We start from the raw sequence: 576,716 nt of genomic DNA, 5'->3' as shown, positions 1-576,716 counted from the left end.
ACTCAGCATTGCACTGATTCCATTCGATCAGGTCAATGACCAGGAGCTGTTCATGACCCAAGCCCTGGGCTCAGGGAGGGAACCCCTGGGAAACTCTGGCCTGTCTCCTGACCAGTCAGAGTGCACGACCTTGTATGATCACAGTAAGAATCCATGATTTCCAAAACTCGAAATTATTCACTTAAAACCCCCAGAACAGGCAGTTTACTGAATCAGAAATATAGTAATAAGTTCATAACAATGTTGATATTCAGCAACTAAACTTTTTTGTGCTATATTTCCTTCATTATTTCATGGGATGTGGGTGACATTGGCAAGATGGGCACAAGTGACCTCAGTTACCCTCCAACTTGCTCAGTCATTCAGGGGGCAGTTTCAAGTCAACCACATCACTGTGGGTCAGGAGTCACGTGTAGACACAGATAGGACAGAATGGCAGATTTGTGTCCCTAAAGGATATGAGTGAACCAGATGTTTTTGTTTATTTATGACATTTCTAATGTTGGCTTCAAGGTCACCATCACAGAGACTCACTTGCGAATACAGGTTTATTAATTGAATGAGTGGTTCAATGGAAGGGCAGCACCAGGCATAGCTAAAAATGAGGTGTCAACCCAGTGAAGCTCCCAAACAGGGTTTTGTGGACTCTCCAGCATAAGCAGCAGGTGATAGAGCTAAGTGAACCCACAAACAACAGATCCGATCTAAGCTCTGCAGTCCCGCCACATGGTGAATGGTGGTGGACAATTAAACAACTCACTTGGGACGAGGCTGGAGAAACAGCTGGAGGCATAGGATACTGCAAAGACCTCGGGCCCTGACAACGTTCCAGCAATAGTACTGAAGACCTGTGTTCCAGACCTTGCCGCTCCCCTCGCCAAGCTGTTCCAGTACAGTTACAACACTGGCACCTACCCGACAATGTGGACAATTGTCCAGGTGTGTCCTGTACATAAAAACCAGGACAATTCCAACCCGGCCAATTACTGCCCCATCAGTCTACTCTCGATCATCAGGAAAGTGATGGAAGGGGTCACCAACAGTGCTATCAAGCAGCACCTGCTCAGCAATAACCTGCTCAGTGACACCCAGTTTGGGTTCTACCAGGGTCACTCAGCTCCTGACCTCATTCCAGCCTTGGCTCAAACATGGACAAAAGAGCTGGATTCCAGAGGGGAGGGGAGAGGGACAGCCCTTGACATCAAGGCTGGATTTGATTGAGTGCGGCATCAAGGAGCCCCGGCAAAACTGGAATCAATAGGAATCAGGTGGAAAATTCTCCAGTGATTGGAGTCACACCTGACACATCGGAAGATGGTCGTGGTTGTTGGAGGTCAGTCATCTCAGCTCCAGGACATCTCTGCAGGAGTCCCTCAGGGTAGTGTCCTCGGCCCAACCATTTTCAGCTGCTTCATCAATGACCTCCCCTCCAGAAATGGGTCAGAAGTGGGGATGTTCACTGAAGATTCGTTACTCTCTGAGTGAAGGAATTCTTCCTCATCTCAGTCCTACATGGCCAGCCCCTCATCCTGAGAGTGTGTCCCCTCATTCTAGATATCTCCTCATAATTATATGGTGTTCATTGATGAGCAATGATGGTGGTTGCCAATAATGTCACTAAAGTAACCATCCAGAGCTACAGGCCAATGTTTCAGGGACTTGGGTTGGAATCCCACCACGATAGAGAGTGAAAGTGAAATTTAATAAAAATCTGGAATGAAGAAGTTACCTTACTGGTGACTATGTAATCACTTCAGTGAAAACCCATCTGGGTCACTAATGTCCTTTAAGGATGCCCTGGTCTGGCCTACACGTGACTCCAGACCCACAGCAATGTGGTTGACTCTAAACTGCCCTCTGGGTAATTAGGGATGGGCCATAAATGCTGGTCTGGTCAGCGATGCCCACTTCCCATAAATCTATAAAAATAAATCCATGTCAGTAGGGCTTAGGAATTGACATATGGTTTAGTCTGAAGTGCAAAGGGACTTGGGAGTTCTAGTCCAGGATTCTCTCACGATAAACTTGCAGGTTGACTCAGTAGTTAGGAAAGCAAATGCAATGACGGCATTTATTTTGAGAGGACCTGAATATAAAAGCAGGGATGTACATCTGAGGCTTTATAAGGCTCTCAGACTACATTTGGAGTATAGTGCGCTTGTTTGGGCCCTATATCTCAGGAAGGATGTACTGGCCCTGGAGCGTGTTCAGAGGAGGTTTGCGAGAATGGTCCCAGGAATGAAAAGTTTACGTATGAGGAATGTTTGAGGATTCTGGGTCTACACTCAATGGAGTTTAGAAGGATGAGGGGGGGATTTAATTGAAGCTTACAGAATACTGAATGACCTGGACAGAGTAGATGTTGGGAAGATGTTTCCATTGGCAGGAGAGACTAGGACCCGAGGGCACAACCTTAGGGTAAAGGGAACATCTTTTACAAAGGAGAGAAGGAGAAACTTCTTCAGCCAGAGAGTGGGGAATCTATGGAGTTCATTGCCACCGAAGGCTATGGAGTCATTGAGTATATTTAAGACTGAGATAGTTAAGTTTGTAACTATCAAGGGGATCAAGGGTTATGGGGAGAAATTGGGAGAATGGGGTTGAGAAACATATCAGCCATGATTGAATGGTGGAGCAGAATCAATGGGCTGAATGGCCTAATTTCTGCTCCTGTGTTTTGTGGTCTTCTGGAGTCCCAATCTGACCCCTACCCTGCCAGCCTTGAAAGTACCACCCTCTAGGAGGAGGTGTTGGTTATGTGGAGGTGAAGACACCTCTGGGACTGAGTGGTGGGACAGTGATTGGCTGCACTCACATTCCCTGCTGGAAAAAAAACTGTCAGGAAATAGGGTCTGAGTTATATTCTGTAACCATGGTTTGTCCAAACACCAACCTGTCCTTTTGTGTATTTTTTTTAAAGAGATTCAACCACAGGCTCAAGATTAATTACATTTTAAACATCTGCAGTTGACAAGCTGTGAAGTCATTTATTACAAAGAAGTTCAGGAGTGGAATTATTGGGCTCAGATGATCGGTATTTGATCTGACAGCAGTTTCTGTGTCATGACCTCTGGGTGCAGAAGGACAGTAAACTATTGTAAACAAGATTAACTGGGGAACCTCACAACTACAACCTGAAAAAAAATAAAGTACCTTCTTATATTTTTTTAAGAATTCCTTTCTACCAGTTCCATTTGATAGTGTAAATGTGTTGTCCCTTTATAAGGGAATAAAAACATTAGACAATAGACAATAGGTGCAGGAGTAGGCCATTCTGCCCTTCGAGCCTGCACCGCCATTCAATATGATCATGGCTGATCATCCTCAATCAGTATCCTAATCCTGCCTTATCTCCATAACCCTTGATTCCACTATCCCTGAGAGCTCTATCCAACTCTTTCTTAAATGAATCCAGAGACTGGGCCTCCACTGCCCTCTGGGGCAGAGCATTCCACACAGCCACCACTCTCTGGGTGAAGAAGTTTCTCCTCCTCTCTGTCCTAAATGGTCTACCCCGTATTTTTAAGCTGTGTCCTCTGGTTCGGCACTCACCCATCAGCGGAAACAGACCCTTTCTGGGATTTGTGTGAAGATCTTCCAGTCTAATCAGGCTACATGGGATGCACTGTCTGGACAGCCTCAGTGGGAATGGGAATGACTGGAAATTTGTCCCAAACTGTCAGCATCGTTCTGAAATTAGGGCAAACCTGGGAAACATCAAAGATTAACATCTCCTCAGTTTGAAACTCACCCACATTGTGATTAAATGTAGAGGGAGCTTTACTCTGTAGCTAACCCCGTGCTGTCCCTGTCCTGGGAGTGTTTGATGGGGAGAGTGTAGAGGGAGCTTTACTCTGTATCTAACCCCATGCTGTCCCTGTCCTGGGAGTGTTTGATGGGGACAGTGTAGTGGAAGCTTTACTCTGTATCTAACTCTGTGCTGTCCCTGTCCTGGGAGTGTTTGATGGGGATAATATAGAGGGATCTTTACTCTGTATCTAACCCCGTACTGTCCCTGTCCTGGGATGTTTGATGGGGAGAGTGTAGAGGGAGCTTTACTTTGTATCTAACCCCGTGCTGTCCCTGTCCTGGGAGTGTTTGATGGGGAGAGTGTAGAGGGAGCTTTACTCTGTATCTAACCCCATGCTGTCCCTGTCCTGGGAGTGTTTGATGGGGACAGTGTAGAGGGAGCTTTACTCTGTGTCTAACCCTGTGCTGTCCCTGATTGATGAATTCCCGTGCTGGCACACTGTGTGAATTTGGATCTCCAAACAAGATCCTGGTCGGTTACCTGTCCACACTCCCCCCATCCTCACCCACTTAACTCCTCCCTCACCTCCCCCTTACCTCCTCCCACGCCTCCCCCTCATCTCCTCCCTCACCTACCCCCTCACCTACCCCTCACCAACCCCCTCACCTCCTCCCTCACCTCCTCCCACACCTCCTCCCTCACCTATCCCTCACTTCCTCCCTCAGCTACCCCTCATCAACCCCCTCACCTCCCCCTCACCACCTTCCTCACCACTTCCTTCACCTCCTCCCTCACCTACCCCCTCACCTACTCCTCACCAACCCCTCACCTTCTCCCTTACCTCCTACCCCCTCCTCACCTACCCCCTCACCTCCCCCTCACCTCTTCCCTCACCTCCCCCACACACCCCAGCTCCTCCCTCACCTCCTCCCTCACCTCCTACTCACCAACTCCTCACCTACCCCCTCACCTCCCCCCACCTCCTCCCTCACCTCCTCCTTCACCACCCCCTTCACCACCTCCCCCTTCACCACCTCCCCCCTCACCAACCCCCATCCCTCACCTCCTCCCTCACCTCTTCCCTCACCTCCTCCCTCACCTCCCCCTCACCAACCCCCTCACTTCCCCCCTCACCCCCTACCTCACCTACCCCCTCACCTCCCCTTCACCACCTCCCTCATCTCCTCCTTCACTTTCCCCCTCACATCTCCCCCTTCACCTCCCTCCTCACCTCCGTCCAAGGCCCCGCAGGATCATTCCAAGTCCAGCAGGGATTTACCTGTATTTCCTTCATCATGATTTACTGCATCCATTGCTCCTGATGTGGTGTCCTATCCATCAGAGGGACTGGGTGCAGATTCGGGACCAGTTCGGGGAACATTTACGGTCCAATCAACCCCACCTCCCAGTTGCCAGCAATTTAGATTGGATTAGATTCCCGACAGTGTGGAAACCGGTCCTTTGGCCAACCAGTCCACACCAACCCTCCAAAGAGCAACCCACCCAGACCCATTCCCCTACACTTACCCCTAACTAATCCACCTAACACTATGGGCAATTTAGCACGGCCAATTCACCTGACCTGCACGTCGTTGGACTGTGGGAGGAAACCGGAGCACCCGGAGGAAACCCACACAGACATGGGGAGAATGTGCAAACTCCCCCTCCCACTCCCCCAACGACATGTCCATCCTCCACCATCAACACAAGGCTACACACAAACTGGAGGGAGAACACCTCATCTTCCTCCTCAGGAGCTTACCATCCTACAGCCTTAACACCAGCTTCCAAATCTCCCCAATCCCCCACCTCACCACAGCCCCAGCCCTCTCGCTCCACCCCGCCCCCTTGACCTGCCCTAACCTCTCTATCTTCCTTCCCCATTATCCGCTGCACCCTTCCCATTGACCTATCCCAGGGACCTCCTGCCCTCATTCACCTGTTGCCATCCCACCTACCTTTCCCCCAGCCCATCCCTTCTCCCTCTATTTATTGCACAGCCCCCTTCCCCTTCCCTGGATCCTGATGTGAAATGTTGATTCTCCTGCTCCTCTGATGCTGCTTGACCCGCTGTGCTTTATCCAGCTCCACACTTCATTGGCGTGAATGGGTTACTGACTGACCATCAGCAAAGGGAGGTCAGTCTGTCTTCACAGGGAATATTGTTAATCACCATAATTTTATGGTGATTAGAGGAAGGTTTCGGGGCGATGTCAGAGGGAGGTTCTTTACAAAGACAGAGGTGGGTGTGTGGAATACACTGCCAGCAGTGGGAGTAGAGTCAGAGACATTAGGGACGTTAAGCGACTCTTGGAGAGGCACATGGATGATAGTAAAATGAAGGGAATGTAGGTTAGTCTGATCTTAGAGTAGGATAGAAGGTTGGCACAACATCGAGGGCCGAAGGGCCTGTACTGTGCTGTCCTGTTCAATATGGATCTACAGAAACATAACAGTGAGTATACAGGTACAGGACAGTAGAGGAGTGGTATATTAGACACACTGCAAGCGTGCACTGGCCTCAGGTAAATGCATATTTGATGTCCTTCCAGGATCTGACTCAGTAGCTGTGGCCTATTGCCCCCAGTCAGATTAAAATTCTTTCGCTCACTCTGGAGAAATGCTTTAATTAAAATCCAATCTCATGCCAGCTGCTGGTGACCTGAAATTCAGATTAACTCGGCAGCAATGAAATTGAACACCAGACATTCCGGGAAAACTCATTAAGAAGTTGCGAAGGGTCCATCCTCACTCGAACAGTGCAGTGAACATTCCCTCAGACACAGTGTTGAGCTAACGTTAAGATAAATCATGGGAGTACAGGAACAGGCTCTTCGGCCCACATTGTCTGTACTGACCATGATGCCATTCTAAACTAATCCCATCTGACTGGACATAGTCTGTATCCCTCTGTTCCTGGCCTGTTCATGTGTCTGTGTAAATGCCTCTTAAACATTTAAGACACCAAAGTCTCTCTCTCTCTCTCCCCTTCTTTCCTTCTCTCTCTCCTTCTCTCTCTCTCTCCTCTTTCTCTCCTTCTCTCTCTCCTTCTCTCTCTCTCTCCTTCTCTCCTCTCTCTCTCTCTCCGTTTCTCTGTCTCTTCTCTCTCTTCTCTCTCTCCTTCTCTCTATCTCCTCTCTCTCTGTCCTCTCTCGCCTTATCTCTCTCGCTCTCTGTCTCAGTCTCTCTCTCTCCCCTTCTCTCTCCTCTCTCTCCTTTCTCTCTTTCCTTCTCTCTGTCTCTTCTCTCTCTCTCTCCTTCTCTCTGTCTCCTCTCTCTCTCCCTCTCTGTCCTCTCTCGCTCTCTGTCTCAGTCTCTCTCTCTCTCTCTGTATCTCCACTCCATCCCCCCCTCCCCTCGGGAGGAAGCCCATGGGTAGTTTATTCCGGTTGGAGTTGCTCATGTCTCTCTGTGTCAGCTCTTGATGAAGGTCATTCAGTGAAAGGATGGAGAGGGTAAACTCGGAGATGATGTTACCGTGAGTGGGTGAGCCCAGCATGAGGGGCTTTGGATATCACTCAGAGATCAATGGAGTCAGTGCAGCTCCAACAGCACTACGGGAACTCCACACCAAGGCAGCCTGGTTTATCATTCCTCCCTCCCTCCGACACCCTCACCCCTCCCTCCCTCCGACACCCCTCTCTCCCTCCCTCCGACACCCTCACCCCTCCCTCCCTCCGACACCCCTCTCTCCCTCCCTCCGACACCCTCACCCCTCCCTCCCTCCGACACCCCTCTCTCCCTCCCTCCGACACCCTCACCCCTCCCTCCCTCCAACACCCTCACCCCTCCCTCCCTCTGACACTCTCACCCCTCCCTCTGACACCCTCACCCCTCCCTCCCTCCAACACCCTGACCCCTCCCTCCCTCTGACACTCTCACCCCTCCCTCTGACACCCTCACCCCTCCCTCCCTCCGACACCCTCACCCCTCTCTCCCTCCCTCCGACACCCTGACCCCTCCCTCCCTCCGACACCCTCACCCCTCCCTCTGACACCCTCACCCCTCCCTCCCTCCGACACCCTCATCCCTCCCTCCCTCCAACACCCTCACCCCTCCCTCCCTCCGACACCCTCATCCCTCCCTCCCTCTGACACCCTCACCCCTCCCTCCCTCGGACACCCTCACCCCTCCCTCCCTCCGACACCCTCATCCCTCCCTCCCTCCGACACCCTCACCCCTCCCTCCCTCTGACACCCTCACCCCTCCCTCCCTCTGACACCCTCACCCCTCCCTCCCTCCGACACCCTCATCCCTCCCTCCCTCCGACACCCTCATCCCTCCCTCCCTCCGACACCCTCAGCCCTCCCTCCATCCGACACCCTCACCCCTCTCTCCCTCTGAAACTCTCACCACTCCCTCCCTCCGAAACCCTCACCCCTCCCACCCTCAGACACCCTCACCCCTCACTCCCTCCGACACCCTCACCACTCCCTCCCTCCGACACCCTCACCCCTCCCTCCCTCCGAAACCCTCACCCCTCCCTCCCTCCAACACCCTCACCCCTCCCTCCCTCCGACACCCTCCCCCCCCTCCCTCCGACACCCTCACCCCTCCCTCCCTCCGACACCCTCACCACTCCCTCCCTCCCTCCGACACCCTCACCACTCCCTCCCTCCCTCCGACACCCTCACCACTCCCTCCCTCCCTCTGACACCCTCACCACTCCCTCCCTCTGACACCCTCACTACTCCCTCCCTCTGACACCCTCACTCCTCCCTCCCTCCAAAACCCTCACCCCTCCCTCCCTCCCTCTGACACCCTCACCCCTCCCTCCCTCCTTCCGACACCCTCACCCATCCCTCCCTTCCTCCAAAACCCTCACCCCTCCCTCCCTCCGAAACCCTCACCCCTCCCTCCCTCCCTCCAAAACCCTCACCACTCCCTCCCTCCCTCCAAAACCCTCACCCCTCCCTCCCTCCAAAACCCTCACCCCTCCCTCCCTCCCTCTGACGGCCTCATTCCTCCGTCCCTCCCTCTGACACCCTAACCCCTCCCTCCCTCCGACTCCCTCACCCCTCTACTCCCTCTGAAACCCTCACCACTCCCTCCCTCCGAAATCCTCACGCCTCCCTCCCTCCGACACCCTCACCCCTCACTCCCTCTGACACCCTCACCACTCCCCCCCTCCGACACCCTCACCCCTCCCTCCCTCCGAAACCCTCACCCCCCTCCCTCCGACACCCTCACCCCTCCCTCCCTCCGAAACCCTCACCCCTCCCTCCCTCCGACACCCTCACCCCTCACTCCCTCCGACACCCTCACCACTCCCTCCCTCCCTCCGACACCCTCACCACTCCCTCACTCCCTCTGACACCCTCACCACTCCCTCCCTCCGACACCCTCACCCCTCCCTCCCTCCGAAACCCTCACCCCTCCCTCCCTCCGACACCCTCACCCCTCACTCCCTCCGACACCCTCACCACTCCCTCCCTCCCTCCGACACCCTCACCACTCCCTCCCTCCCTCTGACACCCTCACCACTCCCTCCCTCCAACACCCTCACCCCTCCTTCCCTCCCTCCAACACCCTCACCCCTCCCTCCAAAACCCTCACCCCTCCCTCCCTCCTTCCGACACCCTCACCCCTCCCTCCCTTCCTCCAAAACCCTCACCCCTCCCTCCCTCCCTCCAAAACCCTCACCCCTCCCTCCCTCCCTCCAAAACCCTCACCACTCCCTCCCTCCCTCCAAAACCCTCACCCCTCCCTCCCTCCAACACCTCATCCTTCCCTCCCTCCCTCCCTCCCTCCGACACCCTCACTCCTCTGTCCCTCCCTCTGACACCCTCACCACTCCCTCCCTCCTTCCGACTCCCTCACCCCTCCCTCCCTCCAACAACCTCACCCCTCCCTCCCTCTGACACACTCACCACTCCCTCCCTCTCTCCAACACCCTCACCACTCCCTCCCTCTCTCCAACACCCTCACCACTCCCTCTCTCCAACACCCTCACCACTCCCTCCCTCTCTCCAACACCCTCACCACTCCCTCCCTCCCTCCAACACCCTCACCACTCCCTCCCTCCCTCTGACACCCTCACCACTCCCTCCCTCCCTCTGACACCACCATTACGTGATGACTCCTAAATCCCTCAGCCTTTCCCCCTTGAAATAATATTCAGCTCCTCTATTCTTCCTGCCACAGTATATAACTTCGCATTTCCCCACACTGTATTGCAGCTGGTGAGTTTTTGCTCCCTCATGTAACCTGTCTATATCCCTCTGAGGTGTCATCCTCACCCTTCGGCCTTACCGCCTGTTTTTGTATCATTCACAAACTTGGCGATAGTACACTCACTTTGCTCATCCAACTTATTAATATATTTTGTAAATAACTGCAGCACTGACCCCTGTGGCACCCCACTGGTTACAGGTTGTCATCCTGAAAATGCCCCCTTTATCCCAACTCTCCATCTTCTATTAGTTTGCCAATCCTCTATCCATATTAATATACCACCCCCAACACCATGGGCTCTTATTCTATTAATTAGTCTAATATGTGAGATCTTATCAAACACCGTCTGAGAATCCAAATATATTCCATCCACTGTTTCTCCTTTATCTATTCTGCTTCTGACCTCTTCAAATAAGTCTAGTAAATTTATCAGGTGTGGTTTCCCTTTTGTGAAGCCATGTTAACTCTTCTTGATCATACTGTGTTTTCTGGAGGATGCAGTGGGGGCATTGCTGGGATTACTCTCATGCTCTCAGGAGTCTCTGGTAGACTGTCCAGACTTCATTGCTGTGCAGGTTATAGTGAGGTCTTTGTATTCCCAGAGAACACAGGGCTGCTGTCTCACTAGAGAGATAGAGAGATAGAGAGAGAGAGAGAGAGAGAGAGAGAGATAGAAAGAGAGAGGACTTGTGGTGGTTTAACCTGAGGGTCACCATGCCTCAGGCAAGGGGAGAGAAGGTGAGAAGGCAGAACTTTCATGGTAACCTCGTCTGTCACAGTGCGGGAGTGTGACGCTAGCAACTGCTCTGAAAATGAGGTCTTTTGTTGACTTCCTGAAGCCATTGTTGTCAAGTTCTCACGGCTGGAGTTGATTTAATTTGATCTGATTTATTGTTGTCACATGTACCTAAGTACAGTGAGAAGGTTTGTTTTGCATGTAGTACAGCTGATCATAGCAGACAAGGTCATGGAGATCATAGGGTGCTCAGACAGAGCAAGACGTAAAAGGTTATGGCTGCACAGGAGATACACAAAGCAAGATCAACATTAGGTTTAAAATGAGAGGGGTCCATTCACCAGTCTAATAACAGCAGGGCTTAAACCTGTTGGTGCATGTGTTTAAGCTTCTGTATGTTCTGCCTGACAGAAGAGGCTGTCAGAGATCATTACCAGGGTGGGAGGGGTCTTTGATGATGTAGGCAGCTTTTCTGCAGCAACGAGCCTTGTAAATGGAGTTCATGGATGGGAGGTTGGCTTCCGGGATGGTCTGGGCTGTGCACACAGCCTTCTGTAGTTCCTTACGGCCCTGGGCAGAGCAGTTGCTGTACCAGGCCGTGATGCACCCAGACAGTATGCTCTCGATGGTGCATCTGTAAATGTTAGTGAGGGTCCGTATGGACATGCGGAATTTCCTGAGCTGCCTGAGGAAGAGGTATTATTGTGCCTTCTTGACCGACGCATCTACGTGGGAAGTCCAGGACAGATTGTTGGTTATCGTCACCCCTGGGAACTTGATGCTGTCGACCCTCTCCACCTCAGCTCCGTTGGTGCAGTGGGGGGGGGGGGGGGGGGTGTCCTCATCCTTGCTTCCTCAGGACAATGATCAGGACTTTTGTTTTGCTGACATTGAGAGGGGGAGAGTGTTATCATTGCGCCACCTCATCAAGCAAGACTGGGTTGGCACGCTGATCCAGTTGTAGATCTCCTCATCAATGGCGCCTTTTTGAGAGAAGGAGCTGCCAAGGTTTGGGAATTTTTATTTGTGTTCATTTCTTGCCCATCCCTAATTGCCCCTTGTACTGACTGGTTTATCAGGGCCATTTCAGACCCCAGCTGGAGGAGGCAACATGGAGTCAAAGCATCACAGAGTAAATTCTGTTCAGGGTAACTAGCTGTGTATCAAACAGGGTAAGAGCCCATGGGATCCAAGGAAGGTTGGCCAACTGGATCCAACATTGACTTACAAACAGAAGCAGAGGGTGATGGTGGGAGGGTTGTGTTTGTGATTGGAAGTCAGTGACCAATGATGTACCACAGGGTTCGGTGCTGGGACCCTTTGCTGTTTGTTAAGTATGTTAACAACTTGGATTTGGATGTGGAAGGTATAATTAGTAAGTTTGCAGATGACATGAACATTGGTGGGTGTTGTTGATAGTGAGGAGGATGGTCTCAGGCTACAATCTGATATTGATCGGCTGGGAAATTGGGCAGCACAATGGGAGATGGAATTTAATCCCAGTAAATGTGAGCTGATGCATTTTGGGAGGTCGAATGAGGGAAGGATATACATAATGAATGGTAGGTCCCTAGGAATACTGAAGGACAAAGAGATCTTGGTGTACTTTTCCATAGATCCCTGAAGGTGTCAGCGCAGGTAGGCAGGGTGCGGAAGGAGGTATATGGAATGCTTGCCTCCTTTAGCCGGGATGTAGAATATAGGAGTGAGGAAGTCTTGTTACAACTTCATAAAACAGATGGAATACCGTGTGCAGTTCTGATCTCCACACTATCAGAAAGATGTGATTACACTGGAGAGGGTGCAAAGGAGGGTCACCTGGATGTTGCCCTGGGATGGAAAGGAGAGGAGAGACTGGGTAGGCGGAGTTTGTTTCCCCTGGAGCAGGCGAGGCTGAGGGGGGAGGGGAGTGGGTGGGCGAGATCTGACTGAGGGACACAAAATTATGAAAGGTATATAGACAGGGTAGATTGTGGGAATCTTTTCCCCATGGCAGACATGTCTAAGACCAGAGGGCATAAGTTTAAGGTGAGGATTTAGAGAAAATTCAAGGAAAACATGTTTCACCCAATAGGATGGTAGAAATGGAAGGCGCTGCCTGAGAGGATGCTGGAGGCAGGTATTCTCACAATATTTAAGAAGCATCTCGATGAGCATTTAAACTACAAAGGGCAGGCCAATGGGATTAGTGTAGTTTGGTCTTTGTTGGTCAACATAGATACCTTAAAAACAATGGGGGTGGTCTCTCCCTGTGTCCTGGCCAATAGTTATTCATCAACCCATGTCACATTCTGATCATTGCTGCATCATTTTCTGTGGGAGTGATCCACTGCCATATTGCCATTCCAATATCTCGGGGGGGCGGGGGGCGGGGGTCAGTGGAGTGATGGTAACATTACCAGATGGTAACCATGAGACCCAAACTAATGCTCAGGGAAATTGGGGTCAAATCCCCTCTCCCATGGCGATGGCAAAATTTGAGTAAACTTGGAATGAAAAATAACTGTAATGATACTGACCAATGAGACAAAACTCCATCTGGTTTGTTCATATCTTCGACAGAAGACACTGTCATCTTTACCCAGTCTGATCTGTATGTGACTCCAGACCAACAGCAAATCAGCTGATTCTGAAATGCCCAAGTGAGCCACTCAGTTCAAGGACAATTAGGGTAGGAAAAGATGCTGGCACAGCCAGTGATACCCTCATTCAATCAAAGGATAAAGGTGTTTCTAAAATATTACTCAAGCTGCACACGTTCAGGAAGGAGAGATCACATCCAGAGTGAGATTTAGTCTGCGTGAGTAGTCATAGAGCTGTACAGCATGGAAACAGACCCTTCGGTCCAACCTGTCCATGCCAACCAGATATCCCAACCCAATCTAGTCCCACCTGTCAACACCTGACACATATCCCTCCAAACCCTTCCTATTCATAAACCCATCCAAATGCCTTTTAAATGTTGCAATTGTACCAGCCTCCACCACTTCCTCTGGCAGCTCATTCCATACATGTACCACCCTCTGAGTGGAAAAAGTTGCCCCCTAGGTCCCTTCTATATCTTTCCCCTCTCACCCTAAACCTATGCCCTCTAGTTCTGGACTCCCCACCCCAGGGAAAAGACTTTGTCTATTTATCCTATCCATGCCCCTCATGATTTTTTATATCTCTATAAGGTCACCCCTCAGCCTCTGACGCTCCAGGGAAAACAGTCCCAGCCTGTTCAGCCTCTCCCTATAGCTCAAACCCTCCAACCCTGGCAACATCCTTGTAAGTCTTTTCTGAACCCTTTCAAGTTTCACAACATCTTTCCGTTAGGAAGGAGACCAGAATTGCACACAATATTCCAAACGAGGCCTAACCAATGTCCTGTACAGCCACAACATGACCTCCCAACCCCTGTACTCAATACTCTGACCAATAAAGGAAAGCAAACCAAACACCTTCTTCACTATCCTATCTACCTGCGACTCCACTTTCACGAAGCTCTGAACTCCAAGGTCTCTTTGTTCAGCAACACTCCCTAGGACCTTCCCATTAAGTGTATAAGTCCTGCTAAGATTTGCTTTCCCAAAATGTAGCACCTTGCATTTATCTGAATTAAACTCCATCTGCCACTTCTCAGCCCATTGGCCCATCTGGTCAAGATCCTGTTGTAATCTGAGGCGACCTTCTTCGCTGTCCACTACACCTCTACACCTTCTTCACTATCCTATCTCCCTGCGACTCCACTTTCAAGGAGCTATGAACCTGCACTTCAAGGTCTCTTTGTTCAGCAACACTCTCTCAGATCTTACCATTAAGTATTTAAGTCCTAGCTCAGCAGGTCTGGCAGCATTTGTAAAGAGAAATCAGAGTTAACGTTTTGGGTCAACGGGCCTGAAAAATTAACTCTGATTTCTCTCCACGGATGCTTCCAGACCAGCAATTCCTGTATTTGTTTCTGATTTACAGCATCCGCAGCTATTTTGGTTTTTATATGTGAGTATATAGTTTGGGGAATTTAAGGCAGTGTGGGAAATCTGTGCAGAGGGGAACAGATGCTTTTCACTTGCTTTTTTTTTGACTCATCATTTGTAAGGATTTTTTTAACAGGATAAACTGAAACCCAGGATCGGGGCCCAGTACAAAGGTGTGACATCACTTCAAACTATCAGTTCATTGTTTGATGACAGCTGCTAATTAGACTATCTATTCTGGATATAGGTTTGCTCGCTGAGCTGGAAGGTTCACAATCTTCAGACGTTTCATCACCATACTAGGTTACATCATCACTGAGCCTCCGGTGAGGAGCTGGTGTTAGTGACCCTCTTTCGATTTATGTGTCTAGGTTTCTTCGGACTGGTGATGTCAGTTCCTGTGGTGATGTCATTCTCTGTGTTGGAGATGTCATTTCCTGTTCTTTTTCTCAGGGGGTGGTAAATGGGACCCAAGTCAATGTGTTTATTGATAGAGTTCTGGTTGGAATGCCATACTTCTAGGAATTCTCATGTGTGTCTTGGTTTGGCTTGTCCTAGGATGGATGTGTTGTCCCAGTCGAAGTGGTGTCCTTCCTCATCCGTATGTGAGGATACTAGTGAGACAGGGTCATGTCTTTTTGTGGCTAGTTGGTGTTCATGTATCCTGACGGCTAGTTTTCTGCCTGCTTGTCCAATGTAGTGTTTGTTACAGTCCTTGCACGGTATTTTGTAAATGACGTTAGTTTTGCTTGTTGTCTGTATAGGGTCTTTCAAGTTCATTAGCTGCTGTTTTAGTATGTTGGTGGGTTTGTGGGCTACCATGATGCCAAGGGGTCTAAGTAGCCTGGCAGTCACTTCTGAGCTATCTTTGATACAGGGGAGAGTGGCTAGGGTTTCTGGACGTGTTTTGTCTGCTTGTTTGGGTTTAGAACATAGAACATAGAACAATACAGAGCAGAACAGGCCCTTCGGCCCTCAATGTTGCACTGACCTGTGAACTAATCTAAGCTCATCCCCCTACACTATCCCATCATCATCCATGTGCTTATCTAAGGATAGTTTAAATCTCACTAATGTGGCTGAGTTAATGACATTGGAAGGCAGGGCATTCGACGCCCTTACCACTCTCTGAGTAAAGAGCCTGCCTCTGTAATCTGTCTTAAATCTATCACCCCTCAATTTGTAGTTAAGCCCCCTCGTACAAGCTGACGTCATCATTCTAGGAAAAAGACTCTCACTGTCTACGCTATCTAATCCTCTGATCATCTTGTATGTCTCAATCAAATCCCCTCTTAGCCGTCTTCTTTCCAATGAGAACAGACCCACGTTTCTCAGTCTTTCCTCATAAGACCTTCCCTCCAGACCAGGCAACATTCTGGTAAATCTCCTCTGCACCTTTTCCAATGTTTCCACATCCTTCCCGAAATATGGCGACCAGAACTGTACACAATATTCCAAGTGTGGCCGCACTAGTGTTTTATATAGTTACAGCATGATATTGTGGCTCTGGAATTCAATCCCTTTACCAATGAAACCTAACATACTGTATTGCCTTCTTAACAGCACTATCCACCTGGGTGGCAACTTTCAGGGATCTATGTACATGGACACCAAGATCCCTCTGCACATCCACATTACCAAGAATCTTTCCATTGACCCAGTACCCTGCCTTCCTGTTATTCTTCCCAAAGTGCATCACCTCACATTTAGCTGCATTGAACTTCATTTGCCACCTCACAGCCCAATTCTGTAGTTTATCCAAATCTACTGCAACCTGTAACATTCTTCCAAACTGTCCACTACTCCACCGACTTTAGTGTCATCTGCAAATTTACTAATCCACCCATCTATGCCTGAGTCCAAGTCATTTATAAAAACAACAAATAGCAGTGGTCCCAAAACAGACCTTTGTGGCACACCACTGGTAACTGGACTCCAGGCTGAATATTTTCCATCAACCACCACTCGTTGCCTTCTTACAGAAAGCCAGTTTCTAATCCAAACTGCTAAATCACCCTCAATCCCATGCCTGTGCATTTTCTCCAACAGCCTACCATGTGGAAGCTTATCAAAGGCTTTACTGAAGTCCATGTACACTATGTCAACTGCCTTACCCTCATCCACATGCTTGGTCACCTTCTCAAAAAACTCAGTGAGGTTTGTGAGACACGACCTACCCTTGACGAAACCATGTTGACTATTTCCAATAAAATTGTTGTTTGCTAGATAATTATAAATCTTATCTCTTATAATCCTTTCCAAAACCTTTCCTACAACAGTAGTAAGACTCACTGGTCTATAATTACCTGGGTCATCTCTACTGCCCTTCTTGAACAAGGGCACAACATTTGCAATCCTCCAGTCCTCAGGTACTAAACCTGTTGACAATGACGACTCAAATATCAAAGCCAAAGGCTCTGCTATCTCCTCCCTATCTTCCCAGAGAATCTTCAGATAAATCCCATCCGGCCCAGGGGACTTGTCTACTTTCACTCCTTCTAGAATTGATAACACCTGTTTGTAACTAACCTCGATCCTTTCTAGTCTAATATCACACACCTCATTCTTCTCCTCTACAATATTCTCCTTTTCCTGAGTGAAAACCGATGAGAAATGTTCGTTTAGCACCTCTCCGATCTCCACAGGGTCCACACACAACTTCCCACTTCTGTCTTTGACTGGCCATATTCCTACCCTAATCATCCTTTTATTCCTCACATACCTATAGAAAGCCTTAGGGTTCTCCTTTATTCTATTTGCTAAAGACTGCTCGTGTCCTCTCTTTGCTCTTCTTAACTCACTCTTTAAATCCTTCCTCGCTGATCTATAACTCTCCATCGCCTCATCTGTACCATCTCACCTCAACGCCACATAAGCCTCCCTCTTCTGCTTAATAAGAGATGCAATTTCTGTGGTAAATCATGCTTCCCTTACCTTATCACTTCCTCCCTGCCTGACAGGGACATACCTATCAAGGACACGCAATATCTGTTCCTTAAACCAGCTCCACATTTCCATTGTCCCCATCCCCTGCATTTTGCTACCCCATTCTATGCATCCTAATTCTTGCCTAATCACATTATAATTGCCCTTGCCCCATCGATAACTCTTGACCTGTGGAATGTACCTATCCCTTTCCATCGCTAAACTAAACGTAACCGAATTATGGTCACTCACCAAAGTGTTCACCTACAACTAAATCAAACACCTGGCCTGGTTCATTACCAAGCACCAGATCCAGTGTGACCTCCCCTCTTGTCGACCCTTCGCCATACTGTGTCAGGAAACCCTCCTGTACACATTGGACAAAAACTGATCCATCCGACATACTAGAGTTATAGCATTTCCAGTCAATGTTGGGGAAGTTAAAGGCCCCCATAATGACCACCCTGTTCCTTTCACTCCTACCCAGAATCATTTTGCCGATCGTCTCCTCCACATCCCTGGAACTCTATGGGGCGGCACAGTGGCTCAGTGGTTAGCACTGCTGCCTCCCAGTGCCAGGGACCCGGGTTCAATTCCCACCTCGTGCGACTGTCTGTGTGGAGTTTGCACATTCTCCCCGTGTCTGTGTGGGTTTCCTGCGGGTGCTCCGGTTTTCTCTCACAGTCCAAAGATGTGCACGTTAGGTGAATTAGCCATGAAAAATTGCCCGTAGTGTTGGGTGCATTAGTCAGGGGTGAATGTAGGGGAATGGGTCTGGGTGGGTTGCTCTTCAGAGGGTCGGTGTGGACTTGTTTGGCCGAAGGGCCTGTTTCCACACTGTAGGGAATCTAATCTCATCTAATCTAAAAGACCAGTAGAAAATGTTCAATGAACAAATTAATAGAGATGCAGGACCAGGCCATGTGTTGTGCCTGCGTGATGTAGTTTATAGTGACCACATCTAGAGCAAGTGTTGGCTGTCTGAGGAACTCTGGCTCAGAGTCGATGAGCTGGAGTCTGAGCTTCAAATACTGCGCCACATCAGGGAAGGGGAGAGTTACCTGGAAGCTGTGCCTCAGGAGGCAGTCATAGCCCTGAGACTAGCTACCTCAAAACTGATCAATGGTCAGTGACTGGTGGGTGTGACTACAAGCAAGGCAGGTAGAAGGATTGAGGAGGCACTGCTGAAGGAGCCTCAGCCCTTGGATTTGTCGAACGTGTTTGAGATACTTGCTCCCTGCGTGGATGAGAGTGGGGCCTGTGGGGCGATTGAGCAAACTGACCCCAGCAACGCAGTACAGGGAGACATTCAAAATGTGGGGAGACAAGAGAAATGATGTTGTAATCAGGGATAGTATTGTCAGGGGAATATACACTGTTCTCTGTGGCCAGGGTTGATAGTCCTGGCTGCTGTTAATCAGGAATGTGAGCTAATGCTCGAAACGTTGGCTCTCCTGCTCCTCGGATACTGCCTGACCTGCTGTGCTTTTCCAGCACAACACATTTTGACTCTGATCTCGAGCATCTGCAGTCCACTTTTTCTCCCAGAATGTTATGTTGGACTAAGAAAACATAAAAATGCAGGGAAACTCAATAACAGAGCAAAGACTTTGTTGGGGGGGAATGGATAAGGTGAATAGCCAAGATCTTTTCTATACAGTAGAAAGTAGAGGGCATAGATTTAAGGTGACAGGGAAAGGTTTAAAAGGGACCTGAGGGGCAACATTTTCACGCAGAGGGTGGTGTGTGTGCGGAATGAGCTGCCAGAGGAAGTGTGGAGACTGGTACAATTACAGCATTTACAAGGCATCTGGGTGGGTATATGGCGAGGAAAGGTCTATCACATGACACGGAACATTCGGAATAAGGTAGACAAACTGATGGAGCAAATTGGAATAAATGAATACAATCCCTGATAGCAGAAACTTGGTTACAAAGGGGATTGAAATTGGGAACTTAACATTCAGGGATATGTGACCTTTCAGAGACCCAGAAAGGATAGAAAGGCTGGAGGGGTAGCAGTGATAATAAGAGATGAAATGAGGACAGTTCTGAGAGATGATCTAGGCTTGGATGATGGAGTCTGTTTGGGTAGAGGTACAAAACAGCAAAGGAAAGGATGCTGTGATAGGAAAACCCCCAAACAGTAGCCACTCTGTGGGAAAGGATATCAATTATCAAATAAAAGGAGCTTGTGAAAAGAATAGAGCAATAATTATGGGTCAATTCAGTGTTCATATTGATTGGGCTAATCAGACTGGAAATCGAAGTGTGTATTAGTGATAGTTTCCGAGAGCAATGTGTCATGAAGCCAAGCACAATTCTGGATCTGGTAATAGGTAATGAGTTGGGTTGAACAAATGACCACCAAGTAAAAGATCCTCTAGGAAGCAGTTATCATAAATTAATAGCATTTAATATTCAGGTTGAGAGTGAGAAACTTGGGTGGGAAACAACTGTGTTTAACTTAAGTTTAATTTTTAAAAATGTGAGGTGTTGCATTTTGGTAAGTCAAACCGGGCAGGACTTACACAGTTAATGGTAAAGATTTTTGGGAGTGTTGTTGAACAGAGGGACCCAGGGGTTACTTGAAGGTGGCATCATTAGTAGACAGGGTGGTTAGGAAGGTATTTGACACGCTCACTTTCACCAGTCACAGTACTAGTTGCCATACTGGGGGTACTGTGTACAATGCTGGTCGCTCTGCGATAGGAGGAATGTTACTAAACTGGAAAAGATGCAAAAAAGATTTACATGGATGTTACTGAAACTGGAGTTAAAAGAGAGGCTAGATAGGCTGGGGCTGTTTTCCCTGGAGCACCAGAGGCTGAGGGCTGACCTTACAGAGGTTTATAAAATCATAAGGGGCCGAGATAAGAACAATAGTAAAAGTCTTTGCTTGAGGGCAGGGGAGTCCAAAACTAGAAGGCATAAGTTTAAGGTGAGAAGGGAAAGATCAAAAGAGACTTAAGGGACAACTTTTTCACAGAGAGGGTGGTGCGTGTATGGAATGAGCTGTCAGAGGAAATGATGAAGGTTGGTACAATTACAACATTTAAAAGATAGTTGGACAGGGAAATGGATAGGAAAGGTTTAGAGGGATATGGGCTAATGGGACTCGTTCAGTTTAGGAAACCTGATCAGTATGGAGGAGAGGGGCTGAAGGGCCAGTTTCTGTATGACTCTTTGAGAAAAGGGAGTTTTACTTTGAGATGAGGGTAGAGTTAACTAAAGTGAACTGGGTGGCTAGATTAGCAGGAAGGACAGTAGCAAAGTCGTGGTAGATATTGAAGGAGGTAATTACTTCCCAGGAATGAGGGAAATTTTTAAGACGGGGTAAACCCAATCATGGCTAACCAAGGAAGTGAAGGAGAGTATTCAGCTGAGAAAAAGCGAAGGAGGTAAAAGTTAGTGATAGCCCTGAGGATTGGGATAAATTGAGAATCCAAACAGGAGGCTGGAAGAACACAGCACGCCAGGCATCATCTGGAGGTGGAGAAGTCAATGTTTCAGGTGTAACCCTTCTTCAGTACTGGGGGTGGGTGTAGAGGGAGCTGCAGATAAAGGGGGTGGGAGGAAGGAAGGGTAATGTATGGGGAGAGGGCCAGGGTGGTGAGGTGGGGGATAGGTGAAGACAGGTAGAGGGTACAACCTGGTTGGTTGATGGAAGGAATGACTCCGGTTGGTGACTGGAAGGAAGGGTTGGTCAGAGGAGTGGAAGGGGGAGGGGCTGGGAAGGGAGGTTACTTGAAATTGGAGAACTCAATGTTGAGCCCTCCGGGCTGTAAGCTGCCCAGGCGGAAGATGAGGTGTTGTTCCTCCAATTTGAGGTCAGATTCACTGCAGCAATGGAAGAGTGCAAGGATGGTCATGGAATGGGAGTGGGAATTAAAATGGGTGGTGACTGGGAGGTCAGACTGGTCTACAGCCCGGACGAACCCATTGAGTTTTCCAATTTCAAATAACCTCCCTTCCCATCCCCCAACTCCCTTCCCAGCCCCTCCCCCTCCCTTCCACTCCTCCCTGCCACCAACCAGATTCATTCCTCCCGTTGACCAACCAGGTCGTACCCTCTACCTGTCTTCACCTATCCCCACTTCACCACCCTGCCCCCGGCACCCCCTTTACCTGCAGCTCCCCCCCCCCCCCCCCGCACCCAGCCCCAGCCCTAAAGATGGGTTACACCCAAAATGCTGACTTCACCTCCTGTTGCTGCCTGGCTTGCTGTGTTCCTCCAGCCTCCTGCCTGTCTACTGTGGATTCCAGCATCTGCAGTTTTCTTTGTCTGTAAATAAATTCAGAATCTAGCAGAACTAAACAGATAGTAAAGAGAGAGAAAATAAACTTTGAGGGCAAATTAACAAGGAATATAAAAACTCACAACAGAAGCTCCTTTAAATATTAATGAAAGCAAGAGAAAGATCAAAGTTAATGTCGGCCTTTTAGATAATGCATTTGGGGAGAAGTTTTGGGGAACAAGGAAATGGCAAAGGAGTTAAACAGTTTTTATGGTGAAGGATACTTCAAACATTCATAGTGTCAGAGGTAGTTTCTTTACTCAGTAAGGGCATGGAAAGCACTGCCTGCAACAGCAGTAGACCCACCAACTTTAAGGGCATTTAAATGTTCATTGGACAGACAGATGGATGATAATGGAATAGTGTAGGTTAGCTGGGCTTCAGATTGGTTCCACAGGCCAGCGCAACATTGAGGGCCGGCGCAACATTGAGGGCCGAAGGGCCTGTACTGCGCTGTAATGGTCTATGCTCTATGTTCTGATGTTTAGAGTCAGAGAGCTGTACAGCGTGGAGTATTGGCATGGACAGAGGGCTGGTTCAAACCAGTGATGATTCCACAGGGATCAGTGCTGGGAATGCAACTGGTCACAATCAGTATTAATAACTGGGAGGAGGAAAGTGAATGTCTTGTACACAATTTTACAGACAACACATAAAAAGGAGAAAAGGCAAGTTGCGAGAGAGGGAGATGAAGAGTTTACAGAGAGATGTGGATAGGTTACACATTTGGGCAAAAATGGAGCATTATGTTGGAAAATATGAAGCTGATTATTTTGGAATAGAGAACCAAAGAGCATCATAATATTTAAAAGGAGAGGAACTGCAGAAAGCTGCAACACAAGGGACTTGGGAGGGAGCGGGGGGGGAAACTTGTGGATGAAATACAAGATGTCCAAAGATGTGCAGGTTTGGTGGATTGGCCGCAGTAAATGTGGGCTTAGAGGGATAGGGTAGGGGTGTGAAATGTTCTTTGGAAGGTTGGTGCAGATTGGATAGCTCAAATGGCCAGCTTCCACCAGGTATGAATTCTATGATTTGAAGCACAGAAAGCTGGCACACAGGTACAGCAGGTAATCAGGAAGGCCAATGGAATGTTGGCCCTTATTCCAAGGGGATTGGAGTCTAAGAGTAGGGAAGTCTTACTGCAACCGGACAAGGGGCTGGGGAGACCACATCTGGAGCACTGTGAGCAGTTTTGGTCCCTTATTTAAGATAAAGACATCGTTTCAGTGGAGGCAGGTTAGAGAAGGCTCACTTGGATGGTCTCTGGTATGGACAGATTGTCTTATGAGCAAAGGCTAAACAGGTTGGGACTCTACTCCCTGGGGTTTGGAAGAATGAAAGGTGACCTTATTGAAGGATACATAATCCTCAAAGGGGCTTTGACAGGGTCAATGCTGAGAGGGTGTTTCCCACTCATGGGAGAGTCTAGGACCAGAGGGCACAGTCTCAGAATAAAGGGGCTCCAGTTTAAGACGGAGATGAGGAGGAATTTTGTCTCCCAGAGGTCTTTGCAACTCCATGTCGCAGAGAGAGCTGTGGGGGCAGAGTCCTTGTCTATATTTAAGGCTGAGATCAATAGAGTTTTGATCATTCAGGGAATCGAGGATTACGGGGCAAGGGCAGGAACCTGGTTGTGAGGAATGTCAGATCAGCCGTGATCCTATTGAATGGAAGAACAGACTTGAGGGGCCAAATAGCCTACTCCTTTCCTGTGTTTACAGTGATCACTGGCAAGGTATTTAATTGATTGTGAAACACTTTAGAGTATCCTGAGGTTCTATGAGAATGCAATGTCTTCCCTTTCATAGAGGGGACCAGTGATGGAAATACAATTGTTTAACGTCAATGAAAGTGCAGGTAATCTCATTCACAGCGAAACTCTCCCCTACCACCACACTGCAGTTCAGTGGCAGATCACCCCAATTAGAGCCCCATCTTCCACGCATCTTGTTGGGATCGTATCTGACAAGACGCCACTCTGATCAGAGACACACACAAACTCTAGGGACTGTATGGGCTGCATTCTGACAAGTGGCTTTGTCTCTGTTACAGAGAAAGGGATCTGTATAAAACGTGTTGTTCACTGCTTTCACAATGGGATTTGGGTGTTGGAATCTCCCTGAGCTCTCCAGCTGAGAGACCGGTGGGATGTAGGAGCCCTGGGCTCAGCCCATCCAGCCTCTGACCATAGGACTTGGCTTTGGGTAAATCCTTTGTTGAAAATGTGTTGCTGGAAAAGCGCAGCAGGTCAGGCAGCATCCAAGGAGCAGGAGAATCGACGTTTCGGACATGAGCCCTTCTTCAGGAATGAAGGGCTCATGCCCGAAACGTCGATTCTCCTGCTCCTTGGATGCTGCCTGACCTGCTGCGCTTTTCCAGCAACACATTTTCAGCTCTGATCTCCAGCATCTGCAGTCCTCACTTTCTCCTCTTAAATCCTTTGTTCCCAGCCACCAAACAAGGGAGAGGACAGGAGAGGCAGTGATGGATTAATGCTGTTATTGCTGAAATGTTAAGCCAGAGACCCAGGTGATGTTCTGGGGACCCGGGTTCGAATCCCACCACAGCAGATGGTGGAATTTGGATTCAGTAATAAGCTGGAATTAAGAATCAACGGAATTGATTGCTGGCAAAACCCATCTGATTCACTAATGTCCTTTAGGGAAGGAAACTGCCATCCTTACCTGGTCTGGTCTACACGTGACTCCAGACCCTCAGCAGTGGATAATTCTTAATCTGGCCATAAGAGTTGGCCTGGCCAGGGATGCCCTCCTTCTGTGAATGGAAAGTAAGGAGAGGTGAGGAAACCCTGCTGTCAGGAGGGGTGTGAATTGGAGGGTCTACCCACCGTCCAGAACCAAGATTTCATGCTGGGGGTTCACCTGGCTCATTACTCACTTGTGTTTTTAAGAAAAGAAATTCATTCAGGGAATGCATTTATTACCTGTCCCCAGTTGCCCCTTGAGAAGGTGGGGGTGAGCTGCCTTCTTGAACCGCTACAGTCTGTGTGCTGTAGGTTGACCCACAATGTCCTTAGGGAGGGAATCCCAGGATTTTGATCCAGTGACACTGAAGGAAAGCGGATATATTTCCAAGTCAGGATGATGCGACGCTTGGATGGGGTATCTTGTAGAAGGAAGGATTTGAACTCAGGTCCTTGGAGTAAATCCTGGGTCTTTGGATTACACAGTGATGATACCACTATATTATCACCTCCTTATTGTACAAGGTGCATCGTGCATACAGTACCCACTACTGTTTCATCGTGGAGGGAATCAGTATTTGTGGGTGTGGTGTCAATCAAGTGGGCTGCTTTATCCTGGATGGTGTCAAGCTTCTTGAGTGTTGTTGGAGCTGCCCCCATCCAGGGCAAGTGGGGAGGATTCCCTCACATGCATTGAAGAAGTGTTCAGATGAACACCTAAAATACCACAGCACACAAGGCTAGGGATCAATGCTTGATGGCCAGTGTAGGCATGATGGGCTGAAGGGCCTCCTTCTGTACTGTGAAACTTTTATGACTCTGACACAATCTTAACTTGAAGATGATGGACAAACTTTGGAGAGTCAGGAGGAGAATCAGGATTCCTAGCCTCTGAGATTGTCATGAAGCTGTTGTATTGATATGGTCTGGTTAATGGTTAGCCCCAGGAGTGTCTGTCTGAATTAGAACATGAAGTCACTGAAGTTTGAACCAAGCATTCCCTGACTCAAAGGCAATGGTGTAACAGAGTCATACTTTTACACTTCCATATTTACTCCCAAAATCAGTCAGATGGTTTGTTTAGATGTTAGAATCATTCCTTTCCTTAATGAGTTATCAATGCGAAAATAATTTGATATAATAATGCATTCATTAAGCTGAAGCCTTGTGAGTTGAAACTAAACTGTGTGAAATTAGTAATCAACACTTTACTACGCTGAGATAAACTATCTTCAGGAAGATGCTTTGCTTGAAATAAAAATGGATTATTGCTGCAAACAGGGGGATGTGTCACTGAAACATTTCATCTTGCTCTCGTCAGGACAGAAACAAGAGTTCCAAACTCCAATGGGAACAACAACGTCTACTGCAGGAGAAACCGTGTGCTGATTGGGTGTCGAGGAGGCTCTGATTGGTCCAATAGGAGTAGGCTAAAGAAAGCTTAAAGTACACGTGGGATTAGGAGGGTTGGCCAGCAATGATGTCACATAGGCCAGTGAGAGACAGAATGGTTCGTGCAGGGCTACAGGTATTTGCACATAGTCAATACATTTATGAACAGTGAGTGCAGACAGACACATGATTATTTGTTTTATTTATGCACAGGATGAGGACTTTACTGACGAGGTCAGTATTTATTGCCTATTCCTAATTGCCCAGAGGGCAGGTAAGAGTCAACCACATTGCTGACGGTCTGGAGTCACATGAAGGCCAGACCAGGTAAGGATGTGAGATTGCCTTTCATAAACGATATTAATGACCCAGATGTGTTTTTACAACAATCAACACTGGATTTATGGTCGTCATCTAACTCTTAACTCCCGATAGTTGTTGAATTCAAATTCATTCGTCTGCTGAGACAGGATTCAAACTCATGCTCCCCAAATTCAGCCTCAGGATTAACACAACTAGGCCATCACCCTGACCCCAGAATCACACACACAGTCAGGGGAGGCTGGAGATAACGAACGCACAGTGGGGTGGTTTCTGGGAGAAACAGCACTCCCCTCCACAAAACCGGACAAAGGCATACCTCACTGACAATAACATGAAGCATACCTCACTGACATTAATGTCAGGCATACCTCACTGACATTAACGTCAGGCATATCTCACTGACAATAACATCAGACATACCTCACTGACAATAACATCAGACATACATCACTGATAATAACATGAGGCATACCTCACTGACATTAATGTCAGGCATACCTCACTGACATTAACGTCAGGCATATCTCATTGACAATAACATCAGACATACCTCACTGACAATAACATCAGACATAACTCACTGACAATAACATCAGGCATACCTCACTGACATTAATGTCAGGCATACCTCACTGACATTAACGTCAGGCATATCTCACTGACAATAACATCAGACATACCTCACTGACAATAACATCAGACATACGTCACTGACAATAACATCAGGCATACCTAACTGACATTAATGTCAGGCATACCTCACTGACATTAACATCAGGCATACCTCACTGACAATAACATCAGGCATATCTCACTGACAAAAACATCAGACATACGTCACTGACAATAACATCAGGCATGTCTCACTGACAATAACATCAGGAATATCACACTGATATTAACGTCAGACATATCTCACTGACAATAACATCAGACATATCACACTGACAATACCATCAGGCATATCTCACTGACAATAACAACAGGCATACCTCACTGACAATAACATCAGGCATATCCCACTGACAATAACATCAGGTGTGTCTCACTGACAATACCATCAGGCATACCTCACTCACAATAATGTCAGGCAGATCCCACTGAAAATACATCAGGCATATCTCACTGACAATAAGATCAGGCTCATCTCACAAACAATAACATTAGGCATATCTCACTGACAATAACAGCAGGTGTATCTCACTGATATTAACATCAGGTGTATCTCACTGACATTAACACCAGGCATACCTCACTGAAAAAAACATCAGGCATATCTCACTGACAGTAACATCAGGTGTATCTCCCTGACAATAACATCAGACACACCTCACTGACAATAACATCAGGCATATCACACTGACCATAACATCAGGCATACCTCACTGACAATGGCGTCAGGCAAATCTCCATGAAAATAACATCAGACGTATGTCACTGTCAATAACGTCAACCATATCTTACTGACAATGACATCAGGCATACTTCACTGACAATAAGATCAGGCATATCTCACTGACAATAATATCAGCTGTATCTCACTGACAATAACATCAGACATACCTCACTGGCAATAACATCAGGCATATCTGACTGACAATAACATCAGACATATCTCATTGACAATAACATCAGACATAACTCACTGACAATAACATCAGCCAAACCTCACTGACAATAACATCAGGCGTATCTCATTGACAATAACATCAGGCATATCTCAGTGACCATAACTTCAGGCACAACTCACTCATAATGTCGTCAAGCTAAACTAACTGAAAATAACCTCAGACGTATGTCACTGTCAATAACGTCAACCATATCACACTGACAATAACTTCAGCCATATCTCACTGACAATAACATCAAGCATTTCTCACTGACAATAACATCAGCCATATCTCACTGACAATAACATCAGGCATACCTCACTGACAATAACATCAGACATACCTCACTGACAATAACATAAGGCATATCTCACTGACAAAAACATCAGGCATTTCTCACTGACAATAACATCAGACATAACTCACTGTCAATAACGTCAACCATATCTCACTGACAATGACATCAGGCATACCTCACTGACAATGAGACCAGCCATATCTCACTGACAATAACATTAGGCATACCTCACTGACAATAACATCAGACATACCTCACTGACAATAACATAAGGCATATCTCACTGACAAAAACATCAGGCATTTCTCACTGACAATAACATCAGACATAACTCACTGTCAATAACGTCAACCATACCTCACTGACAATAACATCAGGCATACCTCACTGACAATGAGACCAGCCATATCTCAGTGACAATAAGATCAGGCATATCTCACTAACAATAACATTAGGCATATCTCACTGACAATAATATCAGCTGTATCTCACTGACAGTAACATCAGGTGTATCTCACTGACAATAACACCAGGCATATCTCACTGACAATAACATCAGGTATACCTCACTGACAATAACATCAGGCATACCTCACTGACAATCACATCAGGCATATCTCACTGACAATAATATCAGGCATCCCTCACTGACATTAACATCAGTCATATCTCACTGATAATAATATGAGGCACACCTCATCGACAATAACATCAGACATATCTCAATGACAATAACATCAGACATACCTCACAGACAATAACATCAGGCATATCTCACTGACAATAACATCAGGCATATCTCACTGACAAAAAGATCAGGCATTTCTCACTAACAATAACATCAGGCATATCTCAATGACAATAACATCAGACACACCTCACAGACAATAACATCAGGCATATCTCACTGACAATAACATCAGGCATATCTCACTGACAAAAAGATCAGGCATATCTCACTGACAATAACATCAGGCATATCTCACTGACAATAACATCAGCCATACCTCACTGACAATAACATCAGGAATATCTCACTGACAATAACATCAGCTATACCTCACTGACAATAACATGAGTCTTATCTCACTGACCATGAGATCAGGTGTATCTCACTGACAATAATATTCGGCATATCTCACTGACAATAACATCAGGCATACCTCACTGACAATAACATCAGACATATCTCACTGACAATAACATCAGGCATATCTCACTGACAATAACATCAGCCATACCTCACTGACAATACCATCAGACATATCTCACTGACAATAACATCAGGCATATATCACTGACAATAATATCAGGCATACCTCACTGACAATAACATCAGACATATCTCACTGACAATAACATCAGGCATATCTCACTGACAATAACATCAGGCATATCTCACTGACAATAACATCAGCCATACCTCACTGACAATAACATCAGGAATATCTCACTGACAATAACATCAGCTATGCCTCACTGACAATAACATGAGGCATATCTCACTGACAATAACATCAGGAATATCTCACTGACATTAATATTCGGCATATCTCACTGACAATAACATCAGGCATATCTCACTGACAATGACATCAGGCATATCTCACTGACAATAACATCAGACATACCTCAGTGACAATACCATCAGACATATCTCACTGACAATAATATTCGGCATATCTCACTGACAACAACCTCAGGCATACCTCACTGACAATAACATCAGACATATCTCACTGACAATAACATCAGGCATATCTCACTGACAATGACATCAGGCATATCTCACTGACAATAACATCAGACATACCTCACTGACAATACCATCAGACATATCTCACTGACAATAATATTCGGCATATCTCACTGACAACAACCTCAGGCATACCTCACTGACAATAACATCAGACATATCTCACTGACAATAACATCAGGCATATCTCACTGACAATAACATCAGCCATACCTCACTGACAATAACATCAGACATCACTCACTGACAATACCATCAGACATATCTCACTGACATTAAGATCAGGCGCATCTCATTGACAATAACATCAGGCATATCTCACTGACAGTAACATCAGGTGTATCTCCCTGACAATAACATCAGGCATATCTCACTCACAATATCATCAGGCATATCTCACTGACCATAAATTCAGGCATAACTCACTCACAATGATGTCAAGCAAATCTCACTGAAAATAACATCAGACATATGTCACTGTCAATAAGGTCAACCATATCTCACTGACAAAGACATCAGGCATACCTCACTGAAAATAACATCAGGCATACCTCACTGACAATGACATCAGGCATACCTCACTGACAATGACATCAGGCATATCTCACTAACAATAACCTTAGGCATATCTCACTGACAATAATATCAGCTGTATCTCCCTGACAATAACATCATGTGTATCTCACTGAAAATAACATCAGGCATACCTCACTGACAATGACATCAGGCATATCTCACTGACAATTACATCAGGCATATCTCACTGACAATTACATCAGGCACAGCTCACTGACAATAACATCAGACAAATCTCGCTGACAATAACATCAGCCATACCTCACTGACAATAACATCAGGCATACCTCACTGACAATAACATCAGACATACCTCACTGACAATAACATCAGACATACCTCACTGACAATAACATCAGACATAACTCACTGACAATAACATCAGACATACCTCACTGACAATGAGATCAGCCATATCTCAGTGACAATAACTTCAGGCATATCTGACTGACAATAACATCAGGCATTTCTCACTGACAATAACATCAGGCATATCTCACTGACAATGCCGTCAGGCATGTCTCACTGACAATAACATCAGACATATCTCACTGACAATACCATCAGGCATACCTCACTGACAATAACATCAGACATATCTCACTGACAATAACATCAGCCATACCTCACTGACAATAACATCAGGCGTATCTCACTGACAATAACATCAGGCACATCACACTGACAATAACATCAGACATTCCTTACTGACAATACCTTCAGTCATACCTCACTGACAATACCATCAGGCATACCTCACTGACAATAACATCAGGCATATCTCACTGACAATAACATCAGGCATTTCTCACTGACAATAACATCAGATATATCTCACTGAAAATACCCTCAGGCAAATCTCACTGACAATATCATCAGGCATACCTCACTGACAATAACATCAGACATATCTCACTGACAATAACATCAGGCATACCTCACTGACAATAACATCAGGTGTATCTCACTGACATTAACACCAGGCATATCTCACTGACAATAACATCAGGCATATCTCACTGACAATAACATCAGGCATATCTCACTGACAATAACATCAGATGTATCTCCCTGACAATAACATCAGGCATATCTCACTGACAATGAGATCAGACACACCTCACTGACAATAATATCAGGCATACCTCACTGACAATAACATCAGCCATATCTCACTGATAATACGATCAGGCGTATCTCATTGACAATAATATCAGGCATATCTCACTGACAGTAACATCAGGTGTATCTCCCTGACAATAACATCAGGCATATCTCACTGACCATAACGTCAGGCATAACTCACTCACAATGACGTCAAGCAAATCTCACTGAAAATAACATCAGACGTCTGTCACTGTCAATAACGTCAACCATATCTCAATGACATTGTCATCAGGCATACCTCACTGACAATAACATCAGGCATACCTCACTGACAATGAGATCAGCCATATCTCAGTGACAATAAGATCAGGCGTATCTCATTGACAATAACATCAGGCATATCTCACTGACAGTAACATCAGGTGTATCTCAGTGACAATAACATCAGGCATATCTCACTGACAATAATATCAGGCATAACTCAGTCACAATGACGTCAAGCAAATCTCACTGAAGATAACATCAGACGTCTGTCACTGTCAATAACGTCAACCATATCTCAAAGACATTGTCATCAGGCATACCTCACTGACAATAACATCAGGCATACCTCACTGACAATGAGATCAGCCATATCTCAGTGACAATAAGATCAGGCATATCTCACTAACAATACCATTAGGCATATCTCACTGACAATAATATCAGCTGTAACTCACTGACAATAACATCAGGTGTATCTCACTGACAAGAACATCAGGCATATCTCGCAGACAATGAGATCAGGCATATCTCACTGACAATAACATCAGGCATACCTCACTGACAATAACCTCAGGCATATCTCACTGACAATAAGATCAGGCATTTCTCACTTACAATAACATCAGGCCATTATCAATGACAATAACATCAGACATACATCACTGAAAATAACATCAGGCATATCTCACTGACAATGAGGTCAGCCATATCTCAGTGACAATAAGATCAGGCATATCTCGCTAACAATAACATTAGGCATATCTCAATGACAATAATATCAGCTGTAACTCACTGACAATAACTTCAGGCATATCTTACTGACAATAATATCAGGCATAACTAAGTCACAATGACGTCAAGCAAATCTCACTGAAAATAACATCAGACGTCTGTCACTGTCAATAACGTCAACATATCTCACTGACAATGTCATCAGGCATACCTCACTGACAATAACATCAGGCATACCTCACTGACAATAATATCAGGCATACCTCACTGACAATAACATCAGACATACCTCACTGACAATAACATCAGACACACCTCACTGACAATAACATCAGACATATCTCACTGACAATAACATCAGACATATTTCACTGACAATAAGATCAGGCGTATCTCATTGACAATAACTTCAGGCATATCTCACTGACAATAATATCAGGCATAACTAAGTCACAATGACGTCAAGCAAATCTCACTGAAAATAACATCAGACGTCTGTTACTGTCAATAACGTCAACATATCTCACTGACAATGTCATCAGGCATACCTCACTGACAATAACATCAGGCATACCTCACTGACAATAACATCAGACATATCTCACTGACAATAACATCAGGCATATCTCACTGACAATACCGTCAGGCATATCTCACTGACAATACCATCAGGCATACCTCACATACAATGATGTCAGGCAGATCTCACTGAAAATAACCTCAGGCATATCTCACTGACAATAAGATCAGGCTAATCTCACAAACAATAACATTAGTCATATCTCACTGACAATAATATCAGCTGTATCTCACTGACAATAACATCAGGTGTATCTCACTGACAATAATATCAGGCATAACTAAGTCACAATGACGTCAAGCAAATCTCACTGAAAATAACATCAGATGTCTGTCACTGTCAATAACGTCAACATATCTCACTGACAATGACATCAGGCATACCTCACTGACAATAACATCAGGCAAACCTCACTGACAATGAGATCAGCCATATCTCACTGACAATAAGATCAGGCATATCTCACTAACAATAACATTAGGCATATCTCACTGACAATAATATCAGCTGTATCTCACTGACAGTAACAACAGGGGTATCTCCCTGACAATAACATCAGACATATCTCACTGACAATAATATCAGGCATATCTCACTGACAATAACATCAGGCATACCTCACTGACAATAATATCAGCTGTATCTCACTGACAGTAATAACAGGCATATCTCACTGACAATACCATCAGACATATCTCACTGACAATAACATCAGACATAACTCACTGACAATAACATAAGGTGTGTCTCACTGACAATAACATCAGGCATATCTCACTAACAATACCATCAGGCATACCTCACATACAATGATGTCAGGCAGATCTCACTGAAAATATATGAGGCATATTTCACTGACAATAAGATCAGGCTAATCTCACAAACAATAACATTAGGCATATCTCACAGACAATAATATCAGCTGTATCTCACTGACATTAACACCAGGCATACCTCACTGACAATAACATCAGGTGTATCTCACTGATATTAACATCAGGTGTATCTCCCTGACAATAACATCAGATATACCTCACTGACAATAACATCAGGCATATCTCACTGACAATAACATCAGACACACCTCACTGACAATAATATCAGGCATACCTCACTGACAATAACATCAGACAGATCTCACTGACAATATCATCAGCCATACCTCACTGACAATACCATCAGGCATACCTCACTGACAATAACATCAGACATATCTCACTGACAATAAGATCAGGCGTATCTCACTGACAGTAACATCAGGTGTATCTCAGTGACAATAACAGCAGGCATATCTCACTGACAATAATATCAGGCATAACTCAGTCACAATGACGTCAAGCAAATTTCACTGAAAATAACATCAGACGTCTGTCACTGTCAATAACGTCAACCATATCTCAATGACATTGTCATCAGGCATACCTCACTGACAATAACATCAGGCATACCTCACTGACAATGAGATCAGCCAGATCTCAGTGACAATAAGATCAGGCATATCTCACTAACAATACCATTAGGCATATCTCACTGACAATAATATCAGCTGTAACTCACTGACAATAACATCAGGTGTATCTCACTGACAAGAACATCAGGCATATCTCGCAGGCAATGAGATCAGGCATATCTCACTGACAATAACATCAGGCATACCTCACTGACAATAACCTCAGGCATATCTCACTGACAATAAGATCAGGCATTTCTCACTTACAATAACATCAGGCCATTATCAATGACAATAACATCAGACATACATCACTGAAAATAACATCAGGCATATCTCACTGACAATGAGGTCAGCCATATCTCAGTGACAATAAGATCAGGCATATCTCGCTTACAATAACATTAGGCATATCTCAATGACAATAATATCAGCTGTAACTCACTGACAATAACTTCAGGCATATCTCACTGACAATAATATCAGGCATAACTAAGTCACAATGACTTCAAGCAAATCTCACTGAAAATAACATCAGACGTCTGTCACTGTCAATAACGTCAACCATATCTCAATGACATTGTCATCAGGCATACCTCACTGACAATAACATCAGGCATACCTCACTGACAATGTGATCAGCCATATCTCAGTGACAATAAGATCAGGCGTATCTCATTGACAATAACATCAGGCATATCTCACTGACAGTAACATCAGGTGTATCTCAGTGACAATAACATCAGGCATATCTCACTGACAATAATATCAGACATATTTCACTGACAATAAGATCAGGCGTATCTCATTGACAATAACATCAGGCATATCTCACTGACAGTAACATCAGGTGTATCTCAGTGACAATAACATCAGGCATATCTCACTGACAATAACATCAGACACACCTCACTGACAATAATATCAGGCATACCTCACTGACAATAACATCAGGCATATCTCACTGACAATAACATCAGGCATATCTCACTGACAATAACATCAGGCATATCTCACTGACAATAATATCAGGCATAACTAAGTCACAATGACGTCAAGCAAATCTCACTGAAAATAACATCAGACGTCTGTCACTGTCAATAACGTCAACATATCTCACTGACAATGTCATCAGGCATACCTCACTGACAATAACATCAGGCATACCTCACTGACAATAACATGAGACATATCTCACTGACAATAACATCAGGCATATCTCACTTACAATAACATCAGGCATACCTCACTGACAATAACATCAGGCATATCACACTGACAATAACATCAGGCATATCTCACTGACAATAACATCAGACACACCTCACTGACAATAATATCAGGCATACCTCACTGACAATAACATCAGACATAACTCCCTGACAATAAGATCAGGCATATCTCACTGACCATAACGTCAGGCAAAACCCACTCACAATGACGTCAGGCAAGGCTCACTGAAAATAACATCAGACGTATGTCACTTCCAATAACGTCAACCATATCTCACTGACAATGACATCAGGCATACCTCACTGACAATAACATCAGGCAAACCTCACTGACAATGAGATCAGCCATATCTCACTGACAATAAGATCAGGCATATCTCACTAACAATAACATTAGGCATATCTCACTGACAATAATATCAGCTGTATCTCACTGACAGTAACAACAGGGGTATCTCCCTGACAATAACATCAGACATATCTCACTGACAATAATATCAGGCATATCTCACTGACAATAACATCAGGCATACCTCACTGACAATAATATCAGCTGTATCTCACTGACAGTAATAACAGGCATATCTCACTGACAATACCATCAGACATATCTCACTGACAATAACATCAGACATAACTCACTGACAATAACATAAGGTGTGTCTCACTGACAATAACATCAGGCATATCTCACTAACAATACCATCAGGCATACCTCACATACAATGATGTCAGGCAGATCTCACTGAAAATATATGAGGCATATTTCACTGACAATAAGATCAGGCTAATCTCACAAACAATAACATTAGGCATATCTCACAGACAATAATATCAGCTGTATCTCACTGACATTAACACCAGGCATACCTCACTGACAATAACATCAGGTGTATCTCACTGATATTAACATCAGGTGTATCTCCCTGACAATAACATCAGATATACCTCACTGACAATAACATCAGGCATATCTCACTGACAATAACATCAGACACACCTCACTGACAATAATATCAGGCATACCTCACTGACAATAACATCAGACAGATCTCACTGACAATAACATCAGCCATACCTCACTGACAATACCATCAGGCATACCTCACTGACAATAACATCAGACATATCTCACTGACAATAAGATCAGGCATATCTCATTGACAATAACATCAGGCATATCTCACTGATAATAATGAGGCATATCTCACTGACAATAACCTCAGGCATATCTCACTGACAATAAGATCAGGCATTTCTCACTTACAATAACATCAGGCCATTATCAATGACAATAACATCAGACATACATCACTGAAAATAACATCAGGCATATCTCACTGACAATGAGGTCAGCCATATCTCAGTGACAATAAGATCAGGCATATCTCGCTAACAATAACATTAGGCATATCTCAATGACAATAATATCAGCTGTAACTCACTGACAATAACTTCAGGAGTATCTCACTGACAAGAACATCAGTCATATCTCACTGGCAATAACATCAGACACACCTCACTGACAATAACATCAGCCATACCTCACTGACAATAACATCAGACATATTTCACTGACAATACGATCAGGCGTATCTCATTGACAATAATATCAGGCATATCTCATTGACAATAACATCAGGCATATCTCACTGACAGTAACATCAGGTGTATCTCATTGACAATAATATCAGGCATAACTCAGTCACAATGACGTCAAGCAAATCTCACTGAAAATAACATCAGACATCTGTCACTGTCAATAACGTCAACCATATCTCACTGACAATGTCATCAGGCATACCTCACTGACAATAACATCAGGCATACCTCATTGACAATGAGATCAGCCATATCTCAGTGACAATAAGATCAGGCATATCTCACTAACAATACCATTAGGCATATCTCACTGACAATAATATCAGCTGTAACTCACTGACAATAACATCAGGTGTATCTCACTGACAAGAACATCAGGCATATCTCGCAGACAATGAGATCAGGCATATCTCACTGACAATAATATCAGCTGTAACTCACTGACAATAACATCAGACATACCTCACTGACAATAACATCAGACATACCTCACTGACAATAACATCAGGCATATCTCATTGACATTAACATCAGTCATATCTCACTGATAATAATGAGGCATATCTCACTGACAATAACCTCAGGCATATCTCGCTGACAATAAGATCAGGCATTTCTCACTTACAATAACATCAGGCCAATATCACTGACAATAACATCATACATACATCACTGAAAATAACATCAGGCATATCTCACTGACAATGAGATCAGCCATATCTCAGTGACAATAAGATCAGGCATATCTCGCTAACAATAACATTAGGCATATCTCAATGACAATAATATCAGATGTACCTCACTGACAATAACATCAGGTGTATCTCACTGACAAGAACATCAGTCATATCTCACTGGCAATGACATCAGACATATGTCACTGACAATACCATCAAACATATCTCACTGACAATAACATCAGACATAACTCACTGACAATAACATAAGGTGTGTCTCACTGACAATACCGTCAGGCATATCTCACTGACAATACCATCAGGCATACCTCACATACAATGATGTCTGGCAGATCTCACTGAAAATACATCAGCCATATCTCAGTGACAATAAGATCAGGCATATCTCGCTAACAATAACATTAGGCATATCTCAATGACAATAATATCAGCTGTAACTCACTGACAATAACATCAGGTGTATCTCACTGACAAGAACATCAGTCATATCTCACTGACAATAACATCAGACACACCTCACTGACAATAATATCAGGCATACCTCACTGACAATAACATCAGACATATCTCACTGATAATAACATCAGCCATACCTCACTGACAATAACATCAGCCATACCTCACTGACAATAACATTAGACATTTCACACTGACAATAAGATCAGGCGTATCTCATTGATAATAACATCAGGCATATCACTCTGACAGTAACATCAGGTGTATCTCCCTGACAATAATATCAAGCATACCTCAGTCACAATGACGTCAAGCAAATCTCACTGAAAATAACGTCAGACGTCTGTCACTGTCAATAACGTCAACCATATCTCACTGACAATGTAATCAGGCATACCTCACTGACAAAAACATCAGGCATACCTCATTGACAATGAGATCAGCCATATCTCAGTGACAATAAGATCAGGCATATCTCACTAACAATACCATTAGGCATATCTCACTGACAATAATATCAGCTGTAACTCACTGACAATAACATCAGGTGTATCTCACTGACAAGAACATCAGGCATATCTCGCAGACAATGAGATCAGGCATATCTCACTGACAATAACATCAGACATACCTCACTGACAATAACATCAGGCATATCTCATTGACATTAACATCAGTCATATCTCACTGATAATAATGAGGCATATCTCACTGACAATAAGATCAGGTGTATCTCACTGACAAGAACATCAGTCATATCTCACTGGCAATAACATCAGACATATCTCACTGACAATACCATCAGACATATCTCACTGACAATAACATCAGACATAACTCACTGACAATAACATAAGGTGTGTCTCACTGACAATACCGTCAGGCATATCTCACTGACAATACCATCAGGCATACCTCACATACAATGATGTCAGGCAGATCTCACTGAAAATACATCAGGCATATCTCACTGACAATAAGATCAGGCTAATCTCACAAACAATAACATTAGGCATATCTCACTGACAATAATATCAGCTGTATCTCACTGACATTAACACCAGGCATACCTCACAGACAATAACATCAGGCATATCTCACTGACAATAACATCAGGTGTATCTCACTGATATTAACATCAGGTGTATCTCACTGACAATAACATCAGACACACCTCACTGACAATAATATCAGGCATACCTCACTGACAATAACATCAGACATAACTCACTGACAATAACATCAGGCATATCTCATTGACATTAACATCAGTCATATCTCACTGATAATAATGAGGCATATCTCACTGACAATAACCTCAGGCATATCTCACTGACAATAAGATCAGGTGTATCTCACTGACAAGAACATCAGTCATATCTCACTGGCAATAACATCAGACATATCTCACTGACAATACCATCAGACATATCTCACTGACAATAACATCAGACATAACTCACTGACAATAACATACGGTGTGTCTCACTGACAATACCGTCAGGCATATCTCACTGACAATACCATCAGGCATACCTCACTGACAATAATATCAGGCATACCTCACTGACAATAACATCAGACATAACTCACTGACAATAACATCAGACATAACTCACTGACAATAACATCAGGCATATTTCACTGACCAAATCATCAGGCATAACCCACTCAAAATGACGTCAAGCAAATCTCACTGAAAATAACATCAGACGTATGTCACTGTCAATAACGTCAACCATATCTCACTGACAATAATATCAGACATACCTCACTGACAATAATATCAGACATACCTCACTGACAATAATATCAGACATATCTCACTGACAATAACATCAGACATACCTCACTGACAATAACATCAGGCATACCTCATTGACAATGAGATCAGCCATATCTCAGTGACAATAAGATCAGGCATATCTCACTAACAATACCATTAGGCATATCTCACTGACAATAATATCAGCTGTAACTCACTGACAATAACATCAGGTGTATCTCACTGACAAGAACATCAGGCATATCTCGCAGACAATGAGATCAGGCATATCTCACTGACAATAACATCAGGCATATCTCATTGACATTAACATCAGTCATATCTCATTGATAATAACGAGGCATATCTCACTGACAATAACCTCAGGCATATCTCACTGACAATAAGATCAGGCATTTCTCACTGACAATAACATCAGGCCAATATCACTGACAATAACATCAGACATACATCACTGAAAATAACATCAGGCATATCTCACTGACAATGAAATCAGCCATATCTCAGTGACAATAAGATCAGGCATATCTCGCTAACAATAACATTAGGCATATCTCAATGACAATAATATCAGCTGTAACTCACTGACAATAACATCAGGTGTATCTCACTGACAAGAACATCAGTCATATCTCACTGGCAATAACATCAGACATATCTCACTGACAATACCATCAGACATATCTCACTGACAATAACATCAGGCATAACTCACTGACAATAACATAAGTTGTGTCTCACTGACAATACCGTCAGGCATATCTCACTGACAATACCATCAGGCATACCTCACATACAATGATGTCTGGCAGATCTCACTGAAAATACATCAGGCATATCTCACTGACAATAAGATCAGGCTTATCTCACAAACAATAACATTAGGCATATCTCACTGACAATAATATCAGCTGTATCTCACTGACATTAACACCAGGCATACCTCACAGACAATAACATCAGGCATATCTCACTGACAATAACATCAGGTGTATCTCACTGATATTAACATCAGGTGTATCTCCCTGACAATAACATCAGGCATATCTCCCTGACAATAACATCAGTCACACCTCACTGACAATAATATCAGGCATACCTCACTGACAATAACATCAGACATAACTCACTGACAATAACATCAGACATAACTCACTGACAATAACATCAGACACACCTCACTGACAATAATATCAGGCATACCTCACTGACAATAACATCAGGCATACCTCACTGACAATAACATCAGACATAACTCACTGACAATGAGATCAGCCATATCTCAGTGACAATAAGATCAGGCATATTTCACTGACCAAATCATCAGGCATAACCCACTCAAAATGACGTCAAGCAAATCTCACTGAAAATAACATCAGACATAACTCACTGTCAATAACGTCAACCATATCTCACTGACAATAATATCAGACATACCTCACTGACAATAACATCAGGCATACCTCACTGACAATAACATCAGGCATATCTCACTAACAATAACATCAGGCATATCTCACTGACAATTCCATCAGGCATATCTCACTGGCAATAATATCAGGCATTCCTCACTGACATTAACATCAGTCATATCTCACTGATAATAATGAGGCACACCTCACCGACAATAACATCAGGCATATCTCACTGACAATACCATCAGCCATACCTCGCTGACAATAACATCAGGCATACCTCACTGACAATAACATCAGACATATCTCACTGACAATAACATCAGGCATATCTCACTGACAATACCGTCAGGCATATCTCACTGACAATACCATCAGGCATACCTCACATACAATGATGTCAGGCAGATCTCACTGAAAATACATCAGGCATATCTCACTGACAATAAGATCAGCTGTATCTCACAAACAATAACATTAGGCATATCTCACTGACAATAATATCAGCTGTATCTCACTGACAATAACATCAGGTGTATCTCACTGATATTAACATCAGGTTTATCTCACTGACAATAACATCAGGCATATCTCACTGACAATAACATCAGACACACCTCACTGACAATAATATCAGGCATATCTCACTGACAAGAACATCAGGCATATCTCGCAGACAATGAGATCAGGCATATCTCACTGACAATAACATCAGGCATATCTCATTGACATTAACATCAGTCATATCTCATTGATAATAATGAGGCATATCTCACTGACAATAACCTCAGGCATATCTCACTGACAATAAGATCAGGCATTTCTCACTGACAATAACATCAGGCCAATATTACTGACAATAACATCAGACATACATCACTGAAAATAACATCAGGCATATCTCACTGACAATGAAATCAGCCATATCTCAGTGACAATAAGATCAGGCATATCTCGCTAACAATAACATGAGGCATATCTCAATGACAATAATATCAGCTGTAACTCACTGACAATAACATCAGGTGTATCTCACTGACAAGAACATCAGTCATATCTCACTGGCAATAACATCAGACATATCTCACTGACAATACCATCAGACATATCTCACTGACAATAACATCAGACATAACTCACTGACAATAACATAAGGTGTGTCTCACTGACAATACCGTCAGGCATATCTCACTGACAATACCATCAGGCATACCTCACTGACAATACCATCAGGCATACCTCACATACAATGATGTCAGGCAGATCTCACTGAAAATACATGAGGCATATTTCACTGACAATAAGATCAGGCTAATCTCACAAACAATAACATTAGGCATATCTCACTGACAATAATATCAGCTGTATCTCACTGACATTAACACCAGGCATACCTCACTGACAATAACATCAGGCATATCTCACTGACTATAACATCAGACATATCTCACTGACAATAAGATCAGGCGTATCTCATTGACAATAACATCAAGCATATCTCACTGACAGTAACATCAGGTGTATCTCCCTGACAATAACATCAGGCATATCTCACTGACAATAATATCACGCATACCTCAGTCACAATGACGTCAAGCAAATCTCACTGAAAATAACATCAGACATCTGTCACTGTCAATAATGTCAACCATATCTCACTGACAATGTCATCAGGCATACCTCACTGACAATAACATCAGGCATACCTCACTGACAATAACATCAGGCATACCTCATTGACAATGAGATCAGCCATATCTCAGTGACAATAAGATCAGGCATATCTCACTAACAATACCATTAGGCATATCTCACTGACAATAATATCAGCTGTAACTCACTGACAATAACATCAGGTGTATCTCACTGACAAGAACATCAGGCATATCTCGCAGACAATGAGATCAGGCATATCTCACTGACAATAATATCAGGCATACCTCACTGACCATAACATCTGGCATATATCATTGACATTAACATCAGTCACATCTCACTGATAATAATGAGGCATATCTCACTGACAATAACCTCAGGCATATCTCACTGACAATAAGATCAGGCATATCTCACTGACAATAATATCAGCTGTATCTCACTGACAATAACATCAGGTGTATCTCACTGATATTAACATCAGGTTTATCTCACTGACATTAACACCAGGCATAACTCACTGACAATAACATCAGGCATATCGCACTGACAATAACATCAGACACACCTCACTGACAATAACATCAGGCATATCTCACTGACAGTAACATCAGGTGTATCTCACTGACAATAATATCAGGCATAACTCAGTCACAAAGACGTCAAGCAAATCTCACTGAAAATAACATCAGACATCTGTCACTGTCAATAACGTCAACCATATCTCACTGACATTGTCATCAGGCATACCTCACTGACAATAACATCAGGCATACCTCACTGACAATAACATCAGGCATACCTCATTGACAATGAGATCAGCCATATCTCAGTGACAATAAGATCAGGCATATCTCACTAACAATACCATTAGGTATATGTCACTGACAATAATATCAGCTGTAACACACTGACAATAACATCAGGTGTATCTCACTGACAACATCAGGCATATCTCGTAGACAATGAGATCAGGCATATCTCACTGACAATAACATCAGGCATACCTCACTGACAATAACATCAGGCATATCTCATTGACATTCACATCAGTCATATCTCATTGATAATAATGAGGCATATCTCACTGACAATAACCTCAGGCATATCTCACTGACAATAAGATCAGGCATTTCTCACTGACAATAACATCAGGCCAATATCACTGACAATAACATCAGACATACATCACTGACAATAACATCAGACACACCTCACTGACAATAACATCAGACAGATCTCACTGACAATAACATCAGCCATACCTCACTGACAATACCATCAGGCATACCTCACTGACAATAACATCAGACATATCTCACTGACAATAAGATCAGGCGTATCTCATTGACAATAACATCAGGCATATCTCCCTGACAATAACATCAGTCACACCTCACTGACAATAATATCAGGCATACCTCACTGACAATAACATCAGGCATACCTCACTGACAATAACATCAGACATAACTCACTGACAATGAGATCAGCCATATCTCAGTGACAATAAGATCAGGCATATTTCACTGACCAAATCATCAGGCATAACCCACTCAAAATGACGTCAAGCAAATCTCACTGAAAATAACATCAGACATAACTCACTGTCAATAACGTCAACCATTTCTCACTGACAATAATATCAGACATACCTCACTGACAATAACATCAGGCATACCTCACTGACAATTCCATCAGGCATATCTCACTAACAATAACATCAGGCATATCTCACTGGCATTAACATCAGTCATATCTCACTGATAATAATGAGGCACACCTCACCGACAATAACATCAGGCATATCTCACTGACAATACCATCAGCCATACCTCGCTGACAATAACATCAGGCATACCTCACTGACAATAACATCAGACATATTTCACTGACAATAACATAAGGTGTGTCTCACTGACAATACCGTCAGGCATATCTCACTGACAATACCATCAGGCATACCTCACATACAATGATGTCAGGCAGATCTCACTGAAAATACATCAGGCATATCTCACTGACAATAAGATCAGCTGTATCTCACAAACAATAACATTAGGCATATCTCACTGACAATAATATCAGCTGTATCTCACTGACAATAACATCAGGTGTATCTCACTGATATTAACATCAGGTTTATCTCACTGACATTAACACCAGGCATAACTCACTGACAATAACATCAGGCATATCGCACTGACAATGAGATCAGCCATATCTCAGTGACAATAAGATCAGGCATATCTCACTGACAATAACATCAGACACACCTCACTGACAATAACATCAGACATATCTCACTGACAATAAGATCAGGCATATCTCATTGACAATAACATCAGGCATATCTCACTGACAGTAACATCAGGTGTATCTCACTGACAATAATATCAGGCATAACTCAGTCACAAAGACGTCAAGCAAATCTCACTGAAAATAACATCAGACATCTGTCACTGTCAATAACGTCAACCATATCTCACTGACAATGTCATCAGGCATACCTCACTGACAATAACATCAGGCATACCTCATTGACAATGAGATCAGCCATATCTCAGTGACAATAAGATCAGGCATATCTCACTAACAATACCATTAGGCATATCTCACTGACAATAACATCAGACATACCTCACTGACAATAACATCAGGCCTACCTCATTGACAATGAGATCAGCCATATCTCAGTGACAATAAGATCAGGCATATCTCACTAACAATACCATTAGGCATATCTCACTGACAATAACATCAGACATACCTCACTGACAATAACATCAGGCCTACCTCATTGACAATGAGATCAGCCATATCTCAGTGACAATAAGATCAGGCATATCTCACTAACAATACCATTAGGTATATGTCACTGACAATAATAACAGCTGTAACTCACTGACAATAACATCAGGTGTATCTCACTGACAAGAACATCAGGCATATCTCGCAGACAATGAGATCAGGCATATCTCACTGACAATAACATTAGGCATATCTCACTGACAATAATATCAGCTGTATCTCACTGACAGTAACAACAGGCGTATCTCCCTGACAATAACATCAGACATATCTCACTGACAATAATATCAGGAATATCTCACTGACAATAACATCAGGCATATCTCACTGACAATAACATCAGGCATACCTCACTGACAATAATATCAGCTGTATCTCACTGACAGTAATAACAGGCATATCTCACTGACAATACCATCAGACATATCTCACTGACAATAACATAAGGTGTGTCTCACTGACAATACCGTCAGGCATATCTCACTGACAATACCATCAGGCATACCTCACATACAATGATGTCAGGCAGATCTCACTGAAAATACATGAGGCATATTTCACTGACAATAAGATCAGGCTAATCTCACAAACAATAACATTAGGCATATCTCACAGACAATAATATCAGCTGTATCTCACCGACATTAACACCGGGCATACCTCACTGACAATAACATCAGGTGTATCTCCCTGACAATAACATCAGATATACCTCACTGACAATAACAGCAGGCATATCTCACTGACAATAATATCAGTCATATCTCATTGATAATAATGAGGCATTTCTCACTGACAATAACCTCAGGCATATCTCACTGACAATAAGATCAGGCATTTCTCACTGACAATAATATCAGGCCAATATCACTGACAATAACATCAGACATACATCACTGAAAGTAACATCAGGCATATCTCACTGACAATGAAATCAGCCATATCTCAGTGACAATAAGATCAGGCATATCTCGCTAACAATAACATGCGGCATATCTCAATGACAATAATATCAGCTGTAACTCACTGACAATAACATCAGGTGTATCTCACTGACAAGAACATCAGTCATATCTCACTGGCAATAACATCAGACATATCTCACTGACAATACCATCAGACATATCTCACTGACAATAACATCAGACATAACTCACTGACAATAACATAAGGTGTGTCTCACTGACAATACCGTCAGGCATATCTCACTGACAATACCATCAGGCATACCTCACTGACAATACCATAAGGCATACCTCACATACAATGATGTCAGGCAGATCTCACCGAAAATACATGAGGCATATTTCACTGACAATAAGATCAGGCTAATCTCACAAACAATAACATTAGGCATATCTCACTGACAATAATATCAGCTGTATCTCACTGACATTAACACCAGGCATACCTCACTGACAATAACATCAGGCATATCTCACTGACTATAACATCAGACATATCTCACTGACAATAAGATCAGGCGTATCTCACTGACAGTAACATCAGGTGTATCTCCCTGACAATAACATCAGGCATATCTCACTGACAGTAACATCAGGTGTATCTCCCTGACAATAACATCAGGCATATCTCACTGACAATAATATCAGGCATACCTCAGTCACAATGACGTCAAGCAAATCTCACTGAAAATAACATCAGACATCTGTCACTGTCAATAATGTCAACCATATCTCACTGACAATGTCATCAGGCATACCTCACTGACAATAACATCAGACATACCTCACTGACAATAACATCAGGCATACCTCATTGACAATGAGATCAGCCATATCTCAGTGACAATAAGATCAGGCATATCTCACTAACAATACCATTAGGCATATCTCACTGACAATAATATCAGCTGTAACTCACTGACAATAACATCAGGTGTATCTCACTGACAAGAACATCAGGCATATCTCGCAGACAATGAGATCAGGCATATCTCACTGACAATAACATCAGACATACCTCACTGACAATAACATCAGGCATATCACATTGACATTAACATCAGTCACATCTCACTGATAATAATGAGGCATATCTCACTGACAATAACCTCAGGCATATCGCACTGACGATAAGATAAGGCATTTCTCACTTACAATAACATCAGGCCAATATCACTGACAATAACATCAGACATACATCACTAACAATACCATTAGGCATATCTCACTGACAATAATATCAGGCATATCTCACTGACAATAACATCAGGCATATCTCACTGACAAGAACATCAGGCATATCTCGCAGACAATGAGATCAGGCATATCTCACTGACAATAATATCAGGCATACCTCACTGACCATAACATCAGGCATATATCATTGACATTAACATCAGTCACATCTCACTGATAATAATGAGGCATATCTCACTGACAATAACCTCAGGCATATCTCACTGACAATAAGATCAGGCATTTCTCACTTACAATAACATCAGGCCAATATCACTGACAATAACCTCAGACATACATCACTGAAAATAACATCAGGCATATCTCACTGACAATGAGATCAGCCATATCTCACTGACAATAATATCAGACATACCTCACTGACAATAACATCAGACATACCTCACTGACAATAACATCAGGCATATCTCACTAACAATAACATCAGGCATATCTCACTGACAATAACATCAGGCATATCTCACTGGCAATAATATCAGGCATTCCTCATTGACATTAACATCAGTCATATATCACTGATAATAATGAGGCACACCTCACCGACAATAACATCAGGCATATCTCACTGACAATACCATCAGCCATACCTCGCTGTCAATAACATCAGGCATACCTCACTGACAATAACATCAGACATATCTCACTGACAATAACATACGGTGTGTCTCACTGACAATACCGTCAGGCATATCTCACTGACAATACCATCAGGCAGACCTCACATACAATGATGTCAGGCAGATCTCACTGAAAATACATCAGGCAAATCTCACTGACAATAAGATCAGCTGTATCTCACAAACAATAACATTAGGCATATCTCACTGACAATAATATCAGCTGTATCTCACTGACAATAACATCAGGTGTATCTCACTGATATTAACATCAGGTTTATCTCACTGACATTAACACCAGGCATAACTCACTGACAATAACATCAGGCATATCGCACTGACAATAACATCAGACACACCTTACTGACAATAACATCAGACATATCTCACTGACAATAAGATCAGGCATATCTCATTGACAAAACATCAGGCATATCTCACTGACAGTAACATCAGGTGTATCTCACTGACAATAATATCAGGCATAACTCAGTCACAAAGACGTCAAGCAAATCTCACTGAAAATAACATCAGACATCTGTCACTGTCAATAACGTCAACCATAACTCACTGACAATGTCATCAGGCATACCTCACTGACAATAACATCAGGCATACCTCATTGACAATGAGATCAGCCATATCTCAGTGACAATAAGATCAGGCATATCTCACTAACAATACCATTAGGTATATGTCACTGACAATAATATCAGCTGTAACTAACTGACAATAAGATCAGGTGTATCTCACTGACAAGAACATCAGGCATATCACGCAGACAATGAGATCAGGCATATCTCACTGACAATAACATCAGGCATACCTCACTGACAATAACATCAGGCATATCTCATTGACATTAACATCAGTCATATCTCATTGATAATAATGAGGCATATCTCACTGACAATAACCTCAGGCATATCTCACTGACAATAAGATCAGGCATTTCTCACTTACAATAACATCAGGCCAATATCACTGACAATAACATCAGACATACATCACTAACAATACCATTAGGCATATCTCACTGACAATAATATCAGCTGTAACTCACTGACAATAACATCAGGTGTATCTCACTGACAAGAACATCAGGCATATCTCGCAGACAATGAGATCAGGCATATCTCACTGACAATAATATCAGGCATATATCATTGACATTAACATCAGTCACATCTCACTGATAATAATGAGGCATATCTCACTGACAATAACCTCAGGCATATCTCACTGGCAATGAGATCAGCCATATCTCACTGACAATAATATCAGGCATTCCTCACTGACATTAACATCAGTCATATCTCACTGATAATAATGAGGCACACCTCACCAACAATAACATCAGGCATATCTCACTGACAATACCATCAGCCATACCTCGCTGACAATAACATCAGGCATACCTCACTGACAATAACATCAGACATATCTCACTGACAATAACATAAGGTGTGTCTCACTGACAATACCGTCAGGCATATCTCACTGACAATACCATCAGGCATACCTCACATACAATGATGTCAGGCAGATCTCACTGAAATTACATCAGGCATATCTCACTGACAATAAGATCAGCTGTATCTCACAAACAATAACATTAGGCATATCTCACTGACAATAATATCAGCTGTATCTCACTGACAATAACATCAGGTGTATCTCACTGATATTAACATCAGGTTTATCTCACTGACATTAACACCAGGCATAACTCACTGACAATAACATCAGGTGTATCTCACTGATATTAACATCAGGTTTATCTCACTGACAATAACATCAGGCATATCTCACTGACAATAACATCAGACACACCTCACTGACAATAATATTAGGCATATCTCACTGACAATAAGATCAGGCTAATCTCACAAACAATAACATCAGGCATATCTGACTGACAATAACATCAGACATACCACACTGAAAATAACATCAGGCATACCTCACTGACAATAACATCAGACATATCTCACTGACAATAAGATCAGGCGTATCTCATTGACAATAACATCAGGCATATCTCACTGACAGTAACATCAGGTGTATCTCCCTAACAATAACATCAGGCATATCTCACTGACAATAATATCAGACATAACTCAGTCACAATGACGTCAAGCAAATCTCACTGAAAATAACATCAGACGTCTGTCACTGTCAATAACGTCAACCATATCTCACTGACAATGTCATCAGGCATACCTCACTGACAATAACATCAGGCATACCTCACTGACAATGAGTTCAGCCATATCTCAGTGACAATAAGATCAGGCATATCTCACTAACAATACCATTAGGCATATCTCACTGACAATAATATCAGCTGTAACTCACTGACAATAACATCAGGTGTATCTCACTGACAAGAACATCAGGCATATCTCGCAGACAATGAGATCAGGCATATCTCACTGACAATAACATCAGGCATAACTCACTGACAATAACATCAGGCATATCTCATTGACATTAACATCAGTCATATCTCATTGATAATAATGAGGCATATCTCACTGACAATAACCTCAGGCATATCTCACTGACAATAAGATCAGGCATATCTCACTGACAATAACATCAGGCATACCTCACTGACAATAACATCAGGCATATCTCATTGACATTAACATCAGTCATATCTCATTGATAATAATGAGGCATATCTCACTGACAATAACCTCAGGCATATCTCACTGACAATAAGATCAGGCATTTCTCACTTACAATAACATCAGGCCAATATCACTGACAATAACATCAGACATACATCACTAACAATACCATTAGGCATATCTCACTGACAATAATATCAGCTGTAACTCACTGACAATAACATCAGGTGTATCTCACTGACAAGAACATCAGGCATATCTCGCAGACAATGAGATCAGGCATATCTCACTGACAATAATATCAGGCATATATCATTGACATTAACATCAGTCACATCTCACTGATAATAATGAGGCATATCTCACTGACAATAACCTCAGGCATATCTCACTGGCAATGAGATCAGCCATATCTCACTGACAATAATATCAGGCATTCCTCACTGACATTAACATCAGTCATATCTCACTGATAATAATGAGGCACACCTCACCGACAATAACATCAGGCATATCTCACTGACAATACCATCAGCCATACCTCGCTGACAATAACATCAGGCATACCTCACTGACAATAACATCAGACATATCTCACTGACAATAACATAAGGTGTGTCTCACTGACAATACCGTCAGGCATATCTCACTGACAATACCATCAGGCATACCTCACATACAATGATGTCAGGCAGATCTCACTGAAAATACATCAGGCATATCTCACTGACAATAAGATCAGCTGTATCTCACAAACAATAACATTAGGCATATCTCACTGACAATAATATCAGCTGTATCTCACTGACAATAACATCAGGTGTATCTCACTGATATTAACATCAGGCATATCTCACTGACAATAACATCAGACACACCTCACTGACAATAACATCAGGCATATCTCACTGACAATACCATCAGCCATACCTCGCTGACAATAACATCAGGCATACCTCACTGACAATAACATCAGACATATCTCACTGACAATAACATAAGGTGTGTCTCACTGACAATACCGTCAGGCATATCTCACTGACAATACCATCAGGCATACCTCACATACAATGATGTCAGGCAGATCTCACTGAAAATACATCAGGCATATCTCACTGACAATAAGATCAGCTGTATCTCACTGACAATAACATCAGGTGTATCTCACTGATATTAACATCAGGCATATCTCACTGACAATAACATCAGACACACCTCACTGACAATAACATCAGGCATATCTCACTGACAATACCATCAGCCATACCTCGCTGACAATAACATCAGGCATACCTCACTGACAATAACATCAGACATATCTCACTGACAATAACATAAGGTGTGTCTCACTGACAATACCGTCAGGCATATCTCACTGACAATACCATCAGGCATACCTCACATACAATGATGTCAGGCAGATCTCACTGAAAATACATCAGGCATATCTCACTGACAATAAGATCAGCTGTATCTCACAAACAATAACATTAGGCATATCTCACTGACAATAATATCAGCTGTATCTCACTGACAATAACATCAGGTGTATCTCACTGATATTAACATCAGGCATATCTCACTGACAATAACATCAGACACACCTCACTGACAATAACATCAGACACACCTCACTGACAATAATATCAGGCATATCTCACTGACAATAACATCAGACATATCTCACTGACAATAAGATCAGGCATATCTCATTGACAATAACATCAGGCATATCTCACTGACAGTAACATCAGGTGTATCTCACTGACAATAATATCAGGCATAACTCAGTCACAATGACGTCAAGCAAATCTCACTGAAAATAACATCAGACATCTGTCACTGTCAATAACGTCAACCATATCTCACTGACAATGTCATCAGGCATACCTCACTGACAATAACATCAGACATACCTCACTGACAATAACATCAGGCATACCTCATTGACAATGAGATCAGCCATATCTCAGTGACAATAAGATCAGGCATATCTCACTAACAATACCATTAGGCATATCTCACTGACAATAATATCAGCTGTAACTCACTGACAATAACATCAGGTGTATCTCACTGACAAGAACATCAGGCATACCTCACTGACAATAACATCAGGCATATCTCATTGACATTAACATCAGTCATATCTCATTGATAATAATGAGGCATATCTCACTGACAATAACCTCAGGCATATCTCACTGACAATAAGATCAGGCATTTCTCACTGACAATAACATCAGGCCAATATCACTGACAATAACATCAGACATACATCACTGAAAATAACATCAGGCATATCTCACTGACAATGAAATCAGCCATATCTCAGTGACAATAAGATCAGGCATATCTCGCTAACAATAACATTAGGCATATCTCAATGACAATAATATCAGCTGTAACTCACTGACAATAACATCAGGTGTATCTCACTGACAAGAACATCAGTCATATCTCACTGGCAATAACATCAGACATATCTCACTGACAATACCATCAGACATATCTCACTGACAATAACATCAGACATAACTCACTGACAATAACATAAGGTGTGTCTCACTGACAATACCGTCAGGCATATCTCACTGACAATACCATCAGGCATACCTCACATACAATGATGTCTGGCAGATCTCACTGAAAATACATCAGGCATATCTCACTGACAATAAGATCAGGCTTATCTCACAAACAATAACATTAGGCATATCTCACTGACAATAATATCAGCTGTATCTCACTGACATTAACACCAGGCATATCTCACTGACAATAACATCAGGTGTATCTCACTGATATTAACATCAGGTGTATCTCCCTGACAATAACATCAGGCATATCTCCCTGACAATAACATCAGGCATATCTCACTGACAATAACATCAGACACACCTCACTGACAATAATATCAGGCATATCTCCCTGACAATAACATCAGTCACACCTCACTGACAATAACATCAGACATAACTCACTGACAATAACATCAGACATAACTCACTGACAATAACATCAGGCATATCTCCCTGACAATAACATCAGTCACACCTCACTGACAATAACATCAGACATAACTCACTGACAATAACATCAGACATAACTCACTGACAATAACATCAGTCACACCTCACTGACAATAACATCAGACATAACTCACTGACAATAACATCAGACATAACTCACTGACAATAACATCAGGCATATCTCCCTGACAATAACATCAGTCACACCTCACTGACAATAACATCAGACATAACTCACTGACAATAACATCAGACATAACTCACTGACAATGAGATCAGCCATATCTCAGTGACAATAAGATCAGGCATATTTCACTGACCAAATCATCAGGCATAACCCACTCAAAATGACGTCAAGCAAATCTCACTGAAAATAACATCAGACGTATGTCACTGTCAATAACGTCAACCATATCTCACTGACAATAATATCAGACATACCTCACTGACAATAACATCAGGCTTATCTCACCACCAATAACATCAGGCATATCTCACTGGCAATAATATCAGGCATTCCTCACTGACATTAACATCAGTCATATCTCACTGATAATAATGAGGCACACCTCACCGACAATAACATCAGGCATATCTCACTGACAATACCATCAGACACACCTCGCTGACAATAACATCAGGCATACCTCACTGACAATAACATCAGACATATCTCACTGACAATAACATAAGGTGTGTCTCACTGACAATACCGTCAGGCATATCTCTCTGACAATACCATCAGGCATACCTCACTGACAATAAGATCAGCTGTATCTCACAAACAATAACATTTGGCATATCTCACTGACAATAATATCAGCTGTATCTCACTGACAATAACATCAGGTGTATCTCACTGATATTAACATCAGGTTTATCTCACTGACAATAACATCAGGCATATCTCACTGACAATAACATCAGACACACCTCACTGACAATAATATTAGGCATATCTCACTGACAATAAGATCAGGCTAATCTCACAAACAATAACATCAGGCATATCTGACTGACAATAACATCAGACATACCACACTGAAAATAACATCAGGCATACCTCACTGACAATAACATCAGACATATCTCACTGACAATAAGATCAGGCGTATCTCATTGACAATAACATCAGGCATATCTCACTGACAGTAACATCAGGTGTATCTCCCTGACAATAACATCAGGCATATCTCACTGACAATAATATCAGACATAACTCAGTCACAATGACGTCAAGCAAATCTCACTGAAAATAACATCAGACGTCTGTCACTGTCAATAACGTCAACCATATCTCACTGACAATGTCATCAGGCATACCTCACTGACAATAACATCAGGCATACCTCACTGACAATGAGTTCAGCCATATCTCAGTGACAATAAGATCAGGCATATCTCACTAACAATACCATTAGGCATATCTCACTGACAATAATATCAGCTGTAACTCACTGACAATAACATCAGGTGTATCTCACTGACAAGAACATCAGGCATATCTCGCAGACAATGAGATCAGGCATATCTCACTGACAATAACATCAGGCATAACTCACTGACAATAACATCAGGCATATCTCATTGACATTAACATCAGTCATATCTCATTGATAATAATGAGGCATATCTCACTGACAATAACCTCAGGCATATCTCACTGACAATAAGATCAGGCATTTCTCACTTACAATAACATCAGGCCAATATCACTGACAATAACATCAGACATACATCACTGAAAATAACATCAGGCATATCTCACTGACAATGAAATCAGCCATATCTCAGTGACAATAAGATCAGGCATATCTCGCTAACAATAACATTAGGCATATCTCAATGACAATAATATCAGCCGTAACTCACTGACAATAACATCAGGTGTATCTCACTGACAAGAACATCAGTCATATCTCACTGGTAATAACATCAGGCATATCTCGCAGACAATGAGATCAGGCATATCTCACTGACAATAACATTAGACATAACTCACTGACAATACCATCAGACATTACTCACTGACAATATCATCAGGCATATCTCACTGACAATACCATCAGGCATACCTCACTCACAATGATGTCAGGCAGATCTCACTGAAAATACATCAGACATATCTCACTGAAATAAGATCAGGCTCATCTCACAAACAATATCATTAGGCATATCTCACTGACAATAATATCAGCTGTATCTCACTGACAATAACATCAGGTGTGGCACGGTGGCACAGTGGTTAGCACTGCTGCCTCACAGCGCCAGAGACCCGGGTTCAATTCCCGCCTCAGGTGACTGACTGTGTGAAGTTTGCACGTTCTCCCCGTGTCTGCGTGGGTTTCCTCCGGGTGCTCCGGTTTCCTCCCACAGTCACAAAGATGTGCAGGTCAGGTGAATTGGCCATGCTAAATTGCCCGTAGTGTTAGGTAAGGGGTAAATGTAGGGGTATGGGTGGGTTACGCTTCGGCGGGTCGGTGTGGACTTGTTGGGCCGAAGGGCCTGTTTCCACACTGTAATGTAATGTAATCTAATCTAAAAAAAAAATGTGTATCTCACTGAAATTAACACCAGGCATACCTCACTGACAATAACATCAGGCATATCTCACTGACAATAACATCAGGCATATCTCACTGACAATAACATCAGACACACCTCACTGACAATAATATCAGGCATACCTCACTGACAATAACATCAGGCATATCTCATTGACAATAATATCAGGCATAACTCACTCACAATGACGTCAAGCAAATCTCACTGAAAATAACATCAGACGTATGTCACTGTCAATAACGTCAACCATATCTCACTGACAATAACATCAGGTATACCTCACTGACAATGAGATCAGCCATATCTCAGTGACAATAAGATAAGGCATATCTCACTAAAAATAATATTAGGCATATCTCACTTACCATGAGATCAGGTGTATCTCACTGACAATAACATCAGGTGTATCTCACTAAGAATAGCATCAGGCATATACCCTGACAATAACATCAGGCATACCTCACTGACAATAACATGAGGCATATATCACTGACCATGAGATCAGGTGTATCTCACTGACAATAATATTCGGCATATCTCACTGACAATCACATCAGCCATACCTCACTGACAATAACATCAGACATAACTCGCTGACAATAAGATCAGGCATTTCTCACTTACAATAACATCAGGCCAATCTCACTGACAATAACATCAGACATACATCACTGAAAATAACATCAGGCATATCTCACTGAAAATAACATCAGACATATCTCATTGACAATAACATCAGGCGCATCTCACTGACAGTAACATCAGGTGTATCTCCCTGACAATAACATCAGGCATATCTCACTGACCATAACGTCAGGCATAACGCACTCACAATGACGTCAGGCAAGTCTCACTGAAAATAACATCAGACGTACGTCACTGTCAATAACGTCAACCATATCTCACTGACAATGACATCAGGCATACCTCACTGACAATAACATCAGGCATATCTCACTGACAATAACATCAGGCATATCTCACTGAAAATAATATCAGTTGTAACTCACTGACAATAACATCAGGCATATCTCACTGACAATACCATCAGGCATATCTCACTAACAATAACATCAGGCATATCTCACTGACAATACCATCAGGCATATCTCACTGAAAATACATCAGGCATATCTCACTGACAATAAGATCAGGCATATCTCACAAACAATAACATTAGGCATATCTCACTGACAATAATATCAGCTGTATCTCACTGACAATAACATCAGGTGTATCTCACTGATATTAACATCAGGTGTATCTCACTGACATTAACACCAGGCATACCTCACTGACAATAACATCAGGCATATCTCACTGACAGTAACATCAGTGGTATCTCCCTGACAATAACATCAGGCATATCTCACTGTCAATAACATCGGACATATCTCACTGACAATAACATCAGGCATAACTCACTGACAATAACATCAGACATATCTCACTGACAATAACATCGGGCATATCTCACTGACAGTAACATCAGGTGTATCTCCCTGACGATAAGATCAGGCATATCTCACTGACCATAACGTCAGGCATAACCCACTCACAATGACGTCAGGCAAATCTCACTGAAAATAACAACAGACGTATGTCACTGTCAATAACGTCAACCATATCTCACTGACAATGACATCAGGCATAACTCACTGACAATGAGATCAGCCATATCTCAGTGACAATAAGATAATGCATATCTCACTAACAATAACATCAGGCATATCTCACTGACAATAATATCAGGCGTATCTCACTGACATTAACATCAGGCATACCTCACTGACATTAATATCATGTGTATCTCACTGACAATAACATCAGACATACCTCACTGACAATACCATCAGGCATATCTCACTGACAATAACATCAGGCATACCTCACTGACAATTCCATCAGGCGTATCTCACTAACAATCACATCAGGCATACCTCACTCACAATGATGTCAGGCAGATCTCACTGAAAATGCACCAGGCATATCTCACTGACAATAAGATCAGGCTAATCTCACAAACAATAACATTAGGCATATCTCACTTACAATAATAACAGCTGTATCTCACTGACATTAACACCAGGCATACCTCACTGACAATAACATCAGGCATATCTCACTGACAATAACATCAGACATATCTCACTGACAATAAGATCAGGCGTATCTCATTGACATTAACACCAGGCATACCTCACTGACATTAACATCAGGCATACCTCACTGACAATAACATCAGTCATACCTCACTGACAATAACATCAGACATATCTCACTGACAATAAGATCAGGCGTATCTCATTGACAATAACATCAGGCATATCTCAGTGACAGTAATATCAGGTATATCTCCCTGACAATAACATCAGGCATATCTCACTGACCATAACGTCAGGCATAACTCAGTCACAATGACGTCAAGCAAATCTCACTGAAAATAACATTAGACATATATCACTGTCAAAAACGTCAACAATATCTCACTGACAATTCCATCAGGCATACCTCACTGGCAATAACATCAGGCATACCTCACTAACAATGAGATCAGCCATATCTCAGTGACAATAAATCAGGCATATCTCACTAACAATACCATTAGGCATATCTCACTGACAATAATATCAGCTGTATCTCACTGACAATAACATTAGGGGTATCTCACTGACAAGAACATCAGGCATATCTCACTGGCAATAACATCAGGCATATCTCACTGGCAATAACATCAGGCATATCTCACTGACAATAACATCAGGCATATCTCGCAGACAATAACATCAGGCATATCTCGCAGACAATGAGATCAGGCATATCTCACTGACAGTAACATCAGGTGTATCTCACTGACAATAACATCAGGCATATCTCACTGACCATAACGTCAGGCATAACCACTCAAAATGCTGTCAAGCAAATCTCACTGAAAATAACATCAGACGTATGTCACTGTCAATAACGTCAACCATATCTCACTGACAATGACATCAGACATACCTCACTGACAATAACATCAGGCATACCTCACTGACAATACCATCAGGCATATCTGACTGACAATAACATCAGGCGTATCTCACTGACAATAACATCAGACACACATCAATGACAATAACATCAGACATCCCATAGTGACAATTCCTTCAGTCATATCTCACTGACAATAACATCAGGCATATCTCACTGACAATAACATCAGACATAACTCACTGACAATAAGATCAGCCGTATCTCATTGACAATAACATCTGGCATATCTCACTGACAATAACATCAGGCATATCTCACTGACAATAACATCAGGCATATCTCACTGACCATAACGTCAGGCATAACTCACTCACAATGACGTCAAGCAAATCTCACTGAAAATAACATCAGACGTATGTCACTGACAATAACGTCAACCATATCTCACTGACAATGACATCAGGCATACCTCCCTGACAATAACATCAGACACACCTCACTGACAATAATATCAGGCATACCTCACTGACAATAACATCAGCCATATCTCACTGACAATAACATCAGACATAACTCACTGACAATAACATCAGACATAACTCACTGATAATACCATCAGGCGTATCTCATTGACAATATCATCAGGCATATCTCACTGACAGTAACATCAGGTGTATCTCCCTGACAATAACATCAGGTGTATCTCACTGACAATAACATCAGGCATACCTCACTAGCAATGAGATCAGCCATATCTCAGTGACAATAAGATCAGGCATATCTCACTAACAATAACATCAGTCATATCTCACTGACAATAACATCAGGTGTATCTCACTGACAATTCCATCAGGCATACCTCACTCACAATGATGTCAGGCATATCTCACTGACAATAAGATCAGGCTCATCTCACAAACAATAACATTAGGCATATCTCACTGACAATAACATCAAGTGTATCTCACTGACATTAACATCAGGCATATCTCACTGACAATAACATCAAGTGTATCTCACTGACATTAACATCAGGCATATTACATCAGGTGGGGAAGGATTGGGAAAAACCACAGTAGGATACGGCCGATCATTAACTGACAGGAAAGCCAGTCTTGTCGGTGGCGATATTGATGGGACTGAAATCTCCTGTTGTCCTGAATCCTATCGACTGGTCTCTGCCACTTTAACCCAGCTCATGGTCAACGTGTCTCCTGGTGTTTGGTAAAGCAGCCACAGGGATTCCTCAAGAGAAACCAAAGGGAAGAGCAGAAGTGCTGGTAGGGGTGTGGGTGGAGAGATCTCGAGGAGGTTTCAGTGTAAAACTGAAGGTTTCACTATGAGCTGCAGATATTTGACAGCGTCAAAGGCAAGGTGTCAGTTATTTATGATGAAGGACCTGTGGTGAGCAGTCCAGAGGAACAGGGGTCTCCCAGGATAATAAGAGAACTCACACAGGAAATGAGACTCAAAGACTGGGAACGAAAGAGTTTCCAGCGGCTGAGCTTTGATTGACTCATGTTTACATTACTGTCACTGTCATCCACTGATTGGGAAAGTCTGAAACTGTCCTTTTATTTTCTTTATTCTGCCTGGTGTTAGTCTTCAAGCAGGAATTTTATGGATCAATATTTGTAATGAACCCTTTGTTGGAGTGATTCTGTGAGGAAATATCCTTCCCTGCACCCACCCTGTCAGCAGCTCTTGTCAATGCCACTCTATTGGGATTTCACCACGTCTAGGGTTATTAATGTGACAGGACTAATGAGGAGGCAGCTTCTCTCAGAGTGAAAGGGGCAACGTTTTGATCTTACTGCTCACCACTTCACAATGTTCCAGTCAGCTTTACAATCAATGACTGACTTTCTGAATTGTAGTCACTGCTGCAAGAAACATGGCAGTTAGTTATGGGGGCTGAGCCACAGATAGTTAATAAACAGTACAGTAAGATCGTCATGGAGAGTCAGTCATCTCAGCTCCCGGACATCTCTGCAGGAGTCCCTCAGGGTAGTGTCCTCGGCCCAGCCATCTTCAGCTGCTTCATCAATGACCTTCCCTCCATCATAAGGTCAGAAGTAGGAATGTTCACTGATGACAGCACAGTGTTCAGCACAATTCGCAACTCCTCAGATACTGAAGCAGTCCATGTCCAAATGCAATACGATCTGGACAATCTCCAGACTTGGGCTGACAAGTGGCAAGTAACATTCACACCACACAAATGCCAGGCAATGTCCATCTCCAATAAGAAACAATTTAATCATCACCCCTTGACATTCAATGGTGTTACCATCACTGAATCTCTAACTATCAATGTCCTGGAGGTTACCATTGACCAGAAACTCAACTGAACATGTCACATAAAGATCAGGTCAGAGGCTGGGAATACTGCGGTGAACAATCACCTCCTGACTCAACAAGGTCTGTCCACCATCTCCAAGGCACAAGTCAGGAGTGGGATGGAATACTCCCCACTTGCCTGGGTGGGGGCAGCTTCAACAACACTTGAGAAGCTTGACATCATCCAGGACAAAGCAACCACTTGATTGACCCCACGTTCTCAAAGGTAAGATGGGTGACGCAGTGGTTAGCACTGCTGCCTCACAGCACCAGAGACCCGGGTTCAATTCCCGCCTCGGGCAACTGTCTATGTGGAGTTTGCACATTCTCCCCATGTCTGTGTGGATTTCCTCCGGGGGTGCTCCGGTTTCCTCCCACAGTCCAAAAATGTGCAGGTTAAGTGAGTTAGCCATGGGAAATTGCCCGTAGTGTTAGTTGCAGGGGTAAACGTAGGGAATGGGTCTGGGTGGGTTGCTCTTTGGAGGGTCGGGGGTGTGGACTGGTTGGGTTGAAGGGCCTGTTTCCACACAGAGGGGAATCTAATCTAATCATAAATGCAGGCTCAGCATGTGATACCCACATTCCACAAGTAAATAAAAAGTGATAGGAAGGTAAATAAAATGTATTGCAAGGGAATTGGAATATAAGCATAGGGAGATTTAACCTACAGCTGTACAGGGACTTTGATAAGTGTATACAGATTTGTCTCATTATTTGGAATTAAAAAGTTATTTTTATTTTGATCATTTGACTCTTTCTTGGGATAAAGGGCTCATCTTGTACAGAAAGGCTAACCAGATTAGACCAATATTCATTGGCATTTAGAAAAATGAAATGTGTCTCAGTGGTCAGCTCTACTGCCTCATAGCGCCAGGGACCAGGTTCAGTTCCATTCTTGGCTCTGTGTGGAGTTTGCACATTCTCCCTGTGTCTGCGTGGGTTTCCTCCAGGTGCTCTGGTTTCCTCTCACAATCCAAAGATGTGCAGGTTAGGATGGATTGGACATGGGAAATTGGCCATAGTATTCAGGGATGTGCAGGTTAGGGTGGATTGGCCACGGAAAATTGGCCATAGTGTTCAGGGATGTGCAGGTTAGGGTGGATTGGCCACGGAAAATTGGCCATAGTGTTCAGGGATGTGCAGGTTAGGGTGGATTGGCCACGGGAAATTGGCCATAGTGTTCAGGGATGTGCAGGTTAGGGTGGATTGGCCACGGAAAATTGGCCATAGTGTTCAGGGATGTGCAAGTTAGGGTGGATTGGCCATGGGAAATTGGCCATGGTGTCCAGGGATGTGCAGGTTAGGGTGGATTGGCCATGGGAAATTGGCCATAGTGTTCAGGGATGTGCAGGTTAGGGTGGATTGGCCATGGGAAATTGGCAATAGTGTTCAGGGATGTGCAGGTTAGGCTGGATTGGCCATGGGAAATTGGCCATAGTGTTCAGGGACGTGCAGGTTAGGGTGGATTGGCCATGGGAAATTGGCCATAGTGTTCAGGGATGTGCAGGTTAGGGTGGATTGGCTATGGGAAATTGGCCATAGTGTTCAGGGATGTGCAGGTTAGGGTGGAACTATGGCAAATGTGTGATGACAATAGCTGGGTGCTGTTTGAAGGTCAGTGCCTTTGAGATGGAAGTCAGATCTTTTTCTTCTTTTGGAGACTCTCTGGAATTCTCTTCCCCAGAAGTGAGTGAGAGCTGGGTCATCATGTTAATTTGCGGCTGGGTTAGAGAGATCTTTGACTGATGTGTGATTAAGGGGCAGGTTGGAAGTGATGCAGAGAGTGTAATGAGATCCACCATGATTAATCTGAATGGTGGAGCAGCCTGGAAGGGTTGATTGGCCGAGGCCTGGTATATTTCTTTGTACAGCAAGCTCCCATAAATAGCCATGTGATAATAAGCAGACTGTGTATTTTAGTGATGTTTGTTTCAGGATACATATTGGTCCCAGGTCCTTTGCATTGTGGGATCTGCCACACCTGTCTGAATGGACAGACAAGGCAGTCAACTGGAGGACAAGAAAACCTATTTGGTTATTAATGAATGGGACTAAATGGGGTGGCATGGTGGCTCAGTGGTTAGCACTGCAGCCTCACAGCACCAGGGTGCCAGGTTCGATTCCAGCCTCGGGCGACTGACTGTGTGGAGTTTGCACATTCTCCATGTGTCTGCGTGGGTTTCCTCCGGGTGCTCCGGTTTCCTCCCACTGTCCAAAGATGTGCAGGTCAGGTGAATTGGCCATGGGAAATTGCCCGTAGTGTTAGATGCACTAGTCAGAGGGAAATGGGTCTGGGTGGGTTACTCTTTGGAGGGTCAGGTGTGGACTGGTTGGGGCGAAGGGCCTGTTTCCACGCTGTAGGGAATCGAATCTAATCTAAACAAAATGTTAAAATGACATCAATTGTACAAAAGGGGACAGTTGAAGGTATAATTTGACACAGGGAGGCTGTTAGAAATGTGGAGTTCACTCAAGTCCTTGTGGGAACAGATTCCAGAATACGCTTACCAGGAAAATGGAGAGGAACTTTAAAAGTACAAACCAGTTTATGTGAGAAGCAGAAAAATGGGGCAAAGAGTGAAACGCTGTTTGAGAGTGAGGACACGGGGAGCAGAGGTGCAGGGGGCACTTGCCTCTTTCTGTGCAGTGAGATATTTGGGGACGGTAGCCATGGAGACAGCTCCATCAGCACAAAACAAAAGGAGTCTGTTGAATAAAGTGTCTTTCTGGGGAGATAATGTTCTCAAAGGCAATTCACAATCAGTTTTGATCAGCTCCTGACGGCCCCTACCTGAGAGAGACAGTGGGACACCGGTGCAGAATGAAAAGCAGCAGCGAGATTGGTGTTCCTGTCAAACACACACTGCCCGTCTCTCACAACCCGAGACACCAGCACAATCTCCAAGATGTGAATGACCTCTCACCTTCAGGGAAGAGAAAATGAGGTCTGCAGATGCTGGAGATCAGAGATGGAAATGTGTTGCTGGAGAAGCGCAGCAGGTCAGGCAGCATCTAGGGAACAGAAGAATCGACGTTTCGGGCATTAGCCCTTCTTCAGGAATGAGGAAAGTTGGTCCAGCAGGCTAAGATAAAAGATAGGGAGGAGGGACTTGGGGGAGGGGCGTCGGAAATGTGATAGGTGGAAAAAGGTCAAGGTGAGGGTGATAGGACAGATTGGGGTGGGGGCGGAGAGGTCGGGAAGAAGATTGCAGGTTAGGGAGGCGGTGCTGAATTTGATGGATTTGACTGAGACAGGCTGGGGGGAGGGGAAATGAGGAAACTGGTGAAATCCGAGTTCATCCCTTGTGGTTGGAGGGTTCCTAGCCGGAAGATGAAGCTTTCTTCCTCCAACCGTCGTTTCGCTGTGGTCTGACGATGGAGGAGTCCAAAGACCTGCATATCCTTGGTGGAGTGGGAGGGGGAATTGAAATGTTGAGCTACAGGGTGGTTGGGTTGGTTGGTCCGGGTGTCCCAGAGGTGTTCTCTGAAACGCTCCGCAAGTAGGCGGCCTGTCTCCCCGAGATAGAGGAGGCCACATCGGGTACAGAAGATGCAATAGATGATATGTGTGGAGGTACAGGTGAATCTGTGGCGGATATGGAAGTTTCCTTTGGGGCCTTGGAGGGAGGTGAGAGGGGAGGTGTGGGCGCAAGTCTTGCACCTCCTGCGGTTGCAGGGGAAGGTGCCGGGAGTGGAGGTTGGGTTGGTGGGGGGTGTGGATCTGACGAGGGAGTCACGGAGGGAGTGGTCTTTACGGAATGCTGATAGGGGAGGGGAGGGAAATATATCCTTGGTGGTGGGGTCTGTTTGGAGGTGGCGGAAATGACGGCATTTCCGCCACCTCCAAACAGACCCCACCACCAAGGATATATTTCCCTCCCCTCCCCTATCAGCATTCCGTAAAGACCACTCCCTCCGTGACTCCCTCGTCAGATCCACATCCCCCACCAACCCAACCTCCACTCCCGGCACCTTCCCCTGCAACCGCAGGAGGTGCAAGACTTGCGCCCACACCTCCCCTCTCACCTCCCTCCAAGGCCCCAAAGGAAACTTCCATATCCGCCACAGATTCACCTGTACCTCCACACATATCATCTATTGCATCCTCTGTACCCGATGTGGCCTCCTCTATATCGGGGAGACAGGCCGCCTACTTGCGGAGCGTTTCAGAGAACACCTCTGGGACACCCGGACCAACCAACCCAACCACCCTGTAGCTCAACATTTCAATTCCCCCTCCCACTCCACCAAGGATATGCAGGTCTTTGGACTCCTCCATCGTCAGACCACAGCGAAACGACGGTTGGAGGAAGAACGCCTCATCTTCCGGCTAGGAACCCTCCAACCACAAGGGATGAACTCGGATTTCACCAGTTTCCTCATTTCCCCTCCCCCCAGCCTGTCTCAGTCAAATCCATCAAATTCAGCACCGCCTCCCTAACCTGCAATCTTCTTCCCGACCTCTCCGCCCCCACCCCAATCTGTCCTATCACCCTCACCTTGACCTTTTTCCACCTATCACATTTCCGACGCCCCTCCCCCAAGTCCCTCCTCCCTATCTTTTATCTTAGCCTGCTGGACCAACATTCCTCATTCCTGAAGAAGGGCTAATGCCCGAAACGTCGATTCTTCTGTTCCCTAGATGCTGCCTGACCTGCTGCGCTTCTCCAGCAACACATTTCCATCTCTCACCTTCAGGGAGGCAATGGACGAAGAACACTAACCTTCAGCACCACCTCCACCAGCCCCCCCACCGTCAAACCTCAAAGGAGGCAAACACCCCACCACCTAATGGTGAGGATATCCATGTGACTATTCTGCTGCAGTAAACCTCGCTTCCTGTCCTCAGTCTGTCTGCCTCAGATAACCCTCTCCTTCCCTCGAACAGCTGTATTTAGAGAAATAGGAGCTCCTCAGGCAAGACAGCTTCTGAAGTCAAGCTGCTCAGTGATATTCTTACCCAGCTCAGGAAGAGGTAGGATGTGAACCTGGACCTCCTGGCTTAGAGCTAGGGACATTACCACTGTTCCACCAACACCTTGGTGACAATCTCATATTTTCTAGTCAAGCTTACTAGATTGGGTTGGGATATCTGGTCGGCATGGACGGGTTGGACCGAAGGGTCTGTTTCCGTGCTGTACATCTCTATGACTCTCTAATACACCTTGAAGCAATTAACTCTTAAACTGAAGGCTGGTATAATTACAGCATTGTAGAGCCATCTGGACGGGTTTGTGAACAGGAAGGGCTGAGAGGGATATGGGCAAAGTGCTAGCAATTGGGACTAGGTCAGCACAGACGAGTTGGATGTCTGGTCAGCACAGACGAGTTGGATCAAAAGGTCTCTTTCTGACTCTAAACTTCTAGCTCAAAGGTAGAGACACTATCACTGCACCACCAGAGACGTTCCTTGGAGTGGTGTCCCAGAACACAACTATCTTCAGCTGCTTAATCAATGACTACCACAGTCACCATCTCAAGGGCAATTAGGGATTGGAATAAATGTGGTCTTAGCCTGAAATACCTACACTTCATAAACAAAAAAATCCCCTTGAGAAGGTGGGGGTGAGCTGCCTTCTTGAACCTCTGCTGTAGGTTGACCCACAATGCACTTATGGAGGGAATTCCAGGATTATGACCCAGTGACACTGAAGGAATGGTGATATAAGGTCATGGGTTTGGAAGGTGCTGCCTGAGGGTCTTTGGTGAGTTTCTCCAGTGCGTCATGTAAATGGTACACACTGCTGTTACTAAGCATCAGTGGTGAAGGGAGTGGGTGTTGGTGGATGTGGTGCAAATCAAGCGGCAGCTTTATCCTGGACTTGTGACAAGCCTCTTGAGTGTTGTTGGAGCTGCACACATCCAGACAAGTGCGGAGTATTCCATCACACTCCTGACTTGTGCCTTGTAGATGGTGGGCAGGTTTTGGGGAGTCAGGAGGTAAATTACTCGCTGCAGGATTCCCAGCCTGTGACCTGCTCTTGTAGTCACTGTGTTTATGTAGTGAGTCCAGTTGTGGTCAATGGTAACCCCCAGGATGTTGTTAGTTGCGGATTCAGTGATGGTAACACCATTGAATATCAAGGAGCAATTGTTAGATTCTCTCTCGTTAGAGACGGTCATTGTCTGGTATTTGTATGGCACAATGTTTCTTGCCATTTGTCAGCCCAAGCCTGGATATTGTCCAGATCTTGTTGCATTTGAACATGGACTGCTTCAGTATCTGAGGAGTTGGGAATGATGCTGAACACTGTGCTGTCATCGGTGAACATCCCCACATCTGACCTTATGATGGAGGGAAGGTCATTGATGAAGCAGCTGAAGATGGTTGGGCCGAGGACACTCTCCTGAGGAACTCCTGCAGGGATGTCCGGGAGCTGAGATGAGTGACCTCCAACCAGTAGAGAGTTTGCCCCCTGATACCCATCAATTCCAGTTTTGCCAGGGCTCCTTGATGCCACACCCGGTTGAATGTGGCCTTGATGTCAAGGGCTGTCCCTCTCCCCTCCCTTCTGGAATCCAGCTCTTTTGTCCATGTTTGAACCAAGGCTGTGTTGAGGTCAGGAACTGAGTGACCCTGGCGGAACCCAAACTGGGCGTCACTGAGCAGGTTATTGCTGAGCAGGACAATTTTTAGGGGAGATGAGGAGAAGTTATTTCTCCTTGTGTGGGAGAATCTAGGACCAGAGGCGCATCATCTCAGAATAAGGTACCACACAATTCAGATGGAGATGAGGAGGAATTCCTTCTCTCTGAGGGGAGTGATTCTGTGGAATTCTTTCCCACAGAGGGCTGTTGAGGCTGGGGCATTCAGAACATTCAAGGCTGGGAGAGACAGGTTTTAATCTGGAAGGGAATCAAAGGTTCTGCAGAAAAGTGGAGTTGAGGAATTATGCAGAAAAGTGATGTTGAGGATTACCAAATCATTCATGATTCTACTGAGTGATGGAGGAGACCCGATGGGCTGAATGGCCTATGGTCTTATGTGGGATTTGATGACATTGTCAACTATGCCTCCCACCATTTCTTTACTGATTGAGAGTAAATGGATTGGGTAGTAATTGGCCGGGTTGGAATTGTCCTGCTTTTTGTGTACAGGACATCCCTGGTCAATTGTCCACATTGTCGGGTAGGTGCCAGTGTTGTAACTGTACTGGAACAGCTTGGCGAGGGGAGCGGCAAGTTCTGGAACACAGGTCTTCAGTACTATTGCTGGAACGTTGTCAGGGCCCCGCAGTCTTTGCAGTATCCAGTGACTCCAACTGTTTTTATATATCATGTGGAGTGAATGGAATTGGCTGGAGACTGGTATCTGTGACGCTGGGGATCACTGGAGAAGATGGATCATCCACTCAGCACTTCTGACTGAAGATTGTTGCAAATATATCAGCCCTATCTTTTGCCCTGATGTGCTGGGCTCCTCCATCATTGAGGATGGGGATATTTGTGAAGCCGCCTCCTCCATTGGGTTGTTTAATCACCCACCACCATTCACAACTGGATGTGGCGGGACTGCAGAGCTTAGATCTGATCCATTGGTTGTGGGATCACTTAGCTCTGTCTATCACTTACTGTTTATCCTGTTGGGTATGCAAGTAGTCCTGATTGGTGGTTTCCCCAGGTTGACACCTCATCTTCAGGTATACCTGGTGCTGCTCCTGGCATGCCCTCCTGCACTCTCCACTGAACCAGAGTTGATCCCCTGCCTTGTTGGTAATGGTTGAGTGGGGGATGTGCCTGGCCATGAGGTTACAGACTGTGCTGGAGTACAATTCTGCTGCTGGTGATGGCCCACAGTGCCTCATGGATGCCTAGTCTTGAGCTGCTGGATTGCTTTGAAATTTGTCCCATTAAACACAGGTATTAGTGCCAAACAACATGATGGGAAATAAATAGTTGCCTTCCCAGCAATATGAACATCCCTGGACATTGCAGCACTCCCTCAGCACTGACCCTCCGACAGTGTGGCACTCCCTCAGCATTGACCATCCGACAGTGCGGCACTCCCTCAGGACTGACCCTCTGACAGCGCGACACTCCCACAGAACTGACCCTCCAACAGTCTGGCACTCCCTCAGCATTGACCCACTGACAGTGCGGTACTCCCTCCACACTGATCCTCTGACAGTGCGGCACTCCCTCGGCACAGCTCAGGAAATGTACCCGGATGATGGTGAAGTGATGCATTTTGGAAGGTCGAACTCGAATGCTGAATATAGGATTAAAGACAGGATTCTTGGCAGTGTGGAGGAACAGAGGGATCTTGGTGAGCAAGTGCATAGATCCGTCAAAGTTGCCCCAAGTGGATAGGATTGTTAAGAAAGCATATGGTGGTTTGGCTTTCATTAACAGGGAGATCGAGTTTAAGAGCCGCGAGGTTTTGCTACAGCTCTACAAGACCCTGGTAAGACCACACTTGGAATATTGTGTCCAGTTCTGGTCACCCTACTATAGGAAAGATACAGAGGCTTTGGAGAGGGTGCAAAGAAGGTTTACCAGGATGCTGCCTGGACTGGAGGACTTGCCTTATGAAGAGAGGTTGAATAAGCTTGGACTTTTTTCTCTGGAGAGAAGGAGGAAGAGAGGAGACCTGATCGAGGTATACAAGGTAATGAGAGGCATAGGTAGAGTCAATAGCCAGAGACTTTTCCCCAGGGCAGGATCGACTGGCATGAGGAGTCATGTTTGAAGATATTAGGAGGAAGATATAAAGGAGATGTCAGAGGTAGGTTCTTTCCGCAGAGAGTTGTGAATGCATGGAATATGTTACCAGCGGTGGTGGTGGAAGCAGAGTCATTGGGGACATTTAAGTGACTGCTGGACATGCACATGGATAGCAGTGAATTGAGGGGTGCGTAGGTTAGGTTATTTTACTTTAGGTTAGGATTAATCCTTGGCACAACATCACGGGCTGAAGGTGCCTGTACTGTGCTGTAGTTTTCTATGTTCTATTCAATATTAGCTGAGGAATCCTGTGCTATGTACCAGAGTTGTATGAGAGCACCCCCAGTTGAACAGCGCCTGAACCATAGAGTGCTGATGGGCAGCAGAGTGAGACAGCTATACTGCAGGTTACCTCTAGGAGAGTGAGCAGGGACAGGTTGGTCAGTGTGTTCTGTAACTTTGTTAGGTTTTCCTACAGGGACCTGTCCCAATCCTGGCAGGATGAAGCCTGATGGTTCTTTCTTATTAGTTTCTGAGTGGGTCCAAGCCCAGAGAAGAGGTAATGTTTCACGTTGCATGTAGGAGAATGCATCTGGATTATCTCTTCAGCAGTGAGTCAGATACCAGCCTGACTCGTCGGCCGGCTCAGAGCAGACTGTTATGAAGGCGTAGAGGTGTACTGTACCTTGAAGAGAGTTGAAAAACTAGCAAAGATTGACAAAGCACTGAGAGTCCTGAACAAAGTGAGAATGTAACACTTGAGAATCAAATAGCTGCAGATGAGTGGCCGAATTTGAATTTGTTTTTGTTTCATGGCAAATCAACTTCAATTATGCCCCAAGATACCAAAATCCAATCAAATTCAAATTTAGTATTTTGATAATATTAAAAACAATGAAACGATCTGATATTTTGGGGTATAAAACTGGATATTTTGAACAGTTAGAGGGAGAACTGCCAAGCCACCAACAAGTACAGACTGCCCACAGAACAGCTTTCTGGAAGGTACCTGACTATAGGTTTATGCAGCAGAACATCGAAACCGACCAAGAGAAAATCTACAGAGGAAAATTGAGAAAGCTGACTCGTTTTTGAAATGGGATTTTTTAAAAAATCTGAATCGGGTTTTTTTTATCAGACCGGTATTTGTAGAGTGGGAGGTAAAAGATAGGTTTAAGAGGAAGGAATTACACATAGCTGTTGGTTTTAATGATTTCTGTTGGACTTAAAACAAACAATTTTACTCTTTAAGTAAAAGTTATGATCTCTGGGATAGTTCTTTGCCTCTTGAATTTTAAGAGATTACAGCGCGAGGTGAACATTTTCTGTGTGGCCAGTTTACATTAGCAGAGGGGTTTACCCCGTGTCGTATAGATTAGATTATTTAAAGCGTGGAAACAGGTCCTTCGGCCCAACAAGTCCACACCGAACCTCCGAAGAGCAACCCACCCAGACCCATTCCCCTACACCTAACACTATGGGGCAGTTTAACACAGCCAATTCACCTGACCTGCACATCTTTGGACTGTGGGAGGAAACCGGAGGAAACCCACGCAGACACGGGGAGAACATGCAAACTCCACACAGACAGTCGCCCGAGGCGGGAATTGAACCCGGGTCTCTGGCGCTGTGAGGCAGCAGTACTAACCACTGTGCCACCGTGCTGAAAGACTGAAGCCAGGTCAGTTCCTGCGGCAGAGTTTTGTGCTGGGAAAGGCATTGGCAGAGAGCACACAAAGAAACCCTTTCAGATTTATCATGAAAAATGATCCCGTGTCCTCAGCAGTGAGAGATTTGGTGCCTTGTTCCAATTTCAGAGAATCAGTGTTCTCTATGACAGGATTGGAACGGCAGAATAATAGGTGTTTCTATCCTCAGCGGGAGATCTGGGATTACCCCTGAATGGGAGGGGAAGGAGGAGGGTGAAGGAAAGGGGGGAAGGTGAGGGTAAGGGAGAGTGGGGGGCAGAGGAGGTGGATGGGAAGGGAAGACGGTGTGGGGAAGGGTGAGGGGGAGGATGAGGGGAAGGAAGGATGGTGAAAGGAAGGATGAGGGGAAGGGAGGAGGGGAAAGGAGGAGGGTGTGGGGAAGGATGAGGGGAAGGGAGGAGGGTGAGGGAGGAGGGGAAAGGATGAGGGGAAAGGAGGACGGTGTGGGGAAGGATGAGTGGAAGAGAGGAGGGGAAGGGAGGAGGGGAAAGGAGGACGGTATGGGGAAGGATGAGGGGAAGGGAGGAAGGGAAGGGAGGAGGGTGAGGGGAAGAAGTGATGGATTGGAAGGGAGGAGGGGGAGGGATAGGGACAGTCACGATGCACAGCGGAGGGGGAGTGGGTCAGGAGGATAGTGGAAGAGAGTGGAAGTGGAAATTAAAAGAGATTAAAAATGAGGGGACATGGTGGGGAAGCAGGAGGGGAACAGTAGGGGGGGGGAAGATGAGGAGGGGAAAAGGAGGGGGAAGAAGGAGAGAGAGGCAGGTGCAGGAGGATGGGGATGAGGGGGGGAGAGGTGTATCTGGGACAGTGCAAGCAGGAAGAAATACATCTCATTTTCCACCTGGACACTGTCCAGCTGCCAGGACTCATATCAAGTTCAACAGCATTTTGCCAGAGTGGCGAGGAGAGAAGGAGGAGTGAAGCGAGGGCTGCCGGGAAGGGTAAGTTTTCCTGCATAAAAAGGGACTTACCTTGGGTAGGTAAGGGCTTAATTTATATTTGGGCAGTGGCTAAACCCGAGATACTACACGTGTAGTATCTCCCTCCCGCCCCCTCCTCTCACCAGAAGAAACAGACCCTGTAAGGGAGGGCTTTTATTTCTTATCTTCCTTTTTCATATATTTAAGTACATTGTTTGGTTTTAGTTAGTTAATATAAAGCTAAGCTTACAATGGCAGATTACCTCAGACCTGTGCCATGTGCCTCTTGTTTGATGTGGGAGCTCAGGAACGTGGCTGACGTCCTAACTCTTACACTGTAAGAAGTGTGTCCAGCTGCAGATAGCTCTAAAGCTGCAGATGAACTCACTATGGAGCACTCGCGATGCTGAGGAGGTCGTGGATAGCACACTTACTGAACTGGTCACACTGCAGGTTAGAATTGTTGAGGGAGACAGGGAACGGGTGACCAAAAGGCAGAAAAAGAGTAGGAAGGCAGTGCAGGTGTCCCTGCAGTCATCTCCCTCCAAAACAGATATACCATTTTGGATACTGTTGGGGGAAATGGCTCATTAGGGGAAGGTAGCAGTTGCCAGGATCATGGCACCGTGGAGGGCACTACTGTTCAGAAGGGAAGGAAAAAGACTTGTAGGGCCATAATCATAGGGGTTTCTATTGTAAGGGAAGTAGATAGACGGTTCTGTGGCCGAAGACAGGACTCCCAGATGATAGGTTGCCTTCCAGGTGCTCAGGTCAGGGATGTCACCGATCGGCTGCACAGCATTCTAAAAGGGGAGGGTGATCAGCCAGTTGTCTTGGTGCATGCAGGTACCAACAATATAAGTAGAAAGCGAGATGAGGTCCTGAAAGAAGAATTTAGGGAGCTAGGAGAGAAGTTAAAGGGGAGGACCTCAAAGGTAGTGATCTCGGGATTACTACCAGTGCCACGTGCTAGCCAGTGTAGAAATGAAAAAAATAGGCAGGATGAACACGTGGCTTGAGGGATGGTGTAGGAGGGAGGGGTTCAGATTTGTTGGACATTGGGACTGGTTCTGGGGAATATGGAACTTTACAAGATGGATGGTCTACATCTGAACCAGACTGGAACAAATGTCCTTGGGGGAGTTTTTGTACTGCTGTCGGGGAGGTTTCAAACTAATGTGGCAGGGGCTGGGAACCAGAAGAGAAAACAAGTAGGCAGTGAGGTGGAGACTGGAGACTGTAAGAATTGTGAAGATAACATTAATAAAGGGAAGAGGAGGTAGAGAGCAGGTGAGCACAAAAGAACTGGTGGCCTGAAATGTATCTACTTTAATGCAAGGAGTAGAGTGTGTAAGGCAGACGAACTTAGGGCTTGGATTGGTGCCTGGGGGTATGACATTATTGCCATCACAGAGACTTGGTTGAAGGAAGGCCATGATGATTGGCAACTAAGTGTTCCAGGATATAGACACTTCAGACAGGACAGGGAGGGAAGAGGGGGTGGAGTTGCATTGCTGGTCAGGGACGATATCACGGCTGTGCTAAAGGGGGACTCTATGGCGGTCTTGGGTAGGGAGGCATTATGGGTGGAGCTGAGAAATGCAGTTACATTGTTGGGGCTGTATTACAGACCTCCCAACAGTGAGCGTGAGGTAGAAGAACAAATAGGTAAACAGATTATGAATAGTTGAAGAGGCAATAGGGTAGTGGTGATGGGAGATTTTAATTTTCCCAACATTGACTGGTATACACTTAGCGTCAGAGATCTGGATGGAGCAGAATTTGTACGAAGCATCCAGGAGAGTTTTCTAGAGCAGTGTGTCAATAGTCCGATGAGGGAAGGGGCCATATTGGACCTGGTACTGGGGAACGAGCCAGGACAGGTGGTAGAAGTTGCAGTGGGGGATTTCTTTGGGAATAGTGATCACAATTCTGTAAGTTTTAGAATACTCTAGATAAAGAAGAGAGTGGTCCTCAGGGAAGAGTACTAAACTGGGCCAAAGCCAATTATATCAATATTAGGCAGGAGCTGGGAAATGTGGACTGGACAGCTATTTGAAGGGAAGTCCACATTTGAGATGTGGGAGGCTTTCAAAGATAGATTAACGGCAGTGCAGGATAGGCATGTCTCGTTGAAGGCAAAGGATAGGAAGGGCAAGATTCGTGAACCGTGGATGACAGGAGAAATTGTACGACTAGCCAAGAGGAAAAGGGAAGTGTACATAAGGTCTAGGCAGCTAAGGACAGAACGGGCCCTGGAGGAATATCGGAAGAGTAGGACAACTCTTAAACGAGGAGTCAAGCGGGCGAAAAGGGGTCATGAAATAGCTTTAGTCAGCAGAATTAAGGAAAATCCCAAAGCATTTTATTCTTATTTAAGAAGCAAGCGGGTAACTAGAGAAAGGATCGGTCCATTAAAGGATAAGGAAGGAAGGCTGTGTGCCGAACCTGAGAGAATGGGTGAGATTCTGAATGATTACTTTGCAGCAGTGTTCACTGAGGAGAGGGACAAGATGAATCTTGAGATTAGAGATAGAAGTTTGATTAGTCTGGATCACGTTGGCATAAGTAGGGAAGATGTGTTGGGTAGGCTAGAGGTTATTAAGGTGGACAAATCCCCAGGACCGGATGGGATCTATCCCAGGTTGCTGAGGGAGGTGAGAGAGGAAATAGCTGGGGCCCTGACAGATAGCTTTGTGGCATCCTTAAATACCGGTGAGGTGCCGGAGGACTGGAAGGTTGATCATGTTGTCCCCCGTACAAGAATGGTAGTAGGGATATTCCGGGTAACTACAGACCAGTGAGCCTGGCGTCAGTGGTGGGAAAGTTGCTGGAGAGGGTACTGAGGGATAGCATCTATTTATGTTTAGAAAGGAATGGGCTTATCAGTGATAGGCAACATGGCTTTCCGCGGGGGAGATCGTGCCTTACCAACTTAATAGAGTTCTTTGAGGAAGTGAGCAAGTTGATAGATGAAGGAAGGGCTGTTGATATCATATACATGGACTTTAGTAAGGCATTTGATAAGGTTCCCCATTGTAGACTAATGGAGAAAGTGAAGTCACATGGTGTGCAGGGTGTTCTAGCTAGGTGGATAAAGAACTACTTGAACAACAGGAGAGAGAGAGTAGTAGTTGAAGGGAGTTTCTCGAAATGGAGAAAGGTGACCAGTGGTGTTCCACAGGGGTCAGTGTTGGGGTCACTGTTGTTTGTGATATACATAAATGATCTGGAAGAGGGCACTGTTGGTATGATCAGCAAGTTTTCAGATGATACAAAGATTGGTGGAGTAGCAGAAAGCATAAGGGACTGTCAGAGAATACAGGAGGGTATACATAGACTGGAGAGTTGGGTGGAAAAGTGGCAGATGGAATTCAATCCAGACAAATGTGAGGTGATGTATTTAGGCAAGTCTAATTCTAGAGCGAATTATACAGTGAATGGAAGGGCCTTGGGAAAAATTGGTGAACAGAGGGATCTGGGAGTGCAGATCCATTGTACCCTGAAGGTTGCTGCACAGGTGGATAGAGTGGTCAAGAAGGCATATGGTATGCTTGCCTTCATTGGACGGGGTATTGAGTATAAGAGCTGGCAGGTCATGTTAAAATTGTACAAGACATTGGTCCGGCCACATTTAGAATACTGTGTACAGTTCTGGTCACCACATTACCAAAAGGATGTGGACGTTTTGGAGAGGGTGCAGAGAAGGTTAACGAGGATGTTGCCTGGTATGGAAGGTTGAAACTTTATTGCTGGAACAGCACAGCAGGTCAGGCAGCATCCAGGGAACAGGAGATTCGACGTTTCGGGCACAGGCCCTTCTTCAGGAATCAAGGTGCTAGCTATGAAGAGAGGTTGAGTAGGTTAGGTTTATCTTCATTAGAAAAATGGAGATTGAGGGGGGGACCTGATTGAGGTTTACAAAATCATGAAGGGTGTAGACAGGGTGGATAGAGACAAGCTTTTTCCCAGGGTGAGGGATTCAATAACGAGAGGTCACGCTTTCAAGGTGAGAGGTGGAAAGTTTAAGGGGGATACACATGGTAAGAGGGTGGTGGGTGTCTGGAACATGTTGCCAGCAGAGGTGGTAGAGGCAGGCACGGTAGATTCATTTAAGATGCATCTGGACAGATGCATGAGTAGGTGGGGAGCAGAAGGATACAAATGCTTAGGAGTTGACCGACAGGTTTAGACAGTGGATTTGGATCGGCTCAGGCTTGGAGGGCCGAAGGGGCGGTTCTTGGGCTGTAAATTTTCTTTGTTCTTTGTTCTAGATTTAGGGGCTGAGCACCTTCTCCTGGTGTAGGTCAGTGAGTGCAGTGGCGAGTTGGGTTGGGGGAGTGGTGGGATGGTAGTGTGGGGGGGGGTAGGGGAGTTGGGTGGTTGGTTGGGGGTCCGGAGACAGGGTTGAAGGTGCCTCTGAGTGGCACCAGGCACAGCTCCAGCTTTAGTCTAATTCGGACTCTGGGTAAAGCAACAATCGAAATGTGTCACATTTTACCCACACACCCTCTCTCTCTGTCAGCCAATCACAGGTCTCTCGTCAAACATCTCACTTTGTAAACTTAAACACTATCTTTTATTTCTAATTACATCCCTGTCCCTACAGCCGAATGTTGTAATATTGTGTTGCAATCCCATCGATGCTACCCTGTTAACTGGTAAAACAACAGTGCAATAAATTACCCACTCTGCTGTTAGTGGAAACTTCTCACGGACAGTTTCTGGATACTGCTCACATCACTTTATTTTCCACCACTGGAATTGATATTTTCTCTACTGTTCCCTGTAGGTTGGATGCTGAGGTTGGGTAATGTTGAACAGAGGGGAGGGTGACAGTGCCCTCGAGTTTTTCCTGTCATTAACCAGGCCCGAGGGGAGCTAAACAACAAACAAACTCAAATCTTGCAATCTGACTCCAACACAGCGTTCTGAATCCAGCAACAACAACCTCTATTAGTGTAGTGCCTTTAACATTGCAAAACATTCCAGGCATGTTATCAGACAACATCTGCTCCAAGGATTGTGTCAAACAATAGAGTCAGATGAGTCAGTGCTTGAGCAGGAGACAAGCGATGTTTGACGCAGCAGGTTATAAGGAGGAGAGATTGAGGTGGGGAAGTGATGGAATTTAAGGTGGGAATTCCAGAGTTTGGGGCCTGGATATCGAAAGGCACAGCTGCCGGTGGTGGAGCGATGATGATCAGAAAGTCTAGAATGAGCAGCAACGAAGAGATTGAGGTCATTACTTTGAGGGTCTCTCAGCCTCATTGAGTCATTGACTCATCAGCGCAATCTCGAACCGCGTAAGATTGCCATCTTTTGAGAGGCAGAGCTTACCTGGCTTTGTCACGATCATATGTTTCTCAATCACGTTGTAGCTAGACAAGGGGAGTATGTCTCAAATTATCACCCACACGACCTCTGACGCAACATCCCTGTGTCAAATGTGAATCAGCTTCTGGAATCAAGTTCACGGCCAGGAACTACCTTCAGACCATTGCTTCACACAGAAAGATGGAAAAAAAGAGTGAGCAGGAGCAGGGGTGGGCCCTTCGAGCTCCTCCACCGTTCAGTGTGGTCATGGCTGATTCATGATCTCAATGCCATTCCCCTGCTTTCTCCCCATTGCGCTGGATGTGTTGAAGTTCTTTCTTAAATATTTATCAGTGACCCAGTCCTCCGTGCCACAGTCCTCCGTGGCAGAGAATTCCACAGGTTCACCCCACTGAGTGAAGAAACGATACTACATCTCAGTCCTTAATGGCTAACCCCACATGGATGGCACAGTGGCATAGTGGTTAGCCTTACAGCACCAGGGACACAGGTTCGATTCCCCTTGTCTGTGTGGGTTTCCTCTGGGTGCTCTGGTTTTCTCCCACAATCCAAAGGTGTGCAGGTCAGGTAGATTGGCCAAGCTAAATTGCCCATAGCATTAGGTGCATTAATCAGGGGCAAATATAGGGTAGGGGAATGGGTCTGGACGGGTTACTCTTCAGAGGGTTGGTGTGGACTTGTTAAGCCAAAGGGCCTGTTTCGATACTGCAGGGAATCTAATCATATCTTGACACTATAACTCCCGGTTGGGAGTCTACAATTGAACCAATTTCATAGGAATGTCCTACCATCTCTTGTGACAATGCTTTAAGAGATTATTTTGTCCTGGGTTTTTATTTTGAAAAGAGTTGCAAAGTGGAGGTTCTGAATGGTCTCTCTGAAAGTAAACAATAGAAGCAGCCTGTGTGTGGCCAGCTCCCACAGACCAGGCTTTCTCATTTTTCAAAAAACATTTTTAGTTTAGCTTCAGGCAGAAGCCTTTGGGGTCTCAAAAGAGTCAGAAGCTTCAGTGACTGTCCCATAGCTGCCTCAGTCACTAAATGTTCTCGAGATGTTGCTTCCTCCTGGATTGGAGAACTGCATGTGAGAATCAGTGTCTGAATTTGCCTTTTTGCTAAGGGGTGTGTTTATGGGATGCTACTATATTGGAACACTTAATTAGTAATAGTTACTGCACCTATTAAGAATTCCAACAGTTAGAATTCCTAAGCAAGAAGAAAGCTGGGTGACTGTTCGAAAAGTGAAAAAACAGTCAGTGGAGGGATTCCCTGTGGCCATTCCCCTGAAAAACATGTATACCGTTTTGGATACTGTTGAGGGGATGACTTACCAGGGGCAAGCAGTGGGGCCCAGGTCTCTGGCACAGAGCCTGTCCCTGTTGCACAGAAGGGAAGGAGGGAAAGGAGGAGAGTGTGAGCCATTGGGGACTCAATAGTTAGAGGGTCAGATAGAAGGTTTGTTGGGAACGAACGAGACTCGCGGTTGGTGTGTTGCCTCCCAGGTGCCAGGGTCCACGATGTCTCGGATTGTATCTTTGGGGTCCTGAAGGGAGAGGGTGACCAGCCTCAAGTCGTTGTCCATGTAGGTACCAACGACATAGGTAGAAAGAGGGATAGGGATGTAAGGCAAGGTTTCAGGGAGCTAGGGTGGAAACTGAGAGCTAGAACAAACAGAGTTGTTATCTCTGGATTGTTACTCGTGCCACGTGATAGCGAGGCAAGGATTAGGGGGAGGTATCAGCCAAACATGTGGCTGCAAGGATGGTGCAGGAGGGAGGGTTTCAGATATATGGATAATTGGGGCTCATTCTGGGGAAGGTGGGACCTGTACAAACAGGACGGTCTTCACTTGAACCAGAGGGGTACTAATATCCTGGGTGGGAAATTTGCTGGTGCTATTCAGGTGGGTTTAAACTAGCTCAGCAGGGGGATGGGAACCTGAGGTGTAGTTGCAGTGCATAGGGGGATGAGAGCAGGGAGGACAGGGACAGGATTTCAGGGTCACAGGAATGTGCTGGCAGACAGCAAACTGGTTTGAAGTGTGTCTACTTCAATGCCAGAAGTATTTGGAATAAGGTAGCTGAGCTTGCAGCATGGATAGGTACCTGGGACTTCGATGTTGTGGCCATTTCGGAGACATGGATAGAGCAGGGTGAGGAATGGATGTTGCACGTTCCAGGGTTTACATCTTTCATTAAGAACAGGCAAGGTGGTAAAAGAGGGGGAGATGCGGCCTTGTTAGTCAAAGATAGTATAACGGTGGCGGAGAGAATTTTTGACGAGGACTTATCTACTGAGGTAGTGTGGGCTGAGGTTAGAAACAGGTGAGGAGAGGTCACAGTGCTCCGAGTTTTTTTATAGTCCTCCACAGAGTTCCAGGGAGGTGGAAGAGAGGATTAATAAAATTATTCTGGATAGGAGTGAAAGGAACAGGGTGGTCATTATGGGGGCCTTTAACTTCCCCAACATTGACTGGAAATGCTATGACTCTCGTATGTCAGGTGGATCAGTTTTTGTCCAATGTGTGCAGGAGGGTTTCCTGACACAGTATGTCGAAGAGCCGACAAGAGGGGAGGTCACACTGGGTCTGGTGCTTGGTAATGAACCAGGCCAGGTGTTTGATTTAGTGGTAGGTAGTACTTTGGAGAGAATGACCATAATTCGGTTACGTTTAGTTTAGCGATGGAAAGGGATCGGTACATTCCACAGGTCAAGAGTTATCAATAGGGCAAGGGCAATTATAATGTGATTAGGCAAGAATTAGGATGCATAGAATGGGGTAGCAAAATGCAGGGGATGGGGACAATGGAAATGTGGCGCTGGTTTAAGGAACAGATATTGCGTGTCCTTGATAGGTATGTCCCTGTCAGGCAGGGAGGAAGTGATAAGGTAAGGGAAGCATGATTTACCACAGAAGTTGCATCTCTTGTTAAGCGGAAGAGGGAGGCTTATGTGACGCTGAGGTGAGATAGTACAGATGAGGCGATGGAGAGTTACAGATCAGCGAGGAAGGATTTAAAGAGAGAGTTAAGAAGAGCAAAGAGAGGACACGAGCAGTCTTTAGCAAATAGAATAAAGGAGAACCCTAAGGCTTTCTATAGGTATGTGAGGAATAAAAGGATGATTAGGGTAGGAATAGGGCCAGTCAAAGACAGAAATGGGAAGTTGAGTGTGGACCCTGTAGAGATCAGAGAGGTCCTAAACAAACATTTCTCATCGGTTTTCACTCAGGAAAAGGAGAATATTGTAGAGCAGAAGAATGAGGTACGAGATATTAGACTAGAAAGGATCGAGGTTAGTTACAAACAGGTGTTATCAATTCTAGAAGGTGTGAAAGTAGACAAGTCCCCTGGGCCGGATGGGATTTATCTGAAGATTCTCTGGGAAGATAGGGAGGAGATAGCAGAGCCTTTGGCTTTGATATTTGAGTCATCATTGTCTACAGGTTTAGTACCTGAGGACTGGAGGATTGCAAATGTTGTGCCCTTGTTCAAGAAGGGCAGTAGAGATGACCAAGGTAAGTGAGCCTTACTACTGTTGTAGGAAAGGTTTTGGAAAGGATTATAAGAGAGAAGATTTATAATCATCTAGTAAGCAACAATTTGATTTCAGATCGTCAACATGGTTTCGTCAAGGGCAGGTCCTGTCTCACAAACCTCATTTGAGTTTTTTGAGAAGGTGACCTAGCATGTGGATGAGGGTAAGGCAGTTGACGTGGTGTACATGGACTTCAATAAAGCCTTTGATAGAGTTCCACGTGGTAGGCTGTTGGAGAAAATGCAGGAGCATGGGATTGAGGGTGATTTAGCAGTTTGGATTAGAAACTGGCGTTCTGAAAGAAGGCAGCGAGTGGTGGTTGATGGAAAATATTCAGCCTGGAGTCTGGTTACTAATAGTGTGCCACAAGGGTCTGTTTTGGGACCACTGCTGTTTGTCATTTTTATAAATGACTTAGACGCAGGCATAGGTGGATGGATTAGTAAATTTGTAGATGACACTAAAGTCGGTGGATAGTGGACAGTTTGGAAGAATGTTACAGGTTGCAGGGGGACGTGGATAAATTGCAGAATTGGGCTGAGAGGTGGCAAATGGAGCTCAATGCAGCTAAATGTGAGGTGATGCACTTTGGGAAGAATAACAGGAAGGCAGAATACTGGGTCAATGGAAAGATTCTTGGTAGTGTGGATGTGCAGAGGGATCTTGGAGTCCCTGTGCATAGATCCCTGAAAGTTGCCACCCAGGTGGATAGTGCTGTTAAGAAGGCATACAGTGTGTTAGGTTATATTGGTAGAGGGATTGAGTCCTGGAGCTGCAATATCATGCTGTAACTATACAAAACGCTAGTGCGGTCACACTTGGAATATTGTGTACAGTTCTGGTCGCCCCCATTACAGGAAGGATGTGGAAGCATTGGAAAAGGTGCAGAGGACATTTACCAGGATGTTGCCTGGTCTGGAGGGAAGGTCTTATGAGGAAAGGCTGAGAGACTTGGGTCTGTTCTCATTGGAGTAAAGAAGGCTAAGGGGGGATTTGATACAGACATACAAGATGATCAGAGGATTAGATAGGGTAGACAGTGAAAGATTTTTTCCTAGGATGATGATGTTAGCTTGTACAAGAGGGGATAACTACAAATTGAGGGGTGATAGATTTAAGACAGATGTCAGAGGCAGATTCTTTACTCAGAGAGTGGTAAGGGTGTGGAATGCCCTACCTGCTAATGTAGTTTACTCAGCCACATTAGAGAGATTTAAACAATCCATAGATAAGCACATGGATGATTTTGGGATAGTGCAGGGGGACCAGCTGTGAGTTCTCAGGTCGGCGCAATATCGAGGGCTGAAGGGCCAGTTCTGCGCTGTATTGTTCTATATTATAAATTCATCTTTCTTTTATTTGTATTTTAACTACCGTGTTTAAATAAATTGTGTTTTATGTAAGGTCGAGGAGTTTGATCAGTTGCATCACATTTGGAACATGGCACCTTTAAAATAAGAAAAAGTTAAGGTCCAGGCTACATTCTTAAAATACACTGAGGGGGTCTGGACTAGTCCACAACACTCTGCTATCAAACTAGTGAAGATCTGTTGCACCCACTTTATGGTAGGAAAACTAAAACTGCACACAATACTCCAGGTGTGGTCTCACCAAGGCCCTCTCTAAATACAGTAAGATAGCCCTGCTCCTGAACTCAAAATCCTCTTGCAATGAAAGTCAGTGTGCCATTTCTCCTCTTGTTTGTTTGCTGCTCCAGCGTGTCTACTTTCATTGGCTGGTGTAACACATTCAGATCTCTTTGTAGATTCACACTTTCCAATAGATCACTATTTAATAATAACTCTGCTTTTGCTGTGTTTCACACTGAAGTGTGTAACATCACGTTTAATCACATTGTGTTGTATCTGCCAAACAGGCGAAAGTGAGGACTGCAGATGCTGGAGATTAGAGTCAAGAGTGTGGTGCTGGAAAAGCACAGCAGGTCAGGCAGCATCTGAGGAGCAGGAGAATCAACGTTTCAGGCAAAACCTCTTATTCAGGAATGGCTGTCAGGCCTCTGTATCTGTCACATGTTTATCCACTCACTTGTCTAAATCACCTGAAGCCTCCTTGCACTCTCCTCACAATCCCACCCACCAAACTTGTGTCGTTGGCAAATTTGGAATGTTGTATTCAGTTCCCTCATCCAGGTCATTGATATAAACCATGAGGAGCTGGGGCCCAAGTACTGATCCCTGTGGAACCCCATTCATCACTGCCTGTCCAACCAGAAAAAGACCCATTTACACCCACTGTCTGTTTCTGTCTGAGAACCAATCCTCCATCCATGATAAAATATCACCCCTGATCCCATTCCCTCCCCCATCCCGTGTGCATTAGCTTGGTCCACTAACCTCTTATAGGGGACCTCTTCAAAAACCCTTCCGAAGGCTCCAATTGCTGACACCAGCTCATGTGTGTGATTTTATTTTACATGTGTGAGTGCAGACAGGGTTGGGGGTTCCCAGCCTGGACCTGAGAAAGGGGTGCAGGGATTCAGTGCGATTGGCTCAGGATGCGAAAGAGAGCCAGAGGAAGGGCTGAAAGGAGGAGAGCAGGGATCGGGAGAGCAGGGTGGCAGAGAGGGGAAAAGGGTCATCCAGCTCCTGGGGTCTCTGTCATCCCCCCAAACCCTTGGCTTCTGGATCCTGTTCCCTCCTCTCTTTGGGGGATTCACCCCTGTCCCACCTCCCCTCACTCCAACACTGAAGCCTAATTCAAAATGTCGCATGCTTCCCTGTGTATGTAAATACTGCATTGGTGTGTGATGTGAGAGATACATTCCACACAGAACAGTACAGCATAGTACAGGCCCTTCAGCCCTCAATGTTCTGCCAATGTTTTATCCTACTCTAAAATCAGACTAACCTACATTCCCTTCATTGTACTAACTTCCATGTGCCTATCCAAGAATTGTTTAAATGTCCCTAATGTCTCTGACTCCACTACCACCGCTGGCAGTGCTTTCCACACACCCACCATTCTGTGTAAAGAACCTACCTCTGACACCTTCCTCCAAACACCTTAAAATTATGCCCCCTCGTGACAGACATTTCTAGTGGAAAAAGTCTCCAGCTATCCATTCTATCTATGCCTCTCAACATCTTGTACATCCCTAACAAGTCACCTCTCATCCTTCTTCATTCCAAAGAGTAAAGCCCAAGCTCCCTCAACCTTTCTTCATAAGACATGCCCTCCTGTCCAGGCAGCGTCCTGGTGGTACATTGAGTTGGGAATGGTCAGCGTGCATGTTCCTGAATGAGCACAGGTGTGGCTGCCAACATAAACCATCAATCCATATACACCACATTTAGTGGCTTTCCCTTGTCTACTCTACAAGTTACATCATTAAAGTAACTCCAGTAGATTTTCAGCACCAACTGCCATTCACAAGCCCATGCTGACTGTTTAATAAAAACAGAAGTTCCTGGAAAAGCTCAGCAGGTCTGGCAGCACCTCTGGGGAGAAATCAGAGCTAACATTTCGGGTCTGGTGACCCTTCACTGTTCTTTCATTTTTTTTGTCCAGTCATACTAATACTTTCCAAGTGTTCTGTTCACACATCTTTTCTAACAGACTCTAGCATTTCCCCACTGCTAACATCGCCCTCATTGTAATCTATTGGACCTGCTTCTGAGTTTATAGAATCTTGACTAATGTATCCATATTTCCATTGAAACTACCACCGTACTCTCGGATATAGATTCTCAGGCTCTGGGGATTTTCTTACTGATACTGATTTTCTTCCATTCCATTCTCACTTGGTTCCCTCACGTTTAACTCCACAGAGGCCAGTACCCCATCACCAAATCCCCCTTTATTTACATGTGGAGAGTCCTCGATACTGATCCAGCCACCACCTCTCAGAGCCAGCTCTCAGAGTGAACAGAATCTCTGACACTTCTGTTTCTGTCAGCCAGGGCTTCCTGTTTGGACCAGATTAACAGCCCCAATCAGGGGACTCATTCTACAAGGTCCACCTGGCTGATCTCATTACAATCACTATTGTTAGTTGTGCCTATTTTTGTGAAGGAAGAATGAAAGTTTATGTTCAATTCTTCTGCCATTTCTTTGTTCTGCATTGTAATTTCCCAGCTTCTGACTATTTGTTTTTAACTGATCTTTTCACTTTTCACACACAGTTTCCATGTTAGTTTCTCACTCTATTCCCCCATCTTGATCAAACCTTTGTCCTCTTTTGCAGAATTCTAAAATGCTCCCAATCTTCAGATCACTGCTATTTTGAGTGGCTTTATATCTCTGCTCTTTGTATCTAATGCTATCCTTAATTTCTTTTGTGAGCCATCATTGGCTTTTATTCTTGTGTTAGGGAGGATTAAAAAATTGTTGTAATTCAGGCACTTCTTTTTAAAACATGGGGCCCTTACATAACACTGTCCACGCCTTTAGTAAGGATCCCTAATCCATTCTGTCAATGTGAGCCCTATAATTACTTTCATTTAGACTCAGGACCATAGTTCTAGATTCAATGACTTCACTCTCCATCTTCATGAGAAAGAGACAGGATAGTTTAAACTTTTTAAAATAGGTTACATTACTATAAGGTATTTAGCAATAGTTCAAGGCCAGATATGTTTAGGTAAAACCTCTGAAGGGATTATTTGAAGCTGAGAAAATTTATGCTCGGGTATATGAAGACTATCAGATTCTACAGACTGGAGATTATTGTTGAATGAAACCTACAGAGGTGATAGACATTCTCTGGTTTGATTACAGTAAAGGAATCTTTTGGGGCACTGTAAAATGAGTATTTTGGAATCTGTAAAGGAGTGCCTTTGTGATTAATTAGATTACGCCTTACCATTTGTTTCTAAATCTTTGAATATAAGTAGTTTGGTTTATTCCATTTTATCTTCAATTTTCATGTAATTAAGTTCAGTTTTATTGCTAAGCCCTGCAACAAATCTGCATCATCGCATATTTATGTTTCAGTAAGACCACCTCCTTAAAACCAACAAAAATAAAATGTGATCTAGTGAGTCAAACTTCAGTCCGGGATTGGACTCCTCCAGCAGTAACATCAGCTGTGATCATACCTCCACATTATTATATAAGTCCCTTTTCAACCTGATGGCAATACTAGAAACATACTTCACTGAAGACGTTAATTGTGAAATGATTACAGCAGTTATTTTCCATTGCCTTAAACAGCCAATACATTATGATCCTGTCATTTGGAATCTCAGGTTCTTCAATTTACTTTATGCCCTTTATGTCAATACTTCCCTTAACCTGAGATGAGTAACCGGAGTTGCCTTTGAATTTGAATCAAAGTACCTTTAAATCTGTTCTGTCCCACTTGAGTTCCCTTCATTGTGCAGAGGTTGTAAACTGTGTCCAAGCAGCTAGAAACTCAAAATTCTGATTGGACTGAAGCATCTCATTAAATATTTACAGTTTACCAAAGCAACCTTATCTTTGCTTCGTTCTAATATAGGAATCTGTCCTTCTATGACTTTCATTTTTCAAAGTCAATGCTTTCCCTCTGCAGCACTTTTAATATATTTTATATGTAATATAATCCTCAGAACTGGTGGCTAATCATACTGAAACATCAGATGATCTGCGCGTGCGCACACACACAGCACACAAAAATCCACTATATTCTGCAATAATTTCCCCTCTATCCAGAAATTATTTATCCACAAGGATCAGTTGTAAACGAAGCTAAAACATGACCCAATCTTGAGGTTGCACAGCTCCAGACAATATTCCCTCCTGGGTTGAGCAGCTTTCACACCTTCAAGAACTTCGCAAACAATGACTTCATATTGTCAGGGTTGTTCTGTAGGTAGCTTCACCAGATGAAAGGCAGTGTCATAGTGGAAATGTCATTGAACTAGTAACCCAGACGAATGCTTTGGGGATGTGGTTTCAAATTCACTATGCTTGACGGTGAAACGTAAATTTGACAAAATCTGGAAGTAAAAGCTAGTCTGTAGCAATTGCAAAGATCCATCTGGTTCACTAACATCAATTCAGGGAAGGAAATCTGCCATCCTTGTCACTGAATGGCCCCAGCATTTATTACCCGTCCCTAGTTGCCCCTTGAGAAGGTGGGAGTGAGCTGCCTTCTTGAACCGCTGCAGTCCACGTGCTGTGGGTTGACCCACAATGTCCTTAGGGAGGGAATTCCAGGATTTTGATGCAGTGATACTGAAGGAACAAATTTCCAAGTCGGGATGGTGAGTGGCTTGGCGGAGGGGGAACTTGCAAGGGGTGGTGTTCCCATGTATCTGCTGCTCTTGTCCTTCTAGATGGAAGTGATTGTGAGCTTGGAAAACACTATCTAAGGATCTTTGGTGAATTTCTGCAGTGAATCTTGTAGGTAGTACACACTGCTGCTACTGACTGTTAGTGGTGGAGGGAACGGATGCTTGTTGATTTTTTGCCATTCAAGCAGCTGCTTTGTCCTGGGTGGTGTCCAGCTTCTTGAGTGTTGTTGGAGCTGCCCCCATCCAGGCAAGTGGGGAGTATATTCCATCACACACCTTACATGTGCCTTGTAGATAGTGGGACAGGCTTTGAGCAGGTGAGTTATTCACTGCATTATTCCTAGCGTCTGACCTGCTCTTGTTGCCGCTATGTTTCTTTTGGGGGAGGGGGGGAGGTGTCCAGTTCAGTTTGTCGTAAACGGATGTCAACAGTGGGAGAAGTTCCACAGACTGTGAATAAATAATTCCTGAAACCTGTCACGATAATCAGAAAACCTTTCATACCCACTGTGTTGATCTCTGCTTTAGCTGTGAGCGGGAAGGGAGAAGCGCAGACAGTGGCGGAAGAGGGTTAGAAGGAGAGAAAACAAAAACTCAACATACCCAACAGGAAAGGCTGAACAAACTGGGGTCTCTCCTCTAGAATAGAGGTGACCTGATAATGGTCTTTAAGGCTGTGTTGTAATTTGATGGGTGTAGTCAGGGAAACCTTTGCATTTTGAGATGATGTCCCAATTTTGGCATGGAATCAAAATTAGGGCACATCAATATCAGATATTTACAAATAAAACCAACAGAGTGCTCAAGAAAAACATCTTTATCCAAAGAACAGTTAGAATGTGCAACTCACTCCCATATCTAGTAGTTGAGGTGTTTTTGGTATTGATATATCACAGGAAGTGCTATGTAAGGAATATAAGGGATATTGATTATTTCAATAGGAGGGTTAGACCCAGTGACTATGCTGTATAGAAATAAAAAGCATAAACACTGTCTTGTGGGTTGAATGGCCTCTTTCTGTACAGTAATTGTTTTGTCATAATGTTCAGGCAGTCAGGTTTTGTTTAGAAACAAAAAGTTGTCAGGGCTTTAGCCAATAAGCGATTGGAAATCCTGGAGGCACAGTCTCACATACACAGGAAAATATGTTCATTACCTTTCTTCATCGTTTTGAGTCAACGGTCATAAAAGTTGCTCAGACCGTTTCATCACAGGGGCCCGGACGTCAGGCAGGTATCACAGATACAAGTGTCTTCAAGTACCTGGGCAATGTTAGTTAGTATTTTTGATGTAATGAACATACATTATTGTTAGCTCTGGTTGAAATGTGGGTCAGAGGACTGGCGCAAATGCATGTTATTCTTCAAACTGCGTGTCGTGAGAACAATTATATCTCCCAGAGTAGGCAGACAGCACCTTAATTAAACATTCAAAAGGTGGCACTTCACGCAGTGCATCACGGACAGACTGGTCTAGAACATGTGCTTAGGGAGATATCCATGTCAAGCTAACATCTAAAAAGAACAACTACAGATAGACTTCGTGAAAACTTTGTTGGCCATATTCCAATTTTCACTAAATCCCATTCATCCATCATTTCTGTGCACACTGACCAATACCAGCTTCAGTTGTTGTGGTTCTGTTCGCTGAGCTGGGAATTTGTGTTGCAGACGTTTTGTCCCCTGTCTAGGTGACATCCTCAGTGCTTGGGAGTCTCCTATGAAGCGCTTCTGTGATCTTTCCTCTGGCATTTGTAGTGGTTTGAATCTGCCGCTTCCGGTTGTCAGTTCCAGCTGTCCGCTGCAGTGGCCAGTATATTGGGTCCAGGTCGATGTGTTTGTTGATAGAAACTGTGGATGAGTGCCATGCCTCTAGGAATTCCCTGGCTGTTCTCTGTTTGGCTTGTCCTATAATAGTAGTGTCATCCCAGTCGAACTCATGTTGCTTGTCAGCTGCGTGTGTGGCTACTAAGGATAGCTGGTCGTGTCGTTTCGTGGCTAGTTGGTGTTCATGAATGCGGATCGTTAGCTGTCTTCCTGTTTGTCCTATGTAGTGTTTTGTGCAGTCCTTGCATGGGATTTTGTACACTACATTGGTTTTGCTCATGCTGGGTATCGAGTCCTTCGTCCTGGCGAGTTGTTGTCTGAGAGTGGCTGTTGGTTTGTGTGCTGTTATGAGTCCTAGTGGCCACAGTTGTCTGGCTGTCAGTTCGGAAATGCTCTTGATGTATGGTAGTGTGGCTAGTCCTTTGGGTTGTGGCATGTCCTCGTTACGTTGTCATTCCCTTAGGCATCTATTCATGAAATTGCGGGGGTATCCGTTTTTGGCGAATACACTGTATAGGTGTTCTTCTTCCTCTTTTTGCAGTTCTGGTGTACTGCAGTGTGTTGTGTCCCTTTTGAATAGTGTCTTGATGCAACTTCTTTTGTGTGTGTTGGGGTGGTTGCTTTCGTAGTTTAGGACTTGGTCTGTGTGTGGCTTTCCTGTATACCTTTGTGGTGAATTCTCCGTTCGGTGTTCTCTGTACCATCACGTCTAGGAATGGGAGTTGGTTGTCCTTTTCTTCCTCTCTAGTGAATCGGATTCCTGTGAGTGTGGCGTTGATGATCCGGTGTGTGTTCTCTATTTCTGTGTTTTTAATGATTACAAAGGTGTCATCCACATATCTGACCCAGAGTTTGGGTTGAATTTGCGGTAAGACTGTTTGTTCTAATCTTTGCATTACCGCTTCTGCTATGAGTCCAGAGATGGGTGAGCCCATGGGTGTGCCGTTGATTTGTTCATATATTTGGTTGTTGAATGTGAAGTGTGTTGTGAGGCACAGGTCCAGTAGTTTGAGTATGCCGTCTTTGTTGATAGGTTCAACGTCCTGTTGTCTGTTCTGTATGTCTAGCAGGTTGGCTATTGTTTCTCTGGCTAGGGTTTTGTCGATAGAGGTGAACAGTGCCGTTACATCGAATGAGACCATAGTTTCTTCCTTGTCTATGTGTATATTTCTGATGATGTCCAAGAATTCCTGTGTTGACTGTATAGAGTGTCTGGATCCGCTGATCAGGTGTTTCAGTTTCTGCGGTAGTTCTTTAGCCAGTTTGTGTGATGGTGTCCCTGGTAGACCCATAGTATCACTACCAGCGGATCCAGACACAGAAATAGAGAAATAGAGAACGCCACACTCACAGGAATCCGATTCACTAGAGAGGAAGAAAAGGACAACCAACTCCCATTCCTAGACGTGAGGGTACAGAGAACACCGAACGGAGAATTCACCACAAAGGTATACAGGAAAGCCACACACAGACCAAGTCCTAAACTACGAAAGCAATCACCCCAACACACACAAAAGAAGTTGCATCAAGACACTATTCAAAAGGGACACAACACACTGCAGTACACCAGAACTGCAAAAAGAAGAAGAAGAACACCTCTACAATGTATTCACCAAAAACGGATACCCGCACAACTTCATCAACAGATGCCTAAGGGAAAGACAACGGAACGAGGACATGCCACAACCCAAAGGACTAGCCACTACCATACATCAAGAGCATTTCCGAACAGACAGCCAGACAACTGTGGCCACTAGGACTCATAACAGCACACAAACCAACAGCCACTCTCAGACAACAACTCACCAGAACCAAGGACCCGATACCCAGCATGAGCAAAACCAATGTAGTGTACAAAATCCCATGCAAGGACTGCACAAAACACTACATAGGACAAACAGGAAGACAGCTAACGATCCGCATTCATGAACACCAACTAGCCACGAAACGACACGACCAGCTATCCTTAGTAGCCACACACGCAGATGACAAGCAACATGAATTCGACTGGGACTACCATAGGACAAGCCAAACAGAGAACAGCCAGGGAATTCCTAGAGGCATGGCACTCATCCACAGATTCAATCAATAAGCACATCGACCTGGACCCAATATACTGGCCACTGCAGCGGACAGCTGGAACTGACAACCGGAAGCAGCAGATTCAAACTACTATAAATGCCGGAGGAAAGATCACAGAAGCGCTTCATAGGAGGCTCCCAAGCACTGAGGATGTCACCTAGACAGGGGACGAAATGTCTGCAACACAAATTCCCAGCTCAGCGAACAGAACTACAACAACGAGCACCCGAACTACAAATCTTTTTACAAACTTTGAACTAGTTTCAGGGTTCAAAAAAAACCTTTAGCGCTTTAATAAGCTCTGGACACCTCAAAGCACTTTAGAGTTAATAAAGTAGTTGTTGAAGTGTATTCACTGTTAGTCTACCTCCTCCAAAACCATCTCCAACAGAATGGATGGCACATGTCTCACCCACCAGCACTGGTTTCCCAACACACAGTATTCAAAGTGGCGGACCTAGAAAACTCTCTACAGAACCTCTCCTTGAAACGAAGCACCAGTGACATTAGTGACTGGAAATAGCTTGCACAGAAAATGCTAACTTGCCCATCAATTACGCTTTGGGTCCAAATAGGTGATGGTGGCAGTGAAGGGAAGCAACAGCAGCAAACCCTGCTCACTGTGACCTTACATAACATCCTGCCATTATGCCCAAAGATCTGTGGGCTCTAACTGAGTTCCCCAGATGGGGTGGCCAGACTGTATGAAATGAGATTGGATTGTTTAGGACTGTCCTCATTGGAGTAGTGGGGTGGGGGGGACGATTCATATAAACTTCATAATTTTTTTTAAAAATCATTCATGGGATGAGGGTGTCACTGGCAAGATGAGCATTTATTGTCCATCCGTAATTTCCCAAAGGTCAGGTAAGAGTTGACCACTTTGCTAAGGGTCTGGAGTTACATGTAGGCCAGATAGATCTTACTTCACAATTGACAACGGTGTCACTGTCATCATTAAACTCTTATTTCTGAGTTATTATTATTAAATTCAAATTCCACCATTTGCCGTGGTGGGATTCAAACTCAAGTCCCCAGAACATTACCCGAGTGTCTGGATTAATAGTTTAGTGAAAATATCCCAATATCATAAATTCTAATGGGATTGGACAGTAAAAACACAGGCAGGATGTTCCTGATGACGGGTGAGTTCAGAATGAGGGGTCACACTCGAAGAATACCACTTAAAAGAAGTTAGATGTAATTTTAGGCTCAAAGAAATCAAAGGGTTTGGGGACAAAGAAGGAATAGGGGACTGAGTTGGATGATGAGCTACCATCATGTTGAATGGCAGTGCAAGCTCAAAGGGCTGTTTTCTACATTTCAACATTGACTCCCTCCTCCACCACCACCACCACCACACTAACAACAGTGTATAACATCTGATAGATGTACTGAAGTACTAAGGCTCCTTGAACAGCAACATCTAAACACTGCTATGTCATCCACAACAAAGGGCAAGGGCAGTAGGTGCATGAGAACTCCCAGCAGCCGTGGAACTGGATTGCTGTTACTTTGGAGGTACCATCTTTCAAATGAGACACTAGGCCAAGGGTCTTTCTTCCCTCTCAGATGGAAGTTAAAGATCTTTGTGTTACAAAGACACTTGATATTTATCACTGTTGGAAGAAAGCCTGTTAACAACAAGCGAAGTTGGAGGAATGTTTGTAAAGAACAAGCTGTACAGCCCATCTCTCCCAGTTCTCAAGTGAAAACCCTCTCACTGAACTCAGGATGAAATCTATTTGCTGTGGAGAATGTGGGATTGAAGGAATATCTCACGACTGCATTTCCTGGCCAAGCTGGATCTGAGATAACTGTGTGACGTGATTAGTGATTTTGCCATACATGCCAGAACATCACAATGGTGGACTCTGGAACATTCTAATTCTTATTCTTTTACCTTCAAGAATAATCCATTGGCCAAAGTGTCTTTTTCTTCAGAAAGTCAATTTTGTCAAAGAAATCTGCTTCTGGCCTTTTTTTTTCTGAAGAGAGAGTGAGTATTGCTTGCGCGTACATTTGGGGGAAACTTCGAGGGATAAGCATTCTTTCATCTATCTTATTCCATGTGAGTGTTAACCAATTATTGCATCTTCATCGATTAAGCTTGCCTTGATAATAAATCACTAATTGTGTTTATTCATTTGATAGATGTTGTAGATTGAAACTTGATATCGATAAGATATTTAGTTGGTCATCTCAGTTTCTGTCAGAAGTTCTTTTATTTTATATTCTGACCTGTGGACCACAGCAATCATCCATACACTTAGCCTCAATCATAACTTGCAGCTCTATTCAAAAAAGAGCAGGGAACATCCTCACAGTGCCCTGGGCCAATAGTTCTTCCATATATGACATAATTAAAAAGCACCAATATCAGCTCATTATCTCATTTCTGCGATTTCAACAGAAACGACACTTTGAAAAATACGCAATGACATCCAAGTGCTTCGGAGATTCCCAAGACTGTAAATGCTTGTAAATTGTAGGTCTTTATTTGAAACAAATCTATGGATTGAGAAGAAACTCAATGCATTCCTTCAGCCACTATTTTTAAGAATTTCAGTTTGAATTTATTTTTTGCATTTTATAGCCAGCCAACAGAGAATAATTTGTCAGGTCCACACAGGAATTGAAGGTGAAGGCATGGAGGCATTTGTTGTTTACAATATTAGGTATTAATTCCAAATTGATGCCAAAGCAGGTAATTATTATTTTTAATCACTAAGGGAGAAAAGATGAAGGTGAACTGACAACTTGTCCAACTTTAACGGGAAACAACCATTTAATGGGATTCAGATTCACAATCACTTGTTTTTTATCTGGATTCCAAACTTACAATTACTTTCAGTATTAGCGATTGGTATGTGATAGCACAGCACAGTCTATGCTCTCTCCTGACACAGTGTACACTTGTACTGCTGGCTGCTTATCCACAGTTTAAGCTGGTGTGGAAATCTCACACATCTCACATTAATTCTTCAATGAAAACCAAGTGACAGCACAGATTCACCCTACCTTGCATGTTCCTTTATGAACAGTGTGATTTAATAGCTTTGTTTGGTAAAATTGCTGCAGCTGCTCTGTGTAGAATGAGCAGTAAATGTATTCTGCTATTACATAATGTAATATGAAAAGGGTTCTGTTAGCACTTTGCAAAGCTGTAGAGAGACAGCGCTTGATATCAGGAATGGCTCATTGTATCTGATGTTACATGCTTGTCTCACACAGCTGTGATGTGGCACAATTTGGTCAAATCAAGGAATGCATCAAATCTATAATGGCCCCGATCACTCTTCATTTGACAACACTAACTCCCCTGAGTTTGTTCATTTTTATTTTTTTATATAGAAAAACACTGATCCTATGGAATGAACAGAAAAGATATCAAAGCAACTCAAACCAGTGAATCTACAATCAGCAATCAACAATTTAGAAAGAGGCCATGGATTTTCTTCCTGTGTAACTGAGCTGACGGCATGGGCACTCCCTGACACTCTGACATCACACTCACCGTGAGGACTTAGTACTGAACATAACTGATCATTTCTGCATGGTTTCAAACAACAAAATGGACCTTCAGCAGATTAGACAATGACGACTTCTTGCAGACCCCTGCCTATTGGAAATTAGCATCTCATTGTTTAGAGACATGCTATCACACCAATTCCAGTAAAAACCAGGCACATGGAAATGTGGGTGCACTTGTGGAATTTTTTTTCAAGTTGGCATTCCCATGTGACATTCCCACATTTTGTCCCCCAGATTTCTAAACCATCTCTCCTACACCCTATTGTTTCAAGCATCTCTGCTCCACAGGATGGTAGGTACACAGGAATAAAAAAAAACTAAATTATTCAAATGAACTGTAATAAATAGCAAATTCTGTACAAAAAATAAACAAGGAAACAAAAACTCAAAAAGCCAAGAGTTGCCATTTCATTTTCAAATAGCTACTGATCAAAAAAAAAGTTCTTCAGTCACACATGCCTGAAAACTGTCGTCATGTCACGAGCCAGGCAAAGACATTCCCAGGCTTTCGCGACTGCTTTCCTAGATCAAGCCGGTCACACAGGAGAACCGGGCTCTGCCACCAAGCTGTCTGCCTTGAACAGAACAGGAAACACTCCCAACTTTCCGACCGGCTTCAATGCTCCTTCGGGAAAGTGCCATCATCCTCCATCATTTAGAATCCATCATCCTCCTCCATTTCAAAGCCATAATCTTCAAGAGAAAGATAAAGTCTGTCAGCCTTCCACAAGTGTAAATTCTCTCTCACATTTCTCCTGCTCAGATTCTATCTTCCCTCTTCTCCTTAACACATGAACCCAGACTAAGGTACAGTTTTGCAGGCGCCTCACACTCCCTCAAGTGGACAGTCCTCTCAAATTCAATTATAACAGAAAAATGCTCTGAGGTGCTTTGCAGTTGGATGTTTGTAGAGTCCCAATCTATTTAACCTTTGCTCATAAGACAATCCCTCCATCCCAGAGATCATCCTAATGAACCTTCGCCGAACTGCCTCCAATGAAATTACACAGAGTATTAAATCTGTTCTTTCCATCCCATGGTTGACCAGGACTCTCTACAGTTTTACTGCCTCCTGTTGGCATTTGTTGGAAGGATTCACATGTTAATACCTCATCCGGTGTTTGTTATGAACACATCATCTGTGGTCATCAAGTCCCAAGTGAACCCAGAAGTTCTGGTGCAGAATCAGGGACATTGCCCACGGCACCACAAAACTTCCTTTGAACTTCTAAAGTCCCTCTGTAGCCTTTCTCCTTTGAACATTTTTTTTTAAAACACTCACCATTTCCACCGATAAGCTGCAGTGCACTGAGGCAGTTCTCTTCCTCTTCTTCCACTTCCTCCTCCTCTTCCACCTCGTCCTCATTATAAACCACAGGGCCACTCTCGACCAGCACTGCAACAGGCTGCTCTACCTGACTAGCACCAGGTCCTGAGTCAGGAGCCTGCAGGAGACACAGGATGAAAAATACATCAGTGTAATCATAGTGACTGCCCTTCACACACATTCAGAGACAGGCAGCAGTGTGAGGGCCTCCAGACACACCAGAGAGAGAGAGAGAGCGCGCGCGAGCGCGAGTGACCAACAGCAAGACAGAGACAAAGATAGAGACAGACAGACAGAAAGAAAGCAAGGGGGAGGAGACACACACACACACACACACACACACACACAGAGGGAGAAACAGAGAGAAACAGACAGCGAAACAGAGACAGAGGGGAGAGACAGAAGGGCAGAGAGAGCAAGAGGGATAGATAGAGAAATAGAGATAGAAAGACTTGGAGAATGAGAAAAATAGAGGGGAGAGAAAATGGGATGCACAGTGAATGCTGAGGACTCCCAGAGCCCCTCTACTGAGATTATATTACTGTGGTGGCTCGTTGGCAGTGGAACAGGGGAGACTGGGGATAGAAGTTGACGAACAGTAAGTTGACGAAAATGATTTTGAAAGTATAACTGCATCAAGCTGTTGCTGTGTTGTCTGGAGGACAGCTCCTCTAATCCGAGCACCAGACCTGACTACAGCAAGGAGTGATTTTCAAACATGACTGAGTTGGGATTACACAATTCTAATCCTGATGTGATTCCTGGACCATAACCACAAGCACAATCCAGTTTCCTAATTTGTCCTCCGTCTTTTAGCAAGGTGTCCTATGCTTCCCTCTTACTACAGGTTGAGTTTCCATCACCTCTTCTCAACAATGGCTTAATTTAATATAACAATTTTAGGATTCCAAGCTAGCTCGCAGGCCGTGTATAAAACAAAGAATAACACTGACCTACATCAGGACTCGTCAGGTGAGATGAGTAAAGACTTGGGTTTGTTGTCGACTGACAGTGACTGCAGTGAATTGTTAATGGCTTATTGTACCAAATGTCCCCAGGCCGGTGAAAGGTGGTCAATTTGTTCGACAGTTTCAGTGCTTAATACCGGAGACTTTCCTGGGGTACTTCAGCAAAGTGTCAACCATATGGGGATCTTTAATAAAACAATGATCTGAGGATGATGAAGATCTGAAAGAAGCAGAGACTGCTGGAGAACTCAGCAGGTGTGGCAGCATCTGCGTTTCCAGTGACATAGTTTCAAACAATGTTCTGAAGAAAGGTCACTGGATTTGAAATGTTAACTCTGTTTCTCTGCTCAGATGCTTCCCAGACCTGCTGAGTTTCTCCAGCAATTTCTGTTGGGGGACCTCGAGTTGCTCTGACTACTTTAAATCAAGGCAGAGTGATTGCTTTAATTTGGGCTTTTGCCTGAAACATCGATTTTCCTGCTCCTCAGATGCTGCCTGACCTGCTGTGCTCTTCCAGCACCACTCTGATCTAAACTCTGATTGCTTTAATTAGCAGGATTCCAGTCTTACGTTGTAAAGCCTAAATTTTCAGATTGTACCTTTTAGTTAGGTTTCTGTTTATTACTCATTTATGGGGTATGGGCTTTGTTGTCCATCCATCTCTAATTGCCCTAGATACCAGGGAGGGGTACCGTGATATACTTGCACATTAGCATTGAGAGGAAAGAGATATGACAGGTTTTAGCATCTTGAGGTGGATAAATGCCCAGGCTCCATGACAGGTATCCAACGTTGCTGCAGGAGATGACGGAGGAGACCGAGGGGCTCTGGCATTAATTTTTAAATCCTCTCTGGCCACATAGGACTGAAGGACAGCTAATGAGGTACCATTATTCAAGAGAGGTGGTAGGGGTAAAGCAGGAAACTGAGCCTGTTGTCAGTGGTAGAAAAATAATGGAAACCTTGTGAGGGACAGAATTAATCTCCACTTGGAGAGGTAAGGATTGATCAAGGATAGTTAGTATGGCTTTGTACGGAGTTCATATCCAATAAATTTTAATTTTTCAAGGAGGTGACTAGGTGTGTAGATGAGGGCAGTGCAGTAAGTCTTGTGATAAAGTCTTACATGGCAGGTTAGTTAAGAAGCTAAGAGTCCGTGGGATCCAGGGCAAGTTGGCAAATTGGATCCAAGTTGGGATAGTAGCAGGAAGCAGAGGGAGATGGTTGAAGGGTGTTTTCAGGACTTGATGCCTGTCTCCAATGGAGTACCATAGGGTCGGTGCTGGGTCCTTTGCTGTATACAAATATGAATGTAGGAGGTATGATCAATAAGCTCACAGATGGTACGATAATAGGTGGTGTAGCAAATAGTGAGGAGGTAGCCTAGGGCTACAAAACAATATAGACAGGCTGCTCAGATGGGCTGAACAGTGGCAAATGGAATTTAACCTGAGACAGAGAGAGCACATGACATGCACACACTACAGGTCAAGTGCTGGAAAATGGGATTAGAATAGGTAGATGATTAATGACCGGTGTGCATAGGATGGGCCAAAATGCAGTTTCTGTTCTGTAAAAAGCTCCAACTCTATTTTGGCCAAATAATGCTAAATTATTATAAGGAAGAACCTTTTTTTTGAAACACAGTGGCTTAGTGGTAAAGCCGTGGAACTCCCTGCCCACTCCGGGCAGGGGGGAAACACTGTATATTGGAAGTGGAGATGGTGAATCATTTCAAATCGGATAGGAACTCGACAAAATAAATTTCTATGAGTACAGGAGTAGAATGGGGAAATAGGTCTGAGTTGCTCAATAGCGAGTCAGTCCAGTAACAGAAGGCTGAATGGCTTTTGACTGGATATGAATGACTCTATGACATGGACAGAAATGCACTGAGTATTGCATAGACAGCTGAGATTTACTCAGTTAAGGCTGATTGAGGGAAAAATGACCTCAGCAAAGGGCAGGTGGGAAAATGAAAGTGCTGCCTCACCACTTAGCCATCTATTATAATTCCAGGGTATATATGTAGTCCTTATGTCCACTGCTTTTCTCACTTGGGATTAAATATAATATCCCAAACTCTGCGATCGGAAAACCCAGCACAGGGACTTAAGCAAACATCTTGCTGGTCTCAGGCTGAGTACTGGATTAGGCTACAGATCTAGGGTGGCACGGCCTCACAGCACCAGAGACCCGGGTTCAATTCCCGCCTCAGGCGACTGACTGTGTGGAGTTTGCACATTCTCCCCGTGTCTGCGTGGGTTTCCTCCGGGTGCTCCGGTTTCCTCCCACAGTCCAAAAATGTGCAGGTCAGGTGAATTGGCCGTGCTAAATTGCCCGTAGTGTTAGGTAAGGGGTAAAATGTAGGGGTATGGGTGGGTTGCGCTTCGGCGGGTCGGTGTGGACTTGTTGGGCCGAAGGGCCTGTTTCCACACTGTAAGTAATCTAATCTAATCTAATCTAATCTGACCACTGAGGAGCTGGGAGAAGAAACGTGGCGTTGTGGTCGGAATTCCCGAAATGAAAGCGGAGGGATGGAGCGGTAGACATCTTTCACAGTGGTGTAGCAGTGGTCTAAAATGTTCGGGCCCCTTGTGGGGCAGGTAATATTCTGGTGGTACTTGGGCAACACCTTCCCTAGATTGGCTTGACTGAAGTCGCCAGATAAATGCGAGGTGCTGCATTTTGGGAAAGCAAATCTTAGCAGGACTTATACACTTAATGGGAAGGTCCTAGGGAACGTTGCTGAACAAAGAGACCTTGGAGTGCAGGTTCATAGCTCCTTGAAAGTGGAGTCGCAGGTAGATGGAATAGTGAAGAAGGCGTTTGGTATGCTTTCCTTTATTGGTCAGAGTATTGAGTACAGGAGTTGGGAGGTCATGTTGTAGATGTACAGGATATTGATTAGGCCACTTTTGGAATATTGCATGCAATTCTAGTCTCCTTCCTATTAGAAGGATGTGGTGAAACTAGAAAGGGTTCAGAAAAGATTTACAAGGATGTTGCCGGGGTTGGAGTATTTGATCTATAGGGAGAGGCTGAACACGCTGGGTTTTTTTCCCTGGAGTGTTGGAGGCTGAGGGGTGACCTTATAGAGGTTTATAAAATCATGAGAGGCATGGATAGAATAAATAAACCAGGTCTTTTCCTTGGGATGGGGGAGTCCAGAACTAGAGGGCATAGGTTTAGGGTGAGAGGGGAAAGATATAAAAGAGACCTAAGGGGCAACTTTTTCATGCAGAGGGTGGTACGTGTATGGAATAAGCTGCCAGAGGAAGTGGTGGAGGCTGGTACAATTGCAACATTTAAAAGGCATTTGGATGGGTATATGAATAGGAAAGGTTTGGAGGGATATGGGCCGGGTGCTGGCAGGTGGGACTAGATTGGGTTGGGATATCTGGTTGGCATGGAAGGGTTGGACAGTAGGGTCTGTTTCAATCCTGTACAGCTCTATGACTATGACTATGACAAGGGGTTGCTGAGAGACAATAGTGAATGTGAAGACATCACCACTCTGTGTACAATATTTAGGATGGGTTGACAATTTAACAATTTAACAAGTTAACAATTTAACAATTTAACAAGTTACCTTTAATTCTTACTAATTATCACTGACACTACCTGTCTGTTATATCAGGAAAAACGTGTGCTAATCTTCGGTAATCAGCAACAGCCATTGCAATAAAACACAATTCCCCAGGTACTTTATCAGATTGGGTCTGAAAATTAAAATGTTTTTAAATTCTTATTAAAATGTACCAATGCAAATTAATCCATTAGAATTTTTTTTAAAAAAAGCTAACTTATTAAAAGATTCGAAACAATCACAATCTTGAGCCTCATTTATTTTGACAATGGAGACGACCCTGGTGTGAGTGTGTGTGTGTGTGATTGTGTGTGTGTGTGTCTGTGGGTGTGTGTGTGTGTGTGTGGGTGTGTGTGTGTGTCTGTGGGTGTGTGTGTGTGCACGTGCGTCTGTGTGTGCGCGCGCGTGCATTACACACACACACTGCAGAATGTCACCAATACCAGAGGTTTGGACAACGCTGATGGGAGGGAGGGAGGAGGGTAGGATTGGGAGGACATTGCAAATGAGAAGGCAGCTGTCAAAATTCACCTCTTGAAACCATTTTACTTTGTAACCTTCCTCGCCCCGGACTGGTTTTGTAACTGTTCGCACAGCTACTCCATATAATGACATCAGGGATCCCAAGCTAGACTGACCGAGGAGCAGTACAATCGATGTTTCGGGCAAAAGCCTTTTATTCCTGATGAAGGGCTTTTGCCCGAAACGTCGATTTTATTGCTCCTCGGATGCTGCCTGAACTGCTGTGCCCCTCCAGCACCACTAATCCAGAATCTGGTTTCCAGCATCTGCAGTCATTGTTTTTACCTATTCTATGATTCACCCCAACGATAGCAAGAAGGTAGTGCCGCGGCATCAGACCTCAGCAGTGACCCCAACGACTGCAGTCCCACAGCACTGACAACCAAATGTCTGCAGTCCCTCAATACTGATCCCCCAACGACTGCAGTACCTCAATACTGACCCCCGAATGAGTGCAGTCCCTCAATACTGACCCCCCAATGACTGCAGTCCCTCAATACTGACCCCCCAATGACTGCAGTCCCTCAATACTGACCCCCCAATGACTGGAGTCCTTCAGCACTGATCCCTATGGGAGGAGTTCCTCAATACTGACCCCCAATGATTGCAGCCCCTCAGCATTGACCCCCAATCCCACAGCACTGACTGCAATCCCACAGCACTGACCCCAAAATGCCTGCAGTCCCTCACCACCAATCCCCAATGACTGCAGTCCGTCAGCACTGACCCCCAATGTCTGCAGTCCCTCAGCACTGACCAATGACTGCAGTCTCACAGCACTAACTCCCAATATCTGCAGTCCCTCAGTACTGACCCCTAATGTCTGCAGTGCCTCAGCACTGACCCCCCCAATGACTGCAGTCCCTCAATACTGACCCCTAATGTCTGCAGTTGCTCAATACTTAACCCTCAAGGACTGCAGTCCCTCAGCAGTGACCCCAACGACTGCAGTCCCTCAGCACTGACCCCGAGTGATTGCAGTCCCTCAATACTGACCCCCAATGGCTGCAGTCCCACAACACTGACCCCCATGTCTGCAGTCCCTCTGCATTGACCCCCAATGTCTGCAGGCCCTCAATACTGACCTCCAATGACTCCAGTCCAACAGCATTGACCCCCCATGTCTGTAGTCCCTCTGCACTGACCCCCAATATTTGCAGTCCCTCAATACTGACCCCCCAATGACGGCAGTCCCACAGCACTGATCCCCCAACGACTGCAGTCCCACAGCACTGACCCCCATGGCTGCAGTCCCTCTGCACTGACCCCCAATGACTCCAGTCCCTCAACACTGACCCCCAATGACTGCAGTCCCTCAATACTGACCCCCCAATGACTGCAGTCCCACAGCACTGACCCTCATGTCTGTAGTCCCTCTGCACTGACCCCCAATGACTGCAGTCCCTCAACACTGACCCCCAATGACTGCAGTCCCTCAATACTGACCCCCAATGACTGCAGTCCCACAACACTGACCCCCATGTCTGCAGTCCCTCTGCAATGACCCACATGTTGCAGTCCCTCTGCACTGACCCCCAATGTTTGCAGTCCCTCAATACTGACCCCCCAATGACGGCAGTCCCACAGCACTGACCCCCCGTGTCTGCAGTCCCACAGCACTAACCCCCATGGCTGCAGTCCCACAGCACTGACCCCCATGGCTGCAGTCCCTCTGCACTGACCCCCAATGACTCCAGTCCCTCAACACTGACCCCCAATGACTGCAGTCCCTCAATACTGACCCCCCAATGACTGCAGTCCCACAGCACTGACCCCCATGTCTGCAGTCCCTCTGCACTGACCCCCAGTGTTTGCAGTCCCTCAATACTGACGCCCCAATGACGGCAGTCCCACAGTACTGACCCCAATGTCTGCTGTCCCTCAACACTGACCCCCAATGACTGTAGTCCCACAGTACTGACCCCAATGACTGCAGTCCCACAGTACTGACCCCAATGTCTGCTGTCCCTCAACACTGACCCCCAATGACTGTAGTCCCACAGTACTGACCCCAATGACTGCAGTCCCACAGTACTGACCCCAATGTCTGCAGTCCCACAGTACTGATCCCAATGTCTGCAGTCCCTCAACACTTACCCCCAATGACTGCAGTCCCACAACACTGACCCCCAATTTCTGCAGTCCCTCAGCACTGACCCCCAATGACTGCAGTCTCACAGCACTGACCCCCAATGACTGCAGTCTCACAGCACTGACCCCCAATGTCTGCAGTCCCTCAGCAGTCACCTCCAATGTTTGCAATCCCTCAGCACTGACCCCCCAATCAGTGGAATCAGCAAAACCATGGTAAGAGGATTTGACATTTTAAAAATCCATAAAAACTGAGTAAGGGCTTGTTACCGGGTTATTTGCTGGTTTTTTCGAAGGTACTGAAGAAATCAGGGGCCGAAGTCTGGAAGAGAAAGGAGAATTAGTCTTTGAGTTGGCGTTTTCAGTTTGAGCCTTTAATATTCAGACCAAAATCAAAGGGTGGACTGAATTGTACACTTCAAAGTAATAATCCTGTTGCTCCTGTTTCACATTAAAGCGGGTTCAGTGGTCCTGAAGTTATACCTGCGTGAAAGTTTTAAATGTACAACAGAAAAATAATCAATTTAAACATGGTCAATGTTTTGACTAATCTGTGAGGTGGTATATCTAGCGTGTTCAAACATAGCTCAGTATTAGTGTGTGTGAATAAGACACTAGAGAGATGGGCTTCAACTGAAAAGTGAATATATTAGAGTGGGGTATAAAAGGGAAGTGTACTGTCCATAGCTGAGGCATGATCTCGGTTTACGAGGCTGCGCTGGTGGAAAGGCTGATGAAGTGAGCAGTGGGAGAGACGTGTCTGGAGATAACAAAAATACACTTTGACCACTGGAACAAGACAAAAATAAAAAGCTGCAGATTTTGGAAATCTGAAATGGGAACAGAAAACGTTGCGCAGTTCCAGTGTCATCTGTGAAGAGAGGAATAGAGTTAAAAGGTTCACATTTGTGACCTTTCATCAGACTGAACATTACTAGCTTCACCAAGAGAAATCATCTCAACACTATTCACCAGGCCGACTCTCACTTGATGGACCTTGTCAGTGAGCAGGGGCAGGAAAACACCATGTGTCACTGCAGGAGGAGCTGGTCTGGAGATTACATTTTATTGGCGTGATTGGCAGCTCTTGTTCACACAGTATCAGAGAAACTACAAAGCCAAGGCACCCGAGGGACACCAGCTCCTAATTAACTCACTTAGGAAATGATCTGTGCTTAATGAGGGGGACTGCTCCATGCTGCTGTCAGAAAGGCAGGCACAGACTGGCTGACACAGAGTGATAGATCGGAGAGCTCTGTGTTTCCTCAGGACTGCTGCTTCATTGTATAATTAATTTCCAAGGTTATCTGAAAGGCCTGTGGCAGTTTGTTTAATTGGGAAGCAGCTTTTCAGGAATTTAGCCCCTTACGGTTTAACTAGAAAATTGATTTGTGTTTGGAGATAAGTTTGTTCTTTATCCTTGCACAAAATCTCCCAATCACAGCACATATCCTGGAGTGTTTGATGGGGACAGTGTAGAGGCAGCTTTAGTCTGTAACAAGCCCTGTGTTGTCCCTGTCCTGGGAGTGTTTGATGGGGACAGTGTAGAGGGAGCTTTACTCTGTATCTAACCCCGTGCTGTCCCTGTCCTGGGAGTGTTTGATAGGGGACAGTGTAGAGGGAGCTTTACTCTGTATCTAACCCCGTGCTGTCCCTGTCCTGGGAGTGTTTGATAGGGGACAGTGTAGAGGGAGCTTTACTCTGTATCTAACTTCGTGCTGTCCCTGTCCTGGGAGTGTTTGATAGGGGACAGTGGAGAGGAAGATTTACTCTGTATCAAACCCCATGCTGTCCCTGTCTTGGGAGTGTTTGATACGGATAGCGTAGAAGTTGCTTTACTCTGTATCTAACCCCATGCTGTCCCTGTCCTGGAGTGTTTGATGGGGACAGTGTAGAGGAAGCTTCACTCTGTAACTAGCCCTGTGCTGTCCCTGTCTTGGACGGTTTGATACGGACAGTGTAGAGGAAGTTTTACTGTGTGTCTAGTACTGTTCTGTCTCTGTTCTGGGAGTGTTTGATGGGGACAATAAATGGAGCTTGATTCTATATCTAACCCTTTAGAAACATACATTATGACTTTCCTCACAGTATACCAAGTGCATAAACATTATCTAGGAGAAAGTGAGGACTGCAGATGCTGGAGATCAGAGTCAAGAGTCTGTGCTTATGCCTGAAACGTTGTTTCTCCTGCTCCTTGGATGCCGCCTGACCTGCTGTGCTTTCCCAGCAACACACTCTCAAAGCATAAACATTATCGTCAGGAATGGAAACCTGACTGCCGAGGTGAAACTGAGAGAAGACGGCCATCACCAAGATTCTCATATTTCTCAGTAAATACCATCTGCCTTAACTTTGGTGGGATTTTTGTCTACTTTGTTGCATACTCAGGATCCTCAACTTCTTTCAGATTGTTAATAAACATGCACAGGTAAATTCCTGTAATGCACAGAAAATAAGGTCAAATCACAATCAAAGACAGCATGTTTTAGTAAAATCCCAAATACTGCTAGATGGAGGACAGATCATCACTTGTTTCAGGTCATTCCCAAGTCTCATGACTCTGAGCTCACTCAGCAGCATTAAGAATGCAACCATTCACCTCACATCAGAGAATTCTCCTTACTTCAAAATTACAACAGCAGCTAAGCTCAAAGAAAGGAAACACTCATGGGAGGCAAAGACTGGGGATGCCCCTTTCCAGAAATTTACGTTTGGCAACTTTATTTGGAGATAAACACTGAATAAAACCATCTGAATCTTGATTTTCTGAAGGTACCAGCTGGTCTGAAAATGTTTGCTTCAGGTTTGCCTGGAATCAACAGTTCAAAAATGCTGGGTGAAGCAGCTGTCAATTGTTCTGCCAACTGACTGACAGCCTGAAATGGCTGTGAAAAGGGTGATTTTTCTCTTTGTGTAACAAGCTGACGTGTCGGCTGAAAAGCTGACAGGGTAATGTTTGGAGAAATGAGGACAAAGGAGAGAGTCGGGGCACAGGGACACTGAATGGCTGATCCTCACCCAGTTACAAACACTGTCTCTGTGCAGTGACTGCTGCTTATTCCAGTGCGTTAGTGGGCAGAGAGTGGGGGAGATGTGTTAGAGGTTACTGTCAGAGGAACAGTGCTTTTCAGAATTAGCATGGTTACATAATGGTGAGAGAGCAAGGGTACACAGAGATTTACATAAATATGTACAATTGTTGATGTACTACTGAAAATGAAAAAAATCACAGCTCAGCTCTTGACATCATTCCCAGACAGGAGTCACTGGAAGCAATTGGTGGGATCCCAGCAAAGAGGTTCTTCAACCTTGACCCTACCCCCACAGCGATCAAGCTGGAGACGAAAAGAGGAATTTTCAAAGGCATGAGAAGTGATTTAAGAGAATGCTCAGGGTGAGCTGTTCTGTCCTGTTTGTGTGCCTTAGCATTTCTGCTGCTGAAACCCATGGGAATGCTTTTATTACCCACAGACTCAACTATTCCAATCTTTTTCTGTTGTCCATCTTCAACACACGAGAGCCCGATGAAAACCTCATCCATACTCCAAGTCACATCAAGTATTGATCAGATATCTCTCCCCTGATGGCTCCCATACAGCAACGCCTCCAATTTCCAATTCCAGACCTTGTTTCCAGACCCTATCTCACACCTGTTCTTCCCTAACCTCAGAAGGTTGTTCAGCCATACAGCCCTTTGAGATCCGAGTTCGACCAATTCTCATCTCTTCCACATCTCTAATTTTACTCATCCCACCAATAAACAGCTTCAAACTCTTGAGTTCCTTCCCAGAGATTTCAAAAACCTTGGCTGACTCTTCAGTGAGGGACTACCACTTTGTTGGAGACGTTGTTGTCAAATATGAGTTGAACCAACTGAGAGAACTCCATCTGCTCTTCAAAATGGACGTAAAAGATCTACGGAAAAGAGCAGCAGAGGAATAAAGCCTCAATCAACCTCACAAAAACAGATCTGGTCATTATCACATTGCCTTTCTTAAGTGCTTGCCATGTGTGAGTACACTGCTGTGTTAAACGTTACAAGGTAGTTGACTGGGGTTACATAAAGCCAAGTCTTTCTCTGGTTTCTTTGATCTCTTTGCCTCCCTTTCTGAAATTAAGACACTCGGTGGCCAAGATGATAGAAACTCTCCTCATACATCTGATATGGTTCAGTGTCATAGCACTTGCTAAATAATACCCCTAAATGAAAGGTCCTATATCAATGCAAATTGTTGTTGAAATAATCTAAAAGTCTAAGCACTGTCTAATCTGCAAATCACTTCAGAAATCAGTCAATAGGAACACCTGTTTAAAAGAAGATGCTAACATGATCCCATTTGTTTCAAGTGTATTGCAGGCTTCACGCTGTGCCGCAGTTGGAATGTGCATCACGTAGGGACACAGTGAAGTGTACCTGAAGTAAAGCCATTCCGCTACCATTCTCTCTCCCTCCCCTGACAGTTGGGCCCCATGCCAAGGTATGGTTCACCTGGCAGCAGCTGTTCTCTGGTAACCTGGGCAGTTGCCATCCTGTGTAAGTTTGGACAGTTTCAACAACCACCAATAGCAGCAGCAGCACCATTTCGAGCATACAATGTCTCTGACATTAGGAAGTCCCAAAGTGCTTCACACCAGCAGAAGGAAAAGAACAGATGGCGAGCTGGAAAAGGAGATATCGGTGGTCTGATCAAAGCTGGCCAAAGAAATGGAATTCACAAGAGGGCCATTCAGGAAGTGAGGAAGACTGACGGGATTTCAGGAAAATCCTCCATTGGAGACACAGAAGAGCAATGTGTAGCAGAGACTGTTCAAAGGAAGTACTACATGGGTTGGTGCTATACTAAAAAGGGAGGAGGGTGTGTTGGAATAGAGAGATTAAAATACAAGGAGGAGAATTTTAAAGTTGAAGTGATCACTGGAAGGTTAGTGAGCTACATGGGGCAGCACAAAGATTCTGTCTGTATCAGATAAAAGCCTTACCCGACAGGAATCATCAGATAGAAATGTAGAACTCTACTACATTTCTCTGCCCTCCCTAGACCATTTCTACTGAAGCTAACTGCAATTTATAAAACAGGTCTGGGTTTATGGGCTCTCTATGATTCAGCTAAACTGCCATAACTGCCATAAAGGATGCTCCATATTGACACAACCAGAGTGCAAGATGGCCCAGTCTGAGAGATTGAGGAGCACTGCATGAATGTCCGGTTGATCTGAGATTCCTCTGCAATAATCAATGGGAATGGATCAGAGGGGACCCAGATCGAGTGCTAGCTGTGTACAGGAATTCCCACTCAGCGTTTCGACAGCAGTGTCTGAGCGTGAGAGAATGTGTGTGTATGTGTGTCTATGAGAATACGCATGAGACAGTATGTGTGTGAGTGTGTAGTAATGTGTATGTGACAGAGAGAATGCGAGAAAGTGTGTGTGAGAGAGAGTGCACATGTGGGTGTATGTGTGTGCGAAAGTGGGTACTGCAGATACTGGAGATTAGAGTCAAGATTAGAGTGATGCTGGAAAGCACAGCAGGTCACACAGCATCCGAAGGGCTATTGCCCGAAACATCGATTCTTCTGCTCCTCAGATGTTGCCTATATGAGTATGCATGTATGTGCCTGTGCGAGAGGGTGAGGCAGTGTGAGAGTGAGTAAGAAAGTATATGAGAGTGTGAGCATGAGAGGGTGTGCGTGCATGCATGTGTGAGAGAGACTGTATCCGTGAGAGAGTGAGTGAGAGTGTATGAGCATGTGACAGATTGAGACTGTGTGAGAGATAGAGGAGAGAGTGTGAGGGTGTGTACGCGCACAAGTGTGTATATGCGTGTGTGTGCACATGAGTGAATGTGTTTTTGTGTGGATTTAAAAGCAGTTCCCTCAAAGCCACATGCAGCTACAGCTAAGCCTTATTCACCTCTGAGGTATAGTATAGGGGAGAGTTTTAGAACTGGAACGTGTTCACTTGGCCTGTGGGAGGCCCAAGGATTCTCTACTTACCCAGCCTGGTATCCCAGTCGTGTTGAGGGAAATATCCCTGCTTGGTTTTTGTGTTTGTGTCAAACTGAAAAAGGAACGTGTTGCTGCTCACCAACACTTTGGAGCAGCAACAATGCTCCTGGGATGCTTGGGAATTGTAAATGAAAGTTCAGTATTTCATGGATTCCCCAGTGTGATTGGGGGTGGTGAAAATGAAAGCTTCCTGACAGAGGATGATGAGCTTCCGCCTAGTCTCAGCGGGTCAGTGGATCACTCGTGGCTCATGTGGCTGTGCTGTAATCTCCAGATCGTCACTGCCCATTCAGGTAACGCTCCCCCAACCGGGGAAATAAAAACCAAACCTAAATAAGCAACCAGCATCAGACTCCTCTACATACCCAGGGTTACAATCCATGGTAATGATTTCAGGGACCTCTGCTGCACCAGGCACGACTCGGGGGGGCAGCACTTTCACCTCAGAGTCAGAGGTCAATCGGCATAAAGACAAAACCTAGCTGGAGCTCGCTCTTCCAGAGGTGTTGAGTTGCTGAATAAATATTAAACTGAGGCCTGTCCAGTTGCTCAAATGGACATAACCACAGGGGATGAACCTTACAGCTCTTCCAGTATGTTCCTAGTGAGATGACACAGAAAGCACAAATACCAGTGCAAGTTATTGTTTTTTTTGAAGTAATCTGGTCGGGTTGTGATACTCTGCAAAACAGAATTGTTCACAAATACCTTCATGATCCCCTACAAGCCCTTCTAGTTGCATAGCTGAAGCAGCCTGGGGGAAGGCATTGGTAAACTGAGCATATCTCACACAGATATGAAGCCACAGCTTCAGGCCAGGAAAGGAAGTGGGAATAGAGATCCTTGCAGGAGAAAGCTGAAGGTCCATAATATTATTTGAAAATGAGGGTTCTAAAGTAAGTTCTAAAGTAAATGAGCTTTCGGTTTTCAGGTCTGTGAAGGTTACTTTGAGGATCAGCAATGAGTCAAAATAGCACTTCCATAAACATCATGTGACTTAAGATAAATGATTAGAAAAGTTACCTGGTGAGATAATATCTAACTTTATTAGTTTATTAATTTAACATTTAAGAGCCAGTGAGAGAGATGGAGAGGGATCACAAGCAAGTCCAATTCAGAGAGAAAAGATCATTAACAGCATAAAGACCATTTAGTTTTACATCGAATATGGAACAGTACAGTACAGGAACAGGCCCTTCAGCCCACCATGCCTGCATGATCATGATGTCATTGCAAACTGATCCCACTTGCCCGCACATGACCCATGTCCTTCTATTCCCTGCATATTCATATCTCTGTCTAAATGCCTCTTAAATGTTGCTATATAGAGACAATTTCCAGAACATCAGAGCTGGAAAGAAGATTTAAGGTGCTTTAGCAGTCCAAGTAGACATGTCTGGAGAAAGCTCAGAAAGACCATAAGAGCTAGGAGCAGGAGTAGGCCGTCTGGCCCTTCGAGCCTGCTCCACCATTCAATATGATCATGGCTGATCTTTTCATGACCTCAGCTCCACTTACCCGCCCACTCACCATAGCCCTTAACTCCATTACTGTTCAAAAATCTATCTTTGCCTTAAAAACATTCAATGTGGTAGCCTCAACTGCTTCACTGAGCAGGGAATTCCACAGATTCACAACACTTTGGGTGAAGAAGTTCCTTCTCAGCTCAGTCTTCAATCTGCTCCCCCTTATTTTGAGGTAGACAAGCAGTTTTTTTTTTGTTGTGAACCTCTTTACTTTGAGGCTTTGCCCCCTAATTCTAGTGAGTTGGCCTGTGTTTGTCTGTCTCAGGGTAACGGAGAGAATCACGTTTGGTGATTGCGCATAGATTCGCTGAAAGAAAGTGCTTATGATCTTGTCAGTTGAGTAAGAATGAGAGTGTGAAGAGAGGACTGATACATCACTGGAACTGAGTGCCTATAAAGAAGGATTCCTCAAACAGAGGTTACGACAGCAAGTTAGGTCACACATTCTTTAGAAGTACAGGTATTGGCTATTGTGGAGGTCTATGCCCCTCCCTCACATATCTCTCCCTCTCTCCTCCCCCGCCCCCCAGCTTTCATCCAAGGTGCTGACAAATTTCAAACATTGAAATGGCGTCACAGTGGGTTAAAGTTTGACAAAAACTGCTGAAAAGATACTGGTGGGAAAAAGGGTTGAATTTTTTTTTACAGCTATTCAGGATCAGATATTTCCAATTTGTCAAATACAGCTTTATATTTTCCTTACCTCTGTGTAATAAATGTCGATGTTCTTTCGTGAATACGTTCAGTGACTGACCACCATGATAAACAAATTCTAAAAATAACACTTATAGTCAATAAAGCCAGGGTTCACTCTGGGATCAGAATTAGAGTCATAGAAATGTACAGCATGGAAACAGACCCTTCGGTCCAACCCGTCCATGCCGACCAGATATCCCAACCCAATCTAGTCCCACCTGCCAGCGCCCGGTCCATATCCCTCCAAACCCTTCCTATTCATATACCCATCCAAATGCCTCTTAAATGTTGCAATTGTACCAGCCTTCACCACATCCTCTGGCAGCTCATTCCATACACGTATCACCCGCTGCATGAAAAAGTTGTCCCTTAGGTCTCTTTTATATCTTTCCCCTCTCACCCTAAACCTATGGCCTCTAGTTCTGGACTCCCCAACCCCAGGGAAAAAACTTGGTCTATTTATCCTATCCATGCACCTCATAATTTTGTAAACCTCTATAAGGTCACCCCTCAGCCTCCGACGTTCCAGGGAAAACAGCCCCAGCCTGTTCAGCCTCTCCCCGTTGTTCAGTTTTGTTATCATCAGTTGGTAACATAACAGGAGGGCAGGTTGAGAGGCTGTCTCCTGTACGGTAGCTCAGAGATGGAGTGGAGAAAACTCAGGGTGAAAACGTTGGGAGAAGGGTTAGAGAAAGCTTGCGGGTGGTAAATCTAGGGGTGGGGGGCAAGAGGAATAGAGCGAGGAAAACCATGTGCTCAGAAATTGATGTAAGTGTGTGCATAGACGTGCATCAGAAGGTGTCTCTGCAGCATCAGAGTAGAGAGCCAGTTGTTTCCCTCTGGGTGTTAGAAGAGGGAATATCAAGAGAGTTGGAAGCAATTCAGAAATCATTAAGGAGTCTAATTTATGCGCCATGCACCTTTTTGTAATTCACTTGTAAATTCATGTTCGAGAAGGCTACAGGCAAACATCTCAAACCTACTAAACAAAATGAGAACCTACTAGAGCAGGAGAAAATGTTGATTATAACACTTTTTTAACTGTGATGCTAAAAATCAATCAATGGAAGGCTGCAGGTTGCAAGACTGCTCTTTGCTGTATCCCAGTCAGGGTGAACTTCAGTACAGTAAGTCCACAAGAGGAGAATAAATGGGGCTGGAGTTCCCCTTCCTGTTCACTGTCCTGCAGCATGTAGCCCACAGTCCAACCTCAGACAGTCACATGACAAAAGCTGGGTGGATGAAGGTGGAGGAGAGGGAGTTGAACACCAGCATTTACACTGGAGAGGGACAGCTGGAAGGCAAACAGCCTCAACTGCCAGTCGCCCCTGCATTAAAATCCAGAATTGGAGCATCAAATTCAGACTGGCTCCCATGCAGTATCAGGGAAGTGTTACACTATCAGGTACACTGACATTTGGACATGATGTTAAATTGAGACTCCCATCTGCCCTCTCAGGGTGGATGTAAAAGAATTCAGAGCCATCTTGGAAGAGGAGTAGGAGTACTCTTCCAGTTTCTGGTGAACATCATCCCCACCAAACACCATGAACTAATCATTCATTTCACTGCTGTCTGTGGGAGCTTACTGTGTACAAAACAGCTGCCATGATTAGCTACAACGGTAATATAGTTAACACAGTCCATTGTCTGAGAAGTTTTGGGGGGCATTTGAGAGAATTGATAAAACACTGTAGAAATAGAATTTGTTTCTTTCTTTATCGAAAGCAGCATTACTAATGAGATGCATTGTGATGTGGATATGCTGAATCATTTGATTCACCATGCTGACACAGCTGAATACTGAGATAGTATGCAGGCAGCCAAGAATGTGAAACCTGTCCACATCCTGCACAAGGAATGCTCAATCATGCGATGCAGGAATAAGTGAATACTTATTCAAATATGTGTTCAAACATGAACAAACAGAAATCTGTAACCTGTTATAAAGACAAAGGAGCCATACGGAAATGATATAAAGACAGCTGGTGCTGTGAGGGAGAAGGGGAAATCAAGCAATAAACTAGCCTGGGAACTGACACGCACAACACCTGCGCTAAAGAGAGCAGCCTTTATATTCTCAAGATCTTTAAACTAATTTTCTCCATAGAAGCAATTCCAACCGCACCCCCCTCCCCCTCACCCCACCTCCCTCAAATTTTCCAATGCACGACTGTGATCTCTATCCCTCAAACAGCCCTCTCTGTTGGTATTTATCCTCCTTTTCCAACACATCTTTAGCATGAAGCCAATAATGTCAACGAAGGATTGTTAAAGATAGCTCCATGGTCCCCCTGATTTTCTCTTTTCTCCTCCTGGGGACATCCCCAATGCCCATACATCAAGCTGGACAAACTGTCCAACTGTGAAAGATATTATAGCAAGACCCATCCTTTCCTGATTAACTTTGATTCATTCAGAGAATGTGGTCATTGGCAAGGCTAGTATTTATTGCTCATACCCAAGTGCCCTTGAGAAGGTGGGGATGAGCTGCCTTCTTGAACTGCTGCAGTCCATGTGCTGTGGGTTGACCCACAATGCCCTTTGGGAGGGAAGTCCAGGATTTTGACCCAGCAAACAGTGAAGGAACGGTAATATATTTCCAAGTCAGGATGGACTTGGATTACCTATACTGCATGTTCCAGCCTGAGATCTCTGGACAGGTGGATACAAATAGATTCTGCTCCCTCTGTGGTAAGTCCGGGATTCACAGAATCACACAAGTGTTACAGTGCATACAGTGCAACAAGAAGCTACTTGGCCCATCATGTCCACACCAACCCTTCACGGTCAACAATTCTCCTATTATCATTTGGAAGGGACCTGTTAACTCGGTGTGGATTAATAACGAATCTTAGGCCTTCTGGTCTTGCAATTCCACACAAGGACCTAGCACAGAACATACAAATAATATTGCAAAGGTGCTATGCATGAATATACCATTACATGTAACTCCTTGTAACAATTTTACGTCACCTTGAATCATGTGCAACTCTATCTACACCTGGGCACCTTTATAAAGACTCCAGAATTCTTATACAAAACTAGAAACATTTATTTTCAGCTTCAGCTCTTTGGGTTTCCTTCTCCCAGTGATCCCCAGTCACAACAAACTCAGTGTAGACCACTAAAATCCTAATTCACAGTTGTGATCAGATTAGAATTCCTACAGTGTGGAAACAGGCCCTTCGGCCCAACAAGTCCACACCGACCCTCCGAAGAGTAACCCACCCAGACCATTTCCCTCTGACTAATGCACCTAACACTATGGGCAATTTAGCATGGCCAATTCACCTAACCTGCACATCTTTGGACTGTGGGAGGAAACTAGAGTACCCGGAGAAAACTCTCACAGATACGGGGAGAATGTGCAAACTCCACATAGACAGTCGCCCGAGGTTGAAATTGAACCCAGATCCCTGGCACTGAGGTTGCAGTACTAACCACTGAGCCACTGTGATGACCAGTCAGATCATCAGGTCTTCACAGCAGAACAATGTTTTTTTAATGATATGAGTGTTGCTGACGAGGTCTGCAGTCATTGTTTTTACCGAGTATTTATTGTCAAAAAGTGTGGTGCTAAGAGGGCAGCATCTGAGGAGCAGGAGAGTCGAAAGCTTATGCTCGAAATGTTGACTCTCCTGCTCCTCGGATGCTGCCTGACTTGCTGTGCTTTTCCAGCACCACACTTTTTGACTCTGATCTCCAGCATCTGCAGCCCTCACTTTTTTCCTTAGTATTTATTGTCCCTAATTGCCTGGAGGGCAGTTCAGGGTCAACCAAATTACTGTGGGCTTGGAGTCACGTGTAGGCCAGACCAGGTAAGGATGGCAGATTTCCTTCCCTAAAGGGATATTAGTGACCCAGATGGCTTCAAATTGACAGTGGATTCATGGTCATCATTAGACACGTAATTCCAGATTTTCACTGACTTCAAATTCCGCCATCAGCCGTGACGGTACTCACATCATGATCTGGGTCTCTAGATTGTGACATGGTGGTACAATGGTTAACACTGTTGTTTTACAACGCTAGGGACTCAGGTTCAACTTTAGCTTCAGGTGACTGTCTTTGTGGAGTTTGCATGTTTTCCCATTGTCTGCGTGGGTTTCCTCCGGATGGTCTGGTTTCCTCCCACAGTCCAACGATGTGTAGGTTAGGTGGATTAGACATGTTAAATTGCCCATATATCCAAGCTATGGGAAATGCAGGGCTACAGGGATGGTGGGATACTGCATGCAGGGTTGGTGTGGGCTCAATGGGCTGAATGGCCTACTTCCACACTGTGATTAATACTGTACCGATAGTACCATTTGGTTATTGGCTCCTCTAAAGTAAAACAAATCCTATTGCCCCAGACTGTCTGTCTTCATGCGAATCCATTAACATTAACTTCAAAAGGAAGTGATCTTAGTCTCCATCATTTTCTAAGACAAAGGCAAACTGACACCAAACTTTATCACCACATTGTATAGTTGGGTGAAGCTTTTCAATTTAGCAATGGGAAAGCTTAGGTCTCTTGAATCCAAACAGAGTAGTCCTATTTTGCTTAGGAATGGTAAAAAAAATTAAATATTCTGATGTATTTAACAATGAAAGCATTTTTAAAATCACACTGTTGGATTTAAGAGTTTAGGTTTTTCAGCATTTTCGGCTAAATCATGATGGGAGGAAAAGAGAGAGAGAGACCCTTTTGATTAAATATGAAGACCAGATGAGTCAAATCTTTTCTAAACAAAATAACAATGTGTAGCAGTCAACATTAGCACTGTGCCGCTAAGTCACGTTGGTGGGAATCAGCAGCTTATTGTTCAGCCGCATTTCACTAAGGTACAGCCAGTGCTGCAGGATAAACATGTTCCTTTTTGAATTTTTGTAGCAGTTTAAAACAACTGAGTGGTCTCATGAGGACCATTTCAGAGGGCAGTTAAGTGTCAATCACATTGACATGCTCTAGAGTCACATGGAGGCCAGACCGGGCACAGATTTGCAGATTTCCTTTCCTAAAATACATTAGTGAACCGTACAGACTGTAAGGCCAGCTTTTAAATCCCATTTAATAATCAGTTGATTTTAAATTCTGCCAGCTGCCATGCTGCTGTTTGCAATGCTATCCCCAGAGTATTTTTCTGATCTGAATTGAATTAGCTTTGTTGTCACATGTACTCAAATGTATGATAAATAGACAAAGTCTTTTCCCTGGGGGGTCCAGAACTAGAGGGCATAGGTTCAGGGTGAGAGGGGAAAGATATAAAAGGGACCTAAGGGACAACATTTCCACACAGAGGGTGGTATATGTGTGGAATGAGCTGCCAGAGGAAGTGGTGGAGGCTGGTACAATTACAACATTTAAGAGGCATCTGGATGGGTATATGAATAGGAAGGGTTTGGAGGGATATGGGCCAAGTGCTGGCAGGTGGGACTAGATTGTGTTGGGATATCTGGCCGGTATGGATGACTTGAACCGAAGGGTCTGTTTCCATGCTGTACATCTCTATAACTCTATGAATACAGTGAGAAGTTTATAAGTCGCCAACCATAGCGGCATCTTAGCTACAAAGGTGCTCAGATACAGCTTCTTTAGTTACAAGATCTTAGAAAACAGAGAAATAAAAAAATCCAGCACTGCAGAAATAAAAGTTCAGAACACCAGTCTTCCAACCCAGACCACACTGGTAGCTAGCCTCCAGTCCGCATCAGGCCTTGACTCCAGACCACTCTAGGCGAAAGTGAGGACTGCAGATGCTGGTCATCGGAGTCAAGATTAGAGTGGGCTGGAAATGCACAGCAGGTCAGGCAGCATCCAAGGAGCAGGAAAACCGACGTTTCGGGCAGGAGCCCTTCATCAGGAATGAGGCTGGGAGCCTCCATGGTGGAGATACAAATTTGGAGGGGGGTCGGGCTGGGGAGAAGGTAGCTAAGAGTCCAATAGGTGGATGGAGGTGGGGATAAAGGTGATAGGCTGGAGAGGAGGGTGGAGTGGATAGGTAGGAAGGAAGATTAGCAGGTAGGACAGCGAGTCTGTTTCAGGACATGGTTGAAGAGCTTCAGGGCAGATGAGATGACCTGGTGGCTTGCAGTGAGAGAGAGAGAGACTCAGCTTCAAAGTAGGCATCCTTGCAAGAGGATTTGCAGTGAGGCTAAAATCAACCAGGCAAAAGTGGGCACTGCAACTCTGGGCTTCCGCTCAAAGTTGATCATGTTGTGAGATCAGGAGGCTGTGGGTTACTAGTCTGTCCTCCCTTCCTCAAAGGCTATGGGTCATGAGAAATTACTGCTTGTCTTGCCACGGACACTCAAACTCCATGGAAACATTTCTAAAAAGTCAGATCATTGCTGCAAAGTACACATAAAATAAAGTGGTCACACTAAATCAGAATTGGGCTTGGCTGTGATGCCCCTGTCCTATGAATGAACGGCTTGCTATGCTCATAGGTCACTAGGGGTTACAGCTGAAAAATAATGCGCATTGGGAAGAAGAATTTGTTTCTCACAGGGGGCTAAATGTCTTTGGAACTCTCTTCCTCAAGAGATGGTGAAAGCAGAAACCCTGACTAGTTTTAAGGCAGAATTGGATATTTGTTTTGATAAGCAAGTGGCTGAAAGGTGAATGGTAGGCAGGAATCACAGAATTGATCCAATGCAGAAAGAGGCCATTCAGTCCATCTGTCTCTGAACATTTTCACAGTGCTACTCTCCTGCCTTTTTCCCCCATTCCCGCACATTGAACAGTTACTCGAATTGAAACAATCGCCCTCTTGATTCCACGTAACTGAACCTGCCATATCTCCAGACAGTGCATCCCATACTATAACTACTTACTGTGTGAGAAAGGGGTTTCTCAGTTCACATTCATTATTTTTTGTGAAATGTTTTAAAATTCTCGTACTTGATTTGTTTACAAGCAGGAACAGTTTCTCCCTCTCTGTTCAGACCACTCATGACTTTGAAAGCTTCTTTCAAACCTCCTCTTAGCTTCCTCCATTCCAAGTAAAACAGCCACAAATTCTCCAACCTCTCCTGAAGGACTGGTGAAATTGGTGTTGAATTTAACCTCAGGACAGCCATGATCTTATTGAGAAACCATATAGGCTCGATGGGGCTGTGTGGCCACCTTCTGTTCCAAATTGTTCATGAAATGGGTTCACATGTTCAAAAGAAATGGCCATTTTGATGTGATACCATAAGGCAGTCAGTGACCATAATATTATGTCCCAGCAAATTCAAGGGAAATGGAAACAGCAGGAGATAAAGAAGAAATAAAGGGCATTTTGGGGCACCGTATCAGTAGGAATGATCAGAGTGGACACAAAGTTTCATTTAAACAGCGTGACACTATCATGTGCTAACAGATACAGCAGCTCAACACTGGGCATCCATGAAGCGCTGTGGGCCATCAACAGCAGCAGAATTGTACTCCAACACAATCTGTAACCTCATGGCCAGGCACATTCCCCCACTCAACCATTACTACCAAGGCAGGGGATCAACCCTGGTTCAACAGAGAGTGCAGGAGGGCATTCCAGGAACTGCACAGGCAGAGCTAAAAATGAGATACAAGAAATATTCCCATTGTCAATGGTTGAAGAGCCCAGCACATCACTGTAAAAGATAAGGCTGAAGCAGTTGCAACAATCTTCAGCCTGAAGTGCTGAGTGGACGATCTATCTCGGCCTCCTCCATTGGTCCCCAGTGTTACAGATATCAGACTTCAGCCGATTCAATTCACTCCATGTGATTTTAAGAAACAACTGAAGGTACAGGATACTGCAAAGACTGCGGGCCCTGACAACATTCCAGCAATAGTACTGAAGACCTGTGTTCCAGACCTTGCCGCTCCCCTCGCCAAGCTGTTCCAGTACAGTTACAACACTGGCACCTACCCAACAATGTGGACAATTGACCAGGGATGTCCTGTACACAAAAAGCAGGACAATTCCAACCCGGCCAATTACTGCCCCATCAGTCTACTTTCGATCATCAATAAATTGATGGAAGGGGTCACCAACAGTGCTATCAAGCAGCACCTGCTCAGCAATAACCTCCTCAGTGACACCCAGTTTGGGTTCTACCAGGGTCACTCAGCTCCTGACCTCATTACAGCCTTGGGTCAAACATGGACAAAAGAGTGGAATTCCAGAGGGGAGGGGAGAGGGACTGCCCTTGACATCAAGGCCGCATTTGACTGAGTGTGGCATCAAGGAGCTCTAGTATAACTGGAATCACTGGGTATCGGGGGCAAACTCTCCACTGGTTGGAGTCATATCTGGCACAAAGAAAGATGGAGGTCAGTCACTTCAGCTCCAAAACATCTCTTTAGGAGTTCCTTCGGAAAGAGTCCTTTGCCCAAATGACTTCAGCTGTTCTCTCAATGACCTTCTCTGCAACTTAAGGATAGGAGTGGAGATGTTCACTAATGAGTGCGCACTGTCCCAAGACTTGAACTCAGTATTGTGAACTGTGTGTGGGTGAGACAGCCTTATGGATTGTGTGCAGTTACAAGCAGAAGACAGGCCTCATTAGCTAACAACTCACACCACTGTAACAGCAGACTGGAAGCCGCAAATCATTTCACCTTTCGATCTTACAAATGAAAGCAGCAATCTTGCTAACGAAACTGTAATTAAGATTTGCCCAAGTACAAGATTCACCTTCTGCCAGTTGTTAATAAAACAATATTAAACTGACCACAGTCCACATTGCTCTTTCTGACTCTCTCTCCCAAACTGGAGATGGGGTGAGTGTCAGTGGTGAGGGGGACAATCATTACAGTATCTGTCTCAATTAGCTTTCATATACTAGGTCAGCTAGACAATGTGTCTCTAGGTGATTTGACTGTGGGAATCATCCCAGTGGAGCATTAAGCTGTTTCCACCTGACATTTCACACAGGCACTTTTCAGTGAGGGTGACGATTCAGTCAGGAACAAATGGATCCTTAATGGGATTTGGAAACCAAGGAAGTGAAACCAATTAGTTGATTGGAGTCCAAAACAAAAATGTTAACTTGGGTCAGAAGTGGAAATGAATCTTCATGTAGTGTCTACTGCAGTGCAGTGGCAAACATAAGGTAAATGGAGTATAATTTGGGAAAGTGAGTAACTGACCATTTCGGCTGGAAGAATAAAAAAAATGAGCATATGTGTTTCTCTTGTGGTGCAATGGTAGCATTCTACCTCTGGACCGGGAGGCCCTGGTTCTATTCCCACCTACTCCAGAGGTATGTAATAACATCTCTGACCAGGTTGATTAGAAAAGTAGGTTGAAAATTAAGCATATTAGATAATTGGTGAGAGATTGGAGAGCTCTGAGATGCAGAGGGATCTGGGTGTCCTAGTGCATGGATCATAGAAGCTTAATATGCAGGTACAGCAAGTAATCAGGAAAGCTCATAGAATAGTGTAATGTGTAGTGAAAGGAGTTGAATTCAATGGCAGTGAGTTTATGCTTCCAGTTATGCAATGCACAGGGGAAACTGCTTCTGGGGTACTCTGTGCAATTTTGGTCCCCTTCTTTAAGGAAGAATGTAAATGTGTTAGAAGCAGTTCAGACAAGGTTTACCAGACTAATATCAGGAATAGGTGAGTTATCTTATGAGGAAAGGTTGACCAGGCTGGGCCTGTATCTGCTGTAGTTTCAAACAGTTAGAGGTGACTCGACTGAAACATACAAGATCCTAAGGGGTGTTGGCTGGGTTGATGTGGAGAGGATATTTCCTTTCATGGGACAATATGTGAGTCACTGTTTAAAAACCAGGAGTCTCTCATTTAAAACAAGATAAGGTGATGCTTTTCTCTCTCAGAAAATCAAGAGACTTTGAAATGATCTCTCTCTGAAAAGGTGGTGGGAGCATAGTCCTTGAATATTTTTAAGACAGTAGTATATAGATTCTTATTAGGCAAGGCAGTGAAAGGTTAAGTAGGAATTCTGATTTGAGGTTACAATGAGATCGACAATGAACTTATTAAATGGTGGAGTAGGCTTAAGGGACTGAATAGCCTCCTCCAGTTCCATGTTAGTATGGAGAAAGATGACTCAAACCATGCATTAATTCTTCACCAAACTTATTGTAACTATTCTATTGCCTGCCTTCAAAAGATAACGTGTGTGTCTGGGATGTCCACCAGTTCCCCAGATTTTCCCACAAACAGGTGCTGAGAGGAAAAGCTATGGGAAGGGGTGGGGAATGTCAGGTGAGGTTCACCTACACTGGACCAATGATGTGAGCCCTTCCTCACCAGGCATTTTGTCCAGTTGTGAGAATGGTTCTGCCCATGGCGTTTGTTGTAATGGAAGGTCAACTTGAGTGTACCTCAGTTTAGATCAGAGTGATGCTGGAAAAGCACAGCAGGTCAGGCACCATCCAAGGAGCAGGAAAATCGATGTTTTGGTCAAAAGCCCTCCTTCTGAGGACCCCTTCACTCGCCTCCAACACTCTACAACCTCTAGTACCTCGGTAATGCATTGCAGAAGGAGTGGCTCTGCCTTGAATGAGACGTAAAGCTGAGGCCCTGTTAGCACCTTCTGATGGATGTGGGAACTATCATGACACGAGGAGAAAGTGAGTCTGCAGATGCTGGAGATCAAAGTTGAAACTTTATTGCTGGAACAGCACAGCAGGTCAGGCAGCATCCAGGGAACAGGAGATTCGACGTTTCGGGCACAGGCCCTTCTTCAGGAATTATCATGACACACCTAGACCTCCCTGGGGCTACTAGCCACTTTTGACTTTTCAACAAGGATTAATAAAGCCTGATGATCCAATCATTTGTCTCGCTGCTACCTGTGGGATCTTGCTGTGCAAAATCTGGCCGTGGTGATTCTGGCATTAGACCACTTCAAAACGTGTTGTGTTGCCATATAAATGCTGTTTGTTGCTTGTAATGATCTGTAGACAATGCCAGCGAAATGGCTGATGAGCCTCCTCACTCGTTTTCGCCCTTGCTGTCCCCACGTCACTCTCTCTGCTGCACTCGCCTCTCTCTGACATCTAGCAACTCAGCAGGGATCAGCGATCTGCAGGGTTAAACCTCATCTGGGGCACGGTGTGTTGCTGACCCCTCATACAGCCCCTCCTCCAGCTCCATTATTTAACACCGCATGAGAAAAAATTTGCACTTGAAAAGGAGCTGCAGATGAACACAGGAACAATATCAATTATTTCACACAGAGATGATCACAAACAACACACAAAAAAACACAGCTGAAGCAAAGCATTTGTTGGTCGAAACGGAGGAGCAGAAAAGGCCTGAAGAAATCTTGTAATTTTCTAATGGGTCCCTGTCCGTCTCTTGGCTCACGTGTCCCTCAGACAGATGGTCGATAGAAGCAAGGAGAGTTTGTCTAACTAAAGCTGCCACTTCCAATCAATCAGCAGAGCCCGGTGTCTTCTCTCACTGTTAAAACTCAGACAAGAACATCTCTGATTTCTGTGCACACAGATTGCAACTAATAACTTCAAGTAATCATCGATCATTATCTTGTTGGTTCCTTTGACCTCTCGATAATCTGTACATTTCCCACATCCCCCCCCCTCCATAACTAAGTACCCATCTCAACTTAATCTAAGGACAGGTAACTCAGCATAGACTACATACACACTGTGTGTATCATCAATGATTTGAGCCTATGGTCCAGAGTCCTGGAGATGCTGGAAATCCAAAACAGGAACAAAAATGCTGTAAATATTCAGCAGGTTTGACAGTGTATTTAGGGAAAGGAAAATTTTACAGGTTAATAAACTTTCCTGGAGGACTCAACATTAATTCTTCCTTCCGCCACAGACATTGTCGAACTGTGAGTTTTTCAAGCATTTTTTGCTTTTAGTACTGAACCCATAACCAGGCTGACACTCCTAGTTCAATACTGAAGGACTGTTGCACTGTCAAAGGTAGTGTTTGTTCATATGACCGGGCTGCCATTTGCCTTCTCATATGATGACCTGCATTTCAAAGGACAGCAGGTGATCTCTCCAGAGTGCCTTGGATAATATTGATCCCTCAATCAACAGCTGGACAGGGCTGTCTTGAAAATGTATTCGGCATTAATCAGTTGTTGTGCTTCGTTCACTACAATGACCATAACCCTTCCACAAGTATTTATTTGGCTGTGAAAGACTTTGAGTTATGAATGTGAAAAGTGCTATGGAAATACAAGCTACTTTCTTCTTTCTTTCGAACACAAAAGCATTTGTATTTTCAGTCACTCCCTTAGGGGAACTAATATCACAATGAAGTGTTAAGTCAGAGAGCCATAGCGATATACAGCATGGAAACAGACCCTTCGGTCCAACACATCTACTTTGGCCCTCTACTTTTTGTCATTTATATAAATGATCTGGATGCGAGCATAAGAGGTACAGTTAGTAAGTTTGCAGATGACTCCAAAATTGGAGGTGTAGTGGACAGCGAAGAGGGTTACTTCAGATTACAATAGGATCTGGACTAGATGGGCCAATGGGCTGAGAAGTGGCAGATGGAGTTTAATTCAGATAAATGCGAGGTGCTGCATTTTGGGAAAGCAAATCTTAGCAGGACTTATACACTTAATGGTAAGGTCCTAGGGAGTGTTGCTGAACAAAGAGACCTTGGAGTGCAGGTTCATAGCTCCTTGAAAGTGGAGTCACAGGTAGATAGGATAGTGAAGAAAGTGTTGGCATGCTTTCCTATATTGGTCTGAGTATTGAGTACATGAGTTAGGAGGTCATGTTGCAGCTGTACGGGACATTGGTTAGGCCACTTTTGGAATATTGCGTGCAATTCTGGTCTCCTTCCCATTGGAAAGATGTTGTGAAACTTGAAAGGGTTCAGAAAAGATTTACAAGGATGTTGCCAGGGTTGGAGGATCTGAGCTCCAGGGAGAGGCTGAACAGGCTGGGGCTGTTTTCCCTGGAGCATCGGAGGCTGAGGGGTGACCTTATAGAGGTTTACAAAATCATGAGGGGCATGGATAGGGTAAATAGGCAAAGTATTTTCCCTGGGGTGGTGGAGTCCAGAACTAGAGGGCATAGGTTTAGGGTGAGAGGGGAAAGATATAAAAGGGACCTCGGGGCAACGTTTTCACGCAGAGGGTGGTACATGTATGGAATGAGCTGCCAGAGGATGTGGTGGAGGCTGGTACAATTGCAATATTTAAGAGGCATTTGGATGGGTATATGAATAGGAAGGGCTTTGAGGGATATGGGCCAGGTGCTAGCAGGTGGGACTAGATTGGGTTGGGATATCTGGTTGGCATGGACGGGTTGGACCGAAGGGTCTGCTTCCATGTTGTACATCTCTATGACATCCGTGCTGACCAGATATCCTAAATTAATTTGGTCCCATTTGCCAGCACTTAGTCCTATCCCTCTAAACCCTTCCTATTCATATATCCATCCGGATGCCTTTTAAATGCTGTAATTGTACCAGCCTCCACCACTTCCTCTGGCAGCTCACTCCATACACGTACCACCCTCTGTGTGAAAAAGTTGTCCTTTAGATCCCTTTTATATCTTTCCCCTCTCACCCTAAACCCATGCCCTCTAGTTCTGGACTCCCCCCACCCCAGGGAAAATACCTTGTCTATTTACTCTATCCATGCCCCTCATAATTTGATAAATCTCTATAAGGTCTTTTAAAACCTTTTTACCAAACCCTTTATACACCACTTTTCATATATATATAAAACCATCCAAAATACTTCAAGGTTGCAAGGAAAAAGGTCACTAAACTAAAGGAGTGCCATCAGGAACAATAGAAACTATTGATTTGAACACTGGGGCAATTTTCTCAAACGTGCAGCCCATTTAATGTGCTTTTTTCACATGCAGGACTAACCTGCTGGTGAACTGCATAACAACTTTTGGGTTGTTCCAGGACTGCTTAGACAAGGATTGTAAAGGATGAATAAATCTTGACCAAAGCTAAGTTTTAAGAAGCGATATTTAATCTATGTCTAACCAAGTGCTGTACCCATCCTGCAAGGTTTTGATGGGGACAGTATTGAGGGAGCTTTACACACTGCCCTCAACATAACCATTGCAATATTGCTTGATTTCGACTTTAGGTGATAGGTGATTAAGTCTTCTATTCAACATAACCAACTAAATGAGTGCAAAAACATCAATCAATTGAAAATTGAGGAAACATTCTGCAATTTCTTTTTAAAATGCCTGGTTACAGTGAAAACAGACTGCTGCACCACAGACACAATTACCATCTCAATTGCTCAATCACTCCCAAGAGAACAATCTTGATGCTGCTCAATTTTCACCACTAATTCTCCATGAAGGAGGTAATAGGTATTTAAACGCCCCCAATCCAATTCTGTGGAGTTTTATTACCGTAAGTATTTGGTTTGTATCACCAGGATTCAAGATGACAGTCCGCTTTCACTTTAATTACCAATAGAGATCAATGAACTGCAAGGTTAATATTTATTTTGAGATTGAACCTACTGGAATTGAGGTGGTTACAACATGGCCACGCAATAATCTTTCATATATCTCTGTTATCGATTCCACTGATTACCTTAAATACTCTGGAAGGAAGCAAACCATTTATGAAGTCCTTCATCATTCCTTTCAAGTCTCCAAGCCTTTCAATGAATTAATAAAACTGTCAAGAAGGAGAAAGGCCACTGGTTTATTGAAAACTAAACCTCTATTACCCTAACTCTTCCACTGGAGCTCATTGCTCTGGTACATTAACACTCCCACTGAAGACCATCATTCACACTGCACACTGAGCAGTGAATCAAAATAGATCAGGGTTCTAATACAGTACAATCTCACACACATCAGGATGATATTCCTTTTAATAGTATAGCCTACCCACCGTTTTCAGTTAGTTTAGAAGTGAATTTTTACTTCCAATGCAGCAATATACCTGACCCTAAGTATGCATCTATTTGATTAATCCCATTTACACAGCTGTATGTCAAAGAGGAAGGAAACAGCAGCATTCTGCCATACAAATAATGGACGTGCAAGGACCTGAACTGAAAGGCTTTCTTCTTCAAACTTAAGTCAAATTGGCACATAATCATGACACATCTGCTGGAAATCTGCTTGGTGGGCAAAGGAGAGAAATATGCTTCAAATATAAGATTATGAGGAGGGCGATGATGGATTGTAAGAGATTTTTCACAAGTTAGTAAAGGATAACCATATGGATAGGACTTCTACACTAAATAAAAACAGTCCACACTTCAGTGATGCCTTTTTTAAATTCTCTAATGGGATGTGGGTGTTGCTGGCTGGGCCCAGCATTTATTGCCTGTCTCCAGTGCTCTTGAAAAGGTGAGGGTGAGCTGCCTTCTTGAACCGCTGCAGTCCATGTGCTGTAGGTTCACTGACAGTGCCGTTAGGGAGGGAATTCCAGGTATTTGTCCTAGCAACACTGAAGGAACAGCGATCTATTTCCAAGTCTGGATCACGAGTGGCTTGCAGAGGAACTTGAAGGTGGTGGTACTCCCATGCATCTGCTGTCCTTGTCCTTCTAGATGGAAGTGGATGTGGGTTTGGAAGGTGCTGTCTGAGGATCTTTGACGAGTTTCTGCAGTGCATCTTGTATTTACTACACACTACTACTACTGAGCATTGGTTGTGAAAGGAGTGGATGTTTGTGGATATCAATCATGTGGTCTGCTTTGTCCTGGATGGTGTCAAGCTTCTTGAGTGTTGTTGGAGATGCACCCAGCCAGGTATATGGGGAGTATTCCCTCACACTCCTGACTTGTTCTTGTTGATAGTGGGCAGGTTTTGGGGAGTCAGGACCTGAGTTAATCGCTGCAGTATACCTAGCCTCTGACCTGCTCTTTTAGCCACTGTATTTGTACAGCAAGTCCAGTTGAGCTTCTCGTCAATGGTAAACCCCAGAATGTTGATAGTAAGGGATTCAATGCATTGAATGTCAACTGGCAGTGGTTAGATTCTCTCATAGAACTTTACTGCGCAATACAGGCCCCTTCGGCCCTTGATATTGCACCGACCTGTAAAACCAATCTGAAGCCCATCTAACTGACACTATTCCATTACCATCCATATGTCAATCCAATGACCATTTAAATGCCCTTCAAGTTGGTGAGTCTACTACTGTTGCAGGCAGGCCATTCCACACCCTTACTACTCTCTGAATGAAGAAACTACCTCTGACATCTGTCCTATATCTATCACCCCTCAATTTAAAGCTACGTCCCCTCGTGCTAGCCAACACTATCCGAGGAAAAAGGCTCACACTGTTATCCTATCTAACCCGCTGATTATCTTATATGTTTCTCTTAAGTCACCTCTCAACCTCCTCCTCTCTAACGAAAACAGCCTCAAGTCCCTCAGCCTTTCCTCATAAGACCTTCCTCCATACCAGGCAACATTCTAGTAAATCTCCTCTGAACCCTTTCTAAAGCTTAGATTGTCTCTTATTGGAGATAGAGTGTTTTGCTGGAAAAGCACAGCAGGTCAAGCAGCATCCGAGGAGCAGGAAAATCGACATTTCGACTGGAACCCCTTCATCAGGATTCCTGATGAAGGGCTCCTGCTCGAAACGTCAATTTTCCTGCTCCTCGGATGCTGCCTGACCTGCTGTGCTTTTCCAACAACATACACTCAATTCTGATCTCCAGCATCTGCAGACCTCACTGTCTCCTTCTTATTTGTGAGAGTCATTGTCCCTTTGTGTGGTATAAATGTTACTTGGCACTTGTCAGCCCAAGCCTGGTTATTGTCCAGATCGTGTTGCTTTTGAACACTTTTCAGTATCTAAGAGTTGTGAATGGTGCTGAACATGGCGCAATCATTGGTGAACACCCCCACTTCTGACCTTATGATGGAGGGAAGGTCATCGATGAAGCAGCTGAAGATGGTTGGGTCTAGGACACTACACTGAGGAACTCCTGCAGTGTGTCCTGGAGCTGAGATGACTGACCTCCAACAACCACAACCATCTTCTAATGTGTCAGGAGTGACCCCAAACAGTGGAGAGCTTGCCTCCTGATTTCCATTGACTCAGATTCGTTAGGGCTCCTTGATGCGCTACTCGGTTGAATGTAATCTTCCTGGTACACGTTGATGCAGAAGGCTGTGGGGACCAAGTCATTGCATACATTTAAGACAGGTTCTTGATTATTAACCAAATCAAGGGTTATAAGGAGAAGGCAGGAGAATGAGGTTGAGAAACATCAGACATGATCAAACAGTGGAGCAGACCCGATGGGCTGGATACTCAATTCTGCTCCCATAACTTATGGTCCTATGGACGTCAAGAGCTGTCACTTTCCCCTCCCCTCTGGAATCCAGCTCTTTTGTCCATGATTGAACCAAGGCTGTAATGAGGTCAGGAGCTGAGTGGCCCTGGGGGAACCCAAACTAGGCGTCACTGAGCAGGTGCTGCTTGATAGCACTGTTGGTGATATCTTCCATCACTTTACTGATGTTTGAGAAGACTGCTTGCCTTCATTGCTCAGACCATGGAGTACTGGAGTTGGGACATTATGTTGATGTTGTACAGGATGGTGTTGAGGCCTCTCTTGGAGTACTGTGTACAGTTCTGGTCACCCTATGAGAAGGATGTTATTAAATTGGAGAGACTTCAGAGAAGACTATCCAGCATGTTGCTGGGACTGGAGGATTTGAGTGATAAGGAAAGGCTGGATACGCTGGGACATTTTTTACTGGAGTGAAGAAGGTTGAGGGGTGACCTTTAGAGGTTTATAAAATCATGAGGGGCATAGACAAGATGAGTAACCAAGGTCTTTCCCCTAGGGCGGGGAGTTCAAAATTAGGCGGCATCTTTTTAAGGGAAGAGGAGCAAGATTTAAAAGGCACGCAAGGGGCGGCCTTTTCACACAAAGGGCAGTGTGTATATGGAATGAACTGGCAGGGGAAGTGGTAGATGCAGGGACAGTTACAATATTGAATAAACATTTGGACAGGTACATGAATAGGAACATTTACAAGGGTAAGGGCCAAACACGTACAAGTGGGACTAGTTTAATTTGGGAAACTTGATCAACATGGATGAGTTGGATCGAAGGGTCTGCTTCTGTGCTGCATGTCTCCATGACTTTGATGGCCAACATACCATTTGCCTTCTTCACTGCCTGTTTCATCTACATGCTTACTTTCAGTGACTGGAGTACAAGCACACCCAGGTCTCGTTGCACCTTTTCCCAGTCTATTACCATTCAGATAATCATCTGCAAGTGGACAATCTCACATTTTTCCACAATCTACTACATCTGCCATGCATTTGTCCATTCACCCAGTCTGTTCAAATCACACTGTAGCATTTCTGCATCCACCTCACAGCCAAACTCACAGGGAGGTGGTTGAGGAGGAGGGCAAGAGGAAAAAAGAGAGAGAGGGAAAAAAGGATCGTTTGTGACCGTTGGTCTTTTCCAAGAGTGTCCAATGCTTAGAGCCTTCTTTCCGAAGCACTCAGATATGGTTAACAACCTGTAAAATACATGGCTGCAAGCAGTTAGTCTCCAGACAGCCATTTCGAGGTCATTATATCTCATTTACTCCTCCTGTTACATTCAAAGTAATGGTGTCTCTCAGCAGATGCCAGGAACCAGCAGAAATTACATCACAGTAAAGCATTAGAAGCATTGAAATCAGTTTGCTTCTTCCAAAGTAAGCTGAAAAGCAACAAAACAACTTCAGGATATCAGATGTCCGTGAGATATTCCAGCAGGGAGCTGGCTGAGGGGTCCTGAGTACCAGAGCAGGGATGATATCAGGGAAAATTGTCACAAAATTAGCTCCTATATCACAGGCTAGGACTCAACAAGAAAAGAGAAATATAATTACTGCCTTGTTACAATCTTGCTTCCTGTAACCAATGCTCAAAATAAATGGGAGAGGCTGACTAATTCTCTCCCAACAGTTTGAAAACTGGGAAATTGAAGTGGATGTGCCAGTGTTGGATTAGGGTGGACAAAGTTAAAAATCACACGCTAGCTACCTGATGAAGGAGCAGCGCTCAGAAAGCTTGTACTTGCAAATAAACCTGTTAGCACTATAATCTGGTGTTGTGTGATTTTTAACTTTGGAAAATGAACAACAGGGTGCCAAACAGAGAATAGACACCTCCGTAGACAAACCAGCCATGGAGCTGGTCCTCCAATCAAAGATGGGTTCGTAGAGTGAGAGAGAACCCAGCAGTAGGTAACACTGGATGAGGGAGAGATGTAACTGTGATTGGGTGAGTAAGGCTGCTGGGTCAGAAGCCAAAGGAAGCAGGTGGATGGAGGCTGAGGCCAGGGAGTGAGGCCAGTGGGCTGTGACTCAAAGGTGATGTAAAAGTAGGAGGAGCCTCAAAGGGGTGTGGGGAAGAGGGGCTGCAAAGAGCAGTGGGGTTAGGGGCTGGACAGAGTCTGTAAAGGTGGAGGCAGAGGATGTGCAAAGTGGGGGAAGCAAGCTGCAAAGGGAAGAGATTAGTTTTAAATAGGTGAATTGGCCATGCTAAATTGCCCGTAGTGCTAAGACCGTTAGTCAAGGCTAGATGTAGGGAAATGGGTCTATTCATTTGTCCCTATCATAGTCACCATGCCTCACTTAATTGCAGTATTTGTGAAGCTCTGAGATGTAATAACACAGAAATGCAACTATTTGTGAAATAAAACTATTCAGGTATGAATGATTGACAATTTACATTGACAAGAACATACAATATTCAACGATTAGATTAGATTAGATTCCCTACAGTGTGGAAACAGGCCCTTCGGCCCAACAAGTCCACACCGACCCGCCGAAGAGCTACCCACCCAGACCCATTCCTCTAGACATTTTCCATTCCTCTGGGAACCTCTCTGATTCCAATGATCCGTGAAAGGTCACCACCAATGCCTCTACAATCTCCTTCAGAACTCTGGGGTGTCATCCACCTGGTACTGACCTTCAGACCTTTCAGCTTCCCCAACATCTTCTCCTTAGTAATGGCCACTGCACTCAACTGACTCTCAAAGTTTTGGTATGCTGCCGGTGTCTTCCACTGTGAAAACTGATGCAAATATCTTTTAGCTCCTCTGTTACTTTTTTGTTCGCCATTACTACTTTCGTAGCCTCATTTTCCAGTGGCCCAACGTCCAGTCTTGCCTCTCTTGCTTTTTAGATATGTATAAAAAACTTTTGCAATCTCCTTTTATATTACTATTTAGCTTACTCTTAGATTTCAGTTTCTCTCCCCTTATTGTTGGTTTTTAATTATCCTCCGCTGGCTTTTAAAGGCTTCCCACTAATCTGCATGCTGTATGTTTTCTCTTTTGCTTTGATGCTGTCCCTGACTTCCCCTGTCAGCCATGGGTGCCTCATCCTCCCCTTAATATGCTTCTTCTTCCTTGGGATACATTTCTGCTCTGTCTCCCAAATTATCTCCAAATATCCTGCCACTGCTGCTCCGCCATCCTCCCAGCTAGGTTCCCCCCTTCTTATCAACTCTGGCCAGCTCCTTCCTCATATCTTTGTAGTTCCCTTTATTCAACTGTAATACCGTTACATCTGAATCCAGCTTCTCCCTCTCACTGCAGGTTGAATTGTATCATATTATGGTCACTGACCCCTAGGAGTTCCTTCACCACCAACCCACTGCCTCATCACACATCACCAAATCCAGAATTGCCTGTTCCCTAGTGGGGTCTCTCACAAGCTGCTCCAAAACAAAATCTCATACACATTCGGGGAATTCCTTCCATGAGAGCAACTGGTTTTCCTGGCTGACCTGCCGATTGAAGCCCCCGTGATTATTGTGTTAGTGTCTTTCTTATATGCCTTTTCTATCTTCTCCACGTCCTGACTACTGCTTGGAGGCCATCAGGGTCTTTTCTCCTTTTTGTTTCCTCAATTCTAGCCACACAGATTTCATACCTCCCACCTCTGTATGACCACTTGCTATCAATTTAATTTCATTTCTTACTAAAAAGGCAATCCTGCCCATCTTTCTGATTGGACGTACATCCTTGGATATTTAGTTTCCAGCACTGAGGCCCTTGCAGCCACATGTCTGTTTTGGTCTCACATATGAAGGAAGGATATGCAGGGAATACTGTGGATAATGTTGAAGTGATGCAACACCACACTTCCTGACTGATGGTTTACAAAGTGGAGAATGATGTGGGCTTCATCCCATGTAGCACATCGGGGTACCTCTTCCAAGGAAGGCAGCAGTTTATACTCGGTTCGCCACTGTGCACACACCCCACAGTATCTGACAACAGATGCACAAGGGAACAGCACACTTTCAAAAGAAGCTTGCCTGACACTGCTATGGTTCAAATCAATGGCCCAAAAATTGAACACCGATGTATTGCACATTTACTGCCTGACTAACCTATGCAATCCCAGACATTCACACACCATCTGTAATGGAATACCTTTCTGCACTCAACTTCCAAGAGTATAACTCCCAGATGCTGGCATTGCTGCAGATCAGTGGGTAACACTCTCACTAAAAGTCCAAAATTGTAGGCGCACACCAGAGTCCTGAACAGACAAGCTCTGCTCACCTTCTGCTACCTTTCCTGGAGCGTCGGAGGCTGAGGGGTGACCTTACAGAGGTTTATAAAATCATGAGGGGCATGGATAGGATAAATAGACAAGGTCTTTTTCCTTGGGTTGGGGGGGTCCAAAATTAGTGGGCATACGTTTAAGGTGAGAGGGGAAAGATATAAAAGGAACATAAGGGGCAATGTTTTCACACAGAGGGTGGTGTGTGTATGGAATGAGCTGCCAGAAGAAGTGATGGAGGCTAGTACAACTACAGCATTTAAAAGGCATCTGGATGGGTATATGAATAGGAAGGGTTTAGAAGGATATGGGCCAAATGCTGGCAAACAGGACTAGATTAATCTATCTGGTCAGCATGAACGAGTGGACTGAGGATTTGTTACAGTGCTGTATATCTCTGACTCTACAGAGGGAATGCTGCACTGACATAGATCTTGTCTTTTGGATCAGATACTAAATCTAGGTGCCCTTTCACGTGACATTGCAAGGCACTGTTCAAAGAAGGGTAATGGATTGTGATGTAGGTGGTCAATATTCTCAACATCACAAACACACCTGATTTGGGTATTTTGTTTTAGTGTTATTTGTGGGGACTTGCTGTGCAAAGATTAGTTATTGTGGGCGGCACGGTGGCACAGTGGTTAGCACTGTTGCCTCACAGTGCCAGAGACCTGGGTTCAATTCCCGCCTCAGGCGACTGACTGTGTGGAGTTTGCACATTCTCCCCGTGTCTGCGTGGGTTTCCTCCGGGTGCTCTGGTTTCCTCCCACAGTCCAAAAATGTGCAGGTCAGGTGAACTGGCCATACTAAATTGCCCGTAGTGTTAGGTGCAGGGGTAAATGTAGGGGAATGGGTCCGGGTGGGTTGCGCTTCGGTGGGTCAGTGTGGATTTGTTGGGCCGAAGGGCCTGTTTCCACGCTGTAAGTAATCTAATCTAATCTAATCTAATCTAATCTAATCATGTATCCAGATTATAATAGAGGCTTCAACAGCTATGAACTACTCTGTAAAGCCCTGAGGTTATGAAAGGCACAACTGAAATGCAAGATAATTCTTTCACGTCTTTATTAAATAATGTAACAGTACATTATATTGTCATTTCCTGATAGCAGACTGATGTACAGGTGTTACTAAGGCCATTATTGTGCATCTGCTCCCGCAACTCAAACACTTTAAAATCATTTTATTGCTTACATGACAATATAGCCTGATGGACAAATCCGATTTGGAGAAGTCTCTCCCCTGCGGAGTGCCACAGCTGAAGGTACAATCCCTCCGTCATGCCCCAGTCCTATCTCCCCCAGTAACAGACACTATATGCAGTCTGTCAGATGCAAACAGACTTGCCACTGCTCACTCTCACCAAACTCCTCCCTGCCTTTTAGAACAGAAGTTTCTGCCTCTGGCACTTCGAGAATATAAATAAATAACAAAATAGAATTTGATTATTCCAAAAGCAGAACTTTGCAAAACTCCAAGCCAAAAGAAAGGAAGCAACTTTAACAATTGAAGCCAAAATTAACCATCTTGCCATAAGTAGAGGATATCTGACAGTAAGTTTGAACGCAATGGTGTGTGTTTGGGGGATAAAATGGAGAAACTGAAGGAAAGTGAAGTCTTATTGATAACTGCAGATACTAAGTACCATGTTAGCTTCAACCAACACCAGTCCCAACAGGTTCTAGGAAAGGTGAAGGAAAAATAGGATCTATTAAAATCATTGACTTCTCCTGCATTGTCTCGCACACTTGTTGCTGTAAACATGTACTGGCAGCTCAGCATTCCCTTTTGAATCAGAAAAGGCAAATATTGAGAGATTTTGGAAGCACAATACTTGTGATAACTCATATTTATACTAACTTTAACATAGTTAAACACTGTGATGAAAGTTTTTCATATGTTATTGTTGAAACTTGGGTTCTAAAGTAAAGAAATCATGTACCATTACAGTACTTTTTTTTAAACCATCTGACATTTCAAATCTATTTTCTATCTTTCGCACCACCTTATCAACATGTCGTTCCAGTTTTGTTTACCCTCAGAATGTATTTAACTATAACCTCTTATTTTACAATTGCAGCAACACTGAACATTACTCCCTGGTCCTCTATCCAACTGATGGACACCATGAAGGGACACAGAACCTAATGGGACTCTGTTGGGCAACAGGCATATTGAGAAATAAGCCTTCACCCTGTTTCCTCCGTTCAGACTTACCTTTAATCCAAACTGCTAGCCTTCCACTAATTCCATACTCATTGACTGTTGCTAGTGTTGTGCTGTGTGGTATGTGATGGAAGACTGAACAACCACACTTACCATATCTACTGCAGCTTCCCCACTCCCCCATATCTGTTGCCTTCACAAAGAGCTCGCTGAAGTTTGTCACGTATGACCTTTCTCTGAAATATATGTTGGCTCTTTCTAATTGTATTGTTGTCATTTAGATATTTAGTTACTTCACGTTAAGTACAGATTCCAAAATGTTCCATCCCACTGATGTGAACAGGCCTGTAATTACCTGAGTGGGTTCAGCTCTCATAAATGTAAATCAGCAATCTTCTGCAGTTAGGGCACCAATAACATTCTAGTAATGATTCATTTAACTTTGGGCTGACATCACTCCAATGGTCTCAATGACGGGCTGATGTCATTTATTGATGTTTAAGGGGACAGCATTGTGGGGAGTATGTCAGTGAATTTGAAGGAATAATTGATAGCCAACTCATTAGTGGAGGACTTACAAAATAATGCCTCTGCCATCCTTGGTTTTAAAAGGAATCAGCCAGAGCTCCTGCTCCTTATTGTTCTGCAGCCCCTGTTGGAATGGTCCATGTTTTGAAAAATACCATGAAAATACCAATAAGGACGAGGGAAGCAAGTGTATAGGAATACCAGTACCTTTGAATTCTCTCCAATGACATATCATCATTACCAGCAAATAAATCAGCAGCTGCTCCTTCATCACTACTTGGTCAAAATCCTCAAACTACCTCCATAACAGCACTGTGGATCCATCTACAGTACACAAGTAAGTTTGAGATGACACAAAAAAACTATTGGAAAGTTGGGCGGAGAAATGGCAGATGGAGTCTAATCCATACAAGTGTAAGGTGATGCATTTTGGGAGGTTAAATATAGAGGAAAGTATATGGTAAATGGGAGCATTTATATATAGAGGGATCCTGGGGTAGAAGTCCATTGCTCCCTAAAAGTGGATAAGGTGGTAAAGAAGCCAAGTGACACACTTACCTTCATTGGTTGGGTATTGAGTATATAAGTTGGCAAAGTGACGTTGCAGCTGTATAAGACTTTAATTAGGCCACACTTGGAGTGTTGTATGCAATTCTGGTCATCATACTATAGGAAGGAAGTGGAGGCTTTGGAGAGGGTGCAGAAGAGATTTACCAGGATGGTACCAGGATTGGAGCAATAATGTGAGGTTGGATGAACTTGGATTATTTTCACCAGAGTTTCGGAGACTGAGGGACGACTTGTTAGAAGTAAATAAAATTATGAGAATCATGGATAAGGTGGATAGTCAGAGCCTTTTCCCAGGGTGGAAGTGCCAAATATTAAGGGACAGAGATTTAAGGTGAGGCATGGGGGGGGGGGGGGGGGAGGCGGCGGAATGTTTAAAGAAGATGTGCAAGGGAACCTTTTGTACACAGAATGTGTAGGTGCCTGGATCATGCTGCCAGAGAGGAGGTGGATGCAGAAAAGACAGCAACAGTTAAGCTGCATTTACACAGACAGATGAACCAGGTAAGGATTAGAGGCATATGGGCCATGTGCAGGCAGATGGAGTTTGTTTAGAATGACATCATGGTCAGCATGGCCAAAGGGTCTGCTCCTGTGCTGTAATGCCCCATGTTCTATGTTCTACATATCAACAGCAGTTCAAGATGGCTCACCAACTTGGAATGGGCAATAAATCCCAGTCTTTCTAGCAAAGGCCAAACGTGAACAAATGTATTAAATGAAAGAAAACAAACCAGGTATTTCTGATGTGTTTGGAGGGTGCTCCTATTGCACACAAGCTCACAAACACATGCACCAACATAGACTTTGGTTGTCTCACAGGCATGAACAAGCATCCACACATGGGCACACACATGTATATGTTATATTTATAGGTAAAAACAAGGACTGCAGATGCTGGAAACCACAATCTAGAAAAGCACAGCAGGTCAGGCAGCATCTGAGGAGCAGGAAAATTGACGTTTCGGGCAAAAGCCCTTCATCAGGAATACAGGCAGAGGACCTGCAGAGTGGAGAGATAAATGAGAGGGGGGTGGGGAGAAAGTAGCATAGAATACAATAGGTGAATGGGGGTGGGGATGAAGGTGATAGGTCAGAGAGGAGGGTGGGGGAAGGTAGCAAAAAGTACAAGGGGTGAATGGGGGTGGGGATGAAGGTGATAGGTCAGAAAGGAGGATGGAGTGGATAGATGGGAAGGAAGATAGGCAGGTAGGACAGGTCATGAGGATGGTGCTGAGCTGGAAAGTTGGAACTGGGGTGAGGTGGGGGAAGGGGAAATGAGGAAACTGGTGAAATCCACATTGATGCCCTGGGGTTGAAGTGTTCCGAGGCGGAAGATGAGGCGTTCTTCCTCCAGGCGTCTGGTGGTGAGGGAGTGGCGGTGGAGGAGGCTCAGGACCTCTATGTCCTCGGCAGAGTGGGAGGGGGAGTTGAAATGTTGGGCCACAGGCCGGTATGGTTGATTGGTGCGGGTGTCCCGGAGATGTTCCCTGAAGCGCTCTGCAAGGAGGCGTCCAGTCTCCCCAGTGTAGATGAGACCGCATCGGGAGCAGCAGATACAATAAATAATATTGGTGGACATGCAGGTAAAACTTTGATAGATGTGGAAGGCTCCTTTGGGGCCTTGGATGGAGATGAGGGAGGTGGTGTGGGCGCAGGTTTTGCAAATCCTGTGGTGGCAGGGGAAGGTGCCAGGATGGGACGGTGGGTTGTAGGGGGGCGTGGACCTGACCAGGTAGTCACGGAGGGAACGGTCTTTGCGGAAGGCGGAAAGGGGTGGGGAGGGAAATATATCCCTGGTGGTGGGATCCGTTTGGAGGTGGCGGAAATATGGTTTGGTTTATGCAAAGGTTGGTAGGGTGGAAGGTGAGCACCGGGGGGTTCTGTCCTTGTTACATTTGGAGGGGTGGGGTTTGAGGGCGGAGGGGAGGGATGTGGACGAGATGCGTTGGAGGGCATCTTTAACCACGTGGGAAGGGAAATTGTGGTCTCTAAAGGAGGCCATCTGGTGTGTTCTGGGAGCAGATACGCTGGAGACAGAGGAATTGGGAATATGGGATGGCATTTTTGCAGGAGGTAGGGTGGGAAGATGTGTAATCCAGTTAGCTGTAGGAGTCAAAAAATGTGTTGCTGGAAAGGCGCAGCAGGTCAGGCAACATCCAAGGAGCAGGGGAATCGACGTTTCGGGCATAAGCCCTTCTTCAGCATCTGCAGTCCTCACTTTCTCCTTGCTGTGGGAGTTGCTAGGTTTGTAAAAAATGTCAGTGTCAAGTCGGTCATCATTAGTGGAGATGGAGAGGTCCAGGAAGGGGAGGGAGGTGTCAGAAATGGTCCAAGTGAATTTAAGGTCAGGGTGCAATGTGTTGGTGAAGTTGATGAATTGCTCAACCTCCTCGCAGGAGCACGAGGTGGCGCCAATGCAGTCATCAATGTAGCGGAGGAAGAGGTGGGGAGTGGTGCTAGTGTAACTACGGAAGATGGACTGTTCTACGTAGTCAACAAAGAGATAGGCATAGCTGGAGCCCATACGGGGTGCCCATGGCTACCCCTTTGGTCTGGAGGAAGTGGGAGGATTCAAAGGAGAAATTGTTAAGGGTGAGGACCAGTTCAGCCAAACGAATGAGTGGGTCGGTGGAAGGGTACTGTTGGGGACGTCGGGAGAGGAAGAGACGGAGGGCTGGGAGGCCCTGGTCATGGCAGATGGAGGTGTACAGGGATTGGATATCCATGGTGAAGATGAGGCGTTGAGGGCCGGGGAAACGGAAGTCTTGCAGGAGGTGGAGGGCGTGGGTGGTGTCTCGAACGTATGTGGGGAGATCCTGGATTGGGGGGATAGGACAGTATCGAGGTAGGTAGAGATGTGTTTGGTGGGGCAGGAGCTTGCTGAGACAATGGGTCAGCCAGGATAGTCAGGCTTGTGGATCTTGGGAAGGAGGTAGAACCGGGCAGTGCAGGGTTTCCAGACTATGAGGTTGGAAGTTGTGGGTGGGAGATCTCCTGAGGTGATGAGGCTCTGTATGGTCTGGGAGATGATGGTTTGGTGATGGAGGGTGTGGTCATGGTCGAGGGGGCAGTAGGAGGAGGTGTCTTTATGTTATTATTTATGCCCCTTCCACCCATAGCTGTTACTATAACAACATTATGATGGTCTTGGCTATTCGCATTAGGTATTCTGGTGCCCTTCACTAGAGGAAAATTACTCTAACAAAAATGACCTCTTTCAGGAGAATACCAGGAGGATGTTCTTCATGTGGAGTAGACAAAAACAAGGCAATACAGTTTAAGGTACAGATGAGGAAAAATTCTCAGAAAGTTGTGAAAGCAAAGGCATTGAATTAATACATATAAACCTTTTACAGGGCTAAACCGAGTGATGCAAGAAGGAACTTTCCCCTTGGGCTGGGAGGGTCGAGGACGAAGGGTGACAGTCTCAGAATAAGGGTTAAGCCATGTAGGACATGAGGAGGAGGAAGCAAGAGTACAAGAGGAACATTATTGGGGATAGATGGGAATGTGGAATAGAGTTTGATCTCAGTGAGTAATCGAGCAGGTTCAGGAGATGAATGACATTCCCTAGTCCTAGTTTGAGAGTGTGCACGTTCAACTCAGAGATTGATATCTTTCCAGGTATTTAATACATCAAGAGGCTATACAGGGGTAGTGCCAGGAAATGGCATTGAAATAGAAGATCAGTCATGAACTCTCAGAAAGGCAGAGGGGGCTTGAAGCCCTGAGTGGCCTACTCTTGCTTCTGTTTCTGACCTGGGGCGGCACGGTGGCACAGTGGTTAGCACTGTTGCCTCACAGCGCCAGAGACCCGGGTTCAATTCCCGACTCAGGCTGTGTGGAGTTTGCACGTTCACCCCGTGTCTGCATGGGTTTCCTCCGGGTGCTCCGGTTTCCTTCCACAGTCCAAAGATGTGCAGGTCAGGTGAATTGGCCACGCTAAATTGCCCGTAGTGTTAGGTAAGGGGTAAATGTAGGGTTATGGGTGGGTTGCGCTTCGGCGGGTCGGTGTGGACTTGTTGGGCCAAAGGGCCTGTTTCCACACTATAATGTAATCTAATTTAAAGTATTTTTCAAGGCGGAGTTAGATGGATTTTTTTCACAGAAAAGGAAGTCAAGGATGTGCATGGCAGACAAGAGTCCACAACTAGACCAGCCATGATGTTATCTATGTCAGTTTTTTCTGCTCATAATTTCTAAAAGTCAACAAAATGATAGCTGTCCTGCTTCACAGGGATTGCAAAGTCCTGGAAATTCACCAGCGAGTGATCTCGCAGCAATAATTTGTGATCAATGTTTCCTAGCTCAGGGCACATTCCAGCTGTCAGGTAATTCCATGAAAGAGTGATGTATGTTATTCTTCAAACTGTCCATTTGATTTGATCTTATCTTTTAATCTTAAACAATACAACAAATATATTATACTGTTGCACCTCATGATTGTTTACCCAGTGTCAAACTGTAGCTGGGTCAACAAGGTCTCAGATTGAACCCCTACTCTGACCGGGGTTAGCTGATCTCAGCCAGGGTATCAGTGGGAACACTCCCCACAATGTCAGTGCCCTGGATTGAATAAAGTCACAAGACACATGACCCCAGGTTATAGTTCAACAGGTTTATTTGAAATCACAAGTTTTCGAAGCATTGCTCCTTAGTCCGGTGAAGTGACTATGAAACCTTGTGATTTTAAATAAACCGGTTGGAATACAAGCTGGTGTCACGTGACTTCTGACTTTGTCCACCCCAGTCCAACACTGGCACCTCCACAGCCTTGGCTGAAGAGGAAGACAAATATAACCAGTGTGTGTGTGTATACTCATGTGCATGGTGCCAATGTGTCCATGCCCAGAAACTTACAGGACCAGCCTGACAACACATCAATAAGCCTCTGTTGGGTGAAATAAAACAGCTACCTTCAGGAGAGCAGGAAAGAGGAGCAAAATATTCACTAAAAAAGCACAAAGGTAGCGCAATAGGATCCATCAAATTGTGCAGTAAACAACACGCGTTCACCTCCCCCCTCACACTCCAACATATCTAAAGCATCCACCATTAAGGTGAGCTCATTATGCCTTTTGCAAATTCTACTCCTGGCCCTTACAAACCGTGCTTGAAGTTTTTTTTAAAACTCTTACACACACTGTAGCCAGCCAGCTTGTCTGCACCACACGTTATACACTATTGTCAAAACCAGCAGGAGAAGGCTCCTGTGTTGCCATTCTCTCTCACACACAAATAAAGGGAAGATGGAGTGGGAGAGTGCACTGGAGAGTTTCATAAATGAATTATAAATAAGTTATCCTTCTGTGTTCTTTATTCTTCTGCATTCCCCATTATCCTGCATCCAGGTCAGGACCATAGCACTGACGCTGTGAATGACTTCAACCAGCCAGATAGGTTGCGATGAAATCCCCACTTTGACCCCGACAGACAACAAAGGCATGCCAATTTCTCTCTACCTTTCCAGAGATGCTGGACAGTAGTTAGCTGTGAGCCTGTCCACCAAGGTGGTTTTCCTGTCTATGGCACAATGTCAGTTTTGCCATGGAGTGTGTACATATGGTGTGCATGAATGTATACAGAACAGGAGTTATGACACACCTCTAAAGAGTTAGAGGGGACTAAGTCAGTAACTTTCTTTAATATCGTATATCATACATAGAAAAAAACATGGAGTCAGATTGAAAAGCTCTGGAGATGGAAACTCACCTTCTTTCATTTTTATCAAAGTTATATTATTTTTAAACTCAATACAAAGATGCTTCAGTATACTTTTCTAAAGAAACGCCTTGTAAGTATTAGTATCCGTCTGCTTAACACTAGCCCTTAAAGCATGATGGAGCTCGTTCATACACTACTTAAGGGGCCTCATATTCATCCAAATGTGAAAGCCATTGTGTTTTATTGACTGGGGTTAAAGTGCAGGGTGTATGGTTTAACTCAATTATGCTCTTGCACATTGACTGCTTCACTAAAGCTGTACGGAGCAGGGTTTTCGGCAGGCAGGTGGGTTTTGGAGGGCAACAATACATACTGCATATTTCAGAAAGGGGCTACAATACCAATTTGGAACTCCAAATCTGAGTGCAAAAATTGTCCCATTAAATAAACAAAGCCCTACATATTTTAAAGTTATTTGTTCACGGGAGGTGAACATTGCTAGTTGCTAATATTTCTTGTCCATCCCTAGTTGGCCTTGTGAAAGTGGTGCTGTACCAGAACAAGGGAAAATACCCAGGAATATGAGCCAGCTTGGCCAATGGTGATCCCAGAAAGCATTTTGCACAGAAAGATCAGTGGAACTCAGAAATTATCTTCCTAAAGAACCTTGGGTAAAGTTTAAAATGAAAACAACTGACATTGATCGATTTTAGTCAGACAAAGGTGTAGGGGTTATGCAATAATCCAGTCAGAGAAATTAATTACAGATCAGCCTAACTGAATGGCAAACTCAGATCACAGGGCTGAATGGCCTCCTCCCGTTCCCATCGTCCAACTGACAGCAAGTTACAGGTAGGAAGAAAGACAGCAGGTGAGTCATAAGATAATTGCTGTGCTCTCCAACTGTTTTGGACTCATTTCACTACTGACAGCCCACAGGAAACATTTTCAAAGCTGCCAAGGGACACACAGTAGCTTGACTGGCTAACAAAGCTCAGCCAAGATCTGGGAACCCTTGTTGCTGTTATGGTAAATATGCCAGCCCTTCTGAGGTTCCAGGCAGCACTATGTTTGATATACAATACTCTGAAGCTTTTAATTAACACCCTGGAGAATTTCAGAATGATCAGATTATACGGTTTTCTTACAGCATACTGTGCAAAATCACAATTAAGTCCCCCTCCCTCCCATTTGTGTCCTCCTTTGGAGGATGATGAGTCAGTTTGCATGGACCATAATAATGACATTCTGCAACCTCGCTAGATTTACTAATATTTCCCATGTAAGAAAGTGACACCAATTCCTATCATCTTCCGGATGCACATGCTGTCCAGCCTGAACACTGGATATATTGAATTGCAGCAGGCTATGGTCACCAAGACCAATGATAACATACCCCAGATCAGCTAAGTCGGTAAGAATATTTATTTTTGTGGAAAAGTATTAAAGTACTCCTCTGTTTAAAGATGCCCCCCACAACTTTTCCTAAAAGCTTTGCTTACTTATTATGAAACAACTCAACCTGAGTCGATGAGTCAGATCTTGCATTAGAAATAATTATGAGGTTAACAACTTTCGAAGTTGTGAACATGTAGACTGAACAAACATTTCTAGCAATCATGATAGCACCTATGGAGAGAAATCAGAGTTTATTTTCCAGGTCCAATCACCCTACTTCAGAACACTTTTCTGATTTTCTGGTTTCTGATTTCCCTCATCCGCAGATCCTTTGTGGTTTTTCCTGGCAATCACACATGCGCCAGTTAAACAGATAAATGAATAAGCCAGTAAGCAACTGTACAAGAGATCCTGCACCTCCCAATGCTGGAGAGCAGGGTACTTTAGCAAGACACTCACTATGCAAACACATGATGTGACGTGACGTTGTCTCATTTGCTTGATGCATTTTTGTTGAAAGAACAGGAGATGCATACCTCCTCCTGAATGGTAGCCACTACTCTCACCTCTGATCCTCTTGAAGTTCTGGTGTGTTGCTGGTGTCTTCCACTGTGAGAACTGAGGCAAAGTACCTATTCAGTTCCTCCACCATTTCTTTATTACCCAGCTTCATGTTCCAGCAGTCCAAAGCCACTTTTTTTTTAGATATTAAAAGCATTCTTCTTTTATATTACTACTAACTGACTCTCATATTTCATCATCTCTCTCCTTACTGCTTTTTTAATTGTCCTCGATTTAAAAGATTTTCCAACCCTCTGGCTTCCCACTAATCTTGTACGCTTTCTTTTTTGTTTTTATGCTGTCCTGGATGACCACTTCCATCTAGAAGGACAAGGGCGGCAGATACATGGGAACACCACCCCCTACAAGTTCCCCTTTGAGCCATTCACCATCCTGACTTGGAAATACATCAATGTTCCTTCATTGTCGCTGGGTCAAAATCCTGGAATTCCCTCCATAAGGGCATTATGATGTCCCTACAGCAGTTCACCACCATCCTCTCAAGGGCAATAAATGCTGGCCCAGACAGTATTGCCCACATCCTGTCAACAAATAAGAAAAGGTTCCTGGATGAGCACTTATGGATACTATTCCTGTAGCCTGATTTTGCAGGGTCTTGAATAACTTTGCTTCACAAGTCTCATCGATTGTCAGTCAGAGGCAAAAGTGCCTAAAACCAACGTAGCAGCAACGCAATGTAACGTACTGTTGGAAATGTCATTTTTCAGATGAAATGATAAAACTCTGGTCCAATATGCCCTCGCAACTGTACGCAACAGTAAACATTCCAAGGACAGGGGAGTTTCATGAGTCCCAGCCAACAACTTGACAAAAAAATCTGATCTTGAATGGTGTCTTAAAAATGGAAAGGGGAGCTAGACAGGTGGAGGGGCTTAGGATGGCATTTCCAGAGCTCAGGCTCAGCCACCAATGGAGTGGTTAATATCAGAGATGCTTGTGTAGCCCATATTTCCCCCACAGCTAACTTCACTGAAAGAGATAGTCTGATTGTTAACTCCTTGCAAAATGTTGCACTCTCATCAATTCGATGTTTTGTTTTGTTTTTGCAAGCCTTTGCATTTACACACAGACCCTGGAGAGGTCTGCATACTGAGACCAGAATCTGCATACTGAGGGTAATTTTGAAGTGGGAAATATTGCAGTAGTTTCTCTTCATACACATCTCGCAATTTTAAATACCATTGACAAAATATAAATAACACACAGTGGTGGTGGCACAAACATTGCCTGTTTTAGATTACTGCTTCATGTTAAAGGGTTAAATCCATTTTCCCATTCATTTGCAGAAATCTCAAGTTAATGACACTAGAAGATTCTGAATTTGGATTTATAAAGCAATATGAAAATAGAATTAGTAAAGCCCTATTCCGAATCTCTGGTTCAATAAATTCAAGCAGGAATAAGCAGCGATTCAGAAGGAGAATCATAAAGGAGGTCTGATTTGTCTGGGTTCCAAGGGGCCAGTCTGCCAACTATGGGCTACTCTTGGACAAAAGTTGTACGCCCCAAATTAAAATATACAAGAAAAATTTTTACAAAACACTGCAAAACTAGAATACCATCCAAATAAACGGCGTACCACTTGCCACTGCATTGTGACACCAAGTCTGCACCACTGGCATCAATGTGAAACCAGAAGTGGGCACCCAATTCACTCGCAGGTGCCTGCATGGTGCCACTGACCATCCTGACGAATGCTCGCACCACACTTGCCAAATTGTCATTCCAGTCCCCGGCCCTGTTTGAGTTTTACTCGTTCCCTCCCATGTTTTTTCACATCATTCTGCCTACCACACAAAAGAGTAATGTGCAATCGGAAGTTGAAAAGCTGTGAGAGAGACTGGCAGGCTGGAGAAATAAAACTGAGCATCAAGTATGCTTCAAATATGGAATGGTGTCAAAAAGGCCATATTCTTTATTGGTCAGAGTATTGAGTACAGGAATTGGGAGGTCATGTTGTGGCTGTACAGGACATTGGTTAGGCCACTTTTGGAATATTGCGGGCAATTCTGGTCTCCTTCCTATTGGAAAGATGTTGTGAAACTTGAAAGGGTTCAGAAAAGATTTATAAAGATGTTGCCAGGGTTGGAGGGTTTGAGCTACAGGGAGAGGCTGAACAGGCTGGGGCTGTTTTCCCTGGAGCTTCAGAGGTTGAGGGGTGACCTTATAGAGATTTATAAAATCATGAGGGGCATGGATAGGGTAAAAAGATTTAAAAGGGACATAACTTTTCACACGGACGGTGGTGAATGTATGGAATGAGCTGCCAGGGGAAGTGGTGTAGGCTGGTACAATTACAACATTTAAAAGGCACCTGGATGGGTATATGAATAGGAACGGTTTAGAGTGATATGGGCTAACTGCTGGCAAATGGGACTAGATTAATTTAGGATATTGTGTCAGCATGGACGAGTTGGACCAAAGGGTCTGTTTCCGTACTGTACATCTTTGTGACTCTTATTTGATTGCACGCAGCATTCGCATCAGGGCAGATGATCAAAAGGTATGAATACAGATTAATGGATATGACTGAATTGCTATGACAGAATCTTGGTTGCATGCCAACCAGGGCTGGGAATTGAATATTCGAGAGCATTTGACGTCTAGGAAGTACAGACAAAAAGGACAGGAGGTGCAGTTGCACTGATAGTATGGGATGGGATTGGTTCACTTGCAGGGGAGGATCTCAGACTGGAAGGACAATTTGTAAAATCTGTTTGGGTGGAACTAAGAAACATCGAAGGGAACCAGCATTGATTGGAGCTATTTATGGGCCACCAAATAGTAGTGACAATATGGGGCAGGTGTATTGAAGAGCCAACCAGACAACATGTTATTCTATAACTAGTATTAAGTAATTCAAAAAGGACTAATCAACAATGTTGATGCAAAATAACATTTAGGGATAAGTGATCACAATACGATAGAGTGTGTACAAATAGTTTCAAGAACAGTATCTTCCCCACTTTTGTCAGACTTCTGAATGAACCTCTCAAATTTTAAGTTTAACACTGATCTTGTTCTCTACGCACCTTTGCTGCAGCTGTGACATTGTATTCCTTGCTCTGACAAACAGCAGTGGTCCCAAACCAGATCCTTATGGCACACTACTAGTAACCGGACTCCAGGCTGAATATTTTCCATCAACTACCACTGTTGGCTTCTTACAGAAAGCCAGTTTCTAATCCAAACTGCTAAATCACCCTCAATCCCACGCCTCCGCATTTTCTCCTGTAGCCTACCATGTGGAACCTTAACAAAGGCTTTACTGATGTCCATGTACACCACGTCAATTGCCCTACCCTCATCTACCTGCTTGGTCACCTTCTCAAAAACACTCAATGAGGTTTGTGAGACACGACCCGCCTTTGACAAAACCATGTTGACTATTTCCAATCAAATTGTTGCTTGCTAGATGATTATAAATCCTATCACTTATAATCCTTTCCAAAACTTTTCCTACAACAGACGTAAGGCTCACTGGTCTATAATTACCTGGGTCATCTCTGCTGCCCTTGAACAAGGGCACAACATTTACAATCCTCCCGTCTACTAAACCTATAGACAATGACGACTCAAAGGTCAAGGCCAAAGGCTCAACCATCTCCTCCCGAGTTCCCAGAGAGTTCTTGGAAAAATTCCATCTGGCCCAGGGAACTTATCTACTTTCACATCTTCTAGAATTGATAACACCTCCTCCTTACTAACCTCAATCCTTTCTAGTCTAATAGCCCGTATCTCAGTCTTCTCCTCTACAATACTTTACTTTTCCTGAGTGAAACCAGATGAGAAATATTCATTTAGCACCCCTCCAATCTCCACAGGGTCTACATACAACTTCCCATTTCTATCTTTGACAGGCTCATTCCTACCCTAGTAATCCTTTTATTCCTCACATACCTATAGAAAGCTTTAGAGTTCTCCTTTATTCTATTTGCTAAAGACTGCTCATGTCCCCTCCTTGCTCTTAACTCACTCTTTAAATCCTTCCTCGCTGATCTGTAACTCTCCATCGCCTCATCTGTACCATCTCACCTCAGCGTCACATAAGCCTCCCTCTTCCGCTTAACAAGAGATACAATTTCTGTAGTAAACCACAGTTCCCTTACCTTATCACTTTCTCCCTGCCTGACAGGGACATACCTATCAAAGACATGCAATAACTGTTCCTTAAACAAGCTCCACATTTCCATTGTCCCCATTCCCTGCATTTTGCTGTCCCATTCTATGCTTCCTAGGTCATAGAGTCAAGGAGATGTACAGCACGGAAACAGACTCTTCGGTTCAACTTATCCATGCTGACCACATATCCCAACCCAATCTTGTCCCACCTGCCAGCACCTGGCCCATATCCCTCCAAACCCTTCCTATTCATATATCCATCCAGATGCCTTTTAAATGTTGCAATTGTACTAGCCTCCACCACTTCCTCTGGCAGCTCATTCCATAGACACACCACCCTCTGTGTGATAAAGTTGCCCCTTAGGTCTCTTTTATCTTTCCCTTCTCGCCCTAAACCTATGCTCTCTAGTTCTGAACACCCCCAGCCCAGGAAGAAGACTTTGTCTATTTATTCTATCCATGCCCCTCATGATTTTATAAACCTCTGTAAGGTCACCCCTCAGCCTCCGACGCTCCAGGGAAAACAGCCCCAGCCTGTTCAGCCTCTCCCTGTAGCTCAAACCCTCCAACCCTGGCAACATCCTTGTAAATCTTTTCTGAACCCTTTCAAGTTTTGCAACATCTTTCCGATAGGAAGGAAACCAGATTGCCAGCAATATTCCAACAGTGGCCTAACAAATGTCCTGTACAGCCGCAACATGACCTCCCAACTCCTGTACTCAGTACTCTGACCAATAAAGGAAAGCATACTAAACGCCTTCTTCACTATCCTATCTACCTGCGAGCTCAAGGAGCTATGAACCTGCACTCCAAGGTCTCTTTGTTCAGCAACACTCCCTAGGACCTTACCATTAAGTGTATAAGTCCTGCTAAGATTTGCTTTCCCAAAATGCAGCACCTCACATTTATCTAAATTAAACTCCATCTGCAACTTCTCAGCCCATTGGCCCATCTGATCATGATCCTATTGTAATCTGAGGTAACCCTCTTCGCTGTCCATTACACCTCTAATTTTGTGTCATCAACCAACTTACAAACTGTACCTCTTATGCTCACATCCAAATCATTTATATAAATAATGAAAAGTAGTTGACCCAGCACCAATCCTTGTGGCATCCCACTGGTCACGGGCCTCCAGTCTGAAAAACAACCCTCCACCACTACCCTCTGTCTTCTACCTTTGAGCCAGTTCTGAATCCAAATGACTAGTTCTCCCTGTATTCCATGAGATCTAACCTTGCAAATCAGTCTCCCATGGGGAACCTTGTCGAATGCCTTACTAAAGTCCATACAGATCATATCTACCGCTCTGCCCTCATCAATCCTCTTTGTTACATCTTCAAAAAACTTAATCAAGTTTGTGAGACATGATTTCCCACACACAAAGCCATGTTGACTATCCCTAATCAGTCCTTGCCTTTCCAAATATATGTCTTGCCTAATCGCATTATAATTGCCCTTCCCCCCATCGATAACTCTTGCCCTGTGGCATGTGCCTATCCCTTCCCATTGCTCAACTAAACGTAACTGAATTATGGCCACTCTCTCCAAAGTGCTCACTTATCACTAAATCAAACACCTGGCCTGGTTCATTACCAAATACCAGATCCAGGGTGGCCTCCCCTCTTGTCGGCCTTTCGACATACTGTGTCAGGAAACCCACCAGCACACATTGGACAAAAACTGATCTATCCGACGTACTAGAGTTATAGCATTTCCAGTCAATGCTGAGGAAGTTAAATTCCCCCATAATGACCACCCTGTTCTCTCCTACCCAGAATCGTTTCGCCGATCCTCTCCTCCACCTCCCTGGAACTCTACGGAGGCCTATAAAGGAAATTAGCACTAGTTAGAAAGCTGTATTGGAGAAATTGATGGGATTGAAAGTTGATAAATCCCACGGCCTGATGGCCTATAGCCTGTGATAAAGGAGGCAGCTCTTCAGATCGTTAATACATTGACGATTACTTTCCAAAATTGTGTTGATTATTGAATGATTCCTGTGGATTGGAAGGTAGCAAATATCACCCAGTATTTAAGAAGGGAGCAAGGGAGAAAGCAGGGAACTACAGACCTGTTAGTCTTACATCAGTGGTAGGGAAAGTGTTGCAATCTGTTATGAAGGCAGTAAGCAATTCATGTTGAAATTAAGCACGATTGTACAAGATCCAGGCTAAGGTGAAAAGCGGCAAGTAACATTCATGCCACACAAATGCCAGGCAATGACCAACTCCGACAAGAAAGAATCTAACATTATCCTTTGACATTCAATGACATTACTGTCGCTGAATTCCCTACTATCAAACTGTGGGCGTTACCATTGACCAGAAACTGAACTAGATTTGCCACATAAATACAATGGCTGCAAGATCAGGTCGGGGCTAGGAGCCCTGCACTGAGTACATCCTGGCTCCCCAAAGCCTGTCCACCATCTACAAGGTACAAGTCAGGAGTGTGATGGAATACTCCCTACTTGCCTGCATGGATGCAGCTCCAACAACACTCAAGCTGCTTGACACCAACCATGTAAAAGCACCACATTCAAAAACATCCTTTCTGTCCACCACTGTCACTGAGCAGCAGCAGTGTACCATTTACAAGAGACACTGCAAATGCATAAGTAGCTAATCGGATCAAGAGCTATGGATAGAAAGCAGGAGTAGGATATTGAAACTGCAAGATTTGCCACGATCACATTGAATAGTGCAGCAGATTCGAAGGGCTGAATGGCCTAATCCTGCACCTATTTCCTATGTTTCTGACTCACAAGATTCCTCAGACAGCACCTTCCAAACTTGTGCACACTACCACCTAGAAGGACAAGGGCAGCAGATACATGGGAACATCACCCCTTGCAAGTTCCCCTCCAAGCCACTCACCATCCTGACTTGGGAAATATGTCACTGCTTCCCTACAGTGTTGCTGGGTCAAAATCCCGGAATTCCCTCCCTAAGGACATTGTGGGTCAACCTACAGCGGGGAGAAAGTGAGGTCTGCAGATGCTGGAGACCAGAGTTGAAAAGTGTGTTGCTGGAAAAGTGCAGCAGGCCAGGCAGCATCTGAGGAGCAGGAGAATCGGTGTTTCGGGCATACACCCTTCTTCAGGAAGAAGGGCTTATGCCCAAAACGTCGATTCTCCTGCACCTTGGATGCTGCCTGGCCTGCTGCAGTCAATCTACACCACATGGACTGCAGCGGTTCAAGAAGACAGCTCACTCCCACCTTCTCAAGGGGAAACTTGGGACAGGCAATAAATGCTGAACCTAGCCAGCAATGCCTACACCATGAGTGACTTAACAAAAAAAAAGGGATAAATAGACCCTCGGTGACAATGACCTTTGTTGTCATAGTCAGCATAGATTTGAGAATGGACAGCCATGTTTAATTAGCCTTTTGGAGTTTTTTGAAGATGCTAACAACACATTTGATAAGAAAGCTTATGAAATTGTATACTTGGATTTTAAGCAGCTTTCTGATTTGGTCCCCCACAGGAGGCGGGATAGAAACATGAAAGCACATGTGATCAGAGGTAATGTATGGGCATGGATTAATGATAGGCGAATACAGAAAACAGCATATAAAATAAATGGGTAATTCATGTATTGAGATTCAGTGACTAGTGAGGTACCACATGGATTAGTACTTGCACCCCAGTCATTCACTATTTAGAACAACAATTTGAACGTGGGGACTGAATGCATTATTTTGAAATTTGTGGATGATACAAAGCTAAATGGGAACGTGTGGGGTAAAGAAAATGTAAAGAAAAGCTTCAGGAGGATTTGACAGGCTTAGTGAGTGGTCAAGAACATGACAGATAGAATATAATGTGGAAAAGTGTGAGATCATCCATTTTGGAAGGAAAAGCAGATGTGCAGAGGATTTTTAAAAATGCTGAGAGATTGGACAGTATCGATGTACAAAGGGTCAAGATTAGAGTGGTGCTGGAAAAGCACAGGTCAGGCAGCATCTGAGAAGCAGGAGAATCAACATTTCAGACAGGAGCCCTTCATCAGGATGATCATTCCTGATGAAGGGCTCCTGCCCAAAATGTTGATTTTCCTGTTCCTCAGACGCTGCCTGACGTGCTGTGCTTTTCCAGCACCACCACTCTTGACTCATCTCCAGCATCTGCAGTTCTCACTTTCATCTTGATGTACAAAGGCACCTAGTGTCCTTGTTGATAAATCACTGTAGGCTAACAAGAGGAGCAACAATCTACTGGGAAGGCTAACGAAATGTTAGCCTTTACTTTAGGAGGATTTGAGTAGAGGAGTAGTGAAGTCTTGCTTCACTTGTATAGGAGCTTGATTAGATCACCCTGGATCACTGCGAGCAGGTTTGGTTTCCTTATCTTAGTAATGAACTGATCGCCAAGAGAGAGTGCAATAGACATTCATCAGATGAGCTCCTGGGATGGTGGGACTATCCATGAAGACAGATTGGGCAAACTCAGCCTATATTCTCTAGAGTTTCAAATAATCAGGGTGGTTTCATTGAAACTTACAAAATACCTGAAAAGGGATAGATAGGAAAGATGTATCCCCTGGTTGGGAAGTCCAGACGTAGGGAGCAGAATTTAAAATTAAGAGGTGTGTAATTTAGGACTGAGAAACTATTTTACGCAGGGGTGATGAATCTTAAGAATTATCTACCCTATATGGCTACGGAGCCTCAGTCCATTTCTTTCAGCAGAACCTCCTAACTAGACCAGTCAATGTTACTGGGAGCAACACGGATAATGAAAACTGGATCCCTCCCTTCCAACTCCAAGTTCCATATTAATACAGAGACCACAAAATCAGGTCAGAAACTAGGAATACTGCTCGAAATGTGAGTAACTCACTTTCTTACTCTCCCAAACCTGCCCACCATCTACAAGGCACAAGTCAGGAGTGTGATGGAATACTCTCCACTTGCTTGGATGGGTGTAACTCCAACACACTCGAAGCTTGACACCATCCAGGACAAAGCAGCCGCTTGATTGGCCCCACATCCACAGACATTCACTTCCTCCACCACCGACACTCAGTAGCAGTAGAGCGTACCATCTACAAGATGCATTGCAGAAATTCACCAAAGATCCTTAGATAATACTTTCCAAACCCATGACCACTTCCAACTAGAAGGACAAGGGCAGCAGATACATGGGAACACCACCCCCTGCAAGTTCTCCTCCAAGCCACTCACCATCCTGACTTGGAAATATGTCGCTGTTCCATCAGTGTCACTGCGTCAGAATCCTGGAATTCCTTCCCAAGAACATGATAAGTCAACCTACAGCACAGGGACTTCAGAAATCAGCTCACTGCGGTGATCAGAACGAGGTCGGCCAGTGGCCCTCAGGGAATATGAGGTCACTTATTGGGGCTGTTAATCTGGTCCAGTCAGGAGCCCTGGCTGACAGATATAAACAGCCGTGTATGGGGTTCTATTCATTTAGGTGCTAGTTCTGTGCTAGCTGGGTCAGTGTCATGTACTGTCTGATCTGGTGACAGGATATTCAGCCTCTGTGGAGTTACTTCACTCACCACCACTTTCTCAAGCTCAATTAGTGGCTGACAGTAACTACTGACACAGTCAGTGACACCCACATCCCGTGGGTGAACGACAAAATAACCTTGGCACCGGACAGGCATGAGAGAGACTTTAGATTTTATGCATTTAGCTACACAAAACGGTAATGCTCCTCCTAATTATACTGTCTCCTACCACTGTAACATTCCTATATCCTCTCCTGACTTGAATGGTGCTGTCGTCATTTCACCTATCCTCCCTGCAGCCCTCCCACTCTTGCCTGCATAGCTTGTGGACAATTTCAGGAATAGTGGCTCTTCAAATGCAACCCCCTGGGTCCCCACACCCACAGTATCAGTTTTCTGTTCCTGATCATACATCAAATTTGAATGACCTCATCTGAGGGGTGTGACCATCTCCTGAATAAAGTGTTCAGTTAATATTCCCCTTCCCTAATGCAGTGCAACGTCTGCAGCTCAGAATCCAACTCTTCAACTTGGATTTGAAGTTTCTCGATTTGAAAACACTTACTGCAGATTTTGAGGATTCATTTTGCAATTGAAACATTAACTTTGTTTCTCTCTCCATAGTTGGTGCCAGACAAGCTGAGTTTTTCCAGCACTTTGTTTTTATTTCAGATTTCCAGCATCCATCGTATTTTGCTTTTATTTGCCAAAGAGTTAACTGAGACAGAAATAATGAAGATTTGAGTGACAAAGGCTTCATATAGAATTGAACCTCAAGCAGAAGTCAATGTCTTCAGGTTAAAGACGAGGTCTGAATAGGTTCAGAGACTCTGAACTGTTAGCGTCCCACACTGCTGCATTGATACAGACATGTCAAACTACAAAATCAGAAAGCAGAGAGGTCATTTGGATTGACCAGCTCTCTGAGTAGTACAAGTCACCATCTATCTCCTTTTAAAAACAAAACATATCTCAGCATATGGTATTTTTTCAAGCATGAAGGGAGCATGAAACGATTTCTGGTGTCTGGAACCTGGACACCCTTCAGAGACAGTGTGGTCTCTATCCTTGCACATACATGGATCCCCACCTCTGCTTCAGCACCAAGCTCTAGACAGAGATTGCTTCAGGAGAACTAGGGCAGAACAACAAGTCACGACACAGTACATTATTCTGTCCAGACACAGCTAGCTGAGTTATAATATCAAGTGTTGAACTGCTGGGGCTAATCATCACCAGCGGGAAAGGAAAATGAAAGCACATTGATAGAGGAAATTTACTGCAACATCAAAACCCTCAGCTTCTCTACTCTGAATTCCACCTACAGCTTCATCTGCACTTGACAGCAAATATTCCACCTACACACTGCTGACTGCACTGATTGAAGGTCTCGCAGTACATTGTGGAGTCAAGCCACATAGATCAAAAGACCGCAAGTTGGTCTAGCAGCATGAGCGCTATCACAGAATTGTAGAACTGGAACAGAGCAGAAAGAGGCCATTCCATACATCACATCAATGCTGACTCTCTGAATGAGCAATTCACCAATGTCATTCTCCATTTCTTTATTGTCCATTCACTAGAATCACCTTTGCACAAGAAGTGAATTGGACAGATTTTATTGAAGAAATAACATTTTGGGACACAGTATTTGGAGACATGATGAGTGATGGGGAACATGTGATTCTGGACCTATGATTTTCAAAGTCTGCCCACTGGAGGCTTTCCTCACCTCATGTTTGGGTCTGTTGCAGTCTCATTGATGAAGACTGATTGCTTTGATTAGTCTATTATCATCAAATTAAAAGATCTAGGCAGACTCTTTCACCGAAATACTCAGATATTGTCCAGCAACTGAGACAAAAAATTGAGATTGCTTTTGATCTCTCAGCTAGGTTACAAAGATCTGACTGCACTTTCTGAAACAGAAAGTTTCCTGCCCAACATTTATCCCTCAATTAACATCTGCTGCTTATGGAGTTTGCTATCATAAACTATTTGCTGCATTTCCTATATAACAGTGATTCCATTTCAAAAAGGTAACTGGTTCGTTACGACTTTCTTTGGGACATCCTGAGATCAGCAATGAGGCTAAAAAAACAAGTTTTTCAGTCTTTTAGCACATGACAGAAGAAAAACCAGATAAACGCTGGTATTTTTGTCTAATCTATCCTGTCCTCACTTGACAGCATTGGGCTATCAGATACTGATCAACAACAGGAAGAGATGTTTTGATATAGTCATTCCTAAATGCTGGCAAGGTCACTATTTATTGTCACATCTCCAGTTTTACCTTGACCATGTGATTGAATGCCCTCTTCCTGAACCACTGCAGTGCAGGTAATGAAAATGCAAGGGAGAGTGACCCAGCAATGACAGACAAACAGCTGACCTAGAGATGGTGCTGTATGAACGCAGAGGGATTTGCAGCTGGTGGTGATACACCTGTTGTACTGTCAATCTAGATTCGCAGTGGCCATGGATATGGGATGCATCATCAAAGATAACATGGTGCTGCTGCACATACTGTGGATAATACTTGCAGGAGCAGGAGATACTCAAGTTGGCTTTCCTACCCTCAGTGAATAATCCAGCTGATTACTCACCCAGGCACAAAGAAGCCAATGTTTCTATGTCTCCTGTCACGATAATTAGATTAGAAGGCACAGCACAGTGCAGACAGCAAACCTTGGGCCTTCAAACTGCATCATTCAATTCCACTGCACACAGTGTACCTAAGAGTAACAGCACTGATTTAGTGGTTTATCACATCTCACATCTACATCACAAAGTTACATTCAATGACTTATCTCAGAGTTTATCCCATAGCACTGTACAGCCTATGAATTAATGTCTGCAACAGATTAATTAATGTCCAACATAGACACATGAGGTTTTACAAACAGTAGTTCAGAAAAAATGGCTAGTTGCTATAAAAGCAAAGTATTACAGATATTGAAGACCTGAAATAAAGCAGAGAATATAGGAAGCACACAGCAGGCCAAGCAGCATATTCTGTAGAGAGAAAAACAATTAAAAATTCAAGTCTTTTCAGGGCCTTGCATCAGAATGGTGATTAGTTACCAGTGCTGTTGGGTGAGGGACTATTGTCAGCCAAGATAGCAGGAGAACTTGTCCACTACTGTATTGTTTATACAATTAGTGAAACCCTGACCTGCAGACAGGGACTCAGTTGAACATACCTCTGGCAGTGTAACTCTCCCTCAATCATGTCAGGCTAGATTATTGTGCATGGAGAACTTGAACACAGCATAAATAAGGAGAAGCTTACAGTTATGGAGTGACTTTCCCTATCCAGTGAAAAATCACACAACACCTGGTTATAGTCCAACAGGTTTATTTGGAAGCACTAGCTTTCAGAGCACTGCTCCTTCATCAGGTGGTTGTGGAGAATAGGGATCCTACCCAGGAGTGTCTCCAAGGTGCTTCACAGCCAACATAGTACTTCCTGAAGTCATGGTTGTAAAGCACAAGACACAGCAGTCAACTTGTACACTGCAGGCTTCCATAAATTAACAGGAGAGGAAAGAGCATGAAACCTTTTCTTTTAGAAGTGATGTTGATTGAATGATAAGTATTAGCCAGGATACGGTGGGGGGAAAATACCCTTTTCTGTTTGTACTGGAACAGGGAGATATTTATGTCCACCCAAGAGGATAAGTCTTTCAGTGCGATGTGTCTCATCAGAAAGATGGTATCTCAGACAGTATAGCACTCATTCAGCACTGCGCTGGAACACTCAGGCTGGATCACACATTCAGCACTTGAACTGAGGATCAAACTTACAACCTTTTAACTCAGAGACAAGAGTGCTGCCCACCAAGCTGGGCAAGAGACCTTTCATAGTGGAACTTCAACAAGATCATAAAACCAAGCAAGCAACTCTCACTAGTTCAGAGGGTACAGTATATTTTATCTGGTAATGTGGCATGAGACAGTTGAAGAGTAACTACTTGAGCCAACATATTATGATGCCTAGTAACTTTAAAATCTCTGTCCTATTGTCCTACAGAAATACCATAACTTACGATGATAACATGGCTGGATGTACTAAAAAGTAGGTGCCTGGATAAAATGTCCCAATTCATTTGATGTGCCAGGATGTCTCAATATTCTACATACCTCTGTATGTTAGAAACCAACATCAGAGAGATAATTAGCATAGACAGAGGTAAGGTTTGAACAAATTAGCATCTCAATAAAATATAAGCACATTTGAAGAAGTCTTAGATGTTGGTAAAGGAAAGGTAAGGAAAACTAGTTGCATATGATTCCAGTATATTAATGATTTTTTTTGGAAAGAATCGTTTTCTTTTCAATTCATAGTGAAAACTACAAAATTACAATTTAAATGAAATATATTTCAAATGAAAACTATTTTTATTAATGTTCCGATTTTATCCTGAAGGAATAGATTCTCTTGGGTAAAGATCCCTGCAGGTCAGCTGTCCACAGACATCAGAAACAAAAGAACATTTTATGCATGATTCATGCTGGGCTATTTGACTGCAGCAGCATCACGATCGAGGCTACTCATATTCTCATCCAACATATACGCTTTCTGTACAAATGTACATTTATGTAGAGTGTTTCAGGTATTAGAAGATGTTTCAAATTATTTTATATGGTGATAAACAAGGACCAACAGAAGATGAAGAGGGTGGGTGAGTGGGGGAGAAATAGAGAGAGATCAGATGGCAGTAACAGCATGATCATTCTTTGAGAGGCTTCAAAGCAAGGATGGGGTGCAGATGTTGAATGAGGGAGCTCCAGAGGATGGGATGATGAGCAGAGAATACATGAAAAAGCAACTGGAAGCAAAATGCTGAGTGATTGACTCGTTAGAGGAGGGCTGCTAACTCAGCCCAGCCCAGACTGGGGATTACACCCGTGATGCACTGGTTCATTAATGTCCTTTCGAGAAGAAACCTGCTCTCCTTATGGGATCTGGTCTACATATGATACCAGGTCCACAGCAACTATCCTCTGACGTACATAGGAATTCACTTTCTCAAGGGCAAGTAAGTACGGGCCATCGAAGCTGACCTTCCCAGGAATGCCAGGATCCCATGAATGGATAAAAAGAAAGCTAACTGACATGGACTGGTACTGCACCAGTCTGTTACAAGAACTGACCTTCAAATCTGCTTCAGATTTTAAAGCTTTAATAATCTAAGAGTGTCTCGCTGCTAAAATGTTGACATTTAAATATTTTTTCTTCAAACGCAACAATATCTCTAATATGAGCCATTCCTGAAGAAGGGCTCATGCCCGAAACGTCGATTCTCCTGCTCCTTGGATGCTGCCTGGCCTGCTGCGCTTTTCCAACAACACATTTTCAGTTCTGATCTCCAGCATCTGCAGTCCTCACTTTCTCCTACAATATCTGTAATAGTCAATTAAACTCCAAATATCATTTTTCTGAAAGAGGTCACTGATACAATGAAATTAAGTAATGAAACTACTTGTTCTACAAAAATAGACACAGAACGCAAAGAAAGTTGACATAGAAAGAACAGCTAGTTGGCTCATCCAGGCTATCTTGCTAGTTATTCTCCGCACAGTCCCTAAACTTAATCCCCTGCTTACCCTGTGCCTGAACCCTTGAACTACATCCTGAGTCTTTCTTTCCACTGCTCAGTCAGGTCTGCACTGGGTGACTGGGATATTTTTATTATTTCAGGATGTCCCAAATCACTTTAGAGTTATTTCAAAGGTGTCATCACAATGAAAGCCAATTTGCACACAATAAACTCCCACAAACAGGAACATGTCCGTGACCAGAAACCTGTTTATGTCATCTTAGCTAAGGGACAAATGTTGGCTAAGACAGTGTGAGTGTCTTCCCTAATATTCACAGGAATTGCATGGAGTATTTTATGGGAAGACGGGCCTCAATGTAACTCATTTGAAGGATAATTCCTCCTGCAATACAGCTCTCTCTTAGAACTGCACAAGAGGTCACACCTTTGGACCTGCATCCAAGCAAAATGTGGTCAGCCTTAGGAGCGTACTGGCAGAATAAAGCAGGTCTGCCTGAAGGAGTGCACTGGGATCATTCCATAACCAGGAGCAAATTAGGCCGGAGGTATCCTTTAAGACTAGTTAACCTAGTTCTGAATATCCAAGAGATTTACCTGCTCCTCTAGTACCTATGGCAACCAATTTATTTATAGAGAACTAATCATAGGGCATTATACGCAGCATTTATTCTCAGACAGAAACAGGAAACAAAAGCAATCATCTGGAACAATCAAAGTTCAAAAATCTATTTCAGTCCAGCTACATCTCTCCATCTGTAATCGGTAAGGATTTTTTCTAAAATCTTCCTTCTTCATGGACAAAATCTAGATATTCTTATTTGTGTTCAGTTGGATGAAGATGGATACATTCTAGAACTGGGTCACTTCAATTAAACACTACCATTTCAGACATATGATGCTGCACAAATATAGCTTTACATTGAACCTTTGCTGGGACTCCATGTCCAATTCAATTCACTTTTGTATTTAAAAAAAAATTTATTTTCTTGAACTTGTATAGAATATTCAGCTGGAGCACTGTACCCAGTTTTGCCTGCCACACTTTAGGAAGGATGTAAAGGCACTGGTGGGAGTGCAGAAACGGTTCATGAGAATGGTTCCAGGGATGAGGAACTCCAAATCTGTCAATAGATTGGAGAAGTTTTCCTTGGAGATATGAAAGTTGAGGGGAGGTCAGATGAAGGTGTACAAAATCATGCAGGATCTACACAGGGTAGCTGGAGAGAAATTCTGTTCCCATTGGTGGAAGGATTGAGAAGCAGAGGACACATTTAAGCTAATTAGCAAAAGAAACAAAGAATAGGGAGAGAGTGCAGTTGAACACGTGGCTGCAAGGCTGGTGTAGGAGGGAGGGCTTCAGATATTTGGACAATTGGACTGCATTCTGGGGAAGGTGGGACCTGTACAAACAGGATGGGTTGCACCTGAACCAGAAGGGCACCAATATCCTGGGGGGTAGGTTTGCTAGCACTCTTCGGGGGAGTTTAAACTAATTTGGCAGGGGGATGGGATCCGGACTTGTAGTCCAGCAAGTAAGCTAGCTGTGTGTCAGGATGCCCAAGACTGTAGGGAGGCTGTGAAGAAGGTAGCACTGACAGGGACTACTTGCGGACACAGAGATGGGCTCAAGTGCGTATACTTCAACGCAAGGAGTATCAGAAATAAGGTGGGTGAACTGAAGGCGTGGATTGGTACCTGGGACTACGATGTTGTGGCCATCACGGAAACGTGGATAGATGAGGGACAGGAATGGCTGTTGGAGGTTCCTGGTTACAGGTGTTACAGTAAGATTAGGGAGGGTGGGAAAAAAGGAGGGGGGGTGGCATTGCTAATTAGAAATGGTATAACGGCTGCAGAAAGGAAGTTTGAGGGGGATCTGCCTCTGGAGGTAGTATGGGCTGAAGTCAGAAATAGGAAAGGTGCAGTCACCTTGTTGGGTGTTTACTATAGGCCCCCCAATAGCAGCAGAGATGTGGAGAAACAGATTGGGAAACAGATTTTGGAAAGGTGCAGAAGCCACAGGGTCGTAGTCATGGGCGACTTCAACTTCCCAAATATTGATTGGAAGCTCTTTAGATCAAGTAGATTGGATGGGGCGGTGTTTGTGCAGTGTGTCCAGGAAGCTTTTCTAACTCAGTATGTAGATTGTCCAACCAGAGGGGAGGCCATATTGGATTTGGTACTCGGTAATGAACCGGGACAAGTGGTGGGCTTGTTAGTGGGTGAACATTTTGGTGATGGTGACCACAATTCTGTGACTTTCACCTTGGTTATGGAGAGAGATAGGTGCGCACAACAAGGTAGATTTTATAATTGGGGGAAGGGAAATTACAATGCTGTAAGGCAGGATTTGAGGAGCATACGTTGGGAGCATAGGCTGTCAGGGAAGGATGTGGTGGAAAGGTGGAACTTTTTCAAAGAGCAGATACGACGTGTCCATGATATGTATGTACCTATCAGGCAGGAAAGAAATGGTCGTGTGAGGGAGCCTTGGTTGACGAGAGAGGTTGAATGTCTGGTAAAGAGGAAGAAGGAGGCTTACATAAGGTTGAGGAAACAGGATTCAGACAGAGCAGTGGAGGGATACAGGATAGCCAGAAGGGACCTGAAGAAAGGGATTAGGAGAGCTAAGAGAGGGCATGAAAAATCGTTGGCGGATAGGATCAAGGATAACCCCAAGGCATTTTATGCGTATGTGAGAAACCTGAGAATGACGAGAACGAGGGTAGGTCCGATCAAGGACAGTAGTGGGAGACTGTGTATTGAGTCGGAAGAGATAGGAGAGGTCTTGAACAAGTACTTCTCTTCAGTATTTACGAACGAGAGGGACCGTATTGTAGAAGAGGAGAGTGTGAAATGGACTGGTAAGCTAGAAGAGATACCTGTTAGGAAGGAAGATGTGTTGGACATTTTGAACAACTTGAGGATAGACAAGTCCCCCGGGCCTGACGGGATATATCCTAGGATTATGTGGGAAGCAAGAGAAGAAATTGCAGTACCGTTGGCAATGATCTTCTCGTCTTCACTGGCAACGGGGGTGGTACCAGGGGACTGGAGAGTAGCGAATGTTGTGCTCCTGTTCAAAAAAGGAAATAGGGATAACCCCGGGAATTACAGGCCTGTTAGTCTTACTTCTGTGGTAGGCAAAGTAATGGAAAGGGTACTGAGGGATAGGATTTATGAGTATCTGGAAAGACACTGCTTGATTAGGGACAGCCAGCACGGATTTGTGAAGGGTAGGTCTTGCCTTACAAGTCTTACTGAATTCTTCGAGGAGGTGACCAAGCATGTGGATGAGGGTAGAGCAGTGGATGTAGTGTACATGGATTTTAGTAAGGCATTTGATAAGGTTCCCCATGGTAGGCTTATGCGGAAAGTCAGGAGGCATGGGATAGAGGGAAATTTGGCCAATTGGATAGAGAACTGGCTAACCGGTCGAAGGCAGAGAGTGGTGGTAGATGGTAAATATTCAGCCTGGAGCCCAGTTACAAGTGGAGTTCCGCAGGGATCAGTTCTGGGTCCTCTGCTGTTTGTAATTTTTATTAATGACTTAGATGAGGGAGTCGAAGGGTGGGTCAGTAAATTTGCAGATGATACGAAGATAGGTGGAGTTGTGGACAGTGAGGAGGGCTGTTGTCGGCTGCAGAGGGACTTAGATATGATGCAGAGCTGGGCTGAAGAGTGGCAGATGGAGTTCAACCCTGCCAAGTGTGAGGTTGTCCATTTTGGAAGAACAAATAAGAATGCGGAATACAGGGTTAATGGTAGGGTTCTTAGTCAGGTGGAGGAACAGAGGGATCTTGGGGTCTATGTACATAGATCTTTGAAGGTTGCCACTCAGGTGGATAGAGTTTGTAAGAAGGCCTATGGAGTATTATCGTTCATTAGCAGAGGGATTGAATTCAAGAGTCGTGAAGTGATGTTGCAGCTGTACAGGACCTTGGTTAGGCCACAGTTGGAGTACTGTGTGCAGTTCTGGTCGCCTCACTTTAGGAAAGATGTGGAAGCTTTGGAGAGGGTGCAGAGAAGATTTACCAGGATGTTGCCTGGAATGGAGAGGAAGTCATACGAGGATAGGTTGAGAGTTCTCGGCCTTTTCTCGTTGGAACGGCAAAGGATGAGGGGTGACTTGATCGAGGTTTATAAGATGATCAGAGGAATAGATAGAGTAGACAGTCAGAAACTTTTTCCCCGGGTACAACAGAGTGTTACAAGGGGACATAAATTTAAGGTGAAGGGTGGAAGGTATAGGGGAGATGTCAGGGGTGGGTTCTTTACCCAGAGAGTGGTGGGGGCATGGAATGCGCTGCCCGTGGGAGTGGTAGAGTCGGAATCATTGGCGACCTTTAAGCGGCATTTGGATAGGTACATGGATGGGTACTTAATCTAGGTTAGAAGTTCGGCACAACATCGTGGGCTGAAGGGCCTGTTCTGTGCTGTATTGTTCTATGTTCTATGTTCTAAGCGATGGTAACATGGAATAACATTTTCACCGAGAGCAGTCAGGAGCTGTCGTGCACTACCTGAGAGTTTGGAGACAAGCTCCATCAAGTTATTTAGGAGGGAACCAAAAGAGAAAATGCTGGGAAACCTCAGCAGGTCTGGCAGCCTCTCTGTAAGGAGAGAAAAGAGCTGACGTTCCGAGTCTAACTGACCCTTTGTCATAGTTTTTGCTTTTATTTCGGAAGGAACTGGATTATCAGTGAAGGAAGAATACGCAGGATTACTGGGAAAAAAAGTGTTGTAGAACTGGTAAACTGTTCCTTGGAAGGCTGGCACAGACCTGACAGGCCAAACTTCTCTCCTTCAGTGCTGGAATCATTCTGTGATTCTGAAAGTGTGTGACTGGCCTCATAATCCTGTTGCAGGACACTGATGACATGGTTGAGTTGTAGAGGTCTTAGTATGTAACCAGTAGATAGTGCACAATATGTGGACAGCACATACATATTCAGCCAGACACCCATGGATGTGACCAACACACACGAACAACTTCATATGGATATATACAAAAAAACTGATTCACAGGATTACACAGAGTATGCACACACGGACACACTCATATAGAAACTGGGCAGAGATATGGATTGGGAACCTTAACTAAATTATCTTTCTCCCTACTAAAAAGCACTTCAATTAACTGCAATGCTTCAATTCTTTCTCTGCCTGCACTAGTTGATTTAGGCCAGACATACGAGTGGATGCAGCTCAGCCTGTGCCCTGTGATCCTGTGTCAGACACTTCATCAATATAACATAGGACAACAGAGGTGGCGTGAAAATGTATATTAAAGCAAAACTCTGCAAGGGGTTTCTGGTCAACTAGGGCAAATAAAGGAAAATAAGTTTTCTTAGAGTGAAGCTTTTATTGGATTGGCTTTTTCTAAACAGATCTGCACAAGCATCTTGAAGAGGTAGGAACATGGGATGGGATCATGTATGGAGAGCATGCCGGAGGAAAAGAACATAAGGATGTTCCTGAGCAGGGAGCTGCTCAGCCAAAGTTCCCACTCATAATTCCAACCTAATGATGCTTGCTGGAAGTAAATGGGTATACAATAGGTGAGTACTGGTTGCATTTCTGCCGAGATGACCTGCATGGTTCAAAAGCCTGTCCGTAAACATTTAATAAACTTACACAGGGACTCATGTTAGAGCTTACTGAATTATCTGATTGTTTCAGGGCAGGGCAAGGAGGTAAGACGACAAGAAAAATGAAACTATGTGGTCTGGGCCAGCTGCAGCCAAACAGCCCATCACAAAGCAGAGTACGTGCAACATCCCACCAGGAAATATTAAATATTCATGTAAACCAATGCACTAATGGCTGGTATACAGTCACCTGCCATTAATTCTGATTGGAGTAAGCAGCTGAGAGAGAAACACAGCCCTGAACTAAGACAGGTTTGGGGCAGGATGAGGAGAGGAGAGAATCAGGTTCTGTACTAATATTAACACTGACAGCTATCAGAGCTGGACAGCAACCTCTGACACACTTATTTTTAGCACTCTTTGCAAGGACTCGTTGACCTAATTTGTCTCCGGTGGAGATTATAGCTGACTACACACCTCATCTGTGCTTTTTGCTGATGGCTTTTTAGACCATGATTATTATTACAAAGCTATTCCTGGACCACACAGACATGTACCAATTGAAGGTGAGGTCATTCCCAAAGTCAAGGATGAGCAGATTAAGCAGCTGACATTGATTTCAGGATGATCTGGAATGATGCTTAATTATCTCAAAAGTAAATCAAATGCTGAACTGTTAGAGAATAATAAAGAGCAGTAGGCCTTTCAGCCCTTTGAGCATGCTGTACCAGTCAATCAGATGGTGGCTGATCAGATGTTTGCTTCATAGTCACTTCCTGCATGTCTCTTGCAACCTTCAATTTCCTTGTTGATTTAAAATCAATCTAACTGTGCTTTCAGTATATTTACTGAGCTCGTGCCAGCCCTCTTACCCTTACAGGTACCGGTTGCATGTTTGGAAGTTGCAGTTAGAGGAGCCTTGGTGAGTTTGTGCAGTGTATTTTGTACATAGTTTGCACTGTTGCTCCTGTGTGTTGGTGATGAAGGGAGTGACGGTGGTGACTGCGCTGCTAATCAAAAAGGCTGCATTGTCCTGGATGACGCTGAGCTTCTGGAGTATTATTGGACCTGCACCCACATAGATCTGGCTGCATAAGGACACTGACTGCTCTGGTACCTGTACAGTTGCAAATGGAACTTTTTGTTTCTAAACTCCAATGAGTATCGGGTCAACCTGCTTTCTGTATAAGGCCAGCCCATCACTCCAGGAGTTAGCCGAGTGAACCTTACCTGAATTGTCTTCAATACACGAGCATCCCGCTTTAAGACTGAGGTCTCAAACTATATGCAGTATTTCTGAATAATTAAGATGATAAATCAAAGACTGGTATCAGATGGCTTTAACGTTGTCATCAACTTATAGCAGTCAAGGAAGACAGAATAGGACAAAGGCGTTTCATCATCGTGAAAACATAAAAATGAATTGAGTAACTGACACTGTGATCAATCCCAGTAGTCCAGCTTTGAAGAAAGAAATTAAACTTTGAATCATGAGTAGAAAGTTGAAATTATTATGAATTAAGTGGATGAAATACAGTTTTCCATCCCATGTGACCTAATTACTTTCCAGATCTAGGGGACACTATTTAAAAATAAGAGATCAGTGATTTAAGTGGAAGGAGAAATTTAAGAGAGGGGTAAGATTTAAAAGGAAACTGAGGGGTAAGATTTAAAAGGAAACTGAGGGGTAACTATTTCAAACAGAGGGTGGTGTGTGCACGGAACAAGCTACGAGAGGAAGTGGTGATTGCGGGTACAATTGTAACATTTGAAAGGCATCTGGATGGGTATATAAATAGCAAGTGTTTATAGGGGTATGGACCAAATGCTGGCAAATAGGACTGAATTAATTAAGGATCTCTGGTTGGCATGGACGAGTTGGATAGAAGGGTCTGTATCTGTGCTGTATGACTATGACTCTAAAACACCATCACAGGTAGCCTTTACAATCGAGAAATGAATGTGAATCTCTTTGTCACTTCATCAGGATAGGGGATTGAAGAGGATTCTGTACTCTGATGGTCACAGGAAGATACTTCACACAAACACATGGATTAGATACGATATAGAAGTAGCCCAATCAGCCTTTCAAGCCTGCTCTGCCATTCAGTAAGATTTTGGCTGATCCATTTAGCTAAATTCCAATTCTGGATGTCCAGAGGCTCACTGAAGATGTTACCTAGTATGGTCATGAAACATCTGAAAATGAACCTTCCAGCTCAGCAAGCAAACCTACATCCAGAACCTCAACGTACAAATCTTCTCAAAACTTGCTAAGTTCCGATTTCCACATTCCCACCAATCCATGATAACATTTGATTCTATTCTATAACAACTATCTATCTCCACCTTTAAAATATTCAACCACGCTTGCAGCTACAATTTCTCTTCCACTGAAGCTCAGTTTTGTTTCAGGATTAGAACTTTGAAGCAATCTATGCAAAGTTTCAAATCTGTCATTTCAAACAGATTGCCAGCTTTACAAAAATGGGTTGGTACGTCACCTTGGGAAAAAACACACATGAGGAACCAGTCAGATACACACAGAGAATTAATTAAAAACAAAATTCAACCTGTGTATCAGCAGCCTAGATACTTGGAGGAATACAATGGTTGCCACGTTGCCTTCTCCCTTGAAAAACCCCCATACTGCTCTGCATTCCAGGACCGTCTGAATCAGCTTTACGAGAAATATGGTGGGCGCTGTGCCCTAAGTATCCCCAGAGCTACAGGCAAAGACTTGGACATGTCCCTTTTAATGGCATGAGCTAGTACTTGCAGTTTAGATGTCAGTCAATTAGGGAGCAGATGATTGCTACTAAGTTGGTGGGGGGAGAGGGGGAGTGATAGAGCGGGGAGCTGAGTGAGGTGGCAGGGTTAGGTGTAGTCATGCCTGGAGATTAGTCAGATGAGTCGGGGGGGGGGGGGGGGGGTGAAGATGTCAACGTGAGTGTGTCATTTGCATTGTGAGTCAGGAGTTAGACTCAACTTTAACTGTTTCACATTTCTGGGCAAACTGAAGCAAACTGCCTGATTCTATCACTTGGAACCATTTGTTTGTGAATGGGAGAGAGAGCTCTCATCTCACAGGATAGCTGACGTGATCTCTCTCTCTAAACTGATCACTGTTACTGGATCCCCACTGCTGTTGCATTACAGATTTGATCTGAACCCATTCCCTTCCTCACCTTAAGTGCCACTAACTTCTGAACATTTCCGTTCGTTATCAACTATTCGCCTGGAATCAGACAAATTTTGTTTTCCACGAGAAGGTATGCAATAATGAGCAGTGACTCTAACCTGACTTTGTTTATCTACCTCAGCATCAGGACTCTCAAATGCCTCCATCACCTTGTGAACTTACATGAACTAACTGCTCAAAAGTGCATACTGAAGCACACTCCTTCCTTGTGCACACAGCTAGGTGTAATGTTATATTATTATAGAATCATTTGGCACAGAAGACCACTTAGCCCATCGTGTATGTGTCATCTCTTTGAAAGAGCTAACCAATTAGTCACATCTCATCCATCTATTCCCCATAAACCTGAGCATCAAGAAATGGCAGTGTCTATTGACCAAGGCATCAGGAAGCCCAGTCCCAGCTATCTGATGTAAGCCAAAATACATTAGACACACAGGTTTACTGATACTCAACATTTAACACTGGATGAAGCCAACTGTCGACACTACTCTGCATGAGATGGTAACTGTACCTCTTGCCCAGGTTGTTGACGGGCGTAGCAAGGCTTCGGGAGTTTGCGGCTGACTTTCGGTGGGCTGGTCCCTTCTTGCTGCGGCTGTTACTGCCGCCACGGTTACTGCTGTCACTTTCCTCCCGGGTTGGTGTGCTGCTCCCCTTGCTGTTCAGATCCCTCAGCACATCGTAATTTATCTTGCTCGAGATCTTCTTCTGCTCCAGCATTTTCTCTATGGCTTCCCCTGCGGTGCTGGCTCGGATTGGCTCACGTTTCTTAGATGATTTTCTGGGCTTTGAAAGAAACGGAGATTTGTTGACATTAAGTCCTCTTACTCCAAGTGACTCAAAGGTAAGGGTTTGTCATGCAGGCAATCAAAAGCAGAACCTTCTGTGTATTTATTGTGTCTGAAACAACGCCCAAAGATGTTTTACAGGAGGGGAAGAAAACACAATGCGCTACAGAGTCACATTAGGGTATCTAGATCAGAGGAGACAAGGCTTAATCAAAAAAATGAGTTTGAAACAGCATTTCTGGAAGGAGGAAGGAGAGAGAGAAGTAGGAAGATATAGAAAAATTAAACAGCCGAAATTACAGCCAACAATTAATACCAGGGATGGTGTGGAGGCCAGAATTAGAGCAGCATAGATATTGTGGATGGCTGTGGGAATGGAGATGATGGAGAGAGGGAACAGTTTGCAGGATTCCATAGGTTCTAAGGAAAAGTAGACAAGTGCGATTTCAAAACAGGGTGAGAATAAATGCAACAGACAGGAATTGCTGGAGAAACTCAGCAGGTCTGGCAGCATCTGTGGAGAGAAGGCAGAGTTAACATTTTCAGGTCCAGTGACACTCAGGATTTTTGTTTCAGATTTATCGAGTATGTTCTGCCATTTAAAAAGATCATGGCTGATCTGATAATTCTCAACTCCACTTTCCTGCCTTATCCCCCAACTCCTAGCTTACTGATTAAAAGTCTATCTCAGCCTCAAATATCCTTTAATGACTCAGCCTCTACAGCCCTCTGCACTGAGGAGTTCTACAGACTCATCATCCTCTGAGAGAAGATATTCCTCTTCATCTTGGTCCAAAATGTTTGACCCCTTATTCTAAGATGAGGTCTCTTGTCCGAGACTCTCCCACAACTAGAAAAAATCTCTCCACATCTACTGACAAGTCCCCTAAGAATCTGTGTTTCCATAATGGCACCTCTCATTGTTCTAAACTTCAGTGAGTATAGGCATAAACCATGAATCTTCTTTGGACAATGTCAGTATATCTTCCCTTACAGAAGGGGCCCAAAACTGTTCACAGCACTTAAGCTGGGGTCTTACTAGTGCCTTGTGTAGTTTTAGCAAGTCCTCCTATTTTTCTGTCTCACAGCGCCAGGGATCCAGTTCAATGTTGTGGTTCTGTTCGCCGAGCTGGGAATTTGTGTTGCAGACTTTTCGTCCCCTGTCTAGGTGACATCCTCAGTGCTTGGGAGCCTCCTGTGAAGTGCTTCTGTATTGCTTCCTCTGGCATTTATAGTGGTTTGTTTCTGCCGCTTCCAGTTGTCAGTTCCAGCTGTCTGCTGCAGTGGCCAGTATATTGGGTCCCAAGCACGGAGGATGTCACCTAGACAGGGGACGAAACGTCTGCAACACAAATTCCCAGCTCGGCGAACAGAACCACAAAAACAAGCACCTGAGCTACAAATCTTCTCACAGACTTTGAATTCAGTTCAATTCCAGCCTCAGGTGACTGTCTATATGGAGTTTGCGTGTTCTCTGTGTCTATGGGGGTTTCCTCTGCGTACTCCAGTTCCCCCCCCCACAGCCAAAAGATGTGCAGCTCAGATGGATTGGCCATGCTAAAAAAAATCCTTAGTGTCCAAGGATGCGCAGGTTAAGTGGGGTTAGCCCTGTTCAAAATCCCATGTGGGGTTATGGGAGGGATGGGAATTGGGGTGGGTGCGATGCTCTTTGGAGGCTCGGTGCAGACTCGATTGGCTAAATGGCCTCTTTCTACACTGTTGGGATTCTACAATTCTTTTTGTAATCTTTCTCCATTCAAATAATATTCAGCTCCTCTACTTTATCTCAAAATGCAAAACCTCATTTTCCCACATTGTATTCCAGCTGCCAAATTTTTGCCCAAACAATCCACCTTTCTATAGCCCTCTGTAGACTCTTTTTGTCATCGCTCACTACCTACCTTCCCACCTATTTTTGTGTCATCCCCAAACTTGATAACAATACATTCACTTTCCTCATCCAGTCAATGATATATACTGTAAATAACTGTTACCCCAGCATTGATGCCTGTGGCACTCCACTAGTTACAGGGTGCCATTCTGAAAATCCGCCCCTCTTCCCAACTCTGCTTTCGATTAGTTACCAATTATCCATTCTAATATACCTCCCCAACACCATGGAATCTTGTCTTAGTAAGAAACATAACGTGGTACCTTATCAAATGCCTTTTGTCAGTCTAAACCACATCTGCTGGTTCTTCTTTATCTACCCTGCATGCTACTTCTTTGTCAGATGTGATTTCCTCTTCATGAAGTTATGCGGACTCTGCCTTGATCATATCATGTATTTCTATATGTGCTGTTATTACATCCTTTTCAAAGACTTGAACATTTTCCCAATGATGAACGTTAAGCTAACTGCACTTTTGTCCCCTTCTAATGAAGAAGAGTGCTTCAGCGGTGGTTTGGCAATTCTCAGGACTTTTCCAGAATCTAAGAAGTCCAGTGCACCCACTATCTCTGTAGCTACTTCCTTAAATATCCTGAGATGTAATCCATCAGGCCCAGGGATGTATTGAGCCTATTGGTTTCCCAAAGACTTTTTTGCTAGTGATAGTTATAGATTCTCACCTTAGGTAATTATATCTCCCCTTGATTGTTAGTTTTTGAGATCATTATTAATGTATTCTATTGTGAAGACAAATGCAAAATATTTATTCAATACTTGTCACTGCCTGGCTCCCCATTATTATTTTCCCAGCCTTGTTCTCTAAGAAGCCGATGCTAACTTTGGCCTCTCTTTTCTGGTTTATATATTTAAAGAAGTTCTTCTGCCAGTTTTGATATAACTTGCTAGTTAACCCTCAAAATTTATTTTCCCCTCCTTTTTTTTTGGTCATGTTTTGTTAGCATTGAAAAGATTCCCAATCCTCTGGTTTGCCACTAATCTTTGCCACGTTCTAAGTTATTCTTCTTTCAGTTTGATCCTATCCTTAACTTTCTGACTTAATCATTGTTGATTTATCTCCTTTCTGGAATCCTTCTTCCTCACTGGGATACATCTTTGCTGTGAATTATAAACTAATTGCTGGCATTGTTCCTCAGCCATATTTTCAATTAAACTCCTTTCCTAGTCCACTCCAGCCATTCTTCTGTTCTCCAGCATTCCAGTTATTTTGTAATTACTCTTATTTAAAGTTCCACACAGTTGTTTCTGACCAAGTTGCCCACAAACCGAACGCTAAATTTAACCATGTTATGGTCACGGTTTCCTAGGGGATCTATTACACTGAGTTTATTTATCAAACCAGTGTCTTATTTACCAGATACCAAATAGCTTGATCCCTGGCTGGATCCACAACATATTGTTCTAGAAATTGCTCCAGTATACACTATGAATTCTGCCCCATGGCTAATTCTGCCACTCTGACTATCCAATCGACTTGAAAGGTTAAAGTCAACCAAGATAAATGCAGTGCCTTTTTGACATGCCTCATTACCTCCTGATTTATTCTCTCATATAGCTATTGTTAGGGGGCTCATAGACTGTTCCCACCAACGTCCTCATCCCCTTGTGTTTTCTTACCTGCAGCCTTAAGAGAGAGTGAGAGAGAAAGAGAAACAGAATCTGATAGAAGGAAGGACAGGTGACAGGGAGATTGCACTGAGCACAAAGAGAATCCAGGCTGACAGCAACAGAGCGCGATTCCGAGAGAAAACAAAACAGGCACACATTAAAAAAGGTTTTGCAGTTGTTAAGTGACTGTCTAGTTGATAATATCAACATTATTGTCTGTCAACAAATGACATTCACTGAACAAGCCTAGAGGGCTCATGGAAACATGGAATCAGCAAAATTTACTGATGAAGGAGTGGAACATGAAGGTGCAAATGTTTGCAATTCCAAAGAATTAATAGTTTCTCGACTTCAGTTAGTAAAATCACTTCAATATGTATTACCTTCTGCTCTTTGTAAATCCCAAGCTCTTTCTCTTTGGCTATCCGTTCCTCCTTTTCTGCAAAGAAAATGTCAACATTATTTTCAGGTGATAGCTCGCAATGATTTAGTCAGTTGGCTCATCTGATGAAAGAGTCTGAAACGTTAACCCTGTTTATTGCTGCACAGATGCTGCCGGACCTGCTGAGTGTTTCCATCGTTTTCCCTCTTTAATTCCCAACTTCCAACAGCCCAGCATTCTGCCTTTGATACAAATGTGCCGAGTTCCTTCTCCAATCTGTGATCGAGCTGGCTGACCACGGCTAGCACAGCATTAGCGATACTGCAGTCAGTCTGGTTGGGAGGGATGGTCCAAGCTCTGGCTCACTGCTAACTCGTGGCTCGTGCTGCAAAATGTATTTGGGTGCTGCGTCCGTGTTCAGTTGTGACAGAATCCCTCCATTGTGTCCATCGAGTCCATACCGACACTTTAAAGAGCATCCTACCCAGACCCACCCCATCCCTGTAATCCTGCATTCCCCATGGCTAATCCATCTAGCCTGCACATCCCTGAACACTATGGGCAATTTACCATGGTCAATCCACCCAACCTGAACATCTTTGGACTATGGAAGGAAACCAAAGCACCCAAAGGAAACCCACACAGACACGGGGAGAATGTGTAAACTCCACACAGACACCTGAGGCTGGAATCGAGCCGGGCTTCTTGCTGCTATGAGGCAGCAGTGCTAACCACTGAGCCACCATGATGTGTATACTACAGTCAAATTGATTCTCAACAGAAGACAAATGGCCACTCAAACTAGAAAATACAGGTGCTTGGCTGATCTTGTGTTCAGTCTCTTGTGTCTGTAATTTTGTAATGAAGACAACCATTACCTCACTGGTGCCTTATCTGTCCTCATGACATCAGATGGTTTACAGAGTTAAGTACTATTTTGAAGCGCAGTCGCTATCAGAATGGAACGGATCTCCAAGTGTACTAAATATTCAGCACAAAAACTCTGGAATAATTTAACAGAGTGGGATTTCTGTTTATTTTTCCCCATGTGCATAGGTTAAATGACCAAGCTCATTTACATTGCAGCCTTGTGAATAAGTGTGACCGTTCCCTGTAGGATGCACACACGACTGTGCAGCTGTCAGATTCTAAGTACCTACACACAGCTCATTACTTATTCCATACTTTTAACTGTGCAGATGTTATCTAGCCTAATGAATTAATAAAAATCACAATGCACTACAGGTGATGTGGCTTTATGGTGGAGACGGAAACCACTTTCTGAAACCTCGTGGTGAAGCCGAAAATGCTGGAGATAAGCAAATTGTCAGCATGTGGAAACACTTTGGATGAAGGTTCAATTGATGTGTACCCACTCACTGGGTTTGCTGGCCTCCCACTGGCATTCACTAACCTATAACACTTCCTGCTTTTATTTCTACAAAAAAAGGCATTTGGAATTGAATTTGGGATTGACCTTGATTTAATCCCACTGATTCCAGATTGCATGGCTTGATGTGAAACGGGAACGTGTTACAAATCTCCCTGCTCCATTCTACCCTCGTCCTTAGAAACACACTTGCCAGAGTTCTGGCTCTCCAACTCCTCTACCCTTTCCAATTCTTTCCCATCTTTCTCACATATACTCACCCTTTTGCTCCTTCAGGTAATCTGCGTTCTCTCTCAGCCACAGCTCAGTTTTCATTTCCACCTCCTTCTCGTTGAGCAGATACTGCACAAAAAAAAGACAAGATACAATCATAGCTGAAGGTCACCTGCATAAGCAGCTGATGAAGCTTCAGGATGGCTAAAGTGAAAGAACAGCAATACACCACTTTCTGACAGATAATTGAAGATACATTAGCATTCCTTGTCATTCAGTCACAAAGACTGATTAAGTCCCTCCTACGACTTTTATTTATAGAGTTCCTTTAGTGCAGTGAAACATCTTAAGACATTTCATAAGAATATTATCAAATAGAATTTCGCAGAATGTTACAAGTATTTATTAGGGCAGATGACCTAAAGCCTGAGTCAAGAAGGTAGGGTTATGGGTTATGTAGAGTTTAACAAAGGAGATGTGAAAGGGTGTGTGTGTGTGTGTGTGTGTGTGTGTGTGTGTGTGTGTGTGTGTGTGTGTGTGTGTGTGTGTGTGTGTGTGTGTGTGTGTGTGTGTGTGTGTGTGTGTGTGTGTGAGAGCGAGCGAGAGAGAGAGCAAGAGCGAGAGCGAGCGCAAGAGAAAGAGAGAGAGGGGCTCAGGGAGAAATTCCACAGCTTAATGTGGAATTTCACTACAGCAGCTCAATGTATAACAAATGAATCAGGAGTAGGAATAGGCCATTCAGCCCTTCGAGCCAGCTCCACCATTCAATAGAGTCATGACTGTAACCACAACTCCATATTCCCTCATCTCCCCTGAGATTTCACCACCATTGCTTAACAAGAATCCATTTACCTCTGCGGAGGAGAAAGTGAGGTCTGCAGATGCTGGAGATCAAAGTTGAAACTTTATTGCTGGAACAGCACAGCAGGTCAGGCAGCATCCAGGGAACAGGAGATTCGACGTTTCGGGCCCTTCCTGAAGAAGGGCCTGTGCCCGAAACGTCGAATCTCCTGTTCCCTGGATGCTGCCTGACCTGCTGTGCTGTTCCAGCAATAAAGTTTCAACTCCATTTACCTCTGCCACAAGAGTGATCACCTTTTTAGGAAGAGAATTTCAAAATCTCTTTACCTTCAGAAAAAAAGGTTTTGCCTCATCTTTTGAAATGGACAGCCCTTGACTTTTAAACCAAGATTCCTTTTTCGAGATTCCCCCATAAGAGGATACATCCTCTCCCCATCCACACTGTCAAGGCCCCCTCTAGAATTTTATGATTTAATCAAGTCTCAGTTTTCTCCAGTCTATAGGGTCTGGCCTGTCCAACCCTTCCTCATAAGACAACCTGACCATTCCAGGTACTAAACCTCCTCTGGCATAGTCACTAATAACAGAGCTGTTAAAATCTGGGCTGCACAGGAGGAGTGAGTGTAGGAATCTGATGGGAGTAGGGCTCAATTAAGTCACAGAGGTAGACTCCATGTCCTTAGTTGAAAAGTGTGGTGCTGGAAAAACACAGCAGGCCAGGCAGCATCCGGGGAGCAGGAGAATCGACGTTTCGGGCATAAGCCCTTCTTCAGGAATGAGGCTGGTGTGCCAAGCGAGCTGAGATAAAGGGTAGGGGGGAGGGAATTTAGGGGAAGGGCACTGGGAATACGATAGGTGGAAGGAGGTGAGGGTGAGGATGCTGGCCGGAGAGGGGGTGGGGGCGGAGAGGTCGGGAAGAAGATTGCAGGTCACGAGGGCGATGCTGAATCCAGGGGTTGGGACTGAGATAAGGTGGGAGTAGGGGAAATGAGGAAGCTGGAGAAATCCACAGTCATCCCATGTAGTTCCGCCTAGGAACCCTCCAACCACACGGGATGAATGTTGATTTCTCCAGCTTCCTCATTTCCCCTCACCCACACCTTATCTCAGTCCCAACCCCTGGATTCAGCACCGCCCTATTGACCTGCAATCTTCTTCCCGACCTCTCCGGCCTATCACCCTCACCCTCACCTCCTTTCACCTACCCTTTATCTCAGCCCGCTTGGCACACCAGCCTCATTCCTGAAGATGAACTTATGCCTGAAACGTCGATTCTCCTGCTCCTCGGATGCTGCCTGGCCTGCTGTGTTTTTCCAGCACCACACTTTTCAATTCTGGTCTCCAGCATCTGCAGTCATCACTTTCTCTACATCCCTTAGACATGGTTCTGGCCTTCCTGGTCATTGGGACATCCTTTCTGCATTTACTCGGTCTAGAATTTTATAGGTTTCCATGCAATCCCCCATCATTCTTCTAAATTCCAATGACTATAGCCCTGACTGATCCAATCTCTCTTCATTAATTACTCCTGCCATCCCAGGAATCAGTCTGGTAAACCTTCGCTGCTCTCCCTCTATAGCAAGAGCATCCTTCCTCAGAAAAGGAGACAAAAAACTACACACGATACTCCAGGCGTGGTCTCACCAAGGTCTTGTACAATTGCAGCGAGACAGCTCTGCTCCTGTACTTGAATTCTCTTGCTATGAAGGTCAGCTTTCCATCTGCCTTCTTTAGGGCTTGCAGCACCTGCATGCTTACCTTCAGTGACTGGTGTACAAGGACACCAAGGTCTCTTGGCACTTCCCCCACTACTTTTACATGGCATTTACAACTACACCACTGACTTCATAATGTTTAAGGAGAGGAAATTTCTGCTCAGCCAGTACTGCATGTTGGATAAGTGTTCTTAGTAACACAAGGGGATGATGAGATGGAGCTAGGTTTTGTCAGTGAACAGATGGAAAACAATGTTTTAAAATGATGCAACATGTAATGACGGAGCCTCAGACAGACGCCAGAGACAACAGTCCAGAAGTCAGACAAGTTATGCTGAGCTGCCTACAGTCCTTCTTGTTGCGAGATGAATGTGTCCATGCCCTCTTTCACAGCAGTGGAATCAAACATTGTCATAAGCAGGCTCAAAGAGTATCCAAACACTTGAGTATTAATTTCCTGCCCCTATGACATTGTTGCAGTACTTAAGTTTTCACCTTGAATCAGGTCTGATTTTAGTTCTGGGGGGGATTTTGAGCAGAGTGTTCAACGTTTTTTCTGTGCCATGTTGAGGGCGTGGTCCTATTTCTTCACTACTGTTAGGCCTCGACAGCTTGCTGATATACCAAGGGTGGGAGAATACAGCAACTCCTCAGCAAAACAGATAATACTTAACTAGGCAAAGACCCAATTAAGATGTCAGTAAGGGAATGTACAGTTTGCTATAATGGTCAGGATGCCACCAGCACGCTTCCACTGGTGAAAGCTCCTCCTGTTAGAATCCAGGAATCTATGCAATGCAAACAATGTACTTTAACTGGTCTGCTGGGATTGTGAGGAATATTAGGGTGGCACGGTGGCTAGCACTGCTGCCTCACAGCACCAGGGTCCCAGGTTCGATTCCAGCCTCGGGCGACTGTCCGGGTGGAGTTTGCACATTCTCCCCGTGTCTGCGTGGGTTTCCTCCGGATGCTCCAGCTTCTTCCCACAGTCCAAAGATGTGCAGATCAGGTGGATTGGCCGTGGTAAATTGCCCATAATGTTAGGTGCATTCATCAGAGGGAAATGGGTCTGGGTGGGTTACTCTTCGGAGGGTCAGTGTGGACTGGTTGGGCTGAAGGGCCTGTTTCCACACTGTAGGGAATCTAATCAAATCTAATAAAAGAGGCCATGTTTGTAGGTGACTCTCTGCATGCAGCTAGATGGATAAGACTCTGGGAAGGTCAGAAAGTTGGATAAGTTTCCAGGCATGGCGGGGGGTGGCATGGAAAGGTACGCAAATTAGGGTAGGAATTTAAAGTTCTCCATACAGGTGTGATGGGAGAGGGAGAGTGGTTTATTTTAGGATAGTCAGGTGGGTGATCTACCTACAATTCATTGCAAACTGCCAACAGTAAGTGGTACAAAGGTTTCTTGCAGATTTATTTTTTCTGTCCCTGTTCATCAGAACTGCCATCTCACTGAAAGGAAAGTCACAATAGCAAAGCCTTCTATAAGGCAGTGTGCCATTGCTGAAGGCAATGCTATCAAAACCTTCCCAATATCAAAACAAAAATATAAACCAAAAGAGTGAATTATTCTACATAATGTTCCTCAGCTGAGAGATGGTAGTGCTAGGAAATTAAACTTCAATCTTATTCAGTGTCACCATCAAACCTGCAATGCAGCTACATCAGGGGATGGCTACAGAGCAGAGGATAAGGTGTGCAGGATGGGGAGGGTGCATGTTCTGGACAGAGTGAGAGAGAGAGAAAAAACGAAAGAGAGAGAGAGAGATGAAAGGAGGAGTGAGAGAGAATCACAGGGTGCAAATGACAATTTACTCCTCATCTGCTCTTCAGATTCAGAATCCAACTCTCTGAGATAAAAAGCTATCATTCTGAGTACATTGTACAATCCTAACACTATATGATATTCTGGATGAGTAACAATAAGCTATTATACAAAGTTACTTATCCCAAATGAGGGCTTACGGAGAGAAAAGAGAAACCATAAAATGTGATTACAGTGTTGAAACCAGATTCTTTGACAACTAGCTGGTGCAGATGGTGAGAGAGTTGCTCATTTTACCTTTTCTTTTTTAACACAAGGTAATCTACAATCTCACATTACCTTTCATAAGGGCTACAGAATGACCTTACCCTATCGATTTCATTGTCATCGATGCCATTCAAGTCCAATTCACCTTTCTGAGGATCAACACCTGTGAGTAGTGAGAATAAAAACACCTGCTCAGTACATTTACTGACCATCTAAAAGGTGGCCCAGTGTATGTTCAGCTAGCTGAGCTCACTCAACAACAACTTGCATTTATAGAGTTCCTTTACGACAATGAAAGGTCTCAGAAGCTTCTTGCAAAAATGACAGGAGACAAAAGCAGTTAACAAGTCAAAATATTAGGAAGGTACTATGACCCTCACTGACATTACTACTGGACAGTCAGATCCCAAAGTGAAATCTGGCTTGATAGATCTTTTTTTTCTTATTTAACGTGGGGTTCATCCAGTGAAACATGAGCACAGAGGCTGTATACTTTTCTTAAAACAAACAGAAGTTTATAACATAAAAAGAACAACAGTAATAAAACAAAGCAAGCTATTTAAAAAAAGAACAGTTTCAAAAGATCTTAAGACACACAGCAAAACATAGGCTCCACTCTACTCTCAAACACCATCTCTTTACAGAAATTCAAATCCAGAGAGATTAGCCCACTCTTTCAGATCTTCATGTTCAACTTAACTGATTCAATTCAACCCAGTTCTTTCCTGTAAATGGTGAAGCCTTCTTCACAATGCTTGCAAACTGAAAGCTTCGACTTGCTCAGCTTTTAATCACCTGCAGTTTCTAACCAAATACTCTTGCTCTTACTCAAATGAACATTATACTGAGGCAACTTATTTCCTGAACTGTTCTCTATTCCTTTCTGGCAGGGCAATTATATTGTGTTTCTGACCCCAGTCACACCATTTAAACCATTTAAAAACTTGCACTCTGAGTTTCCGAAGCTAAATCAATCCTTGATTATCCTTAACTAAAATCAAGCTAATAGTTCTCAATTTTCCTCTACCACTGATAAACTCAGTGTAACACAAACTATTTTCCACTAATACGCTGTTTCCCCGCTCTTTGACACATGCTAGATTAGGTCATGGTTCCAGGGGGAACTTTCTTAAGTTTTGTGTTTCTCTCCCCAAATTTTACAAAAAAAGTCACCAACCCCCACTAGTTTGAAATTCAAACTCTGAAAAAAAAAAAAATATATATATAATCTCACATAATTCATCATAAAGATGACCAAAAGGCTGGTCATAGTGCTAGTTGTTAAATAGTGCCCAGGAGGAGGAGGAGAGATGCTGATGTTTACTGGGGGGATTTCCAAGCTGAAGGCAACTAAAAGACATGGCCACCAGTGGTGGGTCAAACAGAATGGAGATGGACAAGAGGCCAGAATTGGGAGTGCAGAGCCCTTGGGAGAATCCGAGAGCTAGAGAACAGAGATAGGGAGGTAAGAGGTATAGCCGTGGAGGACGAAGCAAGAATATATGATTTCACAGGCTCTGGCTATGCTGCTGTGGTTCACAGGATTGAACGTCTTTCTGAGTGTGAATCTCAACAGTGGAGTTTCAGGCCACTCATCCCGTGTGACTATGTTCGACTGAACATTATCCTTCTGCACCATTCAACTGCAAATTGTCTAAACAGGGTCACCTAATAATGCCCAGAAACAGGAACCCTGACTGATTGGTTCCTTTAGAACATAGAATAGCACAACATAGGCAGAGGCCATTCGGTCCACTTGGTCCAACTTCCACCTCACCCCACACCCCTGCACTTTTTTCTTCCCTTAATATTTTCCCAATTTCTTTGAAACATATTACTGTGCTATCAGGTAGCACATTGCAAATATAGAACAGTACAGCAGAGTGTACTGTTCCAAGTTGTGCCGGCCTTTTATCCTACTCTAAGATCAGATTAACCTACTTACCCTTTATTGAACTAATTTCCATGTGCCTATCCAAGAGTCGCTTAAATGTCCCTAATGTCTCTGACTCTACTCCCACTGCTGGCAGTGTATTCCACATACCCACCACTCTCTGAGTAAAGAACCTACCTCTGACATCTCCCCAAACCTTCCTCCAATCACCTTAAAATTATGCTCCCTCGTGATAGACATTTCCACCCTGAGAAAATGTCTCTGGCTATCCACTCAATCTATGCCTCTCAAAGAATCATAGATATGCACAGCACAGGAACAGACCCTTGGGTCCAACTGGTCCATGCCAACCAGATATCCCAACTTTATCTAGTCCCATTTATCAGCACGTGGCCCACATCCCTCCAAATACTTCCTATTCATGTACCCATCCAGATGCCTTTTAAATGTTGTAATTGTACCAGCCTCCACCACTTCCTCTGGCAGCTCATTCCATACACGTACCACCCTCTGCGTGATAAAGTTGCCCCTTAGGTTCCTTTTATATCCTTTCCCTCTCATCCTAAATCTATGTCTTATTGTTCTAGACTCCCCCACCCCAGGGAAAATACTTTGTCCATTTACCCTATCCATGCCCCTCATGATTTTATGAACCTCTATGAAGTCACCCCTCAGTCTTCAACGCTCCAGGGAAAACAGTCCCAGCCTATTCAGCCTCTCCCTATAGCTCAAATCCTCCAACCCTGGCAACATCCTTGTAAATCTTTTCTGAACCCTTTCAATTTCATAACATCCTTTCAATAGGAAGGAGACCAGAATAGCACACAATAACCAATGTCCTGTACAGCCGCAACATGACCTCCCAACTCCTATACTCAATGCTCTGACCAATAAAGGAAAGCATACCAAAAGCTACCTTCACTATCCTATTTACCTGCGACTCCACTTCCAAGGAACTATGAACCTTCAATCCAAGGTTTCTTTGTTCAGCAACATGGCCTAGGACCTTACCATTAAGTGTATAATGGATTCTGGATCAGTGGTGCTGGAAGAGCACAGCAATTCAGGCAGCATCCGACGAGCAGTAAAATCGACGTTTCAGGCAAAAGCCCTTCATCAGGAATAACCATTTAGTGTATAAGTCCAGCTAAGATTTGCTTTCCACTACACCTCTGATTTTGGTGTCAGCTGCAAACTTACTATATACCTCCTATATCATATCCAAATCATTTATATAAAAATGACAAAAAGCAGTGGACCCAGCACCGATCCTTGTGGCACTCCACTGGTCACAGGCCTCCAGTCTGAAAAATAACCCTCCATTACCACCCTCTGTCTTCTACCTTCGAGCCAGTTCTGTATCCAAATAGCAAGTTCTCCCTGTATTCAAAGAGATCTAACCTTGCTAACTGGTCTTCTATGGGGAACCTTGTCAAACATCTTACTGAAGTCCATATAGATCACGTCATATAGCTCTGCCCTCATCAATCCTCTTTGTTACTTCTTCAAAAAAACTCAATCAAGTTTGTGAGACATTATTTTCCATGCACAAAGCCATGTTGACTATCCCTAATCAGTCCATGCCTTTCCAAATACATGTAAATCCTGTCCCTCAGGATTCCCTCCAACAACCTGTAAACGCTTGAATAAGAAACAAACACTTGGCTTCGTGTTATCGCAGGTTTTCTTGTCAATTATTTTAAATTCATGTCCTGCAATTATTGACTCTTATTTAACATATCTAAACCCTTCAACATATCCCTGAAATCAGCTAACTCAGCAGAGACCAAAGTCCTGCAATACCAGGTAAAACACTGACTGACCCTCTCTGAGATCTAGTTCTGGCGGGGAACTATAACAGGACAGTGCATGCACAAGATGGCAACCAAAAGCCAGCAGGATATTCAGAGCACCGTTCAAAAATCCCATTCATTATTCAATAGTCAAATTAAAACCTAACAAAAATATTAAATCTTCCTGCCGTTATTCAGTGGGGTCTCAGAACTTCAACATCACTGCCTCTTATTGATGCTAACAGTGAATGGGTTACAGTGATGATTAATTCTGAGCAGGTGTAGTGCTCCTGATTCTATGGGTCCATGCTTCAGGGGACAGCAGTGAAATATCACAGTAATTGAACACAGATTGATCCCAGCTGCAGGTACAACGGGACATTACCTTGCTTTGAAATGCTAGCTGTACACTGTGAACGGATTAAGACGTTGAGTTTTTATTTGAAGAAAGCCAGCTTTCTAAACGGCCCCATTATGGCGTGTGCTGATCCTGCCAGAAGGAGCTTTCCTTTGAGGAAAGCCAGAGTCAGCGCTTTCACATCCAAGAGTGAGAACAGAGAGCACTTCACAAACTGAGGCAGGAAATGTATTCAAATAGAATGACAGATACCCAGCAGAGTTCCAGGCTGGAGTCTAATTCAGAGGCTTGTAGAGGGGTGCTATGTACATAGAACAACCTGTACCCAGGACTGAGTTCATGCTGCAGTCTAACTGAGATGATTGTAGAGGGGTGCTTTGTATCGAGTATAACCTATACCGAGATAGTGAGGACTGCACTTGCTGTAGATCAGAGCTGATAATGTGTTGCTGGAAAAGCGCAGCAGGTCAGGCAGCATCCAGGGAACAGGAGAAGGGCATGAAGAAGGGCTCATGCCCGAAACGTCGATTCTCCTGCTCCTTGGATGCTGCCTGACCTGCTGCGCTTTTCCAGCAACACATTATCAGCTATAACCTATACCCAGGACTGCTTAGATTCCAGCCTGGAACTCAAGAGTTTGATTGCGCATTAGTGAGAAAAAGATGTTTGCATCTAATTTTTTTAGAGGAAAGTGAGAACTGCAGATGCTGGAGAGTCAGAGTCAAACAGTGTGGTGCTGAAAAAGCACAGCAGGTCAGGCAGCATCCGAGGAGCAGGGGAGTTGACATTTCGGGCATAAGCCCTTCATCAGGAATCTGATGACGAGCTTATGCCTGAAACATTGACTCTCCTGCTCCTTGGGTGCTGCCCGACTTGCTGTGCTTTTCCAGCACCACACTTTTTGAATTTAATTTCTTTTACACAGTGTGTTGTTATGACCTGGAATGCATTGCACATAAGGGTGGATGAAAGCTAATTCATTAACTTGGAAAACAGAATTTGCTAAATGTTTGATTTTCTTTTTCCAGGGCTTGAAGGAAGGAGCAGAGTGATTTAACTGGATGGTTCTTTCAAAGAGCTGGCACAAGCATGATGGGCTGAATTGACTCCTGTGCAAGGCCATTCTATTTTATGCTGGCAATCCTACATGCCTGGTGGGAAAGGGCAGGAGAAAGGTTGAATTGGATGTTAGGTACTATCCATTGCACCTCATTCTCTGCCATTTTAACTCAGCAGTTTAAGGTTGCCTGATGGGGACTTTCTTGGTTACATGTTAGGATATGATGGTGTAACATTGGCCAGTCCCATAATGTTTCTATATTGCAGATCACAGCAATGGCACTCAGTACCTCAGCAGTCAGTGGAAGCTGACAGAAGAATGGACTGTGAACTGTGGCCTCCTGTCCCCTCACTCGTCTATGGTTCCTCTCCTCAGTAATTCACCTCATTTGAGCGATTATTCTTTTTTAAAATTCATTCATGGGATGTGGACGTCACTGACAGGGCCAGTACCTTTTATTGTCCATTCCTAATTACGTAGAGGGCAGTCAAGAATCAACCAATTGCTTTGGGTCTGGACTCACATGGAGGTAAGGATCATTAACTCGGACCGTGTATGGATGGCAGATTTTCTTCCCTAAAGTGAACAGGATGGATTTTTGCAACAATCAACAGCGCTTCCGTGGTCACCATTAGGCTAGCTTTTTAACTGAAGATTTTTATTGATAGGATTAAAACCCAAGCCCTCAGAATATTAGGGTTCTGGGTTATTAGTCCAGTAACATTACTACCACCTCCCTCAGATCCTCTACTCCTGCGTCACTGTCTTCCACACCATGCAGGCTGGACTTGGGCTGGAATAAGCACTGCATCATTGGTAATTTATTCTTTCATGGGATGCAGGCTTCACTGACAAGACCAGCATTTGTTGTCCATGTCTAATTGCCCTTGAATGCAGTGGCCTGTGAGGCCACTTCAGAGGGTAGTTGAGAATCAACCACTTTCCTGTGGCCCTTGGTATAAAAAGGTAAAGATGCTATACTCTTACCCAACCAAAGGACTGCTCTCTCATTAAAGATACAGTCATGTGTAGGCCAGACCAGATAAGGACAGCACATTTCCCTCCCTAAAGAGGGATATTGAATCAGGTTGGTTTTGATGGTTGTCATGGTCACCATTACAGAGGCCAGTTTTTAATTCCTGATGTATTAATTGAATTTGTATTCTACCAGTGCAGTAGTGGGATTTGAACCCATCTGCCCAGAGTATCAGTCTCTGCATTACTAATCCAGTGACGATGCCACCAAGCCACAGTTTCCTCCAAATGTGGTTCAAATCTTACTCAGCACTATTATCAATGGGAGAAAGTGAGGACTGCAGATGCTGGAGATCAGAGCTTAAAAATGTGTTGCTGGAAAAGCACAGCAAGTCAGGCAGCATCCAAGGAGCAGGGGAATCGACGTTTCAGGCATAAGCCCTTCTTCAGGAAACTCATGCCTGAAACGTCGATTCTCCTGCTCTGCTGTGCTTTTCCAGCAACACATTATCCACCTCCAAGCCATTCCTTTAATTTGGGAATTAGCTTCAAAAATACAATTATCACCTTTCCAAATCTCATGGAGTCATACCCATAGCCCTTGGTATAAAAAGGTAAAGATACTCTTATCTGACCAAAGGACTGCTCTCTCATTAAAGGTACAGTACTGGTGGTGAGTTTAACCTGGGGTTCACTAGGTCTCAGGCAAAGGGAGAGGTGGGAATCCCATGGTAACCTCAGTCGATGTGCAAATTGAACCCATACTGTTGGCACCCCGTTGCATTGCATCCAGCCATCTGATCTAACTGACTTCAAGATAGCCATTTACTCTCTTGTTTATCAACAAAATATAATCCACACTGCCTTGAATAAGTTCAATGACCCAGTCTCCATTGCCCTCTCGGGAAGAAAATTCACAGGCGAATGACCCTGACTGAAATAGTTTCTCCTTATCTCAGTCTTAAAAGGGAGACCTCTTATTCTTAAACTACTGCACATGGCAGTATGTTCCATTATCTCACCATTCTCTGGGTAAAGAGCTTTCACCTGCATTCCCATTGGATTTATGAGTAACCAGCGTCTGGTTACGATTGGTGGTTTTGGGTTCCCTCACAAGTGATCATGCCTTCTCTACATCTATCCTCTCAAACCCTTTGCAATTTTTGAAACCCCGATCAGATCCTCCCACTTCCAGATGGAGATCCAGTCTGTTCAATCGATTCCGATAGATTCAACTTCTCATCTCTGTTATTATTCTTAAAACTCAGTGTATGCTTTCTGCAATGCCTCAATGAATATTTCCAATTAAACCGTTCAGATATGATACATATTTGGAGCAGGTAGGACTTGGACTCAGCCCATCTGACTCAGAGGTATGGACTCTGCCACCATACCACAACAGCCTTCCAATCCTTCTGTATCTTTTGTGTTGATACAGAGAACAGTTGAGCACTACACTTTAACTTTGTTATTTTATAAATTATAGAAGTTACTTAAAGTATTCATCAGTCACACAGGCTACTGAGTATTTTCTGTCGAGATATAAAAGAGAATAATTGAGATTAACTATAAGTGAAGAAAGATTTACTGCAGCCCTACAGCACATTTGAATGTCATTATCTAATGGTCCCATGCTGGTTCCTTTGCCAATCCCCAGATGTAGCTTTCTCCACATTTGCACATCTATTAAAGACTCCCTCAGGTATCTGAGCAGAATGGAAAACCCCTTTGCCCAGCAGTCACAAACTGCTGGTAAGAACCCACTGAGCAGAAGACAGATCACAAAGTCTTTGGCATTTTTAAAGAAAAAACATGCAAAAATAACATTAAACAAACATTATTATTTCACAGATACCTTTACTATAATGAGAGATTGGAGGAAATGTGCAAAAGGGTATGAAGGGACAGTAGTTGCTACTGGTACTCAAGAGGAAATTTGGAGAAAGGGAAGACACGTCAACTCTGGTGTCAGAGGACAGAAAGCCTCCTTCAATACTTGAATTTTGGGCTTCTTGATGTAGAGGAAACCTCCCTAATTACAATAGATTTTGCATCATTTACCTCAAAGAAATATCTCACCATGCAGTGTCCTTTACCAAATGAATGCTGCCCAACACTTTGGTTCAGTCTGCAAGCATGGTTGAACCTTCTGGCCACTTGCCATTTGAATTCAACACTTTGCTCTCGGTTGTCCTTCTCAGTCTGCTGCAGTATTCCAGTGAGGTTCAAGCAAGCTCAAGGAACAACACTTCAGCTTTCCAGCAGCCTTCAGGATTCAACACTGAATTAATTAATTTTAAACGGTGAATTAGGTTCCCCTGTTTTGACTCTACCTCCCCTACCACCCCATCTCTCAAGTGTTAGTCCGCAGCTTATTTTCATGTTTCCTGATTTCAGTTGGAGCTGATCTTTATTTTGCCATGAACAACAACTCTGGACCATTTCCTTATTTCTTTGCAACATTACTCCTTTACTCCAAAGACATCTTTGTTAGTTAGGTTCTCCCAACCTCTACCTAGTCCTTTCTGTCCTACTTTCCCATCCTCATTTTCAATAGCATGAAACCTGTCATACTTCCAGCTGCTTCTGGGTCTACAGAAGAGACCATATCGTCTGTCCACGGATACTGCCACACCAGCTCAGTTCTTCCAGTATTTATTTTTACGACAGAAGTATCAAACATGATTTATAAACTTGTGACCCACCCCAGTGCTGGTGGGGTACTACAATTACTGGTAATGCTAAAACAGGTAAGGATCTGGACCAAACGCAGGTAAATGGGACAACTTGAGTTTGGAAACATGGACTCGTGCACTGAGTGGTCTGTTTCCATGCTGTATGACTCTAATTGTGGCTGATGCTTCCCCCAGGTGCTCATATACAGATGCCAGGCAGGATCTCAGTCTACATATACATGTCTAATATGCTATTCTGTCATTGACGTATTGCTGTCATAATGCAGAAAACATTGCAGTGTGTTTGCACACAGCAAGCTCTCACAAATACCAACATGACAATGGCCAGATATTCTGATTCAGGTATTGATCGAGAGAAAAATATTGGCTGGGAGACTGAAAAGATCCCACAGTGGCTGTATTGAAACAAGAGCAGGAGAGCTTTTCTAAGTCCACCAGAAGCAGATAGCTTAATATCTCATCTGAAAGAGAGCAGATGTACCCACTGATGGAAGAATTGCCATTCTCAGTCACTGCCATACCTCCAGTGAGCTCTCTCTACAGGTCGTTCGGCCATACATGACAGTTGTGTTCGTCTGTGACCTCGCGCTATAGGAAAGTGCTAGATTGCTGTAAGAAAAAAAATCGCTCCACTCGCTCATTAGAAAGTTCATATTATCCAAACAGTGTCCACAATTCGTCAATCACGTTATAACCAATTCACGTTGATGAAGCGCACGTTATACCAGAATGACCTGTATTCAATAACATGGAGAGGCATCAGCCAGCTCCTTGCTCCTCCCAGCTCAGCACGGACCCTCCAGTATCTCGTGCTGTGTACTGGCTTGCCTAAGCTTAGTTGGAAACAATAAAGCCCTTCAATCAAACCTGACCAGCACATGTGAAAGAAAAGCCCAAAAAGAACTTTAGCAGACAGTAGAGTCTGTGACTCTTTGTCGTTCAGTTCCTCCTGTGCTTCAGTGTAAACCATTCCCAATCTCATTAAAACTGCATGATCCCTATTCCCAAGCAGAAACCTCTGCTCTCTTGTGGAATTTCAATTTCTCTAATTAAGAAAAGATCTCTCTTGAAAACAGAATCAAAAGCCAGGCACTGAAATGTAATTGGAGGACTGAAGCAGAGACTGGTTTGTAGTTCCTTTGCAATCGCGAAGCAAGAGGGTAGAAGACGTTTCTGATCTGGGCCTTCTGAAGCTTGGGTCCTTAAAATATTATTCACAGATTTGAAATTCATCCGTTCCTTATGGGCACATAATTAAATAGATTGAGAGCACAGAAACAGGCCCGTCAGCCCTATTGGCCTGATTCACATAAGGTTCCCATACACACCACACCCTCCCACCCTCCTACCCACCTCCCAAAAGCCCAATTTCATCAACATATCCTTCTATTATTTTATCCCTTGTGATTATTTAGCTTCTGATTAAATAGATATTCCCTGTGATAGCGAGGTTCACATTCTCATCACCTTCTGGGGAAAGGATATTTTCCCAAATTGCCTATTAGATTTGTTAGTGCCTACTTCCTCAGCCTTCTCCTCTCCAATCAAAAACAATCGGAATGTCTCCCATGTAATTCCATTACTCAATTTGCTCATCCTGGAAACCATCCTTCTGAATCTCTTCTGCACTCTTTACAACACATTCACATCATTCCAGAAGCCCAGAAATATATGCAATTTCCCAGGGGAGGCAAGGCAATCCTGCAAAGATAGTAATCTTGTTCTGTCCAAACCCAACTGCTATTCCTCAGTTCAGGCAGGAAGACTCTACCAGAGAATTCCAAGGACATACAGCAAGGACTTTGTCATTTGATTTGATTTATTGTCACATGTACCTAAGTACAGTGAAAAGCTTTGCTTGTGAGTAGTACAGGCAGATCATAGTAAGGAAGGACATACAGAGCATAAGGTGAAAAAAAACTTGGACAGAGTGAGGTATGCAAGTTACACTGCACAGGACGTGCGTTAGGCAAGAACACTAACAAGATCAACATTAGTTGAAGTTAGAGAGTCCATTCAGCAGTGAAGAAGCTGTTCCTGAACCTGTTGGTATGTGTGTTTAAGCTTCTGTGTCTTCTGCCTAATGGGAGAGGTTGGAGGAGATAATTTCTGCTGTGGGAGGGGTCTTTGATGAAATTGGCAGCCTTTCTGCAGCAACAAGATGTGTAAATGGAGTCCATGGACGGGAGGTTGGCTTCCATGATGGTCTGGGATGTGCACACCACCTTCTGTCATTTCGTATGGTTCTGGGCAGAGCAGTTGTCATACCAGGCCATTATGCACCCAGACAGAATACTTTCTATGGTTCATCTGTAAAAGTTGATGAGGATCCTTATGGACATGCCATATTTCAAAGAACAATACAGGCCCTTTGGCCCTCCAAGCCTGCACTGACACATTTTGGCCTTCCATACTAAAACTGCCTTCACTTACAGGATCCATATCCCTCTATTCCCTTCCTAATCATGTATTTATCCAGGTGTTTCTTGAAAGCTGCTAATGTGTCTGCTTCCACCACCTCCTCTGGCAACGCATTCCAGGCACACACCACCCCTTGTGTGAAAAATGTGTCTCTCACATCTCTTTTAAACTCCCCCCCACCCCTTGAACCTGTGTCACCTAGTAATTGACCCTTCTGTCCTGGGAAACAGCCTCATACTTTCCACTCTATCCATGCCATTCACAATCTTATAAACTTCTATCAGGTCGCCCCTCAACCTCCTGCATTCCAAAACAAGTCTATCTTTCTTCATAGCTAAAATCCCCCAGACCAGGCATTGCCTCATGGCATCCCTGATGGCTTTGAGGAGGTCATATCGGGATTTCCTGTGTATGTCTGAGTCAGGAGAAAGTGAGGACTGCAGATGCTGGAGATCAGAGCTGAAAATGTGTTGCTGGAAAAGCGCAGCAGGTCAGGCAGCATCCAAGGAACAGGAGAATCGACGTTTTGGGCATGAGCCCTTCTTCAGGAATGAGGAAAGTGTGTCCAGCAGGCTAAGATAAAAGGTAGGGAGGAGGGACTTGGGGGAGGGGAGTTGGAAATGTGATAGGTGGAGGGAGGTCAAGGTGAGGGTAATAGGCCAGAGTGGGGGTGGGGGCGGAGAGGTCAGGAAGAGATTGCAGGTTAGGAAGGTCCCTCCCCTCCAACGCCCCTCCCCTATGTTTGAGTCATCCGACTTGAATGCTGCATGCCTGGTCTTCAGCAGGGAATGGATCTCCTGCAGCTTTTCAGTTGGAGGATACTCGGATTGATGTCTTTGGCACGCAGTCCTCCAGCATGAAGCCTGTGATAGTGGTAGCGTACTTCGTCAGGTTTTTCACTGAGTGCCTGAACGCGGTACAGTCCACTGATTCCAAACAGCCCTACAGATGCTCTTCCACTACCTCAGACGACCACTGTATTTATTTCTGTGAAGGACCCTCCAGTTTCAGCTTCTGCTTGTAAGCTGGGAGGAGGAACAGTGTTGTGGTCTGATTTTGCAACAGGCGGATGGGGATGGAGCAGCAGGTGTCTTTGATGCTTGTGGGAGTTACCACCAGAACTTCAGGGATGTTCAGTCCTCCGGTGGGGCAGGAGATGTGATTGTGGTACTTTGGCAGCATTCTTGAGGTTGGCTTGGTTGAAGTTGCTGGCCAAGCTGTATAAAGCCCCAGGCAATTTCACTTCCAGAGTGTTTATAAATATCATCTAGGGCATTCTTCACATCTGCAGAAGTGGTATGTAGACCACTGTCAGGTTTGTGCAGCAGGTAGCACAGATGCATTTTACTATAAGATGCCGTAGGTCCCCACTCGTTTCTCCCACCCTTCCAGCCTCATCCCACTTACCACACCAGCAGCCCACGATGGCACCTTGTCACATCTGAATATCTGGGAGCTGCACCAACCAGGGATTAAACTGAAAGCCTGAATGACTGTCTCAATACCAGCCAGAGCCAGTAGAACGTTGCTCCTAAAGCCATGGGCTTCTGTCTAACTTAAAAATGTAATTACTAATCATTTTCGGAGTACAAGGAAGAGATTATTTGAAAGAATCAGCACAGATTTGAGGTTTCAGCAGCAATCAGCCTAAAGCCCTCTCTATTTATTTCGCTCTAGAAAGAAAGCACCTTCCATCATATCCTCAAGACACCTCAAAACGCTGTACAAACAAAGGGTTCAATATGTTATGTAGAAACAGTGAGCATGACAACTAACCTTCACAGCAAGGTCCCACATTACAGCACAGGGAGATGAATTATAGGTTAGTCTATTTTGGTGGTGTCTGTTAAAGAACAAATACTGCCTTGGTCATTTGTTGTGCTTTGCAGAGTACTGAGGTTTCAGACACCAGTATGAACAGACCGGGTTTCACAGAGACTTCTCATTACTGAAGAAAAACGGTCAGTATGACACCAGGGAGAGTGTCAGACAGGTTTATCTGAAGAAGAAGGGTCACTGGACCCAAAACGTTAACTCTGTTTGTCTCTCCACAGGTTTCCTCTGGGTGCTCCAGTTTCCTCCCACAGTCCAAAGATTCTGTAAGTAGGCCATTCAGTACCGCGAGCGTGCTCCATATTTGATACAATCATGGTTGATCTCATCTCAGCCTTAATTACACTTTCCTGCCCACTCTCCTTAACCCTTCAACCCATTACTAATTAAAAATATGTCTAACTCCTCTTTAAATTTACCCAATGAAGCAGCACCCACTGCACTCTGGGAGAGTGAATTCTCCAGGTTCACGCTCCTTTGACAGAAGTAATTTCTCCTTATCTCTGTTTTAAATCTGCTACCCGTTATCCTCAAACTCTGACCTCTCATTCTAGATTGTCCTACGTGAGGAAACATCAGCTTTGTCAATCCCCTTTAGCATCTTATAGACTTCAATTAGATCTCTCGCATTCTTCTGAACTCCAGAGTGTATAGTCCTCAACGGTTCAATCTCTCTTCATAAGACAAACCTCTCAACTTCAAATCATCTCTAAAATCAACCTAATGAACCACCTCTGAACTGCCTCCAATACAACTATACCCATCTCAAGTAAGGAATTAAAATTGCATGCAATACTCCAGATGCAATCTCACTAATGCCTTATACAGCAACAGTCACAGCAACATTTCCCTACCTTTATACTCTATTCCTTTAGCAGTAAATGCCAACATTCCATTTGCGTCCGTTATTATCTGCTGTACATCCATACTAGTGTTCTGTGATTCTTGCAAGAGAACACCCAGATCCCTATGCACTAAAGCACTGTGAAGTTTCTCTCCATCTAGATAATATGTTGCCTTTCAATTCCTCTGGGAGAAAGTGAGGACTGCAGATGCTGGAGATCAGAGCTGAAAAATGTGTTGCTGGAAAAGCGCAGCAGGTCAGGCAGCCTCCAAGGAGCAGGAGAATCGACGTTTCGGGCACAAGCCCTTCTTCAGGATTCCTGAAACGTTGATTCTCCTGCTCCTTGGATGCTGCCTGACCTGCTGCTCTTTCAATTCCTCTGACCAAAATGGATAATCCAACACTGATCCATCTTAAACTTCATCTACCAAATTTTGGCCCATTCACCTTACCTATAAATATCATTTGCAAATTTCTTCTTTCTTCATTGCAAAGGATGGCTCAGTGGTTAGCACTGCTGCCTCATAGTGCGAGGGACCCAGGTTTGATTCCAGTCTGTGTGGAGTTTGCACATTCTCCCCGTTTGTGCGTGGGTTTCCTCTGGGTGCTCCGGTTTCCTTCCACAGATTAAAGATGTGCAGGTCAGGTGGATTGGCCAAGCTAAATTGTCATGGTGTCCAGGAATATGTAGGTTAGATGGGTTAGCCGTGGGAAATATGGCATTACAGGGATAGCATGGGTGCTCTTCAAAGTTTGGTGAGATCTGATGGGCCAAATAACCCTTACCTACATGTAGGGTTCTTGGATTCATTAAGGACCAGTATTCAGCTTCTAACCTTAATCGATTAACTTATTTTCCCACTTATTTTAGTGTCATCTGTCATTCAAAAGAATTAAATTCCTCCTCACCTTTGTCTTTAAAGAGAGAACCCTTATTCTGTTACTGTGCCCTAACTCTAGATACCCATATGAGGGGAAACATCTGCTCAGTGTCTACCCAGTCAAATCCCCTGAGAATCTTGGACATTAAACGAAGATCACCTCCCATTCCTCCTAACGCCAACATGTACAGGTTTTTTGAGAGTGGGGATGAATTGGAGACTGGTCTGGTATTCCAGTATTAAAGAGAGCAGTCTCCATGTTTATAGAACAGTTCCGAGCTTGGTGGTTATGTTACTGATCGGTTCAGTACTATTGATCCAGACGTAGGAGCTCAAATCCCACCACAGCAGCTGGACTATTTAAATTGTGAATAAATAAACCTGAAATAAAAGTTTGTATCAGATTTGGTGACCATGTAGCTATTGGATTGATGCCCCTTTAGCAAAGGAAATCTGCTGTCCTTAGCTTCTTCAAGGAGGACATACCTGGGAGAGATGTGGCAGTGAGTTAAACACAAAAACCAAAAAAAACTCCAAAAAACTGCCAATGCTGGAAATCAGATGCTATGCCCACCATGAAGACGTTCTGCTCCTCTCTCAGACAGGATATCCATTCTAAACATTTTTCTCCTTCTCTACCTCCAGTTTTCATTTACTCCTTTGCCCTTCCCTCCCACCCTTCAGTATATATACCAAGCTTTTCTGAGCTACAATCAGTTCTGAAGAAGGTTCACTGGAGCTGAACCATTAACTCTGCTTTCTCTCCACAGATGCTGCCTAACCTGCTGAGTTTTTCCAGCAATTTCTGCTGTTGTTGAATAATGTATGTATCAGTGTGGAAGGCTTCAGTAGGGGAAAAACATCAGTTTTCATGAAAGTACTTGAGGGAGAGGGTTATATTATGATCAGTAACAAGTGTTTAGAAGTGTAGGATTGTGTCGGATTTGTCCCGCTTTTTAAGAACAGGACATAGCTGATCAATTGTCCATGTTGTCAGGAAAATGCATTATAACTTTGTATATTTTTTGTTCAAGGCAGAATTGTGTGAATGTACTCTGTAACTGACCACCATGACTGAAATATCTTAAAAGAGATGCATTTGTTGCCACCACAACTTCAGGGATACACTCAAAGATCATGCAGTGGTGACATCACAGGTAGTGAATGAACTTGTTCACTTCCCGAATTTGGACCTTGGTCACTTCTGCCACTGAATATTGTTACACCCAAAATGACGCACTGGTGCAATCTCTCATTACAAAGTGTAGACCTGTTATCTCATGTAACAATGGGAAGTGTTTGTCCCATAGAGTAGTCTAATTCAGTCTCATAATTCTTAACCTTGCAACATGACTTCTTCAACTTCTACATGTCATTTGGCACAATAATTTCTAACGACTGGCCACTGAGGGGCAATCAGTGGTGCCCAGGAGCTTGTCAGTGAAGCTGATCAATTAATATATATGTCAGTATTTGTAGAATACACATGAGAAAAATAAATATTGTATGATCAGTAGTTTTGATCACTGAATTTAGAGAAAGATTTTGAGAATGTGAGGGAAACCATTACTAGGGGAGAATTTAAAAATGATATTTTAGTAAGCAGCAAAATTTATTTAGATGAGCCTAAAGTATCAGAGGTCCAAGCAGCAGCAGTTCTGGCAAATATCCATGATACCTGTCAATCACTTGCTGCATATGCTGTTTGGCATACAAGTAGTCCTGTTTAGTAGCTTCACCAGGTTCACACCACATTTTTAGGTATTGCTGGTGCTGCTCCTGCACTCTCCACTGAACCAGGGTTGATCCCCTGGCTTGATGCTAATGGTTGAGTGGGCGAGTTGCCAGGTCATGAGACTGCAGGTTATGCTGGAGTACAATTCTGCTGCTGTTGCTCCACAGCACCTAATGGATGCTCAGTCTGGAGTTGCTGGATCTATTCAAAGTCTGTCCTATTTTGCATGGTGATAGTACCACACAACACAACACAGGACATTCTCAATGAGAAAATGGGATTCATCTCCACAAGGATAAATGCCTCTGCGGCAGGCACATGAGTGAAGATGGAGTTAAGTATGTTTCTTCCCTATGTTGGTTCCCTCACTACTAATCACAGATCCAGACTAGCAGCTGTACCCTTTAGGATTTGACCAGCTCGATCATTAGTGCTGCTACCAAACTACTCTTATTGGTGGACAAAGGATTCCCACACCCTGGCTACAAACTGCACCCTCCCTACCCTCAGTACTTGGTTCAATGTTATTCACATTGGAGGAGTACTGATTCATCAGCTGAGGGGGATGGGTGGGAGGTGGGGTGGGGGATAGATCTTCCTTGTGCCATTAATCTTCACACAGTGCACAGTGAATCTTGAAGACTCCCAGGGTAGCTCCTAACCAACTGTATACCACTGGGTCATCATCTCTGCTGGATCTGTCCTCCCATTGGGGTAGGAGATTCCCAGAGTTAGTGAAGGTGATGTTGGGGACATTATCTGTAAAGTGTGATCCCGTAAGTTTGTCTATGTCATGTTGTTGTTTAACTAGTTTGTGAGATGGTTCTCCCAATTTAGCCCATAGACATTAATAAGAGGGACTTTGCAACGTCAACAGGACTGTGTTTGCTGCTGTCATTTCCGTTGCCTTAGTTAATGTCAATGGTCTGAGTTCATTGCTTTTTGAGACTTTTTGGTACAACACAGTATCATTTTGTTCTGATAGTTTCATGGTTCTGGATTACCAAACGTGCTAAATTTTCAAGACGATTTAAAGTGCCCTAATGAATTGTATAAAAGTGTAAAATGAACTGTAAACTTATTGCTTCCACTGTAAGGAACTGCTACACCATCTGGTAGGACATATCTCACAGGTAGATTGGTTAAGAACATAGAACCTTCCAGCACAGGAACAGGCCCTTCGGCCTTCCAAGCCTGCACCGGTCCAGATCCTCTATCTAAACCTGTCGCCTATTTTCTATGGATCTGTATCCCTCTGCTCCCTGCCCATTCATGTATCTGTCTAGATACATCTTAAATGATGCTATCGTGCTTGCCTCTACCGCCTCCGCTGGCAACGTGTTCTAGGCACTCATCACCCTCTGTGTAAAGAACTTCCCACCCATATCTCCCTTAAACTTTTCCCCTCTCATCTTGAATTCATGATGCCCACTCTGTGAAAAAAAAAGCTTCTTGCTATCTAAGGGGTATGATGGGGTAAATAGACATGCCAAAACCCTCAGCCACAGTCTGGGTTTACCCATCATTTATCTAATTACTATTTCTGGATCTTACAATATGGAAAATGGCTGGCACATTTGCCAACTTAGGTCACTGCGTTCTAACTTTGATGTTTGCGAAATGGTCCAAGATACTTCAAAGACTTCATAAGACATTGTACAAATTTAAAGCCTCTGCCTAGCATGTGACATCTAATATCACCATTCATTAAACGATTCATATTTTTACATAAGCAAAATAAAATGCCAATAATTTAAAACTTCTTCAAGGCTGGGAGTGCATAATAGACAGTAATCCAACCTTGGGATTCAGATACCTTAAACCCACTGATACTTGCTCGAGGGGGTTTATGACGTCACCCTGGCCCGTTAATTGAATTACAAGGGTAGAGTTGCTTATGTGCAATTATTCTCCAGGTATCTATTATTCTCTAATGTCTTTAACAATTCCATATGTATATAATGTAAGCAGCATTCTGAAAGAGTATACATTACCATCTGGTGTAAGGCACTTTGGATTTAGGGATAAAGTTTAGATTTTTGAATTTTGATGAGGTTGCAACTAAGGGCTCAGATTTCTACTCGAACAGGGAGGCACTGCAGGGTACTGGGAAAAAAAGACTTCGTTCAAAGAAGGGGACGTTGCCATTCATTTTTCTTGCTGTCGTCAAATTTAAATGTGTGTTTAAAACAAGCAGAAAGAGGTGCTGTACACCTCTCCTTGGTCCTGCATTCACCAATGTGCTCAGCTGCCCTTAAAACGCACAACACATCTCAGAAAAAGCAGTCCATCTGATCAGAGAGTCATAGAGATGTACAGCACGGAAACAGACCCTATAGTCCAACCCGTCCATGCCAACCAGATATCCCAACCCAATCTAGTCCCACCTGCCAGCACCCGGTCCATATCCCTTAAACCCTTCCTATTCATATACCCATCCATATGACTCTTAAATGTTGCAATTGTACCTGCCTCCATCACCTCCTCTGGCAGCTCATTCCATACACGTACCACCCTCTGTGTGAAAAAGTTGCCCCGTAGGTCTCTTTTATATCTTTCCCCTCTCACACTAAACCTTTGCCCTCTAGTTCTGGACTCCCCCCACCCCAGGGAAAAGACCTGGTTTATTTATTCTATCCACGCCCCTCACGATTTTATAAACCTCTATAAGGTTACCCCTCAGCCTCCAACGCACCAGGGAAAAGAACCCGTAGCCTATTCAACCTCTCCCTGTAGCTCAAATTCCCCAACCCTGGCAACATTCTTGTAAATCTTTTCTGAACCCTTTCAAGTTTCACCACGTCCTTCTGATAGGAAGGAGACCAGAATTGCACGCAATATTCCAAAAGTGGCCTAACCAATATCCTGTACATCTACAACATGACCTCCCAACTCCTGTACTCAATACTCTGACCAATAAAGGAAAGCCTACCAAACGCCTTCTTAACTTTCCTATCTACCAGCGACTCTACTTTCAAGGAGCTATAAAACTGCACTCCAAGGTCTCTTTGCTCAGCAACATTCCCTAGGACCTTACCATTAAGTGTATAAGTCCTGCTAAGATTTGCTTTCCCAAAATGCAGCATCTCACATTTATCTGGCGACTTCTATCAAGCTAATCTAAGGAAGGTGCTCCCCAAGCACCATCAGAATATTCTGGATCAGTGGTGCTGGAAGAGCACAGCAATTCAGGCAGCATCCGAGGACAGGCAAAATCGACGTTTCGGGCAAAAGCCCTTCATCAGGAATAAAGGCAGAGAGCCTGAAGCGTGGAGAGATAAGCTAGAGGAGGGTGGGGGTGGGGAGAGAGTGGCATAGAGTACAATAGGTCAGTGGGGAAGGAGATGAAGGTGATAGGTCAGGGAGGAGAGGGTGGAGTGGATAGGTGGAAAAGGAGCTGGGCAGGTCGGACAAGTCCGGCAGGTCAGGGGATCGAGTTTCTGGAGGTTAGAAGCTAGGATGAGGTGGGGGAAGGGGAAATGAGGAAACTGTTGAAATCCACATTGATGCCCTGGGGTTGAAGTGTTCCGAGGCGGAAGATGAGGCGTTCTTCCTCCAGGCATCTGGTGGTGAGGGAGCGGCGGTGGAGGAGGCCCAGCACCTCCATATCCTCGGCAGAGTGGGAGGGGGAGTTGAAATGTTGAGCCACTGGGCGATTTGGTTGATTGGTGCGGGTGTCTCGGAGATGTTCCCTAAAGCGCTCTGCTAGGAGGCGTCCAGTCTCCCCAATGTAGAGGAGACCGCATCGGGAGCAACGGATACAATAGATGATATTAGTGGATGTGCAGGTAAAACTTTGATGGATGTGGAAAGCTCCTTTGGGGCCTTGGATAGATTCCGATTCCGATTCATATATCCAACCAGATGTCTTTTAAATGTTGCAATTATACCAGCCTCCACCATTTCCTCTGGCAGCTCATTCCATACACGCATCATCGTCTGCGTGAAAAAGTTGCCCCTTAGGTCTCTTTTATATCTTTCCCCTCTCACCCTAAACCTATGCCCTCTAGATCTGGTCCGCCCCAACCCAGGGGAAAGAGCTGGCATGGTGGCTCAGTGGTTAACACTGTTGCTTCACAGCGCTAAGGACCCGGGTTTGATTCCAGCCTTGGGCGCCTGTCTGTGCGGAGTTTGCACATTCTCCCTGTGTCTGCGTGGGTTTCCTCCGCGTGCTCCGGTTTCCTCCCACAATCCAAAGATGTGCAGGCCAGATGACTTGGCCATGCTAAATTGCCCATAGAATTGGGTACGTTAGTCAGGGGTAAATATAGGGGAATGGGTCTGGGTGGGTTACTCTTCGGAGGGTCGGTATGGACTTGTTGGGCCAAAAGGCCTGTTTTCATACTGTAGGGAATCTAATGTAATCTACCTGGTCATTCCTGATGAAGGGCTTTTGCACAAAACGTCGATTTTCCTGCTCCTCGAATGCTGCCTGACCTGCTGTGCTTTTCCAGCACCACTCTAATCTAGACTCTGATCTCTGGCATGGCACGGTGGCTCAGTGGTTAGCACTGCTGCCTCACAGCACCAGGGTCCTGGGTTCGATTCCCGCGTGTCTGTGTGGAGTTTGCATATTCTCCCCATATAGGTGAATTGGCCATGCTAAATTGCCCACAGTGTTACGTGCATTATTCAGAGGGAAATGGGTCTGGGTGGGTTACTCTTCGTAGGGTCGGTGTGGACTGGTTGGGCCGAAGGGCCTGTTTCCACACTGTAGGGAATCTAATCTAATCTGCCATCCTCATTTTTGTCTACCTGGTCTTTTACCCTATCCATGCCCCTCATAATTTTATAAACCTCTATAAGGTCACCCCTCAACTTCCTGCATTCCAGGGAAAACAGCCCCAGCCTATTCAACCTCTCCCTATAGCTCAAATCCTCCAACCCTGACAACATCCTTGTAAATCTCTTCTGCACCTGTCAAGTTTCATAACATCCTTCCGATAGGAAGGAGACCAGAACTGCACAAAATATTCCAAAAGTGGCCTAACCAATCTCCTGTACAGTCGCAACATGACCTCCCAACTCCTGTACTCAATACTCTGACCAATAAAGGAAAGCATACCAAATGCCTTCGTCACTATCCTATCTATCTGCGACTCCACTTTCAAGGAGCTATGAACCTGCACTCCAAGATCTTTGTTCAGCAACACTCCCTAGGACCTTACCATTAAGTGTATAAGTCCTGCTAAGATTTGCTTTCCCAAAATGCAGCACCTCGTATTTATCTAAATTAAACTCCATCTACTATCCCTCAGCCCATTGGCCCATCTGATCAAAATCCTGTTGTAATCTAAGGTGACCTTCTTCACTGTCCACTACCCCTCCAATTTTCTTGTCGTCTGCAAACTTATAAACTGTACCTCTTATGCTCACATCCAAATCATTTATATAAATGATGAAAAGTAGAGGACCCAGCACCGATCCTTGTGGCACTCCACTGGTCACAGGCCTCCAGTCTCAAAAACAACCCTCCACCACCACCCTCCGTCTTCTACCTTTGAGCCAGTTCTGTATCCAAATGGCTAGTTCTCCCTGTATTCCATGAGATCTAACCTTGCTAATCAGCCTCCCATGGGGAACCTTGTCAAAGGCCTTACTGAAGTTGGGTGTAAGGTAGAAGGAGGAAAGTCTAAAGGAGATGTGAGAGAGGCATGTCTTTTTGTTACAAACAGAGGGTGGTGCCTGGAATGTCCTGCCAGAGGAGCTGTCGATGCAGATGCAATTGCAAAGTTTGGGAGGCACCTTGACAGATACATGAATAAGTAGAATTTTGAGGAACCAGACCGCATACAGGAGAAAGGTTTTTACTTCAGAAAGGCATCATGTGTCAGGGTAGGCTTAGTGTGCCAAAGAGCCTGTTCCTATGCTAAACTATTGTGTCTTCATTTTATGATTAAGCAACATTCTCCCTGAATTTCCTACCTGGATTTTTTTTTTAAGTGACAATCTTATATTTACTGCTCCTAATTTTGGATTCCTTCATATGTACAAATGTTATTTGTTTAACTTGTCAAACGCTTCCATAATTTTAAAGATTAGATCTCCCCTTCTAGAGAGGAGATCATGCTTGTTCTGTCTTTCCTTATAGTTACAGCAACAGAGCAATAGTTCAGCCCTCTTACATTTTTACATCTTTCCCAGTGCCTCTATTTCCTTGTTACCATAAGACCTGAACTGTCTGCTGTTCTCCAGGTACAGTCGACCTGATGTTTGCTGATGCTATCTAGGCACACACCTTTAAGAGTAATAACTAACCTGCTGTTCAATTTTATTCTTCCAAGAATGAACCCCATTTGTTGTTTACATTTTTATAGCTTCAGTTGCTACTTGCAGATCTGTATCCCTTTTGACTCAAAGAAAGTGCAGGAATCCTGTTTTGACCAGCGAGATGTCCTCCTTGGTCATCCTACTTGCCAAGAGGAATTCTCTGCTTGCCTCCAAATGTTGGGTATCTTTAACAACGAGTTCAGACATGAAATAGGGATCCGGCTTAATATCGCATTCAAAAAAACAACCTCTCTAACAATCTTGAGTGAGGCTGAAGCACAGATCTTCAATTTTGGTTGAATTAGTGCAGCATTCCATGGAATCATCAATACTTTAAGAGCAAAGTAATTTCCTCAATAAAATTCCCCATCAAAAATATTCAAATTCTTTTTCCAGGTTCACTTAATACAATGAGAGGGAATGAAAACAACCATTAAACTTCAGATTTAAGAGGAAGCAACAGAGAATAATGCCTTTAGCTGATAAAAAAAATCTTATATTTTAAGAAACACAGCTCATATTAAAACAAATTATCACTGACAGCCTATCAAGGGGTAAGTTAGACAACTGGCAGGAGGAGAGCGGAATAGGTGGGAGAGGCACAGCTTGAACAAAGCAGCAAGAATTATTCCCTTTTTCCAGGGGCCATCATTGACTCAGTTACACATGGGCCACACAATACCAGAAGAGAATGAGTCCAGTTTTAATCTGGTTTGTACCCCATCTATTCAAGAGCTGACCAGCACACAAGAGCTGACAAGGTTTGACAGTTGTTTCTTCCTGCACTGTGCTCATAGATTCATATTCATTCAGCAGAGAAAAGGTCCTTTTGCCGACTCAGTCTGCACTGACATAACTATGACTAAAAGTATGTTTATCCCAATTTTCTGCACTAGAACCATATCCTGGAATGTTACGATATTTGAAGTGCTCACCCAAATTTTTTTTAAAGGTTGTAAGGTTTAATGCATTCCAGATTCTCACCACCCGCTGAGTGAAAAGGTTTTTTCCCCAAATCCCCTTTGAATCTTCCCTTACCCTAAAACTATTTCCCCTCATGACTGACCCCTCTGCAAAGGGAAACAGCTGCTCTCTGTTCACCCTGTCCATACCCCTCATAATCGTACACACCTCAATCATATCCAGTCTCTTCTGGTTTAGAGAAAACAATCCAACTATCCAGTCTCCCTTTATAGCTTGATTTCTCCATTCCAGGCAACACCCTGGTGAAGCTCCTCTGTATCCCCTGCAGTGCCATCACAGCCTTCCTGTATTGAGGTGACCAGAACAGAACACAGAACTCCAGCTGTGGCCTGACCAACGCTCTGTGCAATTCCAACATTACCTCCTTGTTCTTATACTCAATACCATGGCTGATGAAGGTATGTGCCACCTATCGTATTCACGTATTCTGCCGACCTCAAGGATTTGTGAATTACCCGAAGATCCCTCTGTTCCCCAATGTCCTGCCATCTTGTTTCTTCTTCCAAGTGCCTTTCCTCACACTTAATAGGATTAAACACCACCTGCCATTGGTCTGCCCATGTGACCAATCCATCTATAGCTTCCTGGAACTTCCAACCATCTTCTTCACCCGTAATCACTCTACCAATCTTGGTGTCATCTGCAAATTTGCTTAACATTTCCCACATTTTCATCTGTATCATTTCTGTACATAACAAACAATAAGGGTCCCAGTACCGATCCTTGTGGTACACACCGGACATTGGCCTCCAATCACTCAAAAAGCCTTCAACCACTACTCTTGGTGTCCTATACTAAGCCAGTTTCTGATCCATCTCGCCAGGTTTTCCTCAATTCCATCTGCTTTAACCTTCTCAATCAGTCTCCATGTGGGGTCCTGTCAAAGCTTTGCTAAACTCCATATTAACTACATCAACTGAACTTTCCTCATCCACACACTCGATCACAGATTCAAAACATTCTGACAAATTTGTTTGGCATGACTTGCCTCTGACAAAGCCATGCTGACGATCCCTAACTAACCCACGCCTTTCCAAGTGGGTACTAATTCTTTCTCCTTCAGAATTTTCTCCAATAGCTTCCCTACAGTTTTTTAATTTGCTGGTTCATCATTACCACCCCTCTTAAAACTTGGAACCACATTAGCCATCCTTCAGTCCTCTGGTACTTTCCCCATGGCCAGAGAGGAATTAAAAATTCTGCAATTTTCTGCCTTGTCTCCCACAGCAGCCTGGGATGCAATTCAATCAGTAGAGGGGCATGGCTGTTTTTAAGCCCGACAGAGCCTCCAATATCTCCCCATTTCCTATGTCAAACTGTGCAAGTTCCTCCCAGTCCCTTTTCCTGAATTCTGTACCTACATTCTCCTTTTTCCAGAGTGAAAGCCAAAGAGAAGCATTCATTTAACACCTTTCCAATATCCTGCAGCTTCATACATAGGTTGCCCTCTGCTCCCTATTAGGCCCTCTTCTTTCCCTGGTTAACCTCTTTCCTTTAATGTATTTATAAAATATCTCAGGACACTGCCTAATCCATTTGCAAGTTCTTTCTTAAATGCCCCTTTTTGCTCTTCTAATTGCTTTCTTTAGTTCCTTCCTGCACTTCCTGTAATCGACTAGGGCCGCAGCTGAATTGCTCCCTTTCACCTTATTAGGCTGTTCTCTTCTTCCTCATTCAGTGCTGAATTGTGCTGGACACCTACGGTTCTCTGAACTTACTGCTCCTACATTTCCCTCAAAAGGGTACATGTTAGTCCTATACTCTCCCCTGTTCCCTTTTTGAATGCAACCCACTGCTCTGCTGTAGACTTACCCGCAAGGAGCGGTTCCCAATTAACTGAGGCCAGCTCCTGATTTATTCTAATAAAATGTGCCCTCCTCCAATCCAAAACCATCTTTTGCAGGCCATCATTTTCCTTGTCCAGAACAAATTTGAACCATACTGGGTTATGGACACGATTGCTAAAATGATCCCCCATGGCCGCAGTGAACACTTGTCTGGCTTGTTTCCGTGGAACCAGATCCCGCACTGTGCTGTCCCTTTTTGGGCCTTCTACATATTGATACAAAAAAACTAGCCTGGAAACATTTCAAGAAACCTGCCCACTAGGACTATCCCAATTTATGTTAGGAAAGTTGAAATCCCCATGTATAATTACCCGATTATTATCCTTACACACCTCTGTGAACTATCAACGTGCTCCTCTATTTCCCTCTGACTCTTTCAGAGGCGCATAATACACTCCCACTAAAGTGGCTGCCCCCTTAATACTCCTAAGTTCTACCCACAAAGCCTTGCTTGAGGATCTTTCCGAGATATTATCTCTCCTTACTGCAGCAATTGACTCCTTAATTAACAGTGCAACACTATTCTGTTTACTCCCTACTCTATCTTGCCTAAAGATCCTATACCCTGGAATGCTGAGTTGCCAGTCCAGCCCTTCCCTCAACCACGTTTCTGTGATGGCGACAATATCATAGTGTGTCAATCCACATTATTAACTCATCAGTCTCACATATTTCACTCCAAACATTAAAGTAAAGACCATCAAGCCTTGCCTTACCCTATTCTCACTCAGCACAGCTGAAACTCACCGTGAATTGTTTCTTTAGCTGTATTATGATGTATCTCTGCTTCATCAATATTTTGTGTCTCCTCCCCCTGCCAGACTAACTTAAACTACTTCCAACAGGACTAGCAAACCTTTCTGCAAGGATGCTGGTCCCAATATGGTTCAGGTGCAGACTGTCCTGTTTGTACAAGACCCACCTTCCCCAAAAATGGTCCCAATGACCCAGGAATTGAAAACCCTCCCTCTTACACCAACCTCCTTACAGCAGAAGTCTGTTCTCATCAGAAACCCTTACACAATCAGCACAAGGCCATCCTTGTACTGAAAAACAGGAGCTAAGCTGAACAGAACACTGACTCATCACTGTTAAAGCACGTGTGTTTATAGCTTATGAACATATTTGTTTCAGTTGTAAAGACTTCTGACTAATGAACTTTCTCCTCTCCACTCCAATAGCAGGGAGATCAGAATTGCACAGTGGCCTAACCAATGTCCTGTACAGCCACAACATGACCTCCCAACTCCTGTACTCAATGTTCTGACCAATAAAGGAAAGCATTCCAAATGTCTTCTTCACTATCCTATCTACCTGTGACTCCACTTTCAAGAAGCTATGAACCTGCACTCCAAGGTCTCTTCTGTTCAGAAATACTCCCCAGGACCTTACCATTAAGTGTACAAACCCTGCCCTGATTTGCCTTACCAAAATGCAGCACCTTACATTTATCTAAATTAAATTCTGTTGCTCTGCAGCCCACTGGCCCACCTGATCAAGATCCCATTGTACTCTGAGGTAACCTTCTTCACTGTCCACCACACTTCCAATTTTGGTGTCATCTGCAAACTTAGTAACCATACCTCCTATGTTCACATTCAAAAAATTTATATAAATGACAAAAACCAGTGGAACCAGCACACCATTGGTCACAGGCCTCCAGTCTGAAAGGCAGGCCTCCACTACCACCCTCTGTCTTCTACCTTCGAGCCAGTTCTGTATCCAAATGGCTAGTTCTCCCTGTATTCCATGAGATGTAACCTTGCTACATGCCTTACTGAAGACCATATAGATCACATCCACTGCTCTGCCCTCATCAATCTTCTTTGATATATCGTCAAAAATCTCAATCAAGTTAATGAGATACAATTTCCCAAGCTCAAAGCTATGTTGACTATGCCTAATCAGTCCTTGTCTTTCCAAATAAATGTAAATTCTATCCCTCAGGATTCCCAACAACTTGCCCACCACTGAATGTCAGGCTCACCAATCTATAGTTCCCTGACTTTTCTATATCACAGATGTTGTGAAACTTGAAAGGAGTCAGAAAAGAATTACAAGGGTTGGAGGGTATGAGCTATAGGTAGAAGCTGAATAGTCAGTGGCTGAGGGGTGACTTTATAGAGGTTTATGAAATTGTGAGGGGCATGGATACGGTAAATAGACAAGATCGTTTCCACAGGATAGGGGAGTTCAAAACTAGAGAGTAGAGATTTAAAGTGAGAGGGAAAAGATTTAAAAAGGACCTAAGGGACAACATTTTCACGCAGATGGTGGTGCGTGTATAGAATGAGCTGCCCAAAGTAGTGGAGGTGGGTACAATTATAACATCTAAAAGGCATCTGGGTGGGTAAATTAATAGGAAATGTTTAGAAGGATATGGGCCAAATGCTGGAAAATGGGGCTAGGTTACTTTAGAATATCTGGTCAGCATGGACGTGTTGGACCAAAGGGTTTGTTTTTATGCTGTATATCTCTATGACTCTCCACACTTGCTGAGGTATATATCATGTCCTGTCTAGCATGACAAGTTCTACTGTATAACCCAAGCTTGTCAATATTCAGTGTTTCACATCGAATGTTATACTTTCTAGAACAGGTCACAGGATGGGGATTAGATATAGGAGTCTTTCCTAACGAGGGATCAGCCATTGTTATCTCACTCCTGCCAGAGACAGAAAACCGTGGAATGCAATTCCAGAGAAAGGAGTAAAGAATCCAGTACAATGGCGGCACAGTGGCACAGTGGTTAGCACTGCTGCCTCACAGCGCCAGAGACCCGGGTTCAATTCCCGTCTCAGGCGACCCACTGTGTGGAGTTTCCACATTCTCCCCGTGTCTGCGTGGGTTTCCTCCGGGTGCTCCGGTATCCTCCCACAGTCCAAAGATGTGCCGGTCAGGTGAATTGGCCATGCTAAATTGCCCGTAGTGTTAGGTAAGGTATAAATGTAGGGGTATGGGTGGGTTGCGCTTCGGCGGGTCGGTGTGGACTTGTTGGGCTGAAGGGCCTGTTTCCACACTGTATGTAATCTAATCTAATGTAATCTAATCTAAAACAGGGAGGAAGTCTTACACTGTCGTAGGCTGCAACGTTAAACTGTAGTGCTGTCTAGTCACTCGTGTGTCTAACAAGGCACCAATCAAATCAAAGTAAGGATGTTTTCTCTGGTGTCTAATAATTATCCCCAATTGTATGAGGATAACAGATTACCTGATCATGTTCATCAGCGTGTGGGACCTTGCTGGGCTTGTTGGTTCCAATGGCTGAATGAATATAGACTGAGGATCAAATGTACAACCTTGCATTTCGGGGTCAGGGTAGGGGGCTGGGTCTGCAGGGATGTTCTTTGGATGGTCGGTGCAGACTCAATAGGTCAAATGGCCTCATTCCACACCGTAGGAATTCTGTGTGGCAGCCATCCCTACACCAAAGGGCTAACTTAGCGACTTCCTGAAGACTAGGAAATCACTCAGTTACATCAAATCAGGGCAACTAGGGATGGGCAACAGATGTTGGTTTTGTAAGAAATGCTGACATCCTAAGAAACATTTTAAAAAAAATTTCAAATGCAAGTAATGTCCACAGATCAACTCTCCTTCCCTCCCACATTACATAATTAGAAGTTCCCTCCTTCCCAATCTCTGTCAATGTGTTGAATCCAAACAGAGCAATTTTGAAGTACTCTCTGTTTATCAGAACAGGCCTGACGAAGGGTCACTGGGTTTGAAGGGTCACTCTGTTTCTCTCTAGGGATGCTGCCACAGTTGGTGAGTCTCTCCAGCAGTTTCTATTTTTGCTTCAGATTTTCATTATCCGCAGTTATTTTATTTTAGGATAATTACCCACATGCTGCCTCTATAAAGATCCTGACAAGATAACTCTCTCTATCTCTCTCACTCACTCACGTCAGTTCTAATGGGGTAAAAAGAATCAGAGTTATTCACTGTGACTGTGTATTGTAACAGAGGGGAATGGTTAACCAGATGCTTGGCTCCACATTGCCCTGAAGGTGTGTGTGGTTTGTTTAGCTTATGATAGTTGTCAGGCATTTTCTGTGCCTTTGAAACGTAATTTGACAGTGATAGTGAATCAGCTTTGATTGATTACGTGTGTAATTCTCAATTGTTTTCTGTCACAGTCTTCCACTAATTGTTAAAGACATCCTTTTCATAATACTTTGTTCCAGTTTGGACTTCAAGGCAAAGGGGCATAATTATGTAACAATGCTGTAAATAGTGAGCATCTGCTTCATCAGGGAGCATGAGATGGATCGAGTGGAAGTTTTTGAATATCCAATTTCACACATGAACTTTGGTCTACTAGGTGCTGCTTCTAATGAAGAGCATTATCTTCAAATCATGCAAGTTCTGAGATGCTTCATTGTTCTCTAATAGATATTGTAAATGCGGGGAGCCGCTGTGATTTAGTTCACCACTAATTTTATTTAATGAATTTAATTCATGGATGTACTATAAGCCTTACTATCTACTGCCATTATATACCAATCAAAAAGATTAGGAGCTTATGATAACAATCCATAATACTTCCTATGTGGCAAAAGGGTTCCTTATGCAACCTGGGAACAATTAATGAGGTAATTTCATGAACAAGGTTATCTTTTGGGTTCAGAATGTAAGTTCCCCGCAGAAACTGTCCTTTGTATTGAACATGATATGAAGTAACTGTAGTCTAACCAGGGAGGAGATGTTGGAGCCTTTGGCCTTGATCTTTGAGTTTCCATTGTCTACAGGTTTAGTATCAGAGGGCTGGAGGATTACAAATGTTGTGCCCTTGTTCAAGAAGGGCAATAGAGATGACCCAGGTAATTATAGACCAATGAGCCTTACGTCTGTTGTAGGAAAAGTTTTGGAAAGGTTTATAAGAGGTAGGATTTATGATCATCTAGCAAGCAACAATTTGATTGCAGATAGTCAACATGGTTTCGTCAAGGGCAGGTCATGTCTCACAAACCTCACTGAGTTTTTTGAGAAGGTGACCAAGCATGTGGATGAGGGAAGAGCAGTTGACGTGATGTACATGGACTTCAGTAAAGCCTTTGATAAGGTTCAACATGGTAGGCTATAGGAGAAAATGCAGAGGCATGGAATTGAGGGTGATTTTGCAGTTTGGATTAGAAACTGGCTTTCTGTAAGAAGGCAGTGGGTGATGGTTGATGGAAAATATTCAGCGTGGAATCCAAGTTACTAGTGGCGTGCCATAAGGGTCTGTTTTACCACTGCTGTTTGTCATTTTTATAAATGACTTGGATGTAGACATAGGTGGATGGGTAAGTTTGCAGATGATACTAAAATCGGTGGAGTAGTGGACAGTTTGGAAGAATGTTACAGGTTGCAGGGGTATGATTAGGACTTGGATAAACTGCAGAATTGGGGAGAGGTGGCAAATGGAGTTCAATGTAGATAAATGTGAGGTGATTCACTTTGGGAAGAATAACAGGAAGGCAGAAGACTGAGTCAATGGAAAGATTCTTGGTAGTGTGGATGTGCAGAGGGATCTTGGGAGTCCATGTACATAGATTCCTGACAGTTGCTACACAGGTGGATTGTGCTGTTAAGAAGGTTTTATTAGGTGTTAGGTTTTATTGGTAGAGGAATTGAGTTCCGGAGCTGTAATGTCATGCTGCAACTATACAAAATGCTAGTGCGGCCGCACTTGGAATATTGTGTACAGTAATGGTCGCCCCATTACAGGAAGGATGTGGAAGCATTGGAAAAGGTGCAGAGAAGATTTACCAGGATGTTGCCTGGTCTAGCGGGAAGGTCTTATGAGGAAAGGCGGAGAGACTTGGGTCTGTTCGCATTGGAAAGAAGAAAGCTAAAAGGGAATTTGATAGAGACACACAAGGTGATCAGAGGATTAGATGGGGTAAACAGTGAAAGACCTTTTCCTAGGATAATGACACCAACTTGTACAAGGGGCATAGCTACAAATTGAGGGATGTTAGATTTAACACAGATGTCAGAGGCAGGTTCTTTACTCAGGGAGTGGTAAGGGCGTGGAATGCCCTGCCTGCCAATGTATTTAACTCAGCCATATTAGGGAGATTTAAACAGTCCTTGGATAAGCACATGGATGATGATGATGGGATAGTGTAGGGGGAATGAGCTTAGATTAATTCACAGGTCAGTGCAACATCGAGGGCCGAAGTGCCTGTTCTGCGCTGTATTGTTCTATGTTCTATGTAACCAAATCACAATACTACTCCCCACATTCAATACATTTCAACCTCATCTTTCAGATACCAGAAATAACACAGGAGGAAGAGGAAGAATGTGCGGAGATATGGAAGTGGGGGAGTAGCATTACCTGAATTTCTCTTTAGGAGGGCCTGCTTGGATATGATAGACGTAATGACCTGCCTCTACAACGGGGAGATTTTATGGTCCAAATACTTGATAGTTTCAGTGGGGTCATGAGCTTAAGGACAAGTAAGTTACAAGAAACAATGCAACTGAATCAGTCCTTGGTGATATTTAGTGTCTGTGCAAGTAGAGATTCTAATCATACTGACATGTCCTGTTCAATATTTCTTCATTACCCTAGCCAATCCAATACGAATGTTGATACAGATTCTATCTCAATTACTACGCCTGGAGTAAACCTGGAAGCTCACAGCTCTTAAGAAATATCCGCTGTTCTACATATCTCACACTTATCTTTGTGTATGGATCTGCATGTCTCCTGAAATAATGAGAAGAGCCCTCAGTAGCTTAGAAACACATTAATTGTGTTACAAAGTATGCAGACCACAGATACAGGCCATTTGGCCCAACAAATACAATACAGATTATACCACGTGTATACCACAAAACACATTCAATTATTCATGCCTTTCTTTCCTCATGCTGCTCGGCATCCTTCTAAATGTGTATTTGACCTTCAAAGTCCCAAACTTTCTTATGGTGCCACTATCACAGTGATACTAAGGATTGCAATGATCCATTGGCTTCTTTATTCTATGTGCCATGTGTCCTCCGAACCAGAGGACACAGCTTAAAAATAAGGGGTATCCATTTCGGACAGAGATGAAGAGAAACCTCTTCACCCAGAGAGTGGTGGCTGTGTGGAATGCTCTGCCCCAGAAGGCAGTGGAGGCCCAGTCTCTGCATTCGTTTAAGAAAGAGTTGGATAGAGCTCTCAGGGATAGTGGAATCAAGGGTTATGGAAATAAGGCAGGAACAGGATACTGATTGAGGATGATCATAATGAATGGTGGTGCAGGCTCGAAGGGCAGAATGGCCTACTCCTGCACTTATTGTCTATTGTGCCATGTGGTTGACCTGTGGAAGGAATAAAAGCTGTTCAGCACCTCAGGTAGCCTCCTGACAATGTGCAGATATTGGCAGCTAGCACATGTATTGTTGTATTGGCAGTTACTCTTGACAGCTCTTGCCTTCACTCAGCCTCCCACTCACATTCAGTCAACTGAAAAGGACAAGCAAAAAATGTAAACAAAGTAAGTTAAAACTAACTGTCGCCAAGGTGTGTTGGGGCTCAATACTGTGGGAGGTTTGCACACACATCTAAATCACACAAATTTAAAAATAATCTGAATCACTGAGACCATTTTAACATCTGTTAAAGAGAAAATGTGATTCTAATTAATTTGTACACATGGAGGACCTAGAACCAGCAGAGCGATGAACTGCAGTAGAAATTTATACAATATCAACATTTTTGCAGCTTGACGGCAAATGTTTGGGTCCTGAGAGGGAGTGCAGAGAGATTTTAAATTTCCTATCTAAGAACCTGCAATAAACACAAATTCTCCCCGTTCTCCCCACAAGTGTACCACATGGCAAGAGGTAATGTTGGTGTGAATTAGGGAGCATGGCTGAGGGCTCTCTGCAGAAGCCACAATCATGAAAACCTTGCTTTGTGAAGATTGCATGTTAAATTTTTTTTAAAATCCCTAATGGCTAGCAAAGCTATCTAATGCTCCAGTGACTCAGATACACAGCTTAGTCCATCTCCATGCTTGTGTAACATTAACATGGCATCTGAACATGGCCTTAATCCAGGTCCTGGCAGGAGGTGCTTGGCAGCAGAGAGATTAGAGCAATCACTTTAAAACCACATGTCAGGCTATAAACAAAGCTGAAGGTTCACTGTTGAGGCCAAGGTCCAAGCTATTGTTCAGAAGCTTCCACCTCATAACCTGTCAAAGCTATCATTAAAAAAGGCTGTACTTTTTAACTGCAGCTTTATGTCACAGAAATATCTAATACAACGCTGATGAGCATTCTATAGTAATATGACCATACGGTGGAAAGAGAAAACCACAATGGCTGACTTTCTGAATGATAAAAAATGTCAAGAAACATTTAATTCACCTTCTACCATCCTTGTAGCCACTGATAGAATGATAACATTACAAGTTACAGTGATGGATTGGAAGTGAGGAAAAACCCTTAGCAGAGGCAAGGGTGGGAAACCAGAGATCTAAAGTCACCCGTTCTTTGCCAATATGCTCCCATCATCATTCTCATGGAACATAGAACAATACAGCACAGAACAGGCCCTTCGGCCCACGATGTTGTGTCGAACATTTATCCTAGCTTAAGCACCTATCCATGTACCTATCCAATTGCCGCTTAAAGGTCACCAATGATTCTGACTCTGCCACTCCCACAGGCAGCGCATTCCATGCCCCCACCACTCTCTGGGTAAAGAACCTACCCCTGACATCTCCCCTATACCTTCCACCCTTCACCTTAAATTTATGTCCCCTTGTAACACTCTGTTGTACTCAGGGAAAAAGTCTCTGACTGTCTACTCTATCTATTCCCCTGATCATCTTATAAACCTCTATCAAGTCACCCCTCATCCTTCGCCGTTCCAATGAGAAAAGGCCTAGCACTCTCAACCTATCCTCGTACGACCTATTCTCCATTCCAGGCAACATCCTGGTAAATCTCCTCTGCACCCTCTCCAAAGCTTCCACATCTTTCCTAAAATGAGGCGACCAGAACTGCACACAGTACTCCAAATGTGGCCTTACCAAGGTCCTATACAGCTGCAACATCACTTCACAACTCTTGAATTCAATCCCTCTGCTAATGAACGCTAATACACCATAGGCCTTCTTACAAGCTCTATCCACCTGAGTGGCAACTTTCAAAGATCTATGAACATAGACCTCAAGATCCCTCTGCTCCTCCACCTTACTAAGAACCCTACCGTTAACGCTGTATTCCGCATTCTTATTTGTCCTTCCAAAATGGACAAACTCACACTTTACAGGGTGAACTCCATCTGCCACTCCTCAGCCCAGCTCTGCATCATATCTAAGTCCCTTTGCAGCCGACAACAGCTCTCCTCACTATCCACAACTCCACCAATCTTCGTATCGTCTGCAAATTTACTGACCCACCCATCGACTCCTTCTTCCAAGTCATTAATAAAAATTACAAACAGCAGAGGACCCAGAACTGATCCCTGCAGAAATCCACTTGTAACTGGGCTCCAGGCTGAATATTTACCATCTACACAACTCTCTGACTTCGACCGGTTAGCCAGTTCTCTATCCAACTGGCCAAACTTCCCACTATTCCATGCCTCCTGACTTTCCGCATAAGCCTACCGTGGGGAACCTTATCAAATGCCTTACTAAAATTCATGTACACTACATCCACTGCTCTACCCTCATCCACATGCTTGGTCACCTCCTCAAAGAATTCAATAAGACTTATAAGGCAAGACCTACTCCTCACAAATCCGTGCTGGCTGTCCCTAATCAAGCAGTGTCTTTCCAGATACTCATAAATCCTATCTCTCAGTACCCTTTCCATTACTTTGCCTACCACCGAAGTAAGACTAACTGACCTGTAATTCCCGGGGTTATCCCTACTCCCTTTTTTGAACAGTGGCACAACATTCGCCACTCTCCAGTCCCCTGGCACCACCCCCATTGACAGTGAAGACGAAAAGATCATTGCCAACGGTTCTGCAATTTCCTCTCTTGCTTCCCACATAATCCTAGGATATATCCCGTCAGGCCTGGGGACTTGTCTATCCTCAAGTTTTCCAAAATGCCCAACACATCTTCCTTCCTAACAAGTATCTCCTTTAGCTTACCAGTCCGTTTCATACTCTCCTCTTCAACAATACGGTCCCTCTCATTTGTAAATACTGAAGAAAAGTACTCATTCAAGACCTCTCCTATCTCTTCCGACTCAATACGCAGTCTCCCACTACTGTCCTTGATCGGACCTACCCTCGTTCTCGTCATTCTCAAGTTTCTCACATACGCATAAAAGGCCTTGGGGTTATCCTTGTTCCTACCCGCCAAAGATTTTTCATGCCCTCTCTTAGCTCTCCTAATCCCTTTCTTCAGCTCCCTCCTGGCTATCCTGTATCCCTCCAACGCTCTATCTGAACCTTGTTTCCTCGACCTTATGTAAGCCTCCTTCTTCCTCCTTACAAGACATTCAACCTCCCTCGTCAACCAAGGTTCCCTCACACGACCATCTCTTTCCTGCCTGACAGGTACATACATATCAAGGACAGGTCGTATCTGTTCCTTGAAAAAGTTCCACATTTCAACGACATCCTTCCCTGACAGTCTATGCTCCCAATTTATGCTCCTCAGATCCTGTCTTGCAGCATCGTATTTACCATTCCTCCAATTGTAAAACCTGCCCTGTTGCACGCACCTATCTCTCTCCATAACCAAGGTGAAAGTCACAGAATTGTGGTCACCATCACCAAAATGCTCACCCACTAACAAGCCCATCACTTGTCCCGGTTCGTTACCAAGTACCAAATCCAAATGGCCTCCCCTCTGGTCGGACAATCTACATACTGAGTTAGAAAAGCTTCCTGGACACACTGCACAAACACCGCCCCGTCCAATCTACTTGATCTAAAGAGCTTCCAATCAATATTTGGGAAGTTGAAATCGCCCATGACTACTACCCTGTGGCTTCTCCACCTTTCCAAAATCTGTTTCCCAATCTGTTTCTCCACATCTCTGCTGCTATTGGGGGGCCTATAGTAAAGACCCAACAAGGTGACTGCTCCTTTCCTATTTCTGACTTCAGCCCATACTACCTCCAAAGGCAGATCCCCCTCGAACTGCCTTTCTGCAGCCATTATACCATTTCTAATTAGCAACGCCACCCCACCTCCTTTTTTACCACCCCCCAAAATTCTCATGTATCCCAAAATAAAATATTTCAAGAACAGAGTACAGAGTCACCAATCCTGATTTCATTCTTCACTTCTACAATGACTTAACTCTTGTATACAAATAAAATCCAGTCTTGTACATTTTGTTGTCTCAAGACTTCGAGAAGTTTAGAATTAAAGCTCAGTGCAGCACAGAAGCAGGGACTCGGACAGGCAGCATTTTCTATTTTCTCTTGGACTTATATCAAATGTTTCTCCCTGTTAATCTTGCTTCTCCTCAGTTAATTCGGTTGATAATTCAGTGAAACCGTCATTTCTTTTGTGGAGGTGTCAGTGTTGGACTGGGGTGGACAAAGTCAGAAATCACACGACACCGGGTTATAAAAGTCCAACAGGTTTATTTTAAGTTTTAAAGTGCTGCTCCTTCGTCAGGTGAAATGTAGGGAGACGGATTCCTCACTTCACCTGACGAAGGAGCAGCGCTCCGAAAGCTTATGATTTTAAATAAAGCTGTTGGACTTTTATAACCTGGTGTCGTGTGACTTCTGCTTTTAATCAGAAATGAGATCATATATTAGCCATTACAAGGAGCTCAATGCAAGCATTAGTAATGCACTTACACTGACTGGATCAGAGCTTTCAAGTTTTGGCTAAGTTTTTTGCAGGAACTAAAAGTTCACTGGATTCAGTTTTAAGCCGCATTCCAAATACTTTCCAAAAGCTCAATCAAACATGGTTTTGACCATTGACATTTCAGTGCTATCATTATAATTATTGAGCAGTACAAGAGCCCCCCATTTGTGTCTGAACAGCAAAATGTTTGAAATCTAAAATGTGTTCAATTCAGTTTTGGCAACCACCTCTAGTGCTCAATGATATGAGGCACTCAGCTACCACATTGCTCACAATCTTATGTAGCAAAATGAGATGGGCAAATGTCAGGAGCACCAGGCAGAGTTAAAAATTAGACACCAATCTGGTGAAATTACAACACAGGGCTATGTGCATGGGAAACAGTGCAAGCAACATGCAACAGATAAAAGCTAAGCAATCCTGTATTAATAAATCAAATTAAATAAGAACAAAGAAAAGCCTAAAACCTCAACAGATCAGGCAGCATATGTCCAGAAAGCAGTTAATGTTTTGGGTTGATGACCTTTCATCAGAACTTGCAAAATAGAAACAGAAGAGCTTTTCATTGGGGAAGGGAGATCAAAGAAGGTGGTCTTTGATCGGGTGAGGACGGAGGAGTGCAGTTGCGTAGTCCTGCCACATCCAGTTGTGGACGGTGGTGTGCAATTAAATGAGTGGTGAGAAGTAATTGCCTTTCACATTTGACCGAGTGTGGTATCAAAGAGCCCTGGAGAAACTGAAGTCAACAGAAATCTGTGGGAAAACTCTCCAATGGATGGAGTCATACTTTGCACACAGGAGGATAGTTGTGGTTTTTGAAGGTCAGTTTTCTTACACTGGGGAGTGACCTTAACCAACTTCGGTTGCTTCATCAATGACCAAATCTCCATCATTAGGTCAAAAGTGGGAAGTGGGGATATCTGCTAATGGTTGCAGAGTATTCAATATCTCAAACAAAAACAGAAATTGCTGGAATAGTTCAGCAGATCTGGCAGCATCTGTGGACTTAATGTTTCGGGTCGAGTGACCTTTCCTCAGAACTGGACATTAAATATCTCCTCAGATTCTGAAGTAATCTGAGCCTGTATGCAGCAAGACCTAGACAATGTTCAGGACAGATAAGCCACATTTGCTTGATAAAAGTGACAGGTTCCTGCAAGAGAGAACCTAAGCAACTCCTTTTGACATTCAACCAACACTGAATCACCCACCATCAACATTCTGGGATTACCATTGATCAGAAACTAAACTGTGGTGACAAGAGCAGGTAGGAGGCCAGGAATTCTGTGGTGAGTAACATCTCCCGATTCACAATACCTACCCATTATCACATGGGTCAGGTCAGGAGGGTGCTGTAATGTTCCCTATTGCCTGAATAAATGTAATTTCAACAACGCCCCAAAAACATGATCTCTTCCAGGGCACAGTTGTCCACTTGATTGGCACCATATCCATCACCTTCAACATCCACTCCCTCCAGCACCAGAACACACTGGCAGCAGCATGTCCCATCTTCAAAGTGCACTGCATCAACGACTTTGAAAGTATCTTCCAAACCCACAACCACTTCCATCGAGAAGGGCAAGGGCAGCAGATACATGGGAACACCACCCCCTGCAAGTTCCCCTCCAAGTGCCTCACCATCCTGACTTGGAAATATATCACCGTTCCTTCAGTGTCACTGGGTCAAAATCCTGGAATTCCCTCCTTATGGGCATTGTGGGTCAACCTATGGTACATGGACTGGAACGGTCCAAAATAGCAGCTCACAACTACTATCCTAAAGGGCAGTTATGGATAGGCAATAAATACTTAGCCAGTCAGTTACAGTCATTTGCCATGAGCCATGTAAAAGAAAAATTCAGGCAGTCTGGGTGTTGATAATGAAGTAGCAGCATTGATCAAGACATTAGAACATTTTCCAAGCTTCATCAAATTGAAGCAGAAGATCTATGGCTGCCTGAACCACAGAATGGCCAGCAAACATTTCACCTTGCACATTTATCCTACAAAAACATCATTGCCTCAGTGCTGAACAATAAAGGACCAGCTTTGGTTGCGTGTTCATGTCATGAGCAAAGCTTGATCTCCAAAGTTACCAACTACTTGGTAGAAGTGCTGCCAACTAAGCCAAACAGAGTCTTTGGTAGTTGCTATAGATGATACATGGAAATTTTGGCTTCCCTGCTTCTTCAAACCCAAAGTCAAGACCGAGTTCCTCTATTACAGGTTTTATAAGTTCAGATGTATCAGGTGACAGATCTGTAACACTCAAGGTTTGACTCCCAAACTGTGTCACTTCAACTGGTTTAAACTGGGCAATAGGTTTTGGTGTTACAGTTGGTTGAAACATTCTTAGACTGGGAAAATTTCCAAAAGTCACGCAGGGTTCTTTTCCCAGTTCAAGTGAAACTTTGCTTCTAAAGGAGAAAATGACCTGGTGGTGTTACAGCTGGACTTTCAATCCAGAAACTCAGCTAATGTTCTGGGACACGGGTACAAATCCCACTGTGGTAAGTGATGGTGGAATGTGAATTCAACTTACAAAGAAAAATCAGGAATAAAGAGTCTACCAATGACTGTGAGACCATTGTCAATTGTCAGGAAAAACCCAACAGGCTCATTAATGTTCTTCGGGGAAAGAAATCGGCAATCCTTATCTGGTCTATGACTCCACAGCCACAGTAATGTGGTTGACTCTTAACTGCCCTCTGAAATGGCCTAGCAAGCCACTTGGTTGTATCAATCACAACAAAGTTTCAACAAAGAAAATAAATGAAGCCAAAGACACCACCTGGCATGAGCCAAGGCAGCGCAATCAACAATAGCAGAAACAGCCCTGTCAACCCTGGACACTGTGGGCAATTTAGCATGGCCAATCCACCCTGACCTGCACATCTTTGGAATGAGAGGGGAAACCGGAACACCCGGAGGAAACCCACACAGACACGGGGAGAATGTGCAAACTCCACACAGACAGTCACCCAAGGTTGGAATTGAACCCGGATCCCTGGCGCTGTGAGGCAGCAGTGCTAACCACTGAATTACCCTGCCGCCCTAACTCACGGAATCAAAAACAAGCAGCAAGAACAAGGCGGCAAATTACTGTCTGACTGGCTGTACACTGGGAGAGGGAGTGTGCAGTGGGATCTGGGTGCCCTTGTGCACCAGTCGCTGAAGGTAAGCATACAGGTACAGCAGGTGGTAAAGAAGGCAAATGGTATGTTGGCCTTCATTGAGAGAGGGTTCGTGTACAGGAGCAGGGATGTGTTGTTGTGATTACACAGGGCCTTGGTGAGGCCACACCTCGAATACTGTGGGCAGTTTTGGTCTCCTTTTCTGAGGAAAGATGCCCTTGCTCTCGACGGAGTGCAGCGAAGGTTTCCCAGGCTGATTCTGGGGATGGCTGGACTGACGAATGAGGAGAGATTGACGAAGTTAGGATTGTTTTGGCTGGAGTTCAGATGAGTGACAGGGAATTTAATACAGACATATAAAATTCCAACAGGGTAGATGAGGGGAAGATGTTCCCGACGGTGGGTGTGTCCAGAATCAGGGGTCACAGTCTGAGGATTCGGAGTGAACCAATTAGAACAGAGATAAGGACACACTTCTTCACCCAGAGTGGTGGGCCTGTGGAATTCATTACCATGGGAAGTAGTCGATGACAAAACATTGAATGTGTTCAAGGGGTGTCAAGATATAGCACTTGGGGCGAATGGGATCAAAGGTTATGGGGAGAAAGCAGGATTAGGCTATCGAGTTGGATGATCAGCCAAATTGTGATGAATGATGGAACAGGCTCGAAGGGCCAATTGGCCTCCTCCTACTCCTATCTTTTATGCATATGTATATCTTTACCTTTACAGACAGTGTCCCAGACGCCACCATCATCATCTATTGATATGTCCTGTCCCACAACAGGATAGATCCAGCAGAGGGGGCGGCACAGTGGGATACAGTCGGGAGGGAGTTGCCCTGGGAGACCTCAAAATCAACTCTGGACCTCCTGACATCTCGCAGCATCAGGTTAACATGGGCAAGATTACACATACTGTCATCCTCAGCTGGTGAATCTGTACTCCTTCATGTTGAAGGATACTTAGCTGAAGTGCTGAGGGTGGCAAGGGCACAAAATGTACCCTGGGTGGGGGACTTCAATGTCCACCACCAAGAGTGGATTGGCTGCAGTGCTACAGAGAAAGCTAGTCTGCTAGACTGGGTCTGCAGCAGGTGGTGAGGGAAGCAACAAGAGGGAAAAACATATTTGACCTCATCCTTACCGACCTGACAGCTGCAGGTGAATCTGTCCATGACAATATCGGGAAGAGTGACGGCCGCACTGTCCTTGTGGAGAGGAAGTCCCACCTTCTCTTTGGGGATAACCTTCATTGTGCTGTGTGGCGCCCTCACCATGCTAAATAGGACAGACTTCAAACAGCAGGTCAGGCAGCATTCGAGGAGCAGGAGAATCAACGTTTCGGGCATAAAACCTTCATCAGGATGCTGCCTGACCTGCTGTACTTTTCCAGCACCACATTCTCGACTCTGATCTCCAGTATCTGCAGTCCTCACTTTCTCCCAGACTTCAAACAGATCTAACAATGCGAGACTGGACATCCGTGAGGCGCTGTGGGCCATCAACAGCAGCCGAATTGTACTCCATCACAATCTGGAACCTCATGATCTGGCACATCCCCCACTCAACCATTACTATCAAGACAGGGGATCACCCTGGTTCAATGGGGAGAACAGGAGGGCATGCCAGGAGCAGCACCCAGGCATGCCTGAGGGTGAGGTGTCAACCTGGTGAAGCCAAACAGGACCACTTGTGTGCCAAACTTGTGTGTCTGTAAGGTACAGATATACATATACATAAAAGATAGGAGTAGGAGGAGGCCATTTGGCCCTTCGAGCCTGTTCCATCATTCATAAACAGCAAGTGACAGACAGAGCCAAGTGATACCACAACCAATGGATCAGATTTAAGCTCTGTAGTCCTGCCACATCCAGTCATGAATGATGGTGGATAATTAAATATGGTGGATAATATAATTAAATTAAATACTGTGCCACCGTGGGCGGCACGGTGGCACAGTGGTTAGCACTGTTGCCTCACAGCGCCAGAGACCCGAGTTCAATTCCTGCCTCAGGCGACTGACTGTGTGGAGTTTGCACGTTCTCCCCGTATCTGCGTGGGTTTCCTCCGGGTGCTCCGGTTTCCTCCCACAATCCAAAAAATGTGCAGGTTAGGCAAATTGACCATGCTAAATTGCCCGTAGTGTTAGATGAAGGGGTAAATATAGGGGAATAGGTCTGGGTGGGTTACGCTTCGGCGGGTCGGTGTGGACTTGTTGGGCCGAAGGGCCTGTTTCCACACTGTAAGTAATCTAATCTAATCTAATCTAACCTAACTCACTGGACTAGGAGATTCCACAAGTACCCCCATACTCAAATGATGTTAAGAGCCATCATAAATGCAGAAGGCAAGGCTGAAGCATCCGCTGATCCATCCCGGTCTTCCCCAAGCAGTACAGATGCCAGTCTTCAGCCAATCTGATTCACTCCACATTATATAAAAAAAATGGTTCAAGGCACTAGAAACTGCAAAGGCTATGGGGCCTGAAAACATTCCAGCAATAGTACTAAAGACTTGTGCTCCAGAAATTCTGCCATTTACTGTGTACTTCCCTCCTGCATTCGATCTTCCAAAAATGGTCTGTTGAGTGCAGCTCAGGCTCAGTGTGGTGGTCTCCTGAAAGAGAATGCCCAGGCATATGAAAGGGTCACCCACACGAAATATCTTTGGGGGAGGGCTGGGAGACACTTGATGCCTTCTGGAGAGAACGAGATTGTGGGTGTGGAAACAGAAGGAAATAAAAGGGAGGCGCTTTGTGCTGCTAATGTTTAAAGTACTTGTCATCTGACACCAGGAAACTAACAGCGATTTAAGTATAGTCTATTCTATCATCTTTCACAAAGTGAAACCCTATCTGTACTATTTACTGTAGCTGTTTCAGCCTTTGCCCCTGAGGTTACAGGACTTTTTCATATTACTGTAGAAATGGATCCAGATTTTGTTGCTCATTAACATAACCTCAAGGCTTTCTTGCAATAAAAGCATTTGTGAATATGTATTTCCTTTGTGACCTTTACAAGATAAGTGTTTACAGCATACTATGAGCACTATGTTCCCATGTGGCTTATGAACATTTAAATGGACACTGTCTTTATTCAGAAGTCTCTGGTTTGGGTTTGTTTTTGTCAAGAATTTATGTTAAAGAGTTATACTGGACTTGAAATATTAATTCTGCTTCTCTCCACAGATGTACAGCTTCTCCAGCACCTGCTGTTTTTATTTGCTTTCCAGCAGCCTCAGTTTTTTTGGTTTTATTTGCAAATTAGTTGGGAAACGATCATGTGCACCAAATTGGTTTTTGACCAACATGACAATTATCATCATATTGGAAGACCCACAAACAGCAACAAGCTCAGTATTTTGCTGTTCTGATTCTTTTTGCTGGAGGGAGGAATGTAGTCTAGGGCAAGGAAGAAATGTCTTCTCAAAGCAGTGCTATGGGATATTTGATGCCCATCAGGAACCACTGGTTTTTAGAGAATCAGACAACAGCAGTAGCTTGTATTTATGTTGTGCTATACTGACAGAAAGAGAAGAAAACATAAGAGAGGGAAAGAAAGAGATTAGGACTGGAGAGGGTTGCAGAGATAGAAAGGGGTGAGGGCATGGAGGAATATGAAAGCAAGGATGAGAATTTTAAGGTATTGACATTGCATAACCAGCAGCAAAGGTGTGTCCGTAATCAGAGGGCCGACAGGCAAATGAGAGATGGTGCAGGCTGTGGTACAGGCAGCAGGGCTTTTTATGACCTTGCTGTTCTGCAGAGTGGAAGATGGGAAGCTAGAAAAGAGTGCATTAAATTATCAGGTTTAAAGTTAACAAAGGCATGGACTGGAGTGGGGGGGGATATTCATTTGAGGACAAACTTGAATTTGGGTCTATTTTAACACATTGCACGTTTTGAAACAGAGACACTTTCCAAACCCATGACAACTACTAACTAGAAGGACAAAATTAGTGGATACATGGGAACACCACCTCCTGCAAGCTCCCTACCACCCTAACTTGGAAATATATTGCCATTCTATAAGTGTTGTTGGATCAAAATCCTGGAATCCCTACAGTTTGGAAACAGGCATTGTGGGTCTACCTACAGCACATGGACTGCAGGAATTCAAGAAGACAGCTCACCCCCCCACCTTCTCAAGGGGCAACTCAGGACGGGCAATAAACTCTGGCCCAGCCAGAGAGGATCATGAGCAATTAAAAATAAAATCCTCAAATAAGGAATCACAAAATATTCTTTCAAGGATTCTGTGAGAACTATCAAAGTGCATCAGAATATTCTGCAACTGCAAGACGGCCACTTTGGGTTAGTTTCTCACTGGCCGTGGATTTCAGGTAGTTCTGAAACTGAGTACGGTTGATCCTGTGTGTCCTGGGAAGTGGGGAGGCTCACAGGATCACAGAGACCGACTGCTCAGAAAAAGGTCCCTTGGGCCATCGAGCCTGCATCAGTCCCATTTCCCAGCACTTGGCCCATAGTATTGTGTGTTTTGGCATCACAAATGCACATCTAAACACTTCTTCAACATTCTGAGGGCTTCTGCCTCTCTCACCACTACAGGCAGGGAGTTCCAGATTCCCAACACCCTCTGGATGACCAAGTTTTTTATCACATTCCCCTAAATATCCAGTCACTTGCCTTAAATCCATGGTCATTGACTCCTCCACCAAGGGGAAATGTTTCTTCCTGTCTCCACTACTTATGCCCCTCACAATGTAATACATTTCAATAACGTTCTCCTCAGTCTCCTCTGCTGATGTACATGCTCTTTATCTGTGTGATCATGTGTCGTCCTGCCTGAGTGAAGACTGCCCTTTTCATAGATTATAGAATCACAGAATCCCTACAGTGTGGAAACAGGCCATTCGGCCCAACAAGTCCACACCAACCCTCACAAAAGTATCGTACCTAGACCCATTTCCCTACCTCTATTATTCTACATTTCCCCTGACTAATGTACCTAACCTATACATCTCTGAACACTACAGACAATTTCCCATGGCTAATCCACCTGACCTGCACATCTTTGGACTGTGGGAGGAAACCAGACCACCTGGAGGGAACCCACGCAGACACGGGGACAATGTGCAAACTCCACACACAGTCACCCAAGGCTGGAGTCGAACCCGGGTCCCTGGGGCTGTGAGGTAGCAGTGCTAACCACTGAACCACCATGCTGCCCTTTTCTAATCTTCCAGATTCAGTTTAATCTCCAAAACCTTGTTTTAAAATTTCCCGATGAGCCTGAAAGACAATCCAGAGACAATGACTGCAGTGGATGTAGGCAGGGTTATGTGCTGCCACTGAGCCAAGGCTGCCTGTTCAAGTAGCTGGGGCTTGCTCTCCCTTAACTTGTGACAGTATTGCATTGTTTGGACAATGAGGTGTTTCATCAGGGAGTTTGACCTGAGCACAAAGAGACCTTGTACGTTAAGGCACAAATGGTTACAATTGGTTAACTTTCAAATGAATGGCTTTCTGATGTTTTAATTGTTTCTTAACACTTAACAGTTGAAAGACATCAAAATCTTGGCCAGTAAAAGTTAAACCAAAAATGGATCCTAAAACTTTATCAGAAAATCCAGTTGAATCATCCAGATGGCTCTTCATCCTTGATCTGAACTGGAGTACAACTTGATGGAAACTGGAGTTGATAATATCATTTCCACTCTGATGGCAATAGTTAGATGGAGGTAGAAAAGAGGTTTTAAAAATGTCATGTTGCGCACTGATAAGCAGTTCCCATATTTTCCTGTTGACCTGGATCAAATGTGATTCCCTTGATGGTTAAATGTTTACACTTTACGTTGCCATTGGTACAAAGTGCTACGATCCATCATCCAAGAAGAACCCTAGAAGGTGGCGCACTGTTGGAAATGCATTTCTAGAAGCTAGTATCAATCCTAGTCTGCCTGCCTCCCCTTTTCAGGGATACAAAAGATATCCCTGCACATTCAAAGATGAGCAGGGGAATTCTCCTGATGAAGGCTCCTGCCCGAAATGTCGATTCTCCTGCTCCTCGGATGCTGCCTGACCTGCTGTGTTTTTCCAGCGCCACTCTGATCCCCAGCATCTGCAGTACCCACTTTCGCCTAATCTTCACCAGGTCCTAGTTAATGTTTACTCTCAAACAACATCACCAAGGCAGATTATCTGATCATTTACAACTAAAATGATATTTCTCACATTATTATTACATTGTTGTTGGTGGAAGCTTGCTGTGCACAAGTTGGCCCAAGTTGTTTATTTTCTATCTTACACCAGTGACTAAAAGAGAAGTACTTCACTGCCTACAAAGCACTTTGGGATGTGTGTGTGTGGTATTGCAACTTGTCACTGAAATTTAACTTATTTTCATTTTTCAAGTAACTTCAAGTGCTTTTTATAAGCTTACACATCACAGATGTCCTTTAAGGTGAGTTACTGGAAGGCAGTTCACCAACTGAGACTCCCTGGCCAGGTTTAGGCATGGTGGCCTGTGGTGGTGAGTTGGCACTGAATGCTGAAGCCATCGAACCTGGCCACTTCAAGCCATTAATCTTGGATGGAATTGCAAATCCAGATCTTTGAGTGGAAGTTCATGTGGAGTCCAGTACATCAGCTAGTTCCAGTTACTTCACATCTTCTGGCTGTTATTAATGCTTACAGGAACGCGCAGCAAGGAACGTGTAAAAGTAGGACAGTTAGGAGCAAGCTGTCCTTGAATCTTCTTATTGCCAGGTGCTACTTGTAGTGGAAATGGTATTAAAGTAAACCTGTGACAGTCCAGCCACATAGAACTTAGTGGCCTTTCACCCTTCCAACCATAACCCTGCCATATCACATAAATTTTGAAATAAAATCATCCTGCTTCAACTTGCAGGATAGCTGCTCCCTGCACACTAATAGGTCCAGCATCCCTGTCAGAAGAATTACTGGGAGGGAGAAGACACATGCCAGAGTGCTAGAGGAGTAGAGACGTACAGCATGGAAACAGGCCCTTCAGTCTAACCCGTCCATGCCGACGAGATATCCCAACCCAATCTAGATCCACTTGTCAGCACCCGGCCCATATCCCTCCAAACGCTTCCTATTCATATACCCATCCAAATGCCTCTTAAATGTTGTAATTGTACCAGCCTCCACCACTTTCTCTAGCAGCTCATTCCATACACGTACCACCCTCTATGTGAAAACATTGCCCCTTAGGTCTCTTTTATATCTTTCCCCTCTCATCCTAAACCTATGCCCTCTAGTTCTGGACTCCCCAACCCCAGGGAAAAGACTTTGTCTATTTATCCTATCCATGCCCCTCATAATTTTGTAAACCTCTATAAGGTCACCCCTCAGCCTCCGACACTCCAGGGAAAACTGCCCTAGCCTATTCAAAGTTTCCTGATAGTGCAAATCCTCCAACCCTGGCAACATCCTTGTAAATCTTTCCTGAACCCTTTCAAGTTTCACAACATCTTTCCGATAGGAAGGAGACCAGAATTGCACACAATATTCCAACAGTGGCCTAACCAATGTCCTTACAGCTGTAACATGACCTCCCAACCCCTGAACTCAATGCTCTGACCAATAAAGGAAAGCATACCAAATGCCTTCTTCACTATCCTATCTACCTGCAAATCCACTTTCAAGGAGCCATGAACCTGCACTCCAAGGTCTCTTTGTTCAGCAACACTCCCTAGGACCTTACCATTAAGTGTATAAGTCCTGCTAAGATTTGATTTCCCAAAATGCAGCACTTCGCATTTATCTGAATTAAACTCCATCTGCCACTTCTCAGCCCATTGGCCCATCTGGTCAAGATCCTGTTGTAATCTGAGGTAACCCTCTTCGCTGTCCACTACACCTCCAATTTTGGTGTCATCTGCAAACTTATAAACAGTATCTCTTATGCTCGCATCCAAATCATTTATGTAAATGACAAAAAGTAGAGGACCCAGCACCGATCCTTGTGGCACTCCACTGGTCACAGGACTCCAGTCTGAAAAACAACCCTCCACAACCACTCTCTGTCTTCTACCTTTGAGCCAGTTCTGTATCCGAATAGCTATTTCCCCCTGTATTCCATGAGATCTAACCTTGCTAACCAGTCTCCCATGGGGAACCTTGTTGAACACCTTACTGAAGTCCATATAGATCACATTTACCGCTATGCCCACATCAATCCTCTTTGTTACTTCTTCAAAAAACTCAATCAAGTTTGTGAGACATGATTTCCCATGCACAAAGTCATGTTCACTATCCCTAATCAATCCTTGCCTTTCCAAATACATGTCGAGCAGGAACTTGACAATGCAAGAACCAGCTATAACACTCACAAACAGAGCCACAGAGCGGACAGATTTATACAGAAAGAATGTGTTCACATAAGCATCTTTCATGTTTGTCCCAAGTTGTTTCACAGCCAATGAAAGACTTTCTGTAGTATAATCACTACTGCAGTTATACAGGGCCTTGGTGAGGCCATACCTTGAGGATTGTGTGTAGTTTTGGTTTCCTAATCTGAGGAAGGACATTCTTGATACTGAGGGCGTCCAGCCAAGGTTCACCAGACTGACTCCCAGAATGGCAGGATAGATATGTGAGGAAAGACTGGATCAACGAGGCTTGTATTTGCTGGAATTTAGAAGAATGAGGAGGGATCTCATAGAAACATATGACATCCTGACTGGATTGGACAGACTAGATATGGGAGGAATGTTCCCGATGTTGGGAAAGTCCAGAACTAGAGGTCACAGTGTAAGAATAAGGGGTAAGCCATTCAGGACTGAGATGAGGAAGAATTTCTTCAGAGTTGTGAACCTGTAGAATTCTCTATCAGTGAATGCTGTTGGGGACAGCCGGTTAGTAATATACAAGAGGGAGTTGGATGTAGCCATTGCGTCTAAAGGGATCAAAGAGAGGAAATGGGAATGAGACACTTGAAACTACATGATCAGCCATGATCATACTGAACAGTGGTGCGGGCTCGAAGGGCTGAATGGCCTACTCCTACATCTATTTTCTATATCTCTTTGTAATAATAAAAAAGCAGCAGCCAATTTACACACAGCAAGTTCCCACACCCAAAATCAGACAAGTTGTGATGCTAATAAAGGGACAAATATTCACAACACTGATGAGACCATGCAATTTTTTGATATCCACCTGGAAGGGGTAATAGCATCTCAGTTTAATTTCTCAAAGGAAGTACAACTCAATCCCCGTCATTTAAACAATATTCTCTCGGCTTCTTTTCCAAAGGTCTTTCACACCCATGGTGCAATTCCATAGCCATTGGCAATACTCTCTGAACACTTGATATCAAGAGTACTTGTCATTTTTGGCAAGCTGTTTGGCTGCAAGGGCATCATGTTCAAAATTATCAATGATCAAGCACGGCAATCCTGGATGACTTTACCACTTATAGAATCCCTGCAGTGTAGAAACAGGCCATTCAGTCCAACAAGTCTACACCAACCCTCCAAAGTGTATCCCACCCAAACCCATTCCCTTACCCTATTACTCTACATCTCCCTGATTAATGCACTTAACCTACACATCCCATTTCAATTTCCTATGGTCAATCCAACCTCTCCTGCACATCTTTGTGACTGTGTGGGGGGGATACCAGAGCGCCCGGAGGAAACCCACGCAGACACGGGGAGAATGTGCAAACTCTACCCAGATAGTTGCCCGAGGCTGGAATTGAACCTGGTACCCTGGCGCTGTGAGGCAGTAGTGCTAACCACTGAGCCACCGTGCCACCCTAAATGAAGATACTGCTTGCAGTTGCAGTGCTCCAGTTGGTATCAGGACATTGAATACAGAATCAAAGCTGGGTTCTCCATTCTGTGTGGGTCAGTATCACAGCAGGCAAGGCTTAATTCGGACTTTTCTTTCAAGTGTGTCAAGCAGGCACTGTGGTGCTTTCACAAATGCCAGCTGCCAGCCTGTTTGAAACTGTTACGACATCAAAACATTTCAGCATGGGATCACTGACTGATCTCTATTCCACTTCAAAGTCTCAAAAATTACACATCAGCCTATCAGCTTCCAGCTTTCCTCTCAGAAGGGATTGAATATTCTTTTCATCTGCAATTCAAAGTGCTTGATGCAGAAACCAGTCAATAACGCATTAGCCACACAACTGAGTCACTAGCTGGAGCGCTCAGTCTTGTGCCCCATTTATCTGTAACATAATCCAGTTTTCTAACTGCCCTGTCATATCCACTGGAACAATTCAGCAACACAGGATAATTGCACACAGGCAAGATTGGCTAATCCTTGAGCACTTGCAGTAGAGCTATAAGGAAAGGCAAAATGTGAGTGAGAGAGAACATGCACAACCATAAAACAAAAAAAAACAAATAACTGTGGATGCTGGAAATGTGAAATAAAAACAGAAATCGCCAGAGAAACTCAACAAGTCTGGCAGTATCCATGGAGAGAAAGCAGAGTCAACGTTTCAGGTCCTGTGACCCCACTTCAGAACTGACTATAGCCAGGCTATTGCAGATAGGTTTGACCATGTCTGCTGTGTTGCACTGGCATGTTAGGTATTGCTCTTGCCAAAGGGCATACTGAAGCCCTACTCCAAGATCTGAGAAACAATCTAGGCTGACATCAATCAGGACTGAGGGAGGGCCGCACTGTCGGAGGGGTCAGTACTGAGGGAGTGATGTACTGTCAGAGGGTCAATACTGAGGGAGTGATGCACTGTCGGAGGGTCAGTGAGGGAGTTGTATACTCTCAGAAAGTCAGTGCCACATTTTCTCCAATTCCCTCATTTCCCCTCCCCCCACCTTGTCTCAATCAAATCTCTCAAACTCAGCACCACCTTCCTAACCAGCAGTCTTCTTCCTGATCTGTCCGCCCCCACCCCACTCCGGCCTATCACCCTCATCTTGACCTCCTTCCACCTATCGCATTTCCAACGCCCCTCCCCCAAGTCCCTCCTCCCTACCTTTTATCTTAGCCTGCTGGACACACTTTCCTCATTCCTGAAGAAGGGCTTATGCCCGAAACGTCGATTCTCCTGTTCCTTGGATGCTGCCTGACCTGCTGCGCTTTTCCAGCAACACATTTTCACCTATGGTGTATTAGCATTCATTAGCAGAGGGATTGAATTCAAGAGTCGTGAGGTGATGTTGCAGCTGTATAGGACCTTGGTAAGGCCACATTTGGAGTACTGTGTGCAGTTCTGGTTGCCTCATTTTAGGAAAGATGTGGAAGCTTTGGAGAGGGTGCAGAGAAGATTTACCAGGATGTTGCCTGGAATGGAGAATAGGTTGTACGAGGATAGGTTGAGAGTGCTAGGCCTTTTCTCATTGGAACGGCGAAGGATGAGGGGTGACTTGATAGAGGTTTATAAGATGATCAGGGGAATAGATAGAGTAGACAGTCAGAGACTTTTTCCCCGGGTACAACAGAGTGTTACAAGGGGACATAAATTTAAGGTGAAGGGTGGAAGGTATAGGGGGGATGTCAGGGGTAGGTTCTTTACCCAGAGAGTGGTAGGGGCATGGAATGCGCTGCCTGTGGGAGTGGCAGAGTCAGAATCATTGGTGACCTTTAAGCGGCAATTGGATAGGTACATGGATGGGTGCTTAAGCTAGGACAAATGTTTGGCACAACATCGTGGGCCGAAGGGCCTGTTCTGTGCTGTATTGTTCTATGTTCTATTATCAAATGATATGTTTAATCGAGAACCTGTCCTGACTTCTGGACATAAAAAAAATCATGCCACTATTCAACATAACAGAGAGTATTTCCATAAGTACTTAGCTGTAAAGTGCTTTGGGATATCTGAGGTCATGAAAGGCAATAATAGAAATGTAAGGTGTTAGTCCTTGAAACAAGGAAAGGGTTTGTGTTCCTGGTTAGAATCAAATTGGTGCCGAAAACTGCAAACCATCAGTGACAGCTTGTTGTATGTGGTATTCCGAAGTAGCAAGAAAATACCCTCATACTGAAATTCTGCCCACACTGGTATCATGCCTCTATCTTTGCAGGTTGTCACTGTAATGTAGTGGAGTAGCACCATTTTATTGATGAATTCAGGAGCAGAAGTAGACCACACAGCCTCTTGAGATAACTCCATAATCAATAGGATCATGGTTAAAAATCACACAACACCAGAGAGACCTTTGAGTGCAGATTCATAGCTCCTTGAAAGTGGAATCGCAGGTAGATAGGATATTGAAGAAGGCGTTTGGTATGCTTTCCTTTAGTGGTCAGAGCATTGAGTACAGGAGTTGGGAGATCATGTTGCGGCTGTACAGGACATTGGTTAGGCCACTGTTGGAATATTGCGTGCAATTCTGATCTTCCTATTGGAAAGATGTTGTGAAACTTGAAAGGGTTCAGAAACGATTTACAAGGATGTTGCCAGGGTTGGAGGGTTTGAGCTGTAAGGAGAGGCTGAATAGGCTGGGGCTGTTTTCCCTGGAGCGTCGGAGGCTGAGGGGTGACCTTATAGAGGTTTACAAAATTATGAGGGGCATGGATAGGGTAAATAGGCAAAGTCTTTTCCCAGGGGTCGGGGAGTCCAGAACTAGACGGCATAGATTTAGGGTGAGAGGGGAAAGATATAAAAGAGACCTAAGGGGCAACTTTTTCATGCAGCGGGTGATACATGCATGGAATGAGCTGCCAGAGGATGTGGTGGAGGCTGGTACAATTGCAACATTTAAAAGGCATCTGGATGGGTATATGAATAGGAAGCGTTTGGAGGGATATGGGCTGGGTGCTGACAGGTGGGACTATAATGGGTTGGGATATCTGGTCGGCATGGACCGGTTGGACCGAAGGTTCTGTTTCCATACTGTACATCTCTATGACTCTATAACACCAGGTTATAGTCCAACAGGTTTATTTGGAAACACTAGCTTTCAGAGCGCTGTTCCTTCAACCACCTGATGAAGGAGCAGCGCTCCAAAAGCTAGTGCTTCCGAATAAACCTGTTGGACTATAACCTGGTGTTGTGTGATTTTTAAACTTTATACACCCCAGTCCATCAATAAGATCATGGCTGTCTCTGCAAATTCATGCACTTGCTCTAGTATTTCTAGTGTCAAACTGTAGGCGTGCTGCACGTGGTTCACCTTGGAGTGTGCAGCCACTGAAGCCATTCTCACTCATCGCATTTACTCAGGTCTCTGGGGAGGCAACAGTAGCACAGTGGTACTATCATTGGACTAGTAATCCAGATACTCAGGCTAATTTCACGGTGTTACCATCAATGCCATTACAACTCATTTGGTTCACTCTCATAATGTTTGGGGAAGAAATAAAATCTGTCATCCTTTCCAATCTGGTCAACACTAGATCCACCTGAACTTTATAATAATCTGGCAAGTCAATTCAGTTCAAGGGCAATTAAGGATGGGCAACAAAAAAGGCTGGCCTTGCCCACGCCCCAGGAAAACATAAACCAGCTTTTGCTGGCTGGCAGTGCAAGAATGCTCCATTCCAACCTGCACGATCCAGGTCCCTCACCCGATCTGTTGTCGGATATTCATGGCATAGCTGGAGTTGGAGGAGGGCGAGGAAAGAGAGTGAATTGTCTGCATCGTTGCTGCAAAGTGTATATGGGAAAAGAACAGGGCTGACTGGCAGGAGACAGACTGTTCAGGCTCAAACCTCAGCAACTAGAGACTTGGACACAGAGGGAGGGAGGGAGGGAGGGAAGGGAGGCTGACAGCCGGGAAAAATCATTTTGAGCTATTGCTGTATTCCAAAAAAAAATCTGCATTTCGGCTAAATAAATTAATAACTTTCCTGCATTTTTAAAAAGCTGCCTTAGGTCTGACCAAGGCTGAGTATGCAATTATTAGTCAGTGAAAGGAGATCTATCAAAAGCGTAGGCTAAAATTATTTTAATCACAGCCCAGCATGCTGCGGCTTCATGATGCCGCGAGTTAAATATTGCTCACTATTTCCCGTCCAGCACAAAGCCATATGGATCAGCAGCTGCCTGCTGTGATCCCCTATCTATGCCAGGTTAGCTGACCATAGCCAAGTAACATTAGGGATTCAATAAAGGGACATTATTTCCCTTACTGCTGAGAAAGTTATAGAGTCAAAGAGTCATAGAGATATATAGCACAGAAACAGACCCTTCGGTCCAACTTGTCCATGCTGACCAGATATCCTAAACTAATCTAGTCTCACCTGCCAGCACTTGGTCCATGTCCCCCTTAACTCTTCCTATTTATATACCCATTCAGATGCCTTTTAAATGTTGTAATTGTACCAGCCTCCACCAATTCTTCTGGCAGCTCACTACACACACACACACCACCCTCTGCGTGAAAATGTTGCTCCTTAGGTCCCTTTTATATCTTTCCCCTCTCACCCTAAACCTATGCCCTCTAGTTCTGGACTCCCCCACCCCAGGGAAAAGACCTTGCCTATTTATCCTATCCTATCCATGCCCCTCATGAGTTTACAAACCTCTTATCTGGGGTTTATTGTCCTCTCATGGTAGTAGGGTCTATAGGCCAGGGCACTATCTGGACATGATCATCCACCCTCTCCTCTCAGGTTTTGCTTCCATATAGAACAGCCATCATCACCTGAGTTCTCCAAAATCCACACCCTACTTCCACTACTTTGTCCTTGCAAACTACCTCCCCAAACGCTAAACTTCCCTTCATTCCAAATTCTTTGCTTTTATTGTTGTGCATGGCTGGTAAACCCAGCATTAATTGCCCAGGGGAAGCTGGTGCTGAGCCACCCTTTTGACCTGCTACGATCCCATATGATGATGTCAATTCTGTACAGGTGGGAGTTCCAGGACTTTGACCCAGAATCAGTTAGGCAGCAGCAATAATCTTCCAAGTCAGGATGGTGTGTGGCCTGCAGGGGAACTTGGTGGGTGATGGTCCCCATGTAGTTGCTGCCCGTGTTCTTGCAGGTGGTACAGCTCATGGCTTGGAAGGTGCTTCTGAAGGGAACTTGGCAGTTGCTATATAGCATCTTAGATGATACACGCTGCTGCCACTAAGCACCTGCAGTGGAGGAGTAAATGTTTATGACGTTGAATGGGGCTACTTCCCCCTGGGTGGCCTGACCCCTCGAGTCTTGCTGAGGCAGTGTGAGTTCTGGAAAAGGGACAGTGTTCCATCACACTCCTAACTTGTACTTCCAAATGATGGACAGGCGTTAAAGGGTCAGGAGTTGTATTACTCACAGTCTTCACTGGTTCTCATTTCCTTATGCAGTCACCTCTCAGATCCATGTCCATTTATCCCACCTTATTGTTTGAATCTTCTAACTCTGCTTTCTGCCCCTATTACAGTTCTAAAATGGCTGATCAAAGTTAGAAATTACGTCAGCTGTGACCGGAAAGTTCTCCCTCCCAGCCTCCTTTTGATCCTCCTGCAGCTGTAGAGTCAAAGAGCATGGAAACAGACCCTTTGGTTCAACCAGTCCACACTGGCATTGTTCTCAAACACAACTCCCACCTGCCTGCACTTGGCCCATAACCCTCTAAACCTTTCCTATTCAAATGTTTTTTTAAATGTTGTAATAGTACCTACACCCCCACTTCTTCTGACAATTCATTCCACACATTAACCAAAATTGTGGCCCCTCAAGTCCTTTTCAAATCTTTCTCCTCTCACCCAAAAAATATGCCGTCTTGAACTCTCTCACCTTAGGGAAAAGCCTTTGGCATGTCCGACCTCACCATCCACCTCTAATGCCTTTCCTTTGGTCTTCAGGCTCAGTGGGACTCCTAGTTTGTTTTTAAAACATAGAGCATGGAACATTACAGCACAGTACAGGCCCTTCAGCCCTCGATGTTGCGCCGACCTGTGGAACCAATCTGAAGCCCTTCTAACCAACACTATTCCATTCTCATCCGTATGTCTATCCAATGACCATTTAAATGTCCTCAAAGTTGGTGAGCCTACTACTGTTGCAGGCAGTGCTTTCCACGCCCCTACTACTCTCTGAGTAAAGAAACTACATTCTTTCATTGATGTGAGTGACGCTAGTAAAGCTACCATTCTTTACCTAGCCCTAAGTGCCCTTGAACTGAGTGACTTGCTCAGCCATTTCAGAGGATAGCTCACATTTAACCACAGTGCTGTAGCTTTAGAGTCACATGTAGGTCCTAGACCAGGTCAGGACAGCAGATTTCCTTCTCTAAAGTATAGTGGTCATTTGTTTTACACAAAAAAAACATTAATGATGAACATGAATAAGACTAACTTTTAATTCCAGATTCATTAACTGAATTGAAATTCCACCATGGTGGATTTGAAAGCAAGTCCCTAAAGCATTAACCAGGATTTCTGGAGTACTAATCCAGCAACATTATCACGACACCACATCTCCTATGATACCACAAGTTTGCATCTTTTGGTCTTGTTTTTCCCAGTGCTCTCCTGGCTGGCCATCCGTTCTCCCATCTATAAGCTGTAGCATTAATAAAAAAAGTGGTCTGTTGACCAGATTCTGAAATCGAAGCAGGAAATGAAAAAGACAGAGGGAACCTTCGCAAAATCTGAAGGCAGTTAGGAAGCCACCAGGAGCTTTAGCATTCTGTCTGAATGGGGTGAGGGGAGAGAGGAGAGAAGCAGATGAATAATATGATAGTTAGGGTGTAGGAGTGAGCTTTATAACTCACTCCCACACAGTAATCACAAATGCAAAGCTGCACTGTCCACAAATCTGTTCCTTTTTCAGCTCAAACTTGATGGAAACTGTTTCATGATGTGTGCTTTCAGTGCAGAACCAGCCTTGCAGTATGTGCTGAAGGCCTTCAGACCACAGCTTTTAAATAATTGCTGCTTATACTGAGCTTGAGAGGGTGATTTCCTTCTGAGTTACTAATTGGCTCAGTTTAAAAAGGACGAAAATGTTATTGAAGTTAGAGAATTGTGGAGAAAATGACTGACCAATCTCAATGGAAATCCTTCACAGACCTTTCAGTTATCTATCCATCAATGCTACCTAATCACTTCAATATGTTGCGCTCCTACCACATTATATTAGACTTGTCTCTAGGAAGCAATAGATCTAGAATATAGAACAGTACAGCACAGTACAGGCCCTTCGGCCCACGATATTGTGCCAAGCATTTATCTTAATCTAAGACCAACCTAACCTACACACCTCTCAATTTACTGCCGTCCATGTGCTTGTCCAGAAGTCGCTTAAATGTCCCTAATGCCTCTGACTCTATTGCTACTGCTACTGCTGGCAGTGCATTCCACACACCCACCACTCTCTGTGTAAAGAACCAACCTCTGACATCTCCCCTATATCTTCCTCCAATCATCTTAAAATTATGACCCCTCGTGACAGCCATTTCAGTCCTGGGGAAACATCTCTACTCTATCTACTCTACTCTATCTATGAGGAGAAAGTGAGGTCTGCAGATGCTGGAGATCAGAGATGGAAATGTGTTGCTGGAAAAGCGCAGCAGGTCAGGCAGCATCTAGGGAACAGGAGAATCGACGTTTCGGGCATTAGCCTTCCTGAAGAAGGGCTAATGCCCGAAACGTCGATTCTCCTGTTCCCTAGATGCTGCCTGACCTGCTGCGCTTTTCCAGCAACACATTTCCATCTCTACTCTATCTATGCCTTTCATTACCTTGTACACCTCTATCATGTCACCTCTCTTCCTTTTTCTCTCCAGTGTGAAAAGCCCCAGCTCTCTCAACCTCTCTTCATAAGGCAAGTCCTCCAATTCAGGCAGCATCTATGTAAATCTCCTCTGTACCCACTCGAAAGCGTCTACATCCTTCCGATAATGCGGCAGCCGGAACTGGACACAATATTCCAAGAGTTTAGATCAGAGTGGTGCTGGAAAAGCACAGCAGGTCAGGCAGCATCCAAGGAGCAGGAAAATCGATGTTTCGCGCAAAAGCCCTTCATCGGGAATAGAGGCATGGAGCCTCCAGGGTGAAGAGATAAGGGGTGTGGGGAGAAGCTAGTAAAGAGAACATAAGTGAATGGGAGTGGGGATGGAGGTGATAGGTCAGAGAGAAGGGTGGAGTGGATAGGTGGGAAGGGAGATTGGGAGGTAGGACAGGTCATGGAGACAGTGCTGAGCTGGAAGGTTGGAACTGGGGTGAGGTGGAGGGAGGGGAAATGAGGAAACTAGTGAAGTCCACACTGATGCCCTGGGGTTGAAGTGTTCCGAGGCGGAAGATGAGGCGTTCTTCCTCCAGGCGTCGGGTGGTGAGGGAGCGGCGGTGAAGGAGGCCCAGGACCTGCATGTCCTCGGCAGAATGGGAGGGGGAGTTGAAATGTTAGGCCAGAGGGCGGTTGGGCTGATTGGTGCGGGTATCCCGGAGATGTACTCTGAAGCGCTCTGCTGGGAGGCGTCCAGTCTCCCCAATGTAGAGGAGACCGCATCGGGAGCAACGGATACAATATATGACATTGGTGGATGTGCAGGTAAAACTTTGATGGATATGGAAGGCTCCTTTAGGGCCTTGGATGGAGGTGAGGAAGGAGGTGTGGGTGCAGGTTTTGCAATTCCTGCGGTGGCCGGGGAGGGTGCTAGGAAGGGAGGGTGGGTTATTGGGGCTGTGGACCTGACCAGGTAGTCACAGAGGGACTGGTCTTTGTGGAAAGCGGAAAGGGATGGGGAGGGAAATATATCTCTGGTGGTGGGGTCCATTTGGAGGTGGCAGAAATGTCGGCGGATGATGCGGTTAATGCGAAGGTTGGTCGGGTGGAAGGTGAGCACCAGGGGCGTTCTGTCCTTGATACGGTTGGAGGGGTGGGGTCTGAGGGCGGAGGTGCGGGATGTGGATGAGATGCGTTGGAGGACATCTCCAACCACTTGGGAACGGAAATTGCGATCTCTAAAGAAGGAGGCCATCTGGTGTGGGTTCTGTGGTGGAACTGGTCCTCCTGGGAGCAGATACGGCGGAGGTGGAGGAATTGGGAATACGGGATGGCATTTTTGCAGGAGGTAGGATGGGAAGAGGTGTAATCCAGGTAACTGTGGGAGTCGGTGGGTTTGTAAAAAAATGTCAGTGTCAAGTCGGTCATCATTATTGGAGATGGAGAGGTCCAGGAAGGGGAGGGAGGTGTCAGAGATGGACCAGGTAAATTTAAGGTCAGGGTGGAATGTGTTGGTGAAGTTGATGAATTGCTCAACCTCCTCACGGGAGCAAGAGGTGGCACCGATACAGTCATCAATCTAGCGGAGGAAGAGGTGGAGAGTGGTGCCGGTGTAATTACGGAAGATGGACTGTTCTACGTAGCCAACAAAGAGACAGGAATAGCTGGGGCCCACACAGGTGCCCATAGCTACCCCTTTGGTCTGGAGGAAGTGGGAGGATTCGAAGGAGAAATTGTTAAGGGTGAGGACCAGTTCAGCCAAACGAATTAGAGTGTCGGTGGAAGGGTACTGTTGGGGACGTCGGGAGAGGAAGAAACGGAGGGCTTGGAGGCCCTGGTCATGGCGGATGGAGGTGTAGAGGGATTGGATATGAAGATGAGGTGTTGGGGGCCGGGGAAACGGAGGTCTTGGAGGAGGTGGAGGGCGTGGGTGGTGTCTCGAACATATGTGGGGAGTTCCTGGACTAGGGGGATAGGACAGTATCGAGGTAGGTGGAGATGAGTTTGGTGGGGTAGGAGCAGGCTGAGACAATGGGTCGGCCAGGGTGGTCAGGCTTGTGGATCTTGGGAAGGAGGTACAATCGGCTGGTGCGGGGTTCCAGGACTAAGAGGTTGAAGCTGTGGGTGGGAGATCTCCTGAGGTGATGAGGTTCTGTATGGTCTGGGAGATGATGGTTTGGTGATGGGGGTGTGGGATCATGGTCTAGAGGGCAGGAGGAGGAGGTGTTTTTGAGTTGGCGTCTGGCTTCAGCGGTGTAGAGGTCAATGTGCCAAACTACACTGCACCCCCCTTATCTGCTGGCTTGATGGTGAGGTTGGGATTGGAGCAGAGGGAGTGGAGGGCTGCGCGTTGTGAGGGTGAGAGATGGGGGAGGGGGGTAGACAGTTTTAGGCGGTTAATGTCTCGGCGACAGTTGGAAATGAATAGGTCGAGGACGGGTAATAGGCTAGCACGGGGTGTCCAGGTGGATGGAGTGTGTTGGAGGCGAGTGAATGGGTCCTCGGAAGGTGGGCGGGTGTCCTGATTGTAAAGGTAAGCTCGGAAGCAGCGGAAGATGTGCTCAACTTCACAACATTTATTAAATTCATTGATGCGTGGATAGAGGGGGATAAAGGTAAGGCCTTTGCTGAGGACTGATCATTCATCCTCGGTGAGGGGAAGGTCCGGGGGGGGGATAGTGAAAACTCGGCAGGGCTGGGCAGTGTGGTCTAACCAGGACTTTATAGAGCTGCAGCAAAACCTTGTGGCTCTCAAATTCAATCCCCCTGTTAATGAAAGCCAAAACGCCATATGCCTTCTTCACAACCCTATCAACTAGATTGGCAACCTTGAGGGATCTATGGATGTGAACCCCAAGATCCTGCTGTTCCTCCACATTGCCAAGAATCCTGTATTCAGCATTCAAATTCAAGCTTCCAAAATGAATCACTTCACATTTATCCAGGTTGAATCCATCTGCCACTTCTCAGCCCAGCTCTGCATCCTGTCTATGTCTTGTAGCCTGCAACAGCCCTCGACACTATCTACAACACCCCCGACCTTTGTGTCATTGCCAAACTTACTAACTCACCCTTCTACTCCTTCATTCAAGTCATTTATAAAAACTACAACCCGCTTCACTCAAAGGCCCAAGAACAGATCCCTGTGGGACACGACTGGTCACTGACCTCCAGGCAGAATACTTTCCATCCACTGCCACTCACTATCTTCTTTCACCCAGTCAGTTCTGTATTCTTCTGAACTACAGAGTGTATAGTCCTCAAAAACTCAATCTCTTTTCATAAGACAAACCCTTCATCTCCAAAATCAACCCAGTGAACTACCTCTGAACTGCCTCCAATGCAACTATACCCCACCTCAATTAAGGAATTAAAATTGCATGCAATACTCCAGAAGCAGTCTCACTAATGCCTTCTATAGCAACAGTCACAGCAACATTTCCCTACCTTTATACTCTATTCCTTTAGCAGTAAATGCCAACATTCCTTTTGTTTCTGTTATTACCTGTTGCACCTCTGTACAAGTGTTCTGTGATTCTTGCAAGAGAACACCCAGATCCCAATGCACTAAAGCACTCTGAAGTTTCTCTCCATCGAGATAATATGTTGCCTTTCAATTCCTCTGACCAAAATGGATAATCCAACATTGATTCACCTTAAACTTCATCTGCCAAATTTTGTCCTATCCACTTAACCTATAAATATCCATTTGCAAATTTCTTCTTTCTTCATTGCAAAGGGTGGCACGGTGGCTCAGTGGTTAGCACTGCTGCCTCACAACGCTAGGGACCCAGGTTTGATTCCAGCCTCGGGTGACCGTCTGTGGAAACTGCACATTCTTCCTGTGTCTATGTGGGTTTCGTCTGGGTGCTCTGGTTTCCTTCCACAGTTTAAAGGTGTGCAGGTTAGGTGGATTGGCCAAGCTAAATTGTCATGGTATCCAGGAATGTGTAGGTTAGGTGGGTTAGCCATGGGCTGTACCACCTGCAAGAACAAGGGTAACAGCTACATCGGGAACACCACCCACCAAGTTCCTCTGCAGGCCACACACCATCCTGACTTGTTGCCTAACTGTTTCTGGGTCAAAGTCCTGGTACTCCCACCTGACATCATCATATGGGACTGTAGCAGTTCAAAAGAGTGGCTCAGTATCAGCCTCCCTGGGGCAATTAATGCTGGGTTTACCAGCCATGCACAAACTAAAAACAAAGAGAATTTGGAAAGAACGGAAGTTTGGAGTTTGTGGAGGTAGTTTGCAAGGATAAAGTAGTCGATGGATTTTGGAGAACTCAGATGATGAGGGTATTGTGAAGAGAAACTATTGAAGAACAGGTGTCAACAAAATTCTCTTTCCCAATGTTCAATGTGTCATTTACTTTCATTTAGCTTCTTATTGTACATTCTGGCCTGGAAGCTATCTCCCTTACCAAGGTTTCATGGTGTACTGTCAAAGGCTTTGAAGAGCACTGAATCAACAAGCATATGATTAGAGCAGAGCTCTTTTCCTCTTCCTGTACTCACAGTGAGAGTTTTCCTATTGCTATCCCTCACTAATTCCTGCTTTCCTTTCATTCCTGACCTTTCCATCACAATACCCTAATGCTTCAAAATCAAAATATCCATTAATGGATTTATATCCACTTGAGGCACAGTGGTAGTGGACCGAGAGATCTGGGTTGAAGTCCCACCTGCTCCAGAGGTGTGTAATTACATCTCTGAACTGGTTGATTGGAAAAGTAGATTAAAGTTTTAAAATTTTGAAATGCAGTCCTAGAAATAGAGGGGGGGAAATGTCACGGAGATTTTGGTGGTGGGAAAGCCATTCAGTTGTGCGTAATAGCACTGTGGAGTATAAGGAAAAGAAAAAGGAAAACATTTTAAAAAGAGAAAAAGAATAAGAGAGGGCCCTTGCAGCACAGTGGTAGTGTCTCTACCTCTGGGTTATGGTGGCCTGGGTTCAAGTTCCACCTGGTCCAGAGATAATATCTCTGAACAGGTTGTTTAGCAAATCAATAAAGTAGATCCAGGGGCTCTTGTGCTGCAGTGGTAATATCCCTACCTCTGTACCAGGAGAGCCTGTGTTCAAGTCCCTCCTGCTCCAGAAGTGTTAATAACATCTCTCAACAGGTCAATGAGTGTTTAAAAAATGATCCCTATGGTTAATGGTTAAAAACAAAAAGAAAGTTACTGTGATTTGATGGTGGAGTAGTCATTCGGATGTGTTTGATAAACATAAAGATAAAGTAGACCCGGGGCTTTTGTGGCACAGTGATGGTGTCCCTGTTTCTGGAGCAGAAAGGTCAGATTCAAGACCTACCAGCTTCAGAGGTGTGTACTGACTCTTCCCAGTCTCCCTCCCTTTCCCTCAGTCTGCACTGCCCTTAATGGGCTTTGCATTTAAATTATACAATTGGAAATTCTGAAGAAAAGTCACCGACTCAAAATGTTAACTCTGCTTTATACCTACAGATGCTGCCAGACCTGCTGAGTTTCACCAACAATCTCTGTTGTTGTTGGTGATTTACTGGTGGTGGTTTATAGAAGGAAAAAAGTGCCCAGGGATGGGTTGTGCTGAACTGCCTGATCCTGGCTGGGACTAGTATGTGTGCGTCATGAGTGGTAGCTTTACTTTAAATGTTCAACAATAAAACTAGTCGGGCTTCATGAGTTATAACAGACAGGACAGATTCATATGGAGTAAAGACACTGACACACAACAGCTGGGCCAAATGGTCCACTTCAGTGGCCTACAGTCAGTTTTGCTGTAACACCCATTTCTTCAACATAAACTGGCTATAATGCGATTGAAGAATTTAGACTATTATTTGTAGAACGTGAACTTTCCTTATCTGTATTGCTCCAACACAATTCCAGTCCCATTGGTTTAAGTGGTGCTGAAATTACATGGTATTCTTATAACGCGGGATTGCACAGGAATGGTACTGTTGTGTTATATCAGAACAGACTGCATATGTCATGCTGAGATATGATTTGCTTTCAGACTATTCAATGCAACAAGAAAGATATTCAAACACAGAAGGCAGCTGACCTCAGTTGGAGCAGCAGGTTGAGGGGACTACAGCTCTCCTCAGTTTCTCTGTCTTCATTTGGGGAGGGGATACAAATGAAGCAGCAGACAGGATTCACATCCCGAACTGCAATGTTGCACTCTGATGGAAAGTGTACACATTCATAGACACAGTTGGTGCTCCATTTCTGGACAGCCTCAATCCACACGGTACACAGCTGTCAGAAGGGGAGGCAAGGTGGAGGTGGGGCAGGAGAGATACTGGTGCAGACTAGGGAGGGGGGTGGGGGGTGGGGGGAAGAGAGACATCACACATAATTGATGCCCAGTGTAAAACCGTGATTAGACATGCCATTACAACAAATTGAAATTGCCCTTAAATTCACAAACGGCTAAACATCCATGGGATACAATTATTTTAGTGGACCCAATTACACTATCAGTTACTAGCCTTAGAGGAATTGTGAATTCAACAATTTACAAGTTACTCCCTCGATGCCAATTGCTTAGTTCGATGGATGTTGTCGCTAATATTCTGTAATCCATTTAAAGGCGACTGTTCTCTGATGGTATATGTCCCTTCCCACCAAACAGACTAAACCCAGCAGCATATTTTTGTTCTTTATAAAAACTTACTGAAATTTTAAATCTTCCCTACTGTAACATAGAACAGATGTTCAAGCAGTGCAAAACATCTGTGCAATATTTGAGAGACACGACTGATCGTCATTCCCATGACAGCAATTTCACGTATCCCTTTCAGTTGTTCACATGGACTGGATGCGGAGGAAAATTATAAACACACGGGATGCCTAAACTTCATTAGTGTCACAACCTGGATGTGGGTCTGACATTATATGGTAATAGTGCACTGGAAGAGAAAAGCACAATGCAATACTAAATTGATCTTTGGGTCTCCTCATCCTACACTGGATAAGCTCTGTGCACCAATGCATTTTACCTGTCTGGGCTTGATCAATATCCTCCCTTATTTAAATCTGCAGCCCCTCCTTGGGAAGAATATGCTTTCCTAGATAGGCAGATCGACATTGCATGCAATATGCCAGGAGTGGTCTTACTAAGGCCCTGTAGAACTGCAGTAAGATCCATACTTCTGAACTTTGGAATTGGTAACTCTGAATTAGTTGCAATATTGCATGCCAGTCACATAACCACGCCAAGTGACCGGGACAGAGTTAGAACACAAAATCATGGGCAAGCTTGCAGCAACGTTTGCAAAATGTCCACGTCCTGAACAAGTACGGACCAAGAAAAACTTTAATGTAGATAAAACCTGTATGTTTTACTGTATTTTACTAGATCGCTTCTTAATGTTTAAAGATGAAACATGGGATGGTGGAAAGTTGAGCAAAGAACTTATCACTACCACTGTCTGCACCAACGCGGACGTCATTGCAAAGTTGCTCTTGTGATAAAGTTATATTGCTCTATGAATATCAAGACACTGGCCATGCCATATGGGCCTAATGAAAGCACCTGGATGACCTGCAGCATTTTTCAGGCATGGATTAGGGAAAAGGCTAAAATGTTATTACCACAATTAACCTGAAGAATCTGATATGTGCACGTCTACTCATTCACGTGTTTCCCTTGGCTGATATCACAAAGATTGTAGAGATGCTCCAGGTTTCCACACACTGCAATACAGAAACACTGAAAAGATCTGTGACTGCATTGACAATAGAATGGGGCTTGTCCCAAGATAGCAGGCTGAACAGAAAAATTATGAAGCTTTTCCACAGCTTACTCCTAATGTCTTCCAATGCTTTTTACTGTATAAGGCAGGCCACTATAAGGTGTGATCACATTATAGAAAAATGCAATTTTCACATATTTACCACGTCAGTTTTATTTTTCTACAGAACGTGTTAATGGGCAAGTGCGGTTACACAGGGGTTTCCTCAGCCATCTTGAAGTTTCACATAACATCTGAAATACGGTGTCCCTCCATCCATGTCCCAGTACTACACTGGAGCATCGACTGAGATTCTGAATGGGGCTTCTGAATCAGGTAAGATAACTACGAGACACGTTTAACACAACACTCACAGAGATCAGCTGGCTTAGCATAGACAGGGGTGCAAACTAATGATTTGCATTTTCCAATCCATTTAATGAAGTTCTCCTACGTCATCTCCTTTTCCCAAGGAGAGTGAGTCAGCACGCAGGTCAGGGTTAATACTACAATTAGTAAGCAGAAGCAGCAGCTTCCCAAGTGGCAGTCACCTCACACAGGAAGGTCACAAGACAGCATTGCTCCAGCCATACAGATCCCTAGGTTCCAAAATTAAACAGCTCGTTTTTGCTTTGTTATTACTGTAATGTATCCTAGACTGGGCTCCACCGCAATGATCTGACATATACAATAATAAATATTAATTGCAATCAATTTTCACCTTTGACCAGAGTTAATGACACTTCTTCCGAATGTTTTACCAGGAGACCTCTGGAGTAGATGAGTACCACAGACCCTGAGGGTTATCAAATGTAGTTGTTGCTCCTGCTCGATTAATTCCCACATATATCTAAGCACTGATTAAAAACAGTTCTTTCTCAGTGCTCTGCATTCACCATGACTAACAATGCAAAGAACAACGTAATGGACAGGTTCTCAGATTTCAGCAGGACAAACTGACAAACAAGAAAGGTGGAGGGGGGGAACACAGTGGCTCAGTGGTTAGCACTGCTGCCTCACAGTACCAGGGACCCGGGTTCGATTCCAACCTCGGGTGACTGTCTGTGTGGAGTTCGCATATTCTCTCTGTGTCTGTGTGGGTTTTCTCCAGGTGCTCCGGTTTCCTCCCACAATCCAAAAGATGTGCAGGTCAGGTGAATTGGCCATTAGTCAGGGGTTGATAAAGTAGAGGGTAGGGGAATGGGTCTGGGTGAGTTACTCTTCGGAGTGTCGGTGTGGACTTGTTGGGCTGAAGGGTCTGTTTCCATACTGTCGGGAATCTAATCTAAATACAAGTATACAATCACTGCAGTACAGAAGGAAGCCATTCATGCCAATCGCCTGCCTTTGTCCCATATCCCAGCACACCATTACTGTCCAAACAATTTCCGACAACCTCTTGAATGCCTCAGTTGAACTTGCCTCCATTAACTTTCCAGTCAGTGCATTCTACACCCTAACTACTCGCTGAGTGAAAAGGTTTTGCTTACATTTGCACAAGTTGGACGAGGACTCCAGAATATGGAGGATTTGGGGAAAATGTACTGATAAGTGAAAAGACCACAAAACCATGAAATATAGGAGCAGAATGAGGCCATTCAGCCCACTGAGTCTGCTCTGCCATTCCATCATGGCTGATAGGTTTCTCAACCACATTTTCCTGCCTTGCCCCATCGCCCTTGAATCCCTTACCAGTGAAGAACTTATTTATCTTTGCCTTCAACACACATTAGAGGGCAGGTAACAGCCTAATAGTATTATCACTGGAGACACTGTTAATCAAGAGACCCAGGTAATTTTGAGGGAGTGGAGACAAATTCCATCACAATGATGATGAAATTTGAATTCAATAAAAATCTGAAATGAAAAATCTAATAATGACCAAGACCTCCATAGCCAGCTGTTAAGGAATAATCCATCTGGTCCACGAATGTCCTTTAGGGAAGGAATTCTGCTGTATTTACCTAGCCTGGTCAACATGTGACTCCATAGCCACAGCAATTTGGTTGATTTTTAACTGCCGTCTGGGAATGGGCAATCAATGCTGGCATAGACAGAGATGCCCTCATCTCGTGAATGAATTTTAAAAACTGAATGATTGGCCCCTCCAGCCTTTTGTGGAAATAGGCTCCAGAAATTAACCATTCTCTGGCTAAAGAAATTCATCGCCTATGCTGAGCCCTCCCGCACTTTAATGTTTTCCTTTAATTTTTCCATGCAACTGTACAACCACCCTCCCCCACAACATTCCTCACTATTTAGTTTAAAGCACTGTCCATTGCCCTAGTTATGGGATTCACCATGACTCTGGTTCCAGCATGCTATAGATGTGGTCACTGTGAACTACAATGGGGTCCACCAGCTCTCACACTGTGCAGTTACCTGGCCCGGCATCTCTATTTTACTTACTTGTTTCTTAATTTGATTGTTAAAAGTTCATACTCATCTTTTAGTTTGTAGCCTGTAAATATTTTGCAGATTTACCTTCAATCTATTACGGGTTATAGATAGTCAAATTAATAGCTATCAGCGACCAATGGGCTTATGGCTCACTTGAATGTTGAGCCCCCGATCCTGGACTTTAATTTATCCTGTTTTAAAAAAGCCCTTCCTGAAGAAGGGCTCATGCCCGAAACGTCGATTCTCCTGCTCCTTGGATGCTGCCTGACCTGCTGCGCTTTTCCAGCAACACATTTTCAGCCCGCCAGGACATTAACCGCCTCAACCTGTCTACCTCCCTCCCCCCCCTCCAACCTCTCACCCTCACAATGCGCAGCCCTCCAATCCCTCTACTCCAATCCCAACCTCACCATCAAGCCAGCAGATAAAGGGGGCACAGTGGTAGTCTGGCGCACTGACCTCTACACCGCTGAAGCCAAACGCCAACTCGAGGACACCTCTTCCTACTGCCCACTCGACCATGACCCCACCCCCCATCACCAAACCATCACCTCCCAAACCATACAGAACCTCATCACCTCAGGAGATCTCCCACCCACAGCTTCCAACCTCATAGTCCTGGAACCCCACACTGCCCGGTTCTACCTCCTTCCCAAGATCCACAAGCCTGACCACCCTGGCCAACCCATTGTCTCAGCCTGCTCCTGCCCCACTGAACTCATCTCTACCTACCTCGACACTGTCCTATCCCCCCTAGTCCAGGAACTCCCCACATACGTTCGAGACACCACCCACGCCCTCCACCTCCTCCAAGACTTCTGTTTCCCCGGCCCCCAACGCCTCATCTTCACCATGGATATCCAATCCCTCTACACCTCCATCCGCCATGACCAGGGCCTCCAAGCCCTCCGTTTTTTCCTCTCCAGACATCCCCAACAGTACACTTCCACCGACACTCTCATTCGTTTGGCCGAACTGGTCCTCACCCTTAACAATTTCTCCTTCGAATCCTCCCACTTCCTCCAGACCAAAGGGGTAGCCATGGGCACACGTATGGGCCGCAGCTATGCCTGTCTCTTTGTTGGCTACGTAGAGCAGTTGATCTTCCGTAATTACACCGGAACCACTCCCCACCTCTTCCTTCACTACACTGATGACTGCATTGGCGCCACCTCATGCTCCCGCGAGGAGGTTGAGCAATTCATCAACTTCACCAACACATTCCACCCTGACCTTAAATTTACCTGGACCATCTGACACCTCCCTCCCCTTCCTGGACCTTTCCATCTCCATCAGTGACTACCGACTTGACACTGACATTTTTTACAAACCCACCGACTCCCACAGCTACCTGGATTACACCTCTTCCCACCCTACCTCTTGCAAAAATGCCATCCCGTATTCCCAATTCCTCCGCCTCCGCTGTATCTGCTCCCAGGAGGCCAGTTCCACCACAGAACACACCAGATGGCCTCCTTCTTTAGAGACCGCAATTTCCCTTCCCACGTGGTTAAAGATGCCCTCCAACGCATCTCGTCCACATCCCGCACCTCCGCCCTCAGACCCCACCCCTCCAACCGTAACAAGGGCAGAACGCCCCTGGTGCTCACCAAATCATCCGCCATTTCCGCCAACTCCAAACAGACCCCACCACCAGGAATATATTTCCCTCCCCACCCCTTTCCGCCTTCCGCAAAGACCGTTCCTTCTGTGACTACCTGGTCAGGTTAACGCCCCCCTACAACCCACCCTCCCATCCTGGCACTTTCCCCTGCCACCGCAGGAACTGTAAAACCTGCGCCCACACCTCCTCCGTCACCTCTATCCAAGGCCCTAAAGGAACCTTCCACATCCAAAGTTTTACTTGCACATCCACCAATGTCATATATTGTATCCGTTGCTCCCGATGCGGTCTCCTCTACATTGGGGAGACTGGACGCCTCCCAGCAGAGCGCTTCAGAGTACATCTCCGGGATACCCGCACCAATCAACCCCACCGCCCTCTGGCCTAACATTTCAACTCCCCCTCCCACTCTGCCGAGGACATGGAGGTCCTGGGCCTCCTTCACCGCCGCTCCCTCACCACCAGACGCCTGGAGGAAGAACGTCTCATCTTCCGCCTCGGAACACTTCAAATCCAGGGCATCAATGTGGACTTCAACAGTTTCCTCATTTCCCCTTCCCCCACCTCACCCTAGTTCCAAACTTCCAGCTCAGCACTGTCCTACCTGCCCAGCTCCTTTTCCACCTATCCACTCCACCCTCTCCTCCCTGACCTATCACCTTCATCCCCTCCCCCACTCACCCATTGTACTCTATGCTACTTTCTCCCCACCCCCACCCTCCTCTAACTTATCTCTCCACGCTTCAGGCTCACTGCCTTTATTCCTGATGAAGGGCTTTTGACCGAAACGTCGATTTCAAAGCTCCTGGGATGCTGCCTGAACTGCGGTGCTCTTCCAGCATCACTAATCCAGAATCTGGTTTCCAGCATCTGCTGTCATTGTTTTTACCCCATATTCAGCCCTGTTTTAATCAAACCTGACAAACTATGAGTCACAATGTAAAACACCTCCTCCTCTCTGCCCTGACTTCCCACATTACCTCCAACCTTCCCCAATTACCTCGGGCTGTGTCTCACTCCAAGAATCGATCCCTCCTTCCTGACCATGTGAAGATTCCTGATTGCATGCTTTCTAATATAAAGATCAAGTAAAATAGAGGAGGAAAGCAACAAGCAGAGCTTTCTCCAGAGGCACTCCCCCCCCCCCCCCAAGAAACCTGACGCTTTGCTTTGGGCTGATGTAGAGAAAATGGATTCAATGGTACAGAGTTCAACCACAAATAGATGCAGTGATGCACATTCTCACCACTCTCTGGTACAACTCATTAGCCCTAGGAATTATTGACGCAAATGGCATAAAAAGATTAAGGAGTACCTAGATAAGGATAGAATGGAGAAAGAAATATAAGAACATGAGGAGGTTTATAGCCCCTTGGGCTTGTTCATTAAATGCTTATTATTGCTGATCTGTGACCTAATTCCATATCCCCACTTCTCCTCTGTTTACTTAAAAACCTATCAATCACAGTTTTGGGTTTGACAAATGATCTGGCATTAATTGCCACTTGAATGAAAAGTGTAACTTAATTTCACTCCTGAAAGGTCTGGCTCTAAATTTTAGACTCTACCTCACTGTCCTAGAAACACCAATCAGCAGAAATGGTTTCTCTCGGTGTCAACCCTTTAATATCTTGAAACTAAAAGTGCCCCTTAACCTTCTCAATTCTGGGAATGCAATATTAGTTTCTGACTCCAGATATTATTCTGGTAAATCTACCCTGCACTTGCCACTAATTGAATACATCCTTTCTTAGGTGCAGTGACCAGAACTGAATGCTATTAATCCAGACGTAGTCTAACCAGGGGTATGTACATCTAAAGCGTGACTTCTATCACTTTGTGTTTTAGTCTTATAGATACATCTGCCAGCATTCTATTTCCTTATTGATTATTTTCTAATTCTGTTCAAAATATTTTAATACTACAAACCTGGACTCCACTCCCAAATTTCTTCAGTTCTCTATTATTTCTGGATTTCATGTAAAAATTACCCAGGTCTATCCATTTTTGTCCAACTTGTACATTTGCCAAAACCAAAATCCATTTTCTACACTTTTGCTCTTTCACTTAATCTATCTTTGTAACGTTACACATTCCCTTCCCTACTAATTTTCTACACAGCAGAATATTTAAAATGCAGGATGCTTAAGAGGCGAGAGCAGTTCAGCAATCTTGGACATTTTCTAGACAAAAGGAGGATTCAGAAATAAGGAGGAACCAAATCTCAGTTGGATTAGATTAGTTCAGATTCCCTACAGTATGGAAACAGGCCCTTTGGCCCAACAAGTCCACACTGACCCTCTGAACAGTAACCCACCCAGACCCATTCCCCTACCCTGTATTTACCCCTGACTAATGCGCCTAACACTATGGGCAATTTAACCTGGCCAATTCACCTGACCTGCACGTCTTTGGATTATGGGAGGAAACCCACACAAGACATGGGTAGAATGTGCAAACTCCACACAGACAGTTGCCCGAGGTGGGAATCGAACCCAGGCCCTAGTGCTGTCAGGCAGCAGTGCTAACCATTGAGCCACTGTGCCACCGTGTCCACCCTCCAATGCCTGTGGTTGAACACCGACTCACACCTTTACAGTTGCATGTCCGCTGACAGGAATTCTGCAGCTGGATGCACACAATGGCTGTCCATAGTTCAATACCCACACACAGAAAGCTATAATAGATATCCACACTCAAGACGTCCAGAACTTAAATAATTGATATTATAATCTAATCTCTGATTAACAATGTGCAGAAACAGGTAGGTTATAAATACATGGCAGGCACCAGTCTTGTGTGGCACATCTACTGATCAGCACAGTACCAAACAGATATAACATGTAAAGTTAACAATGGTAGAGGAATCACTACTATATGAAAAACACTAACCTTGGTAAAGGAACAAATGCCAAGGGAACAAATTAAAAATCAAGAAGTCAGGAGCAAACCAGAAGTCACCCAAAGGGTAATCCGATTTGTGAATAAATTATCAGGGTAGCGAATAGTCTAAATGGGGTCAAAAGATAATTAAATGAAGTTCTGCACTTCTCCTGACAGTGCCGTGGGCTTATGCACTCAATAGATCAGGCCATACCAGAGTTGTTAATAGCCTCAGAGTCACCAAATTAATGATGGGGAAGAGGGAAAAAGTCTCAATTCCTGCAGCAAAATCCTATTGAAAGCATGCAAATGGCCAAAACACGAAGACAATTAGGCCCCAGTGAAACCATGCAGTGCATAACAATAGAATCTAACTCAACTCTGATTCCCAAGATGGTCAAAAGCACGTGCTAAAATTCATCATCAAGCTTGTTGTGTGAGAGCAACCAGTTCAGAGACATCACTATCTAGAAAAGTTCAATTACACATATTCAAATTTCTCCATAGCTTTGCATCAAACACTATGTCACTGCCTCCCCTAATGGGGACTGTCACTGGGCTACTAGGAAAGAGCCAATGTTAATAGTCTGGGGACTTGGGTTTGAATCCCACAGCAGATATCGAATGCCATAAAAATATGGAATAAAACATTAATATAAGGATGACCATCTAACCACTGTCAATTGTTGTAAAAACTCCATTTGGTTCAACAAAATCCTTCAGGGAATGAAATCTGCTGTCTTTACCTGGTTTGGCCTAAACTGGACTACAGACCTACAGCAATGTGTTTGACTCTTAACAGTCCTCTGAGCAATTAGGGGTGTGGAATAAATGCTGCCCAGTCAGATGCCCACATTCTATGAATGAAAGAAATAGCTGCACCCTTTCGGTATTCCTTGCCTTGAATGTCAGACCTTTTGCACATCATCCCAGCACTGGTGGCTATGGTTTTGACTTCCTGAACCCCAGGCTCTGGAATTTTCTGCATAGGTTGACTCACTTCCCTCTCTCTCTCGCTCCTTGAAGACATTCTTTAAAATTTTACTTCTCTGACCAAACATCTCCTTATGTGGCACAGTGGTCACATTTTGCAAAGTGCCATGAGATATTTTATCACACTGAAAGTGCTATATAAATCTAAGTTATTGTTGCTCGGAACAGGGGAAAGGGATAAAATTGGGAAAAAAGTTGTTGATGGAGGGGGTCATAGAAAAGGCAGCAGCATTAAGGAATCTAGTGAGGTTGATAGGAACCCAAAACGACCACACTCCTCAGGTCTAACAGTATTTACGTCCCTATTCCACTGTTGAAATGGATGGTGCTCTGAGAGAGATGCCAACTGTAGAGCAGTTTACAAACACTAACAGCCACAGATGCTGACAGGACACAAATCATAGCAATGCACCTCCTCCAGTTAGGCAAAAGTGAGGACTGCAGATGCTGGAGATCAGAGTCTACATTAGAATGGTGCTGGAAAAGCACAGCAGGTCAGGCAGCATCCGAGGAGCAGGAAAATAGACGTTTCAGGCAAAAGCCCTTCATCAGGAATCATCAGGGCTTTTGCCTGAAACATTGATTTTCCTGCTCCTCGGATGCTACCTGACCTGCTGTGCTTTTCTAGCACCACTCTGATCTAGACCTCCCAGTTACAGAACGAACAGTTTTCTCTCTTGCAGAACAATGAGACTCTACTGGTCACAGACAGACAGTCACAATTCATTAACAGCCTAATGAAGAATCAAATCTGTGGCATTTTACTGAATGGACACAATACAGTTCACACCCTACAGCCACAGGAACTCACTTCATCCAAGTACAGGTCTCAACAGAAGTGAGAATGATTTTCCGTACCTTCTATAGAGCCACCTACTATTTCTATTTCCTTCCCTGGAAATGTGGGCTCTCACTGGGACAGGCCTCCATGAACACAAGCAACCCAGCAGCACCTCATTAAAATGTCCTTTATCTCTGTGTACGTAAGCAACCTGTGCCAGCTGGACATTCAATCCTGGTGAGCGTCACAGACAAGCTGCAACCGATAGCCCAACTTAATATTAATCCCCATGCACCTTACACTGGTCATTGGATCTGAAATGTTAACTCTGCTTTCTTTCCACAGATGTTGCTTGACCTGCTGGGTTTTTCCAGCAATTTCGGATTTTGCATCTCAATTGCTGCTTTGCTAAGGTCATTTAACCAGACAAGTTCAGGGCTCAAACCCAGGACTGTCCTCATTTGCCTAGCCCAGCCCAACGTCTGGCTGTGTATCGACATCAAGCCAATTGGGTTAGCCAGCTGAGAATGATAACAAAGGTACAAGGGTTACAGAGTCAAAGCCAAGTGTGGAAACATACAAGATTGTGAAGGGACTTGACAGGGTAAACACACACATTTCCCTTGGAATCAAGAACATAGGGTCACTGTCTTACAATAAAGGAATGATCATTTAAAGCTTCTTTTTCGCTCAGAGTTGTGAATCTTTGGCATGAAGTACTGAATGGCAGAACAAGCTCAGGGGACCAAGGGGTCTATTCCTGCTCCTATTTCTTATCTTTTCATACAGCTTAAGAGTTAAGTTAAAGATCAATCAAAATCTTGAGAAGCAGAATAGGCTTGATGGGCTGAATGACCTCCTTCTGATCCCACATTCTTCCTTTCCTGTGTGGAGGAGCTGCCATCAGTAAGCATTTAACGAGAGGATTAAAAGTGAAATGGAGCAGGGTTATCACCATACAGAAGCTGCTACTTCAGCTGTTCCCCAACAATACAAGGGAAGCCTGAAAGCAGACTGATAACTAGCCCACAGAAATGGGTCGGATGAAATGGAAGCGTTAATTCAAACAGGAATGTTGCACACTCTGCAGGAACTGGCAGGATTCAAGTTGTAAGTTTGCTCGCTGAGCTGGCAGGTTTGTTTTCAGATGTTTTGGCACCATGCTAGTGAAGTTTCGCCGGAGGCTCACTGATAATGTTACCTAGCATAGTGATGAAACGTCTGAAAACAAATCTTCCAGCTCAGTGAGCAACCTTCCAACCTGAACCTCAACCTGAGCAACAAACCTTCTCAAAAATCGCAAACTGGCAGGATCGCAGAAATCCTCTTTTTTCTCCAGCTTTCTTCCATCCAGCTTTTCAGAACCAATAATTGGAGCTGTCATTGCACAACGTTTTCCAGCGATATAATAAAGCCTGTCTCTCATCATCCAATTGACCTTGAAAGTATTATTGCAAAGCTGGTGAACAGAGGGAGGGATGAGGAAGGATGCCGATGTGGGGACTTTTAGTTGGGTAAATACCTAACCATCTTCATTGCAGAATATTTCTGGGAGCTTCACTTTCTGGGAGACAGCGTTGGTTCAACACTGGCAATATCATTTGCACAGTGACTGGCCTTGCAGCTCTGTCCATTCGGATGTCACTGGCCTCTGTACATCACTTGCAACCAAGCTCAAAGCATTTCAACTACCCAGGACTTTATCAGTAAAGTTTAACGGTCTACAGATAGCAGACAAGAAAGCTTTAACAACTAATTTGCATTCATCTAACGCACTGTCTTTCAAGGTCTCCTAATGCACTCTTTGACAATGTACTCTACAGACAAAGAAGTACTTCAAAATGCATGCATTGCTATAATGTGGCAAAAGCTGCAATCAATCTGTGCAAAGCACACTTCCACAAAGTAAATTTTAAAATTGGTTGAGGATTTCGTGACTCATTGGGGATAGCGCCCTTTAAATCAAGCCACACTATTCCCTGCCTCATCATAAATTTGAATAGTGTACTAAATTGCAGAATAGCCTATTACTACCCTACAGTCTAACTCAGATTAAAACAATATGCAGACTCGATTTCTCTCGTAACAACAAAATAACCAAGTATCGTAATCAAACTGTTTTTAACCAAGGCAGAAAGTAGGTAATTTAACCAGACAAGTTCAGAGTTCAAACCCAGGACTGTCCTCATCTGCCTAGCTCAGTACCAACTTCTGGCTGTGTATAGTAGCCAGTTGAGAATGATATGTTCTATTGAACAAAGGTACAAGGGTTACAGAATCAAAGCCAACTGTGGAAACATTAAGATTGTGAAGGGACTTGACAGGGTATACACACGTTTCCCTTGGAATCAAGAACATAGGGTCACTGTCTCACAATAAAGGATCAATCATTTAGGATTACAATGAAGGTTTTCTTTTTTGCTCAGAGTTGTGAATCTTTGGCATGAAGTTACTGAATGGCAGAACAAACTCAGGGGGCCATCGGGTCCATTCCTCCTCCTCCACCACTCCTTTAAAAAATTCCCATTCACACATATAGTAAAGAAATAAATATTATGGGTGGACCAAAAAAGAAAATCAGAGAAATAGAGTTTGATAGCAGCAGTTTGAACTGCAGATGTCCATCAGCTTTTATCTTTCGGTTCCTTTCAATTTTTGCTGAGGACATGACACTGTGGATATACCAATTCTCAGTCTCGCATTCACTGGCTGAAAATTCAGCTTTTCACAGCCTCCGAAGGTGGGTTTTCCCTTTTGGCTTTCAACATGGTATTTGCAAAGAGAGCAGCTTACAGGGGAAGGGTGAGGAAAAGTAACTAGCTTCTGGGAATTTGCTTTTACTTCTCCACACAGCACGGAGAGAGGGAGAGAGAGGGGGAGAGAGAGAGAGAGAGGGAGAGAGAGAGGGAGAGAGAGAGGGAGAGAGAGAGGGAGAGAGAGAGGGAGAGAGAGAGGGAGAGAGAGAGGGAGAGAGAGGGAGAGAGAGAGCGAGGGAGAGAGAGAGCGAGGGAGAGAGAGGAGAGAGGGAGAGGGAGAGGGAGAGAGAGAGAGCGAGAGAGAGAGAGGAGAGAGAGAGAGAGAGAGAGAGAGAGAGAGCGCGCGAGAGAGAGAGAGAGAGAGAGAGAGCGAGAGAGAGCGAGAGAGAGCGAGAGAGAGCGAGAGAGAGCGAGAGAGAGCGAGAGAGAGCGAGAGAGAGAGCGAGAGAGAGAGCGAGAGAGAGAGATGGATGCTTTCACTTTGCTGGCTGGATATTCCTGCAGTCGTATGGAATGGATTGAATTTCCGACAGTGCAGAAACAGGCCATTTGGCCCAACAAGTCCACACCGACCCTCTGAAGAGTAACCCACCCAGACCCATTTCCCTCTGACTAATACACCTAACACTGTGGGCAATTTCCCATGGCCAATCCACCTAACCTGCACATCTTTGGATTGAGAGGGGAACCCAGAGCATCCGAAGGAAACCCACACAGACATGGGGAGAACGTGCAAACTCTGCACATACAGTCACCCGAGGCTGGAATCAAACCCAGGTTCCTGGCACTGTGAGGCAGCAGTGCTAACCACTGAGCACCTACATACAAAGCTGTAGACACCTGCCCAGTCAAGAGGCAGTTACCATGCTGAGTTCTCCCGAGTCCACAACAACTGCTGCTGAGTAAAACGTCAATCAAAAGACTGGCGCAATTGTCCTGAACACTAACAGTTTGTCGAGACTTCTTCACTACTCTGATAAGGCATCATCGGATATACAATTTTCAATATGCTCCAGTAATTGGTTTTTAAAACCTCTTCTTACAATTTCGATGGTTTAAAGCATCTTCACCCATTTTAGTTCACCTTCCAAAAATAAATAGAAGTAGTCTTTACAAGGAATAAATATTAGTCAGGACAGCCTGAGAATTTGCCTCTTTTTGAATTAGTGACCATGGGAACATTCACAAACATTTGGACCTTGGGTTAACACCTCATCTGAAAGACAGATTTCTGACAGCACAGCACTCATTCATAGAGTCATAGAGATGTACAGCATGGAAACAGACCCTTCAGTTCAACCCGTCCATGCCAACCAGATATCCCAACCCAATCTAGTCCCACCTGCCAGCGCCCAGCCTATAATCCTCCAAACCCTTCCTGTTCATATATCCATTCAGATGCCTTTAAAATGTTGCAATTGTACCAGCCTTCACCACATCCTCTGGCAGCTCATTCCATACATGTACCACCCACTGTCTGAAAACGTTGCCCCTTAGGTCCCTTTTATATCTTTCCTCTCTCACCCTAAAGCTATGCCCTCTAGTTCTGGACTACCCCACCCCAGGGAAAAGATCTTGTTTATTTACCCTATCCATGCCACTCATAATTTTTAAAACTTCTATATGGTCACCCTTCAGCCTCCAACGCTCCAGGGAAAACAGCCCCAGCCTGTTCAGCCTCTCCTTATAGCTCAAATCCTCCAACTCTGGCAACATCCTTGTAAATCTTTTCTGAGCCCTTTCAAGTTTCACAACATTTTTCAGATCACAGAGGTTGGCATGTGTATGGAACGAGCTGCCAGAGGATGTGGTGGAGGCTGGTACAATTGCAACATTTAAGAGGCATTTGGGTGGGTATATGATTAGGAAGGGTTTGGAGGGATATGGGCCGGGTGCTGGCAGCTGGGACTGGATTGGGTTGGGATATCTGGTCGGCAAGGACGGGTTGGACCGAAGGGTCTGTTTCCATGCAGTGCATCTCTATGACTCTATAACTTGTCCACCACCAACATCAAGCTCACTGGTCTGTAGTTCCTTGGCTTGTCCTTACCACTCTTCTTAAACAGTGGCACCACGTTAGCCAATGGTCAGTCTTCCGGCACCTCACCTGTGACTATCAATGATACAAATATCTCAGCAAGAGGCCCAGCAATCACTTCTCTAGCTTCCCACAGAGTTCTAGGGTACACCTGATCAGGTCCTGGGGATTTATCCACCTTTACCCGTTTCAAGACTTCCAGCACTTCCTCCTCTGTAATATGGACATTTTGCAAGATGTCACCATCTATTTCTCTACATTCTATATCTTCCATGTCCTTTTTCACAATAAATACTGATGCAAAATACTCGTCTAGTAACTCCCTCATCTTCTGTGGCTCCACACAAAGGCCGCCTTTCTGATCTTTGAGGGGCCCTATTCTCTCTCTCTCTAGTTACTCTTTTGTCCTTAATGTATTTGTAAAAACCCTTTGAATTCTTCTTAACGCTATTTGCCAAAGCTATCTCATGTCTCTGTTTTGCCCTCCTGATTTCCCTCTTAAGTATATTTCCTACAGCCTTTATACTCTTCTAAGGATTCGCTCAATCTATCCTGTCTATACCTGACATATGCCTCCTTCTTTTTCTGAACCAAACCCTCAATGTCTTTAGTCATCCAGCATTCCTTTTACCTGCCAGCCTTTCCTTTCACCCTGACAGGAATATACTTTCTCTGGATTCTCGTTATCTCATTGCTGAAGGCTTCCCATTTTCCAGTCATCCCTTTACTATGCAGCACTGAGTGTGTCAGCCCGGATTATATGCACAACCCATGACTTTCTCACTCCAGTGGTGGAGGTGCATAATACACTGAGCCAGGACTAAAACCTTTAGGCGATATAAAAAAAATACTTTGAGCTTAAGAACTAACGCTAAGAAGTTATGAGCAAGAATTACTCAGCATTCTTGAATTCAGCAGTTTAAGTGACATATTTTGCTTTTCCTCCTCACTTAGAAAACCATGAGAGAACAGGATGGTCTGAAGCACAGCAGCTGGATTACTCCAGAGGAGGAGCAGGCCATTCGGCCCTTTGAACCTGCTCCATCATTCAATTAAATCCTGACTGCTCTGAGAGCCCCAGATTTCAGCCCACCCCAGATAACCTTGCACTCCCCTGCTCATCAAGAATCTATCTACTTACATCTTAAAAATATTAAAAGATTGCTTTTACTACCTTCATGACTGTTTATAGATCATAGAATCATATGTGTACCTTCATATTTTTAGTTAAAAATCACACAACACCAGGTTATAGTCCAACAGGTTTAATTGGAAGCACACTAGCTTTCGGAGCGACGCTCCTTCATCAGGACAATCACCTGATGAAGGAGCATCGCTCCAAAAGCTAGTGTGCTTCCAATTAAACCTGTTGGACTATAACCTGGTGTTGTGTGATTTTTAACTTTGTACACCCCAGTCCAACACCGGCATCTCCGAATCATTCATATTTTTAAACAGAGGTTTATATGTCAATGAGGTAAAAACAATGACTGCAGATGCTGGAAACCAGATTCTGGATTAGTGGTGCTGGAAGAGCACAGCAGTTCAGGCAGCATCGAGGAGCTTCAGCAAAATCGACGTTTCGGGCAAAAGCCCTTCATCAGGAATAAAGGCAGAGAGCCTGAAGGGTGGAGAGATAAGCTAGGGGAGGGTGGGGGTGGGGAGAAAGTAGCATAGAGTACAATGGGTGAGTGAGGGAGGAGATGAAGGTGATAGGTCAGGGAGGAGAGAGTGGAGTGGATAGGTGGAAAAGGAGCTAGGCAGTTCGGACAAGTCCGGACAAGTCAAGGGAAGTTTGAAACTAGGATGAGGTGGGGGAAGGGGAAATGAGGAAGCTGTTGAAGTCCAGCCTAAGTTGTTTGATTCAGTTCAGACGTATGCACCTTCAGCTGAAGCTCTTCAACTAAGTTCCATGCGGGAAAAGAAATCACAGTCACAAGTGATTAAGAGTCATTAGTCTCATTAAGGAGACCAAAGAGTGGACAACCATGATCTGGAAGTGCGCAACTGGGAACAGATATGACTTTAAATTCACTTCATCCATCTGTTTCATCAGTGAACATTTAACAGATGTGGAACTACAGGCAGTCTGAGCCTCTTACACCTGTACTGGAGGCATATGGACAGAACAGATTGGGATTGTACCATTGATCATTAACCAGCACCATGTCTGGGTCCGCTGTAGGAATTTGGGGACCGATGACTATGCTGGCTTCCAGAGTCAATTAGCCTGCCAAGACCCACTGCATGTCTCCTATACAAGAAACTCCAGAATTCCATAATATCACCAGACCTAAAGCTGAATGTATCAGCTTTTACTTTACCGTTGCATACCACATATTGAGCGATATGAATACGTATGTGTACTTCAGTGTGGACAGCCAGACAGAAAAAGTATACACACACCTTCTCAAAACCAAGCAAACACAACTCAGCAGAAGTAATCATTTGGTCATGTACAACTTGAGCATTGCTGAGAAATAAACATATTTTATGAAATCTTTTAACTCTGTGCTCATCAGGACATTTATGAGGATACTATTAAAGGAACAAACCCAACATTCATGCTGTATGAGAGGACAGTGCTAATTCGTTGGAAGTTAGACTCAGATTGGTGGACGCATTTCCATTAATACACCAATTAATGATGATTGAGACAGTTAATTGCCAAGTTTTGTTCAAATTTTCATTGTTCAAGCCCTTGTGGCACAGTGGTAACGTCCCTATGGAGCCTGGAGGTCTGTGTTCAACTCCCACGTGCTCCAAAGGTGCATCATGACATCACTGAACAGGCTGAACTCTGTCCCAATGGGTCACTCATGGTACAATAGTAATGTCCCTATCTTTGAGTCAGGAAACTCAGGTTTAAGTCCACCTGCTCCAGAAATGCTTATTAAGATCTTTGCACAGTTTAAATAGAAAATACCTAAATTTTAAACTAATAGATTGATTGGTCAAGACATTACCCTGAGAAATTAACCAAAGAATGGCTGTTGCTTATTCTGTTGAGTTGAAAACTGGCGTAGTGCTTGTTCTTTCTGTCTGCAAAGAACACGGTTCTGTCTATTAATGTGTAGCTTCCAGCACATAAAGCTTACTGCATTACGCGCTCAGCTCAACAGAGAAATAGTTCTTCATTTTCAAATACTTTTCCCTTTGAACGTGTAACCAACAGATCTACAGAAGATATTAAAGCTGAGAAAGATACATTGGAGATGTCAACAAAAAACCCCAATAATTCTCTCCGTTATATATTACTGGAAGCATTTTTCCATTTCCAGCAGTGTAAACAGCTGCAGAAAGGAACATTGCACAAGCATGTTAGGCAACTGGTCAAAAAATCAACGGACCACAAATATCATTTTAGTAGTCTTGGGCTTAAACAATGCCCTCCTAACAATATTTTTTATAAAGCTTCTTTAATATAGCAAAATGTCCCATGAGACTTCATAGCAGCATTATCCAAAAATACTGATGCTAAGCCACTTTAGGAGCTAATAGACCAGGCAAGTTAAAGCTTGCCAAAGAAGTGAGTTTTTAAGGGAAATCTCAAAGGAGAAAAGGGAGGCAATGAGTTTGGGGGAGGAGAGGGGATGGGGTGAGAATAGCAGAACTGAGGGGTGACACAGCTGACAACATGCTGACAACAGTGGAGCAATTACATCACAGTGTGCAAGGGTTCAGAACGAGAAGAATCAGCAATCGAGTCAGTTGTTGAGTTTTCAACTTTAAAGAACTTATTACATTACTTGAAAACTGAAATATTATGAATTGGCAGCAGTGTGCGAGAGCTCAGGTGCACAGCACAGGCAGGCTCACTTAGTTAGTCACAGTGCAGAGATAGAATGACTCATAACTGTGTGTGACATTATTCTCTCATCCAAATCACCATGTAGTTTCAAATTTGCAGGCAACACATTCCTACTGCATTATAGACACAGTCAAGAACGTTAAGTACACTTACCTGACTCAGGTTCATCAGCTGCTATACACTCTTCAATGGACTCCTTCAGGCCAAGGCTGGCTGCTGTAGGGAGGGGGCCTAACAGAGAGGCTATATTCGGGGGTTTGGGCGGAGGCTCTGATTCTTTCTCCTCCTCTGTTTTATCATTCTCTTTTGGCCGCTCTTCATTGAGGAAGTCATCACAGAAATCCTTGTTGAGATGGTTTGCGACCGCCGTCAGCTCTTCATCCTCACCCTCTTCCTCACCTAATCCACTGGAGGTTACTGAGGCTCCATCATCCAGAGTATCTGGAACACAGTATTTTTCCGTGAAACAAAAAAACAGTTTGCAAACAGCCAGTGATTCACGAACTACTGAGTCCCTTTGCAAAATCTAATTTACGAGACAGCTTAACTGCTCTTTTTAGATTTATATTCATATCAACACCTTGATTAAATTAGTTTGTTGCTCACACCTGGCTATCTGCTGTTGTACATATATCCTACCTGTATATACATTGTATATAATACCAAACAAGGCAAATGAATACATGTTGAGCAGTAGGATGCCAGGGAAAAACAAAGAACGATACAACACAGGAACAGGCCCTTCGGCCATCCAATCACTTAGGATGAGGGGGACCTCAGCGCATGCATCTACCGGTTTCTTAAATTATCAGATAAAGTAGTTAAGAAGGCATATGACACACTTCAGGCATAGAGTTTAAGAGCAGGGAGGTAATGCTGGAACTGCATAAAAGATCAGATAGGCCACAGCTGGGCTATTGTGTGCAGTTTGGGAATCCATGTTATAGGAGGAATGTGATAGCACTGGAGAGAGTGCGGAGGAGATTTACCAGGACGTTGCTTAGGCTGGAGAGTTTCAGAGATTGGACAGAGTGGGGTTATTTTCCTTGGAACAGAGGAGACTGAGAGAGGACACGATTGAGATATATAAATTGAGGGACATAGATAAGGCAGACAGGAAGAAATTTTCCCATTGACGAAGGGATCAATGACAAGGAGGCATAGATTTAAAGTAAGGGGCAGGACGTTGAGGAGGTTGGAGGAAAGACCTTTTCACCATGGAACTCAAGATCCCACAATGAGACTACTGGCTAGTGTGTACAGAACATAGAACAGTACAGCACAGTATAGGCCCTTCGGCCCTCGGTGTTATGCCAGCCTTTTTTTCCGACTCTAAGATCAGACTAACCTACATACCCTTCATTGTACTGTCTTCCATAGAGTGGATCATTCAACTTTGTACGGTATGGTTTGGCTGTACTGCACACAAAACAACATTTTTCACTGTACCTAGATACATGTGACAATAGTAAATCAAATCAAATGTGTTTCTGAAATGGTATGTGGAGGAATATTGACCTAGGGCAAGCACTGTTTTTTTCAAACAATGATATAATTATTGGTTATTCACACACCACATCAGTCATAGAGATATACTGCATGGAAACAGACCCTTCGGTCCAACCCATCCATGCCGACCAGATATCCCAACTCAACCTTGTCCCACCTGCCAGTGCCCGGCCCATATCCCTCTAAACCCTTCCTATTCATATACCCATTCAAATGTTTCAATTGTACCAAACTCCACCAGTTCCTCTGGTAGCTCATTCCATACACGTACCACCCTCTGAGTGAAAAAGATGCCCTTTAGGTCTCTTTTGTATCTTTCCCCTCTCACCCTAAACCTATGCCCTCTAGTTCTGGACTCCCCGACCCCAGGGAAAATACTTTGTCTATTTATCCTATCTATGCCCCTCATAATTTTATAAACCTCTATAAGGTCACCCCTCAACCTCTGATGCTCCAGGGAAAACAGCCCTAGCATATTCAGCCTCTACCTATAGCTCAAATCCTCCAACCCTGGCAACATCCTTGTAAATCGTTTCTGAACCCTTTCAAGTTTCACAACATCTTTCCGATAGGAAGGAGACCAGAATTGCATGCAATATTCCAACAGTGCCCTAACCAATATCCTGTACAGTTGCAACATGACCTCCCAACCCCTGTACTCAATATTCTGATCAATAAAGGAAAGCATACCAAATGCCTTCTTCACTGTCACCATCTATTTCTCTGCATTCTATATCTTCCATATCCTGTTCCATGGTAAACACTGATACAAAATACTCATTTAGTATCTTCCCCATTTTCTGCAGCTCCACACATAGGCTGCATGGCTGATCTTTGAGGGGCCCTATTCTCTCCTTAGTTACTCTTCTGTCCTTAATGTATTTGTAAAAACCCTTTGGATTCTCCTTAACTCTATTTGCCAAAGCTATCTTCTGTCCCCTTTTTGCCCTCCTGATTTTCCTCTTAAATTTACTCCTACTGCCTTTATACTCTTCTAAGGATTCACTTGATCTATCCTGTCTATACCTTACATATGCTTCCTTCTTTTTCTTAACCAGACCCTCAATTTCTTTCGTCATCCAGCATTCCCTATACCTACCAGCCTTTCCTTTTAGGAGAAAGTGAGGACTGCAGATGCTGGAGATCATAGCTGAAAATGTGTTTCTGGAAAAGCACAGCAGGTCAGGCAGGGCTCATGCCTGAAACGTCGATTCTCCTGTTCCTTGGATGCTGCCTGATCTGCTGTGCTTTTCCAGCAACACATTTTCAGCCTTTCCTTTTACCCTGACAGGAATATACTTTCTCTGGATTCTCGTTATCTCATTCCTGAAGGCTTCCCATTTTCCAGCCACCCATTTACCTGCGAACATCTGCCCCCGATCATATAGGCTACTCTCAACGAAAACAACTTGAAACTCCAATCTGTCAACTTATAGCAGTTAGCCATTTAAAAGTTTGATTCAGAGCAATAACATCATTTACCCTTCCTGAGGTTTAAGGCACTGGAGGTCAAATCACAGGGACTTCCATCCTAACACTGCCTTATGAGGACAGGATAGGTAGACGTGTTGTAACAAGTCTTGGTGGTCTAATCTCTTGAAGGCTGCTTCTGTTAGTAAGTATGAGCAAGTCCGTCTAGGACGAGCCATGAAGCTCTACATTTCAGAGTCCATGAAAAATAGTCACTTGAGGGAGGTGATGAAAACTGCATGTATTCATGGTACATGGCATATTAAAATTTTATTATTATACAATTAAGCCCTCAACAACCACTCAAAAAAAGCAATTTGTTAGGTGTACATACCTCCTTTAGCATAGTTAGCATAAGCTCCTCGATACCTTGGTCGAGTGATCTCCAGTTCAGTCTCAATCTCATCTTGATAACTTGCGATTTCGCCTGCAAAATATCAACAGAATTTTTATTTTTAAAATGCACATTATGAAAACTAACCTATGAATAACCATCTATGAAATTGAACTCTTCATTGCCAGAAGTTGGGAAAGGTTTGGGGAGGCAGGGTTAGACACAAGTGAACATGTTAAAAAAAAGAGAGAAAGAGAGGGAGAGGGCTTTAGGAAGAGAGAGAGAGAAGGGGAATGATGTTCAATTACCTTCAAAATCCACCAATTTTTTGGAGAGTTCTTGCTCCAACTGAAATAAAACAATAATTAATTTACACATATTCAGTCATTTCTGCAAATGATTTATTAGACCAGAGTACATATTCAAGGCTGACACTTCCAATGCAATAGAGGGAGAGCCGCACTCTTGAAGGTATGTTCTTTCAGATATTAGACCAAGGTCCCACATGCCCTCAGATAAAAGATCTCACAACACTATTTTGAAGAATTGCAGAAATGTGTTAACAAGGTCCTGAACAATATTTATGCAAAAATCAACATCACCAAACATCCAGAAACAAGGTCACTTATCTCACTGCTATCTTTGGGAGCTTGCTTTATATGTAATTGGCTCTCACACTGCTTACATTATAGCAGCGCTTTGAGACATCCTTAAATAATGAAAGGCAAATCTCTTTCACTATCTTTCTGCCAGCTAAGCCATGCAGGAGCCAAGTGAGGAGGTGAGAACCAGAGAACTTCCCCATCAGTATTTTGAAAAAAAAATCCCATGTCATGTTTTCAGTTCAGCCACCGATAAAAAGGCAGACAACTTTATCTGGACCATATGCCATTGAGGAAACCACAGCTCATCACTCAATGTAAAAGTAATTGGTAAAGGATTTCATGATAAATACAATGCAGGCAAGATAACTTCTACAGATACAGACATTAACTTGAAACTGTAATGTACTTTTAAAATAGAAACCATTTCAACAGAAAAACATCTTTGATGGTTTTCCATTACAGATCTTCACAGTAATTGATCCAGAAGGTGGGTGAGTGCATGAACACTTTTTTTATGTTTTTGTTTTCTGTGATATTTTGCTTTTAAAAAGAAAAAGAAGATCTCCATGTGAACAAGCCCATGATGTGATACTGAGTCTAAACAACAGGAAGGTTTCAGTCTAGCCATAGTTTATTGAAATCAGTTGATCTGATGAGGGAGCAGAAGTCAGAATGGTGTTACACTTGCTTAGCTCAGGACTGGAACAGGCATCCAAGGCAAGGGATTTCCAATCAATGGAGAGAAAAGCTGGAGTTGTTCTCTTTTGAACAGAAAAGGACAAGGAGAGATTTAATAGAAGCATTCAAAATCTTAGGACTTGCACTTGAGTAATCAAGGAGAAACTGGTTCTAGTGGACAGAGTCAAGAGTATGGTGCTGGAAAAGCACAGATCAGTCAGCATTCGAGGAGGGTCACCGCACCAACCAACCCTACTGCCCTGTGGCTGAACACTTCAACTCCCCCTCCCACACTGTCAAGGACATGCAGGTCCTGGGCCTCCTCCATCGCCAAACCCTTACCACCCAATGCCTGGAGGAAGAATGCCCCATATTCCGCCTTGGGACCCTGCAACCACACGGGATCAATGTGGATTTCACCAGTTTCCTCATTTCCCCTCTCCCCACATTATCCCAGTCCCAAGACTCCAACATGGCACCGTCCTCTTGACCTGTCCATCACCATTCCCATCTATCCGCTCCACACTCATCGACGACCTATCACCTTCTTCCTCACCTTCATCTGACTATTGTTTCCTCAGCTACCTTCCCCCCAGTCTGCATGCTGTAAGTTGACCCACAATGTCCCGAAGGATGGAACTCCAGGATTTTGACTCAGTGACAGTGAAGGAACGGCGACATATTTCCAAGTTGGCATGGTGAATGGCTTGGAGGAGAATTTGCAGGGGGTGGTGTTTCCATGTATCTGCTACACTTGTCCTTCTGGATGGAAGTGGTCGTGGGTTTGGAAGGCACTGCCTGACGATTTTTAATGAAATTTCTCATGCAATCTGCTGAAAAGTCTGGTCCTAATGTTAGGTAAGGTGCTGACGAGTCTCTGCTGAGCTGTGGTCACCCTTTAATCAAACAGTCACTTGGGGTGAGGTACTTAAGAAGGGCTGGTCACTGAGGAATCATACCTCAACTTAAGAGTCAAATCTTCAAAAATGGAGTAAAGAAAATTGAGAAGAATGAAGAATTAAAATCGTTTATCAAAAGGCACCACTCTAGTCTCTGCTCTCCCAATTATAATACAGTTACCTGTTGCAGCCGAATCTTTCTCTTTCCTGCTGTGAATGAAGGTGGGTCACACTCTTCCTCCAAATCAATCTTCATAAACTCGTCGATTGTTAACTGGCTGGTTGGTGTCTCTTCAAATTCATTAAGCCTACAACAGAAGTTTAAAAAAAAGTCGCTGAAAAGGTTTCAACATCCACCCATGTCTTCCTGTGGAGGTAGCTATGATAGCTTCATACCACTCAATGGGGAACAGTTAACAATGTGACACCCTGTAAGACATCTGCAACTCCTCTAGTTCCTGTCATCCCTAATTTTCAATTCTGGCTATTCTGTCAGTTACCTAAGTCTCCAGGCTCTGGAACACCCTCCCAGCACATCTCTGCATTACTTTCCGCTTTTAAGAGGCTCCTTAAATCATTCCTCTTTAACCAAACTTTTGGTTATCTGACCTAATATCCCCTTATGTAACTCTGAGTCCTATCAGCTCCTGTGAAACATTGTAGGATGCACCACCATGTTAACGCTGTCAAAGTTGTTGTTTTCGCTCTATGTACTGCTGAATAGGAGCATAACTGATCCTCCCAGCCCATCCCCCAACCCTGTTCACAGCTCTTGAGTGGGGGAGTGTCACTATTTGTTACACCACCCTCCTACTGAGAAGGGAAGCTGAAGGCTACCACAATATTAATGTTAATTATAGCTTGTTTAACAAGGCAAGCTGAAAGAACTAACTACACTTGTGGTAACAGATACCCAGGTGATGAGAGGCTGCAAGAGCCCATGATACCATAATCACATACAGACTGAATAGAATAGGCTTGAAGGAACAGTTCTCTCAACAGACTGCAGCTTCACATCTCAAGCATGCAGTAACATCAGGACTGACATTTTAGAGTGGGAGGAATGCAGACTGAGGAAACAAAAGAAAAGATTTGCAGTGCTATAGGGAAAGCGACAGGTAGAGGAACTAATTGGGAAGATCTTTCAAAGTATAGGGAGGCACAGGTGTGGCTTTAAATGTCATGAAAATGTACAAATTTAGTCAGTATGCCAATCCAAGACACATGCTAGCAGTGGCATTGGAGTGCCTCAATGAAGAACAAAAACAACTACATTTGACACATGAGGAACATTGAAATAAAACTGGATATCTACACACCATCAACTTATTGTCTGATCATTTTCCAAGATATTAAGCACTATGAACATATTTCTGGGCAAAACTTTTCTCTCAAGGTTAAATAAGTGGAAGAGAGTTCATGGAATGGCAGAATTAGGATTAATAGCCCTTGACTGATGTCCTTTCTTCTATATACAAGGCAAGACCATAAAAACAGGATGGTTGGTTACCCTGTTCATTAAATCCCGTCAGTATGGTATAAATTGTACCTGTTACTGGACTCTACCAGAGACAGTGATAGTAGCAAATAACAGTTAGTCAGAGAGAGTTGATATGAATCTGTGCATGTTTATATGAAAGATTATGACTGATTATTATAAATATATTCTTTTGAAGGTCACAGGCTTGTGAATAATGGAAAATCAATGGATGCTGTCTATATGAACCTGCAAGAGGCACTTAATAAGTTTCTATTCAAGGAAAAGCAAGCAAGAGGAAAATGCAAGAATTTGGATGAAAACTTATGAGGTGGATCACAAATTATTTGGGAGCTAGGAAGTAACTATTGAGTCAAAGGGAATATATCTGGATTGAATGGATATGGCAAGTGATGCTCCCCCAGCAATTATTCTAGGAACACAGCTTTTCACCATTTGTATCAATGGTTTAGATGGAAAAATAGAAAATTGTATATCTAGATTTGTATGTAACAGTAAGTTAGAAGGTACAGGAACTTGCGTAGATAAGGGCAGGAATTGGCAAATCAACACAGACTTAGTGAATGAATAAAACTAACATATGTAGTTTAATGTGCGCAAGTGTGAGGGCATTCACTTTGAATCAGAGAAGGATAAATCATCATAATTTCTTAACGATGAGAGAACATTAGTGGAGCAGCAAAGGGATTAAGCTGGTCATGTGCGCACATTACTGAAAGCTACTGAACAAGTATCAGAAGCAATTAAAAAGGTTCAGCTGAATGCTGACTTTTCCTCAAGAACAAAGCAGACAGCCTTGGCCAGACCCCATTTTGAGTAACACTGCTCATTTCTCTGGGACCATGTCTCAGAAATTAAGTCATGGCCTGAGAGAATTGCAACACAGGTTCCTCAGAATGATACCATGGCTGAAAGAATGAAATTATTCAGACAGGTTGGTTCATATTCTTTAATTTAAGAATGTTGAAGCAAAGGCAAACACTTGTATTTAAGTAATGCATTTCACCAACTCACAACATCACAAGGCACTTAAAAAGTGCAGGCAGGAGTTGATACAATAGATATGGTTACGGGGAGGTGATAGCCTAGTCGTATTGTCACCTGGATTGTTAATCCAGAGACCCAGGGGGACCAGGGTTCAAATTCAACCATGGCAGATGGTGAAATTTGAATTCATAAAAATTCAAGATTAGGAGTCAAATAATGATAATGAAACCATTGGCGGTTGTTGGAAAAACCCATCTGGTTCACTAATATCATTTAGGTCTGACCTTACATCCTCACCTGGTCTGGCCTACATGTGACTCCAGACCCACAGCTCTCTGGGTAATTAGGGATGGGCAATAAATGCTGGCCTGGCCAGTGACGCCCTCAATACATGAATAAAACAAAAATACTATTTCCTCATGTGGCTGAATCTAGAAAGAGAAGGCAGCACCTTAAAGTTAGAGCTGGACTATTTCCAAATGAAAATCAAGAGCATTGTTTTCCACATAAGACTTTGGATGCTGCAGGTCAACCGGAGTTTGCAAGACTGGGACTAGTAAATGTATCACTGGATATGGAGCAAATGTGGCTATATGGAGATGAAATACGTATCAGGCATGGTCAATCTGAATGGAGGTACAGCCCGGTAAGCTGAATGACTTCCTGAAATGATCACTGTTTGAGAAGCTAGCTGTCACCAAAAGCACAGGCAACAGATTGATTGTACACTACTTTGAGAAAATATGGGAATGTGATGTTCCGTTATGTACTATAAATGCATTGTACCTGTCATTACACAGAAGATAGAGATGACAATAGACAGAGTCAAACAAACAGATCAAAGACCAATGCATGATTCTAAGATAGTGAGTGATGGAAAGATAGGCACGATAGGAAAGTGACTATGAGACAGGACTAAGAAGCCAGAGATTGCACGTTCAAATCTTCCTGAGGAAGTTTAGAAATACTTCAAACTCTGAAAGTAAAAAGCCAGTGAAAAGTATGCATAGAAATAAAAAGTCTTATTTTTTCAGATTTTGATGAAAATGGAGCAGTTCACAAACATCATTTAGGAATGGAAAACGTCTGCGTTCACCAGTATGGGCCTACAGGCAGCTAACACAAAGTGCAGAAAATACTAAGCAGGTTTGGCAGGATCTGTGGAGATAGAGTTGACATTTCAAGTCTAATTTGATTCTTTCAGTTATTTGGCTCAATTGCCTTTAAAAACGGCCGAGGCAGTTAGGGACATCAAACCAAGGAGAAGTAGGCCATTTGGCCTTTTGAGTCTCTGCTACCATTCAAGAAGATCTGATTGTGTGAATTCAGCTCCACTGCCTTGTCTGAACCCCCAAAAACCCTCAATTCCATTGCCCACATAAATCTGTCTCAATTAAATTTAATGACCCCACCTCCACTGTTTTATGAGGGATAGAACTCTCAGACTAACAACCAGCTGAGAAAATATTCTCATGTCCACCTTAAATAGGAGACCAACTGTTCTTAAATTGTGTCCCCTAGTTGTACTCTTGTCCCCAAAAGGGAAATCCAACCATTATCCACCTATCACGTTCCTTGAGGAACTTGTATGTTTTGATAAGGTCACCTCGCGTTTTTCTAAACTCAAATAAAAGAATCTTCGATCCAGGAATTAGGCAAGCAAACCTCTGATCTGCTTCCAAAGCAATCATATTGTTTTTTCAAAATAGAGGAACTTTCAAAAGTTGATTGGGGAGGCTATTCCCAAGTAAAGGGATGGTTGGGAATTGGGAGGCCTTTAAAAATGAGATAACATGTGTTCAGAGGCAGTATGTTCCTGTTCGTGTGAAGGGCAAGGCTGATAGAGTCATAGTCATAGAGATGTACAGCATGGAAACAGACCCTTCAGTCCAACCCATCTATGCCGACCAGATATCCCAACCCAATCTTGTCCCACCTGCCAACACCCAGCCCACCCTTCCTATTCATATACCCATCCAAATGCCTCTTAAATGTTGCAATTCTACCAGCCTCCACCACTTCCTCTGGCAGCTCATTCCATACACGTACCACCCTCTGCATGAAAAAGTTGCCCCTTAGGTCTCTTTTATATCTTTCCCCTCTCACCCTAAACCTATGCCCTCTAGTTCTGGACTCCACCACCCCAGGGAAAAGACTTTGCCTATTTATCCTATCCATGCCCCTCATGATTTTGTAAATCCCTATAAGGTCACGCCTCAGCCTCTGACGCTCCAGGGAAAACAGCCCCAGCCTGCGCAGCCTCTCCCTGTAGCTCAAATCCTTCAAACCTGGCAACATCCTTGTAAGTCTTTCCTGAACCCTTTCAAGTTTCACAACATCTTTCTGATAGGAAGGAGACCAGAATTGCATGCAATATTCCAACAGTGGCCTAACCAATGTCCTGTACAGCCACAACATGACCTCCCAACTCCTGTACTCAATACTCTGACCAATAAAAGAAAGCATACCAAACGCCTTCTTCACTATCCTATCTACCTGCGACTCCACTTTCAAGGAGCTATGAACCTGTACTCCAAGGTCTCTTTGTTCAGCAACACTCCCTACAACCTTACCATTAAGTGTATAAGTCCTGCTAAGATTTGCTTTCCCAAAATGCAGCACCTCGCATTTATCTGAATTAAACTCCATCTGCCACTTCTCAGCCCATTGGCCCATCTGATCAAGATCCTGCTGTAATCTGAGGTAACCTTCTTCGCTGTCCACTACACCTCCAATTTTGGTCTCATCTGCAAACTTACTAACTGTACCTCTTATGTTCGCGTACAAATCATTTATATAAATGACAAAAAATAGAGGACCCAGCACTGATCCTTGTGGCACTCCACTGGTCACAGGCCTCCAGTCTGAAAAATAACCCTCCACCACCACACTCTGTCTTCTACCTTTGAGCCAGTTCTGTATCCAAATGGCCAATCCTCCCTGTATTCCGTGAGATCTAACCTTGCTGACCAGACTACCATGGGGAACCATGTCGAACACCTTACTGAAGTCCAGATAAATCACATCTACTGCTCTGCCCTCATCAGTCCTCTTTGTTACTTCTTCAAAAAACTCAATCAAGTTTGTGAAACATGATTTCCCACGCACCAAGCCATGTTGACTATCCCTAATCAGTCCTTGCCTTTCCAAATACATGTACATCCTGTCCCTCAGGATTCCCTCCAACAACTTGACCACCACCGAGGTCAGGCTCACTGGTCTATAGTTCCCTGGCTTGTCCTTACCACCCTTCTTAAACAGTGGCACCAAGTTAGCCAACCTCCAGTCTTCTGGCACCTCACCTGTGACTATCGATGATACAAATATCTCAACATGAGGCCCACCAATCACTTCTCTAGCTTCCTACAGAGTTCTAGGGTACACCTGATCAGGTCCTGGGGATTTATCCACCTTTATGCATTTCAAGACATCCAGCACTTCCTCCTCTGATATGTTCATTTTTCAAGGTGTCACCATCTATTTCCCTACATTCTATATCTTCCATATGCTGGATGACAAAAGAAATTGAGGCTTTGGTCAAGAAAAAGGAGGTATATGTCAAGTAGACAGCTGGGATCAAGTGAATCCCTAGAGGATTATAAAGGTAATATACTTAAGAGGAAATCAGAAGGTCAAAAGAAGGACAAGAGATAGCTTTTGCAATTAGAGTTGGGGGAATCCAAAAAGATTCTCTAAGTACATTGAGTTCAAGAGAGTAACTAGGGAAAGAATAATGCCTCTGAAAGATCAACATGGCAGTCTATGCGTGGAACCGCAGGAGATCGGTGAGATACTGAATAAAAATTTTGCATTAGTGTTTACTGTGGAGAAGGACATGAAGCTAGGGAATTTGAGGAAATAAACAGTGATATCTTGAAAACAGTCAATACTACAGAACGTTATAGAAGTTTATTAATCATGAAGGGCGTGGATAAGGTGAAAGTCAAGGTCCTTTCCCCAGGATAGGGGAGTCCAAAACTTGAGGGCATAGGTTTAAGGTGAGAGGGGAAAGATTTGAAAGGGATCTAAGAGGCAGTTTTTTAATGTAGAGGGTGGTGCGTGTCTGGAATGAGCTGCTAGAGGAAGTGGTGGAGGTTAGTACAATCACAACATTTAAATGAATCTGGATGGGTATATGAATAGGAACGGTTTAGAGGGGTATGAGCCAAATGCTGGCAAATGGGACTAGATTAGTTGAGGATATCTGGTCGGCATGGACGAGTTGGACTGAGGGGCTGGTTGTGCTATACATCTCTATGGCTCTAAGAGGAGGTGCTGGGGATCTTAAAACACAAAGGTAGATAAACCCCTGGGTCCTGATCAGGTGTTTCCTAGAACTCTGTGGGAAGCTAGGGAAGAGATTACTGGACTCCTCGCTTTGACATTTGTATCAATAGCCATGGGTGCGGTGCTGGAAGACTGGAGGGTGGTTAATGTGGTGCCATTATTTAAAAAAGGCTGCAAGGAGAAGCCTAGGAACTATAGACCTGTGAGCCTTATGTCAATAGTGGGGAAGGTGTTGGAGGGGATTTTGAGGGACCTGATTTACGTGCCTTTGAAAAGATAAGGACTGATTATGGATAGTCAAAATGGCTGCGTGCATTGGAAGTTGTCTCTCTCTAACTTGACGGATTTTTTGAAGAGGTGACAAAGAAGACTGATGAAGGCAGAACAGTGAACATTATTTACATGGACTTCAGCCAAATGTTCAACAAGGTTCCACATGGTAGACTAGTTAGTAAAGTTAGATCCATGGGATCCAGAGGAGCTAGCTAATTGGATGCAAAATTGACTTGAAGGTTGTTGGTAGAGGGTTGCTTTTCGAACTGGAGGCTTGTGACCAGTGGTGTGCCACATGGATCAGTGCTGAATCCACTGCTTTTCATCATTTATATGAATGATTTGGTTGGTAAATTTGTAGACGACTCCAAAATAGGAGGTTTATATGGACAGCAAAGAAGGTTATCTCAGAGTACAACAGGACCTTAATTAGCTGGGCCAATGAACCAAGGAATGCCAAATGGAGTTTAGTTTAGATACATGTGAGATGTTGCATTTTGGTAAGGCAAATCAGGGCAGGACTTGTACACTGGGGAGTGCTGCAAACAAAGAGACCTGGGGTGTAGGTACATAGTTCCTTGAAAGTGGAGTTGCAGGTAGAAAGGATGGTGAAGGCAGCTTTGGCATGCTTCACCTCATTGGTGGGAACATTGAGTGTAGGAATTGGGAAGTCATGTTGCGGTTGTACAGGATATTGGTGAGGCCACCTTTTGAATACTGCGTACAAATGCAGTCACCCTTCTCTCAGAAGGGTGTTAAAAAGATACAGAAATGGCTGTTGCCAGAACTGAAGGACTTGAGTTATAGGAAGAGGCTGGGGCTTTTTTTTCCCTGGAGCGTCGAAGGCTATGGGGTGTCCCTAAACAGGCTTATAAAAGCATGAGGGGAATGGATAGGGTGAATACCCCCAGGGCAGGGGAGTCCAAATCAGGAGGACATAGGTTTAAAGTAAGAGTGGAAAGATTTAAAAAAAGGACCTGAGGGCTAACTCTTTTCATGCAGAGGGTGGTGCACATATGGAAAGACTTGCCAGAGGAAATACCAGAGCAGGTACTTACAACATTTAAAAGGCAGCTGGATGGACACGTGAATAGAAAGGTTGAAAGGGATATGGGCCAAATGGTGGAAAATGGGATTAGGTCAGATTGGGATGTCCGGTTGGCACAATGAGTTAGACTGAAGTTTGCTATCTGACTTAGACTAAAACTGTATTCCAGATGTAGTTTAATCAAGGCCCTATTATACTTCAAACTGTTTGTATTAGACAACAGCATTCCATTTGCCTTCCTCATGACTTGATGTACCTGCATACTAACGTTGTGTGATTCATGTATCCATAACTACTACCATTAAATAATAAGGTCATTACCTTCTTAGGACATCTAGGGATAAAGAAATAGCAGTCCTTGCTAAAAATTCTACTGTCTAAAAATAAGCAGACAAAAAACAGATCAGGGCTCTACTGAGGGGAATTTATGCCACAACATGAGCTCTTAAGAATGGGGAACAGCAGCATAATGATTATGTTACTGGATGAGTAATTCAGAAACCTACATGACTGTCCCAGAGACATAGTTAAAATCCCACTGCTGCAGCTGAGAAATTTAAATTCAATTAATTAAGCAAATTTAAAATTAAAAAACTAGCATCAATAATCATGACCATGAACCTATTGGGCTATTGAAGACTCAACAGGTTCATGAATTTTAATAGAGAAAGGAATCTAACAGTCTCACCTGGTCTAGCTTATACATGACTCCCACACTTCAGCGATGTAACTGACTCTTAATTACTTTTGAAATATCCTGGTGGTGCCTCAGTTGTTCCAAACCAATACTTGCACCTTGGTCAAGACAGTGGTTCACCACCACCACCTCATATGCAGATAGGGATGGGAGATAAATACTGGCCCTGCCAGCAATACCCTGATCCAAACAACAAATAAAGGAAATACCTCCAGGAACCAGGGGAAGGTCCTCCCCCTACTCATGCTCGTTGATGTTTTTGAGCATGCGATCTTTCAAATGAGACCTTGAGGGAAGATCCTGCCTGCCCTCTCAGATAAACATTGATTAATAGACTGTTATGACTAATGTGAGAATCGCTTGTTGATCAACTCCATGGATTAGTTTGTTAAAAATATATTATAAACTATGAAGCAGACATTACAGCAAACCAACTTCTGTGTATGTGTGCAAATCCACTGAAGATCAACAGTCAGGCAGAATCACAATACTGTATACATAACAGCCCACGACTCCATTAAAGGCAAAGTACATAAATAACAATTATAAAAACATGTCAAAGAAGACCAGAGAACAATATCCTGATTGATGCTTATCCTTCAGTTCACATCGTTAAACACAGATTATATAACTAAAATATATGATTAGTAAGTCTGTGGATGATACCAAAATTGATCATGTGGTGGACAGTGAAGAAGACTACCCAAGAATACAGAGAGATCTTGATTAGCTGAGTCAATGGGCTGAGGAGGGCACATAGAATCTAATGTAGATAAATGTGAGATTGTAAGGCAAACTAGAGCAGGACTTGTACAATTAATGGTGGGGCCCTGGATAATGTTACCAAAAAAAAACAGACATGGGATGCACAAACATAGTTTCTTAAAAATGGCATCACAGGTGGGCAGTGGTGAAGGTGGCATATAGATATTGGGACATCATTTTGCAGCTGTATAGGCCATTGGTGAGGTCACTTTTGAAACACTATGTATAGTTCTGGTCGTCCTGCTGTCAGAAGGATGTTATTAAACTGGAAAGGGTGCAGAAAAGATTTACAAAGATGTGACTGGACCTGGAGGGTTTTAGTTATGAGGAGAAGCTGATAGGTTGGGACATTTTTCTCTGAAGAATAGGAAGTTGAGGGGTGATCTTATTGAAGTTTATAAAATCATGACAGGTATAGATAAAGCGAATAGCCAAGGTCTTTTCGCTACGGTAGAAATGTCCATAACTAGAGGCCATAGGTTTAAAGTGAGAGGGGAAATATTTAAAAAGGACCTAAGGGACAATCTTTTCACACAGGGGGTACTTTGTACATGGAATGAACTGCTAAGGAAATGATAGAGGCAGGTACAGTTGTAACACTGAAAAGACATTTAGAAAGGTACATAAATAGTAAATGTTTAGAAGGATAGTGGCCAATTGCAGGCAAATGGGACTGGGAAACCTGGTCAATATGAATGAGTTGGACAAAAGTATCTGTCTCTGTGCTATATGACTCAATGGCTCGGTGCTGTTTGTGGAAGCATGCTGTGTTCCCTCACTACTTCGGTGACTACATTTCAAAACATACCTCAATGATGGTGAACCACTTTGGGACATGAGAGGTTTCAAATGGCTTTACTGACAATTCTCACCATTGCCATATGGTCTCTGCATGCAGGTGGACATTAGGTAAAGGACTGAACTTTGTAGAAGGTTCTTGCTCCAAAAGTGTTTCAATCATCATTGACAATCACTCGCCATCAACTATCATTGTCAACATAGGAAATTCTGTGTCACAGATCATGGGTTCCATCATTCCTTCTGTAGCTAAATGAACCTGATCCTAGAGCCACATCTACCACAACAGATTTGGGAGGAGTTTCTGGAGGTGACATTGGTCCTCAGTCCTGAGGTCATTGGCATTCCATTTTCCGGTTCTTTTCTGATTTTTTCTTGCCAATGTATGTTCTCAAAGAATTGCACCCTCATACCGGAGTTTCCTCCAAGTTGGTTTCCTCTGAACAGGAGTGTCCAATGCATTGATATATGCATTGCATTTCTTAAGGAAAGAGTTCAGGGAATCTTTGAAATGCTTCCTTTGTCCCATTCAAGTGCTTTCCTTGAGCTGAGTGAAGATTTGCTATGAAAGTTAGAACTCAGGCAAACCAATGACGTGGCTGGCCCAGTGGAGTTGGTTTCAGGTGACCATGGCCTCAATGCTGGTGTTGCTAGCTGCTTCATGGACACTGATTTTCGTATGCATGTCCTCCCAGATGATGTAGAGAAACCGTCTCAAACAGCATCGATGGTACTTCTCAAAGGTTTGAGGTTGCATCTATACATAGTCCAAGTTTCGGAGCCATTTTGATGAGCTGGAAGGGGTGATGCTTAAAAATGTGTTGCTGGAAAAGCGCAGCAGGCCAGGCAGCATCAAAGGAGAAGGAGAATCGACGTTTCGGGCATAAGCTTTTCTGGCAACACAATTTTAAGCTCTGGTCCCCCAGCATCTGCAGTCCTCACTTTCTCCTGGAAGGGGTGATGGTCTAATACACAATGACGTTGGTACCAGCACAGATGTCATGGTCATCGAAGACTCTTATTCTTCGGCGCCCGAAAGTTGTGCTCACAGACTGGATACAATGCACATAGGTGCAGCAGATAATCAGGAAGGCAAATACAATGGTGGGGAGAAAGTGAGGTCTGCAGACGCTGGAGATCAAAGCTGAAACTTTATTGCTGGAACAGCACAGCAGGTCAGGCAGCATCTAGGGAACAGAAGATTCGACGTTTCGGGCGGCCCTTGTTTCAAGGGATTGGAACATAAGAGTACTGCGACTGTACAAGGTGCTAGAGAGACTACATCTGGAGAACTGATCTCCCTATTTAAAGGAAAATAAATCATTTCACTGGAGGCAGGATAGTAAAGGTTCACTAGCATAATCCCTGGTATGGAGAAATTGTCTTATGAGCAAAGATGAAACAGGTTGGGTCTCTACCCATTGAGATTTAAAAGAATGAGAGGTAATCTTATTAGAAGCATGTCAGATTCTTAAGGGGCTTGACAGGGTCAATGCTGAGAGGATGTTCCCCCTCATGGGAGAGTCTAGGACCAGACAGCACAGTCTCAGAAGAAAGGGGCACCAATTTAAGGCTGAGATGAGGAAGAATTTCTTCTCTCAGAGGGTTGAGAACTCTTTGGAACTCTTTCCACAGAGAGTTGTGGGGGACATAACCTTTCTGCATATATCAGGCTGACATCGATAGATTCTTGATCAGCCAGAGAATCAGGGCCATGAGGAAAGGGCAGGGCCATGAGGAATAGCCATGATCCTATTGAATGGAGAAGCAGGTTCAAGGGACTGAACAGCCTACTCCTGTTCCTATTTCTTGTGGTCTTATGTTGAATTTGCACATTGATGTCAGCCTTAGATGTGAGGTAGCTTCCCAGATAGAGAAAATGTTAGGAGGATTTCTCCATTGATCATAATGAAGGGACGGAGTGGAGTTTGATCTGGGACAGGTTGGTAAAGGAGTTGAGTCTTCTTGAGGTTTACGATGAAACCAGTTCTTCAGAATGCCTCCTTGAATTATTCAGCGAGGCTTGAAGATTCTCTTCCAAGAGAGCAGACTGGAGCATTAACCTTGGGCACAAAATTGCATGGCTAGGGGAATGATCTAATTACAAGTAAAGTTAGTGACTATATACAGAGGAACTGAGGGAGGTAGGTACATTTATATAGGTCCTTTCATGACCTTGGGCTCTACCAAAATGTTATAATATATTACTAAGGGAGCAGGGGAGCTCTGTCCATCATTCTAGCTGATGTTTATCTCCCAGTCAGCATCATTGAGAATCCAGCTGGACTGTCATTGTTTAATGCTTTGGAATGGGCTAATGGAGGAGCCTTTGCCTTTGGGGAAGCATCAGTACAACCGCATCCCAGCAAGAGTCCAAACCACCAAGAGGGTTAGGACAGATCAAAGGAAAATAAACACAATAAAATACATTGGTATGGAAAGGAAATGCATTATATGGTTAGAAGTTGAGCTTTCAATCACACACAAACTCTTTCTGCCTCATGTACATCTGACAGGTTTTAACCAGCTGCAACTTTTCACAGGGACTATTGTAAAGACATTTGGCAGCATGCTTCATAGCTCCTCTCCTAACATGCAGAGGGAAAGAAGAGATTTCCCATCAAATATTGGAGACTACTTAAAAAACAAAATTACTGATGTCAGAAAGGATGCTTAAGAATTGCCCTAAAGGCAAATGCATCTGTTCAGCACCATAGTAAGTACCTTCACTTTACAGAAACATAGATACTGGAAGGACTGAACACGGAACTGTCATCTCTCTGGCTTCAGAGGTACTACAGCCAGTTTTCACCCTGCAGCCTTCACAATAAGCAATTAAATGTCATTGACCTGAAACGTTAACTCTGTTTTTCTCTCCACAGATGCTGTCAGACCTGCTGAGCTCTGCCAGTATTTTTTTGTTTCTGCTTTAAATGATTAAGTAGTATGTTTTAGGTGTTGAATGCGGTATAAATGCTAACCAACACATCAGGAAGAACCTGCCAGTGCTTCTCCTTTTAAAGCACTTCAAAAATATTAGGAATGTTCCAAGGTTGCAAAAGGAACTATTATAAATGCAATCCCTCTTCACTTCTCAGTGATAACTCCCTTTTATACACACTGGCTCCATTTCCTTACTGGTGGATTATGCAGCCTACAATCTGAGCTTTGATCAAAATCTCCTGCACCGTCAAAATCCACCCAGGAATGGACTGCAACAATATATTACTGACAAGAATGCATCACATGCCAGCCTCATCTCTCCCCACCCTGCCACAGACATACGCTGTCAAGGCCAATCACTGTTTAATGATCAGCATTAAGAATCCCAGCTTAGTTTTCCCCCTCCGTAATGGAGTTCAATGAGTTTGACTGCAGTACTTTCACTGCTGTTCTGGCTGAGATCAGCTCACTCATCATAGGCAGAGGTTAAGCTGACCTTCCCAATCTGACTGGCTCATTGCACCATTGGATTTCATCAGAAAAAAAATCTTGACATCACGTTTCTGATAACGTACCCAACAATACATTTGACTAAGAGCAGCTAAACCTCCCACTCAGCTGAGAATGGTGAGCTAACCTACCATACCCAATCACCTGCTGCAATGTGTAACAAGCTTACTATGATGGTAAGTCAGAAGGTGCATATATGACAATGTGTCCACATGAGTGTCCACAGAGAGAGAGAGAGAATGAATTAGGCTTGAATGTTCGAGAAAATATGAGCAGAGTAGGCCATTTGGCCCTTCTAGCCAGCTTCTTCATTCAATATAATCATCGTTGATCATCCAATCACTACCCCATTCCTGCATTTTCCCCATACTGACTCCTTTAACCATAAGATTGATATCTAACCATACGCCCTCCAGGATTGCATAGCTGCCTTTACACATGAAGGAGGAGTGAAATACCAGAGGATGGCTGACTCCTAGGGAACTTGGCAACACTCCCAGAAGAAAGAAGAAATTAAATAGCAAAAACAAACTGATGGAAAATGCACAAATATTCAAATTCACCTTTTCCTGAGAGTTGACTCGCAGACTTTGACCACACGAATGACTTCTTTAACAGTTCGCCTGAAATCGTGCATTCTAGCAGCAACCAAGAGAGCTGGAAAACACATCCAAATTCATTCCCCAAAGACTGGAAAGGAAACCTCATATACATAACATACACACGCACACAGTCAGGGGAAGACTGATATAGGCAGACAGAGGCACAGACATGAGAGAATCACAATCCAAGGAGACCAACTGCAGGCATCTTCAAATGGAGATTATGTTTTATTTTATAAAAAAGATCAAATAACATTAAAATATAAACCAAACTGAGTGAGTCTTACTCCAAATAGGTGGGAGCTCACAGCTCTGGGTACATATGCCTCCTAATCTGCGACTTAGTTTAAAAATATCTTTCTACTGGCAATATACATTTATCCTTCGGGAGAGACAGACTTAGAGAACCTTTAGCATGTTGTCAGGGCTCTGCCATTCCACTCAAGTTGATAAGAGAATTGTTCATCAGTGAGCAGTGATGAACCGTTCTCCATGTCAGGGTTTCTCCTTCACACAGGACGAAGGCCAGATCTCTGCTGAGACAGCATGAGCCACGTTAGATACTTCACAGGTTGAAATTTGTGAACATAAACTAGAATCTTGGCAATATCGGATGCAGAGAGTTGGTACGTTAACAAGGTAGTCAGTCAAGGTATCTCAAACAATTTGAACAGCACTCAAATATCCAAGCAACCACACAAAATAAATTACTTTAACTCTTTGTAGTCTAAATAGAGAATTCTTACTTATCCTGCTGAACTAGAAGTGCACTCTCCCTCTTCATCACAGGCCCGTCAAAATCAAAGGCATAATGACCACCTGTGGGCCAAGGTAACACCCCTGCAACCCATGACTCCAAGGTATTGCACCATCACTGCAAAGCCTTACTGCCTTTACCCAATTGTTCTCTTCTCCCAGTGGTGTTAGGTATGGCTGGGATATATTTCAACAGGTGTTTGTCACCTTCCAGTGTCTCCTCCAGCTAGTCCTCTTGAGTGTGCATTGGGGGGCCATTTCATTGTCAGAGGAAGGCATCATGTGCACACTTCTCCATCGGGTACAAGTACTTTTAGCTGAGAGGTCAGACTGATCAAAGCTGACTCAGGCAACAAGCCAGGTAACTGGAGCAATGGAACTTTTTTCCTTGTGGACAGAACAGTTCTCTCGCATGGTCATGTAACAGAGGTGATGAAAGCCCAGAATCTGAACAGCAAGGTATCTCAACTCCCTACAGGGTAGGTACTTTAGACCCACTGGACTCTCCTCAGAAAGCCTCCCTTGACTCCAAACTGTATACTCATCTACCCCGTGCTCCTGAACATATGGAAAACACAAAAATGTTGACATGCATGCTATAGTATTAAACTGGAAAAAGTGCAGAAGAAACTTACAAGGATGTTGCCTGGACTCAATGGTCTGAGTTATAGGGAGAGGTTGGACAAGCTCGACTTTTTTCTTTATAGAGTGTAGGAGACTGAGGGGGGACCTTATAGAGGTGTATAAGATCATGAGAGACATGGATAGGGTGAATGCACTCAGTCTTTTCCCAGGGTTGGGGATTGGAGGACTAGAGAGCATCAGTTTAAGGTTAGAGGGGAAAGAACAAAAGGGAACCTGAGGGGCAACTTTTTTTTTTTTACACAGAGGGTGGTACGCATATGGAATGAGCTGCCAGTGGAAGTGGTTGAGGTTGGTACATTAACAACATTTAAAAGACATTTGAACAAATATATGGATAGGAAAGGACTAGAAGGATATGGGGTTAGCATGGATAGGCATTTTGGTCGGCATGGACCAGTTTGGATTAAAGGGCCTGTCTCTGTGCTATAGGACTGTATGACTTTATGACGTGCAATTTCCAACTGCACTGTTGATGCCAAGCAAATTTAGGGCAATCCCCGTAAATGAGAGATTTCTACCCTGGCAGCATGGTGCTTTTCCACTCAGCTTCTGGAGATCAGCCACAAGGTCCTTAAAGTGAGCAGTGCTGAGTCCACAGGAAATCTGGAATCTCCCTGACACAGCTTCTAACATTTACAATTGAACCAAATGGCCTGTTTCTGCACTGTAGGGATTCTATGATGTTATGAAAAAGGGGCCTGATTGACGGAAGTGGTTTATACTAAATTTCAGTCCATGCAGATTTGCTAAAACTATTTAGTCCATACAACTGCTTTGGTTACAAAACTAACTCCTTCTGTGTGATTCCTTAGACATTTCAGCGCTGTTCAAATCATATGAGATATCATGACTGAGCACCTTACTGATGCATCAGACAAGCAGCTGGAACACTGTTAATAGTTTTGTGCTCCTTTTCGAAGGAAAGATATACTGGTTTTACAGGCAGGAGACAGTGAGGTCTGCAGATGCTGGAGATCAGAGTTGAGAATTTGTTGCTGGAAAAGCACAGCAGGTCAGGCAGCATCAGAGGAGCAGGAAAATCAACGTTTCGGGTTTACAAGCAGTCCAGAGAAGGTGCAGCAGGCTGATACTGGGATGGAGGGATTGTTGCTTTGGGGGAGGCTGAGCAGGTCGGGCCTGTACTCAAAGGAATTTAAAAGGGGATCTTATTAAAATAAACAAAATTTTTTGAGGACTTAACAAGGTAGACGAGGAAAGGCCGTTTCCAGTTGTGGGAAGTCTAGGACCAGAGGGCATAATCTCAGAGTGAGGGGTGCCATATTTAAGACAGTGATGAGGAGGATGTTCTCCTCTCAAACAGTAGTTAATCTGCGGAATTTCTTTTTATCAGAGCGCTGTCAAAACTATTCAAGGGAGGGGCAGGCAGAATTTTATCAAGTAAAGGGTTGAGAATGGATTTAGGATTATCAGATCATCCATGAGCTCATTGAATGGCAGAATGGATTTGATGGGCTCAATGGAGCTGCTCTATGGTCAGGCAGACTGCACGTGTGATCAGACTTCAGGTGTTAGAGGCTGTGCACTTGCATAAGCCCACTGGAATATAGAACAATCTCTTAGCAGGTCTCTGCTCTTCCCTCCCTGCCACTTCTTCATCCCAGAATCAAAGCCAACTCCATTTCTGAACAGCATAGGCTATATAATAAAATGCCCATTCACACTGAGGACAAATTTAGTGTCCACAATCTCAGATCACCACAGCTAAAAAAGGCTGTGGCAGAGAGCTGGCACAAAGACAGCCAGAGTGAACAGGAGACTTAATTTGAAATATCACCGTTAGGAGGTGAATAACCAAAGTCCAAGGACAACAATTTCTCCCAACTCCCATGCTCCTTTGGATATGTTGGGAAGGGATGAGAGGTAAACATGCATTGCATCAGTCAATCCAATCAGCAATTCCAGCAAGGTGGTGGTGGTGGTGGGGGGGCGTGGGGAGGAGTGGGTTGAAGACTGTTGTGTTCAGTTGGCGGAAGGAGCGAATGCAGAGTCCCAAGCTCTTGACAAAAATATTTTTCTAAAATTGCTGTTTCCGAACTTTCCATCAAAATTCCTTGATTCGGGTTTTTAACGGAGTATTTAGATTTCTTTTTCTTGCCACTTGAATATAGTTTATGGAATTTTTGAAAACAGTCTGTGATCAAGAGAACAATGCACCCCAGCCTAACCTTTAATGCAGTCATTGCTATTCCCTGCAAAAGCTACCCTGTAGGATGGAAGACTGCCAGTTTGGTGAGCTATTCAGGTTGAGAGGAGGCAGCAAACTGTGGAAATATCAGCCTGTGAAACTGAGGTGTGTTTCAACTTGCCAGGCCTAGAGGCAATTTATAAAACTTATTAATTACCAAGGCATCTTTCCCCTTGTACTTGCTTCTTGAAAAGGAAGGAATCTTACTGGTATTCTGCCAGTATTTGAGGTGACAGAGGTTTTCTTAAATAAAACAGTGCCCAGCCCACCACCTTTGCACGCACCCCTGATCTGTCTTCCACATTACAAAGGGCAGGCTATGCATCAGGCAGCCTGCCCACCTTTGTGCCTTTTGAGGCCCTCACTTAGCTAACTGATTGCCTCAAGTGCCTCCACCACTATAAAAAGTGGTGAGGAAAGCTGTGGGGGGGGGATGTTGGGAGCAGCACAGCAGCTTTCACTGCGTGGGTCATGTTCAGAATACCTCCTCTACGTGGTCCATCAAGAGCATATCCTTACCTCCAAACCATCACCACTACCAAAAGACCTTGTCACCCTCATTCCTCACTCCCCCAACTCAGCTTCTAAATCCAACAATACACAACTACTCTTCTGTCCCTTGCTGGTAAACAGTCTGAAAAAAGCCCCTCAGCCCATTGTGTCCATGCCAGTCAAAAACCAACTACCTAAATTTTCTAATTCCATTTTTCAGCACTTGGCCTATAGCCTTGCATACCTTGGCACTGCAAGTGTACATCTAAACCGCTGTTAAATGTTAGGAGGGTTCCTGCCTATACCACCCTTACAAGCAGTGAGTTCCATTTTCCCACCAGCCTCTAGGTGAAAAAGCTTTGCTCACATCTCATTTAAATCATTCACCCCTATCTTAAATCTATGGCCCCTCCACCAAGAGAAATCTTTTATGCCCATCTATCCTGTGCCACTCATAATTTTATAAACTCAATCATGTCCCCTCAGTCTCCTCTGCTCCAAGGAAAACAACCCAGACTATTCCATCTCTCTCCCCTGCTGGGGTCCTCCAAACAGGCCTGAACAAAATCCTGACTTATAACAAAGTCTAGGATCTATCACTTAATTATCTTCGGGGACTCTCTTTTCCAAAGAAAGGAGTTCTAGTTTTTTTCAATCTTTCCTGAGAGTTATACCCATCCAACAGCATTCTTGTATTTTGTTTTGCCAGTAGCTCTATACCCTTTTTATAATCTGGATACCAGAAATCACAGAATTCCAGGTGTGGTTTACCGAAGGTTCATTTAATTTTAGAGTTTGCAGAAAGAAAGTTGTTATTGACTTTTGGACAGGGATGAAGGTGAAGATGTGGGTGAAAGTATAGGTAGGTACGAGGGTATAAGCAAAGAAGTGGACAAGGTACCTGCCCCACATAGTCCAGACGGCCGCCGGCCAGTATGCATCCAGTCCCGCTTCATCCTTTGCAATAAACGGAGTGCTGTCATAGAAACCTCATGGTTCTTATCTCCAAACTCGAGCATATGGGCAAACCTCGGGATGTATAAACATGGATCTGTGGGGAAAGGAAGAAACATTATAATGAGGAGGGAAAGAACAGAAATCAAAGTGTGGCAGAGACAGTCAGAATCATCTCCAACCAAAGGCTCTTCTGGAAGACTGCTGCAAGGTGGAGTTTTCATAATCAAGTCTCCAAGGACACCTGGTTTCTGACCACCTATTGTCAGATCTCTTGGCACATTCACACCTCATTTCTGTTGCTGTACAATGTATACAATTAAATTTTTAAATCCCAAAGTGCTCTGAGAAACCCAAGGTCATGAAAGGTGCTACAGAAATTGAAGGTCATTCTCTCTTGTATCCTGGCTGCATAAACCTCCAGATATTAAATCTGCATAACCATTCTCTGCTCATAGTTCCTTGTACCAGAACAATATTTGCTTAGTCTCAAATGATATCCGACAGGACTGACAGATTTCTCTACATCTCTTTGCCTCACTAGTCTATTGCCGACTGAATTCCAACATTGAATCAAGCAGCTTTAGATCACAACCTCTTCCCAGGATAAACATAAGGAACTGCAAATTCTGGAAATCTGAAACAAAACCAGGAAGTGCTGGAGAAACACAACACATCTAGCAGCATTTGTAGAGCAAAAAAAGTCTTTTCCATTTGTTTCATGTCCTTTCCTGATCTTTCCTCTCATTTGATTTGATTTATTTTGACTGTCACATATACCGAGATACAGTGAAAAATATTGTATTGCATACTAGGAGACAATGGGGATTGCATATTAACCAGACAAATCATACCTACTAAAGTATATCAGGATAATGGGAAACGAATGCAGAATATATAGTGTTACAGTTATAGAGAAGGTGCAGAAAAGGATCAATTCTAATACATGAGAGGTCCATTCATTGGTCTGATAACAATGGGGAAGAAGCTGTTCTAGAACATGTTGGTACATATTTTCAAACTTATGTATACTCTGCACAACAGAAGAGTCTGGAAGAAAGTATAACTGGGGTGGGAGGGGTCTTTGATGATGTTGGTTGCTGTCCCAAGGCAGCAGGAAGGGTAGCTGGGATCAATGGAAGGAAGGCTGGTTTTTGTAATGGAGTAGGCTGCATTCATAACTCTCTGTAATTTCTTGTGGTCTTGGGCAGAGGAGTTGTCATACCAAACTGTGATGCATCCAGATAGGATACTTTCTAAAGTGCATGTATAAAAATAGTTAAGAGTACCGACAGCACAGTGGCTCAGTGGTTAGTACTGCTGCCTCACAGCACCAGGGCCCAGGTTCAATTCCAGCCTTGGGCGGCTGTCTGTGTGCAATTTGCACATTCTCCCAGTGTCTGTGTGGGTTTCCTCCCACAGTCCAAAGATGTGCCGGTGAGGTGAATTGGCCATGCTAAATTCCCCATAGTATTAGGGGCATTAGTCAGGGGGGAATGGGTCTGGGTGGGTTACTCTTCGGAGGGTTGGTGTGGACTTGTTAGGCCGAAGGGCCTGTTTCCACACTGTAGGAAAACTAATCTAATCTATTGTGAAAGAAAGAGTCATTTCTTTGTTTTCTTTACATTCAGATGTCTATTATCCAACCTTTCACACCTCATCTGGACAAAACTTTTGATTTTTTTATATGCTCTATTATCACTCCCGGTGGCCGTGATTCACCAGATCTTTTGTTATTTAATCTCTATTCCTTCCACCAATCACAGGCTTTCCCTTTTGTTCTTCCTTACCCCCACCCTCTCACTTGCTCAAAATCTAATACAATTCTAACTCTTCCCAGTTCTGATTAATTGCCACATATTTGAAAAGTTAACTCAATTTATTTCTTCATGGAGTTTCTCCAGTGTTTGCTGTTTGGCTGGGTTAATGTGCAACATCCACTGCTAGGTGAAATAATAACCACAGGTGCAGAAACACAACATTGCAATTCTGACAATTACTTTCATTCAATCTTGCTTCAAAGTAAAAGCTTCCAACAGAACAGTACACATTCGCCTTGCTTACAGCATGCATAAGGAATCTGTAGGGGGAAATCACAACACTGGCTTATCCAAGTCTGTTTGCATTCCCCAGTGTTAAAGATTGGCAAACCCAATTTCTCTAAATTCCATGTTCTTGTCACCTGATGTGAAAATTTGAAGAATTCAATACAGAAATTGTTTTCCTTTTGATTGTGTGATTTGTCATTTCATCAGTAAAATAAGCAACAGGTTTCAATCAGGAGAAATTCTATGTTTGTGTGTATTTTTCTCACTGAAACTGCTTTGCAAGTGCATCTGCAATGTATAGATGGATCACAGTGGTCAATTTTAATACCAACACACTATCTCCATTTCTGTTTTTATTTCTTCTGCATCCTTCTCAATATGACTGCAGCTTTTGTCCAGGCCAAAGCAGTCCACTTGATTGACACCACATCCACTCCCTCCACCATCGACATTCAGTAGCAGCATTGTGTACTATTTACAGATGCACTGCAGAAACTCAACAAAGATCCTTAGACAGCACCTTCCAAACCCACGACCTCTTCCATTTGGAAGGACAAAGGCAACAGATACATAGGAACATCATAAATTGCATGCTCCCTGCCAAGCCACTCACTACTGTGACTTGGAAATATATCACCATTCCTTCAGCGTCACTGGATCAAAATCCTGGAATTCTCTCCCTAACAGCATTGTGGGTCTACCCATAGCAAGCACATGGACTGCAGTGGTTCAAGAAGGCATTTTTGCTACCACGTTCTCACGGACAATGGGTACAGGCAATAAATGCTGGCCCAGCCAGTGATGACCACATCAGACAGTGAAAAAAAAAACTTCTTCCAATATCTCTCAGTGCCAGGGACCCAGGTTCGATTCCAGTCTCGAGTGACTGACTGTGTGGAATTTGCACATTCTCCCTACATCTGCATGGAATTCCTCTGAGTGCTCCGGTTTCCTCCCATACTCCAAAGATGTGCAGGTCAGGTGAAATGGCTATGCTAAACTGCCCATATTGTTCAGGGATGTGTAGTTTAGGTGCATTAGTCAGGGGAAATATACAGTAATAGGGTAGGGGAATAGGTCTGGGTGGGATACTCTTCGGAGGGTTGGTGTGGACTTGTTGGGCCAAATGATCTGTTTCCACACTGCAGTAATTCTATGAGAATAGGTCTCCACTATCGTCCAGCTGGTGTGATTTCTCTCATCAGGTTCCAGTCTTATTTATCCAGAAATCACATGACACCAACTGACGAGCAGTGTCATAGAGTCATAGAGATGTACAGCATGGAAACAGTCCCTTCAGTCCAACCCAGCCATGCCGACCAGATATCCCAACCCAATCTAGTCCCACCTGCCAGCACCCGGCCCATATTCCTCCAAACCCTTCCTATTCATATACCCATCCAAATGCCTTTTAAATGTTGCAATTGTATCAGCCTCCACCACTTCCTCTGGCTGCTCATTCCATACACGTACCACCCTCTGCGTGAAAAAGTTGCCCCGTAGGTCTCTTTTATATCTTTCCCCTATCACCCTAAACCTCTGCCCTCTAGTTATGGATTCCCCCACCCCAGGGAAAAACTGTGTCTATTTATCCTATCCATGCCCCTCATAATTTTGTAAACCTCTATAGGGTCACCCCTCAGCCTCCGACGCTCCAGGGGAAACAGCCCCAGCCTGTTCAGCCTCTCCCTACAGCTCAAATCCTCCAACCTTGGCAACGTCCTTGTAAATCTTTTTTGAACCCTTTCAAGTTTTGCAACATCTTACCGATAGGAAGGAGACCAGAATTGCACTCAATACTCCAACAGTGGCCTAACCAATGACCTGTACAGCTGCAACATGACCTCCCAACCCCTGTACTCAGTAATCCGACTGATAAAGGAAAGCATACCAAACACCTTCTTCACTATCCTATCTACCTGTGACTCACTTTCAAGGAGCTATGAACCTGCACTCCAAGGTCTCTTTGTTCAGCAACACTCCCTAGGACCTTAGCTTGTGATTTGAAACAAACCATTGGACTATAGCCTGATGTTGTGTGACTTCTGACTTTGTCCATCCCAGTCCAACACCGATACCTCCACATCTAATTTATCCTACACTGTACTCCTGACACTGAACTAGGTAAAAACAATGACTGCAGATGCTGGAAACCAGAGTCTAGATTAGAATGGTGCTGGAAAAGCACAGCAGTTCAGGCAGCATCCGTGGAGCAGTAAAATCGACGTTTCGGGCAAAAGCCCTTCGTCAGGAATCCTGAACGTCAACAGAAGGCTACCACCCACTTCTAGTGTGTATGTGAGACACTGCTATGTCATTGTTATGAGCTCACTGGATCATTCCTAATTCATTGCCACTTAGCTCATCACCATGTTCACCCGACTGCCTGCATCTCTTGGTCACGTTGCTCAATACTCCTCTCCTGTCCCCTCACTGCCTCACTTGTGCCGAGCAGTAAGCAGTGGGAAAGCAGGGCTACAAGCAGGAAGGGGTAAGGATCAGGAGTGAGTGGCAGCAAGTGAAGCAGCCAGGTCAAATCGTAATCCCAATGTGAAAATTGCAATTCTTTAACCATAATACAAAGCTGTCAAAGTAGGATCGCACACCATATAATATTCTGCACATTAAAGAAATCTTGGCAGAACACATATCATTGGTGACTTATTTCCATATAAGGTTGTGATAGTCAAATCACTGAATATGTTAATGAAATATAGATGCTAGAAGCAGGAGAAAGTGAGGACTGCAGGTGCTGGAGATCAGAGTCGAGAGTGTAATGCTGGAAAAGCACAGCAGGTCAGGCAGCATCCGAGGAGGCGAATCGACATTTCGGGCAAAAGCCCTTCATCAAGCTGTATGGGGAGGAAGCAGGAGTTCGGCATTGAAATAGAGAATCAGCCACGATCATACCAAATGCCACAGCAGGTTTTGCAATAAATGCCAAAATTCCATTTGCCCTCTTTATTACCTGCATACTAATTTTCTGCAATTCATGCACAAAGACACTCAGATCTGTCCAAAGCACTCTCAAGTTTTTTATTTCGATAATAAGTTACCTTTTTATTACTTCAACTAAAATGGAAAACCTCAATTATCAACGTTAAACTTTGGCCCATTCACATAACCTAACCATATCCATTTGTGAGTTGAAATTAAGAAACAAATTTATCTCCAATCTATTATAGTGTCATCTGCAGAGCTGGCTATAGTACTTTCTAGCCCTGAATCCAAATCATAAACATAGACTGTCAATAGTTGGGGCACCCAGGGGTACTCTACTAGTTCCATCTTGCCAATCAGAGAAAGACCCATTTATCTTGTCTAGATGATCTTTACGGGGAGTGGTACAGTGATGCTGAGAACCATGGGCTAAAGCTGTGAGGTCATGGGCTTGAATCCCAGCATAAATATGAAATTTGAAATCAATTAAAAAAAACTGAAATTAAAACAATCTAGTCTAAAAGACAAGAAAGATAAGGTATACAGTACATGCATTTGGAAAGACAGATTTGATTCGGAATAATCAGCATGGCTTTGAGGTGGGAGATCATGCCTCACAAATTTGTTAGAGTTCTTTGTGACCAAGAAGGTTGATGAGGGTAGGGCAGTTGATGTAGTCTATATGGATTTCAGTAAGGCCTTTGATAAGGTTCCACATCATAGGCTGCACTGAAGGTTAGATCGCATGGAATCCAGGGGGAATTAGCAAATTGGATACACAATTGGCTTGATGGTAGGAAGCAGAGGGTAATAGTAGAAGGATGCTTGTCGAACTGGAGGCCTGTGACTATGGAGTGCCTCAGGGGTCGGTGCTGGGCCCATTACTGTTTGTTATCTACATCAGTGATTTGGATGAGAATGTACCCCAAGGCATGATTAGTAACTTGCAGAGGACAGTAAAATAGGCAGTATCATGGAGAGTGAGGAATGTTATCAAAAATTGCAGCAGGACTTTGATCCTCTGGGGAAGTGGGCTGAGAAATGGCAATTGGAGGTTAATATAGATAAGTGAGGGGTCTTGCATTTTGTAAAGTCAAATCAAAGTAGGTGTTTCATGGTGAATGGTAGGGCCTTAAGGAGTGTGGTAGAACAGAGGGATCTTGGAGTTCAGGTGCACGGTTCTCTGAAAGTGGAGTCACAGGTAGACAGGGCAGTGAGGAAGGCTTTTGGCACACTGGCCTTCATCAGTCAGGGGACTGAGTATAGAAGTTGGGAAGTTATGTTGCAGTTATACAGGACATTGGCTTATGCCCGAAACGTCGATTCTCCTGTTCCCTGGATGCTGCCTGACCTGCTGCGCTTTTCCAGCAACACATTTTCAGCTCTGATCTCAAGCATCTGCAGACCTCACTTTCTCCTCCTTGCTATAGGAAGGATGCTATTAAACTGGAAAGAGTGCAGAAGAAATTTACAGGGAGGTTACCGGGAATCAATGACCTGAGTTATAGGGAGAGGTTGGACAAGCCCTAGGACATTTTTCTTTTGAGTGTAGGAGACTGAGGGGGTACCCCATAGAGATATATAAGACATGAGAGGCATGGATAGAGTGAATGCACTCAGTCTTTTTCCCAGGGTTGGGGAATCGAGGACTAGAGGGCACCAGTTTAAGGTTAGAGGGGAAATAATTAAAGGGAACCTGAGGGGCAATTATATTATACAGGATAGTACGCACATGGAATGAGTTGCCAGCAGAAGTGATTGAGGCGGATATCTTAATAACATTTAAAAGGCATTTGGACAAATGCATGGATAGGAAAAGACTAGAAGGATATGGGCCAAGTGCAGGGAAATGGGGTTAGTGTGGACGGACATTTTGGTCAGCATGTATCAGTTTGGGCCAAAGGGCCTGTCTCCGTGTGTAGGACTCTATGACTCTAAGTCTACTTTTCCATTCGATCATGGCAGATATGTTTCCAGATCGCATTCTCCTGTCTTCACTCCATAATCCTTGATCCCCTTACCAATCAAGGTCCTATTTCTATCTTAAGTACACTCAATGACTTGGCCTCCACAGCCCTCTGCAGCAACGAGTGCCACAGACTCCCATCCTCTGGCTGAAGAAATTCATCCTCATCTCAGTTCAAAAGGGTCATATATTTACTGTTGAGCTGTGCCCTTAAGTCCTAGTCTCTACTACTAATCTTCTCCACATCCACTCTGTCCAGGCCTCTCAGTATTCTGAAAGTTTCAGACAGATCCCCCCTCAACCTTCTAAAATCCATCAAGTACAGACCCAGAGTCCTCAACCACTGCTTATATGACAAGCCCTTCACCACTGGGATTATTCTTGTAACCTTCCTCTGGATACCCTCCAAGACCAGCACATCCATCCTTAGATACGGGACCCAAAACTGCTCACAACATTCCAACTGTGGTCTGGCCAGAGCATTATACAGCCTCAGCAGTACATCTCTGCTCTTGCATTCTAGACCTCTTGAAATGAATGCTAACGTTGCATTTGTCCTCATAACTGCCAACTAAACCTCCAAGTTTTCAGGCAATATAAAGATAGGTAGAGGGACATGTAGCATTCAAGAGACAGGGAGACTGCAGAAGCATTTGGACAGGTTAGGAGAGTGGGCAAAGAAGTGACAGATGGAGTACAATGTGGGAAAGTGTAAGGAACTTTGGTAGGAAGAATAGAAGCATGGACTATTTTCTAAATGGGGAGAAAATTCAGAATTCTGAAGTGCAAAGGGACTTGGGAGTTGGATCCCCTCACGATAAACTTGCAGGTTGAGTCAGTAGTTAGGAAAGCAAATGCAATGATGGTGTTGATTTTGAGAGGACTTGAATATTAAAACAGGGATGTACATCTGAGGCTCTATAAGGCTCTGGTCAGGCCACATTTAGAGTATTATGTGCAGTTTTGAGGCCCATATCTCAGGAAGGATATACTGGCCTTGGAGCGTGTTCAGAGGAGGTTCACGAGAATGGTCCCAGGAATGAAAAGCTTAACATATGAGGAACGTTTGAGGACACTAGGTTTATACTCTATGGAGTTTAGAAGGATGGGGGAGGGGGGGGGGGGGGGGGAGCGATCGAATTGAAACATACAGAATACTGAAAGGTCTGGGTAGAGTAGGTGTTGGAAAGATGTTTCCATTGGCAGGAAAGACTAGGACCCGAGGGCACAGCCTTAGGGTAAAGGGAACATCTTTTACAAAGGAGAGAAGGAGAAACTTCTTCAGCCAAAGAGTGGTGAATCTATGGAGTTCATTGCAACCGAAGGCTATGGAGGCCAGGTCATTGAGTATATTTAAGACTGAGATAGTTAGGTTCGTAACTATCAAGGGGATCAAGGGTTATGGGGAGAAATTGGGAGAATGGGGTTGAGAAATGTATCAAGCCGTGATTGAATGGTGGAACAGACTCAATGGGCAGAATGGCCTCATTTCTGCTTATAGGTGTTATTTTTTAGATTACATTACAGTGTGTAAACAGGCCCTTGGGCCCAACAAGTCCACACCGACCCGCTGAAGCGCAACCCACCCATACCCCTACATTTACCCCTTACCTAACACTACAGGCAATTTAGCATGGCCAATTCACCTAACTTGCACATCTTTGGACCGTGGGAGGAAACCGGAGCACCCGGAAGAAACCCGCGGAGACACGGGGAGAACGTGCAAACTCCACACAGTCAGTCGCCTGAGGCGGGAATTGAACCCGGGTCTCTGGCGCTGTAAGGCAACAGTGCTAACCACTGTGCCACCGTGCCACCCACGGTCTTATGTGAATTTTGAGAATCATGAACTAGGACTGCAAATTCCCTTGTCCTTCAGATTTCCAAAGTCTTTCTCCATTTAGAAAATAGCTTATGCCTCTCTTCTTCCTACTAAAATGTATAATCTCACACTTTCCCACAATGTATTCCATCTACCACTTCTTTACCCATTCTCCTAGCCTGTCTAAGTCCTTCTGCAGCTCCTCCAATGTCCTCAACACTACCTGACCCTCCACTTATCTGCAAACTTAACAACAATGCTCTCAGTTCCTTTGTCCAGATTGTTACTGTATAACATAAATAGTTGTGGTCCCAACATGGACCCCTATGGAACTCCACTAGTCACTGGCTGCCATCCTGAAAAAAATCCCTTTATCTGCCAATCAGCCAATCCTCCATTCATCCCAATACCTTGCTCCTAACAGCAGAGTATGATTGAAAGGTTTAAACATGTTGTGAAGAAGACGTAAGAAATAGGAACAGGAGTACATTATTCAGCCCTTCAAGGCCTCTGTGCTATCCAACAGAATCGTGGCTGATCCAACGTTTCTCACAGGCACATACTTGTGTCTTCACTACAACACTTGCCTCCCCTACTGATGAAGAACGTATCTCAGCCTTAACTATACATAAGGAAAAGGAGGCTGCACACAAATAAAGATATGTCAAGTGACCACATATAATGTGGAAAAATGTGAACTTGTTCACTTTGGCAGGAAGAATTAAAAACAAACAGCATTACTGAAACAGAGAATGCCTGTGGAAATCCAAAATGCAGAGGGATTTTGGTGTAAAAAGTTAGGATGTAGGTCCAGCACGTAATGAAGGCAGCTCTGGGATCCTACCCTTTATTACAGGAGTAATTGAACATGAAAGTAAGTTTGTTATGCTTCATTCACAGGGCATTGGAGACAGCATATCTCAAATACCTGAACTGTGTGCAGTTTCACTCTCCTTATTTACAGAACGATGAAAATGCATTGGAGATGGTTCAAAGGAGGTTTACTGGATCAATACCTGAAATGAGTGGGTTCTCTTAGGACAGACGGAGCTTGCTTACACTGAATTTCAGAAGAGTGAGAGTTGACTTGATTGAACTGTATAACTTCCTGAATGGTGCTAACAAAGTGAACGGGGAATAATGTTTCCTCTTGTGGATTGGTTCAGAACTAGAGGGCACAGTTGGGGCTTGCCTTTTCAGGACAGAAATAGGTGTCTTTTTTTTCCTCTCAGAAGGATGAAAGAATTTGGAACTTTCTGCTTCACAATGTGGCAGGATCACTAATTATTTTTAAGGCAGAGGTGGATAGATTCTCGTTATGGAAAGGAATAAAAGATTATCAAAATAGATTTGGAATTCAAAATACAAGTAGATCACCAATGTCTTACTGAATGATGGAGCAGACTGAATTCTATTGCATATGACAATGTGTTGGAAACTATTTTACTGAAAACAGCCCCAATATAGTAATGGAAATGAGATTATAAGAACAATTTTCACACCAGCTGTTTACTATACCAAACTGTTTCTGGGGCAGAAATAATTTCATTGGGGATTAGCTGGAGATTAGCTGGAGATGAAAGCAAGAGATTGCAAACTCATACTTTTGTGAGAGATAGCGGGAAAGCACGAGCTATTGTATATCAATTTCAGACCTAATATTCCTCCTAATATTGTTAAATCAATACAGCATCATTTGCACTCAACTGTCAAAATAAGCACAGAAACGTGTTACATTTGATCAGCTATTTTCATGACCCTGCAATGCAGATTCTGAGCTGTGTGCTGGATTCTAAGCAGTATCTCTCACACACACACTGTCGCAATAGTAGAGCTTACATCAAACTGCACATTAACAAGACAGCTAAATGATAAACACCCAGTAAATAGTGGCAGTGGTAGTTGCAACATGAATAATTATGCAGTAAGTGCAGCTTCTGAAATGGGACTGAAAATTCAAATGAGTCAACAAGCAGCAAAACACTTAAGAGCAAAGCATGTTCTGGTGAAAGGTCATTGACATGAAAACTTAATTGTGTTTCTCTCTCCACAGACATTGCCAGAGCTGGTGAGTATTTCCAGCATTTCCTATCTTGATAACATTTTAAATATTAAATACCCATCTCTCACATTATTTCTCCCCAACCTTCAAATTTTGGCTGATGCTTCTTCCTCATGGTCCAATCCCTAGCCCTGTACTTGAAGTCATTAAACCCCCGTCGAGAGTGTGGTGCTGAAAAAGCACAGCCGGTCAGGTAGCATCCAAGGAGCAGGAGAATTAAATTTTCAATCATAAGCTGTTCATCAGGAAGTGTCATTAAACTCCTGCTAAGTTCTACTGACATCAGGCTATATGTCATTTAGATAGTCATTCTTTCTAACTATACCCAAACAGCAACAGCCAACAGGCTCTGTTGGACTATGAGAACCATCAAAGCTAATAACATCCTAAATCCGCCCTCACCTGACAAACGTAAATGCCAACTTACTAATATACATCAACAAACTGACAATTGAAGATACTGACCTGGTGGAATAATCTCCAGACGCAGAGACTTAGGTAATGGACCCAAGAGATGGCAGATGGTGGAATCTGAATTATAATCTGTACTTAAGAGTTTAATGATGACCACAAAACCATTGTGAATTGTCAGGAAAAAAGAAACTGCTGCCTTTACCTTGTCTGACCTACATGTGACTCCTGAGCCACAGCAATGTTGACTCTGGGCAATCAGGGAAAGGTGATAAATGCTGGCCTGGCCAGGGATGCACTTTAAAACAGCTGGATTCCCAGGTTGGTATAGTTCAGCACTGCATCAGGGAATACAATGGAGCTGAACCATCTGAGAAGATTGAACTAAAACAAAAATCAAAATCAGTAAGGTGAACAAAATGGTCAACAACTGGTGAAAGGTCATGACTTTGATAGCAGCTTTAAATTGTTGGGTAATATTCAGAGGACGTTGTTTTATCAAGGCTGGTGAAATTAACTAGCTTCTGCAAGTTTTCAGTGGAAAGCACCATGGGTAAGCCCCCAGAGGTGACCTTACTGAAACATTCAAGATTCTTAGGGGACTTGACAGGGTAGACAAGGACAGATTGTTTCCCTCAACAAAAAAGAAAGAACTGCAGATACTGGAAATCCAAAACAAAAACATAAATTGCTGAAACAAACTCAGGAGGTTTGGCAGCATCTGTGGAGAGTGAATATTTAAGATCCATTGACACTTCTTCAGCATGTCTCCCTTGCGGGAGAGTATAACACCAGTGGGCATAATCTGAGGAGGAATTTCTTCCCTCAGGGGGAGGGATTCTGTGGTATTCTTTCCCACAGGGAGTAATTGAGACTGGGTAATTAAGCATTTCAAGGCTGAGATGGACAGATCTGTGATCAGTAAGGGCATCAAGGGTTAGGTGGAAAATACAAGGAAATGGAGCTGAGGGCGTGGGAAATCATGTCTCACAAACTAGATTGAGTTTTTTGATGAAGTAACAAAGAGGATTGATGAGGGCAGAGCAGTAGATGTGATCTATATGGACTTCAGTAAGGCGTTCAACAAGATTCCCCATGGGAGACCTCACAGAATACAGGGAGAACTAGCCATTTGGATACAAAACTGGCTCAAAGGTAGAAGACAGAGGGTGGTGATGGAGGCTTTTTTTTTGGACGAGAGGCCTGTGACCAGTGGCGTGCCACAAGGATCGGTGCTGGGTCCTCTACTTTTTGTCATTTACATAAATGATTTGGATGCGAGCATAAGAGATACAGTTAGTAAGTTTGCAGATGACACCAAAATTGGAGGTGTAGTGGACAGCGAAGAGGGTTACCTCAGATTACAACAGGATCTTGACCAGATGGGCCAATGGGCTGAGAAGTGCAGATGGAGTTTAATTCAGATAAATGCGAGGTGCTGCATTTTGGGAAATCAAATCTTAGCAGGACTTATACACTTAATGGTAAGGTCCTCGGGAGTGTTGCTGAACAAATAGACCTTGGAATGCAGGTTCATAGCTCCTTGAAAGTGGAGTCGCAGGTAGATAGGAAAGTGAAGGCGGCATTTGGTATGCTTTCTTTTATTTTTCAGAGTATTGAGTACAGGAGTTGGGAGGTCATGTTGCGACTGTACAGGACATTGGTTAGGCCACTGTTGGAATATTGCGTGCAATTCTGGTCTCCTTCCTATCGGTAAGATATTGTGAAACTTGAAAGGGTTCAGGAAAGACTTACAAGGACATTGCCAGGGTTGGAGGATTTGAGCTATAGGTAGAGGCTGAACAGCTGGGCTGATTTCCCTGGAGCGCAGAGGCTGAGGAGTGACCTTATAGAGGTTTACAAAATTATGAGGGGCATGGATAGGGTAAATAGACAAAATCTTTTCCCTGGGGTGGGGGAATCCAGAACTAGAGGGCATAGGTTTAGGGTGAGAGGGGAAAGATATAAAAGAGACCTAAGGGGCAACTTTTTCCACACAGAGGGTGGTACTTGTATGGAATGAGCTGCCAGAGGAAGTGGTGGAGGCTGGTAGAATTGCAACATTTAAAAGGCATTTGGATGGGTACATGAATACGAAGGATTTGGAGGGATATGGGCCGGGTGCTGGCAGGTGGGACTAGATTGGGTTGGGATATCTGGTCGGCATGGACAGGTTGGATTGAAGGGTCTGTTTCCATGCTGTGCATCTCTATGATTCTATGACTCTATGAAATGCGAGGTGCTGCATTTTGGAAAAGCAAGTCAGAGCAGGACTTATACACTTGGTCATGGTGAACAAAGAGACATTGGAGTTCTGATTCATTGTTCCTTGAAAGAAGATTCGCAGGTAAATAGGATAGTGAAGGTAGTGTTTGGTACGCTTTCTTGATTGGTCAGAGCATTGATTAGAGGAGTTGGGAGGTCATGTTGCAGCTGTAAAGCACATTGGTCTGGCCACTTTTGGAATATTGCTTGCAATTCTAGTCTCCTTCCTATCAGAAGAATGTTGTGAAACATGAGAGGGTTCAGAAAATATCTACAAGCATGTTGCCAGGGTTGGAGGGTTTGAGCTATACGGAGAAGCTGAATAGGCTGGGGTGTTTTCCCTGGAGCGTCGGAGGCTGAGGGGTGACCTTATCGAGTTTATAAAATCATGAGGAGCATGGATAGGATAAATAGACAAGGCCTTTTTCCTGGGATGGGGGAGTCCAGAACTAGGGGGCATAGGTTTAGGGTGAGAGGGGAAAGGTATAAAAGAGACCTAAGGGGCAATGTTTTCATACAGAGGGTGGTGCATGTATGGAATGAGCTGTTAGAGGAAGTGGTGGCGGCTAGTATGATTGCAACATTTAAAAGTCATCTGGATGGGTATATGAATAGGAGGGGTTTAGAGGGATATAGGAAGGGTTGAGAGGCCAAGTGCTGGCAAAAGAGACTAGATTAAGTTAGGTAATCTGGTCGGCATGGACGAGTTGGACCAAAGGGTCTGTTTCCATGCTGTATATCACTAAAAATCTATGATTCTGTGATTATCTGATCAGCCAACTCACTGAATGGAAAAGCAGATTTGATGAGCTGAATGGCCTATATCTGCTTCTTGGTCTTGACCCTGCCAGCTCACACTTTGGTATCATGGTACAAGTGGCAGAAAGGCTTCAGTGCACGCAGAGATATCTGACTGCAGTCAGGTGGTAACAGGAAAGCTTCAATAGGGATTAGGCTATCTCGTTGATTAAAATACACAGTGGTAACATTCTTAGCTTAGATTCATTCCAGAGCTTGAACACGTAATGCGAGTTGACACTGAAGTGCAGTAATGAGGAACTGTCGCCTTTTGGAGGCAGTGTTAATGCTGAGCATCGCTCGACTATTAAGGAAAGTGTGAAAAGATTGAACAGCAGCAATTAAAGAGCAGCAGGATGTTTCCTGAAGTCCTGACCAACTTCTCTCAACCAAAAACACTTCAAAAATAATCCCTTGGCAATGAAGCTATAGGCACATTCTGAGAACGATAAGGAGACATATAAATTCAAGTTCTTTCTTCCATCTGTGTTTTATTATGGAAAAACACAAGAACCACAAAGCTAGTTCCAAACACCAGTATACGTGCCAGAGTCTTATTAACAATAGCTCTTTTGTCCAAGATACCAGTGAGGTCTGGAGCAAACTGAGCATCAGTGAACACGTTATTGCTAGGTAAGTGCTGTTTGATAGCATTGTCGAAGTCAACATTCATCCTTTCCAGTGGTGAGGTGAGAGTGACAGCCCTTGACATCAAGACTGCATTGAATGTGGCATCAAAGAGCCCTGGCAAAACTAGAATTAATGGGTGCCAGGGGGAAAACTCTCTAGTGGTTGAAGTCATACCTGACACATCGGGAGATGGTTGTGGTTGTTGGAGGTCAATCATCTCAGCTCCAGGACATCTCAGCAGGAGTCCCTCAGGGTAGTGTTCTAGGCCCAACCATCTTCAGCTGCTTCATCAATGACTTTCCCTCCATCGTAAGGTCAGAAGTGTGTTTGCTGATGACTGCACAGTGTTCAGCACCATTCGCGACTCCTCAGACACTGAAGGATTATCTGTCCAAATACTGCAAGACCTTGACAATATCCAGGTTTGGGACTGAAAAGTGGCAAGTAATGTTTTCATCATCTAAATGTCACCATTGACCATCCTCATGTTCAAATGCAACAAGATCTAGACAATAAAAACCAAAAGAATCGATCGAATATAATCGGATGCTGTAAATCAGGAGCAAAAACTGAAGCTGCTGGAAAAGCTCAGCAGGTCTGTGGCAGCATCTGTAAAGAGAAATAAGAGTTAATGTTTTGGGTCCCGTGACCCTTTGTTTTGAGGAACCCGAAACGTTAACTAAGATTTCTTTTCACAGGTCCTGCCAGACATACTGAGCTTTTCAAATAACTTCTGTTTTTGGTCAATTTTTGTTTTTGAACATCGCATCTATGTGGGAGGTCCAGGACAAATTGCTGGTGATCGTCATTCCTGGGAACTTGATGCTGTTGACCCTTTTCCCTTCAGCTTCATTGATGTAGGTGGAGGTGTGTCCCCTCCTTTCTTCCTGCAATCGACCATCAGTTCTTTAATTTTGCTAACATCGAGGAGAGAGATGGTTATCATCTCACCATGACACCAAGCACCCCATCTCCTTCCTGTATTCTGATACATCATTGTTTGATATCCGGCCTATCACAGTGGTGTCATCAGCTGTCATTCGGAATATGGTTACACAGTTCTGGGCGTAGGAGGAGAATAGTATGGGTCCGAGTACACATTCTTGTAGGATGCCAGTGTTGAGGATTATTGTGGAGGAGGTGCAGTTGTCTTTATTCATTGATTGTGGTCTGGGGATCAGGAAGCTGAGGATCCAGTTGCAGAGGGTGGAGTCAAGACCTAGATCTCAGAGTGTTGAGATCAGTCTGGACGGGATCATAGTGTTTAAGGCGAAACTGTAGTTGAAAAGCAGGAGCCTGACGCAGGTATCTTCATAATCCAGATGTCGCAGGGATGAGTGCAGGGCTAGGGAAATGGTGTCCACTGTGGACCTGTTTTATCAGATCGCGGCTGGCTGGGAGGCTAGAGTTGATGTGGGCTCCTGACTCCCCAAAGTCTGTCCACCATCAACAAGACACAAGTCAGGAGTGCGATAGAATCCTCCCCACTTGCCTGGATGGGTGCAGCTCCAACAACATTCAAGGAGCTTGACACCATCCAGGCCAAAGCAGCTGCTTGATTGGTACCACATCCACAAACATCAACTCCTTCCACCACCGACACTCAGTAGCAGCAGCGTGCACTATCGAGAAGGTTCACTTCAGAAATTCACCAAAGATCTTCCGACAGCACCTTCCAAACCCATGACCACTTCCATCTAGAAGGACAAAGGCAGCAGATAAATGGGAACACCATCTCCTGCAAGTTCCCCTTCAAGCCACTCACCATCCTGACTTGGATATATCTCCATTCCTTCACTGTCACTGGGTCAGAATCCTGGAATTCCCTCCCTCAGGGCATTGTGGGTCAACCCACAGTAGGTGGACTGCAGCGGTTCAAGAAGGCAGCTAACCCCCGCCTTTTCAAGGGGCAACTCAGGACGGGCAATAAATGCTGGCCCAGCTAGCAATGCCCACATTACAAAACAGAATAAAAATAACATTTTATTGATAATTAAAAATTGACTGATGGAGTTGGTAATGAGCTAGATTTTTCTTGTAGATAGATATACCTGGGAAATGTTCCACTTTATCAGTTAGACAATGTTTTTAGTTGTAGCTGGACCGGAACATCTTGGCTAGGGGTGTGGCCTGTTTCTTTCACCATTTCTCGGCATCATGCAACGTAAGTCAAATAGTGTAAAGACTGGACAAAAAAAACCCAAAGAACTACAAATGCTGGAAATCTGAAACAAAAACAGAAATGGCTGGAAAATCTCAGCGGGTCTGGCAACATCTGTGGGGAGGAAGGGTCACTAGAAATGTTAACTCTGCTTTCTCTCCACAGATGTTGCCAGACCTGCTGAGATTTTCCAGCCACTTCTATTTTTGTTCCAGATTTCCAGCATCTGCTGTTCTTTGGGGTTTTTTGTCCAGTTTTTACACTGTTAGACTCATGTCGCATAATACCAAAAAATGACAAAAGAATGTGGATTGTGGGAAGAACAGTTCTGAAGATGGATCACTGGAAATATTAACGCTGTTTTCTCTCCACAAATGTTGCCAGACCTGAGTGTTTTCAGCAATTCCTTAGGATTTTTGGGTCTAAAGTTTGGTATCTGTGTTTGCAGGGTCTCCATGAGGAGACTAGGATGGAATATCCACTCAATGCTTCTGGCTGGGGGTGGTTGAAAATGCTCCAGCCCTAGGATTTGCACTGACATTCCAAGACCTCCATCATTGAGGATGGGGATGTATGTGTAGCCTTCTCCTTCCCTGAATTTCCGGTCTTCCATCACTAATGGAAAGACTACAGAGATTCAATTTCATCCTCAGTCTAGCTCAGTCTACACTGCTATACTAGTTAGCATGTACTGTGGCTTCATGAGAATTGACAATGCAATTGCTTGTTGGTCTGATGCTGCTCTTGGCAAACCCTCCTGCATTCTTCATTGAACCAAGTTTGCAAGCTTGGCTTGATGATGATAAAGTGGGAGATTTGCCAAGCTGTGAAGTTACTGATTGTATTTGAATACAATTCTGCTGCTGCTAATAGCCCAGAGCGCCTTACGCATATCCAGTCTTGAACTGCTAGGTCTGTCAAAATCTATCCCATTAGGACAGTGTGGTAGTATCTCACCACAAAATTATGATCGGCAATACATGCTGGCCTTGCATTCCCAAAATGATAAATTTTCTTTACAACCTTAGGGCATCCGAAAGCTCTTTTCTATGAAGGCTTCAAATTTAATTTTTTTTTTTGAGTACTTGAATTTCTCTCAACCACAGATCCAGATACACCTGTGGATAAGGATAGCAGATTCTCTTTTCCTGAAGAACAGTAATGAACTAGGTGGGGTTTTGCAACAATCTGGTAGCTTCACGGTGCCATTCCTGACACTAGTTCTTTGTTCCAGATTTATTAATTCCTTGTATTTAAATTCCAGGTGCTGCCATGATGGAATTCGAACTCCTGTCTCTGTCAATTTTCTGTGGGTGTCTGGACAATGAATGCAGTGTCAGTATCACTCTGCTACTCTTTTCAAATAAATCCTAGGATATGGTTGTTGGAGTTCCTCAGAGTCATTTCCTGGACCCAACCTTCTTCAGTTGCTTCATTAATGATCTCCCCTCCTATACCAAGGTGAGAGGTGACAACTTCACAATGTTCAGCATCATTCACAAATTCGAGGTCCTGAAGCAGTCCATGCTCGTACATCCTAAAATGTGGACAATATTCAGACTTAGGTTGAAACTGGCAATTAACACGCACCCTGTAGAAGTGCAAAGTGATGACCATCTCAAATGAGACATAATCTAACCATCGCTTCTTGATGGTGGTATTACCATCACAAAATCTTCCATGATTAACATTCTGGGGATTACCACTGACCAGAAACTGAACTGAATCAGCTATATAAATACTCTGGCATCAAGAGGTACTCAGAAGCTAGAAATTCTGTGGCAAAAAAGACACACCCTATCTCCCCTGTCCACCATCTACAAGACATAGATTAGTGCTGTGATGAACTACTCTCCACTTGCCTGGATGAGTGCTGCTCCTGTGCTCAAGATGTTCAATACCATTCAGGACAAAACAGTCGGCTTAACCTCTATTCATCACCTTGAACACTGACTCCCCTTGAGTTTCAGCACACCCTGGCAGCAATGTTTACTATCCATTAGCCTGGGAAAGCTATTAAAAACAACTAAGAGGGGATCCAAGATGGCGGCGACCCAGCAAGTCTGAGTCTACAGTGCTCCTCCCAAGACTTGGGCAAAGTGGGCCACCCACCCCCACCACACTCACCAAATCATTTAAAATAGCTGTTCAATTTAATTAGTTGCTTAGTATTAAATTTAAACAATCTAATCTTTAGTAAAAATGACTAAAGGCAAGGGAGCCCGCAGCTCTTAACAAGCAGGAACCCCTCCTCCACCCTCTCGAGCTGCAGTAGAGGCGTCCACAGCCGCCCCGGGGGACTTACCTACAGTGGCAAGCCTTATGGAGATGATCTCCAAACTGGATGCGAAGAGCGACGCTTTCATTGAAGAATCCCAAAGTCGATGGGACTCACTCTCGGCCGCGTTGCAAAAGCACGACCAAGACATTAAAGAAATTGAGCGCCGAGTCGGAGGGGCGGAGCTAAAGGCCGCGACGTCCGAAACCACAGCGCAATCGGCCGTTAGAGAATCATATTGATGACCTCGATAATCGAGGTCGTCGAAAAAATATTTGTTTGCTGGGCCTTCCCGAACGGGAAGAGGAAGGCCAGCTTACAGTGTTTCTCGAGCAGTGGCTGCCACAGCTTTTAAATCTGGAGGCTGGATCAGGCCAGGTAAGAGTGGAATGTGCCTACCGGATTGCAATACGCGGGCCTGGCTCGAACCAGCGCCCCCGCCCAGTCCTGTTCCGGCTGCAGAGCTATAGGGAGAGGCAGATACTCCTAGAAGCCTCTAGAAATCTTGGAAAAGATTCCCAAGCCATGATCTATAAAGGATCCAAGATCATGTTATTCCAGGACTTTTCCCCAGCTCTGGTCCGAAAGAGGAAGGCATTCGATGAGGTGAAGTAGTGTTTAAGGGACTTAAATATTCAGTACTCCTTATGCTACCCAGCGACGCTATGCTTTAACCATGAAGGATCCGTGTATAACTTCGGATCGCCAGAAAAGGCTAAGGAATTTTTGGACTCTCTTAGATAAATTGTAAGAGACAATGGATGTTGGTTTGCCTTTCCCCCCCACTCCCCTTTCCTCCCCCCCCCCCCCCCCCTTTTTCTCTTTTCTTACCTTACTGTTTAATATTATCTTGGGGGGTGGGGAGAGGGATTTATTTATTTGTTCTCTATTTAACGATTCTCTCCCCCCCTTGGGGTTGGTTTTTTTAATTATTCTATGTATGTATGTGTGTATATATAAGCCAGGGGGTTTAGTTAGTGTTGGTGGGGGGAGGTGATTACCTTATTCTATTTTACCTCTGTCTCTAGGAGCGGGGTTGTTTTCCCTTGCTATTTTGTATTATTATATTTATTTATTATTTGTTGATGTGGTTCTGTTCGCCGAGCTGGAAATTTCTTTTGTTGCAAACGTTTCGTCCCCTGTCCAGGTGACATCCTCAGTGCTTGGGAGCCTCCTGTGAAGCGCTTCTGTGGTGTTTCCTCCGGCATTTATAGTGGCCTGTCCCTGCCGCTTCCGGTTGTCAGTTTCAGCTGTCCGCTGTAGTGGCCGGTATATTGGGTCCAGGTCGATGCGTTTGTTGGTGGAGTTTGTGGATGAGTGCCATGCTTCTAGGAATTCCCTGGCTGACTACTGCGACCACTAGGACTTATAACAGCACACAAACCAACAGCCACTCTCAGACAACAACTCACCAGGACGAAGGACCCGATACCCAGCATGAGCAAAACCAATGTAGTGTACAAAATCCCATGCAAGGACTGCACAAAACACTACATAGGACAACCAGGAAGACAGCTAACCATCCGCATTCATGAACACCAACTAGCCACAAAACGACACGACCAGCTATCCTTAGTAGCCACACACGCAGACGACAAGCAACATGAATTCGACTGGGACAATACTACCATTATAGGGCAAGCCAAACAAAGAACAGCCAGGGAATTCCTAGAAGCATGGCACTCATTCACAAACTCCATCAACAAACACATCGACCTGGACCCAATATACCGGCCACTACAGCGGACAGCTGAAACTGACAACCGGAAGCGGCAGGGACAGGCCACTATAAATGCCGGAGGAAACACCACAGAAGCGCTTCACAGGAGGCTCCCAAGCACTGAGGATGTCACCTAGACAGGGGACGAAACGTTTGCAACAAAAAAAATTTCCAGCTCGGCGAACAGAACCACAACAACGAGCACCCGAGCTACAAATCTTCACCCAAATTTTGATTATTTGTTGAGGTTGTAATTTTATAGTTATATATGTTTATACATGGTATTAACATTACCAAATATATCCAGGTGTGGGTGGGGGTGGGGTGCTCACTGTTAACTCTAGCTTTGTATTATATCTGAATTCTCCTCATCCTATTGAGGAGCGCCTGGGTCAAGGCTGGGGCATTGGTTGGGAGAGGATATGATGGACCTTTGGAAAGGAAGTGATACCCCCTGGGAACAAGGGGAAAGTCTCCATTTAAATACGTTTTATTTTTTTTTATTATTTAGAAATAGTTTTTTATTATACTGTTGTGAGTGTATTAGAGAGCCTTTATTTTTGTGAATTTTATATGCTCTATGCTCGGGATGTTCTGGATAGGGTTTCCCCTTCCGAGGGGTCTCGGATTTGCCCAGGTGATTATGGTTGATCAGTTGGTTAAGTGGTGCACCTGGAATGTCAAGGGGAGTAATTCGCCAGTCAAAAGGAAGAAAATATTATCAAATCTTAAGAAAGAAAGAGTTGATATAGCTCTCCTATAGGAGACACATCTGTTGGATAAAGAACACTTGAAATTACGACAGGGTGGATTTGATCAGGTCTTTTTTTCTTATTTTAGCTCAAAACGTAGGGGAGTTGTTATTCTTGTTCGGAAGAATTTCCCTTTCAAAATCCTAAATCAGATAAAAGATGAATCTGGACGATATATTCTGATTAAAGTCCTTATAAATGGAGAGGAATATGGGATTTTAAATTTGTACTGCCCCCCGACACACCCCTTTAAATTTATAACGGAAGCCTTTTCAAAATTGATGGCTCTTGGTGCCCGTCATACAATTATAGGGGGAGACTTTAATTGTATTATGGATCCGGAAATAGATAGGATTCCCAAGAGTACTGCAGGAGTATCTCCTAGATCTAGATAATTGGTGGATCTGAACAAAGAATTAGGATTAGTAGATGTATGAAGATGTCTTCATCCACAGGGCAGAGATTTTTCTTTTTACCCCAATCCACATAAATGCCATACCAGAATTGATATGTTTTTTGCCCCCTCGATTTTTTTAAATTCCATATCATCCTGTAAAATAGGTAGTATAGCAATTTCCAACCACGCTGTTGTATATATGGAAACCAAGGCGAGGAACAATGAGACATCCCCTTGGCATTGGCGTATGGACCCCTTCCTAATGAAAGATAGTAAATTTGTAAAGTACTTCTCTCAAGAATTTAAAACTTTTTTAGAAATTAATTTAGGTACGGCTAGCAACCCATCAATGATGTGGGAGACCATCAAAGCTTACGCGCAAGGTTTGATCATCTCCTACTCAGCGACCCAGAAAAAATTAAAGGGAGAACAACAGCGTCTGCTCGAAGCATGCGTAAAAGCAGCTGAAACTGCATACGCTGATAGACCTTCTATTATTAAATTGCAAAGGATTACGGCCCTTAGGACAGCTCTAAACACTACGCTTACCCAAACGGCTAAGAGGGAAATATTATTTGCAAAACAAAGGTTATATGAATTTGGCGACAAACCGGGTAGATACTTAGCATTTCTTGCAAAGAAAAAAAGGCCCCTCAAACTATCACGTCTATCAAGGAAAGTATGGGTATTTTGACTCATGATCATAAAAAGATTAATGCAATCTTTAGAAAATTTTATTCTGATTTATATAAATCGCAGGATTGTGAAGACAGGACTAGGAGGATGCAATCATTTTTTTAAAATCTGACCTTTCCAGGCCTAACTCCGGAACAGGTATCGGTCTTAAATGCTCCCCTAACAGTCCAAGAAATATTTGACGCAATCAGGCAACTTCAGAGCGGTAAGGCACTGGGCCCAGATGGTTTTCAAGCTGAATTCTATAAAGAATTTACAGAAATATTGGCTGGTCCACTTATGGACATGTATAACTATGCATATAGTCAGGGCTGTCTCCCGCCTTTGCTGAAAGAGGCAAATATCTCTCTTATCCTTAAAAAAGGAAAGGATCCAGAAGATTGTACGTCATACAGACCAATATCCTTACTAAATGTAGATTTTAAAATCCTTTCTAAAACGTTAGCATTGAGACTAGAAAGGGTACTGCCACATATTATAAAGGTGTATCAGATGGGGTTTATTAAGGGCCGTAGATCATCCAAGAATATTAGAAGGATTTTGAATATGATTCAAGCCTGCCATCAGGGAAAGATACCAGGAGTAGTAGTTTTATTAGACGCGGAAAAGGCATTTGATAGGGTTAAATGGTCATATTTGTTTTACACATTGGAAAGGTTTGGCATTGGAAAGGTGTTTACCAAATGGGTCTCAACATTGTATAGTGATCCCAAAGCAGTTGTGGTTACCAATGGATTAGGTTCGGATAGCTTCAGTGTGGGTAGGGGCTGCCGTCAGGGGTGTCCTCTCTCGCCATTGTTATTTACGCTAATAATTGAACCACTAGCAGAAGCTATATAGGCTGATCCTAATATAACGGCCCCGAGGATTGGTACAGGTAAACATAAAATTACCCTGTATGCAGATGATGTTCTTCTATTCCTCAGTAATCCTCTGATGTCCGTACCCCGCTTAATCCAAGTTATTAATACATTTAGCGCATTCTCAGGCTATAAAATTAATTTCTCAAAATCAGAGGCTATGCCAATGGGTGGCCTTGCTATGACACCCCACTTAGTGGACGGATCCCATTTTCCCTTTCGTTGGTCCCTGGAGGGTTTCTTATATTTAGGCATTTTTATTACCCCAGTATTTGGTCAGTTATACAAGGCTAACTTTGTGCATTTACTGGAAAGGATAAGGCAGGACCTCCAGCGATGGGGAGACCTTCCAATTTCCTGGCTGGGTAGAATAGCACTAATCAAAATGAATGTCCTGCCCCGTCTCCTATACCCTGTGAGAATGCTTTCGGTGATGCTGCCGAGGACGGCTCTACGTAAATTATATGGCTGGTTGGGTTCCTTTATCTGGAATCATAGACGGCCCCTCATTAAGCTGAAGAAGCTACAGCTTCCACAGGCAAGGGGAGGATTGGATTTCCCAGATTTTAGGAAATATCAGTTAAGTTCCTTATTAAGTTACATAGCTGATTGGGTCTTGTCTGATCCACAATCAATCTGGTTGGACATCGAGGCCTCTCAAGTAAAATACTCACTTATTAACCTTTTATTTTCAGACAAGAAGAAAATCATTACGGATCACTGTAAAAACCCTATAATACTAAATACAATTAAAGCTTGGAATATAATGCGGCAAAATGAGGGCAACTCTCATAAAACATCTCCCTATGCGCCGATAGTGGGAGCATGGGGATTCCAACCGGGGTTTACAGATGCCACTTTTAAACTCTGGAGATCCAGGGGTATCTCATGTCTAGGGGACCTATTTGAAGATGGGGTCCTGATGTCTTTTGAACAGCTACGTCAGAAATTCGGATTACCTAATGGAGACCTCTATCGATACTTCCAAATTCTTCTATATACAGAAGAAGACTACGTTATTAGATAGTCTTTATAAATCAGATAGAGAATGTAGAGTACTACGACCAATGGGGTATCTTCCATCAGTACTATTTATCATTTACTACATGATGAAGTATCGGGAGATATGGACAATCTGCTTAAAACATGGGATCAGGAATTGGGACTAGAAATCTCTAAAGAAACGTGGAATGACATTTGGGAAAACGCCAGAAGAATCACCATCTGTAACAGAACTCAGGCTATCCAGCTGAAGATACTTCATAGGGCCCATATAGCATCAGATCAATTGGCAAAATTTAAGGCAGGGGCATCCCCAATGTGTCCCAAATGTAAAATAGAGGTGGGCACTCTTGTACATTGTCTATGGACCTGTCATAAGATCCGTTGATACTGGACTAAAATAGCAAGTGCCCTGACAGAAATTTTAGGAACGGAAATTAAAGTGGACCCCGTATCTCTCCTTTTGGGCTTTTCGAACTTATCCTCCCTGGACATGCATGGGAAGAGACTATTTTCTATTCTCTCTTTCTGTGCAAGGAAAAATATTTTGGTAAACTGGGTGGCTGAGGGCCCCCCTGGACTTTCAAATTGGCACAGATTAATTATGGAATGTGTTCCCCTTGACGTCCTTACAAATATGGTGCACCGAAAGACCGAATTATTTTATAAAATATGGCAGCCCTTCTTGAGTTATATGAATACAGATATTTCGGCTATCCTAACCAGGGCTTTTATTTAATTGAGATTACAAACCTGACTGGTCCGGGGCCCCTTGGGAGAGGAATCCCGCACGAATACGGGTTTTGTTACATTTGATGTTAACACATTCCGAGCATGTATCTCACGACCCAATTTCTGTGATATCCGCTGTTTTTTTTTCTCTTTCTCTTATTTGAATAATGTAAGAGACTTAAATATACACTCTGGTTAGTTGTAGGTTAGATTAGTAGTGAGTTGAGTTTTGTTTTTTTTCTCTCGGTATTTTTCTTTTGTTAAATTTTGGATATTATATATTTAAGATTTAATTGTATAGCAATGTTTGTACTTGAGAGTTTTGTTTATTTTTGTAAACTTGTAAAAATGTTAAACTTTTAATAAAAATATCTATAAAAAAATCTAAGAAATGCAAAGAAAACCAGAGTACAAAAAGATAATGCAAGGGATCTGAAAGGTAACAAAAGGTTTTATTGAAATGGATTATTTCTAATTTCTTAATTACTAAAGGAAAGAGAATGGTAAAGGAGAATTGATCTAAAGGACATACACAGAAAAAAACAATATTGGGTAACAATAAAACCATAGTCAAATAAGAGTAGTTATAGAGATGTACAGCATGGCAACAGACCCTTCGGTCCAACTCGTCCATGCTGACCAGATTGCCTAACCTAATCTAGTCCCATTTGCCAGGACTTGGTCCAAATCCCTCTAAACCCTTCCTATTCATATAGCCATCCAGATGCCTTTTAAATGTTGTAATAGTACAACCTCTACCATCTCCTCTGGCAGCTCATTCCATAAATGCACCACCCTCTGCGTTAAAAGGTTGTCCGTTAGATCCCTTGTATATCTTTTCCCTCTCACCCTGAACCTATACTCTCTAGTTCTGGACTCGCCCACCCCAGGGAAAAGACTTTTAGTCTATTTATCCTATCCATGCCCCTCCTGACTTTATGAACCTCTATAAGTTCACCCCTGAGCTTTCTGATATGAAGAAGATCAGAATTGCACGCAATATTCCAAAAGTGGCTTGACCAATGTCTGGTATAGCCACAATATGACCTACCACGCCTATACTCAATGGTCAGACCAATCAAGGAAAACATACCAAACACCTTCTTCACTATCCTACCTACCTGCGACTCCACTTTTAAGGAGCTATGAACCTGCACTTCAAGGTCTCTTTGTTCAGCAACACTCCCCAGAACCTTACCACTCCTGCCTTTCTGGAATGCAGCACCTCAGATTTATCTAAATTAAACTCCATCTGCCACTCCTTGGCCCATTGGTACATCTGATCAAGATCCCATCGTAATCTGAAGTAATCTTCTTCACTATCTCCTACACTTCCAATTTTGGTGTCATCTGCAAACTTAGTAACTATACCTTCTAAGTATTGTATAGTGAAGGGATTTGAGTGAAACAAAATGAAAAGGTGAAGCTTAGAGGATAGAAGTAAAATAAAAAAGTATTACAGGAAATAGTGGAACTCTAAGGTGGACAATTTCCCAGAATCTAATAATCTCCACTGTAGAGTATTATAAGAACTAGGTAAGGGAATTGCAGATGCTGCAGGCATAACTTTTCTCAAAGTTCTATAAATTCAAGAATTGTGCACGTGGATTTTTAAAAAATGCAAATATCAGTTCATTATTTAAAGAATAAATCATGTAACTGCAGACTTCAGCTTCATATGAGCTATAACAAAGTTATTGGAATCCATCAGCAGGGATGGAAGTGGAGCTCCTGGACAAGCACCAATTATTCAAAGTGAGTGAGCATAGATTAACTCTACTTTAGAAGATAACTATCCTAGTTGATTAAGGTGCGTTATGAATGCTGAACTCAAAAGAAATTTGAAAAGTTCAACATGAAAAGATTTTTCACAAAAATGAAAGCACACAAAACTGAAAGCAACCTTATGACATGGTTAGATATAGAGTTGGGGTAAAGAGATATGACACATTGTGTTTCTCAGGGTTCAACCTATCAGCATATAAATAAACTTGGGCGAGGGGATGTTTCCAAATGCACAGATGACACTAAGTTAGATCACTCCATGCTGTCCTCTGTCCTCCTCCCTATCCCCCAAAACCCCCAAGTGTCTTAATTGCATGTGTTTATGTTCAGTGGAGCTGACCTAGTTTCTGCTATTAAAACCTACTTTTCAACTACACCTGCTCTCTCGTATATTAGCACTCATTTTGCCTTTTGTTCCAGGACACCTTTACCATCTGTTCCATTTGCTCCTCTACCCCCACGTTACTACATATTCATACCTAGAAGGGTTATACCCGAAACATTGACTTTTTCACCCCCTGGGACTGCCTGGCTTGCTGTGTTCTTCCATCCTCCTGCTTGTGTTCCCAGCATCTTTCAGTTGAAAGGAGAATCATATTGCACTTGAAACATTTCTTTCTCCATGGATGCTACCAGACCTGTTGAGTTTCTCTTTCATTATGCTTAGGAAAGACATACCAGTCTTAGAAGAGAGTGCAAAGAAGGTTCACAAGGATAATAGTAAGTCTTGTATTGCCTTGAGTTTCAATGATCTTTGCTTCTAGCTTAACTTCTAGAAACTTTACTGCAGTGTTTTTAACACAATTACACCCTTTCTCAATTAAAGTAAACTAAGCTGTACACAGTATAAAGTTATAGACACAGATGTACAGCACGGAAAAAAACCCTTTGGTCCAACTCATCCAAGACATCATTAATTAATCTCTTCCCATTTGCCAGCATTTGTGATATCCCTCTGAATCCTTCCTATTCGTGTCCCCATCCAGATGCCTTTTAAATTTTGTACCAGCCTCAACCACTTCCTCTGGCAGCTTGTTCCTGTGCATGAAGTAGTTACTCCACAGGGCCCTTTTAAATCTTTCCCCTCTCAAACTTACACCCCATTGAGTTTTAAACTCTGCTACTCTAGGAGAAAGACTTTGGCTATCCATGCCCTTCATGATTTTATAAACCTCTATAAGGTCAGCCCCCAGCCTCCATGGAAAACAGCCCCTGCCTATTCAGCCTCTCCCTGTAGCTCAAAACCTCCAACTCCACATACTCCAAGTGTCATCTTCAATGATCTCTACAACTAAAGTAAAACATTCCCTACTTTTATATTCTAATTCCCTCACATTTCTAATCACTTGTTGTACAAACTTCCTGTGATTCAGGTACTGGGACACACAGGCCTCTCTTTCTCTTTAAATAATGTGCTTGCTGTTTTTCTGAACTAAATTAGATGATTGGATACTTTCCCACAGTATAACACCATCTGCCAAATCTCTGCCCACTCACTTAACCTGTCAATATTCCTCCGCAGACTGCTTATATCAACTCTTCCCAATTTTATTTTCTTGCATGATCCAATTTTAATGCCTCAGATTTCATGCGACTCTGGCAGGGTTAGGGAGTTTTGTTTTACCTCCTGAGTTGGGCAGGGAGCTGGGGATTAGCAGCTGAGCAGTGGGCAAGGGGAAGTGTTCAGCATTTGGGTGAGTTTGTTTAAACAGCAGGGTTTTATTTGGGAAAATAAAAGGAAATGCATGGTTTTCAATTTTTTTTTGCAACAGTGATCAGGCCTCAAAAACCTTGTTCATTCGGCCACAGCAGCCTAAACAAAACTCAAGGATTTGAAGGAACCTCACAGCTGTTGGTACTCACTTGAGCTCCCCAGTAACTGAGCTTCAAGAGAGCTCCCAAACTCACTTGTGATCCACTGCCTTAAATCCTCTTCACAACTTGCTTAGCGATCACAGATTTGGCCACTTCATCAAATTAATTACATAGATTATAAATATTTGAGGTCCAGCGTTAAATCCATGTGACACACCACTTGTTACAGCCTGCCAACTGCTGACATTATGGACAGTGAGGTACTTATGAAGTGCATTCGCTGTGGTGTTGTCGGATATGTAGCAATTAATTTGAATACAGCAAACAGTATTGGGAGAATGTAAAGGTTATCGGTTTCTTGTGATGTTGAGAGAGGGATCAACATCAGCCAGCACACTTACGATAACTCCCCTGATCTTCTACGAAAAGATGTCATAAGATCTTTTAAGTCCACTTAAGATGACAGGGTGGAGCCTTTATTTAACATGTCCATATTACATAGGAGGGGATGGATATCTTAAAATGCATAAAGTTGGATAAATCCCTGGGATGTGATTAGGTGTTACCTGGAACTTTACAGGAAGCTGGGCAAGAGATTGCTGGGACCCTTGCTGAGATATTTGTATCATCAATAGCGATAGGTGAGGTGCTGGAAGACTGGAGGGTGGCTAATGTGGTGCCATTTTTTTTTAAAGAAAGTTGGTAAGGATATGCCAGGGAACTACAGACCAGTGAGCTTGACATCAATGGTGAAAGCTGTTGGAGGGAATCCTAAGGGACAGGATTTACATGTATCTGGAAAGGTAAGGACTGAGTAGGGATAGGCAATATGGTAGCCATTTTTGAGATTTGTAGCTTCAGTTGATATTATGGATTTAAGTTAGCTCGCTGAGCTGGAAGGTTTGTTTTCAGACGTTTCCTGACAATGACTAAGTAACATCATCATACTTTCACTGATGATGATACCTAGTCATGGGGACGAAATATCTGAAAACAAACCTTGCAGCTCAGCAAGCTAACTTACATCCATATAGTCAACATGGCTTTGTTTGTGGGAAATCTTGTCTTACTAATTTGATTGAGTTTTCTGAAGGAGTGACAAAAGATTGAAGGCAAAATCGTGGATGTTGTTGATATGGACTTCAGTGAGGTGTTTAACAAGGTTCTGCACTGAAGACTGGTTAGCAAGATTAGATCACATGGAATCCACAGAGAACTAGCCATTTGGATATAAAATTGGCTCAAAAGAGATAGAGGGTGGTGGTGGAGGGTTGTATTTTGGACTGGAGGCCTGTGACCAATGGAATGCTGCAAGGATCAGTACTGGGTCCACTACTTTTTGTCATTTATATAAATGATTTGGATTTGAATATAGGAGTAATGGTTAGTAAGTTTGTAGATGACACCAAAATTGCTGGCATAATGGACAGTGAAGAATGTTATCTCAGGGTATAATGTCACGTTGATCAGATGGGTCCGTGGGCTGTGGGGTGGCAGATAAGAATTTGATTTAGATAAGTGAGGTGCTGCATTTTGGTAAGTCAATTCAGGGTAGGATTTATACTTACGGGAGGATCCTAGGGAACATCGCTGAACAAAAAGACCTTGGGGTGCAGGCGCATAGCTCCTTGAAGGTGGAGGCGCAGGTAGACAAGGTATTGAAGAAGGTATGCTTGCCTTGATTGAGTATAGAAGTTGGGATGTTAGGTTGCGGCTGTACAACATATTGCTTCGGCCACTTTTCAATGTTATATGGAAATTGTTGTGAAACTTGAAACTGGATATAGCAGAAAAGATTTATAAGAATGTTGCCAGGTTTGGAGTGCTTGGAAGCTGAATAGGCTGGGGCTATTTTCCCTGGAGCATGGGAGGCTGACGGGTGACCTTATAGAAGTTTATAAAATCACGAGGGGCATGGATAAGGCGAATAGCCATGCTGTTTTCTCAGGGTAGGGGAGTCCAAAACTAGAGGGCATAGGTTTAGGGTGAGAGGGGACCTAAGGGGTAACATTTTCAAACAGAGGTTGATGTGTGTGTATGGAGTGGGCTGCCAGAGGAAGTGGTGGAGGCTGGTACAATCATAACATTTAAAAAGGCATCTGGATGGGTACATGAATAGGAAGAGCTTGGAGGGATATGGACCGGGTGCTAGCAAATGGGACTAGATTAATTTAGGATATCTGGTCAGCATGGACATGTTGGATTCAAACGTCTGCTTCTGTGCTGTATAACTCTATGACTCTATGTCACCTGGAGGAAAGTACCTTTGACAGTGCAGTACTCCCTCAGCTCTACACTGCAGCGTGAGCTTAGAATTTGCACTCAAGTCTTGGACTGGAATTTGAACTTACAACCCATTGATTTAGCAACAAGGTTGCTACTAAGTCCCAGCTGACACATCTTAAAAAAATTACTTAAACTATGTGTCTCCAATGGAAACTGACTTAGGATACAGACAGCCTGCTCTGCTGTGCCCGGACTGAAAGAACAGAGTTCTGTTTGTCTAATCCTTTATGAGAGTGGAGGCACAGCACACAATCAGACAAATGAGAGTATGTGATGTACAAAATGACACGGATTTTACATGATCTTTAGAGCTCGGTCAAACTCTGCAACATCAAGTTTCAAATGACAAGTTACCATGAGCTACAACCAATCTTTCATAAAGCAACATCAGCTTCCTCCCTCTACCAGACACTATAATATTCCCTTTCAAACAGCCACTCCTGTTTCCAGCTCCAACGCAAAGAATCCCAGGAGTTTGAGCTCAGCTCCTACCTCAATGAAAGGCCTGTTTCACTTCATGAATGTCATTTTGTGTATCTGGTTTCCACGGTACAGAAGCAGTTTCTAAAAACATTCCCTGCTTTTTTTCTTCCTCCCTCAGGAGCTCTGTGTCCAGCAAAAGCTATTGGATAGTAGTCGAGGACATGAACCCTGGCTGATTTTTCACTTCCCTGGCCCAGGAGTGATTGAGGCCAACTGTGACACTATTAGCGCCATCCTGACTGGAACAGGCAAGTAACTGGAACCACAGGAGCCTACAGCACAGCAATGCATACACCAGCTCTTTGCTAGGGCAGTCCAAAACTAATTCCACGACCCTATGCTGTGTGTACAGCCTGCATCTCCCTCTGCTTCTCCATAATTTCTCTTAAAAGCAATGATTGTCTTTTTCTCAGTCACTCCCTGTGGCAAACATTCCATGCTCAAAAAAATTATCTGACTAAAACAATCTTTCCAAACCTTATTTTAAATTGATGTCTCTTCTTCACTGACAGCACATGCCACTCTCAAACTCTCACCCAAAAAACTCAATACAAACCCCAACCAGGCAAATAATCTACCATAAAACAAAAAGCCAATAAATATCGGCATCTGTGAATGAGAACTACCGAAAATGACCATGAAAACTACTGGATAACTGTAGGAATGAAACCGAATCAATAATGCTTGAAGGTGCAAATTTTCATTCTAGTTAACCCTGATTCAACAATTTGTTTTATTCACTTGTGGGATGTGGGTGCTGCTGAGTGGGCCAGCATTAATTGCCTGTCCCTGGTTACCCTTGAGAAGGTGGTCATCTGTACAATGTAGTTAATTCTTAATATCCTGGACAGAACCCAATCTTAAAAGAAACTGTTTCAACGTCATTAGCCATGAGCAATGAATTCTGTTACATCCAACTGCAGAGATACTCAGAAACAATCAACTTGCACTTATATAGTGCCTATAACACAGCAAGACGTCCCAAGGTGCCTCCGCAGGAAAGTCATGAAAACAAAACTCAGTTCTACAAAGAAGTATTTGGACAAGTCAATAAAACCTTGGCCAAATAGGTAAATTTAAAGGATTGTCTCAAAAGGGGAGAGATATAGATAGGCACACAGAACGATTTAGGGATGTAATTCCAGAGCTTGAGGTCAGGCAACTAAAGACAAAGACATCAATGGTGGGGTGATGAAATTAGGGTTGCACCAAGAAGCCACAATTAGCGAAGGCCAAAGGTTTGCAGGGTTTCTCGACTGACGTGTACTCTGCATAACAACGGCACCAATTTAGCTGTTGAGATACCAAAAGGCTGAGTATGATTCATTGTAAAGTGATTTACTTACGAAGAGGGAGGGGTGACAATTCAAATATGTTATAAAAGTAAAAAATGTTGGAAATATTCAGCAAGTCGGACAACATTTGTGGAGAGAGAAACAGAGTTAATGTTATAGGTTGAGAGGACCCTTTCCAGCATTTCACACTTTTAGATTAGATTAGATTGCTTACAGTGTGGGAACAGTCCCTTCGGCCCAACAAGTCCATACCGACCCTCCAAAGAGCAACCCACCCAGACCCATTCCTCTACATTTACCCCTTCACCTAACATTACGGGCAATTTAGCTTGGCTAATTCACCTAATCTGTATATTTTTGGACTGGGGGAGGAAACCGGAGCACCCAGAGGAAACCCACACTGACACGGGGAGAATGTGCAAACTCCACACAGACAGTTGCCTGAGGTGGGAATTGAACCTGGGTCTCTGCCGCTGTGAGGCAGCAGTGCTAGCCACTGTGCCGCCTTTATTTCAGACTTCCAGCATCTGCAGGATTCTGCTGACGTCTTAGTATTCAAATATCTTCTCTAACTCTTTACGACATCCATTCATGAGAAGATAGCCCAGTCACGCATCTCTGCTGATTTGTGCTGTAGCAGGTGGAGAAAACACATATGATGGAATCAAATAGATAAGATTTCCCTCTCATATTAGGCCACGGGTGAAACCGCACTCTCCTGAGGAGTCTTCTACATTCATAGATTCATGGAGTCATACAGCGCAGAAAAGACCCATTGACTCGAGCAAAAAGGGGACATGAGATAGCATTGGCAAATAGAGTTAAGGAGAATCCAAAGGGTTTTTACAAATACATTAAGGACAAAAGGGAAACTAGGGAGAGAATAGGGCCCCTCAAAGATCAGCAAGGCTGCCTTGTGTGGAGCTGCAGATGGGGAAAGATACTAAACAAGTATTTTGCATCAGCATTTACTGTGGAAAAGGACATGGAAGATATAGAATGTAGGGAAATAGATGGTGACATCTTGAAAAATGTCCATATTATAGAGGAGGAAGTGCTGGATGTCTTGAAACACATAAAAGTTGATAAATCCCCAGGACCTGATCAGGTGCATCCTCGAACTGTGGGAAGCTAGGGAAGTGATTGCTGGGCCTCTTGCTGAGATATTTGTATCATCAATAGTCACAGGTGAGGTGCCAGAAGACTGGAGGTTGGCTAACGTGGTGCACTGATTAAGAAGAGTGGTAAGGACAAACCAGGGAACTATAGACCATGAGCTTGATGTTGGTGGTGGGCAAGTTGTTGCAGGGAATCCTGAGGTACAGGATGTACATGTATTTGGAAAGGCAAGGACTGATTAGGGATAGTCAACATGGCTTTGTGCGTGGGAAATCATGTCTCACAAATTTGATTGAGTTTTTTGATGAAGTAACAAAGAGGATTGATGAGGGCAGAGCAGTAGATGTGATCTATATGGACTTCAGTAAGGTATTCGACAAGGTTCCCCATGGAAGATGGTTAGCAAAGTTAGATCACATGGAATACAGAGAAACTAGCCATTTGGATACAGAACTGGCTCAAAGGTAGAAGACAGAGGGTGGTGGTGGAGGGTTGCTTTGCAGACTGGAGACTTGTGACCAGTGGAGTAACAAAAGGATCGGTGCTGGGTCCACTGCTTTCTGTCATTTATATAAATGATTTGGATGTAAGCATAAGAGTTACAGTTAGTAAGTTTGCAGATGACACCAAAATTGGAGGTGTAGTGGACAGCAAAGAAGGTTATCTCAGATTTACAACGGGATCTTGATCAGATGGGCCAATGGGCTGAGAAATGGCAGATGGAGTTTAATTCAGATAAATGTGTGGTGCTGCATTTTGGGAAATCAATCTTAGCAGGACTTATACACTTAGGTGAGTTGCTGAACAAAGATACCTTGGAGTGCAGGTTCAGAGCTCTGTGAAAGTAGTCACAATTAGATAGAATAGTGAAGATGGTGTTTGATATGCTTTCCTTTATTGGTCAGAGTATTGAGTACAGGAGTTGGGAGGTCATGTTGCGGCTGTACAGGGCCACTTTTGGAATATTGCGTGCAATTCTAGTCTCCTTCCTGTCGGAAGAATGTTGTGAAACTTGAAAGGGTTCAGAAAAGATTTGTAAGGATGTCACCAGGGTTGGAGGATTTGAGCTATAGGGAGAGGTTGAGCAGGCTGGGGCTGTTTTCCCTGGCGCATTGGAGGCTGAGGGGTGACCTTATAGAGGTTTATAAAATCATGAGGGGCATGGAGAGGGTGAATAATCAAGGTCTTTTCCCTGTGGTGGGGGAGTCCAGAATTAGAGGGCATATTATAGAGTAAGAGGGGAAAAATATACAAGAGTCCGAAGGGGCATCTTTTTCACTTAGAGGGTGGTACGTGTATGGAATGAGCTGCTAGAGGAAGTGGTGGAGGCTGGTATAATTACAACATTTAAAGGGCACCTGGATGGGTATAAGAATGGGAAGGGTTTGGAGGGATATGGGCCGGGTGCTGGCAGGTGGGACTCGATTGTATTGGGATATCTGGTTGGCATGGACGAGTTGGACTGAAAGGTCTGTTTCTGTGCTGTACATCTCTATGACTCTGCATCAACAACTACCATTTAAAAGTGCGCTAATCTCAATCTCCTGCGTTTGTCCCATATCCTTGAATGTTCTGATATTTGAATTGCTCATCCAAATATTTTTTCAAGGTTGTGAGGTTTCCATCCTCCACTACCTTCCAAGGCAGTGTATTCAGATTCCCACCACCCACTGGGTGAAAAAAGCTTTTTATTTTCCAAATCCCTCTGAATCTCCTGTCCCTTACCCGAAAAGGATGCCCTCTCATGACTGACCCTTCAACCAAGGGGAACACCTGCTCTTTATTCACCTTGTCCATACCCCTCATAATCTTATACGACTCAATCATGCCCCCCTTCGGTCTTCTCTATTCTGAAGAAAACAATCCAAGCCTATCTAGTCTCTGCCTGGATTTCCTCTGAACTGAAACAGGAATTCCCTGATATGAATTCTACTTCTCCAAAGTCTACTCTGCTTTCTTTAGCATCTGCAAACCCACAACCTATATCATCTAGAAGGACAAGAGCAGGAGAACAATGGGAACATCACCACCATAAATTCCTTTTCATCCTGATTTTATTGTTGTTAGAGCAGTACTCATCCCAGGCAGAGAATATACCATTGATCGAGTCCAGTCTTTGGTACTTTGAAGAATCACACTAGACTCCAATGTTAACTCTGTTTCTCTCTCCACAGATGTTGTGAGACCTGTCAGGTTTCTCCAGCATTTTCTGTTCACATTTCAGATTTCCAGTATCCACAGTACTTTGATTTTAGTTGACCAGCAATAATATTGGCTGGGATCATAACAACATGACTGGCCCACTTCAATTTCTGGTCAGTGATCAAAACAGTATTTCCCTTATTTCAAGTTAAAACATAGTAGGCTATTGGGACGCAGGTTAAAGCAAGTGAAAAATACATGCTCAGCACAGTTATATTAGCATATCTGAAGATTACAGCAATTCAAGACAACAGATCACCACCACCTTCTCAAGGACAATAAGGAATGGGCAATAAATGCTGGCCCAGCCAGCAATGCCCACAACCAGTGAATACATTTTAAAAAACAGCTAAGCAGGGTTTCTCATTTTTATCTAGTTAGTGAGATTAGACGTCAAAGAAGGATACTGAGAAGAGATGGATACAAAGCTGCTCTTTGAACAAGTATGGAATTAATAGAGTTGGAAAGACCAACATTACTGCCTCCTCCTCTCCTGACACAAAGTGCTACACAACTGTAACAAAGAAATTCATAACGTAGCGAATTGTTTCACTTTTAGTCAGTTTTGCAATAATTCGTGAACAAATTCTTGGAATTATGGAATTTCAATGCAGAGGAATACATGAAATCTCAGTACTAGTAGCTATTGACACATATTTCTAGGCACAAAAAGACGAAATCAGCTCAGTGACAGCCGGAAGGACTGAACACATCTTGGATTTGGTTCCTATCTGTGCTGAGTGCGGGGATGATTCCAACTCCTGAATTTAACTCAGTAACACCCAAATGTGTGCATATCCTGCTGCACACAGACAGGAACAGGATACCACTGCACTGCAAGCTCGCAGGCAGCCAATAGCTGCTAACTTGATGTTTGGGCAATAGAACACTCAGCAACTGTAACGGTCTAGGGATCTAAGCAGGAAGGGAAAAATAACTCATCTGTCAATGTACCAATTTTTGAAAAACATATACAAAAACAGTTTGAAAATACACTATGTTCCCCAACAATTACTCAGTGAGTGTGTACATGTGACGGTGAGAAGATGTGGGCACAAGTCCCCATTCCAAAGATTTGAATAGATAATCCATGCTAATGCCCTAGTGCATTACAAAGGAGTGCTGCATTTCCACACACGCCATCTTTCAAATGCACCAGGTTAGACCTGGGTTCTCATTTGTTGTCACTGGAAGGGAACATAATCTGTTCCATGGAGGAGCATCCTGACCAACATTCATCAACATTAAACCAACTCGCTGGTCATTTATCACATTGCCTTTATTCAAACCTTGCTGAGAGCAACTGACTCCTTTGGTTCCTGCATCAAAATAGTGACCGCTTCAAAAGTTGTGTATTGACTTCAAACACTTTGGGAGACAATGAGGTTACAAAATGTGTTTTATCAATAAATGCAAGTTCTGTCCCTTCTTTTTATCAGAGAGTTGAACTTATTGAAGATCCAGAGTCCTGTATATGCAAACACATCTGTTCTTCTGAAGTGGTTTATAAATCCTGTAAATAGGATTATTTTACTAATGATGGTGTATGATTAAAGAAAGAGCAAGCCGCTCTTTATCTCAGAGTACTCAATTCCAATCACTTAGCTCTGTAATAACACTTTCATTTTTCTTTTAAGTGACTGCACTCCTGTGTTGCTGGTTCAGTGTCTATTTCACAAATAATATGCCTGTCTGCTGCCTAAACCTGTCACTGGTTTAAATCCCCAGACTGTCAAATTAGCTGATCACAGCTGGGCTACAATGGGAATATCCAGGGCGAGGGGAGTTGGTGGTGGGGAAGGAGTGGAGATAATCGTACACCATCCTTAATTAAAGTGGTTTTGGTCTACAGCCTGAGTCAATGATATTGCACCACAACAGTCAACACCTCAAAATGAGGATCAAAGAATATAGGGGTGGGGAGTTTGGCAGGATGGGGGAGAAACATACTATTTAATATGAAGACGACATTTTAAGAGCTAGGGGACTCCACTTGGCTCCATGCTGAGAGACTATTACCTTATTTCCCTATGAATTCAGCACATGACCCAGATTAGCCACTGATGTTGTGATGTTAACCATTATGATTCAGTCAAGTCCCCAGTTGTTGGTGCGAAAACTGTTTCCTGATTTCTTTCTTGATTGCCATTTCTCTGATTCTAAGATCATGTCTCGCGGTCTGCATTCTGGCAATAGAAGTAGTAGCTTCTCCGCAACTCTCCTCTCAAAGACGTACTGTGTAGAAACAGGCCATTAGGCCTAACAAGTCCACACCGATCCTCCAAAGACTAACCCATCCAAACCCATTCCCCTACCCTATTAGTCTACATTTACCTCTAACTAATGCACCTAATCTACACACCCCTAGATACTATGGGCAGTTTAGCATGGCCAATTCACCTAACCTGCACATCTTTGGACTGTGGGAGGAAACCGGAGCACCCAGAAGAAACCCACGCAGACACGGGGAGAATGTGCAAACTCCACACAGACAGTCACCCAAGGCTAGAATCAAACCCAGGTCCCTGGCACTGTGAGGCAGCAGGGCTAACCACTGAGCCACCATGCCGCCTAGGTACACTCATGTGGCCATTCTTCCATTAGACAGTGCATTAAAACTTACTGAGGTGTGGAAAGATTGGATTAGTGCAGCAGACATTCACACATGCCTCCTGGCTGTGAACCATATGAGGGCCATGCACACTAACATGTGCCAACATGTTGACTTCTGGTTCCAGAAGTACCTGCTAACATTAGATGTTATGTAGCTCTCTCACTCTTTGACAGAACACTATGAAGAGCCCAATAGAGTCAAGCATTCTGAAACAAATAACATCAGCAGCCCTAAGGGAATAGCACAATGTCTTTATATGGTACTCTTACATAGCATTCAAGTTAGGAACAAGCGACTGCTTGCCATTCAATAAGATCATAGCTGATCAGATTATTCTATATAAATCTTCACCACTTTGTCAAGAATCTATCTACTGCTTACTTAAAAAGAGTTCTAGATTCTCACACAACAGGAAGCATCCTCTCACATCTACTTAGTCAAGCCCCCCTCACCTCCCTCCACCAGACCTCCTGTTTCAAAGAAGTCACCTCTTACTGTTCTAAACTCCAGCAATGAAGCTTAGCTTGTCCAACCTTTCCTCATAAGGCACTCTGTCTTTACTAAACATTAATAAACCTCCTCTGAACTGTTTCAATGCACTTATAACCTTCCTTAAATAAAGTGACTAATACTGTACATAGTAGTCCAGATGCAGTCTCACCAATGCTTAAGCTGTAAGCTTAAGGAGTAACTGAAGCATACGTTAACCTTGTATTAAATCCACCTTTCAATAACTGATAACATTTTGAACCTTGAGTATTTATTGAACCTACCTGCTAACTTATTATGATTCATGCACGAGGACACGCAGAACTCTCTGCATCTCAGGCTCTGCAGTACATCAGCATTAGATAATATGCATCATTTTCACTCTTCCTGCCAAAATGGACAATTTCACATTTTCCCACATTATATTCCATTTGTCAGATCTTCTCCTCCCCACTCAACCCATCGATATCCCTTTCTAGGAGAACGTGAGGACTGTAGATGCTGGAGATCAGAGTTGAAATTGAGGTGCTGGAAAAGCACAGCAGATCAGGCAGCATCCAAGGAGCAGGAGAGTCAAAGTTTCGGGCATAAGCCCTTCATCAGGGCTGATTCAATTCCTGATGAAGGGCTTATGCCCGAAACTTCGATTATACTGAAACGTCCATTCTCCTGCTCCTGGGATGCTGCCTGACCTGCTGTGCTTTTCCCGCTCCACACTCTCAACTCTGATATCCCTTTCTAGCCTAGTGACCTCTTCACAACTTACTTTCCTATCTGTTTTTGTTTCATCAGCAAATTGAGCAGCCATGCCTTTAGACACCCCTTTCATCCAAGACATTTATGCAAATTATAAAAGGTTGAGGCCCTGGTACAGATCCTTGAAGTACATCAAGTGTGATTTGTTAACCCAGAAGAACTATTTATGTCTCTGGTTGCTGCCAGCGAGTTCTGTCTGTACTAAAACATTAGCCCCTAAAGCATGAGTTTTTATTTTCAACAACTGTTGCACCAAGTTATCAAGTGCCTTCTGGAAATCTAAGTACAGCACTTCCACAGTCCCCTCTTATCCACAGCACGTTACTTTCTCAAAGAATTCCAATAGATTGGTTAAACAGGAGGGTGTAAAACATCCCAGAGTATTTGACCGGAATGTTATCAAGCAAAAGGGCAAACTGATGACATAAGATGATATAATGGCAAATGGCCAAAGCTTGCTAGGAGGTAACTTTTGATTTGATTTGATTTGATTTATTATTGTCACATGTACCCAGTGAAAAGTTTTGTTTTGCATGCAGTACAGACAGATGATAACACTCAAAATGCATTAGGGTAATAGAACAAAACAAAGAATACAATGTTACAGCTGGAGAGAAGGTGCACGAAGAGTGAGATCAACATTAAATTGAAAATTTGAGAGGTGCATTCATAAGTTTAACAACAGTGGGGAAGAAGCTTGTCTTGAATCCGTTGGTATGTGTGCTTAAGCTTTTCTATTTTCTGGCCCCAACTGAAGAGGTTAGAAGAGATTGTAACTGGGGTGGGAGGGATCTTTGATTATATTATAGAACTGTAGAGGTTTACAGCATGGAAATAGGCCCTTCAACCCAGATTATCCATGCCGCCCAGTTTTCACAAGTAAACTAGTCCCATTAGCTTGCATTTGGTCCATATCCCTCCATCCCTATCGCATCCATGTACTTGTCCAAATGTTTCTGAAATGACAAAATTGTACTCATCACCACCACTACCTCTGTGTGAAAAAATTGCCACTCTCTCCCCTCTCACTTTAAACCTTTGTCCTCTGATTTTAGATTCCTCTATTATGGGGAAAAACTGTTGGCTATTTACCTTATCAAATGCCTCTCATAATTTTATAGATCTCTATAAGGTTACCCCTCAGTCTCTTATGCACCAGAAAAGAAGTCCCAGCCTTGCCTTATAACTCAAACCTTCCAGTCGAAGTACATCCTAGTTAATCTTTCTGCACTCATTTTAGAACATAGAAAAATACAGCACAGAACAGGCCTTTGGCCCACGATGTTGTGCCAAGATTTAATCCTAATGTAAAATATAGTAACAACCTATGCACCCCTCAACTCACTGCTATCCATTTGCATGTCCAGCAGTCACTTGAATGTCCCCAATGACACTGCTTCCACCACCACCGCTGGTAATGCATTCCATGCATTCACAACTCTCTGTGTAAAGAACCTACCTCTGATGTCTCCTTTATACCTTCCTCCTAATATCTTCAAACTATGACTTCTCGTACCAGTCAATCATGCCCTGGGGAAAAGTCTCTGGCTATTGACTCTACCTATGCCTCTCATCACCTTGCATACCTCGATCAGGTCTCTTCTCTTCCTCCTTCTCTCCAGTGAGAAAAGTCCAAGCTTATTCAACCTTTCTTCATAAGGCAAGCCCTCCAGTCCAGGTAGCATCCTGGTAAACCTTCTTTGCACCCTCTCCAAAGCCTCTGTATCTTTCCGATAGTAAGGCGACCAGAACTGGACACAATATTCCAAGTGTGGCCTCACGAGGGACTTGTAGAGCTGCAGCAAAACCTCACGGCTCTTAAACTCGATACCCCTGTTGATGAAAGCCAAAACACTATATGCTTTCTTAACAACCCTATCCACTTGGGTGGCAACTTTGAGGGATCTATGTACTTGCACATCCAGATCCCTCTGTTCCTCCACACTGCCAAGAATCCTGTCTTTAATCCTATGTTCAGCATTCGAGTTTTACCTTCCACTGCTCGACCATCGTCGACCTGTCTTGACACCTCCTCAAAGAACTCAATAAGATTTATGAGGCATGACCTGCCCCTCACAAAGCCATGCTGACTGCCTTTAATCACACTATGCTTTGCCAAATAGTCATAAATCCTATCCCTCAGAATTCTTTCCAAAACTTTGCTGACCACAGACATAAGACTGACTGGTCTGTAATTGCCAGTGATTTCCCTATTCCCCTTCTTGAAAAGAGGAACAACATTTGCCTCCTTCCAATCCTCCGATACGACTCCCGTGGAGAGTGAGGAGGCAAATATCCTCGCCAGCGGCTTAGCAACCTCCTTTCTCGCTACCTGGAGCAGCCTAGGATAAATGTGGTCTGACTCTGGGGACTTCTCAATCATAATGTTTTCCACATTTTCTAGCACATCAACTTCATCAATCTTGATCTGACCAAGACTGTATCCCAGCTCCTCTAAGTTTTCATTTATAACAAGTTCCCTTTCCTGAGTGAAAACCAAAGCAAAAACCTCATTTAAGGCTTCCCCTATCTGCTCAGACTCCACACACAAGTTCCCTCTGCTATCCCTGATCGGCCCTACCTTCTCCCTGATCATTTCTTATTCCTCACGTATGAGTAAAACGCCTTTGGGTTCTCCCTAATCCTTCTTGCCAAGCCTTTTTCATGCCTCCTCCTAGCTCTCCTCAGTCCACTTCTGAGCTCCTTTCTAGCAAGCCTGTAATCCTCTAAAGCTGTGCTTGGTCCTTGCTTCCTCCACCTTACGTAAGTTGCCGCCTTCCTTTTGACAAGCAGTTCCTCTGTTCTCGTCATCCAAGGTTCCTTAATCTTACCCCTTCTTACCTGCCTCAGAGGAACAAATTTGTGCATCACTTGCAATAACTGCTCCTTAAATAGTCTCCACATGTCTGCTGTGCCCTTTCTGTGGAACAAATACTCCCAGTCTATACTTCCCAACTCCTGTCCTATAGCGTCATAATTTCCTTTTCCTCAATTGAATACCTTCCCTCAGTAATTGCTCCTTTCACTTTCCAAGGCTTTGCTAAATGTGAGGCAGTTGTGATCACTGTCACCAAATATTTTGGCTGCCTTCCTCAGGCAGCAAGTATATTTGGAATCAATGGGATAGAAAGTTGGCTTGTGTGATGGACTGAGCTGTGTTCACAACTCTCTGTAATTTCTTATGGAGAAGAAAGTGAGGACTGCAGTTGCTGGAGATCAGAGCTGAAAAAGGGCTCATGCCCGAAACGTCGATTCTCCTGCTCCTTGGATGCTGCCTGACCTGCTGCGCTTTTCCAGCAACACATTTTTAGCTCGTAATTTCCTGGGCAGAGCAGTTGCCATACCAAGCCCTAATGCATCCCGATAGGATGCTTTCTATAATGCATCTATAACAATTCCTTGGAGTCTTTATGGACATGCTGTGAATTTCCTTTGCGTTCTGAGGAAGTAGAGGCATTGTTGTGCTTTCTTGACTGTAGCATAAACATAAGTGGATCAAGACATATTGTTGGTGATCATCACTCCCAGGAACTAGCCACACCAGATAATGCAATTCTCCTCTTAGAAAAACATGAGCCTCATTGAATCTTTGATGTCCATCTGAGGGGGCAGATGGAGCATTCCAGTAATGCCTCACCTGAAAGATAGTACCTCCAACAGTGTTTCTATTCTAGGTTTTAGTGATAACGCAGCCATATGCCTTAAATCAATAGAAAGGTTCTATCATCATTATCAACAGGGCCACTAGATAATATTCAGATTTTTCTGTTTGTTAAACCCAGTGTTACGGAGTACTATTTTAAACTTGTAGCCTTTAATACTGCATTGCTAGGGTTAAACGAAAAGAACACTAGAGTCATATCAACTGCAGATCGCCATCAGTAATTTTTTTGCATGATGTTTGAGACTTGTGTCATGACACCCAATGTTTGACAAGTAAAGCATTGGCGCTTTTAAAACAATAACGTGCCCTTTAAATCCTGCAAGGCATGGATATTTTATTCGCCAGGATTGGGAGCTCGGAGTCCCTCTGCTGACGAAGCTTGGGATTGGTAAAGAAAGCAAATGGTATATCTTTTAAGCCCAACCTCCCAGCGCTTGCCCGATTCCCCGGAATCGCTGGTTTGGACAGGAGCAGGAGGAGGAGGAGGAGGAGGGATAGTTAGACTCAGAGCTGGATCATGGCTTCCTGCTGCTGGGAGGATCGAAGAACCCAAACTTTCACCGCCTCTTCTCTCCTAACCCCGGACAGCTAAAAAAAAAAGCCCAGGTACAGTAGAGGAGCTTGAACAAAGCTAGACTCAGCCGATTTACAGAAGGGAAAAAACAATAAGGGCGTGTGTTGCAATGAGATTTGTCCAGCTTGGCCTGGGAGTGGGGCTGGGCTGATCGAGCGCTGTGTGTGTGTGTGTGTGTTTGTGGAGGTATCCCTCCCCACGTTTGCTGATCAAAGTATAATCATTAAAACAAAAACAAAAATAATCAGTTTGCGGCTCTGATTAACCAGGATGGGGGGAGGAAGAGGAGAAAGGGGCTTTATTTGTTCCGCTGAACCGTGCGTTTTAAAAGCTGCCATTAAATTGGATCCTGAGTGAACTTTAATTTCCAAAGGCAGTTCCCCCCCCCCCCCCCCTTATCGGTTTTAACCTGAGCCGGTCAGTACGTTAACACACCCCCTGGAATTAATACACAAACACACAGGGTTGGTGTGTGCAGTGAGATCCAGAATTGTGTCTCTATGTGATTGTGGGTGGGCTGATTGGAGACTGACAAGCAAATCTCTGTGTCCGCCAGCCCCTTTTTCCTCTCCATCTTCATTTCCCAATCAATCCGGGGCTGAGTACTCATCCCTCCCCCCTCTCTCTTCCCTCCGAGCTCACCCCCTCCTTCCTTTTATTATTGGAGCCTGATGTTTGGGTTAGGTTTTCATCACGTGAACACCTGCCGTTCGTAAAAGAGAGAGCGAGCCAGCACGATCTGATAGTTTGTAGATTCATAGGCAGCTCTGGAGTAAAGTCTACAGGTCGGAATTAAAATATATCTCAAAGTGCTGCTTCTCGCTGGCGGGGAAGAAACAAAAGCCTCAACTGCACTCTTCCAACTTTTACCCCGGAAGAGACAAACAGCGTGTAAAGAAAAACAAAAACTGCAACAAATCTCGGCAGGATCCCCCCCCCCCCCCTTTTGGCCGGATATTTACTGGAGTGCTTTTATCTTTGGGGATTTTTCAAGTCGAAGGACGAGGAGGGAAGAGGAAGAGCACAGTCGCGGGTTTTTTTGTTTTGTTTACAGTGTGATTTAGTCTTGAAGGGGGTGAAAAAAACTTTACTGCAAATCTGGCTCGCATCCACTGGTGGAAAATTAAACTCAAACAGTCCAGAATCTTTATGTTGCTCGTGAAATATATCCAGGGTCAGTACATCGACAGAAAGCTGCTTTTCCTAATTGTTTTTTTTTAAATGTGAATTAAGAGCCCACTGTAAATCCCGGAGACTTTCGGGTTTGTATCTCTATCCCCCCACCCCCCTTGACTTTTTTTTGTTCTTTTGATGTTTTTAGAAACCCTGAGAAAGTCCAAGAGTGTGAAGAGAGAAAGCAGCGGTAGCAAGCTCCCGGCTTGCTATGAGATCGTAACGCTTTCCCTGGGTAAGAAGATGGCTGCAGAGTTGTATCCCTCCAAACACAGCAGCAGCAGCAGCAGCAGTCTGCAATCCAGCGAGAACAGCAGCAGTGGCGGCTCTGGTAACACTGTCAGCAGCAACAGCAGCAGCTCCAAGCGCAGCTTCCTGCTCCGCCAGGGCCAGCAACAAAATCTCAACAACAACCACATTCGGAACAGTAACTGGCAATCCTTTTACCCCACTCTCCGGGAAAGGTAATCACTCCCCGCCTTCCCGCCTCTCTGTTTACTCCTGTTTGGTTTTTTTTAATTTTTCAAATTAATTTTCTTAAATAACCTAACGTTTTGCCCCCTCTCTCTTTTGCAGAAATGCAATGATGTACAATAACGAACTGATGGCCGACGTGCATTTTATTGTGGGCCCTCCTGGATGCACACAGAGAGTTCCAGCTCATAAGGTGTGTTGTGCCTTAACCACGGGAGCTGTTTGAAGTGTATTTTGTTGGAAATGAATGCATTAAACAGGAGTCACAATCAGCGCGGGGGAATCGATCCGTTTATTTGAACTCCAGTGTGCTGAGGGTTGCGTGACAGGGAGCGATTGTTCCACTTACATGCTTGGCAACTAATTATTGTTTTCTTTCTTTCAAAAAAAAGCAGTTAAGCACATTAGAAATTACATACAAGGAATGGTTTTTTTTGCATGTAGGATCCTGCAGGGAAAGGCGTTGCTAATGAATGTGTGCGCCGTGTTCTTAATCTTTTGTTTGTTTTGAACTTGTGTTATTCCCTTCCAGTATATTCTGGCAGTCGGCAGTTCCGTTTTCTATGCCATGTTTTACGGGGAACTCGCTGAGGATAAGCCCGACATTCATATTCCAGATGTGGAACCCGCAGCTTTCCTTATTCTGCTAAAGTAAGGGACATAGAGTGTGTGTGTGTTGGGGGAGCGGCGTGGGGACTATGAATAACCATTTAAAGCATGTTATTTGATCACTCACTTAAAATCCGAGATACTTCTTTTAAAATGCTGTCTGCGACTACTTTGCTTTAAGATGAAGAAATTCCAAGCTGCCTTTAATTTTTTTTTGCGTGCATTAGATTTAAGTTAATTCCTCAGGAATTTAACTTTTTTTTTCCTGCGTGAGGTTTAAGTGGTGAGCTTTTCAGTGAGTTTTTATTCCCCTCTCTGCAGGTATTTGTACAGTGATGAGATTGATTTGGAGGCAGACACAGTGCTGGCTTCACTGTACGCTGCCAAGAAGTACATTGTCCCGTATCTGGCAAAGGCTTGCGTTAACTTCCTGGAGACCAGCTTGGAGGCAAAGAATGCTTGTGTCCTACTGTCCCAGAGTAGGCTCTTTGAGGAGCCTGAGCTGACCCAACGCTGCTGGGAGGTGATTGATGCCCAGGCAGAGCTTGCCCTCAGGTCAGAGGGCTTTTGCGAGATCGATCTGCAGACTTTGGAGATCATCCTGTCACGGGAAACACTCAACACGAAAGAGGTGGTGGTGTTTGAAGCCATTGTGAGCTGGGCAGAGGCAGAGTGCAAAAGACAAGGGCTCCCTCCCACTGCCCGCAATAAGAGGAGCGTGCTGGGCAAGGCTCTCTACATTGTTCGGATTCCCACCATGACGCTGGAGGAGTTTGCCAATGGGGCTGCACAATGTGACCTTTTGACCCTGGAGCAGACGCACAACATATTCTTGTGGTACACTGCGCTGAAGAAGCCGCAGTTGGAATTCCCCACCACTCAAAGGAAGGGGCTAGCATCCCAACGGTGCCATCGCTTCCAGTCCTCTGCTTACCGCAGCAACCAGTGGAGGTACCGGGGCCGCTGTGATAGCATCCAGTTTGCGGTGGACAAGCGCATCTTTATCGCTGGTCTCGGGTTGTACGGCTCAAGTTGTGGCAAGGCCGAATACAGTGTCAAGATCGAACTGAAGCGGCAGGGGGTGGTCCTGGCTCAAAACTTTACTAAGTTCATATCAGATGGCTCTAGCACCACTTTCTCAGTCTGGTTCGAGCACCCGGTGCAGGTGGAGCAGGACACCTTTTACACTGCCAGTGCCATCCTGGATGGCAATGAGCTTAGCTACTTTGGACAAGAGGGAATGACAGAAGTGCAGTGTGGGAAAGTGACATTTCAGTTCCAGTGTTCATCTGACAGCACTAATGGCACAGGGGTACAAGGTGGGCAGATTCCTGAACTTATTTTCTATGCATGAACAAAAAATGCTCAAACCTGCCTCCCTGAAACTAAAAACAAAAGATGTTTTGCATCCAACTGCTGCTAACATAAGGGAGCACAGCAAGAATTCAGACTTCCTGCTGCTTCAACTGATTAATATATTAAACTCCACACGTGGGCCTATTACATCAAAAATCACGCAGAGTCAAACCATCTTTAAAATTTGAAGGAATGTTTGATTGTAAATTAACTTTATTTATTTATAATGACTAGAAGGTTATTTGACTTCCTGACGCTGCACTGGGCAGTATTCAGTAGTGCACTCCTTTTTGTGCTGTACCTATTTTGTACAGGTGTTCTGTTTAAAGTGGCTTGAAGTTGACCAATGAATGACAATGTTTTAACACCTCCAGTGTACTTGCAAGTAATGAACTGTACAGTATAAAGATTTTTACATGGTTATCTTCTATCCTGAAGTTGTCTTTATTACAGTTTAGGGAGGTAGAGGATCAGAAAAGATCAGTGATCAAAATGATCAAGTTCCAAATATAGTTGAGCTATTAGTTTGTACATCACTGACTTTTGTAAAAGTGCTGTCTGGTTCGGATTTGAATAGGGTGTTCACTTTGTTCCTCTGTCACTCTATACTTAAATTTAAACATTAAATTGCTATAGTCCCAGACGACCAGCGGGCTTCTAATGAGAGGGGGGATGGGGAGCACTGGTGATTTAATCTGAGGGTCACCGTTGAGACGGGAAACTTCATTCAGTGTAGGTCTGGAATTTTCTGAATGTACTAGGTTAGAAACCGAACAGTTCCACTTCTATGCCAATCTGAGTGGTTATTAACATTTCCCTCCTTTCTTCCATCAAGTCAAGTGTACCAAGCAGGAGCTTGTGTAATAGCCCACCAACAGATTACAGGATAATGCCATATTGTTAAAAGCAGTTAGGAGACTATCACCAGAGTGGTACTGGAGGTGTATATTACTAGCCACTATCACTGTTACACAATGCCTTTCCCTCTCCTATGCACTTTTTGGGATAACATTATTCAAACATTAAAGTTTATATTAATCCAAAAAGCAGGACTAGCCAAAATGCCATTTAATATTTTGGAACAATCCTCAGAAATTCAGGCAGATGAGAGTTTAAATGACTGGCTCCCCTCATCCCACAGCTGACACCTTCACCTGGGCCTACAGTTCAAATGCAGCTCAGGTTGATGCCATCTAATAACTGAAGTGGTCCATGGGATGAAAGTCTGGCTAGATGCCAGCATAGACCACAGCCATCTGGCCCCAGCAGCAGAATGCTCATACAGTCAACACAAACTAGCAGTATGAGAGGAAATGAGACGACACTGTTCTGAAGTTAGGGTGTAACAGAGCACGCAAGTACAGAGGGAGCTTTATTTTGGGTTAGATATGGCATAGTTGGTGCAATGTTATCAGTGAAGTAAACGGAAAAGTGTTCTTCTCACTGCTACTGCTATGCTGCCCCTTGAGTAAAAGTTAGTTTTGCAGGGCTTCTTAAACTATGATAGACAAACTTCCATCACTTGGAAATGAATGCATCTTTCAGGGATTTGGTGGAAGGCAGTGAGATTTAGAACTGTAGTGAAGGGATCTTCTTGTAAAGGCTGCATTTATTGTGAATGCAACCAGCAGGTGAGCATGAGCAAGAACACAGCGCTGCACTGGCAGCCATTTTATCGGGCACTTTAGCATCTGGACAAGGTGGAGGATCCCAACAAGGGGATACAAGAATAGTCCTGGCTTCTGGAAGGGGCCCTCCCCAATAGCACTGCAACTGCACCAAGTGGTGACACAACAGCAGCCAAGCAGATCTATTCCACAGACAATGCCAGAATTTCCACTTTGTCATCCCCAGTCTAGTGACCTCAGCAGCATACATGCATATAGATGCTCCTTGTGGCCTTTTGCAGAAGGCTGATGTTAAAACACATGCTTGTGATGTATGGGCATCATTTTGGCATTATAGTCACTCATTTTATAAAGACCAGCAGTTTCCAAAAGGCTTAAATTGCAGTTTGGAATTTATTTCTGGTCTGTTTGTCAAGTCCAGTTAGGACAAAAAGGAGTAAGCATAAGATACACCATGGCTTTGTGTGTTACAAGCATGTAGCCCATGGTGGCAACTCCTCCTCCTGATATAGAGACCTGGTAACAGGTTATCAAACTGCTGGGCTAGTGGGGACACAAACAAGGGAATTAAAGGTATTAAAACAGACAGCAATAAACCAGTTGAAAGCAGAGAAACAATGCTGTATATTAAATGGACCAAGGAGATAAATACATTTTCACCTTATCATTATTTCGAGGCCCAGATGTTCTTGGCTTTTTACGTTAAATGTGAAACCACCGACAGACGTGCAATACTTCCACTGAACTGAACAACATTTGTATTGTGTGCCAACAATGCCTTTCAACAATACATCACTTACACATGTGAAAAGCTTTTCATTACAATGCACAATTTACACAGCTCCCTCAAGACAGCGTGTGGCAAATCAACACTCAATTTTTAGTATGTACACAGTGTTTAACCAAAATATAACCTCTACAGACCCCTCCCCCAACATTTTCAGAATAGAGTAAAGATTTCTGATAAAACAAGACACCAAGCAGGACACAGCGATGCAGTGAGGAGAGAGGAGGTAGAATATGGTAATAGGTTCAGTCTGTACCAATCTTTTTGGTGATTTCCAGACACTAACTCCAATCTAAGTGAAAAGTCCCTGCAAAATTTACCTCTGGGCCTCTCTAATCTTTCAGCCAATAGCTTTACGTCCATGCTCCCTGCTTAGTAACCTGCAAGAGGAATAGGTCCTTCCTATCCACTTTCCATAATTTTATGCATCTCAAAATTTTCCCTTAGCTTTCTCAAATGCAAAGAAAATCCAAGCCTAACCAATCGTTCCTCATAGTTAAAATTCTCCGTCAGTTTCAATTACATCATTTCCCTAATGTGGTCACCGAAACTGTGTACTGTACTCTAGATGTGGCCAAAATAATGCTTTATACTGTTCTAACATTACCACAAAATTTAGAAAAGGGAACAGATACAGACAAATCAAAAGGAAGACAGTCACTTAGTAAGCACAAGAAAGTGAGGCAAAACATCCAACACAGGATAAAGAGGGGCATGTGTGCATTTGTACATACAGAAATGGATGACAGATCCTACAAAATAAAAGTACATAAATGACTATAATTGGGAAAAGACAGACACAAGATGAATATTCCACTGATTACCTCATCAACTCCGACTGAAAATACATGCAAGGGACTAAGCTTGTTTGTGTTACTCTCCTTAAACAGTAACCCATTCACACCCACTTGTGATCTACCATTTAATGAAGGGCCATGGACAACTGCCATTAAGTTCACAGCAGGAAAGTAATGACAACATAATAATTACTTTTTTTAAAAATGCTATCACAAATACACTTTGACCCATCATCTCCTCACATACCCACAATACACAAGCTACGTCATTTAAAAATCCACTATCAACATCAATGCACTGACTATTACTGAGTTAAAAATCACACAACACCAGGTTATAGTCCAACAGGTTTAATTGGAAGCACACTAGCTTTCGGAGTGACGCTCCTTCATCAGGTGATTGTGGAGGGCTCGATCATAACACAGAATTTATAGCAAAAATTTGCAGTGTGATGTAACTGAAATTATACATTGAAAAATTGATTTACTGTTAAGCCTTTCATCTGTTAGAATACAGTGATAGTTTCACTTCTTTCATGTGTAAATCACAAAACCCTTTTTTAAAAAGTTGCATTCTCGGGTTAACAATGGTGATAGCTAGACAATATGTTGAAGGTATTAGCCCCCTGTGTTCTCTGTCTATGACCTGATGTTTAGATTGATTCTAATCTAAAAAGTGAGATAACAGAGTTAACCTGGTGTTGTGTGATTTTTAACTTTGTACACCCAAATCCTGACTATTGCTGGCAGTTAATGAAAAGGGCTCATTCCAGAATTTATAAATATTATCTGTGTCCTTGCAGTCTCTCTCAGCTTCTCATTCTACCTTACTCTGTATATGTTTCTTTCTTTCTAGATCTGTGTCTAGCAATCCTTTCTGTACTTTTATCTCTTGTATTTATGTAATAAGGTAGCTTTCAACAGTAAAGTTTTGTGCAGCTGTTTTACCACAGACAACAATCAGCGATACAAAGGCCTGAATTCTCAGTGTCCACATAATATCAGACAGGGCCAGCACTATTCTTTATAGGGGCCCAAGCAGAAAAGCAAATGTGACCTAACTGAACAGTTTCCTTGTCTGGAGATTTAAATCAAAAATAAAAAGACCTGTTTTTTCCACCAGTCGCAACCTTCAGTTTCCCTTGTCAATCACAAAAATCAAAAACAGACCAACAAATTATTTTCCCCCAAAAGTTCTGTTTGCACTCACCTCAGTTCAAAGAAGTTACTATTTCCCAACCTTGGACGAGTGCCAGGATAGAATTTGGTTATTACAGCAGACACTCATCCTTACATCATGACTATTGTTGTGGAAGATGGATTGTATTTTCCAAAGGGGTGAAGCGTTAACAGCACACACGAAGGTTCTCTTCCCGGTCTGTGACGAGCTGGTTAACCTCCAACCAGAACTCTGCTGTTCAGCCATGCAAGTGGCTACAGCTAAGGCTCCAGCTAATCAGCCAGTGACCCTGTTGGAAAATGCTTGTGTGGAGGTGATCAAATTCAGTTGCATTAGAGCTTCTAATCCATCTCATCTCATCTCAGTCCCACAGGTCTTAACATTACACCAGCTCTCACAACCCACACCTCTGGACTGTCTGGTTTCTTCCAACGTTTGGTTCTGGACAAGACTGAGAAAGCATAATTGGTCATGGTCACACATTGATTACCCTTGGAACCTGTTCTAACCTCTTCCTCAGTCACTATCTCTGGTCAAACTATATCTCATACACTCTGCATCTCAATGGGAACAAATACGATTTCTATACTGTCCTTCCCCACCTCCGCTTATCTGCTGTTGAAACCAACATCCATGACTTTACTCCAGACTCAATCATTCCAATACTCTCCTTGATGATGTTTTATTTCTCACCTTCTCTCTTTTATTTCTCACCTTGTGAAATTTAACTATCTAAAACTCTCCACTTGCACCAAAATCACACAAATTCCTATCAACTCACCATCTGTCTTTGCTGAGCCACATTGGCTCTCGATCTCTTAACACTTATTTCAAATTCTGATTCTCCAAGTCTCTCTCCAAGTCACATTCTGAATTTGACTGAATCAAACACAGGGTCAGCTGGAATAGCAAGCCAGTCGTATGTGAATCCCAACAGACACTAAGGATTGCTACAACCAAAGTCACATTGCAACCAGTGAAGCATTACGGGTGGCTAACCTTGTTCATCCTTCAGGTCACTGAGCTCACTACTAGGAAGTGCACATAATCTACATAACATCTGATTTCACTATTTCCCCTTGAAGCATATTCAATCACAGAAGGCAACACTCAAGTTTACAGGAGTAGTGGAATGGTTGTATCACTGAATTAGTAATTCAGAGATCTAGACTAATGGTTCAGAGCTATTATGGCAGCTGGGAAATCCGTATGTTGTTAATTAAATAAAGCTGGAATTTTAAAAATCTCAGTTAATAATAATGACCATACAATTACCAAATTGTTAAACCATCTGGTTTACTCATAACCTTTAGATAAGGCAATCAGCCATCCTTCCACAGCCTGGCCTAAATAAGACTCCATTGAGTACAGGAGTTGGGAGGTAAAAACAATGACTGCAGATGCTGGAAACCAGATTCTGGATCAGTGATGCTGGAAGAGCACAGCAGTTCAGGCAGCATCCAATGAGCAGCGATTTCGCTGCTCGTTGGATGCTGCCTGAACTGCTGTGCTCTTCCAGCACCACTGATCCAGAATACAGGAGTTGGGAGGTCATGTTGCGGCTGTACAGGACATTGGTTCGGCCACTTGGAATATTGCGTGCAATTCTGGTCTCCTTCCTATTGGAAAGATGTTGTGAAACTTGAAAGGGTTCAGAAAAGATTTACAAGGATGTTGCCAGGGTTGGAGGATTTGAGCTATAGGGAGAGGCTGAACAGGCTGGGGCTGTTTCCCTAGAGCGTCGGAGGCTAAGGGGTGACCTTATAGAGGTTTACAAAATTATGAGGGGCATGGATAGAATAAATAGACTCCCTGGGGTCGGGGAGTCCAGAACTAGAGGGCATAGGTTTAGGACGAGAGGGGAAAGATATAAAAGAGACCTAAGGGGCAACATTTTCACACAGAGGGTGGTACGTGTATGGAATGAGCTGCCAGAGGAAGTGGTGGAGGCTGGTACAATTGCAACATTTAAGAGGCATTTGGATGGGTATATCAATAGGAAGGGTTTGGAGGGATATGGGCCGGGTGCTGGCAGGTGGGACTAGATTGGGTTGGGATATCTGGTCAGCAATGGACAGCTTGGACCGAAGGGTCTGTTTCCATGCTGTACATCTCTATAACTCTATGACATGTAGTTGACTCAATCTGATTCTGAAATGACCCATCAAATCATTTTGGATGTAGCAGACGCACAATTCGAGATAGCCAATAAATACTGACCTTGCCAGACATCCTGTGAATTAATATTTAAAACAAACTGCCTTGCTTTCAGTGTAAATCACTCAAAAGCACTTAGGAGCAGGAAATTAGGATAATTTGCTCCTCGATCTGCAACCAGTAAATCAGCATAAACCTGGTCCAGTGGTACTTTATTCCTATACAAATCCAAGCCATTATGAGATTCCTCTTGTTCCAGCTAGGACTTTGAGCAGATTCCTTGCCCCTGCCCTTCTTATCTCCATTCAGTACTAAGGGAAAGCTGCACTGTCAGAGACAGCATCTTTCAGATCAGACATGAAAACAGCACTCCATTCAAGTGGACATAAAAGATTCTTCAGCATTACTTCAAATAACAGCAGGGGTGTTAATCGGATATTTATCTCAATCAATATCACAAAAACAGATTATCTGGTCATTCTCACATTGCTGTTTGAGAGAGCTTGCAATCAAATTGGCTGCCACATTCCTTACATTACCACAGTGTATGTATTTCAAACATTTTTCACTAATAGTAAAGCACTTTGGGATTCAAAGATCACGAAAGTCACTATAAAAATGTAAGTCCTTTCTTTTCAATGCCCTGCAAGGTCAAGATGACCAATTACCATTCTCCCTACAAATTTATCCCACCTTTCAGGTGCTTCACAGACCTACACGTTTGCTGATGTTTGGGTCTTCATATGTGGCCACTGTTCAATAGTGAACATTCAGCAGAAAGCACCAGAGAACAAACCTTTCCCCCACTACTATCTGCAGCATTCTTTCCACTGCCTCTGGCAAAGATCAGCTAACTCGGCACAGACTTCGGGGATTGAATCTTCTCGAACTGTACGGCACACAAGAAATTGGAGTAGGAGTTGACCACATGACTTTGAGTCTGCTGCATCATTACAACCGAACTTTCCTGCACTGGCATCTTCCCATATCTCCTGATTACCCAAGATCCCCCCACCCCCCACAAAAATAATCTGCTTATCTAGGCTCAGGAACAGTGAATTGATTTATTGTCACTTGCATTTTACAGTGAATAATACTGTAAAATACAGTGAAAGGTTCAACTGTCACCACAGTCTGGTACCATTTTGAATAGTTTAAGAATAAAAAGAGTAAGAAGTTATAACTGGAAGAGTTCGCCCTTACACAATGGCGGGTTTATACAACCAACATCGGCTGTGTTCACTGTTACTGATGAAAAACAAACATTGGTGTACTCATTAATTACAGTGTGTGAAAGGAATTATTGGTTACAGACCTATTGCTGGAGCATTTATACAAAGCTCTCTGGCCAGGAGAAGAAAAGTCTTTCCCAACACGTAGACATTCACCTGAAAGAAAGTTTAACAAGATTTAATACAATAAACTTGAACTTTTAAACTATACTTCCTCTATCCTCTTCACTTGGAAAAGTGGCCTCAGCTGTTTTTAGCGTTTGAATGTTTGCTGACACCTTTGAATAACCAGCTGCCACAAAGGAGTAGGAAGGGGCCAAATGGTCATCTCTGTGCAGGAGACCCTGACCTCATGCGATGCATCCCTGCTGTAAAGCACTTTGTGTATCCACCATCGACAACAAACCTCTCCTCCACCGCCACTCCGCAAAAACAAAAACAAATCAGGTCCTCAGCTTATGGGCTGCTGTTCCAACAGCATCACTGCACCCTGCACCCTGCACCCCGCACCCCGCACCTCCCCACCCACAATTTGGAGTAAAGCAGATCGAGGTGGAATTTGATAGGGGCATATAAGATTATGACACGTTTAGATAAAGCAAACAAAAATTGTTCTCGTTAGCTGTTGCAACAAAGGCTAGGGAACACAGATTTAAGCTTTGGGTGTGTTGGGGGATGGGGGGAGTGAAAGTCAAAGACGACCTTTGTTTTAATGCAGCAAGTGGGAGTAACTTGGAACTGGCTGCTGTCAAAGTTAAATGAACTACTTCAAAGGAAACTGAATGGGCACTTGTGGGGCGAAGGAAACAATTAGGGGAAGGGGTTCAGGTTTTTAGTTCCTTGAAAGATGTGATGTGAAGGTGCTGGATCACACAATACCAGGTTATGTCACAGTTGTGTCACAGGTAGACAGGGTGGTAAAGGAGGAATGTGGCACACTTGCCTTCATCAGTCAGAGCACTGAATACAGGAGTTGGGACATCATGTTGCAATTGTACAGAATGTTGGTGAGGCCACCTTTGGAGTACAGTGTACCGTTCTGGTCACCCTGCCATAGGAAAGATATTATTAAATTGGAGAGAGTGCAGAAAAGATTTACAAGGATGTTACCAGGACTGGAGGATTTCAGTTATAAGGATAGGCTGGATAGTCTGGGACTTTTTCTCTGCAGCATAGGAGGCTGAGGGGTGACCTTAGAGAGGTTTATAAAAATCATGAGGGGCATCGTCAAGGGGAATAGCAAATGTCTTTTCCCTAGGATACAGGAAGTAATTTTAAGGTAAGTGGAGAAAGATTTAAAAGAGACCTGAGAGACAACTTCTTCACACAGAGGGTGGCTCATATGTGGCATGAACTGCCTAACAAAGTGGTAAATGCAGGTACAGTTACATTTAAAAGACGTTTGGAGAGGTAAATGAATAGGAACGATTTACAGGGGTATGGACTAAATGCAAGCAAGGAGGACCTTGTCAGCATAGACAAGTTGGAGTGAAGGGTCTGTTTCCGTGCTGTATGATTCTATGAATGGGAGTAATTTCTCTTCGAAGAGCCAGCAAGGTCTTGAAAGACCAAATAGTTTCCGCTGTGCTGCAAAGACTCAACAACTTAATTTTTCCTACATTCAGTAACTAGCTAAAATGACCACTCCAATAGGTAGTCTAGATCACAAATTGATGAAGTATTAAAGAAAAGGGTATGAGAGGCATTACTGTGCAGCATAAATTGGAAGCAGATGTTCACAGGGAAATGCCTGACACGAATGTGCAGGTTATTTAGGCAGCACTTGCTGTGAATGCTGCACAGCTTTGTCCCACTGAGGCAAGGTGAAGGGACCTTGGGTGACAAGAGATGTGGAATATCTAGTCAAGAGGAAGAAGGAAGCTTACTTAAGGTTGAGGAGGCAAGGATCAGACAGGGTTCTAGTGGGTTACAAGGTAGCCAGGAAGGAACTGAAGAATGAACTGAAGAGAGCTAGAAGGAAGCATGAAAAAGCCTTTGTGGATAAGATTAAGGAAAACCCAAAGGCGTTCTACACTTATGTGAGGAACAAGAGGTTGGCCAGAGTGACGGTAGGGCCGATCAGGGGTAGTGGAGGGAACTTCTGCCTGGAGTCAGAGGAAGTAGGGGAGGTCCTTAATGAATACTTTGCTTCAGTATTCACCACTGAGAGGGACTTTGTCATTTGTGAGGACAGCGTGAAACAGGCTGATACGCTCATGCAGGTTGATGTTAAGGAGAGGGATGTGCGGGAAATTTTGAAAAACATGAGGATAGATAAGTCCACTGGGTCAGACGGGAGATACCCAAGACTACTAAAGGAAGTAAGGGAAGAGACTGCTGTGCCTTTGGCAATGATCTTTGCATCCTCACTGTCCACTGGAGTAGTGCCAGATGATTAGAGGGTGGCAAATGTTATTCCCTTGTTCAAAAAAGGGAACATGTATAATCGTCTTATGTCGGTGGTGGGCAAAATATTGGAGAGGATTCTGAGAGACAGGATTTATGATTACTTGGAAAACCACAGTTTGATTAGAGATAGTCAGCATGGCTTTATGAGGGGCAAGTCATGCCTCACAAACCTTATTAAATTCTTTGAGGATGTGATGAAACACATTGATGAGGGTAGAGCATGGATGTGGTGTATATGGATTTTAGCAAGGCCTTTGATAAGGCTCCCCATGGTAGATTCATTCAGAAAGCAAGGAGGCATGGGATACAGGGAAATCTGGCTGAGTGGTGGTAGATGGAAAATATTCAGCCTGGAGCTCAGTAACCACTGGCGTTCCGCAGGGATCTGTTCTGGGACCTCTGCTCTTTGTGATTTTTATAAATTACTTGGATGAGGAAGTGTAAGAGTGGGTTAGTAAGTCTGCCGATGGCACTAAGGTTGGTGGAGTTGTGGATAGTGTGGAGGGCTGTTGTAGATTGCAACGGGACATTGACAGGATGCAGAGCTAGGCTGAGAAGTGGCAGATGGAGCTCAACCTGGAAAAGTGTGAAGTGATTAATTTTGGAAGGTCAAATTTGAATGCAGAATACAGGGTTAAAGACAGTCTGAAGGAACAGCGGGATCTTGAAGTCCACGTCCATAGATCCCTCAAAGTTGCCACCCAAGTAATAGGGTTGTGAAGAATGTGTACGGTGGGTTGGCCTTCATTAGAATATTGCATTGGAATATTGCATTCAGTTCTGATCGCCTCATTATAAAAATGATGTAGAAGCTTTAGAGAGGGTGCAGAGGAGATTTACCAGGAAGCTGCCTGGATTGGAGGGCATGTCTTATGAAGAAAGGATGAGGGAGTTCAGGCTTTTCTCATTGGAGCTAAGAAAGATGAGAGGCGACTTGCTAGGGGTGTACAAGATGATGAGAGGCATAGATAGAGTGAATAGTCAGAGACATTTTCCCAGGGTGGAAATGATTATCATGACGGGGCATAATTTTAAGGTAATTGAAGGAAGGTTTCCGGGAGATGTCAAAGATAGGTTCTTTACTTAGACAGTGGTGGGTGCATGGAATGCACTGCCAGCAGTGGTAGTAGCATCAGAGACATTAGGGACATTTAAGCGACTCTTGGATAGCCACATGGATGATAGTACAATGAAGGGTATGTAGGTTAGTTTGATCTTAGAACAGGATAAAAGGTTAGCACAACATCAAGGGCCAAGCAGCCTGTACTGTGCTGTACTGTTCTGTCTTCTATGTTCCACTACAGTATAGATGGCCTTTGGGTGAGGAATGTGGCGTACATGATCAAACAGCCTGCTAATATTCAATATTTGAGCTTACACCTTAAGAGTGACCACTTTTTCTAGGGACAGGAGTGTGGTAGATATCTGTGCAACTGTAATACACAGAACATAATCATTGATTAGAATCCCTACTGTGTGGAAGAAGGCCATTCAACCCATCAAGTCCACACTGACCACAATCCTATCCCAGTAACCTCACATTAACCATGGCAAGTCCACCTAACCTACACAACTTCAGTCTATGGGCAACTTAGCGTGGCCAATCCACTGAATCTGCACAGTTAGACTGTGGGAGGAAAACAGAGCACCTGGAGAAAACGCACTCAGACATGGGGAGAAATGCAAACTCCAGAGTCACTCAAGGCTGGAATTGAACCCTGGTCCCTGGCACTCAGTGGCAGTAATGCTAACCACTGCTGCCCAATCATCTTCAGTGAAGGAAATACCTGACTTATTCTGAGAGGGAGTCAGCGATAACTGAGCCGAAACAACCTCTGGAGATGTGAAGGGAGTGTTTAATGTTGGACATTATGGAGAAGAATCACTAAGTACCTGTCACCCTTGAATATGAAATTCACTGGGTCTTACAGTGAAGCACCATTCCCATGTGTTTCCTTCCCACAGCCACTCTAACAACGTTACAGTCCAGGAGGAGCTCCCTTTATGACACAGCAGCTCCATTCACTGTCATGGGCACCTCTACAAACATCAGCTTGGGAACTGAAACCGTGGCCTCTTCCCCATTTGCATTTGCCACACTCAACCCTTACACCAGACCAGTGGTGTCCACCCCTCCCATCTCCAAGAAACTACATGACAGCTTTTTTTAAACCCTTGAAAAGTCCTTGTTGAGGTTTGCAATCTGTTACCTTAGAAAGATCCAGAGTAGCTTTGGCACATAGGCATCAAATGCAACACAGCAAGGACATGAAATAGAGTGGAAAATAAGACAACAATCTACTACAGCAACATTGCTGCACTGTTCAGTGCCTGGCCTCATCACTTTAAGTGCACTATACACAACATCTCTGTCATAGTATAGTCTCATCAGGAACATCATGGGAAACTATTCTTTGACCAGTTCAATAGCCATATAGTGTTAGGTTTAAACATTGTCTAAACATTCTATTTTTAAACAGTCAAGGACATAAAATAAATAATCAAGTTGTTGAATATTTAACGAGAAATTAGTAGGGCCACTGACAGGGATATTTGGTGCAATCTTGGCTGATCCAGGAATGATAGCAAAATCACCGAGTCGTAGAGATCTACAAAAAAAGGCTCTTTGGCCCACTGTGTCCACACCAGTCAGATGTAACTCTCTAACTATTCTCATTCCATTCCCCTGCACTTACACGATTGACATTGCAGATGTAGATCTAAATACTTACGTTTTGAGGTTTCTGCCTTGACCAGCCTTACAGGCAGTGTAAGGCTGGTCAAGGCAGAGGGTTGCTCCCACCACCCTCTGGGTGACAACGTTTTTCCTCACATCTCCCCTAAACCTCCTGCCCTTATCTTAAAGCGATGCCCCCTGTTCATTGATCCTTCCATCAAGGAGAAAGATTTCTTCCTGTTTACCCTATCTATTTTATACAACACAAACATTGATTCCAGAACACAATACTCGAGCTATGGTCTAATACAGTTCCAGCATTACCTCCTTGCCCTTAAACCCGATGCCTCATCTAATAAAGACAAGTGTCCTGAATGGCTTCTTAACCACTTTACCCATCTGAGCTGAAAATGTGTTGCTGGAAAAGCGTAGCAGGTCAGGCAGCATCCAAGGAACAGGAGAATTGACGTTTCGGGCATAAACCCTTCTTCAGGAAGCCCTTCCTGAAGAAGGGCTTATGCCCAAAATGCCGATTCTCCGGTTCCTTGGATGCTGCCTGACCTGCTGCGCTTTTCCAGCAACACATTTTCAGCTCTGATCTCCAGCATCTGCAGTCCTCACTTTCTCCACTTTACCCATCTGTCCTGCTACCATAAGGGGCCAGTGAACATGGACATGCACCAAGGTCCCTCTGATCCTCTACACTTTCCACTGTCCTACCATTCATCATGTACCCTGTATTTCCTTGCCTTGTTGTCTAACCCAATTTTATCACCTCACATTTATCTGGATTGAATTCCATTTGCCACGGATCAGCCCATCTGACCAGCCCATCTATACCCTCCTATAATAAGGCTAACCTCCTCTCTATTTACCACTCACCTATTTACATATCATCTGTGAACTTACTGATTAACCCACCTACATTCAACAGGCTTCCAATCACAACATCACCCTCCAACCATTATCCTCTGCTTCCTGCCAGTCAGCCAATAACAGATTGAATTAGCCAAATTTCCTTGAACCTCAGGGGCTCTTTTCTTTGCTATCAGTCTCCCAATCGAGACCTCATCAAAAGCCTTGCTGAACTGCAAGTAGACTACATCAATTGCATTCCTTCACCTGTACGCCTGGTCCTCTCTTTGAAAAATTCAGTGAAGTTGATCAGACATGACCTCCCATGAAAAGGCCCTGTGAAGATTCACTATGATTATACCAGAAATGGGAGCTATAATATGGAAAGGCCACTGGAACAAAGAAGGCCAATAGGGGTTTAAACAGGGGTTCGAAAAATTCCAAGATTTGAAGAAGGCGTACATTTAAAAATTGCTTCAGTTGATTAACAGTTTAGGAACAAAGGGGCACTTACTCAAAATTTATTATGAGGGGAATAGAATTCTAGTGCGACAGAAGACAGACATTCAATCCAACAACTCTTTCCAACAGTGTGTGAAAACATTTCTTCTAACTTATCCAATGGGTCATATGTTTTATAAAGTCTAAAACATCATGAAAATCAGATGTGCCATTTAAGATATTTGCATTTAAGCAGCACTTACACCATGTGGGTGTCTCACGTCTGTATAAGGAGACAAAAGGAATACTTTGACCACAGGAACGCTACAGTGTAGAAGCAGATAATTTGGCCCTTCGAGTCCACACCAACCCCTCTGAAGAGCATTCCACCCAGACCCACCTGGCCCCCTCTCTAATCCCTCTAACCCTGCATTTACCATGGTAAATTGATCTAGCATCCCTGGACAAGATGGGCAATTTAACATGGCCAACATACCTAATCTGAACATCTACGAACTGTGGGAGGAAACCCACACAGACACAATGAGAATGTGCAAACTCCACACAGACAGTTACCAAAGGCAGAAATCAAACCCGGGTGCCTGGCGCTGTGAGGCCACCATGCCACCCTTAGAAATGGTCACATTCAAAATAATCACTTTTGGTTTTAAAGGAGAATTTTAAGGAGAGAGGTAGGGGAATTTCCAAGTGTGGGACGGAGATGATTGAAGGTACAGCCACCAAAGCTGGGATGTGGGCTGGGTGGTACACAGAAGATGTCAGAGGCTGAGAACAGAGAATTTCAGGGAGGGGCGTAAAGCTGAAGGAGTTTAGCTAAGGAGTTAGGAAACGGAAAGAACATGTATGAATTTAAACACTAGGATGAGCAATTAATTAAACCGCAGATATTGGTGACTTTCAGGCCATACCCAGGATAGCAAGGACAGGTGAATGGAGTAAGATACCCATAGCAGAATTTGGGAGAAAAATAAATTTGCAAAGCAGGAAGGATTAGATTAGATTAGATTAGATTAGATTAGATTAGATTACAGTGTGGAAACAGGCCCTTCGGCCCAACAAGTCCACACCGACCCGCCGAAGCGCAACCCACCCATACCCCTACATTTACCCCATACCTAACACTACGGACAATTTAGCATGGCCAATTCACCTGACCTGCACATCTTTGGACTGTGGGAGGAAACCGGAGCACCCGGAGGAAACCCACGCAGACATGGGGAGAACGTGCAAACTCCACACAGTCAGTCGCCTGAGGCAGGAATTGAACCCGGGTCTCTGGCGCTGTGAGGCAGCAGTGCTAACCACTGTGCCACCGTGCCGCCCTTAAAGGATAGGAGGCCAGACCTCAGAGCACTGTAGTAGTACGTTCTGGCTGTGATAATGACAGGGCAATAGTTTTAGTTGCATATGGGTCAAATCAGGGTGAATACAGATAACAATAAGTGAAAATGAAAGCAGCTGGACAAGTTTAAAAAAAAACAAAGACTGCAGATGCTGGAAATCCGAAACAAACTCAACTTGTTGGAAAAACTCAGCAGGTGAGGCAACATCTGTGGAGAGGAAGCACACTTAACATTTTGGGTCCAGTGACCCTTTGTGATCTAAGACGACAACTCAGCTTGGAGTTACATCTGGCACAAAGACTGCAGACAGGTCTGATTCATCCCAATTCAGTGACCAAAGAGGGGAGTGAAACCAATAGTGACTTTACAGCATAGATAGAAGAAAATCAGGCTCTGGTCTTCCCAATATTGAGCTGGAAGAAACTGAACCTCAACGCTGGAGATTATGACAAAAAGAGGAAAGAATAAAGAAATTGAATTATAGTACATTATGTTTCATGTTAAGAGGTTAGTATTAGAACAGATACAATGGACTGTAGGATGACAGTAACTAAATAATAACGATGTAATAACTAGATAATGATTAGTGATGACTAGGGACAAATACTAACCAAGACACCAGGGAGAACTTTGCTTTGAAACAGTGCCACTGAATCACTTACATCTACCTGAGAAAAGGTAACTCTGTCACACGCAGTATTGTCTCTGTGCTGACCTGGAGTGCTAGACTGAATTTTGAAATCTCTTGAACTCTTGAAATCTCTTGAATGAAACTTACAACCTTCTGACTTGGATGTGAAAATGCTATTTGCTGAGCTGCAAGCAACTTCCAAAGCAAGGGTTATTGCTTACCTCTGACCATACTTTAACCCGAAAGAGTGAGCACTTGTGGAGAGAAAACAGCATAATTTTCGAGGTGAGGAAATCTCTCATGTGAAAGTAAAATATCCCATGGCATTACTGAAAAGTGTTCTCCTTGGGAACCCTAGCCAATAGTTATCTTTCAACCAGCAGCACATTATCTGGTCAAACAAGTCAGAGGGTACATGGAATATTATCTCTTCAAAGTATAACACTGTAAAGCAGCATCCTTTTTTGATGCAATATTGAGCAGTTGCCAATTAAAAAGCACTAAAAAGGAAAACAATTGTGCTGATATGGGCCAAGCAAGCAAGCAACTCAATCAAAGCAAGCAGCTGGAAAGACAAAAATAAACCAAGCACCAGCTGCATTTGGGTAGATTTTACCAATGCCGCCTGGCCAGGTTAAAATGCAACAAATGGCAATCTAATTTAGTCCTCGACAGCTGTTGCTGAGGCAAACCAATCAGCTAAAATGTGACTTAAACAGGCTCTAAAGGACAAATCCTCTTGTTGGAATATGAAGCACAGCCTTACTGGAGGTACTCAACTCAAGTTATTTTTGAGATGGGGGTGGTGTTTCACAGAGTGTTATGTGCTCGTAAGTTGTGCACCTAACAACTCAAACATCCACTCCCTCCAATTGTGGCAGGTAGCACCAAATACAAGATGCACTACAGCAACACACCACACTTTCCCAGACTTTGGTGATGAAGATCGCAGGTTAAGGCCAGCGGATGCATGGGAACAATATAACTTACTAATCACATAGTGCCTTGGCTTGAAAATCTGTCATTCCAAAATCTTCAAGTCACTATCTGGGAACTCCCTCTCTAACATACATAAATGTGAGCTTCAAGAACTGAAGCAGCTCACCAACCTCTCAAGGATACACAAGGATTGCGAACAAATGCCATCCTGGTCAACAATGCCCTTATCCAGAGCATCATCTTTTTAAAAAGCCCTTTGACAAGGGAGCATTCTTCACAGATGAGTTTACACAAATAGACTTTCCCTCATGAATGCTATCACCATCACCAGTACCACAGGTAAATAACACAAAGACAAGGCAGTCTTGTTTATGATCAGAATGGTGCTAGAAAAGCACAGCAGGTCAGGCAGCATCTGAGGAGCAGGAAAAACGTTTCGGGCAAAAGCCCTTCATCAGGAATGGACTCATCAGGCTCATTCCTGATAGAGTCATACAGTCATAGAGATGTACAGCATGGAAACAGACCCTTCGGTCCAACCCGTCCATGCCGACCAGATATCCCAACCCAATCTAGTCCCACCTGCCAGCACCCGGCCCATATCCCTCCAAACCCTTCCTATTCATATACCCATCCAAATGCCTCTTAAATGTTGCAATTGTACCAGCATCGCCTAGGTTCTTGTGGGCTTTTGCCCGAATCGTCGATTTCCCTGCTCCTCGGATGCTGCCTGACCTGCTGTGCTTTTCCAGCACCACTCAATCTTGTCTCTGATCTCCAGGGCCTTCTGACCCCCTCAACAAGGCTAACTATTATGTGAAAGTTAAAAATCACACAACACCAGGTTATAGTCTAAACAGGTTGGACTATAACCTAGTCAATTGTCCACCCCGGGCCAACACCAATACCTCCACATCATATTACATGAAAAACTACCCTTACCTTATCACAGAAACAGGTTGCTGGCAGCATCTCCCTGTGCAGTGCCACAAATATAAACAGGAGAGCACAAGCAAGGGAAGAGGAATTTATTCATGTTTTACACATACACAGTATTTCACTGCCTTCCAGCCTCAACAGTTCAACAGCTTCAGACCAGAAGGCTGCTGCTACTGCTTGTAGCTGTTCTTACCAGGAGATCTGCTGACATTGCAAGTCACAGCTGCCTACCTATCCACTAGGACATTACTGAACCAGATGGGCTGTTCCAACAATCAACAATGTGGGCTGTCTGGACTTTTGCCCAAAACGTCGATTTTCTTGCTCCTCGGATGCTGCCTGACCTGCTGTGCTTTTCCAGCACCACTCTAATCTAGACTCTGATCTCCAGCATCTGCAGTCCTCACTTTTGCCCTGTGTGGAAACAGGTTGCTAGACCCTCTCTGCTTCTGCCCTTCTAACTTTGACCTGTAAACCTTTGTTTCATTTTTCCTCTATGTTTAAGGGAGTTTGTTTATTGGGACTGTGGTGTATTTTCAGAACAGCACAATTAAATCCAGTTTGGAGAGACTGAATTCTGTGGGTATTCTATACTCTGTTCTTTGTGTTTCATTCCGTAACTTTGTGAGTAAATTTTTGTCAGTTTTAAAACCTGGTCGTCAACCTAGCTAATTTACTCCGGGTAATTTTCACCATACACTTATTGAAACAAATAGCAAAGTTACAATCTGGGCTGCCTGCTTAAGAATGTTTTGAGTGGTCTAGCCTAGTCCATGATGCCATGCCTGCTCTTATGGTCTTAAGGTTCGGTTGTGGTTCGACATTTATATCAAAGGTTTAGATGGGAAAAATAGGAGGTATGGTTACTAAGCTTGCGGACGACATTGAAATTAGTAGTATGGTGAACTGTGAAGAAGGTTATCTAACAGTACAATGAGATCTTGATCAGATAGACAAATGGACTGAGAAATGGTGTTAATTCAATTTAGATAGATGCAAGATGTTGTATTTTGGTATGACAAACCAAGGCAGAATTTGCACAGTTAATGGAAGGGTCTTGGGGACGGACTTAGGGATGAGGTTCATATTCCTGGAAAGTGGCATCTCAGGTAGACAGGGTGGTGAAGGTGGCATTTGGTATGCTTGCCTTCATTGGTCAGAATACTCAGTAAAGGAGCTGGGACAAAATATTGCAGCTGTACAAGGCATTGACAAGGCCACTTTTGGAATACTGCATACAATTCTGATCACCTTGCTTTAGAAAGGAAGTTGTTAAATTAGAAGGAGTTCAAAAAAGATTTACAAGGATGTTGCTGGGACCAGAAGGTTTGAGTTATAAGGAGAGACTGGATAGGATGGAATGTTTTTCCCTGGAGCGTCGGAGGCTGAGCGGTGACCTTATAGAGTTTTATAAAATCATGAAGGGCATAAACACGGTGAATAGCCAAGGTCTTTTCCCTGGAGTAGGAGAATCCAAAACTAGAGGGCACAGGTTTAAGGTGAGTGGGAAAGACTTAAAAAAGACCTGAGGGGCAACGTCTTCCACACATCGGGTGGTGGTGCACATACAAATGAGCTGCCAGAGGAAGTGGTGGAGGCAAGTACAAGTACAACATTTACAAGGCATCTGGATGGGTACATGAATGGGAAAGGTTGAGAGAGATATGGGCCAAATGCAGGCAAATGGGATTAGTTCAAAGTTAAAAATCACACAACACCAAGTTATAGTCTAACAGGTTTAACTGGAAGCACTAGCTTTCAGAGCGGCACTCCTTCATCAGGTAGTTGTGGAGTATAAGATGTCTTACAATCTTATACTCCATAACCACCTGATGAAAGAGCAGCGCTCCAAAAGCTAGTGCTTCTAATTAAGCCTGTTGGACTATGACTTGGTATTGTGAGATTTTTAACTTTGTACGCCCCAATCCAACACTGGCATCTCTAAATCATGGGATTAGTTCAGTTTATGATACCTGGTTGGCATGGACTTGTTGGACTAAAGGATTTGTCTCCATGTTAGATGACTCTATGACTCTAATTGTGTCCTGTTATGATGAAAGGACATCAACGCAAAACATGAACCCAAAGCTTTTGCACCACAGATGCTGCTGAGAGCTTCCAGTATTTTCGGTTTTAGTCATACTGCCACATTTTCTTCACTGCCACCTGACTCTCAAACACTGGGTCATGTTAAGGAAACCTAAACAGAGTTCAGCAGCTGTCCTTGGCCACACATCCACATCCAGATAGTTATGTTGGAAGTAGCCCATCACCACCTTCTCAAGATAATAAATGGGCAATGGTCCTCATACCCCTGAATAATGTATTTTTATTAAACATACAATTTGCCTTTAAACAACGTGGCACGGTCGCTCAGTGGTCTGCACTGCTGCCTCACGGAACCAGAGACCAGATTCGACTTCAGCCTTGAATGACGCTCTGTAGAATTTGGATGTTCTGCAGTGTCTGCATCTGTTTCTGCCAGGTGCTCCAGTTTCCCCCCACTGTCCAAAGATGTGCAAGTTAGGTGGATTGGCCATAGTAAATGCACAGTTACAAGAATAGGATCGAGGGCGACGGCTGGGTGGGATGTGCTTCAGAGAGTCAGTGCAAACTTGATGGGCCGAATAGCCTCTTTCCGCAATGTAGAGATTCTACGATTCTTTGCACATTGAAGGTTATTCAGTCTTTCAGCGTTGGCTGTGTCATTCAGTTAGCTCACGTCTGACCAGTACTTCAATATCACTGACCCACCTTAATGTCCTCATCTTTAGTAGTTATTTTAATCAACCTGCTCAGACATGCAGGCTTAGAGTCAGAGAAATCTACAGCACAGAAAAAGGCCTTTGGCCCACGTCAGTCAAAACAACCACCTAACTATTCTAATCCCATTTTCCTAACTCTTGGCCCATAGCCTTGTATGCTTTGACAGTTCAGAGGAAGTTCACGAGATTAATTCCAAAGATGAAAGGCTTGCCTTCTGAGAAGAGATTGAGCAATTTAGGCCAATACACACTAGATTTTAGTAGGATGAGAGAAGATCTAATTGAGGTTTGTAAGATGCAAAAGTAGATTAAAGATATGAATGAAGAGTGGATTTTTCCCTCATGGAGCAATCTGAAATGACAGGTCAAAGTTTTAGAACAAGGGATAGCAGATTTAAAACAGAGGTGAGAAACTTCTTCTCTCAAAGGGTCATGAATCTGTGGAATTCACTGCACCAGTGTACCAGGACAATGAATAAATTTAAGGATATGGACAGATTTGTAATTAATGAGTTATAGGTTATGGGGTAAGGGCAGGAATGTGGAGTTGAGGCCAAGATGAGATAAGCCATGATCATACCAAGTATTGCAGTAGGCTTCAAGGGCTGAATTGCCAATTCCCGCTCCTGTGGAGACATGGATAGAGCAGGGACAGGAATGATTGTTGTAGGCTCCGAGGTTTAGACGATTCAGTAAGAACAAAGGTGGTGGTATGGCATGGTTAGTCAAGGACAGTATTACGGTGGCAGAAAGGACATTTGGTGAGGACGCGTCTATTGAAGTAGTATGGACTGAGGTTAAAAACAGGAAAGGAGAGGTCACCTGTTGAGAGTTTTCTATAGGCCTCTGAAAAGTTCCAGAGATGTAATGGAAAGGATTGCAAAAATGATTCTGGATAGGAGCAAGAGTACCAAGGTAGTTGTTATGGGGGACTTTAACTTTCCCAATATTGACTGGAAATACTATAGTTTGAGTACTTTAGAAGGGTCAGTTTTTGTCCAATGTATGCAGGAGGGTTTCCTGACACAGTATGTAGATTGGCCAACAAGGGGGCAAGGCCACATTAGATTTGGTACTGGGTAATGAACCCGGACAGGTATTAGACTTGGAGGGAGGTGAGCACTTTGGTGATAGGGACCACAATTCAGTTACGTTTACTTTAGCGATGGAAAGGGATAGGTATATACTGCAGGGCAAGTGTTATAGCTGGGGAAGGGCAATTACGATGCAATTAGGCACAATTTAGGATGCATAGGATGGGGAAGGAAACTGCAGGGATGGGCACACTTGAAATGTGGAGCTTGTTCAAGAACAGCTATTATTTGCCCTTTATAACTATGTTCTTGTCAGGCAGGGAGGAAGTGGCTGAGTGAGGGAAAGATGGTTTACTAAGGAAGTTGAATCTCTTGTCAAGAGGAAGAAGGAGGTTTATGTAAAGATGAGACGCAAAGGCTCAGGTAGGGTGCTTGAGAGTTACAAGTTAGCCAGGAAAGAATTAAAGAGTGAGCGAAGAGGAGGCAGAGGGGACATGAGAAGTCTTTGGTTGGTAGAGCCAAGGAGAATCCTGAAGCTTTCTATAGGTATGTCTGGAATAAAAGGATGACTAGCGACATTTCCGCCACCTCCAAACGGACCCCACCACCAGGGATATATTTCCCTCGCCACCCCTTTCCACTTTCTGCAAAGACCGTTCCCTCTGTGACTACCTGGTCAGGTCCATGCCCCCTTACAACCCACCCTCCCGTCCTGGCACCCTCCCCTGCCACCGCAGGAATTGCAAAACTTGCACCCACACCTCCTCCCTCACCTCTATCCAAGGCCCTGAAGGAGCCTTCCACATCCAAAGTTTTACTTGCACATCCACCAATATCATTTATTGTATCTGCTGCTCCCGATGCGGTCTCCTCTACATTGGGGAGACTGGACACCTCCTCGCAGAGCGCTTTAGGGAACATCTCTGGGACACCCGCACCAATCAACCACACCGCCCTGTTACCCAACATTTCAACTCCCCCTCCCACTCTGCCGAGGACACGGAGGTCCTGGGCCTCCTTCACCACCGCTCCCTCACCACCCAACGCCTGGAGGAAGATCGCCTCATCTTCCGCCTCGGAACACTTCAACCCCAGGGCATCAATGTGGACTTCACCAGTTTCCTCATTTCCCCTTCCTCCACCTCACCCTAGTTCCAAACTTCCAGCTCAGCACCGTCCCCATGATCTGTCCTACCGGCCTATCTTCTTTTCCTCCTATCCACTCCACCCTCCTCTCTGATCTATTACCTTCATCCCACCCCCACTCACCCACTGTACCCTTTGCTACCTTCCCCCACTCTCCTCCCTGACCTATCACCTTCATCCCCACCCCCACTCATCTATTGTACTCTATTCTACTTTCTCCCCACTCCTCTCATTTATCTCTCCACCCTTCAGCCTCTCTGCCTGTATTCCTGATGAAGGGCTTTTGCCCAAAACGTTGATTTTCCTGCTCCTCGGATGCTGCCTGAACTGCTGTGTTTTTCCAGCACCACTCTACTCCAGAATAAGATTAGGGCCAGTCAAGGACAGTAGTGGGAAGTTGTGCGTGGAGTCCGAAGAGATAGGAGAGACACTAAATGAATATTTTTCATCAGTATTCACACTAGAAAAAGACAATATTGTCAAGGAGAATACTGAGATACAGGCTATTAGACTAGATGGGATTGAGGTTCACAAGGCGGAGGTGTTAGCAATTTTGGAAAGTGTGAAAATAGATAAGTCCTCTGAGCCAGATGGGATTTATCCTAGGAATCTCTGGAAAGCCAGGGAGGGGATTGCCGAGCCTGTGGCTTTGATCTTTATGTCGTCATTGTCTACAGGAATAGTGCCAGAAGACTGGAGGATAGCAAACGTGGTTCCCTTGTTCAAGCAGGGGAGTAGAGACAACTCGGGTAATTATAGACCAGTGAGCCTTACTTCGGTTGTGGGTAAAGTGTCGGAAAGGGTTATAAGGGATAGGATTTATAATCATCTAGAAAGGAATAATTTGATTAGAGACAATCAACATGATCTTGTGAAGGGTAGGTCGTGCCTCACAACCCTGATTGAGTTCTTTCAGAAGGTGACCAAACAGGTGGATGAGGGTAAGCCGTTGATGTGGTGTATATGGATTTCAGTAAGTGGTTTGATAAGGTTCCCCACGGTATTGCAGAAAATACGGAGTCATGTCATTGAAGGGGTTTAATGGGTTGGATCAGAAATTGGCTAGCTGAAAGAAGAAAGGTGGTGGTGGTTGATGGGAAATATTCATCCTGAAGCTCAGTTACTAGTGGTGTACCGCAAGGATCTGTTCTGGGGCCACTGCTGTTTGTCACTTTTATAAGATGAGGACGTAGAAGGATGGGTTAGTAAATTTGCAGATGACACTGAAGTCTGTGGAGTTGTGGACAGTGTATAAGGATATTGCAGGTTACAAAGGGACATAAATAAGCTGCAGAGCTGGGCTGAGAGGTGGCAAATGGAGTTTAATGTGGAAAAGTGTGAGGTGATTTACTTTGGAAGGAGCAACAGGAATATAGAGTACTTGGCTAATGGGAACATTCTTGGTAGTGTGGATGAGCAGAGAGATCTCGGTGTCCATGTACATAGATCCCTGAAAGTTACCACCCAGGTTGATAGGATCGTTAAGGCGACATACAGTATGTTAGCTTTTATTGATAGAGGGATCGAGTTTCGGAGCCATCAGGTCATACTGCAGCTGTACAAAACTCTAGTGCAGCTGCATTTGGAGTATTGCTTCCAGTTCTGGTCACCGCATTACAAGGAAGGATGCGGAAGCTTTGGAAAGGGTTCAGAAGAGATTTACCAAGATGTTGCCTCGTTTGGAGAGAAGGTCTTATGAGTAAAGGCTGAGGGACTTGAAGCTGTTTTTGTTCGAGAGAAGAAGGTTAAGTGGTGACTTAATAGAGGCATACAACATGATCAGAGGATTCGATACAGTGTACTGGGGATTGCTAGCACGACGGGACATAGCTTTAAATGAGGGATCAGATGGCAGAGGTAGGTTCTTTGCTCAGAGTACATAGAACATAGAAAAATACAGCGCAGTACAGGCCCTTTGGCCCTCGATGTTGCGCCGATCCAAGCCCACCTAACCTACACTAGCCCACTATCCTCCATATGCCTATCCAATGCCTGTTTAAATGCCCATAAAGAGGTAGAGTCCACCACTGCTACTGGCAGGGCATTCCATGAACTCACGACTCGCTGAGTAAAGAATCTACCCCTAACATCTGTCCTATACCTACCACCCCTTAATTTAAAGCTATGTCCCCTCGTAATAGCTGACTCCATACGTGGAAAAAGGTTCTCACTGTCGACCCTATCTAAACCCCGATCTTGTACACCTCTATCAAGTCAACCCAAACCTTCTTTTCTCCAACGAAAACAGCCCCAAGTGCCTCAGCCTTTCCTCATACGATCTTCCTACCATACCAGGCAACATCCTGGTATACCTCCTCTGCACCCGTTCCAGTGCCTCCACATCCTTCCTATAGTATGGCGACCAAAACTGCACACAATACTCCAGATGCGGCCGCACCAGAGTCTTATACAACTGCAACATGACCTCAGGGCTCCGGAACTCAATTCCTCTACCAATAAAAGCCAGTAAGCCATATGCCTTCTTCACCGCACTATTTACCTGGGTGGCAACTTTCAGAGATCTGTGTACATGGACACCAAGATCCCTCTGCTCATCCACACTACCAAGTATCCAACCATTAGCCCAGTACCCCATCTTCTTGTTACTCTTACCAAAGTGAATCACCTCACACTTACCTACATTGAACTCCATTTGCCACCTTTCTGCCCAGCTCTGCAACTTATCTATATCCCACTGTAACCTGACACATCCTTCCTCACTGTCAACAACTCCACCGACTTTTGTATCATCCGCAAACTTGCTCACCCAACCTTCTAGCCCCTCCTCCAGGTCATTTATAAGAATGACAAACAGCAATGGTCCCAAAACAGATCCTTGCGGAACACCGCTAGTAACTGCACTCCAAGATGAACCTTTACCATCAACTACTACCCTCTGTCTTCTTCCAGCCAGCCAATTCCTAAACCTCCAACTCACCTTCAATGCCCTACCTCCGTATTTTTTGCAGTAGCCTAAGCCTACCATGGGGAACCTTATCAAACGCCTTACTAAAATCCATATACACCACATCTACCGCTTTCAAAGAATTCAATAAGGTTTGTGAGGCACGACCTGCCCTTCACAAAACCATGCTGACTATCCTTGATCACATTATTCCTATCCAGATGTTCATAAATCCTATCCCTTACAATTCTCTCTAAGACTTTGCCCACAACAGAAGTGAGACTCACCGGCCTATAGTTACTAGGGTTATCCCTACTCCCCTTCTTGAACAAGGGAACCACATTTGCTATCCTCCAGTCTTCTGGCACTATTCCTGTAGACAACAAGGACATAAAAATCAAGGCCAATGGCTCTGCAATCTCCTCCCTTGCTTCCCAGAGAATCCTAGGATAAATGCCATCAGGCCCAGGGGACTTATCTATTTTCACCCTTTCCAGAATTTCCAACACCTCTTCCCTACATACCTCAAAGCCGTCCATTCTAATTAATTGTGACTCAATAAGGGTGTGGAATGCCCTACCTGCAACAGTAGTAGACTCGCCAACACTATGGGCATTTAAGTGGTCATTGGATAAACATATGAATGATAACAGAATAGTGTAAGTTAGATGGGCTTTAGATTGGTTTCACAGGTCAGCACAACATCGAGGGCTGAAGGGTCTGTACTGCGCTGTAACGTTGTATGTTCTAGTTCTTCTATAACATTGTGACACACATCTTGGGAAGTTGGGACTTGAAACCAGACCTTTTGGCGCCACAAGACCCTTCACGGCTCTGCTACATAAAATTCATCAATCTGTTTTGAAATGATCAACTGACCTCTCTTCACTCTTATCTCAACAGCTTTTTGGGGAAGTGCATTCCAAACTTTCACAACTGTGTGAAGAAGGGTTACCCAACCTTGCTGAATAACCTAGCTGGAAATGTTAAGATTACACCCTAGTTCTGGATTTCTGGATTCCCCATCAGACAAACATATTCTCCCTCTTGACATGACCACCTCACAATCTTTTAGAGAAAAATAAGCTTAGATTAAATAATAACTGGTCCTAGTAATTTAACTCTTTTTGTTTAATTACACGCCATACTAATAGTAAACTGAATTGCAATAAGACGACAGGGAAATTGTAGCTAGTAAAACGTAACTAGGTATCAAACAGGATATTATTCTGTACATTTAACCATCTGGAAAAAGCAGCTAGAAGGAACATTTTTAACACTTTTTAAGAAATACAATGGGACTTTACACTTGAGGACTGTACAGTTGTTTTTAATACAGATTAACTAAGTAGGTGAATGGCCCGAGGTTAACTGAAGTTCTCTCTTTAGTAACTACTGGCCCGAGTTCATGAACCCTGCAAATTCAGCATTCCAGGAACATCGAAAAGCAGGGGGAGGAAACAACAGCTTCCTGTGAAACCAGACAAGGGGACTGGGGCATAATTCAACAAGATGAGGTGCCAAGGAGAGTCATTAATAGGGAAAGAAAATGTATTGCCTACTCCTCACCAACTGTCAGGGAATTTTTGTCCAAATTCAACTTAAACAATATTATACATCAACTGTCAGGAAGGTAGACAGATGTCAAAGATTTAATGAAATAATAAAAGTCAGACAAGCGCTGTCTGTCAGTGCTTCCTACTTACCTGCAACAGGTCACTGAGATCCAATAACATATCTTGAGGATTTAGTCAAGGAACATGTGTCATCATCTTTCTTTACAATCTAGTAACAATACAATGAAGCCAACGTGGATGAAGAGACACCCAGATAAATCAAACACCTGGGTCCCGTCCAATAAAAGCATGACAATCAATGGTCTGAAAAGCCAGGTTTGTTTAACTAGTAAAGACATCGAGCTGAGCTGTTAATATTAGTGAAATATTCACGAGCAATGTTGAGGATCGGAAAGTGACACTCCCATGGAGGTGTCTGCTCACTTTGTACATGGAAACATTCAGCATTTCAGCCCAACTAGGCCATGCCACCATGTATCCAATAACCCAAAGCAAATTTTGCCATCCTCTTCCCAAATCGCTTCATCCCTCAATTTAATCAAAGGCTGAGTGTTTTTACCCGCAACTGCAGCCCAACAACTCTGAAGTTTCATGTAATACATTTTTGACAATCTTGTGTCAATGCATCCCACATCAAATCCTCCTTGACTACTGCATAATATGTTTGCCTACCTTTTCCCAGACTTTCATGATTTTAAGCATTTCTTTCATACTGCCCTGTAATATGTTGTTCTAATTTTTTAAAAATGTCCCAAATTTGTCAGGTTTGCACACTATTTTAAGAGCGACATACATTAAAACGGGTCATATTTTAAAAATAAGGAGAAGCAAAACTTCACAGACAGTTTCTGAATCAGTCCTGCACAGCCCATCACTGTAAACATAACCTCTTGCTGTTTCTGAATGAAAACAGGCTTTTGTTCCCATAGTGTCCTTCACCCAGCATCGACTCCTACACTCCGGACAAATCTACACAGATTGCAGATAAATCAGTTCTTTGCTTAACAGGAGTGCTCTGTACTTGCCTTTGTGAGGAACAAGAGCTTCTCTGTGCTGTGTTTACTCTTACATACAGTGGCAAATCACACAGCAAACCAGAAACAGCGTCTCAATTCTATCAGGTTTCTCCCCATCTCTTGCTAAAGATGTCAGCTCATTGCTGGGCTGGTGTTATTGACTGTGCAATGCTCCCTAATAAATTGCCAAGTAGTTAATGTTCACACATCAAAATCGGCAGCGAATGGCACTAGGATATTTGTCCTCAGAGGCATACCTATTCTTGCTGGATATCTACACTGATGTTGTCTTCCAGCAGAAATCATTGGATAAACAATTGGAAATTGGTCTCATTTCGAGGCTATTCTGTCAGCAACATTTTTGAAAATCAGGAACAGAAATTTCAAATCTGGCTTTCAACTTGCACGAATAGGGACAGAAGAGAAAAAAATTTATGCCAGGTTTCTGCTCCATTTTGCAATCTTAATGGCAGTTCCAGAGGAGGGGAAAGCTACCATGGTTAGATCATAAGACACATGAGAAATAGTAGGTCCTTTTGGCCCCTCAAGTCTGCTTCAACATTCTATGAGATCATGGCTGATCTGATAATCTTCAGCTTCACTTTCCCGTCATTTCCTCATAACCCTCGATTTGCTTACTGATTAAAGATGGGTCGACCTCAACCTTGGATTTAACCTATATTCAAGAAAGGCTGCAATGACTGATTGGCTAGCTAATACTTGGCACCTACAAACTATAAGTGAGCACACTTCAAAAGTACTTCACTGAACATAAAGCACTTTTGTTCATCCTGAGGTGGTGCAAGTTACTACACAAATGCAAGTATTTCTTTCATCTATGCTCATGGGGATAACAGGGTGCCTGTGGAAGCAAAGAAAAGTCCTATAAAGAAGTTAATGCTTTCAGGAAGAGAGGGAGTAGGGAGTAAGAAGTAGGGGTTAGAAAATACTTGGCTTTGTGCCACGTTTTTAGAAATGTACAAGTATTATTAATTACTTCTTCCTTGAATGGATGTGAAAGGACCACAATCCCACTGACAGATTTTCTTCAGTTGTTTTCAGCAGAAACTTCAAAAAAAACTGAACACATTAAAAATAAAAGTGAGATAATATAAAAAGACTTTGTCAACTCCCTTGGAAAAAAATGCCTTTCAGAAGCTTTGCCAACTCAATATCGCTTTGATAGTTCCTAAGGTGCTTTTCATGTCACAGCACAAGAACTGAAGCCTTTAGCTTTCTCCAGAAATCAGACAAATCTTTATTAGACAGAAGAGCATACTTCTCTCATCCCAACACAATCGAATGGCCACACTTGTGCAGTGGGCTGTAACAGCCAGCACCAGATGGCTCAGCTCACTCAAGGAACTTCTAATAAACAATATATTTAAAGCACAGAAGTTACTGTTCAAAGTGATGCGTCAGTCAGTGTTGAAAAATCATCTGCTATGGTTGAATAGGCAGGCTAATAATTGGTACCTAAATTGCAAGTGAACCCACTCAAAAGGACTTCATTGGCTGCAAAGAATTTGTTTGTCCCGCGGTGAGGGCAAGGTACTTTATAAATGAAAGTCTTTCTCAAATACCAAGAAATACAATAAATGTAACTAATGGAATTTGCATGAATACAGCAAATTATGTTTTTGCGATAACCCAAAGTTTCTAATCTATAACTTACTTATATTAATTTTGTATGGATACCAGTGATCAGATAGTTCAGTGTAATTGTTTGAGGGATAGGTACTGGCTAGTACACTGCATGTACTGTGTAGTGTGGGTAGCAATGTGGGATCTTGTACTCTGTCCCAGCAGGTCTCTGAGGTTTTAAGTATCATCTGAAAGACAGTGCCCTCAGTAAGTGCACTGAGAATGTCAGACTCACAACCTATGGAGTAAGGCTTCGGACTCAGAAGACAATGCTATCAACTGAGTCAAACGAACAAGTGGTGCATCTGAGTTGTTCTCAGCTTTTGAACACTAGAAAAGCATCGTTTGAGTAGAAAAGAAAGATGACAGACATTAGAACACAAGTAAAGCAATGCTGGAAATCTGAAATGAAAACAGAATGCTGGAGAAACTTAGGAGATCTCTAGAGAGAAAAACAGCCAACATTTAGAATAAAAACCAAAAGAACTGCAGATGCTGAAAATCAGAAACAAAAACAGAAACTGCTGGAAAAGCTCAGCAGCCTGGCAGCATCTGTGGAGAGAAATCAGAGTTAATATTTAGGGTCCAGTACATTTTCAGTCTGGTATGACTCTCAGACTGGAAATGATAAAACTGTTTCTCTTTCCACAGATACTGCCAGACCTACTGAGTTTCTCCAGTATTACCTGTACACAAGACTACAGGCTTTGTTTTATATTAATGGCAATACCAATGAAACTGCCAGAGAATACCAGGACAGTGAGCAGATCTGGCTGCTACTTTATTATTTCTTCACTTCTGCCCCATGCCAGCTCTGATTTTATCCTGCAGCTTAATTTAAAATGGATCCTGCTTTGCACAGAACTAACTCCAGTTCCTTATCCCAGCAGGAGGGGGAAATACCTTGGATCAATGAATCTATGATCCTGCTACCATGGTGAAGGGAGCTAGATTTTACAATGTAAACAGCCAGAACCAAATTAAAATAAGCTTCTGGGGCCAGAGCAACAGAACAGCTTCACCAGCTACATGGAAGAATTTAAATCATGTTTTTCACTGAAACTCTACATTTTTAACCAGGGATTAGTTAACAAAATGAACCTAATGGCTTCCATTTGTTCAAGCTCCATAACCACAGCCACCAGGATTCCAAATGATGGTATGCTACACCAAGATTAAAACAGCCCAGATCTTAATATGTCAAAATCCTCAGGAGAATTCAAAGGAAAGGAGCCATGAGACTCAGTTGAATCTTGATTCAAGTGGGAGGGGGAGTAATAAACCAACCACTTAAATCACTGACAACTGATCCACTTCACCCAACTACAGATGGGAAATGAAAGGTGATCATGTCATCTGCTCCATTGCTCTTGACAAACAAAATTCAGCAATTGCATCATGGCTCCATGGAAAAGCATTTTGATCCAAATGAGAAAGTTATATATTCAAGTATAACACCCAAGGCACGAGAACCAAATCTCATCAGGAAATGAGTTACTCAGTGCAGGATTCCAAGCCTCTGACTTGCTGTTATAGCCACAGAATTTGTGTGGCAAGTACATTGAGTTTTTGGTGAATGGTAACCCCCCCCAGAATGTAGATAGTGGGGGAATTCAGTGATGGTGATGACACTGAAAATCAAGGGATAACATACGATCTTGTTGAAGATGGTCAACGGCTGACATTTAGATGATGAAAGCATTGTTTGCCACCACTTTTCAGTCCCTAACCTGGACATTGTCGAGTTCTTGGCTGCATTTGGACATGAACTGCTTCAGTATCTGAGGAGTCACGAATGGTACTGAACAATGCGTAATCATCAGCGCTGATCCCCACTTCTGAGCTTATGATGGAGGAAAGGTCATTGATGAAGCAGCTGAAGATGTTCAGGCCTGAGAAACCACCATGAGGAATTTCTGCAGAGATATCCTGGAACTGAGATAATTGACCTTGAACAACCACAACCACCTTCCAACGTGTCAGGTCTGACTCTAACCAGTGGAGAGCGTGCCCTGATTCCCATTGACTCCAGTCTCGCTAGGGCTACTTGACATCACACTCATTCAAATACAATCTTGATCTCAAGGGCAACAACTCTCCTCTCACCTTATCATTATTTAATCCTGCCAAATTACACAATACCAGGTCTAAAGTAAGCTGTTCTCTGATTAGTTTCAGAACATGTTAATCTAAAAAATCTTCTCAAATTTTCTAAGGTGTCAATCTGATTTTTCCCACTTTATAACAATGATTAAAATCACTTATGGCTAATGCATTCCATTATCACAAGCAGCCATTATTTAATTTTCTATACTTCATCCTACATTGTAGTTACTGTTAAGAGGTCTATAGATCACCCTATTAATTACTTCTTCCCCTACTATCCTTGATCTTCACCCAAAGCAATTCCACAACCTGATATCCTGAACTATTACCTCTGTCACCAATGTCATTCTTAACTAACAGTGCTACGCCTCCACCATTGCATAGCTTCCAATTTGTTCTTGAATGTTATAAACCGTTCAATATTCAGGGCTTAACACTAATGGCCCTAAAAATCTTTCCTTTTTTTTGCATGCTCATCAATAAGGAATGGGAATTCTGCTGCTGAATCCGCTGTGTGTTGCAAACAGTAATTTTACAACAATGCTCAAATTAATTGTGTTGTGATTAATTGGATAGATCAATGAAAACATAAACATTCACCCAAGTGTGACTTTTGCTGATCACTGCATTTTTCTCCTTTTTCCACCCCAATTGCAGACGAGCAACTCATATTCAGCTCCAGCTCCCAATGACCCAAGTATTAAACAGTGTGATCTGCTAATGCAGGAAGGTCCCAGCTATTCTGTTACATTAACTGCTCTTAGCTCAAGCATGCTGAAAGCTGCCTCAGTATTCTAAGGTTAGGAAGGTGAATTTTTAAAAAATATATAAATTTGGCCATTGTCTCACGTGCACTGAGTCTCTTGCTGAAAGCTGTACAAGTATGTCAAGTTCCTGGAAAGTGAATAGGATGAATGAAGAATTGAGTTTGGCTCCAAATAGGTCACAAACATTCACATACGGAAAATGGATATCAGTGAGCCAGCACCTGTCCACGTCTTCTATAAAGGAAGAAAGCAAGATGATTAATTCTGGAATTTAAATTTCTTGTGATGTTAACCCTTACTGATCAGGTTTTCTCATTAATTTTATGCAATTATAAGTGTGATTTCTTTTAAGATGAATTCACTTGTGGCAAATGGCATCACTGGCTGGACACCTGTCTCTAAACTATAAATTTCAGAAACCTCCAAATGAGGTCACAGCTGTAGAACCACTCCAAAAACCCCAGTTTCTTCATAATATACGCAAACTCTCAGAGTGGGCTTCATTATTCTCAGTCTTTGTCAGTCATTACATCACAAGAGGTGGCCTTTCAGCCCATCAAGTCCTTGTCAGTTACACATGATACAATACAATCAGTCCCATTTCTCTGTTCTTTCCACACAGCCACACAATTTTATTTCCCTAAAGCTCCCATCCGATTTACTTTTGAAACTGATATTTCTGCTTACTCCAGCAAGTTCCAGGTCATTAACACCCATGGCATTGAAGAACTTCACTCCTGCGTCTCTTGACCAAAACCTTAAACCTCTGTCCCCTAGTTTCTGTAGCATTGTCTAATGATTGGTAGGACTCAGTATCAGGTTGGGGTATTGATTAATTCTTGTGCTGGTAAGGGAGCAAACTTTTTTGAGTTTTCGTGTGGGATGCTATCACAGTTAAGAGCTGGAAATAGGACAGAATAAATCAGAATCAGGCAACATCAAATTTGAAAGATTACAGGAGGCGAAGGCAGTAAGAGGAGATAATCCTTATTTGTAATCCTTGGAGTGCACAGGAAATGGTGTAACAACTACCAATTTTATTACAGTAAGGATGGAAAATTAAGAAGACCGAGTAGTCTGGGGTATTTGAAATTTCAGAAGGGAATGCTCATGAAGAGCCAACCACAGGAAAATTTATATAGAAATGAGTGAGCATCTTTCAGATGACTCGTTTTTACGTATAAACGATGACTATAACATCTGTGGGCAATTGCTACAAGATTATAATCACAATCTGTTGAGGATTACTAACAAAATACAGTAGTGTTTTGATTACGGAGCAGGGAGAGACGTAGGGGGCAGGACAGAGTCTCTGCAGCAATATTACATTTCTAACAATGTACACACTAACTGAAATCAGAAATTACATGTTGTACAGTCCAATCTGTTCTGAAGGGTCTCAACTAAAGTAAAGTTTAATGCACAGTAACTGAAAACTCATTTCTCTATTTATAGCTACTTAAATTCAATTCACTTCATGGAATAGTTTTAACTCTTGAACAACAGTGCAGCACAGGAACATTCCATCCATCAAGCATCAACGTTGGAACTACTGACTTTCCATTCTGTCCCAGTCTCTCTTAGTCCTGGTCAGATGTTTTGACTGTTGTTTTAAAATAATGAGCACCTTATTTCAGAGGAAGAGAGTGAGCAAAAGCAAGCACGAATGCAAGAGAGAGAGCGAGAGAGCGACAAGTGCATGAGTGAAAGAGAGTGCGTGTGAGACAGCGCACAAGTGAGACACAGAGCAAGAGAGAGAGCGTGAGCATAAAGAGTGTAGAGGCAAGCTCAAGTGGGAGATCAGGAGAGCAAAGAGGGGATATGAGAGATAGCCTTGACAGATAACCCAAAGAGATTCTACAAGTACATTAAGGGTACAGGATCAACAAGAGAGAGAACAGGTTGCTAAAAGATCAAGGGACCATCTGTGTGTTTAGCCTCAGGAGATGGGAGTTATAACAAATTAATATTTTGCATCAGCTTTGACTGTGGAGAAAGAAATGGAGAGTAGAGAACTTGGAGAAACAAATATTCAGCTCACATTACAGAAAAGAAGTGCTGGAAGTCTTAGAAAACATAAAGGTGGATAAATCTCTGAGACCTGATCAAATGTATTTGAGGACATTGGGGAAAATTAGGGAAGAAATTGTGGGGCCCCTAGCAGAAATATGTCTCATCGATAACCACAGGAGAGGTGCTGGAGGACTCAAGAGTGGCTAATGTGCTTTTATTTAAGAAAGGCTGTAAGGTGAAGCCTGGGAACTATAGACCTGTGAGCCTGACATCACTAAGTTGTTGGAGGTGATTCTGAAAGATAAGAATTACATGCATTTGGAGAGGCAAGGACTCATAAGGAATAGTCAGCATGGTTTTGTGTGAGGGAAATCATGTCTCTCAAACTTGCTTGACTTTTTTGAGGTAGTACTTTTGGAATATTGCATGCAATTCTTATCTCCTTTCTACTGGAAGGATTTGTGAATCTTGAAAGGGTTCAGAACAGATTTAACGGTGTTACTAAGGTTGGAGAATTTGAGCCACAGGGAGAGACTGAATAGCCTGGGGCTGTTTGCCCAGGAGCGTCAGAGGCTGAGGGGTAATTAGATTCGATTCCCTACAATGTGGAAACAGGCCCTTTGGCCCAACAAGTCCACATTGATCCTTCAAAGAGTAACCCACCCAGACCCATTTCCCTCTGATTAATGCACCTAACACAATGGGCAATTTAGCATGGCCAATTCACTTGACCTGCACATCTTTGGACTGTGGGAGGAAACCGGAGCACCCAGAGGAAACCCACACAGACACAGGGAGAATATGCAAACTCCACACAGAAAGTTGCCCGAGGCTGGAATCGAACCCGGGTGCCTGGCGCTGTGAGGCAGCAATGCTAACCACTGAGCCACTGTGCCACCCCAAGGGTGGCCTTATAGAGGTTCATAAAATCATGAGGGGCATGGATAGGGTAAATAGACTAGGTCTTTTCTTTGGGGTGGGGGAGTCCAGAACTAGAGGACATAGGTTTAGATTGAGAGGGGAAAGATATAAAAGGAACCTAAGGGACAAACTTTTGACGCAGAGGGTGGTGAGTGTATGGAATGAGCTGCCACAGGAAATGGTGGAGGCTGGTACAATTAAAGTATTTAAAAAGCATCTGGATGGGTATATGAATAGAAAGAATTTAGAGGGATATAGGCCAAGTGCTGGCAAATGGGGCGAGATTACGTGAGGATATCTGGTCGGTATGGACGGGTTGGATCAAAGGGTCTGTTTCCGTGCTATACATCTCTATGACTAAGTAACTAAAAAGATTGATGAGGGCAGAGTGGTAACAATTACTTACATGGACTTTAGGAAAGCTTTCGGCAAGTTTCCACACAGTAGACTAATTATAGAACATAGACCACTACATACTGTGAAACCAATCTGAAGCCCATCTATCCTACACCATTCCATTTCATCCATATGTCTATCCAACGACCATTTAAATGCCCTTAAAGTTGGCGAGTCTATGACTGTTCCAGGCAGTGTGTTCTACACCCCTACTACTCCGTGTAAAGAAACTACCTCTGACATCTGCCTATATCAATCACCCCTCAATTTAAAGCTATATCCCCTCATGCCAGCCATCACCATCCGAGGAAAAAAGCTCTCCCTGTCCACCCTATCTAACCCTCTGATTATCTTATATGTCTCTATGAAGTCACCTCTCAACCTTCTTCTCTCGAACGAAAACAGCTTCAAGTCCCTCAGCCTTTACTCATAAGACCTTCCCTCCATACCAGGCAACATTCCGATAAATCTCCTCTGAACTCTTTTCAAAGCTTCCATATCCTTCCTATAAATGCAGTGACCAGGACTGTACATAATATACTAAGTGCGGTTGCACCAGAGTTATGTAAAGCTACAACATAACACCATAGTTCCGAAATTCAATCCCTCTACCAATAAAAGCTAACATACCATATGCCTTCTTAACCATTTTTTCAATATGGCCGGCAACTTTCAAGGATCTATGCATATTGACACCGAGATCTCTCTTTTCATCCACACTACCAAGGATCTTACCATTAGCCCAGTAGTCTGCATTCCTGTTACTCCATCTAAAGTGAATCACCTCACACTTTTCCACATTAAACCCCATTTGCCACCTCTCAGCCTAGCTCTGCAGCTTATCTATGTCCCTCTGTAATCTACAACATCCTTCGTCACTCTCTACAATTTGTGTCATCCGCAAATTTACTAATCTATCCTTCTATTCTCTCATCCAGGTCATTTATTTAAATAAAATGACAAACAGCAGTGGACCCAAAACAGATTCTTGCAGTACCCCATTAGTAACTAAACTCCAGGATGAATATTTCCCATCAACCATCACCCTTTGTTTTCTTTCAGCTAGCCAATTTCTGATCCCAATACAAATTAGTAAAGTTAGATCACATGGCATTCAGGGTGAGCTTGCCAGTTGGATACAAGATTAGTTTGACAGTAGGAGACAGAGGGTGCTAGTGAAGGGTTGTTTTTTGGAGTGGGGGTGTTCTACAGGGATATGTCTGGAGTCCACTTTTGTTTGCCATTTATATAAATAATCTGGATGGGAATATAGGAGGCATGGTTAGTAAGTTTGTAGATAACACCAAAATTGGTGGTTTAGTGAAGAGCAAACACAATTATCTAAGATTACAAAGAGATCTTGATCAACTGGGTCAATGGGCTGAGCAGCGGTAGATGGAGTTCAGATTAGATTACTTACAGTGCGGAAACAGGCCCTTCGGCCCAACACCGACCCTCCGAAGACCAACCCACCCATACGCATTCCCCTACATTTACCCCTTCACTAACACTACGGGCAATTTCCCATGGCCAATTCACCTGTGGGAGGAAACCCACGCAGACACGGGGAGAATGTGCAAACTCCACACAGACAGTTGCCTGAGGCGGGAATTGAACCCAGGTCTCTGGCACCGAGAGGCAGCAGTGCTAACCACTGAGTCACTGTGCTGCCCACCATTTACTCGAGATAACTGAGGTATTGCATTTTGGTAAAACAAACAAGGGCAGGATTTATACAGTTAGTTTTCGGGTCCTGGGTAGGATTGTGGAACAGAGACACCCGGGGTTCAGGTATGTAATTCTTTGAAATTTGCATCACAGGTAGACATGCTGATTAAGGCACCATTTAGCAGGGTTGCCTTCATTGCTCAGACCTTTGAGTCTAGGAATTGGGATGTTATGTTTATGTTGTTCAGGGTGTTGGTGAGGCCTCTTCTGGAGTACTGTGCCCAGTTCTGGTCTCCCTGTTGTTGGAAGGATATTAAGTTGGAGGGGATCAGAAGAGATTGAGCAGGATGTTGCCAGGAAAGAGGGCTTGAGTTGTAGGGAGAAGCTGGTAGTTTGTCACTGGAGGTTCCATAAGACAGAAGCAGAAATTAGACCATTCAGTCCATAGCGTTTGCTCCTCCATTCAATCATGGTTGAAAGGTTTCTTAACCCCATTCTGCCACTTTCTGCCCATAACCCTTGATCCCCTTGACAATCCCCTATCTACCTCAGTCTTAAATATATTCAATGACCTGGCCTCCACAGCCTTCTGTGGCAGTGAACTTCATTGATTCCCGACTGTCTCTCTGTTCTAAAGGGTTTTCCCTTTACTCTAAGGCTATGCCCTCTAGGTCCTCATCTCTCCTACCAATGGAAACATCTTCACAACATTTACTCTGTCAAGGCCATTCAGTATTCTGTATGTTTCAATTAATTTCCCCTCATCTTTCTAAACTCCAGAGTCCTCAAACATTCCTCATATGTTAAGCTTTTCATTCCTGAGACCATTCTAGTGAACCTCCTCTGAACATGCTACAAGGCCAGTACATATTTCCTGAGATATGGGAGGAACTTTATCGAGGCTTATAAAATCATGATGGTTATAAATAAGGTTAATGGCAGGTGACTTTTCCCAGGTTCAGAGGATGTCAAGACTAGGGAGCATATTTTTAAAGGTGAGAGAAAAGAGATTAATGGCATTTTATTTATACATAAAAGTGTGGTTCATGCATGGACTGAACTTCCAGTTCTTATGAAGGGTTAAGCCCGAAATGTCGACTTCTCTTGCTCCTCGGATGCTGCCTGACCTGCTGTGCTTTTCATGCGCCACACTTGATCAACTCTGAACTTCCAGAGAAAGTCATGGATGCAGGTACCAGTTACGTTTAAAAGACATTGAGATAAGTACATGGATATGAAATACTTGGAAGGATTTGGGCCAAATGCAGGTAGGTGGGACTAGTTTAGTTTGGGAACATTGTCAGCCAGGACTGGTTGGACCAAAGGGACTAATTCCATTCTGTATGACTATGATTCTAGATTCTATAAGTACATTAAGGGCAAAAGAGTAAGTAGGAACAGAATAGGGCACCTTAAAGATCAGTATGGCCACAGGAGATGGGCGATAAACTAAACAAAACTTTTGCGTTAGTATTTACTATGGAGAAAGATTTGGATGTGAGGGAACTTGGGAAATAGGTATAGATGTTGTGAAAAGAGTTCATACAGTGAAAACAAGGTGGTAGAGGTCTTAAAGTGCATAATGGTAGATATATAAATGGGACATATCATAGAATCCCTACAGTGCGGAAACAGACCATTTGGTCCAACAAGTCCATACTGACCCTCCGAAGAGTAACTCATCCAGACTCATTTCCCTACCCTATTACTCTACATTTATCCCAACTAATGCGCCTAACCTATACATCTTTGAATTGTGGGAGGAAACCAGAGCACCCGGAGAAAATCCATGCAGACATGGGGAGAATATGCAAACTCCACACAGAGAATTGCCCAAGGCTGGCGATGTGAGGCAACAGTGCTAACCACTGAACCACCGTGCTGCCCGCGATGAGATGTTTTCCAGAATTTTATAAGAAGCTTGGAAAGAGATTGCTGGGCCTCTTTCTGCGGTATTTGTATCATTGATAGACACAGGTGAGGTGCCAGAAGACTGAAGGTTGGTTATTGTGGTGTCATTATTTCAGAAAGGTGGTAAAGAAAAGCCTGGAAATTATGGATTGGTGAACTATATGTCTGTGATAGGTAAGTTGCTGGAGGGGATTGACAGTATTTGGAAATACAAGGACGGATTAGGGATGATATTATGCACGCGAAATTGTGTCTCACTAACTTGACTGAGTTTTTTTTAAAAAGAGGTGACAAAGAAGACTGAAACAGGCAGAGTTGTGAAAATTATCTGTATGGACTTCAGCAAAGCATTCGACAAGGTTTCACATTGTAGACTAGTTAGCAAGGTCAGATCACATGGGATCCAGAGGGCCCTAGCCAACTGGTTCAAAGGTAGGAGACTGAGGGGGATATTGGAGGGTTGTGGTTCAGACAGGAGGCCTGTGACCAGCATTTTCACTAGGATTGGTGCTGGGTCCACTACTTTTTGCCATTTCTACAAATGATTTGGATGAGAATATCAGAGGCACAGTTAGTAAGTTTGCAGATGATACCAAAATACGAAAATGGTTATTGCAGCGTACAACGGGATCTTGATCAGATGGGCCAAGGAGTGGCAGATGAAGTTTAATTTAGATAAATGTGAGGTGCTGAATTTTGGTAAGGCAAATCAGGGCTGGACTTATACACTTAACGGTAAGGTCCTGGGGAATATTACCGAACAAAGAGATCTTGGGATACAGGTGTATAGTGCCTTGAAAGTGAAGTTGCAGGTAGACAGGGTGGTAAGGAAGGCATTCATCATGTTTGTCTTCATTGGTCATAACAAAGAGTACGGTATAGGAGTTGGGATGTCATGTTGAGGCTATACAGGATATTCAAGAGGGCACTTTTGGAATACTGCATACAATTCTGGATGTTGTTAAAATTGAAAGGGTGCAGAAAAGATTTACAAGATGTTGCCAGGATTGGAGGGTTCGAGGTATTGGGAGAGGCTGAATAGATTGGTCCATTTTCCCAAGGGGCATTGGGAGGCTGAGATTTATAAAATTATGAGGGGTATGGATGGAGGGAATAGTCAAGGTATATTTTCCTATGACAGGGAAGTACAAAACTAGAGGACATAGGTGAGAGAGGAAAGAGTTTAAAAGGACCTGGGAGGTAATGTTTTCATGCAGAAAGTGGTGCATGTATGAAGCCAGCTGCCAGGGGATTTGGGTGGAGGCTGGTATAACTACAACATTTCAAGGGCATCTGAATGGAGATACGAAATGGAAGGGTTTAGAGGGAAATTGGCCAAACGCTTGGAAATGGGATTAGGTCAGATTGAGAAGTCTAGTCGGCGCAGATGTGTTAGACCGAATGGTCAGTTTCCATGTTGAATGACTCCATAACAGTGAGAGAAAGACACAAAAGGGTGGAAAAGGGAAATAGGAGAAAGTGTATGGCAGGATGGCACATCTTGAAAATTAAGGCAAAGATCAACAAGTTATTGCAAAGATAATATGGTGGCATCTGTGACATAATGTATGCTGATCTGGATGAGCGGTAACAAGTAAAAAAAAAGGAGCAAGATCGTCAGCTAAGAGAGAATTACGAATGTCCAGCCATGAGCTAACAGATTAGGTTTAAGATGATGAGGGAACAGCTGAGGACAGAAACAAGGAATTGTGGGAGGTGACGGTCAGCAGTTTTTGACTTTAACCAGACATGACTAACGTACGCAAGCTTGAAATTCAGCATCTGCCTACATTTGCCAGCAGTGGATTAATGTAAGGTGGCAGCCAGGGAGACAGAGTCTAAGTCAAAGGCAAGTTGGTACTGATCAGAGCTGTGGAGATGGCTTTAGTCCAACTAACATTAAAGCAGACTTTGGAGTAACATAGAGTCATAGTCATAGAGATGTACAGCATGGAAACAGACCCTTCGGTCCAACCCGTCCATGCCGACCAGATATCCCAACCCAATCTAGTCCCACCTGCCAGCACCTGGCCCATAAGCAGAAACCTCATTCTTAGAGTCACAGAGATGTACAGCATGGAATAGAGCCTTCGGTTCAACACATCCATGCCAACCAGATATCCTCAATTATTTTAGTCCCATTTGCTACCATTTGGCCCATATCCCTCCAAATGCCTTTTAAATGTTGTTATTGTATTAGCCTTCACCACTTCCTCTGGCAGCTCATTCTGTACATGCACCACCCTCTGCATGAAAACATTGTTCCTTAGGTCCCTTTTATATTTTTTTCCCTCTCACCCTAAACCTACATCGTTTAGTTCTGGACTCCCCCACCCCTATCCATGCCCCTCATGATTTTACAAACGTCTATAAGGTCATCCCTCAGCCTCCGACACTCCAGGGAAAACAGCCCCAGCCTATTCAGCCTCTCCCTCTCCAGCTCAAACTCTCCAATCCTGGCAACATCATTGTAATACTTTTCTGAACCCTTTCAAGTTTCACAACATCCTTCCGATAGGAGGGAGACCAGAACTGCACACAGTATTCCACCAAAGGTGTTCTAACTAATGTTCTGTACAGCCACAACATGACCTCCCAACTCCTGTACTCAATGCTCTGACCAATAAAGGAAAGCATACCAAACGCCTTCTTCACTATCCTAGCTACCTGCGACTCCACTTTCAAGGAACTATGAACCTGTACTACAAGATCTCTTTGTTCAGCAACACACCCCAGGACCTTACCATTAAGTGCATAAGTCCTACCCTGATTTGCCTTTTCAAAATGCAGCACCTCACATTTATCTAAATTAAATTCCAACTGCCACTCCTCAGACCACCTTCTGGATGAGGATTCCAGAATCATTAATATTGACATGGAGGGGCTTCGGTGGAAATCAGTGATAACTCTGAGGGATTTACATATTAATCAATCAAAACCTGCAACCTATTCTAAGTGATTAAAAACTTAACAGCAAACTAGGTTTGTTCAATACATCACATCAGTTGTATGATACTTTCATCTTTTACTATAAATTCTGTGTCCTATGATCATGCCCCAATAGCCACCTGACAAAGGTGCAGCGCTCTGAAAGCTTGTATTTTCAAATAAACCTGTTGGACTCTCACCTGGTGTTATGTGATTTTTAACCATAAGGGATAAGGAAGAACAAACCCCTAGAATTGACACAGTACAACTAAAGGCATCAAAATGAACTTCCAAATGGAAGATTGAGGATTATGTTAGCTACAACTTCCTAACTCAATCACTTTACTGTACAAACAGATAAGAGGAGAATGACATAATATTCTGCATTTGAAACAAGTGAGGATACGACGATTGATCACTTGAATTGCATGTCTTATTCCTTCTTTCATATTAAAATTTGCATGTGAACAAAGCTCCAGCCTCTAACAGTGAGTGATCACAAGAGCTGTGCCTGAGCGGATAGCGAAAACCAATCAGCATGGAAACATTGCATGTAAAGCTATTACTCTAACAACATTGCTTTTTGAAGGAATAAGGTCAACTCTGTGGGTAAACGTCACTGTCCAGAGCAATCAGAAAGAACTAGCACTTTTATAGCATGTGATATTAATGTCAATTGAAATGCTACTTTTAGGTATAATGACTACTACAGGCAGCCCTTAGGCTGTGAATGGGTTCCATTCTGGAGTTGATTCGCAAGTCGGAACACAGTACAGGACAATATAAAGCAGCTGTTTCATAATAGAAAAAGTGCATCTGTTGGATCTTAAAAATTACACACGTGTAATGGGACTGCATTCATAACAATGAACATTTGTAAATTTGATGTTCATATACGTACTGTAGTTCTTACTTCATATGCAACAAGCTCTCAGTATGAGTAGTGAGAGACACCAAGCAATTTACTTCTGGTGATAGATAAAAAAGCACCACTGAACAAAAGCTGTCAAAATGGTCCTACTTTTCCTCAAACAGTGCAATGTGATCTTTAAAATCCACCAAACCCAGTCTGGAGCTCTGCTGGCAATATCTGCTGCAGTATGACAATACAACATTCCCTTTGTACGGGCTTCTGGTGTAAGAAGCAACAGACAGATCAGCTCAGTTACATTACCAACTCGGCTCCCAGTGAGAAGATAAGTGGAAAATGGTTTTCATAGGTTTGGCCTTTAAAAGAGTCTCACCCTGAATTAGGAAGGCATACAAGAGAGGGAACTCAAAAGTAGCAAGGATTTGTAATGCCTGGTCACCATACAATGAAAATATTGCTGGCATGTCAGTCCTGGTTCAATGCTCTCTCTCACCTCCGCTTTAGAAGATCTGACTTTCACAGCAAAAACTAGAGGTCAAAATCTTGGGTAATACTGCATTACCATGTTGAGGGATTGCTGCACTGTTGGATATGCCATTGTTCCAATGTGATGTCAATCAAAGGCCTGAAGCACTCTCAAGTGGCTGAAAGAGATGACAGGGTCTCGCATTTACCGCAGCTAACATTTATCCCTCAACTAATATTGTCAAGAAACAAATTTATGAAGGGAAAATGCTACAAATGCTCAACAGGTCAGGCAGGACCTACAGATGATGTGGAAGAGCCGGAATTGGACTGGGGTGGACAAAGTTAAAAATCAGAGCTGAAAAATGTGTTGCTGGAAAAGCGCAGCAGGTCAGGCAGCATCCAAGGAACAGGAGAATCAACGTTTCGGGCATAAGCCCTCATTCAGCTCTGATCTCCAGCATCTGCAGTCCTCACTTTCTCAAAGTTAAAAATCACACGACACCAGGTTATAGTTCTACGGGTTTATTTGGAAGCACTAGCTTTCGGAGCACTGCTCCTTCATCAGGTAGCTGTGGAGCAGGACCATAAGACACAGAATTTATAGCAAAAGATTACAGTGTCATGCAACTGAAATTATATATTGAACAAATCTAGGTTTGTGTGTGTGTGTATGTATGTGTGTGCTGAATCACCACCTTGACAGTGAGAATTAGCTGCAGGCAGATGATGCAGTTTAGAATCTGCTACCATGACAGCCTCGCTCCTTCAAGACACATGATCGAAATGTAGAATTTTTTTTTAAATCCATAGCACAGGGTATTTGTTGCCAAGATTTTTGACATTTGAATTTCAGTTTAGAATGCTACCCTGCTGGGTAATGATTTCACAGGCGCTCTGAGTTACATCATCTAAGTGAATCAATTGAGACAGCTTTGGTGAATTTTATACCATGAATGCATCACAGCCACATCTACTATCCTAGCCACCCAACAAGGCTTTTGGCGCAGATGGAATCCCCAAAGTCATACAAAACTGCAATGAAGAAGCAACCTAGACTTGCATATGACCATTCTCTCTCGTCTGGAAGAAGGACAGCAGGCCAGGAGAACTCTGTGATACTACAATTGAGACCTCATTCAAGGATAAAGTTAAGACCAATTGCAGTATCTACAGAAGGATCTCCCATCCTCAGCCACAAAGGTGGTCATTGTAAAAATGCTCAACTGTTTTCTCCCAGTGGTAAAAACAATGACTGCAGATGCTGGAAACCAGATTCTGGATTAGTGGTGCTGGAAGAGCACAGCAATTCAGGCAGCATCCGAGGACAGGCAAAATCGACGTTTCGGGCAAAAGCCCTTCATCAGGATGAAGGGCTTTTGCCCGAAACGTCGATTTTGCCTGTCCTCGGATGCTGCCTGAATTGCTGTTTTCTCCCAGTGGCTGGACAGTATCTACCAGAGCTACACTGCATATTCTATCCAGCAAGAGGCTCAATGGACATGAGCTTCACTGCAAGACAAGTTCAAAAGAAGTGATGGAACAAAGGAACAGGAGTAGGCTATTCAGCCCCTTGAGTCCGTTCCACCATTCAATGAAATCTTGGCTGATCTGTGACCTAACACCATATATCTGCCCGAAGCCCATATCTCTGAATACCTTTCGTTAACAAAACTTTATCCTTCTCCGATTTCAAACAAACAATTAATCTAGCATCAGCTGCAGTTTGTGTGGTAGTGCTTCATAACATCTCGCGTGAACAGTCTGGCCCTCATTCTCAGACTATGCCCTTTGTTTTAGAAGCTTCAACCAGTGGAAATAGTTTCCCTTTATCTGCAGTGCCCTTTCCTGTTAATATCTTGAAGACTTCAATCAGCTCATCCCTTAACCTTCAAAATTCTCGAGAAAACAGGACTAATTTGTATAATCTCTCCTCATATCTTAACCACTGAAGTCCAGGTATCATTCTTGCAAATCAATGCTGTACTCCTTCCAAGCCTTCTTACAGTGTGGTGCCCAGATTTACTCTCGGTGTCCCAAGTGGAGTCTAACCTCTGCATCCTTATACTTCAGACCTCTGGATACCAACAGCTACCTCTTAACATGATCTTACAACTGAGAAGGATTACGGAGCACTGTCTTCAAATCTGATTGGCCATAAAAATTCCTCCCCCAAATGACAGTCTGCCAGCTGTGATTCTCACCAACGGACCCACCACAGACACATTACTTTGCAGCGTGGGGTGATGAAAGACTGTGTCACTGTACCAATACTCTTTTCCATCGTCGTCACTGTAACCCTATCACCATACAGCCTTCTACTGGAGTAAAGCTTCTCTGCTGGATAAGCAGGAAATGGCTCAATCAACATTACATCCAATCCAGAACAGACACCTATCCAACCTCTTATTCAGCTGCAGGATGCAGACAATTCCTGTATGTGCATATGCTCAGAGACAGAGTTCCACCCCATCATGCAGCCAATGAAGGAATGGGCTTTAGGCTAAACATTCAGAAGACAGAAGTTCTCTCCAGACTGCTCTCACTACACAACACTGTTTTCGCCCAACTATCAGGATCCACAGCAAGCCATTGGACAACACTGATCTATTCCCATATTTAGGGAGTACCCTCTCAGAGGACCGATATCCATGGAAAAATTCAATATTATCTTCCAGTGGCCAATGTTGCCCTTGACCATCGAGGATATAAAGCGCTTGATGACAAAGAGCTGAAACCTAGCACAATGCTTATGGTGCACAGGGCCACAGTGTTACCTGCCCTCTTGTGTGAAACACACAGACAACATGCAGCAGACAACACAAATCCATTGGGAAATATCAGCAGCGACACTTCCACAAAATCCTGCAAATCCAATGGCAGGATAGACACAGCAAAATCAGTGCCCTCTCATTCCTAGTACTGACGCACTGGTAACGGCCAATCAGCTGAGTCAGGTGAGCCACACCCTCCACATGCCTAAAGAAAAACTTCTCAAAGAAGCTTCGTCATAGGAAGCAGTTACCAGGAGGGCAGAGAAAACACTTCAAGGTGGTCTTCAAAGCTTTAGAAGAAATGAAATATTCCCCTCTCTAACTCAAGGCTGTGTAGAATGGAGAAATGTTCACAAAGGTGCCAATAATTTTGAGTGCTTGCCCAGATGGAGGACAAGTGCAAACAGTGGGAAGGAAGCTATAAGCATCTGAAAACCCAAACCTCTCACCCATCTGCTTCAGCAGAAGTTAAACTGTTTAGTCAGTTTAGGACTGACAACTCCAGATTGGTTGAAAAGTCATCCTCAGTCCTGAAAGGCTGCCAAGAAGAGGGCGAGAACAGCCATTCAACATTTACATGTGTATTTTCATTGAACAGTGATTACAACACTAGCTCTGGTTAAACTTAACCCTCCCTAACCAATAGGCTAAATGTAACTATTCCACACGTGTGTGTCAGTAGGTAGAACAGTCTACTCAGTGTTCACAATCAAACACTTCTATTATGCATTACCAGCCAAAAAACAAAGATCTGGATTTTTAAAAAGATGGGGTATGGAGACAGAGGCATGAGAAAGAAAAGAATAATGTAATTTTTAAAATTCATTCACATGATGTGGACATCACTGACTGGGTGAGCATTTATTGCCTATCCATAATTGCCCTGGAGGTAGTAGTGTGTGAGCTGCCTTCTTGAAGCGTTACAACCCACACGGGGAATATTGTTTCACGGTGCTGTTAAGGAGGGAGTTGCAGGATTTCCCAGTAATACTGAGGGAATAGCAACATAGTTCCAAGTCAGGATTACATATGCAGGTGATGGTAATTCCTACTGATTTTGACCTTTGTGGTAGTAGAGAGAACATTCGTTTATCAGAATCTCCTTTTCTCAAAGCACTTCCAGTCTTCATGTGCTGTCAGATATATGAAAACAACCCACTAGAAACACTGCATATCCAGATGCCTCGAAAGAACAGAGAATATGAACAGTGAACATTTGTTCGTCCCCTCATAGTGGGATAGAAGGGGCAGGTATATCGAGAATCGTGCACCTTGTAGTTAATTGTTTATGTACTTGTCATTGTGTCTAGGTTCCAACCTGAGTCAGATGGCCTCCTAGTATTATTGCTAAACTATTCATCCAGGAGATTTACAAGGATGCTGAAGGATTGGAAGGTTTGAGCTACAGGGATAGGCTGAATAGGTTGGACCTTTTCTTCCTGGACCATCAGAGGTTGAGGAATGACCTTATAGATCTTTACAAAATAACGAGCAGCATGAATAGGGTGACTAGCCAAGGTGGGGGAATCTGAAACAAGAGGGCATAGGTTTAAGGTTTGAGGGGAAAGATTTAAAAGGGACCTGAGGGGCAATCTTTTCATGCAGTGGGCAGTGTGTATATGGAATGAGCTGCCAGAAAAAGTGGAGGAGGCTGGTACAATTACAACATTTAAAAGTCATCTGGATGGGTACATGAAGTAGGAGGTGTTTGGAGGGATAAGGGCAACTGTTGACAAATGGGACTAAATTAATTTTGGATATCTGGTCGGCATGGATGAGTTGGACCAAAAGGTCAGTTTCTGTACTGCACATCTCTATGACTCTAAACCTAGGTAATGTTCTGCAGAAAATAAAACAAAAGCACTGCAGATGCTGTAAATCAGAAACAGTAACAAAACTTGCTGGAAAAGCTCAGCAGGTCTGGCTGAGAAAAATCAGAGTTAGTGTTTTTGGTTCAATGACCCTTCCTCGATGTTCAGCAGGCCTGGATTCAAATCCACTACAGCAGGCAATGGGAAACTGAATTTTTAAAAAACCTGGAATAAAAACTAACTTAAGAGGAACCATGTAACCAGTGTGGATTATTCTAAAAACCCATCTGGTTAACTGATGTCCTTTAAAAAAGAAAATCTAATCTCCTTACCTGGTCTGGCCTACATGTGACTCCAGGCTCTCAGCAATGTGGTTGACTCTTACAATGCCCTCTGACTAATTAGGAATGGGCAACAAATACTGGCCTAGCCAGCGACACCCACGTCCCATGAACGGATAAAATAATAAGAATAGTGCTATTTACTGCTACCAAAGATAAAATAACACAGTACAGTACAACCTTGATCATCCGAACATCAATTATCTGAATTTCAGATTATCTGAAAAAGATTTCAAGGTTTCGATGCTTGGGTAAACTGATTATCTAAACATTCAATTATCTGAACAAAATACTCCCCGCCCATGTCGTTTAGATAATCAAGGTTGTCCTGTGTTAGTTGTTGATTTACTGTTGTCACATGTACCAAGATACATACACTTGGTATGGTACCATACAGAGTGTATCAGAGTAGTAGAAGAGAGTACAGAATACAGTGTTACAGCTGCAGAGAAGGTGGGGAGCGAGGGTGTGAGCGACAAGAGGACAGAAGAGAGTATTACTGGGGTTGGAGGGGTCTTGTGAAATATATACTTACACAGTCATTGAGGACTGAATACGGAAATTACTTTCTTTCTAAATTGCATTTAATGTAGTGAAATATCTCAAGAAATTTTACAAGAGCACCAAGAAAAATTTAATCAGGAACAAAAGCAGAAATTGCTGGAAAACCTCAGCAGGTTTGGCAGCATCTGTGAAGAAAAATCAGTGTTAACATTTTCGGTCCGGTGACCCTTCCTCAGAACTGATGGCAGCTAGAAAAATGTCAGTTTACATGCAGAAGATGAGGTTAGTGGAGGGGGTAAGGAGTAACCAATAAGTGGAGATAAAGCCCAAAGAGAGAGAAGAGTAAGGCGTTCAACAAGGTTCCCCATGGGAGACTGATTAGCAAGGTTAGATCTCATGGAATACAGGGAGAACTAACCATTTAGATACAGAACTGGCTCAAAGGTAGAAGACAGAGGGTGGTGGTGGAGGGTTGTTTTTCAGACTGGAGGCCTGTGACCAGTGGAGTGCCACAAGGATCGGTGCTGGGCCCTCTACTTTTTGTCATTTACATAAATGATTTGGGTGCGAGCATAAGAGGTACAGTTCGTAAGTTTGCAGATGACACCAAAATTGGAGGTGTCGTGGACAGTGAAGAGGGTTACCTCAGATTACAACAGGATCTAGACCAGATGGGCCAATGGGCTGAGAAGGGGCAGATGGAGTTTAATTCAGATAATGCAAGGTGCTGCATTTTGGGAAAGCAAATCTTAGCAGGACTTATACATTTAATGGTAAGGTCCGAGGGAGTGTTGCTGAACAAAGATTCCTTGGAGTGCAGGTTCATAGGTCCTTGAAAGTGGAGTCGCAGGTAGATAGGATAGTGAAGAAGGCGTTTGGTATGCTTTCCTTTATTGGTCAGAGTATTGAGTACAGGAGTTGGGAGGTCATGTTGCGGCTGTACAGGACATTGGTTAGGCCACTGTTGGAATATTGCATGCAATTCTGGTCTCCTTCCTATTGGAAAGATGTTGTGAAACTTGAAAGGGTTCAGAAAAGATTTACAAGGAAGTTGCCAGGGTTGGAGGATCTGAGCTACAGGGAGAGGTTGAACAGGCTGGGGCTGTTTTCCCTGGAGCATTGGAGGCTGAGCGGTGACCTTATAGAGGTTTACAAAATTATGAGGGGCATGGATAGGATAAATAGACAAAGTCTTTTCCCTGGGGTCGGGGAGTCCAGAGGTAGAGGGCAGAGGTTTAGGGTGAGAGGGGAAAGATATAAAAGAGACCTACGGGGCAACCTTTTCATGCAGAGGGTGGTACGTGTATGGAATAAGCTGCCAGAGGATGTGGTGGAGGGTGGTACAATTGCAACATTTAAGAGGCATTTGGATGGGTATATGAATAGGAAGGGTTTGGAGGGATATGGGCCGGGTGCTGACAGGTCGGACTAGATTGGTTTGATATCTGGTCAGCATGGACAGGTTGGACCGAAGGGTCTGTTTCCATGCTGTACATCCCTATGACTCTAAGAGCAGTTGGACAGACAAAGGAGTGGATAACGATCTGGCTGGGAGAGTGAATAGCTGTTAATGAAGACTGTCAGTGGCTGACAATAGGTCGTGTGCAATGGCAGGCTATATGATAACGAGAGCTAGTGTTTGGAGTAGGGGGCTAGGACATGTGAGTGTTCAGACCCTAAAATTATTGAACTTGATATGAGCGTGGAGGGCTGCAAAGTCCCCAAGTGGAAAATGAAGTGCTGTTCTTCCAGCTTGTGCAAGGCTTTACAGGAACACTACCACAAACCTCAGGCAGAGATGTTGGCCAGGGAACAGGGTGGGGTGTTGAAGTGGCAGGCAACTGGAAGCTCAGGGTCTTTTTTGTGGGCAGACTGTAGATGTTCTGCAAAGCAGTCACCTAGTCTATGCTTCACTTCCCCAACTTAGAGAAGCCACATTTAGAGCAATGAATGCAGTGGACTAGACAATAGGTGCAGGAGTAGGCCATTCTGCCCTTCGAGCCTGCACCACCATTCATTATGATCATGGCTGATCATCCTCAATCAGTATCCTGCTCCTGCCTTATCCACATAACCCTTGACCCACTATCCTTAAGAGCTCTATCCAACTCTTTCTTGAAAGTATCCAGAGATTTGGCCTCCACAGCCTTCTGGGGCAGAGCATTCCACACACCCACCACTCTCTGGGTGAATAAGTTTCTCCTCAACTCTGTTCTAAGTGGCCTACCCCTTAATTTTAAACTGTGTCCTCATGTTTGGGACTTATCCAACAGCAGAAACATGCTTCCTGCCTCCAGAGTGTCCAATCACTAGATTGTGGAAAGTGCTACTTCACCTGGAAGGTATGTTCGGGCCCTTGGCTACTGGTGAGGGAGGTGGTAAACAGACAGGTGACACACCTTCAGCAGATGCAAGGGAATGTGCAGTGGGTCAGGGTGGAGGAGGTTGTTGGGAGTGAAGGAAGAGTGGACCAGGGTGTCCCAGAGGGAACGGTCCCTGCGGAAGGTGGGCAAGAGATGGGCAGGGAATGTGTGTCTGGTGTTGGCATCCCACTGGAGGTGGTGTATAAGCCAGCTGATGATCTTCTGGATGTGGATGCTGGGAGATCTTCTCTCTTTGGGCTCGATCCCCATCTATTGTTTACCCCTTAGCCCCTCCCCCACCATGTGCATATAAAGCAACATTTTTGGTGGCTCAGTGGTTGGCACTGCTGCCTCACAGTGTCAAGGATCCAGGTTTGATTACAGCCTCAGGTGACTGTCTGTGTGGAGTATCCACATTCTCCCAGTGTCTGCGTGAGTTTCCTCCGGGTACTCCAGTTTCCTCCCACAATCCAAAGATGTGTAGGTCAGATGGATTAGTTAGAGGTAAACATAGAGTAATAGAGATGGGGAGTGGGTTACTTTTCGGAGGTTCGGTGTGAAGTTGTAGAGCCGAATTGCCTGTTTCCACACTGCAGGGATTCTATGATTCTGAGGAAGGGTCACTGGATCCAAAACGTTAATGCTGATTTTTCTTCACAGATGCTGCCAGACCTGCTGAGCTTTTCCAACAACTTCTGTTTTTGTTTCTGAGCTACAGCATCTGCATTTCTATTGGTTTTCTTTTAAGAAAAAAATTCACGTTGAGCCACCTCAGGAGATATTCGGAGGGTCGGTGTGGACTTGTTGGGCTGAAGGTCAGTTTCCACACTGTAGGGAATCTAATCTAATCTAATATCAGATTAACAGTCAAAGTATTTGGTCAAAGATCTTAAAAGGAACAAAGAGATTTGGAGTGATTTCAGGAGAGAATTACAGGCAAGGCAAAATGGTTAAGTATCAACTGCAGAGTTACATCTGTGGGGGGACATGATAAATCAGCTACTCCATCAAACACCACCAGACAGTAGCATAGTCTGGTTTGGAAGAGGGAAGAGTCAATGGTACAGACACAGGCAGGACTGTCAGGTCCCAAATGCCCAAGCTGGCTCCTAGAAGATTTGAAGTCTGGAAGTTCACAGACTAAGCAGGAGTTTGAACACATGTTGTCACTCACCTAAGACTCCGTTGGGTATGTTGATAGGGCTAAGAATTATGTTGGAACAGGAATACTGGCATGTACTTACTGAGTTGAGAAGTGTGGTGCTGGAAAAGCACAGCCGGTCAGGCAGTATCTGACGAGCAGGACAGTCAACGTTTCAAGCATGAGCCCTTCATTAGGATGAAGAGTCTATGCTTGAAACATCGATTCTCCTATTCCTCGGATGCTGCCTGACCGGCTGTGCTTTTCCAGCAGCACACTTCTCAACTCAGTAAGTACATGCCAGTATTCCTGTTCCAACATAATTCCAGCCCTCCACTATCACCTGATGAAGGAGCGTCGCTCCGAAAGCTAGTGTGCTTCCAAATAAACCTGTTGAACTATAACCTGGTGTTGTGTGATTTTTGACTTTGTACAGCCCAGTCCAACACCGGCATCTCTAAATCATGATTATAAATGTACAAGTGAATAGAACTTAAGTACCCTTGCACTGAGGAGACGTTAAATCACAAACATGCTTAAAAATTCATACTTTGAGGTGAGTATTCCTTCCTGTAGCACAATGGTTTCATAATGGCTGTACATGAACCACTCTATTCACATTCAAGTGAGTAGTCGATACCATTGTTCTGCCAACACAAGGGTGAACAGAGGTGCTAATGATTTGATGGGCACAAATGTCTGCATAATACTGGCCCATTGTCAAAGCAGCACTGCATACTTGGAATACTCTTCCAGTAAATAACAATTAATGGTGAATCAAATGCATTCTACAGAATGAGAAAAGGCTGCTTTTGTTAGAGCAGAGGGGGTGTGGGGGAGAGAGAGAGAGAGACAATGAGACAAGAGGGGGAGGAAGAGGAAGGCAGAAAATGAGGTGGGAGAGGGAAAGGGAAAATGATGTGGGGAGGGGGGGAGTAGAGAGAGGAAGGTAGAGAGAAAGAGAGGTGGTGGAGAGAGGGGGGGGGTGAGAAGAGAGAGGGGATTTTGGGGGACGAGTGCAAAAGAGACAGAGAGGCAGGAGAAAGAAGGAAGAAAGAGAGAGGGAAGAAAGAAAGAAGGGAAGAGAGAGGGAAGAGAGAGAGAGAGGGGGGGGGGGGGGGGAAGAGAGAGAGAGAGAGAGAGAGAGACAGAGACAGAGAGACAAAGAGAATAAAATCATTGAATCCCTACAGCTTGGAAACGAGCCATTTGGCTCCACAAGTCACACTGACCCTCCGAAGCTCAGCTCTATGACTCTAATTTGGACACAGCAAGCTCCCAAAATCAACAATTTACAATTACCATAATGCACTTTTAGTGTTATGGAATCACACAGTACAGGAGAAAGTGAGGTCTGCAGATGCTGGAGATCAAAGTTGAAACTTTATTGCTGGAACAGCACAGCAGGTCAGGCAGCATCCAGGAAACAGGAGATTCGACGTTTCGGGCACAGGCCCTTCTTCAGGAATGGGCCTGAAGAAGGGCCTGTGCCCGAAACGTCGAATCTCCTGTTTCCTGGATGCTGCCTGACCTGCTGTGCTGTTCCAGCAATAAAAAATCACACAGCACAGAAACAGACTCTTTGGTCCAACTCATCCATACCAGCCAGATGTCCCAATCTGACATAGTCCCATATGCCCACACTTGGCCCATGTCCCTCTAAACCCTTTCTACCCATGCACAAAATGCCCTTTGATTGATTTATTTATTGTCACATGGACTGAAGCACAGTGAAAAACTTTGTTTATAAGCAGTACAAGCAGATTATAGTTAGCAAATGTGTACAGATCTAAAAGACCTGGAGGCACACATGTTACATTGTATAGGGCGTGTGCTTGGCAAGATCAGCGTTAACAAGACCAGTATTACTTGTGGCTGGGGAGTCCATTCATCGGCCGGGAAGAAGCTGTTCCTGAACCTGCTGCTGCGTGTTCAGGTTTCTGTATCTTCTGCTTGATTGGAGAGGTTTCCACACTGTAATGTAATGTAAAATGTAAATGTAATGAAATCATTACCAGGGTGCGAAGGATCATTGATGATGTTAGCAGCTTTTTTGCTGCCACGAATCATGTAAATGGTGCCCTTGGATAGAGGTTTGGCTTCCGTGATGGTCTGGACCTTGTCCACCACCTTCTGTAGTTTCGTATGGTCCTGGGCAGAGCAGTTGCCACCAGGCTATCAGGTAAAAACAATGACATCAGATGCTGGAAACCAGATTCTGGATTAGTGGTGCTGGAAGAGCACAGCAGTTCAGGCAGCATCCGAGGAGCTTCAAAATCGACATTTCGGGCAAAAGCCCTTCATCATTCCTGATGAAGGGCTTTTGCCCGAAATGTCGATTTTGAAGCTCCTTGGATGCCGCCTGAACTGCTGTGCTCTTCCAGCACCACTAATCCAGACACCAGGCTATTATGCATCCTGGCAGTATGCTCTCAATGGTACATCTGTAGAAGTTGCTAAGGTTTCTTATGGATATGCCAAATTTCCTGAACTACCTGAGGAAGAAACAGCGTTGTTGCATCTTTTTGACCATAGCATCTACGTGGGAAGTCCCAGACCGGCTGTCGGTCATCATCACCCTGAGGACCTTGATGCTCTCCACCCTCTCAACCTCAGCTCTGTTGATATAGATGGGAGAGTGTTCTGCTCCTTTCTTTCCAAAGTCAATGATGAGTTCTTTAGTTTTGCTGACGTTGTGAGAGAGGTTGTTCTCACTGCAGCACATCAACAAGCCCTCTGTCGTCTTCTGTATTTTGACTATCATTGTTAGATATCCATCCCACTACAGTGATGTTGTCAGCCAACCTGTAGATGACGTTCATTTGGAATTTGGCAACACAGTTTTGGGTGTACAGGGAGTATAGTAGGGGGTTGATGAAGCATCCTTGGGGGCTCCAGTGTCCAGCGTTATTGTGGAGCAGGTGCAGTGACCTATCTTCACTGATTGTGGTCTGTGGGTCAGAAAGCTGAGGATCCAGTTGCAGAAGGCAGAGGTTTATTCAGCCTCTCCTATAACGCAAGCCCTACAATTCCAGCAAATTCCTTGTAAATCTTTTCCCCACCCTCTCAAATTTAACAACATCTTTCTGACAGAAATGACCAGAATTGTACACAAGTTTCTACAAGTGACCTCAGCAATATCCTGTAAACATTCATCAAGGGAAACCATCAGTCAGGACACCATGGATTTGCTTAAAATAAGGCAAAACACTGAAAATGGCGCAGATATGAAATCTGTTCCAAAGAGGGGTCACGCTGAACTTGAAAAGTTCACACTGTTTTGCTCTTTTTACAGATCTGCTGACTTTCTCCAACACATAAGGACAATTCCCTGCCCAGTCTTTAAAATCATGCCATAAGGTTGGACTAAAAGGGCCTCGGCCTCAATGTTTCATCGAAGAAGTGGTATTTCCCACAGTGTAGCTCTCCCTAAACATTGTACGGAGGGTATCTGCATTGATTTTAGAGCTCAGACTGCAGAGTGGATTTTGAAACCTGAACCTTTTGACTCAGGCAAGAGTGCTGCCCAACAGGAGAACAGGAAAGAACAACAGCCTTGCAATATGGTCAAAAAGGAAGACAGGAAGGCACTGAACACGGAGAACACACATTCATCACAACTTGACAAGAATACAATGCAACATTTTATAGTGCTGTCGTTGTACGCAGTGTTAAAAGGAGGAATTTGTACACATAGGTAGAAATCAAAGTAGAGGGGGTGATAAGCTTTAGTGAACATGAAAGTATACACAATCTGGTGTGCAACACAAAACACAGAAAACAGAACATAGTGTTCACAGGCTGTTTGATCATGTATGCCTCATTCCTCACTCAAAGACCACCAATGCTGTCATAGAACATAGGACAGTACAGCACAGTACAGGCCCTTTGGCCCTCGCTGTTGTGCCGACCTTGTATCCTACTCTAAGATCAAAATAACCTACCATACCCTTCATTTTACTATCACCCATGTGTCTATCCAAGAGTCTCCTCTGCACTCTCTAAAGCTTCCACATCCTCCCTACAATGAGGCAAGCAGAACTGAACACAATATTCCAAGTGTGGTTTAACTAAGGCTTTATAACCTCACAGCTCTTAAATTCAATCCCCCTCCTAATGAAAACCAATACACCATACACCTTCTTAACAACCCTATCAACCTGGGTGGCAACTTTGAGGGATCTATGGACACAGACCCCAAGAACCCTCTGTTCCTGCACACAGCCAAGAATTCTGCCTTTTACCCTATAACCTGCATTCAGATCCGACCTTCCAAAATGAATCACTTCACACTTTTACTTCACCTGCCACTTATCAGCCCAGCTCTGCATCTTGTCAATGCCCTCCTGCAACCTACAACAGCTCTCCACAGTATCCACAACTCCACCATCCTTCATGTCACCCTTCCACTTCCTCATCCGAGTCACAGCGATGTACAGCAAAGAAACAAGACTCTTTGGTCCAACCCGATCATGCCGATCAGACATCTCAACCCAATCTAGTCCCATTTGCCAGCACTCAGCCAATATCACTCTAAACCCTTCCTATTCAGATACTCATCTAGATGCCTTTTAAATATCGTAATTGTACCAGCCTCCACCACTTCCTCTAGCAGCTCATTCCATACACGCACCACCCTCTGCGTGAAAAAGTTGCCCTTTGGTCTCTTTTAAATTTTTTTCTCTCTCACCCTAAACTCATGCTCTCTAGTTTGGGACTCCCCAACCGCAGGGAAAAGAACTTGTCTATTTATCCTATCCATGTCCTCATGATTTTCTAAACCTCTATAAGGTCACCCCTCAGCCTCTGATGCTCCACAGAAAACAGCCCCAGCCTGTTCAACCTCTCCCTATGGCTCAAACCCTCCAACCCTTGCAACATCCTTGTAAATCTTTTCAAAACCCTTTCGAGTTTCACAACATCCTTCCTATAGCTGTAGTATTTTCCATACCACAACAGCGACTGCATTGAAACAGCCAGTGGATATTACAAATGCCATGTGAATGCAGGTCTTTTCTGTTCTCAGTTCTTTCATTGAGTTCATTATTCCTTTCCCCGTCAGTTTTCTCTCCGATGATCCTGCATCCTTATGGTCTGGCTAATACCAGTGACCCCCTCTGGTTCCTCAACAACAAACTGTTTTAAAATTGAGCCGAGATAGTGATGTAAGCATAACAGTTAGGTTGTACTGGCCTTACAACTATATCCTCCCTCACCTAATTTCACCCCTCTGGCTCGAACAACGTGGCTCCTTCTAAAGTCATCCTTATCTCGGCAACCTTATTCAGCAGAGACTTGGAGTGTACGGGAGTGTCCTGTTTATATGGACGTACAAATTTTATTGTCAGATACTGGGAGGCGTCTGCTTTACAAGCACCTAAGGGTACACACAAAATGCTGGAAAGTTCATTGTGATTTTGGTTTATCTGCTTTCGGACATTGGGTGGATTTTGTTATTGGCCTAGTTAGCAGCCACAATAGTCACTCTAAAGAGATATCTCTTTGTTATAGTGTGGTTGTGATGCCTGGTACAGTATACAAGGGGAGTTGCTCGGAGGTGAGAAATACACTGTGTTGCTTTATTCTATTTGGATGAGCTCCAATGAATGACAAGAACCACACCCATGAGTGTCCCTCCAATAAATCTCTATTTCTCAATCCAGATTACCTCTCCAAGAAAAATATAGAAATTTGGAAGCTGCTTATGTTAGCTTCTGCCATTCCCAACAATTTAATCTGTCCCAATTATACCAGAAACTCTTGCTGGTTGATTTTGGGGGGGGGGGATTGAACTCCCTAACCCGGGAATGATTTAAATATCTATAGAACTAGCGTTTGAATACCAGCTATTAGCATTGCAAATTGTCCCAAAGCACTTCATAGAGTGGCTACAGAAAGATTAAGAAGTCATGATTAAAAGCGTGGTGTAAAGTTTGAACATATTTGTATAGTTGGGAAAAGGTAATAAGCTAGAATAAAAGTCAAAATTCTAAAAAGACTTGTGTCACTTAGTGCTAGGAGTGGCAAATTTGCTAGATGCAGAATTGGGACTTAACCATTGACTGTAGCTGAAATACTGGTATGTGTGTGTGCACACAAACTTGCTGGGTCTCTCACACCTGATCCCCATACCAGTATAAGGACAAGGTCTGCTCCTCGAGTCAGAGTCATAGAGATGTACAGCACGGAAACAGATCCTTCGGTCCAACTAGTCCATGCCGACCAGATATCCCAACCCAATCTAGTCCCACCTGCCAGCACCTGGCCCATTTCCCTCCAAACCCTTCCTATTCATATACCCATCCAATATTTTAAATGTTGTAATTGTACCAGCCTCCACCACTTCCTTTGGTAGCTCATTTTATACACATATCACTCTCTGCGTGAAAAAGTTGCCCTTTACGTCTCTGTTATATCTTCCCCCCCCTCACCCTAAACCTATGCCCTCTAGTTCTGGACTCCCCCACCCCAGGGAAAAGGCTTTGTCTATTTATCCTACTCATGCCGCTCATAATTTTGTAAACCTCTAAGGTCACCCCTCAGCCTCCAATGCTCCAGGGAAAACAGCACCAGCCTGTTCAACCTGTCCCTATAGCTCAAATCTCCAACCCTGGCAATACCCTTGGAGGATGGGAAAAATTTCTGGCTGTAACAGCTGCTGCTTTTTTGAGGTATTTTAGGTGTTGGAGGTGATTTCCTCAAATTCCAGGAGCAGCAATTACTGTTTCATATGCTGTTGCATTGTTTTTTTGCTCCTGTTGAAAAGTGTTTCCAAATCCACCTGGCCATATCTCTGTGACACTGAGTTTGGTCTGTTTTAGATCAATAAGGACAGGGGTGGTTGGTAAGCAATATGGAATGGGATCCGGACAGCACAGTCTTGGGAAAGCTGAGATTTATGATTGTACATGCCAGTTTTGCAATAGTCACATCTGGAGAGTCAAACAATATAGGTGAGAGTCAAACAACAGGTTGAGTGAAATTGGGAGATATCCAGCTTTTCTCTCTCTCCTACCGCCACTCTCTTTTCAATGGGCAGCATGATGGTTCAGTGGTTAGCACTGCTGCCTCACACCACCAGGGACCCAGGTTCAATTCAAGCCTCGGGCAACTGTCTGCGTCGTGTTTACAAACTCTCCCAATGTCTGCGTGACTTTCCTCCCACAGTTCATAGATGTGCAGGTAGGTGAATTGGTCATGCTAAGTTGCCCATAGTATTCAGGGATGTGTGGGTTAGGTGCCATAGTCATGGGGAATGTAAAGTAATAAGGTTGGGGAATTGGTCTGCAGAGCTGGAGATCAAGTAGAACTGAGGAAAGCATAGAGGCAAGAAATATTGACATTTTCTTAGTGACCAAAATTATCAAATCAATTTTTGTTGAAAAAATCTCTCCAATCCTCAAATTGCTCAATAAAACTTTGAGTCATAGAGATATACAGCACAGAAACAGACCATTCAGTCCAACATGTCCATGCCCAACCAGATATCTTAAATTAATCTAGCCCCATTTGCCAGAACTTGGTTCATACCCCTCTAAACCCTTCCTATTCATATATCCATCCAGATGCCTTTTAAATGTTGTAATTGTACCAGCCTCCATCACTTCCACTGGCAGCTCATTCCATACACGTACCACCCTCTGAGTGAAGTAGTTGCCCTGAGGTGCTTTTTACATCTTTCTCCTCTCACCTTAAACCTTTGCCCTCTCGCTCTGGATTCTCCCACCCCACGGAAAAAAAACCTTGTCTATTTATCCTATTCACGGATCAGTTACACCATGTGACAGCATTTCCCATTTGGGAGGTTGGGAAGTTTCACTGTGCTGAAAGTACGATGCACATGCACGCTATCACTGAGAGGCAAGCAGATCAACTCCAAACAATACATGACCACCATTTGAGTCATTCATTAGGAAGGATGCAAGAAGGGTGCAATGGCACACGCAACTTCATTTTCCCTTCCATCCTTGGAAACACACTGTATTATTCATTGGTTCCAGCACAAAGGGGGGCAGGAACCTGGGACAATATCTCATCATTGTTGGTCAGTGGGAACATGAGCACCATAACAGATTGTAGACTAATACAGGAATAATATATGCAGTATAATATATAATAATATATAGCTCTTGCACTTTCCAGCTAATCACGTTTCATTGATTTTGCAAATTAATTTCCCAAGTTGTAAAAATTTTGCAAGCCTTTTAGTCCCTTTTGGAATTAAGACATAGAGAATATAAAAGTGCTATTTTTAACCCTAGAGCAATCCAAACTGGTATTTATGTATGTGTGGTATATAAGATGTATATAACTGCAAATATATGTGCCGCACTCAAATATTTATATTAAAATTTGCACAAACAGCAGTTGAATTAAGTTAGGGGCGAGAGGAAAATGCCTTTGACCACAAATCCCTCAGGCGGTGATCAGCATGTAACATCCTTGAGACCCTGCGAGAAAAGGTGGGGCTATATCCTGTCGGGTGCTTCCCTGAATATACTGTCAAAGCCATTTGGCAGAATGTCTCATCACCAGAACTTTCTAACAAGCATCTAGAGATAGCTTGGTTGGTGGTGAGAAAGGCATTACCTGTCAGATTCTTCATGTACATCTGCATGCCCTGTGCCATTGCACACTGCCCTTGGGGGCAGGGGTAGAGACTGTCACACATTTCCTTCTTGAATGTGCCTTTGCAAAGAAGGGCTGGAGAGAGATGCAGTAGTTTTGTCGAGGTTGTTGAGAGCAGCTGCATGACTCAGCACTCTGTGCTCTTGGTGCTGCTCTCTGGCATTCACACAGAGACAAATGTGGACTGCACCTGGAAGACTATCAAAACAATGAAAGACACTATCTGTTATTCCAGTGTATAGAGCTGACCTCAACCTGGTGTTGCAAACTGGCACATTCCAATATCCAGCACTCCACACGGAGGGATGCGCTAAAGCTTGGGGAAAGACTACTCTTTCTGCCAAGTAAAATGAGGGTGAATTCAATTATCAGATGCTCTCACTGCCTCAGGCTGTAAATGGTATCCTACATGAGGAGGAAATGCCTTTGGTTGTAACTGCAAGAATGGTAAATTCCAATTTGTTTCATATATGCAAGGATTGTATAGAAGTAATTTTATACCTGTGTATATACACAGGTAAGTTTTATGGATAAAGTATATTTTTTCAATAAAAAAAGTTAGATTATTTAAGGTGATCCCAAGTGAGGAATGGAGATTGGTCTCAGGAGATCTCTCTGCTCCTCTCCATATTTTGAGCCACAGGAATTTTAAAATGCTGATGTGATAGTCTGGACTTCTGTTAAATTGTGCATCCAAAATACAACACACCTAACATGTACTCAAACCATTTAGCCTGCAGCATCCCAACTCAGAGACAGCTGTGCTACAACTTCAAATACATTGAGAATTAAATCCCTCTAATCCTACACACATACATTTGCATTTCATTCTTTGATAGGATTTGAGAGTTGCTTGTTATAAGCATTTGTTTGCCAATTTCTAAGCACCCTGCAATTGAGTGGCATGCTGTTGATCTGGAGTTGTATATAGGCCATACTAGGTAAGGAAGGCAGAGCTTCTTTCTTTAATGGACATGGATGAACCAAGTGGGCTTTTTACTACCATTGATTTGAGTTTCACTCTTTAATAAATCACATTTAAAGTCCTTACTGGGATTTGAATCAGTGGTGCAAGACATTAGCTTGGATCTCTCGATTACTTATTACTAATCTAGAGTCTAATTACTAGAGTCTAGTAACACTACTGACACAGCATTGTCACCCTGCTTATATAGAGTCTGAGATATCAAGGTGAAACTGTGACCAGTGGAGTGTGACAAGGATCGGTGCTGGGTCCACTACTTTTCGTCAATTATGTAAATGATTTGGATGTGAGCATAAAGGGCATAGTTAGTAAGTTTGCAGATGACACCAAAATTGGAGTTGTAGTGTACAATGAAGAAGGTTACTTCAGATTAAAACGGGATCTTGATCAGATGGGCCAATGGGCTGAGAAGTGGCAGATGGAGTTTAATTTAGATAAATGTGAGGTGCTGCATTTTGGGAAATCAAATCTTAGTAGGATTTATACACTTAATGGTAAGGTCCTAGAGTGTTACTGAACAAAGAAACATTGAAGTGCAGTTTCATAGCTCCTTGAAAGTGGAGTCGCGGGTAAATAGGATAGTGAAGGAGGCTGAAAATATGTTGCTGGAAAAGCGCAGCAGGTCAGGCAGCATCCAAGGAGCAGGAGAATCGACGTTTCGGGCATGAGCCCTTCTTCAGGAAGGGCTCCTTCCTGAAGAAGGGCTCATGCCCAAAACATCGATTTTCCTGCTCCCTGGATGCTGCCTGACCTGCTGCGCTTTTCCAGCAACACTTTCAGCTCTGATCTCCAGCATCTGCAGTCCTCACTTTCTCCTAGTAAAGGAGGCATTTGGTATACTTTCCTTTATTGGTCAGAGTATTGAGTACAGGGGTTGGGAGGTCATGTTGCAGCTGTACAGGACATTGGTTAGGCCACTGTTGGAGTACTGTGTGCAATTCTGGTCTCCTTCCTATCAGAAAGATGTTGTGAAACTTGAAAGGGTTCAGAAAAGATTTACAAGGATGTTGCCAGGATTTGAGCTATAGGGAGAGGTTGAATAGGCTGGGGCTATTTTCCCTGGAGCATCGGAGGCTGAGGGGTGACCTTACAGAGGTTTATAAAATCATGAGGGGCATGGATAAGATAAATAGACAGTCTTTTCTCTGGGGTGGGGAAGTCCAGAACTAGAGGGCATAGGTTTAGGGTGAGAGGGGAAAGATATAAGAGACACCTAAGGGGCAACATTTTCACTCAGAGGGTGGTGTGTGTATGGAATGAGCTGCCAGAGGAAGTGATGGAGGCTGATACAATTGCAATATTTAAAAGCCATCTGGATGGGTATATGAATAGGAAGTGTCTGGAGGGATAAGGACCAGGTGCTGGCAGGTGGGACTAGATTGGGTTGGGATATCTGGTCGGCATGGACGAGTTGGACCGAAGGGTCTGTTTCCATGCTGTACATCTCTATGACTCGGACTAAGATGGTTGAAATGTCTATAGTTGAGAGGGAGAAAGATAGGGAAGAAAGGAACCCTTCCACCCCCCACCATGTGCAAGGAAGCTGCAGTACTGGGGAACAGTTTGAAAGTGCACTGATGAATTTATGAGTAAGGTCAGAGAACCACAAGAGTTTGTGGACAGTGGAAAGACAGCAAGGAGTGTGTTCACAGCAAAGCAAATATTAGGAGTTTAGGACCACAGAAACGGAGGCAGGCAATGTTAGAGTGAGAGTAAGGAATATTACTAAGGGTTAATTTTGTGTAGTTTGTAGTGCAGCTTTGGTCAAGATTGTGCACGGTCTAGTTGAACTCAAGTATGTCAGTGGAGATGGCCAACAATTAAAATCAAACAGGAAAACCTGGTAATTTAGATTTACACAAATAAAGTGTATTAACTCATGAGGAAGCAGAATTCATACAGTAAAACACCTTCACTTTAAAGCTTCTGACTGAAATGCTTTGAATGTTAGGACCTTCAAGATTCAAAATACTTGCACCTCGCATATAGATGTTGAAATATTCATCAGCCAGAAACAGATTCAGTAATTCAATACTCAGTCAGGCAAGGGAACAGTATGTCAGGGCACTACTTATGACTAACCAGGAGCCTGCAGCTTTCCAGCAACAACTTGAATTTATAGGATGTATTTAATGCAGTAAGATGTCCCAGAGTGCTTCACAGGAGGGCAATCAAACAAAATTTTAAACCAAGCCAAATGACCAAACATTTGTTAGAACAACAGATATTTGGGAATGAGTTACAGAGTGAAATATAATCAAGAGGGTTAGTGACTTTATATATTTAGTTAACATAATTGGATTAAGTTAATCTAACCTAAGCGGTCACATCACAGAAGGTCTACTGAATTGATTCAGAATCAGCTAAAGACAGAGACTAGAAAAGCACAGGTTGAGTGAGTTGTGCTGGTGTGTTCAGTATGTAAAGTGGAGCAATTTATTGCCCATACAGCATAATAGCTCACCAAACTGTTCTATGAATTATAATGAAGCTGGGATTACATCCCGTTAAACCAAGAGCATGTTACTGGAACCAAGACATACACAGAGACACTTTGCACCTGACTGCATGTACAGTACACACAATGCTGTTACTATTCCACACACACAAATAGCCATTACATAAAGCAACAAAATAAACAACATTTAAAATCAAGTGCTGTCTCCCTTCAGGTGCTTCAAAGGAATGCTATATTGCAGCAAAACACATCGTCCTCCCAGCTGAAGATGCTGATTCACACTGGGATGCATGCCCACCAATTGTTATTTGTTAAGCCACCCAAGGGACCACCATGTATGTGGATTAACACCGAGCATGGTAGTACAAAGAACACTGATCAGTGTCAACCTCTATTTTACTGACAACCCAACACAATGAACACACATTTTGCAGGCTAGGGCTTCAATGTCAATCTCTCACAGTGGCACTGCAAACATCCAAAGTTCTCAAAAGGCTATTCTTCAGCCTTTAAATTAATGAGCAACACCCTAAATATGTTCACATTGGTGCCTCCAACTTCTGGACTGGGTAATGACTACTGCAATCCATTTTACTCTAGGGCAACGGTGACCTTATCAGGAAGCTATCAGTGAGGAGGGAATGTGGAATAATCAGGTCAGCCACAATTTTATTGAATGGGACTGCAGATTCAAGGGGCTGAGTGGGCTATTGCTCTTTAATCATACACTCATAACCAGGAATTCTTCCCATCAGCTTCCAGATAAATGTTCAGACCAGAACCTGAATGGGGATGATAAGTAGCTCCCAATCAAACAAGGCATTTTACACATACGTTAGGAACAGCAGGGTAGCTAGGGAAAGAGTAGACCCACGCAAAGATAAAAGGAGGAAGGTTATATACAGGAAATGGGTGAGATCCTTAACTAATACTTTACGTCGGTATTCACCAAAGAGACGGACATGAGGAATGTTGAGGTTATGACTACTTATGACTAACCAGGAGTCTGCAGCTTTCCAGCAACAACTTGAATTTACAGGATGCATTAGATGTTGTGGAACTTAAGAGTCGTAGTCATAGAGATGTACAGCATGGAAACAGACCCTTCGGTCCAACCCGTCCATGCCGACCAGATATCCCAACCCAATCTAGTCCCACCTGCCAGCACCCGGCCCATATCCCTCCAAACCCTTCCTATTCATATACCCATCCAAATGCCTCTTAAATGTTGCAATTGGACCAGCCTCCACCACATCCTCTGGCAGCTCATTCCATACACGTACCACCCTCTGCGTGAAAAAGTTGCCCCGTAGGTCTCTTTTATATCTTTAGATAAAAACAATGACTGCAGATTCTGGAAACCAGATTCTGGATTAGTGGTGCTGGAGGAGCACAGCAGTTCAGGCAGTATCCGGGGAGCAGTAAAATCGACGTTTCGGGCAAAAGCTCTTCATCTTTCCCCTCTCGCCCTAAACCTACGCCCTCGAGTTCTGGACACTCCGACCCCAGGGAAAAGACTTTGTCTATGAACCTGCACTCCAAGGTCTCTTTGTTCAGCAACACTCACTAGGACCTTACCATTAAGTGTATAAGTCCTGCTAAGATTTACTTTCCCAAAATGCAGCACCTCGCATTTATCTGAATTAAACTCCATCTGCCACTTCTCAGCGCATTGGCCCATCTGATCAAGATCCTGTTGTAATCTGAGGTAACCCTCTTCGCTGTCCACTACACCTCCAATTTTGGTGTCATCTGCAAACTTACGAACTGTACCTCTCATGCTCGCATCCAAATCACTTACGTAAATGACAAAAAGTAGAGGGCCCAGCACCGATCCTTGTGGCACTCCACTGGTCACAGGCCTCCAGTCTGAAAAACAACCCTCCACCACCACCCTCTGTCTTCTACCTTTGAGCCAGTTCTGAATCCAAATGGCTAGTTCTCCCTGTATTCCATGAGATCTAACCTTGCTAATCAGTCTCCCATGGGGAACCTTGTCAAACGCCTTACTGAAGTCCATACAGATCACATCTACTGCTCTGCCCTCATCAACCCTCTTTGTTACTTCATCAAACTTGAAAGTGTTCAAAAAGATTTACAAGGATGTTGCCAGGGTTGGAGGGTTTGAGCTATGAGGAGAGGTTGAATAGGCTGGGGCTGTTTTCTCTGGAGTGTCGGAGGCTGAGGGGTGACCTTATAGAGGTTTATAAAATCATGAGGGGCATGGATAGGATAAACAGTCAAGGTCTTTTACCTGGAGTGGGGGAGTCTGATATGATATCGGATATCTGATCAGCATGGATGGATTGGACCGAAGGGTTGTTTTCTGTGCTATACATCTCTATGACTCTATGTCCCAGAGTGCTTCATAGGAGTCCAATCAAACAAAAATTCAAACCAAGCCAAAACCAAGACAAATGACCAAACACTTGTTAGAACAACAGATACCTGGGAATGAGTTAAAGGTGCATGAATACTCTCAGTGTATGAAGGAGAACCAATTGAACAAAATGAAAGAGGAAGTGTTTGGTGTCTTGAAGTGCATTAAGATAGATGAGTCCCCAGGCTCAGATGGGATCTATCCTGGATAGTGTAGGCGGCAAGGGAGGATATAACGAGGGCCTTAACAGACATCTTTGCATACTCTTTGGCCTCAGGCGAGGTTCCAGAGGACTGGAGAATGGTCAATGTTGTTCCTTTGTTTCAAAAGGGAAACAGAGATTATCCAGGAAATTACAGGCCAATGAGCCTGATGTCAGTGGTGGGGAAGCCCTTGGAGAAGTTACTGACAGACAGGATTTATTCACATTTGGAAGCAAATGATAGGCAGCATGGAATTGTGCAGGGAAGGTCACACCTGACCAATTTGATTGAGTTTTTTTGAGAAGGTGACAAGAATAATCGAGGAGGAAAGGGCAGTGGATATTGTCTACATGGACTTTAGTATTGCACTTCATGGCAGTCTGCTGCAGAAGGTAGAGTCTCATGGGATCCGGGCTGAGTTGGCTAGACAGATACAAAGCTGGCTTGGTCAAAGATGACAGAGAGCAGCGGTGGAAGCGTGCTTTTTGGAATTGACATATAGAGGGATCTTAGTGTACAGGTCCACAGATCACTGAAAGTGACAACACAGGTGGATAAGATGGTCAAGAAGGCATACAGCAAACCTGCCTGCATCAGCTGGGGCACTGAATAAAGAAGTTGGAAAGATATGTTACAACTGTGTAAAACTTCAGTTAGGTCACACATTTGGAATACTGCGTGCATGGCTGGTCACCACATCACCAGAAGGACGTAGATGCTTTGGAGATGGTACAGAGAAGGTTTACCAGGATGTTGTTTGGTCTGCTGGGTTTTAGCTATGAGGAGAGATTGGCTAAACGTGGATTGTTTTCACTGGAAAGGCTGAGACTGAGGGGTGACCTGTTAGAGGTCTACAAAATTATGAGACACATAAATAAAGTGGATAGTCAGAAGCTTTTTCCCAGGATGGAATGTTCAACTACAAGATGGCACAGGTGAGAGGGGGAAGGTTAAGGGAAGAAGTGCAGGGAATAATTTTCACTCAGAATGTGGTTGGTACCTGGAATGCACTGCCAGGCACATTAGTAACATTTAAGGCATATCTTGATAGACACATGAATTGTGAGGCGAACAAAGAGATAAATGCCAAGCATGGGCAATAACTGGGGGCTCTAAATAAGGAATAGGAATTGACAGAGGCTGGGTGGACTGAAGGGCCTGCTCCTGTTCTGTACTGTATTGTATAACATCTCAATTTTAAAAGACTTCTGAGTTTTGAGAAGTCTTGTAGCTCAGGTTGAGGTTCTGGATGTAGGTTCTCAATGAACACAGTCTGCCAATTTCTCAGCAACAAACCCAAACAAGCAAACAAAACACGTCCAGAAACCCTAGCCACTCTCCCCTATGTCAAAGGCATCTCAGAAATGACTGCCAGGCTACTCAGACCCCTTGGCATCATGGTAGCCCACAAACCCACCAACACACTAAAATAGCAGCTAATGAACTTGAAAGACCCTACAGATAACAAGCAAAACTAATGTGATTTACAAAATACCATGCAAGAACTGTAACAAACACTACATTGGACAAACAGGCAGAAAACTAGCCACCAGAATACATGAACATCAACCAGCCACAAAACAACATGACCCTCCTCTCACTAGTATCCTTACATACAGATAAGGAAGGACACCACTTCGACTGGGACAACACATCCATCTTAGGACAAGCCAAACAGAGACGCGCACGAGATTTCCTAGAAGCATGGTATTCCAACTGGAACTCTATCAACAAACACATTGACTTGGACCCCACTTACCATCCCCTGAGAAAAAGGACAGGAAATGACATCACCAACCCAAAGAAACCCAAACATATAAACAGAAAGCAGGAAACATCAGCAGTGCTTTGTCCGGAGGCTCACTGAAGATGTTCCCTGGTATGGTGAAGAAACATCTGAAAATGAACCTTCTAGCTCAGCGATTAAAAGTATCTTTCTGGTCTTCAAATCTTTCCATGGCCCCATGACAACTGCAAGTTCATTTTACAAAAATGTGCCACTGTGGTCAACAATTGAGTAGCAGTCAGGTCTTGAAGTGTTGGGTCCGAATACATATAAGTACCCAACAACTCTACAAGTGTGGATTTCTCTGCAAGTCCCTCCATTTAAAGGTGACTTTACATTAATGCTCACTGAACACATGTGCAGACCAGCATTTAAGCTAGCTCCTCACGTTTACACCACTTAACCTGGGTCAAATCTCACTGAGCAATGATGGGGCTACAATAAATGAAAACGTAATGAGCACTGAAATAATTGTCGTTAAACAGGATGTTGGAATTTCCTGCTTGTCAGATACCTTGACAATCAAAGGAAATTCTCCACTGAGGATTTAGGTACACTTAGGCTCACTTCATTGCTCTCAACATTGCAAAGCTGTTGCTGATCAACGAATGCTTGTAGTTGGTTATTAATTACTTATTCGACTATCTCAGTGGGGAAGCACTGCCATACAAACAGCCCAATAACCACTGTTGTGTCTCTATTCCCTTCACTGGATCAGGATCACCCATTAGATGTTATGTCGCAGTATCCACAGCAAGATAAACTGTGTGCAAGAGAATCATAATTGTAGATCTTATGGATGGTTGCAGAAAAACACAGGCTATTCATTAGATAACTCATATCATGTTCAGTTTAGTTTCCCCACATTCACCACCATGTCGTAAACGCACAGCAGGTTCATTCACATTTCTTAGGGAGGGAAACCTTCTGTCCGCAGCATATGTCTGGCCAACATATAACTCCAGAACCACAATAATGCATCTAATTCTGAAATGTACTACAAAGTGACGGTTGTATTCAAGAAAGACAACTCACACCATCTCAAAGGCAATTAAGGATGGACATTAAATGCTGACCTTGCCAACGATGTTAACATCCTAAGAGTGAATAATTTTATCTTTTTTCGTCTCCTCAGTGGGGAGATGTGGCACCATTTTGAAGGTGGGGTAAAGACATTGTAAAGCAAGAAATGAGTATGCATTCCTAAAGCAGAGAAATATTCTGGTTCAAGGCTCCAAAGTGGTACTGAGTAAATTACTGGAGTTGCACATTGACAACTGCCCAGGTCCCAGCAGATTTCATCACAAGGTTTTTAATTAAGTGCCTAGTGAGATATTTAATGCATTATTGGTTTGAATTTTCCAAAATACCCTTGTTTAGGGGACAGTTCCATCAGATTGAAAGATAGCAAAAGTAAAGGGCATAGATAGGATGAATAGCGAAAGTACTTTCCCTAAGATAGGGGAGTTCAAAATCAAGGGGCATATTTTTAAGGTGAGATAAGAAAAATTCAAAAGGACACGAAGGACAACATTCTTGTGGGCGGCACGGTGGCACAGTGGTTAGCACTGCTGCCTCACAGCGCCGGAGACCCGGGTTCAATTCCCGACTCAGGCGACTGACTGTGTGGAGTTTGCACACTCTCCCCGTGTCTGCGTGGGTTTCCTCCGGGTGCTCCGGTTTCTTCCCACAGTCCAAAAGATGTGCGGGTCAGGTGAATTGGCCATGCTAAATTGCCCATAGTGTTAGGTTAAAGGGGTAAATGTAGGGGTATGGGTGGGTTGCGCTTCGGCGGGTCGGTGTGGACTTGTTGGGCCGAAGGGCCTGTTTCCACACTGTAAGTAATCTAATTCTTACAGAGAGTGGTCCATTTATGGAATGAACTGCCAGAGGAAGTGGTGGATGGGGGTACAGTTATAACATTTAAAAGACATTTTGACAAGTACATTAATAGGAAAGGTTTGAAGGGATATGAGCCAAATGCAATCAAGTGGGGTTAGTTTGGTTGGGAATATGGTAATGGACTGGTTGGATGAAGGGGTCAGTTTCTTTTGCTGTATGACCCTATGTCTTTTATTCAAAAAGGGAGACAGAAAGCAATTAGAGGCCAGTTAGTTTAACATCTATCACAGGAAAAATATTAGAAGCTGTTATTAAACAGGTTATAGCAGTGCACTTGGACAAGTTAAAGATGAAAAAATAAAAGTGTAAATCATCATTGTCCTACAGGACCAAGAGGCTGCTCTCTTATGAAGTAAAGATTGGTGGTGATTTTAAGCCAAGGATCACCATGCCTCAGGAAATGGGTGAGATTAGAAGGTGGGGCCAGCATAGGATTCAAACCATTCTCTTGGTGTCACTGAAAAACCAGCTGATCAAAATATCAGACAAAGTCAACACAGTTTTGAGAGGAAAACCACATTTGGTCAACCTCTTGGAGGTCTTCGAGGAAGTAACATGTACTGTTGACAAAGGGGAACCAGTGGACACACTGGACTTACATTTTTTTTAGCAGGCATTTGATAAGGTGCCACATCAAAGAGTATTACAGAAAATAAATCTCGAGGTGTAGGGGGTAGCACATTGGCACGTACAGAAGATTGGCTGGCTAACACAAAGCAGAGTGTAGACATAAATATGCCTTTTTCAGAATGGTCACAGAGGACTCGATTATTTGTAGATTTTAAAAAAGATTAATAAAAATGTATGTCTGTAACAGATCCTGGAAAGTGGAAGTAAAGTGCGCAGTATACAGAAGGACTGAGGTAAAAGTTGAAGGTCAGAGGTATTATAGCAATACAATAGAAGGAATAGAAAGATAACCCTTTCCTCTTACAACAAGACTTATCCCAGCACTATTAATTCTTTCCTTGCACCTCATCAAAACTCAATTCTTTCCTGCTGTCAACCTGATCATTGACAACCCCTGTCTTCTCCTTTACCTACCCCCAGTCTGTTCTCGCTTCCAAACTGCTACAGCACCTAACATTTTCTGAATTGTGAGCTCTTTCACTCACCTGTTTTCATTTCATATTTTCACCGTTTGCAGTATTTTCCTTTCGCAAGAGCATATTGAGCTAATGGTGCTGGGAGAAAGAAAGCTAATGGAGATAGAAACACACAATATAGGAGCAGGAATGTACATTTGGCCTTTCAAGCCTGCTCTGTCATTCAATACGGGTCATGGCTGATCAAACACATGATCATGTTCCCCTTTTCTCTCCTAACCTTAGCCCATTTAGCCAAAAGAATTACAACTGGATCCTCTTTGAAAACATTCAATATTTTTGCCTCAACCATTTTGTCTTGCAGAGAATTCCACAGGCTCACCACTCTCTGGGTAAAGACATTTCTCCTCATCTCTGTCCCGAATATCTCAGACTAACCCCATACTCTAGACTTCTCAGTCATTCGGAAGACCCTTCTTTACCCTGTCAAGCCCGGTTAGAATTTTATAGGTTCCTAGGAGATATCTGCCTCATTCTTCTAAACTCCAGTCATTACAATCCTAACCAATCCAGTCTCTCCTCATTCACACCAGAAAATGACAATGTTGTTGAGGAGAATACTGAGATACAGGCGACTAGACTGGGTGGGATTGAAGTTCACAAGGAAGAGGTATGAGAAATCCTGCAGAGTGTGAAAATAGATAAGTCACCTGGGCTGGATGGACTTCCCAGGATCCTCTGGGAAGCCAGGGAGGAAATTGCCGAGCCTGTGGCATTGATCTTTAAATCATCATTGTCTACAGGAATAGTGCCATAAGACATGGAGGATAGCAAATGTGGTTCCCCTGTTCAAGAAGGGGCGTAGAGACAACCCTGGTAATTATAGACCAGTGAGCCTTACTTCAGTTGTTAGTAAAGTGTTGGAAAAGGTTATAAGAGATAGGATTTATAATCATCTAGAAAAAAATAAATTTGATTAGGTATAGTCAGCATGGTTTTGTGAAGGGTAGGTCGTGCCTCACAAACCTTATTGAGTTCTTTGAGAAGGTGACCAAATAGGTAGATGAGAGTAAACCAGTTGATGTGGTGTATATGGATTTCAGCAAGCCGTTCGATAAGGTTCCCCACAGTAGGCTATTGCACAAAATGTGGAGGAATGGGATTGTGGGAGATATTGCAGTTTGGATCACTGGTTGATGGGAAATAGGGTGTAGGTTTGCTCGCTGAGCTGGATGGGGTTCCTGGGGTTTGTGGTGATGTCATTTCCTGTTCGTTTTCTGAGAGTTGATAGATGGCATCTAAATCTGTGTGTTTGTTTATGGCGCTGTGGTTGGAGTGCCAGGCCTCTAGGAATTCTCTGGCATGCCTTTGCTTAGCCTGCCCCAGGATAGATGTGGTGGCTTCTTTCATCCGTGTGTAGGGCTACGAGGGAGAGAGGGTCGTGTCTTTTTGTGATGGGAAATGTTCATCCTGGAGTCCAGTTACCAGTGGTGTACCGCAAGGGTCAGTGTTGGGTCCACTGCTGTTCGTCATTTTTATAAATGGCCTGGATGAGGGCATAGAAAGGTGGGTTAGTAAATTTGCAGGCGACACTAAGGTCGGTGGAGATGTGGATAGTGATGAAGAATGTTATGGTTAGAGAGACATAGATAGGATGCAGAGCTGGGCTGAGAGGTGGCAAATGGAGTTTAATGCGGACAAGTGTGAGGTGATTCACTTTGGTTGGAGTAACCGGAATGCAAAGTACTGGGCTAATGGTAAGATTCTTGGTAGTGTAGATGAGCAGAGAGATCTCAGTGTCCATGTACACAGATCCTTGAAAGTTGCCATCCAGGTTGACAGGGCTGTTAAGAAGGCATACAGTATTTTAGCTTTTATTAATAGAGGGATCGAGTTCCGGAACCTGGACATTATACTGCAGCTGTACAAAATTCTGGTGCGGCCGCACTTGGAATATTGTGTACAGTTCTGGTCATCTTATTATAAGAAGGATGTGGAAGCTTTGGAAAGGGTGCAAAGGAAATTTACTAGGAAGTTGCCTGATATGGAGGGAAGCTGAAAATGTGTTGCTGGAAAAGCGCAGCAGGTCAGGCAGCATCCAAGGAACAGGAGAATCCAAGGAACAGAAGAAGGGCTTACGCCCGAAATGTCGATTCTCATGTTCCTTGGATGCTGCCTGACCTGCTGTGCTTTTCCAGCAACACATTTTCAGCTCTGATATGGAGGGAAGGTCTTACGAGGAAAGGCTGATGGACTTGAGGCTGTTTTCATTAGAGAGAAGGAGGTTGAGAGGTGACTTAACAGAGACATAAGATAATCAGAGGGTTAGATAGGGTGGACAGGGAGGGCCTTTTTCCAAGTATGGTGACGGCGAGCACAAGGAGGCATAGCTTTAAATTGAGGGGTGATAGATATAGGACAGATGTCAGAGGTAGTAAGGGTATGGAATGCTTTGCCTGCAACGGTAGTAGATTCGCCAACTTTAAGTACATTTAAGTCGTCATTGGACAAGCATATGGACATACATGGAATAGTGTAGGTGGGATGGGCTTCAGATTGTTATGACAGGTCGGCACAACATCGAGGGCCGAAGGGCCTGTACTGCGCTGTAATGTTCTATGTTCTATATCAGTCCCCCAATCTCATGGAAACCATCTGGTAAACCTTTGCTGTACTTTGGATCAGTGGTGCTGGAAGAGCACAGCAATTCAGGCAGCATCCGAGGAGCTTCGAAATCGACGTTTCGGGCAAAAGCCCTTCATCAGTTTGCTGCACTCTCTCTATAGCAAGAACATCTTTGCTCAGATAAGGAGATCAAAACTGCACACAATACCCCAGGTGTGGTCTCACCAAGTCCCTGCATAATTGCATCAAGGCATCCATCTCCTTGTAATCAAAATGATGATGAACTAGGACAATATTTCAGGGATATGGGATAGACAAATTGAATGCGTGTTGTACTATTTAGGTACAATAAACAGGAAACAACTAGATAAACCTTTGTTCAAAAAGAAGAGGAGTTGAGATTAGATCCAGTCAGAACCAAGTGAAACACAAATATCCTGCACACACAATACCATTAGTACCCCACACACGAAGTAGCCGTGACATGGGTGCTGTAAGACATCAAAACAAATGCCATTTAAAATCAGCTGTTCTATTCATTCAAGTTACTTGAGAGCAGTTGAATTAGTTGTGTATGTGCTCCAGCTCAGGTCATCTCTCTCCCATTTTTTCACACTGCGTCTTCTCATTCAGAACAATGGCCTAACTCACCCCAGATGCCAGCTACCTTCTGGCATTTCCTCCACGTGACTATGGGTATAAAGGCCAGCCTCAACAGAAGACAGACTATACAACCACAGGGAACATCCCAACTGATGACACCAATACAATGGTGTGTGCAGTACGTGCAGTTTAATGCAGATTGTGACATAATTCCATGAATAGGAATTTGACTGAGTGGATCTAACCTAGATTTGCTGTAATTCACAGTTTATTTAGTTGCTATGCTGCACGGGTGATTCAACATGTGCCCCAACACCAATAGATGCTAAATCACTGTATTAGTGACTGTCAGGTCTTGGTTCAAGCTGCAATTCAAAAACCAAAAATTGGATCAAATTGAGGTTATTCTTTCTTGTTCATTCATGGGATCTGCACATCACTGGCCAAGCCAGTATTAATTGGCAATTAAGAAGCAATCGCATTGCTGTGGGTCTGGAGTCATATGTAGGTAAGGATGGCAGGTTACCTTCACTAAAGGACATTAGCGAATCAGATGGGTTTTAGCAATAACTGGCAACAGTTTCATGGTCACCACAGATTTCGTTTGAATTCAAATTTCATCATTTGAATTCAACCTGGGTTTGAACCTGGGTCCCCAGACACTATCTGGGTTTCTGGACTAATACCAGTGATAACACCACTAGGCCATTGCCCGCCTCTGGTTAAGAACATCACTCTCATCTCCTGGTCGAGGATTGCTCTAGGAAAGTTTCCAATCCTGACCAGCCGCTGCTAATAATGGAAAGGAGTGAGAAAACTGAAAAGATAGGAATGATTTCAGGCCTGGCTCTGAACAACACGGTCAACATTAAGACTCCACTGAGCAAACCTTGAGAACTATTTATGCAGGTCAAACAAGATAATTAGGTGCTGCAACAATCTGCCCCTGCAGTACAGGGCAGAAAATTGATGAGAAAAGCAGGTAGAAAAGCACATTCATGAGGAAAATACAATTTACTAACTGTAAAGCACAAAGCATCATTGTTAGTTACTGGATTCAAACACACAAGGGAACAGCATACCAAAAGCTCCCAGTCTCTGAAAAGAACAATCTTTTGATTAAACACAGTAAAATTCCAATTTTAACAGACTTGCACCTGGACAATGGGATTTACTTGAGATTTTTATCAGATTAACAAGCAAGCAGACAGAATTCTCAGAGACAGTTACTGATAGATGAAAGCTCAAATCAATTAAGCTCACATCAAGAACGGTTGCTTTTTTGGGGAGGACTGATTAAAATTTGAGCTGGGTTCGTTTAACAACTATAAGACTGGACTACTCAGTTTTTGACTGGCCTGACTGGAATGTAAACCAAAAACTAAGTTTGGTTCCCGTTTTCCTTACTGGTATTTCAGAGCAAAGCTCTTGGCGAATTTTTAATAAACGTGGAAACTCTTACAACATCACTACAACTCTTTGAAAATACGTCAGAATTATCATGCTTTGCATGAAAGGGTGGGCAGAAGTATTTATAATTTGCAAAAGCAAGTCAGACCTCTACTTAAAACATCCAAGGAAAGAGCAAGGAGATGGAGACGCACTGAATAGCTCTTTTAAAAGAGCTGGCAAAGGCTCAGTGGGCTGAATAGACTCCCTCTGTGGAGCATGATTCTATGAAAATTGGTCATGAAATGGAACTTTTGAAACTGTTTATTCAAAGTAACAACAGCCTGCTGAAGGCAGAGAGAATCAAGGTGATCTGGAATATATTACTGCCACATTGACAACAGGGGACATCAACACAATCCAGACAGAATCCACCAGAATAGTATAAAAGATTTGGAGAATGTTGTATGCAAATGGATTACAGTGGAGGACTGAACACATAGGTCAATTCTGCTGAAAGAACTATTTTCAGCCATATTCGTGAAATTCACCAGGTTCCCACTGAAATACATCAAGGGATGCTTTTTAAATGGAAAGAGAAAATAAAGACTTATTGTTCCCTTATTACAATTCCTTCTATTACATTGCTCAACTGTACAGGTTTGTGGAAAGTTTAAACTTTGTGATTATTCAAATGAACTTTAGTAGAAATACAAACAGTAACCTAACCCAACTGCATTCAAAGTGGAAAATCTACTCAGTTTAATATTTATTCACTGTCATCATTTTCTTCAGAAGTCGAATAAAATAGACAATGCTTCTATCGCAAGCCTGTACTGGAAAGTTTTCTGAATTATTTTCCTCAAAATGTTTAGGAATGGATAAAAGTGATATTTCACTGTTTAGCATTCTTCCAATAAGAGAGCCTCCACTGTATGTAAACCTGCTGGCTATGTTTTACCACCATCTACAAGTGCGGAAGTGTTAACCTTAGTTTCCAGAGGACTGACCCTTGTGTTAAATTTAGCCCAGCTGGTGCAACCCTCTGTGGGAAGGACTCTGCAAAAACTGCTATGCTCCATACAATCTGCCCCAGGGGAAGCAATTCTTAGTAAGGCATACTCTGGGAAAACACTAGACAGCTTGTGTTCCCATGAAAATTGGTGTCATTATGATTAAATCTGTACAACATACACTTTCAAATCAAAATATGGAGTGCATTAGTGTGCTTCAAGAATTCTTTAGTACTTCAAACGGCAAAAACTATATTTAAAAACTCTGCATTTTTTAGGGCAATGCTCATTATGCTCCTGGTATTCAGCATCAAGAATGTGGGTCCCCTTGGTCTCAGTTTTAGACCATAATGGGCTCACAGACATGTCATCACTAGTCTTAGTCATTCAAAAACAGGGAGACAATCCTGATGATCTGAGCTTTTTTAACACTGTGTTTAAGAAAAAAGGACTTGTATTTATATGGCTCCTTTCACAACTCCAGAAGTGTTTCTACCCCCCACCCAGCCAATGATGTACAATTAGCAGCAAGACTTTCCAACGCAGGATAGAACACCAGCTGACAAATGAAAACAGCCAACACCTTAGCAAATTCTCCTGAAGGAGGGCTAATGCCCGAAACGTCGATTCTCCTGTTCCCTAGATGCTGCCTGACCTGCTGCGCTTTTCCAGCAACACATTTCCATCTCTGATCTCCAGCATCTGCAGACCTCACTTTCTCCTCACCATGACTAACCCAGGACAGCCAACAGCCATCTCAGATTCAGGCAGAGTTTTAAAATTCCCTATGTTTACATACAATTATGACATCCCAGAATTAGACCATTCAGCACAGAAGTCCACACAGGCACTCCTCCCACTTTATACCAATTAGACCTTCTATACCACTCCACCACCTCATGTACCTCTCCCTAAATACTAATCATATTTGTCACTCTTTGTTGTAGAACGTTCGACATTGCAACCACTCTCTGAGCTAAGCAGCTAGTTACAGGCACATTAAGTCATTCTTCACCCTCAAAGCTCTAATCAGCTGTACAAGCAGATTTTGCCTAAAATACAAGGGCGTCACCATCTGCTTTGACATAGTAATGTAAACAGTTTAGCCCAGTGCATTGTGGAATCGTTCTGCACTTCAAACAGAACCCATTACAATAATAAAGCACTGCAAGGTGCTTTTATCTTTGAACAGCTCCTGTTCAACTCCTTTCCAGTGATCTGATTGAGATCCATTCTTTGATCATAGCACGAAGATTAGCCAGAAGCCACTATCCCTGTAATGCAAAAATGGTTTCACATTGGCTACTCTTCACACACTACAATTAAGGACTGAATGACAACAGAAACAAATTAGGATTACTGGCTGCAATTAGTTGAAGGTCTTTCATTCACAATCACTGGAGGGCTGGGAGCAATTAAACAGCTTTGCCAACAGCCGTTCCTTTCAGGTCTTTCTTCTGTCATCGAAGGATTGCAACAATCAATCCATCAGATCCATACGGGGTATCTTTATAACAGACACCTTCACTGATGGATGTGAAGGGCAATCCTTGATGGCCAAGTTTTGCCACAGGTTTCATACATGAATCTACCAAATGACCTTGAGTATTGCTGCTTTGAGCTTGTTAAGCCATTGTAGGCATCAGGCCAGTGTACAAGTAATGCTACCATGCAGTGATGGGTGCGTCTGTCTTTGACTTTTTTTATTACATCTCCTATTGTCTCATTGTTATTATTAACAGACACTTTACCATATGCTGCTCTCTACTTAAGCAGTTCACAGGTCATTCCTATACCCAAATTGCAAAATCTATATTTATGTTGTGATGTAAGCTGTGGGATTTCTATACATTAATTCTAAGTTTTGGCTTTTGGTTTTTAAGTTAGTAATCAGTGGGTTTGTGTGTGTCGCAATGTAATAATTAAATTGCATGTATTTCTGTAGCCATGGTGATTTATTTAAACAAATTTTGAGGCCTAGCACCTGAATCTGCGCACCCTAGATGGATTTTTGTTTACCTTAGATTGATTTGTGACCCAGCAAGGTAAATAATAGGTCCTCAAGGTTTGTTAGAGATTTCTGGCACCTGTTTGATTTTGAGCTTAAAGAGAAACACCCATAATTTAGTAACATGAACAGAAATTGCTGGAAAAACTCAGGTCTGGCAGCATCTGTGGAGAAAAGTCAGAGTTAATGTTTCAGTTCGAATGACCCTTCCTCAGAACTCTGATTTCTCTCCACAGATGCTGCCAGGCCCGCAGAGCTTTTCCAGCAGGTTCTGTTTTTGTTTCTTATTTACAGCATCCGCAGTTCTTTCAGTTTTTAACCCATAATTTAGGTTTTTTTGGCTAGATTTACTTTTAAGTTTAGAGCAATTCTGAGGAGTCTTTGGATGAAGATGGATGTATAGACATATCCCTGTGCAGGGCAGTATATAGTGAACTAGATTATCTTAGAAGAGAGTTGGTGTTAATCCCAGACCTGCAGTGTTAGGGTACAACTCTGAAAGAGATTCCTCAACGCTCAATATGTTTCAGCACCGATGTGTCACAGCTCCAGGGAGCACATGGGTGCAGCAGCGGGAAAGAAGGCAAACTGTACGTTGACCTTCATAGCAAGAGGAATCGAGTATAAGAACGAGAATGTCTCACTGCAATTATACTTTGATGAGGCTTTAGTGAGGCCATGCTTGGAATATTGTGCTCAGTTTTACTCTACTTATCCAATGAAAGATGCTCTCTCCAAAGAGGGAATGCAGCAGATATTTACCTAATTGATTCCTGGGATGGCAGGAGTTTAACTGAGGAGTTTAATCAGTTAGGGATGTATTCATAAGAGCTCAGAAGAATGCGTGGTGGACCTCAGAAGCCGATAAAATTATCATATGACTAGATTAGATGCAGGAAGGATGTTCCTATTGGTGGGGAGTCCAGAATCAGGCTGAAGGAAAAGAAGTAAACCTTTTTGAACTGAAGTGAGGAGAAATTTCTTTACCTTTGGAGTGGCAAGCCTGTGGAATTCAAACTACAAAGTGGTTGAGGCCAAAGCATTGTGTTTTCAATGAGGAAGTAAGCATAGCTTTTCTGGCTAAAGGAAGCAAGGGAATTGGGGGTTCCAAGATTAGGGTATTGAGTTCAATAATCAGCCACAATCATATGACTGGTAGAGCAGGATTCAGGGGCCAAATGTTTTATAAAGGCATGTATTGGGATTAAGACCACAAGTCAGAGGGCAAAAAAAGTCTAGATATACAGGAAATAGGAGCAAGAATAGGGCGACATGGTGGCTCAGTGTTTAGCACTGCTGCCTCACAGCACCAGGGACTGGGTTCGATTCGAGCCTCTGGCGACAGTCTGTGTGGAGTTTGCACATTCTATCCCTTGTCTGCATGGCTTTCTCCAGGTGCTCCGTGGGGTTTCCTCCCAAAGATATGTAGGTTAGGGTGGATTGGGCATGTTAAATTGCCCATAGCATTCAGGGATGTGTAAATTAGATGCATTAGTCATGGGAAATGTAGAGTGATAGGTTAGGGGAATGAGTCTGGATGGGTTACTCTTCGGAGGGACGGTGTGGACTTGTTGGACAAAATGGCCTGTTTCCATACTGTAGCAATTCTATGAGGATGAATAGGTCATTCCTTCCTTCCAGTCTGCTCTGCCACTCCTTACGATTATAACTGATCATCCAACTCAAAAGCCTGTTCCTATTTATCCCCCCACATCATTTGATCCCTTGGTCTTAAATAGTTTACCCCAAGTCTTTAGACTGTGACACCTAGTTCTGGATGCCCCATCACTGCATTTATTCTTAAACAACAATACTTCTCAAGTCTTAAACAAGCAACTTCTTACTCTGAGATTATGCCTTCTGGTCTTAGACTTTCTCACAATGGAGAACAAACTCTGTGCATGTACCGTCAAGTCTCCTAAGAATCTTTTATGGTTCAATAAGGTGGCCCTCTCATTCTCCTAAACTCCATTGGTACAAGCCCAAATTACTCGACCTCTTCTCGCAAGAAGTTAGCAGTGATAGTGTGGGTCTTGTCTGGAAACCCTTGCTTTGGTGGCCTCAGGAGCAGCTTCTGCGACGGAGTCCTGTAGCCACTTCAGAAACGCAGAAACCATGCAGGGAATAAAAGATAAACTTTGTCCTAATTTTGTCTCAATTATTTCTTTTTGTAATTACAATTGTGCTGAATTGTGGTGATTTATACATCTCACTATATTTTCATAAATACAAATGACAATAAATTGTTATTCTATTCTATTGATGGGTGGCTCAGAGCTTGCCTTTTTTAGTTTCGTGATGGATGCCAGGGAAAATGGAACTGAGTAGCATTCTCATGAATCATCTGGGCATTCAAAGGTATCAATCGTTTGCTTATCTCGAGTGCCTTGGGCAATCTCCTTAATGCTGGAACTTCTGCAGGTTTTCAGTGACAACTAAATGGCTAACCACCCAAGCAAAATACAGGCTTTACAATTGTTATTTTAATATTAATAGGTTTAAAATTTATCACTGTTCAACTAACTCGAGATAAGTTTAATATTTTCATGGTAATTAGTTTTAGAATTTTAGTTACTTAACTAAACCATTAAACTTAATTATGTAAGGGTGGAAGGTAACAGAGTGGTGTTAATTGTTAGCTTGCACCAAACAACACATCAAATGATGTTTAAAACAAAAACAGAAATTTCTGGAAAAGCTCAGCAGGTCTGGCAGCATCTGTGGAGAGAAATCAGAGTGACCTTCACTCGATTCAAACTGTTAACTCTGATTTCTCTCCACAGATGCTGCCAAACCTGCTGAGCTTTGCCGCTATTTCTATTTTAGTTACTAATTTACAGCATCCACAGTCCTTTTGGTTTTTACGTCAAATGATGCTAGTGTCTTCAGACTAGTAAGCTAACCAAACAGCACTGCCCAACATCATAATCCCTTTGTTTTAGACCTTTACAATAGGTGAATAGCTTCAGATCTGTTATGGATTTTTACTATTTTCTTTAACATCGTAGCTGTTAAGAGGTGACCAATGTCGACAAGTGACGTATAAACTCAGCAAGAGCACTTAAGTTTGAAGTTTATTAAAAGAGTAGGACAGGTGGATAAAGTGGTTATGAAACCATACAGGATGCTAATGTGACAGCCACTTTACACAAAGTGCCTAGTAAATCTGTATTTCCCTCTTATTGGTGGGTGAGAGAAATTATATTAGCGAGGATACTGGAAAAATCTTCCTGCTTTTCTTGAATAGTGGAAACAAGCCCAGAACCACACAAGGAACTGACTAGCTACTCCAATAAGAAAACAAAAATCATAGGAGTCAGGGATAACCAAAGGTGACTACTCATTTTACCCTCTTGAACCAAGGGTTGTTGAGCTAATACAAAGACATTATTAACTGCTATAACAAGACCAAAGACACAGCTTATGCAGTCCTTGCGGTCAGGCCACCCAGTGCTGCGAGGAGGGAGTTCCAGGGTTTTGATCCCAGTCAAAACTTGAGAGGAATAGCACAGCCTGATGACCATCTTGAACGTACAAAGAAATCCAGTGGAAATTCCAAAGAATTTTCTTTACCCAAAGATTGCCTCCTATATCACACAAATCTACACATAGCAGTGCACAAGAGTCAATACAGATACAACAGCTCTCCTCTTGCTACATCATTCTATGAGTCAATAATTAACTTATTATGATGTTTTGGAAAGTTTCTCAAAATAATTTACTGGGTAAGGTAATAAAGTGGAAGATTGTGGTGCTGGAAAAGCACAGCTGGTCAGGTAACATCCGAGAAGCAGGAGGATCGCGTTTCGAACATGAGCTCTACATCAGGAATGAGGAGGTGGCCCACAGGGGCTCAGAAATAAATGGGAGGGGGGTGCAGGTGGGGCTGGGGGGATGGGGGGGGGGAAGATAGCTGAGAGTGCGATAGGTAGGTGAAAGTGATAGGTTGGAGAGGAGGGTGGAGCAGATAGGTGGGAAGGAAAATGGACAAGTCAGGAGGCAGTGACGACTTGGAAGGTTGGACTTGAAATCCCTGTACACCTCGTTCTTGAGGAAATTAAGTTTGGAGTGGTTTTATTCCCAAGGGTTTGATGGCACAGTGATTAGCACTGCTCCCTCACACTGACAGGGACCAGGCTCATTTCTGACCTTGAGTTTTCATATTCTCCCCAAGTCTGCATGGATTTCCGTCATTTGCTCCTGTTTTCTCCCACAGTCCAAAGATGTGCAGGTAAGTTGGACTGGCCATGCCAAATTGTTTCATAGTGTCCAGGGATGTGTAGGCTATGTGGATTAGCTATGGGTAAATACAGGGATGGAGAGGGTGAGTCTGGGTGGGATGCTCTTCTGAGGGTCAGTGCAGACTCAATGGGCCAAATGGCCTCTATCTGCACTGTAGAGACTCCATGATTCTAGAGCTGAAAGTCTTTGATACTGCCTTCCTCAAAAGCGAGTGGATGCAGAATCTTCGAATATCTTTAAAGCAGAGGTAGATACATTCTTGATTAGCCTGGAGGTGGGGGAGGGTGAAAGATTATCGGAGATGCAGGAATGCAGAGCAGAGGTTAAAATCAGATCAGCAATGATCTCATTGAATGGCAGAGCAGGGTTGTAGGGCTCTGTGGTCTACTCTTGTACCTTGTTGGTCTGTTGAACCAACAGGATTTGGGGGGATGGAAATGTGACTGATGGTTGAATGGCCTCCTTCTCTACTGTAACAGCTCTGTGAGGTCCACAGACAGCAGCAGTTCCAAATACAGTTCTCCACGACCTTTGCAAGACCAGCCGAACAAACAACGAGCACTGGCCGCGTCAGTGTTGCCACATCCCAAGAACAGAAACAATTCTGAACAAACCACAGCCCCAAGGTTCTTGGGAACAGCAGCAACAGCAAAGAGACCATTGTTCCTTCTGGATGCGATGCCATGGGTGGAAAGGCTTTCAAAGGAAAACGGGGGTAAACAGAAGTAGTTTGTTTCAATGCCAAGTAAGCAGACATCAAACTGGAGTAGGCAGAGTTATCAGCAGCCCACTCTGAACAGGCATGCTTGGCTGCCAGCCAGAATAGCAATTTCTCACATCTCTTATCTTAGCACAAGAAGCTAGTGCAGGCATTATTCAACCCCATAACCTCCCCCAAAAACAAAAGAAGAGCTCTCTGCCTCCAACGCTTGCTTACACAGAGCAAATGAAAATGGGTAACATGCACACAAACCCAGCTGTCTTCACACACTTTTCCAAATCAGAAAGAACGAACGCTTACTCCTGCAATAAAGGAAGACGTCTTTTCATAATCAACACATGCTCACACAAATGCAAAGGGACAGAGGCATCAATTTTCCCATTTAATGCAACAAAGTAAAACCATGCCCAATTTTTAAAAATTTTAATTTAGCATTCCAGGCAAAATGAAAAATCAGGGAAATCAAGTTGGCAAACCACCTTGTCAATAAAAGCTATACCCAGGAGAATTTTTGTTCCCACATTTCACACTATTTTGAAGATAACTGCTGCAGGAAGAACCCAGAATAAATGGACATCAGTTCTCAGTTTCATAAGGATATCTCTGGGAAGGAAAACCACATGCTGTGAATAATAACAGTACAGCATGTGGGCTGAATACATGTTTCCCTTCCAGATCACATCTTCTCAGTGGAATTTATCTGTATGGAACATTTTGGTTTGCATTAGAAATTACTTATTGTTCAATACTTTGATTGTAAATTCAGCACCCGGTCAGATAGCAAGCAAAATCTCTGAATAATCACCCTCTTCCTCATTCTTTTTTCTCTCCCACACATAACAAATCTTCACCCAAACTTTGAATAACTGAGCTAAATTGGACGGCATGGTGGCTCAGTGGTTAGCATTGTTGCCTCACAGCACCAGTGACCCGGGTTCGATTCCAGCCTTGGGCAACTGTCTGTGTGAAGTTTGCACATTCCCCCAGTGTTTGCGTGGGTTTCCTCCGGGTGCTGCAGTTTCTTCCCACAACCCAAAAGTTGTGCATTTTAAGTGAATTGGCCATGTTAAATTGCCCATTATTTAGGGTAAATTGTAGGGTAGGGAAATGGGTCTGGGTGAGGTACTCTTCAGAGGGTCTGTGTTGACTTGTTGGGTCGAAGGGCCTGGTTCCACACTGTAGGGATTCGAAACAATCTCAATGGCAGTCCAGCCCAACACACAAAACAGGCTTCCATCCACTGACTCCACCTATGCGCCTCACTGTCTCGGGCAAGCAACCAAAATCATCAAAGACCCCTCCCACCTGGTTATACGCTCTTCCATCAGGCAGAAGATACAAAAGTTTGAAAACACGTACCAACAGATTTGGGAACAGCTTCTTCCCCAGACTTATAAATGAAACTCTCATATTAGAATTGATCTTTCCCTGAAACTTCTCTGTATCTGTAACACTATATTCTGCATTCTGTTCTATTATCCTGACGTACTTATGTAAAGTATAACTTGTCTAGGTAGCATTCAATACAATATTTTTCACTGTATCTCAGTACATGTGACAATAACACATCAAATCATATCAATCAGTTCAGCAAGTACCATCATCACAACTAACCTTAGGACTCTTTGATGACAGAGTTAGACAGCATTTATACAGTGTTTTTCATAAAGTAAAGCAGCACAAGAGGGCTCATGGGAATACAAGTAAACAAAACTTGAAAACCAGCCACAATGAACTGGGCAGTACACATCAGACATCCATCACCCTCTGGCGATGAAAGATTTTCTCACGTCCCTCTAATCGTTCTATCAATGACCTTAGTAAACCAACAAGACTGCATTGGAAATCTGAAACAAAAACAGAAATTGCTAGAAAAACTCAGTAGGTCTGGCAGCTTCTGTGGAGGCAAAGCAGAGTTAATGTTTCGGGTCCAGTGACCCTTCTTTAGAATAAATAAATCTCTGCCCCCGAGTAACTGACCTCTCTGCTAGGTCCACTCTATCCAGGCCTCTCATTATTAAGTCACTCTCGACTTCCTCTGCACTAAGAAAAATAAGCTGAAAATTGTGTTGCTGGAAAAGCGCAGCAGGTCAGGCAGCATCCAAGGAACAGGAGAATCGACGTTTCAGGCATAAGCCCTTCTTCAGGAATGAGGAAAGTGTGTCCAGCAGGCTAAGATAAAAGGTAGGGAGGAGGGACTTGGGGGAGGGGCTTTGGAAATGCGATAGGTGGAGGGAGGTCAAGGTGAGGGTGATAGACCGGAGTGGGGTGGGGGCGGAGAGGTCAGGAAGATGATTGCAGGTTAGGAAGGCGGTGCTGAGTTCGAGGGATTTGACTGAGACAAAGTGGGGGGAGGGGAAATGAGGAAACTGGAGAAATCCGAGTTCATCCCTTGTGGTTGGAGGGTTCTCAGGCAGAAGATGAGGCGCTCTTCCTCCAACCGTCGTGTTGCCATGGTCTGGCAATGGAGGAGTCCAAGGACCTGCATGTCCTTGGTAGAGTGGGAGGGGGAGTTAAAGTGTTGGGCTACGGGGTGGTTGGGTTGGTTGGTCTGGGTGTCCCAGAGGTGTTCTCTGAAACGTTCTGCAAGTAGGCGGCCTGTCTCCCCAATATAGAGGCGGCCACATCGGGTGCAGCGGATGCAATAGATGATGTGTGTGGAGGTGCAGGTGAATTTGTGGCGTGTGTGGAGGTGCAGGTGAATTTGTAGCGTGTGTGGAGGTGCAGGTGGACCCGATGTGGCCTCCTCTATATTGGGGACCCGATGTGGCCTCCTCTATATTGGGGAGAAAGGCCGCCTGTCTCCCCAATATAGAGGAGGCCACATCGGGTGCAGCGGATGCAATAGATGATGTGTGTGGAAGTGCAGGTGAATTTGTGGCGTGTGTGGAGGTGCAGGTGGACCCAATGTGGCCTCGTCTATATTGGGGAACCGATGTGGCCTCGTCTATATTGGGGACCTGATGTGGCCTCGTCTATATTGGGGACCCGATGTGGCCTCCTCTATATTGGGGAGACAGGCCGCCTACTTGCGGAATGTTTCAGAGAACACCTCTGGGACACCCGGACCAACCAACCCAACCACCCCGTAGCACAACACTTTAACTCCCCCTCCCACTCCACCAAGGACATGCAGGTCCTTGGACTCCTCCATCGCCAGACCATGGCAACACGACGGTTGGAGGAAGAGCGCCTCATCTTCTGCCTGGGAACCCGCCAACCACAAGGGATGAACTCGGATTTCTCCAGTTTCCTCAATTCCCCTCCCCCCACCTTGTCTCAGTCAAATCCCTCGAACTCAGCACCGCCTTCCTAACCTACAATCATCTTCCTGACCTCTCCACCCCCACCCCACTTCGGCCTATCACCCTCACCTTGACCTCCCTCCACCTATCGCATTTCCAAAGCCCCTCCCTCCAAGTCCCTCCTCCCTACTTTTATCTTAGCCTGCTGGACACACTTTCCTCATTCCTGAAGAAGGGCTTATGCCCGAAATGTCGATTCTCCTGCTCCTTGGATGCTGCCTGACCTGCTGCGCTTTTCCAGCAACACATTTTCAGCTCTGATCTCCAGCATCTGCAGCCCTCACTTTCTCACTAAGAAAAATAACCCTAGCCTCCCGAATCTTTCTTCATAGCTGCAATTTTCAAGCCCTAGTAACATTCTTGTCAATCTTCAATCTGAAGTGAGCAAGAGTTTGATCAACATGACAGATTTTAAGAATCATCTTAAAAGGTGGCGTGGGCAGGGAGAATAAGGAGTAATTAAAATCAAAAATGTGTAGGACAGAATTCCAGAGATATCGGACTGTGGAGAGAAACTCTCCTTTGTGACTCCAGCTTATAAGGTGACTCAGCGCTTAGCACTGCTGCCTCACTTTGCCAGAGACCTGGGTTCAATTCCGGCCTCAGGCGACTGTCTGTGTGGAGTTTACACATTCTCTCCATGGAGAAAGCGAGGACTGCAGATGCTGGAGATCAGAGCTGAAAAATCTGTTGCTGGAAAAGCGCAGCAGGTCAGGCAGCATCAAAGGAACAGGAAAATCAACGTTTTGGGCATAAGCCCTTCTTCAGGAATGAGGAGGGTGTGCCAAGCAGGCTAAGATAAAAGGTAGGGAGGAGGGACTTGGGGGGCGGGGGGGGGGGGAGCGTTGGGAATACAATAGGTGGAAGGAGGTTAAGCTGAGTGTGATAGGCCGGAGATGGGGTGGGGACGAAGGGGTCGGGAAGAAGATTGCAGGTCAAGAAGGCGGTGCTGAGGCTGAGGGTTGGGACGGAGATAAGGTGGGGGGGGGGGGGGGGGGGGGGGGGGGGAGAATGAGAAAGCTGGAGAAATCTGCATTCTCCCCAATGTAGAGGAGGCCACATCAGGTGCAGTGGATGCAGTAAATGATGTGTGTGGAAGTGCAGGTGAATTGCTGACGGATGTGGAAGGATCCCTTGGGGCCTTGGAGGGAAGTGAGGGGGGAGGTGTGGGCACAAGTTTTGCATGTCAGCATGGGTTTCGTCCAGCTGCTCCATTTTCCTCTCACAGTCCAAAGATATGCAGGTGAGGTGGATTGGCCATGGTAGGTGCGGGGTTATATAGGGTAAGGGGGCTGGGTCTGTTTGGGATGCTCTTCGGAGGATCAGTGTGGACTCAATGGAACGAATGGTCTGCTTCCACACCCTGTAAACATTCTGTGACTTTATGCATATTTGTGCACATCAGTCTCTTTCTTTTAACAAATCACTCTTTTCCCTCCACTTCCCAATCAATCAGGCCAGGCTCACCCAGCAGCAATGAGACTGAACAGAAAACTGAGGACAAAATAAAGCAGGCCCTTTTCTGGTTTTGGAAAGCTATCAAGGGTTAAGTGAAGATTGCAGCAAGTGCTCCATCTTCTCCTTCCATTTACAGCAATACTAGCTACAGAAATTGCTTTCAATCTGGCAGGTTACAACACAGATTTGTGAGAAGCCCTGGTTCTGTTTATTTCCAAACCACTCTTGAACACTCAACGTCACCACAGCCACGTCAACTTTTACAGTGAGCAGTGGGTTGTCTGGCAATGAGTCAATTGTTCAGCTGTGCAACTGAGGAGGCCTGATAAATTGGAACTAAACTCACTTGTGCTTTTTTATACTTCTATCTAGCTTTTGATGCAAGTATCTTATGTATTACCCTGTGCTGCACTGCATTCCCAACTATATGCTGCATGTAGCACTGCCATATCACAATGTACAGATTACTATCAGAATCCAGCAAAAGGTTGTTTTTTGATGACTGTTGTATGGTGCAATGAAGACTTATAACTCCTTTAGTCGGCACAGTTGTAATTTAGTGCAACATAACTAGCTCATAGTAATTTATGTACTGTAATGCATCACAGACAGTAACGTGATAATGATCAGATAGTCTGTTCAGTAGATGGATAATTATTGGTCAGGATGTGCAAAATTTCCATCTCATTTTCTTTAAATAGCCATGTCAAGTCTTCAACATCAACTGAGAAGAAAGATGAGGTTTTGGTTAATGTTTCACCTGAAAAGGGGTATGTTCAACACTGCAGTGTTCTCTCAGTACACAGATTACACGCTAAAATCTTTGCACTCTATCATGGAATGAAGGCATCCCACTCAGTCTGATGTGAAAAGGTTGTTTGATAGAAATTAACTCATTATTTCATATTTTTGAAAGCCAACAAACGAGACGAGGAAAACAGAGTGATGAAAGGATTCTGTGATCGTTGCACATTCAGTGAATATTATGATGTGGCTACATAAGCTTGGTAATCAGTAACCAACTGTCCTTTCTTTCTCAATATTTGCCACGTTCTCTCAAAAATAAGAACAAGTTGTCAGTATGCACTGCATTCCAATTCTAGGACACAACATACTGTAATCTTCATTTTTATTGAACAGGAGCAGGACATGCAACCTTCCAGCTTGTTCCACCATTCAATTAGATCAAGCTTTACCCGTTCCACGACTCCATTTACTAGCCTTTGTAAGACCATAGACATAGGAGCAGAATTAGGCTATTCTGCCCATTAAGTCTGCTCCACCCCATTCTCCTGTCTTCTCCCTGTAACCCTTGCTTCTCCCCTGCATAAATCAAGAATCCAGGAGCAAGTGAGGACTGCAAATGCTGGAGATCAGAGCCAAGAGTGTGGTGCTGGAAAAGCACAGCAAGTCAGGCAGCATCCTGAAGGCAACCCTTCATCATGGCTTATGCCTGAAACATCGATTCTCCTGCTCCTCGGATGCTGCCTGACATGCTGTGCTTTTCCAACACCACATTCTTGACCCTAAATCAAGAACCTACACCTGTCAAAATACACTCAATGACTTGGCCTCCATTGCCCTCTATGATTCACCATCCACTGGCTGAAGAAATTCCTCCTCATCTCAGTTCTAAAGGTTGTCTCTTCACTCTGAGGCTGTGCCCTTGAGTCCTAGTCTCTCCTACTAGAGGAAATATCTTCTCCATGTCCACATTAGCCAGGCCTCTCAGTATTGAGTACTTTCAATCAGATTTCACCCCACCCCCACCACCCTTATCCCTCTCAGGTCCATCGAGTACAGAGTTAGTTTCCCGAATGAAAAACCTAATCTCTGTCTTGAAATGTAACTGACATTCAACATCTATTGCCTTTTTTTGAGAGAGAGAGCACGCTAGAGAGAGCAAAAGAGAGCACGAGCGAGCAAGAGGGGGACAGCGAGCGAGCAGGAGAGGGAGAGCTCCAGTTTTCCAAACTCATTTTAGAATTTTAAATTTGATCAGTGATTGGTTGTGGAGGGTTGTTTTTCAGACTGGAGGCCTGTGACCAATGGTGTACCACAAGGATTCGTGCTGAGTCCACTATTTCTCATCTATTATATAAATGATTTGGATGTGAACATAGGAGGTACAATTAGTAAGTTTGCAGATGACACCAAACTTGGAAGTGTAGTGGACAGCAAAGGTTACCTCAGATTACAACGGGATCTTGATCAGATGGGCCAATGGGCTGTGAAGCCGCAGATGGAGTTTAATTTAGATAAATGAGAGGTGCTGCATTTTGGAAAAACAAATCCGAATAGGACTTATACACTTAATGGCAAGATCATGGGGAGTGTTGCTGAACTTGGGAGTGCAGTTTCATAGTTCCTTGAAAGTGGAGTCGCAGGTAGATGAGTGAGTGAAAAAGGCATTTGGTATGCTTTCCTTTATTGGTCAGTGTATTGAGTACAGGAGTTGGGAGGTCATATCGTAGCTGAACAGGACATTGGTTAAGCCACTTTTGTAATATTGCGTGCAATTTTGGTCTTCTTCCCATCAGATGGATGCTGTGAAACCTGAAAGGGTTCAGACAAGATTTACAAGGATGTTGCTCGGGAGAAGCTGAACAGGCTGGGACTGTTTTCCTTGGAGCATCGGAGGTTGAGGGATGACCTTACAGAAGTTTATAAAATCCTGAGGGGAATTGATAGGATAATTAGACAAGGTCCTTTCCCTGGAGTGGGAGAGTCCAGAACCAGAGGGTATAGGTTTAGGGTGAGAGGAGAAAGATATAAAAAAGACCCAAGAGATTAGATTAGATTAGATTACTTACAGTGTGGAAACAGGCCCTTCGGCCCAACAAGTCCACACTGACCCGCCGAAGCGCAACCCACCCATACCCCTACATTTACCCCTTTAACCTAACACTATGGGCAATTTAGCATGGCCAATTCACCTGACCCGCACATCTTTTGGACTGTGGGAGGAAACCGGAGCACCCGGAGGAAACCCACGCAGACACGGGGAGTGTGTGCAAACTCCACACAGTCAGTCGCCTGAGTCGGGAATTGAACCCGGGTCTCTGGCGCTGTGAGGCAGCAGTGCTAACCACTGTGCCACCGTGCCGCCCACTTTTTTGTTTTTTACCGACCCGCCGAAGCGTAACCCACCCATACCCCTACATTTACCCCTTTACCTAACACTACGGGCAATTTAGCATGGCCAATTCACCTGACTTGCACATCTTTGGACTGTGGGAGGAAACCGGAGCCCCCGGAGGAAACCCACGCAGACACGGGGAGAACGTGCAAACTCCACACAGTCAGTCGCCTGAGGCGGGAATTGAACCCGGGTCTCTGGCGCTGCGAGGCAGCAGTGCTAACCACTGTGCCACCGTGCCGCAGAGGTAGCTTTTTCACACAGAGTGTGTGCGTGTATGGAATGAGCTGCCAGAGAATGTGATGGAGGCTGGTACAATTACAATATTTAAAAGGCATCTAGATGGGAATACGAATAGGAAGGGTTTAGAGGAATATGGCCAAGTAATAGGTTGGGATATCTGGTCGGCATGGACAAGTTGGACTGAAGGGTCTGTTTCCGTACTGTACATTTCAATGACTCTATGATGTCTCAATTCCTTCTAAATTCAAAGGAGTGAAAGCCAAGCTTAAGGAATCTTTGCTCATGATTCCTCCTTTTCAACTCATGCACATCTCCAATAGCTTGCTCGACTATAATGCTCAGAATTGAAAGCAGCAATCAGCTAAGGCTCCATACAACTGAAGCATCATTTCTTCCCTCGTTTTCCAGTCTCCTGTACCCACCTAAAAGAGTTAAAGTCCTACATTTCATGAACGTTGAGAATTTGCTTTTGGTACTGGTTTTTGAAATAGCACAATCACAACACCATATCTCAAAGCCAACAGCGTCTGAACTAAGACATTTTCATAGAGGAAATTCACTGAGCAGTGATAAAAGTAGAGATAATTACTGTCCACCTTCACTGTTTAAGTGCCTCAGTAGTTACGTTGCTGAGCATACTCACCGAGATCCTTAGTGTGACCGTGAATTGATTTCTCCATGAGGTAGCTAAGGTGATGATAATATTTGGCTTTATTGCCTACAAGGTGGATGACAGGAAGAGGGACTTTTGAGTAGAGTCCTTGTTTCTAATCACCATACAGCAAGCTTTCTTAGAAACTGAACACATGTAGACATTGATGAGGGTTCAACTGGTGTGACAGGCTTATGCCCGAAACGTCGATTCTCCTGTTCCCTGGATGCTGCCTGACCTGCTGCGCTTTTCCAGCAACACATTTTCAGCTCTGATAGCCTCCACAGTCAAACAGGAGAAAGTGAGGACTGCAAATGCTGGAGATCAGAGCTGAAAAATGTGTTGCTGGAAAAGCGCAGCAGGTCAGGCAGCATCCAAGGAGCAAGAGAATTGACGTTTCGGGCATGAGCCCTTCTTCAGGAATGAGGAGGGTGTGCCAAGCAGGCTAAGATAAAGGTAGGGAGGAGGGACTTGGGGGAGGAGCGTTGGGAATGCGATAGGTGGAAGGAGGTTAAGGTGAGGGTGATAGGCCGGAGAGGGGGTGGGGGCGGAGAGGTCGGGAAGAAAATTGCAGGTCAAGAAGGCGGTGCTGATTCCGAGAGTTGGGACTGAGATAAGGTGGGGGGAGGGAAAATGAGGAAACTGGAGAAATCTACATTCATCCCATGTGGTTGGAGGGTTCCTAGGCGGAAGATGAGGCGCTCTTCCTCCAGGCCTCATGTTGCTATGGAGGAGGCCAAGGACCTGCATGTCCTTGACAGAGTGGGAGGGAGAGTTAAAGTATTCCGCCACAGGGTGGTTGGGTTGGTTGGTGCGGGTGTCCCAGAGGTGTTCTCTGAAACGTTCCGCAAGTAGGCGGCCTGTCTCCCCAATGTAGAGGAGACCACATTGGGTGCAGCGGATACAGTAAATGATGTGTGTGGAGGTGCAGGTGAATTTATGACGGATATGGAAGGATCCCTTGGGGCCTTGGAGGGAAGTAAGGGGGGAGGTGTGGGCACAAGTTTTGCATTTCTTGCGGTTGCAGGGGAAGGTGCCAGGAGTGGAGGTTGGGTTGGTGGGGGTTGTGGACCTGACGAGGGAGTCGCGGAGGGAGTGGTCTTTCCGGAACACTGATAGGGGAGGGGAGGGAAATATATCCCTGGTGATGGGGTCTACTTGGAGCTGGCAGAAATGACGAAGAATGATACGGTGTATCTGGAAGTTGGTGGGGTGGTAGGTGAGGACCAGTGGGGTCCTGTCCTGGTGCCGATTGGAGAGACGGGGCTCAAGGGCAGAGGAGCGGGAAGTGGAGGAGATGCGGTGGAGAGCCTCGTCAACCACGTCTGAGGGGAAATTACGATCTTTGAAGAAGGAGGCCATCTGGGTTGTTCGGTATTGGAACTGGTCCTCCTGGGAGCAGATTCGGCGGAGGCGAAGGAATTGGGAACACGGGATGGCATTTTTACAGGGGACGGGGTGGGAGGTGGTGTAGACTAGGTAGCTGTGGGAGTCGGTCGGTTTATAGTAAATGTCCATGTTGAATCGGTCGCCCGAGATCGAAATGGAGAGTTCTAGGAAGGGGAGGGAGGAGTCTGAGACGGTCCAGGTAAATTTGAGGTCGGGTAGAAGGTGTTAGTAAAGTGGATGAACTGTTCAACCTCCTCGTGGGAGCACAAGGTAGTGCCAATACAGTCATCGATGTAGCGGAGGAAAAGGTAGGGGGTGGTGCCAGTGTAGCTGCGGAAGATGGACTGTTCCACATATCCGCCGAAGAGGCAGGCATAGCTGGGGCTCATGCAGGTGCCCATGGCTACTCCTTTGGTTTGGAGGAAGTGGGAGGATTGGAAAGAGAAGTTGTTCAGAGTGAGGACCAGTTCAGTCAGTCTAAGGAGGGTGTCAGTGGAACGGTATTGGTTGGGTCAGCGGGAAAGGAAGAAGCGGAGGGCCTTGAAGCCTTCGTGATGGGAGATGGAGGTGTACAGGGACTGGATATCCATGGTGAAGATAAGGCGTTGGGGGCCGGGGAAGTGAAAATCATGGAGGAGGTGGAGGGCGTGGGTGGTGTCCCAAACGTAGGTGGGGAGTTCTTGGACTAAGGGGGACAGGACCGTGTCGAGGTATGCAGCGATGAGTTTGGTGGGGCAGGAGCAGGCTGAGACAATGGGTCGGCCGAGGCAGTCAGGTTTGTGGATTTTGGGCAGGAGGTAGAAACGGGCGGTGCGGGGTTGTGGGACTATGAGGTTGGAGGCGGTGGATGGGAGATTCCCTGAGGTGATGAGGTTACAGTCAAACAGCCAGACAACCTCTGTTTAAACTCTTACAAGCAAGAGTAGTTGTTGACGGAGTGAGAAGACAAATGGGAGGGAGGTTTCGATCAAAAATGCAACGTAGAACTGTGGGGCCAAATACTGATGTAAATACTTTGTAAGGTAGGATTCCAGATGCTTGGTTCCTTTGGGAGTACTCAGGAAAGAGGAGGTAAAAGAAGATGCTGACTTTAATGTTATACAGGAGAAAGTGAGGTCTGCAGATGCTGGAGATCAGAGCTGAAAATGTGTTGCTGGAAAAGCGCAGCTGGTCAGGCAGCATCCAGGGAACAGGCGAATCGACATTTCGGGCATAAGCCCTTCTTCAGGTATCATGTTATACAGACAGCCATACAGCACTTGCCTTGTCCAGCTTCTCTGGATTGGGCTAGATTGTTCATTCTTCCATTAGGAAACAACGTGCAATGATGATATTAATGGAGAGGGTTTGCGAGGCTGAATCTGGAGTACTTCATTCTCTGAACAAGCAAACTCAATAAAGGTTTGCCATTCATGCTCACTACCATCCATATTGCCAACCTCATCAAGCCTGGATGTACTCAAGAGGCTTCATGAGCTGCACAGAATCAGCTTCCCACCATTCAGTCCAGAGGAGGACTTATGAATTCAAAGTGCAGGTGGAATCCTACAGTACAGCCTCTATTATTGAATATCAACCTGCAACATGACACTAATACAGAAAAAAAAACCAGGACATCCTCACACAGCTCGTGAGCAATCTTTGAACTGAAATTGATGTTCCAAATCTCTGTGCAGTAGGTGCTCACAAAACATTAGCAAGAAAGGAAAAGAAAATCATTTTTCATTCTTTAAGCCTCAGTATCTTTCTACAAAGATTGCACTGCTTTTCCTCATCACCAAAGTATCTATCGCAACATGCAGTTCACTGAGCTGTCAGGCAAATGCCCTTGTTTCTGTGCTGCAAATTCAAAGCAATTCCAAGTAATACATGTTCCAACAGCATGAACTAGCAAATGAGTTTTCTTCTCCCTAAGTCAGATGTCATTAAGATCAGCTGACTCAGCACATGCTTGGAATCAAACTCGGAATTTCCTAATCTGTAAAGCTCAGCACATCAACCACTGCTTGCACCCATAAGGCCACGGAGCAAAACTGAACATATTCCTTCACCCATATTCCAAAAGACAGCGCTACAAACACTGAAATTTTGTCTCTCCCCTTCAGGACATAAAGTGGCTAAGTTACTGAACAAAACAGCTAGGCTTTCAGTATTACACAACCTCAGTCTTTCACCATCTGAACTAACTGAGGCACCAAAACAATAGCGGAGAGGCTCAGTCCTATTGCTTCTCTGGTGTTTAGACAAATGCAGGCATGGGAGATATGACAGACAATATTTAACAAGTTTCTCTCACTCCCATTTCCTGTAAACAGTAAGCAATCATAAAGATAACAGAAGTGCTTGTACTTACCAACTGGATTATTGAAAGCCATAAAGAGTTAACACTGATCACAAAGGCTGACCCTTCCTGTTCTCAGAAAGCTTAATGCCTCCAGTGTTCACATTACTTATTGGTTAGTAACATATTGCCAAAAATGAGAGATAACGGTGACAGCAGTGTTATGTGAATGAGTGGCAGCTGGAGATAAAGGTGCACAACAAAGGATGACAGGACAGCTGGCAAGGGCAGGGAAGTAGAAAATTAGAGGGCACAGGTTTAAGGTGAGAGGGGAAAGATTTAAAACGGACCTAGGGGGCAACATTTTCACAGATAGAGGATGGTGCACTTATGGAATGAGCTGCCAGAGGAGATGGTAGAGGTTGTACTATTACAACATTTAAAAGGCATCTGGATGGGTATATGAAGAGGAAAGATTTAGAGGGATATGGGCCAAGCGCTGGCAAATGGGGAACGGATTAATTTAGGATATCGTGAATGTGTTGGACACAAGTGTCTGTTTCCATGCTGTACACCTCACACTCTATAAGAGAAAACAATGTCTTGAAAAACATATCTTTTGATCATTAGACAAAGGTCTCATACTCAAGTTCACTGGCTGCAGACACAAACTTCCAGAGGGAAAAAAAACTTTCATTTATATAGCAACTTTCATGACCTAAAGTTGCCCCAAACTTCACAGCCAAGACACAACTTATGAAATACAGGTTTCAGACTGTGCACAGTATGTATACACAAACAGCAAATTGGTGAAGGCTAGATGATCTCTGTTGCATCAGTGGAAGAGATAAATATTGGTCAGGACATGGGTGGGTGGTGATTTCTCCTCTGCTGCTTTGATATGCTTTTGCTGGACATTGTACACCCATCTTCCAGGACAGATGCAGCTTCTACTTAACATTTCATCTAAAAGATACAGTTCCAACAGTACAATACTCCACCAGTATCACTTGTGAGGATAAGACTTGATTATGAGCTCAAGTCTCTGAAAATGAACTCAAAGCCACACCCTTCGACTTCGGGGTGAGCATTACTGAGCAAGCACAGCAACAAAACCAGATGTTTGCTTTCCTCAACAGTAACGTGGTGCCACTGTTTCAGAAAGGTGGTAACAAGCCAGGGAACTATAGACTAGTGAGCCTGACGTCAGTGGTGGGCATGTTGTTGGAGGGAATCCTGAGGGACAGGATATACACAAATTTGGAAAAGCAAGGACTGATTGGGGATAGTCAACATGGCTTTGAGCATGAGAAATCATGTCTCAGGAACCTGATTGAGTTTTTTGAAGATGCAGCAAAGAGGATTGATGAGGGCAGAGCGGTAGATGTGATCTACATGGACCTCAGTAAGGCATTCGACAAGGTTCCCCATGGGAGACTAATTAGCAAGGAATACAGGGAGAACTAGCCATTTGGATACAAAATTGGCTCAAAGGGTGGTGGTGGAGGGTTGTTTTTCAGACTGGAGGCCTGTGACCAGTGGAGTGCCACAAGGATCAGTGCTGGATCCACTACTTTTAATTATTTATCCAAATCATTTATATAAATGATTTGGATATTAACATAGGAGATATAGTTAGTATGTTTGCAGATGACACCAAAATTGGAGGTGTAGTGGACAGTGAAGAAAGTCACCCCAAAATACAATGGGATCTTGATCAGATGGGCCAATGGGCTGAGAAGTGGCAGATGGAGTTTAATTCAGATAAATGCAAGGTGCTGCATTTTGGGAAAGCAAATCTTAGCAGGACGTATACACTTAATGGGAAGGCCTTAGGGAGTGTTGCTGAACAAAGAGACCTTGGAATGCAGGTTCATTGCTCCTTGAAAGTGGAGTCGCAGGTAGATAGGATAGCGAAGAAGGCATTTGGTATGCTTTCCTTTATTGGTCAGAGTATTGAGTACAGGAGTTGGGAGGTCATGCTGTGGCTGTACAGGACATTGGTTAGACCACTTTTGGAATATTGCGTGCAATTCTGGTCTCCTTCCTATTGGAAGGATATTGTGTAACTTGAAAGGGTTCAGAAAAGATTTACAAGGATGTTGCCAGGATTGGAAGACTTGAGCTATAGGGAGAGGCTGAACAGGCTGGGGTTGTTTTCCCTGGAGCGTCATAGGCTGAGGGGTGACCCTATAGAGGTTTATAAAATCATGAGGGGCATGGATAGGATAAACAGACAGAGGTGGGGGAGTCCAGAACGAGAGGGCAGAGGTTTAAGGTGAGAGGGGAAAATTATAAGACACATCTAAGGGGCAACCTTTTCACTCAGAGGGTAGTATGTGTATGGAATGAGCTACCAGAGGAAGTGGTGGAGGCTGGTACAATTGTAACATTTAAAAGGCATCTGGATGGGTATATGAATAGGAAGGGTTTAGAGGGATATGGGTCAAGTGCTGGTAAATGGAACTAGATTAGGTTGGGATATCTGGTCAGCGTGGACGAGTTGGAACAAAGAGTCTGTTTCTGTTCTGTACACCTCTCTGATTCCAGGTAAAAACAACGACTGCAGATGCTTGAAACCAGATTCTGGATTAGTGGAGCTGGAAGAGCACAGCAGTTCAGGCAGCATCCGAGGAGCAGTAAAATCGACGTTTCGGGCAAAAACCCTTCATCAGGAATAAAGGCAGAGAGCCTGAAGCATGGAGAGATTAGGCTAGAGGAGGGTGAGGGTGGGGAGGAAGTAGCATAGAGTACAATAGGTGAGTGGGGGAGGGAACAGTCAATCTTCCGTAATTACACCGGCACCACTCCCCACCTCTTCCTCCGCTACATTGATGACTGCATTGGCACCACTCGTGCTCTCGCGAGGAGGTTGAGCAATTCATCAACTTCACCAACACATTCCACCCTGACCTTAAATTTACCTGGACCATCTCTGACACCTCCCTCCCCTTCCCGGACCTCTCCATCTCCATTAATGACGACCGACTTGATACCGACATTTTTTACAAACCCACCCCGACTCCCACAGCTACCTCGATTACACCTCGTCCCGCAGCTACCTCTTGCAAATATGCCATCCCGTATTCCCAATTCCTCCGCTTCCGCCGTATCTACTCCCAGGAGGACCAGTTCCGCCACAGAACACACCAGATAGCCTCCTTCTTTAGAGATCGCAATTTCCCTTCCCACGTGGTTAAAGATGCTCTCCAACGCATCTCGTCCACATCCCGCACCTCCGCCCTCAGACCCCACCCCTCCAACCGTAACAAGGTCAGAATGCCCCTGGTGCTCACCTTCCACCCTACCAACCTTCACATAAAGGTATAGGGGAGACGTCAGGGGTGGGTTCTTTACCCAGAGAGTGGTGGGGGCATGGAATGCACTGCCTGTGGGAGTGGTAGAGTCAGAATCTTTGGTGACCTTTAAGTGGCAATTGGATAGGTACATGGATGGGTGCTTAAGCTAGGACAAATGTTCGGCACAACATCGTGGGCCGAAGGGCCTGTTCTGTGCTGTATTGTTCTATGTTCTATGTTCTATACCAAATCATCCGCTGACATTTCCGCCACCTCCAGACGGACCCCACCACCAGGGATATATTTCCCTCGCCACCCCTTTCCGCTTTCCACAAAGACCAGTCCCTCTGTGACTACCTGGTCAGGTCCACGCCCCCCCCAACAACCCACCCTCCCATCCTGGCACTTTCCCCTGCCACCGCAGGAACTGTAAAACCTGCGTCCACACCTCCTCCTTCACCTCCATCCAAGGCCATGAAGGAGCCTTCCACATCCATCAAAGTTTTACCTGCACACCCACCAATATCATTTATTGTATCTGTTGCTCCCGATGCGGTCTCCTCTACATTGGGGAGACTGGACGCCTCCTAGCAGAGCGCTTTAGGGAACATCTCCGCACCAATCAACCACACCGCCCTGTGGCCCAACATTTCAACTCCCCCTCCCACCCTGCTGAGGACATGGAGGTCCTGGGCCTCCTCCACTGCCGCTCCCTCACCACCAGACGCCTGGAGGAAGAACGCCTCATCTTCCGCCTCGGAACACTTCAACCCCAGGGCATCAATGTGGACTTCAACAGTTTCCTCATTTCCCCTTCCCCCACCTCATCCTAGTTTCTAACCTCCACTTCAGCACTGTCCCCATGACTTGTCCGGACTTGTCCTACCTGCCTATCTCCTTTTCCACCTACCCACTCCACCCTCCTCTCTGACCTATCACCTTCATCCCCTCCCCCACTCACCTATTGTACTCTATGCTACTTTCTCCCCACCCCCACCCCCCTCTAGCTTATCTCTCCACGCTTCAGGCTCTCTGCCTTTATTCCTGATGAAGGGCTTTTGCCCGAAACGTCAATTTTACTGCTCCTCGGATGCTGCCTGAACTGCTGTGCTCTTCCAGCACCACTAATCCAGAATCTCTCTGACTCTATCCAGTGACTCTTGCTCAAATAATCATCAACAGTAAGAGACAGATTTTATTCCTCTCCTCAGATAAACAGACCATCAGCAATACTACTTGAAGCACTACATGAAGAATTAACACCTTGGAGCAGCTTTCCATGGCCAATAGCATGTATGGGGCTATTTGTCTCCTAATAACAGACGCCATCTGCAGAGCAGTGGAAAAAACCCTGAGACAAACGCAGCACATTTTAATTTGTCACATCTCAGCATTCTTCACAGGTGCAATATCAGCCATTTTCCGACATACAAGGTCATACCAGGGCAGTTGAGTGAAGCTTGGTCAAAAGAAATACATTTAATGGAACAAAGCAGAGGTTAAAAGACAGGCATGGTTAGGGAAGGCAGTCTAGACAATAGGTGCATGAGTAGGCCATTCAGCCCTTTGTGCTAGCACCACCATTGATTATGAGGTTAAGGCCAAGGCACCTCAATGTCCAGTTGTCACTGGCAGTACTAAGGGGGATACACAAAAGAGTGGGACGCTGTCAATATTCATCAGTATGCTTCTGTTTATTTGACCAGTTCTAAATGGAACTGCAGATCTACTTCCTTTTGATTGCCACAATAAACCCTGAGAATCAGAAACTGCAAATTCTACACATCTCAACTGGAATAGCATTAAGAGCTGCAGTGAAACCGTAGACATTCAAAAACTAATTCAAAATATTACCAAAATATAAGACATGACAGAACAGAACTCAAAACTCCTTTTGAAGGTCTGACCAACTTTTCAGTGCCTTGGCTTACATTTTCTATCAGTTTGCCTTAATCCATAAAAACCTGGTGTTTGCCAACCTTTAATCCGAGCTATGTAGTCTAACCTTCTTTATTATGTGTCTATAATGAACTGGCAGAGTGTTTTTTTTAATCATAGGCTCATATTACAAAGATTTGAGCTGAGTAAAAAGAAAACAGTAACATTTTCTGCAGATCTTAATTTAATATTATTCAAGTGAAATTAATGCATAACTCAATTTCTGTATAAACTAAATAAATTCAAATTTTCAGTTCTGAAAGGTCATTGACATGGAATGCTAACCCTTTCTCTGCACGGATGCTGCCTGATTTGCAGAGTGTCCTAGCATTGCCTATTTTTGTTTCAAATGATGGAACAGTATTGCTGCTACAAGGGAGATGGATTCATCAAAATAATACAAAAAAACCTGGAGAAGCTGGAGACCTGAAACAAAAATCAAAGTGGTGGAAAAATTCAGCAGGTCTAGCAGCACCTTTGAAGAGAGAGAAACAGAGTTAACATTTCAAGGGAAACTTTTCACCCGGAGGGTGTTGGGAATCTGGAAACTGCACTGCCTGGGAGGGTAGGAGAGCCTGGAAATCTCGCAACTTTTACCAACTACGTGGAGGAGCATTTAAAATGTCAAAATATCCAAGGCTTTAGGCCAAGTGCTGGAAACTTAATGAGCTGTAGGGCCTCTTCTGTGCTGTATGAATTTATGACTCAGATTGGGATCTGAATATTGGAGGGCGTGTGTCATTTAAGATGGACAGGAAGCTAAGAAAGGCTGGAGGAGTGGCTCTGTCAATTAAAGATGATATCAACAGAATTGAGGAGGATGACCTTAATTCAGAGCAGTCTGGGTCAAGATGAAGAATGATAAAGGCAAATGGTGACATAGGGGAGTTGCGTACAGGCCTATAGGACAGGTTATCAAGAAATAAATAATGGAAAGTTTATCAGAAGGATACAGCAATTATCATGGGCTGGAACATATAGGCTGGACAAACCAAATGAGGAAGTAGTAGTCTAAAGAAGGAATTCATTGAATGTTTTTGAGACAATGTCTTAGACCAGCATGTTATGGCACCAGCGAGCAGGCTGGATTTGACCAATAAGATAGGATTAATTATTGATCTTATATCAGTCAGTAATACTGTAGTGGGTAGCAGTGAGCATAACATGATTAAACTTTAAGTACAGTTTATGAGAGAGAAGTTTGAGTCAAAGACAAATATTTTGAATTTAAACTAGGGAAATTATGAGGGTACGAAAGCAGGGCTAGTGCAAGCAAACTGGCAATTTAGGTTAAGGGCTAGGTCAACTGAATTGTAATAATATTTAAGGGGATATTCCAAAATAAACAGAGTAGATACATTCCAACAAATAAAAAGAAACTAAGGGACAGACCCACCATCCACGGTTAAGTAAAAATGTCAAAAATATTATCAAACTCAAAGATGTAATTTTGCAAAGATAAGTGGCAGGTCAGAAGAGCAGACAGAACATAAATAACAGCAAAGAGCTCCAAAAAGAGTACAGGGAAAAATTAGAATATGAGACAAAGCTCGCCAAAAATATAAAATCAGATAGATGTTTCTTCAGCTATTTAAAAAAAAGTTAACAAAGAAAGCATAGGTTCAACAGAAAATGAGTCTGGGGAATTAGCAATGAGGGATAGAGAGGCCTTAGTAAACCAGTTTGTAAATGGGTTTTACAACAATGAAATGCTTCCAAGGTTCTTTTTCAATCAAATTCAAATTTCACCATATGCCATGACAGTATTGAATCATGTCACCAACCCACTGGCCTCGGTTTTGGATCACCACTCCACTACCAAGTGGCAACTAACATTCATACCTTAGGAATACCAGGTAATCACCATCTGTTTTTCATTCACTTTGTGGCACATGGGCACTACTGACCATTTATAGCCATTCCCTAGCTGCCCTTGAGTTGGTGGTGGTGGTGGTGGTCTTAGAGTAGCCATGATCCTACTGAATAGCAGTGCAGGCTCAAGGGGCCAAACAACCTACTTTTCTTCCTATTTCATATGGTCTTATAATCCTTGGGGGAAAGAAAGCAGACAAGACTAGCCACACAGAAAGCCAACCCGGTTTGGCTATAACACAGTTTTATGTAAAAGATTTGAGGAAGATAGTGACCATCCATTATTTGCTAGACACAGAAGCCAGCTCTGGCAGCTCTTGGAGCTATTTTTCTTCAATACTCCTTAACCAAGTTCATCAGCAGACCAATCAAACCCCAGAACCACCCAACTGTGAGACTGCACCCAAATAAGGCAGCAAGTACCTTTGGTGGGTTTTGGGGGAGGGGTGGGAAGAAGAAAACATACGAGAGAAGAAAATGATCTCTCATTTTTTCACAGGCTAATTTGTTTTATACGGAAGGTCATGTGTACAACCAGTACCCTGTGAAACATATGCCAAAGCCAGCTTTGAATCACTTAAGTTTGGTATAAAGTGAATCTCTAATCACAGTGTGTAATAATCCATCCATACCACAGAATTGGAAGGATGCTGATTCCGTTCAGCAATTACTGCTTTCAAACCTTGACTGTCAAATGAAGATCTTAGTGCTGCCAACTTCCATCGGTCAGTAAGATTGAATCAGACTGTACAGGTCCATAAACAGGATCAGCAATTTGGACTTTCTAGCTTGTGAAGTGACTCAATAACAACATAGCTATCAGCTATCTCAACTCAATACTCCTGCCTTATTCCATTGATTTCATGAGTGTCCAAAAATATGTTACCCATCATTCACTGCTTCCAATCTCTCTCTGTGCCCCTCTTTCTCCCCTCTCCCAGAAAAACCTTGGTGGTCAAAGGAATTAAACAGGAAGCTCTGAATTATAAATAGGAAGAATCGGAGAACAAAGAGAATATTATTTAGAAAAGACAGGGTTGGTACTAATACAGCTCAAATCAGCTGAAGCTTACAGTGTGGAGGATGAGCCTGAACAAGTTCCTACTAGAAAAACTCACATCTGGAGCTGGCAAAAGCATGGACGAGGGTTTTGGCAATGTTAAAGGTGAAAATAGGTGACTTTAGTAAGAGTCACAAATTCACTCTGACAGCTTTTTTCTTCTTTATTCCTCGCTTTTTCTCCTTTCTTCCTTTTAGTTCTTTAGTCTTTCGAGCTAGGTTATGAAGCAATGGTGATGATGGCAGTGGCTGGGGTCTTTGACGTTGGCCATGAGGCAGCTGGTTGCAGTCAGCAGCATCACGGCTTCATTAATATCCGGAATGGTACCAAAGTGGAACTCTGCAGCAAGGGGGCTAACATGGCAATGGGGTGTGGCAGCAGCTGGGGCCCAGTGTGAGCCCGGATAACAGTAGTCAGCAATGAAGCGGCGATGGCGAAGGCAGCTGCAGTCGGGGCCGAAGCCTTGCAATCAGGAGCAAAGCCTGGAGATCAGCAGCAGCACAGGCAGCTGGTGAGCACCGGCAGAACTTGGGCCAGTGTGGGTGAAAGTGTGCCCAATGCAGGGGACTGTGAGCCCACTTGGGGAAAGCCCAGCTTGGGGCATCTGCTTAAAAAAGGACTGAAACGTTTGCCTTTTTAAACTTTATCTCTTTATTTTCCTACTTTTATAGTAAGAAAACTGAAGTGGTGAACTTTCTAACTCATTTCTTTATTTTTCTATTTCTGTAACTAAGACTTTGTACCTAAGATGGCACCGTGTGTGGCAAGATTGTACACTTTTCACTGTACTCTTGTACCCCATACCTGAGTACACATGACAATGAAACCTAAATCTAAAATTTAGTAGTATAGGATGACAGTTTACAAGCTGTTGACATGCTTATTGAACAACAGGAAGCATATACATCAGAAACTATAGCCAACATACACTTCCAGTGAGAAGTCCTTCAATCATTATAAGACACCCACATATTCTATATGCCCACAACCAACCCCTCGTTCTATCCCACGTCATGCCCCAACCAAGATAACTTAGTTTGATATCCAGACGTTTCATTACCTGGCTAGGTAACATCATCAGTGGTGACCTCCAAGTGAAGCGAAGCTGTTGTCTCCTGCTTTCTATTTATATCTTTCTCCTGGATGGGGTTCCTGGGGTTTGTGGTGATGTCATTTCCTGTTTGTTTTCTGAGGGGTTGATAGATGGCATCTAGATCTATGTGTTTGTTTATGGTGTCGTGGTTGGAGTGCCAAACCAAAAATCTGGGTCCGCTACATAGATGACACTTTTGCCATCACACAACCAAACAAGATAGAAGAGACATTTAACATCATCAACAACACCCTCACAGGCATAAAGTTCACCAAGGAGGAAGAAACCGACAACAAACTCGCATTCCTGGACGTCACAGTCGAAAAAAAGGACAACGGAGAGCTACAAACCTGCGTATACAGAAAACCGACAAACGCTGACCAAATACTTAACTACACCAGCAACCATCCCAATACACACAAACAAAGCTGTATCAGAACACTATTCCAACGAGCCACTACACACTGCAGCACAGACAAACTTCGGAAAACAGAGGAGAACCACCTATACAACGTATTCAAGAAGAACGGATACTCAAAAAAATACAGTACGCAGATTCCTCAAGAATAAACCATGACAAGCAGACCAAACACAGCCAGAAACCCTAACCACCTTACCATACATCAAAGAAGTTTCAGAAATGACAGCCAGACTACTAAGACCCCTCGGAATCCTAGTAGCACACAAACCCACCAACACACTCAAACAAAAACTAACAAACTTAAAAGACCCAGTACAACCCATGGACAAAACCAACGTCGTCTACAAAATTCTATGCAAGGACTGCCACAAACACTATGTAGGACAAACAGGAAGAAAGTTAGCCACCAGGCTACACGAACACCAGCTAGCCACAAAAAGACACGACCCTCTCTCCCTCGTAGCCCTACACATGGATGAAAAAAACCACCATTTCGACTGGGACAACACATCTATCCTGGGACAGGCTAAGCAAAGACATGCCAAAGAATTCCTAGAGGTCTGGCACTCCAACCACAACACCATAAACAAACACATAGATCTAGATACCATCTATCAACCCCTCAGAAAACAAACAGGAAATGACATCACCACAAACCCCATGAATCCCATCCAGGAGAACGATATAAATAGAAAACAGGAGACAACAGCTTCACTTCACTTGGAGGTTGCCACTGATGATGTTACCTAGCCAGGTAATGAAACGTCTGGATATCAAACCTACAGCTCAGCGAGCAAACCTACACCCTAAACCTCAACCTGAGCTACAAACCTTCACAAACCTTGCAAATAACTTAGTACAGACTAAGGACTAAAGCTGGGCTCTTTACCTGATCAGTTGAACCAAATTGATGGACACTGAATAAAATTTGTATTTGGTACAATATTGGCAGTTCAGCAAGTAATTCCTGAATTCATTTCAGTTCTGCATTTGGTAACATAAGTGGAAGACAACAACTGGGTCAGAACTGGAAGGATGCCAGCTCATTTCCTCCTTTGGTCTCAGTAATGACCTGTGTATTTCCAGCATTTCCCGTTTGGGTTTCCAGCATTCATCATTTTTGCATTCATCACGTTACACAAAAAAAAGTACCATTTTGTTCAAGGGAGGGGCAGGCGAATTATGGAGGGAGGAGAACAAAGAAAATTGTTAAGCATCCAAATGTAGATTACACCTCTGCACAAACTCTCGGAACAACGATTCCCCCTAAGATAATCTGCAGTCCCACACATTCACTGAAAAACAGGAACAGATCTGTGAAAATTGGGATCAATTACTCAGTACAGAAGGTCCCTCAGGCTAAGGGGTATAGCAAATCTGGGTGTTAAGGGTACGTGTTCAAATGGGTTTTTACAGCAATCGGTAACTCATATATATTCAATCTTCTTTCTGCCTCCTCCTTTCCTACCCCCAAGCACCTTCCCTGAAAGCAGAATATAAACAATTTCTAATCAACATCATTGTTGCTCCAGGGCTGAGGAAGTTTGATGTTCACAGTGGTTCAACATCTTCGTAGCCTGCCCTTTTCCTCTCAAACTGCACAGAAACTCTTGTACATCCTTCCCCTTCAGCCTTCTGTCAGAAGCACAAATGGGCTCTGCCAGATATAAATCTTTTATTGACTGAATCTGACATGCTGCAGATGGACCCATACAGGGCATTGTGATTCCTGCTTCTGTTTAGTTCTGTGAAAGTTTAATAAGAGGTCTAAATAAAGGACTATTGTACACAGTGTTCCTGGCAAGTCTGCTGGTGTTATTCCTGGTCCTGCAAGATCAGAATCTGTCTTCCCTACTGTGTGGCCAATCATCCATTCCCCACCTCCCCCACCCACACCCAACTAAACAATCAGAGCTGTGAAACATTGATAAAGTGGACATGAAAACATTTACAATGTCTGCAGATGTTGCAGAATATTCCCCACCCCACCCCCAATCCCATGATAAAATTTGTTCTGCAGTTGTTAGGATTTCACTGTCATTAAATATGTGCAAGCTGCTCACTACATTATACAGCAACACCCTGCTCCTGGCTTCCCTCCCTCCCTCAACCAAATTATGTAGTTCCCACAACTACTGAGCTGATAAATCACTTAATCAGTTTAGTCACCGTGACATAGTGACATCATCCCACTGTAACCCAAAAAAAGTCCTTTGTCAGAAGCATCACTGAAAGAATGACCAATATGGACAGCTCAATGCACAGTGTGGTACCACACAAAACAGCTATGAAGTCACCCTCCGCCACCATCACTTCAGCATTACATAACATGTTCAACTGGGAAGACAGATTTAAATCACAGACTTACATGAAAATAGACCTTTTGTTTTGCTTAAAACTCAGCATTGAAAGAGAAACGGTGAAAGCAACAACAAAAGAGCTCGCCAATCGTTTAAGTGGCCAATTAGTGGAATGCAGAACCACACAGTCCACCAAGGACCCTTGTTTAATCCCCATTCTGCACTTTAGCTAGCTAATCTCGGCAAATGGAGAACTGCTGCAACTGGCCTCAGTCACTCAAAATGAGAGATGTGTGGGCAAAAACCTATAGATTTTTTGGACTCAGACACAATCTTAAAATGATTGCTGCAACATAATTGTCTATTTGGCAAACACTGGATACTGTAAGAGGCTTCAGCAGAACATAAGTCAGTGGAAAAGGCAGACAAATGGTAGGCTGAATTTCAGGTGTAGAGCATACTTCACTGTTTATTTAATTATCAGAGAATCGTTATGGTACAGAAGGTCACCATTCAGCCCATTGTGTCTAGATCAGTTCTTTAAAATAGTAATAAAATCAATCAATTATTCTCCTGCTTTTGCCTATATAGGGATGAATGTTGCTTCTATTCAAATAATCTTCTAATGCCTTCTTGAATGTTTCAACATAGCTTCATTAAGGGAAAAATGTTGCCTGACAAATTTATTAGAATTCCTTAAGGAGGTAATAAGTAGGGTAAGGGGGAAAGATTGGATGTAATACAGTGGATTTTTCATAAGACCCACACTCTCGACTACTTATTAAGATAAGAACCAATGGTGTTGGGGTCATAAGGCATGCAAGAATCACAAAAGTCTAGCACCCAGGTTCAGCAGCAAATAGGAAAGGTAAATGGAATTTCGAAGGAAGTGAGGTATAAAAATACTGTAGCAAGCACTAGTCAGACCACAGCTAGAATACTGTGGATAGTTTTGGTCCCCTCATCCAAGGAAAGATATACTGACAGTGGAGGCAGGAGAAAGAAGGTTCACTGGGTCGACATTGGGTATAAATGGACCGCCTTATAAGGAGAAGCTGAGCCTGTTGTCATTGGAGTTTACAAGTACGAGAAATGACATTATTGAAACATACAAGATTCTAAGGAGCCTTGACAGGGTAGAAGGCTTACTTCATGGGACAGCCTAAGACCAAAGCAACATTTCTACTAAGCTGGGAGGCTCTGTGCACGTGCCAACACAGCAGCTTCCACTGCCGGACGCATGTACCTTAGAGGTCTGCAGAGCAGAAACAAAAATACCTGTACAGGGAATAATGAATCATATGGCATCACCTCAGAGCAAGGGGTGTCTATATGAGACAAAGGGAGGAGGTGGTCTATTTTTTTCCTGAGGGTAGTGAATCAGTTGAATATTTTGTTACTGCAGAAGGATGCTGAGGCTGGATCATCAATTATGTTCAAGGCTGAGAGAGACGGATATTTTAAATCAGTGAGCACACTAAAGATAGTTGATAAAAGGCAGGAAAGTGGAATTGAGGATTATCACATCGGTCACGATCCCTTTGAGAGGCAGAATTGAATCAATGGGTCAAATGGCCTACTTACCTCCTCTGACTGAAATTGCCTCCACCATATTTCCAAGCACTGCATTCCAGGCTATACGCCATGTCAACAATTTTTTTTATCCTACATCAGATTGGAGTAGTTTGCAAATTATTTTATAATCTGCCTTCACATTCTCCATCCTTTGGTGAGAAAGAATAGTATCTCCCTCTCTATTAATATCCTCTTGGACTTCCCTCCAAGGAAAACAAACTCAACTTCTCCAAGCTGTCTTTTGTCTTCAATCTATCTAATGGAACTTTCTCAGCTCTGGAACCAGACAAACAGACAAAAATCAACTGACAGTTTTGGGTTTTATAGCTTGTGTTTCTATTTTATAAAGAGAAAAATTGCATTTACATATCAACGTTCATGATTACAGTCAATATTGCAATGCAGGAAAACATGGTCAAGAAATTTGGACACAGCAAATCTGTCAATGAAATAACAACTGAAAAGATGCACAAGATCTAAAATGTAGGAGCAAAAGGCGGTCTTTCAGCCTGAGTCTGCTCTACCTACTTACTGAGGTTACGGCTGATCTGATAACCCTCAACTCCACTTTCTTGCCTTTTACAATTAACCCTCAATTCGCTTACTTATTAAAATATCTACCTCAGCCTTGAATATTGTAATGACCCAGCCTCAACAGCCCTCTGTGATAAAGAGCTCCACAGAATCACTATCCTCAGAAGAAATTCCTCCTCATCTCTGACTCCCACAAGAAGAAAGAACCTTCGAGATTGAAAGAGGCACAGAATAGAAAGCAGTTGTTCTCCTTATTTTAAGGGTCAGTAACAAGGGGACATAATTTTAAAGTGAAAGGTAGGAGGTTTAGAGAGGATTTGTAGTAAAGCTTTTTCATGGTGAGGTTGGTGGATGGGTCAGGAATGTTCTGCCTTGGAGGGTAGTTGATGTGAGAAATCTCACAATCTGTAAAAAGTACATGGTTGAACACTGAAAATATCATAACATTCAAGGCTATGGGCTACTGCGGAACAGTGGGATTAATGAAGACATTAGTATATTTTTGTCAGTATAGACCCGATGGGCTGAAGGGCCTCTTCTGCAATGTACAATTCCCTGTCACGCTCCCTAATAATCGTGTATGTTTCAATAAGATCACCTCTCATTCTGCTAAACTCCAACAAGTACAAAGCCCAATCTACTCAACCTCTTTTCATAAGACGGTCCCTCCATACCCGGGATCAGCCATGTGAACCTTCTCTGTCTCCGGTGCCAGAATATTTTTCCTTAGATTAGGGCCCAAAACTGTTCACAGTATTCCAGCTGTGGTCTGACAAGTGTCTTGTGTAGTTTTATCAGTGACGCTTACTGCAAAATAAATATTATCCTGGACACTAGAGAGAACTCCCCTGCACTTCACACGAATTGTGTCATTGGACATATGGTGTGGGCAAGTTATGATGAATATGAACAACTTTAGCAGCTTCTATCGGACTACTGTTCTCAATTATGTCAAAATTCACAGAGTTTCCATCCCATAGGTTTTTCCAATTGCCTCCAAGTCAGTCCACAGTATGTTTGCTCTTTCATTAGAAGTAATGGCACCAGTTTATCTTGTGTTCTTTCACTTCTGAACTTCACAATGTCAACAGTTTGCAAGATACTTGGAAAATGCTTGATTCAAATACTGCTCAAAGACAATGGGGGCTTCAATTACCTGACTTTAAAGTTAAAAGCATTGTCCAAGGATACCAGAGAGCAGAAAAATTGGTGAATGATAGAGATGAGCCATGGTGCAGAATCCATTACACTTGTCAATCGTTCGATTTGGAATTATGACAGGGCAAGTATGAACTGCAGTAGTTTGTGTAAAACAATTTCAGTAAACGTGGGTATTGTTCCTGCCAAACACACATGGCTAACCTGAAACAAGATGTCCACATCAATTTCCAAGAAAAACAAAGCAAGACAAGGTGAATGAGGTAGTCTCTGTGATCATCTATTATCGATGGTTCCGAGTACTTTGGCAGTACATCAGTTCTCCTAAAAGGAACGTATTAAATCTGTAAACATTCTAAAAATCATTGGCAGGAAAGATGTAAAAGATTTTGCATGCTACGTCATTAACTGACCAAGATGCTCCAGTATTCTGTAAAGTTTAACTGAGATTACTAAGTATAAATGTGTTAATAATAACTTGAGATTTAATAATTTTGTTCATCCCTCTGGTATAGGTTTGATTGAAACTCACCCAAGAGGATGCATGTGCCAGCTTAGCTCAGTTATCATCACACTGAATCAGGTGCGGATGGGTTCAAGTTTACACAAGAAATGCTGACCAGAGGGGCTCAAATCCCTCCGGCTGAGAGATTTATATTTAATAAAACTGGAGTGGGTTGTTGAATGAAGGCATTTTATGACCCCACTTTTCATTACTAATGCTTTGCATGTCCTTCTCAACACTACCATCGCTAATCTTCCATGGGACATGATGCTGGCAAGATTTGCTTCTCATCCCAAATCGAGGGATAATATCTTGGAATGATCATCAAAAGGGTAGAATTTAGGAATAAAGAAGGGGCAGTCACACTGTTAGGAGTATTATTGGGGCCGCAAACAGGCAGCAGGCAAATCAAGGAGTAGATGTGTAGAAGATTAACGGAGGTGTGTAAACATAATAATATGGTCATTATATTAGAGGATTTCAATGACCTCAATATTAATTAGGATAAGACATATAAAGGCTTTAGACAGGTACATGTCTTGAAATGTATATAGGAGAGCTTTTTATGTCAACATGCTGATGGCCCAACAGGGACAGTGCAGTACTGTACCTAATTTTGGGGAATGAAGCCGGACAGGTATTGAGGCGAGAGCAGGAGAGTATTTTCGTGGTAACAACTCCGACACCATAGTTTCAAGTTTGTGAGGGAAAAGGAAAACGATGGTCCACAAAAAGGGTTTTTGGATTGTAGGAAGGCAGATTTTAGTAAAATAAGGCAGAATTTGGCCATAATAGAATGGGAACAGCTACTTAAGGTTAAGTGCAGCAAAACAATGGCAGACATTCAAAAAGGCACTCGGGAGATTACAGGCAAAACATGCCCGCCTTTAGGGTGAAATGGAGGAGCAACAAGCAGAGAATTCTGGATGGTCAAGAATACTCTGGACTGGATAAAAAGAAAAATCGAGACATCCAACAGGTACACAGGGAGCAAAACAACAGAGATCCCAGAGACCACAGGAAGTGCAAGGGGTGTGAATTCAAAAAAGCAATTAGCTGACTAAAGATGGTGCATGACAAAACACTGGTAGACAAGGTTAGGGAGAATCCCAGAATATTCTAGAATAATATTAAGGGAAAGAAAATAACCAAGGAAAAGGAGTAGAGACCATTTAGAACCAAGAAGCAACGTGTGAGAGAAACCAGAGGACATTAGTAGAGTGTTAAATGAGCACTTCACATCTGTCTTCACTCAAGAGGAGGATCAAGTAAGGAATTCCACAAGATGGACAGTGAAGATCTGAAGCAGACTGATACAAAAAACGAGGATGTATTGAAGGTTTTGGCAGATGAAAACAGGTCCAGATGAATCACATCTCCGGCTGCATATGAGACGAGGTCCTGGCTAAATTTTCAAATTCTTTCCAGACACAGGGAAGGTGTCAGAGGACTGCAGGGTAGTTAGTACACTTCCACTTTACAAGAAGGATGGCACACATAGACCAGGGAACTATAGACCTGTGAATCTAAGATCAGTGGTTGGGAAGTAGTGCAGGAGAAAATTAACCTCCATTTAGATAGGTTTGATCAGGGATAGTCCGCTTTGTCAGAGGAAGGTCATGCCTCACAAATCTAATGGAAGTTTTTGAGGCTCTGCCTAAACATTTAGATGAGGGTAGGGCAGTTAATGAAGTTTATAGATTTCAGCAAGGCCTTTGATAAGGACCCACATGGGAAAGCAATAAAGAAGGTAAAAGCTCATGGGATCCAGGGTAACTTGGCAAGTTGGATCCAAAATTGGCTAAGTGACAGGAGATAGAGACTGTTTGTGTGACTGCAGTTCGGTGTGCAGTGGCATACCAGAACTACCAGCGCTGGGTCCCTTATCGCTTGTGATATCCATAAATGATGGGGGGTGTTAACTAAGTTTGTGGATGACACAAAGATTGGCCGGCTGGTTGATACTGAGTAGAAAGGTGTTAGATTACAGGAAGATATAAATGAATTGGTCAGATGGGCAAGATCAGTGGTATATGGAGTTTCATCCTGGCAAGTATGAGGTAATGCACTTTGGAAGAAGAACATTCGAACTAGGAGCAGGAGTAGGCAATCTGGCCCTTCAAGCCTGCTCTGCCATTCAATAAGGGAAAAAAACAAGGGAGAATTCAATGAATTACAGAACGATAAGAAGTTCATTAACAGAGGGATCTGGGGTTCTTGTCCACAGATCCCGAAAGATGGCAAGACAAATTACTAGGGTAGTAATGAAACTATACGGGACACTCCCTATATCAGTCGAGGCAGAGATCATATGGGCACAGAGATTATGTTGGAGCTGTACAAGTCTTTGGTTGGCTACAACAGTTCTGGTCACCCCACAAGAGGAAGGATGCAATGCACTGGAGGAGGTGCAGAGGAGATTCACTAGGATGTTGAAAACAAAAAGCAGGATAAGCTCAGGTTGTTTTCTTTGGAGCAAAGAAGGCTGAAGGGACACCTGATAAAAGGGGTACAAAATTATGAAGGACATGGACAGGGTGATAGAAAGCAGCTGTTCCTCTTAGTTGAAGGGTCAATGATTTTCAAGTGAAAGACAGGAGATTTAGAGGGGATTTCAGTAAAATCTTTTTCATCCAGAGGATGTGAGGGTCTGGAATGCACTGTCTGGGAGGTAACTTTAGGCAGGAAACCTCACAACGTTGAAAAAGTATTTGAATGAGAACTTGAAGTGTCACAACATTCAAGTTTCGAGACTTGTGCGGGAAACTGGGACTAATGTAGATTGTTGCATACTTTAGGCAGTACAGTCTTGATGGACCAAAGTGTCTCATCTGTACTATATGGTATTGTTTCACAGGAATTGAGTGCCAAGTCTAAGGGCAGTTTCAAGTCAAACACACTGCTGTGGATCTGGAGTCTCGTGTAGGCCAGATCAGGTAAGGACAGAAGATTTCCTTCCCTAAGCAAATCCTGAGTGAACCAGATGGTTAAATTAATGCATTAGACTAGCTTTATTAAGTTCCAGAATTTATTGAACTCAAATGTCACCATCTGTCAATATGGGATTTGACCCCTTGTGCCGAGGGCATTAGCAATAGGATGACTACTGACTGAACTTGCAAATTTCTGCCTGCAACCCCAACAGGATCTACATCCAAAATTTTTAACCATGACAAGTAAATCAAAAAGGCTTGTATTTGGACTGGATCTTGTCAATAGCTTAAACCATAACATACACGATGAGCTGCAGTTGAATAACAATTAAAACTATTTCTTCCTTACAGACACCTTTAAACAAACCAGACAGAACAAAATGACAAACCTTTTCAAGCAGTCACCAGTACAGCCACGAGTGATTAAGACACTTTAGCAGTCGATGCTACTGGTGGCAATATTTAGTCACTTGAAACCTCATATCTAAGGAGTCAGGGATTTCAAGGGGTGGAAAAGTTCACTCCACATCAACTATGGCATCAGATATGATAAACACTAGTTATGGAGGGTAGGCCCTAAACATTAATTCAGTTAGTCCCACTATCAAACAACAGCAAAATGTTGCATTAGTGACATAATTAATTACATTCTAATTCAGTTAGTAAGCACTGTGATTATTTGCTTCTAGTTTACTCTGGCTAAATCCTCAGAAGTGGTAAACTAAACACAACTTCTGTTGTACATGCGGTATATTTACATAGAATGACATTTTGTTGTTCCAGTTGCTGCCTACCAGAATAGCAGCAATGATTCTTCAGTTGTTTAACAGCTTCATAAATCAATGCAATACATCATGATCACATCATGTTGGTATCTGCACTAAGGGAACTAAGCAGTGACTAGTAAGACTTGTAGAGTGGTGACCTGCATCAGTGAATTCACTACAAAAGCAACGTAGGTGCATGGGAATACAAATGATTTGGAGATGCCGGTGTTGGACTGGGGTGTACAAAGTTAAAAATCACACAACACCAGGTTATAGTCCAACAGGTTTATTTGGAAGCGCACTAGCTTTCGGAGCGATGCTCCTTCATCAGGTGATAGTGGAGGGCTCAATCCTAACAGAGTTTATAGCAAAAATTTACAGTGTGATGTATAATTTCAGTTACATCACACTGTAAATCTTTGCTATAAATTCTGTTAGGATTGAGCCCTCCACTATCACCTGATGAAGGAGCATCGCTCCGAAAGCTAGTGTGCTTCCAAATAAACCTGTTGGACTATAACCTGGTGTTGTGTGATTTTTAACTAGGAATATAAAAGTATTCAATGTCAAAAGCTTGTTTGTCAAATTTGTAGAGGGGTTAGATAACGCTGTGAGAATAGTAACTTCGTAAAACCTTGACCCTTCATTTGTGTGTTTCAGTTCTGTGAAGTGAAATGGGAAGCAACTACATCCACCTATGAGCCTTCATGTGGAGCAAATGACGCACAATGCAAGATCACCCTGAGGTCAAGTTAATCTTTATAAACCACCTATTCCAACTCACTATGTGCATAACACAATTTGGCTCCTGCAGTTGGGCAAGATATCAAGATCTATTTTATAAGAAATATATTGTTTCATCAGACTGACCTATATCAAGGACTTCCAAGGGCTGACTGCATCATTCTTCATTCGCAAGGGCAAACCTGACTCAATGGCTCAGAAGCTGGAATTCTGTGCTGCATTTGAGGGAAGGTTCTATTTTCTTAAACATGCACAGATTCCTGATGATACAAACACAGGAGGGAAACTAAACTGAGGACTGAAAGAGCCTGCAATAGGGTTTGCAAAGGGATATTGAAATGTGATTCTGGCCCAGTGAGAAAAATACCCAGCTCTGCTTTGCCCCATCTCTATTTTCAGTACTACACTCATGCAAAAGGCCATTATCTTCAAAGTTTTGCAATTGAAACTTTCCCAGATTCAACACATCCCAATGCCCTGACAGGGTTTCACACACCACTCTTGGGTATGGAAACTGACCAGCATGCACATCCACCAAAGGCAACAGTATGAAGACGCACTTACACGTGCTGAAAGCTTTACTCTTCATTAACCAGGCATTTCAGTCACAAAGAGCTGAGCTGGCATACAGTAACTGGAGACATTCACTACACAGATAACCTTCAGAATAAAGTAACAGTTAATCTACATTTCTTTAAAAAAAACTGAAGTCTAACATACTTTAAATCTCCATTAATTAAGCTTTTAGATTTTGTGTAATTTCTGTGGAGTCAAAAGGATACGAGGAGTCCCCTCTGTTCGACAGACCAGATATAGACAGGCAGCGACCACGTGGCTCATTTTCCGACCTCTGGTGAGGTGCTTGCTAACTGCCATTTTGAAGAAGTTAAAGGCAGTATCAAGGCAGTGCTGGTTTAATTGGAGCTGGTTACCCAGATGGTGAATCTGACGACGACCTGAGGGGTAAAAGCAAACACAAAACAGAACTTACAAACAAAATACTACATATGTTTAGAAAATACATCATCATAAGACCATAAGACATAAGAGTGGAAGTAAGGCCATTCGGCCCATCAAGACCACTTTGCCATTTAATCATAGCTGACGGGCATTTCAACTCCACTTACCCACTCTTCCCATAGCCCTTAAATTCTTGATCTTGCAAGGAATTATCAATCTTTGCCTTGAAGACATTTAACGTCCCAGCCTCGACTGTGTTCCGTGGCAATGAATTCCACGGGCCCAGCACTCTCTGGCTGAAGAAATGTCTCCTCATTTCCGTTCTAAATTGACCCTCGTCTAATTCTAAGGCTGTGCCCACGGGTCCTAATCTCCCCACTTAACGGAAACAAAAACTTCCCAGCGTCCACCATTTCTAAACCATGCATTATCTTGTAAGTTTCTATGAGATTTCCCCTCAACCTTCTAAACTTTAATGAATACAATCCCAGGATCCTCAGCCATCCATCGTATGTTAGGCCTGCTATTCCAGGGATCATCTGTGTGAATCTCTGCTGGACACGCTCCAATGCCAGTATGCCCTTCCTGAGGTGTGTGGCCCAAAATTAGACACAGTATTCTAAATGCGACCTAACTGGAGCTTTATAAAGTCTCAGAAGCACATTGCTGTTTTAATATTCCAACCCTCTTGCGAGAAATGACAACATTGCATTCGTTTTCATAATCACGGACTTAACCTGCAAGTTAACCTTCAGAGAAACCTGGACTAGCACTCTCAGATCCCTTTGTACTTTGGTTTTATGAATTTTCTCACTGTTCAGAAAATAGTCCATGCCTGTATTCTTTTTTCCAAAGTGCAAGACCTCACATTTGCTCAGGTTGAATTTCATCCGCCATTTCCTGGACCCCTCTCCTAAACTGTCTAAACCTTCCTGCAGCCTCCCCACCTCCTCAGAACTACCCGCCTGTCCACCTAACTTTGTATCATTGACAAACTTTGCCAGAATGCCCCCAGTCCCTTCATCCAGATCATTACTATATAAAGTGAACAGCTGCGGCCCCAACACAGAACCCTGCGAGACACCATTTGTCACCAGCTGCCATTCCAAAAAAGAACCTTTTACCCCAACTCTCTGCCTTCTGTCAGACAGCCAATCCTCAATTTACGTCAGTAGTTCACCTTGAACACCATGGGCCCTCACCTTACTCAGCAGCCTCTCGTGAGGCACCTTATCAAAGGCCTTTTCGAAGTCGAGGTAGATAATATCCACTGGGTTTCCCTGGTCTAGAACCTACTTGTCACCTCTTCAAAGAATTCTAACAGGTTTGTCAGGCACGACCTCCCCTTACTAAATCCATGCTGACTTGTTCTAATCCAACCTTAAACTTCCAAGAATTTAGAAATCTCATCCTTAACGATGAACTCTAGAATTTTACTAATAACCGCGGTTAGACTAATTGGCCTAGAATTTTTCATCTTTTGTCTTGATCTTCTCTTGAACAATGGGATTACAACAGCGATCTTCCAATCATCCGGGACTTTCCCGGACTCCAGTGACTTTTGAAAGATCACAATCAACACCTCCGCTATTTCCTCAGCCACTTCCCTCAGAATTCTAGGAGGTAGCCCACTGGAGCCAGGAGATTTATCAATTTTTAGACCTTTTAGCTTTTCTAGCATTTTCTCTTTAGTAATAGCTACCATACTCAACTCTGCCCCTTGACTCTCCTTAATTGTTGGGATATTACTCATGTCTTTCAATGTGAAGACTGATGCATAGTATTTATTAAGTTTTTCAGCTATTTCCTTATCTCCCATCACTAGCCTTCCTGCATCAATTTGGAGTGGACCAATGTCTACTTTTGCCTCTCGTTTGTTTCTTACGTTTTGAAAGAAACTTTTACTATCATTTCTAATATTACTGGCTCGCCTATCTTCATATTTGATCCTCTCCTTCCTTATTTCTCTCTTTGTTATCCTCTGTTTTTTGGTCTTCCCAATTTTACTGATTTTCAAGAGCTGTTGGCAACTTTGTAGGCTCTCTCTTTCTTTGATATATTTCCTGACTTCCTTTGTCAGCCATGGCTTTCTAACCCAATCCCAATTAACTAACAAAGCAACTCCGGCCCCTCTGTCCATTTCCTGGTTTTTTTCGATAAGTTGTAAATCCTTGGATGTTTTATTGCCAGTCCTGAATCCCCTGCAACCACGTCTCTATGATGCCTACCACATCATAATCATTCACAATGATTTGTGCCATTAATGCATCTGCTTTGTTCCAAATACTACGAGTATTCAGGTAAAGCACCTTAATGCTAATTTTCTTATCTTCATGATTTCCAACATCTCTAGTAATATGTCCTAAGTTATCCTTCCTTTTTGCTTCATTCCTAGTCTATCTTGAACTTAAACCCTGCACACATGCTAACCTGCTGCTTATCTTTCTACTTGACACTATATTTCCTGTCGCTTTCCCTTTCCCATTCCTCCACAAGTTTGAAGTCCTACTGACCACGCTATTTGTCCTTTTCACTAGAACACTGGTTCCAGATCGGTTCAGGTGGAGACCATCCCACCGGGAGAGACCTCCCCCGGCTCCAAAACTGATGCCAATGTCCCATGAAATGGGATCCCTCTTTCCCACACCAATCTCTTAGCCATGTGCTTACTACTCTAATTTTCTTATCCCTGTGCCAATTAGTACGTGGCTCGGGCGGTAATCCGGAGATTATGACCCTGTTCTTCAATTTCCTTCCCCGTGCTTGTTAATCCCCAAACAGGTCCTCCTTTCTAGCCTTGCCTATGTTGTTAGTGCCAACATGGACCACAACAACTAGATCTTCTCCCTCCCGCTCCAATATCCTTTCAAGCCGGTCAGAGGTGTCCTGCACCCTGGCATCAGGAAAGCAATACACCATGTGGGAGCCATGCAGGAATCCCGATCCAGCTCGCTAAGGATACTATCTGTGCCCCAATAATAGAATTCCCTATAACAACTACTTGTCTTTATGCTCCCCCACTCTTGAATGGCTTTCTGCACCATGGTGCCGTAGTCAGCTGGCTCATCCTGTCCACAGCCTTTTTCCTCATCCACACAGAGAGCAAAAATCTCATACCTGTTGGACAAGGTCAAGAGCTGATGCTCCCCAAATCTCAATACATTGGGTCTACAACATTGGAATAGACCATTCAGCCAAATTGGTCCATTCCAGTGTCTCTGCTCCACACAAACCACCTCCAATGAATTGATGATGGGGAGGTCATGCTTGATAAATCTCCCAAAACTTTTGAGATGTAAATCATAGAGTGGATTATTAGGGGGAGCCATTGGATGCAGTTTACATGGATTTTCAGAAGGATTTCTATAATGTCCTCTGAAGAGGGATTAGCATATAAAATTGGCATATAAAGCACAAGGGATTAGTGGCCAAGCACTAAAATAAATCAAGAACTAGCTGTCAAACTGGAAACAAAGAATAGGAATAAATAGACGGTGACTAATGGGGTACTATATGGATCAGTGCTTGGACCCCAGCTACTCCCAATATACATTAATAACTCAGATGAAAAAAAATTATGTACCATAGCTCCAAGTTTGCAGATGACACAAAGCTGGCAGGGAAGGTGAGCTGTGAGGAGGATCCAGAATTGTTTCAGAGTAACTTGGACAAGCTAAGTCAGTGGGCATATACATGGCAGATGCAGTAAAATGTGAAAAAATTGGCTGAAAAAACAGGAAGACAGATTATATGAATGGCAATAGCCTGGGAAAGGCATTGGGTGTCCTTGTATACCAGTTGCTGAAAGCAAGCACAGAGGTGCAGCAAGCAGTGAAGCAAGCAAAGGATATGTTGGCTTTCACAGAGAGAGGATTCAAATACAGGAGCAAGGAAGATTCGCTGCAACTGTACAGGGCACTGGAAAGACCATAAGTGGTGTATTGTGTGGAGTTTTGATTTCCTTATCTGGGGAAGGATGTTCTGGGTACTGAAGGATCGCGCAGCAGATTTGCCAGACTGATTCGTGGGATGGCAGGACTAACCTGCTGAGAGAAACTGGACTGGCTAGAACTACATTCACTCAAATTGGGGTGGGGATTGGGGGGTGCTACAGATCTCAGAGATCAATAAAACTCAAAGAAGATTAGACAGGGTCAATGAAGGAAGGATGTTCTCAATCACTGGGAGTTCTAGAGCCAGAGTCCCAGTCTAAGGATACTAGGTGGGCTTTTAGGACTGAGATGAGGAGACATTTTTTCACCCAGAGACTGGTCAGCCTATGGAATTCTCTGTCACAGGAAACTGTTTAGGCCAAAACAAAGAAGGCTTTTAAGAAAGGTGTGGACATAGTTCTTAGGACTAAAAGGGTCAAAAGGATATGGGGAGAAAGCGGCAACACGGTACTGAATTGGATGATCATGCACAGTCATAGTGAATGATTAGGTAAAAACAATGACTGCAGATGCTGGAAACCAGATTCTGGATCAGTGGTGCTGGAAGAGCACAGCAATTCAGGCAGCATCCGAGGACAGGCAAAATCGACGTTTCGGGCAAAAGCCCTTCATCAGGAATAAAGGCAGAGAGCCTGAAGCGTGGAGAGATAAGCTAGAGGAGGGTGGGGGTGGGGAGAGAGTGGCATAGAGTACAATAGGTCAGTGGGGAAGGAGATGAAGGTGATAGGTCAGGGAGGAGAGGGTGGAGTGGATAGGTGGAAAAGGAGCTGGGCAGGTCGGACAAGTCCGGACAGGTCAGGGGATCGAGTTTCTGGAGGTTAGAAGCTAGGATGAGGTGGGGGAAGGGGAAATGAGGAAACTGTTGAAATCCACATTGATGCCCTGGGGTTGAAGTGTTCCGAGGTGGAAGATGAGGCGTTCTTCCTCCAGGCGTCTGGTGGTGAGGGAGCGGCGGTGGAGGAGGCCCAGCACCTCCATATCCTCGGCAGAGTGGGAGGGGGAGTTGAAATGTTGAGCCACTGGGCGATTTGGTTGATTGGTGCGGGTGTCTCGGAGATGTTCCCGAAAGCGCTCTGCTAGGAGGCATCCAGTCTCCCCAATGTAGAGGAGACCGCATCGGGAGCAACGGATACAATAGATGATATTAGTGGATGTCCAGGTAAAACTTTGATGGATGTGGAAAGCACCTTTGGGGCCTTGGATAGAGGTGAGGGAGGAAGTGTGGGCGCAGGTTTTACAGTTCCTGCGGTGGCAGGGGAAAGTGCCAGGATGGGAGGGTGGGTCGTAGGGGGGCGTGGACCTGACCAGGTAGTCACGGAGGGAACGGTCTTTGCGGAAGGCGGAGAGGGGTGGGGAGGGAAATATATCCCTGGTGGTGGGGTCTGTTTGGAGGTGCCGGAAATGTCGGCGGATGATTTGGTTTATGCGAAGGTTGGTAGGGTGGAAGGTGAGCACCAGGGGCGTTCTGTCCTTGTTGGGTCTGAGGGCGGAGGTGCGGGATGTGGATGAGATGCGTTGGAGGGCATCTTTAACCACGTGGGAAGGGAAATTGCGGTCTCTAAAGAAGGAGGCCATCTGGTGTGTTCTATGGTGGAACCGCTCCTCCTGGGAGCAGATACGGCGGAGGCGGAGGAATTGGGAATACGGGATGGCATTTTTGCAAGAGATAGGGTGGGAAGAGGTGTAATCCAGGTAGCTGTGGGAGTCGTTGGGTTTGTAGAAGATGTCAGTGTCAAGTCGGTCGTTACTGATGGAGATGGAGAGGTCCAGGAAGGGGAGGGAGGTGTCAGAGATGGTCCAGGTAAATTTAAGGTCAGGGTGGAATGTGTTGGTGAAGTTGATGAATTGCTCAACCTCCTCGCGGGAGCACGAGGTGGCACCAATGCAGTCATCAATGTAGCGGAGGAAGAAGTGGGGAGTGGTGCCGGTGTAATTACGGAAGATCAACTGCTCTACGTAGCCAACAAAGAGACAGGCATAGCTGGGGCCCATACGTGTGCCCATGGCTATTAGAAAGGGCATCCAACTGTCCTTTGATTGGCATGGACAACATGGACCATATTGCCTCTTTTGTGCTGTGACACTTCTATGGTTCTAACAGTGAAGCAGACTGAATGGATGAAATGGCCTACTCCTGCTACTATTTTTGCTTCTATGTAAACAACATCATAGCTAGTCTTTAAATATTGACATATCCCAAAGGTGCTCCACAGGAATACACTCAACAAAAGTGATTCAAATGGGATTAAAAGCTATGAGAATGCAGAATTGTCCAAGGAATGAAAAAGAGGGACTGTTCAGACTGACAGGAATAATGGAATCCTGCTCCCTAAGGTTCATACAAATGCCACCACATTTTTAAAGAAATGTATTAAATAAGGCAAAGTAGTAATTAAGGCACAAAATCAATCTGCTTTGCAGTTTCAAGATTTTTCCAAAGTCTACTTTTTAAGATTTCAGGGAGCACGCTTTGCTTTCAAGAGCTGCTTTGTCATTCGCTTTAACTCAATCATGAGGTGGTACAGTCACATAATTACATTCCATTCCGCACTTGTGTTGGCATATGGGAAATTTTAACTCAGAATTAGAAGAATTCATCAATATCTTCAATAATTATCACCCCTCAATTAAATTCAAAGGCACAGACACAGAAAATGAATTACTTACTTCCTTAATATTTAAACTGATACAAAACAAAAGGCGTAAGTTAGCAACAAAGCTTTTCCCCAAAGAAAAACTGACGTACTTCCACACAACCTCAAAGCATATGTTTCAGATCGGTGAGGTCATAGCCAATGTTCCATTACATGAGTTCAGTGAATTTAAGAGAAATTTGAGTTGGAAACATATGTCACAGAACTGGAACATTTTGCTAAGGCAGTTTTGATAAAACTATCTTTTCCTGGATCTCAGAACTTAATCTCACATTTAAGTGTAACAACTGGTAGCCATCATTAGAACAGCATCCACTACATTGCTCCCTATAAAGCAGCTCTTAAACTATTTGAAATGCATACAATTCTAACAGGTCTGGACAGACTAGATAAAAGGAGGATGGTTTCCATGTTTGGGGTGTATAGAATCAGACAGGACAGATTCAGGACATGGGGAAAGTTTTCTTCACCCAAAGGGTAGGGAACCTGTGGAATTCTCTACCACAGAAGGCTGTGGAAGCTAATCAGTTAATCAAGGATCAAGGAAGAGACAGACTTTTTTTTTAAATTTTAAAGGCCTCAACAGATATAGGAAAAAGGCAGAAATGTGGCATTAGATAAAGGAGCAACCATGATCATATTAAATAGTAAACCAGGTTCAAAGGGCCAAATGGACTACTTCTGTACCTTGTTTCTATTGTTTAAGATTCAAAGCCTGAAGCTGGAGATCTTGCATTCAATGACAAGTATTCCTTAGTTCAGAGATTTAAGTGTTCGTGGCTCCCAGTCAATTAAATGTTCCTTTACTGACAGGTTTAGAAGTTTTCACTCCATTTTGCAGTCTCCCATTCCCCTTGCAGCCCATCTCCCCTACTATCCTCTTGCAGCCTTCTAGTCTCCTTCCCCACCAACAAACTGCACCCCCCCCCCCCCATTCACAAACTCCTTACAACCTCCATCTCCTGAATTTACTTCTCTTGGACCTGCCTCCATTCTCCCAACATTCACTTTTCCAGTGACTCCCTCACTCATAACCAGCTATTCATTGCTCCTCCAATCACAGGTGGCCTTGCTCCCACACTTATCGGTCCACCAACTGTATGGCAGACTTGTGATCCAGAACCTGCCACACCATCATAAAACTGTTCCTAGTCCACCACAACATTGATGTCTACCTGACAATCTGGAAAGTTGTCCATTATGTCCTGTGCACAAAAAAAAAGCAGGCCAAGTTGAAATTGGTCAAATATTGCCATGTCAGTCTACTGTTAGTCATTAAAAAAGCACTTGTTCTGCACCAAGCTCCTGACTACGTTACAGCATTAGTTCAAACAATGAATGTAAGAGCTGAACTCCGGAGGTGACCCAAAGGCAGCATTAGATCAAGTATAGAATTGACGGCTCTAAGCAAAACTGGAGTCAATGTGAAACAGCATTTATAGCGCTTTTCAAATTCTTAGCATCTACCATTTTAAGTGTAGGGAAAGCAGATACATAAGAACTCCACCACCTGAAAGTTCTCCTCTAAATCAGGTACCATCTGATAGGGAATTACATCACTGTTTCTTCAGTGTCACTGGGTTAAAATCCTGGAACTGATCCCGGAGAACACTTTTGGTTGAAAAATGTGTTGCTGGAAAAACACAGCAGGCCAGGCAGCATCCAAGGAGCAGAAGAATCGACATTTCGGGCATAAGCCCTTCTTCAGGAATGAGGCTGGTGTACCAAGCAGGCTGAGATAAAAGGTAGGGGGGGAAAGGAATTTGGGGGAGGGGCGTTGGGAATACGATAGGTGGAAGGAGGTGAGGGTGAGGGTGATAGGCCAGAGAAGGGGTGGGGGCGGAGAGGTCGGGAAGAAGATTGCTGGTCAGAGGGTGGTGCTGAATCCGGGGGTTGGGACTGAGATAAGGTGGGGGGAGGGGAAATGAGGAAGCTGGAGAAATCTACATTCATCCCGTGTGGTGAGGTGCTCTTCCTCCAGGCGTCGTGTGGTCAGGCTCTGGCGATGGAGGCGGCCAAGGACCTGCATGTCATTGGTGGAGTGGGAGGGGGAGTTAAAGTGTTCAGCTACGGGACGGTTGGGTTGGTTGGTGCGGGTGTCCCAGAGGTGTTCACTTTTGGTGCCCTATACCACAGGGACTGCAGTGGTTCAAGGCAGCTCAGCACCACCTCTTTTAAGGCAATTAGGGATGAACTATAAATGCTGGCCCAGCTAGCAACATCCACATTCTATGAATGAAGGAATTATACTCTTTTTCTGTAGAAATAAACCTTAGTATTTGTTCTCAATCTTCATTATCTGATCCCTGTGGGATTTGAGTGTTATGATTCCCAGATCTCCTCTTCATTAATTTCATTTTTTTCTAATTAGTTTGTTACTTTCACATTTATAGATGGTTCACTTTGATTTCTGACTTTGTGCTTGGGCCTTTAGCACCTTCACCACTACAATACCTATCCAAGGAGCAGTAATTTGTATCTTAACACCCTTTATATCAGAGTTCCTTCGCAACCTGCTTGTTCACTTTTATTGTTTATTGCTCCTTGTTGTTAATTCACTACCTGATAAAAACAGCCTAAACTGTTAACCCTTAAATTCTGATCATAGCAAACATTTGTTTACATATCCCACTATGCTCTTCATTCCAGTGAGCACTGTCTGACTTTCTCCTTTAAAATTATTTCCCTTGCTTCAAGCGTGTGCCTAGAGGCTGGGCATTGTCAGAAATGAGGCACCATTGAGTGATAGGTTTTCCAGCCCTGCAATGAGAACCTTCCGAGGGAGAGATCTTTGCCTCACCACTCATCCCACATAATGGAGTACTGCCGTTTGAGACTAATTTGTCACCAGACCAGAAGTCATTCAGGTTTGGTCTGTTTGGGGAGAGGGGGAGCAGCAGACTGTGCTTCCTGTGTTACTGGAGATAGTGAGTCGGTGTATGTCATGTTTGGGGAATGGATGCACTCCTATTGATACTTCTGAAATGAGGAAATATTGTGCATAGTTCATCTTGTTTCAGCTTTGTGTTTCTGTTCCTACTCCCACCCAGGGATTGTTCAATCATACGGCTAACAATGGATGAAAGCTTTCCAGTATCCCCTGTAGCTCTAGTAGAATATATGAGTCATTCGATGAATCATTTCATAGGCAGAATGGGCAGTCACTTATGTCGGTGCTGCCTGATAAGTTTTCAGAAGAGGTGGGACCGGAACGGAGTGAAGTAGGAGTTTATGGCATTTTCATAGTTTGCAGGAGTTTTGACGTCAGTGAAGTGAGGGTAATTCGCATTTAAGGCTGTGTTACCAGTTCTTCCCCCACCTCACTCATCCCTGAGTCCCAAAACACAAGTATGTCTGTGTTTACATACCCACAGGATATTCGCATGTGTTCACCCTGTCTTACCTCCACGCCCACACAGTGGGTGCATTATTTATTTATTTTGCAATTTTTTTGTGTCTGGTATTTGAAGGACAGTAATGTCTTTTGTTTTACTTTTAGTTCATCTGGCCCCTTCCCCCTCATCACTGACTCATCCTGCTCTAGACTCTGAAGCCCACAGGGCAATCTCTTTTCTTTTAATTATACATGCATGCGGCGCTAGGGCTGGAGCCAGTCTGCAGCTTTTGGTTGCAAAATTGATGTCAGACAAAGCTCTGTTGCAACACTAATATTGTCATGATAGCTTTCACTATTAATTGGGTTTGGCTGTTTCTCCAACTGCATATCATCATTTCTGAGCAACTGTGAACCCAGACATCTATTTATTGATGCCTAAACCTTCCTCTCAGAGCTTCCACCACCTGTTGTGAAAACAATTAATTATATTGGCTCCCTTCACCTTTCAGGGAGGAAAAAGTGAGGACTGCAGATGCTGAAGATCAGAGCTGAAAATGTGTTGCTGGAAAAGCGCAGCAGGTCAGGCAGCATCCAAGGAGCAGGAGAATCGACGTTTCGGGCATGAGCCCTTCTTCAGGCTCATTTTCAGCTCCCTTCACCTTTCATCCCAGGCTCCCTGGGTTTCATTAATTTCCAGTCTACTATAGATTTGATAGTAAAATTTTTATCGTGGTCAAATCCCTTCATAAACTTAGCATGACTTATTTTAGTAATTGCCTCCAACTCAACAACTCTCCCTCCAGAATCTCTGCATTCCTCAGATTCTGGCCCCTTGCACATTCTCAGTTTTAATTGCTCCATCATTAGTGGCTCTCTGTCCCCCTCAAATAGTTAGTTGACTTCTGAAAACAGGCTAACTGTGAAACTAATTTTTTTCTATTCATGGGATATGGGTGCTACTGGCATTTATTGCCTATTCCCAACTGCCGAGGTAGCAGTTTAGAGAGGATCTGAAGTGACATATAGGCCAGACCAGTAAAGACAAATTTCCTTCTGTAAAGTACATTGATGAATGAGATGGGATTTTTCTGACAACTGTGAATTGGTTACATGGTCATCATGAGATCCATAATTCCAGATATTTGGTAAATTCAAGTTTTACCATCTTCCACGGTGAGATTTGAACCCAGGTGCCCAAGACGTCACTTGAGTCTCTGGATTGATAGCCTAATGTCTACGTATATATGAAATAGGAGGAAGCCCCACAGCTCCTTGAGCTACTGAGCTATATAAATGCATGTTCTGGTTAATATTCAGAGTGACCTCACAGGTTAAAATTGGAGGAATGATTGCCAAGAATGCAAAATAGCTTATGTCTGCATGTATGCAGCGGCAACAACGGGCTGCAGAAAAGTCTGCCCTTATGGATATCTGGCTTGGTCTGAAGATATTGCTTCCCCTCCCTTACACTATATCCTCAGCTGCAACATTCAACTGTCTTCAAGCCCTCTCCAGCCGCTGTGCTGCTCTTGGATGGGTTAAAAGGCCAGGCCTGGCTGATCCTGTATCCCTGGAATATGGGTGAGATGGTGACAAGGTCTCCCAGCCCTGGGAAGAGAGGTACAGTGGCTAGAGAGGGTCACGCGGCAAGGTGCCCATTTATTCAGGTGGGTTTAATCAGGACATAAAACCATAGAATTATACAGCACAGAAACAGACCTTTTGGTCCCACTCATCCACGGTGACCAGATTAATCAATCCAATTAATCAAGCTGCATTTGCAGCATTTGGCCCATATCCCTCTAAACCCGTCCTATTCACGTACCCATCCAGATGCCTTTTAAATGTTTTAACTGTACTCACCTCCACCACTTTCTCTGGCAGCTTGTTCCATATACACACCACCCTGTGTGTGAAATAAGTTGTCCCTCAGGTCCCTTTTATATCTTGCCCCATTCACACTAAACCCATTCCCTCTGGTTTTGGACTCCCTTACCCTAGGAAAATGACCTTTGCTATTCATCCTATCCATGCCCCTTGTGATTTAATAAACCTCCATAAGGTCACCCCTCAGCCTCAGCTCCAGGGAAAACAGCCCCAGCCTACTCAGCCTCTCCTCATAGCTCAAACCCTCCAGCTCCAACAACATCCTCGTAATTCTTTTCTGAACCTTTCAAATTTAACAACATCCTTCCTACAGCAGGGAGATCAGAACTGAATGCAGTATTCTATAAGTGGCCTCACCAATCTCCTATACAGCAGGAACTTGACGCCCCAACTCCTACACTCAATGCACGGACCAATAAAGGCAAGCATACCATACACCTTCTTCTTCACCCTGTTTACCTGCGACTCCACTTTCAAGGAACTAAGGACTTGAACCTCTAGGTCGCTCTGTGCAGTGACAGTATACATCCTGTCCTGTTTTGCCTTACCAAAAATGCAATACCTTACATTTATTTAAATTAAACTCCATTTGTCACTTCTCTGCCCACTGGCCCATCTGATCAAGGTCCCATTGTACTCTGAGGTAACTTTCTTCACTGGGGTAAAAACAATGACTGCAGATGCTGGAAACCAGAAGCGCCACTGATCCAGAGTAACTTTCTTCACTGTCCACTAAACCTCCAATTTTGATGTCATCTGCAAACTTACTAACCATGCGTCCTATATTCACATCCAAATCAATTATATATATAACAAAAAGCAGTGGACCCAGCACCAATCCTTGCAGCACACTGCTGGTCACAGGCCTCCAGTTTGAAAAATCATCATCTACCACCACCCTCTGTCTCCTGCCTTCAAACCAATTTTGTATTCAAATGATTAGCTCTCCCTGGATTCCATTAGACCAACCTTACTAACCAGTCTACCATGCAAAACCTTGTCAAATGCCTTACTGAAATCCATATAGACAGTGAATAAAATATCTTTTTGAAATAAGAAAAATCCTTTTCTCTCTCCTTTTTGTCTTCTTTATTTTTTCTTGTCTTTCTTCACCTTCGAGCTGGAGTGGTGTCAGCAGGATGACAGCTACAGCATCAATGATGTGGATCAGGATTCCTAGCAGCAACGGCTTTAGGCCTAGAGCTTGGACTCTCGACGGTGGCAGTCTCCTCGCGCACTGGTGTCATTGTTGCTGTATCCATAGTGGGGACTCCTTGTGACCCGGAACACCTTGCAGAAGCCAAGGAACCATGTTTGAGACACAATTTGAACAGAAGTTGAACTCTATTTCAGTAATTTCATTTTTCTTTGTTAACTTAATTGGCACCAGATTGAGACGACAAAGCGCTTTTCACTGTATCTTCTTAGTTATACATGACAATAAAACCATTCAAAATCCAAAATCCAGGTCAGGCCTTTGAATATCTAGTTCAGTGTCACTGCCCCCAACAGTCAAGATACATGGCGTGGCCAAGTGAATCCAGCCTTGAAAGTCCCCATATCACCCAGGAAAAATCAGCTCATTGTGGTGACTGATCAGATAAAAGTTGCCTTGATAAGAGGAACAGAAGGAAATGGTGAGGTTCCTTCAATCACAGTCTCCTTCTGTTTGATACCATATGGAGTGAATCAAATGGTTAAACACCGGCACTAGTGATGCTTAGAACCTCTGGAAGTGGCTGAAATGGATCATCCATGGCTGAAGGAGGTTGCAAATTCTTCAGCCATGTCTTTAACACTGATATGTTAGATTCCCTCATCATTGACAGTGGGGATGTCTTTGGGTTTTGGTTTTTGGTTTTTAATTGTGCATTACCACTGAATGTGGCAGGACTGCAGACCTTAGATATTAGATTACATTACAGTGTGGAAACAGGCCCTTCGGCCCAACAAGACCACACCGACCCACCGAAGCGCAACCCACCCATACCCCATACCCCTTACCTAACACTACGGGCAATTTAGCATGGCCAATTCACCTGACCTGCACATCTTTGGACTGTGGGAGGAAACCGGAGCACCCGGAAGAAACCCACGCAGACATGGGGAGAATGTGCAAACTCCACACAGTCAGTCGCCTGAGGCGGGAATTGAACCCGGGTCTCTGGCGCTGTGAGGCAGCAGTGCTAACCACTGTGCCACCGTGCCGCCCACGGTCAGTTGGTCATGAGACCGCCCAATCCGGTCTATTGCAATGCTGCTTCTATTGCTTGGCATGAATGTAGTCCTGTGTTGTAGTTTCACTAGGTTGACATTTCATTTTTAGATAGGCTTGGTGGTGTTCCTGGCATGCCTTCCTGCACTCTTCAATAGAATATCAAAGCAGGGAGATAATGTTAATGATAATGATATGCTCATTTAGACCACTGCTGAAGTAATGCATATGGACATTGTTCACAAACAGGAACATTTTTTCATGTTTACTCTGCCCAGACACTTTGTGGTTTGGAATACCTTCATCAAACATCCTCAGCCTTTTCTTCTCAAAGGAAGTCACAGTCCAAACTTCTCTCATCAATCTTCATTATTGAGACTCCTCATCCATGGAATCATTTTCAGTGTTTTCTGCCCTCTGTCAAATATCTTCATATCCATCCTAACGAGTGGTGACCAGCACAAGACTAGATAGCATGAGACCAGCACTTTGCTTTTATTCATTCACAGGATGTGGGGTTACTGGCAAGGTCAGCATTTATTGCCCATCCCTAGTTACCCAGAAGGCAGTTAAGAGTCAAACATATTGGAGTCACTTGTAAACCAGGTCACGTAAGGATGGCAGTCTCCCTCCCTAAAGAGCATTAGTAAACCAGATGGGTTTTTCTGACAATCGACAATGGAGTCATGGTCATCACTGGACTCTGCCATCTGCTGTGGCAGAATTCAAGCCTGGGGTCCTCAGATCATTACCTGGTCTCTGGGTTAACAGCCCACAAGGCCAATGCCTCCCCTCAATACTCCAGATGAGGCATAACTTGTGTCTCATATAGGTTCAACATGCTTAGGAAATTTTGTTCATTAATCACTCACTCAACCTGTCCTGCCACCTTCAGTGACTTCTGCACATATACACCCAGATCGCTCTTCTCCCCTAACTTCTACAGAATTGGACACTTGACTTGATATTGTCTGTGCAGCTTTCAAACTACGGGGTTTGCAAGCGCTGAGTTAGTAAGCATGGCCTGCACCTAGCACTTAAATGGATTTCACTGGGCTAATCATTAAAGCAAGGTTAGAAAGTAAACTAACATTCTTCTAGTCTTAGAAAGGGTAAACAAACAGTAATGGAGAATAGCTGAGCATTTGGTTAATGGTCAATTGGCTGAAGTGGTTATTCAAATTTACATTCTTCACAATTTAGTTCTTGGCTTTTAAGTTCTTTTCTCCAAGCAGTTGGAGAAAAATGAGATGTTGTCGAGTAACTGATAAAATATTCTATCAATAACAAACAAACAAACAAAGTCAGTTCAGTTAAAATATGGCAGGACAGTTCAACTGAAAACTGCACAAAATCATGCATGTGTTCTAGATGAATTCTTCAGAAATCAAACAGCAGTTGGAGGCAGAAGATGACATGGATGGCATATTTAGAAAGGTGGTCACACTGCAACATAGGATTATGCAGGCAGATAAATAATAGCGACTATGGGGCCGTGCAAGAGAATTAAGGCAGGCAGCCAGGGGATGAGACCTCAGAGACAATCTTGCTAGCAAATTGCTTTTCTCCTTTGGATACTGATAAGGACAATGATTCCTGAGAGGAACACAGTCAGAATCATGGTGTGGCATCAGTGACCTAGCTGTACAAGAGGGGAGGAAAAATAGTGATAGGGGAATCTTTAGTTGGGCGACAGATGCGGCTATGAACATGACTCCAGTATGGTTTGTTACCTTCCTTTGCCAGGGTCAAGGATTGCACAAAATTGCTACAGCATATTTTTGGATGCATGGCTGAACACCCAGTCATCGTGATCGATTTTAGTATCAATGACTTAGATAGGAAGGGGAGGAGATCCTAAAAGGAAATTTCAGGATTACTCTCAATGACACTAGCCAGTGAGCATAGAAACAGGAGAATTGAGCAATTGAACAAGTGGCTGTGTATAGGAGGGAGGGCATCAGACATCTGAGGGATTGAGAGCAGTTCCGGGGCAGATGAGACCTGTACAAGATGGACGCACTGTACCTTAGCAGAACTGGGGCTAATATCTTCGCAGGGAAATTTGCTAATGCTATTGAAAAGGGTATAAACTTGATTGGTAGGAAGATGGGAACTTAAGAAGGAGTTCAAATTCAAGGAAAATAAAACTAGAAAAAGAACGAGTTAAAGTAGAAAAGCACAGAGGAAAAACAGAAGCCAGGCAAAAGAATAGCAAACATCAAATAGGATGAAAATGGAGAATAATGTTAAAATACTGATGAAAGGCACTCTATCAAAATGTCATAAAGCCTTCACACAAAGGGTGTTCTGAATGCTGTTATTAGTGGTGTTGTTGTTGAACCCTAAACTCTCGCACTAATATTGAGTATGCTGTAACATGATTGAATTTGTCAGCAGGAATATTTCTGAGGGTAGTGCAATTATAAAGAACAGAGAACCATACAGCACAGGAACAGGCCCTTCGGCCCTCCAAGCCTGCACCAACACATGACGCCTTTCCACCATTAAAACTGTCTTCGTATCCCTCCATTCCCTTCTTATTCATGTATTCATTCAGGTGCTTCTTGAATGCAGCGATTGTGTCTGCTTCCACCACCACCTCAGGCGGCACATTCCACACTTTGTGTGAAAAACTTGCCTCGCACATTTCTTTTATCAACCTTATAAACTTTTAACAGGTCACCCCTCAACCTCCTGCATTCCAGTGAAAACAAACCCAGTCTATCCAACCTTTCTTCATCACTAGAATCCCCCAGACCAGGCAACATCCTGGTAAACCTTCTCTGTACCCTCCCCAAAGCATCCACATCCTTCTGGTAGTGTGGTGACCAGAACTGGATGCAGTATTCCAAATGTGGCCTGACTAAAGTTCTACAGAGCTGCAGCATGACTTGTCTATCCTGATACTCAATGCCCCTTCCAATGAAGGCAAGCTTCCCATCGACCATTTTTACTCCCTTATCTCCTGGCACTGCCACCTTCAGTGATCTGTGGACTTGCAAACCCAGATCCCTCTGCACATCAATACTCCTAAGGGTACTGCCATTCACTGTATAATTTCCACCTGTACTTGACCTTCCAAAATGCATCCCCTCACATTTGACTGGATTATCCTCCATCTGCCATTTTTCTGCCCATGCCTCCAACTGATCTATATCCATCTGCATCCTCTGGCAATCCTCCTCACTACCCACAACTCCTTCAATTTTTGTATAATCCACAAACTTAATAATTAGACCAGCTACATTTTCCTCCAAATAATTTACGTAGCTCACCAACAGCAGAGGTCCCAGCACTGAGCCCTGTGGGACACCACTAGTGATAGCCCTCCATTCCAAAAAACATCCTTCCACCTCTACCCACTACCTCCTATGACTAAGCTAGTTTTGTATCCATCGGCCAGCTTATCCCTGATACAATGTGTCTTCACTTTTTGCACCAGTCTGCCATGAGGTCTTTTTCTGGTTCCTTTAAAGCCTTTGACAAGGCCCCTCAATTGATGATGTCAACATTTTAGTAACTCAATGTCTCACATGGCAGACTGTCAGGGAAAATTAAAGTCTACGGGATACAGGGGATTGCGTCGAGTTGGATTCAAAATTAACACTGTGTCAGGAAATAAAGGGTAGTGGTGGATGGCTGTTTTTGCAACTGGAAAGTGCTTTCTAGTGCTGTTCCACTGTGCTTAGGTTTAGGCCCCTTGCTGCTTGTGTCATGCATGAATATTTAGATTAAAATATGGGAGCTGTGTTTGTGAATTTGCAGAGACAAAAACTGGTCATGTAGTAAAGAGGATGGCTGTCAATTGCAGGATCATATTAATGTTTTGATTGAGTGAGAGGGGAAGTGATGAATGGAGTTCATACCAGCGAAGTGCAAAATTATTAGAGTCATAGAGTCACAGAGATGTACAGCATGGAAACAGACCCTTTGGTTCAATTCATCCATGCCGACCAGATTTCCCAACCCAATCTAGTCCCACCTGCCAGCACACAGCCCTCACCTCTATCCAAGGCCCTAAAGGAGCCTTCCACATCCAAAGTTTTGCTTGCACATCCACTAATACCTTTTATTGTATCCGTTGCTCCCGGTGCGGTCTCCTCTACATTGGGGAGACTGGGCGCCTCCTAGCAGAGCGCTTAGAGGGAACATCTCCGAGACACCCGCACAAATCAACCACACCGCCCCGTGGCCCAACATTTCAACTCCCCCTCCCACTCTGCCGAGGACATGGAGGTCCTGGGCCTCCTTCACCGCCGCTCCCTCACCACCAGACGCCTGGAGGAAGAACGCCTCATCTTCTGCCTCGGAACACTTCAACCCCACGGCATCAATGTGGACTTCAACAGTTTCCTCATTTCCCCTTCCCCCTAGTTCTAAATTTCCAGCTCAGCACTGTCCCCATGACTTGCCCGGACTTGTCCTACCTGCCTATCTCCTTTTCCACCTATCACTCCACCCTCTCCTCCCTGACCTATCACCTTCATCCCCTCCCCCACTCACCCATTGTACTCTATGCTACTTTCTCCCCACCCCCACCCTCCTCTAGCTTATCTCTCCACGCTTCAGACTCACTGCCTTTATTCCTGATGAAGGGCTTTTGCCCGAAACGTCGATTTCGAAGCTCCTTGGATGCTGCCTGAACCGCTGTGCTCTTCCAGCACCACTAATCCAGAATCTGGTTTCCAGCATCTGCTGTCATTTTTTTTACCAGGTACATAAGGTGTCAAAGAAGGCATTTGATTCTTTCCTTCATTGGGTGAGGCATTGAATACAAGAGCAGGGACATAAAGCTGGAACAATATGACACAAGTTGGGTCACAGCTGGTGTTTTGTGTAAATGTCTAGTCACCACATTACAGGAAGGATATAATAGCTCTAGAGAGTACACAGAACATTTACAAGAATGTTGTTAGGGCTTGAAAATTGCAACCTCGGAGGAAAGATTGGAACAGCTTTGTTTTCCTTAGAAGAGGCTCAGGAGTCACTTAATTGAGGTGCACAAAATATTGAGGGCCTTGCTTGAAGTGGACAGGAAAAACCCGCTGCCTCGAGCAGAGCAGTCAATTACCGGGAGACACAGTTTTAAGGTTACTAGTAAAATAGTTATAGGCGACGTGGGAAAATCATTTTCACCAAGAGGGTGGTGGTTGCCTTGAATTCACTGCTCGGTACGGTGATCGAGACAGAAACCCTCATCTCATTTAAAAAGAAATCTGGATCTACAAGGTTACCGACCAGGTGTTGGTAAGTGAGCTTAAGATGGGTAATGATTTACTCTGCCAGCGCAGATGGGTTGTCTGGCCACCTTCTAGTCTACAACTTCTCTATAGTTACGGAAGTTAGAAATTTAGGGATTTACATAACATGGGCAACACAGTAATAACAGACAACTTCAACTTAGGCATTGAATTAGTTACGAGCTGAAAATGTGTTGCTGGAAAAGCGTAGGTCAGGCAGCATCCAAGGAGCAGGAGAATCAACGTTTCGGGCATGAGCCCTTCTTCAGGAATTAGTTAACCAAGCTGTCACAATATTGTGAAGGATGATTCCTGTAATACATGCAAGGTAGGTTTCTCAAACAGCATATTCGGAAGTCAACTTGGAATCAATGCATTTTGGATTTGGTGTTGTGTAATAATAACCGGCTAGTTGGTAACCTTGCTATCAGGAAATTATGGCTATAATACGATAAAATCTTATATTACATTTAATGCAATATAATTAATTCTGAAACTAAGCTCCTGAATCTGAAGAAAGGAAACTAAAGGCATATGAGGAAAAGTTAGCGTGGGTTGAATGGGAAAATACACAAAGATATGACACTACACAGGCAATAGCTAGTATTTAAAGAAACATGACAAGGTCTACAACAGATGTACATTTCTCTAAGGCACAAACATCCAAACGGAAAAGTGAATAAACCATAGTTAATGAAAGAAGGTAAAGATTGCTTTAGATCAAAGGAAGGGGCTTATAGGATGCCAGAAATTTAGGTAAGCCTAAGGATCAAGAACAATTTAGGACTCAAAGGACAGCCAAGAAAGAGACATGGAAAAGAAAAGCAGAATATGAATACAAGGTAGCGAGGAACATAAAGGCAGATTGGAAAAAAAGCTTCTGTCAAAACATTAAAGAAGAAAGATTAGCAAGGATAAACAGGAGCCCATTACAGATGACAGAGAAACTAAACAGTTATTTTGCATCTACCTCCACAAAAAAAATCTTCCAGAAATAACTAGGAAGCTTGGGACCTGTGAAACCGAGGTGCTAAAGAAAATACACCAGTAAAGAGGTCTCTTATTTTTCAAAAACAAACGTTAATGCAACATGGTTGCGCTGGCCGAGCCAACATTTATTGTCCATCCTCTGTTGTCCTTAAGCTGACGTGCTGCTGTCTATTTGCCATTAGGGAGAGAGTTCCAGATTCTTGATTCAGTGACACTGAAAGAATAGAGAAGTCATACTGAATAGTTAACTGGATTCCCTCGATCAAATGAGTTTCACCACAGGGTGTTGAAAGAGTCACTAAAGAGATAGTGGATGCATCACTTACCATCATTCAAAATTCTAAACATTCTGGAAAGGTTTCAGAGTGGAAAGTAACAAACGTAATTTCTCAATTTAGGGAGGAGGAAGAGGGAGAACAGAAAATTACAGAGCTGTTAGTTTTTCGACACTGTACTATCTATAACTAGGTATCAAGGAAAGAATGGTTAAACTGATCAGAGTTACCTTGGATTTACGAAAGGGAATCACGTTTGATAAACTTGTTGGGAGTTCTCGGAGGATGCTACTTGCAGAACTGATAAAGATGAACCATTGGCCATTCTGTATTTGGAATTTCAGAAGGCTTTGGATAAAGTCCCATATAGGAGGATAGTAAATAAAATTATAGTGCAAGAGATTGGTCAAAATATGCTAGGTATGGATTGACAGTTAGCTAATAAACAGAAAATAGAGACTAGGAAAAACAGAACATTCTCAGGATGACAGGTGATCCAGGATTACAGCTATTCATAGGTCGATAGAAATGATTTGGATGCAACAGGCAGCAGGAAGCCATGGCCCAGGTGTACTATCGCTAGAATATTCATCCAGTGACTCAGGTAATATACTGGGGACCCCAGTCTAAATCCCACCAGAGTGGGTTCGTTGGTTCTATAAAATGGATGTGAGGAGGGTGCGTTGAAGTTTTAAAAGGATTTTGACAGATAAGTGATTGGGCTAGAATATGGCGAATGGAATAAATATAATGTAACTAAGTGTCTGAAGTTATTTACTTTGGGAGAAAGCACAAAGGCAGAATGTTTCTTGGATAGCAAGAGATTGTGAAGTGTGAGTGCCCATAGCAATCTCAGTTCCCTTGTTCATGAATCGCTTAAAGTTAGTATCTAAGTGCAGCAAGCAATTAGGAAAGCAAACAGTAAGGGGATTTAAATACAGAAGTAAAGATGTCCTTCTGCAGTTGCAAGGAATCTTAGTGAGACTTCACTTGCAGGACTATGTACAGTTTTGGCCTCCTCATCTAAGGAAGGATGCACTTGCTATAGAGGGAGTTCAATGGACAATCACTAGATTCAAGAAACTGGGTGATGTATAAAATAGTTCCAGCACATTAACAGGATATAGATAGGATATTTCTTCTGGCTGGTAACTTTAGAACCAGGAAATATAATCTCAGGATAAGGGGCAAACGTTTTAAGACAAATGAGGAGAGATTTCTTCACTCAGTATAGTGAATCTTTGGCATTTTCTATCCCAGAGGGTCATGAAAGGTCAATCACTGATCAGCTTCAAGGCAGAAACTAATAGGTTTCTGAAGAGTAATGTTTTGAAGGGAAAGGTAAAGGTAATGTAGGGCAAAATGACACTGAGGAGTAGACCAGCCATAATCTAAAATGAGAGTGAAGCTAAATGGACTAGTCCTGTTGCTCTGTTTCTGAGGTCCATGATCTTCTTACCAAAATAATCACATCACATTTCTCCACCTTAAAGCTTGATATGTCACCTGCCCACTCCACTAACTTGTTTGCATCCTTTTTACACTCTAAACTATTCACATATGGGCCAGGAGCTGGTAGGTAGGACTAGATTGGGTTAGGATATCTGGTCATTCCTGAAGAAGGGTTTATGCCCGAATCGTCAATTCTCCTGCTCCTTTGATGCTGCCTGACCTGCTGCGCTTTTCCAGCAACACATTTTTAAGCTCTGATCTCCAGCATCTGCAGTCCTCACTTTCTCCTTAGGATATCTGGTCAGCACGGACGAGTTGGCCCGAAGGGTCTGTTTCTGTGCTGTACATTTCTATGACTCTATGACCTCCGTTTCTAGTTTCGTATCATCTACAAATTTTAAAACCAGACACCAAGATCTAAATCATTCATTTATATGCAGAAGAACGACAGTCCCAATATTAACCCTGGAAACTCCACTTTAAACTTTCCCCACCTTAAAACACCCATTTATTACTCGTCTGCTTCCGGTCACTGCTGTCTCTTATTTCATGAGACACAACATTGCACACAGAATATACGTAGAGAAACTGTTTCCAATTCTAGGCAAATCCAGAATAAGGTAACATAAATACAAAATCATGATGAATAGATCAATAGAATAATTTGAAGCATTTTCTTTACACAGTGAGACAATATCCATCAAAGCCACACAGTATTTGAAGCAAGTGTGTCATGGCACATTTAAGGAAAAGCTTAATGCAAAGATGAGGATAAAGGAAGCAGATGGATATGGAATAAAGAGGGGAGAAGTGCAGAAAGAGTTAATTAGGCGAAGGGGAAGGTTCCTTTTGCAGTGCAAACTCCATCACAGATCAGATGGGTTAAGTGGCCTATTGTATCATGCACACAGCAAAGTGGCTCTTAAAACTAAATATTAATGCTACAGAAATCTATTAAATATTAAATGGGAAAGAGTAAGGACACAGTTGGAATAAATAACCCAAGTGTGAGGCCATTACCTGTACAGCACTATGATTATTCATTCTATTCGCAAGAGCTTCATAACATCACACAATGGCTATCCATTGGCAGATGCTCAGGAGCAATCTTGGACACCATCTGCTTCATTAGAAGTGCCACATGGTGCTGGATGGGAGGATGCACCCACGGACAGACCAGCCATCAAGCACACTGTGCAATGGGGTCTCCTAATTAATCGCTGGTTCATGTCAAGATAATTGGGCTGAATCAGAAGGACAGTAGGAACACTACAACTGCTCATCACCCCTCCTCCAACACCACATATTCACTGTCAGATAAACCTAGTCTAAGATAACTGCTGCCGCAGCTAACAGCACTACCTGTTATAACATACCCCAAAAGGTCAGTGCCTTCTGGAGAGGAATCAGGAAAACTGTAAGGAAAAGCTCCAGAAACAAAACAAAAGATTGGCTTATGAACATGCAAATTGCATGCACCTACCCACTCCAAAAGTTAATAAAACCTTAGGAATCAAATGACAAGTTATAAAAACTTCTCACAAACATTGCTGCAGCTCTGTGTCTGATCATAAACTTTACAACACATGCAAATTGATAAGAGCAAGCTCCCACACCAGCTCTGTAAAACTTAACCCCTTGATCTCTCAAGGTGTTTGCATTTGCTTTAAATTTGTTCTTGGTTCCACAGCAAGAGTCCTACTGTGACAATCTCAGTTGATAGTAATACTGAACCAGTCAGTTTCCAGAACAAACTCTAGCTTGATAGGTCAAATTTTTAATGGCTCCAGTTTGTTACAGTGGTGGCTAGTCACAAACTCACACTGATACTTACAAGGCTGCAAATGTCCTTCAACAACAAAACATACAATCTATTACACAAAGGAAAGAAAAACAAAGCTATAAAAAGACTATGGTTATAAAGATCTCAAAACAAACACCAAAACAAAGTTTCAACCTGCTTCCTAATATCATCCATCCCAAAGACCCAACCCCAAAGAAACATCATTTCTAGCTCAGCTTTTAATTTGGGTGGCTTTACAGTTTATTTCTCCAGAACTGCTGATAACATTTAAGATTCTTTTTCAAATCTGATGGCATGGTTTAAACTAGTGCGGCAGGGGAGTGGGAACCAGAGCAGCAGGTCAGTAAGCATAGAGACTTGGGAAGAGCTTGTGACTAAGGCAAATATAGCTAAGAGGAAAAGTAGTTAGGGAGAAGTTGCTGAGCTCAACAGAATGGAGGTTTGGACTGTATTTGCTTCAATGCAAGTCTAACAGCTAAAGACGGATGAACTTAGAGCCTGGTTTAATGCATGTAATTATGATGCTGTTGCTATCACGGAGACACGTTTGAAAGAAGGATAGGATTCGCAGGTTGTTGTTCAAGGATATCAATGCTTTAGACAAGAAAGACGAGGAAGCAAAAGAGGTGGAGGAATTGCATTACTGGTTAAGCAGCATATCACAGCTGTGTTGAGGGAGGACACACTGGAAAGATCTTAAACAAGGGATTATGAGTAAAATTCAGGAATAGGAAGGGTGCAATCACAATGCTGGGATTGTACGACAGACCTTCTAGCTACCAGTGGGAGATGGAGGAAGAGATATGGAGTCAGATTCTGGAAGGATATCAGAAACAAAAACAGGTTGTTGTTGAGGGAGATTTTAACTTCCTTCGCCTATCGACTGGGACTCCTGGGAATTTGGATGGGGAGCAATTAGTTAGGTGTGTCCAGGAGGATTTTTTAAAACAATATGTGGATAGTCCAACGAGGGAGAGAGTCATAATGGATCTGGTATTTGGAAATGAGCCGGGCCAGGTGATCCTCAGTGGGAGCATTTTGGGAATAGTGACCATAATTCCCTAAGGTTTCAAATACGTACGGATAAGAACAAGAGTGAACCTTGGATGAAGGTGTTAAATTGGGGAAGACCAACTATAACTGAATTAGGCAAGAATTGAAGAATGTAGACTCGGAGGGGCTGTTTGAGGGTAAATTCACATCCTACATCTAAAAGTCTTTTAAAGACCATAGAGTCACACAGCACAGAAACAGTCCCTTGGTCCAAACAGTCCACGTTGACCATGTTCCCAAGCTAAACTAGTTCCACCTGCGTGTACTTGTCCCATATCACTCCAAACTTTTCCTATTCATGTAGTTGTCGAAATGTCTTTTGAACATTGTAACTAAACCTGCATCTGTCACTTTCTCTGGCCGCCTTGAAGTTCTTCACCTTAGGAAAATGACCGTTGCTATTCACCTGATCTACCAGAAAGATATGGATGCTTTGGAGACAGTGCAGAAAAGGTTTACCAGGATGTTGCCTGGTCTGAGGATTTTAGCTATGGGGAGAAGTTGGATAAACTTGGATTGTTTTCACTGGAGAGACGGAGGCGACCTGATTGAGGTCTACACAATTATGAGGCGCGTCTATAGGGTAGATAGTGAGAGGCTTTTCCCCAGGATGGAAAGGTCAACCACAAGGGGCACGGTTTCAAGGTGAGAGGGGAAAGGTTTAGGGGAGAAGTGCAGCCAGAATTTTTCACACAAAGGATGGACGGTGCTTGGAATGCACTGCCTGCCACTAGAGATGCTGGAAGCAGGCACTTAGTGACATTGAAGGGATTTCTTGATAGACAGAAGAATGGGAGGTGAATAGAGCGAAATAAACCACGTATGGGTAATAAGTAACAGGTCTAAATAGGATTAGGATTTGGCACAGGTCTGGTGGGCCAAAGAACCTGTGCATGTGCTGTATTGTATTTTTTTAATCTTTCAGAATGCTATGGCCTAACTTTTTTTCTGTTCTAACATCTTGAAGATTTCTATCTAAACTCTCCAGACTTGGAAGCTCCACAGGCAGGAAACCACTTCTGAAGTGACTAGGTTCCCTGAACTGAAAACACTCCAAAAGAAAACCCTTTTTCCTTTTGAACTAAACTCTTTTTTTCTGAACTGAAGTCAAAACCAAGCTAATACCATTGTTCTGTTTACACTGTCTGTCATAAACTCAAAATTCTAAATATCTTCTCCATTAACAGTGCAGGAGCCTTACAAACATTTGTCCACAGTCATTTCTCTTCTTGGAACAGATGCACTCAGGTCACTGTCTCAGAACAAAATTGAACTATTATAACAACATTCAAAGAACTAACCTACACCAATCTGCCACAATTTTACAATTCAAATCCAAAAGTATAATACACTTATCATCACACTGCTTAAAAACATTTAATCGACACAGTCTCTGCTACTCACTGGGTAGAGAACTCCAGAGGCTAACAAACACTCAAAAAGCACCCCCCCCCCCCCCCCACAAGGCCTCATTTTATCCCAACTGCTGCCAACCTCTTGCAAGATCACAAGTTCCTCCAAGTCTGGCCTCTATCATAGACCCCATTCCTGTCGTCACATCAATTACAGAGGTGTCTTCAGCTAGCCAGATCTCAGAAACCTCAGTCCTAAATCTCTTTGCTTTTAAGATAGTCCTCAAAAACCTACCTCTTTGGCCAAGCATTATTTCAGCTTAATATCTCAATATGGTTCAATATCAAATTTTGTTTAAAAAATTTGGAAGAATTCAGGGCAAGAATTCAGAACAGGACTTATGCACTTAATGGTAAGGTCCTAGGGAGTGTTGCTGTACAAAGAGACCTTCGAGTGCAGGTTCATAACTCCTTGAAAGTGAGTCACAGAGGTAGATAGTGAAGGAGGCATTTGGTATGCTTTCCTTTATTGATCAGAGAACTGAGTACAGGAGTTGGGAGGTCATGTTGCGGCTGTACAAGACATTGGTTGGCCACTTATGGAATATTGCATGCAATTCTGGTCGTCTTCCTACCAGAAGGGTGTTGTGAAACTTGAAAGGGTTCAGAAAAGATTTACAAGGATGTTGCCACGGTTGGAGCTTTAGGAAGAGGCTGAACAGGCTAGGGCTGTTTTCCCTAGAGCGTCAGAGGCTGAGGGAGTCCAGAACTAGAGGGCATGGGTTTAAGGTGAGAGGAGAAAAGATTTAAAAGTAGCCTAAGGAGCAACGTTTTCACGCAGATGGTGGAACATGTATGGAATGAGCTGCCAGAGGAAGTGATGGAGGCTGGTACAATTACAACCTTTAAAAGGCACCTGGAAAGGTGCATGAATAGGAAGGGTTTAGAGGGATATGGGCTAAATGCTGGCAAATGGGGCTAGATCAACTTAGGATATCTGGTTGGCATGGACAAGTTGGACCAAAGGGTCTGTTTCTGTGCTGTACATCTCTAGGACTCTAATTTAGGGTGCCAAAGACGATATAAATGCATGCTTTTCCTAGCTGTCCCTTTCTTTATAGAATGTGCTACAGTCTCCACTCATTAGGAACCCACTTGGGCGACTCCCGAGCTGAGGACGGTGCCATTAGAGCTGCCTCCCGATACCTCCTATCCAAATAATGCACATGGAAGCTTCCAGACAATATGTGCTGACAACAGTGAGTCTGCTGTTGTTTCAAATAATGAAATGGAGTAAACTGTATAATAAATAAATTTAAAAATAAACACACATAACTGATTCTTCTTAACTAAACATTTCTCAGGCAAAATATTAAACCAAAGCTCTGCCTACACTCTTTGGTAAGCCTAAACACTGTTCTATTGAAAAGTAATTTTATATTTCTGAAAGAAGAATATATTAAAAATTTAACATTCAATAGTTTGAAAAACTAATAGTAATTTATACCAAATTTGTAGCGTTACAGATATTTGTAAACATGAAGTTTGTTTTTCAGTTAAACTTCTCACAACACTATTTTGTAGAAGGGGTAAACTTCCCAGTACTCTGACCAATACTTATTCCTCAAAAAGAGGAAGGAAACAAATTACCCAAACATCGTCACATAGCTGTTGAAGGACATAGAGAAGACCACATTACAGTGCAGTACAGGTCCTTCGGCCCTTGATGTTGCACCGACCTGTCAAACCAATCTGAAGCCCATTTATCCAACACTATTCCATTTTCATCCATATGCCTATCCAATGACCATTTAAATGCCCTTAAAGTTGGTGAGTCTACTACTGTTGCAGGCAGTGCTTTCCACGCTTCTACTACTCTGAGTAAAGATACTACCTCTGATATCTGTCCAATGTCTATCACCCCTCAATTTAAAGCTACGTCCCATCGTGCCAGAACATTACCTGCCCCACTAGGGGCCCAAACATTTTAGACCACTGCGACACCACTGTGAAAGATGTCTACCGCTCCATCCCCCCACCCTCATTTTGGAAACTCTGACCATAATGCAGTGTTTCTTCTCCCACTTGCAGTTAAAAGCTCAAGCAGGAGATTCCCCCTCGCAAATACAGGTCCAGTGCTGGTCGGAGGAGGCAGAGGATCAACTCCGGTGCTGTCTGGAATCGGCAGGTACCTTGGACGGGTATACCACCACCGTCACAGACTTTATCAGCAAGTGTGTGGAGGACTGTATATCGAGGAAGTCAATCCAGGTGTTCCCCAACAGGAAACCCTGGATAAACCAGGACACACAGAACCTGCTAAAAACCAGGCATGAGGCCTTCAGATCAGGAGACCCACTCAAATATCAGCAATCCAAGTGTGACCTTTGCAGAGCCATTAAGACAGCCAAGGACCAATACCGATCCAAACTAGAAACCCAGACACCCGGCAACTATGACAAGGACTGAATGACATCACAGGTTATTAAAAAAAGACCGTGCAAGATAGTAGATGATGATATATCCGTCCCAGATCATCTCAAAGCCTTCTATACTCACTTTGAGCAGAATTTTGGCGGAGAGCTAACACCTATTCTGACAAGTCCTGACGAACCGAACCCAACAGTCATTGCATCAGAGGTCAGATCAGTTTTCTTTCTGTGAATCCAAGGAAAGTGATAGGACCAGATGGAGTACCAGCCGTGCACTCAGAGCATGTGCAGGTCAACTGGCAGAGGTCTTCTTGGACATCTTCAACCTCTCCCTGCAGCATGCCACTGTCCCTGCCTGTTTCAAGAGGGTCAACATCATCCCTGTGCCTAAGAAGGCTCATGCAGCATGTCTCAATGACTACCGCCCAGTGACCCTAACTTCGGTGGTCAGGAAGTGCTTTGAAAGGCTGGTCATGGCATTAATCAACTCCAGCCTCCCCACTCTTCTTGATCCACTCCAATTTGGCAAAAGTGAGGACTTCAGATGCTGGAGATCAGAGTGAAAATTAGAATGGTGATCTCGGACTAAGCAACTGGACCCTCAGTTTCCAGACCCACAGGCCACAATCAGTGAAGATTGGGGACAATATTTCATCTTCACTAACCCTCAACACTGGAACCCCCCGGGATGCATACTCAGCCCCTTACTGTACTCACTGTATATCCATGACTGCATCGCCAAATACCAGTTTAATGCCATTTACAAGTTCGCTGATGACACCACCATAGTCAGTCGAAACTCAGATGGCGACAAAACAGACTACAGACAGGAGGAGGAAGACCTGGAAAAATGGTGCACTGAGAACAACCTAGCTCTCAATGCCAGCAAAACCAAGGGACTCATTATTGACTTTCGGCGGGATGTTACTCATGCCCCCCAGCACAGAGGTGGAACAAGTGGAGAGTGTCAAACCCCTGGGAGTGGTCATCCACAACAAGCTTTCTTGGACTCTTCATGTGGACACACTGGTTACAAACGCCCAACAACGTCTCTTCTTCGTCAGGCAGCTGAGGAAATTTGGCATGACGATGCCAACTTTTATAGGTGCGCCATTGAGAGCATTCTGTCTGGATGTATCACTACCTGGTATGGCAACTGTACCATTCAAGATCAGAGTCAGTTACAGAGAGCGATGAACTCAGCCCGGACAATCACGAAGGCCAACCTCCCATCTATAGAATCCATCTATCAGGCCCCGCTGTGAAGGAAAGGCCGCCAGCATTCTCAAAGATCCATCCCACCCTGGTAATGTTTTTCCACAACCTCTACCATCGGGGAGAAGGTACAGAAGCCTGAACACACATCAGCCAGTTTCTAAACAGTTTCTACCCCACTGTTGTTAGAATACGGAATGGACTCATAAACTCTTAACAAACCTGTGTTTTTGTTTTTGCTGCTGTTACCTATTATTTACTTAAGAGGGAAATCAGGAGGGCAAAAAGGGGACATGAGATAGCATTGGCAAATAGAATTAAGGAGAATCCAAAGGGTATTTACAAATATATTAAGGACAAAAGGGTAACTAGGGAGAGAATAGGGCCCCTCAAAGATCAGCACGGCAGTCTTTGTATGGAGCCACAGAAAATGGGGGAGATACTAAATGAATATTTTACATCATTATCTATTGTGGAAAAGAATATGGAAGATATCGACTGGAGGGAAATAGATGGTGACATCTTGCAAAATGTTCAGATTACAGAGGAGGAAGTGCTGGATGTCTTGAAACGGTTAAACGTGGATAAATCCCCAGGGAAGTGATTGCTGGGCCTCTTGCTGAAATATTTGTATCATCGATAGTCATAGGTGAGGTGCCGGAAGACTGGGGGTTGGCAAACGTGGTGCCACTGTTTAAGAAGGGCGATAAAGACAAGCCAGGGAACTATAGACCGGTGAGCCTGACCTCAGTGGTGGGCAAGTTGTTGGAGGGAATCCTGAGGGACAGGATGTACATGTATTTGGAAAGGCAGGACTGATTAGGGATGGGCTTATGCCCGCAACGTCGATTCTCCTGTTCCTTGGATGCTGCCTGACCTGCTGCGCTTTTCCAGCAACACATTTTCAGCACTGATTAGGGATAGTCAACATGGCTTTGTGCGTGGGAAATCATGTCTCACAAACTTGATCGAGTTTTTTGATGAAGTAACAAAGAAGATTGATGAGGGCAGAGCAGGAGATGTGATCTAGATGGACTTCAGTAAGGCGTTCGACAAGGTTCCCCATGGGAGACTGATTTGCAAGTTTAGATCTCATGGAATACAGGGAGAACTAGCCATTTGGATTCAGAACTGGCTCAAAGGTAGAAGACAGAGGGTGGTGGTGGAGGCCTGTGGCCAGTGGAGTGCCACAAGGATCGGTGCTGGGTCCTCTACCTTTTGTCATTTACATAAACGATTTGGATGTGAGCATAAGAGGTACAGTTAGTAAGTTTGCAGATGACACCAAAATTGGAGGTGTAGTGGACAGCGAAGAGGGTTACCTCAGATTACAACAGGATCTGGACGAGATGGGCCAATGGGCTGAGAAGTTGCAGATGGCGTTTAATACAGATAAATGCGAGGTGCTGCATTTTGGGAAAGCAAATCTTAGCAGGATTTATACACTTAATGGTAAGGTCCTAGGGAGTGTTGCTGAACAAAGAGACCTTGCAGTACAGGTTCATAGCTCCTTGAAAGTGGAGTCACAGGTAAATAGGATAGTGAAGAAGGCGTTTGGTATGCTTTCTTTTATTGGTCAGAGTATTGAGTACAGGAGTTGGGAGGTCATGTTGCGGCTGTACAGGACATTGGTTAGGCCACTGTTGGAATACTGCATGCAATTCTGGTCTCCTTCCTATCGGAAAGATGTTGTGAAACTTGAAAGGGTTCAGAAGAGATTTACAAAGATGTTACCAGCATTGGAGGATTTGAGCTATAGGGAGAGGCTGAACAGGCTGGGACTGTTTTCCCTGGAGCGTCGGAGGCTGAGGGGTGACCTTATAGAGGTTTAGAAAATTATGAGGGGCATGGATAGGGTAAATAGACAAAGTCTTTTCCCTGGTGTCGGAGAGTCCAGAACTAGAGGGCATAGGTTTAGGGTGAGAAGGGAAAGATATAAAAGAGACTTAAGGGTGGTACATGCATGGAATGAGTTGCCAGAGGAAGTGGTGGAAATGCTGGTACAATTGCAACATTTAAGAGGCATCTGGGTGGGTATATGAATAGCTGGAAAAGCACAGCAGGTCAGGCAGCATCCAAGGAGCAGGAGAATTAACGTTTCGGGCATGAGCCCTTCTTCAAGCTCATGCCCGAAACGTCAATTCCCCTGCTCCTTGGATGCTGCCTGACCTGCTGCGCTTTTCCAGCAACACATTCTCAGCTCTGATCTCCAGCATCTGCAGTCCTCACGTTCTCCTGGGTATATGAATAGGAAGGGTTTGGAAGGACATGGGCCGGGTGCTGGCAGGTGGGACTAGATTGGATTGGGATATCTGGTCGGCATGGACGGGTTGGACCGAAGGGTCTGTACCCATGCTGTACATCTCTATGACTCGATGACTCGATGACTTATCTGTGCAATTTAACTCTGTGATCTGCCTGTATTGCTCGCAAGACAAAGCTTTTCACTGTGCCTCGGGACATGTGACAATAAATTCAATTCAATTCAATTCCATTCAACATCCTGCAACACTATCTACAACTCAACCGACCTTAGTGTCATCCTTCTACACCCTCATCTCAGTCATTTATAAAAATGAGAAACAGTAGTGGCCCCAAAACAGATCCTTGTGGTTCACCACTAGTAACTGAACTCTAGGATGAACATTTCCCATCAACCACCATCCTCTGTCTTCTTTCAGCTCACCAATTTCTGATCCAAACCGCTAAATCACCCACAATCCCATGCCTCCGTATTATGTGCAACAGCCTACCGTGGGGAACCTTATCAAACGCCTTACTGAAATCCATATACACCACATCAACCTGTTTGGTAACCATCTCAAGGAGTTTGCTGTGAACAAATTGGCAGCTTTCTTTCCTTCATTACAACAGTGACTACATTTCAAAAGTACTTCACTGGCTATGAAATCCTTAGGGACGCTCTTGAAAGGTGAAAGATGCAATTTTTTTTCTCTCTGTGGATTAAAGAGGCACAAATGCTGGCCTTGTGAGTTTACCAACTACAAGCAGGGTCAACCTATCAGAAACAATACAGGCTAGAAGGTTTCATCTACTAATTAAATGAAAGGTGCTGTCTGAGGAGAAGGCTAATCATGCGCAGTGATCATCAGTATTCACATTGAATAAGTGTTCGATGTAGGGAAAGGGGACAGTCAGTAAACAAATGAGAGAGAAAGGAGGCATTAACAGGTTTAGCAGGCTTGTAAGGTGGGATAAATCCCCAGGCTAAATGAGATTTATCTAAGGTTGCTTTGATTGCAGGGGCTCCAACATTAATTTTTAAAGCCTCTCCAATCTCGCATAGTGTGGCAAAAACAGCTATGGTTCTACTATTGTTCATAAAGGGTAGTAGAAATTAACTAGGAAACCACAGGCCAACGAACTGAACAAGAACAGTAGGGAAACTATTGGAAAATATTCTGAGAAACAGAATTAATCTCCATTGGCGTGGCAAGGATTGATCAAGTAAAGTCAGCGTGGCTTTGTAAGGGAAAGATCATGTTTAACAAATTTGATTGAATTTTTTGAAGAGGTGACTAAACGTTTCGATGAGAGTGGTGCAGTTGATGTAGTCTACATGGCCTTCAGTAAGGCTTCTGACAAAGTCTACATGGCAGGCTGGTTAAAAAGCTAAGAAACCATGGGATCCAGGCCAAGTTGGAAAACTGGATCCAAATTGGTTTGGTAGCAGGAAGCAGACAGAGATGGTTGAAGGGTGTTTTTGTGACCATAAGCTTGTATTCAAGGGAGTACCAGAGGATTCGGTGCAGGGTCCTTTGTTGTTTGCTGCATACATTAATGATCTAGACATGAATGTAGGAGGTACGGTCAATAAGCTGACAGACGACAATAACGGATGGTGCCGCAAATAGTGAGGAGGAAAGCATTGGACTCCAAGACAATATAATTAGGCTGGTCAGATGGGCTGAACAGTGGCAAATGGAATTTAATTCTGAAAAGTGAGAGATGATGCATTTTGGAAAGGACTGAGGCAAGATAGTACTCACTGAGTGGTAGCACCCGAGGAAGATAATCAGAGGGACATGGGTGTGCTTATCCACGGAAGGCTGCAGACAATTAGATAAAGAGTCTAGGAAAACAAGCAGAAGGCTGGAAGTATACAGCAAGCCAGACAGCCTCAGAAGGTGGAGAAGTCAAAGTTTCGGGTGTAACCCTTCGTCAGGACTGGGGGGGGGGGGCGGTGGTGTAAGGGGAAGCTGCAGATAAAATGGTGGGGCTGGGGAATAGGTGAACACAGATAGAGCGTACAACCTGGTCAGTCGATGGGAGAAATGAATCTGGTTGGTGACAGGAATGAAGAGTCGATCAGAGTAGTGGGGGTGTGGTGGTTTGGCTGGAAAGGGAGTCGGGGGTTGGGAGGGGTTATTTGAAATTGGAGAACTCAGTGATGAGCCCTCTGGGCTGTAGGCTGCCCAGGCAGAAGATGAGGTATTGTTCCTCGAACTTGCGGTATGATTCACTGTGTCTAGATTAGAGTGGTGCTGGAAAAGCACAGCAGGTCAGGCACTGTCAGTGTGTGGCACGGTCAGTGTGTGGCACGGTCAGTGTGTGGCACGGTCAGTGTGTGCCACGGTCAGTGTGTGCCACTGTCTGAATGTGGCACTGTCTGAATGTGGCACTATCTGGGTGTGGGTCTGAGTGTGGCACGGTCTGAGTGTGGCACGGTCTGAGTGTGGCACGGTCTGAGTGTGGCACGGTCTGAGTGTGGCACGGTCTGAGTGTGGCAGGAAAATTAACGTTTCGGGCAAAAGTTCTTGTGGCAATGGAGGAGGCCAAGGCTGGTCATGTCGGAAAGGGAATGGGAAGGGGAATTGAAATGGGTGGTGACTGGGAGGTCCGGTGGGCCCCTGCAGACCTGGCTGAGATGCTCGGTGAAACGTGCCCTGAGTTTACATTCAGTCTCCCTGATGTAGAGAAGACCACATCAAAAGCATCTGATGCAGTCAACCAGGTTGGAGTAGAGGCAGGTGAACCTCTGTCTCACCTAGAAGGACTGTTTGGGGTCTGGATGAGGGTGAGAAGGGTGCCGTACCAGTAGGTTTTGCATCTTTTATGTTTGCAGGGGAAGGCACCTGGGGCTCAGGGGGATTGGTGGGGAGAGTGACGCAAACCAAGGATTATCAAAGTGAACTGTGCTTGTGGAAGGCAGGGAGGGCTGGGGAGGGAAAGATGTTTTAGGTGGCGGGGTCCAGTTGGAGTTGGAAGTATTCAAGGATGTTACATCGGATGCAGAGACTGGTGGGGTGGTAGGTGAGGACAAGAGGAACTCTGTCTTTATTGCTTTTGGGGGCAGGAGGTTTGGAATGGTGGAGCGGAGAATGGAGGTGGTGTGGTGGAGAGCTGTCTGGATGATAGAGATGTGGAAGGATGTTGTTCAAAATGGTGGACATCTGGGATGCTTGGGAGTGGAATGTCTCCTCATCAGAGCAGAAATGGCAGAGGAATCGGGAAAACAGGATGGAATTCTTGCATGATACTGGGTGAGAGGAGGTGTAATCCAGGTAGTTATGGGAGTCTGTGGGTTTATAGTAAATGGCCATCTGTAGACTGTCGCCAGAGATGGAAACAAAGGGGTCAAGGAAGGGGAGGGAGGTGTTCGAGATAGACCAAGTGAACTTAAGGGCAGGGAGGAAGTTGGGGGCAAAGTAACTGCTTCAGGGAGCAGCACCAATGCAGTCAACTGTCTCGGAAGGCATGTAGGATATTTGCCTTTATCAATCAAGATACTGAAGACAAGAATAGGAAGTTATGATGGGACTGTGTGAGACATCAGTTAGGCCACAGCTAGAGTACTGTGTATAGTTCTGGTCACCGCACGAGGAAGGATGGGACTGCAAAAGAGAGGGTGCAGAGGAGATCCATAAGGAAGTTCCTTGGCTTGCAACAATTCGTGCCAAGACAGCCAGGGGTTCCATTCCTCATGAGTGGAGTAGGCTGTAGGGAGGACTCAGCATCTGATTGAGCTACACAAAGCTGAGGGGATTAGACAGGATTTCTTGAGAAAAATACTTTTCCCCTTAGTAGAGGGGTCAACAACGGTGGCGAGAGAGGGGGACAGTTTTAAGCTAAGGAGTAAGAGGCTTGAAAGGGATTTGAGGAAATCTTCTTTCACTGAGAGGGTTGCAGATATCTCGAAGGGAGGGTCTAAGGAGGTATCCAAAAGAATAGCAAAGGAGGAACCCTCAAAATAGTCAAAGAATAGTCACGTGAATATCTGAAATGCCATAGTATACATAGCAATGGGCCAAAGAGCTCTTTCTGTGCTGTAAAAACTGTCAGTTCTCGTTGAAAAGTGCCTTTCCCCATCAATGTGTCAGTTTTGTATGTAGGCCCACAAACCGACCAATGTATTACATATTTTCATTACTTCATGACTGTACCTTTTTTTTTGGGATGGTGAGGGCATTAAATTTACTAAATTTTATTTCTGATGGAACATTCCATTCAAAATTTTCTGAATAAAATCACTGACACATTGAAACCCTCACTGTTTGGGGATAGATTACTAAACAAATTGTTGTTTTGAAGAGAACAAAGAATCAATTGACTAAATCACCAGTATGACGCTGGTGCATCTTGTTCAATGATTAATGTCCTTGTAGAGAATGGTACTCACAGGTTTTAAGAATACTTCTCCAGAGGTGAGAAATCTGCTATTTAAAGTTGTTTCATTCACTGCCAAATACAAACACAGTTCCTGGGTTTTGGGAGCTGGGGAATATTTAGTCATGGTTAGGGTGCTCTCAGTGCTAAACAGCAATGCCCTTTTCACCTTGCACACATTTTTTTTCTTGCCATTGGCAAAAGCATACAGACAGAATAGCCAAGATATTTGATGAAATTCGCTGTCACAAGAAGGAATTAAAGGAAATTAAATATCTGCTTTTAAGGAGAAGCTGCAATGCAAGCGAGGGATAACTGGGTTACTTGGATAATGTGGGATTCGAGTCAGATTTACATGAAACCTTTGGGCTGACTGGTCTGTTTCTATGCAGTAAATCAGTGTAATGTCACTCCTGATTGTCATCCAGTGATCCAAACAGTAACCAACCCACAGAAGGAATTGGGTGAGGCAGAAATCAGATACCATTACACTAATCCTTCACAATCTAAGATCCAGTGTTTGCACAGAAACCGATCCCTGGAGCAAGATGACTGCAGCATGGGGGTCCGGGAAGGGCAGAGGAGAGAACTGCAAACACTCGTGAACCATCTCACAAGTCATACAGTAATGAAATGTACAGCATGGAAACAGACCCTTCGGTCCAGCTCGTCCATGTCGACCAGATATCCCAACCCAATCTAGCCCCACCTGCCAGCACCCAGCCCATATCCCTCCAAACCCTTCCTATTCACATACCTATCCAAATGCCTCTTAAATATTGCAATTGTACCAGCCTCCACCACATCCTTTGGCAGCTCACTCCATACACGTATCACCCTCTACATGAAAAAGTTGCCCCTTAGGTCTCTTTTATATCTTTCCCCTCTCACCCTAAACCTATGCCCTCTAGTTCTGGACTCCCCAACCCCAGGGAAAAGACTTTGCCTATTTATCCAATCCATGCCCCTCATAATTTTGTAAACCTCTATAAGGTCACCGCTCAGCCTCCAACGCTCCAGGGAAAACACCCCCAGCCTGTTCAGCCTCTCCCTGGAGCTCAGATCCTCCAACCCTGGCAACATTCTTGTAAATCTTTTCTGAACCCTTTCAAGTTTCACAACATCTTTCCGATAGGAAGGAGACCAGAATTGCACGCAATATTCCAACAGCGGCCTAACCAATGTCCTATACAGCCGCAACATGACCTCCCAACCCCTGTACTCAATATTCTGACCAATAAAGGAAAGCATACCAAACACCTTCTTCACTATCCTATTTACCTGCGACTCCACTTTCAAGGAGCTATGAACCTGCACTCCAAGGTCTCTTTGTTCAGCAACACTCATTAGGACCTTACCATTAAGTCCTGCTAAGATTTGCTTTCCCAAAATGCAGCACCTCGCATTTAGCTGAATTAAACTCCATCTGCCACTTCTCAGCCCATTGGCCCATCTGATCAAGATCCTGTTGTAATCTGAGGTAACCCTCTTCGCTATCCACTACACCTCCAATTTTGGTCTCATCTGCAAACTTACTAACTGTACCTCTTATGCTCGCATCCAAATCATTTATGTAAATGACAAAAGGTAGAGGGCCCAGCACCGATCCTTGTTGCACTCCACTGGCCACAGGCCTCCAGTCTGAAAAACAACCCTCCACCACCACCCTCTGTCTTCTACCATTGAGCCAGTTCTGAATCCAAATGGCTAGTTCTCCCTGTATTCCATGAGATCTAACCTTGCAAATCAGTCTCCCATGGGGAACCTTGTCGAACGCCTTACTGAAGTCCATCTAGATCACATCTCCTGCTCTGCCCTCATCAATCTTCTTTGTTACTTTATCAAAAAACTCAATCAAGTTTGTGAGACATGATTTCCCACGCACAAAGCCATGTTGACTATCCCGAATCAGTTCTTGCCTTTCCAAATACATGTACATCCTGTCCCTCAGGATTCCCTCCAACAACTTGCCCACCACCGAGGTTAGGCTCACTGGTCTATAGTTCCTTGGCTTGTCCTTACCACCCTTCTCAAACGGTGGCACCACGTTTGCCAACCTCCAGTCTTCCAGCACTTCACCTGTGACTATCGATGATACAAATATCTCAGCAAGAGGCCCAGCAATCACTTCCCTGGGGATTTATCCACGTTTAACCGTTTCAAGACATCCAGCACTTCCTCCTCTGTAATCTGGACATTTTGCAAGATGTCACCATCTATTTCCCTACAGTCTATATCTTCCATATCCTTTTCCACAGTAAATAATGATGTAAAATATTCATTTAGTATCTCCCCCATTTTCTGTGGCTCCACACAAAGGCCGCCTTGCTGATCTTTGAGGGGCCCTATTCTCTCCCTAGTTACCCTTTTGTCCTTAATATATTTGTAAAAACCCTTTGGATTCTCCTTAATTCTATTTGCCAAAGCTCTCTCATGTCACCGTTTTGCCCTCCTGATTTCCCTCTTAAGTATACTCCTACTTTCTTTATACTCTTCTAAGGATTCACTCAATCTATCCTGTCCAAACCTGACATATGCTTCCTTCTTTTTCTTAACCAAACCCTCAAGTTCTTTAGTCATCCAGCATTCCCTATACCTACCACCCTTCCCTTTCACCCTGACAGGAATATACTTTTTCTGGATTCTTGCTATCTCATTTCTGAAGGCTTCCCATTTTCCAGCCATCCCTTTACCTGTGAACATCTGCCTCCAATCAGCTTTTGAAAGTTCTTGCCTAATACCGTCAAAATTGGCCTTTCTCCAATTTAGAACTTCAACATTTAGATTTGGTCTATCCTTTTCCATCACTATTTTAAAACAAATAGAATTATGCTCGCTGGCCCCAAAGTGCTCCCCCACTGACACCTCAGTCACCTGCCCTGGCTTATTTCACCTGCCCTGGCTTATTTCCCAAGAGTAGGTCAAGTTTTGCACCTTCTCTAGTAGGTACATCCACATACTGAATCAGAAAATTGTCTTGTACACACTTAAGAAATTCCTTTACATCTAAACCTTTAACACTATGGCAGTCCCAGTTGCGGTTTGGAAAGTTAAAATCCCCTACCCTCACCACCATATTATTCTTACAGATAGCTGAGATCTCCTTACAAGTTTGTTTCTCAATTTCCCTCTGACTATTGGGGAGGGGTCTATAATACAATCCCAATAAGGTGATCAGCCCTTTCTTATTTCTCAGTTCCACCCAAATAACTTCCCTCGATGCATTTCCAGGAATATCCTCCCTCAGCACAACTGTAATGCTATTCCTTATCAAAAATGCCACTCCCCCTCCTCTCTTGCCTCCCTTTCTATCTTCATGTAGCATTTGTATCCTGGAACATTCAGCTGCCAGTCCTGCCCATCCCTGAGCCATGTTTCTGTAATTGCTATGATATCCCAGTCCCATGTTCCTAACCATGCCCTGAGTCCATCTGCCTTCCCCGCTAGGCCCCTTGCATTGAAATAAATGCAGTTTAATTTATTAGTCCTACCTTGTCCCTGCCTGCCCTGACTGTTTGACTCACTTCTGTTCTCAGCTGTACCCGTCTCAGATCGATCTCTTTCCTCACTATCTCCCTGGGTCCCCCCCCCACCTTACTGGGCAGCACAGTGGCACAGTGGTTAGCACTGCTGCCTCAGCGCCAGAGACCCGGGTTCAATTCCCGCCTCGGGCGACTGACTGTGTGGAGTTTGCACATTCTCCCCATGTCTGCGTGGGTTTCCTCCGGGTGCTCCGGTTTCCTCCCACAGTCCAAAAATGCTAAATTGCCCGTAGTGTTAGGTGCAGGGGTAAATGTAGGGGAATGGGTCTGGGTGGGTTGTGCTTCGGCGGGTCGGTGTGGACTTGTTGGGCCGAAGGGCCTGTTTCCACACTGTAAGTAATCTAATCTAATCTAATCTAATCTTACGAGTTTAAATCCTCCCAAGCAGTTCTAGCAAATTTCCCTGCCAGTATATTAGTCCCCTTCCAATTTAGGTGTAATCCGTCCTTCGTGTACAGGTCACTTCTACCCCAAGAGATTCCAATGATCCAAAAATGTGAATCCTTCTCCCATGCACCAGCTCCTCAGCCATGCATTCATCTGCTCTATCCTCCTATTCCTGCCCTCCCTAGCTCGTAGCACTGGGAGTAATCCAGATATTACTACCCTTGAGGGCCTCCTTTTTAAATTTCTGCCTAACTCTCTGTCATCTCCCTTCAGAGTTTCAACCTTTTCCCTTCCAATGTCGTTGGTTCCAATGTGGACAATGACCTCCTGCTGGCCCCTCTCCCCCGTGAGAACATTCTGCACCCTCTCGCAGACATCCTTGATCCTGGCACCAGGGAAACAACACACCGTTCTGCTTTTTCTTTGCTGGCCACAGAAACGTCTGTCTGTACCTCTGACTACAGAATCCCCTAACACAATTGATTTCTTGGAATCTGACGTACCCCTCGTTGCATTAGAGCCAGTCTCAATACCAGAAACTTGACTGTTTGTGCTACGTTCCCCTGAGAATCCATCACCCCCTACATTTTCCAAAACAGCATATCTGTTTGAAATGGGTATATCCACAAAAGACTCCTGCTCTAGTTGCCTACCTCTCTTACCCTTCCTGGAGTTAAGTCAGTGCCTTCAGAAGGAGAAATGGAAACTCGCAAGAAAAAATGTCGAATAAACTTCACAGTTTGCAGTTCGTGATGTTTAATTCATAGCTTTAACACTAGACTAATTAGATCATACCAACTTACTGTTGTTTATTGTTAGTTGTTATTTTTAAATCCTGAATATCCTGAAGACAGTGGAAAACTAATGCATGAATCAAACCAGACTCTTCCGTTCCAAAGGATTCAGATCTATTTCCCAAATACATCAGGAGATTTCTCTGTAACTCCAACAATGGACATCACCACCAGCAATGCTTCTGCAAAATCCCACAAAGCCAAAGGCAGGATAGGCTCTCCAATATCAAAACCCTCCCTCAGGTTAACAATCCCAGCACCAAGGTACTGGTTATACAGCTGGACTCAGCACAGAAGCAAAACCCCCAAAACAGCAAGCAGTTAGCAGAAGGGCAGTGAAAACACTTAAAGGACACTCTCAATGTCTCCTAAAAAACATGCAATGTGCCTATCAACTCATGGCAATCTGCAGCTCAAGACTGCCACAATGGGAGATGTAGATTCTGCGAAGGTACCAACCATTTCGAGCATTTTCAGCAGATTCTGGCGGTGGTCAAGTGCAAACAACAGAGGCAGCATATGAAAATCCAAGCATTCCACCCATTTACCTCATCACCTCCTGCCTCAGCGATGGCTTGTTGTGGATTCAGCATTGGAATTTTTAACAACCTGAGGATCCACCACCGAGGGTGGATGACCATTATCTTTAGTCACAAGGGACTGCAAATGAAGATGACCATGACATCTGTAACTCACTCGAATCCCTACACAAATAGATCTTTTTCTGCCATCAGGAAAGCATCAATCAGTGTAATGAATCACCAGATGGAGTTTAATTTAGATAAATGTGAGGTGTTGCATTTTGGGAAAGCAAACCTTAGCAGACTTACACACTTAATGGTAAGGGCCTCGGGAGCGTTGCTGAACAAAGAGATCTTGGAGTGCAGGTTCATAGCTCCTTGAAAGTGAGTCACAGGTAGATAGGATAGTGAAGACGACATTTGGTATGCTTTCCTTTAATAGTCAGAGCATTGAGTACAGGAGTTGGGAGGTCATGATGCGGCTGTACAGGACATTGGTTAGGCCACATTTGGAATGTTGTGAGCAATTCTGGTCTCCTTCCTATCGGAAAGATGTTGTGAAACTTGAAAGGGTTCAAAAAAAAATGTCCAAGGATGTTGCCAGGGTTGGAGGATTTGAGCTATAGGGAGAGGCTGAATAGGCTGGGGCTGTTTCCCCTGGAGCATCGGAGTCTTAGGGGTGACCTCATAGAGGTGTATAAGGGTCTGTTTCCATGCTGTATATCTCTATGACTATGAAGGGGCATGGAATAGGATAAATAGACAAAGTCTCTTCCCTGGGGTAGGGGAGTCCAGAACTAGAAGGCATAGGTTTAGGGTGAGAGGGGAAATATATGAAAGAGACCTATGGGGCAAATTTTTCACACAGAGGGTGGTGTGCATATGGAATGAACTGCCAGAGGAAGTGGAGGAGGTTGGTACAATTGCAACATTTAAAAGGATGTGTATATGAATAAAAAGGGTTTGGAAGGATATGGGCCAAATGCTAGCAGGTGGGACTAGATTGGGTTGGGATATCTGGTTGGCATGAATGAGTTGGACCGAAGGGTCTGTTTCCATGCTGTACGTCTCTATGACTCTGTGATATCTTCCCATCTGGGCATTTAACAATATTAATCAGATCAAATATAAAGGACATCTTCTCAAATGGTCAGAATCAAACTGCTGAATTAACCATTGCTTTCTTTTTCACCAACCCGAGGATCGCACCTCAACCAACCTAGAGCCATCAAGAAATTCCTATCTTGCAACTTTTGCAAAACATTTTCTTACCAAGCATCAAGTACCAGTACCTTCACTGGTGCACCAATTCCCCATGCATCCAGTTCAAAATTCCATCTCCACTAATAATTCAGGACATGCAGTGAGATGGATATTTTGTGTCAACAGTTATAATCTACAGCTTAACTTGTCAGCTGACCAACAGCTATTGGATTGCAGACAGATTACACTCATACAAAGTGTAATGTTAATGGACTAAATATCCAGAGAACGCAAGCACAAATCCAGACATGACAGTTTGAGAATTTAAATTTTGTTTAAACAAATCTGAAAATAATATTAGCTTTTTTAGATAATCCCTCATAATCAAGAAATACTTGCTTACACTCTATGGATAAGATGTCTCTTAATTTTGGGTGTGACGGGCTCGGGCAGCATTGATTGCCCATCTCTCGCTGCCCGCGAAGGTGGCAGTCAGCTGTCTTCTTGAACGGCTGCAGTCCATTTGGTATAGGGACATCCACAATGCTGTCAGGGTGGATTTTGACTCTGGCAGTGAACAAATGGCGATATATTTGCAAATCATGATCAGAGTGACTTGGAGAGGAATTTGCATGGAATGGTGTTCCCTTGTTTGTCTAGATGCTTTGGAAGGTGCTGTTTAAGGAGCACTGGTGAATTTCTGTAGGTATTCTGTATTTCTCATAGGTGGCACACATTGCAGCGCCTGAACATCAATGGCGGAGGTAGTGATTTGTGGATGCAATGCCAATCAAGCAGGTTTGATGGTTTTATCCTGGACGGCGTTGAGCTTCTTGAATGTTGTTGGAGCTACACCCATCCAGCAAGCGGAAATCAACAGGTGAGACATTCGCTGCACTATTCCTAGCCTTGTTTAGTCCAATCCATGAACTGCAGACTGTGCCACACACAGGACAGGTGGTGCTTGAAGAATTAGGTAGCTGGGTCTTTTAGAGACAATAAATCTATTGGATTGATGCAGACCTTTAAAGGCAAGAAACCCATTGACTGCATGCTATCTGGTTTACGTTTGAGCCCAGTGTCTCATAACCACGTGTAAAGATCACTTCTTTTTTGGACTGTGGATCTAAAAGTGGGAAAAGACACGGTGGCAGATGATGTTTCAATTTTAGGGGGGAAAAAAGGCACCATGATATGGGCCCACAACAGTCTGAGACCAGTCAAAATACTGTCAATTGGCAAGTGGTCAGTGAGAAAATAGAAAGGGCAGGCAGGCTAGAGATGTCTCCAGACTCTAAAAATAAGTAGAGTGTCCTGCCTAACATATAAATAATTGCTTGGACATAATCAGTCTAAAAACGCACTCGCCCCAAATCTTTGTTCGGAGCATAAGTGCCAAAATGCAATGGACTCTGTCAGTTTTCTTGAACGTGAAGTTAGGCTCAAGACACCAAGCCATGTTAATCAGTGCAATGAATTCCTGACTGAAATATTGCACTCTCCAAACATCATTCAAATCAAATGAACAGAAAATGAAAAACAACAGAAAATAGGTCAATCTTTTCTTTCCTCTGATTCTATAACCAGTTGATTTAATCATCTTTAATTGGTTTCAATTGATTGCTTTGATCAGCCCTTGGTACACAAGACCTGAGACCAGCACTCAATTGAAGCCGCATAGGTGTGTCCCACTCAACTGGAACTGACTGAAGTCTGACTAATTTAAACTGAATTTGACACAACCAGAGCAGCAACCTCAGAGAAGCGATGGGGTCAGACTTCAGTTGACTGCCACTCACTGGTAGTCAATTCAGGGGCCTGCATGAGGGTCTAATAACGTAATAAACACCTTAAAACTCACACCAACTGGCAGAAAGCCACCATGCCATCCTGAGGAAGTGGCTTGTTAAGTGAACACTCTGGTGAATGAACATTTGAACCAAAGTAAGTCATTCACAGATATTTGAGCGTTAAGTGGAGATATACACAATCTATTCATCTAAAATTTCTGTTTTCTTTAGGACTAGCATCATTCAACTACACCAGCAGCTAGGAGAAAAATTATGTGCAACCTGTGAGGAATTTTTTACGTCAGTTACCAGTGTTCAATCTGTAAATTTGAATAAATTTAACAAAGATCTATTCCAACAATGCTGGTTTACAAGCTGTGTCCAGTGTATTTCTAAAAGCATGGATCACTAAGATTCAATCTTTAATCTCTGTATGGAGATTTCAGAAGGCTTTCGATAAGGTCCCACAGAAGAGATTAGCATTTAAAATTAATGTGCATTGTACTGCTCTGGATAGGGAATCCGCTTGCAGACAGAAAACAAAGAGGAGGAACAAATGGGTCTTTTCCCAAGTGGCAGCCAATGACAAGTGGGGTAATGCTTGGTCCCCAGCTATTAACATTATTCATTAATGACTTAGATAAAGGAACTAAATGTAATATTCTCAAGTTTACAGGTGACACAATGTTGAACTGTGAGGAGGATGCAGTGATGATTCTGTGACTCTATGCTCAAGTATGATTTGGACAAATTCAGTAGGTGTAAAATGTATGGCAGATGAAGTTATAATATGGGTAACATGAGGTTACCCACTTTCATAGCAAAAACACAAAGTCAGATTATCTGAATGGCAGTAAAGTGGGAAAGAGAGATGTACTATTAGCCATGATCATAATGCATGGCAGAACAGGCTCGAGGGTCCAAATGGCCTGCTTCTGCTCCTATTTTGTATGCTTCCATATACGGTACTGAGTTACCATGCCTCGGTCAAGAATGTACGATATGCTGTGCAGTCAGATTTACTGCCCTAGACAAAGCATTAGAAGATAAATCTGGCTTAGTCTACTCCTCCAATAACTAATCAAATCTGACCATTCCCCATCCTTCAAACTGCCTACTGGAAAACACATGAACAAAGAACAAAATAATTTGCTCAAGGATTAAAACAACCCAACATTTATGGTCAACATGACAGTGGAATGAAAAGTTTCAGTGTCATAGAGCTGTACAGCATGGAAACAGACCCTTCGGTCCAACCCGTCCATGCCGACCAGATATTCCCAACCCAATCTAGTCCCACATACCAGCACCCGGCCCATATCCCTCCAAACCCTTCCTATTCATAAACCCCTCCAAATGCCTTTTAAATGTTGCAATTGTACCAGCCTCCACCACTTCCTCTGGCAGCTCATTCCACGTGCCACCCTCTGCATGAAAAAGTTGCCACTTAGGTCTCTTTTATATCTTTCCCCTTTCACCCTAAACCTATGGCCTCTAGTTCTGGACTCCCCAACCCCATGGGAAAGACCTTGTCTGTTTATCCTATCCATCCCCCTCACGATTTTGTAAACTTTTATAAGGTCACCCCTCAGTCTCCGACGCTCCAGGGAAAGCAGCCCCAGCCTGTTCAGCCTCTTACCTACAGCTCAAATCCTCCAACACTGGCAACATCCTTGTAAATCTTTTCTGAACCCTTTCAAATTTCACAACATCTTTCCGATAGGAAGGAGACCAGAATTGCACGCAATATTCCAAAAGTGGCCTAACCAATGTCCTGTACAGCCACAACAAGACCTCCCAACTCCTGTACTCAATACTCTGACCAATAAAGGAAAGCATACCAAACACCTTCTTCACAATCCTATCTACCTGCGACTCCACTTTCAAGGAGCTATGAACCTGCACTCCAAGGTCTCTTTATTTAGCAACACTCCCTAGGACCTTACCATTAAGTGTATAAGTCCTGCTAAGATTTGCTTTCCCAAAATGCAGCACCTCGCATTTATCTGAATTAAACTCCATCTGCTACTTCTCAGCCCATTGGCCAATCTGGTCAAAATCCCGTTGTAATCTGAGGTAACCTTCTTTGCTGTCCACTACACCTCCAATTTTGGTCTCACCTGCAAACTTACTTACTGTACCTCTTATGCTCACATCCAAATCATTTATGTAAACGACAAAAAGTAGAGGACCCAGCACCGATCCTTGTGGCACTCCACTGGTCACAGGCCTCCAGTCTGAAAAATAACCCTCCACCAACACCACCCTCTGAGCCAATTCTGTATCCAAATGGCTAGTTCTCCCTGTATATCCTGTATTCAGTGATTTTCAAATGATTTTTAAACCTGTGACCTCCAGAATCTAGAAGGACAAGGTCAGCAGATACCCAGGTGGCTCACAGCACCAAGGACCCAGGTCCAATTCCATCCTCAGGCAACTGACTGTGTGGAGTTTGCACATTCTCTCCGTGTCTGCATCGGTTTCCTCTGGGTGTTCCGGTTTCCTCCCACAGTCTAAAGATGTGCAGGTTACATGAATTGGCCATGCTAAATTACCCATAGTTTTCAGGGATGTGTAGATTAGGTGCATTAGTTAGGGGTAAATGTAGAGTAATAGGGTCAGGGAATGAGTCTGAGTGGGTAACTCTTTGGAGGATTGGTGTGGACTTGTTGGGCCGAAGGGCCTGTTTCCGCACTGTAGGGATTCTCTGATTCTCTACCCCCTCCAAGCCACTCACCATCTTGACTTGGAAACGTATTGCTCTTCCTTGACTGTAGCTGGGTCAAAATCCTGGAACTCCCTTACTAACAGGACTATGAGAGTGTCCCAAACCTCAAATACGTTTGAGATTCAAGGCAGCAGCTCAACGTCCTCTTTTCTAGGCATTAAGAGATGGCCAATAAACAGTAGCTCAGCCAGCAGCACTCCCTTCTCATAAATATTTAAACAAAAATAAGTACGTATTTCATCCACATGTTTTTAAGTGCCATGTGTTTAAACTGGCCAATGGTTTAAATCAGAGGAGCAAAGTAACCAATTTCTCTTAGCATTGATTTGAATTTCTTCCTCGTTGCTTATACAACGTAAGATGCCCCGACCATTTCAGGCTGGAGTTGGCATTCCATGAAGAATTGAAATCGCATTCCGGTATACGTTAAATTGTATGACAATAACCAAGTGAATAACTAGCTTTCGATGTAAATTACCAACACGCACAGCTTCTGAAAAGGAACTTACTGGTCCATTTTCAGATTTATTTAATGTCAGAATTATTTTAATCAACACAAAGTTAAGTCATGTTAGCGCAAACATACCTACAAGCAGCGTCAAGGACCCAGATTTTGAGAGAGTGTACATTACAGGTCATTCTACTATAACGCATGTTTCATCAGTTCAAATTGGCTATTACACGATTGACCAATTGTGGACTTTGTTTGGATAATACAAACTTTTTAATCGAACAGATATAGTGATTTTCTATTCACAATCTTCTCCAGCATAATGTTCTATAACATTTTTCCATAGCGCGATTTTCTATAGCGAGAGGTAGCAGAGGAACACACCTGTCACATTATAGCAGACCAACCTGTACAAAACTGCTTTAAAAACCTTATTGACAACCATGTAGCTTCCTGGGTCATTTCAGAGAGAAGTTAAGAGTGAACAACATTGCTGGGTGCTTGGAGTCATATATAATGCTGGTAATGGGTAAACAGGTTAAATTTTAGTATGATCATCATTATACGGAGAGATGATTATCATTACTGATAACAGTGTGTAATTCCAGAATTGTTTATTAACCAAAATGGAAGTTCCCAGTTGCAGTGGTGGGATTTGAACTCCGTCTGCAGGTCTTTAGTTCAGACTTTGGATTACGAGACCAGAAATGTGACCAAAATCCAGCCAAACCTCAACTTGGAGGAATGGGGAGCCAAATACTGTATTACATGTATGGTATAATAGAGAGTCTGCACAGCCTCAGAGAGGAGGAAGAAAGTGGCATTAAAATAGGGATTGAGAGTAGCTAGACATAGACACTGGGCCAATATAAGATGCATTTCTCGCCATCAGCTTACTTATGGGAATAGTCATTTTCAACAATTACAAAAGGAATTCTATGCAACATGTGCTGTTTGACATTACTCCTGGGAATTTTAAGTATATATTATACATCCACCATGGGGCTCATGATGAGTCATTTTATTCCCTTGAGTATTTTTTTTTCTTACCAGATGGTGCTGCTTCCCACAGACATTGCTGAGCAGCAGACGAAAGAGCAGAATTACCCAGATTTATCAAACAAATTCAAAAAATATTACCTACTATTCAGATACAGGTGGAACTGGCGATCTAAATGTGAATTTTCCATTTTTAAAATGGAGATGAGATAATAATATGCCAAGTTTTGGGCCTGTGCTGATGATACCACTGGAACTTAGGGTCTACTGTGAAGGGCAAGTCATCACTGTGTCATCTGGCTATGTTCTTCCAGCCTCCTGATTATCTATCACTATCATCAGGAAAGATTCATTCCTGTTCACTTACTTGAAATTCTTTCAAGCTGCTTCCCTTTTTATTTATCTGAGCCTACCAGGTCAACCTTCTTCTAATGCCCCTTCTGGAACTTGCATATTTCTCTAACTTCTCTCCTATTAACTTCTTTCCCTCAACAGGCTCACCTTCCCTCAAGATGCACTTCCATATTGTCATAACCATTGGCCAACCAACTTTCCTGCCCACCTCCTGCGTTATCTGACAATTCATGGCTCCCTCTCAGATACTGCAATCTTTCTCCTTCAAAGCTGCCTTCTACTGTCCCTGCAAAATCTTCACCTCTCTTTTCTCTCCAAACCTTTATTTCCCTCTAAAATCCATCACTAGCTTTCCTGAAACTCCATGTTTGAATCTTTCCAATCATGCTTCATGGCACTAAGAGAGCTTCAAAATAATATTATAATGTTCCTATGTGATGATTAGAAAGGCCAACTATCTGTCCTTATCCTTAGCAACTTACCTGCAGCCACTGACATAGGTGAAGATGGTCAACCTCTCAGCCATCATCCATCTGATCGAAAGTATTCTCATCTCATTCCATTCTCATCTCACTCAAGGCCAGCAAATCAGCTGCAATGGTTTGTTTTCTGCTCCTGCACATTACCTCTCGTGTCCTAGACTTGGCCATTCCAACAGTCACCACGTTAGCCTCATCTGTTCTCACCTCCCCTAAGGTCATCAAGTGCCCATGCTAAAACTCTCACCAAACCAGATTCACTCATCACCCCTGCACTCAATGATCTACACTGATTGCTGATTAAGCAATATTTTCTTTTTCTTCTGGTTTTTCCAACTTTAGCTTGGTCACCACATTGCAGTTAGTGACTCTTCTCCCATCAATATTTCTCTTCCAGTCCCGTTGCACTACATCATTCATCACTCCACCTTTTCATCTGATCACACGCTTTCTTCTTCTTGTTTCCCTTCTAAGCTACGGCATGATTTTTATATTGGTTTCCAAATCCTTCCATGGCCTCATCTACTGCAATGCCCTACTCTCATCAGTCTAAAGATAACCATGTGCCTCCAATTCCAGCATCCTGAGCATCCCATATCCTCATCATTCCACCAATAGTAGCTGTTGCTTCAGACCTATCCTAAAGTCTAGAATTCCCACTTTCCTCATGAAAACCTCTCCTTCCTCCTTCAAGATATTCCTTAAAACCTAACTCAGTCAAGGTTCCAATTCTATCCCAAAATCGCACCATTTGGCTTTCTGGAAAAGACTTTATAAAGCTGCTGTGATCACCCTCATATTGTCATGTTAAAACCTTGATTATAAACACATTGTGGTCGAATGAGTTGCATGGGCTTCATTTGTAGTGTCGCAGATGTAGTTCAGCTGGAAGCACTTTCCGCTCTACGTCATAAGGTAAACAAATCATAATTATAATTACAATGGATAAACCAGGGAACAAGACGTCACTGAATCTAGCATCAGCAGTATGAAAATTTTGAAAAACTTCTGATGTTCAGAATTAACCTCCATTTGGATAGTCAGTATGGCTTTGTCAGGGGGGGATTGCATCTACAAAACATGATCGAAGTTTTCAAGAAGGTTACTAGGTGTGTAGATAAGGTTTGTGCACGAAGTGCAGTTGATGTAATCTGCATGGACTTCAGTAATGCTTTTGACAAGGTGTTACATTGGAAACTGGTCAAGGAGGAAACAGCGCATGGGAAACATGGCAATTTAGTAAACTGGATCCAAGTTTGTCTTCGTGGGAGGTAGAGGGTAATGGCCGAAGGTTATTATTGTGACTGAAAGTCTGTGTCCAGTTGCATACAGCAGGGGTCAGTGCTGGGTAAGCTGCTTAATGTGCACCTTAATGATCTAAATACAAAGTTAAGAGGTTTGATCAGCAAATTTATAGATTATTACAACACCAATCTTAGAGTCAATAGTGAGGAGAAAATCCTACAAAAAGGACAGTGTAGACAGGTTAGATGGGCAGCACAGTGACAGATGGAGTTTAATACTGAAAAGTGAGAGGTGATGCGTTTTGGGAGGACTTACAAGGCAAGGGAGTATATGTTGAATGGACCTTTGGGAATCCACAGGAACATATGTTGCACGTCCACAGATTTTTGGGAACAACAAGACAGGTGGAGGTGGTGATTAAGAAAGCAGAAGGAATACTTGCCTTTATTAGTCAAGCTATTGAATAGAAAATTATGGAAAAAGGTGTACAAGGCAATGGTTACACCACAGCTGGAGTACTGTGTGCAGTTCTGGTCACCACACTACAGGAAGGATGTGACTGCACACAAGTGACTGCAGAGGAGATTCACCAGGATATAAGCCTGGGCAACATGGAGAGACTCGACAGGCTGGGGGGTAACTTCCTTAGAGCAGAGAAGTTGATTGGGGAATCTGAGGTCGACAAAAATTATGGTGGGCAGAGAGAGGGTGAAGAGAAAGTAACTTTTACCTTAGTGGAGGGGTTTATAATCACAGGCACAGATTTAAAGCAAGAGGCAGAGGTTTAGCGTGAGTTTCGAGAGAGTAGATTCATCCAGGAGGGTGGTTGGCATCTGGAACTCTTTCTGAGAGGATGGTGGAAGTGGGAACCATCACAACAATTCAGAGTATTTAAATGAATACCATAATATGCAAGGAGTTGAGTCAAATGCTGTGAAATGGGTTTAAGGCAGGCAGATGCTTGATGTCAAACACAAACAATGGACCGAACAGCCTCCCTTCTGTGCTGTAATACTGAGTGAATTTCCAACCCTGCCATGCACAGAAGAACTGAACTCCACAGATGAGGTGAGAGTGATTGCCTTTGACAGCAAAGGCCACAACTGACACTGGAGTCAAAAGGAATCAGGGAAAACCCTTCACTGGTTGGAGTCATATCCAGCACAAAGGAAGATGGCTCTGGTTTTTGGAGCTCACTCACTTCAGTCCAAGAATATGATTACAGAAGTTCCTCAGGCTTGTTCCATCGCCTCCACCATCTATGACTTATTCAAAATTCAGCACCATTTCAAACTCCTCAGATACAGAAGGTACGCTCCTCATATGCAGCAAGGTCTGGACAACTTACAGACTTAAGTTAATAAGTGATAAGTAACACTTGTGCCGTACAAATACTGGAGAATGACCAACCTCAACACAGAAAAATCTAACTAACCACTGATCCTTGACATTCAATAGCATTACCATTGCCAAATCTTTCACTAGCACTGACCAGAAACTGAACTGGACTCGCCATACAGTGGCTACAAGAGCAGGTCAGTGACTGGAATTTTGGTGAGTAACAAGTAACACCAAGACGACTCTGTCACATTCCGTGTCTTTCAGACAAGATGGAACAGATTTGTGTACAGTATCTCCAAAATGAACACAGAACATCACAGCGCAGTACAGGCCCTTCGGCCCTCAATGGTGTGTCGACCTGTGAAACCAACCCAAAGCCCAACTAACCTACACTATTCCATTTTCATCATATGACTATCCAATGACCATTTAAATGTCTATAAAGTTGCCAAGTCTACAACTGTTGCAGGCAGATCGTTCCAGGCCCGTATTGCTCTCTGAGTAAAGAACCTACCTCTGACATCTGCCCTACATCTATCACCTCTCAGTTTAAAGCTATGCCTCATGCTAGCCATCACCATCCAAAGAAAAAGGCTCTCCCTGTCCACCCTATCTGATCGTCTTATGTGTCTCTATTAAGTCATCTCTCAGCTTTCTTCCCTCTAACGAAAACAGCCTCAAGTCCCTCAGCCTTTCCTCATTAGACCTTCCCTCCATACCAGGCAACATCCTGGTAAAACTCCTCTGAACCCTTTCCAAAGCTTTCACATCCTTCCTATAATGCGGTGACGAGAATTGTACACAATACTCCAAGTGTGGACAGAGGGTTTTGCACAGCTGCACCATGACCTCATGGCTCAGGAACTCAATCCCTCTACCAATAAAAGCTAACACACCATACACCTTCTTAACAACCCTATCAACCTGGGTGGCAAATTTTAGGGATTTGTGTACATAGTCACCGAGATCTCTCTGCTCATCTACTCTACCAAGAATCTTACCATTAGCCCAGTACTCTGCATTCCTGTTACTCCTTCCAAAGTGAATCACCTCACACTTTTCCACATTAAACTCCATTTTTCCACCTCTCAGCCCAGCTCTGCAGCTTATCTACGTCCCTCTGTAACGGCCAACATCCTTCGGCACTATCCACAACTCTGCCTACCTTAGTGTCATCTGCAAATTTACGAACCCATCCTTCTACGCCCTCATCCAGGTCATTTATAAAAATGACAAACAGGAGTGGACCCAAAACAGATCCTTGTGGTACACAAGTAACTGAGCTCCAGGATGAACATTTCCCATCAACCACCACCCTCGGTTTTCTTTCCACCAGCCACTTTCTGATCCAAACCGCTAAATCGCCTCCATATTTTGTGCAATAGCCTACCATGGGGAACCTTATCAAATGCCTTACTGAAATCCATATACACCCCATCAACTGCTTTACCCTCATCCACCTGTTTGGTCACCTTCTGAAAGAACTCAGCAAGGTTTGTGAGGCACGACCTACCTTTCATAAAACCATGTTAATTATCCCTAATCAAATTATTCCTTTTGAGATTATAAATCTTCTCTCTTATAACCTTTTCCAAGACTTTACCCACAACCGAAGTAAGGCACACTAGTCTGTAATTACCAGGGTTGTCTCTACTCCCTCTCTTGAACAAGAGAACACTTGCTATCCTCCAGTCATCTGCCACTATTCCTGCAGACGATGATGACAAAGATCAAAGCCAAAGCTCTGCAATCTCCTCCCTGGCCTCCCAGAGAATCCTAGGATAAGCTCTATCCGGCCCAGGGGACTTATCTATTTGCACACTTTCCAGAATTGCTAATACCTCCTCCTTGTGAACCTCAATCCCATGTAGTCTAGTGGGCTGTGTCTCAGTATTCTCCTCGACAACATTGTCTTTTTCTAGTGTGAATACTGACAAAAAATACCCAATTAGCGCTTCCCCTAACTCTTCTGAATCCATACACAACTTCCCACTACTATCCTTGATTGGCCCTAATCTTACTCCAGTCATTCTTTTATTCCTGATGTGCCCAGAGAAAGCCTTAGGGTTTTCCTTGATCCTACCTGCCAACAACTTCTCATGTCCCCTCCTCGCTCATCTTAGCTCTCTGTTTAGGTCTTTCCTGGCAAACTTGTAACTCTCAAGTGCCCTAACTGAGCCTTCATGTCTCATCCTACCGTAAGCATTCTTCTCTCTCTTGGGTGTTGGAGGTGATTTCCTCAAATTCCAGGAGCAGCAATTACTGTTTTATATGCTATTGCATTGTTTTGGAACTTTGGAAAAAAAAAGTCAAAACAACAGCAGTTTTAAAAGAGAGAAGAACAGACAAAGGAAGCACAGAGTGAGGTCAGTGCAGGAGGGAGAGAGATAGAAACTAACAGAGCAGTGAACCTGCACAGTTACTGCCTTTGCTGTTTGAATTCATGTATCACTGGACATCGGAGTGTGTCTGGGAAAATGAGCAAACAGTGAAATTCACAACTGATCTTGCAGGAAATGTTTGGGCGAAGTTCACAGTACATAAGCAGATAAGTGTATTGTATTGTTTTTAAGTGTGACCTACAAAGGCCTGTAGTAGAGTGATTTGCGCTTCTTGTCAGATGTGGGATTTAAAGAGTTTAAGGATTACTGCGAATTTATATCTGCAATAAATGATGTTGGTTGCGAATCTTATCAGATCGAATGGATCGGCTGGAGAGACAGTTAGAAGCGATGAGGAATTTGCAACAGCAACAGTATGTGATGGATGGCAGTTATAGGAAGGGGAGAAAGTCTCAGATACAGTCACATAGATAGGTTAACTCCAGGAAAGGTAAGAGAGGTAGGCAGCTAGTGCAGGAGTCTTTTGTGGATATACCGATTTCAAACAAGTATGCGGTTTTGGAAAATATAGGGGATGATGGTTTCTCAGGGGAACGTAGCCCAAACAGTCAAGTTTCTGGTATTGAGACTGGCTCAAATACAATGAGGGATACGTCGGCTTCCAAGAGATCAATTGTGTTAGGGTACTCTCTAGTCCGGAGGTATAGACAGACATTTCTGTGGCCAGGAGCGAAAAATCAGAATGGTGCGTTGCTCCCCTGGTGCCAGGATCAAGGATGTCTCAGAGAAGATGCAGAATGTGCTCAAGGGGGAAGAGAGGCCAACAGGAGGTCATTGTCCACATTGGAACCAATGACATAGGAAGGGAAAAGGTTGAGATTCTGAAGGAAGATTACAGAGTTAGGCAGGAATTTAAAAAGGAGGTCCTCAAGAGTAGTAATATCGGGATTACTCCCAGTGCTACGAGCCAGTGAGGGCAGGAATAGGAGGATAGAGCAGATGAATGCATGGCTGAGGAGCTGGTGTATAGGAGATGGATTCACATTTTTGGATCATTGGAATCTCTTTTGGGGTAGAAGTGACCTGTACAAGAAGGACGGATTGCACCTAAATTGGAAGGGGACTAATGTACTGGCAGGAAAATTTGCTAGAACTGCTTGGGAGGATTTAAACTAGTAAGGTGGGGGGAGATAGTGAGGAAAGAGATCAATTGAGACGGGTAAAGTTGAGAACAGAAGCCAGTCAAACAGTCAGGGCAGGCAGGGACAAGGTAGGACTAATAAATTAAACTGCATTTATTTCAATGCAAGGGGCCTAACAGGGAAGGCAGATGAACTCAGGGCATGGTTAGGAACATGGGACTGGGATATCATAGCAATTACAGAAACATGGTTCAGGGATGGGCAGGACTGGCAGCTGAATGTTCCAGGATACAAATGCTACATGAAGATAGAAAGGGAGGCAAGAGAGGAGGGGGAGTGGCATTTTTGATAAGGAATAACATTACAGTTGTGCTGAGGGAGGATATTCCTGGAAATGCATCGAGGGAAGTTATTTGGGTGGAACTGAGAAATAAGAAAGGGCTGATCACCTTATTGGGATTGTATTATAGACCCCCCCCAATAGTCAGAGGGAAATTGAGAAACAAACTTGTAAGGAGATCTCAGCTATCTGTAAGAATAATAGGGTGGTTATGGTAGGAGATTTTAACTTTCCAAACATCGACTGGAACAGTCATAGTGTTAAGGGTTTAGATGGAAAGGAATTTGTTAAGTGTGTACAAGAAAATTTTCTGATTCAGTATGTGGATGTACCTACTAGAGAAGGTGCAAAACTTGACCTACTCTTGGGAAATAAAGCAGGGTTGGTGACTGAGGTGTCAGTGGGAGAGCACTTTGGGGCCAGCGAGCATAATTCTATTAGATTTAAAATAGTGATGAAAAAGGATAGACTAGATCTGAAAGTTGAAGTTCTAAATTGGAGAAAGGACAATTTTGATGGTATTAGGCAAGAACATTCAAAAGCTGATTCGGGGCAGATGTAACAAGGGAGAGAATAGGGCTCCTCAAATATCAGCAAGGCAGCCTTTGTGTAGAGCCACAGGAGATGGGGCTATTTTGCATCAGTATTTACTGTGGAAAAGGATATAAAAGATATAGAAAGTCGCGAAATAGATGGTGACACCTTGCAAAATGTCCATATTACAGAGGAGGAAATGCTGGATGTCTTGAAACGCATAGAAGTGGATAAATCCCCAGGATCTGATCAGGTCTACCCTAGAACTCTGTGGGAAGCTAGAGAAGCGATTGCTGGGTCTCTTGCTGAGATATCTGTATCATAGATAGTCACAGGTGAGGTGCCGGAAGACTGGAGGTTGGCTAACGTGGTGCCACTAGAGAAGCCAGGGAACCATAGCTTGACATCAGTGGTGGGCAAGTTGTTGGAGGGAATCCTGAGGGACAGGATGTACATATATTTGGAAAGGCAAGGACTGAATAGGGATAGTCAACATGGCTTTGTGCATGGGAAATCATGTCTCACAAACTTGATTGAGTTTTTTGAAGAAGTAACAAAGAGGATTGAAAAGGGCAGAGCGGTAAATGTGATCTATATGGACTTCAGTAATACAAGGTTCCCCATGGGAGAATGGTTAGCAAGGTTAGATCTCATGGAATACAGGGAGAACTAGCCATTTGGATTCAGAACTGGCTCAAAGGTAGAAGACAGAGGATGGTGGTGGAGGATTGTTTTTCAGACTGGAGGCCTGTGGCCAGTGGAGTGCCACAAGGATCGGTGCTGGGCCCTCTACCTTTTGTCATTTACATAAATGATTTGGATGTGAGCATAAGAGGTACAGTTAGTAAGTTTGCAGATGACACCAAAATTGGAGGTGTAGTGGACAGCAAAGAGGGTTACCTCAGATTACAACAGGATCTGGACCAGATGGGCCAATGGGCTGAGAAGTTGCAGATGGAGTTTTATTCAGATAAATGTGAGGTGCCGCATTTTGGGAAAGCAAATCTTAGCAGGACTTATACACTTAATGGTAGGGTCCTAGGGAATGTTGTTGAACAAAGAGACTGTGGAGTGCAGGTTCATAGCTCCTTGAAAGTGGAGTCACAGTTAAATAGGATAGTGAAGAAGGTGTTTGGTATGCTTTCTTTTATTAGTCAGAGTATGGAGTACAGGAATTGGGAGGTCATATTGCGGCTGTACAGGACATTGGTTAGGCCACTGTTGGAATACTGCGTGCAATTCCGATCTCCTTCCCATCGGAAAGATGTTGTGAAATTTGAAAGGGTTCAGAAGAGATTTACAAGGATGTGACCAGCATTGGAGGATTTGAGCTATAGGGAGAGGCTGAACAGGCTGGGGCTGTTTTCCCTGGAGAGAGGGCTGAGGGGTGACCTTATAGAGGTTGACAAAATTATGAGGGGCATGGATAGGATAAATAGACAAAGTCTTTTCCCTGGGGTGGGGGAGTCCAGAACTAGAGGGCATGGGTTTAAGGTGAGAGGGGAAAGATATAAAAGAGACCTAAGGGGCAACTTTTTCACGTAGAGGGTGGTACATGCATGGAATGAGTTGCCAGAGGAAGTGGTGGAAATGCTGGTACAATTGCAACATTTAAGAGGCATTTGGATGGGTATATGAATAGGAAAGGTTTGGAGGGATATGGGCCGGGTCTGGCAGGTGGGACTAGATTAGGTTGGGATATCTGGTCGGCATGGACGGGTTGGACCGAAGGGTCTGTTTCCATGCTGTACATCTCTATATCTCGATGACAAGAGATACAACTTCTTTAGTAAACCACACTCCCTCACTCGACTACTTCATGCCTGACAGGTACATACTTAGCAAGGCCACACAGTAGCTGTTCTTAAATAAGCTCCATATTTCAATTGTGCCCATCCCTGCAGTCTCCTTCCCCATCCTAAATCTTGCCTAATCGCATTCTAATTGCCTTTCCCTGAGCTATAACTCTTGCCCTGCGGTGTATATACCTATCCCTTAGGGTGTGGGTTTGCTCGCTGAGCTGTAGGTTTGATATCCAGACGTTTCATTACCTGGCTAGGTAACATCATCAGTGGCGACCTCCAAGTGAAGCAAAGCTGTTGTCTCCTGCTTTCTATTTATATGTTTGTCCAGGATGGGATTCCTGGGGTTTGTGGTGATGTCATTTCCTGTTCGTTTTCTGAGGGGTTGATAGATGGTATCTAGATCTCTGTGTTTGTTTATGGCGTTGTGGTTGGAGTCTGGATTAGTGGTACTGGAAGAGCACAGCAGTTCAGGCAGCATCCAAGGTGCAGCGAAATCGACATTTCGGGCAAAAGCCCTTCATCAGGAGGGTTGTGGTTAGAGTGCCAGGCCTCTAGGAGATCTCTGGCATGTCTTTGCTTAGCCTGTTCCAGGATAGATGTGTTGTCCCAGTCAAAATGGTGGTTTTTTTCTTCCATATGTAGGGCTACGAGGGAGAGGAGGTTGTGTCTTTTTGTGGCTAGCTGGTGTTCGTGTATCCTGGTGGCTAACTTTCTTCCTGTTTGTCCTACATAGTGTTTGTGGCAGTCCTTGCATGGAATTTTGTAGACGACGTTGGTTTTGTCCATGAGTTGTACTGGGTCTTTTAAGTTTGTTAGTTTTTGTTTGAGGGTGTTGCTGGGTTTGTTACTAGGATTCCGAGGGGTCTTAGTAGCCTGGCTGTCATTTCTGAAACTTCTTTGATGTATGGTTAGGTGGTTAGGGTTTCTGGCTGTGTTTGGTCTGCTTGTCGTGGTTTGTTCCTGAGGAATCTGCAGACTATATTTTTTGAGTATCCGTTCATCTTGAATACATTGTATAGGTAGTTCTCCTCTGTTTTCTGAGAGGATTCCTAGAGGCCTGGCACTCTTGCAATATTCCAACAGTGGCCTATTCCAACCTACACCCTAAACCTCAACCTGAGCTACAAACTTTCACAAACCGTGCAAATTACCTATCCCTTTCCATCACTAAAGTAAACACAACCTAATTGTGGTCACTATCACCAAAATGCTCACCTACCTCCAAATCTAACACCTGGCCAGGTTCATTACCCAATGCCAAATCTAATGTGACCTCGCCCTTTGTTGAGCAGAGGAGTTGTCTCCAATTGACTGGCTTCTCCATTGGTTAATATTTATTCATCATCATTAAAACAAATATTTGCTCATGATTATATTGCCATTTATGGAATCTTGCTATGTGCAAATTGGTTGCTGTATTTCAGACATTACAGCAGGGAATACACTTCAAATGTATTTCAACAAGCTGTAAAGTACAACATAATTGTACAAATACAAGTCTTTCTTTCATAGGTTTCCTTGACCATAATTATCTTGTGATATTGCTATCTAGTGACAGAAAAGAAATGGCCTTAAATGGTAGGGCAAACACTTACACTTTAAGGAGCTGCAGGAGCCTGATTAACCCTACAGGTCCTATTACCAGCTTGAGAATATCAACCTCTCCTGCTGTCAAGGCCCTGGGGCTGTCTCAGTGAACATCAGCCATGAGAACACAATTTTTAAAATCAGCGCAGATCATCTCTTTGTTCCAGTGATGTAACAAATTAGCTTATGAACACGGGATGCCTGTTCTACTACTCAATTAGATCAATGGCTTCCCGTACCCTAATTCAATTTATTTACTTCATTCCATTTCATTGCTACTCACGCATTTAAAAAAATCTACCATCTGCAGAGGGTAACATTTCAACAAACTCCCACCATCCACAGTATTTTGGGGAGACAAGTCTAGGCTTCATGTTTTGAGTGGATTGATGGACAGGACTGGAAATGTTAGTAAATGCACATAGATTATTATAAATAGATTACAAATAGACAAAACTTAGAACACATGATACAACTGCCAGTGCACATACAGAAATCACTTCCTGTTAGATTGAAGGATGCAAAATATTTAGAGTTTTTTAAAAAAAGCACAGGATCAGTTTTCTAAATCTGTCCACAATGGAAGTGTATTGTACACGATAAAGATTTGTTCAATGAACAGAATCAGGAGTCTAGCAACTGGAATTGTGACAACACACTACCCATGAAAAAACAAATTTGCCTTAATTCCACAAGGGACGTATACGAATGTCAGTTCATTCAATTAGAGACTGAGAGAACACTCTACAGACTGCAGTCAAAGTGAAAGGTAACCTCAGTATTTATGTGCATCCAGGACTCTATCACATTGGAAAACAAAACACAGAACCCTGAACATTTAGCACAGGAAAATGCCCTTCAGTTCAACATGTCTCCACCAACCATGATGCCATTCTAAATTAATCACATTTGCCTGTATATAGTCCCCTCTAATCAATCTATATTCTCTGCCTTCTAAATGCTTCTTAAAAATCACACAACACCAGATTATAGTCCAACAAGTTTATTTGAAAAAACATTGCCTGGCAATCTTCCTTAAACTTTCCCACCCTCACCTTAGGCCCCCTACGCTCCCTATTATTTGATATTGCCACCCTGGGAAAAAGATTCCAATTTTCCACTGTCTATGCCTCTCAATTTTCTACAGTTCGATCAGGTCCTTCTTCAGCCTCTGATGTTCCAATAAAAACAATCCAAGTAAAGACAATCCAAACCTCTTCTTATACCTACCACATTTCAATCTGGGCAAGATCCTGGTAAATCTCTTTTGCACCGTCTCCAAAACCTCCACATCCTTCACATAGAGTGGCAACAGTTACTGCACACACTACTCCAAATGTGGCCTAACTTAAAATCTTACACAGCTGCAACATGACTTGCCAACGTTTATACACAACATTCTGACCAATGAAGACAAGCTTGTCACATGCCTTATTTATCAGCTTATCCACTTGTGCTTCCACATACAGGGAGCTATGGACTTGCACCCAAGATCTGGGGTGGCACGGTGGCACAGTGGTTAGCACTGCTGCCTCACAGCGCCAGAGACCCGGGTTCAATTCCCGCCTCAGGTGACTGTCTGTGTGGAGTTTGCACGTTCTCTCTGTGTCTGTGTGGGTTTCCTCCGGGTGCTCCGGTTTCCTCCCACAGTCCAAAGATGTGCAGGTCAGGTGAATTGGCCATACTAAATTGCCCGTAGTGTTAGGTTAGGGGTAAATGTAGGGGTATGGGTGGGTTACGCTTCGGCGGGTCGGTGTGGACTTGTTGGGCCGAAGGGCCTGTTTCCACACTGTAATGTAATGTAATGTAATGTAATCTCTCTGTACATCAATGCTGCTAAAGGTTCTGCCAGTTACTGAAGAACTTCCTCTTGCATTTGACCTCCCAAGATGCATCTCCTCACAGTTGGCTGGAATAAACTCCATCTGTCATTTCTCTGTGCAACTTTCCAACTACTCTGCATCCAGCTGTATCCTTTGATAACCTTCTTCTCTATTCACAACTGCACTAACTTCATGTCATTTGCACAAATTCAATGTTAAAACAGCATTCTAATTAAACGATCAATGAACAGTTCTGGAAGAAAGAAAAAGACAAGTCAAGGACATCTAAAAGTCAAAATTGTTGCTCATTTACCATTCTGTAAAGTCTGTGCACGTGACTCCTTCCCAAGGTTGGTGTGGAACCCTGTTCCCAGCGATGGAGCTTTACCAGCACCTGGAATATAAAAGTTCAGAATCAAAGTGAATGAACAAAAAGTACTAAAGTATGATTTTTTTAGAAGGATGTAAAACTAAGGTTACCATGTTGACAAAGGACAGACTGTATGAAGAAATATTAAGAAGCATGGGCAGTGGGAACAGCTGTGGACAGTGTGAGCACACTACTAAGTTCAACAGAGACTAAGCAGTGGAGGCTATTTGATCCTTACAGCTTGCTCTGTGAATCAATATGATCATGACTGATTTTCAATCTCAATTTCACCTTTTCTCATCATCGCCCATCTAAAAATGTCAAACTCTCTCAATGGCCACTCAAGCAAGCTGTGGTCATCCAGAGAATTTCAACCTTGAAATTTCTCATCATCCCAAACGTAAAAGAATAGCCCCTTACCCCGAGAGGGTGACCCGTGTTAGAGATTCAATTAAACAGCCTGTCAGCATCCAGCCCAACAAGCCCTATAACAACTTTACCTGCTCCAACAATGTTGTCTCCTACTTTTCTAATCTCCAGGAAATATTGGCTTAACCTACTCAAATCATTCCTAACCTCTCCCTGGTTCAGCAATCAATGTGGTAAACCTGTAAAAACCCTTTCAGGAAATCGTTCATTGAATGAGGCAATCACACAGTACATTTTTATATTCATTCAGGGTATGAGGGCTTTACTAGGTGGGCCAGCATTACTCATTGTTAATTACCCTGGGTACTACACAATACTCCAAATGTGATCTCAAGGCTTTACATAGTTTCAAAACCACTCATTTTATTCCTATGCTATAACTGTTTTGTAATTAAAATCAACATCCAATTTGCCTTCCCAACTGCTTGCTGAATCTGCATGCAAACTTTGTGATTAATCTACATGTGCAACCAGCTCACCATGAATGCCAGTTTTAACAATATTCTCCTTTTTTCTTTCATTTTCCCTATCAAAGTGGACAGTTTCTCACATCCTACACATTTTCACTGAATCACTTGACCTATCTAAACTCTTCTGTAGCGTCCTTGTTTCTCCCTCATGTCTAACTTTCCCACCCAAATTCATATTAAGATTCTTCAGAAATCATATTTCAGCAAGGTGTTCGATAAGGTTCCCCACAGTAAGCTATTATACAAAATGCGGAGGAATGGGATTGTGGGAGACAAAGCAGTTTGGATCAGTAATTGGCTTGCTGAAAGAAAACAGAGGGTTGTAGTTGATGGAACATTTTCATCTTGGTGGAGAAAGTGAGGACTGCAGCTGCTGGAGATCAGAGCTGAAAATGTGTTGCTGGAAAAGCGCAGCAGGTCAGGCAGCATCCAAGGAGCAGGAGAATCGACGTTTCGGGCATGAGGGCTCATGACCGAAACGTCGATTCTCCTGCTCCTTGGATGCTGCCTGACCTGCTGTGCTTTTCCAGCAACACATTTTCAGCATATTCATCTTGGTGTCCAGTTACTGGTGGCGTACCACAAGGGTCAGTGTTGGGTCCACTGCTGTTCGTCATTTTTATAAATGACCTGGATGAGGGCTTAGAAGAGTGGGTTAGTAAATTTGCGGATGACACTAAGGTCGGTGGAGCTGTGGATAGTGACGAAGGATGTAGTAGGTTGCAGAGAGACATAGATAGGATGCAGAGCTGAGCTGAGAGGTGGCAAATGGAGTTTAATGTGGACAAGTGTGAGGTGATACTCTTTGGACTGAGTAATCAGAATGCAAAGTACTGGGCTAATGGTAAGAATCTTGGGAGTGCAGATGAGCAGAAAGATCTCGGTGTCCATGTACACAGATCCCTGAAAGTTGCCTCCCAGATTGACAGGGTTGTTAAGAAGGCATACAGTGTTTTGGCCTTTATTAATAGAGGGATTGAGTTCCAGAACCAGGAGGTTATGCTGCAGTTGTACAAAGCTCTGGTACAGCCACAGTATTGTGTACAGTTCTGGTCACTGCATTATAAGGAGGATGTGGAAGCTTTGGAAAGGGTGCAGAGGAGATTTACTAGGATGTTGCCTGGAATGGAAGGAATGTCTTACGAGGAAAGGCTGAGGGCCTTGAGGCTGTTCTCGTTAGAGAGAAGAAGATTGAGAGGTGACTTAATAGAGACATAGAAGATAATCAGGGGGTTAGATAGGGTGGACAGGGAGAGCCTGAAAGGGAGAGTTCGAAAGCATCATCCCTTTACCCTGAGGCTGTGCCATCAGGTCTTAATCTCTCCTACAAGTGGAAATATCTTCTCCATGTCTACTGCATCCAGGCCTCTCAGTATTGTCTAAGTTTGAATCAGAACACCTCTCATTGCTCTGTCATCACGTACAGACCCACAGTCTTCAATCGCTCCTCATATGACAAGACCTTCAACCCCAGGATCATTCTTGTAAGCCTCCTCTAGATCCCTCTAATGCTAGCATATCCTTCCTGAGATACAAAGCCAAAAGCTGTTCACAATACTGTATTCCAAATGTGGTCAGAACAGAGCCTTTTACAATCTCAGTATGACATTTCTGCTCTTGTATTATTGCCCTCTTAAAATGAATGCAAACATTGCATTTGCCTTCCTAATTGCCAACTGAACATGCATGCTAACCTTAAGAGAATCTTGAATAAGGACTCTCAAGTTCCTTTGTGTTTCAGATTTCTGAAAGCTTTCCCATTTAAAAAAATAGTCTACGTCTCTATTCTTCCTACCAAAGTGCTTAACCTCATACATAATGTTTTCCATCTGCCAGTTCTTTGCCCACACTCCAATCCTTCTGCAGCCTCCCTGTATCCTCAACACTATCTGTCCCTCTACCTATCTTTGTGTCATCTACAAACTTAGCAACAATGCCCTCAGTTCCTTCATTCAGATCATTAATGTTTAACATAAATAGTTGTGGTCCTAACACCCCCTCTGGAGCTCCTTGAATCACCTGCTGCCCTCCTAAATATGACCCCTTTATCCCAAGATGAGTGATGAAAGCAGAGCAATAGACAGCGTCTATTTGGGGGTCAAAAAGTGTGGCCTCACATTCCTGATGAAGGGCTTATGCCCAAAACATTGATTCTCCTGCTCCTCTGATGCTGCCTGTCCTGCTGTGCTTTTCCAGCACACACTTTTTGTCTCTTATCTCCAACATCTGCAGTCCTCACTTCCTGCTCCGTTGTCTACATGTGATTCAGCAAAGCGTCCAACAATGTTCCCCATGATAGACTGGTTAGCAATTAGATCACATGGAGTCAGGGTGGAAGACAGCCAATCAGTTTACAAAATTAATTTAAAGTTAGGAGTCACAGCATAGTGATAGAGGGTTGTTTTTCAGACTGGAGGCCTGTGACCAACAATGGTTAACTGTATACTACGCACCCTTGATCAGATGGGCCAATGAATGACAGATGGAGTTTAATTTAGCTAAATGTAAAAGTGTTGCATCTTGGTAATGTAAACCAGGGCAGGACTTATACACTTAATGATAAGGCCCTGGGGAATGTTGCCAAACAATGTATAGGTACGTAGTTCCTTGAAAGTGAAGACATAGGTGGTGATTGGCATGCTTGCCTTCATTGGTCAGAACACTGGATTTGGAAGTTGGGATGTCATGTTGTGACTGGACAGGACATTGGTGAGGTTACTTTTGAAATAATGCGTTCAATTCTGGTCATTTACAGGAAGGATGTTAGATTAGATTCTCTGCAGTTTGAAAACAGGCCATTTGGCCCAACAAGTCCACACCAACCTTCCGAAGACTAACCCACCCAGACGCATTTCGCCACATTAGCCCGATGCACCTAACACTACGAGCAATTTAGCCTGGCCAATTCACCTGACCTGCACATTTTTGGACTGTGGGAGGAAACCAGAGCACCCGGAGGAAACCCATGCAGACACGTGGAGAATGTGCAAACTCCACATAGACAGTTGCCCAAGGGGGGAATTGAACCTGTGATCCACTATGCCGCCCCCCAAAATCGGAAGCAAACTCCACCCCAGCCATAGCCGGTAGGATTCAAACTTGCACAGGGAAGCCCCAAAGAATTCCAAATCCCTCACCTTAACCACTCGGCCACAACTACCCAGACACTTGAGCAAAACTGCTGTTAAACTTGAAAGGATGCAGAGAAGATTTATAAGGGTTTTGCCAGGACTGGAGGGTTTTCATTTTAGGGAGACTGAAAAGGCTGGGAGCTTTGGAGACTGAGGGGTGACCTTATAGAGGTCTATAAAATCATAAGGGACATGGATAGGGTGAAAAGCAAAGGTCTTTTTTTCCCAGGCTAGGCGAGTCCAAAACGAGAAGGCATAGGTTTACGGTGAGAGGGGAACAATTTAAAAGGGACCTAAGGCAAAACTTTTTCACAGAGGGTGGTACGTGTGTGGAATGAGCTGCCAGAGGACGTGATGGAGGCTGGTATAATTACAACATTTAAAAGGCATCTGGATGGGTATACGAATAGGAAGGGTTTGGAGGGATATGGGCCAAATGCTGGCTAATGGGACTAGATGAGATTGGGATGTCTGGTCAGTGCCGACGAATCCGACAGAAAGGTCTGTTCCTATCATGTATGACTAACCAGTTTCAAAAGATGAGGCCTCATAGCATTCACACCACTCAGCGAGCAAACCACATTCATTCACACCAGTGTAACCTGCGGATTGATGACCTGAATCTATAATGCAGGCTAACACCCCTGACAAAGCACTGAAGGGCACTTAGGAAAATCCTATTATAGGTAAACAGGAAACAGATATTAGAGACAAATAAGTCATGCTGGGGTTGACAGACTTTAATCTTTTTTAAAAATATGGAATCATGGGATGTGGGTGTCACTGGCTGGGCCATCATTTATTACCTGTCCTTGAGAAGGTGGTGGTGAAGTACTTTCTTGAACCATTACATTCCGTGCGTTGTAGGAAGACCCACAATGTCATAAGAGAGATTTTGACCCAGCAACATTGAAGGAACTGTGCAGGTACATAGTTCATTGAAAGTGAATGTGCAAGTAGAAGGGCGAAGGCAGCAGCATTTAGCCCGCTTGTCTTTATTGGTCAGTGCCTTGATTATACGAGTTAAGACACCATGTCATGGCTGTACAGGACATTGGTTAGGCCACCTTTGGATTACTGTGTTCAGTTCTTGTCTCCCTGCTACAGGAAGGATGTTGTTAAATTTGAAAGGGTTCAGAAAAGATTTATAAGGATGTTGCCGGAGTTGGAGGGTTTGAGCTATAGAGAGAGACTGAATAGGCTGGGGCTGTTTTCCCTGGAGCATCAGAGGCCAAGGGTCACCTTATAGAGGTTTATAAAATCATGAGGGGTATGGATAGGGTAAATAGACAAGATCTTTTCCTCCTAGAGTATGGAGCCCAAAACCAGAAGGCATAAGTTTAAGATGAGTGGGGAAATATTTAAAAGGGATTAAAGGGGCAGCTTTTTCATGCAGAGGATGGTGTATGTGTGTGTGGAATGAACTGCTAGAAGAAGTGGAGGAGACTGGTACAATTACAATATTTAAAAAGGTATCTGGATGGGCATGTGACCAGGCAAAGTTTAGAGGGATCTGGGCCATATGCTGACAAATGGGACCAGATCAGATTGGGATGTCTAGTCAGCACAAGTAAGTTGGACCAAACGGTCTGTTTCTGTGCTATGACTCTAGTATCATGCCGCAGGAATCAGTGTTGGGCTCTCAACTATTTACAATCCACATCAATAACATGGACGCAAGGGCCACTGACTGAAAGTAGCTCACTTGGTTGGCACCACATTCACAATATTCACTGCTTTCACCACAGATGCTCAGTCATGGCTGTATCAGTTATAGAATGGACTGCAGAACTTCAGAGGTTCCTGAGACAACACCTTCCAAACCTAAAGCCATCATCATCTCCAAGGACAAGGACAAGAGCTAGATTAGAACACCTACAAGTTCCTCTCCAAGCTACTCACCATACTAACTTGGAAATATATCATTATTCCTTCAGTATTACTGGGACGAAGTGCTGGAACTCCATCACTAATGGTATTGTGGATGAACCGATATCAAATGAACTACAGTGATTCAAGAAGGCCACCATCTCAGATTAATGAGAAATGGGGCAATCCGTGCTGGCCCAACCACTGAAGTGTAAATTCCGAATTAAACAAAAATAAGAAAAATCTTATCACAATATTAAAAGTGCAGTTGAGCTCACCTGCTCAAAATGTAACAAACATGGCCTGAACATTACCATGTGGAAAATTACTGTGCACAAATTGGCTGTTTTTGTTTCCTCAAATTACAAGGAATGATTTCAATAATAGCACTTTGGAAATAAAAATGGTTCCAATATTGAGCAAAGGCAGTGATGTGGTGATAAAGTCACTGGACTAACAATACTGAATCCCAGAACAACGTTCTGGTACATGGGTTCAAATGCTGCACAGGTGGATAGTGTGGTCAAGAAGACATATGATAGTCTTGCCTTCATCAGACGGGGTATTGAGTATGAGAGCTGGCAGATCATGTTAAAATTGGACAAGACATTGGTTCGGCTGCATTTAGAATACGGTGTACAGTTCGGGTCGCCACATTACCAAAAGGATGTGGACGCTTTGGAGAAGGTTTACGAGGATGTTGCCTGGTATGGAAGGTGCTAGCTATGAAGAGAGGTTGAGTAGGTTAGGTTTGTTTTCATTAGAAAAAAGGAGATTTGAGGGGGGACCTGATTGAGGTTTACAAAATCATGAAGGGCATAGACAGGGTAGATAGAGATAAGCTTTTTCCCAGGGTGAAGGGTTCAATAACAAGAGGTCACGTGTGAAAGGTGAGAGGTGAAAAGTTTAAGAGGGATACACGCGGCAAGTACTTCACACAGAGGGTGGTGGGTGTCTGGAACACGTTGCCAGCAGAGGTGGTAGGGGCAGGCACGATAGATTCATTTAAGGTGCATCTGGACAGATGCATGAGTAGGTGGGGAGCAGAGGGATACAGATGCTTAGGAATTGGGTGACAGGTTTAGACAGTGGATTTGGATCGGCTCAGGCTTGGAGGGCCGAAGGGCCTGTACCTGGGCTGTAAATTTTCTTTGTTCGTTGTTCTAACATGGCAGGTGATAACATGTGGATTCAACAAAAATCTGGTACAGAAGATCAGCCTAACTGTGACCATGTAACCACTGTCCATGGTCATAAAAAGCCAACTGGATCACTAACATCCTTTAGGGAAGAGAATCTGCTGCTCTTATCTGGTCTGGCTGACATGACTCCAGACCAGTGTGGTTGACTGTTAACTGCCCTCTATACAGTACAAATGAACAATAAACACAGACACAGCTAGTGACACCTACATCCCATAAACAAACTAAATTGATAATCAAAGGATGGACATTTAAGGGAAGTAGCAATGAATGATTAAGATTTGGAAGCCACTGTTGCAACCATAGTCAATATTAACATGTCGAAGAGAATGTGATAGTAGCCATCAAGGTGAGCAAAGGAGTGGAACTAACAATAAAGAACTGGAAAAATTTGAAGGAATTCTGTGTGGTTGAATGGGTTTCTTCTTTGTCTTCCTATTTCTGGACACCATTACCAGTGATCATTCAGGCTGGTTTATTCCACTTTGCAGAATCTAAAAGATTTCCTGAACTAAATGGTTCATTGATTACAGAGCAGTATAATGACTCACCAAGATAGAAGTGTTCATACAAATATCCATATAAACTGGGTTATGGTAACACCAACATTTGCTCAGCTATACCATCACGGACTAACTTAGTTACAAAAATAGCCAGAGATTGGGTCACGGGTACCTGTGCGAAGGATGGCAGGACAGCTTGACTAGAAATAATTAGGGCCCGAATTCTGCAAACTGCAATAAGTAAGGCATTGAAGACTCATGCAAGTCAGAGGAGACTATACAAATGGAAAGTATTGAAGTTGTGTTGGTAAGTAGCCAAGTTCAGTAGGGCAGGACCTGGCTGAAACACATGGCTGACCGGGTCATATTTATGGTCAACCATGTGTTGTTTCTGGTTTTTTTTTATATCATTATGCAGTTTCTGGTTCTATCCAAAGATGCAATCAGACCTGCTGAGTTTCCCTAACCTTTTTCAGTTCTTTTGCAGTATGTAACCATTACAGTACAACTCAGAGGAAGTCATAATTGAATCATACAGTTCTCTGGTCAGACAACTCATCCACTGATCGCTCAGATGATAAAAGCAAGGCATTTTGAGTCACAAGAGGCTGACTTCTTGAATAGAGTGGAGAAACTGAGGATTGTCAGCCTTGCCAGATGTGACAGGCAGCAACCTAGATATGTGCAAGATACAAAACAGTGCTTGAAATGTTCACCTCAATCAGTACCAAAAATAAAGCATGCCAATCAGTGAGGAGTTTGCATGTGCTCCTGGTTTGTGTGGGTTTCCTCCAGCTGCTCTGGTTTCCTCGCAGAGTACAAATGCCATACAGGTTAGATGGATTGACCAAACTTAACATTGGCCCATAGTGTCCAGGGATATGCAGGCGAGGTTGGTTAGACATGGGAAATTCAGGGTTACAGGGCTAGGGTGGAGGGTAGAGTCTGGGTGGGTTGCTGTTCGGAGGGGTGGTGCAGACTTGATGAGCTGAATGGTCTCTTTCAGCATTGTATAAATTCTATAAATTCTATGAAAGGCAAGTTGAGGAACACTGAGAATGCAGGAGGCAAAATAAACAATTAGATTGTCAGCAGGGTGATGGATACAAAATTAGTAATTGTGAAAGATTTGGTTAGTGAAATTCTACGGCCTTTCTGAATGGATATATTAGAATAAGGTGAATGGTTTGTTGTCTGCAAACAACTTGTGGTTCAATCACAAGCATTCCAGCAGTTACAGTGGTGAATTAAAGCAGGTAGTACACTACCAGCTGCACTGCAGCAACTCACCAATGCTCCTTCGACAACATCTTCCAAACCCACAACTTTACCCCTCTAGAAAGTAGTGGGCAAATAGTGGGAATACCAGCACCTGCAGACCCCACACCATCCTGCCTTGGAAATATATCATTGTTCCTTCACTGTTGCTGGATCAAAATCCTAGAATTCCCTTCTAAAAAGCACTGTTGGTATCCCCATGGCCTGCAGCTCAACACCACCACCTCCAGGGCAATTAGGATTGGATAGTGAAGGCTGGCCTTGCCACTGATAATAACATCCCAAAAAACAATATTGTAAACAAAAGCTCCATTATTAACTTTGGATATTGATATACGTGCAGAAAAATATCATGGAATTACTTGGACTGTTTTGGCTGACTCAGGAACAGTCAGCATTCTCTTCAGACACTGCAGGTTATAACAAGTAAACCCAGGGATTCAAACAAACCTGGAAGCCTGACGTCTGTATGCACTGTTAGTGCAGCACAATAACCTTTCCCATTTTCATTGTGACGCCTGTATGTGTTTGGAAGAGAAACTGGTAGGTGGTGGTTAACAGAAACAGGGACATGTGAAAACCTTGAATTGCTATCATGATATCTAACAAGATTAGGAGGCTCAGATAATTCACACAGAAACCCCAACTCAAACCATGCTAAATTGCCCGCAGTATTCAGGGATGTGTAAATTAGGTGCATTAATTAGGGGTAAACGTAGAGTAATAGGATCGGGGAATGGGTCTGCTTGGGTTACTCTTCAGGAAGCATCCAAGGAGAAGCAGAATCGATGTTTCAGGCATAAGCCTTTCATCAGGAACAATTAAACAATCACCATCCGTATTACTATAACTCTGAAAAACACCTCAGTATTTCATAGAAATGGGCCCTGCAAAATGGAACAGGAGCATATAATAGGAAAGGGGATCAAAAAAGGCTATCCAAACAGGGGATTTAAGGAAGAACTTAGAGAAGAATTCAGGGACAGAATTCCGAGCTTAAGACCAAGCTGCTACCAATGTGTGTGTGTGTGAGAGACAGAGAGCGAGAGACAGAGAGAGAGAGAGAGAGACAGAGAGCGAGAGACAGAGAGCGAGAGACAGAGAGCGAGAGACAGAGAGCGAGAGACAGAGAGCGAGAGACAGAGAGCGAGAGACAGAGAGAGAGAGACAGAGAGAGAGAGAGAGAGAGAGAGAGAGAGAGAGAGAGAGAGAGAGAGAGATATCAAACCAATGAAATGATCTGATGTTTTGGGGTATAAAACCAGACATTTTGAACAGTTAGGGGGAAAACTGCCAAGAAAACCAACAAGTATAGTCTGCTCACCGAATAGCTTTCTGAAAGGTACCGGTTCATAAGAAATTTTGCCGCAGAAGACCGAAGCTGAGCTAGAAAAATCTACAAAGGAGAATCGACAAAGCTGACTGGTTTTGAAATGTGATTTTTTTTTAAAATCGGACCAGTATTGTAGGGTGGGAGGTAAAGGATAGGTTTCAGAGAAAGGAGTTGGAAATAGCTGTTGTTTAATGTTACCTTTTGGAATTGTTAATTTTTACTTTAAGTAGTGACCTCGGGGATAGTTCTTTGCCTCTCGAATGTAACAGATTACGGCGCGAGCTGAACTTCTCTGTGTGTCGGGTTTACATTAGCAGAGGGGTTTGCCCCATGTCGTAACAATGGAATGATTACATCTTCAGGAATCAACAAAATGCCAATATTTATCCCACAAACAACATCAGTGAGACAAATAATCTGGCCATTATGTCCTTGCAATTTGTTGCAAGCTCATCAATTAAACTGGGCCATGTCAGTTTTTAGCGATGCTCAAGAAGTCAAAATAAGTCCCCTGGAAATGTGAGCTTCAGGAGATTACAAAAAGGAGGCACAAAGCAGGCCATGAAGGGATTTAAAAGCAAGGGTGAGAATTTTGAAAATCAATACAATGTTTAACTGGGGGTCAAGCAAAAGGCAGAGAACACAGGAGGGAGTAGGTAAGCAGTATCTGGGGCAAATTACACACTGGCAGCAGAGTTTTGGATGATTTTAAACTTACAGAAGATAGAAAATGGACAGGATGTGTCTGAGTCACAGAGGATGGTCATTGTGATGTGGGTGGAAATATGCCATATTAGTAAGGCAGTGAACAGGTAGTCAGACACTCATCACACACAACACCAAGGACACTAACAGTCGTGTTCAATCTCAGACAGGGAGAAGAATGTGGCGCCCACTGTTGAAGGTGTTGGGTTATTAAATGAGATTTCCAGTTCCCCTTTGGGTAGATGATCGCATTGCAGTATTCAGGAGGCAACCAGGCAGTTCTACTTGGTGTCCTGGTTATTAATTATCTCTTGACCAATATCAGGCGATCTGGCCATATCGCTCTGCTTGATATTTCTCAATTCAGTTTAGGTAGTTAACTGAACATCCATTCGGGAGATGCTGGGGGAAGTGGGTTCAAATCTCACCCTGGCAGATGGTGAGCATTTAAATTTAACAAAACCCTGGAATGAAAAGCTAACCTGGGGGAAATCATGTAACCACTGTCGTTGATCGTAAAGACCCAAGTGGGTTCACCACCATCCTTTGAGGAAAGAAAGCTGCATCGTACCTGGTCTGGCCTATATGTGACTCCAGACCCAGTGACATGGATGACTCTTAATTGTCTTCTGAGCAATTAGAGATGGGCAATAAATGCTAGTCCACCCAGTGACAGTCACAGCCCATGAATGGATAAAAGGAAAAGCCACATCTCATCACCTCAAACTAGCTTTCAGGCACCCCATATGACTCAATTTGATTTATCATTACATGTACTTAAGTACAGTGAAAAGTTTTGTTTTATGTGCAATACAAGTAGATCATAACATAGAAAGATCATAGGGGGATTGAACGTAGCGAGGAATACAAGGTTACAGCTGGAAAAAAGGTGTACAAAAAGTAAGATCAACATTCAATTTGAAATCTGAGAGGCCCATTCAGCAGTCTAACAACAGCAGGGAAGAAGCTGTTCTTCAATCTGTTGGTGTGTGTGTTTAAGCGTTTGTATCTTCTGCCCAACAGAAGAGGTTAGAAGAGATTAAAACCAGTGTGGGAGGGGTGTTGACGATATTAGCTATCTTTCTGCAGAATCAAGAAGTATAGACGGAGTCAATGGAAGGAAGGTTGGTTTGTGTGATGGTCTGGGCTGTGTCCACAATTCTCTGTAGTTTGTTATGGTCCTGGGCAGAGCAGTTGCCGTACTAAGCTGTGATGCATCCAGATAGAATGCTTTTTTATGGAGCATCTGTTAAAGTTTGTGGTTGTCCTTACAGACCCGCTGAATTTCCTTTGCCTCCTGAGCCTTCTTGACCATCACATCAACATGGGTTATCAAGGACAGATTGTTGGTGATCGTCACTCCTAGGAACTTGACACTCTTGACCATCTCCATCTCAGCTCCGTTGATTTGGATCGGGCTGTGCCTTCTTCCTTGCTTCCTGAAGTTGATGATCCGTTCTTTAGTTTTGCTGACAGTGAGGGAGAGATTGTTATCACTGCACCATTACACACCAAGCACTCAAGTTTCCAGGAGTACAGTCTACTGACCACTCCATTCCCTTCCTCGTGAGAAGATGCACTGTTTGTGCCCTGGTTGTGGCAAATGGAGTTCAATGCAGCTAAATGTGAGGTGATGCACTTTGGGAAGAATAACAGGAAGGCAGAATACTGGATCAATGGAAAGATTTTTAGTAGTGTGGATGTGCAGAGGGATCTTGGAATCCATATGCATAGATCCCTGAAAGTTGCCACCCAGGTGGATAGTGCTGTTAAGAAGGCATACAGTATGTTAATTGGTAGAGGGATTGAGTTCCAGAGCCACCGTACCAAGCTGTAACTATACAAAATACTGGTGCAGCCACACTTGGAATATTGTGTACAGTTCTGGTTGCCATATTTTGGGAAGGATGTGGAAGCATTGGAAAAGGTGCAGAGGAGATTTACCAGGATGTTGCCTGGTCTGGAGGGAAGGTCTTATGAGGAAAGACTGAGAGACTTGGGTCTGTTTTCATTGGAGAGAAGAAGGCTAAGGGGGGATTTGATAGAGACATACAAGATGATCAGAGGATTAGATAGTGTAGACAGTGAAAGTCTTTTTTCTAGGATGATGATGTCAGCATGTACGAGGGGGCATAACTACAAATTGAGGGGTGATAGATTTAAGACAGATGTCAGAGGCAGGTTCTTTACGCAGAGAGTGGTAAGGGCATGGAATGACCTACCTGCTAATGTAGTCAACTCAGTCGCAATAGGGAAATTTTAAACAATCCTTAGATAAGCACATGGATGATTTTGGGATAGTGTAGGGGGACGAGCTGAGAATAGTTCACAGGTCAGCGCAACATCGAGGGCCGAAGGGCCTGTTCTGTGCCGTATTGTTCTATGTTCTATGAGTGTGTCCCCAGATGGGAACAGGAAAATTGGCTGGGTTTTACTCTCCTAATTCACTCACTCCCTGTCAACACCTATCCCTCAAACAACATTACTAAAACAGATTTGCCATTTGCTCATTCGCTTCCCAGTATTTGTGGGAGCTTGCTATGAGCAATTTGGTTGTCAGGCTTCCCACATTACACCGAGACTACATTTCAACAAGTGCCAGAAGGTCACAAAATGGGTGGGGACACCCGGAAACCTGGCAACCTGGCAGGAAAGAAACAATGTAAATCCTTTCTTTCTTAAGCATTACAACTTCACCCTTCAGTCCTACTGCTTTTTCAGTTCTTGCCTAGTCCATATTTCAACTGTAACTACGATTCACCCTAATCCAATTTGAAGAATTGTCTGGGATTGTGTTCTGAGATCAGAGTACTAGACAACACCAGCAGCATATTATCATAGAGAAACTGGGACAAGGCAATGTACACGAGGATGGAGCCTAGTATGGTCTACATCATGCAACGCCTTCACCTGAATATAGTAATTTTGGAATTCCTACCCTGACCCCTCCTGCCTCTCCATCTCACCGCCTTCCTTTACAAACACAACTTAAAACTCACCTCTTTGACTGAGCTTTTGGTCATTTACCCTCATAACCATGTGGTTTAGTATTATACCTGCTTTATTATTTTCAGACAAAGCACTTTAGATGTTACATTTAGGATGCATGTTTGATGTTACGTTGCTGTCATGTGTGGCACTGACCGGGTAAGCTGCTTTCAGTAATGCTGGTTTTGGTCATTATATAGGCCAACAACACTGGGGAGAACACTCTCATGTTCTCTGTGATATCTTTTACAACCATCCAGGGAGTAAGACAAGATTTTGTCTGATCCAAAAGGTGGCTCTTTCCAAGAGTGCTGCAATATGCAGGAAAGCATTGAGAATATCAGCCTGGATTGTGTACTCAAGAGTCTGAAGTGGCAGTCAAAGCCATGACTTGCTGACTCAGACATCTGCAACAGTATCAGTGGACAACACACAACTGTCTGCGCTAACAAACCACACCATCCAACTGGCTTATAGGAAGTGTGTCTGTAGGGTTAGCTGGTCAATAAATACAGAACAGAAACCTACTTGTCTGAGACCCAGGCTACACTGAGGAAGTAACTTCAAGCATGGATACTGATCCCTCACAGACGGATTTTTGTTTTGTTTATTCATGTCTAAATATTAAATTCGATGACATCAGTGCTGGCATGATCAATTCATTAACAGTGAGGAAATCAACACCCTCAGTGGTGTTTGTGAATCATTGTAAATCCAGCAACATTACCTCATGGTGAGGCAAGTTAACACCGTGTGCTGCCAGTGAGGCAGGTGCCAAGTCTGTAACACTTTAATTTCAGCATTTACAAATATCAACAGCAAACCACATGATCACTTCCTGCAGAATCCGCTCCTGCATTACACAACAGCCATGTACTGCACACGGGATCAATGATGTGATGCACTTCTTTGTCAGACTGAGTCACTGCCTGTACCCCCGGACGATAACCAGCACTAACCATCCCTCCAGCACTGAACCCATCTAACCTTTCTCGCACCTTTCCCTCCAAATCTCTGGAGAACATAGTTTTAGTCTTGGTTTTGGTTTCGTAATTGAAGGAAGGATATTCTTGTTAGGGAGAGTGTGCATGAAGGTTCACCAGATCAGCGCCAGGACTGTCTTGCAAGGAGAGATTGTAAAGGCTGGAACTGTATTCCACAGAGTTTTGAAGAATGAGTAAAGATGATTGAAGATTACAAAATTCTTAGATTTTGACAGGGTGCAGATACAGATAGTCCCTATTTAATTTAGATAAATGTGAGTAGCTGCATTTTGGAAAAGCAACTCAGAAGAGGACCGACACACTTAATGGTAAGGTTCTGGGGAGTGTTGCTGATTAAAGAGACCTTGCAGTGCAGGTTCATAGCTCCTTGTAAGTGGAGTCACAGGTAGATAGGATAGTGAAGGCAGCATTTGGAATGCTTGCCTTTACTGGTCAGTGCATTGAGTACAGAAGTTGGGAAGTCATGTTGCAGCTATACTGGACATTGGTTAGGCCACTTTTGGAATACTGCATGCATTTCTGGTCTCCGTGCAATAGGAAGGATGTTGCAAAACTTGAAAGGGTGCAGAAAAGATTTATAAAGGATGTTGCCAGGGTTGGAGGGTTTGAGCTATAGGGAGAGGCTGAACAGGCTGGGGCTGTTTTCCCTGGAGAGAGGGCTGAGGGGTGATCTTATAGAGGTTTATAAGAACATAAGAGCTAGGAGCAGGAGTAGGCCATTCGGCTGTTCGAGCCTGCTCCACCACTCAACAAGATCTTGGCTGATCTTTTCATGGACTCAGCTCCACTTACTGCACTGTCACTGTAACCCTTAATTCCCTTAGTATTCAAAAAATTATCTATCTCAACTTTAAAAACATTCAATGAGGTAGCCTCAACTACTTCACTGGGCAGGGAATTCCATAGATTTACACCCTCTGGGTAAAGAAGTTCCTTCTCAACTCAGTCCTAAGCCTTCTCCCCCTAACTTTGAGGCTGTGCCCTCTTGTCCTAGTTTCACTCTCCAGTGGAAACATCCTCTCTATTTCTATCTCATCTATTCCCTTCATAATCTTCCACGTTTCTACAACATTCCCCCTCATTCTTCTGAATTCCAATGAATATAATCCCAGTCTACGCAGTCTCTCCTCATAAGCCAACCCCCTCAACTTCCAGAACCAACCCAGTGACCCTCCTCTGCACCCCCTCCCGGGCCAGTACATCCTTTCTCAAGTAAGGAGACCAAAACTGCACACAGTACTCCAGGTGTGGCCTCACCAGCGCCCTGTACAGCTGTAACATAACCTCCCTGCTTTTAAACTCAATCCCTTCAGCAACGAAGGACAAAATTCCATTTGCCTACTTAATTACCAATCGGTTTAGTTTGGTTTGCTGGATTGTTAGTTTACAGAGCAGTGTGATGCCATCAGCGTGGAGCCAATTCCCATCACTGGTTTGAGGTTACCATGAAGGACACTTCTTCTTAACTTCTTCCATCGCCTGAAGTCTGGTGGCCCTCAGGTTAAATCACCACCAACCCCTTCTCTCTCTAATGAGAGAGCAGCCCCGGTGATCTGGTAAGACTACAGTGACACAACACAACACCTGCTGCACTTGCAGATCTCCTTCTGTGATTCATACACAAAGGACACGCACGTCCCTCTACACAGGGGCATGCTGCATTTTTTACCATTCCAATAGTCGTCATTTTTATTGTTATTCTGACCAAAATGGATGACTTCACATTTATTAACATTATGCTCCATCTGCCAGACCTTTACTCACTCACTTCAAATTTCTATAAAATCATGAGGGGCATTGATCTGGTTAATAGCCAAGGTCTTTTCCCCAGGCTAGGTGGGGGGGGGGGTCCAAAACCAAAGGGCATAGGGGAGTCCAAAGCTACAGGGCATAGGTTTAAGGTGAGAGGGGAAAATTTTAAAAACAAGATGAGGACTTTGAACGATGTCCAACATTGAGCTTACGTCAGGAAGCCAATGCAACATGGCCAAACCTGCTGTCAATGCCAAAACACAAATTTCAATTCACAAACCTACACATAAGATAAACAAAAAGACCAATGGCAGGAAAGAAGACTAAGCAGTGTGAAGTCGTTGGTGAATGCTTTTGGAATAGGTACAGTTGAAGTAGAAGAGAGACGCAGATTCTCTGCACAGCCAAAGTTCACATGGTACCAACACTGCCAACATAACATCACAGGAAACAACCAGACAGCATAACTCTGACCCCAGGAGCTGGGCTTGAAACGTTAACTCTGTTCCTCTCCCCACAGATGCTGCCAGATCTGCTGAGGCTCTGCAGCACTTCCTGTGTCTATTTCATATCTCCACCTTTGCTTTGAGAAATGTGAATCCATTTCAAAGAATCTCAAAAGATTGGTCTCAGTAAAAGCGACTGTGAAGCTACTAGATTGTCATAACACTCAACTGGTTCACTGACGTCCTTGAGGTCAGGAAACGTGCCTCCTTCTCTGGCCTGGGTTTAAGTGTAACTCCAGTCCCCCTACCCAACCTGGCTAACTAATAACTAGCGCTCAGCCATTGTCAACCCCACAAGCAACATGGAATGTAGTGGCTGAAGGCAGCAGCTCACTGGCACCATCTCAAGGCACTGTGGGACAGACAAGTCAATGGCAACAACGGCACAGACATGTTCACTTGAAGAGAGATGTGTTGCTGAAGCCTTTCATTTTGCCCTCATCAGGACAAACACAAGATTGCCAAACTCCAAACATCACAACAATTTAGACTACAGGAGACAGAGCGTTGGTTATTTGGCAAGCTGTCTCTGACAGATCAATGCCATGGAGAAAGCAAGAGAATGAAAGGCCGCTGGGTAATTCGAGAAAAATACAAGACTTGTAATATTCCTCTTGTCTGTAGAGATTGGGTCCCTGCATATGATTGGATATTACTTCTAGCAAGCTTAAAGTCACAATATGGCTGGTTCACAATCCCCAGTGGATGAGTGGTGTTGCTATTAGTGTACTTGGGATTGATCAACAGGTACTGCCCAACCACAGGACCATGTAGAACAGGACAGCTGGACATGCTCTGGGTCCTTTAGTGTGAAATATTACCCAATCAGCTTGGGAAGCCTACAATTTGTTCAGAAGTATAAAAGACAACAGCATGAGTACTACTAAAAAGAGAGACAAAATCTATACTACCAAAGGACTACTTATTCACTTCGACCACAGAATCCCTAAAGTGCAGAAAAAAAATGCACGGCCTATCAAATGCATCCCATCCGGACCCACTCCCCACCCTGTCCCATAACCCATTGTTAATCCACCTAGCCTGCACACAGCTCTGGACACCACACTACAATTTAGCATGGCCACCTAACCTGCATATCTTTGGACTGTGGGAGGAAACTGGAGCACCCGGAGGAAACCCACACAGACAAACAGATAATGTGTAAACTTTACACAGACACTTGCCAGTGGGTAAAATCAAACCTTGGTCCCTGACCGATGAGGCAACAAATCTATCCTATTCAACTGTCTTAAATCAAACATAACCAAGGAGTACTCACCCTTTAATCTTTGGATCAAGTGGGTGAGAAAGGAGATACGGTGCTCTCAGAGTTATGGAGTCGCATAGCACGGAAACCGACCCTTCAGTCCAACTCGCCATGCTGACCAAATATCCTAAATTCATCTGGTCCCATTTGCCAGCACCCAGCCCATATCCCTCTAAACCCTTCCTATTCATATACCCATCCAGGTGCCTTTGAAATGCTGTAATTGTATCAGCCTCCACCACTTCCTCTGGCAGCTCATTCCATACACATACCACCCTCTGAGTGAAAAGGTAGCCTTCAGATTCTTTTTAAATCTTTCTCCTCTCACCCACCTTGGAGAAAATACCTTGTCGTCTTTTTACCCAATCCATGCCCCTCATGATTTTATAAACCTCCATAATGTCACCCCTTAACCTCTGACGCTCCAGGGAAAATAGCCCTAGCCTATTCAGCCTCTCCTAATAGCTCGAACCCTCCAACTCTGACAAGATCCTTGCACATCTTTTCTGCACTATTTCAAGTTTCACTACAACCTTCCTATAGCACGAAGACCAGAATTGCACACAATATTCCAACAATGCCCTAAGCAATGCCCTGTGCAGCCACAATATGACCTATCAACTCCTATACTCAATGCTCTGTCCATTAAAGACCAATGTACCAAACACCACCTTTATCGCCCTGTCTCCCTGTGACTCCACTTTCAAGGAACTGTGCACTTGCACCCCAAGGTCTCTTTGTTCGACAACACTACCCCGGACCCTACCATTAAGTGTATAAATCCTGCCCTGGTTGCCTTACCAAGATGCAGCACCTCACGTTTATCTCAAATGTGATATACTGAATCATCTCAAGTCAAATACCACAGCAACTGGTTTGAGTAAATCATTCTCTCTCCCTCCAATAGGTTGTGAAGTTAATGACTTGCATTCACACTACACTCCAAGGCTACGGGAAGCATCATTTCCTAAAAGGCAGCAGCAAATTTGTCAGTCAACGTACATCCGACAAATGGTTAGTTTCTGCAGCAGTCATGATGGAATCAACTTGCGTCAGGATACAGGGTGAACCCTGCATGTGCGTGTGTACCTCTGGCTGTGTCAGGGTTTAAGCAGGCGGTTGGAGTTTCAACTAGTAGAGGTTTTTTTAAGATTAGATTAGATTACCTACAGTGTAGAAACAGGCTCTTTGGCCCAACAGGTCCACACCGACCCTCCGAAGAGTAACCCATCCAGACCCATTTCCCTCTGACTAATGCACCTAACACGATGGGCAATCTAGCATGGCCAATTCACCTGCCCTGCACATCTTTGCACTGTGGGAGGAATCGGAGCACCCGGAGGAAACCCACACAGATACAGGGAGAATGTGCACACAGACAGTCACCCGTGGATGGAATCGAACCTGGGTCCTGGGCGCTGTGAGGCTGCAGTGCTAACCACTGAGCCAATGTGCCACCCCAAGAAATTGAGCTTCAGTGAGCCTGGCATAATTATACATTGACAATTCTTAGCTTTGTTTGCCTGTGGTTAGAATTGATTTATTTGCAATAAATATTAACCCATTGAGTGTAGAAACCTGGTCCATAAACAAGAGATTGCAGGAAAAGCTCAGTAGGTCTGGCAGAATCTGTGAAGAGAAATCGGAGTTAACATTTCGAGACCTCAGAACTGTTCTGAGGAAGAGTCACTGGACCTGAAATTTAACTTGGATTTATCTTCACAGATGCTGCCAGACCTGCTGAGCTTTCCCAGCAATCTCTAGCATCTGTAGTTCTTTCAGAATTTTTAAAAATGGAAACCTGGTCATGGTTTTCTATTAACCTGAGTCTATCAGACAGAAAACACAGGGAGCTTTGAGCAACTTACTAAATGTATAACTTTATGATTACCTGGGAGTATCAGGTCTTAGTATGGTACATATTCTCATGTGAATGATGACAAAGTGCTTCAATCACTTTCAGGGTGAAAACTGCTTCCCTAATCTGACCCGTTACATCCCTGGGATTTATTCTGCAGCTTTCGACATTGATTTGCTCACCAATGGAAATAACGACGACCCCTTGCCACCTTCCTTTCCCACTTTCAATAAATGTTCTCCCGATATTTTTTTCCATTCTCTTTCATGGAGATGGGTGCCAGTGGCAAAGTCAGTATTTGATTCCCATCTCTAATTGGCCTTAAACTGAGAGGCTTGCTCAGCCATTTCAGAGGGCAGTTCAGAATCACATTTCTACAGATCTGAAAGCACACGGGCCAGACCGGGTCAGGACAGCAGATTTCCTTCCCTCAAGAAAAGCGGAGGACCAGAGTTTGCTTTAGGATGGTTATGTTGGTTTGAAGGCCACCCTTTACATTATACTATAAATGGAAGAGCCTTGGGAAAAGTTGATGAGCAGAGAGATCTTGGAGAGCAGGTACATTGTACCCTGAAGGTGGCTGCCACAGGTGGATAGAGTGGTTAAGAAGGCACATGGTATGTTTACCTTCATTGGACGGGGTATTGAGTATAAGAGCCGGCAGGACATTGGTTCGGCCGCATTTAGAATACTGTGTACAAGCTCAGGCTTGGAGGGAGGGCCTGTTCCTGGCCTGTAAATTTTCTTTGTTCTTTGTTCTATTAATGCGACTAGTTTTCAATTCCAGCATTTATTAATGTAAATTCTACCAGTTGCTGTGATGAGATTTGAACCCATCGCCTCAGAGCATTAGCCTGGGCCTCTGAATTACTGCTCTAGTGATATTCTCAGTTCAATATTCCTTCCCCATGTCCTACCACTAAGACTTATAAATGCAAGAACAGGGAGTTGAGGATCAGGCATGATCTCACTGAAAGGTGGAACAGACTCAATGGGCTGAATGGCCCCACTTCTGCTCGTCTTATGGTCAAAATATTTCCTGCATTTTTTCTAAAAGTGTAAAATCTTATAGTGAATTCAGAAGAAACATTTTTGCAGAGAGACTGTGTTAAGAGTGTGGAACTCAAGGACAGTTTAAGGTAAAGAGACATATCGAAGAGGAAGTTAAATAAAGGAGCTTAAGGAGGTTTAGCTCAGGTGACTGGATGGCTGGTTTGTGACACCAACACCACAGGTTCGATTGCTGCACTGGCTCAGGATACCACCTTCTCAATCTCTTCCCTCACCCAAGCTGGAGTCAGCTTCAGGTTAAATCACTACCAATCATGTCTCTCTAATGAGAGAACAGCCTGATAGTCCAGTCGGTCAATAAAACTCCATATCTGACATCCTCCCTCAGCCATCCTGACAGCATCTGGTAGCCTCCTCAGGGAACAGTTCTGGGTTCGGCAAACATTACCAACCCTTTGCAAATCCCTGCAAACTTCCTGAATTTCTCATGGTTTTTACTGACCTGTTATAATCTATAACACTTTGTTGACTGTAAAAACTGAAAAATGTCAGGCCTACTTCTCCTTCCAGCCCTTGCCGTTGAGCTGAACTGTGTGCAACAATTAATAAACAAACCTTCAGGTGCATCTCCCAATGACACTGTGGTGGAACCTTTAACATCCAAACTTAAGGGCAGAAGTCAAATTCAAAAACGTGACCCTCCACCTGTCCAGTCACCTCCCTCCCTGGTCCATCCTATTCCTTCCTTTCTCCCCCACCCTAGGCTGAGACAACCCTCTGACACAGACCCTCCCCCCCCCCCCCAGACTGGTCCAACCACCACCACCACCCCAACACCCCACCTGACTTGGAAAGGTCGTTTCATCTTACAGGAGAGTCCAGAACTCTCAGAAACAGTTTTAAAACAAAGGCCTCTCTTCCACACTGGACCCAAGGGGATTTATTGTTTTTGAAAGGTGATCTGACTCTGACACGCTGCCTCAGAAAGCAGTGAAGACTGCCTCATTGTATTTAAGGCAGTGGTTGGCAGGAGAACTGAAGGTTGTTGTGGATGGAAACGTGGAACCGGAAACAACTGGACATCCACAATCTTATAGAATAATGGAGCAGGCTCAATAATCAAATGGCTCCTAATTTGAAGAGGCCCCTAAGAGTCTAGGAGGTTCAGTTTGCTCAGTTAGCAGGACAGCTGAATTGCAATGTAGAATGATGCTGACAGTGTAGGTTCAATTCCCACGCTGGCTGGAGTTACCATAAAGGCCTCTCCTTCTTCCTCTCTCCTCACCAGAGGGTGATGACCCTCAGGTTAAAACACAACTAATGAGCAAGCAGCCCTATGATCTGTTAGACCATGGTGACTTTTAGTGGCCAATCACTCCTGCTCCTAATTTGCAAATTCATATGGCAAATACCCTTAAAATACAACAGTGACTACACTTCAAAACAGTACATAACTGGCTATAAATCAATATCGTACAGTGCACTCCAATCATGATCAGCAAAAAGAGACAAGATCTCATTCTCAACAGTTCCAGCACTGGGTTTGTATTCATGGATACATGCTGCCATCTGGTGGATAGATCATAGAAGTACAGCTGCTAAAGCTGAATAACCAAATCCACATGAATACTTCACAGAATTACAGAATTCTTTCAGAGCAGGATGACACTTGGCCCATCATCTCTGCGGTGGTTTATTACTTAGTACCAATCTCCTACCTTTTTCCCCAACATCCTGCATACTATAAATCATCACCCAATAGTCTCTTGAATTGAACCTACCACCATCACATTTATACGTTTGGTTTTAAGGACATCAAAACAAGGAGACTCACTTGAAGGTGAGCTAGCTTCAATAAATAATGAGAGATTTAAGAAAGTCAATAAATAAAAGGGAATAAGAGTACAGAACTAGGGCTGTTGTGGTGTAGTAATAGTGTCCGTATCTCAGCAGTTAGCACTGCTGCCTCATAGTGCCAGGGTCCCTGGTTCGATTCCAGCCTCGGGTGACTGTGTGGAGTTTGCACATCCTCCCAGTGTCTGCGTGGGTTTCCTCCGGGTGCTCCGGTTTCCTCCCACAGTCCAAAGATGTGCAGGGCAGGTGAATTGGCCATGCTAAATTGCCCTTAGTTAGGTGCATTAGTCAGAGGGAAATGGGTCTGGGTGGGTTACTCTCCGGAGGATTGGTGTGGACTGGTTGGGCCGAAGGGCCTGTTTCCACAATGTAGGGAATCTAATCTAATAACCCCTGAAATAGAAGACCTGAGTTTAAGTCCCACCTGTGCCAGACTGTGTCATAATCTCTCAACATATCTGTGCTGTACATCTCTGTGAGTCTATAAATAAAGATGCAAGTTGACACAGTTTAGTTGGAAAAGTGAGTTTGAAAAGTAAGAAAAAGCTTTTTTTTTGAAAAGGGAGATAGGTGGAGGAGATTTCAGAGACAGAATTTCAGATAAGTGAAGGTAGATCACTTCAGATAAGTGAAGGTAGATTGCTTCAGATAAGTGAAGGTAGCTCAGGGCAATCCTCAGAAATCAAATGGAGAGGGGGGTAAGTGGAGATGGTCACAGAACAATGGCCTCAGCTGGTGAAATTGGCGCTCCTCCATATTAAAAGTATTGAGTGTGACAATGGCACAAAATGTACTCTGGATGGAGAATTTCAATGTCCATCACCAAGAGTGGCTCAGCATTAGTACGAATGATCGAGCCAGTCGGGTCCTTAAGGACACAGCTGCTAGACTGGGTCTGCAGCAGGTGGTGAAGGAGCTAAGAGGGAGAAACATACTTCACCCCATCCTTACCAATATACCAGTTGCAGATGCATCTGTCCATGACAGCATCGGTAAGAGTGACTACTGCACAGTCCTTGTGGTAATGAAGTCCCACCTTCACATTGAGAATAACCTTCACTGTGTTGGGTGGCACTATCACCGTGCTAAATAGGACAAACTGATCTAGCAGTTCAAGGATGGGTAACCACGAGTTGCTGTGGGCCATCAACAGTAGCAGAATTGTACTCCAACACAATCTGTAACCTTATGGGCCAGCATATCCCCCACTCAACCATTACCATCAAGCCAGGAGATCAACCCTGGTTCAGTGGAGAGTGCAAAAGGGCATGCCTCGAGCACCACCAGGCATGCCTGAAGAGGAGGTGTCAACCTGGTGAAGCTACCAAACAGGACTACTTGTTGCCTAACTGTTTGGTACGCAAGTGAGCAGAGGTGATCCTACAGCCAACAGATCAGCTATAATTTCAGCACAGAAACAGACCCTTCTGTCCCCGCCAACCAGACATCCCAATCTAAGCTAGTTCCACTTGCCAGCACTTGGCCCATATCTCTCTAAACCCTTCCTATTCATATACTCACCCATGTGCCTTTTAAATGCTGTCCATCACTTCACCGAGCAGCTCGTTCCGTACAAACACTAACTTCTGTGTGAAAAAATACTCCTCAGATCCTTTTTAAATCTTTCCCCTCTCACCTTAAATCTATGCCCTCTAATTTTGGACTCCCCTAGCCTGGGGGAAAGACCTTGGCTATTCACCCACCCATGCTCCACATGATTTTATGAACTTCTATAAGATCACCCCTCAGCCTCCAATGTTCCAAGGAAAATAGCCCCAGCCAGAGATCCGGATTCAATTCCCACCTCAGGCGACTGACTGTGTGGAGTTTGCACATTCTCCCCGTGTCTGCATGGGTTTCCTCCGGGTGCTCCGATTTCCTCCCACAATCCAAAATGTGCAGGTCAGGTGAATTGGCTATGCAGGGGTAAATGTAGGGGAATGGGTCTGGGTGGGTTGTGCTTAGACAGGTCGGTGTGGACTTGTTGGACCGAAGGGCCTGTTTCCACAGTAAGTAATCTAATCTAATCTATTCAGCCTCTCCCTACAATCAAAACTCTCCAATTTCTGCACCCTCTTATGTTTAACAACATGCTGCCTCTCGAAGGTGATCAGAAGTGTACTTAGAATTCTAAAAGCAGCCTCATCAATGTCCTGCGCGGCCACAACACGACGTCCCAATTCATGTGCTCAATGTTCGGACCTGCCACATCCAGTTGTGAATGGTGGTGGACAATTAAACAACTCACTGGAGGCGGCTCCACAAATATCCCCCTCCTCAACGATGGAGGAGCCAGCATGTCAATGCAAAACACAAGGCTGAAGCTTTTGCAGCAATCTTCGGTCAAGTGAAACGATCCATCTCAACCTCCTCCAAGGGTACCAGTCTTCAGCCAATTCGATTCACACCACATGATATCAGGAAATGGTTGGAGGCACAGGATACTGCAAAGACTGCAGGCCCTGACAATGTTCCACAATAGTACTGAAGACCTGTGCTGTAGAACTTGCTGCTCCCCTCGCCAAGCTGTTCCAGTACAGTTACAACACTGGCACCTACCCAACGATGTGGAAAATTGCCCAGGTATTTCCTGTACATAAAAACCAGGACAAATCCAACTCGGCCAATTACTGCCCCATCAGTCTACTCTCGATCATCAGGAAAGTGATGGAAGGGGTCACCAACGGTGCTATCAAGCAGCACCTGCTCAGCAATAACCTGCTCAGTGACACCCAGTTTGGGTTCCCCCAGGGTCACTCAGCTCCTGACCTCATTACAGCCTTGGGTCAAACATGGACAAAAGAGCTGGATTCCAGAGGGGAGGGGAGAGGGACATCAAGCTCCATTCAATCGAATGTCACATCAATGTGCCCCAGCAAAACTGGAATCAATGGGTATCGGGGTAAAACTCTCTGCTGGTCGAAGTCATACCTGACACATAGGAAGATGATTGTGGTTGTGGAGGTCAGTCATCTCAGCTCCAAGACATCTCTGCAGGAGTTCCTCAGGATAGTGTCCTAGGCCCAGCCATCTTCAGCTGCTTCATCAATGACCTTCCCTCCATCTTAAGGTCAGAAGGGGAGAGGTTTTCTGATGATTGTACAATATTCAGCACATTTGCGATTCCTCCAATACTGAAGCAGTCCATATTCAAATACAACAAGATCTGAACAATATCCAGGCTTGGGCTGACAAGTCGCATTTGCGCCAAGCCAATGACAATCTCCATTAAGAGACACAGGCGAAGTGGGTACTGCAGATGCTACAGATTAGAGTGGTGCTGGAAAAGCACAGCAGGTCAGGCAGCATCAGAGGAGCAAGAAAATCAACATTTCGGGTAAAAGCTGATGAAGGCTGCCTGACTCCCCAAAAGCTGTCCACAAGTCAGGAGTGTGATGGAATACTCACTCCCCACTTGCCCTGGATGGGGGCAGATCCAACAACACTCAAGAAGCTTGACACCATCCAGGAAAAAGCAGTCCACTTGACTGGCATCACATCCACAAACACCCACTCCCTCCACCACACCAATGCTCAGTAGTAGCAGTGTGTAATGTCTACAACATGCATTGGAGAAACTCAAAAATCCTCAGACAGCACCTTCCAAACCCACGGTCACTTCCATCTCGGAGGACAAGGGCAGCAGATACATGGGAACACCACCCCCTGCAAGTTCCCGTCCAAGCCGCTCACCATCCTGACTTGGAAATATATCGCCGTTCCTTCACTGTCACTGGGTTAAAATCCTGGAATTCCCTCCTTAAGGGCATTGTGGGTCCAACTACAGCACATGGACTGCAGCGGTTCAAGGAGGCAGCTCACCCCCACCTTCTCAAGGGGCAACTAGGGACGGGCAATAAATGCTGGGCCCAGCCAGTGACACCCATGGCCCACGAGTGAACATGAGAAAGTAAGGGGTATAATTCATATTATACATAATAAGTTTTGGATGTAGGTTTGCTCGCTGAGCTGGAAGTTCATTTCCAGACGTTTTGCCACTCTACTAGATAATCTCTTCAGTGGGCCTCAGGTGAAGCACTGCTGAGAAGTCCTGGTTATATGTTTGGGTTTGTTTGGGTTGGTGATGTCATTTCCTGTGGTGAAGTAACTTCCTGTTCCTTTTCTCAGGGGTGGTAGATGGGATCTAACTTGATGTGTTTGTTGAGAGAGCGTTCTGGTTGGAATGCCAAGCTTCTAGGAATTCTCATGCATATCTTTGTTTGGCGTGTCCTAGGATGGATGTGCTGTCCCAGTCAAAGTGGTGTCCTTCCTCATCCGTATGTGAGGGTACTAGTGAGAGAGGATCATGCCTTTTTGTGGCTAGTTGGTGTTCATGTATCCTGACGGCTAGTTTTCTGCCTGTTTGTCCAATGTAGTGTTTGTTACAGTCCTTGCACGGTATTTTGTAAATGACATTAGTTTTGCTTATTGTCTGTATAGGGTCTTTCAAGTTCATTAGCTGCTGTTTTAGTGTGTTGGTGGGTTTGTGGGCTACCATGATGCCAAGGGGTCCACTCCACCCAAGAATTCCTGAAGACCAAAGACACTAAGATAGAAGAGGATGAAATAATGGTCTCCTTTGATGTAACAGCCTTGTTCACATCAATCAACATTAACCTGGCTAAGGAAACACTGATTACACTATTAGAAGACCCAAAGACACATACACCAAACACCATTAACTTCATCAGCAAGGACAGTATCGTCAAGCTAGTGGACCTATGCCCTACCACCCACTTCACCTTTAACAACAAAACCTACAGACAAACCAACGGAATTCCCATGGGATCTCCAATATCAGGGTTCTTCGCAGAGGCAGTAATGCAGAGACTCGAACAAACAGCTCTGCCAACCATCCAACCCAAACCTTGGGTCCGTTACATAGATGACACCTTTGTCATCACTAAACGAAACAAATTAGAGGAAACCTTCAAGACCATCAATAATTCCCTTACTGGCATAAAATTCACTAAAGAGGAGGAAAACTACTACAAACTGCCATTCCTAGATGTCACATTGGAGTGAACAGCCAATGGGGACCTTCAAACTAGCGTCTAAAGGAAAACAACCCATACGGACCAAATACTGAACTACAGAAGCAATCATCCCAACACCCACAAACAAAACTGTATCAGAACATTATTCCAACGAGCCAACACACACTGCAGCAAAGCACAGAGGAACAATGCAGAGCAGAGGAAAATCACCTATACCGTGTATTCAAAACGAATGGGTACCCAATGAACACAGTCCGCCGATTTTTAAAATTTTGATTAAATTACATTACAGTGTGGAAACAAGTCCACACTGACCCGCCGAAGCGTAACCCACCCATACCCCTACATTTACCCCTTACCTAACACTACGGGCAATTCACCTGACCTGCACATCTTTGTGACTGTGGGAGGAAACCAGAGCACCCGGAGGAAACCCACGCAGACACGGGGAGAACGTGCAAACTCCACACAGTCAGTCGCCTGAGGCGGGAATTGAACCCGGGTCTCTGGCGCTGTGAGGCAGCAGTGCTAATCACTGTGCCACCGTGCCGCCCTGATTTCTCTGCAACAAACCCAAACAAGCAGACAAAATACATCCAGAAACCCTAGCCACTCTCCCCTACATCAAATACATCTCTGAAATGACTGCCAGACTGCTCAGACTACTCAGCCTCTGAATCCTCCATCGGGTTTCCTGATGAAGGGCTTTTGCCCAAAACATCGATTCTCGTGCTCCTCGGATGCTGTCTGATCTGCTGTGCTTTTCCAGCACCACTCTAATCTCCAGCACCTGCAGTCCTTACTTTTGCCAAAGAAAATCGACAGCCTTGTTGGAATGTTAGTCTTTGACTACCACAATAACAAACTAAACAAAATAAACAGATGATCTCTGATCCAGATCTGTTTTGATAGTATTCAGTATTACCATTAGCTAAGGTCATAGCATACGTTAAAGTTAACTTGTGCCTTAACCCAATTGCAGGTTTACTGCCATTTCCTATGAAAGTTGTATTAGCCTCAGTTACCAACAACATATCCACCCCAAGTATGCTATTTGCATTATCTCTAAGAGTTAATCGTTCTAAAAACGAAATCATTAATTTAAATTATAAACTGTGGCCACAGAACGTATCCATGTTAAACAGCATTTTCAACGTCCCAATCACTTCTGATTAATTCCCTGACTGCAGGTGTATTGATTATCCATCTCTAATCGTCATTGAGAAGGTGGTGGTGAACAACCTCTTGAACTACTGCAGCGTATCTGGTATGGGGATATCCACAATGCTGTTAGGAAGTTCCAGGATTTTAAGGAATGATGCTATACTTCCAAGTTGGGACAGTGAGTGGCTTGGAGGGGAACTTGCAGTGGTCATGGGTTTGGAAGATGCTGCTAAGGATCTTGCAGGTGGTATAACTGCTGCTACTAAACATCAGTGATGGAATCAGTCAATGTCTATGGATGTGGTGTCCTAAAGGACACATTGAGTTCAGTAGTGCTGAACACTGATGCTCCCCAACCAGATTATATTCTGTGCCCTTTCCAAGCTATTGGTAATCAACACATTTCCTTTACTCATGTCTGACCTGATGCCAGGAGACTTCATGGAGTCGGAAATCAACAATAGAGCTCTCAAGGCAATTCCCTCCAAACAGTACACCATTGTGCCACTTCCTCAGCTAGGTCTGTCCTGCTGGTTGGTATGGGATGGTGGTAGTTGTGTCTGGGACACCATTAGGTATGACACAGAGTATGACTATTTCAAGCATTCGTTGACGAGTCTGTGGGATAGCTCTTTCAAATGTGACACTAGCCCCATGGCATTGGGAAGGAGGACTTTCCAAGGTTGACAGGGTGTTTTTGCCATTGTTGTTTCGGATAGCAAAGTGGTCAGTCCAGCTTTATTCCTTTCTTTAAGCTTTATATCAGTTTCACACAACTGAGTGATGGAGTATTTCCATCTCTGACTTGTGTATTTCTTAAATATTATGGGGCTAGTAAGCATTGAACTTTGAAGAAATTTTGATGCTGTTGTTTATCAGCTAAACTTTTTTTAAAAATAAAATCAACTTCAGACATTTTGTTTTGATAAATTCAGGGCAGATGGAACTTGATCCTGACCTTATGACCAGGAACATTACCACTTCTTTGAGAAGGTGACCAAACAGGTGGATGAGGGTAAAGCAGTTGATGTGGTGTATATGGATTTCAGTAAGGGGTTTGGGAAGGTTCCCCATGGTAGGCTATTGCAGAAAATATGGAGGAATGGGATTAAGGGTGATTTAGTGGTTTGGATCAGAAATTGGCCAGCTGAAAGACGACAAAGGGTGGTGGTTGATGGAAAATGTTCATCCTGGAGTTCAGTTACTAGTGAGATACCACAAGGATCTGTTTTGGGGCCACTGTTGTTTGTCATTTTTTATAAATGATCTCGATGAGAGCGTAGACAGATGGGTTAGTAAATTTGCGGATGACACTAAAGTTGAAGTTGTGGATAGTGCTGAAGGATGTTACAGGTTACAGAGGGACATAGATAAGTTGCAGAGCTGGGCTGAGAGGTGGCAAATGGAGTTTAATGTGGAAAAGTGTGAGGTGATTCACTTTAGAAGGAGTAACAGGAATGCAGAGTAGTGAGCTATTGGCAAGATACTTGGTAGTCTGGATGAGCAGAGAGATCTCGGTGTCCATATGCATAGATACCTGAAAGTTGCCACCCAGATTGATAGATTGTTAAGAAGGCATACAGTGTGTTAGCTTTTATTGGTAGAGGGGTTGAGTTTCAGAACCATGAGGTCACATTGCAGCTGTACAAAACACTGGTGCAGCCGCACTTGGAGTATTGCACACATTTCTGGTCACTGCATTATAGGGAGGATGTGGAAGCTTTGGAAAGGATTCAGACAAGATTTAGCAGGATGTTGCCTGGTACGCAGAGAAGGTCTTATTGTTAGAGAGAAGAAGGTTAAGAGGTGACTTAATAGAGACATACAAGATAATCAGAGGGTTAGATAGGGTGGACAGTGAGAGCCTTCTTCCACAGATGGTGATGGTGAGCACGAGGGGACGTAGCTTTAAACTGAGGGGTGATAAATATAGGACAGATGTCGGAGGTAGGTTCTTTACTCAGAGTAGTAGGGGCGTGGAACACTCTGCCTGTAACAGTAGCGGACCCGCTAACTTTAAGGGCATTTAAATGGTCACTGGATAAATAGATGGATGATTATGGAACGGTGCAGACTAGATGGGCTTCAGATTGGTTTCACTGGTCGGCACAACATCAAGAACCGAAGGGCCTGTACTGCGCTGGAATGTTCTAGGTTCTATGTGCCACAAGAGACCCAGAGTCACTAAAAGTTAAAAATGCCAAGCATAGAAAGCAATTAAGGCAGCAATTGATAAATTGGACTTTTCAACAAATTGTTTTGAGTTCAGGAGCAAAGACATCTTAATGCAATTGTACAGAGATAATTGATAAGAACACGCAGAGATTTGATCCTCTTATACAGCCACAGAGGGAGTGCATGTTTTACCAAACTAATTCCTGGGATGGAGAGATTATACAATGATGAAAGATTAAATAGACTGGGACTATATTCTGTACAGTTTAGAAGAATGAGGGGTGTTTTTATTCATACAAAATTTTCTTACAGGATGGAGAGAGATTCGTCGAGGAAAGATGGGTCTGGGAGGAGCAGTGTGTGCTAGAAACACACGACAGTTTCAGAATAAAGGAGTTGATCATTTAAGAGTAAAGCGAGGAGGAAGGTCTTCACTTAGGGAATGGTTAATAGTTGGAATTCTTTGCCCAATGAGTTCTGGAGGTTCACTTGTTAGGTGTGTTCAAGAAGGAGCTTGATACATTTTTATTTAAACATTTATAAATGTATGGTATGACACCGAATATGACTTTCAGGCATTGCTCGGCTAGTCTGTAGGACACCTCTTCCAATTTTGAGGCTAGCCCCCAGACATTGGAAGGAGGATTTTGCAGGGACTGTTAAGAAAATGATGTAGAAAGTCAGGATTATCACACTGAATGATAGAAGGGAGCTGGAAGGACTGACTGGCCTCCTCTTTATGTTACAACCTTATGCAACAATTACTTCAATAATGAAATATCCCAATATGCCTCACAGAAGCATTCCAAAATGAAGTCTAGTCACAAAACTACACAAAGAGAAACTGGGTCAGACAATCAAGAGAAAGAGATAGACTTTGGGTATCTTAAAGAAGGAAAGTGGGGTAGAGAGGCAGAAGGGAACTGCAGAGACTGGGGCCCAAGGTACAAATACCAATGGTGCTGGAATGAAAACTGGCAATGTACAAGTGGCCAAAATTAGAGCAGCATAGATATCTTGAAGGGACTTGGGGTCGAAAGAGTTTAAAGAGGCAGGGAACAGTAAGACCCTAGAGAAACTTCTTGCATGTTGAGAGAATAAAGAGACAAACACGCAGGAAACTTGTCACTAGGATACACAAACACCAACTGGCCACCATAAGACATGACCCACTACCACTAGTTTCGATACATACAGCCAAAGGAGGACACCACTTTGACTGGGGCATCAGACGCACATCGTAGGACAGGCGAAACAAAGACAGGCAGCACGAGAATTCTTAGAAGCATGGTATTCTAACCAGAACTCCATCACTAAACACACAGATTTAGACACGATCTACCTCCCCTTGAAAAACAAACCGGAAATGAACATCACCCACCATAAGAAACCAAGACCTATAAATAGAGAGGCGGGACACACGACCAGCACTTCACCGGGACTCTCACTGATGATGTTACCCAGTTATGGTGACGAAAACAAACCGTCCAGCCCAGCGAGCAAACTTACATACTTATTAGCAACGTGTGCTGCAAATCTTCTCAAAAATTGCTAGAATATACAGACATTGGGAATGTGGTGGTACGTGGGACGAGGGCTACTGCTCACATTCAGAATAAGCACCCAGCGTACAGTCACAGTGGTAATATGGTTACATAGCAGATAATCAGCATTCATCAAGAAATGTGATAAATTTGTCCTTCTGACCATCCAGCACAGAGCTGTGAGCAGAGGTTAGGAGGAGGCAGGCACACCTCTCAGTCTAGGTCATGTAGATGGGGGGGGGGGGGGGGGGGGTGCGGGAGCGTCCATGATCAGGGCCAGGTGGGTGTGACCACAGACGAGGCAGGTACAGGGACCCACATTTCAGGGTTCAGAAGCCTCTGTCCCAGTGTCGTCCAACAGTAATTATGAGGTTATTGAAAACTGTGTGGACAAGAGTGGAGACTGCAGGGAGGCTGAGCAAACTGGCCGTTATCATAGAGAAGGTTTTTAACTACTTAGAGGCTGGGGCGGGAGGGTTTCAGGGAGGGGTAATTGGGCTTACAAAGTTAGAGGATACAGCAGCCTTGCACAGCAATTTCGGCAATTATACCCAAAAAGTGACAGAAGCAGAAAAGTTTACAAACTTAGAAAAACAACAGCAAATAAAGTCAAAAGGGGGAGAAATGGTGAAAAGGTAAAAGTAATGATTCTTTACTTAAATACACATAGTTTTTGGAACAAATTAATGAAGTAACAGCGTAAGTACAAGCTATTAGCTATGATCTTATAGCCATTAGAGACCTAGTTACAGGAGAGCAAAGCTGGGAACTAAATATTCAAGAGATGCACGTTTCAAAAGTGCAGACAGGAAGGAAAAGGATGGTGGGGTAGCTTCGTTAGCACAAGATGCAATAAGCAAGAAATGATTTGGGTGGTAATTATCAAAGATGTTTGATAAGGTATCACGTGATAGACTACTTAATAAGAGTCCATAGTATCCAGCGCATATACCAGCATGGGTAGACGACTGGATAATTAACATGAAATAGTTAAAAATCACAAAACACCAGTTTATAGCCCAACAGGTTTATTTGGAAGCACTAGCTTTCGGAATGCTGCTCCTTCATCAGGTGGTTGTGGAGCATAAAGACCAGAATTTGTATTTACAGAATTATATTTGCAGATACATTCTACTTTGCTCAAAAATGCACAATTTGCAGGCAGTCAATACATGCAATATTTTCTAAATTCCACTTTGGAAATAGAACCATTCTGAGTCAAAATTGAGATATAGACAGACTCTACCCTCACACATTTAAGGTATTGTCTGAGCTGAGATGTCATCTTTTGTTATTAAAACTTAAGCTATCTCGAGAATGTGACTTAAAATTAGTACTGGGGTTTACATATTAGTGAACCGAAACCTGCAACCCATTCTAAAAGATGAGAGCCTTAACAACAATCTAGGTTTGTTCAATACATCATTTCAGTTGCACGACACTGTAATCTTTTGCTATAAACTGTGTCTTATGCTCCACAGCTACCTGATGAAAGAGTGATGCTCCAAAAGCTGGTGCTTCCAAATAAACCTGTTGGACTATAACCTGGTGTGTGATTTTTAAATTTGTACACCACAGTCCAACACCGCCTCCTCCACATCATGAAATAGTTGGGATATGGTGATATTTTCAGGATGGCATCTAGTGAGAAGCCCCAGGGATCAGTGCTGGTTATTAACAATATAGACTGACTTGGATAAGGGAGGTGAATGTATGATAGTTAAACGTGCAGATTACGGGTGGGAAGGCAAGTGCAGATGACAAACACAGTCTACAGAGGAAAATGGTTGAGTGAATGAGGAAAAACTTAGACGGAATAAACTGTGGGGAAATGTGAGATTATACAGTTTGACAGGAAGATAGATGAGTTGAATATTGTTTAAATGTAATCAGGCTACAGAAAAGAGAAGCACAGTGATTTGGGAATCTTTGTGTGCAAATCATAAAAAGCTAGCATCTAAGTTTATTTGGTAATCAGGAGGCAAATGAAACATTTCACAGGGTCTGGAGTATAACAATAGGGAAGTCTTATCAAAACCATACAAACACTATTTTGACTGCATTGTGAATAGCTTGGTCCCCTTATCTACAGAGAGATACACTGGTTCACAGACAGCCCAGGGAAGGTTTACAAGGTCGATCCCGGGTATGGAGGGACTGTCTTATGAGGAGGTCGAGTAGGCTGGGCCCGGACTCCTTGGAATTTAGAAGCATGAGAGGTGACCTTATTGAAATAGAGAAGAGGATTTTATCCGACCTGACAAGGTAGAGGAGGAGAGGCCGAGTCCCCATGTGGGACAGTTTAAGTGAATCTGTGGAATTCTTTACCGCAGAATGGCCCAGCCTTGATGGCTCAAAGTACATTCGAGGCTGAAATAGGCAAGTTTTAAATCAGTAAGGGAATCAAGGGTTATGGGGGAAAGGCAGGAAAGTCGAGTTGAACATTAGCTCATTGAACGGCAGACTAGACACAATAAGCCAAATGGCTTTGTTCTGCTCCTACATTTTACAGTCTCGAGGTCTAAGTGCTATTATACCAGGGACCAGTCACCGTACAATAGTCATTGCCCACATCTTTCAACAGGTTGGGGCCATCCATCACAAGGGACAGTGTGTGGCTGGTGTTTTAAAGGAATGCTTCTGCTGTACACTTATTTTGCAAAGCTGCTTCTTGTTGACGTGACTCCATAATGTTATGAATGGACGACATGCAGCATCCAACCACACTGCCAATTCTCCAACACTGGTAATGCCACTAGGATCGCTAGACAAAGGCAATCAATCCATCCTGCACATCATAAACATTTAACGTAGAACATGACCAACATTGTACAGCAAACACCAATCAAGTTCTGGTAGTACTAGTTGAGGGAGATACCTCTGGCCAGGAATGTGGTGGACATATTCTTTGGATAACTGTGCATGAATATGAATATTGACCAGGATAGCAAGAATGATCCTCAGTTCAATATCTCAACCTGAAAACACCTCAGACAATGCAACAGTCCCTCAGGATAACACCAGGAGTTTGAACTAAAAACCATGTAAAAACTGCATGAATAAATTCGTCAAGTCAATAGATGGTTCAATGTAAACAGTTCTGTCTATGCTTCCTCGTAATAAAATACCAATGATAGAGATCATTGTGATACCAATGATCTCTATCACCCTCTCACCTTCCCCTGACCCTCGACCCGTTCCACTTACTCCTCCGGACCTTTTTCTGTGGAATAAAACCCACCATCTTTCCATCTCTCCTTCAGTTCCAAAGAAGAGTCACACTGGGCACAAAACATCAACTGTTTCGCTCTCCCCAGACCTGCCAGACCTGCTGAGATTTTCCAGTTCTCTGTTTTGGTGTGACTCTAGAAAGTCAGTAACGTGATTGACTCTTAACTGCTTTCTGAAACAGCCGATCAGACCACCCAATTCCAGGACAATAAATGATAGTCTCGCCATCAACGATCACATCCCATAAAGGAGTAAAGGAAGAAAATAAAATGAACAAATGGTTAGGGGGATTTCTCTTTCTCTGAAATCCAAACGCGGCTTAGTGCTTCATTCAGGGGTGCACTAATCAACTAAGTGACAGGAAGCCTCAAACAAACAGACCTGAAGCCAGTCAAAATCTTGGTGTATGCCAAAACCTATCAGAGTGTGAGTATGAGCCAATTTGCTAAGTTCTGGTCACTGTGCGCCTACACTAGTCGCTGGTTGCACAATGCCAAGATTTTATGTTACTCAATCCTTGTCTTTAAAGCACTCCACAGTCATGCCCTTTCTTAACTCTAACCCCTCCTGCCAACAACCCTCTAAAATATATATGTACTGCTCAGTTCTGTCCAGATTTCGGTGACTCCACTGCTAGCCATGCCTTTGGTTGCTTATGTAGTACACTCAAATTTCTTTCTCAAATCTCTCCACCTCTCTATATATCCTTTCTGAAGTCACTCTAGAAGATTCATCTCTGACAAAACTCATAACACCTACGTGGCTTGTTGCCAAATTGTGTTTGATAATGGTCCCATGAATCACCCTAGGACATTTTACAGTATGAGATGCTAGACATGTGCTGCTGTGCCCATTTATCACACTGAAAGTAATACCCTGGTTTTAAATTGCTCAAATTTTTCACAATGAGCACTGGATTGTCAAAGGAATCCACAAATTGCCACATCAGCAGAGGTTCACCAAGACTACTCAATTTAATCTGTTGCTTTTAAGGAATAATGAGAAATGACTGCATTTACTTAATAACGTTCATACCTTCCAGGTTTTCCAAAGCACTTCAGTGAATGGGATATACTGCTGCAAATTTCGTCATTGTTGTTTAATAAACAAACCTAATCGAGCCCACCTTCCCCCTGGCTCGCTCAATCATTCACATCTGCTCACACACTGGCAGGGGCTGCTGCCACCTGGAATGCTCTTTTGATCCGATTAGTTACTGGGCGGAGCACTGTAGCTACAACTTCCGCTTCTAATGCCCACACATTCCAATGTAACATATAGGCTGCTGAGAGATGGTTCTATATGCAAGGGTGGAAGACCAAAATGAGAAACCACACAGGTGTAAGATAGTCACTGATCAATCCACAACATAATTCAGGAGAACTATCATTCCCCAGAGAGCAGGGAAAATGTGAAACTCCGTACCACAGGGAGGTGATTACTGTGTGAAGGAAGGAAGTGGATAGGTGAATGGAGAGAGATGTGGTAGGATGGGAAATGTCAGTGTGGAGCATTAATATCAGCTGGGACTAGCTGAGCTAGTGGCCTAATCCTGTGCTATAAATGCAGAGTAATTCTATGCAGTATTCTGACTGCGGTTTCAGGTAGATGTTTAAATACTGGTTTCAGTGCACAGTGATCTTCCAATAGTCCTTTCACACTCAACACCGTCAGTGCACACTGACTGGTCAGCTGCTCCCTCAGATATTGCTGCATACAAACTGACAGCCCTTGGGAGGCGATAGCCTGGTGGTATTATCACTTGACTATTAATCCAGAGATCCAGGTAATGTACCAGGGATCTGAGTTCAAACCTCACCGTGACAGATGATGGAATGGTTCACAGTAATAGAAGCAGGGAATAGGCCATTTGGCCCATCTAGTCTGCTCTGCCATTAAGATCATGGCTGATCTATCCATTGTCTCAGCTCACCCCACCTGCATTATCCCCATAAACCTTAATTCCCCTACCATACAAAAACCCATCCAACTGGGTCTCAAATATAATTAATGAAGCTGCCTCTACTGCATCCCTGGACAGAGAATCCAAATTCAACAAAAACGTCTGGAAATAAGAGTCTACTGATGACCATCAAAGCATTGTTGAATTTCAGGAAAATCCCATCCAGTTCATTAAAGCCCTTAATGAAAGTGCCATCCTTACCTGGTCTGGTCTGCATGTGACTCCAGACCCATAGCAAAGTCACTGACTCTTAACTACCCTCTGAGCAATTAGGGATCAGCAATAAATGCTGACCTAGCCAGCTATGGATTTTTTTTTAAAAACGTCCAACAAATTCAAAGTGAGGTCAGAGCAAAGGCAACACCTTGGAATGTTTGAGTAGTACTAAACATCCATCCACTTGGGTGGCACTGTGGTTAGCACTGCTGCCTCACAGTGCCAGGAACCCAGGTTCAATTCCAGGCTTGTGCGACTCTTTATGTGGAGCTGGCACATTCTCTGTGTCTGCATGGGTTTCCTCTGGGTGCTCCAGGTTCCTTCCACAGTCCAAAGATGTACATTAGGTGGACTGTCCATGCTAAATTGCCCACTGTATCCAGGGATGTGTAGGCTAAGTGGATTAGTCATGGGAAATGAAGGGTTACCGGAAGGGGATTGGGGTGGGGTGGGAAGGGGATTGGGGTGGGGTGGAGTGGGGTGGGGTGGGAAGGGGGGTCTGGGTGAAATGCTCTTCAGAGCATGGGTAAGAACTTAATGGACTAAATGGCCTGCAGGGATTCTATGATCATGGCTCAGTAGTTATCACTCAAAGCACTTGACCTTTAAAGACTGTTAGATATCTGTCTGGAGATCCAAGGACAAACCAATTTCCAATGCAAAGGTGAACTGCTGCCCAGTCTGTGCTCTCTCAGGTGGCCAAAAAAAATCCTGTGGCACTATTTTTAAGAACAGCAAGGGAGTTATCCTCATCGTTCCAGCAAATGTGTGTCCAAAATGAAATTACTATTGGATACGTAGTAGTAAAATGCCCAAAAGACTTAGCAAGAGTATCAAACTAAACCTTGGTCAAAAGGAAGATGCTAAAATGTAAGAAGTTGGGCAGATTTTTAATGAGTAATGTTTTAGTGGGTTATGGAGAGCAGATAAGAAAGAGTCAAGGTCAAAATGAGATCAGCCATAATCATATTAAATGGCAGAGAAGGTTTGAGGGGCTGAATTGCATACTCCTGCTCCTAATTTTAATGTTCTTAAAAGAGCACCTGAAAGATGTAACAGCAGGATGATATTTAGGGAGAAAGTCCAGAGTTTGTCCAGGGAGGTAAAGGCATGATCACCAATGGTGTAGTGCTTAAAATCAAAAACATTCAAGAGGCCAGGGTGAAAGGAACACCGATATCTCAGAGAGGACTTTGGAGCTGGAGGTGATCGTACACATTGGGGCAGGGTGAGGTCACGGAGGGATCTGAAAACAAAATTTTAAAACTGAGATGCTGCTCAAAAGGGAACAAACAAGCAAACACAACTTTGTGCAAGTTGGCATAACACAAAGCAGATTTTGGGCTGACGCCACATTTACCAAAGGTGGAACGCAGAAACAGGCCAGGAGTTTGCTGCAAAGATCAACCCAGGAAGCAAAGGTATGGATGAAGGTTCCAAACAGGGGAAGCTGGGTAATGTTACAGAGGTGAAAACAGGGCATCACAGCACATCACCTCAAGGTCAAGGTTTCAGGGAGAGGTGGCCAGGGAAGAAAGTTTGTGCCAGGGACAGAAGAGAATGACTTTAATCTTCCCAATATTTCAGTTGGACAAAATCATTGTTGTTCAATATTTGATTTTTGACAAGCAATCTGAGCGGAGGAATCGAGTGAGGTGATGGTGACGGGAAGCTTCAGCAAGAGAGAGGAAACAGATACAAACAAACATACAAAACAAATCAAGAACCATTTTCGGGTCCTTCAAGTCCTCCTTCACAAAGATCATGGCTGATCGGTTTGTGTTCCAAGTTCCTCATACTAACCTACTTGGGTTAACATTAGGTTCACTTGCCACCAAGAATCATGCACATTCACCTTAAAAATGTCCAATGACAATTTCAAAATCACATAATCCACTGAAAACATTTCAAATCTCTAAAAAGGGTGATCCCGGATTTTAAAATACTGCCCCCTCCTGATACTGGAGTTTCAGGTTATGTCACCAAGGGTCATTAATAGATGTTGTTTCATGTGCTGGTCTATATTGTGTGTTAAGAAGGGAAGAACATTCGTTTCATTTCTGAGTTGGAGTCTGTGCTGAATAATGTTTTAAAAGGTTTTGTTTACATGCATCTTATACGAGAGCTTTAAAATCCTTGAAGTGAACAGTTTGGTGTAGAGTCATACAGCACAGAAACCAACTTCTTGTTCCAACTAGTCCATGCTGACCATCATCCCAAACTAAACTCGTCCCACCTGACTGTGCAAGGCCCAGGTCCCTCCAAACAGTTTCTATTCGTTAACTTCTCTGAAAGTTGTAAACACTGTAACGGAATCTGCATCCACCAGTTCCTCTGGAAGTTCATTCCACACAAACCACTGCCTGTGTAAAAAAATTGCCCCCATGTCTTTTTCAAATCCTTCTCTCACCTTGCAAAATGCCCCCAATGTTGAACTCCCTCACCCGAGGGAAAAAGACACCTGCCATTCACTTTATCTATGCCCCTCACTATTTTATAAACCTCAATAAGGTCACACCTCAACCTCCTACGCTCCAGTGAGAAATGTCTTAGCCAATCCAGCCTCTCCTTAAAATGCAAACCCTCCATTCCCTGCCTGGTAAATATTTTCTGAACCCTCTCCAATTTAGCAATATACTTCTTATAGCAGGGCGACCAGAACTGCACACATTACTCCAGAAGAGGCCTCACCAACGTTCTGTACAACCTCAATATGTCATCCCAATTCCTTTATCCAAATGTCTGAACAATGAAGGCAAGCATGCTAAATATGCCTTACGAACCTGTCTACATGTGACACAAATTTCAAAGAATTATGTACCTAAAACTCTAGTTCTCTTCTGTTCTACAACATTACCTAGGGCTTTACCATTAATTGCATCAGTCCTGCCCCTTGTTTATTTTACCAAAAAGCAATACCTCACATTTATTCAAATTAAACTCCATCTGCCACTCTTCAGTGCATTGACATAATTGACTAAGATCTCTTTGAAATGCTAGATGACCTTCTTCATTGTTCACTGTAAACACCAATTTAGGTGTAACCCACAAACTTATTAACCATGCCTTCTACATTCTCACCTAAATCATTTATACAAATGGTGACCCAGAACTGATCCCTGTGAATCAGTGGTCACAGGCCTCTAATCCGAAAAACAACCCTCCACCATCACTCTGTCTCCTGCCATTAAGCCAATTTTGCATCCAATTGGCCAGCTCACCCTAAATCATATGAATTAGTCTACCATGCGGAATCCTGTCAAAGGCTAATGTAAACAATATCTACCGATCTGCCTTAGTGCATTGGAAGCAAGCGTCAAAGAAGACTAAGTCAGATGGGCAGATAGAATTCAACCCTGATAAATATGAGGTGATGCACTTTGGTAAAAACAACAAGGGAATACTCAATGAATGGCAGACCACTAGGAAGCTCAGAGAACAGAGGATCTTGCACTGAAGGATCTCTGCAAGTAGCAGTACAGGTTGAGAGAGTAGTTAGGGACACTTGCCTTTAATAGTCATGGCTTAGATTATTAGAACAGGAAGGTGCTGTTTGAGCGGTCTGGAAATTTGAGTTAAACCACAGCTGTAGTTCTGCAATTATAAATGGTATCGACAGGATAGATAATAAGCAGCTATTCCCCTTAAAGGTTCAACATCAAGAAGGCATCATATTAAAGTGAAAGGCTGGAGGTTTAGAGGGGATTTGAGGAAAGACTTTTTCACCAAAGGGTGATGGCGATCTGGAAGTCATTGCCTGCAAGGACAATCGAGACAGGAAACTTCAGAAAGGTTTTTTTCCCAATTTGTTCATGGCATGTGTACATCACTAGTTCAGCCAGCATTTATTGCCTGTCCTTAATTGTTAAGCGTCAATGACAAACCAGGTGAAGCTGGGAGATTTTCTTCCATTTTTGTGAAGGGCAGGTCGTGCCTCACAAACCTTATTGAATTCTTTGAGAAGGTGACTAAGGAGGTGGACGAGGGGAAAGCGGTAGATGTGGTGTATATGGATTTTAGTAAGGCGTTTGATAAGGTTCCCCATGGTAGACTACTGCAAAAAATACGGAGGTATGGCATTGAGGGTGAGTTGGAGGTTTGGATTAGGAGTTGGCTGGCTGGAAGAAGACAGAGGGTAGTAGTCGATGGCAAAGGTTCATCTTGGAGTGCAGTTACTAGCGGTGTTCCGCAAGGATCTGTTTTGGGACCATTGCTGTTTGTCATTTTTATAAATGACCTGGAGGAGGGGTTAGAAGGTTGGGTGAGCAAGTTCGCGGATGATACGAAAGTCGGAGGAGTTGTAGACAGTGAGGAAGGATATGGCAGGTTACAGCAGGATATAGATAAGCTGCAGAACTGGGCAGAAAGGTGGCAAATGGAGTTCAATGTAGCTAAGTGTGAGGTGATTCACTTTGGTAAGAGTAATAAAAATATGGGGTACTGGGCTAATGGTTGGATACTTGGTAGTGTGGATGAGCAGAGGGATCTTGGTGTCCATGTACACAGATCTTTGAAAGTTGCCACCCAGGTAAATAGTGCGGTGAAGAAGGCATATGGCGTACTGGCTTTTATTGGTAGAGGAATTGAGTTCCGGAGTACTGAGGTCATGTTGCAGTTGTACAAGACTCTGGTGCGGCCGCATCTGGAGTAATGTGTGCAGTTTTGGTCGCCATATTATAGGAAGGATGTGGAGGCACTGGAACGGGTGCAGAGGAGGTTTACCAGGATGTTGGAGGAGAAAGTGAGGTCTGCAGATGCTGGAGATCAAAGTTGAAACTTTATTGCTGGAACAGCACAGCAGGTCAGGCAGCATCCAGGGAACAGGAGATTCGACGTTTCGAGCACAGGCCCTTCTTCAGGAATGAGCAGAGAGTGTTCAGCAGGAGAACATAAAAGGTAGGGAGGAGGGACTTGGAGGAGCAGCGTTGGAAATGTGATAGGTGGAAAGAGGTCAAGGTGAGGGTGATAGGTCGGAGTAGGATGGAGGCGGAGAGGTCAAGAAGAAGACTGCAGGTCAGGAAGGCGGTGCCGGGCTGGAGGGATTCGGCTGAGACAAGGTGGGGGGAGGGGGGATGAAGAAACTGGTGAAGTCCAAGTTCATCCCCTGTGGGTTGGAGGGTTCCCAGTCGGAAGCTAAGACGCTCCTCCTCCGACCGTCGCGTTGTTGTGGTTTGGCGGTGGATGAGTCCAATGACCTGCATATCCTCGGTGGAGTGGGAGGGGGACTCAAAGCACTCCGCTTCTTCCTTTCCCGCCGTACCACCCAGTACCCTTCCACCGACACCCTCCTTCGACTGACCGAACAGGTCCTCACCCTGAACAACTTTTCTTTCCAATCCTCCCACTTTCTCCAAACAAAAGGAGTAGCCATGGGCACCCGCATGGGCCCCAGCTATGCCTGCCTCTTCGTAGGATATGTGGAACAATCCATCTTCCGCAACTGCACTGGCCCCACCCCCCATCTTTTCCTTCGCTACATTAATGACTGTATCGGCGCTACCTCGTGCTCCCACGAGGAGGTTGAACAGTTCATCCACTACACTAACATCTTCCACCCCGACCTCAAATTCACCTGGACAGTCTCGGACTCCTCCCTCCCCTTCCTAGACCTTTCTGTTTCTATCTCAGGCGACCGAATCAACACGGACATCTACTACAAACCAACCGACTCCCACAGCTACCTGGACTACACCTCCTCCCATCCTGCCCCCTGTAAAAACGCCATCCCATTCTCCCAATTCCTTCGTCTCCGCCGCATCTGCTCCCAGGAGGACCAGTTCAAAATACGTACAACACAGATGGCCTCCTTCTTCAAGGACCGCAATTTCCCCCCCGACGTGGTCGACAGTGCCCTCCACCGCATCTCCTCCACTTCCCGCTCCTCCGCCCTTGAGCCCCGCCCCTCCAACCGCCACCAGGACAGAACCCCAATGGTCCTCACCTACCACCCCACCAATCTCCATGTACAGCGCATCATCCGCCGTCACTTCCGCCACCTCCAAACAGACCCCAGCACCAAGGATATATTTCCCTCCCCTCCCCTATCAGCTTTCCGTAGAGACCACTCCCTCCGCGACTCCCTTGTCAGATCCACACCCCCCACTGACCCAACCTCCACTCCCGGCACCTTCCCTTGCAACCGCAGGAGGTGCAACACTTGCGCCCACACCTCCCCCCTCACTTCTCTCCAAGGCCCCAAAGGAAACTTCCATATCCGCCACAGATTCACCTGCACCTCCACCCACATCATCTACTGCATCCGCTGCAGCCGGTGTGGCCTCCTCTATATTGGGGAGACAGGCCGCCTACTTGCGGAGCGATTCAGAGAGCACCTCTGGGCCACCCGGACGAACCAACCCAACCACCCTGTAGCACAGCATTTCAACTCCCCCTCCCACTCCACCAAGGATATGCAGGTCATTGGACTCATCCACCGCCAAACCACAACAACCCGACGGTCGGAGGAGGAGCGTCTTATCTTCCGACTGGGAACCCTCCAACCACAGGGGATGAACTTGGACTTCACCAGTTTCTTCATCCCCCCTCCCCCCACCTTGTCTCAGCCGAATCCCTCCAGCCCGGCACCGCCTTCCTGACCTGCAGTCTTCTTCTTGACCTCTCCGCCTCCATCCTACTCCGACCTATCACCCTCACCTTGACCTCTTTCCACCTATCACATTTCCAACTCCCCTCCTCCAAGTCCCTCCTCCCTACCTTTTATCTTCTCCTGCTGAACACTCTCTGCTCATTCCTGAAGAAGGGCCTGTGCCGGAAACGTCGAATCTCCTGTTCCCTGGATGCTGCCTGACCTGCTGTGCTGTTCCAGCAATAAAGTTTCAACTTACCAGGATGTTGCCTGGTTTGGTAGAAAGATCGTATGAGGAAAGGCTGAGGCACTTGGGGTTGTTTTCATTGGAGAAAAGAAGGTTTAGGGGTGACTTGATAGAGGTGTACAAGATGATTAGGGGTTTAGATAGGGTCGACAGTGAGAATCTTTATCCACGTATGGAGTCAGCTATTACAAGGGGGCATAGCTTTAAATTAAGGGGGGGGTAGGTATAGTACAGATGTTAGGGGTAGGTTCTTTACTCAGCGAGTCGTGAGTTCATGGAATGCCCTGCCAGTAGCAGTGGTGGACTCTCCCTCATTATGGGCATTTAAGCGGGCATTGGATAGGCATATGGAGGATAGTGGGCTAGTGTAGGTTAGGTGGGCTTGGATCAGCGCAACAGAGGGCCGAAGGGCCTGTACTGCGCTGTATTCTTCTATGTTCTATGTATATATATATAAAAAACATCAGCAAACTAGATGGGCTTTCCCTGACAACTGGCAGGTTTCATGGTAATCATTAGATTCTTACTTCCAGGTTATTAACGAATTCAAATTTCACCAGGATTCCAACACAGGTCCACAAAACTTTCCCTAGATCTTGGGATTGATAGTCTCGCAATAATAACACCAAGCCATTGCCTACTTGGATGAACACTTGAAATGTCATAACAAGTAAAGCTAAAGGTCAAGGGCTGGGAAGTGGGACTGCTGTAGATTGAGCTGTTTTGTCAGTGCAGACTCCATCGGGCTGAAGGGCCTTTTCTGTGCAGTGAGATTCTGTGACTCTATACATTGTCAGCCTCTTGTGAATATGTTCAGTGATTGACCATCACAGGGTACCCCAGGCAGACACATTATTTCTGCCTGTTCCTTCCCCACAGAAGTTACTTTTTCCTTGTCCAGTTCCCCCCACCCCTCCTGCACCTACATCCACAATTTTTCTGATGCTTTATGTTGGCTTCCAAATTTCCAGTTTGCTGGCTTCTCCTTTAACTCATCTCTCTTTCTTCAGGTCAAAGGTGGGGCCATGGGTGCACACATGGACCCCAGTTATGCCTTTCACTTTGTGGGCTACATGGAATATTCCTTGTTCCTACTCAGGAACCTCACCCTCCCTTCTCTGCTACATCAATATCATTGGTGCTGCTTCTCCCTCTTGTTTGGAAATGGAAAAACATATCCATTTCGCTTCCAATTTCCAAATTGCTCTCACTTTCACCTGGTCTATCTATGACTCCTCCCTTCCTCAACATTATTTCCATTTCTAGGGATAGGCTGGCCACCAATATCCATTACACATCCACTGATTCCCAGTTACCTCTGGTATATATCCTCAAACTCTGCTTCCTGTGAGGAATCCATCCCATTCCCTAGGTGTCTCTGTCTCATCTATTCTGAAGATGCTACCTTCTGCAGGGACATCTCCGGAATCTTCACTTTTCTCCTTAAATCGAAGATTTCCAGCTACTGTGCGCTGCTAAGGGGCCTATCTCCTGCACTTTTGCCCTCATCCCTTCTCTACTGTCCCACAACAATGATAGGGTCCCCTGGGTCCTCACCTGTCATGGCCTCCACCTATCCATTGCCCTTTCCCCCGACAACTCCCAACCTTTGTGGGCGGCATGGTGGCACAGTGGTTAGCACTGCTGCCTCGCAGCGCCAGAGACCCGGGTTCAGTTCCCGCCTCAAGCGACTGACTGTGTGGAGTTTACACATTCTCCCCGTGTCTGCGTGGGTTTCCTCCGGGTGCTCCGGTTTCCTCCCACAGTCCAAAGATGTGCACGTCAGGTGAATTGGCCATGCTAAATTGCCCGTAGTGTTAGGTAAGGGGTAAATGTAGGGGTATGGGTGGTTTGCGCTTCGGCGGGTCGGTGTGGACTTGTTGGGCCGAAGGGCCTGTTTCCACACTGTAAAGTAATCTAATCTAATCTAATCTCATCTACAGCATAAATTTCAAGCTGCTTATCAGTTCTGAAGGGTCCCTGGACTTGAAATGTTAAACCTGCAGAGCTTCTCCAGCAATTTCGGTTTCTCTCTGGCATTTGACGTCTCCAGTATACTGGGATCAAAACACACTGTGGCACAGCAGCTCATAACAGAACTTTTGCAAAGTTGACAAACATCTGCTGGATCTGCGCAGTTAACATTACCCAATTTCCTTGAAATAAATAGTAGCATTTTAAATTCAGTTGAACTTGTACAGCAACCCAACATAAAAATAGAATGTGTATTCTTACTGCACATTTCAGAAAAAAATCGCAAAAACTTTGTAGCCAAGGATGTGCTTGCCTTCTAAGCCTTGCATGGCATCTTTGCCTCTAGAGGCTAGAGACACTGGCTGCTGCCGCATTATGAACAGCAACACCAACCTGCCCACCCAATACAGCTATTCAGGGCTAATCTCCTCCCTGTGCAGTTCTCCTCTGCATCAGCAGACTTACCCAGTGGATCAGCTCACTGAGCCACTCCACATCTCTCTGTAGAACATCTGCTCACTCCAAGCAAAGCCCTTACAATTCATGAACATTGCAGATAATTGCACTGATACATGGCCCTCATGAACTATAATCACTTTTCCCTGAACTGAAGACTCTCACTTGCTGAGGGCGGGGGGCACATCACCCTGATGACTATCTTGTATAACACAAAAAACACACCCAGCTCCATGCAGTTTCTTATCATTCAGCTTCACACTCATTCCTGGTTCTAAACCATGCAAAAACATACCATGCCAACTTTCTCCATCACTATTTCCTCCCTCAGCACCAGGCTATTTTTTTCATTCTTAATTCTTTTTATTCCCTCTCCTTTGATTTCACCACCTGAACTTCCCATAATCATACAAGAGGTATGGTTAGTAAGTTTGCAGCTGACACCAAAATAGGTGGAGTAGTGGACAGTGAAGGAGGTTATCTCAGAGTACAACAGGACTTTGATCAATAGGCAGAAGGAGTTTAAATTTAGTGAAATGAGAGGTGTTGCATTTTGGTAAGGCAAACATGGGCAGGACTTATATAGTTAATGGTAAGGCCCTGGGAAAAGTTGCCAAACAAAGAGACCGAGGGATGTCGGTGCACAGTGCTGTGAAAGTGGAGTCGCGGGTAGACAGAATAATGAAGGCGGCGTTTGGCACACTTATCTTCATTGGTCAAACCATTGGGTATGGAGCTGGGATGCCATGCCGGGCCTGTATAGGATATTGGTAAGACAACTTTTGGAATACTGTGTACAATTCTAGTTGCCCTGCAGAGTATTACAAGGATATTGCTGGGACTGGAGGGTTTGAATTATAGGGAGGGGTTGGGGCTGTTCTCCCTGGAGCATCGGAAGCTGACAGGTGACCTTATAGAAGTTTATAAAATCATGAAGAGGCATGGATAGGGTGAATAGCCAAGGTCTTTTCCCTAGGATAGGGAGCCCAAAACTAGAGGGCCGAGGTTTAAGGGGAGAGGGGAAAGATTTTAAAAAGACCTGAGGGGGTAACGTTTTCATCCAGAGGGTGGTACGTGTATGGAATGAGCTGCTAGAGGAAGTGGTGGAGACTGGTACAATTACAACATTGAAAAGGCATCTGGATGGGTATATGAATAGGAAGGGTTCAGAAGGATGTGAGCCAAATGCTAGCAAATGGGATGAGATCAGATTGGGATATCTGGTCAGTGCAGACGAGTTGGACCAAAGGTTCTGTTTCTGTGCTGAATGACTCTCAATTTAAACTACCTAATTTCACAGACATCCACTTGACCTGGCCCATGTACTCTGTAAGAGACCTCAGCTAAGCTTTTTGGTCCCTGGATTGAAATTGAGAAAACTGCCATCGCTTTAAAACAAAGGACACAACTTCATCGCCTTGTCTGGAAGGAATTGAGACACTAACTGCGACCATCTTCAAGGTGGAGACAGGTCCAACTGTGGAGATTAACAGAGGGATTTTCCTACTGTCCATTGTGGGAAAGCTCATCCAGGAAAAGTGCAGGGCACTGCACCATCCTGCATACATGGCCTCCTTCAATCCCATAAAAACCTCTACTCTGTCAACTATGATGGATTGTGGAATATCGTCCTCAAACTCAGCTGTCTGCACAAATTTGTCACCATCTTCTGCCTGTGTCACCATGACATCCAAACCATCATCTCCTCCAAGAGATCCACCCCAGATTCCATACAGTGCAAACTGGAGTTAACAGGGTCATATCATCGCCCCAATGTTCTTCTCTATCCTCCACGTTCTTCTCTATCCCCCATGCCCTCTCTATGATGCTTCCTGCCAGAATGGAGCAAACCCACAGGACAAGTGGGAAACTGTTTGACCTTTGACACTTCCAGGTCAGAACCAAGACCTCCGCAGGTTCTGTCAGTCAGACAGCTGCCGCATGCAGGGGATGACCATGAGTGAGCATGCTCAGAGACCCATCTACAAACCATCGGTACATTCACTGAGGTGTAGGAGTATGGGCCTCAGTCTAAAACATCCCCAAAACAAAGTCTCTCGTCCAGCTGCCTCCTCACAACACTGCCCTCTTCCCAACACGATCATCAAACCCAAAAGGTAAAACTATGCTGTGTATCTGAGCATTTTACTTCGACTGAGGGGGGGAACTGAACGACAGTATGACATTTAGAAACTATCGACTTTATGATGGAGAAATCATGATTGACAAACCTACAAGAGGTTTGAGAACATAACAAATAGAACCGAGAGGGGTGGTTATCAGAGTTGTTTGGATGGCTGGTCTATAATGTAGGGTGACAGTAACAGCTTGGATGAATTCCCATACCAGCTGAGGTCACCATGAAGGACTCTCTTTCTCAACCTCTCCCCTCACCTGAGGTATAGTAACCCTCAGGTGAAAGTACCATAGGTCATCGCTGTCTAATTAAAAAGCAGCCCTATAGCCTTTGGAATGTGGTGACTATAACTTTTTTGTAGAATAGATAAGGGAGAAGTAGTGTATATGATGTATCAGGATTTTCAGAAGAATGTGTAATATATAATCCCAGCTGGACAAATCAGATCCCAGAAATAAGTCTGGCTTGATAGGTGGTCAGTCATTTCAAACAGTTACACAAGGCTACACAGCATCTTTAAAGATACATTTATTACCACAAAAAAATTAAAACCAACCTATAGTTTTAAAAAATGTTACAACAGATTAAACAAAGTTTTCAATTTATTTCCCAACACCATCAACTTACAGAGATTCAAATTTACAGAAATTACACCCCAACTTCACAGGGATTTTCTTGACCGTGAACTGTGGAGACAATGAGTCTTTCCCAAACTGACCGACATGAACTCGCCCACATCTCGACTATAAACTCTCAGTCCCAATAAACTGCAGATTTTAAACCAAACTTTCTTGCTTTGAATGTTTCACAGATTAAACTTTAGTACTGAGGTAAGTGTGTTGCCCCAGAATTGCCCCACACTCCTGTATAAAGAGAAATTTAAAAGCTTGCTTCTGACCAGAGTCAAATTGCCTTCAAACTACCCTAAAAACTTTCAGAATCTGATTTCAAAACTCAACTCAATCCTTGATTCAGAACTACAAACAAGTTAATGGTCTTCAATTTTTAAACTACCTGCTGTACACCCCACAGTACAAACTTTACAATCACACTTCGGGTCCACAACTGCTTACATTCTGAGCAATGCTGTTCCAGAATTCTCTGCACTTCACCAAAGTAACCAACACCACATGCCACTATTTTCAAATCTAATCTCACAATTATACTAGCATATATGAGCAAATGGTAATTATGGAGTACTACAAGGATCAGATTAAATGTAATATTTCAAAGTTTGCTGACAACACAAGGCTAGGGATTGAGTTTTGAAAGCGATTTAAACAAGTTTCAAGGTGATTTGATTGGTGACTGAATGGTAAAATGCAAGGAGATGCAATATAACATGGACAAATGGGAAGTTGTCCACTTTGATAGGAAAAGCAGAATGACAGTATAATTTAACAGGGAGTGATTGGGAAATGCTGATGTACAAAGAGATGTGCACTAGTCAGTGAAAGCAAGGATGAAGGTACAGCAAGCAATCAGAAAGGCAAACGATATACTGGACTTAACTGCAGGACTGTTTGAGCAGGAAGGGAAATGCAGGATAGATGATCATGTCTGGTGAGTCCACAATCAGCAGGCACAGCCTAAGGATACAGGCCACAATAAAGGATACAGGGTCATTGGGCCACAATACCTTCACCATAATCCTCACCCCACCAGTGCCCCACAAGGGTGCGTACTCCTTATACACTCACAACAGTGTGGCCAATTCAGCTTTATCTCCATTTATGAATTTGCTGATGACACCAACGTAGTGGGTCAGATATCAAAAATGACGGGACAGTAGAGGAAGGAGATCAACGGCTCAGTAACATGGTGTAAAGACAAAAGTCTCTCCCTCAATGTCAGCAAAACGAAGGAGCTCCAGGAAGCAGAGTCGAGAACATAGCCCTGTCTGTATCAATGGTGCTGAGGTGGAGATGGTTGAGAGCGTCAAGTTCCAAGAAGTATCACCAACAATCTAACCTGGTCCATGATGCTACAATCAAGAAAGCACACTCAATGCCTCTACTTCCTCAGAAGGCTAAGGAAATTCAGCATGTCCACAACCACTTTTACCATTTTTTAATGGATGCACTAGAAAACATCCTATCGGGATACGTCACAGCTCTGTACGAAAACTAGGCAAAAGTGAGGTCTGCAGATGCTGGAAATCAGAGTCTAGATCAGATTGGTGCTGGAAAAGCACAGCAGGTCAGGCAGCATCCGAGGAATAGGAAAATCAACGTTTCGGGCAAAAGCCCTTCACTAGCCTTTCCTGATGAAGGGCTTTTGCCCGAAACATCGATTTTCCTATTCCTCGGATGCTGCTTGACCTGCTGTGCTTTTCCAGCACCACTCTAATCTAGACACTGTACGACAACTATATGGCTCAGCCCAATGCCGCATTTCTTCTCCCAGCTTACAGGCAAAGGCTTAAACAGGAGACCCCCTCGCAGATACAGGTCCAGTGCTGGTCGGAGGAGGCAGAGGATCAACTCTGGTACTGTCTGGAATCGGCTGATTGGGCCATGTTCAAGCAGTCCGCAGGTACGTTGGGCGGGTATACCACCGCCGTCACAGACTTTATCAGCAAGTGTGTGGAGGACTGCATACTGAGGAAGTCAATCCGGGTGTTCCCCAACAGGAAACCCTGGATGAATCAGGACATACAGAACCTCTAAAAACTAGGCATGAGGCCTTCAGATCAGGAGGCCCAGTGAAATATAAGGAATCCAAATATGACCTTTGCAGAGCCTTTAAGACAGCCAAGGACTAATACCGATCCAAACTCGAGACCCAGACAGACACCCGGCAACTATGAATGTTAAGAGTTTGTGAATCCATTCTGTATTCCAACAACAGTAGGGTAGAAACTGTTTTGAAACCGGCTGGTGTGTGTGGCAAGGACCGAATGACACCACAGGTTTTAAGAGACAGTGCAAGATAGCAGACGATGACTTATACCTGATATGGCAACTGTACCATTCAAGATCAGAGACGGTTACAGATAGTGGTGAACTCGGGCCAGACAATCACAAAGGCCAACCACCCATCTACAGAATCCATCTACCAGGCCCCCTGTCAAGGAAAGGTCACCAGCATCCTCAAAGATCCATCCCACCCTGGGAATAAGATTTTTTTTTAATATTAGACTACAGTGTGGAAACAGGCCTTTCGGCCCAACAAGCCCACACCTACCCGCCGAAGCGCAACCCACCCATACCCCTACATTTACCCCTTCACCTAACACTACGGACAATTTAGCATGGACAATCCACCTGACCTGCACATCTTTGGACTGTGGGCGGAAACCGGAGCACCCAGAGGAAACCCATGCAGACACGGGGAGAATGTGCAAACTTCACACAATCAGTCGCCTGAGGCGGGAATTGAACCCGGGTCTCTGGCGCTGTGAGGCAGCAGTGCTAACCACTGCCACCGTGCCGCCCATAGGAATGCTTTTCTACAACCTCTACCATTAGGGAGAAGGTACAGAATTTGTGAGAAGATTTGTAGCTCGGGTGCTCGTTGTTGTGGTTCTGTTCGCTGAGCTGGGAATTTGTGTTGCAGACGTTTCGCCCCCTGTCTAGGTGACATCCTCAGTGCTTGGGAGCCTCCTGTGAAGCGCTTCTGGCATTTATAGTGGTTTGAATCTGCTGCTTCCGGTTGTCTGTGTGTGTGGCTTTCCTGTATACCTTTGTGGTGAATTCTCCTTTCAGTGTTCTCTGTACTATCACGTCTAGGAATGGGAGTTGGTTGTCCTTTTCTTCCTCTCTAGTGAATCGGATTCCTGTGAGTGTGGCGTTGATGATCCGGTGTGTGTTCTCTATTTCTGTGTTTTTCACTGTATTTCACTGTACCTCGGAGACGATGACAACCGGAAGCGACAGATTCAAACCACTACAAATGCCAGAGGAAAGATCACAGAAGCGCTTCACAGGAGGCTCCCAAGCACTGAGGATGTCACCTAGACAGGGGACAAAACGTCTGCAACACAAATTCCCAGCTCGGCGATCAGAACCACAACAAGAAGGTACAGAAGCCTGAACACACACACACCAGCCGGTTTCAAAACAGTTTCTACCCTACTGTTGTTAGAATACAGAATGGATTCACAAACTCTTAACATTCACCTGTATCCATGTTTTTGTGACTGTTTACTTATTATTTACTTATCTATGCTACTTAACTCTGGGATCTGCCTGTATTGCTCACAAGACAGCTTTTCACTGTGCCTGGGACAATAAATTCAATTCAATTCAATTCAAATTCCTTCACCCAGAGTGGCAAGCCTTTGGAATTATCTGTCGCACTAAGTGGTTTAGGCAAAAGACCGAATGTTTCCAAGAAGGATGAAATAACTAGGGCTAAAGGGATGAAAGGTTATGGGGTACTCAGTTGGATGCTCACATTGGTCCATTGAGGCCAGCCAATTAGCCCACAGTACTCCTCACAGAGTCCCTAGTGTGGAACAGGCCATTTGGCCCATCTTGGAGAAAGTGAAGTCTGCAGATGCTGGAGATCAGAGCTGAAAGTGTGTTGCTGGAAAAGCGCAGCAGGTCAGGCAGCATCTGAGGAGCAGGAGAATCTACGTTTCGGGCATGAGCCCTTCTTCATTCCTGAAGAAGGGCTCGTGCCCGAAACGTCGATTCTCCTGCTCCTTGGGATGCTGCCTGACCTGCTGCGCTTTTCCAGCAACACATTTTTCAGCATTTGGCCCATCTAGTCCACTCCTGTTTCAGGAACCCAGACTTTCAATGGGGCAGTCATCATGGAGTTAAATCTCTGCAGTTGCAGAAAGTAGATGTTGCATGCATTCGGAAACAATAACAATGCACCAGCAAAATAAATGATAGATGTTAAGTGAGAGTGCAGGAGTGTGGTGTGGTGTGTTGTGCGGGGGGGGGTGATGCTGGCGGCTTTAATGTACTCACTGTCCGAGGAGACGAACTGTCCAACAGCCGAGGAGCCGCCGCCGCTGTTCTCCACGAACTGTACCTCGGAGACGATGATGTTATCCTCGAGCACGGAGCCACAGGCCGTACAGACCGCATCGCCCCGGGCCTGGTCAATGTCAATGTCCGTGCAGCCGCAGGTTCGGCAAACCCGGGAGCTCGACATGGTGACCCGCCCCGGCGACCCGCCACCAGGCTCCCGATACTCTCCGCAGGAAAGCCCGAGGCTTCTCGGCGATCGGGGGCCGGGAATTCCTCTTTGTCTCTCACACTCCCTCCCCACCCCCCGAGGGAGGTGCCTCAGCTCCCGGCCCCGGTGTCCCCCTCACAGACACCCCCCGGCGGGCTCCTGTCCCTGTCTCCGGTCCCCGGCCCCGGTCCCGGTCCCTCTCCCGGTCTCCCGTCCCTAGGCCCCGGTCTCTGTCCCGGGCTCGGTCTCGGTCTCCAGTCCCTGTCCCGGGCTCGGGCTCGGGCTCCGTTCCAGTCTCCGGTCCCCTGTCCCTAGGCCTCGGTCTCCGGTCCCTGTCCCGGTCCCGGGCTCCGTCCCCGCCGCCGTTCAGCCTCAGACTGAGCCTCTGGCCCGGAATCGCTCATTCACCAACTATCAAGGGGGGGGGGTTGTGTGGGGAGCTCAATAGAGTGGCGAGGGAGAAACTGCAAATTATTAAAATAAATACAGCCAACATCTCCACTTTTTATTTAAGTTTATAATAATCAGCGTTGCGAAGTAGCCTCCCTACTTCGAGCAGAATTGTTTATTGTAAGTTATTATTCTGTGACTCCAGCCCCCCCCCCTCCTTGTTGCTTAGGTCCACAGGCCATGTTTGAGTGTAACCACGTGCTGCCAGTTAAAGGGGCCGCACCAGAAACAACATGTGCTGCCTCTGCAGGCCAGTGTGCAGACGAGCCATTCGGCCCCCAGTGACTGCATCCTAGCCCGACCCCTACCCCATCTGTCTGACCCAGACAGACACCAGGAGAATGTGCAAGCCCCTCACAGGCAGGAGCTTGAAGGTGGAATCGAACCCAGTTCTCCTGGTACTGTAAGGCAGCAGTGCTAACCACTGAGCTACCTTGCTGCCTGAATACTCCAGGCCACTGCTCAACTGTAATTCTTCAAGTTCTCTGCTGGCGCAAAGGGCAACCACAAGAGGCAGATCCCTATTTCATGGTGAAGGGCTTTTGCCCGAAATGTTAATTTTCCTGCTCCTCAGATGTTGCCTGACCTGTTGTGCTTTTCCAGCACCACTCTAATCTTGACTCTAATCTCCAGTATCTGCAGTACCCACTTCTGCCTAGATCCCTATTTCAACCAGAACAGGGGATCAAATCCAATGCTGATGGCATCAATCTAGTTTGCCAAATAACTGAACCAAACAGGATAGAATATTTGTACTAATAAACAGTACAAAGGCTGTAACGTTTGTCATTCATCAAAAATATCCATAAATATTCTTAACAGTATGGTTAGACAGCAAAAGGTGAGGGAATGTAACTAAAATAGAGACATATGACTCTAACATACTTTTGAGGCCTGTTTTGGATACAGTAAACATCCACTTGTGACAGTGACAATTGGCTCAATATGGATCCTGTTATATATCAAAGTCATGGATCAAAACTAGATAACAAGCTCTTGGCATGGGAGCACAGTGGTTAGCACTACTGCCTCACAGCCTCACAAACCCAGGTTCAATTCCAGTCTTGGGCTGCTATCTATATGGAGTTTGCATGTTCTGTGTCTATGTGGGCTTTCTTCAAGTTTCCTCACACATGTAAGGGATCTTGGTCAATGGGCTGAAAAATGGCAGATGCAGCTCAATGTGTGAAGAATTGTGTTTTGGTACAACATTAAGAGTAGGGCACATACAATCTTGTCCTACCTGCCTATCTCCTTTTCCACCTATCCACTCCACCCTCTCCTCCCTGACCTATCACCTTCATCCCTTCCCCCACTCACCCATTGTACTCTATGCTACTTTCTCCCCACCCCCACCCTCCTCTAGCTTATCTCTCCATGCTTCAGGCTCACTGCCTTTATTCCTGATGAAGGGCTTTTGCCCGAAACGTCGATTTCGAAGCTCCTTGGATGCTGCCTGAACTGCTGTGCTCTTCCAGCACCACTAATCCAGAACATACAATCAATGTCAAGAGTGTAGTGCTGGAAAAGGACAGCAGCTTAGGCAGCATCCAAGGAGCAGGAGAATCAACATTTCGGGCTTAAGCCCTTCATCAGACTCTGATTTCCAGCATCTGCAGTCCTCATTGTCGCCTAGTTGATATACAATCAATGTAGGGTTTGGGTAGTGTTGTACTGTCAGGGTTCATCTCCAGAATTCTTTGAAGTTTGCATCACATAAAGACAGAGTGGTTAAAAAGGTGTTTGGCATATTTGCCTTATTTACTCAGTCCTTTGAGTATAGGAGTTGAGAAGTTATCTTGAGTTTGTACAGGACATTGGTCACTCAGTTATAGGAAGGATATTATTAAGCTGGAGAGGGTTCAGAAGAGATTTACCAGGATGTTGCTGGTATGAAAGGTTTGAGTTATAAAGAGAGGCTGGGTGAGCTGGGACCTTTTTCACTGGAGTGTAGGAGTTGAGAGGTGACCTTAGAGAAGTTTATAAAATAATGAGGGATATAGATAGAGTTAATGGTAGTTATCTTTTCCCTAGGATGTGGGACTTCAAGACCAGGGAGCACATTTTTAAGATGAGAGGAGAGAGATTTAAAAAGACATGAGAGGCAATTTTTTTACACAGAGGGTGGTTCCTGTGTGGACTGAAAGTCCTGAGGAAGTGATGGATGCAGGCACAGTTGCAATGTTCAAAAGACACTTTGTTAAGTATATTATTTTATTAAACAAATTACAAAAACAGTTTACAACAAACAGTTACATTTACAGCTGCGTACAAGAGACAGCAATTTTACAAGGGAGTGGAGCAGCAAAGCCAGGCCCCAAACCCTACCATTCAAACAGTTTACAGGGACATGAGGACAAACCTCAAATCCCAGTTTCACATAAAGATATAAAGAGACAACAGCAATGACAGTTGTATATTAGACGGTACTGTTACATACAAAAGTGCAGACAATACAGACCCAGCAAGCCCCCGCCCCTCCCACCTTCCGACCACTCTAAGGCAGCCCACCCCTACCCACCTTCCGGTTCTCGGTCTACCCCATGCCCCTTCCAGTTCTCGGTCCACCCTGACACACCTTTCAACCACCTCTAGGACAGCCCGCCCCGGTACCCGCCCGGGGTGACAGCGGTCAGGACGACCTACCCACCTTCCGGCTTCACTAACCACCCTCAGCACCTTTTGACCACCTCTGGGGCAGCCCACCCCGGTACCTGCCCGGGGTGACAGCGCTGAGGACGGCTACCCGCCTTCTGGCTCTCGGTCTGCCCCTACGTACCATTGGGCTCTCACCCACCCCGTTGCACCTCCGACCAGTGGGCTATCCTGGCACACCTTTCGGCCACCTCTAGGACAGCCCGTCCCCTTCCCTGGGATGACAGCGTGTATGGTAGCTCACAAGCCTTCCGGATCTCAGCCCGCCCCTACGCGCCTTCTGACTCTTGGCTGCTCTGACACCTTTCGACCACCTCTAGGACAGCCCGTCCCGATTACCCCTTATCGGGACGACAGTGCTCAGAACAGCCTACCCACCATCTGGCTCTCAGGGCAACTGGCATCAGGGTGGCCTACCCACCCTCCGACTTTGATAAGTATATGAGGGATATGAGCCAGGAGGAGTTGGTGAGTCTAATTTAGTTTGGGATTATGTTCAGCATGGACTAGTTGGACCGAAGGGTATATTTCTGTGCTGTGTGACTCTACGACTCTTTTGTGCAGGTTAGGTGGATTGGCTATGCAAAAAAAGTCCCATAGTGTCCAGCAATGTGCAGATTAGCCACGGTAAAAATTCCATGAGGGATTATGGGAATGGGGTGGTGAGCAGTGGGTCTGGGTAGAATGCTCTTTGGAGGTTCAGTGCTGATTCAGTGCTCTTTCTGTACTGTTGGAATTTTATGATTCTAACCCTGGGGCTATCCTATTCCCCAGAAATCAGGAAATTGGAGCATTTTCCCAAATAATCTTAGAATATTGTTGGGATATTTGAAACACTAATTTCATTCAACAGCATCACAGGAACAGGAGAAGGCCATTCTGCCCTTTGAGCCAGTTCTACCATTCAAT

At 43.9% G+C, this 576,716-nt stretch overlaps 2 protein-coding genes across 5 annotated transcripts; one reads left to right on the top strand and one right to left on the bottom strand.

Moving 5' to 3' along the window:
* Nucleotides 1–96,852: 96,852 nt before the first annotated feature.
* LOC122553334 (BRF1 general transcription factor IIIB subunit b) lies at nt 96,853–572,874 on the bottom strand. Of its 3 annotated transcripts, XM_043696898.2 has the most exons (18): nt 572,492–572,874; nt 517,663–517,743; nt 455,276–455,449; nt 364,328–364,359; nt 344,600–344,672; nt 288,449–288,598; nt 283,410–283,503; nt 269,222–269,348; nt 267,167–267,206; nt 266,859–266,951; nt 263,699–263,986; nt 180,553–180,614; nt 175,945–176,026; nt 174,296–174,351; nt 170,119–170,393; nt 105,298–105,349; nt 97,813–97,975; nt 96,853–97,223 (listed from the first exon to the last, which is right to left on the bottom strand). In XM_043696898.2, the coding sequence occupies exons 1-18, from the start codon at nt 572,676–572,678 to the stop codon at nt 97,186–97,188; spliced, it is 2,067 nt and encodes a 688-aa protein (XP_043552833.1). In that variant the 5' UTR covers nt 572,679–572,874; the 3' UTR covers nt 96,853–97,185. The 3 variants fall into 3 exon arrangements, with proteins under 3 accessions (XP_043552833.1, XP_087845693.1, XP_087845694.1); XM_087989567.1 differs by lacking the exons at nt 344,600–344,672; nt 517,663–517,743; nt 572,492–572,874 and having other exon boundaries at nt 455,276–455,350; XM_087989568.1 differs by lacking the exons at nt 288,449–288,598; nt 344,600–344,672; nt 364,328–364,359; ... (1 more) ...; nt 517,663–517,743; nt 572,492–572,874 and adding an exon at nt 283,857–283,973.
* btbd6b (BTB domain containing 6b) lies at nt 333,018–337,158 on the top strand. Of its 2 annotated transcripts, none has more exons than XM_043696901.2 (5): nt 333,018–333,155; nt 334,445–334,760; nt 334,873–334,963; nt 335,303–335,421; nt 335,701–337,158. In XM_043696901.2, exons 2-5 carry the CDS (start codon nt 334,540–334,542, stop codon nt 336,731–336,733), a joined length of 1,464 nt encoding a protein of 487 aa, XP_043552836.2. In that variant the 5' UTR covers nt 333,018–333,155; nt 334,445–334,539; the 3' UTR covers nt 336,734–337,158. The 2 variants fall into 2 exon arrangements, with proteins under 2 accessions (XP_043552836.2, XP_043552835.2); XM_043696900.2 differs by lacking the exon at nt 333,018–333,155 and adding an exon at nt 333,835–334,297.
* Nucleotides 572,875–576,716: the final 3,842 nt, after the last annotated feature.

Source organism: Chiloscyllium plagiosum, unplaced genomic scaffold (genome assembly GCF_037043375.1).
Source record: "Chiloscyllium plagiosum isolate Xiang-an unplaced genomic scaffold, Cpla_swu_hap1 HiC_scaffold_8, whole genome shotgun sequence".
In the NCBI taxonomy this organism is placed as follows: Eukaryota; Metazoa; Chordata; class Chondrichthyes; order Orectolobiformes; family Hemiscylliidae; genus Chiloscyllium; species Chiloscyllium plagiosum.
Note: the sequence above shows the minus strand (reverse complement) of the source record. Positions and strands in the feature narration are given on the sequence as shown.

Excerpts from the sequence above, each read along its gene's own strand:
- btbd6b (XM_043696900.2), top strand. The coding sequence starts at position 334,273 with ATGTTGCTCGTGAAATATATCCAGG. Across the intron at positions 334,964-335,302 it reads AGAGAGTTCCAGCTCATAAG|TATATTCTGGCAGTCGGCAG; the intron begins GTGTGTTGTGCC and ends ATTCCCTTCCAG. Across the intron at positions 335,422-335,700 it reads GCTTTCCTTATTCTGCTAAA|GTATTTGTACAGTGATGAGA; the intron begins GTAAGGGACATA and ends CCCTCTCTGCAG.
- LOC122553334 (XM_043696898.2), bottom strand. The coding sequence starts at position 572,678 with ATGTCGAGCTCCCGGGTTTGCCGAACCTGCGGCTGCACGGACATTGAC. Across the intron at positions 267,207-269,221 it reads GAAAGATTCGGCTGCAACAG|TTGGAGCAAGAACTCTCCAA; the intron begins GTAACTGTATTA and ends GTTTTATTTCAG. Across the intron at positions 263,987-266,858 it reads TGCTAACTATGCTAAAGGAG|ATACTCTGGATGATGGAGCC; the intron begins GTATGTACACCT and ends ACTGTGTTCCAG.